General features: G+C 48.7%; 12 protein-coding genes and 1 pseudogene across 30 annotated transcripts; 7 read left to right on the top strand and 6 right to left on the bottom strand.

Moving 5' to 3' along the window:
* Positions 1 to 9,221: 9,221 nt before the first annotated feature.
* NIPSNAP1 (nipsnap homolog 1) lies at positions 9,222 to 24,209 on the top strand. The gene is made up of 10 exons (XM_082640780.1): positions 9,222 to 9,349; positions 15,849 to 15,976; positions 16,176 to 16,221; positions 16,472 to 16,566; positions 19,705 to 19,775; positions 19,921 to 20,061; positions 20,365 to 20,396; positions 20,749 to 20,843; positions 22,147 to 22,230; positions 23,874 to 24,209. The coding sequence occupies exons 1-10, from the start codon at positions 9,252 to 9,254 to the stop codon at positions 23,936 to 23,938; spliced, it is 855 nt and encodes a 284-aa protein (XP_082496906.1). The 5' UTR covers positions 9,222 to 9,251; the 3' UTR covers positions 23,939 to 24,209.
* Positions 24,210 to 25,848: 1,639 nt separating this feature from the next.
* Positions 25,849 to 58,773, top strand: THOC5 (THO complex subunit 5). Of its 4 annotated transcripts, XM_082640646.1 has the most exons (22): positions 25,856 to 25,917; positions 26,634 to 26,711; positions 28,117 to 28,248; positions 30,635 to 30,778; positions 31,690 to 31,803; positions 31,952 to 32,049; positions 33,920 to 34,066; positions 35,461 to 35,575; positions 38,800 to 38,932; positions 39,653 to 39,685; positions 40,961 to 41,038; positions 41,693 to 41,733; positions 41,966 to 42,065; positions 43,694 to 43,802; positions 47,609 to 47,710; positions 48,283 to 48,379; positions 48,928 to 49,042; positions 51,068 to 51,171; positions 51,316 to 51,403; positions 53,798 to 53,913; positions 54,590 to 54,780; positions 57,634 to 58,773. In XM_082640646.1, the coding sequence occupies exons 3-22, from the start codon at positions 28,153 to 28,155 to the stop codon at positions 57,695 to 57,697; spliced, it is 2,085 nt and encodes a 694-aa protein (XP_082496772.1). In that variant the 5' UTR covers positions 25,856 to 25,917; positions 26,634 to 26,711; positions 28,117 to 28,152; the 3' UTR covers positions 57,698 to 58,773. The 4 variants fall into 4 exon arrangements, with proteins under 4 accessions (XP_082496774.1, XP_082496772.1, XP_082496775.1 ...); XM_082640648.1 differs by lacking the exon at positions 26,634 to 26,711 and having other exon boundaries at positions 25,849 to 25,920; XM_082640649.1 differs by lacking the exon at positions 39,653 to 39,685.
* Positions 58,774 to 72,876: 14,103 nt separating this feature from the next.
* On the bottom strand, positions 72,877 to 80,498 carry NEFH (neurofilament heavy chain; the record flags this gene model as incomplete). The annotated part of the gene is made up of 4 exons (XM_082640874.1): positions 72,877 to 74,800; positions 76,425 to 76,549; positions 77,528 to 77,727; positions 79,622 to 80,498. The coding sequence occupies 4 exons, from the start codon at positions 80,496 to 80,498 to the stop codon at positions 72,877 to 72,879; spliced, it is 3,126 nt and encodes a 1,041-aa protein (XP_082497000.1).
* A 43,871-nt stretch (positions 80,499 to 124,369) lies between these two features.
* AP1B1 (adaptor related protein complex 1 subunit beta 1) lies at positions 124,370 to 176,156 on the top strand. 3 transcript variants are annotated; one of them, XM_082641660.1, is made up of 21 exons: positions 124,370 to 124,523; positions 143,885 to 143,947; positions 148,125 to 148,230; positions 150,755 to 150,890; positions 151,666 to 151,911; positions 153,147 to 153,337; positions 154,145 to 154,366; positions 157,067 to 157,187; positions 157,551 to 157,646; positions 158,654 to 158,769; positions 159,119 to 159,284; positions 163,114 to 163,212; positions 163,687 to 163,946; positions 164,562 to 164,763; positions 166,161 to 166,304; positions 170,825 to 170,970; positions 172,261 to 172,390; positions 172,692 to 172,776; positions 173,409 to 173,495; positions 173,588 to 173,742; positions 175,236 to 176,156. In XM_082641660.1, exons 2-21 carry the CDS (start codon positions 143,911 to 143,913, stop codon positions 175,308 to 175,310), a joined length of 2,820 nt encoding a protein of 939 aa, XP_082497786.1. In that variant the 5' UTR covers positions 124,370 to 124,523; positions 143,885 to 143,910; the 3' UTR covers positions 175,311 to 176,156. The 3 variants fall into 3 exon arrangements, with proteins under 3 accessions (XP_082497786.1, XP_082497788.1, XP_082497787.1); XM_082641661.1 differs by lacking the exon at positions 124,370 to 124,523 and adding an exon at positions 141,110 to 141,133; XM_082641662.1 differs by lacking the exon at positions 143,885 to 143,947.
* An 8,891-nt stretch (positions 176,157 to 185,047) lies between these two features.
* Positions 185,048 to 187,013, top strand: RASL10A (RAS like family 10 member A; the record flags this gene model as incomplete). Its single annotated transcript, XM_082640663.1, has 3 exons — positions 185,048 to 185,266; positions 186,338 to 186,462; positions 186,746 to 187,013. The coding sequence occupies 3 exons, from the start codon at positions 185,048 to 185,050 to the stop codon at positions 187,011 to 187,013; spliced, it is 612 nt and encodes a 203-aa protein (XP_082496789.1).
* Positions 187,014 to 187,533: 520 nt separating this feature from the next.
* On the bottom strand, positions 187,534 to 192,974 carry GAS2L1 (growth arrest specific 2 like 1). 3 transcript variants are annotated; one of them, XM_082640957.1, is made up of 6 exons: positions 192,844 to 192,974; positions 191,235 to 191,919; positions 189,818 to 189,925; positions 189,636 to 189,732; positions 189,385 to 189,556; positions 187,534 to 188,844 (listed from the first exon to the last, which is right to left on the bottom strand). In XM_082640957.1, exons 2-6 carry the CDS (start codon positions 191,898 to 191,900, stop codon positions 187,830 to 187,832), a joined length of 2,058 nt encoding a protein of 685 aa, XP_082497083.1. In that variant the 5' UTR covers positions 191,901 to 191,919; positions 192,844 to 192,974; the 3' UTR covers positions 187,534 to 187,829. The 3 variants fall into 3 exon arrangements, with proteins under 3 accessions (XP_082497083.1, XP_082497084.1, XP_082497085.1); XM_082640958.1 differs by having other exon boundaries at positions 191,247 to 191,919; XM_082640959.1 differs by lacking the exon at positions 192,844 to 192,974 and having other exon boundaries at positions 191,247 to 191,978.
* A 7,369-nt stretch (positions 192,975 to 200,343) lies between these two features.
* On the bottom strand, positions 200,344 to 230,164 carry EWSR1 (EWS RNA binding protein 1). 3 transcript variants are annotated; one of them, XM_082640650.1, is made up of 17 exons: positions 230,063 to 230,164; positions 225,775 to 225,811; positions 225,586 to 225,637; positions 223,954 to 224,077; positions 218,383 to 218,569; positions 216,190 to 216,357; positions 213,912 to 214,123; positions 212,809 to 212,989; positions 209,988 to 210,025; positions 209,422 to 209,454; positions 208,979 to 209,097; positions 203,902 to 204,031; positions 202,942 to 203,064; positions 202,396 to 202,558; positions 201,879 to 201,976; positions 200,926 to 201,178; positions 200,344 to 200,741 (listed from the first exon to the last, which is right to left on the bottom strand). In XM_082640650.1, exons 1-17 carry the CDS (start codon positions 230,073 to 230,075, stop codon positions 200,702 to 200,704), a joined length of 1,971 nt encoding a protein of 656 aa, XP_082496776.1. In that variant the 5' UTR covers positions 230,076 to 230,164; the 3' UTR covers positions 200,344 to 200,701. The 3 variants fall into 3 exon arrangements, with proteins under 3 accessions (XP_082496776.1, XP_082496777.1, XP_082496778.1); XM_082640651.1 differs by having other exon boundaries at positions 209,988 to 210,022; XM_082640652.1 differs by lacking the exons at positions 209,988 to 210,025; positions 213,912 to 214,123; positions 216,190 to 216,357; ... (3 more) ...; positions 225,775 to 225,811; positions 230,063 to 230,164 and having other exon boundaries at positions 212,809 to 212,908.
* Positions 230,165 to 230,245: 81 nt separating this feature from the next.
* RHBDD3 (rhomboid domain containing 3) lies at positions 230,246 to 235,837 on the top strand. 4 transcript variants are annotated; one of them, XM_082640660.1, is made up of 6 exons: positions 230,246 to 230,326; positions 232,695 to 232,884; positions 233,577 to 233,960; positions 234,885 to 235,047; positions 235,137 to 235,424; positions 235,512 to 235,837. In XM_082640660.1, exons 2-6 carry the CDS (start codon positions 232,737 to 232,739, stop codon positions 235,687 to 235,689), a joined length of 1,161 nt encoding a protein of 386 aa, XP_082496786.1. In that variant the 5' UTR covers positions 230,246 to 230,326; positions 232,695 to 232,736; the 3' UTR covers positions 235,690 to 235,837. The 4 variants fall into 4 exon arrangements, with proteins under 4 accessions (XP_082496786.1, XP_082496787.1, XP_082496785.1 ...); XM_082640661.1 differs by having other exon boundaries at positions 230,272 to 230,340; XM_082640659.1 differs by having other exon boundaries at positions 230,316 to 230,375.
* A 904-nt stretch (positions 235,838 to 236,741) lies between these two features.
* On the bottom strand, positions 236,742 to 277,639 carry EMID1 (EMI domain containing 1). Of its 2 annotated transcripts, none has more exons than XM_082641257.1 (16): positions 277,471 to 277,639; positions 269,774 to 269,887; positions 269,204 to 269,307; positions 261,202 to 261,285; positions 260,116 to 260,177; positions 258,537 to 258,657; positions 258,248 to 258,298; positions 258,075 to 258,164; positions 257,316 to 257,453; positions 255,962 to 256,051; positions 255,769 to 255,821; positions 255,194 to 255,256; positions 255,047 to 255,091; positions 247,067 to 247,111; positions 241,959 to 242,043; positions 236,742 to 237,720 (listed from the first exon to the last, which is right to left on the bottom strand). In XM_082641257.1, the coding sequence occupies exons 1-16, from the start codon at positions 277,569 to 277,571 to the stop codon at positions 237,596 to 237,598; spliced, it is 1,371 nt and encodes a 456-aa protein (XP_082497383.1). In that variant the 5' UTR covers positions 277,572 to 277,639; the 3' UTR covers positions 236,742 to 237,595. The 2 variants fall into 2 exon arrangements, with proteins under 2 accessions (XP_082497383.1, XP_082497384.1); XM_082641258.1 differs by lacking the exon at positions 241,959 to 242,043 and adding an exon at positions 240,968 to 241,058.
* Positions 277,640 to 316,636: 38,997 nt separating this feature from the next.
* On the bottom strand, positions 316,637 to 384,810 carry KREMEN1 (kringle containing transmembrane protein 1). 5 transcript variants are annotated; one of them, XM_082641252.1, is made up of 11 exons: positions 384,591 to 384,810; positions 366,225 to 366,387; positions 361,027 to 361,118; positions 342,917 to 343,041; positions 336,121 to 336,274; positions 325,986 to 326,318; positions 324,989 to 325,150; positions 323,817 to 323,901; positions 322,016 to 322,172; positions 318,442 to 318,597; positions 316,637 to 316,739 (listed from the first exon to the last, which is right to left on the bottom strand). In XM_082641252.1, the coding sequence occupies exons 1-10, from the start codon at positions 384,685 to 384,687 to the stop codon at positions 318,463 to 318,465; spliced, it is 1,503 nt and encodes a 500-aa protein (XP_082497378.1). In that variant the 5' UTR covers positions 384,688 to 384,810; the 3' UTR covers positions 316,637 to 316,739; positions 318,442 to 318,462. The 5 variants fall into 5 exon arrangements, with proteins under 5 accessions (XP_082497378.1, XP_082497380.1, XP_082497379.1 ...); XM_082641254.1 differs by having other exon boundaries at positions 324,992 to 325,150; positions 384,591 to 384,809; XM_082641253.1 differs by lacking the exon at positions 316,637 to 316,739 and adding an exon at positions 316,847 to 316,928.
* Positions 384,686 to 395,793, top strand: LOC309814580 (uncharacterized protein C22orf31; the record flags this gene model as incomplete). Its single annotated transcript, XM_082640580.1, is given in 8 exon segments — positions 384,686 to 384,732; positions 384,835 to 385,029; positions 385,821 to 385,858; positions 385,920 to 386,025; positions 394,030 to 394,060; positions 394,064 to 394,476; positions 395,355 to 395,628; positions 395,632 to 395,793. Coding segments are annotated over 8 exon segments (1,266 nt in total).
* A 594-nt stretch (positions 395,794 to 396,387) lies between these two features.
* On the bottom strand, positions 396,388 to 544,983 carry ZNRF3 (zinc and ring finger 3). Its single transcript, XM_082640383.1, has 9 exons — positions 544,513 to 544,983; positions 453,683 to 453,808; positions 408,785 to 408,859; positions 408,242 to 408,373; positions 406,786 to 406,896; positions 405,685 to 405,852; positions 403,758 to 403,860; positions 401,324 to 403,087; positions 396,388 to 399,912 (listed from the first exon to the last, which is right to left on the bottom strand). The coding sequence occupies exons 1-9, from the start codon at positions 544,810 to 544,812 to the stop codon at positions 399,869 to 399,871; spliced, it is 2,823 nt and encodes a 940-aa protein (XP_082496509.1). The 5' UTR covers positions 544,813 to 544,983; the 3' UTR covers positions 396,388 to 399,868.
* Positions 495,286 to 497,090, top strand: LOC309814697 (origin recognition complex subunit 4-like; annotated as a pseudogene). Its single transcript has one exon. The product of its transcript is annotated as an origin recognition complex subunit 4-like (transcript).
* Positions 544,984 to 562,060: the final 17,077 nt, after the last annotated feature.

The following is a 562,060-nucleotide window of genomic DNA, read 5'->3' as shown; positions in this document are numbered from 1 at the left end:
CTGTGTATTTAAAAAAAAATCCTATTTTGGAATAACTCTTAATGGTTGAATACCTGAATGGTTGATCAAGAAGCATTCCACGAATAACTATCATTAGCATCACCCCAACCCTACAGGTGAAGAAATAGAAGCTCAGCATGACAGAGCTACTTGCTGGCTATCACCCAACTAGTGAGGGGCAAAGCTGGAACTCAAACCGAGGCCTATCTCACCCAGAGGCTGTTGGTATCACCTCTACTCTGCTCTGCTTCCCTGGTGGTGGCTTCTAAATTGCTCCTCCCTGTTCTGGCCCCAAGACCATGAAATACAGTTTTGGAACACTGAGCAGACACTGTTGCTGTAACTATACTAATAGCATAAATTAGCTCTTTTCCATGGGCCCCGGCGGTGCCCGTGAAGCACCAGCCAGGCCCCAGGAATCATTTGCTGGCACACTCAGCAAGGCTGCCAGGCTGCCGTGGGGGAACTTTATGTCTTGCCTACTGCTAGCAAACTCTCCCCACCAAACTGGTTGTTTAGGGCACTCTAGCGTGGGAGTGTCTTTATTTTCATTGCTTCAGTTCTTCCCTGCAGGTGGGAAAACCAGGCTGGATTCTCCTATGGGCTCCCCACAGGGACAACAAATCAGGGCTTTAACCCAGGGCCAAGACTGCTGACAGAAAATAAGTGACTCTGAGAACCCACTGAGGAGTAGCAAGAGGAGGTGGATCAGCAGGGGCTAAAAAGGACACTGATGAGCAGTAATAGCTCATTTTTATGGAGGGCTCTCTAGGTGCTAGGCACTGGGCTAATTGGCCGAACGTGCTGTTAACATTCCTGGGGGACATCCAGGTAGATGTATGGGTCTGGACCTCAGAAAGGAGGCCAGGGCCAGGAATCAAAACAGACGTGATAGAATATTATGCTGGCATTAAAAGTGCTGTTCACACAGAATAAATAGAGATGGTAATAGTACATACCAGATAAGGTTTTGAGAAAGAAAAATTCAGGTAGAGCTTACTAAGAAAGACCTGGCACACAGACACCAGTTACTGAATATTTGTTGCATGAATAAGTGAAGGACATGAGGAAATACTTACAGTCTCAACTATGGGAACAATGTTAATAGCTGCCATATATTAAGTGCTTACCATATAAGGTACTCTGCAAAGGGCCTGGCATGCTTCTTCTGATCTTTATCAAAACCCTATTTGGTAGGTATATGTCCCTTGTTTATACATGGGGAAACTGGATAAGGCTGAAACGAAGTAATTTACCCAAAATCATAATTGGTAGAGTTGCAATTTTCATATAGGACTGTTTTAATCCAGATCTCACCTGATATATTTTGTTCCTTCATTCTTCCAGAAGATCAGAGTTTCTCCAAGTGACATCCTTTCCCTCCAGGGGGGCATTTGGCAATGTCTGGAGATTTTTTTGTTGTTTTTGTTTTTGGTTGTCACAACCAGGGGGTGCCTCTCTCCCCTCTATGGGAAGATGAAGGATGTGTGACCTGGTACCTAAGACTTCTGAGGCGATAGCCTTTTTTATTTATTTATTTATTTTTTAAGGCCACACCAGCAGCTTGCTGGATCTTAGTTCCCCACCAGGGATTGAACCCAGGCCTCGGCAGTGAAGGCATGGAGTCCTAACCACTGGACTGCAAGGGAATTCCCCTGAGGCCATGGCTGGGATGCTCCAAGGCGCTATCCTGAAGCACTGAGCCTGGATGAAAGTAGTTGCGGATAACAGCTCCTACCTGAATAACGGTGAGTAAGAACCTACAAGGCCTGGGACTTCCCTGGTGGTCCAGTGATTAAGAATCCACCTTCCGAAGCAGGGAACATGGGTTCAATCCCTGGTCAGGGAACTAAGATCCTACAGGCCGCAGGGCAACTAAACCCAGGTGCTGCAACTAGAGAGCCCATGTGCTCTGGAGCCCGCGTGCCACAACTAAGACTCGACGCAGCCATAAATAAATAAATAAATACTTAAAAAAAAAAAAAAAAAGTACAAGGCCTTAGGAAATCACTGGTGCTCACCCTCTTCCCTTCAGGCCCAGGACTGAAGATTCTTGAATTTGCCCAGACTGTCACCTGCAGTGTTGGAAGCAGGCAGATCTGAGTAGCAATTTCTACTTTTCTGTGACCTTGGGCATAACTTAGCTTCTCTGAGCCTCAGTTACCTCATCTGTAAAAATGGGCATAATAATAAATGATATGACATGTTTAAGAGTCACTCTTAAATAGGAATTAATATTTATTGAGCACTCTAAGGTGCTGTGTAACCTAAAAGTTTTTTTTTTTTTAACCATTTCTGGACCTCCGTTTCATCATCACTTAAAATGGGGAGACTAGGAAATGGGATTGCAAATACCAAAGCCTAAGAGCACATATAGATAGAACTTTAACTGGTGCTCATTTTCATATACATGCATTTGCATTTAATTCTCATGATTAAGTAGATTATTATACCCATTTGACAGTTAAGAAAACAGAGACACCCAAAGCTAAGTTACTGGCCAAAGACCACACAGCCTAATAGAGATACAGCCTGGATCCCAAACCCAGGTCTCTAACCTGGGTCCATGGCCTTTCAAGGACAGCATGCTGCAGGTTGCAAGGGGCCTTGTCTACAGCAGGCACTGAAAAATGACTGTTTTCTGGCCTAAAATTCATGCTCATGCCTAATTCAAAATTTTGCTGTTCCTTTTTCTTTTCTTTTTTTGAAGATGTTGGGGGTAGGAGTTTATTAATTAATTTATTTATTTTGGCTGTGTCGGGTCTTCGTTTCTGTGCGAGGGCTTTCTCTAGCTGTGGCAAGCGGGGGCCACTCTTCATCGCGGGGCACGGGCCTCTCACTATCGCAGCCTCTCTTGTTGCGGAGCACAGGCTCCAGACGCGCAGGCTCAGTAGTTGTGACTCACGGGCCTAGTTGCTCCGCGGCATGTGGGATCTTCTCAGACCAGGGCTCGAACCCGTGTCCCCTGCATTAGCAGGCAGATTCTCAACCACTGCGCCACCAGGGAAGCCCAATTTTCTGCTATTTCTGTGCTCCTTACTGTGGTAGATAATTTTGAGTCTCAAGCTGACATTCTGTATTAGTTTCCAAGGCTGCTGTAGCAAAATCACACAAACTGGGTGGCCCAGAACAAAAGAAATGTATTATCTCACAGCTCTGGAGGCTAGAAGTCTGAGATCAAGGTGTCAGCAGGGCCCTGCTCCTTCTGTAACCTGTAGGGGAGGATCTTTTCCTTGGCTCTTGCAGCTTCTGGAATCTCCAGATGTTCTCTGGCTTGTGGCTGCATCGCTCTAGTTTTCCTATGGTGTTCTCCCTGTGTCCCTTCACATCCTCTTCCCTCTGTGCCTGGCTGTCTACGTGTCTGTTACCCCTTTTTATAAGGACACCAGTCAGGCTGGGTTAGAGCCCACCCTAATGACCTCATTATAACTTGATTACCTCTGTAAAGACCATATTTCCAAATAATGTCACATTCTGAGGTGCTGGGCTTAGGACTTCAATATCATTTTTAGGGCACACATGAGAAAAACACTCCTGTGTTTCTCCTTTACTCTCATACCCACAATACTTCTGACACTAAATGCATGGGTTTTCCACACTAAGCAATCCTCTGGGACACCAGCTGCATGTCGTATAATTTAATCCAATTCTGACACTAACTAGAGTTAGTACAGACCCCACAGGTTAAGGGCTCAGTCCCACGAGACTGCCCCCCACCCTCGCCCCTGGCTTCAGACGCCAATCAGAATTCCAAGTTGTAATCTAAACTTCTGGAGGACTGGTTATAAATCAGGGATCCTGTGACCTCCTCCTTGGGTTTGATAATTTGCTAGAATGGCTCGTAGAACTCAAGGAAACACTTAGGTTAACCGGTTTTTTATTTAATAAAGGATACAGATGAACAGCCAGATGAAGAGACACATAGGATGAGGTTTGCAGTGGTCCAGGGAGCAGGAACTTCTGTTCCCGTGGCATTGGGGTGCACCACCTTCCAAGCACATGCATGTGTTCACCAACCTGGAAACTCTCTGAACCCCATACTTTTGGGATTTTTATGGAGGCTTTCTCATATAGGCATGATCCATCATCAACTCAACTTCTAGCCTTTCTTCCCTTCCAGGAGGATGGGGGCTGGGTCTAAAAGCTCCAGGCTTCTAATGATGGCTTAATCTTTCTAGTAACCAGCCCGCATCCAGGAGCCCATCAAGCATTGCCTCATTAGAGCAAAAGATGTTCCCATCACCCAGGAAATTCCAAGGGATTTAGGAGCTCTGTGTTAGGAACCAGGATCAAAGACCAAATAATTTGAACACACAGGGCTCCTGGTGCTTTTATCACTTAGGGAATTACAAGAGTTTTAGGAGCTCAGGTGCCAGGAACTGGGGTCAGAGACCACATAAAGATTTTCTATTATTTCACAGGACACAATTCAACCTACAACATTCCCCTTCAAGCAGTGGGCTCCAGGAGCCATATTTCTACCAGGATATCTGGGGGAGGTCCAGGGAAGTCCCATTTTTTTCAGGAAGGGTGCCTTCTGTAAACTTCACATGATTCAAAACGTTGCATACCAAGACCCATGTTTCCCCATAGGAATGAATGTGAAGGAGGCGATGAAATGCGCTCCCACAGCTCGTAAATCTATAACCATCTTACCATATTTTTGCTTTTGATGCTGCTTCGTGTCTTTGCTGCGTTATCTCTATCCGCTGGCACTCTCCCAGATTTTCTGCACCGCCTGTCACGGAGGTGGTTCAATCTTCTTCACGGTGTTCTATCACGTCCAATAGCCGCTCCAAAGTATTGATTTGGGGGCGTGGTTTTCAGCGTTGACTTCTCTACTTCGTGAACGATGTTGTTGAATGACGTTGTTATAGCTTTTTAAAGTTGTTTATAATGACAGTGAGTGGCAAAATAACAGCTCAGTAGTCACAAAGAGGCAGTTGCTGGAGTCCAAAGCATGCTAACAACTGTGTGATTTGCTCCATAGTGACACAGAACGTGGTCGTTTTCCGGCTGTAGTGGCGCCGCCTTGTGGCATCAGCGTAAACACAATTTATAATTTATTCCAACCCAACAGCTTTGAAATTGTTCAGTATTTAACCGGTTAAAATGTTCTCTTTCTCTGGCATTTGTGTGATTTCCAGTTTACACATGGGGTGGCACATTGATCATGTTTTTATGTGGCACTGTGTCAAAGTCACAAAATTCATATATGTATATGATGCATACTACAGAAAGATTGGAACTTGGCAGTGTGGCTCATGCCCCAGCCGAGACATAAAAGCTTTCTTGTCTTTCCTGTCACTCCTGTTCGGGGTCTCATAGGAACTGGAGGATGCAATTCTCAGAGAGCAGTTGGGCCCGAGCATAAAAGCCCATCAATAAGGAGCGGGTGACACTGCCACAGCTGGGTAATTTGTCTCTTTGCTCTTCTGCAGCCCATTCGGTGATGATCTATTTGTCCCAGGGAATAGATGATGGCAGGTTTGTCCATATTTTACACTTATGAACCTGCCTGATCCTCTTCGCCTGGCTCTGCCCATCTGTCTTTGTCCCTGCTCCTCTCATTTCACTTCACAGATTGGGCAGTAGGTCTTGGCAATGAGTTATGAAGGTAGAGCCCATGAGGGCATCTTTGGGAAACGAGGGAGGGAGAAGAAGAAATGGGTCAGCTCCCTGCAGAGAGGGGAGGCTGAACAGGTTCAGGAGAAAGAGATGCCACAGACTCCGTGGTGAGCAGGAAGGGACCTCAGAGAGGAAGGGGAAGGGGAGATCCTAGAACAGAAGACAATGATGCTGGGGAGGCCTGCTCGTAGAAGATGGCTTGAAGAGCTGAGTCCAATCCCAATAACTAAGTTGGGCCTAGTGCAGAACATAATTGTGGTAGCCAGCCTCCAAGAATCTCGCGTGTAGATATTCACACCCTTGTAATGTCCCCTCCCACACTGAGCAGGGCTGACAGGTGTAACCAATGGGATATTCAGAAATCACAGAGTGTGATTTCCAAGGCCAATTCATAAAAGTCCTTGGGGGACTTCCCTGGGGGTCCAGTGGTTACGACTCTGTGCTTCCACTGCAGGGGGCACGGGTTTGATCCCTGTTCGGTGGAACTAAGATCCCACATGCTGCACGGCCTGGCCGAATTAAAAAAAAAAAAAAAAGTCCTTGAAGTTTCCACCTTACTCTCTCTTGGATCACTTGCGCTCGGGGAAGCCACCTGCCATGGGGTGAAGACACCCAAGCAGCATCTGGAGAAGCACACATGGCAAGGAACCGAGGCACCTGGCCAACAACCAGCACTGACTTGCCAGGTGTGTGTGCGGCCCACCTTGGAAGCAGATCTCACAGCCTCCGTCAGGCCTTCAGATGACCACAGCCCAAGACAATAACTTGACTGCAAAATTGTGGGAGACCCTGAGCCAGAAACAGCCCAGCTAATCACTCATTCCTGAATTCCTGACCCATTTGGAACCGTGTGAGATCATAAATGTTTATTGTTTCAAGCTGCTAAATTTGGGGGTAATTTATTCTGCAGTAATTGGAAATGGTCTAATTATATAACTCCTTATTTGCAGAATTGTCATCCAACATCCATCTGGTTACTGCCCAGAATGCACGGTCCATGGGACAGGGACCCATTCATACCAGGTGCTCAGTTAACGAGCATTGCATGTCACTGAGTGCCATAAAGACAGCCCCCCTGCCCTGCCACTTCAAACAGGGTAAATGGGGTTAGTTAAGCAAGGAAAAGATTCTGGGGTGGAGTGAATGTGTGTCCTGGGGAGAGGGAAAGGGCCACAGTTAGGATAACCATACATCCCAGTTTGCCCAGGATAGAGGGGTTTCCTGGGATAGGGGACATCTAGTGCCCAAACTGGGAAAGTCTGGGGTAAACTTGAATGAGCTGATCACCCTAGCTGGGGTGGGGGTGGAGATCTCGAAGCTGAGTTTCCAGTGAGCCAGCCGCACTGGTTCACATGGCCTGGGTATGGAGACTCATCTCCCATCTCTCCCGGTCAGGGGTGAGACCGTGCTCCCGGAGGACCTAGTTTGATCCTCCTATCCCACTCAAATAGGGAGAGATGGGAAGACCATCTTAGAAATGCCTAGACCCGTGTGAGGAGGCTGCAGGTCCGCCCTCCCTTGTTTTCTCCAGCAGAGGTGGCTAGAAACACCAAGAATTTGGTGAGGACTCTCACCCTAGACCAGGAGGGCCAGCCCTTCCCTGTCCAGGGGTCCTGGCTTCCTGTGGCTTGATTGCCAAATGCCCTCCACCACATGGCCAATAAGTTGCTGTGCAGCCTCTGTTGGCACAATCCAGTGACAGGTCACCAAGGCTGCCCACTCCATTGTTAGGAAAGTATTCCTCCTACTGAGAGAGAAGATGCCTCCACATCATCTCCACCCTCTGATGACATTCGATGGTGCTGAACAATCCGAACCCATTCCTTCCTGGGGGCCCTTTCGCGTACTGTGCACACATTGCTTCCTCTGCCTGAGTCTCTCCTTGCCCTGCTCCCTTCTGGCCGACTCTCCCTGCTTAGCCTTTAAAGCTTAGGTCTAAAATCAGGCCACCTGTGAGGCCTGATCAAGATGGTCACACCCACCTCTACATGCCTGCCACACCTGGTTTCTCCACCGCATGACACCAGTGACACGTTACTTGCTACACTTCCATCTACCCATCAGGGCTTTTCCTGAGTGTCTGTGTCTGGGAACCCTCCAATCATGCTGACTTCCAGAATGAGGAACTCACTCTCTTTTTGTCCCTCTGATAAACCCAAGGAGCAACTGGGCCCAGCTGTGTCTTCTTTGTCACAGAGAGCAGGCCCCAGGCTCATGGCCCTCTGCCTTAGCTACAAGGTACGGGCGATACTGTTATCTGTTGCAGTATCTGTTGCAAATACTTTTGCATTTATTTTGATGGTTCTGCCTGTGAATTAACAGTTGATTTCGGTTTTTTATTTATCATGATGATATACAGTATCCTTTTAAAATAAATCATGCAAAGAATACATGTTCATTGTAGCAACTTTAGAAAACGCAAGAAAAAAAATCATAGTTCAAGCCTCACTTCCTTATAGAAGTTATCATTGACCCTCAAGGTCTATATAGGACCTCGAATTTTCTCTTTCCCACTCCCCATTATAAGTCCTCATAACTCCACATACTTCTTCATGGCCTCTATCACAGTTGGCAAAAAATATTTTTGTGTATATTTTTCACTTATTCAGTAAATATTTAGTATGTCAGGCAGGAGAGGGGAGGGGAGGGGTAGGCCTAAGGTCTCTGCCCAGGAGGTTAGTACCAGCTTGATTTTGTCTCCCTGGCCAGGCCTTAAGTTCCAAGAGGGCTGGGGGCTTGTTGTTCTGGCCGCCTTTGGTGTCTCAGAGCTAACCACATGGCCTAGCCACGTGGACTCAATATTTGCTGAAGGAATCACAAAATCAAAGCCTGTCCTCACTCCTCCACCCCAGGCACACCACGGTGACCGTCAGCGTCAGCCTCAGCGGGTGGACATACTTTTAGGCACACATCCAGTCTCTCTGGAAGTTATTAGGCTCCTGGGCCCCCCTGTGGGGTCTGCAGGCCCTCTGCTCCTGCTGAGGTCTGTGACCTGGGGGACTGTGAGCCGAGAGGAGACTAGTTTGGAAGTTAGGCACAAGACCTGGGCAGAGCAGGAGAAGGGCGTGGGGCCCCAGGAGGCCCAGGCATCGATGGTAGGGGGGGATGGAAAGGGAAAAGGAGATGATGGAGAGAAAGTGTCCCTACAACCCAGAGCCTTGCCCATCTGTCTTAAACTGTTAGGGGGTTTTCCTTTCATAATATGATAAACGCTACCTGTGCCGCCACCCCCCCCGCCCCCGCCCAGGAACGCACAGGCGCACATAACTGTATACGATTTCAGGGGGCTTACTCGCCCTCTGCCGCTCATCCTTGAGTGCCCCGTTAAGAACCCCTGGTATTATTGTTCAGTGTTCCCATTTTACCGGGGTGGACACTGAGGCCCAGGGTGGGCAAAGGGTTTGCTCTAGGTCACAGAGCAAGTCTGTAGCAGGGCTGCAGAGGCTCAGAGGACAAGAATCCGGACTTCTGCCCAGCATCTAAGTTGCTGAATTCACAGGGACTACGCCCACCTGTTTGGGTGGAGAGGGGGCGGGCGACCAGGTGGGGCGGGGCTTACTCACGTTCCGCCTCCGCTGCTGGGTTCGGGGGCGGGGCCTTCCTCCAAGCAGCCGCGCTCCAACATGGCTCCGCGTCTGTGCAGCATCTCTGCGGCGGCTCGGCGGCTGCTGGGGCGCCCGGGGCCCGGAGGCCGGGACGTTGCGGCTGTGGCTGCAGCGCGGTATGAGCCGGGCCGGGCCAGGCGGGGGCGGCGCGCGTAGGGGGTACACGCGTGGGGGCCAGGGTCTGGGCTTGGGGGATGGGCAGAGACTCGGGCTTGTAATCTAGTGGTTAGAGGCGGAGCCATGGGGAGGAGGTCTGGTCAAAGAACGGAGGAGGTGGGAAAGGTATGCGCAGGGTCTTTGTCCTATTGGGTGCCTGGCTCTGGGCTGAGAATGAAGGGTAGGGTGAATGAGAGGGGCAGGTCCAGGGCCCTGGGGAGTGGGAGCTGTCAGAGGGCAGGAGGAGTGGCCCCTTCCGGGGCCTCTGCGGTGATTGTGAGATAGTCCCCCTGGGGGCTTCTAGGAGAGGCAGCACCTCCTTCCGGAAGTTCTGGGGGTAAGAGATACGGGGAGCAATGGGAGATCCCTAAAGGCCGTGGCTGCACAGATCCTTTGCTCCCCAACCCTGAACAGTAGAAGTGGGGCAAAGGAGGCCTGAGAAAGGATGGGAGTTGCCCAAGGTCACTCCCCCTGCCATCCTGTGGCAGCACTGGGTCTGGTCTGGACCCAGGCCTTCTGACACCCCTGTGCTCTTTGCACCACAACTGGTGGCCTCCTGGGAGGCCATGGGCTGGGCCTGGGCTTTTGTTTGGTCCCTGCTCTGGGCTGAGGCAGGGCTGGGCCTCCCTGACTGGCCCTGGGGGACCCCTCCCTTCTCCGTCTCTAGCACCCTGTACTTCCCCCATCTCTGCTCTTACCACCCTGTACACACTTGCCTGTCCCTGCCATTAGAGCATCACCTCATATTTCTGTTTCCCCAGCCCCTGGCACAGGTCTCACAACAGTGTATGCTCAAGAACATTGGCCAAAGAAGTGAGGACACCTGTCCCCCAACCTGTGGAAAGGAGGGGTCTGTCCTGCCCAACAGCGCAGGCATGAAGCTGCAGAGTTCTGTTAGGCTTTGCTGTGAGATGTTCTAGAGTGCTGTGCAGTGGGGGTCAGGGGAGGCTGGGAAAGAGGAGCCAGGTGTGTGCCCCCAACCTGACTGCCCAGTAATTGGGGAGAAAGCTGATAACATGGAGAGAGCCTAGAGTTTGCCCGGCACCAGCACATCTAACTCAGCCTTTTTCAGTGGGGTGACCTTGCATGAGTCATTTGGCCTCTTGAAGTCTCAGATTCCTAATCTGTAAAATGGGGGTGATAAAGTAGGATGTATTTCATAGAGTTGTTGAGGATTAACAAGGCCATGTGTGCGACGTACCCAGCCCCGATGAATTTGCTGCAAATGTTGCCCCTCGCCCAAACCTGTGTCTCAAGCAATTTCTTCATGAACCCCCAAGATGTCAGGGCTGAAGGGGCTTTGGGGAGATCACCTCCTGTGAGCCCCTTGTTTTCCAGATAAGGAAATGGAAGCTGGGGGCAGGACCACACTTCCCCAGCGTTACAAAATTGGTTGGTGGTAAAGCCATTTGTGTGGCGAATAGCCAGAGGCCACAAAAGGAGCATATGGGACATGAAAGCAGCCTGCTGCTCCTCACTTATCCACTCCTTAACCTTGGATGGGGCACTGAACCGCTGTGATCCTTGGTTTCCTTCTCTGTAAAGTGGGGATGGGGATCCCTGCCTGGTGTTTTTCGTAGGATTGCTGTGCAGGTACTTGGATTAATACTTATCGAGTCCCTAAAGGACTGCTTCAAAGTTACTTACTCCCTAGCCCCACCTTGGATACCTGGGAATCCTACCGACCCTCCATCTGCCCCGTATCTCTCTGGAGTCACTAGAGGGGCCCTCTGGCCTCTGAGCTTTGGGGGCCACTGGGGTATAGACACAGTGTGGGCTTTGAAATCGGATAGACCTGGATTGGAATCCTCTTGGCTATTGATTAATTGTTCTCGAATAAGGCCTGGTACATCTCTGAGCCTCATATTTCTCTCTTTTGTTTTTGAGCCTCATTTTTCTCAAGAACATATTGTGAGGATCAGTTCTCAGCACATAGAAAGTGCTCAGTACACAGCAGTTGCTGCCGCTGCATCAGTAATGCTCTCGTTAACAGAACTTTAGTTCTTCCAGTTTGTCTTCTAAAGACACACTTCAGGAACAATAAGCAGAAATGTGGCCCCTTTCTTTTTTTTTTTTTAATTTATTATTTTTGGCTGCATTGGGTCTTCGTTGCTACGCACGGGCTTTCTCTAGTTGTGGCGAGCGGGGGCTGCTCTTCGTTGCAGTGTGCGGACTTCTCATTGCCATGGCTTCTCTTGTGGAGCACAGGCTCTAGGCGCGCGGGCTTCAGTAGTTGCAGCATGTGGGCTCAGTAGTTGCGGCGCACAGGCTCTAGGGCACATGGGCTTCAGTAGTTGTGGCATGCGGGCTCGGTAGTTGTGGTACACAGACTTAGTTGCTCCGCGGCATGTGGAATCTTCCCGGACCAGGGCTCGAACCTGTGTCCCCTGCATTGGCAGGCGGATTCTTTTTTTTTTTAATTTATTTATTTATTTATTTATTTATTTATTTTTGGCTGTGTTGGGTCTTCGTTGCTGCGTGTGGGCCCTCTCTAGTTGCGGCGAGCAGGGGCTACTCTTCATTGTGGTGCGTGGGCTTCTTATTGCCGTGGCTTCTCTTGTTGTGGAGCACGAGCTCTAGGCACGTGGGCCTCAGTAGTTGTGGCACGTGAGCTCAGTAGTTGTGGCTCTCAGGCTCAGTAGTTATGGCTCTCAGACTCAGTAGTTGTAGCACATGGGCTTAATTGCTCTGCGGCATGTGGGATCTTCCTGGACCAGGGATCGAACCCGTGTCCTCTGCATTGGCAGGAGGGTTCTTAATCACTGCGCCACCAGGGAAGCCCCACCCTTGGGGCTTAATATATTCTTAATATAGTTTAGATACCAGAATCTTTGGTGTTTCTGGGATGATTTACTGAGATTACATGAAGAAAAGAAGGAAAGAAAGTAAGTTGGGACTGCCTTAGAGCAGTGATTTTCGGGCCTGAGTGTGCATCAGAATCCCTTGGCAGGCTTGTTAAAACACAGATTGCTAGGCCCACCCCCAGAATTTCTGTTGCAGTGGGTCTGGGATGGGGCCTGAAAACTTCTAACATGTTCTCAGGTGTTGCTAACGATAGGGAATCTTGGCTCTGTGGTCACCAAATTTAAGAGGGAATTGGGGACTTCCCCGGCAGTCCAGTGGTTAAGACTCCGCACTTCCACTGCTGGGGGCATGGGTTCAGTCCCCGGTCGGGGAACGAAGATCCCACGTGCTGCGTGGGGTGGCCAAAAAAATAAATAAATAAAAATTAAAAATTTTAAAAAAAGGAGAATTGACTCTGGAAAGCTTGGCAAAATAGATTAGAGCTAGAATCCCAAGTGGAGACATCCAGCCTTGTTTTATGGGCAGTAGGGATCCATAGAAGATTTTCAAGTGGACGAATAGCATCACAACCATGGTGCATTACAAAATTGATGGGCAGGTTAGGAAAAAAGGGAAAGAATGGGAGCCAGGAGTTCAGTTAGGAAGTTAGGTAGGAAGAGTGATATTAGCTGCACTGCCGTGTCTGTCCCATTCTCTACAGGCGATCCTATTGCTCTTATTTTATGGATGAGGTAAATGAGGCTCAGAGAGATGACGCTGGGCTGGGATTAGTCCTGGATTTGTCCAGAACCTGTGTTCTTAAGCACTAATTCTGCTGGTGGTGGTGGGGATGGAAAGGGCCCCTGAGTCCCGAGTCCACACTCTGAGCCAAGGTCCACACTTTCGCTCCTTTCTAACCTCTCAGATTTCATCATTTTCATGCACCTCTGTCTTAGCTTCCCCCACACGCCTGCACTCATTCCCCAAACGTGGTCTGAGCATGTGCCACGTCCCCAGCACTGTTCCAGGCACTGGGGCTACAGCAGGGATACACGAGACAGACAAGATCCCTATCCTCCTGGGGCTCTGCTTCTAGTGGGAGACAATAAACAAGGCACATAATAAACAAAAAAAGTCTATAACGTGTTAGAAGGAGCTACAGAAAAATAGAGAGCAGGGTGAGAAGAGTTGGGGAGTTCAGGGACAGGAGAATGTTATGATTTCATTGAGAAAGTGAAATTTGAACTCTTGAAAATGTGAACCCTCGGATGCTAGCTTCAAGTTCAGACCCTGCCCTGGGATATTCTTGGGACCGGTAGGGGGCATGGGTAGAAAAGGTCTTTAGAGATAGGCTGCTCTACCCTGCTCTTTTGACATGTGGGGAAACGGAGACCCAGAGGCAGGAAAGATTAGACAGTGGTGGGAGGAGATGGGAGCCCATCAGAGCTCCTGGACCCCCTCACTCCCCAGCCCCCGGGGTCCCAGGCTCTCTCTTCAGGGCTGGCCACTTGGCTGTTTATCTTGGTCAGTGCTGACGTTAATAAATTACTCAAAGCCCAGTCCTGGAGCAAAGGTCTTGGTTGACAAATAGTAGGAGTGGCTGCCCTCCCTGTCACCACCCCTTCCAGCAGAAGCAGCCTCTCTACATTCAGACCAAAGGTCAGGTCCCTCTGCCAGTGGCTTTGTTAAAAACACCTGGTTCTTCACAGTATCTACCTGATGCTAGTTCCCCAGGTTGGTGCCAGATCTGAGGTGGGGCTGACTTTAGAGGAAAGAGCTCTGGGTTCTTTCCTGAGCTCTCTGCCCCTGATTTGCTATGTGACCTGGGGACAAGTTTCTTAACCCTCCCACCTCCGACCTTCTATTTTCTCATCTTGAAAATGGGGGCATTAATAATATCAACGTTATGATATCCTTACATAGATTCAGCGGGATCATGTTAAGCTGATCACAGGTCCCTGGCCCAGAGGATATCCTCAGCCAACGTTAGCCATAGTGAGGCTCCCTTATTCTGGCCCCAAATTTTTCAGACTGCGTCGACCATCTGATGATAACTGTCTGTTTTTTGTTAATGAAGCAAATACATACAAAATGATAGAAAGCCTATGAATTTGGAAATACTTTAAACAGTTTTTTTTACCTTTACAAAAAATTATAATGAATAACGAAAAGTTTAACCATCTTCCTCTTCCCTCTCCCAGGTAAGCAGTATTAACAGTTTGGGACTGGGAGTTCCTGGGCAGTTCAGTGGTTGGGACTCGGCACTGTCACTGCTGTGGCCCGGGTTCAGTCCCTGGTCGGGGAACTAGGATCCCACAGGCTGCTTGGCGTGGCCAAAAACCAACCAACCAACCAACCAACAAAAAGCAGTCTGGGACAGATTGTTACTTATCTTTCTCTATGATTATACAAATATTTCACCACTTTAAGATGCTTTTTAAATTTTATCAGTCCCAGTACTTGCTCCATATTTTGGAGAAAAGCAATACTTTGATTTGCAAAACATTTATCCTAGCCACAGAAAAGGCTTGAAAAAGGAGAGGACTTGCTGATGGGGCCCCCACTGCCAGGCTCCTTGGCTAGAAATCATCCAGCGGGAGGCTAGTGTTTCAGGCCTGGCTATAAGCTGCACCACTGCTGTTAAGTAAGATGATTTACCACCTCTGGCAGCCTAAAAGTAATCCCACCCCTGCTGGGACCTTGTGTGGGGAGTGCAGTTATGATCTGGCAGGACCTGGTGGTTGGTCCCCCTGCTCTGAACAAGGCACGTCATTCATTCATTCATTCTCACAGCAACATAGCAATGTGCACAGGGCAGATATTTGTCAATTAAGTGTTGGCTGGATGAGTGAATGAATCTTGCCTTGTGATGCCTTTGACCCCCTCTACCTGCCTTTATCTGCCAAATCAGCCCTGGAGATTTGGAGACTGGCCAGATCACCTCCTCTAGAGAGCCAACCCAGACTTCCAGAGGCCAAGTTCAGGCTCACACATCTGGGCTCTCCCAGAGACCTCTGGCTGTAACTGTGTTCCAAGGTCCACTTCTCCCAGCAGACTGTGACCTCCTCAAGGACAAAGTGTGCTTGTCTTGGGCTCTCCATTTGTGGGGCTGGGATTGGGCACAGGCCAGGTGTAGTGTGAGCACTAGGGAGGACGGTGAGTGCAGCCCTCTCATCAGAGGGGACAGAAATTGCAAAGAAAGCACAGAGTGAAAGAGCCTGGTGTGTTCAGGGAGAAGCATAGCTGGAGAGTGGGATACACAGGTGGGGGATGGACAGGATGGGAGGCTGCCAAGGTAGGTTGGGCTGTCATGGGCTTTGGACATCAGGCAAGACGGGTGTGGGGTTGATCCTCTTGGCAAGGGATGCAGTTGTGTGGTCCAAGTGGAGGACCTCTTGGAAAGGGGTGAAGTGGAGGCAGGGAGGCTAGAGAGAGAGGCAGGAGGTGGGGCTGCCTTTCCTGGCCTCCTGAGGCTCTGCAGAGCTTCAAGAAGCAAACTGGGCAGCCAAGATGTCTGTAGAAAGGACCAGCTGTGCTCAGCTGGCTCCAATGATATGACATCTGGAGCTGCCATGGGATTCCGTGGCTTCATTCCCAGAAATGTGTGTCACTGGCCTTGGGGAGCAAGGCTTCTGAACAGATGTAAGCAGGTCCCCCCTGAACTCTGTCCCGCAGCTTCTATTCCAAGGACAATGAAGGCAGTTGGTTCCGTTCTCTGTTCGTACACAAGGTGGATCCCCGGAAGGATGCCCACTCCACCCTGCTGTCCAAGAAGGAGACCAGCAACCTCTACAAGATCCAGTGTGAGTGGCTGCTGAGTTGGCCAGCCCTCCCTCCCAGGGCCTCTGGGGGCCTGCAAGGCTCTGGCTGGGACTTGAGAAGGTCTGGGACATCCCGAGCTGTCCTGGAAGCCCAGGCCCTGTGCGGCTACCCCTAGCGCAGCTCCCCACAGACACCCTGCTCCCCCTCGCTTCACCTCCTGCTCTCTGTCCTCTGTTGCAGTTCACAATGTGAAGCCCGAGTGTCTGGATGCCTACAACAGCCTGACGTGAGCTGACCCTAACCCTAACCCTCCTGTCCCAGTCCCTGCTTGGGTGGGGGCCTCTATCCCAGCCCTGTTCTCCGTGCAGAAATCCAGGGGGGTGTAGATTTCAGAGCCACAAGTCCTCTCGTGCAGCCTCTGCATCTTAGAGATGGGGAGACTGAGACCCAACTCTGCGGGCCTGAGTTGGAAGCCTAATCTCAGGGGCTCTGGTGGCTGGTGTGAGCCCTCCCCCTTCTCTGTGCCCCTCCCACAGGGAGGCTGTGCTGCCCAAGCTGCACCTGGATGAGGATTACCCCTGCTCGCTCGTGGGCAACTGGAACACATGGTACGGGGAGCAGGACCAGGCAGGTGAGCTGTGCACCCCCCAGCGCCACTGCTTCCCAGCCCAGGTGGCTGCCCTCCACTTCCTCTGCAGCGGCACCCAGAGGGGTCTTTCTAAGTGCAGCCTCTGTCAGCTCACTCCCCTGCCCAAACATCTGTGGCAGCTCCCTCTGCTCTTGGGGTGCCCCACGAGGCTCTCGAGCCCTTCCCTGCCCAGCGTCAAGCCTTGTCTCGCCACGTCCTCCTGCTCGCTGCACCATCCCACCCAGGACTTCTTTCTGTTCTTCAGATGGATAGTTTTTCCCTCTAGTTCCACGCTCTTGTTCATGCTGTTTCGTCAGCCTGAAGCATTCTTTCTCCTTTGCCTCCTCTACTTGGCTCACTCCCCTACTCACCTTTTATTTTGGTGTAGACATCACTTCCTCCTGGAGGCCTCCCCTGATTCCCTCCACCGCAGCTGGGTGAGGCACCTCTCCTGGCTCCCCAGCCCCCAGGACTTGCCTCTTCACAGCCCTGATCATGTGCCCTGTTCTGTCTCCCCGTGGAGGTGGTGAGTTCCGGGAGGGCGGGGGCCCTGCCTTTCTTCACCACTGAACCCCCGGTATGCCGTACATATTTGTGGAGTAAAAGGGACTCTTATCTGAGCTGGTTCCTTACAGCTTCCCAGCGGTACCCCAAGCACGCCCCATCCTACCCCAACATGCCCACCTCAGTTGGCACCAGCTGTGAGGACCCACACATGAATTTGGTTCACTCACAACATCCCAGCCGCTTACAGGGGCCTTGGCATTTAGATCTGCACTGTCCAGGAAAGTAACCACTAACCACATGTAGCTACTTAAATTTAAATTGGGTAAAGTTAAATAAAATGAAAAATTCAGTTTCTCAGTCACACTAGCCACATTTCAAGTGCCCATTGATAGAAATATGTGGCTCGTGGCTACCATCTTGGATGGCACAGCTGTAGAACTTTTTCATCATAGTAGAAAGTCCTTTTGGACAGTGCTGATTAGACTGCATACAGCACAGGGAGCTCCTCTGGTGCAGCCCTGATAGAGGGTCCTCTATGCTTCCCTTGAACACTCACAGCTATGGGGAGCTCACTACCACATAAGCCAACTTATCTCATCCTTCAACTGCCCTGATAATTGTATGTGTTTTTTTTGTTTGTTTTTTAAATCTGTGATCTGCAGTTAGGTAGATTCTCTTAATCATTTATTCTGTTTCAGTAACGGTCACTGACACATTAATAGTGGGGTAGGAGAAAAGCTGTCTTCCGTTCCAGCCCCTACAGTTTTCCCATTTTAGGTACAACCTAATCAGTTCCAGCAGTACTTCTTGGATTCTTCTAAGTATCTGCTAATTGAGAAATGAACTTTGAGGAATGGGAGCGTGAATTTTAAAGCATGTCCTATATTTTGTGTATCTTGAGGGGTTGTCCCCTGTGTAGAATCATCTGGGGAGCAGATCCACTGAGCCACCTCCTGGGAGTAGGGCTCAAGAATCTACATTTTAATGAATTTGTAGATTCGGGTTTTTTGTAAAAAACCTCCAATCCATCTTCTAGATGGAACACTATCATTGTTAGAAAATTCTTTCTTCTCATGGGCCTTGGATGCCCTCCTTGTACCTTTTACCTCTTGGCCCCTAGAATTAGGCTAATGCCTCTTCCACAGGTCAGCATTCCTGGTCTTAATAGACTGCTATCCATACAGTACTTTTGCTGTTTCCCTTGGGAAAGAGGCCTTTAAACCATAGGGTCAGACCATTTTGCAGATGGGAAAACCAAGGTAGAGATGGAGTCAAAAGGCAGGTGAGCGACCAGCTGGGGATAAGTAACAAGAGTCTGAAATGCCAAGCCACTGGCCAGCCAAATGCTCTCAGCCTTAGCCTGCCCGATTGACCTTTTAGGGACCTTGCTCCCTTGGCCCCAGCCATGCTCCCAAGCATGACAAGACTGTTCCTTCTCTTGCACAAAGACTATGTTTCTTTATTACTGGAAAGTGTATCAGGGTTTTCCTGGGGATGCTGTAAAAAGTACCAACTACTGGTGGGTTTAAAACAACAGAAATCTATTCTTTCAAGTTCTGGAGCCCAGAAGTCTGAAATCAAGGTGTCGGTAGGGGCGTGCTCCCTCCAAAGGCTCTAAGGGAGAATCTTTTCTTGCCTTTTCCAGCTTCTAGTGGTGGCCGGAAATCCTTGGCACTCCTTGGCTCACAGATGCATTGCTCCAATCTCTGCCTCCTTAGTCACATGGTGTTCTCCCTGGGTGTCTGTCTTCACGTGGTGTTGCCCTCTGTGTCCAAGTCTCCCTCTTCTTATAAGGACATCAGTCATTGAATTTAGGGCCCACCCAATATGACCTCACCTTAGCTTGACTACCACTAGAAAGACCCTATTTCAAATAAGGTCACATTCTGAGGTTCTGAGTTGGCATGAATTTGGGGGTGGGGGTGGAGGACACTATTTAACCCAGTACAGAGACTGTGATTAAAAAATGCAAATGGTACAAAGAGTTTGCGATGAAAAGTAAGCCTCCCTCCTGCCTGTGAACCCCAGGCCTTAGTTCTTTGCCCCAAGGGCATCTCCTGTCACAATCTTGATGGTTCTCCATCAAGAGGTGGTGCATAGACCAGCATCTCTGGATATGTTCTTCCCCCTCTAAACACACGTGGTACCATACCTCACATGCTGTTCTGTTCCTTAGTTTTTTTCCTTTAATTCAGTGTTTTGGAGTCATCCATCTCTGCCTATCAGACCTACCCCTTCCTTTGGCCCAGCCTGTCCCTCACAGGCCTGGTGGTCTGCTTTATGCATGCGCAGTTCCTAGGGTACAAGTTCACATCTGATCCTCTTGTTGCTACTTAAAGAAGTTTGGGTGAGAGCGTTATTCTCATTTTCAAGATGAGGACATTGAGGCCTAGAGGGGTCAAAGGCCACCTGGCAGAGCTGCAGCTCAAACCTAGGTCTCCGGGGCTTGTGTCTGGCTTTTTCCCCTGCCTAGAGCTGCCCCCACCAAGGCAGAGGGAACTCAGAGAGTCCTGGTGCTATAGGGAACCAGACTGGAGCCTCCCCTTTTACATACACACCTAACCAGCCTCAGGATAAGCAGGGCAGGGTCCCCACAGCCCCCTGACCTGTACCCTCCTCCCTGCCCCCCAACAGTGCACCTGTGGCGATTCTCAGGTGGTTACCCAGCCCTCATGGACTGCATGAACAAGCTCAAAAACAACAAGGTATGTTGGCATGCACTCGGCAAACCTCTCCAGATGCTGGTTCTGGCTCAGCCCTGTGCTGGGGGCTGCCTCCGTCACCCTGTGGGACACACCGATGGGGCCGGGGCACTTCCTGGCTGCCGTGCCCAAACCACCATGCCCACAGGAGTACCTGGAGTTCCGAAAGGAGCGGAGCCAGATGCTGCTGTCCAGGAGGAACCAGCTGCTCCTCGAGTTCAGCTTCTGGAACGAGCCACAGCCTAGAGATGGCCCCAACATCTACGAGCTGAGGACGTACAAGCTCAAGGTGCCTCCCCCGCCAGCTCCCCGCCTGTCTCCCACCCATGCTGCAGCAGCGCTGCTTTCCTGGTACCCTGAGGTGGGCGGGCCTGGTGCCCCAGCACCTAGATTGGGGCTTCTGGCCCCAGAACAGAGGTGTGTGTGCATGTGTGCACACGTGCACACCCAGGCGTGAGTCAGGGCCCCGTGAATAAGGTGAAGCGGCCCCAGGAGCTGCAAAGACATGACAGTTTCCCATCCCCACCCAACAGTGATGCTTGAAATACCAGAAGGGGGCTCATTTGCCTCCTCTGCTCTGGTTCTCTTTCAGCCGGGAACCATGATCGAATGGGGGAACAATTGGTGAGTGGTGGTTCTGGGGAGTTGGGTGTACCCTGCCCACCTGCTCCATCAAGGCCCCTGGTGGGCCACCTTTCCCAGGGCCCTGTAGCAGGGAACCCGTCATCCTCCATGCCATCTCCAGGAGATGGTGGTGATCCAACCAGGGGGGTGAGGATCCTCTAGACCACTGTGGTAGAATACCCAGCCAGCGGCTGCACCTCCATCACCCTGGTCCCTGATCATTTCTGAGAGCTGAGGGCCCTACCTCAGGCTCCTCCCTTGATGTGTAACTGAGAAACCAGCCTGGGAACACCCCGGAGGGGCCCTTTGCACTGGCCCTGGCCTCTGCCCCACACTTTTCTGCCATCCCCAGGGCTCGGGCCATCAAGTACCGGCAGGAGAACCAGGAGGCAGTAGGCGGCTTCTTCTCGCAGATAGGAGAGCTCTACGTTGTGCACCATCTCTGGGGTAGGCTGGGGACCCTCCAGGACCCTCTGTGGCCCCCTTTCTCCACTCTCCGTCCATGTCAACAATGCGAATACATTAGTGCCCTTGTGGAGCTTACATTCCAGCAGAGGGAGACACCACCTCAGACGTAAAGTAACAAAAAAGATAATTTCGGATTATTACACATCATAGAGAGGGAGAAATAATGAAGAAACATATGGGAAGCCTCATTGGCTTAGATAGACTAGAACGCCTCTCTAAGGAGGTGAAATGTAAGCTCAGCTAAAGGATGAGGAGTCAGCTGTGAATTGCCAGGGAAGGGTATTCCAAGTAGAAGGAACAACACGTGCAAAGGCCCTGCGGCGAGGAAAGGCCTTCAGGGTTTTGAGGAGTGCAAAGGAGGCCTGTGTGGAGGGAGTGGGGAAGAGAGTGGGAAGATGTGGATCGTCCAGGTTAGTCTGGGTCTTGTAGGCCATGGGGATGAGATGAGTTGGGATTTATTCTTTTTCTTTTTCTCTTTTTTTTTTTTTTCGGCTGCACCGTGAGGCTTGAGGGATCTTAGTTCCCCAACCAGAGATCAAACCCAGTGCCCCTGCACTGGAAGTGCAGAGTCCTAACCACTGGACCATCAGGGAATTCCCGGGATTTATTCTAACTTCAGCGAGTGACTGCTGCAGCGTTTCAAGCAGCATGAAATGACCTGATTTGTGTTCTAATGGTTCCCCTGGCTGCCATGTGCTTTGTTGGGAGCACTTTGTAGGGGAGCAAGAGAGGATGTGGGGCATCAGGAGATGGTTATAGTAGCTCAGGGGGGAGAGGATCGTGGCCTGGCCTAAGGTGGTGACAGTGAGGATGCTGAGAAGTCCACAGATTCATTGGTCTGGAGGTGGAACCAATGGGACTGGTGGGTAAATTGTCTGTCTACGGTGGGGGAGGGAGAGAGGACCCCAGGACACCAAGACTCCTGTTTGAGCAGCTCTGTATTGCTTACTGAGACCCTCAGAGGAGCAGGTTGGAGAGTCAGGAGTGTACTTTTGGTCCTTAGAAGTGTTACCTTTGAGACACTGACACATCTGAGTGGAAATGTCAAGTGGACACTGGATAGTCGAGTCTAGAGCTCAAGGGAGAGTTCTGGGCTGGAAATACACAAGAAATGTACTGATTGGATGAGATTGTCAAAGCAGACAGTGTTTGCTAACAGTTGGAGGCATCCGGGGAGGAAGAGACGGCAGGGTAGGGTTTGGGGCAACGGGAGGAGGGCCTTGTGCTGGGTACAGGCGCAGATCCTCTGTGCCTCAGGAATGAGCCTATGCCTTCCCCACAGCCTATAAAGACCTGCAGTCTCGGGAGGAGACCAGAAATGCTGCCTGGAGGAAGAGGGGCTGGGATGAAAATGTCTACTACACAGGTGAGCACCTCCTCTGAGGTCATCTGCCAAGAGCCCTATCTGAGGATGGAATCCCCTCTGCAAGTAGATCTGACCTAGTTTGATTACCTCTCGTGATGGAGAACTCACTTTCAGGACAATGAGTTAGTAGGTTCCTGTCCTGGTGGCATGCTCCCCGGGATGCAGGCTGTCCTGGGTGAGTGCTCTAAGGGGCAATAACACAGCCAGGTGGTCCCTGTCTCAGAGAAGTGTTGTAGTTGAGCACACAGTGTGACCTTGGGCCTGGTTCTTCACCTCACTGATGCTGTTTTCAATCTGTAAGGTGGCACTGGTGAGAATGCCTCCCTCAGAGGGCTGGAGGGAGGGTTCCAGGAGCTAATTTATGAAAAGTGCTTGGCCTAGACTCTGGCGCAGAGGAGGTGCACAGTCAATTTTTTCGAGCAAGTTTTTTGCCTACAGCATTTGCCACTTTGCCGGGACCCCTGGGAACCACCTGGAGTCAGTAGGTGCTGGGTGAGCACTCACTGTGTACCAGGGACTGTGGTGGGTGGGAGTTGGGAGGCAGAGAACGCCCTGCCCTTAAGGAACTTACAGCTGAGCTTCCACACTTACCAGCTGGTGTGCAGGAGAATGCATCTCCTGAAAGAGTTAGCGGGAGCCTCGCTCTTCCAAGTGTGGTCCCAAATGACAGTGTCAGCATCCCCTGGAAGCTTGTTAGAAATGCCCAATCTCAACCCCCTCCCTCCCCGCACTGAATCAAGATCTGCACTTGAACGAGAACTGTAGGTAATTTTTAAGCACGGTAAAGTTTAACTGCACTGAGCAGGAGGAAGGAGTCTGACCTTCTGGGTGACCTTGGGCTGACCCGCTCTGGGCTGTAGCGTCCCCACCTGTAAAATGAGTCAGTTGAACCAGATCAGTGTTTTTCAAACCTTAGCCCCTTGAGGACACCCTCACAGATTTTGTCCTGCCAGTTTTCTTCTGCTACAATTATTTTCTTCATCTCTTCCTTTAAATCCCCCTGCTTTATTCTTCACCTAGCTTTGTCCTAAGCAATAATATCTGTGAAATCACTTTTAAGCTATGCTGGTTGTTTTTCACATACATAGGAAATAAATACATAATTATGAAAATTTTTTAAAATAAATTTATTTATTTATTTATGGCTGTGTTGGGTCTTCGTTGCTGCGTGCAGGCTTTCTCTAGTTGTGGCGAGCAGGGGCTACTCTTTGTTGCGGTGCGCGGGCTTCTTATTGCGGTGGCTTCTCTTGTTGTGGAGGACAGGCTGTAGGCATGTGGGCTTCAGCAGTTGCAGCATGCAGGCTCAGTAGTTGTGGCGCACAGGCTTAGTTGCTCCACGGTATGTGGGATCTTCCCGGACCAGGGCTCGAACCCATGTCCCCTGCATTGGCAGGCGGATTCTTAACTACTGCACCACCAGGGAAGTCCCAATTATGAAAAATTTTTAAAGCTGCCTTTCATTACTGCCTAAGTCCCCTCGTATCCCACAGTTTTTGGGAGATGTGGCGCTCTCCATGGGCCATTCCAGGAGAGCAGTGGGGTTTCCCTATCTCAGCATCCCAGGCCTCCTCCTCCTTCAGGGGCTAGTTTTGGGGGGTTGGCTCACCTCAGCCCCCTCGTGACCTCTGCCTCTCTCTCTGCAGTCCCCCTGGTTCGACATATGGAGTCTCGGATCATGATCCCTTTGAAGATCTCACCTCTCCAGTGATGCTGCCGCTGCCTCCACCTCCTCCCACCTCTCCCTCAGAGTAGCCATGGACAGAGGAGATCCCAGCCCTGATGTCTTGGTTTTCTCTCAGACTCTGTGGACTCTGGGGGTAGTGCTCAGCTCAGAGAAGGGGGAGCTGAAGGATGATGGGGTTCTGAGGACTCGCAGCCCTGTCCAGACCCTTCCCACCTTCCCCGCCCACCCGTTCCCCTTGTTGGAAGCAGTTGTTAATTTCTCTGAATGAAGAACAGCAACCTTTTGTGTCTTTTCACATTTTCCCCTAAGATTCCTCATCTCAAGACCACCGGTCCATAATCATCACCATGGAAATCCTCAGCTTTGCTTAAGTTGCACAAAAGGTAGTGTGTCCAGTGGTTAGAGGTGGGGTGGGAAGGGAGGAGGTCAGACCAGGCCAGGCTCTCAGGAATTCCCTGGTCTCTAGTGGGCCACCCACTTGCTGGACAGTCTGAGCCAAGTCCCTTCTGCTGGAGAAAAGCCTAGAACTGCCTCAAGAAGCAAAAGGGAAAACCCTCAAGTTAGCTAAGTCAGCAGGACATCCACATATTCCACCCAGAAAGGCTGGGAAAAGGGATGGGAGCTGGGAAGGGCCTGGGGGAGGGAAACAGAATGGAACAGGAACCCAGAAGGTAGAACTTAGAACTCAGAACTTGGGTTTGAATTGAAGAATTTGGAATACAGAATTGGGAAGATAGAACAGAGATGAGAGAAGACCACTTGGGGAGGGGTTCCTAATACAAGACGGTTGGAGAGAGGTGCATCTCTTTCTTCCCACATAATGAGGTTGAGAACTTGAACAAGTTGTTCCAGCCCTTCTGTGCAGGTAGTGTCTTCTGCCCTCCCTACTGCCCTGCAGGCAGAGCTATGGGCTAGGTCCCGTATTTCCCTCACCCCGTATTCCTTTTCTCCCTCTTCACATTCTCTCAGCCCAACCCTCATTCCACTGGGCCATCAGGTGTGTTGAGTGGGGTGACTTTGGGGACCTCCTCAGTGACCCCCCACACCTCATGAACTTCTGAGTAGCTTGATTCTGCCTCCGTTTCAGGAAAACTGGTGCTGGAGTCACTGATGGAACCAGTTAAATATTTACTATAACCATGGTGTCTTTTCTTCATCTGCAAGGAAATTGGGCAGGTGCCCCAGGCAGGGCCAGCTTCGCAGGTCCACCTGGCTGATCTACCCCACTGGAGGTTATTGCGTTCCCTGAGCTACTTTTGGGGAGGGCCTCCTTCTACCAGAAGGAAATACACTGCATAACCAGGGATTCAGGACATCAGTGTTTCTACCTTCAGATGAGTAGGATTCACTGAACCTCATCAGTACGATTCGTACCAGGGATAGAAACTACTTGAAGCTGTCAAATGCTGCATTAGATATGTGACTCTGCCCTAGGGCAAATCGGGCCTAAAATGGGGATGAACTTAGGGGTGGGGGGAGAGGCGGGGTAAGATGGGATTAATGCCCACTTTGAGTTGCTGCTCTCGCTAGAGTGGGATGTTCGGGTGAGTATGACAGTGGTTAAGAATCCAGGTTATGGAAGCAAATTCACAAGTGTCCAAATCATGGCACTACGACATTCTTGCGTTATCTTGGGCTCTCGACAAATTCATTCAACAAATACTTGGCCGAGCACCTACTAGTTGCGCATTGCTTTAGGCGCTGGGGAAAGAATGAACGAGGCACATAGTCTTTGCCCTTGCAACTTCGGTTTCCTGGTTTCAGAGGGCAGCGTGAGGCTGTTGGCCGGCTGGGACCCGCACAGACAACCCAGGTGCCACCATCTCCTTGTCCCCTCGCAGCCCAGCAGCCGCCCGCACCGCTTGGTGGCTGCGTCGGGACCCTTCGTGCTCCGCTTCCGGCCTCCGCGCCTCACTTCCGGTCGGCCGTTCCTTCCTTCCGCTTCTCTATGGTGCGCGAGCCGCGGGGAGTGGCTCGTTGGCTGTTACAGGTCGGGGTGCCGTGTGGTGAGGAGAGGACCGGGGTGGGGCTGGGCGGGCTGGGACTGGTGTGCGGACCTCCCGAGGGCGTCTCCGGGCTGGGGTCTGACTCGGTTCTCCGTCCTCATTCTCCGGGGACCCCGGCCGCTCGGCGCCGCACTCTCAGCTTCCTCCTGTGGAAAATGGTGGCTGCAGCATCGTCAGGCCTTACAGGGCAGCTTCTAGATAACGACCACCACGGTGGTCACATTTATTATGCGATTGTGTGTGCCAGGCACTGTCTACTGTCTTGCCAAAGTCAGGATTTCCCACACTTAACGCTTTTCGGGTCCCTCTGTGAAAAATCAACTTATCTTGCACGATTGTTTACTAAAGGCTTTTAATTGAGTCACTTTTAAAATTTAAATTTACTTTAAAAGAAAAATTTAAATCTTTACTATAAATAGAAAACTTTTCTCACTTGTCCTAGGCAGAAGGTAGTGATAAAAATTAATGTATTTAATATGTAAAGGTTATCGTTAATAATTGTGGCTAGATTTCATTGTCTAAGGATCTGAGATAGAGTCCTTTTGTTAACAAAAGGACGTTGTCATTCATAGATGTTAAAGACTAACTAGGGAAATGACACGTTCTCCTTGAAGCAATCAGAAGTTTCTAAAAAGAATTGAAAGGGATTAACCTTCTCCGTAGGTTTTTAACATTATTAACCACTTGTGTACCATCTAAAGCCCTGCTCTCAGATCATCAGATCTCAGATCATCTTCATCGCCTGCCCCAGTGGAGTGCCTCCTGCATTAATGTCCACAGCCACCTCTGAGGTAGGGATGGCTATTTTCATTTGTTCTGGGAGGAAGTAGATGCAGAGAAAAGTGAAGTTACTTGTCGCAGGACTCATAGCCATGAAATAGAGAACTGGAGACTCCAGCCCAGGGTTTCTCTGACTCTGACTCAATAAGTGTTGGTGACAGATTCACTGGGGTAGGGGGGTTAGTGCCGCCCACCTCAGGGGCTGCTGGTGACAGTCAGTAGAGGTAGCAGAGAGAGGATGCTTTGTGACGCTAGAGGCCCATGAATGTATGTTCTGTTCTTTTAAATTTTTTATTTTCTATTTTATTTTTATTATTTTCTTGGCTGCGTTGGGTCTTCGTTGCTGTGCGCGGGCTTTCTCTAGTTGCAGTGAGCAGGGGCTACTCTTCGTGGCTTCTCTTGTTGTGGAGTATGGGCTGTAGGTGCGTGGGCTCAGTAGTTGTGGCTCGCGGGCTCTAGAGCTCAGGCTCAGTAGCTGTGGCACATGGGCTTAGTTGCTGCGCGGCATGTGGGATCTTCCCAGACCAGCGCTCAAACCCGTGTCCCCTGCACTGGCAGGCGGATTCTTAACCACTGCGCCACCAGGGAAGTCCCTGTTCTGTTCTTTTAAATTTTCGCGTCAACCAGGGAGTTGATGGCATCATCAGATGACATGGTGGCAACACTACAAGATACAGTAATATAGTTGTCAGGAGCACTGCTGTGGCATGAGTTGGACCCTAGCTTTAGCACACTAGCTGTGTGACCTTGGACAAGTCATTCACCTTCCTGACCCTCAGTGTTCTCACCTGTAAAATGGTGCTTGTTCATATCTGAGAGGATCCTTGTTATAAGAACCAAATGAGAACATACCCTTAAAGTGCTTAGATGAAGGTCAGCACACAATGATCAATCAGTAGTGTTGAGAATGGGGTTATGTGCCTGGCTGAGGAGTTTGGTCAGTGGGGTTGTGGTGGTGCCTTTTTTTTTTTTTTTTTTTTTTTTTTTTCTGTACGCGGGCCTCTCACCGCTGTGGCCTCTCCCGTTGCGGAGCACAGGCTCCGGACGCACAGTCCCAGCGGCCATGGCTCACGGGCCCAGCCGCTCCGCGGCATATGGGATCCTCCCAGACCGGGGCACGAACCCGCATCCCCTGCATCGGCAGGCGGACTCCCAACCACTGCGCCACCAGGGAGGCCCCGTGGTGGTGCCTTTAAAGGAGGTGGAGTTGGGGAAGATGAGTTCATTTTGAACAGACTGAGGGACGATTCTGCTTTTTACAGAGGATTAAATTGAGGCTTTGGAGGATTGATGACTTTTCTTGAGTTACCAAGAGTGTAAGCGGGCACAACTGCTAGTTAGACTTCAGTATTCTGACTCCAGGAAAATCTCCAGTTCCAACTCTGGAAAAGCTCAGAAGCTTTCTCCTCTTAACAGGTCTCTGCTGTTTCCTCCTGACTTCACCAAACAACCATGTCATCGGAATCGAGCAAAAAACGAAAGCCCAAAGTGATCCGAAGTGATGGAGCTCCATCTGAAGGGAAGCGTAATCGTTCTGAAACTGAACAGGTGAGATCAGCCAGGGCTGCTGTGCTGCTGAGAAATTGCAGCTCGTGGCCAAGCACCTGGTTGTGGGTTTGCAGCAACCGAGGGTCATAGGCACAACCTCCCAGGTGGCCTCTGTTTGACCAGGTTCTTGGAATTCCCTTGGCTCTTCAAGACCCGAGTATCCACATCAGATTTAGCTGCAGCATCCCAAGAACCAACAAGCCTGTGTTAGACACGATTAGTGCCTGAACAGAGAATGCATTCTAGTATGGTGTGTGTCTCCAGCTTTCCTGATGGTCAGAAGAAGGCAGTCCGTTCGCAGCAGGCCACTAAGGCTTTGGAGATGTGACATCCCTGGTCTGCTACTGAGACAGTACCAGAACCATGTAGCCAAAGAACGTCTTCTGAGGCCTGAGTGCTCTCGTAGTCAGCAGGTTCTTCTTTTGCTGTTACTCTGTCCTTGAATATGTCAAGCTAATTTATGACTTAACTATTTTTTTCTTCTCCATTATGGTTTATTACAGAATCTTGAATATAATAATATGATATATATATATAATATATAATAAACTCTTCCTCCTTGTGCAATGCAATAGAACCTTGTTGTTTATTCATTCTATATATAATAGTTTGCATCTGCTAATCCCAAACTCCCAATCCATCCTTCCCCTTGGCAACCACAAATCTGTTCTCTGTGTCTGTGAACCTGTTTTGTAAGTAAGTTCATTTGTGTCATATTTTAGATTCCACACGTAAGTGGTATCATATGATATTTGTCTTTCTCTTTATGACTGACTTCACTTCGTACCTAATCTCTAGGTCCATCCATGTTGCTGCAAATGGTATTATTTCATTCTTTCTTATGGCTGTGTGGTATTCCATTGTCTATATATACACCACATTTTCTTTATCCATTCATCTGTCGATGGACAGTTAAGTTGCTTCTATGTCTTGGCTATTGTGAATAGTGCTGCTATGAATGTTGAGGTGCATGTATCTTTCCTAATTAGAGTTTTGTCCGGATATGCCCAGGAATGGGATTGCTGGATCATATGGCAACTCTATTTTTAGTTTTTTGAGGAACCTCCATACTGTTTTACATAGTGTGCACCAGTTTATGTTCCCACCAACAGTGTAGGAAGGTTCCCTTTTCTTCACTCCCTCTCCAGCATTTATTTGTAGACTTTAATGAAGGCCATTCTGACTGGCGTGAGGTGGTACCTCATTGTAGTTTTGATTTGCATTTCTCTAATAATTAGCGATGTGGAGCATCTTTTCATGTGCTTCTTGGCCATATGTATGTCTTCTTTGGAGAAATGTCTATTTACTGTTCTGCCCACTTTTTGATTGGGTTGTTTGGTTTCTTGTTATTGAGTTGTATGAGCTGTTTGTATATTTTGGAAATTAAGCCCTTGTTGGTCGCATCGTTTGCAAATATTTTCTCCCAGTCCATAGGTTGTATGACTTAACTGTGTTGATTTTTTGGTTGGTTGTGGTTTTTGTTTGTTTTTTAACTAGAATAGAGAAACATACCAGCTTCAATTTAAATGGAAGATGATGCTTTCCTCAGATTTAGGAAATTAAAATTAACGAAGAACCTTATCCTTTGGGAGGTATTGATTCTGACTCTTTTTTTAAAAAATTAAATTGAGGTATAATTGGTATATAACATTATATTAATTTCAGGCGTACAACATAATGATTGATATTTGTTTATTTTGTGAAATGATCACCGAAATAAGTCTAGTTAACATTCGACGCGTTACATAGTTGTTACAAAATTTTTTTTCTTGTGATGAGAACTTTTAAGATCCACTCTCTTAGCAACTTTCAAATATGCAATACAATATTTTTAATTGTAACTGACTCTCTCTTAAAGAGATGTGTTTGTTTATTCCAAAGTCTGGGAGACCAATTAGGATATTTTAGTTTCTGCTAAAGCTTGATTTGACCATCTAAACACCCATCAGTAGAAATTTGGTTAAATGAATTCTGGTTCATCTATATGTAGCCATTTTGATGGAGATTTATATTTATTGTGATGGGAAATTGCACTAAATAGCATGAACAATATGATCCCATTTTTTTTTTAATGTATTTATCCACAATACTAACAATGGAGTTACTTCAGGCTGGGAGGTGAGATTATAGGCAAGTTTTCATTTTGTTTTTGATACTCCTCACTATGTTCTGAATCTCTGACACCAAGCATGCATTACTTTATAATCAGAAAGAGGAAAAGAGGAATTCTTTTCCATTTTGAAAAGAAGAAAAACATTTGATTTACAGACCAGATCCTTTAGAGACCTGATTTGGGGCTTCATTGTTACTTATCTCAGCCAAGTGTCCCTGTTCCAACAGAGAGACTTTTACTCTCCACCCAAGGCCTGTATCCTTGCCTCCACAGGAAGGTAAATACTACAGCGAGGAGGCTGAGGTAGACCTGCGGGACCCTGGCAGAGACTATGAGCTGTACAAGTACACGTGCCAGGAGCTGCAGAGGCTCATGGCCGAGATCCAGGACCTGAAGAGCAGGGGAGGCAAGGATGTGGTAAGGAGTGGGGCTGGGAGGACACGGACCTGGTGGGTCTGCATGGATGGACCTGTTTTGCACCTATCAGAGCCCTTCTTTGTATTGGTCTTACATCCTGCCATCATCAGGGGGTTAGAGCCTGAGGGCTCCAGAGACCTGCCTATTAATTTATTGTAACATCACCACCCAGTTATCAATTACAGTCATGAAAGTACAGGATAATTAATTTTGTCCATAACTGTAATTTGATAATTCGTCCAAATGATATTTATTAAGTGCTGGGCATGGAGAAATTATGGTACATGTCAATCACCATTGCTATTATAAGGCTAGATATGTACAAATAAATCACAGAGGCCAAAAATTAAAGTATTAATATTAAATGAAAAAAAAGGTTTCAGGCTAGAGAAGCAAAACGGTGTGACTGAAAACTGAATGGGTAAGTTCAAAACAAAACAATCCATATTTATCCAGGAATCTCACTTATTTGTGCTTATACTGGCCAATATTGTTAAGATTATTACATTCTATCTATTTTACTGTAGTCAAGTTTTACAGCTGTAATTCTGCTATTTTCATTTAAATTATTCTGTAATGTTGTTTACAGAGGTCAAGTTGTATGGCATGATGTTGCCATTGTTAGGATCTCTGTGTACATTGTGTAGAAACAGCTATTGTTTGCATTGGCTGCCTTTGCTCCATCTTTGATTCCTGTTACTTTGGTCCAAGCAGAAATTAGTTTTTTATGCCTGGGAACCTTAAGCATTCCCTTATACAGTCATTCTTCCATTTCCCCCTGACACTTCTTATGGTTCTGAGCTCCTTCCAGTGTCTGTTTTTGGCTCTGGATGAGGATGAGCAGTGAGGGGCTGAAGGAAGCTGAGCCAGCTCCTGTTGTCAAGGTCTTTACCAGTTTTTTTGGCCTGCAGGCAGTTGAGATCGAAAATCGGAAGATCCAGAGCTGTGTGCATTTCATGACTCTAAAAAAGCTTAACCGATTAGCCCACATCAGGTTGAAGAAAGGAAGAGATCAGACCCATGAGGTAGGAGCTGAGAGATTTAACCCTCCTCTTCTTCCTTCTCATCCCCTCTTTAATCTCCTTTACCCCTTTTCTGAGTTTGCTGCTGCTCTGCTTTGCCCCACCCCACCCCAACTTGCCCCACTCACCTCTGACCTTGTCCTCCTTTCAGGCCAAGCAGAAAGTGGACGCCTATCACCTGCAGCTCCAGAACCTGTTGTATGAGGTGATGCACCTGCAGAAGGAGATCACCAAATGTCTGGAGTTTAAGTGAGTTTTGGAGCACAGGGCTTTGGCAAGATGGTCTGTTGGTAACTGCTTTTTCCTGCATAGCTCAGTGTGAGCCAGTTTCTTTAAAAAGAAGTCAGATGCACTTGGAGACTACAGGATCTGGGGGGAAGGGTGAATAGATCACTTTGAGTGGGAGAATTGGAAGCAGTAGTTCTAGGCTGCACAAAGAACCTCAGAAGCCTGTCTGACCCTTTTGAGTTTTGCGCTCTGAACCTGGTGAAAAACAGTTGTCTCTCCCCAGCAGGCAGAGCCTTTGCGTTACCAGTTTGATTCCTGAGCACCCTGTATGGGAGCAGCTCACTTCCAGTTACATCTTTTTAACCTTTTGGCCCAGCTTTCTTCTCTAAAGTTCCAGCATTCATTTTTGCAAATGGATTTCATTATTAGGAACCTGAACTTCTTGCTGCCTATCTGCCTTTAGGTGAACAAACTACGGTTTGTCAGTGTCCTTAAACTGTGATGCCCCTTGGCAAATCCAAGCTGAGAGATGTGAAAGAGGAAGGAATAGATAAAATAAGAGAAGGGAACGTGTTCTTGCCTCGTCAGATCTATTTGTGTAAACTGAAAGGAGTCAGGTTTTATTTGTAATAAACTTGGGATGAGGGGGACCACGTTAGGCATTGGGTCTGGTGTATGCTGATTTTTGAGAGGCATCTTTATCTGCTTCACAAGTCCATCCACATAATAATATTTAAATACTAATAGAAGTGAAATCCACATCAGGTACCTGAGTTAATAGTACTGTACAATTGTCAGTTTCCTAGTTTTGACAATGTATTATGCTTAGATAAGATATTATCATTGGGGGAACCTGGGAGAAGGGTTCATGGAGGAAATAAACTCTCAGTTTAAGACTTACAAGAAGTTTCAAAAATAGTACTATTTAAAAAGAAGAAAGATAGGATGCTCCACCTGAAACCGTTGTTCAGATGAAAGCCAGCAAACCCTGTAGCGAGGCAGGTGGCCATGTGGAAGGATCAGGGGCCCTGGAATCAGACAGCCTGGGTTCAAATCCCAGCTCTGCCTCGCCCTAGCTGTGTGACGTTGGGCAAGCTGCTTACTGATGGAAGCCTCTATCTCATTTGAAAAATGGAGATAAAAATCCCCATCTCAGTTATTGTGTGTCACTGTACATCAACAGAGCCTCTAGATCTTTTCACATCTGGTCATACTATGTTGGATCTTCCCCATGCTATATTTAGGCAGCTAATAGTTTGAACTTAAGTGTAGACTCTTCTGTTTATTCCTGTTAAATGGCATTTCTTGGTTTCAACCTGACAGTCTAGACCTAGACCATGGTGTTTTTATTTGATTCTTCAAGCTCTTAGCTCTCTTGCACAGCTTGGAGAGGTCTGTAAATTTCATAAGTGTATTTTTAGGTCTTCAGCTAAACCATGGATATAAGCTTGGGCAACATGGATAAGGATCCTGTGGCATGTCACAAACTACCTCTCTTCACATTGAAACACCTGCTAATGAGCATTTGCTGAGAAGACTGGATTCTAGGTTCCTTGGTAGCTGTAGACCAGGGCTGAGTTGACGTACACGGGGTGGAACTCTGGGCCTGTTTAAGCCACAGTTTGGGTTTCTGAGGGCAGCAGCTTGACATTGAGGGTTTTTTTGGTTTTTTTTTTGCGGTACGCGGACCTCTCACTGTTGTGGCCTCTCCCGTTGTGGAGCACAGGCTCCGGACGCACAGGCTCAGCGGCCATGGCTCACGGGCCTAGCCGCTCCGCGGCATGTGGGATCTTCCCGGACCGGGGCACGAACCCGTGTCCCCTGCATTGGCAGGCGGACTCTGAACCACTGCACCACCAGGGAAGCCCTGACATTGAGTTTTTGACTGCAGATCAAAGCACGAAGAAATCGATCTGGTCAGCTTAGAGGAGTTTTATAAGGAGGCTCCTCCAGATATCAGCAAGGTGGAAGTCACCATGGGAGACCCTCACCAGCAAACCCTTGCACGTTTGGACTGGGAGCTGGAGCAGCGGAAAAGGTAGCGTTTCCTCCTTCCTGGCCTTGTTCACCTGTGCAGACACGGACCTTTATCCATGAGGGACAGTGCTTTGTCCTGACCCAGGATCAGATAGCAAAGTACTGTGGAACCAGCAGAATAGTCTCTAAGACCAAATCCTGTTTTGTGATTAATTCACACTTAGCAGTTCACACTTGACCAACTGTATCATAAGTGGGGTTGGAATTGCTTAACGCCGTTATGAGAAAGAGTAACCTTTCCTTTAAAATTTTAATGCCTAAGACCTAAATACCTTTTGTATTATTAATCTGATTTTTTTTTGCCTTTTCCCCCACCTGTAAGCATATTTGTGTGGTATTGCAAAGCTTTGTAAACATTATTTTAGAAGGTTGTACAACATTCCAGGGTAAATTGTAAATCACATAATTGTTCCCATATTGAATTGGACTTTTAGGTTGTTTGCATTGTTTTGGTATCATAAATAATGCTTTGGGGCACACCTTTACATATAAAACTTTTTGTACTAATAAAGAGCTTTTATTTATTAACCGTAAGTAGAATGTCTATACTGTGTAATTTAATCTAGATCTTCCTTAGAATATGGTATGTATATTTTTTTCATCCTGAACTTTTTATGGTTGCATCCCTTCCATCATGGTGACCTTTTACCCTTTCATGTTTGTACATGAGTTCCAGGGCTTTTGGTTGGCACATTTGTTCTGTTTTCTGTCAGAGAAGCTGCTGTTTTTAATTCCTTGCCTTTTTCTGTTGTTGAGTATATTTTGTGCCTTTGGTCTACATAACGAATTTAATAAGTACTGAGTCTGGATCTTAGGGACTTGGTGTCAGTTTTTTAGCAGATGGGGCTGGCTTGTCACACCCCTGTCCAGTACGTCAGTTGCCCTTGGCTAAGCCATAAGTGTTCCATTCCTGTGGCTCTGGTCTGGAGTCTATCCCCACTCTGCCCCACTCAGGTCCATGAGCCTCATTTGTGTCCTATAGCTGCTGTGTCCATATATTTGTGAAAGTTCTGGGTCTAGCCTCTGAGGCAAGAAATGGAGCAGTAGGTGATACCAGTGGTCATGGGCACAGCCTCTGGAGCAGACAGGCATGGGTTCAGAGCCCAGCTCTGTGCTTGCTCTTACTGGATGACCTTGGGCAAGTTATCTACCTCCCTGAGCCTTCGTTTCCTCCTTCGGGGATAAAAAAAGTCCCTATCTTCCAGGGTTTTTATAAGGATTAAATGCCATAATGCTTGCAAACCATTTTCCAAAGTGCCTGGCACATAGTAAGTGCTAGGTAAACATCAGCAGATAATCGTGACTGCTGTCATTAGGTAGAGTCTGATAGTGAACAGGTGTGTTGGGGTGTCCCTGGAGAGCATCAGACGACAGTGCTCTGTCTTCCCCCAACAGGCTGGCGGAGAAGTACCGAGAGTGCCTGTCCAACAAGGAGAAGATCCTTAAGGAGATTGAAGTAAAGAAGGAGTACCTGAGTAGCCTCCAGCCTCGTCTCAACAGCATCATGCAGGTGAGGGTCTCCCCACACCCGGCCACCTCCTCGGCTTTTGCTTTGCCTTCACCACTCAGTGACACATTGCTGACCTGAGACCACCAGCAGCCACATCACCCTGTGGGTTTTGTCGGGTCTGTTACCCTAATCAGTGTTAGAGCACAGTGCAAGGATGGTCCCGTCTGCATGCCCACAGCAGGTGTGATAAGGTTGTGTCCTGTGTGGAGGAATTGCTGGCAGGATTGGCTCTGGAACGTATACACACACGTACCTCGGCGTTTTCTTTTCACCCAGCGCCTATTCCGGGTAAAACGCTTTCACAAACTGTAAGTTTAGTTTACACCTTGCATGATCTCCACCAGCCCACAGTCCCCGGGTATCTAAGCATGCTTCCACAGATGTCTATTAGATCCCCCTGACTGCACCTCAGGGGCCAGCTGCTCAGCAAATCTACTCGCTCTGAAAAGAACTTTACTCATATTTGAAAACCGTTAGGTACCTTAGGAGGAAAAGTCCCCACTTCACCTGTAAAATGTAATTTCTTTCTATATAGGTGACCTGATTTTTGTTTGCTTTGTGAAGCCAGATTTGATCTAAATCTTTGTAGTTTTATAAAGCAGGGTAAATGGCTAATATGGAGGAACTTTGTAAAAGGACCCTAGTGAAATTGAAAATTCACTTTTGTAGGATCTGGCAAGATCTACATTTCTTCTCTTCAACTCTAGGCATAGAATTAGAGTTAACAAATATGCTCAGTAACACTTCATATAGGACAAAAATCAGAAACTAAAAATTTTGGTTGTACTTAAATTTTTCCTGTTAACTGGAAACACTGAATGCTCCTAAATAGGGTACAGGTTAAATAAATAGGGTACAGGTTAAATAAATTCTTGTGTGGTTCAGTCTTACACCTATAATGGAAGTATGGAGCATCCTGTTACTGACAGAATAACTGGATAGAAAGATCTGTTAAATTATGAAATCAAAAACTGCAAGTTGTAGAACATGTAGTATAATCCCATTTGTATACCTTCATTTACAAAGTATTCGAATGGCTGTATGTATATGTAAGTCATGTATGTGCTTAGAAAAGTATGTTTTCACACCAAACCATTAACAGTTACCTTTGGTGGTTGGGAACTGGGAATTTTTGCCTTATAAACTCGAATACAACTTTTAAAAAAAATGTACATATACTACTTAAAAAAATAATTTTATATAAAGAAAAGCATACAACTCGTAAGCATACTCACAGTTCAGTGGATATTCACTGTGTACACATTTGTGAACACATCTGTGTAATCAGCACCCAAATCAACAACATTAGCAATTTTCCAGAAGTTACTTTATTCCCCTCCCAGTCACTGTCCCCCCACCCCATAACCATTAATCATGACTTCTAACATCACAGGTTAGCTTGGCCTGTTTTTGTTGGTTTGTTTGTTTTGTTTTATTTTGACTGCTACGGGTCTTCGTTGCTGCGCATGGGCTTTCTCTAGTTGCGGCGAGCAGGGGCTACTCTGTTGTGTGCGGGCTTCTCATTGTGGTGGCTTGTTGTGGAGCACGGGCTCTAGGCACACAGACTGAAGTAGTTGTGGCACGCGGGCTCAGTAGTTGTGGCTCACGGGCTCTAGAGCGCAGGCTCAGTAGTTGAGGCGCACGGGCTTAGTTGCTCCGCGGCATGTGGGACCTTCCCAGACCAGCACTCGAATCCATGTCCCCTGCATTGGCAGGCGGATTCTTAACCACTGCGCCACCAGGGAAGTCCTGGCCTGTTTTTTAACTTATATAGATGGAATGATATAGTACATATTCTTTTGTGTCTGGCTTCTTTGATTCAACAGTTTGTTTGTGAGATTTATCTAGGTTGTTGTGAGTACCAGGAGTTCATTTATTCTCATTGATGTTTAGTGTTTGATTTGGAGTGTTTCCAGTTTGGGGCTGTTGTGAATAATGCCACTAGAAGCCTTACACGTGTCCTTTGGTGTACATGTGTACACATTTCTTTTGAATATATACCCAGGAATGAAATTGTTGGATCATAGTATGCTATGCGTATATTTAGCTTTGGTATTTAGTGAAACAATTCTCTAAAGTGATTGTACTGATTTTTGAAATTCCCACCATCACCATGTGAAAGTTCTAATTTTCCACCTCCTTGATGTTGTCATTTTTCTTGATTATAGCCATTCTGGAGGGTATCTTTTATGGTTTAAATTTCCATTTCCCTGGGGACCAGTGACGTTGAGCACAGCACGTTTTATATACTAATTGGTTTTTGGAGTACCTCATTTGTGAAGGGCCTATTAAAGTCTTTTGCTCATTTTTCTGTTGGGTTGCCTGGAATTCTTTATATTTTCTGGAGATGAGTCTTCTGCAGGTGTCTTTCCTTTTCACTTTCATAATAGTATTCTTTAATAAGCAGATGTTCTTAATTTTAATACGATCTAGTTATCAGTCTTTTCCTTTCTCTGTCCCAAGGTCATGGAAATATTCTTGTATTTTCTTATAGAGCCCTATTGTTTAACCTTCCACATTCAAATCTATGGTCTTCCTGGAAGTGAATTTTGTATATAGTGTGAGGTGAAGGTCAGATTCTTTCCCCACATAGGTATTCAGCTGATTCATTTATTGAAAAGACCATTCTTTCCCCCACTGTTCTGCAGTGCCTTTTTTGTCATAAATCAGATATCTGTATATGTTTGGGTTTGTGTGTGCGTGATCTAGTTGTCTGTGCACCAATATCACACTGACTTATTACTCTAGCTCTATCAGAAGTCTTGATGCTCAATAATGTAAGTCCTCCAACTTAATTTTTCAGGATTATCTTTGTTATTCTTGGCCTTTTTTATTTACATATAAGTTTTAGAATCAGCTAGTCTATTTTCATCTGCTGGGACTTAGATTGGATTGCATTGAATCCATAGATACTTTCGGGAGAATTGACATCTGGGCAGTATTAAGCCTTGGAGGCCATTAACATGGCATATATCTCCATTCATTTAGATCTTTCATTTCTCAGGTGTTTATGTAGAGGTTGACACACTTTTGACATTTAGGTATTTGATGTTTTCTTGATGCTAGGCAAAATGGTATCTTTTTTTAAAGTTCATTTTCTTACTGTTTTTTGTTGTTATCACTTTCATAAATAAAAAACTGTATACTAAGTAACTAAGAAGCCACATGTTCCTGTGTGGACTGCCTATAAAAGAAAAACAAAATCCCTTCTTCCTTGCTCGCAGGCTTCGCTACCAGTGCAGGAGTATCTGTTTATGCCCTTCGACCAAGCTCACAAGCAGTATGAGACAGCCCGACACCTACCACCTCCCCTGTATGTCCTCTTTGTCCAGGCCACTGCGTATGGGCAAGCCTGTGGTAAGTATGGGGGCTGGGCAGGGAGGGGCTGTGGGAGCAGCAGCTGTGGCCAGTTGAGTCATTTGGAAGCACCTCCTGCTGAGGAAAGCTCCCTGGCCCTACTCAGAAGCCCTCAGGTGATAGATGCCTCCCCCCTGCACTGCCGGGCATGGCTGCTTTGACCAGCTGGCCTGAGGCTGGACTAACCTGATGGGCATTTCAGAATGGATGGCTTTGAATCTTTGATGAGCCTGACTGGTGGGCTATTGTGTTCAGTGCCCAGGCAGCCTATCTGGCCTCCCAAGCACTCACCCCATCAAGGCACACTTGGCAGGTGGATCAGTGCCTCCTGCTCGCTTCAGAGAGAGGGTTTGGTGAACGCAGGTCCCAGCCAGCTGTCTCAGGCTTTCACCAAGCCCTGGAACAGGCTGCATGCCCTAACAGTGAATTATGGAAGGAGAGGAGGTGTCCTCATTAAGCTTGAAGGCAGCCCATGACTCCACTAGGATTTTGAGAAGCTTTTAGAGATCCTACTTTTTGCCCTACTGCAAGCTTTCACCCAGCACCTAAATTTTTCTTCCCTATGCCCACCCCACTGCATCAGACAGACACACATTGCGCCAGTGCATGCCTCTCCTCCCAGCCATGGGCATCAACACATTACTGTCTCTCTTCTTGTGTCTTCCTGGTCCTTTTGATCCTCTCCCTCCCCTTTCTTCTCCCTCCTGTTTTCATCATCAGCTCATATGAAATCCTCCCAGCCCCCTAGACAGGGTGAGTAATTTTCTTTTCTTTTGTGTTTAAAACCCAGCCTGTTTCCATTCCCATTTTGCTGTAGAATTCCAGGAATAAACTAGTCAAAAGAACAGGCTAGCGTTTGCCAGTGTTAAAGGGGGCAGCCAGCTTGTTTGGGATGAGGTGTGATGGTTCATGAGGGTTGTCAGAGATAAGCAGTGGTCAGCCACTTAGGAATATCTCAGGGGCCTGCCACTTGGGGGAAGTTTGTCATCCCTCTTTATGCACTTGAACAAACCCTTTCAGGCTCCTGTGACTACCTGCGTCTCTGTATACCCTTTTGAATGGAGAAGGAAGGGTGATGGCCTATCTGATCTCTCAGCGCTAGACCCACGGAGTTGCACAGAGGCAGGCCCAGGCATTGCTCATTGAGGTGTCAGGCCTGGTGCAGGGAGCAGGCCACTTAGCTTTGTGTTTGAGACACCAAGCTCAAGTTGAATAGATTTGGTCTTAAATCCTAGCTTATTTACCTCTTGGCTGTTGTATCTAACTTCCCCGAGCCTTAATTTTCTCATCTGTAAATGGTTAGAGTAATAGTATTGCTCCTATAGGATTGCTGTGAGGATTAAAAATTAATTTTTAAAAGTAATTTTGTAGTTAAAATTCAGTCCTCCTAACCCAACTGGGCAGCCACCATCTGTCAAGTCCCTGTTTCATAGGTGCAGAAACTGAGGCTCAGGGCAGTGACATAACTTTCCAGGTTGTAAGTTTGGGAGTTGGTTGAGCAGAGACTCAGGCCGGGACTGGACTGCAGGGTCCAGGTTCCTACCCACTGTCCTGCTGCCTCCCAGTTAAACGTTCCGGTACCGGGCAGGTGCTCGGTGCTGGGTGTAGTGCAGAACAGAGAAAAAGAACTGAGGGGAGAGCTGTCGTTGCCAGAATGTGGACAGTTACAGGTTCTGGATGAGAACCTTTAAGACAGTTGGTAGAATTGTGCCATGTGGCTTTCGGCCATCGATTTGGATTTCTGTGCCTTGGTGTAAGCCTGAAAAGAGAGGCATTCACCCCTAGTCTCAGGTGATGCTTGGCCAGGAATCTGCATTTTGGGTTCCTTGTTTTCAGTAAATGATGGGAAAAAGACTTAGGTTTCTCACTTTACTCCTCTTCATCTGGAGAAAGAACTTTTGCCCTCCAGCCCTGGTCAGTAAGAAGGTGTGACAGAGGCAGAAGAGGTGCAGCCCCAGGGCGGGCCTGCTCATGTAGTTTAGCTCCATCTCTCAGCAGCTTTCACAGGAAGCTGTTTCTTGCTCCTAGATAAGACGTTGTCTGTGGCGATTGAAGGCAGTGTGGATGAGGCCAAGGCTCTGTTCAAGCCTCCCGAGGACTCCCAAGGTAAGTGGTGGTCAGGATCCTCCCCCACGTCTACCGTAGCTGGTTCCAGAGATGCCAGGTCACCACCGAGGGCCAGTGCTGGTCCTTTGGTAATTAGCCGTACTGGTTCTGTGTGGCAGGGAGCCTTAGTGCTCGGGGTAGACAGAGAAAAGCACTGCCTTTGGATTTCAACCTGCCTCTCACTAGCTCACTGATCCTAAGTTCTTTAATGTTTCAGAGCCTCAGTACTCTCCTGTCAAAACAAGATAGTAATACCTCATGTAGAATTACTATGTGGATTAAATGAGGTCATGCATGCAGAGCCCTTAGCATCGTCCTCAGCACACAGTAACCCCTCAAATTATATGAGCTTCTGTTATTGTTGTTTATACTACTGTTATTACTGCCACCACCACCACCAGTGGAGGGGCTTGTGGTCCACAGGATGACATTAAAAATCACTGAGAAAAAACAGGGGTGATGGGATTGTAGGTCATTTTTCTTTTCCTTGCATCACTCTGTTTTCTATACTGAATAAGAAGCAGCAAATTTATTATTTATTCTAAAGAAACCCATTTACAAAAGCCTGGGCCCTATTATGCGCCCTGGGTTGAGGTGCTCTCAGGAGAATTGGGAGCCTTCTCACCTCGAGCTGCCTTCTCTCTGTCGCTGCAGATGACGAGAGTGACTCGGATGCTGAGGAGGAGCAGACGACGGTGAGAGTGTGGGGAGTGCCGAGCGGCTGCCCTAGGGGCCCACTAGTTCGTGGGTACCATCCCCCCTTAGAAGCAGAAGAAAGAGGTTTGAAAGAAAGGGAGGCTGAGATCCTGGCAGCTGGAGAGCTGAAGCACGGGTCTCAGTAGTGAGGCCCTGGCCAGCAGGAAGGTGGGGGGACAGGGGAGATTCCCGTGAGCAGTGCTTACCGGCTCCACCCTTTCCTTTGTCCAGAAACGCCGGCGACCCACACTGGGAGTTCAGCTGGACGACAAGCGCAAGGAGATGCTGAAGAGGCACCCGCTGTCCGTCATGCTGGACCTGAAGTGCAAAGGTCTGGCTCCCCTTGGTCTGGGGGATCTCATAGCGCCTAGGAGTGCAGCCAGCTGCCGCTCTGCGGGGCCCAGCAAGCTGATGCCTCCTTGCCCAGGAAAAGATTCTGGTTTCATATTTCTGTTTTCCTTTGTTGTTCTTCATGGAGTTTGATTTTTTTCCCCCTCCTAAGCCATAACTTTGAAAACATAGCAAAAACATCAGACACATTAGGGATGCTTGATGGAACTACACCTCTTTCTGAACTTGACAGGTTAGATACACAGAACAAGTTGCCAAGAGTATGCAGGCTTTGAGTAATATGACCAACCTGCTTAATTTAATAAATAAAAGTAGAACTTCGTATTTTGCAGAGACGATGGGTTTTGAAACTGGCTTCATATGGGTAAAGGAGCACATGGTAAAGCATCCCAGCAGGATAAGAGTTAGCAGTCAGATGTAAGTTTCCTTCTCACCCCAGACTTCCAGACCCCGGTCCTGGTCATTACCTCCAAGGGCAACCATTGTGACAGTTTCCTATGTATTTTCAAGAAATAAACTATGCATTTAGAAGCTTTTACACACGTATATACTTATCCCCTTCACCTTTTATTTTTTACATAAATGGAAACACTCTACACACTTGTCCTCTCTTTGCCTTTTTATAAAAAAAATTCTGAGATAATTTTAGACTCAGAAGAGTTTCAGTGATGATACAAAGATTTCTCACCTGCTCTTCACCCCAATATCAACATCTTACTTAACCACAGTACAGTTATCAAAATCAGTGTCAGTTTCATTGGTACAATACTATTAACTACCAAACTTATTCACATTCCCCTGATTTTTCCACCAGTGCCCTTTTTCTCTTCCAGGATCCAATCCAGGATCTCATGTTGCATTTAGTCGTCATGCCTCTTAGTCTCCTCCAGTCTTTGCTTATCTTTCATGACCTTGACACTTTGGAAGATGAGGTTTATGTATTATGTAGAAAGACTCTCAATTTGGGCTTGTCTGTTGTTTTCTCCTGATTAGACTGAGGTTGTGGGTTTTGGGGAAGGAATACCACAGATGGCAGTGTTCACCGTCACGTCTTATCAGGGGTCGGAGGTGTCACTTCGTCTTGTTACTAGTGATGTTAACCCAGATCACTTGGTGATCCCTTGATCGCTTGCTTTCCACGTTGTATTAGTTAGAAGCAGAGTCTCTAAGTCCAGTCCACACTCAAGGGAGGGAAATGAAGCTCCACCTCTTGGAGGGAGGAATAGCAAAGCATTTGTAGAGACTCTTTTTTTTACTCAATGTTAAGTTGCCATCAAGTTGTTTTTATAGGGCTTCCCTGGTGGCGCAGTGGTTGAGAGTCCGCCTGCCGATGCAGGGGACACGGGTTCGTGCCCCGATCCCGGAAGATCCCACATGCCGCGGAGCGGCTGGGCCCGCGAGCCATGGCCGCGGAGCCTGTGCTCCGCAACGGGAGAGGCCACAGCAGTGAGAGGCCCGCGTACAGCAAAAAAAAAAAAAAAAAAAAAAAAAGTTGTTTTTATAGTGAAAGATCTTAAAAGTCTTGTTGACTTTCCTTTCTATAACACTGTTGACGCTCTTCTAGTGTTTAACTCATAAATGATGTCTTCTTTTCCTCCTCCCCTCCAGATGACAGTGTACTGCACCTGACTTTCTACTACCTCATGAACCTCAACATCATGACGGTAAAAGCCAAAGTGACAACCGCCACAGAACTGATCACCCCCATCAGTGCAGGGTATTGGACAGGTGCTGCGGGGGGTGGGGCGTGGGACGGGGGGTGTGGTGGGAGCCTCGGTGCTGGGCTCCTCTCGGATCCTCCCTCATCTGGCTCTGAGTGGAGTTCACGGCCACACTGGCTTCTGTTGTCACGCCCACACAGCCCCGAAGTCCTGGTACATCACAGGTATTTAGAAAGCACTTACTGACTTGAATTGGTGAAGTGCTCTCACTACACAGCAGATGCTAGAAGTGACTACAGCCTGTTGTAAATTGACTGGGCAGGGCACCACCTTTTATACCAGTGGAAAGAGTGTGGAAGTGAAAGTGAGATTTGGCAGACCTTACCAGGTTGACAAATTTAGGCCTCTTTTTCTTGTCTCTTTCTGTCCCAAGGTGCTGGGATTTCACTTTGCAGCTCAGCTCAATCCCAGGTTGTCCTTACCTGGGCAGCAGGAGGAAGACTGGCGGGTCCCTGTGGGGGTTTTGAGTAGGGTGAGCAGAGGCACGTAGTGGCGGCCACAGGTGGAGCATCCCCAGAAAGGCCCTGACCGTGGCTGCTTGTTCCACAGCCAGCGCAGGAGGAAGGGAGGAGAACCGAGAGGGCCTGGGGCTGAAATAGGCTCACCTGGCCTTGCACGCCTCCCGACCCTGCCCCACCTGCTTCCAGTGAGTCCTCATGTCAAGTGTAGAAAGATCAGTGAGGGAGGCGCGGATCTGGTGCCTGGTGGGGTGGGACTCTTTCCAGGCCTGCCTGATGGTGGCGTTTCCCCTGGGTTTTCGACCCTGCACTTAGAGTCCACACCCCCTTCAGGCTACATCCTTGGTCCCTGTGCTTGAGAGTGTTGCTGGACCACCCCGAGCACTCTGGATGGAGTTGACCTTGTTCCCACCTCACCCCAGCAGAGGGAGCCCAGGGCTGGCTTCTTCAGAGTACCCAGTTGCAGTGCTGGTCCAGTGAGCAGCTCGAGGGCCCCATGACGGCCCTGGCCACAGTGGAGCTCTTTGTCGTGATCGTTCTGCCTGCTCACTTCTCAGATGTCCTATCTGCTAAGTCACGGGGCTGCAGGCTGGCCCCAGTGTACACTGAAGCCCACTCCCCTGCAGGGCGCTGCACATACAGTGATAGGGGCAGGGCTGCAGACTGGCTATGAGCTCTGCGAGTGCCGGGTCTCCCCTCAGCTGTGTGTGCACCTTTAGCCAGACTACCTGGCCTCTGAGTCTGTTTCCTCACTCTGGTCATTAATTAGATCCCCTCCCAGGGTGCCTGTGTGAGTCAGATAAAATGCTTAACATAGGTGAAACACTTGGTAAATGACAGCTGTGTTTGTCATCATCAGATTTAACTCTCACAGTAGCTCTACGAGGTGAAGAAACTGAGGCTCTGCAGAGTTAAGAGGCTGTCCCAAGGTCACGGGTAGTGCATGGAGAGTGATGATTCAAAGCCAGCCGGGCCTGTACCATGGTACTACACTACTGTCATTGCCCTGGTCCCCAAAGAGGGAGGAAACCCAAAAGGAAACACCACCCTGAAGCCAGGATTAGCTCTTTAAGGGCCTTCAGGTGTTGTCTAGCTCATCCCCCTATTTTACAGATGGAGAAACTGAGTTCAGGGGCATATGTCCAATTATGGAAGTGCTGGGCCTAGACTTCAAACTCCTAGCCTAGAGGCCTTTGCTCAAGGCTGCTTTGGCCCCATGGAGACACCATGGTGTGTGATTTTATTTATTTATCAACTAAAACAGGGATACTTTTTAAAAATTTCAATCACAGTATGACACTAATTCCTTAATATCAATTATCTAGTCAGAGTTCAGATTTCCCTGATTTTCTCATAAATGTTCTTTGTTAGTTTTGTTCTTACAGTTTGGGTTTCGAATCTGGATCTTTTTAAGGTCCATGTGTTGCAGTTGGATGAAGCTTCTTTCAAGTGTCTTTCCATCTGAATGTCCTGCCATCTTTTATTTGTTGAGGAAAGTAGGTTGTTTGCTCTGTAGGTTTCCCCCAGGCTGCATTTTGATGATTGCATCCCTGCGGTACAATTGAACATGTTGCTCCCTTCCCCTGTATTTCCTGTAAATTGTAGGTAGAGTTAGAGACCTGATCAGATTCCATTTTTAGCGGGGGAGGTGGGTGTGCAGCACTGTGTCAGAGACATTGCGTGATTTTATCAGGAGGCACAGGCTGTCTCTATTTTTGAGATGTTAGCAGCATTGACAACTGATGCCAGGATCTCTTAATTCATTAGGAAATTCATGTTTTTATTATAAACATTTTATTCAGAATTGTATGAACCTTGCTGAATTTTCCTCAAGAAATTGTTTTCCAGAATGATCTCCATTAGGCCACTTTAATTCATTAATCAGTTTTTCATTAAGGCATTGAATTATTTTCCATTTCCACTTTACAAAGATTTTAAAAATCTCTTCTTTTAAAACTTTATAACAAAGACTTGAGTAACTGAATAGTTTTTTGAATAGTCATATTTTTATGAGTGTATAGCCTTCGGGCCTCTCACTGTTATGGCCTCTCCCGTTGCGGAGTACAGGCTCCGGACACGCAGGCTCAGCGGCCATGGCCCATGGGCCCAGCCGCTCCGCAGCATGTGGGATCCTCCTGGACCAGGGCACGAACCCGCGTCCCCTGCATCAGCAGGCGGACTCTCAACCACTGCGCCACCAGGGAAGCCCTAGCCTTCTCTTTAATGGCCATTATTTTTACCAAATTCAGTTGTCCTGAGCCACATATTGCAGATGGAAATTTTGTCGAGAAGATTTGATTCTTCCATCAGGTTTCATCAATTTAAAATCCTTATCTTGTGCATTTTTAGCTGTTCTGTTTCATTTTGGCTGATTCTGTATATTAGTAACAGTCACTAAATATTGGCTAAAAGACTGACAATTATTCATTTTCTAGCCGGTTCTCTGTGTGAAGCAGCAAAGGGGGCAGAGACCCTTGGGGATTGTGGTGGTGCAGGGAGACACTGTCTGGAGAGAGAGCAGGGCAGAGCCAGAAGCTGCCACCTTCCCGGTGCTAAGTTCCTGGAGGCCTGCTGGCTCAGAGCAGCAGTTCCACCTGAGTCACTCCTGATGCTGTCCCTGGAAGGCGAAGGGGAGCTCCCGTTGGTGAAGGGAAAGAATGGGCCTCATTGACCTTTGTGATCAAATTACTCCATTCTCTCCCCATCTCTTCTCTGATTGTCATGTTTAACCATTGTGAGTAGGTGGCTGTGGCATCACCGTGTCTCTCTGCTTTACAGCACTGGGTCACCTTGTCTCCAGTCTATGTGATATATCTTTTTCTGGGAATTTTAAAGGGGACCTGTTTCTGTGATAGCATGAGATTTGGTAAAAAGTGAGATAAGCACAATATCAAAGCTTCACACTGGATCTCTCTGGGGTAGAAGGAATCTGTTTTGCTCCTATGAAAATTCTGATTATTCCTATTGTGTCACAGGGCGTTGCTCCCCTGAGGAAAAGGCTCTGGTCACCATGTAACTCTTGAAGGGATAGGTTTCTTAAAAAATTGATGGTTAAGAGTATTACTGTCTTTGATGGAATGGAGTAAACCCTGGCTCCGGCACTTACTATAGCAGTGTGATCTTGGACAAGCCATGTCCTTTAAAGCCTTGATCTTCTCCTCTATAGAATGGGAATGATGATACTCCCTACCTCATAGGGTTATGAGTATCTGATGACCTCAGGCATATAAAGGGTCTGGCTTTGATCATCTGTGAGAGGTGGCGTTACCACCGCCAAATGCCCACGTCTGCATGGAAGCAATGGGTTGGCCGGCGTTCTCACTGCAGTCTTTTCCCTCTTCCAGTGACTTGCTGTCTCCTGACTCAGTCCTGAGCTGTTTGTATCCTGGGGATCATGGAAAGAAAACTCCAAATCCAGCCAATCAGTATCAGTTTGATAAAGTTGGGTGAGTCAGCAGCATTTCCTCCTCTCCCAGCCTCTCTGCCTCTGAGTTTCTCCTGTGGCTCAAACCCAAAGCTGGAGACCTGTTAGGGCCAGAGTCCTCCCAGGGGGCAGGGGGGGTGGTGGGGCAGGAGGGAGTGCTCTGTCCAGAGAAGGGAACACATGCCTTTTCCTGCTTATGAGGCCATGGAGGGTGGGGAAGGGTGGAAGGATCAAAACTCTGGGAACGTGATAATAGATGTGTTTAATGTTTTAATTCTCTGAGGATTAAAATTTTTAAAATATTTTATAAATCGGTGGACTGATGAAGAGATCAAGTACACTGCCTTTTTATTGAGATTTACTAATGAGTTGAAGGCTGCCAAGGGAAAAAGAGAAAAGTGACTAGGAGAGATGAAATTCACAGTAGGGAACTGATGAAGTTAAGAGGCTTTGCTGGCAGCCTGGCCGTGGGTGCAGCTGAGCCTGTGGGACCGTTCTGTTTTGGGGGGATGAGAAGGTGGGAGGAGGGATATATCCGGGGACCACTGCAGAAATGACTTATAGAATCATTTCATTCTGTGTTCTTTTCTGCAGCATCCTGACTCTGAGGGACTACGTACTTGACTTAGGGCATCCCTATTTGTGGGTGCAGAAGCTGGGTGGCCTCCACTTCCCCAAAGAGCAGCCCCAGGTGTGTCTACTGATCTGGTCCCCTCGGCTGAGGACCTCTATTCCTCTCCTCCCATACAGACTCCAGAAGGGCTTTGGGACTTTGAACTAGCAGAATGCTATCCCTCTGGGCTGTGATCTGTCTTCCCTCCACTCGGGATACTAAAGTGTCCAAGGCCTGCAAGTGTTTAGGTACCTTTTGCCTTTGCCATGAGCCTGTTAGCCCTCTAGGTCAAAGTAACTTGGATCCTTGCCCTGTGTGCAGTGCAGCTCCAGGTGCTGCTACCCCTTGGTCTTATGTACAAAGGTGCCAGAAATGAACCCTAGGGGACCTGGCACCTTAGCAGAAGCCTTCCTTTTCCACAGCCTCTCAAGATCTCAGCAGCTTGTATCATTCCTGTTGGGACTCAACCTCTGGCCTGTCACAGCAGGAAAACCCTGCTGTCCCCAGAAGGCATCTCAGGACGTGGGTGGTCCAGGCTGCCACAGGCAGGCAGGTCCTAGGAGAGAGGGGTGCCTGGAGGAAGGGATAGGGAGCTACTAACGTGTGCCACTCGCTGTCCTCCACAGCCCACTGTGATCGCTGACCACTCGCTGAGCGCCAGCCACATGGAGACCACCATGAAACTGCTGAAGACCAGGGTGCAGTCCCGCCTGGCCCTCCACAAGCAGTTTGCCTCCCTGGGTAAGCTGGTGCTAGTTAGGGCTGTGGCCTGAGAGCCACTCAGACAACACAGGGACAAAGACAACGGAGCCCTGCACTCAGATTTCTTGAATCCTGATGACAAATCAAAGCGGGCTGGCTTTCTGGCTCTTGTTGAGCAGAGGTGTTAGCTGGGCCACTGGGGAGAGCTGTAGGCCGCCAAGCAGAGGTCTGAGCTCTCCTCAGGGCCATCAGGGCTATCTCAGCCCAAAGCCTTTTGGGGGCCCAGGTTAGCAGATTGGTCAGGAGCATCATGCTAGGTCAGTGCACGTCAGACTTTGATGTGCGTTTTATTTATTTTTTAAAAAAATTTATTTATTTATTTATTTATTTATTTATTTTTGGCTGTGTTGGGTCTTCGTTGCTACATGCAGGCTTTCTCTAGTGGCAAGCGGGAGCTACTCTTCGTTGCAGTGCATGGGCTTCTCATTGCAGTGGCTTCTCTTGTTGCGGAACACGGGCTCTAGGCACGCGGGCTTCGGTAGTTGTGGCTCACGGGCTCTAGAGCACAGGCTCAAGAGTTGTGGCACACGGGCTTCGTTCCTCTGCGGCATGTAGGATCTTCCTAGGCCAGGGTTCGAACCCGTGTCTTCTGCATTGGCAGGCAGATTCTTTTTTTATATATAAATTTATTTTATTTTATTATTTTTATTTATTTATTTATTATTTTTGGCTACATTGGGTCTTTGTTGCCGCGCACGGGCTTTCTCTAGTTGCAGTGAGCAGGGGCTACTCTTTTGTTGCGGTGTGCAGGCTTCTCATTGCGGTGCCTTCTCTTGTGGAGCACGGGCTCTAGGCACGCGGGCTTCAGTAGTTGTGGCACACGAGCTCAGTAGTTGTGGCTCGCGGGCTCTAGATCACAGGCTCAGTAGTTGCGGTGCACGGGCTTAGTTGCTCCACGGCATGTGAGATCTTCCCGGGCCAGGGCTCGAACCCGTGTCCCCTGTGCTGGCAGGCGGATTCTCAACGACTGCATCACCAGGGAAGCCCCAGCAGGCAGATTCTTAACCACCGTGCCACCAGGGAAGTCCTGATGTGCGTTTTAATAGGAGCCTAATTCATTCCAGGTAGCCAGAATCGTGCTGGGAGAAGAGCCATGAGCACAAGACAGAGCCCTGCTTTTGTGGAGCTTACGCTCAGCTTACTTGAATACAGCTGTCCAGGGATCCATGCCTCATCCCTCCCCTGACACCTGAACTGACATCCTCCAGGGTGGGGCTGAGCCCCTGTGTTTTCCATAAGGTCCCAGGTGATTCTGATGAGCCCTTGACCAAGATGGTGGCCATGTGGGGCTTTTCATTTGTTCATTCTGTGAATAACTTGTAACAGCCTACCATGTACAAGGGACTTGTAAGGAGTGAGGGTTAAGATCTTTCTGATCTAAAAGAGTCACTGTCAGGAAAGGCTTTGAGTTCCCAGGACCCGTCTGGGGGCCTCACGTGGACCCTATTTTCTCCAGAGCAGCACTGCTTGCTCCCCATCAGCATTGCTTAGTTTGTTTTGTCCCAGGGTTGGGTGATTGTCATCCTGGACAGCGTTTACCGTGTTGGCACATTTGCTTATTGAAACGCCAGCAGGAATTCACCCTGGAGCAGTCGTCCTGCTCTTTTCCCTTAGAGGAACCAACACAGAACACTTCACTCCTTTCTCCATCAAGGTCAGCTCTGAGAACAGCCCTCTTGGCTATTTGGTCTAATTAACAGTCACTGCTGCAGAGACACTGTACATCTGATTCTGGCTGCAGGGTTTTTTTTTGTTGGGCAGGCCATCATTTGCATTAAGGATAAAGTGCTGTGAATGCTGGTGCTGGGTCTGGCCTCAAGCACAAGCACTGGGTAAAGGTCAGGTTGGTGTGCCTTCGTTTCTGGCACGTGTTGACCTGGACAGCTGAGTACTGAGTGTACCTGGACAGCTGGCAGGGCCATCTGAGCCCTGTACAAGATGCTAGTTACCCAGCTGTGACAGCTGATTTCTACCTGTGACACCACCTGTCCTGCTCTCTTTTAGAACACGGCATTGTGCCAGTTACCAGTGACTGCCAGTATCTCTTCCCTGCAAAGGTTGTCTCTCGCCTGGTGAAGTGGGTGACGATTGCCCATGAGGATTATACGGTAGGTGGAGGGGTGACAGGCCACTGTTGCTGTCCTGGGGTCTGCAGGCCCACGTCACCTTTCAGCTCCTGCTCCTCCACCAGAAGGGCAGGGGATTTGACTAGAGGAGCCAGCAGTTCACCCCTTGTCCTTGGTGACTTCTAGGAGCTGCATTTTACCAAAGACATCATGGAGGCGGGACTGGCTGGGGACACCAATCTCTACTATATGGCACTCGTGGAAAGGGGCACAGGTAATTGATCTGCTGATCACAGTTGCTGTAGGCAAGGGGAGCCGCTGAGAATAAAACATTCCTGGGAGTTGCCCAAAGGAAGCGAAAGATCCTGGAATCCTGCAGTGGGGACTTAGCAAACAGTCATGGTTGTGAGAGGCAGCATTCAGGCAGGACTTGTTCTGCAACAGTCATGTCCGTGATTTACCAGCTAATCCTCAGGACAGTCCTGGGGCTGGTGATATTCCTGCTTTGTAGGTGAGGAAAGTAGGGCTTAGTCACAAACCCAGTCTGACCTCTGAGCCCGAGCTCTTAGCCCCTTTGTTTCATTGCATTTTAGAATCAGATGCCTGCTCTTCCCCCTCTTCAGGGAAGGGCTGTCACTCTCAGGATGTGAAGTGTAGGACCCTCCTCCCTCTCTGAAGTCCCTGCAGTCACTTGGGAGGCCTCAAGAGCTGTGGTTCCTCACAGCTGTCCTGGCATCGATCAGGGCTTCCTGCTGGAGCCACCCCGATGCTGCCTGTGGTGCTGTCATCTGGCCCCAGCCTTGGCAGGTCTGGCACAGCCTGCAGGATCCCACCCCAGGGGCTCAGTGCTGAGGCCACAGGGCAGAGGAAGTTGTCTGTAGTTGCAAGACAGTACGAGACATGTCAGGAAAGCTTGCACTCTTTGATGTTCAAGTTTCTCTATTTCTTCCCTTCTCCTTTTCTTTTCTTTACATGTTTTTAGAAATATTCTGAGGAAATTAAATAATTTTGGATACAGTTGAGGCTCCTTGATCCCACTTCATTCTCACCCTGACAATAGGTGACTGCTATTAGGAATTTTGCATTTGCTTTTCATCCTCTCCCCTTTTAAAAAATACTTTAACCTCATCCCTAAACAACAGAGTGCTATTTTGAAAGAGCACAAAATATGCATCCAGTAATTTACAGAGCCCCAAGGGTGGGAAATCATTGGAGGACATCACTTCTGCTTCCTGGTTGAGCGGAAGAAAGCTTGGAAAGATGATAAGTATTCTAGATTCGTACATGGAATGAATGTGATCATTTAAATTTTCATTAGATGCATTATAGAATTTGAAAAATTAAGAGTGAAATTTAAATGAATAAGTGAACAACAATTACATGGTATGGGTTAAAAACAAAAAATTAGTGAACAGAGATAAACCCCGAAATATGTGCAAACTGTTATGACAGAAACAACAGGAAAGTGTCACTTTTTAATAAATGTTGTTGCGACTGGGAAGGATTGTTTTAACCTACACTCTCTTGTTCTCTTATTTATTTGAATTACTGGTGGGTCAGAGAGTTCCTTTTTTCCTCCATAAATAATGAAAAAGGAGTGGCTAAATGCTTAGCCCATTGATGGAGAGGATAAATGTCATCCTATTGAAAAAGGCAAAGGCTATCACCAGAGAAAAAATGAAAACGTTTAAAAATGCAAATATTTCATTTAATGATTATGAACACAGCTTTGGCATCAGGTAGTTCTGATTAAACTCAGCATTGCTGCTTTGCAACTGCTTGATGATCTTAAGGAAGTTTCTGTCAGAGCTTCGGTTTTTTTTTTTTTTTTTTTTTTTTTTTTTTTTTTTTTTTTTCTTTTTGCGGTATGCGGGCCTCTCACTGTTGTGGCCTCCCCCGTTGCGGAGCACAGGCTCCGGATGCGCAGGCCCAGCGGCCATGGCTCACGGGCCCAGCCGCTCCGCGGCATATGGGATCCTCCCAGACCGGGGCACGAACCCGTATCCCCCACATCGGCAGGCGGACTCTCAACCACTTGCGCCACCAGGGAGGCCCGAGCTTCGGTTTTTTTATATGTAAAATGGGATGATAATAATGGTACCCACCTCAGAATCGTTATTAGGATGAAATAAAATGTGTGCAAAGGGCTTAGCACAGTGCTTGGAAAACAGTAGGTAGTCATTAAATGTTAGCTATGAAAAAGCTGCACATAACAAAATAGATAAAAATAAAGAACAGAATAGAAAAAATATATTTGACTAATATAACAGCTAATACCCAATATTGTTGAAAAGGAAAAACAGATAGGAAACCTTCACGTGGGAAAATCCTTAACTTGCTGGCAAATAAATGCCAGTGAAAACAAACTTCTGTCAAAGGAGTAAATAGAACTCTTGGGCAAACTCATTGTGGACCAGACTCTGGGGAGTCCACACAGCTCTGTGTCCTTGGAGGGACCAGAGTCACAGGACCTCACATTCTGCAACCTGGCAGTTCCACTTGGGAGATTCTAGAACAAAAGTAAAAGTCAGTTAGTACCAGAATGTGCTCTGAGCACTTGGATTAATGTGAGACCCAGAGCTAGCCTCAGGGGTCCAGCGGGGAGGGTGCCTCGGCTAACAAGCCAGGTCTCAGAACTGAGTTTTCCTCCTTTCCCGTCCCTTCCCAGCTAAGCTCCAGGCTGCCGTGGTGCTGAACCCCGGCTACCCCTCCATCCCACCCATTTTCCAGCTCTGTCTGAACTGGAAAGGGGAGAAAACCAACAACAACGATGACAATATTCGGGTAAGGACCTGCTGGGGGTGGTGGGAGGAGCAGGGAGAGCCTCCTTGGGGAGGTGGGCAGTGGCAGAACCTGCCGCAGCTGAGGGCTTGGGCACTGGCACAATTCCCGGGGCAGAGGGGCCTGCCGGGATTTGTAGAATTTACTGGAGGGTGCATGCCATAGTAGCAGAAAGAGCTCAGACCCACCTCAACCCCTTATCTAGCTTGGGGTCCACAGGTTCACCCTATTTATGAAATAGGGATAATATAAATACCTGCTGTGAAAGGTTGTTGTTTGGGCTTCTGTGGAAATGAGAATAAACTCAGATACACAGAAAGTGCTGGAATGAGATGATGTCCGAGATCATTGCATCTGTTAGTTATTGTTATACCTGTGGATTTGATTCAGTAGTCGTGGAGCACGTTTTTAACCCTAACACCTGATTTGGATCTTATCTTGAGATTCCTCTTCTACACATCTTCGTCTCTGTCTGTCTGTGGATGTGCAAGGCAGGGAAAGTTCTGAGTCAGGATCAGGAAGACCCCATTGTCTTGAGGAGAGGGAGCTTCAGGACAAGTCGGTCCGGCTTGATCTGCAGAGGCCCAGCTCCTGTGGAGGCCCGGGTGCAGTTCTTGTGAAACCATCAGACCCAGCTGGCCTGAAAGTGGTGCTGAGTTTCTGGTTTTCCCACCCATAGGCCATGGAGAGTGAGGTCAATGTGTGCTACAAGGAGCTGTGCGGCCCCCGGCCCGGCCACCAGCTCTTGACGAACCAGCTGCAGCGCCTGTGCGTGCTGCTGGACGTCTACCTGGAGACGGAGAGCCACGACGACAGCGTGGAGGGGCCCAAGGAATTTCCCCAGGAGAAAATGTGTCTGCGGCTTTTCAGGTGAGGTGAGGGGAGGGGCGGGGGTGCCGGGCCCAGGGACCTCCAGCCCTGCCTCTCACAGGGACCTGGGGCAGAGGTGAGCCTGGCATGGAAGGCACACACATTTCCCAGTGCACTAGTCTCCATTCACCATGGAAATTAAAATCCTGCTGCCAGGTTTCCTCGGGAGAGCTTGCTCCCATCTTCGTAAAACTTTCCCTGTGGCTCCCATCCTACCAGCCTGGTCCAGTTGTTCATCATGAACACCCCCCAGAGGTGGGTCACACGCCAAGTGAGCAAGAGGATTTGACTGAACTTTCCTTTCTCTACTTTCTTTTTTTTTTTTTTTTTTCCTTTTTCCTCTCTCTACTTTCTGTGGAAAACAGTAGGTTTGCTTTTCATGGTCCAAATGAACTTTTTAAACTATATGCATCCCACCAGTCCCCAGAGTCTGCCGTACTTCCTAAGGTACTCACACATCTCAGGGGATCGCAGCTATAGGCAGTCAGGAGTCACAGAAGGAACCAGCTTTGAAGTAATACAAACACAAGTGCAGATCTCTGCTTTCCTGCTCACCAGCTGTGTGACTTTGGAAGAGTCACTTCAGCTCAGCTCTGAACCTTTCTCAAAGGTGTTACCTTCTAACTCATGATGAAGTAGAGAGAGTTCATGTAAAGCTTCCAGAATGGATCCTGGCACAGGCAGAGGCTCAGAAGATGCCAGCAGGTCCTGACAGCTTGGTATTCAGCGTGTCTGCACGCACAGCACTGCTAGCTGCTTTCCCTTTTGCCGTGGCGTTGGGGCCTTTCTTCCCCTTTCACCCCTTAACTAGTGTTCTTAGAGCCAGTTTCAGAACTCTGGAGTCCACACTGCTCAGGCATCCCTTCCCTTTTGGGCAAGGGGTTGGGGAGGAATGGTGTCTGCGAAGGGCTGGCATCTGTATCTAATCAGGACATCCCTTTGTTCTCTGTCAGTCTAAAAGGTACCTTACCTGCCCCTTGCCTTCTCACACAGCCAGCTTCAGCTCCTAGAGGCTGCCCCAGCATCCTCCCACCTCCGTCTGGCACCTCCACCTGGCCTGGTTTGTCATGCTAGCTGATAATAACCAGCTGCAGCCCCGGAGTGGCTGCTGACAGGCAGAGCTGGCGGCTAGATGTTGGTGCCTTCTAGGACTTGCTTTCCCTGGTGTGTCTGCGTGAGAACTCAGCTCTTACCCCCACTCCCAGCCTGCTGTAGCACATTCCAGGGTGGGAGTTCTCACACGGCCAGTGTTTATATTCTGTTATCTAATGGTTCCCGAAGGACCCATTTTCTGAAGTGGTTGGTATGTCTCCCAGGCTGAGCTCCTCTGGCAGGACATTCTGGGAAGGTGCTCCTTTGGCTACTCAGATCCAATTAATTCCATGACTGATGAGATGTGGGATGTGAGATTCTTGGCCTGGAATTCAGCTGACCACTGGGATCAGGCCAAGGGGCTGGGCTGCAAAGGGCTGGCCTGGGCCGCAGGAAACGCAAGGTCTGGCTCTTCCCGTGGCCGGGTACCTTCAGGCTATGGGGTCTCCATCAGCTGTGTGCCTAGACTTACCTGGATGACTGCACCCTTCTGATGTTGGGGAGGTACATGACGTCATGGCTAGGAGCAAAGGCTTTGGGGGACTTGCCCTGGTAGTCCAGTGGTTAAGAGTCTGTGCTTCTGACGCAGGGGACTCGGGTTCGTTCCCTGGTCAGGGAACTAAGATCCCACATGCTGTGTGGCATGGTCGGAAAAAAAAAGAGCAAAGCCTTTGGGGCCAGAAAGGCCTAGGTTCAAATGGCAGCTCCAGCCTATGTGATTAGGGTCTGTACTTAACCCCTCTGAGATTCAGATTCTTCATCCCTAAAATGACATCCACTTCAGGTGTTGTTGGGAGGATGAAATTAAACCAGGCGGAGCATGTAAAGTGCCAAAGCACAGTGCAGGCAGAGTAAGCCCTCCCTTAAGTAAGTGATTGCACACCCCTACACACACACACCCCTACACACACACACACCACACACTGCCTCTCACCCTCCCTCAGACCAAGATCCAAGGTGTCACCTCCTGGTTACCACTGAATGTCAGTCATAGGCAGATAAATGAGAGGCCCTTTAGCTGGATGTCATTCACTGTGGAGTTGTATGGAAAAGAACCCTGTGTGAAGTTTTGCTTGGGGGGCTCAGGATTGGAGCTGAAGCACCTAAGCTTCGCAGGGTCCAGGCTTTGGCTGTGATTGTCAGCCTGCCTGTGGCCAGCAGGCTTTGGCATCAGACCTGGTTTTGAATTTGTGTGTGCTGTGCTGCTTTCTGACCACATAATGTTGGGCAGACAGTTTACGTCCCTAAGCCTGTTTCTTCATCTTTAAAATCTATAAAATGATAGAAATAGCGTCTAAGAAGTAGTGAGTATAAAGCACGTGGCTCTTGGCAGGAACTTTATACAGATTCTTTTCACACCCAGACTCCTACCTGCATGGGAATCTCCCTGCAAAGGAGGATTTTATGGTTTTTCTTTAATCATAGAAATAAAACATGTTTGTTGTTAAATATAACAAACAACAATGAGCAGTTTTGTAAAAACACTAAAAAGTGAGGGTGCCCAAGCCCTGTCCCCTAAAGTGCACGTCGTCAGTGAGGTCCCTTCCAGGTTTGTGTTCATGGCTTTGCAGGCACATAAAGACATTTTTTCAGAAGTGCGTCACACCTTTCATATTGTTCTGCAGTCTGCTTTTCTTACAACATTCCTTTTTTTTTTCCTTAACAGCTAATAGTAGTCCCTTATGTGGATGAATTGTAATTTATTTTATCAGCCCGAAGGGTATGGTATTAACACTATTCTCCCTTCTCCTGTTTCTCTAGGGGCCCCAGCAGGATGAAGCCATTTAAATATAACCATCCTCAAGGATTCTTCAGCCATCGCTGACCTCCCACTCGGCCTGTTGTTTCCCCCAGACCCAACTGCTGCGCCTCTGCTTTCTGCTCTGGCGCACATGTGGCTCCTGTTTTTGTTTTTTTTGTGTGTGGATGAATTTTTTTTTAATTTTTTTAAAATTATGTTTCTGCTTTATAACAGAGTGAATCAGTTATATATATATACATCTGTTCCCATATCCCTTCCCTCTTGCATTTCCCTCCCTCCCACCCTCCCTATCCTACCCCTCCAGGTGGTCACAAAGCACCAAGCTGATCTCCCTGGCACATGTTTTCTATTTCTAGCCTATTAAAGTGTCACCTGACCATGTGGCCTTTGTCTGTGTCTCCTTAGGGAAGAAGGGGTGGCTTTGCAGTCTGGATGGGCAGGTGGGAGCCGAGGCACAATGTGAAAGAGCATGTGTGGATAGGCTTTCCCTAGGTGGCCAAGAAAAGCAGAGTGAGAACAATTCACCTTGCTTTGGCAGGGCCTCATTATCTTGGTATTTGTTATGCTAAGTCCCTGCTGTTAGCAGGTGGCAGGGGAAGCCAAAGTCGCATAGCACAAAAAGCAAAAGCTCTTTTTCCCCCTTCCCCTCACTCTTTCCACTAGACCTTGTCACTGTCTCTGATGGCCAAATTCTCCTGATTGGTGGCTGTTAATAATCATCTGACAATGCAATGGAAACAGACAAATACATCCCAAAGAATAATTGTAAATCTTACAGGATTTCATGAAGTTGATGAGAGATGTTGGAGAATCACATGCAGATCTACTGTCCAGTGATGCTCTGGCAGAGTGCGACCAGGTGACATCTGAGGAGAGACTTCATGGTGATGACATGATAGGTACCTCAAAAAATAATGGTTTGGGGCCTCCCTGGTGGCGCAGTGGTTGAGAGTCCGCCTGCCGATGCAGGGGATGCGGGTTCGTGCCCCGGTCTGGGAGGATCCCATATGCCGCGGAGCGGCTGGGCCCGTGAGCCATGGCCGCTGAGCCTGCGCGTCCAGAGCCTGTGCTCCGCAACGGGAAAGGCCACAACAGTGAGAGGCCCGCATACGGAAAAAAAAAAAAAAAAAAAAAAATAATGGTTTGACTCTCAAAGGATTAAGAGAAGTCCTGTGACCAAATGTAAAATAGACAGCTAGTGGGAAGTAGCTGCATAGCACAGGGAGATCAGCTCGGTGCTTTGTGACCACCTAGAGGGATAGGGAGGATGGGAGGGAGACGCAAGAGGGAGGAGATACGGGGATATATGTATATGTATAGCTGATTCACTTTGTTGTAAAGCAGAAACTAACACAGCACTGTAAAGCAGTTATACTCCAATAAAGATGTTAAAAAATGTGGAAATAGATAACAGCCTTTAAAATGTTTGAAAAATTATCTTCTTTAAAATTCTGCAAAAGTCAAACAAAATGAAGGATAGCATAGAGTGTTCTTGGACAGCTTTGTCAGAAAAATTATACCCCGTCCCCCACCAAAAAGTCAATCCTCAACTCTTAATTCATTTTAAGGAATAAGATATAAAGATGTGAAAATATTGAAAAATTATTACACAGTTGCAAGTATAATCTGAAATTTGCTAATTACAAAATGAAATAAATTTTATTTTTCCAGCTCTGTCGAAATATAATTGACATATAACATTTTGTAAGTTTAAGGTGTGTACGAAGGGATGATTTGATAGATGATGTATTGTGAAATGATTACCACAATAAGGTTAGTTAACACATCCATCACCTCACATAGATATGGGGGGGATGGGCTTGGGGGTAAGAACTTTGAAGATCTATTCTCTTAGCAGCTTTCAATATACATAAACTTTGTTTTCTGTGACAGTCCCAATCAAATGGATTTTTTTCCTCCCAAAACATGCTTTGAAGTTTGGTTCCCAATGTACATGTATTCATCCTAGATGGAATTTTAATGGTTACCCTTGGATAACGTGGACCTCTGGTATGAAAGCTGTTTCTTCCTGTCCTCTCAGCTGACCACTGAGCATCCCTGTGGCAAGGATTTTCTGAGGCAGAACTAAGAGACTCCTAGTCCTGCCAGGACCATGCACTTCATAGGTGGAAGCCTGAGCCCAGTGAGGAAAGGAAAATGGCACCTCTGGGGGTTGTTAAATAACCACCACCACCTGTGCCTTTCCTTCCCCTCAGTCTGGATCATTCCTTTGAATTCTAGACCTAGATACTCTCCAGCCCTCAGGTCCTTGAACTTCATTGTGTGTGAGAGTCACCTACCCTGGGAGTAGGTTGGAAACATACATCCCCACTCTAATATTCGGACTCAGATGACCTAAGATGAGCTGGAGGGGTATATTTTTAATGAGCTCCCCAGGTGCATGTTGCCCTAGTCTCTTTTTGGAAGTCGCTGTACTTTCCTCATTTTTCTTGGTGACTCCTCAGGTAATGCAGGAGGGCTGATTCTCTGTGAAAAGCGCCCCTCTTCTGTCTCCTGCAACTTGGACAGACAGCAAGATGAACCTCTGGGAGCTTCTTTCTCTCCCATAGTGAGATTTCTTTGTCTTTTCCCTGACCTACTTGCCTGGGACTCTGTCTCTGCCAGCATCCCCTTGGTCTGGCCACTTTCAAGCCTAGCATCTCACGGCCCGTGCTGAATAAGATTGAAATGGGGCCTAAAAATAGTTCCTTTAATGGCCCCTGCATTGCAGCCTCCACTGTCTTCTTGGCTGGAAGGCGGCCAAACTGACTCAGCACACAAGCTCATCTTGGAGAGCTGGGACAAGGTTGCAAAGACAGCTTGTGAGGGCTGGGAGGAGGCTCTGCTTCCTGGGAAGAGGATATCAGGGCCTGTCGCCCTCCAGAAGAGATCTTCCCTCTTGAACAAGCTGAACAAAAGAATCCTTTGGCCTTAAGGAGTAAGGTTTTAAAACTAGTGAGAAGCCCAAGACAATCTAGCCCCTTGAGCTACTGAACTGAGCCTTTTGTGTCAACAGTGGGCAGATTAGGGGGAAGGGGCCTGGCTTGGGAGGACCTCAAAGCTTCCTCTTCAGCCTTGGCCTTGGCCTTGGCTGGGGCACGTCCCAGATGGCAGCCCTCTTCTGTCATCCTCCCACACCTGGGACTCAGCCCAGTTTCCTTGCCTTTTTAAAGCTACTACCCATATTCTTGATTTCTCTGTGTCTCCTAGCCTCTCCCTTTTTCCAAGCTTGCCCTCCCCTAATTGTTTTCTCTGCAAATAAATCCAAAGACCCCTTTTATTTTAAGGGCATAGCTGATGATCACTCTGGGGAAACAAAGCTAAAAGCTGTATCCATGGATGGCGCAGAGCTGCCAGGCTTCCAAAGGAACTTTCTCCCTGTCTCTGTAGCCCCAACTCTGGCCTTTCCATGGTGTTCAGCAGCTCAGATGTCAAGCATCGACTTTGGGTCAGGCCCTGTGCTAGTCATGATTTTACATTCACTGTCCTATTTAATTACTGCATGCTGCCAAGGGTACATATTCCCTTCATGTTTACAGATGAGGAAACTGAGACTCAGAGGGTTAAATGACTTGTCCGTTGCTCACAGGATTCTTGAGCTGCCCACCCAGGATGCGAGCGCAGCGAGGTCTGTCTGCCTCCAAGGCTTTCCTTTCCGCAAGAGTAGCTTCAGGCTCAATGTAGCTTCAGGCTGGCGCTCTTTCTGGGCCATTTATTCATTTCAGCAACACAAGTACACCAAGAGTACTGTGGTGGTCAAGAGTTACAGCCTGGTGTCAGACCCACCAGCTGGGTCCTGTCCCACCCCTGAGCGGCTGTGTACCCTGGGCAGATTGCATGAATCACTCGAAGCCTCAGGAGTCCTCATCTGCAACTAGAGGTGACAGTCAACCTTTCTCCCAGGGTGGTTGTGGGAATTAAGAATCAACTCAGCACTGTGCCAACACCAAGCACCGCTCAGTAAAGGGGAGCGATTTTTTTTTTTTTTACATCTTTATTGGAGTATAATTGCTTTACAATCGTGTGTTAGTTTCTGCTTTATAACAAAGTGAATCAGTTATACATATACATATGTTCCCATATCTCTTCCCTCTTGCATCTCCCTCCCTTCCAACCTCCCTATCCCACCCTTCTAGGTGGTCACAAAGCACCGAGCTGATCTCCCTGTGCTATGCAGCTGCTTCAGGGGAGCGATTCTTGTCTCTGCCTCCAGGTTTCTGCCTGGAGAAGAGGCCTCCTGAGTGAGGAAGGCCTTACCTTTCTGATGCCCTTTCCCCTGCTGGAGGGTTCCCAGGCTCTGGAAACCTCGCTCTCTCTGGCCCTGTCCCTCCTTTTCGGCCGCATGTCCACCAGTCAGTGGCCAAGCTGGGCTCTGTCCTCAGCTGGAGTCAGGCTCTCATTACCCGTCACACTAGGCCAACCACAGCCTGTTAGCCATGCATCTGTTCCCTGCTGTCTGTGGGCCTGTGTCCTGGTCCCCACCAGAGGATCACCTCAACTTCCTGGGCTCTCACCACATCTTGTTCTAACTTGGCTTTCCCCCACCTCCGCAGATGACCTAAGGTGTGAAAGGAAACCCCAGCACTCCCCAGTGGGGCTGGTGGAGAAGGACCCTCAGAGTATTTGTGAAATGAGTGAATGGATGGGGGTCCCAAAATATTTCAAAGATGGACCCAGTCTAACAAGTTGAAATGTAAAGTCCTACAGAAAGTCTTAAAATCCAACCACTCACCCATGTGCTGGATGTAACAACAGCTTGAGTTAAAATATGTGACAGTTTGGGTGAGCAATTGGTTTAAAATGGCTGTTGGGGCACCTGTCCTGGCAATGCAGAGAGTCGGTAGACCCTGAAATTATGCTATTCCTTCCCTGATTCCACAGAACCAGTACAATATTTACTTCCCACTGTATCCAAAATAACCACTTATAGGCTAGATGTTTTCTATTTTCTGATTTCATACACATTTATATATTTTTTTACTAAACTTGGATCACAGTGTACACATTGGGTTGTTTTTTGTTTTTGTTTTTTTTGTTTTTTTTGTGATACGCAGGCCTCTCACCGCCGTGGCCTCTCCCGTTGCGGAGCACAGGCTCCAGACGCGCAGGCTCAGTGGTCATGGCTCACGGGCCCAGCCGCTCCGCGGCATGTGGGATCCTCCCGGACCAGGGCACGAACCCGTATCCCCTGCATCGGCAGGCGGACTCCCAACCACTGCGCCACCAGGGAAGCCCCATTGGGTTTTTTTAATTTAATTTTTAGAATAAGTAATACATTCACAAGCTTCAAAAACCAGAAAGCATAAGAAGTGAAATACAGTGAAAGGTTTCACTACCAATCTTATCCCCCACCTGCCTAGTTCCCATCTCCCTCACAAATAGGCAACCAAGTTGCTTAGTTTCTTTTGTATCCTTTCAAATTCTTTAAGCAAACACAATTATTTTTGCACACAAATATCATACTATATGCATCTTGATTTTTTTTCATATCTTGGATATCTTTCCTTATCAGTACAGAGATACAAAGTTTCCTTGTTCTTTTTTAGAGCTGCATAATATTCCATTGAATGGTTGTATTCTAATTTATTTAGTCATCTTAATGGATATTTGGTTATCAATCTTTGCTTTAGTAAATAACCTGTGCACAGAGCCATTTCACCCATATGCCAATACATCTGTAGGTTAAACTTTCAAAAGTAGAAATACCAGAGTAGAGGGTCTATGTTTTCATAATTCGGAAGGATATTTCCCAATTCTCTTCCATGAGAGATATACCAGCTTATGTTCCCACCAGCAACCTATGAGAGGACTAGTTTCTCCACAGCCTCACCAAAATATTATTAAACTTTTGGATTTTTGCTGATAGAATAACTAAAAAATTGCATTCATTATAGTTGTTTTTTTGTTTGTTTTTTAATTTTTAAGCAAAAGAGAGAAGTCATTGACCCAGGTAACTAAGAAGTCCCACAGAGGAAGACTTCAGGCATGGCTCGATTCAGCTGTTCAAACCGTGTCATTGTCACTTGAACACTGGCAGTAATTCCAAGGTGCTGTCTTCTCTGCTTCTATTTGTTCTCGGGGTAGCCTTTGGTAAGGCTTCTCTGCACCAACAGCTCCCACAATATCATTGGAATTGGCTCTCATTGGATAAACTTGCATGACATGTGAATCTGTGAACTAATCACAGAGGCCAGGGGATAGCGTATGATCCGCAATGCCTGGAACATGTGCATCTCTGAGTTCTGGGTACATGGGGTCACCCAAACCATGTGGCCTATATTAGGTTTCTATGGCTGCTGTAACAAATTACCACTAACTTGGTGGCCTAAAAACAACACCGATTTATTCTCTTACTATTTTGGAAGCCAGAAGTACAAAATCAATTTCACTGGGCTAAAGTCAATATTTTGGCAGGGCTGGGGGCTCCAGGAGGGAATCTATTTCCTTGCTTTTTCCAGCTTCTAGAGCTAGCTTCCTGTTTTACTTGGCTTGTGGTCCCTTCCTCCATCTTCAAAGTGCATCACTCCAATCTCTGCTTCCATCATCACATCACTTTCTCCTCTGACTCCTGCTCCCTCTAATAAGGAGCCTTGTGATGACATTGGGCCCATCCAGGTAATCCAGGGTAATCTCCCATCTCAAAATCCTTGACTTAATCGCATATGCAAAGTCCAGGGATTAGGACTTAGACATCTTTGGGGGATCATAATTCACCCTACTACATGGCCTGAGAGTGGGGACGTGTGGTTTCTCTTTTTATCAGTAAAAGAGAAAATGGAAGCTAGAGTGGCAAAAGCCAACAGAGACCCACAAGAATGCAACATACAACCAATTTTATTACGTAACCCTTTGTGTTTACTCTTCTATATTTGTTCTCCTACTAGACTGCAGGCTCCAGAAAAGGCAGAACACACTTCTATCTTGCTCACTTCTATATCTCCAGGATCTTGCACAAGGTGGGTACAGTAGGAGATCAATAAATATCTCTTGAGGGGCTTCCCTGGTAGCACAGTGGTTAAGAATCTGCCTGCCAATGCCCGGGACACGGGTTCGAGCCCTGGTCCAGGAAGATCCCACATGCCACGGAGCAACTAAGCCCATGCACCACAACTACTGAGCCTCCTCTCTAGAGCCCACGAGCCACAACTACTGAAGCCTGTGTGCCTAGAGCCTGTGCTCCGCAATAAGAGAAGCCACTGCAATGAGAAGCCCGCACACTGCAACGAAGAGTAGCCCCTGCTAGCCGCAACTAGAGAAAGCCCGTGCGCACAACGAAGACCCAACGCAGCCAAAAATAAATAAATTAATTAAAAAATATATATCTCTTGAATGAATTAACACATAAAGCTTATAGTCTGTAAGGAGAAGATTAAGGTAAAATGGTGTTAAATCCAATGAGTAAACAGATTTGGGATAGCAAGAAAGGCAGGAAGTTATTTTTATAATCATTAATGTACTATTTAAGGCTGACATTCATATATATATAACTGTTAAGGAATCTCCAGGTGTTAGCAAAAACCATAGCAGCAACAAAAATCCCTCCGTCCCTGTATCTCCCTCATCTGGGTATTACAACCTGCAGGGTAGACTTCTCAGAAAGAAGCCAGACACCAGAGGTCACATATTGTATGATTCTATTTATAGGAAATGTCCAGAATATATAAATCCATAGAGACAGAAAGCAGATTAGTGGTTTCCAGGGGCTGGGGGGAGGGGGAAATGGGAAAGACTGCTTAATGGGTAAGAGGTATCCTTTTGGAATATTGAAAAGTTCTGGAACTAGATAGTAGTAATAATTGTACAACATTGTGACTATACTAAATGTCACTAATGGTGAATTTTATGTGTATTTTCCTACAATAAAAAAATTTTTTATATCTATTGAGGTGAAATTCACGTAACATAAATTAACCACTTTAAAGTGAACCATCCAGTGGCATTTAGTACATTCACAATGTTGTGCAACCATCACCTCTACCTATCCCAAAACATTTTCATCACCCAAAGAGGAAACCCTGTACCCAATAGGCAGTCAATCCCTATTTCTCCCTATCTCCAGTTCCTGGCCCACCAGTCTGCTTTCTATTTATTTAGCCATTGATGGGAATTTAGGCTGTTTCTACCTTTTGGCTGTTGTGAATAGTTCTGCTATGAACATGTGTGTATATTTTTGCTGAGTATCTGTTTTCAATTCTTTTGAGTATATAGCTAGGAGTGAAATTTCTCAGTTACATACTAATTCTATGTTTATCTTTTTGAGGACCCACCAAACTGCTTTCCACAGCGGCTACACCATTTCACATTCCTACCAGCAATGTATGATACAAGGTTTCCATTTTCTCCACGTTCTCACCAACACTGGTTATCTCCCATTTTTATTTTATTTTTATTTTTTAAAATATTTATTTATTTATTTTGCTGTGTCGGGCCTTAGTGGCTGCATGCGGGATCTTCATTGCGGCATGTGGGCTCTTTAGCTGCGGCATGTGGGATCTAGGTCCCTGACCAGGGATCGAACCTGGGTCCCCTGCATTGGGAGCTCAGAGTCTTAACCACTGGACCACCAGGGAAGTCCCTCCATTTTCAATCCTTTTAAATTTTATTGAGGCTTGTTTATGGCCTAAGATACATGATCTGTCATGGAGAATGTTCCATGTGCACTGGAGAAGAAATGTGTATTCTACTGTTGTTGCATGCAGAGTTCTATAGATATCTGTTAGGTCTCATTGATATAAATTACTTTTAAAATTAAAAACTTGTTTCTTTTCTGCAGCAACATGTTTACTAATATAGAGGTAATTTAGGGACTTCCCTGGTGGTCCAGTGGGTAAGACTCCATGTTCCCAATGCAGGGGTCCAGGGTTTGATCCCTGGTTGGGGAACTAGATCCCACATGCATGCTACAACTAAGAAGTCCACATGCCGCAACTAAAAGAACCTGCATGCTGCAACTAAGACCTGGCACAGCCAAAATAAATAAAAATAAACAATAAATAAATAAATATTTTTAAAAACAGAGGTAATATAATTTATTTAGCCAATCTCCTATTGTATATTCAGAGTATTTTCCATTTTTCCAAAACATAAAGCGAAGTGAATATATTTTGTGTTTGAATATTTCTGTACAGACCTGATTATTTAGGATACATTCCTAAAAGTGGCATACTTTGGTTAGAGTGTAAGCTTTTAAGGCTTTTGATATGTCTCATTATGTTGCCTTCCAGGAAGGTTTTGTCAATTTTCATTCCAATCATTAGTGTCAGAAAGTTCAAGTTTCTCTGCACACCCACAAACACTGGGTATTACTGCCTATTTGGATCTTCTGCTACAAGCACTCAAGCCACTGTGGACAGTTATCATTGTTGCTGCCCAGTATCCACTCCTTTTTTTCTGCTAACCATCCTCTAACTTTCTTTTGGAACCACACCTCACAAACTCTCAGTTTCAGTTTGAGGGGCCCAACGAGAATCAACCCCTGGACTTTTCCTGGAATATTGAAAAAGAGTTCTTTTTTCCCCCCAAGTTTCCTAAACAGGTGGGATGTAAGCCTGAAGCTTCTGGAGACCACATGGAGAGGTCCTGCCTGAGAATGAAGCCTACACAAAAGGAAACAGCTGAGAGATGAAGAAACGAGTGACAGGATCTTGGGGAACATTATTTGAGAATTCCCCTGGCTCTAGCTGTATCTGAAGCAAGTCAACCTTCTTGAACTCCTTGGTTATGTAAGCTAATATGTTATATCAATCATTATTATCAGTAGCAAGTATTTTGCTTAAACTGGTTTGATTCTGTTTGATTCCCCCTAAAAGAGTCCCTACTCTCCTCCCTCCAGGCACTTGGTAGGACTGCTCTGCCCATCCCCTCTGATGTTAGATATAACTGTGTGGATTGCTTTGGCTGATGAAATGTTGTCAGAAGAGACCTGTGTCACTTCTAGGTAGAAGTTTTAAGAGCCTGTGCGTGGTTTGCTACATCCTCTCGCCCCTGCCTTGGTGAACTTGGAAGCCTGGGTCTAGATGGATCCCCTATTAGCTTGGTCTTTGAATGACCATTACGAACAGAGACCCCTGCCGACCTACCCAGAGTGTATAACATAAGTGAGAAAGATGCTTTCTTTGTGTTAAGCCACCGAGATGTAGTTGTTTATTGTTATAGACAGAACCTAACCTCTTCTTTCTGAAGCAATCCCCCTGGGAAAAAAATGAAGGATGGTTTTCATCAGCTCAGCTGTATCTGCAGAGCCAACAGCTAACCAACAGGAAGGGCACATCCTAAAGCAGTCAGCTCCTTCCACATTTCGTCTCTGTCCCCCAGGCCTCTAACATCTGACAAGCAATTCCATAGCAAATTGACTCTATTGGTTTTTCCTAAGGTTTGTTATCCTCCCAGAGGGAGGATGATTTTGTTTGGCAGATGGTTAAAGTCAGTCTGCTTGGTATCTGGCCAGCGAATCCTGCCTACAGCATTGGGTACACATCCAGTTAGGGCAAAAAAGGAGGGGCATCCTGGTCAGATCCTTCTGCCCTGCCTGTGCCACTTAGGGCCACCATGAGAATGATATCATCAAGGAGGGCTGGAGCTTTTGGCATTCTAAATACCTTCAGCATCTGGTTTAGGGGTGGCCATGTAATATGTCCCTGGAGAGGATGGAGGCAGGATGGCAGAGTAAGGATGAGCCTGGGTTCTGTGGTCAGACAGGCCTGAATTTAAATCCACGCTCCACCTCTTCCTAGCTCTGGACTTTGGGCAAGGTCTGCTTCTCTGAGCCTCAGTTTCCTCAACTGAGAAATGCAGGTTCAATAGTGCTCACTTCATTGGGCTGGCTGTTTTAGACTGTGGACATAAAGTGTATAGTCCAGGGCCCAGTCCTTGGGGATGCTCAGTAAGTGGTGACCATGGATTCTAGTCTGGACAAGTCCTGTCTTTTCTTCTGTGGACATCAGCTGAGACAATGATTCATGAGAGAGAGCCCTTGTAGCTCTAATACCTTTCATGTCTTCCCTGTGGTTTCAAAACTGAGAAAATGTAGATTTTCTAAGTAAGGGTCACTGAGGATAATTTATTAAAAAATCAGATTCTTAAGAAAATTAATATCCATGTAATTCATGTTTTCTCTATAAAACAAATAGGAAAATGTAGCTCTGCTACCAACTGGCTGTTGGGCCTTAGGCAGGCTCCTGTCTCTCTGGCCTCAATTTCCTCAACTGTATAATGGGATTGGACTAGATGCTATTTGGGTCCCTATTTGCTTTGACTGGCTATGATTTACTTATAGTAATATACAGGGGCCTTTGCCTTCTCTTCCCAACCCCCATCTATTCTTATTTTCTTTCTTTTTTTTTAAGTCTTTATTGAATTTGTTACAATATTGCTTCTGTTTTATGTTTCGGTTTATTGGCAGGGAGACATGTGGGATCTTAGCTCCCTGACCAGGGATCGAACGCACACCCCCTGCACTGGAAATCGAAGTCTTAACCACTGGGCTGCCAGGGAAGTCCCTATTCTTATTTTCAACCATAGCTCTTAGGTTTTGGTATTTACCTCCATGTTTTTTGTTTTGTTTTGTTTTGCTTTTTGTTTTTTGTTTTTTGCGGTACGCGGGCCTCTCACTGTTGTGGCCTCTCCCGTTGCGGAGCACAGGCTCTGGACACACAGGTTCAGCGGCCATGGCTTATGGGCCCAGCCGCTCCGCGGCACGTGGGATCTTCCCAGACCAGGGCACGAACCCGCGTCCCCTGCATCAGCAGGCGGACTCTCAACCACTGCGCCACCAGGGAAGCCCTACCTCCATGTTTTTAATCATATACAATTTATTGATATATCTTAAACTTTTTATTTAAATATACAATTTATTGATATATCTTAAACTTTTTTCTTAAACTTTTTATTTTGAAGTAATTTTAAATTTACTGAAAAGTTGCAAAGACAGCATAGAGAGCTCCTGAATGTCCTCACCCAGCTCCATCTCATGTTAACAATCTTACATGATCATGGTACATTTGTCAAAACTAAAATTAAAATTAATGTTGGTACATTACTATTAACTGAATTACAAACTTTATTTGGAGGTCACCGTGTTTTCCACGAATGTTCCAGGATCCAGTCCAGGGTTCCACATTGCCCTGTGTCATTATATCATCTTAGTCTCCTCTAGTCTGTGATAGTTTCTCAGTCTTTCTTTTCATTTATAAATATTAAGCATTTTCTCCAGAGGAGTATAAGAGATGAGTATTTTTGTCAATTACACACCCCATTTTCCCTTTCCCATTTTTTGTCTTGCTTTTTGGTATAATCCATATTCACTGCTTTTGTTATTTTTATGTAAATATTGTTACCTGTTGATTTGACTAATGTGTTATAATTATACTTCCTCTTATACATAATTTTTTTGTTTGTCTTGGAGTTATTTTGTTTTCTTTGAAACTGACTAAATCTTCCCACACTCTCCAATAGTTCAGTAAAGGGCTTTCAATTCAATTTTATACATGGTGGATCATGTCAAATAATTTATCAGTTTAATTTTTTTCTTGGAACCCACCCTTCTCTCCCCAGACCCACACTAGTCTAGATAGGGCTGCACAGCTCTTGTCCATCAACTCTTCTTTGTCATCATCCTGGGGATTCCCTTCTTGTCTCTTCTTTGTTATAGTCCCTGTTTTCTGTATTCTTAGATTTTCTACTTCTTGGTTTATAGTCTCCTATTGTTGGAGCATGTCCCCCTAGTGATTTCAGAGAAAGGGTTTATGGGAAGTAACTTTTTGGGACTTTGTATGCTTTAAATTGCCCTTTATCTACCCTCACACTTGATTTATCAGTATAGACTTCTAGGCATTTCCCATCATTGAGAAGTTTGGGACCATTCTTGTTCTTGATCATTTTTTTTTTCCTCCTCTCTCTCTCTCTAGAAGATTTTAGAATCCTCTCTATCCCTGGGTTCTGAAATGTCAGGTCCAGTTTATATAATTCAGATGGCTGACTCCACCCTGGATCTAGAGTTTGACATGTGACCCAGCAGGTCCAATTAGTATGTTCCATTAATTTCAGGATAGGCACATAACCTGACCATGTAATGAGACTCAGTTCTCAGACTTTGGTTGAACTGGTGGGGACACAGTCTCTCTCTCCCTGATTTGTACCTGGAAGGGTGCAAGCCCATAGCTACTTAGGATCTCCATGAAAAGGAGGCCTTCCTGAGAGAGAAGCTGTATTAGTTAACTATTTTATTTTATTTTAATTTTTTGGCTGCGCTGGGTCTTCGTTGCTGCAAGTGGGCTTTTCTAGTTGTGGCGAGTGGGGGCTACTCTTTGTTGCGGTGCACGGGCTTCTCATTGTTGTGGCCTCTCTTGTTGCGGAGCACAGGCTCTAGGCACGTGGGCTTCAGTAGTTGCAGCACGCGGGCTCAGTAGTTGCAGTTCGCGGGCTCTAGAGCATAGGCTCAGTAGTTGTGGCACACAGGCTTAGTTGCTCCGTGGCATGTGGGATCTTCCTGGACCAGGACTTGAACCCATGTCCCCTGCATTGGCAGGTGGATTCTTAACCACTGTGCCACCAGGGAAGTCCAGTCATCTATTTCCATGTAACATATTACCTCAAAACTTAGTGGCTTAAAACAACAAACATCTATCATCCAGGTGCCGTTTAGCTGGGTGCTTCTTCCTTAAGGTCTCTCAGAAGGCTGCAGCCAGGGTGTTGTCTGGGGCTGAAGGCTCAGCAGGGGAGGATCTGCATCTATGCTCAACAGTGTGGTTGTGGCAGGATTTGGTTTCTTGTTGTACTGAGGACTGCAGTTCCTCACTGGCTGTTGGCCAGGGGCCTCTTTCAGTTCCAGGCCATGTGGGCTTCTCCTTCCTCCATTGGAATGAGCAAGTAGAACGAGCAAGAGAGAACAAGCAAAAGAGAAGCCAGAATCTTTTTGTAATCTACTCTCAGAAATGACATCCCATCACTTTGCCATATTCTAGTCATTACCAGTAAGTCATGAGGTCAAAATTTTACAGTAAAGACCCCACATAAATCCACAAAAGCACCACAGCTTTGAAACTCGTGTCTGGAGAAGCATGTTGGAGTCCAATTAAGTGACTATTGACAAATTGTTCCCAATAGTGGTGACTACAGTCTTCACTACAGGTGAATTAGCTACATATGGCCCCTCTTTCAGAAAGCTCATCCCTCCTTACAAAAAAGGACACATGCAGAGCTCTTGAATAGATGGCTCAGTGTCCTCAGGACCTCACCTCTTCCCAGACTTCAGCGTGCATTAGAATCAAGTGGGACTTGGTGAAGCATTCATTGTCCCAGGCCTACCCCTCAGATTCTGATTCAGTGGTCTAGGGTGGAATCAAGAAGTGTGCATATTTATAAGGCTCCCAGATGATGCTTATGTAGGTGGTCCATGGACCTCACTGAGAAACCACACACCAGGCCACCTGTCTACAAGATTTTAAAGATAAAGCACCGAGCACATTGCCTGGCACATGGTTTGTGCCCGGGAAATAGCCCGAGAGGCCTTGTAACTGGTCCCAGACCCGCACAAAACCTCTGATTCCCATTCAGTCCTGTGTGTTCTTAAGAGTGAGATCAAGACTTCCCTTGCCCATCCCCCAGCCTGCCCATGGGAAAAGAATAAATAACAACAGCAGCATTTTCATTTTATAAGCACTTGGTTTTATTGCACAGAAGCAATTGAAAGTGGACTCCAGTGGAAAAGTGCGCCCTGGCATGGTTCAGTGGCCAGCGCCCAGCCCCACCTGCTCCAGCTCTTCCAGGATAGAGAGCTTTGGGCAAGGGCTCGACCACTCCTTTGGAAAACAGAAGGCATTCAGGAATAGGTTAAGACATCTCAAGCATAATGTGTTTCTAACTGCTCATTCATTATTGCGGTCATCTGTCAGTTGCACATACAGGAAATAAATGCACTTATTTGGAGAGGAGGGGGCAGTTTTTATAGTCAAGTGTTTACATGTGGCATTCGGCATATATCACATTCGGCTACATAAGCTATCATAACATAATTGTCCATCGCCTAGGGAGGGTTTGGGGCGTGGGGCCGGGGGTTGGGAGGACCCTCTCCTGCTAACACGTTGCTAATAGAAATTCCTGTTTGGTGAAGGAGGGCCCATAGTCTAAGCAGAGTTTCTTCTTAAAGAAAAGGGAGAAAAAATGAAAATTTGTTACACCGACCCTTGAGCTCCCAGACCCTCCTGAGTTTCTTTGGCTGCTCTGGATGTTCCTTTCTCCCTGCCTTACTTCTCTCCTTTGGTGGCCTTGTCTTCTGTGGCCTTCTCTGGAGGCCTGCTGTCTTTCTGGTCTGTGCTAGAGGATTTCTCAGCCTTTTCTGCCTTGGCTTTGCCTGGTGTGGAGGCCTCCTTGCTGGGCTCCTCCTTCGCTTGGGCCTCTGCTTTGGGTTTCTCCTCAGGCTTCTTGGCCTCTGTGGCCTTCCCCTCCTTGGTGTCTTTTTTCTCAGGTGCCGCTGGCATCTCTTCCTTCTTTGGCTTTTCTGGCTCTTTCTCTGCTGCTTTGCTGGGTTCTTTGGCCTTGGCATCATCTGGTTCCTTCTTGGCCACCTCAGTCTTCTCTTTGGGTTTGGCTTCTTCCTTCCCCTTGGTAGCAGCCTCCTTCTCTGGGGTGGTTGCTTTTTTCTTATCTTCAGCCTCTTCCTTCTTGGCTTCAGCTTTGGGTTCTTTGGGCTTTTCCACAGCAGGGTCCTTCTTCTCCTTCTCGGGCTTTGGAGCCTCTTTCTTGGGCACCTCATCTTTCTTGCTGTCCTTCTTCTCCTCAGTTTTCAGTGTGGCTGGAGCTTTCTCTTCCTCTGTCTTCTTTGGGGGCTCTTTGGCTTTCACTTCCTGGGGTTTCTCTTCCTCCTTCACGGGGGACTTTGCCTCCTCCTTCTTTGGGACCTCCTTCTCAGGAGCCTTGGCCTCCTTCACAGGAGACTTGACCTTCTCTGGGGATTTGGCCTCCTCCTTGACAGGGCTTTTGGCCTTCTCCGGGGACTTTGCTTCTTCCTTCACGGGAGACTTGGCCTTCTCAGGGGACTTCACCTCAGCTGGGGACTTGGCCTCTTCTTTCACTGGGGATTTGGCCTTCTCTGGGGATTTGGTCTCTTCCTTCACTGGGGACTTGGCTTTCTCTGGGGACTTCACCTCTACTGGGGACTTGGCCTTCTCTGGGGATTTGGTCTCTTCCTTCACTGGGGACTTGGCCTTCTCTGGGGATTTGGCCTCTTCCTTCACAGGGGACTTGGCCTCTTCCTTCACAGGGGACTTGGCCTTCTCTGGGGACTTCACCTCCACTGGGGATTTGGCCTTCTCTGGAGATTTGGCCTCTTCCTTCTCTGGGGATTTGGCCTTCTCTGGGGACTTCACCTCCACTGGGGACTTGGCCTTCTCTGGAGATTTGGCCTCTTCCTTCACAGGGGACTTGGCCTTCTCTGGAGATTTGGCCTCTTCCTTCACAGGGGACTTGGCCTTCTCTGGGGATTTGGCCTCTTCCTTCACAGGGGACTTGGCCTTCTCTGGGGACTTCACCTCCACTGGGGACTTGGCCTTCTCTGGAGATTTGGCATCTTCCTTCACTGGGGACTTGGCCTTCTCTGGGGACTTGGCCTTCTCTGGGGATTTGGCCTCTTCCTTCACAGGGGACTTGGCCTTCTCTGGGGACTTCACCTCCACTGGGGACTTGGCCTTCTCTGGGGATTTGGCCTCTTCCTTCACAGGGGACTTGGCCTTCTCTGGAGACTTCACTCCTTCTGGGGACTTGGCCTTCTCAGGAGACTTGGCCTCAGCTGGTGATTTTGCTTCTTCTTTCACAGGGGACTCAGCCTTTTCTGGGGACTTGCCTTCTTCCTTCACTGGGGACTTGGCCTCCTCTTTCTCTGGAGATGCGGCCTCTTCTGCTGGGGGAGATTTTGCTGCTTCTTCTCCCCCTTCCTCCTCCTCTTTGGCCTCTTTCTCTTCTTCTTCAGTCACTTCCTCAGTCAGCTGGACCTCCTCTGTCTGTTCCTGCACAATCACAGTTTCCTTCTCTGACTTTTCTACCACCTTGATCTTCTCTTCGCTTTTGACTTTTATATGAGTGGATATGGCAGGGATTTTGGGGAGTCCTTCTAGAAGGGAGAAAGGACTCGGGCCAAACCCAATCCGACACTCTTCACCCTCCAGGAGTTTTCTGCAGAATGGATAATGGAACAGGTTACTATTAACTCAGAGCCGATCAATGAGTTAGGGGGCTTCCTGAGTTACTCTGAAGGTCCACCGCATCCAGTGATATGCACTTTGGTGGAGGAAGGGATGTGAATGGTGGGCACTTTGAGACTGGAGAAGGTCACTTAGCAGATCATCCCAGGGACCACCCAGAATCCACACCCCAATGGCACTGCTCTTGTTGAACGCAGCTAAGGTTGCAACTTATAAAACTTTTTTCTCCTGAAAAAATGGCCCTCAAGAGAAAACACCTATATTAACAACATTTATACTTATTGTCCCTCAACTAAAATGTTATTCAAGAGAAAGGTGGAAGTATGAGCAAGGAATTCCACATGTATAAACCTGGGTTTAAGAGGTCTTAGAATGTTCCCATTTGAATTTCAAGGGTCTCCTATTACCTTATAGTCTCATCCTTTGGGTTTTAGGAACGTGGTGGGGGCAGTTTCCACTCTTTCCTACTCACTAGACATGTGACTTTAGCTAAGCCACTCAAACTCTTTCATCCTCAGTCTCCTCATTGGTAAAAACAGGGTCATTAAGAGTCCTAACCTCAGAGGGTTGTTTCAGTGAAATAATAAATAAAAAGAACCTGGCAATACCTGCCTCAGAGTAAGTGTAGGGGTTACCCATACAGACCAGGGCTTTGCAAAATTTAACGGCATGCAAATCACCCAGGTATCTGATTAAAATGCAGATTTTCATTCAACAGGTCTGGGGTGCCTTTCTAACCAGCTTTCAGATAATGTTGATTGTGCTACTCCATGGACAACACTTTGAGTAGCAAGACTAGAGATTAGAGCCAAGACGTGGGAAGTGAAGGGTCATTAGCCAACAACTGGGACAGGTCTTCACGGGGTCAGCCCTGTTCCTTAGCAGGAAACTGCTAAGCTGGGAGGTCTCTTGACTTTCTCATGGCTACTTTTTACTGAGGGGTTTCTCTGTGGCAGCCCAGTGGTACCTGTGTTACCTGGATTAGCTCAGGAACAGGATTAGCACCTCCTCCCAACAATCCCAGGACGTGGGTACTGTTATTATCACCCCTATTTTATTTCCCCAGGAAACAACTGCTCAGAGAGCTAGAAATCTCTAAGAGGTAGAGTTGTAAAGGCCCTTGACAACTCAAGTACCTCCTTTCCCTCCAAGACAACCTCTAGCTGGCTGGATTTGGGAAGAGGGTGAGGAGCTTTAACCCTCTGAATCACTGTCAGAATGAAACTAAGTCACTCTCAAGATATTTGTCTCTCAAAAGGTAGAATGGTGGTTGCCAGGGCTGGGGGGAGGGAAGGGAAGGGAGTGGAGAGTTACTGTTTAATGAGCACTGAATTTCAGTTTGGGAAGATGAAAAACGGTCTGGACATAGATGATGGTGATGATTGCACAGTAATGTAAATATTTTGAATGCCCCTGAACTGTATACTTAAAAATGGTTAAATGGTAAATTTTCTGTTATATACATTTCACCGCAATACAAAAAAAAAAATTTTTTTTTTTGTCTCTAAGACTGGCAGGCTACCTCACTGTGGGGCTTAAAATCCAAGGCTTCTCCTTCTAAGAACCACCACCCAAAGGCCCCCTGGCCCCCTCACCTGTAAGCAGCAATCTCAATATCCAGAGCCATCTTGACATTGAGCAGGTCCTGGTACTCTCGGAGCTGGGCTGCCATCTCCCACTTGGTGTTCCTGAGCTCAGCATCCAGCTGCTGGATGGCTTCCTGGGGAGGAGAAGTCACATACATGTCACGCGCCAGTCAGCATTCTGGCTCTCAGCACTGGAGGAGCTGGGGCGGCCTATGCAGACCCAACGTAGTCCTGTTCAGCCAGGCTTGCTGGGGCCAACCCCCACCCGGTGAAAGCTACAGATCTCATTCATGGACATGAAAGCCACCTGGAACAAAACTCCTGCTGTGTGTATAACCTCAGCCTAGGGAGTGGTCTGGAACGAAACACACCAGACACCAACAATGGTCATCACAGGTCAGTGGGATAATGGGTGAATTTTTACAGATCTTAAGCTTAGAAAGGGCTCAGTGGGAACACAGCCTTGTCTGCTTTGGCTCCCTATTGTTTTCCCAGTGCTCCAAAGTGCCTGCCACACAGTACAGGCTCGGGAGGCATCTGTTGACCGAGACAATACACAGAAGCACGCTCAATACTAGCTGAAGCTTCTCCCCTGACCCCAAGCCCACTTAGCCACTGCTTGAAGTAAATCAGTATGGCTGATTTTTATTGCCTCCTTTTTCTACAATCACCATATATTACTTGCATAATAAGCTCTTTAAAAGAGGTATTTTCTTTTGGCAGTTGTCTTTAATGGGAGGTATCTGCCAAGGCCTTCCCCAGGCTACCCTCACTCATAGACACTGTTTATTGTTTACTGAATGCTCACTATGACCAAGACCCTGCTGAGCACACTCACTCCTCACATGAAAAGTTCGTCTCTCTCTTTAAGCTTTATAGCTCTGCAAAGGAGGCTTTTTTTTTTTCCCATTGCATTGAGGGAATTCAGAGTCAGAGAGGCAGACACTTTCCTGGGGTCACATGGCTAGAAAGACATACTGGTACCCCTGGTATGTCTGACTCCAAGGCCCATGGTCTTAGCTATGATGACCCCACTCAAAGAGGGGCAATGACTTGTCCAGGGTCACCCAACCAGCTGAGACAGTCTGGCTCTCTGCCCCACCCCTGCCCACCTGGTAGGATGCGATGTCAGCCTGATGACGGTCCTCCAGCTCAGAGCGCTGCCTCTCCAGTGAGTCCTTGGTGCTTTTGAGCGCCTCCAGCTCTGTGGTCCTGGCCTGCAGCTGCCGCCGGTACTCAGTTATCTCCTCCTGTGCCAAGCGCATGGCGTCTGTGTTCACCTTGGCTGCCTCTGACAGTCGGTCCAGTCTCACTGGGAGAGAAGGGAGTAGGGCACAGGGTTAGACACAATTGGATTTGGATTCTACTGCCCAGATCTGGAAGGTGACACACATGGGTTGAGGACCTACTGAGTGCCGGTGCCATCTTGGATGCTTAACTCACCCTATCCTTTGTGATAGGCAAATGACGACTGCCCAAGGCCGGTAGGCCAGTTTGAGCAGCAGAGCTGGGATTCAAATCTAGTGTCTATCTGGCTTCAAAGATCACACTGTCTCCCCAAACTCAGGATCTGGAAACTGCAGGGCAAAGGAAGCCCACATTTCTGGCCCTCCTGGTTCAGCTCCCCAGCAAAGGCTGGCAGTGCTGAGGGTTCATATGTGAAACCTGACCCATGGGGCTTAACTCTGAGCTTGTGGTTGAACAAGTTAATGAGTCTGTGACCTTTAGAGGCACGAGGGCGCCGTGAGCCACCATGTAGCCATAGCCCCTTCCTTGCAGGTTTCTGCTTTGCAGAGCCCAAGGTCACTGCAGAGCCTGGGGCCTGCGTGCCAGCTCCTCTGTCCCTTCCTCCCCCTTGCTGCGCATTCTCTAGCACAGGAGCCTCTGTGCCAATGGCAGCCACACCCTGGCCCCTGTGAGCAATGGGCTGCAGGTTCCCAGAAGACTTTTCAGGGGCTAGTGGGTGTCTGGAGGCTAGTCTGAACCTCCTGAATGTGGACGTCCTGAATCCTGAGATAATGACACTCAGGACCTGAGTCTTGGGCGTGGGGGAGGAAGAAGGGATGCCAGCTGGGTGGTCCAGAAGTCCTGAGATGGATGAAGGGCAACGCCCAAGAGAGCAGAGAGGTTTGCTCTGGGAGGAGCCTTGCTGCAGAGATGGGGGAGGGGATGGTTCTGCCACTGCAGAGGAGAGGAAGGAACTGGAAAAGCAATGCATCAAAATCCCAGCTTTTCTGGTTTTTCTCTGCTAGTACTGGCAAAGATTTAGAAACCATCCAAGTCGGTGAGGATTCTTACGCACTGTGGATCACAGACCTGTCTGAAAATCACTGAAGCCTCTGTACCCTCTCCCAGGAACAATGCAGAAGTTTTACAGACAGTTTCAGGAAGGCTCATGGAGCTCCCCAGGGTAAGAAGCCCAGTTAGTCGACCCCCCTTTCAACCCCAAAAGAAATGAAAACCAGAGAGGGCAAGTGTTGGCCAAAGTCACCCTGCAGGTGCTGGGCACAGCTTCAAAGCTGCTGCAGCTGCAACCTAGCTGACTCAGGGTGGCACGGAGTTGGGGGAGGGAGATGGGTTTGGGAGGCTCCGGGCTTTTCTGAAGGGGAGCAAGGACATTAAAGGGCCCACAAGCCACTTCAGCTTCAGGCACCAATTGGTTGTAATGGTGGTCCCCCTGGGGAGAAAGAATGTGAGAATGACCCACCCTCCCCAACTGTAGTGGGGAGGAGCCTGATAGGTGTCAGAATAGGGTTCCCTGCAGTGTGCAAGAAAGGGGGTGGGCAGCATTGGACAGGGAAGCCATGTTACTTTGAAGGGCAGAGAGCGCCCCAGCGACTAGAAGCCGGCACCGCTTTGGAGCAGTAGAGGGAACCTGATGAAGAGGGGCCTCACAGTGGGGTTACCAAAACTCGGGAGAAGGAGCAGAAAGGACCCAGAGTTGAAGGACAGATATAAGGACCCTGGAGAAGGCCAAAGGAGAACCTACAGTTGGGGGGAAGGGGGGGTGTTCCACAAGAGACCCACAGTAAAACTGTTTTTTAACTAAGGGGCATGCACTCTGCAGGAGGAAGCTGAGCAGCGCACCATCCGGTCCAGCCACCTCTATGCAGAGTCCACCAGCACCCTAAGTCACGCCACCCTTCCCCTCACTGACCGACCAACAGAGGGCGCCCCATCCTCCCTGTCCCCGCTCGCCTGCGAACCTCGGAACCACTCCTCGGACTGTAGCGTGCTCTGCACTGCGTGGCCTTCCAGCTGCGCGCGGATCTCGCGCAGTGCCGACGTCACGTCGCACTTGAGGGCGTCGCGCGCCTCGGCCTGCGCCTGAGTCTGCGCGGCGCTGCTGCCCTGGATCTGGCCGAGCAACTCGCCCACCTCCTGCTGGTGGTGACGCCGCAGGTAGCCGCACTCTTCCTGCAGGGCCTGAGCCTTCTTCTGCAGCTCGACGCGCGCCGCTTCGGCCTCCTGCGCAAAGCGCGCAAGTGCACGCGCCGCCGCCTCAGCCTCCTCGCGCTGCCGGGCCTCGTCGTCTAGGCGCTGGCGCACGTGCGCGATGTCCTCCAGCAGGTGCTCTTGCTCCAGGCGCAGCTGGCCGCGGGCCGCGCCCAAACGCAGCACAGCGCCGCGCATCTCGCGCACCTCGCGCTCGTATAGCTCGCCCATGGCGGCGCGGCCCGCCTGCTGCTGCCGCAGCGCCGCCGCCTCTCCCTCCAGGCTGCGGTTATGTGCCTCGAGCTGCCGCACCTTGTCGATGTAGCCCGCGAAGCGGTCGTTCAGCGCCTGCAGCTGTTCCTTCTCGCTGCGCGCCGCCGCCGCCGCTACCACGCAGCCCTCCGGTCCGTTGCTCAGCGTGTCTAGCGAGTCGGTGCTGGAGGCGGCTCCCGCGCCGCGGAAGCGGCTCGGCGAGGCCGACACGGAGCTCACGGACGTCCGCGCCCATGAGTGGAAGCCGCTGGAGGAGCCGGCTGCAGAGCGCGCTCCACCCGCGCCGCCCTTGCGAGTCAGCCCGTAGTGCAGACTGCCGCCTCCGTGGAGCGGCGGGAAGGCGCCCAGCAGCGCCTCAGCGCCGCTGAAGCTCATCTTGGCCGGAGCAGGTGCGGCTGCCGGCGGAGCGGGAACCCGAGGCCGGGACGGGGCGGGCGGCACTGCGGTAGCACCCGGACTGCCGGCCCTTTTATAGCAGCCCGGCGGGGTCCAGCCCCTCAGCAGTTGCTGGGGGGGGGTGAGCGGGGGAGGAGGGCCCCGCCCTCTCCGCCTCCTCCCCCAGCGGCCCGGGGCCGGCTGGCTCCGCCGCAGTGAGAGGGGCGGGGCAGGGAAACCAAGGAGTGAAGGGGAATCGACGACGCAGCGTCAGAGAAGCACCCCCGAAGCAGAGTCAGGCGGTAGAGGACTCCCGGAGTGGACCGAAGGGGAGCCCCCTGATGCGGGTCGGGAGACCCTGCTACTATGTTCGGAATTAAAGAAGGAGCCTGAAGTGGGGGGAGGGCAAGGAGACCTGATGGGAATAGGGGCAGGATGCCTTCGGGATGGAGCGATAGAAGACTCGGTAGGATGAGAGGACCCCCGAATGAGAGGGAGCACAGGTTTTCCCTCATAATTAGACTCTCAGGATAGGGGATGCAGAGTGTCTGCAGCCGGCCCGGAATAGGGGAGGGAGAAAAGTAAACCTGAATGGAGGCATAGTGGCAGTACAGAGGGTAGAGGTAGAAAACCCCTGAGTGGAGGTACACTGTTCCCCTAGTAACTAGAGGGGCCACCAGGAGAGGGCTCAAGGAACTTTGCAGCCGGCTCCGGAATAGGGGAGGAGGACCTGGAGTTGGGGAGGGCAACAAGGCTGCCCTGAATGGGCGTGTGGGAGACACTGCAGAGGATGGAGAAGGGAAGCCCGGATTGGGGGGCACAGTGGTCTCCGCAGGATAGGAGGCAGGAGACCCTACAACTGGCCCCAGCAAGGAGGGCCCTCAGTGAAGTGGCAGAGGGTCCCCTGTAAAGGCAGGGTGTGTAAGGGTGAGAGAACCAAGAGTGGGCGTGCTGCGGGGAACTTGGCATGAAGCTGGGAGAGTTGACGCCTGTGGGGAGTGGGGGAAGTGACAGGAGGGCTAGGAGTCACTCAGGCCAGGGTCTGCACACTGAGGTCAGCTCCACAGTTGCTGGCAAATGACCTTGGACAAGTTGTCCCCCCTCCCCCCACTCGGTTTTCCCATCTTTACAGAGAAAGGACCTTGCCCTGGGTCAGGCTGTGACTTGAGACCCCCTGCTCCCCCAGCAGCTTCTGACTTGGGGGATCTCTGGCAGAATTGGGGGAGGAGAACCCTCCTACTGCCCGTGGATATAGCAGCCATTTTCCCACAACTAGGAAGTCCATCTTTGTTCCTCTCCCCTCCCCATCTCCTCAGCTTCAACTTGTAGTCTCTCCCCGACACCCACAACAGACAAGTGGGTGCCATGATAGATTTCCCTTCTCCCCCCCCAGAGAAGTGGTGGGTGCTTTCAGGGTACCAGAGTCCCTCACCCCTATAAACCTTAATTCACGTAGAAAAGAGGACCCTGGTATTTGGAGGGCCCTGCAACAGTTAGTGGTTATTTGGCTTTTTCTTAGGTTTGGCTCCTGTCAAGTGCCTTGGGAGTGGGGGTGGCGCTGCGGCTGGTGCTTCAGCACCAGGGACAGGGCCTACTGCTCATTGTTGGGGAGGAAGGGGTTAATTAGCCTCTGCCTTTCCCTTGAGGGATGGGACAGAGAAATGCCATCTCCCCCTTGCCTGATCTCTGTGCTATGCAGATAGGGAACTGAGGAGGGATGGGTGAATGATCCAGTGGAGAAACACCTGCAGCCAGAGACCCAGCCCCTTGACCTTCTGCTAGGGATCCGGTCCCCTGTTTTCTGTGACGTTCTCCCACATACACACCTGGGCTGTCTTGCCTCTCCATTGGGAGCTGAAGGGACACCCCTAGATGCCAGATGCCAGGAGGGAGCCTTGAGACCTCCTGGGGAGTCAGTGTAGACTCCCCTCCCAGACCTGAGCCTCCCTCAGGCAGTTAACCCAAACATTTACAGTTTAACATGGTTTTCATTCTGTAGGATCCCCAGGATGGGGACAGAAAAATACCCTAGGAGAGACCTATGCCAGTTCTTTTCTCTTTGCCCTCCACCTCACTCCCAGACCCCTAGTTCTAAGCGGACCCTCAGAGATGGGGAAGTGATGGCGCTGTCCCTTTAACCACGTCTTACAGGGAGGAGAGTGTGCTGGGGAGGAGGTGGGAGGGGGAAGGGAGTTTCTGGTTTTGCATGGAGAAGCAGAACATGATGAAGCATTTTTCCCCTGTTTAAAGATCCAGCCATGCTCCAGTTTGCAGGGGGCAGAAGGGCACCTTTGCAGTTGGTGGAGGATGGAGGTGAGTGTCTGGTCTGAGGCTTCTGATAATGGCATTTGGGGGGCTCAAGAGGGCTCCCATGCTCTCACATGGCTCCCCATTACTTGTCATTCTGCTTGGAATCTTGCCATTAGAGCCCTGTTCCTTTGGGTCTTTTCAGTCATCTGCATAATGCAGATGCATCCTCTGGGTGTGGGGAGGCTGACAAACAGCTGACAGCAAGGGAGAGTGGTAGCAGAGGCTGGGTAAAAGAGGGGAGGGGCCAAGATGGATTCTTTCAAGGCTGGGGGGGCACAAACATGAGATTCTAAGCAAGAAGTCCCAAGCATGATTCATGTGGCTGGGGAAAATGACACGAGAGTGCGAGTCCTGGGGTCAGTCCCCCTCAAAGGGCCCTTCAGGCTCACCTCCAGGAAGCCATCTGTTTTACCCCTACATGTAGTCAGTTATCCCCTCCATGGTCCCCAGTGCTAATCTACCACATCACACTTACCACTCCAAGTTGTCATTGGGTGAATGAATGGATGGATGAATAAATTCCATCAGTTCTCCAGCCAAACTTGTGGTCTAGAGGGGACTAAAAATGATCCTGCCCTGAGTCCTTGAGTCTCAAATCACTTTCATCTTCCTTCCCTCAATTCTTACCATTTGAAAGTGAGTAGAACAACATATTCATTCATTCATTCATTCATCCATTCTTCACATGTTTACTGAGTGCCTGCTATGTGATAGGCACACACAAAACACGGAGGTTCAGAACCCCATAAACCTCTAAAATTGCCTCCCTGGGACAAGGGTTCTCAAGTCCTTCCCAAATCCCAGTGCAGCATTTCCCAGGGCACCTTCTTGAGGATGGTGATAAGTGTTCCACAAAAAGGAGAGGAAAAGAAGAATTTCACAGTTAAAGGAGTTAAACAGGGCTCTTGGGGCAGCCCTTGGAGCCTGGACGTGGTGATGAGCATCGGGAATCTCCCAGAGGTGCCGAGTTCCCCAAACTTATTAGACCACAGGCCCTTCTTGTCCCCAAGTGTCGCCCACATCGGCCCGCACTGCAGAACCCACTCAGACATGGGCTTCAGCCCCTGTCCCCCCTGGGCTGCCATCTGGGCTCCTGCGTACCCCCAAGGTTAGTGCTTTTCAGGAACAGGGCTGCAGTGTGAAGGGTAAAGCAGTACAGCCCTCGGTGAATATCGGCCAAGCATTGCTGCCACTTACTTCATTCATTCAGTGTCTACAGGATTAGACCCTGTGGTGAGCAGTGGGGACTCTGAAGAATGAGACCCTAGTGAGGGGGAATCCCCCCATGTGTACAGCAGAGAGAACTCGGCCACCACTTTCTCCTTGGTACCTCCTCAAACTTGGCAAGGATCACTAGGCAAGGATCACTGTCCCTATTATAGATGAGTAAACGAAGGCCAGAGTAAGGTAGTGAGTTGCCTGAGTTGACCCAGTGACAGGGTCTCAAATCATCCAAGCTTAAGCTGGTGCTGTACACAGTGGGTGGAAACCCATTTCTCAGGCACAGTTGGGGCCCAGATGGCCTGAGGTTGGAGGAATGAGAGGCCCCCAGAGAGAGAACAGGCAGCTGGCTGGAATTGGGGTCTGGCCCTGACAGATCGCCCAGCTGAGAGCCCCTGTGACCTGTGACCCAATGTCAACACATCCTTTACGTGGGGGCTCACTCCCAGCCTGGGCATCCTGCACCACTGTGTCATCTCTCTGTGACCACTGTTTGGGGGGGTGCATTTGCTAAACTCATTCTCTTCCTCCTTTCCATAGAACTTGACCTTTTCTAACATGGAAAATTCTACTATCTTGTCTCCTCCCATACAATGTAAGCTTCATAAGGACAGGGACTTTTGCTTGTCCTATTCAGTACAGCTTTCCTCAGCCCTTGGAACAATGGCTGGCAAACAGTAGGTGTTTAACAAGTAGTCGAATACCTGAGCAGTCCTGCCTGAGAAGCTGGTGAGCACCTGGGCATTTCAGCACCAGGCATCTGGACAGCTCCCGGCCGGCTCAGCCCTTGGAGGGTGGCCGCCGCAGGCTTGGAGCCTCCCAGCCAGCCTGAGCTGCGCACGGTCACCTTTGCTGGGGCTCAAGCCCTGCCCACTGCATTGCTTGCAAACTCACCTCAGTAATACCTTTTCCTTTTTGAGTTCAGCAATTACTTTTATGTATTTGTGAAGTGCCAAGCATTTCTCTTTCTCCTTATCTCTCTTTGGTGCTCATCATGCCTCACATACTCTCTCTCCTTCCCTTCTCCTCTCTGTTCCTTCTTCTTCTATCACGTCCTTCCATCTCTTCCCCACCCCCAGTTTCTCTGTCCTCCTTATCCCTTTCCTCCTCCCCTCTTCCTCCTCCCGCTCCTTAGAGGTGTCCTATTTTTGCAGGCCTTGATTTATAGTAAAGGGGAGGCAGCCTCCCTCCCCCTACTCCCTTTATGAAACAGACAGCAAAAACTGAACTACGTGCAGTTTTGCATAAGCCTCCCCCTCCTAGTATCCACCCATAGTTGTAACCACAAGGGGACTGGCCCAAAGCTGATGAAAGCCTGCAGCAGGTCTGCCTGCCCACCAATCTGTCTGCCGCCCTGGGATGACACCGTGTGGGAGGCTGAATTCTGCCACAAAGGTCAGGAGCTGGTGGGTGGATTTACAGATCCGCCCCATCTCTCCCGCTCTGGTCCCCTTTGCGAGCAATTATGGATGAATGATTCTCCAGCTGTGGTTCCCGAGTCTGAGGGTGAGATGGTTCATTCATTTTCCCTAAGGGAAAAGTTCTAGCAACTGGATGAGGCTTTCGGAGTTACACACGCTCTAGGGCTGTTTTATTCTTGTTATCTAGTGCAAGAGGCTAAGCAATAATAGGACTCAAGGCTCTCCACTAAGGAGGGGAAGAGGTACCTCTGTTTTTTTCTTTTTTCTTTTTGGATGCATTTTATTTGCTTCAGTAATGGAAATCAAATAGTTGTGCTTTAACTAACATGATTTCATAAAAAAGCATTATTGCATGGTTTGACATTTTTGCAGGGATCTTCAAATATTTTCTTTAAAGCTTTGAACCAGTCATGTTCATCATTATTTCAAAACATGTTCATCATTATTTCAGTTGAGTATGACACATCAACTGAAATTTTACATACTTGCAAAAATGTCCATCTCATCATAATTTCACTATGCAAGTTTTTCTTTTTTTTTTGGTTTTGTTTATTTCTTTTTCTTTCTTTCTTTCTTTTTTTTTTTTTTTGCGGTACGCGGGCCTCTCACTGCTGCAGCCTCTCCCGTTGCGGAGCACAGGCTCCGGACGCACAGGCTCAGCGGCCATGGCTCACGGGCCCAGCCGCTCCGCGGCATGTCCTGGACCAGGGCACGAACCCGCGTCCCCTGCATTGGCAGGCGGACTCTCAACCACTGCGCCACCAGGGAAGCCCTCTTTTTTTTTTTTTTACTTAATTTTTATTGGAGTATATTTGTGAGGTACCTCTGCTTTTACACCTGGCCTCTCTCATTCCAGCAACCCTATGAAATAGATACTGTTACTATCCCCACTTCACGGTTTGGGAAATGGAGGTTCAAGAGAGGTTGGGAAACTTGCCCCAGGTCACAGCTGGTAAGTGGTGAAGCTGGGATTCAAACCCAGGTCTGATGGGCTCCACAGCAAGTACGCTCAACTACAAGACTGTGCTGTCACCGCTCACGTTCATAGGAAGGCCCAGCGAGGTTCCCACAGGACCACTGCTTTAGAACTGGACCCAGCACTTTCCTGGTCCCATCACACTGGCTGGAGCTTTGCTCTGGGAGTTCCTTCCAGCATCTTGATGGAAGCAAGGGGGGTTGAGAACTGGCATTGTCTTGGGGAAGGAGGCCCCCCAGGCAGTACAGTCAGGAAGTTGAAATGACAGCTGACAGCTTTCTGGATGGCCTACCCTGAGGAGACAGATAACTAGACAGCAGTCATGGAACCATGATTGATGTTCACAGTGTAGATTTTTTTTTTTTTTTTTTTTTTTGCAGTACGCAGGCCTCTCACTGTTGCAGCCTCTCTCGTTGTGGAGCACAGGCTCCGGATGTGCAGGCCCAGTGGCCATGGCTCACGGGCCCAACCACTCCGTGGCATGTGGGATCTTCCCGGACCGGGGCACGAACCCGTGTCCCCTGCATCGGCAGGCGGACTCTCAACCACTGCGCCACCAGGTAAGCCCTCACAGTGTAGATCTTGAGTCATCAAGAAAACAATTTTGGCAACCTCTGTGTGGTGAGCACTTGCCTGCTGTGTGCTGACCCCCTATGTATGTGGTGTCTGCAACAACTGCCCTAGGTGTTCAGGGTCATCCTCCAATACAGAGTAGGACGTCTAAGTCAGAGAAAATGACCTGCCAAGGTCACCGAGCAAGGTGGTGGTGGAGCTGTGGCTCACAGCAGGGCCACCTGCACTTCCCGGGATCCACAATCGCTCTCAGAAAAAAATATTTCAGTGGTGCTTCATCTCTTTATTCTGGAGGAGAAGGCTGTCCATAGTACATTTGAGAAAGATTCTATGCCAATGAGTTTAAATTGGGGTGTTGAGGGGGAGAACTATCAGTTGGATAAAAGTTCATTTCTGATGGTCGGTGTTGGCAGGTAAATGAGGCATCACTGGGCCTTAAAAGAGGCCCCTACAAATGGGCACAGCCAGGGCTCTGGGGACATGAAGCTTGTTTTGCTGAGGGGCAGCCACATCCTGGCCCATCCCTTTGAAGTCAGTCTACGTGAGGACACACAGGGCCTGGCAGCAGCCTGGCACCACCCAAAAGCAGCAAACGCCAGCAGCAAGGAGACATGCCAGGAAAGTTTCTAAAATCTCTTCCTCGGCCCTGAGCCAGGTGCCTGCCACGGATGGGTGGAGGGAAGATTGCGGGAGCCCATAGCAGACCTGGACCGGGCACTCGGTCACACACGCCAGTAAAAACTCTGCTGGGCACCTGAACCGCCTTCTGGCTTCTGGGGAGGTTAGTGGTGAAGGAAGGAGGAGACAGCTGACCTTGAGGTCTTTGCTCTCTCAGGGGGAGTTAGTGGAGAAAATGTGCTTTTTATTTAAAAATTTAAAAAATTCTGCCACAATGCTGGTCACCAAAGCAAATCCCCTGGCCCGCCTATAACCTCTGAGTCAGAATCTCTGGTGGAGGGGCCTAGGGATGTACATCCTGCACCAGTGTCCCTACAGCAGAACTGCCTGTGTTGATCTGCCTTGACCAACCTTCCAAGTTCACTGATTGAGCCCTGCTGGTAAGTCTTTTACATACCTTATCTCATTTAGGTGTCACATCCACTCTAAGAAGCTTTGGTGAGAAAAATTGAGGCCTGGAGAGGTTAAATCACTTGCCAAGCACAAAACTTGGCTCTAGAACACGGCCACCTGGTCCCACCTCCCTGTCTTTGCTCACAACTGGACCTCTCCTGGGAATGCTGCCCCGCCTCATCTCTTTAGTCCGAGACTTCCTCCTTCTCCAAGTCCTTCCTGCTGCCTTGAACCCCATTCATCACCTAAGTGCCTGTCCTGGGACCTAGGTGATGGCATGTGCTGCAGTCCCTGGTGCCTGTGCCTTCACATCCTTCCTAGACCATGAGTCCATGAGTGCAGGCAGTGGTCCTTGTACTGGGGCACTCAGGATGTGTGCAGTGGGTGAACATATGGCGGGGATATAAACACTTGAGGCACAGAGAGGACACAAGAATGTTTCCTGGCGGTGGCTTTGGAGGGGGCAGGGCTGGATGGAAAGAACAGAGAGAGCTGGTATGCCCTCCCCTGCCCACATCCCTCTCTACCCAAATCTCTTCTGCCTTCCAGGCCCACCTCTGTGAAATTCTTTTTTTAAAAAATTTAATTAATTTATTTATTTGGCTGCTTTGGATCTTCGTTGCTGTGTGCGGGCTTTCTCTAGTTGTGGCAAGCGGGGACTACTCTTCATTGCAGTGCGTGGACTTCTCATCGTTGTGGCTTCTCTTGCTGCAGAGAACGGGCTCTAGGCACGGGGGCTTCAGTAGTTGTGTCACGCGGGCTCAGTAGTTGTGGCTCGTGGGCTCTAGAGCACAGGCTCAGTAGTTGTGGTGCACGGACTTAGTTGCTTCGTGGCATGTGGGATCTTCCTGGACCAGGGATAGAACCCGTGTCCCCTGCCTTGGCAGGCGGATTCTTAACCACCAGGGAAGTCCCTCCATGAAATTCTTGATTCTGCCATAATCTCTTGTACCTGGCGCTTCTTCTCTGACATCGTTTCCCCCACCCCAAATTCACTTCCCCCATTTACATAACTTCTTTTTATGCTTTAGCTATTCCATCTTAACTCTGCCTTCAGGGAGCCTTCCCTACCCCCAACGTGTGGGCTCCCATAGCCCCCTGCCTTTCCCTCATTCTAGCCTAACACTGTATTCTAAAAGGCTATTTGTCTCCTAACTGGACTTTGGGCAAGGGTGACAGGCGTCTCTTATTCAATGTTGCTTCCCTAGGACCTGGTACCAGAGTATTAGCTCAGTGAAGTTTGTTGAATGAATAAATGCCAGTCCACGGTGACTTCCTATAGACTGTCCTCCACCTTATCCATCTATAATTAGAGCCATCTTGGACTGCGTTTCACAGCCCAGAGTTCAAGGAAGCCAGGCTAGAGGGCCTTAAAGGCCATCAGTTGTACAGATGAGGAAACTGAGGCCCAAGTGGTCAGTGGCAGGTCTGACTCCCAGCCAGTGCTTTCACTGTGGCTCACAGCTACCTTGCTTCTGGTTCTGAGCCTGAAGGTCCTTGGAAGCAGGAATAGACACGTGGACTTTATTTCCTGTCTTGGCAAGGAGGGTACTTTGCCCATTATCACAATTATTGCCTTTTACTGGGTGCTTACAAGGTGCCAGATCTTTTACATGTATCTTTCCCACAGTTTGCAATTCTCACAATTTACACAGGGAATTGTAATTACCCTTAATTACAATGAACAAACTGAGGCAAGTTAAATAGCGTGCATATTTATCAATGTGTCTTCTAGTTTCTCTCAAAAACTTATCGGGGTTCCATTGGAGCCTCACAAAACTTGTCATCAGCCCATTTTCCAGAGGAAGTAACCGAGGCTCCAGGGTTACAGAGCCTGTTTCTGTGCCTCCTAATACGTAGGCCGGCTCTCTGGCCTGACAGACTCGCGCCGGCAACAGCGCCCTCTACAGGCGGAGGCGGGTACGCCTGCGTTCACTGTCAGCCTCGTCCCTCGGCGCCGGAAATGCCCGAGCGCTCCCTCCGGCTTCCGAAGACTGTCGAGCACTCCTCCGAAGCACGGGCTCGGAGAAGCCGGGAGTGCTGCCTACAACTCGGACCTAACTCCCAAGCAGCCTTGGTCAGAAGTCGTCGGGTCAAAAGCATCCCTGGAGGGCTTCCCTGGTGGCGTGGTGGTTAAGAATCTGCTTGCCAATGCAAGGGACACAGGTTCGAGCCCTGGCCCGGGAAGATGCCACATGCCGCGGAGCAACTAAGCCCATGTGCCACAACTACTGAGCCTGAGCTCTAGAGCCCGCAAGCCACAACTACTGAGCCCACGTGCCACAACTACTGAAGCCCACGCGCCTAGAGCCCGTGCTCCGCAGCAAGAGAAGCCACGACAATGAGAAACCCGCGCACCGCAACGAAGAGTAGCCCCCGCTCACCACAACTAGAGAACGCCCGCACACAGCAACGAAGACCCAACGCGGCCAATAAATAAATAAAATTTATTTTAAAAAAGCATCCCTGGAGACCGCAGAAAGGTGGCGGCGGCCTTGGTTGCCATCGCTCCCTTCGTCGTGAATAAAACCGGGACAGAGGCCGAGAGGCCACCGGAAGGGCGGGACGAACAGCCTCGAACGCAGGAGGCGGGGCTCTGAGAGGGGCCCGGCCAGCGCTCTTCGGGGGCGGGGGCTCCTGGGGAAGGGCATCGTCCCTGGGCTACCTTGCCACAAGCGAGGACACCGGTGCGTCATGCCATGGGCCTGTGTCCGGGCGTCTGTGCATCTGTGGGCAGCAACCTTCCCCTCCCCAGACCTCAGTTTCTGCACCTGTAAAATGGGGGGCTCTTCCAGGACACTTCCACAACTGCAAAAATCGGAATTTCCTCCAGCATTTTCAGAATTCCTGTGTCCAGGCAGGCACTGAGAAATTAGAGCTGCGTCCCCTTGGAGGCGCAGAGCTCTGAGATCTCCTTCCCTTGCTGCGTTAGCACTCCAGACACTGGAGAGTTCTGGAGGTTGGGGACCAGATCCTTCCTGGTGGAGCAGGCGCCCTGCAGCCAGAGATGTGACAGACATGCGACATGGCCATGAAAGTAATAAGTAACTGTGGTAGCTCAAATATGTTGAGCACTTACTATATGCCTGGCTTTGCATTAAACCTGTCACATGTATTATTTCCATCCCCCAACAGCCCTGCCTGGTAGGTCCTGTATTTTCCATCCCCAGTTTACTGATGAGACATTTGAAGCCCAGAGTCACAAAGTAGTAACCAGTCCAAAGTCACCCAGCTAACAAGTGGCTGAAGCAGTAGTCCACAGTCTTACCCACTGTACTGTACCGAGAAACGTCTGACCTGGAAGGCAGATGGCAGAGGAGGAAAATGACAAGAGCCTACCAGTGTTAATAAAATATACCGTGAATTGAGCACTTAGTAAGTGTTGGGTGCTGGCCTAAGGTCCAGCATCATTTATACTCCTGACAGTGAGCCTATACTATAGGTTTTATTATTGCCACTTCACAGATGAGGCTCTGATAGGTCATCTCATATGTCTGGTCACTGCTAGTACAAAACTGGAACTTTTGGGTCCATTAATGGTGCACCCTGCCTGCCTGTATATCACTCTTAGAAGACCCCACTCTTCTCTGAGTCTCGGTTTCCCCTTCTGTAAAATGAGAGGCTTGGACTGGAATGCCCTGGACATTGTTTCCTGAGCTCACATTCTTTGATTTTAGGGAGCATTGACATGACATCCAGAGTCCTGGGTTTGTTCCTAATTACCTGTGACTTGGGAACACCTTGTCCAAGTCGTGCGAATCTCTGGACCTCAGCTTCCCGCTTCATAAAATGTGGAGACTAGACAATCCCAGTCACCAGGGCATCTTCCGGCTTTAATATTTTATGACTGCAAATGAAGAGACAAGCTGAGGTTAGGCAAACTCTGCATCCTCTGAGAAAGGGTAATGAATGTGAATCTACCACCCCACACAGAACATTCCTGGTGCTGGGCTTCCAAGGACAGACGCCTACACAGGTGAAGGGTAACAATCAACAGTAACTAATGGTTCAGAATCCACCCTCGAGGTCAGACCAACCCAAGACCGAATGCCTGCACTCCCTCTGGGATACCGCAGACAAGTGACTCTCCTTTCTCTGGCTCGGTTTCTACATCTGTAAAACGGGGTGTAACAGGACCAGCTTCATTTGAGATTTGGTGAAAAAACATACGCAAAAAGCCTAACACCATTTCTGGCTTAGAAAACCCTCAATAAACACAACTGTTACCGATTATGTCTGCAGCACCATTCTGGACACTAGGAGAGTTCCTGAGCCTTGGAACTGCCCAGCCTCTGCCCCTTACGGGTCGAGGGAAGAGAGGCAGGGTCCTGCTGAGTCATCGGGGGACCCAGATGTGGGATGCAGGCTTCCCTGTCCCGGAGGCTGAGGGCGTAGGCTGCCAGGCCTGATGACGGCTTAAATAGCATTAACAAGCATGCCAGCACATCCCTGGCTAGTGGCAGCCCCCGGGGAGGGACAGCAGGCCATGTGAGTGAGGAGGGAGGAGGTGGAGGAATGGTGTCAGAACTGCCTCATTGTGTGCCAGGGGCTGCAGCTCCATACAGGCTCGGGGTCGAGACAGTGTGCTGTGCTTCAGGCTCTGGTGAAGTGTGTTCACGTCAGTTGTGTCCCCAGTACAGGACTGTGTAGCCTGTACAAGGTTCTCAACCTGCAGTACAGAGACTCGACTCCTGGGGGCCTGTGGGTGAACTCCAGCGGGCCAGGAGCCCTCAAAACTGGGCGCAGGATTGTGTGAGTGACTCCCCAAGAGGCATAAGACCCACAGATGTAAAGAGTTCTAGATTCAGGAGTCAGAAGAATTGGTGTAAGACCCTGTGATTCTAGTAAAAGGCATCCTGCGATTCGGTTTAACGGCCCACACCACCCCCTACCCCCCCACCCGCACTCCTCCCTTCCTTCCCTTCTTCCATCATCCATTCAACAAACAATTCCTGAACCTGTTCCAGGCTCAGGACTGTGCCGGGAATACAGCCACGAAGAAGATGGGAATCCCAGCTCCCCTCATCACCAAGTAAGGAGCTGATTTTATGAGGGTTAGTAGAGGGGCAAGTCCAGGAGCCATGGGAGCCACACGCTGGGGCTCCTGACTCAGCGCATCTGGTGGGGGAGGTTGGGGAGCCAGCAGGGGAGTCCTGGCTCAGTGCCTGTGGCCTTGAGCAGATCACTAACTCTGCTGAGGTTTCCCCCTCTTGCCCTCGGGCCTGATGACACCACTTTCAGGGTGGGATAAGGGTGGAGGAGATGAGGGCTTCCTGTTTGGAATAGCCAGGAGGAAGAGCATTGGTGTGGGAGTCAGGAGTCTGGCCCTGCTCCCCACTCTGCCTTATCTCACTGGGTGACCCCAGACACCTCCCCAGGGCCTCAATTTCCCAATCACAGAGAGGGAGCCAGGCTGCCCGGTCTTCTGTGGGCAAAGGCACATGGGCAGTGGAGTGCCAAGAAAGTGAGCAGTCAGGGAAAGCTTCTCAGAGGGGGTGGCATAGCTGAGGCCTGAAGGATTGAGAGCAAGGGTTATGAGAGAACTGTGTGTGGTTTCTGGGCCTGGGGTTTCCCTGGCAGAAGCCCTGAGTGTGATGGAGGAATTTGGGTGTGGCGCCCTGGATTCAGGTAGAAGGGAGGGGATGAGTGGGGTACTCAGTGAGCTCCCAGGCTCCCTAACTGGGGGAGTTGAGGACGAAGAGCATGGCCTCTGGAGTCAGGTGGGCCTGGGTTCCAATCCTTCCCATTACTGCTTCATTGAGGCCCTTGGTAAGGTTTTCACCTGTCCAAGCCTCAGTCACTTTCATCTGGGAAACAGGAGCAATAACACCCCGTTCAAAAGGTTGTTGGATATTATATGACTCCATTTATATGAAATATCCAGAATAGGCATATCTACAGAGAAGAAAGTAGATTAGTGGTTGCCTGGAGCTGTAGGGATGAGGGGCTTGAGGGCTGATAGTTAAAGAGTACAGGGTTCATTTTGGGGGTGATGAAAATGGTCTAAAATTGATTATGGTGTGGTGATGGTTGCACACTCTGAATATACTAGAAACCATCGACTCATACACTTTAAGTGGGTGAATTGTATGCTATGTGAATTATATCTCAATAAACTGTCACCAAAAACCCAAAATGTTATTGGGAGAATTAGATAACATGCTACATACCAGGCCCATTGTAAGCGCTCCCTAAACGTTAGCTACCACTGGCATCGTTTATTCCTGGCAGCAAGCCGGCACTCCCTCACAGAGGGCTGATAGGCTCTGGGAGGAGGAGGGGAAGGGTCCTGGCCCCCCACTGCTGGCTGGGGCCCTAAGCAAGGCACATAACCTCCCTGAGCCTCAGTTTTCTCATCAGTGAATTGGAGGTGATTTTCCAGGCCTTGGCCACCTCTTGAGGCTCAGATCAGACCGTGGGTTTTGCCAGACACAAATGCAGGGTTGGACGTGTCTCCACTTACATGGAGAAGTGGGGAAGGGTGGTGGGTGTGCCCTCTCTCTGCCCCCCACGGGGCTGGCTTCCTCCATCCACTTATCTTCTGTACTGAGTGCAGGTTGGGTTGAAGGCTCCGGGTGGAGGAAAGAGCAGGGGCCAAGATAGTCAGAGCCCCACCCACCCGGAGCTCAGAGTCCAGGGGGAGGGGCCTACAAGGCTCTCGGGGCAAAGATGGAGCAAGCCAGCTGTGCAGGCCTCAGTTACCTCATCTGTAAAAGGGGGAAAAATAATGCCTCCCTCATAGGGCTGTGCTGAGCCTCACAGTGGCTGGCCCAGCACCTGCGCTGAATCATTATTGTCACTATTGCTATGATTAATGTCATTATCATCATCCATCAAGTGCCTTTTTTCATCCCACCTCAGCTATCTTGTCACGCAGTGAATTGTGTCAGGGCTACATCTCCCCTTTCCCTGCTCCAGGCCATCAGTCAACTCCCTCAGGGCAGGGCCTGGATGCCCCCTCCCGGCACTGCCCCTTTCAGACCCAGCCCCCAGGCCTGAAGAAGCTCCTCCTCTGCTCAGCCTCAGGCCCCCTTTCTTCAGGCCCAGCCACTAAAGACACGTCATCCTGGGGCCTGCAGGCCTAACCAGGCAGGAAATGAAAGCCCAACCCCTGCCCTCTCCTTCTGCCCAGCTGCAGGGTAAGGTCACCAGGCCACCCCCCAGCGGGCCTTTCTGGGCATTCTGCTCTCACTGCGGCTGGGGCTGGAGCGGCTCAGCATCTCCTCCCACGTCCCTCCCTCTGCAGAGCTGCAGGCCAGGCTGGGGACTCAGCCAGGGCCGCAGCAGCCTCTGCAGCATCCCCACTGCTGTGGTGGCAGCAGGCACGGGTTGGGGTGCGGTGGGGGCGGCTGCTTCCTCTGTTGGACACTACTCCCTGCTCTGGACCCTTAGCCGCAGTGCCAGTTATAGGGCTCCCCCAAGGCTCTCTCCAGCAAACTGCCTGCAAACCACTCCCTCCCTCCCCTTTTTCCTGGTTCCCATTTGCAGACAGTCAGGTTGTTTCAGGCTGAAGCCTGCGGAGCTTCCCTGAGCACTGGGAGGAAGGAGCAGGTCCCATCCCAGCCCTGCCGTAGGTGGGCTGGGCAGCCTGACGACGTGACTTACGGATTCTCTCTGGGCCTCAGGTTCCCCTTTTGTACAGTGTGAATGATCTTGAAGGTGTCCTCACTGCATCCTGCTTCTGATTTACCCTCACCTCCCCCGACCCTGAATTTCTCACCTTGGAACTGAATCTCCTCTGTGTCTGAACAGGGAGCTCGGCAACCAGGCAAGGCAGACAAGGGAGAGGAAGGACAGGGTGGGTGATGGGGATGGTGGAGAAGCCCAGCCTCAGAGCCCCATGGCCTAGGGCAGGGCTCCCCTCCCTCCAGGCCGGTCCTCACCTCCCTGAGAGTCAGACCTGAGTTACTGGAGGTGTATCCCTGTGCCAGACATGGTACTAGCGGGTGACAATAAACAAGGGTCTCCTTCCCCTTTGAGGCCCAGCACAGCCCCCTCAGCCTGGGGTGGTCAAGTCCAGGCCCCTGTAAACTGTGTAGGAGATGGGGGATGGGCTGGCAGTGGGCATGTTGTGACCAAGGTGGTTCCCAGGTGTGGGGGGGTGGGGGGGCATCACTGAGCCTCCAGGTGATCTGTGATCCCTGCTGAGTGGTCAGGAAGTGGAGAGGCCAGGGCAGGCCACAACCCTGGGTGTGGGCAAGGGGCCATGGGACTGTGCAAGGGTTTGGCAGGCTGTTTGCTCATTTGTTCATCCACTCGGCAAATATTTAAGCAGCATCATATCCTTGAAGGCTGCTGTGTACCTGGGCCTGCAGAAGACAGCTGAACAGGGCTATATGCCAGGTCCTGTCCTAAGCACCTTACATGAATTAACTCACTTTTATCCTCACAGAAACAGTATGGGGTAAGCACTGTTCCCCTCATTTGGCACAGAGAAGTTAAGTAACTTGCCCAAGGTCACACAGCTGATAAGAGGTAGAGCTGGGCTCTGAAACCAGGCAATCCTTTAAGGTGGATGACAAAAGACTTTCCTCTGCTTCCCACTGCCCTCAGCACCAAGCCTCCTTCCTGTTTGTTCTGGAACAACCCACTGGGTCTTCTACCTCCAGCCCTTGCTCTTACTGCTTCTCCTGCCTGCATTTCCTTTTCTGACCCCCTTTCTCCTTTTTAAAAAATTTTAAAATTTTCTTTCTTTATTTATTGGCTGCACCGCACGGCATGCGGGATCTTAGTTCCCTAACCAGGGATCAAACCTGTGCCCCCTGCAGTGGAAGTGCAGAGTCTTAACCAGTGGATCACCAGGGAAGTCCCACCTTTCTCCTTTAACTGACTGACCAACCCCTGATCATCCTTCAGTGCTCAGGTGTGGCAACACCTCCTCCAGGAAGGCTTCCTTGTTGTCCTTCCCTTCCCAGGCTGGGTTAGGCTCCTTTGCTGGCCTCTCTTAGTTCTCTTTCCCTCATCCACCACGTCTCTCTCTTGTAAGCATTGGTTAATATATCTGCCTCCCTCCCCAACTGGACTGTGAGCCCTTCACCCTTACCCTGGCACCCTGTGCTGGGCACCATATGCAGTACCGAGATCGCTAGGAAATGTTGAATGACCAATCTTGACTGTTAAAGTCTTGTGGATAGTGGGCAAGTTCTAGTGTCTCTGTTTCCCAGAGGAGGAAACAGAGGCACAGAGCAGTGACATAATCTACACAAGTCACAGAGCTAGTGGCAACAGAGCTAGCGTTTGCTGGAATGGCCTCCATATTGAGGATGAGATCCTGGAAGGTGACAGAGGACTGTGGCAGTAGCCCTTGCCTGGGGTCTGTCAGGCAAATGGCCAATAATAATAATAATAATAGCAATCCCATTCTAGGAGCTCTTATTGTGTGTCAGGTGTCATGCTTAACTCTTTGCATGCATGCTTTTATTTATGCTTTACCCTTACCCTATGGAGTAAGTGCTATAATTAACACTCTTTTACAGTTGGGGAAATAGAGGCTCAGGGAGGCTAAGTGACTTACTCAGGGTCACACAGTGATTTACCAATCCAGGATTTAAATTTTTTTAATTATTTATTAATGGTTCAAAAGTCCAAGGGCCCAAAGGATAGACAGTGAAAAGTCTGCCTCCTCTGCCTTGGTCCACAGCCACCCAGCTCCTCCCCTGGAGGCAACCAGGATGATTCTCAAGTGTCCTTCGGAGCAGGATTGTGTGTTCACAGGCAAACCTGAATGTGTGTTATTCAGAGCCAGGTTTAAACCCAGGTCTCTGAGTGGCTCAGGGCTTGACATAGAATGTCTGTCATGCCCTGGTGGAGACGTGGGGGTCACTGAAGTCCTCCATCCCCCCGCCGGGGCCCCTCTCCCCGCTGCCATTGTGCCCACCCCCACCCCCCAGCAACTGCCTCTCCTCTTCAGGCTGCAGCAGAGCCTGGGCGCTGGTCCAGGGCCCTGCCCGGCGACTGGGAAGGGCTGCGGCAGGCCTGGGGAGACCTCTTCCGCCCAATCTGAGACCCACTTCATTATCCCTCACGGATGCTGCTCAGTGTGTGGGAACAGCATGTGCAAAGGCTGGGAGGCCAGAGTGAACAGAGGGGGAGTGTCAGGGCAGGCGGGGCAGCCTTGGTCTTTGGGGACCAAACTGACTTAGGTGTGGGTCCCGGCTCCAGCCCTTCCCGCTGTGGAACCAGGTGAGTCCACCTCCCTGAGTAGCCTCTGTTTTCTCATTCATGAGGATTAAGAGACAAAGTACCTCAAACTGGGGAATGTAGTTGGCCCTTGATAAGTGATAGGTGGGTTGTTTCAATTATGGAGGCCTCTGCTCTGAGCTTTTCCACCATCCCCTTCTATCTGACCGCTGAAAAGCACAGACACGAGACCCTCAGAACTCTTCCTTCTTTCCCACCTGCAGAAAGAATTGAGTGTGAATAAACATTAGGTGGTATTATTATTGTTGCTGTTGTTGTCATTATTCTTATTTGGTGCCCAGCTCTGTGGTGTCCTTGGGTGTGCAGACCCCAAGGACTCCCACCCCCACCCAACTCTCTGGGATGACACTTTGTGGGGAAGCTCAGTGGCAGGAGTTTACCCCTGATGGTGGGCAGGGCAGCAGGGGGTATGTGCACGGGTTTGGAGAGTGGGGAAGTGGGGAGCTAACAGAAAGCTGGGGAAGCTAAGAGGACAGAGCACAGGGCTTGGAATTGGGTGTCTTGGTCAGTAGCCTTGACCTGCCTGAGCCCCCGTTTCCTCCTCTGTGAAATGGGGGTCATCTTCCCTCTCCCATTAACATCACGGGCTTTGGGATGCTCAGGTGGGGGAATTCATGAGAGGGTATTTGCCACCTGCAAAGTGAAGGTCACGCAGGCTGATGTAGGCTGCAGACCAGCTTGGTTCAACCTCAAGGATATTAAAAGGCTTTAATTTGCAAATGGATAGTCATCATGGTTGCCCAACATTGTGAATGTAATTAAAGCCACTGAACTGTACACTTAAAAATGATTAAAATGGTAAATTTTATGTCATATTTTTTACCACTTTTTTTTTTTAATGTGGGGGGGAAAAAGAGGATTTGAATTAGTTACTGTATCAGTCAGAAAAACAGAGCCCACTTTAAGGGGTTCCATTGGGGCAATTTTGAAAAGCCAAACAGGAAATGGGGGAGTGGTTACTGGAACTCATGGCCTGGAATCATGGAGAATGGGCTGCAGGCGGGGCAGTGGAGCTTCGGAGGATACCCAGCCACTGTGCACAGAGGAGGGGGGGAATACCCTGGCTTCTTCCCACCCCCCAGTCTCCCTTCAGTGCCTCCCACTGGCTGAACCCAACCAGGGCCAGTTGGCAAAGGAACTTGGGAAATGTAGTTCACAAGGGTCAGCCCCCCGGGATGCCGAGCAGAGCAGCAGAAGGGCAGTTTTGAGATCACATAGCAAATGACCAGAACTGTTGTCTACATTTAACAACCAGGTGGGGACTTCCCTGGCGGTCCAGTGGTTAGGGCTCCGCACTTCCGCTGCAGGGGGCACAGGTTCAATCCCTGGTCAGGGAATGAAAATCCCACATGCTGCGTGGCACTGCCAAAAAAAACCCAACCAGGTGATTTAGCATAAAAATTTGAATTCATAGCTTCTCCTAAGACACCCTTGGGCCCATTTTCCCAGTAATCACCCCAAAGAAGGTGGGTGAAGAAAGGAAGATGGGGGTTGGGGGGTGGTGAGGCCCACCTCTGCCTCGTCGTGCTGGTGCACTGGCCTTGGGGGGCCCTGCTGAGGAGTCCTGAGGCGCCTACAGGGTCCCTAGTATTCTGACTTGCACTCAGTGAGGCATGAGGGGACCCCAGGTCCTCCGGAGTGGGGTAGAGGTGGGGGAAGCACGAGGACCCTGCACCAGGTGGACTGAACGGGCAGCCAGAGGGGCCGGCGGGGCAGGACTGGCCCCTAGAAAGAGTGCATCGGGTATCTGGGACTGCGGGAACCTTCCTATCGTAGCTCTTGGAGACTGTCTGGGCCCATGGGGGTTCTGTTTGTCTGTCTGGTTGCTGTTTTAGTTCACTTTCTGAGGCTGTCAGGCCCTGTGTTCAGATCAAATCTTCCAGGAAAGTCCAACATGTAAACGCATGGCAGAGCTATCCTGGAGGAAGAGGTTAGGTGGCCCAGAGTTTTCCTCTGAAAATCCAGAGGCTTTGGGGGATATGGAAGCATTCAGGAAGGGTCTCAGACCTGCCCAAGGTTGCACATGTTGTTTGAAGAGAGGTGTGCTTAGGCCACGGGCCTCTGGGCTCCTAGGAAACAGAGAGCACCGGCTCCGGAGTCAGTCAGACTTGGGGCAAATCCTGGGTGTAGCTCAGTGACCTCAGACAAGCCCCTTCACATCTCCTTAGAAAGGGCCAGTACCTCCTTCACGGGGTGTGGGGTAGGGTAGAGGGGCTTATGTTTGTCAGGTGCCCACACAATACCCAGCAACAGGGTTGTCCTGGTTACCAAGGGTCTAGTCCTAGGGCTGCCCTCTGACACCCACCCCCCAGTGGGGAGAACTCCCCAGATTCCCTCCTCTGCTCTTCCTGCCCCCTCCCAGGCCACGCAGCCAGCAGGAACTTGTCCTCTGCAGGAATGTGCAGGGAGAAAGTCTCCTTTTTTGATGAAACAGCGATGAGGTGATGTCTGGGTTTTTTATATCCCCATTGCTGAACTGGTGCCAGACACAAGAGTCCAGGCCAGATTCCATTAGCCACATTCGTCCTCTGGGCTCCTGGTCTTGTGGGGACCTTCTGGGGGTCCAGCTTGAGACCCAACAGCTGGGAAGAAGTTGGGGGGCAGTGAAAGTGGTACCAAGACCTAGTGACTCCACTGGGGACCCAGGCAGGGTCTTTAAGAGCCTGCCTCATTCAAGAGTCTTTTCTTTAAAAAAAATTAAAAATAAGTAAATAAATTAAATAATTATTTTTCCTTCTTAGCAAAGTAAGAAACCCTTTGAGGCATGAACTGAGGATAAACTCCATTTTGGAGGGTAAACTGAGGCCTAGACAGGTTAATTACCTTGCCCGTAGGAACCCAGTATTAAGTGTCAAGTCATGGTCTTAATCCTATTGATCCCTTGCTTATCACATTTTAGAAGCCTGAGTCCTCAATACCATCTGGGTCCCTGGTTGACTCAATGTGCTCAACAAAAGAAACAATGGTCTGGTGAACTTGGGGTTGTTGGTGATACTATAATAGGATCATATTTTAAATGGGAATAAAAGAAATCCCTAAAAGCATACAATTGTTACAAAAATATTCAGTTCCAAAAATGTCTGAGGTACACAGTAAAAGCTCCTGAAACCACACTCCCTAGAGACAAGCTCTGGAATAATTTCTTATATAGATTCCTTTAGATTTTCCTATGCATTTACAAGTAAATGCTAATATTTATGTTTTTAAAAAGATGATACGATACATTCTGTTTTGCAGCTTGCTTTTTGAAAATAACAGTAGCTCTGGAGACATAGAGGTTCCTAACCAGGCAAAGTCCAGAGTTGTGGCAGATCTGGTGGAGGAGGCAGCTGGTAAAGTTTGATGCAAAATTGTGTGTTGTGTGTGTGAGCACTTTTTAGGGATAGTGATTATGACTCTCATTAGGATCTTTTTTAAAAAAAATTTTTATTGGAGTATAGTTGATTTACAATGTTGTGTTAGTTTCAGGTGAGGATCTTTAAAAAAGATTCAGACCCAAGCCTCTTGTTTTTCAGATGGAGAAAGCGAGGCTGGCTGAGAGGGAAGGGCGTGGTGAGTGGGGAACCCAGCCCTGTGGGATGGCCTGGAAGGATGAGGGCAAGAAAGCTGCAGTCACCTGCCCTGGGCATCCTGCCTGGGCCACAGACAGGAGCTGTGCCCTACAGAGCCAGGAGGAGGGCAAGGGAGTCAGCCCTGCCTGAGCTGCCAGGCAGCGCCTCTGCAGTCCCTGCGAGGAGAATATTTACAGCCACTGGGAGCTGGGGAGGGTACAGAGGAAAAGCCTGGTGCAGCACTTTGGAAGTATGCTGCCTGCAGTGCCTGCAGTGGGCCAGCTTTTGGGCAGGCCTGGCTCCTCCAGGCTCAGAAAAGCCCTCCAAGGGGAAGGCATGGGGGTGGGCGAGGGGGAGGAGTTAAAGGATGCTGTCAGGATCAGAAACACCCCCTCTCCCCCAAACATACACAGAGCTGGTGCTGTACCCAGACCCTGAGGAGGGTGCTGAGCATGGGGCCTGGCCAGCTCTTGTTACTGATCCGTACAGCCAGCAGGCTCTACAGAGCTTGGGCTGCTCAGGCCTTTTCCAGCTGCCGCGGTGGGAAGGGGTGGGGTATGATATCACCAGTAACGATGGGCACCGTCCATCGATCGTGTCTCCTATGTGGGCCTGTGCACCCCAGCCTTCAACCCCCACAGCAACCCCCTGGGGCGAGTTCCTGTTATTCTCCCCACCTCACAGTGGCTCAGCGAGGCCAAGAGCCCACCCAAGGCCATGGGGTCAGCAGTGGCACCGTGCAGATGTGAGCCTCATACGCCCGGTGCCTGAGCCCCTGTCCTCAACCAGAGCTGCTCTCCTCTGCCCTGCTTGGGCGGAGCGGGGTAGGGGAGCCACACCCTGGTGCAGGAATAAACTATACAAGGTGAGGGTGGAGGAGTTATTATTGTTTTTGAACTTAAAATTTTTTATTTATTTATTTATTATTTGGCTTCGTGGGGTGTTAGTTGCAGCATGTGGGATCTAGTTCCCTGACCAGGGTTGGAACCCCGTGTCCCCTGCATTGGGAGCATGGAGTCTTAACCACTGGACCACCAGGGAAGTCCCTGAACTTTTTTTTTTACCGCAATTACACATCACTTTTGTAGTTAAGGGGAAAAAAATTTTTTTTAATCTGTATTTCTTTTTTTAAATTAATTAATTAATTTTTGCTGTTTTGGGTCTTCGCCTCTGTGCAAGGGCTTTCTCCAGTTGTGGCAAGTGGGGGCCACTCTTCATCACGGTGCGCGGGACTCCCACCATCGCAGCCTCTCTTGTTGCGGAGCACAGGCTCCAGACGCGCAAGCTCAATAGTTGTGGCTCACGGGCCCAGTTGCTCCGTGGCATGTGGGATCCTCCCAGACCAGGGCTCGAACCCATGTCCCCCGCATTAGCAGGCAGACTCTCAACCACTGCGCCACCAGGGAAGCCCTGTATTTCTTTTTTTTTTTTTTGCTGTACGCGGGCCTCTCACTGCTGTGGCCTCTCCCGTTGCGGAGCACAGGCTCCGGACACACAGGCTCCGCGGCCATGGCTCGCGGGCCCAGCCGCTCCGCGGCATGTGGGATCTTCCAGGATCGGGGCACGAACCCGTGTCCCCTGCATCGGCAGGCGGACTCTCAACCACTGCGCCACCAGGGAAGCCCCTGTATTTCTTTTTTTTTTTAATTTTTATTTTATGTTGAAGTATAGTTGATTAACAATGTTGTGTTAGTTTCAGGTGTACAGCAAAGTGATTTAGTCATATATATACATGTATTTATTCTTTTTCATATTCTTTTCCCATTTAGGTTATTACAGAATATTGAGCAGAGTTCCTTGTGCTATACAGTAGGTCCGTGTTGGTTTAATCTGTATTTCTTTTTTTTTTTTTTTTTGCGGTATGTGGGCCCCTCCCGCTGCGGAGCACAGGCTCCGGACGTGCATGCTCAGCAGCCATGGCTCATGGGCCCAGCCGCTCTGCGGCATGTGGGATCCTCCTGGACCCGGGCACAAACCTGCGTCCCCTGCATCAGCAGGCGGACTCTCAACCACTGTGCCACCAGGGAAGCCCTAATGTGTATTTCTGAAATGACTAGCAAATAGCTCAGCTTAGTGCTTTACATGCGGGGCCCAATAAAGGCCCACTGAGGCTGGACACCGCAGGCCTCCTGCCCATGGGCACCCTTCTCAGGTGCCACCTTCCTCAGACCCAGCCTTGGGCCAGGAGAAACTTCTTCCTCTGAGTTCCTGGCCTCAAAGTAGGGTGGGCTTCCTGGCTGAGGAGGCTTATGGGCTGCTGGGGGGTGTGGTGGGGTAGGGGTGGGGTGGGGGGCTTGGGAAGGATGTACAGCCTAGATAAAGGCTCAGAAATGTGAGCAAGTGTGAGCTGATTTTGGAATAAGATCAGCTCAGGAGAACTTCTGGAACACTGCCAAGAGCAGAAAATTCTAGGCAACAAGGCCTGCTCACTGTTGGTGAAACTGCTGCGGACAGAGGGCCAGGGTGACACGGGAGGCAGGAGCCATGGTGGGGGCCCAGGCATTTCAGCGAATCCAGACCACCCTAAGCTGCTGCTTAATCACGTCATTTCTTCCTTCAGCCCAACAGACTCTATTTAGCCCCGCTTGGTGCCAGACCACGTGCTCCTAGCCACTAAGACAGGAGTATGCAGTGACATGGGAGGGGCAGGCACACACAGCTCAGGGTGGTGGTTAAAAGTCAGGCTTTGAAAGGAGCCTGACAGGGAATTCCCTGGCGGTCCAGTGGTTAGGACTCAGCACTTTCACTGCTGGGGCCCCTATTCCATCTCTGGTCGGGGAACTAAGATCCTGCAAACCATGCAGCACAGCCAAAAGTAAGTAAATAAGCAATAAATAAGTAAGTAAGTAAATAACTAAATAAATATAAAAGGAGCCTGCACATCCCTGCAGAGGACAAATCCCTGCTGGCTGCGTGGCCTGGGAGGGGGCAGGAAGAGCAAAGGAGGGAATCTGGGGAGTTCTCCCCACTGGGGGGTGGGTGTCAGAGGGCAGCCCTGGGACTAGCCCCTTGGTAACCAGGACAACCCTGTTGCTGGGTATTGTGTGGGCACCTGACAAACATAAGCCCCTCTACCCTACCCCACACCCCGTGAAGGAGGTACTGGCACCCCCTTCTAAGGAGATGTGAAGGGGCTTGTCTGAAGTCACTGAGCTTAGCTCAGTGCCTGGCATACACTGAGCCTCAGTAGATAGTGGTTCTGATTTAGAACCACAAATACAGTCATTGAGGAAGGTGGAAAGGGCCGTGCTAAGTGGACAAAGGCACAGGGTGATAGGGGAGCCCAGTGGAGGGGCAGCAAAACTTTCCTGGAAGAGATGCAGCTGAGCTGAGTCTAAGGGAACCTTGGAAGTGTTCTCAAGGATAGAGGGACCAGCACAGGTAGAAGGACATGAGGAATTCAACAGGTGGTCCCTGTGGCCAGAACTCAGAGTGGGAGGGCAGGGGAGGAGGGGGAGAGGCTGCAGAGGTCACAGGGCCAGGTGCCAGGTGGAGAGCTGGACCAGGGAAGGTTCTGAGAAGGGCTCAGGCAGGGGCGATATTTGAAGGCTCCTTCTGACAGAGGCTGGATCTGGGGGAGCTGGGGATGCGACGGTGGCGGGGAGGCACTGCTGGGGGGCTGTGTGCCACCCTGGGCTGGGTGCAGACAGAGAGGGGCCACAGAACAGGCTGGGGGGGCTCACTCTTTGGCTCTCTGCCGTGGGTCCTGAAGCCTCCTCACCAGGGCTTCATGCCAGTACCCTTGAGAGCAGCTCAGCATCCCCCCTTCACCTCCAAACCCACCTCTAGCGCCCAGGTGGTGGTGCCTAGGTGTCTCAGGAAGGTGGGCGTTGGCTGGGGTGGGTAATTGTGATAGCCCCAGGCTGTGTTCGCTTCTCTTCAGTGGCTCCGGGAGGTTAGGACTGTTACTCCCCATGGTTTACAGAAAAGGAAACTGAGGCTTGGGGAGGTCGAGAACCTTGGCCAAGGTCCCACGGCCTCTGAGTGGGGGCAGACAGAGCCAGGACCCAAATCCAGGGTCCCAGTTCCACTGAGAGCCCCTAAGTCCCCCAGATCCACAGGCCAAATGCAGCCTTGTATTACTATTCATTCATTCACTCATTCATTCACTCATATCACTCTCATGAGCCCCAGCTGCTCTGCTAAGCACTGGCGAGGCCTCAGGGAGGAACGCAGGCAGCAGACCCTGTACTGCCAGGGGGCTGCCCTGACTCTGTGTGCAAAGGACAGCAGCTCCAGCAGCAGCCAGGTGGTGGGGACTGGGGAGACCAGGGACACCACCAGCCCCACCCCTTGATGGCATCCACCAGATGCTACTGCTAAGGGATGCAGCGTAGATGCCAGCAACGTCCTCTTTGAGAACAGTATCTCCTCAGTACCCAGGCAGGTAAGCCATGTTGGGACAAGGGGATCCGCCAGTTTGGAGGTTACTGGGTGAGGAATCGGGCAGGAGTTCGGGGCTGGGGGGACACTAAAGCAATATCTTCTAAAGGGCAGCTCATGAAGAAGTTATGAGGGGTTCCATTATTTGTGGGTTTGGGAAACTGGAAACTGAGGCTCCAGCAGACAAATGCCTTCTCGCCTTGGACACTCAACAGAGAAGTGGTGCTGTGTGCATTCCTGCCCTGGCCTGAATTCAAGTCACTCTGCCACCCTGGTGAGGCCTGGGAGGTGGTCTCCTGCCCTGTTGTCCAAGCCTCTGGAGCATCCACGGTGCGTCCCCCGTGCTGCGGCCCCACGTGCTGTCCCCCCACTGGATCCTATCAGGATCTGCCAGCAGAACCAGTGCCTGTGGGTGGAGCACAGGGAGGCTGAGATTAGGCAGCTAGGGTAGTAGGTGAGCATATGGGGGAGGGGGTGGGCTTGACAAAGAGGACCAGCCAGCACGGCCGGGAGCAGACTCTTACCCTCTCAGCGCTATTTTCAGTGTAGGGGTCTATGCAGCACGTGGCATTTCACGCTTGGGTTTTTGTCCACATCTTCTCATGCAGCAGGTGGGGAGGGTGCTATGATCATCTCCACTGTGCAGATGAGGAAACAGAGACTCAGGGAAGGCAAGTGACTTGCCCCAAATCACGCAGCCGGGCCAGGTCATCTGGTTTCTGACATCCTGCTGCACAGTGAGTGGCCCAAGAAATTGTCCTCTTTTTGGCCCTCCTGCCGTGGCTTGGCAGGAGCTGAGGTGGACGTCATCCTGGTGCTTCACCAGCACCACAGTGGCCACGTTCATCACTGGGGACCCACCGCAGGTGAGGCACTGTGCTGAGGCTCCACATTCATTATAAGGTAAATCCTCCCAGCGACTTCCAAAGGGAAACATTTGTCCCCATTTTATAGGGGATGGAAAGGAGGTACCAGCAGGGTAAGAAACTCACCCAAGGCCACATGGCTAGAGTCAGCACTGTAACCCAGGTCCTCTTTCTCCTTTTATAAAATTGAGATATAATTCACATATTATAATATTTACCATTTTTTAAAGTATAAAAGAAGCAATTTTATTAGATGAACTCATTTACTTGGTACATTAAATCAGACAAAGAAAACTATATGCACTGCGTAAAAAGAATCACATACTCATACTCCTTGAACACCCAGCAATGGTCAAAAATAATGAATGTAGAATGGATCCCAGGACTGAATGCCAAAGACACGCTGTACAGAGAAACATCAGGCTTCTAACTTCACTGAATCCAGTACTAAGCGTCCTCCTTATATTCCTCAGCATCTTCTCTAACAACTGCAGAAGATCGGTAGAGGCAGCTCCTATCCTGCACTGGCAGTCTGGGATCAGCAGCTCTGGAGACCCCCAAAGCTGGGGCAGCTGTTGGGCGTCTGGTCATAGGGCTCTCCCAGGACCTGGTGGAGAAGTGGGATGCGAGCTGAGCCTGGCAAGGGGGCTGAGAGTCTGGTGAGATCCTGGGGGTGGAGGCTGGCTCTGAGACTGCCAGGATGGGATGGCAGAGGCTGCTGCCCAGGTGAGGCAAGAATACCTGTGCAGCCTGGGGGCAGCCACACCTGGCTGGGGAGTTGGGCAGGCAGCTTCCTAGGCGCCCGACAGGCCTGATGTGCAGCTGTGGCGACCTGGCTCCTCTAGGGGGCAACCTGAGCCTGTCATGAAACGAGTTCTCAACCCAGGCAGCATCTCACCTCTTGCTTCTGCAAGGATTTACCCAGAGGGTGGAGAGCCAGGGCTGTGGGATCCAGTGAACTGTGGCTCAACCTCAACCACAGACAGTGATGCATTTAGTCTAGAACAATGGTCGATGTCCACGGTATGCTCCCTGGGCACCAGGCATTGGGCATGACCTCCTTTGGTCCTCATGGCTGCCCTGAGGAGTGGTCATCAGAGGACACAGAGGCACAGAGAGGGCTAGTCATTTGCTCAGGGTCACACAGACAGAAACGGCAGAACCTGGGTCCAAGCCCAGGTCCATGTGATCCTGGGCTGGACTCTTCCCAGCTGTGCTATCTCCCAGCTCAGCTCCTTTCCAGCTGTGTGAGCCTCTATGTCCTCACCTATGAAATGGGGATGACAACTGTGCCCACCCTATGGGGTCATCATGCAGAGTAAGGGACACAGCCCAATTAAATTACTTTTTTCTCTTTTTTGGCTGCACCACATGGCATGCGGGATCTTAGTTCCCCGACCAGGGATCAAACCCACGCCCCCTGCAGTGGAAGTCTTAACCACTAGACCACCAGGGAAGGTCCCAATTAAATGACTTTTGTGCAGAGTCTGGCACATAATGAATTCTTGGCAAGTAGCACCGCCATCACCATCGCCACCATCATCTCTATTATTACTGGTAAGCTGGGAGTCACCTGAATGATCTTCCAATCCACCCCCTTATTGTACAGATGGGGAAACTGAGGCCTGAACAGGGGTCGGTGGGTCACATGATCGGTAAGCAGTGAAGGAGTAACAGAAATCCTCACGCAGCTGAGGCCTGCCACATCCAGCCTCCCACCCTGCATGGTGATAACCTCAGGCCTTCCAACGAGTGTAGCCCTCCTGGGGGTCCCAGGTGGCACCAACCCAGCTCTGTACTCCAGCTGCCCAAGGTGGAGCAGATGGAGCCAAAGCACCAAGGGTTCCTACAGATACAGTGGGCATTTGCCCTGCTCAACCTTGGAGACCCCCATTCCTCTACCCTGGATTCTTCCTAACTCCCAGGCACCCTGACACCCCTAGGGACATCACTGCCATCTGGGCATGGCCTCAGCGCCCCCTGGTGGCCACCCCAGGCCTGAGCTGCAGAGTCTGGCCATCACAGATGTCCTGCTCACCTGTGTCTCTTTACCCAACTGAGTTCCGGAGCAGGGTCCCACCCTGGATGCTGAGGCCCAGCCCTGCTCCTGAGGAGCGGATGACCCCATCCTGGTGGTGGTACCCACCCACGGAGTCCCAGCACCAACTTTGTCCCCAGGGTGCCCCAGTTCCAGGATGTCCATTTACCAAAATACCCCCAACGACACAGAGCATCTGATTTTTATGTAAGATTCAGTAGGTAACTGCAGCTTTTTGTTGTCAGCACCAGCTTGGGAAACTGTGTCCTCCTCCTCCACTGATAGCTGCAGGACAGATAGGAAAGCTGGACTCTGAGCAGGCCTGGCGGGAGGACCCTGATGCTGGTGACCCTTGGAGGCCCTGAGCTCTAAGGGCCCACCTGCTCTGAACCACTGTCTCTCCTCTGATGCAGTTAGGGTTCAAGTGGAAACACCTGGCCACAGAGAGTAAAGGATTTGTCACAAGTGTTTGAACTTAGGGTGACTGTAGGGGCATCTTAAGCTGTCTCTGGAAGGCTGTATCCTTGAGTCTGTTGCTGGAGCTTGAAGCCACGGGGTAGGCTGCCGGAAGGGCAGATGGATGTAAGCGGGCGGGGGAGCAAGAACGTGCTGGAATCCGCAGACACAAGCCCGTGCAGAAAGGCTGAAACCCAGGTCAGTTCTTACTGCCAGGCTGCTCCTCACAGAGCCAAACACACACCATCGGCCTAGGAGTTGAAGTTGAAGGCCCAACCCTGGGGAAGGTGGGCCAGTGGCAGGCATGCAAGGACCTCTCCTGTGACCCACCCAGGGAAGGGAGCTGTGGGAAATGTCACTCAGTCTAGCCAGAGTGACACGTTACACGTCCACCACAGCCTCTGAGGCAGCCATCACAATCCTTCTAGATGCTGATGTGGACTTGGCAGTTCCCTCATGCCCTCCCTAAATTCCAGTCTCCATCAGGGAAAAGATCCTGGGCTTGGAGGCCTACAGACCTGAGCTCAAACTCTCCACCTGGATGGATGGACTGAGCTTTGAGCCTCAGTTTTTCCATGTGTGAAACAGCAGTAATAATAGTGCACAGCCTGCAGCAGTAATGTGAGGATTGAAGACACTGCACACAGCACACCCAGGACGCTGTGTTCAGGTAACCTAGTTCATATTAACCTAAAGAAAGCATAATGAACAAAGCTAATCTGTGGTTAATAAAATCATGATCCCAAGGTAATTTGTTTGGAAAAATGGTTGATTCCAGTGCTGGGGCAGAGAAAATACAAGATGGGTCTGGAAACTTCTTTTTTTTTTTTTTTTGCGGTATGTGGGCCTCTCACTGCCGTGGCCTCTCCCGTTGCGGAGCACAGGCTCCGGACGCACAGGCCCAGCGGCATGGCTCACAGGCCCAGCCGCTCCGTAGCATGTGGGATCTTCCTGGACTGGGGCACGAACCCGTGTCCCCTGCATCGGCAGGCAGACTCTCAACCACTGCGCCACCAGGGAGGCCCTTTTTTTTTTTTTAACAGAAGAAATGTTTAATATTATCAAAATGTGTAACATTACATTTTGAACAGTTTTTCTTTCATATGGTAGCTGGGTATTTGAGGGGTTTGCCAGGGTAAGGTTGTAACTCTGTAATCTCAAAGCTTAATTTGTGGTTGATGGGACGGGACATCATTTCAGATCTTTTTTTTTTTGGCCGCGCCACACGGCGTGCAAGGTCTTAGTTCCCCGACCAGGGATTGAACCCGGGCCCTTGGCAGTAAAACTCGGAGTCCTAACCACTGGACTGCCAGGGAATTCCCCATTTCAGATTTTTAATCCAAAGTTGTATTGATTTTATTGGAGCACTAGATCTTCCATGAACAAGGACTCCTTTTTTGTGTGTGTGTGTGTGGTAGGCGGGTCTCTCACTGTTGCGGCCTCTCCCGTTGTGGAGCACAGGCTCTGGACGCGCAGGCTCAGCGACCATGGCTCACGGGCCCAGCCGCTCCGCGGCATGTGGGATCTTCCCAGACCGGGGCACGAACCTGTGTCCCCTGCATTGGCAGGCGGACTCTCAACCACTGCACCACCAGGGAAGCCCAGGACTCCTTTTTTTTAACCCTATTTTTTAAGTTGAAGTGTAGTTGCTGTACAATATTATATGTTATAGGTGTACAATATAGTGATTCACAATTTTTAAAGGTTATACTACATTTATAGTTATTGGAAAATACTGGGTATATTCCTTGTGTTGTATAATATATTCTTGTAGCTTATTTTATATGTAATGGTTTGTACTTCTTAATTTCCTACCCCTGTATTGCCCCTCCCCCTTCTCTCTCCCCACTGGTAACCACTAGTTTGTTCTCTATATCTGCGAGTCTATTTCTTTTTTGTTATAGTCACTAGTTTGTTGTATTTTTTAGATTCCACACATAAGTGATATCATACAGTATTTGCCTTTCTCTGTCTGCTTATTTCACTTAGCATAATACCCTCCAAGTCCATCCATGTTGTTGCAAATGGCAAAATTTCATTCTTTTTTATGGATGGGTAGTATTCCATTGTGTGTATGTGTGTGTGTGTGTGTGTGTGTGTACAACTTCTTCATTCATCTCTTGATGGAGAAACTGGAAATTTCTTGAGGTACCAGAAAGTAAGGAAGTGCTGAAAAAAAAGATGAGGGCTATTGACAGGAGCTAACCTTAAGGAGTTCCCAAAGGCTGAAGCTGGACAAAATGATCCACAAAATAAATAAGTATAGAACTGGATTATAACTCAGAAAAAATGTTCATGAGTTCCTAAGGCTAATAATTGGATTTAAATAAAAAATCAAATATGAATAGAAATAAATAATTGAATAAATAAATTAATGGGGAAGAAAGGGCGGCTCTTCCTTACAGTAGAATTCCAATTAATGCATACAGAAGAAATGAAGGAAATAGAAAATCATCATTAGGCAAACACCATAGTGATAACTGTTGCAGTCAAGAACAAGTGAGGGATGCTAAAGTTAGTGGGAAAAAGTGCGATATGAAATAGGATTTTGTATAATCTCACAGTATTTCCCCACAACATACTTATTAATTACAAAGGAAAAATAGTAACTTTACAGTGGAGAAACATGACAGATAAAACCTCAACCAGGTGACAATGGTTGACATCACCAGTAATAAGATCTATGGCAATCACGTACCATGTATCCCCTGATACCACGTACCAAGAAGGGCACATCACTTTTGTGGTATTACCAAAAATGCATGATGCTTAACGTTGATAAATTAAGGGAAAGACTGAGAAACTGTCACGGACCAGAGGAGTTGAAAGAGACATGATGGTGAAGTATAATGTGGCATCCTGGATCCTGATGCAGAAAAGATATTAGTGGGAAAACTGGTGATGTTTGAATAAAGCCTAGCGTTTAGGTACTAGCACTGTATGAACAGTTTTGATGTTTTGGTTTTGATCCTTGTACTACAGTTAGGTAAGATATAAACATTAGAGGAAGCCAGGTGAAGAGTAAATGGGAACACTCTGCTATTTTTGTAACTTCTCTGTAAGTCTAAAAGTATTTCAAAATGAAAAGTTTAAAATAATTTTATAGGTTCAAAAGGAAGTTCAGTGGGAAATCTCCTTCCCTCTGGTGTCCTTCAACTATGCAAGTCCCTTCCCCACAGGGATCAATGTTATCAGTTTCTGATATTTCCTTCCAGAATAATCTATGTGTCTGCAGCAACTAGTCTAGATCATATCTGTGGGGGTTTTTTGAATTTTATTTTACTTTTTATACAGCAGGTTCTTCTTAGTCATCAATTTTATACACATCAGTGTATACATGTCAATCCCAATCGCCCAATTCATCCCACCACCACCACCACCACCGCCACTTTCCCCCCTTGGTGTCCATATGTTTGTTCTCTACATCTGTGACTCTATTTCTGCCCTGAAAACCGGTTCATCTGTACCGTTTTTCTAGGTTCCACATATATGCGTTAATGTACGATATTTGTTTTTCTCTTTCTGACTTACTTCACTCTGTATGACAGTCTCTAGATCCATCAACATCTCTACAAATGATCCAATTTCATTCCTTTTTATGGCTGAGTAATATTCCATTGTATATATGTACCACATCTTCTTTATCCATTCATCTGTCGATGGGCATTTAGGTTACTTCCATGACCTGGCTATTGTAAATAGTGCTGCAATGAACATTGGGGTGCATGTGTCTTTTTGAATTATGGTTTTCTCTGGGTATATGCCCAGTAGTGGGATTGCTGGGTCGTATGGTAGTTCTATTTTTAGTTTTTTAAGGAACCTCCATACTGTTCTCCATAGTGGCTGTATCAATTTACATTCCCACCAACAGTGCAAGAGGGTTCCCTTTTCTCCACACCCTCTCCAGCATTTATTGTTTGTAGATTTTCTGATGATGCACATTCTAACTGGTGTGATGTGATACCTCATTGTAGTTTTGATTTACATTTCTCTAATAATTAGTGATGTTGAGCAGCTTTTCATGTGCTTCTTGGCCATCTGTATGTCTTCTTTGGAGAAATTTAGGTCTATTTAGGTCTTCTGCCCATTTTTGGATTGGGTTGTTGGTTTTTTTAATATTGAGCTGCATGAGCTGTTTATATATTTTGGAGATTAATCCTTTGCTGATTCATTGGCAAATATTTTCTCCCATTCTGAGGGTTTTCTTTTCATCTTGTTTGTAGTTTCCTTTGCTTTGCAAAAGCTTTTAAGTTTCATTAGGTCCCATTTGTTTATTTTTGTTTTTATTTCCATTACTCTAGGAGGTGGATCAAAAAAATCTTGCTGTGATTTATGTCAAAGAATGTTCTTCCAGGCTTCCCTGGTGGCACAGTTGTTGAGAGTCCGCCTGCTGATGCAGGGGACGCAGGTTCGTGCCCCGGTCCGGGAAGATCCCACATGCCGTGGAGCGGCTGGGCCTGTGAGCCATGGCCACTGAGCCTGCGTGTCCTGAGCCTGTGCTCCGCAACGGGAGAGGCCACAGCAGTGAGAGGCCCGCGTACTGCAAAAAAAAAAAAAAAGAGTTTTCTTCTTATGTTTTCCTCTAAGAGTTTTATAGTGTGCGGTCTTACATTTAGGCCTCTAATCCATTTTGAGTTTATTTTTGTGTATAGTGTTAGGAAGTGTTCTAATTTCATTCTTTTACATGTAGCTGTCCAGTTTTCCCAGCACCACTTTTTTAAAATAAATTTATTTATTTATTTTTGGCTGCACTGGGTCTCAGTTGCTGCGCACAGGCTTTGCTCTAGTTGCAGTGAGTGGGGGCTACTCTTCATTGTCATGCACGGGCTTCTCACTGCGGTGGCTTCTCTTGTTGGGGAGCATGGACTCTAGGCACACAGGCTTCAGTAGTTGTGGCTTGCGGGCTCTAGACTGCAGGCTCTGTAGTTGTGGCACACGGGCTTAGTTGCTCTGCAGCATGTGGGATCTTCCCGGACCAGGGCTCGAACCTGTGTCCCTTGCACTGGCAGGCAGATTCTCAACCACTGTGCCACCAGGGAAGCCCATCCCAGCAGCACTTACTGAAGAGACTGTCTTTTCTCCATTATATATCTTTGCCTCTTTGTCATAGATTAGTTGACCATAAGTGCGTGAGTTTATCTCTGGGCTTTCTATCCTGTTCCATTGATCTAAATTTCTGTTTTTGTGCCACTACCATATTGTCTTGATTACTGTACCTTTGTAGTACAGTCTGAAGTCAGGGAGTCTGATTCCTCCACCTCTGTTTTTTTCACTCAAGACTGCTTTGGCTATTCGGGGTCTTTTGTGTCTCCATACAAATGTTAAGATTCTTTTGTTCTAGTTCTGTAAAAAATGTCATGGTAATTTGATAGGGATTGCATTGAATCTGTAGATTGCTTTGGGTAGTATAGTCATTTTCACAATATTGATTCTTCCAATCCAAGAACATGGTATATCTCTCCATCTGTTTGTGTCATCTTTGATTTCTTTCATCAGTGTCTTATAGTTTTCTGAGTACAAGTCTTTTACCTCCTTAGGTAGGTTTATTCCTAGGTATTTTATTCTTTTTTTTGCAGTGGTGAATGGGATTGTTTCCTTAATTTCTCTTTATGATCTTTTGTTGTTAGTGTATAGGAATCCAAGAGATTTCTGTGCATTAATTTTGTATCCTGCAACTTTACCAAATTCACTGACTAGCTCTAGTAGTTTTCTTGTGGCATCTTTAGGATTCTCTATGTATAGTATCATGTCATCTGCAAACAGTGACAGTTTTACTTCTTCTTTTCTAATTTGTATTCCTTTTATTTCTTTTTCTTCTCTGATTGCCGTGGCTAGGACTTCCAAAACTATGTTGAATAATAGTGGCGAGAGTGGACATCCTTGTCTTGTTCCTGATCTTAGAGGAAATGCTTTCAGTTTTTCACTATTGAGAATGATGTTTGCTGTGGGTTTGTCGTATATGGCCTTTATTATGTTGAGGTAGCTTCCCTCTATGCCCACTTTCTGGAGAGTTTTTATCATAAATGGGTGTTGAATTTTGTCAAAAGCTTTCTCTGCATCTATTGAGATGATCATATGGTTTTTCTCCTTCAATTTGTTAATATGGTGTATCACATTGATTGATTTGTGTATACTGAAGAATCCTTGCATCCCTGGGATAAATCCCACTTGATCATGGTGTATGATCCTTTTAATGTGTTGTTGGATTCTGCTTGCTAGTATTTTGTTGAGGATTTTTGCATCTATATTCATCAGTGATATTGGTCTGTAATTTTCTTTTTTTGTAGTATCTTTGTCTGGTTTTGGTATCAGGGTGATGGTGGCCTCATAGAATGAGTTTGGGAGTGTTCCTTCCTCTGCAATTTTTTGGAAGAGTTTTTTTTTTTTTTTTCTTTTTTTTTTGCGGTATGTGGGCCTCTCACTGTTGTGGCCTCTCCCGTTGCGGAGCACAGGCTCCGGACGCGCAGGCCCAGCGGCCATGGCTCACGGGCCCAGCCGCTCCGCGGCACGTGGGATCCTCCCGGACCGGGGCACGAACCCGTGTCCCCTGCATCGGCAGGCGGACTCTCAACCACTGCGCCACCAGGGAAGCCCTGGAAGAGTTTGAGAAGGATGGGTGTTAGCTCTTTAAGTGTTTGATAGAATTCACCTGTGAAGCCATCTGGTCCTGGACTTTTGTTTGTTGGAAGATTTTTAATCACAGTTCCAATTTCATTACTTGTGATTGGTCTGTTCATATTTTCTATTTCTTCGTGGTTCAGTCTTGGAAGCTTATACCTTTTTAAGAATTTGTCCATTTCTTCCAGGTTGTCCATTTTATTGGCATAGAGTTGCTTGTAGTAGTCTCTTAGGATGCTTTGTATTTCTGCGGTTCCTGTTGTAACTTCTCCTTTTTCATTTCTAATTTTATTGATTTGAGTCCTCTCCCTCTTTTTCTTGATGAGTCTGGCTAAAGGTTTATCAATTTTGTTTATCTTCTCAGAGAACCAGCTTTTAGTTTTTTTGATCTTTGCTATTGTTTTCTTTGTTTCTATTTTATTTATTTCTGCTCTGATCTTTATGATTTCTTTCCTTCTACTAACTTTGGGTTTTGTTTGTTCTTTCTCTAATTGCTTTAGGTGTAAGGTTAGATTGTTTATTTGAGATGTTTCTTGTCTCTTGAGGTAGGCTTGTATTGCTATAAACTTCCCCCTTAGGACTGCTTTTGCTGTGTCCCATAGGTTTTGGATCATCGTGTTTTCATTGTAATTTGTCTCTAGGTATTTTTTGATTTCCTCTTTGATTTCTTAAGTGATCTCTTGGTTATTTAGTAATGTGTTGTTTAGCCTCCGTGTGTTTGTGTTTTTTATGTTTTTTTCCCTGTAATTGATTTCTAATCTCATAGCATTGTGGTCAGAAAAGATGCTCGACATGATTCCAATTTTCTTAAATTTACCGAGGCTTGATTTGTGACCCAAGATGTGATCTATCCTGGAGAACGTTCCAAGCACACTTGAGAAGAAAGTGTAATCTGCTGTTTTTGAATGGAATGTCCTATAGATATCAATTAAATCTATCTGGTCTATTGTGTCATTTAAAGCTTGTGTTTCCTTATTACTTTTCTGTCTGGATGGTCTGTCCATTGGTGTAAGTGAGATGTTAAAGTCCCCTACTATTATTGTGTTACTGTCGATTTCCTCTTTTATAGCTGTTAGTAGTTGCCTTATGTATTGAGGTGCACCTACGTTGGGTGCATATATATTTGTAATTATTATATCTTCTTCTTGGATTGATCCCTTGATCATTATGTAGTGTCCTTCCTTGTCTCTTGTAACATTATTTTAAAGTCTATTTTATCTGATATGAGTATTGCTACTCCAGCTTTCTTTTGATTTCCATTTGTATGGAATATCTTTTTCCATCCCCTCCCTTTCAGTCTGTATGCGTCCCTAGGTCTGAAATGGGTCTCTTGTAGACAGTATATATATGGGTCTTGTTTTTGTATCCATTCAGTGAGCCTGTGTCTTTTGGTTGGAGCATTTAATCCAGTCACGTTTAAGATAATTATTGATATGTATGTTCCTATTACCATTTTCTTAATTGTTATGGGTTTGTTTTTGTAGGTCCTTTTCTTCTCTTGTGTTTCCCACTTAGAGAAGTTCTTTTAGCATTTGTTGTAGAGCTGGTTTCGTGGTGCTGAATTCTCTTAGCTTTTGCTTGTCTGTAAAGCTTTTGATTTCTCCATTGAATCTGAACGAGATCCTTGCCAGGTAGAGTAATCTTGGTTGTAGTTTCTTCCCTTTCATCATTTTAAATATATCATGTCAATCCCTTCTGACTTGTAGAGTTTCTGTTGAGAAATCAGCTGTTAACCTTATGGGAGTTCCCTTGTATGTTATTTGTCATTTTTCTCTTGTTGCTTTCAATAATATTTCTTTGTCTTTAATTTTTGTCAATTTGATTACTATGTGTCTTGGCATGTGTCTCCTTGGGTTTTTCCTGCTTGGGACTCTCTGCACTTCCTGGACCTGGATGGCTATTTCCTTTCCCATGTTAGGGAAGTTTTCGACTATAATCTCTTCAAATATTTTCTCTTCTTCTGCGACCCCTATAATGCGAATGTTGGTGCATTTAATGTTGTCCCAGAGGTCTCTTAGGCTGTCTTCATTTCTTTTCATTCTTTTTTCTTTATTTTGTTCCCTGGCAGTGAATTCCACCATTCTGTCTTCCAGGTCATGTATCCGTTCTTCTGCCTCAGTTTTTCTGCTATTGATCCCTTCTAGTGTATTTTTCATTTCAATTATTGTATTATTCATCTCTGTTTGTTTGTTCTTTAATTCTTCTAGGTCTTTGTTAAACATTTCTTGCATCTTCTCGATCTTTGCTCCATTATTTTTCCGAGGTCCTGGATCATCTTCACTATCATTATTCTGAATTCTTTTTCTGGAAAGTTGCCTATCTCCACTTCATTTAGTTGTTTTTCTGGGGTTTTATGTTGTTCCTTCATCTGGTACATAGTCCTCTGCCTTTTCATTTTGTCTGTCTTTCTGTGAATGTGGTTTTCCTTCCACAGGCTACAGAATTGTAGTTCTTCTTGCTTCTGCTGTCTGCCTTCTGGTGGATGAGGGTATCTAAGAGGCTTGTGCAAGCTTCTTGATGGGAGGGACTTGTGGTGGGTAGAGCTGGGTGTTGCTCTGGTGGGCAGAGCTCAGTAAAACTTTAATCCTCTTGTCTGCTGATGGGTGGGACTGGCTTCCCTCCCTACTGGTTGTTTGGCATGAGGTGACCCAGCACTGGAACCTATGTGGCTCTTTGGTGGGGCTAATGGCAGACTCTGGGAGGGCTCACGCCAAGGAGTACTTCCCAGAACTTCTGCTGCCAGTGTCCTTGACACCATGGTGAGCCACAGCCACCCCCTGCCTCTGCAGGAGATCCTCCAACACTAGCAGGTAGGTCTGGTTCAGTCTCCTATGGGGTCACTGCTCTTTGCCCTGGGTCCCAATGCGCACCCTACTTTGTGTGTGCCCTCCAAGAGTGGAGTCTGTTTCCCCCATTGTACACCAATGTTTCTATAGCATTATTCACAATAGCCAAAAGGTGGAAGCAGCCCAATTGTCCACTGATGCATGATGAATGGATAAATATAATAAAATATGGTCTATCCATACAATAGAATGTTATTTAGCCATAAAAAGGAATGAAATTCTGACACATGCCACACCATGGATGAACCTTGAGGACATTATGCTAAATGAATTAAGCCAGACACAAACGGACAAACACTGATTCCACTTACATGAGGTACCTAGAACAGTCAAATTTGTAGATACAGAAAGTAGAATCGTGGTTGCCAGTGGCTAAGGGAAGGGGGAAATGGGGAGTTTAGTGTTTAATGGGTTTAGAGTGTCAGTTTGGAAAGATGAAAAAGCTCTGGAGATGGATGGTGGTGATGGTTGCACAACAATGTGAATCTACTTAATCCCATTAAAGTGTACACTTAAAAATGGTTTAAAAGGCAAATTTTATTTTATCTATAGTTTGTCAAAAATTTAAAATTCCATTACTGTTATTTTAGTGGGATTTCAGAAAGGAGCAGAATCACATGCCCATGTTGAATCCACTACCTGACCCAGAAGTCTCAGGAGTTGTTTAAAAGAAAGGGTTTTATTTGCCGGGTGTGGGGGTAGTTCTCTGGTTTTATTTTTAATTTCTAGTTTTGTAGATTGTTATCAAAGAAGGATGTATGAACTCCAGTTCTTCTATATTGGAATTTATTGACATTTTCTCTGTGCCCTAATCTATGGCCTTTAATAAATGTAATCACTATGCTTATTTAGTGCCTGCTAGCTGTTGCTCTAGGAATATTACCTACAATATCTACTGTAATTTTCTTGACATCTGTATAGAGTATTAGTACCACTTTCTAGATAGGGAAGCTGAGGCTCAAAGAAGCTACGTCATGTGCTCACAGACACAGCCAGGAAGTGGCTGAGCCGAACTAATATTAACACAAATAACAGCTGCCTTGAAGGAGGGTTTCTAGGTTGCCAAGCGCTCTACAGAAGTTCTACAATTTAATATCTGTAACAGCTTTGCACGAAGGCTCAATCAGCCCCATTTTCCAAATTGGAAAGTGAGGTCCAGCTGGGGATTTGAACCCAGGTGTGTTTCAGAGTCTGGGCCTTTTCGACTGCACCAGCGGAGGGTCACCCAGCCCTCTCAGGGGCACCTGAGAGAGGGGAGCAGAGCCCTTTGAGAAGCAGCCTGCGGTGGCGGAGAAACCAGGAGGGTTGAGCAGCATTTTGTTCCTGGGAAGCCCAGAGACGGTGTAATGAGAACATTTGCAGCAGGGAGAGATGGGGGCAGCGGAGGAGGGGTCCTGGGCAGACTCTAGGCCCCTCTGCCCTGGGGGCTGTGCCAGTCCTGGCCTGGGCGGGGGAAGATGTAGCTGCCCACCTTCAGCAGGTGGGACACTGGCCTAGTCAGTGAGGCTTGTGGACAGTCACCTCCTGCTTCCTTCCAGAAAGGCTCTGCGGCAACTTTTAGAAATGTGTAAGATAAAAACAACAGAAACAACAAGCACACACAAACTGAAGTAGAGGAATAGTAATCACAGGAAGAAGAATCTAGAAAGAAGGCCTAGACGTAGAAAGGCTGATGTGGGGCTGCCCATGCAACAATTACATTGGAAGGGAAGGGTGGCAATTAATGTCACCCGTGCGCCCTCTAGTGGGCACAGACGGAAAGAATATTTAATTTGTTCAACCTTTATTTATTATGCACCGGTGTGGAGGGAGGGTGGGAAGGGCGTGCTCTGAGCTTCTGTGTGTCACAAAGAGGAAGGAACTTGCTGAAGGTCACACAGCACCAGGTCAGTTCTCGACACCACCTTCCTCTGATTGGATGAGACCTCATAGGCAGGTGAGGATGGAACAAGGGGGAAAGCCTGGGCCCTGCAGTCACCAGCCCTGGCCTGGACTCCCAGCTTGGCGCATTGTTGCCTTGTGAAGTTGGGAAAGTTCCTCAGCCTCTAAGGGCTTCAGTGTGCTCACCTGTAAAGTGAGGGTTATCGTAGCACCCACCTCTTGAGAACAGTGAGTGTTAAATAAAGTGATGTAGGTCAAGGGTATACAAAGTACTTGGCCCATGATGGGTTCAGAGTTCTCAGAGTGGAGAAACTGGGGCCCAAAGAGGTGCACAGGCCTGTCCAACATCAGCCAGCACAGTAGGCCAGGGTAGAAAATGAAAAACGTCCTCCTCCAATCAGGAGGTGATGTTGTTAGTAATGGTGTATTTGTTGGAAGAAGCTGATTCTCTCTCCAGGTGGGCTTGGCCATCACGGCTCTTCTCCACCCATCCTGGAGTCTCAGAGGGCCAGGGTGAACCACACGTGCCCCAGGTGCGACTGTCCTAGCCACAGCGGTCAACGTTTGATGGTGAGTGTGACTCGGCCGTGTGGCCAGCTGGGTTTGGTGGTGGAGGTGGAGAGGGAAGCCCCCAAAGGCCCCCTTTCCCTGCTTCCGTCTCCCACCTCTGCAAGCCATAACTATCCGGCCTTTGGCCTCGTCTTGTTAGTAGCATCCTTTTAGCCTTCCTGTCAGGCTGAGCTGTGGGAGAGAAGGCCCAGGCCCACAGGGGAGTGGGAGAGAAATCGGCTCTGCCCACTGGCCTAAGTCTTCTCATCTTTCCTTGGAGACAGTCATGGGATTGAATTGTTGGGAGAGTTCAGTGGGTTAATATGTGAAAAAGCCAAGCACAATGACTCGTTTACAGTAACTGTTGGTAGGAGGAATATCATCCTTCACAGTTCAGGCTGGATGTCACCTCCTCCAGGAAGCCATCACTGAGTGGTGGTATAATTATCCCTTTGTCTTTCTCCCACACTCCACCATAGCCCCAAGGAGGGATCATGCTGCCTTTTGCTCATTGTTGTATTCCCAATATGGCTGGCTTAGTGACAAATATATTTTAGGTGAATGAGTGGGACTTGTGAGAGCACATATCCAAGGGCTCTGGGGCCAGTCCCTCAGCGCTGCCACTCACACACTGTTTGGCTTAAGCTCTTGGAGTTGCAAGAACCCTCCACCTGGATAAAGTGGGGCTGAAGTGAGAAGGAAATGAGACCCTCTGCACACTGCCTGGCCCACCATAGGTGCTCCATAAACATTCATTGTTGCTCTGCACTTCCCGCTTTGGACTTCCACAGCCCCCAGCCCATCCCCTACCACAACACCAATCACACTCGTGTCTGCTGCTCTGTCATCCTACCCAGACAAACTGTAGGGTCAGCAAGAGCAGGACCTTTGCCTCAGCCATGCGACTATCCAACACCCAGCCCAGGGCATGATTCAGATCAGGGACTTGGGAACTGCTTTCTGAAAGACCCAGATGTCTGGTTCCCTTGCCTTCCTGCCTCTACACTGTTGTCCCTGGATCACATTTTCCTCCTGTCTCAGCCTATGCAACTGTGTTCTTATTGGGCAAAGCCTGGCACAAATGTCACTTTCCTCAGGATATCCTTCCTGAGCAAACTGACGCTGTGACTTCTGTCTCCTTGGAAATCTTCAATCTCTGACTGCTTCTACCACTAACTTGTCACTTTCACATAAGCTGTCCAGCTTGGTACCTTTAAGTTCCTTGGTTTGTTTTGTTGGATAATTCTTCTCTTTCCATGTCACATTCCCAGTGAAATTTTGTTTTCCAATGAGGCCGATGGCATTTGCCAACATTTGTCATTAGGGGAAAGGTGGTTCCTCCAGACAGCTGTATATAGCACATGGAACATGGCATGTACATTTAGAATTCTATTTGTTTCCTGTCTACTTCAGAAGAGGATTTTAAAAGTGGAGTAAGGTCTGTAATGTAGTTAATGGTATTGTTCCAGTGACAATATCCTGGTTTCAATATTATACTACCAATATATAAAATGTCACCATGGAGGGAAGCTGGGTGAAGGGTACATGATACCACTTGTGTACTATTTTTGCAATTTCCTGTAAGTCTATAATTATTTTAAAAATAACATTTTATAAAAAGTAGTTGAGGGACTTCCCTGGTGGCACAGTGGTTAAGAATTCACCTGCCGATGCAGGGGACACGGGTTCGAGCCCTGGTCTGGTAAGATCCCACATGCCGTGGAGCAACTAAGCCCGTGTGCCACAACTACTGAAGCCCACGCGCCTAGAGCCCGTGCTCCACGACAAGAGAAGACACTGCAATGAGAAGCCCGCACACTGCAACGAAGAGTAGTTCCCACTCGCCACAACTAGAGAACGCCCACATGCAGCAGTGAAGACCCAACGCAGCCAAAAATAAATAAAATAAATTTTTTTAAAAAGTAGTTGAGGCTGATTAAACATATAAAACTATATTAAATATTGAAACAGTAATATCTGGATTAGATGGGACACACAGACTTGGCTGTGCATGCTTATTTATCAATACATTTTATAATATTAAAAGTTTGGTGACAACCTAAGTGTTCAGCTGTAGGGGATTGTTTTTTAGAACAGTGATGCCACCCATATGTAGAATTCCATGCAGGCATTGGAAAGCACCAAATAGAAATGTATTTATTGCTTTGGGAAAGCTTTACCAATATCTTGGTGAGTTAAAAATACCGCATGATATGTTGAGTCCGGAAGGGTATCCACCAAAATGTTAAAAATGATTGTCTCAGGGTCGGTGGGATTGCAGATGATTTTTTATCTCCTTTTGCTTACTAGTATATTTCCATTTCTCTACAATGCAAATATTATTTTAAATATTTTAAAGAGAATGATCAGAAATTATCTAGGAGGAGGAGAAAGTTAATAGTACCAGAGTTGGGAGCGAGGTAGCTATAGCAATTGAGGTCCTGGCCGACCCAGCAAAAGGGGAAATGGGACATTATGAAGTTCTCCTTGGAGGGTCTGAGGTTTTCCCCTAAAACGCGGAATTCCCCTAAGGGCTGCACTGAAGGGCTGCAAGCGCTAGACTAGACTTACAGCTCAAGTTTAACTCTTCCCTTCACAAGGTAAGTGCTCTTGAGCAACACCTGCCCCTTTCAAAAACTCAGTTTTCCCGTCTGTAACACAGAAGGGAAACGGACCTCAAAGTCTATGCGAACTTTTCCATCTCCATCACGTTAAATTGCTTAACGGTTAGCTGGCCTAGTTTTTCTCCGCGCTCTACCGAAGACAGCGGCAGAGAAGGACGTGTCGGGGGCGGAGTTAATTCCGGTAGGCCGCGCCCCTTCTGGCCCCACCCCGCGGGCCCCAACCCCCGCCCCAGCCAGTGCACCCTTGACCCCGCCCCCAGCCCGTGCGTCCACCGGAAGTGCCCGCGCGCGGGCAGCTCACTTCCGCCCGGCAGGTGACAGCCGTGGGGCTCGGAGCGGCCGGCGGCACGGACGCACCGGGAGAGCGGGAGGACAAGGCCGCAGACATTTTACTGCCGCGTCGAGCAGCGCCGTGGCGCCGGGAGCCGTTCGGACCTGTGGGTGAGGAAACGGGAAGCCCGGCAAGGCCGGAGAAGTGGTGGGGCGGGGAGTCAGGGGTCTGAGGTGAGGGGTTTCTGGGGTCAAAGGTCACGGAGAGGACAGGGAGCTGGAGGGGCTAGAGTGGCTTCCCAAGCCAGGACGAGGCAGAAGGGCTGCGGGTTCATTCATTCGCGCCCCCTTGGCCACCGGCCTGCACCCCAGCCACCCCAAGTCCGCAGTCCCTCCCGGGGCGCCCTCCCGGAGAGACTCCTAGACTTAGGCCTGAGGGAGCCTGCGCCTGGCCAGACAGGAAACTTCTCTTCGGGTACTGGTTCCCCCGGCACAGTCACCCCCGTGGCTATCTTGAGGCCTCCTCGTCGTTCAGGGCCTTATCTCTTTGCCAAGGTTCAAAAAGGAAAAAAAGAAAAACTAAGAAATGGCCCGGCGCCGCCTCCTCTGGGGTGGGGTTGGGCTTGGTCTGTCCGTAGGCACCTCACGGACAAGTTAACTGGGGACACCTGTAATAATGCCAAAAGTACTGATGGACATGCTAGCTACTGGTTACTGAGCTCCTACTGTGTACCAAGCCCTGTGCTAGGCACTTATAATGCCACATTTAAGCTTCCCAGCAACCTTTGTGAGGTAGCTACTGTTGTTATCCCCATTTTATCCACGAGGAAACTGAGGCACAGAGGTTAAATCACACCTGTAAGTTCAATCGGGTAGTATAGACAAGAGCCAGGGTTCCCACCCAGGCTCTCAAGGACCTGTAAGTGCAGAGACAAAGGAGAGGCTGGGGCAAGGTTGGGGTGTAGGGGCTATTTAATATCCTTAGCTACCATTAAATTTGCACGTATATAAAGATGTAGCCTTCTTGCTTCTCGTCTGATCTTCATAAGGAGTATTTGATTCACTTTCTTCAGGATGAAACAGCCCTGCAGGCTATTGCTATAACTGATTACCTTTCAGGGCAAGAGAGGAAGTTTTTCCTGACTATTGAGAACTGTGAGACATAAAACAGGCTGGCCATGAAATGAATTTAAGAATATCCAGGACTTCCCTGGTGGCGCAGTGGTTGGGAATCCGCCTGCCAATGCAGGGGACATGGGTTCGAGCCCTGGTCCGGGAAGATCCCACATGCCGCAGAGTAACTAAGCCCATGTGCCACAACTACTGAGCCTGCGCTCTAGAGCCTGTGACCCACCGCTACTGAGCCCACACAGCACAACTACTGAAGCCCATGCACCTAGAGCCCGTGTTCCACAACAAGAGAAGCCATGACAATGAGAAGCCCGGGCACCTCAACGAAGAGTAGCCCCCAGTTTGCTGCAACTAGAGAAAGCCTGCGTGCAGCAATGAAGACCCAACACAGTCAAAAAACTAACTAAAGAAATTAATTTAAAAAAAAAGAAAGAAAAAAGCAATATCCAGAACCTCTCTTGAGAGTGGTTGAGCTGCATTCTTTTTGGAGTGAAGAGAGGAACCACATGACCGCTAGAGGATCTTTTGGCCCTGGGTTCTTAAAGAACATTCCCAAGGGAAGGGTCTGTGTCTCTGAGAAAAGTACAGGTCCCATGGCTTCTTGACTGGGGAGCCACATCTTGTCCAGGAGCTGGTAAGGTGGTTTTATGGCCAGAGGATGAGGCTTTGTGAGTCTGAGCCTTATTCCTTTGCAGAGACATTCACTTGCTCCTGTTCTGCCTCAGTTTCCCTGACAGCAGCACAGACCTGCTGATTTCCTACCCACTCCTAGGTATTATAAGCCTTAACGAACCCTTGAGGGTTTCTACATACTTCTGAAGAAAGCTGTGATATAAATATTACTGTAGTGCCTGTTTTTAAACTCTACGATCTGTTCTCCTAGTTCCATTGAATTCACGGAAACTTAATATTGTCACCTTATCCCCATCCTTCCAAGGGAGGATTTGAGATGAAGTGACTTGTCACAGATGGTAGAAACATGAGCAGAGCTCAGAGCATCTGGCTCCCTGTCCTGAGTTGAGCCCACCAGGCTCCTTCGACCTCTTAGAGCAGCTTCATGAAGAGTGGCTTCACTAGTTTTCAAAGACTCAGATCCCTTAGAGGTTGTGTAGAGATGATCTGTTGAGTGTGGTTTGAGCAGAGGCTTCACCTGAGCGACATGAATAGCTCCGAGGTGTGATGGAAAAAGCACTCCTCGACTCCCCATCAGTCAACCCTGGGTTCCAGTCCCAGCTCAGCAGCTTCTTGGTAGTGTAACCTGGAGCCTTCTTTACCTCAGCTCTCAAATAATACCTTCCCCTTCCCCCCGCCCCGCACTGAACACTGGCATATGTGGGGGCTGGACAAGGACATTTGTCAGAGCCTGTTGTGGTGGTGGGTGCCTTGACCCTAGGCAGTTGACGCCCACTGGGGGCCTGGTTTTGGGGGTGTTACTTCCATCTGCAGACAGAGACCTTTATGTACACAGGACTTCTCCCATCCTTCTTGTTTCACTTCCTAAAAGTGTTTCAGAAGAAATTCAGTCTGTTGGTCCTGCTGGCTCTGGGCTTGGACTTTCATCTTTTTCTAGTCATCCTTTGAAGCTGTTGCATGTCTTGACTGCTCACTTCCTGAAAACCCCCACGCCTGGCTCCAAAGCCTGATGTGCTGATGGTGAGCAAACATTGCTTGGTTATGAGTTTCGTGCTTTGGTGTCTTTCTGAAAGCTAAAGGGGCATCTGTTGCTTGTAGGTATTTCTTTTTCTGAACAGGTCTTTTTGCCTAAGATAGGTCACTGATAAATTATCAGAGCACAGGAATGGTTTTTGTGTTCTTCTTCGCTTCACACAGAGAGGAACAAATAACTCCAGAGAGAGAATATTACTTGGGCAAGTGGGGAATCCTTTAAAAAAAAAAAAATTCTGCTTGAATATCCATCAGTGGATCCTCATTGCTCTCAGGCTGAAACTCACATTCCTTAGCATGGCCGTCAAAGCCTTTTGAGCTCTGACCTCTGCCGGGTTCTCCTGCCTCATCTCTCCTACTCCTCACTTCCAGCCTCTCCCCAGGTTCCAGTCAAACTCAACTGCTTGCCACTTCTGCCAGCCCCAGTTGTTTACCTCTGTGTCTTTGCATTGTGCTGAGCACCAGTTCCTGTCACACACACCTGCTTCTTTGCTAGATGACTACTTGGTGCTTCCCATCTGATCATCTCCCCCATCTTGCAGGCCTGAGCTGGATGTCCTGTGGCATTGATCACAGTGGGTTGTCATTGTCTGTATACTTGGCTGTCTTCTAAGTAAACAGCTCTTAATCCCTGGAGAGGACTTGTTTTAACTGTCTGTGTCTCCAGCACCTAGTGAAATATCTGGCACATAGTAGGTGCTCCGTAAATGTTTGGTGAATGAATATCACATTGAATTTTTAGGATTCCTTGACTCCTAAGGAATTCAGAGCACTTCCCAGGTGATCTCCTGTCCATCCTTATGTCACCCAAGGAGGGTAGGGAGAAATCTGCCCAATGGTGGGAATAACTACTCTCGAACTACTGCTCCCACCCAGCCAGCCATCAGAGTGCTTCAGGGCCTCCAGAGACCTGGGGGTTGGGGAGCAGCAGGAGATGCTGGTGGTAATGGCTCTCCCTGTGTAGTAGTAAAAGTGGCTAACATTTATCAAGCACTTGGTGGGCTGGGTACTGCTGAGGGCTTTGTATGTATTCACTTGTTTTAGCCTCACAAACCCCTCAAGTATGTGACATTGTAATTCTCGTTTTGCAGTTGTGGTATGGTTGTGCCTGTTAGGTTGTGTAGACCCCTTGAGAGCCCAGGTTGTACCCTCTGTGGCCACCTTTCCTTTCCCAGTCCCTTGTTCTTGAATTGTCTCCTGTTATTTAATGGAGCTGAGGAAGAACTTGGCTATGGTTCTAGCCTCCCAAGCCTCATGCTTTTTGGGTCTTTGGCCTTGGGCTTGACCTCTGACCTCCATTAAGAGGGTCTCCCTGAAGTTGGGAGGGCTTCTCTAGTCAAGGTAACAGTATGGTTGGTTGACTACAGAATGCCCAGAGGTCATTATCAGACAGGATGCCTTAGTCACTGATCCATTGTCTCCTCTGTGGACTTGAGGTGCAAGATGGTAGGTTTGGAAGTCAGGTCTCAAAAGCTTTAAAACTGGGACTTCAGTGGCGGTCCAATGGTTAAGACTCCACACTTCCACTGCAGGGGGTGCGGATTCAATCTCTGGTATGGGAAATAAGATCCCACAAGCTGTGTGGCGTGGCCAGAAAGTTTAAAAAAAAAAAAAAAGTTTTAAAACCAGCCCTTCAGTGTTGTTTTTCAGCACTGAAGACATTCGTTACAGCTGAGCTCTATAGAGGACTAGCCTTGGGTGACTTACTTTTTTATCACACCCTAATTGCTTTTAGGGTCCTAAGCATATTTAGAGTAGAATGACAAAATTTCATTATAGCAAGCTATTGAGTCTGTTCTGTGGTTTTCACTCTGATCTCTAAGGGCTAGGTGGCTGGATGTTGAGACACTGAGGACAGAGCCTTCATATGCCCAACATTCATTTATTCGTTTGTTCGTTCCTTCATTCATTCAGTATTTATTGAGCCCTGCCGTGTGCCAGCACTGGGCTAAATGTGGTGACAGGTAAACAAGCCAGACAGTTTCTGCCCTTGGATTGCTTACCACATTCTAGTGGGGGAGAGAGACAAAGAAGAAATAGACAACAAATGTAATAATTAGAAGAACAGGTAAATCATGAGGGAAATGAGGCAGAGCAGCTCACCTCTGTTAAAATGTAAGCCAGATCTCAGGACTATTGCTTAAAAACCTCCAGTGGCTCTCAGCTCATTCAGAGTAAAAGCCAGAGTCCTTACCTTGACCTGTAAGGCCCCCTCCATTCTCTGACCTCATAACCCACTGCCCTGCTCACAGCTCACTCTGTTCAAGCCACATCGCCTCCCTGCTGTTCCTCAAACAGGCCAGACATACTCCCACCTTTGCACTATTTTTTATGCCTGGAAGGCTCTTCCCCAGGCAGTGTCACCTCTCAAGGAGGCCTTTTGTGGCCACCCTGGTTAAATTTCAACCTCCCACTTGTCCTCCCCCACACTCCCTGTCCTCCTTCCCTGCTTTCTTTTTCTCCATAGCATTTATCACTGTCTGAGATACTATATATGTTACTTATTTATCTTGCTTATAGTCCCTGTCTGCCATTAGGATGTAAGCTCCATGAAGGGAAAGGTTTTTGTCTGTTTAATTCACTGCTTCATCCCCAGCGTATAGACCTATTTATGGCTCAGTAAATATGTGAATAGGAGTACTGGGCTATGAGGACAGAAAAATACCTACTTAGTGCGTTCAAGGATGGTATCTTTGAAGTGATGTCACCTAAGCTGAGATTTGAAAGATAAGTCTAGAAGCTGGAGAGATAATCCAGGCAGAAGGATCAGCAAGTATGAAGGCAGTGAAGAGCTTGGCAACTAGAGGAACATAGAAGGCCTGTGGGCCTGGAGGGTTATAGGCGGAAGGAAGGGCCTAGCTGAGCTCACATCATAGCCTGTGTCAGAGCCCCCTCTGCACACCTCCCCCAGCAATTTGTTTCCCCACTTCCTGCAGCTCTGGTCACTCTGAGCTGATGCCCAGGGCTGGGGATAGTGATCTGATGGTGATCTGAAGGAAGTGGCCTGAACGTTTTCCCCATTGGTGATGTTGCCACCTGACCTTCTACGCTTTGCCCTTTCTTCTCTCTCTTATCATTTATTTACTTACCTTCCCTTTACTGTCTGTAAAATGGGCTAGGGCGTTTGGCATTCTCAATTTCAAAATAGCTTGACAACCAGAACAGATGTAGCTCTGACCCTGGCAAACACCATGAAATCAACGTTGGGAAGCTGCTCTCTAGCTGAGGTTCGTTTACAAAACATGAAATATCCCCAAGAGGAGGATTGAGCACCAGTCATTTGAATATTTACTGAGCACCTACTACTTGCCAGGCACCAGTCTAAGAGCTAGGAATACGGTAGGGAACAAAATGAACAAAATCCTTGTCCTTATGGAATTTCATTATGGAGGGGAAAAAATAGATAAGTGTTTTATCCTATGTTGGTGATAAGTACTTAGAGGAAAAAACAAAAAGAGGAAAGAAAGATAGGAAGTGTGGGGGATTTGTTGGGGGCGTGTACAGTTTTAAATAAAGTGGTCAGAGAAGACCTCAGTGAGAAGGTGACATTTGAGCCAAGACATGAAAGGGGTGAGGGATACATAGACTACCAAATGTAAAATAGATAGCTAGTGGGAAGCAACTGCATAGCACAGGGAGATCAGCTCAGTGCTTTGTGAGCACCTAGAGGGGTGGGATAGGGAGGGTGGGATAAGGAGGGTGGGAGGGAGACGCAAGAGGGAGGAGATAAGGGGATATATGTATATTTGTAGCTGATTCACTTTGTTATAAAGCAGAAACTAGCACACCATTGTAAAGCAATTATACTCCAATAAAGATATTAAAAAAAAGAAAAAAAAGAGGTGAGGGACTGGGGTGGGGGGGAGGAAAGAAATAGGTGCGGGAGATTAAGAGGTACAAACTTCCAGTTACAACATAAATGAGTCACAGTTATGAAATGTACAGCGTGGAGAATATAGTCCATAACTATGTAATATCTGTATGGTGACATATCACAGCTAGACTTACTGTGGTGATAACTTGGAAATATGTATAAATATCGAATCACTGTGTTGTGTAAAAGGAACTAACATAGTGTTGTAGGTCAATTATACTTGAAAAAACAAACAAACTTATAGAGAAAGAGATAAGATTTGTGGTTACCAGAGGTGGGGGTTGGGGGAAGGGGAATTGAATGAAGGCAGTCAGAAGGTACAAGCTCCCAGTTAAAAGATACATAAGTATTAGGAATGTAATACACAACATGATAAATATAGTTAACACTGCTGTATGTTGTGTATGAAAGTTGTTGACAGTAAACTGTTAGATTTCTCATCACAAGGAAAAAATTTTTTTTGTTTTATTTTGTATTTATATGAGATGATGGATGTTCACTAAACTTATTGTGATTATCATTTCATGATGTATGAAAGTCAAATCATTATGCTGTACACCTTAAACTTATACAGTGCTGTATGTCAATTATATCTCAATAAAACTAGATGGGGGGAAAAAAGATGAGGAGCTGAGCCATGAGACTTTCTAGAGAAAGAGCCTTCTTGGCAAAGTGAACAGCATGTGCAAAGGCCCTGGGGTTGAAACATGCCTGTTGTGTTCCAGGATCAGCAAAGAGGCCCATATGGCTGGAACTGAGGGAGTGATGGGGAGAACAGTGGAAGAAGAGTTTGAAAGAGATAATGACAGGGAGGGTGTGTGTGTGTGAGAGACAGAAGGGGGTATGCATCTCATCCAGGGCTTTGTGGGCCATGAGGCCATGGTAGGGACTTTGGCTTTTACTCTGAGTGAGACAGGGAACCATTGGGGGATTTTGAGCAAAGGGGTGCCACTGTCTGATTTAGACTGTCATGGGACCATTCTGGCTGTTGCCGGGATGGGTTGTCAGGTGCAGTGTGGAAGCAGCTTTGGTAGCAATCTCAGTGGGAGGGGATGATGGCCTGGGGCCAGGTGGTAGTGATAGAGCTTGTGAGAAGCCCCTTCATGGACTCTGAATTCATTTTGAGGGTAGGCCCGACAGGAATTGCTGATGGATTAGATGTGTGATATGAGAGAGAGTGTGTTATCAAGGGTAACTGAGGTTTTGGGCCTGAGAACCTGTCAAAGATGGGTTTGGTAATAACTGGATAATGAAGACTGCAGGATGAGTCAGTTGGGGGATAGGAGGAAGCAAGTGGTAGTTTTTATCATTTTAAGTTTGAGCTGCCTGTTAGCTATATAGATATTCCAGTGATATCAGGCACTTTGAATATATGAGCTGGGAGTTCAGAGGAGAGGTTGGGCCTGGGGATGTAAAGTTGTGAGTTGTCAGCACATAGATGGTACTTAAAGGCACGACACTGGATGAAGCAAGCAGCTGGAGGAGGGAAGAGGGCCTCTGGGAAAGGGCAGAGGAACCAGGCCTGAGCCCTGGGGCACTCCAGGTGTTGAAGGAGAGGGAGAGGAGGAGGAACAAAGGAGACTAGACAGTGGGGTAGAAGGGAAAGTAGAGAGCATGGCATCCTGGAATCCAAGGGAAGAAAATGTTTCAAGGAGGATAGAGTGATGAGTAGCATCAAATGCTTGTTAGCATGAGACTTGTCATTTAATAAGATCACTGCATCTTCTGCTCGCAGGGTCCAACTCACCCTGGCATCCAAGGCTGTCTTTGAATCTCATCCTTCCCTGACTAACCTCATCTGCTCCTTTCCCTGCCATGATCTTGCCTTCAGCCAAGCAGGACTCTCACAGACTCCTAAATATGTGTGCTTGTTTTGGCCTTGGATATGTCACTCCTCTCTCAGCATCTCTAACTCCTCATTTTTAAATAGGTTACTGGAGAATTAAATGACACAGGGGCTCTAAATTACTTAGCACAGAACCTGTGCCCCAGCCAGTGTTTGTGTTGGTTTAGTTATTCCCAATTCACTCCCTGTTATGCTGGCATCTTGTGGGTCTTCTCCATGTCACCTTCGCCCCACCCTTTCCAAATCCAACACATATTTTCATGTCCAGCCAAGCCCCTTTTAATCCAAGAGGGCTTCCTTTGATGCTCCACTTATCTCAAAGTCTCCTCCTCAGAGCTTTGGTGGCAGTTATCTGGAGGGCATGATTACTCTGCTGTTCCCCTGAAGTCCTTCACCTAACCTCTGAATCTGTAGGGGCCATCAGGAAAAGATTGCTCTTTGTCTACTGTGTGTGAGCTCCTGTGTGGGGCGCAGTTGCAGGCTTGGAGCCAATGGTGCTCCACACTGTTAAACATGCTATATCCAAAATGTGACAGATTTTCAGAAAGTGTTCCCAATGTATAGGCGGGAAAACTGAGGTCTCAGGAGCCTAGTTCTGTAGTCTTTGGCCTCTGTTTCCTCATCTTCATTGATTTAAGGATTGTTCAGAAGAAGCCCCTATTATTTCGTTTATTTATTTATTTATTTATTTATTTATGGCTGTGTTGGGTCTTCATTGCTGTGCCCAGGCTTTCTCTAGTTGCGGCGAGTGGGGGCTAATCTTTGTTGCGGTATGCAGGCTTCTCATTGCAGTGGCTTCTCTTGTTGCAGAGCAGGGCTCTAGGAGTGCGGGTTTCAGTAGTTATGGCTCACGGGCTCCAGAGCGCAGGCTCAGTAGTTGTGGCACATGGGCATAGTTGCTCCGTGGCATGTGGGATCTTCTCAGACCAGGGTGCGAACCTGTGTCCCTTGCATTGACAGGCAGATTCTTAACCAATGCGCCACCAGGGAAGTCCCTATTATTTTGTTTTTAAGGAACTTTTCCTTGGTAGCAGATCTTTCCACGCATTACTGCTTGTAGATTAGTCGAGAACTGGCCCTTGATGCTAGAATCCAGTCCTAGAGACTCAGTGCTGATAGAAGAACATTTGCATGTACCATTTGTCTGCCTTTAGTTCCTTTTCATTTTGAGACTTTAATTGCTAGTGGGTCTCAGAAGATTGACTTTGACTAATCAATTTTCCTCCAAATCCCAGGAGACCCATAACTGGGTGATCCCACCCAGACAGGCTTTCACTAGGCACATTACCAAACTTGACATTCCTGCTGTCCAAACTGGATGGGCTGGCCCTAAAATAACTTCTAATTCAACCTTCGAGGGACTCGGCAGGGATGTGTGGCAACATACTTCACATACCATTTAGCCTTAGAGTGTGTGTGTTTCTGCCAGGGTTTCCTCAGAGAGGAGGAGCTGCCTCACTGGACACAGTGGGACATGTGTGACCTCATTATGGGGCAAGAGTAGAGTGTGTCGGCGCTACCATTTTCTAGCTGTGTGACCCCAGACAAATGCCTTGACCTCTCTGGGCTTCGGTTTCCTTATATGTAAACTTGGGATATTATCAATACCTTCTTCACAGATTACTGTAAAACTCTTTACGTAGTTTCTGGCCCATAGCGCATATCCATCTGTCATTACCACTTCCACTGCCACCTTTGTTTCAAATCTTGTGCCAAGCCCAAAGAAGAATACAGCTTTTTTTCTCATAGTAATTGAACTGGCTTGAAAGAGCCTATCTGAGTTTGGTGACCACATTGTCTCAGAGAGAAAGTCTGAAATCTGGTTTCTCTACTGCTGACTCACCTTTTAATCTTCAAGGTGGCCTTACCTGTTTACCTGTCTGTAATGTGAACTTTAGTACTGACTTGTGAGGACCTTTTCCTTTTTTTTTTTTTTTTCAATTTATTTATTTTATTTTTCTCTGTGTTGGGTCTTCATTGCTGCGCGCGGGCTTTCTCTAGTTGCGTTGAGCGGGGGCTGCTCTTCATTGTGGTGCGCAGGCTTCTCATTGAGGTCTTCTTATTGTGGAGCACGGGCTCTAGGCACATGGGCTTCAGTAGTTGCGGCACGCGGGCTCAGTAGTTGTGGCTCGCGGGCTCTAGAGCGCAGGCTCAGTAGTTGTGGTGCACAGGCTTAGTTGCTCCACAGCATGTGGGATCTTCCTGGACCAGGGCTCGAACCCGTGTCCCCTGCATTGGCAGGTGAATTGTTAATCACTGCACCACCATGGAAGTCCCCCTAGCTTAGTCTTGACTGTCCTTGAGCAGGTTTCTGAAAGCTATTCATCAGGCAAGGGCTTAACAGTGAATTTCAGCACTGAAGTTGGAAGCCACCAACACAGACTTTTAAGGATCAGTCTTCCCTGCCCGGATATCCTTGAATTCAGAGATGGGTCTTGGGAGCTGGATCAGACCTTGTCAGATGTCTCTCTCCCCGTTTTGTTTCCTCACCTTCTCCGGCTGGTCTCACTACACCGATAGTCTCCCTGGTTCCATCACTGGATGCTGATGGCGCGCAGTCCACTGTGCTGGTGCTGCTAACTTCATGCTTCTCGTCCAACTGCAGAGTATGGGCTGCTCTGACATGAACCACTGCCCTGAGACTAGAAAAGTCCTCTCCCTGGCCATTGGCTGGCCATTTGGGGAATTGCTTGGCTTGTTACTGTTTTCCCTTCTACTGAAGACCTAATGAGGTTTGCTGGCCCTGGCTGCATTCTGAATTTGTTTTCTTTTTTGTCCCCTTGGAAACGTTTTCTGTCAGGCTCTGTGAATGATCATGCTCCATTTTCTCTTGTTTGATACCCAGGAAGAACACTCTGGTGAGGAAGTGGATTCCACCTCTAGCAAGGAATCATAGAACATGAGATGCAGGAGGGATCTTGTCCTTTAAACTTTGTTTTCAAACTTTGTTCTATGGAACTATGGGGTGTCTGAAGGGCCCCCGGTGAGGAGGGGGAAAAGTGGGCATAGTGAAATGAGTCAAGCTCTGGGCCCTCACCCTTACTTCAATCAGAGCAGTTCCACTTTTTTTTTTTTTTTTTTTTTCTTTTTGCGGTATGCGGGCCTCTCACTGTTGTGGCCTCTCCCGTTGCGGAGCACAGGCTCCGGATGCGCAGGCCCAGCGGCCATGGCTCACGGGCCCAGCCACTCCGCGGCATATGGGATCCTCCCAGACCGGGGCACGAACCCGTATCCCCTGCATCGGCAGGCGGACTCTCAACCACTGCGCCACCAGGGAGGCCCCAGTTCCACTTTTATTTTAAACAATTTAGAAACGGGGTGACGGGGGGTGGGGCTTGAAAAGCCATTGATCTGGTTGAATTCTCTTGTTTGACAATTGGAGAAAGGAAGGCCCAGAGATGGGGGGTATTTGCCCAGGGTCACACAGCTGTTGGTAGCAAAGCTAGAATTCCTGGCAGCCATCTTGGCATTGGATCAGCCGTGCCATCTTTGTGGAAAGTTAGCTGCAAAGCCTCACGTTCCCGGTTTGCCCAGTTGTCGCTGTCTGGCACTCATCAGGGAGTCCTATTGTTTTGATCTGTTATGGGACTTTGGTTTTCTAGCTTCTCTGGGAACCTGTCCTTTCATTTTGCCAGCAAACATTTGGTGAACTCCTGGAATATGTCAGACATTGTGCCAGTCACTGGGTTGACAGCATTAAACAGGAAAGATCCTAAGTTAGAGTTGTGAGGAGGGCTATGGAGAAGTCCACAGTATGATTGACTCAAATGTCAAGGAGGCTTCTGCCCCTCTGGGTCTGGAGAGGGGTCCTCTGGAGCAATCGTGTTTGAGCAGAGACTGAAGGAGGAGCCCGGGGCTGGGGATAGTGTTTTGAATTAGATGCACCATTGTTTTCTAAACTGCATTATGTTTAAAAGAGATGATACATGCATAGGATATAAAATTCCCAAGATAGACAAAGGTAAACGATGAAGGGTCAGTCTCTTACCCCAACCATTGGTAATCCAGCTTCCTTTCTTGGGGAAACCACTGTCCACTTTTCTTATTTACCCTTTCAAGGATAGTCCATGCATTTGCAAACACTTGGTATTTATTTTTATTAATATTTTAATTTTTAATAGAAATGGTAGTATACTACATATAGTTTTTCATCTTGCTTTTTTTCACTTAATATCTTAGAGAGTGTTGCATACGAGTACATGTAGAACTGGCTCATTCTTTTTCATGTTTGCACAGTATTCCCCATGTCTGTATGTAGTGCCATAATTTTTTTTTTTTTTTTTTTTTTTTCTTTTTGCGGTATGCGGGCCTCTCACTGTTGTGGCCTCTCCCGTCGCGGAGCACAGGCTCCGGACGCGCAGGCCCAGCGGCCATGGCTCACGGGCCCAGCTGCTCCGCGGCATATGGGATCCTCCCAGACCGGGGCACGAACCCGTATCCCCTGCATCGGCAGGCGGACTCTCAACCACTGCGCCACCAGGGAGGCCCTGTAGTGCCATAATTTTTTAAACCAGTCAGTCCTCTGTGGGAGGACATTTAAGGTGTTTACAGTGTTTTGCTATTATAAAGGATGCCACGTGAGTAACTGTATCTACATAGTTTTATACATATAGAAGAAACTCCTGGAAGCAGAATTGCTATGTCAGTGGGTAAATACCTTTGCAATTTTGGTAACTGCTGTTGCCAAATTACTATAGAGGTTGTAGCAATTTAGACTCTCACTAGCATCATATGAGGGTATCTATTTCCCCACATCAACACCAACAAGGAGTGTTAGCAGACCTCTGGGCCTTTACCAATCCAATAGCTGATGGATGGTATTTCATTGTAATTTTAATTTCCATTTCTCTTACAAGTAAGCCTAAACCGTTGTATTTCATGTTCTATGAATGGGTCACATCCTTCGCCATTCTTCTCTTTGTAGTCAGTTTTTATGTATTAAGGAAAATAAGCTTTTGTGATGTGATGCAACTTTGTGTGTGTGTGTTTCTTTTGTTTTGTACGCCATTTGGTTTTTATTGGTTTTGGCCATGCAGGAAAACTTGATTTTTATATAATTGAATTCATAGATCTTTTAAGACTTCTTGATCTTATGTCATACTCAGAAAGGCTTTATTTCCTTTGGATTATACAGTGCTCTATTTTTCTTCTCCAGCATTGGGTTCTACTTTGTTATTTAAAAAAAAATTAATGTTTGTTTAATTTACACCAAGTGAAATGCTCAGCTCTTACGTGTACAGTTTGGCTAGTATCTGCATCTAAATACAGATCATTTCCGTCACCCCTAGAGTTCTTTCACCCACACATAAATCAGTCCTTCCCACCTAGAAGCATCCACTGATCAGATTTCTGTCACTGTAGGTTAATTTTGCCTCTTCTGCTTATTCTAGAATTTCATATTTACGATGTTTATGTTTGCAGTTGTCAGTGTCTTTCATTCTCACATTATCCCCTGTCAGTGGTGAATTCCCCATTTTTTTTAAATTTATTTTTTTATTTATCTTTGGCTGCTTTGGGTCTTCGTTGCTGTGCACGGGCTTTCTCTAGTTGCGGCGGGCGGGGGCTACTCTTCATTGCAGTGCGCGGGTTTCTCATTGCAGTGGCTTCTCTTGTTGTGGAGCACGGACTCTAGGCGCGCTGGCTTCAGTATTTGCGGCTCGCGGGCTCTAGAGTGCAGGCTCAGTAGTTGTGGCGCACGGGCTTAGTTGTTCCGTGGCATGTGGGATCTTCCTGGACCAGGGCTCAAACCCGTGCCCCCTGCATTGGCAGGTGGATTCTTAATCACTGCGCCACCAGGGAAGTCCCTGAATCCCCCATTTTTAAGAGATGAAGTTGAATTGTAGAGATGAAGTAAACTGTAACCTCAGCTCAGTATTCTTCAGTTAATTATTATTAGCAAGTTTGAGACCTTGGAGAAAAGTTGAAATATATTCAATATTTTCTTTTTTAAAAAATTAATTAATTTATTGATCTTGGTTGTGTTGGATCTTCGTTGCTGCACACGGGCTTTCTCCAGTTACGGCAAGTAGGGGCCACTCCTCGTTGATGTGCACAGGCCTCTCACTGCAGTGGCCTCTCCCATTGCGGAGCACAGGCTCCAGGCACGCGAGCCTCAGTAGTTGTGGCATGTGGGCTCAGTAGTTGTGGTGCACGGGCTCTAGAGTGCAGGCTCAGTTGCTCTGTGGCGTGTGGGATCCTCCTGGACCAGGGATCGAACCCTTGTCCCCTTCATTGGCAGGCGTATTCCTAACCACTGCGCCACCAGGGAAGTCCCTCAATATTTTCTCAAAAAAATTTTTTTTTGGTGGCGCTGTGCAGCATGCGGGATCCTAGTTCCCCAGCCAGGGATCTAACCCATGCCTCCTGCACTGGGAGCACGGAGTCTTAACCACTGGACCACCAGGGAAGTCCCTTAATGTATTTTTTAATAGATTTAAATTCATTTTATTAGCTTAAAACACAGAAAGATATTTTTAATCTCCTGGTCATAAAATTACATTTAGATTTGTGATGACTCAAAAATTTAAAAAGTGTTGAGGACTTTTTTTCTTAAACCCAACCCTAACTCCAGTTGCTAAAATTCAAAGTCTTTAGCTGACAACATTTTTTATGAGTTTTTTCCTTTCCTTTTCTTCCTAGGGCCTCATTTTTCCACTCTTAAATTACATCTTTGTCCCTGGCCAGTACATCAGTGATTCTCACCAAGGACTTCTTTATAATTCTAGAAAACGTAAGAGAAAACTACTCTGTTTCAGACCTTATTACTCAGTTCATTTCTTTACACCTAGTGACAAGGGAAGCAGCCCTGTCAATAGGATTTAAAACCAAGAAAAAAGTGAGATTAACAGGAACTGGCCCTGGGATTGTGGCATCAGAGTCATCTACTGAGAATGGATGTGGGGAGGGAGGACAGAGGTAGGGACAGCAACAGTGTCTCCTCAAAGACAAACTGGTCCCAGGTGTGCCCCGCTTTGAATTTGGACAGCGCCATCCCCTTCAGGCATTGTTTGGCCTGTAAATACTGAAACTGAGGGGTATCCCAGCATAGAATGCTGTATCCTTAGCAGAAGTAACTCATCACATTGGCCAGAGCAGCTTCTGAAACAAAAATTCCCTCCAATGATTGCTTTTTTTAATGCTCTCTCTTTTTTTTTTTTTTGCGGTACGCGGGCCTCTCGCTGTTCTGGCCTCTCCCGTTGCGGAGCACAGGCTCCGGATGCGCAGGCTCAGTGGCCATGGCTCACGGGCCCAGCCGCTCCGTGGCATGTGGGATCTTCCCGGACCGGGGCATGAACCCGTGTCCCCTGCATTGGCAGGCAGACTCTCAACCACCGCGCCACCAGGGAAGCCCAATGCTCTCTTTTTTTAATGCTCTCCAAAGATGGAATCCAAACACTAAGCTTTTTCTTGCCTAAATTGGCTGCTTGCTTTCAATTGTGGCTCATGTACATGGTCAGAGTCTTGGCCCCTGTGGCCTCCATTAGCAGGGATACAATGCATAGCGACGGCTGAGAGCAGGGCCAAGAAAAGCACCAGTCTTTCCTGTGGCATCTGCAAATCTGAGCTCAAAGTCTGACTGAACTGTAGGGTTTTTTCCATTCCTGCAGAGAGAATGAAAAATCTCTCTTGCGCTGATAGCCTAGGCAACTGCAGTGAAAGAACATGCGGAGAGAGCCACCCTCAGTAGATCCACATGGTGCTGGTGATCTTTCATGGTGAGGTGAGGTTTTTTAATCGGTGCTCTGGGGTGGCTTTGCAAAAGCATTTTCATTTCTCCCTATCTTCTCCTTCCTCCTCTACCTTAATTTCCTGTATGTGAAACAACTTCAGAGGGATACAGTTTCTGCATCAGCAGTCCCACTGGGCCCTCTGCAGAGGGATATGTGAAATAGATACTGCGGAGGAAAGAGGCCGCCAGCGCCAGCTGTCACATGGGGTGGCGGTTTAAGTTTGTGAGTAGTTGCTTAGCACCTGTAAATGGAAGAGTGTCATCAAAAGCTCCAGCTGTAGGGGCATCAGCAGCTGTGGTGGCTTCACTAGTTGACCCTGCAGCTCTCTTGCTTTTTTTAATCCCCCAAAGAGAAATTTTCCCACGCTTTCTTCCATCTGGGTGGTTGCATCCAACACAGATCTGCCAGGCTGTGTTCTGGGAATTCAGGGCCCTTGGATGTTGTGTTGTGCCTGCAGATGAGGGGAAAGCCTGTGACACCCTCCTCTACCAGAGAAGGAAGAATTTCTGGGTAGCACTGAAGTTGGACATCTAAGGTAGTTTTTGCTTTGTTCACTTTGATTTCCTTCTAGATTTAACGTTGGAGGGGTTTGTACGTTACTTTCTGTGATTCTTTTGGCCTGTGATTTTTAGCCCTTCTTGCCTTCATTGATCCCTCTTCTTCAACTAAATTTAACCTTGGGAAACCCAAGGTACTCTCCTATTCTGGATACCTCTGGTTATGCTCTCAGGCCTGTGACTTCTGAAGCCATACAGCCTTTTATTGTGTGACAGACATGCCATTGCCTTCTTTACCTGCTCATTCTCAGAGCTCCACAAAGAACCTCTAGGTTGGTGAGGTTTCTCTGAGAAAATGGCTTTCTCTGTGCTCAAAATGAAATTATTTTTAATGTATGTAAACTCCGGTAGGAAACAAATGCTTATATAGTTACCTCACAGCTGTTGGAGAGCAGGCTGAGGGTCCCTGGGCTTTTCAGTGGCAACTTTTCATTTCTTTCAACAACTGTTGACTGAACCCTGGCCACGCTTGTGTGGAGGATGGATGCAGCTGTGGACCAGGCCGACTTGGGTCCTCGCCTTTGTGGATCTGTCTGCAGCCCTGACCCCTGCTGCTGAGACTGGCAGTTAGCGGCCCCGCAGCGGCACTGGCATCAGCAGGCACAGAGGTCTCTTCTGCTCTTTCCCACAGCTCCCACAGAAAAGTGCCATCATCCCTTTTCAACCTGACAAAGCAAAAGGAATGTGGAATTGTGTCTTTTTCTTTATACTTTTGTCAGCGAAGCCTTTATTCCTTTATCCTAATGGGATCCACAAAGGCTTTAAGACAGCCCTGAGGCAGTACTTATTGGTTCCCTGTTGGTTACTGAAACAAAACCTATGGGCAGGCATCTCAGTTGGGAAACAGCCCTGTTGCCATCCTGCCATAAATACAGGCTTAAACTGGAAAAATACAGTTGGGCTGCAGGGGAGCTGTGTTGCCATTGTTTCCAGAGATTTTTTTTTTTTAATAAATTTATTTATTTTATTTATTTATTTTTGGCTGCGTTGGGTCTTTGTTGCTGCGTATGGGCTTTCTCTAGTTGTGGCGAGTGGGGGCTACTCTTCGTTGCAGTGCATGGGCTTCTCATTGCGGTGGCTTTTCTTGTTGCAGAGCATGGGCTCTAGGGGCACGGGCTTCATTGGTTGTGGCTCGTGGGCTCTAGAGCTCAGGCTCAGTAGTAGTGGCACACTGGCTTAGTTGCTCCGCGGCATGTGGGATCTTCCCGGACCAGGGTTTGAACCCATGTCCCCTGCATTGGCAGGTGGATTCTTAACCACTGTGCCACCAGGGAAGCCCCTCCAGAGACTTTTGAGATGTTCCTTGACTCTTCACATCCATCCCAAGAGTAACCTTAATCTCCCCCCACCGATAGCAATGAATTGAAAGAAGATATTAATGGTTTACATGTTTGAGTCTCTTCTATAGAGGCAACAGAAGGGACCAAGTGCGTGAGTTTTCTCCATGCAAATGTCTGTTCTTTGGGGTGTGTGGTTTTCTGTACCATGTGAAACTATAGGTAGGACTGGAAGTTGAAAGTCTCATGGCTTTTTGGACTGAGTCCTTAAGCCACTCTCAGGGTTCTGTGTCCTTTCTCTCAGATGGGGAAGCAGAATTCCCTCCACTCTAGAGCACAGGTGCTGAGCTCAGATGGACCTGAAATTGTCTCCCAGTCCAGCCACTTACAAGCCATGTGACCTTGGGCAAGTTACTTAACATCCCCGAGCCTCAGTTTCCTCATCTAAAAAGGGGGTAAAAGCAACTACTTTATTGGTAGAATTAAATGAGATGATGTGTGTAAAGCTTTAATAGGGGTTCAGTAAATGATAGCTTCTTAATACATGTTAGAACAACCCCTGAAGCCTCTGCCATGCATCCAGGGTACTTGGCTCCTGTGTAGCTTCTTTTATCTCTCATCTGTTGACCAAGAAGAACTATTGAAGTTACGTAGTAAACGCTCAGCAAATTGTTGAATGAACGAGAGGGCCTTGGTACTTTCTTTGCCCTGTTGCCTTAGACCAGTACTTCACAGTGTGAGTTTTACCCTAGGAGGTGTCCTGAGAGATGCTTTGAGAAAACTGGCCAGTCAGATTTGGGGAGTGCTGTAGAGTCTGCAGTGTGTAGTTTCTAGCCCTCTCTAGAGATGAATAGTGCCTATCACTGTTTAGAGAAGCTTGGAAAGTTGGATAGAGAAGAAATCTCTCTAGCTTTTTTAACCTTGGCATTTTCCAAGCTCCTTTGACTATATAGGCAATGATAGTGATAGTACTTCCATGAGGCTGTGATGAGGCTTCATTGAGTTCACGTGTGAGAAGCACTTAGTGCTGGGCAGAGTGAGCACCACAGAGGGGCTGCTGTAACCATGATTGTTCAGTGCTTTTTAATTTGTGGACTCTTCCAAAGTATTGAGCCATTCCCTACTGATGGACATTTAAGTTATTTCCAGTGGTATATTGTTATGGACAGTGCTGCAGGATATAAAACTCTTTTATCCTGTGCAGATATTTCTGTGGGAGAGATTCCTAGAAGTAAAATCACTGGGTCAAAGAATATGCACATTTTAAAATTTGATAGATCCTTTGGAATTACCCTCCAAAATCTAATCAGCCATTATCTAACAGTTCATTTGCCCAGTAAAGAGATGAGAAGTTATCTCCCCTCACCAGGCATGCACTGGATCCCTCTCCCCTCTTGTGAAATGAAAATGGAATGGAACACAAGGGCAAGTCACCTCTTTTCTGTCTTGCAGAGTCTGGCCACAGATAAGGGACCAAAATGACGGACTCAAAATATTTCACCACAACCAAGAAAGGTACTGTTTGTTTCATTGTGGGGTCTTTTTTTTTTTTTTTTTTTGGCTGCCTTTGGTCTTCGTTGCTGCACATGGGCTTTCTCTAGTTGCGGCAGGTGGGGGCTACTTTTCATTGCAGTGCACGGGCTTCTCATTGCAGTGGCTTCTTCTGTTGCAAAGCACGGGCTCTAGGCATGTGGGCTTCAGTAGTCATGGCACGCGGGCTCAGTAGTTGTGGCTTGTGGGCTCTAGAGCGCAGGCTCAGTAGTTGTGGCGCATGGGCTTAGCTGCTCTGTGGCATGTGGGATCTTCCCGGACCAGGGCTCAAACCCGTGTCCCCTGCATTGGCAGGCGGATTCTTAACCACTGTGCCACCAGGGACATCCCCATTGTGGAATCTTACCCTCTTCTTTCCTTGCCCGACCCTTCTGCTTACTCCCTGTGGTAGTGGCATAGAGGCCTGGAAGCAAGTGGCAAGAATCACTGAGAGCATTTTGAACCTTGTGGATCCGGAAATTTGAACTGCGGATGGTGTAAGAAGTATGACTACTTCTTTCAGAATTCCAGAAGGAAAAAGCATTAGCTCCAAGTATAGAAAAAAGCCCTCTTTTGCTCCCCATGGCTTTAAATTGTTAAAAATGATGCCTCGGCTTCCCTGGTGGTGCAGTGGTTGAGAGTCTGCCTGCCGATGCAGGGGACACGGGTTCGTGCCCCGGTCCGGGAAGATCCCATATGCCACGGAGCGGCTGGGCCCGTGAGCCATGGCCGCTGAGCCTGTGCGTCCGGAGCCTGTGCTCCGCAACGGGAGAGGCCACAACAGTGAGAGGCCCGCGTACCGCAAAAAAAAAAAAAAAAATGATGCCCCACTGCCCAGAGGAACGAAAGCACACAATCCTGTCAGCAACTGCACAGTGGTATCTATGCATGTTTGGTCCTTATCATTGGGCACATGTTTTACGTGTTTGAAGTCAGAGTTTATATCCTGTTTTTCATCTGGCATTATCATAAACGTTTCCCCACAGTTCTGAAGACTCAGTCTGTTGAGTTGCTGCATCAAAATTTGCTAAGCTAGGGGCCTCCCTGGTGGCGCAGTGGTTGAGAGTCCGCCTGCCGATGCAGGGGATACGGGTTCGTGCCCCGGTCTGGGAGGATCCCATATGCCGCGGAGCGGCTGGGCCCGTGAGCCATGGCCGCTGGGCCTGCGCATCCGGAGCCTGTGCTCCGCAACGGGAGAGGCCACAACAGTGAGAGGCCCGCATACCACAAAAAAAAAAAAAAAAAAAAAAAAAAAAAAAAATTTGCTAAGCTAGTCTTGTATTGTTTGGGTATTAGTTGATTTTGCTTTTCGGGAAACGGAGTTTGTTGTAGTGGCTGACAAATGCGCTTTAACCCTGTAAGTATCTTTCTGGCTGGCCCTTCCTTCTTCCTTCCTTCCAAGTGAGATTAACACTTGCCTGCTGACCAGATGAGGAGAGTTTGTTGTTGGGTCAGCTGAGTCAGAACCTGCAGTCCCCTCATCAGGTGGTTCATTTCTCAGTCCAGCCAGTTTTCCTGTGTCTTCCATGTGCAGTGGAGGAGACAAACGGAGTCTCTGACCTGGCTTTGGTTGTCCTTGGGCAGAGAGGACAGTTTATTTATTTATTTATCTATTTATTTTAATTAAAAAATTTATTTATTTTATTTATTTATTTTTGGCTGTGTTGGGTCTTCGTTGCTGCATGCGGGCTTTCTCTAGTTGTGGCGAGCGGGGACTCCTCTTCGTTGCGGTGCGCGGGCTTCTCATTGTGGTGGCTTCTCTTGTGGAGCACGGGCTCTAGAGCACAGGCTCAGTAGTTGTGGCGCACGGGCTTAGTTGTTCTGCGGCCTGTGGGATCTTCCCGGACCAGGGATCAAACCTGTGTCCCCTGCATTGGCAGGCAGATTCTTATCCAGTGCGCCACCAGGGAAGCCTGAGAGGACAGTTTATTAAGTAGTGATCACTCTAAAGGGCAGTGGGTGCTGTGATAAGGGAGGGGTGGGGCCCGTGGGAGGGCTGGGGTGGAGCTAGACAGATAAAGGGGGGCGGAGTGAGTGCTGGCCCAGGTCCATCAGGGAAAGGAAAGCCTAGGCACAAGTTACTGAAGAGTGTGATGGAAGAAAGGTTGGAGAGGTTTGTGGGGCCTGGCGAGCCAGGTCAGAGTGGGTGAACAGTGCCGAGTAAACTGAGGTGTCAGTAGTGGGTTTTTTTTTATGGGTTTTCTTTTGAGGAAAATGTCTAGAGAAATGTCTGGGACCAAATTTGACATCATTGATGGTTTTAAGCAGGGGGAGGTCAGAGGCAGATTCTAATCAAGGATTGAAGTGGGTGAGGCTGTGGGGAGGCAGGGAGATCAGAACCACAGTTCGCATGAGAGATGATGCTGCCTGAGCTGGGGAGGAAGGTGGGGGTGTTGGGGATAGAATTGGATGCCTCGTATGTGACTGAGGAGGTAGGCTTGGTGACTGGTTGGATTTGGGGCACATTATAGGAAGGAGGCATTTCTGAAGCAGGCAGATCCTGGGATCACCCCACTAGCCTTCTTGGGGCCAAGGTGACTCGGGCCTAGATCCATCAATTGACTGCCAGTTGTACTGAACCTGGCCAAACACCTCAAACAAAGCAGGGGCAGCCCAGCAGCAAGGCCCAGGGTCAGTCACATGGTCTGTTGGATCCCATAGCACGGACACAGCCCCCTTAGTCTCTTGGAGGAGAAGGGCGTGTGTTCCTTCAGCTCTCCAGAGCCTTGGATTTGAACTGCAAGGTCTGCAGATTCCTTCTGGCTCTGTTGAGCAATATCCTCAGTGTGGCCTTGCCGGGCTGTGGTTGTTCTTAATTAACCTGCTTACTGTCTCTCATCTCAAGTTCTTTGCTGAACACCACATTGTTCAGTCATTTAAAAAATTTTTTTATAAAGAACAAAACAAAATAACTCTGTTAGTTTTCTTTTTTTCACTGTAAATCCATCTAGAACTTCTTCTAGGACTTCCCCCACATGATAGTTTCTGCTTCACCCCCAACCCAAGTAACTTGAGAGGGAAGCCCGGGACTCTCCTACAAAAGAGAGAGCCAAGACAGAGGTTCACGTGGTAAATTAGTAATAATAGTGACCACCTTTAATGCAGGCCACTGAGTGCCAGGCACTGAGCTGAACGTTTTGCATCTGTTACATGAGAAGAGTCAAGGCCCCAGGCAAGTCAGAGAGTACAGACAAGGAAATGGTTTCAGAGAAGCAGGGTGAATGTCCTGGGTCGGCCAGAGCACATGGGCTTTGGAGCTGGCAGACCTGGTTTTGAATCTTAGCCTTCCTCCTCATGGCTGTGTCCTTGGGCAAGTTCCTGAACCTCTTCTGGCCTCCATTTGCTCATCTGCAAAATGGGGGCAAGTGTGGAGTTGTTGTGAGGATGCAATGAGAAAAGGCGTGGGAAGAAGTTAGGGAGGTGCCTGGCTTAGAGAAAGGCTCAGGAAAGGCTGGCTGCAGCTGGTTTAAGGGCAGGAGGCCTGTCTCACTCCAGCATCTGCCCTCTTAACCTGTTATTGGGGTTATCAGGCCCCTGACTACCTCTCCATGGCAGGGCCCTGAACAGTCCTACTTCCTCGTTTGCTTTTTCCAGATCATCAAGTTCTTAAGAACAGTTTATTAAATGCTAGAGCCCTTGTGGGACAGCTGAATTCCCATTTTCAGAGCCGAGCAACCACTTGTGGATCAGGAAGTGAAACCCTGAGTGAGCTCTTTTAACTCGAAGCTCTAGGAAAACAGGAAAAGCCTATGTGTTGAAACTGAGCAAATCCTGCCCTTTTCCCTCAAACCTTAAGTCCCCAGGTTCCATCCCACGCTGCTTTGAGGGCTTTGGGTGAGGGTGGCTGAGGAGAGCTTTGCTTCCCTCGGCATGTTTTTAGCCATCTGGCTGAGCAGGACCTGGCAGCACACTTTTTGTCTCCCTCAGAACCTCTGTAGCTTCCATGGCTCCTCTTCCCTTAATCTGACGTGATCTCCAACCTTCCTTCCTGATAATTCAGAGTTGTTTCTGCCTGCCCACCCAGGGCCAGGGCCTGAAACTGCCTTCAGCGGGCATCACAGAGTGTCTTCGCTGCCTCCCTCCCATTCTTTTGGAAGTTGGGGACTGGGAATCGCCCCTTGGCAGAGTGGAAATGGATCACTCATGCTGCCTCCTTTTTTAGGGGAGATCTTCGAGCTGAAGGCAGAGCTGAACAGTGACAAGAAGGAGAAGAAGAAGGAGGCAGTGAAGAAAGTGATTGCGTCCATGACCGTGGGCAAAGACGTCAGGTGTGCAGGGGTAGGCCGGCTGGCAGCTGGAGGCAGCTGACAGAGGGAAGCTTTTGAGCTTGGGCCCAGTTCGATCCCTCCTTTAAGGTATCCCTAGGGACCCATGTCTCACCTGGTGTAGCTCCCTTCACAGATCTTTCCAAATAAAAGGTTTTGTTTGCAGAGGGGTCATGCGCTCAGATGTTGATGGGGTCAGGCAGCAATGGAGCAAGTGAAATGGGCTGGGTCGAAAAGGCAACAGGCAATGCAGTGGATGTGCTCTGAGCCCTGTCAGGAACTCCAGAGGATGCTGCCTACTGGAGAAAATGACCCCAGTGGGACCAGGTCTTTCGGTTTTTAAAAAGAACAGGGAATCTGGATTTTTCATTTTAAATCTCCTTGTTTTAGATTGCCAGATGAAGAAATTCCCTGGCAGCCCAGTGGTTAAGACTTGGCGCTTTCACTGCTGTGGCCCCGGGTTCAATCCCTGGTCAGAGAACTAAGATCCCACAATTTTTTTGGTGTGGGCAAAAAAAAAAAAAAAAATTGCCAGATAAAACTAAACAAACAAATAAACACTGTGCAAGTAAAACACACCTGCACATTGGGCTTGTTAAATTTGTCGTCAGTTTGCAGCCTCTGGTGTGCATCTGTTGCCAGAACACATCACATGTAGAATTGTGGCCACTCCTTTGCTCATGCATCTCCCCAGCCTGGAACGTCCCTTCCTCTTGTCCATTTACACTGCTGCCTCCCTCATCATGCCGGCTGACTACCCTGAACACGCAGCATTTGCTGTGTTCGTGTCGCCTGGCACTAACTGTAGATTGTCCTCTTCTTATGTATACTTATGCTTACCTGCCCACCACATTGTTGAGTCCCCAAGGACAGGAGCTGGGTTCTGTGACAACTTAACACTTGCACAGTGTTTGAGAGTCAGCAAAACACTTTTAAATGTTTTCCTAGCAATTCCCATACTGTAGGTAAGGATATTTTTCCTGCCAAAGAAACCAGAAACAGTGACTGCCCCATGGTCTCATGGTTAATGGAGGAACTGGACTCATGCTCAGCCCTTCTGAAATCCAGACCCAGGGTGCTTTCCCCCATTCCCTCTCCTTTGGGCCCTTTTGGTGCCCAGTCCTGTGCCTCACAGGCCTGGGTGCTGACGTGGAGCAGCTCCCCATCTGGATCCCTCAGCAGGAACCCACAGCTCCAGACTTCTCCATGGATTTCCCTGTCCCATTGCCATGCTCATCAAGGGGCCTCTTGACAGCACACAATAGAAACAGTTCTGCAGAGAAACCTGCTGAGGACACAGCGGCAAAGGAATCAGGCGTCTGCTGGAAAACTGGGCCTCCTTCCGAGACAGATTCTTCCCAGGACAAAGCTGCTTTCCTTCAACTAGAACACCCCTGTCACAGAGGAGGCACCCCTGTCATCTCAAATGAGCTTGTTGTGCTGATGTGATGGGCCCAAAAGAGCAAGTCAGGCCTCTCAGCTCCCCCCGTTCCTGGTTCGTCATCTTCCAAGGTGATGCATCAGCTTCAGCTCTGACTGGACTCTGCTGCCTGTCGGGGCTCAGGAAATTAACTTTGACCTCTTAAGTCTGTGTTACCGGGTCCTTGCCCATAAAATCACAAAAATTGAGAAGGGAGGTGATAGATAATTCCAGAGACAGAAAATTGACCACTAACCATATTTCACATGTCAAGGGGCCTGTGATCCTGGGACTGTGGGGTACCATGTTGGGAAGGGTTCTGCCCAGTATAACAGCGGTCCTGAGCACGGGCTGTGGACTCAGACCTGGTGCCTTAGGCAGTTGTTTGATATTTGTGAACCTCAGTATTGTCTTCCGTAAAGTGGGGATAATCCACTGACTTCTCAGGGCTGTTCAACGAGCTCATTATGTAAAGCCCCTAGCACCAAGCCTGGTGTGTAGCGCGTGCTCTGTACACATGGGCTGGTTCTTAGTGGGTGCCTTGTAGTGACTGCAGCCCAGTCCACCCCTGCTCCCCTAAGCCCTCTGCAACCAGCAACCCAATATAAGCAGCCATGTCAAGTATCAGAGAAGGAAAAACAATCGTTTTCATTTCTGTAGCACCTCCTAGATGTCAAGGACTAGATACCTTAAGTATGTTGTTTCTTTCAATTATCACAAGGGCCCTGTGAAATGGGGTTTTGTTATATCTTTCTTGCAAATGAGGAAACTGAAACTGGGGATAAAAGAATTTTCCCAACTTGATTCAGCCAGCAAGAGGCAGAGCTGGGTTTGAGCCAGGTCAGATGGGCTCTAGAGCTCATGTTTGAACCCTGTGTAAAGAACAGGGGACTTTTTTGCTTTTAAAGTCACCCTTTGGAATTCCATTTCTACCAACAGATGTTCACGGTAATGGAGCTGTTACCCTGCCTTTTACTAAGAAGTCCTGTTATGTTTTCCTTCCCTCCTTCCCACTCACCCTCCTCTCCAGCCCCCATTAGCTGCCTGAAAAGTCTTCCTCTTCTTTTTTTTCACCTTTCCCACATTGACGCTGCTTTGACCTGCCAGTGCCCTCTTCCCCGACGTGGTGAACTGTATGCAGACGGACAACCTGGAGCTGAAGAAGCTGGTGTACCTGTACTTGATGAACTATGCCAAGAGTCAGCCCGACATGGCCATCATGGCCGTCAACACCTTTGTGAAGGTAAGTAGAAGCTTGATGTGGGGCTGGGGCGCTCACTGCTCCATCTCCCCTCAGTCTCCCGGGGTGGGGCGCTACAGCCTTGGGTAGAAACACGGAGGATCCTTTCCAGGCCATCTGACTCCCAGCCTGGGGGTCTCTTCCTCCAGCAGAGGGCTCCCGTTGTCTCCAGAAAATCTGATGCTACAGACCCTGCTAACTCATTCCACGTGAGGTCGCCCCAGGCCTTTCGATCCCCGTGTGCCCTGGGGTGAGCCATGGCCCTGTGTCATTTGCCAGCTGAGGATGCAGCATGTGTCTGAGGGCTTCCGTATTGCCCTTCTAGACTTCGCTCCTTTCTGCATGTTCTGTCCTCCAGATTGAGGAGAAACAGGGACTTGCGTTGTCAGCTCTGTGCACCTTTAAAACCTTAGCTCCCCAGCCCTGTCGATGCTTAGATGTGGGCGAATGAGGGTTCTGTGGCCCAGTGGGAAGATTGAGGGTTGTGGTGTTGGGTGGACGCGGCTTGAATTGTGGCTCTGCTCTGTGACCGGGTGAGCTCCCGACCTTCCTAAGGGCCTCAGCTCCCTCACCTGTGAAATGGGAACAGTATTGTGTGTCTGCTGTGAGGATCAGAGGGAACAGTGCAAATTTGGCCTGGTATCTGGCAGATGCTACGTGCTACACACATGGCACTTACTTTTGGTGCTGTTGGCCGCAGTCGGTGGGAGATCTCACAGCAGCTGTCTAATGTTGCTCAGCTCACCCCTGCCCCTGGCCAATGGCTGGTTTCCCTCAGGACTGTGAGGACCCCAACCCCCTGATCCGGGCCCTGGCTGTGCGGACCATGGGCTGCATCCGTGTTGACAAGATCACAGAGTACCTGTGCGAGCCACTCCGGAAGTGTCTGAAGGACGAGGACCCATATGTGCGCAAGACGGCGGCCGTATGCGTGGCCAAGCTCCACGACATCAATGCCCAGCTGGTAGAGGACCAGGGCTTCCTGGATACCCTTAAAGACCTCATCTCTGACTCTAACCCCATGGTAAGTCTCTGCCACCCACCCTGCCACCTCCACCACCTCCAGGGTTGCTTGGGAAGACCTCTGCTTGACCCTCCACCAGGCAGCCCCAGTTCTTGGAAGTTGGAGCCCTGCGGGGTGGGCTAGCTGTTTTCCTACCCGCAGTGGTTTGGGCGCCATCTTTGGAGTGAGCTAGACCTGGATTCCCTTCTCTGCACAGCCCTCTCTAAGGAGCTGTGTGACCTCAGGCATCCTACCTAACCTTCCAGAGTCCTCTTTTCTTCATCAGTAAGATGGATCTAATTCTGCATGGCTGTCGGGGGTGTTGGGAGGCTTAAGCCGTTAAGGTAATGTGCCTGGCGTAGCCTGGCACAGCCTGGCATACAGTGGGTGTGCACCTAAGACTAGTACCCTCCTTCCCCTTCCCGTCACTGTCATTGTCACCATCCTCTCACCAAGACTGTCAGAGAGCTCTGAATGTGAGGTACTTCTCCCTTTCCCCACTTCTCTGCAGGGTTGTAGAAAATCACCCTTAAAGTAGCGTAGCCTGGAGGACAGGGCACCAGAACGCAGCTGGGAGGGGAGCTGGTCTCCTCACGGCTGGTGATGACAGCAGTTTGGAGAACAGTTCGGTAGGGCCATGTTTAAAATGAAATATACAACCCACCCAGCCCAGACGTCTCATTCTGTGTCCCTCTGAAACACTGATCACACACGGGTGCCGAGTGGCCAGTACGGCGATGGCCGTGGGAGCACTGCTTAGTTACAGGAAAGTTGAAAACCACGCAGAACACACATAAAAACGGCTGCTCTGGTGGAAATGGGTTGCAGCCCCAGAGCTTCACCTGGCAACCCCTCTGTGCTCCAGCCCCTCCAGCCCCCGAGGGGCTCTGCAGGAGGAACCTTCTAGCTCTGAGAAGCACAGTTGTCAGCTCCCACAGTGAGCTGCTTTAGCTGGTAGAGTGGGACTGCGTGTTAGGTAGCAGGGAGCGCTATCTGTTGCGGGAATGTGGAGCTAGATCTTTCTTGTTTTGTGTTTTTCTTTATTGGCAGGTGCACTGACTTTAGTTTCAGCTTACAGAGGAGTCAGTAGGGTGCGTGCTTGGAGTGGGTCTCGGTGCTCCAGACCCTGCCCTTCATATTCCTTTCATATTCCTTTCCGGATGTTTGAGCTCTGACTGGCCAACATCATTAGCCTCACTGCTTCCCTGGCCTGAGAGCAGCGTCCCAGCCTCTGCCCCTTCCACCCTCTCAACCAGGTGGTGGCAAACGCAGTGGCTGCCCTCTCAGAGATCGCCGAGTCTCACCCCAGCAGCAACCTGCTCGACCTGAACCCGCAGTCCATTAACAAGCTGCTGACAGCCCTGAACGAGTGCACCGAGTGGGGCCAGATCTTCATCCTGGACTGCCTGGCCAACTACACACCCAAGGACGACCGGGAGGCCCAGAGGTAAGAGGCTGCCCTTGCTTGCCGGCCTCACCAGGCCCTGGGGTGGGAGGCTCCAACCATGAGCTGGCCCCAGGCCTCCGGGGGGCTTCTTTCCAGGCCTTGCCCCACAGACCATCGTCAGACACAGAGCCAGCAGGTTGACAGTGGTGTTGCTTCAGGCAGTCAGCTCACTGCTCACTGAGGGCACAGAACAGAAGCCAGGGCCTGACCTGGGAGCTGACAGATCTCGGTCACTGTGGACTGAGGAAAGAGGTGGACAGCATGAGAGCCACCACTCGTTGAATTCTTACTGGGTGCCTGGGGTTCTGCTGGGTGCTTCCTATGCGTTAGATAATCTTTAAAGAAACTCTGTGAAGGCAGCCCCATCATTGTCCCCGTTTTACAGGTAGGGAAACTCTGGCTTAGGGAGGTGGAAGAAATCACCTGCGTCACCCAGCTGGGTCTCCCCTGACTCTTGGTCCTAACCAACATGGTATCCTGCCCCTTTTGAATGCCCTCACAACAGAAGGGCGTGAGTTGACATTCATCCAGTGTTTACTGATTGCCAGGCACTGTGCTCAGTGCTGTACATGCATTGTCTCATTTAAGCCACCAGCAACCGTGTGAAGTTGGCATCATCATCTCCATTTTTTTAGATGAGGAAACTTGAGGCTCAGAGTGGTTTTAAACTGCTTGGGGTCAGTTAGCAGGAAACAGAACCAGGAGCTAGGTCTTCCTCCTACAGAAGACATGCTATCTTGATAACTAAAAACAGGGTGTTTCCCCTTGCTTGTCTCTCCTATTTGTCCCCCTCGGAATGGACCACAGCATCTGTGAGCGGGTCACCCCCAGGCTCTCCCACGCCAACTCTGCTGTAGTGTTGTCTGCTGTGAAGGTGCTGATGAAGTTCATGGAGATGTTGTCCAAGGACCTGGACTACTACGGCACGCTGCTCAAGAAGCTGGCCCCGCCCCTAGTCACACTGCTGTCGGCCGAGCCAGAGCTGCAGTACGTGGCCCTGCGAAACATCAACCTCATCGTACAGAAAAGGTACTGGGACCACCACACATGGGTAGTGTGTGCCCTGGGGGAGATCTCCTGCTGGGAACAGGGGCTCTGAAGGGAAACTGACCTGTCACCGTGCAGGATGTCTCAACAGCTTAACCCAGGGGTTCTGAGCCATTGGTATCTTTGTCCCACAGGGGGACATTTGACAATGTCTGGAGACATTTTTGGTTGTCACAGTGGGGACTACTGGCATCTAGTGGGTGGAAGCCAGGGATGCTGCTCAACATCCTACAGTACACAGGACAGCTCTGCCCCCCCATAGAACTATCCATACCAAAAATGTCTGTAGTGCTGAGGTTGGGAAACCTCGGCTTAGCCTAACCAGATAGCATGCCGGATAAAGGCTAGCATGCACTTCTTAACCATGGAGAGTGGATGGTCCACAGTCCACACAGCCTTCCTGAAACAGGCTGTAAGATTGTGTATGTGTGCGCACACTCATTTTTCCTGGGTAAGAGTCCATAGCTCTTGGGCTTCCCTGGTGGCGCAGTGGTTGAGAGTCTGCCTGCCGATGGAGGGGACACGGGTTCGTGCCCCAGTCCGGGAAGATCCCACATATCGCGAAGTGGCTAGGCTCGTGAGCCATGGCCGCTGAGCCTGCGTGTCCGGAGCCTGTGCTCCACAACGGGAGAGGCCACAACAGTGAGAGGCCCGCATACCGAAGAAAAAAAAAAAGAATCCATAGCTCTAGAGGCTGGAGGACTCCAAGATGAGGCGCCATGGATTTTGCATTAGCCTCAGGGCCACTCAGAATGCTGAGCAGCCAGTTTCCGTCCACCCAGTAGGAATGACCACAGTAGTGAGCCACTGCTTAAGGGAAGGCACCTGACACCCAGGGTGGGTTGGGCTAAAAAACAAGGACCAATCCAGTAAGGGTGCTGGGCAGCTCCGTGGAGTGGGGCCAGACTCTGCAGTTCTACTCTAACTCCAAAGGGCCAGCCTCTTTGGTCAAATGGCTGGATCAGCAACTAACTCAAAAGCAGAACACGGGCCTCTTGTGGACAGGGAGCATGTGTGGAAGACCACACATGCTCCCTGTCTTTATAGCTTCAGTCTGGTTCTTAGTACACACATGGGGGCCCAGAGAGATCAGTGGAATTCAGACATTTGTGAGGGTTTGGGAGGTAAATTGGGGCAAGCTTTCTGAGTGCCTGAACAAAGGGATGAGACTAGGGATTCACAGTTGCAGTGTGGGGTTTAGTGAGGTGTCGTGACCTGTGGATCCCAATCAGCAGGAGGGGCTCCCTGTGCTATATTTAACAAGGCAAACCTCCTAAGAAGTTGACCCTGTTGCTGAGGCACCACCAGGCCCAGGCCCAACATGCTGTTGGGCAGCTTGTGCCGAGACCTGATGGCAGAAATCACAACTTCTGCCGCCCAGCTCAGGATCCTGCCTCACTTTGCCAGGACCTCCCCGCAGCCTGCTAAGCAGCACTGAGGACCACCTGGGCAGGGTCCCTCCTTTCTCTTTGCTGGGTCTTCTCGCCTCTTCACCGTCTGTCCTCATTCCTTTTTGTTCCTGCTCTCTTTTCTGGAAAGGGTGCGGGAGTAGGAGTCAGGTAGGGGTGGTGACTCTCATCTTGCTCCCGCCCTATTAGCACTAGATGTGTGACCTAGGGCAGGCCCCTCCCCCCTCAGGTTTCCTCAGCTAAGAAAAATGAGGTGGGCGGTGCCGGTGAGGGAGGAGCAATGACACTGGTGACAGTTCCTGCCTAGCAAGTGCCTTCTCTGAGGCAGATACGGATCATGCTAGATGCTTTGCATCTACCTCTCACAACAGCCCTGTTATGTAGGTGCCTGTGTCGGGATCCCCAGGACCACCCCCCCACACACACACACACTTAAGAGATTCACTAGAAGGACTCCCAGGAGACAGCATATCATTGTTTTCATAGCTGAGGTTTATCATCGACCTAGTAGGGCTGCACAGCTGGATCATGAGGGAGAAAGACAGGTGGGGTCTGGAGGAATCCTCGTGCAGGCTTCCCATGGGGGGTCACACAGAGCATGTTCCTCCCCCAGCGACAGTGCAGCAGCATGTGTGTAACGTTTCTGCCCAAGGATGCCTGTTTGAGACTTAGCACCCTGGGTTTTTTGGGGGGGGATGAGTCATAAATGCACCCTCTGCCTGACACCTACCAAAATTCCAGGCTCCTAGAAGGAAAACAGGTGTTCAGCAAAAACCATGTTGTTTATACAAACAGTCAAGGCACAGTTAACCACGTTTATCATTTAGGGAATGGTGAGAACACTCCCAAAAGCTGAATTCCCAGATGCCAGGCCTTTCTAAGACTGGCAACTCGGGCCTGCAAAGGTAATGCTTCTGACACAGAACGCTTCCTATTTCGTGAGTGAGGAAATGGGCCTGAGGTCACCAGCTAGGATTGGAACTGAGGCCTGACTCCCAAGCCTGTTGCCTGATGCCTGTGGCCTCTTGAATGTGATCTGTTTCTTGCTCATATTCCCTCTTCCCTTCCTGGAATGTGGTTGGACACACAGGGGCTGGTCAGAACCTTGGTTGGCAGGTCCTGTGCCCAGGAGCGTGCAGCCATGGGGGCGACTGCTTTCACGGATGTCAGTTTCCATGTCCGACCCCAGAAATGTCCCAGCAAATGTGGAAGGGTTTTCTCACAGGGCCTATGACTTGCTCTTTGCTCTTTGGGCAACCTTGCCCACCACCAGGCCTGAGATCCTGAAGCATGAGATGAAGGTGTTCTTTGTGAAGTACAATGACCCCATCTACGTGAAGCTGGAGAAGCTGGACATCATGATCCGCCTGGCCTCCCAGGCCAACATCGCCCAGGTCAGCAGAGGGTGGTACCCAGCGCACCGGGCTCTTGTGAGCAAGCTCTCCACAAATGTTAACTGATATTTATGTGATTAAAGAGTTTGTTCTCTCTGTTACTACTTCACATCCATTGAAGTGGTAGTTAGGTGGATATGTTAGCTAGATCAACCAAACTTAAGGATTGTCCATCCCTGCCAATTAGTCCTTCCTGTTTTCCTCTTGGGGCACCTGACAGCTCTCTCCCTCCCTTGGAACTTCCACCTTGAACAGGAGGCAGAATCCCACCCTTTTAGGGGTGTGTGCATACCCGCAGACCAGGGGTGTTCCAGGAGGTTGCCCTGCCAGATCCCCCCAACTGCATCTTTGTTTGGGCCACAGGTGTTGGCGGAGCTGAAAGAGTATGCGACAGAGGTGGATGTGGACTTTGTACGGAAGGCTGTGCGAGCCATTGGCCGTTGCGCCATCAAAGTGGAGGTGAGGCTCTGAGACTCTGTCCTTGGCGGGGGGAAGGAGGAAAGGAAGCTGAAACCAGGAAACCAGTCTGATTCCAGCAGAATCTGCCAGCTGCTCATGGTCCAGGAAGGCCTGAGGGTCACAACTGGAGCCCCCAAGGCACCCACGGTACAGATTTGGTTGGGCTCCTTCTCATCTGTAATCTCCCTTGGGCCTCTGAGTTGCTGCAGATGAAATTAGCCCGTCATTGTCAGGGGTCTCCTGCAGCATTAGCTAAGACAGTGTGGCAGCCCAAGCTGGTGGTGGCCCTGGTAGACTTAGCTCTCACTTTGTGGAGCTTTGGGGCAGGGGCTCTGCCTATTGGATGTTTTGGCAGGTATCATGATTCAGCTGTCCATGTGCCCTTATCTTCAAATTCCCAAGGGTCATTCAGACCCCTGTGTCCTGGCACTTTGTCCCTCCCATTCTCTGCCTCTGGAGAGGTTCCTTGATCACTGATCTGACTCTCCTTAAATGGGTCTCCTGGAGGCTAGGGGATCTGGGACAGCTGGTCAGTTCAGCCCAGCCCCTTGAGACGTTTTCCATTTGGCACCCGTGATGGCAGTCTGAGAAATCTCTCCCATAGAGCCTAGTGCAGTGTGTTGGAGTAGAGGGTGTGGGGAGGGCTGGTCCAAGCAGAGACCTCCTAAATGCTTTTGGTCATGGGAGCCCATTTTGTGGAACAAGTAGAAGTGAAGCCCTGCTCTCAGGGCTTGGCCTAGAAGAGCTCCAAAGACCCTCCCTGCTCTCAGAAGCTCTACTGGCCTTCTCCTCAGTTTAATTCTATCTCCCTGTGTCCCTGCCATCCCAGGACCATCATTTTGTACTCATTCTCCCATCTGTTACCTGCAAAGAGGGTTCTCCCGTTTTCCTACTGTGAAAAGGAAGGTGGGCAAGGTGTGACTGAGCCCTTGACCAAGGCATGTCGGTCAGAGGTTCTGCTGCAAGTGGGTGCAAGGCCTTGCCCACACTCTCCTCTTTCCACACAGCAATCCGCCGAGCGCTGTGTGAGCACGCTGCTCGATCTCATCCAGACCAAGGTCAACTACGTGGTCCAGGAAGCCATCGTGGTCATCAAGGACATCTTCCGCAAGTACCCCAACAAGTATGTGGCTGCCCCCCCGCCCCATGAGGGTGTTGTGGCTCTACTGGGGATGGGCTGGTGGGGAGGAAAAGCAAGGAGGAGCCTCTCCCTCTTCCTTACTTTTCTGCTGCAAACAGCATTCTCAAAAGAAACCCTTTATTTTTTTCTTATTTCTCCTGAGCCACCCCTGCTCTGCTCCCCAGGCCCAAATAAGAACTGAAATGTGAAGGATAAAACTCAAATCCTGTTACTCGCCAGCCTCTCGGGCTCTTGTGGGGCAGCTGCCCGTCTCTGTTGGCCCCTCCTGGGCCTCCCCTGGGTGGCCCGGGCTCCCTCAGTGCTCACGTGCCGGCCGTGCCCTGGTCTCCAGGTATGAGAGCGTGATCGCCACGCTGTGCGAGAACCTGGACTCCTTGGACGAGCCTGAGGCCCGGGCTGCCATGATCTGGATTGTGGGCGAGTACGCTGAGCGGATAGACAACGCGGATGAGCTGCTCGAGAGCTTCCTAGAGGGCTTCCATGACGAGAGCACCCAGGTGAGACGTTGGGTGGCCGACTTGGGCATGGCCGGCAGCTCAGCACCTGCGGTCCCTCCTGCCCTGAAACCCTCCTCTCAGCCAAGAGGCCTCAGGGCCCTGCCCCTCTTAAAACTGCACTGATGGTGCGGACAGACACAGGAGTGCCGTATGGGTGACAGGTGTGGCCCCTTTCCTCCCACACTGCGGTACCTACGGGGGACATATGAGGACACTCTGTGGTGGTGGATATTGAAGACTGCTAAAGTTTCTGGTTTTGTTTTAATTTTGTATTTATGTTTGGATAGGTAGTACATTGACTTGGTTCAAAATTGAAAAGACACGAAAGGATATATAGTGAATATTCTGTTTCCTACCACTTTCCTGGTCACAAGTTCTCCTGGAGAACACCATGTTATTTATTGGTTTCTGGCAGGTACTTCCAGAGAGAGAGTTTAGTAACACACTAGCCAGTTCCTCTACAGAGACTTGAATAGTCAATTTTCATCGCTTGTGGTACTTATATTCCGTAAAGTCAAACACTAATTTAGTAATGCTAAACCATTGCTCCCAGGAGAAATATAGAGTTGGGTTCCTACAAACCCCAGTCACAGCATTTTTATCAGCTGGTCAAGGTAAACCTTGTTTTATGTGTGTCTCTGTTTAGAGACACCTTATTTATTAATACATACTGTTGATTCATTAGCATTGAACTCATAGCCAGCAGCATTGTAACTCACGCCTGAACAAAGCTCATCTAACACATGTATTTTCTCTAAAAGGCACTTCACAGCCTTCTTGCGCTTAGGAACACCAGACAGCGCTTTAGCACTACACTGGGAGTGGGGTGGGGGCATTTAAAACAGCAAAATCACCAACTAAAAGCACCAAAATGTGAAAGACATGGCACTAAGTAGACTGTGAAGAAGTCACTTGTTTACAATATGAGAGCTGAGACAGACGGCAGAGCACCGCCTCACTCGACCTCATCTGGGAATGTGTACTTCAGGCAACTCGAATTTTTCACTGCTGTGCACGTCTGTGAATGACCGTGAAAATGCCACAAGCACTGATTTCAGGGTCACCAGTAAATTTTAGCAAGCAGACAAATTTGCAGATGTGTCCTCTGTGAATAATGAGGATCAACTATATATATATATATTTCCTTCTCACTTTTTAAAAAAAATTATTTATTTATTTATTTTTGGCTGTATTGGGTCTTCATTGCTGCGCACGGGCTTTCTCTAGTTGCGGCGAGTAGGGGCTACTGTTCGTTGCGGCAGGCTTCTCATTGCAGTGGCTTCTCTTGTGGCAGAGCACGGGCTCTAGGCACACGGACTTCAGTAGTTGTGGCACACAGGCTCAGTAGTTGTGGCTTGCGGGCTCTAGAGCGCAGGCTCAGTAGTTGTGGCACACGGGCTTAGTTGCTCCGCGGCATGTGGGATCTTCCCGGACCAGGGCTCAAACCCGTGTCCCCTGCATTGGCGGGCGGATTCTTAACCACTGCGCCACCAGGAACGTCCCCTCACTTATTTTTAAATACTGATAGTAAACTATACAAATTGAAACTGATCAGTACCTTTCATTTTTCCCTTAAAAATACATTGGAAGGCCATGCCATTATTAATTTATTAATTTACGGTTTCAGAGGAGTCCTTCATGCAGAAGGACCCTGTTTGTCTAACCAGCCTCCCCTGATGGATATTTAGGTCCACAGCAAACAGTAGTCGGGTGGTGGTGGTGGTGGTGGTGTTTTAATTCGGTGGCCTGTTTCCTTTGCCTCCTGGGTTCACAGCACAGTTCAGAGCTTTTATAAGAATACTTAATGCTTTGCAGTTTGGGAACTTATTTATTAATTTTTGGCTGCATTGGGTCTTCGTTGCTGCGCGGGCGTTCTCTAAGTTGCGGCGAGCAGGGGCTTCTTATTACGGTGGCCTCTCTTGTTGTGGACCGCGGACTCAGTAGTTGTGGCACACGGGCTTAGTTGCTCTGCGGCATGTGGGATCTTCCCAGACCAGGGCTCAAACCTGTGTCCCCTGCGTTAGCAGGCAGATTCTTAACCCCTGCGTCACCAGGGAAGTCCTAGAAACTTACTTTAGATTGTCTCTTTGAGCCCCCTCGTCCTGGCTCCTAAGCCTCTCCAGCCGTGGACAGGGAGCACTGCGTCTGGCCTGTCTGAGGGCAGGGGCAGTGGCATCTTGGCAGGGGGACTGCTCTGACCTGCAGGCTAACAGGAGCCTCAGTGTGTGGGGGGGGAGACTAGAAGGGAGCTGAGGTGGCCCTGTTCCCAGGCAGCACTGCAGACCCGACAGTGGTGAATGAGCACTGGCAGCCAGCTGCCCGGGGTTGGGGAGAACTTGGTAAAGAGTCCCTGTGTGGCAGTTGTGGTGACGTTGACGATGATGGTAGCTGTTGTGCATTGAGCAGAGGACACAGTTAGTTCTTTCTGTTTGTTGTCTCATTGACTCTTCCCATCAACTCTGTGAGGTGTTGCCTGCATTTTATAGATGAGGAAACAGACTCAGAAGTTAAATGGCTCGTCCAGGGTCACCAGCTGGGAAGTGGTAGAATCAGAGTTCAAATGAGGTGTGATCTAACTCTGGCTCCAAGTAAGCTGCCATAGATTGGTCTTCAGAGCTCACAAGAACCCCCTGAGGTAGGCCACACCTCTCCCTCAACGACTGAGGGTAAGTGGCTTTCTCTAGGCTACCCAGCCAGCGACTCGAGCCAGGTCTGGAAGCCAGTCCCCGAGCCACCTCCTGCCTTGGACACAGCTAGCCTGCTCTTCTGCCATTGGCCCATGTGTCACCAAATTGCAGGGACTCTGGATGCTTAGTCCCAGAAACAGACTGCATCCCCTCAATCCTGCCTCCTGCTGTCAGCCTGCCCTGCATACCACGGTAGCTAAGCCATTTGTTTTTGTAAGTGCCCTCCTGCCACACAGGCCCAGGAGGTGCAGCCAGCCCCATTGCCACCCTTCTGCCTCAGGCCCGTCCCTAGCACAGTCCGGGGAGCCTCAGGCTGTCCTCTTGTCCCAGGACTGACAAAATGCGATGGGGCTAAGGAAGGGCTATGCACAGAGAATTGTTCTTTCAGAGGTGTGTTTTTAGTCAGCAGGTTTTTCTTAAGTGCCTGTTACACACCAGGCACTAGAATGAACAATAGCCAGGGATGCAGCAGTGACAGACACGATCCCTGCCCTCAAGGGGATCTCTCCATAGGGCGGCCCAGTGGCTGGAAAGCATTTCCAGTACTGTGGGGTGGCGCTAGTGAGGGGGACAGGAGGCTACAGAAGTGGGGAGGGGACACAGGAGGTACGTTCAGGTGAAGGCAGTGGCAGGTGAGAGGTGGGGCTGGTGAGGGCGGGGCAGGAATGGTTCCTGCCCTCTGGTGGAAGCACAGTTCCTCACAACAGGCTGACTGTGTGGGCCCTGCTGCCCTAGTCTGCTGGGCATCCCTGGCACCTGTTCCACTTGTTGGCAGATGGTCTTTAATAAGCATACCAGGCACACGCGTTGCCTCCGTAAGCTGCGAGCTCCTGAAGGCTGTGAGGCCTGGAGCCCTGATGGGTTTCTGGGACCCTAGCGCTGGGCAGCAGCCCCCACCTGCCTTGGGTTGCCAGATAGCACCGTGGCCAGCTCCTTCCTGAGTGGTCGGGCCAAGGTCCAGGCTTCTCAGCACTACCTCACCCCTGCTGGACTTGGCCTGTTTGTGTGGCCAACCCCAAACTCAGGAAAGCTCTTCTCAGCCTTTGAACATCGTTTTCCCCCTCTGAGGTCCTCACCTGGTTTCCTACTGTCCCCACAAGAAGCTTACACTCCTTCCTCGCCTCCTCTCTGTCTTCCTGCAGGTCCAGCTGCAGCTGCTGACAGCCATTGTGAAACTCTTTCTGAAGAAGCCGACAGAGACTCAGGAGCTGGTGCAGCAGGTCCTCAGCTTGGCCACTCAGGTGGGTGCGCAGCCTCCCTGCTGTGCCCAGCACAGCCCTTGTTCCACGGAGGGAGCTTCAGTCCAAGAAGCCAGACCTGGGTGGTCCTGCCCCTAAAACTGGCACCACTGGGATTTGGCCTCAGAGCATTCCAGGATCCCTGCTCAAGGAGCTCAGTCACAATCAAATAGAGGTGGGGCGGGGGCAGGTGGTGACTTTGAGCCAGACCATACTTGAGAGAGGAGAGGGAAGTCCCTGAGAACCGGGAGGGCAGACGGTGGAGGAGGCAGGGAACAGAGGCAGGAGCGGGCTGGGGGGAAACCGGGGGGCTGGGCCACATCTATTCAGGCGGTTTACAGGTGTGCTCCCGCCAGCGCTCAGGTTGCCATCATCAGTCGCCCTGTGATCCCACCCATGTCATGGGACTACGGATGGGGTTCCCCCTTCCCCTCACCTGGTTGCTCTGAGTTTCACTGGCTTCTCATCACCTCCCAGGACTCAGACAACCCGGACCTGCGAGACCGCGGCTACATCTACTGGCGCCTGCTCTCCACGGACCCCGTGGCTGCCAAGGAGGTGGTGCTGGCGGAGAAGCCGCTCATCTCGGAGGAGACAGACCTCATCGAGCCCACGCTGCTGGACGAGCTCATCTGCTACATCGGCACCCTGGCCTCCGTCTACCACAAACCTCCCAGTGCCTTTGTGGAGGGGGGCCGGGGCGTCGTGCATAAGAGCCTGCCACCCCGCACCGCCTCGTGAGTACTGGGGGCCACTCGCTGGCCTGAGCCTCCCCACCTGCTTCCTCGGCTCAGTAGCACAAGCACTCGGGCCTGAGTCTGAGCAAAATTACGATTCTAGCAACTTTTTAGTGAATGCTTACTATATACCAGGTATTGACTTGGTGACAACAGCTCTGAGAGATGTCCCCTCTTAAGAGATGGGGACAAGAGGCATAGAGAGCTTGAGTGCCTGGTGCAGCATCCCAGGCAGCAGAGCTGGGCTCAGACTCGATTCTGCCTGACTCCAGAGCCCCGTTCCTCTCGCCTTCCTGCTCTGCAGCTCCCAGGGTTGTTGGCCTGGTTGTCCAGTCCTCTGGGGACCAGCACCCGCTCTTCTCTTTAGAGTGGGCTGAGTGAGGGGAATACAGATGGCCCTCCCTTCCCTCAGCCCATGAAGCCGGATCTCTCGGAGAGCCAACAAGATGGATCAGGCGTCGGAAGGGGGAGGAAGGGGGGATATAGACAGGCTTCTGGGACAGTGAGGAGACCCAGGTGCCTGTCTTGAGGGTGGATCCTGGAGACTGGGGGCTCTGGCCTCGCTGAGATAGCCTGACCCCCCACCCTGCTGAGTCTCTTTCCCTGTCCTGGCAGGAGTGAGAGCACGGAGAGCCCAGAGACAGCCCCTGCCGGAGCGCCCCCTGGCGAGCAGCTGGATGTCATCCCCACCCAGGGCGACCTGCTGGGTGACCTCCTCAACCTGGACCTCGGCCCTCCGGTGAGTGGCCCACCCCTGGCCACCTCATCGGTGCAGATGGGAGCTGTGGACCTTCTCGGCAGTGGCCTCGACAGCCTGGTATGTCCTGGGGCCCCCTCTGTATGAGGTTGATAGTGATCTTTGGAGGAGCGATCGTTGAACGCCCTCTCAGGCACATTTGCCTGCGAAGGTGATCATGTAGCTCCTTACACATCGGTGAGAGACTGAGGCTTAAAGAGGTCAGGTGACCTTCCTTCCAAGAGCACACAGCTGCTAAGTGGCAGACACAGGATTTAGCCCCTTGCCGGGCTGCTGAACCCCAAGAGACCTGGGGCAGTGTAGGGCTGTCCTAGCCCCTTCCCCTGAGTCTGGCACCTCGGCCCTGTAAGGTTGGAGGAGCCATACCTGCATCCACTTACCCCACATGCTGCACTGGTTGGGGGTAACAGCCCAGCAGGCCTGAGAGAGGCCCATGAGAGGTCAGGGACAGTCCCTCCTCCCCTGTGAAAGGGGGTGGTAAGACTGGCCTGGGTGTTTCCCTGGGATTTCTTCAGGCAGCTGGTAGAGCCGGGTGGAGGGGGCAGTGGGCCCCTTGTCACTTGGCCATGCCTGGCTCAGGTCCCCAAGGCCACAGTATAGGAAAGGGTAGGAAGGACAAGGGTGGTCAAGTGAGGCCAGTGGGTCATGCCCTTCATAGAGACAATGTGAGCCCCTCAGAGGCCCGGCACAGCCTCGCACCAGGCCCCTTTTGGGTGGAGCAGCAATGACTAATTTTCTCCCTCTTTCCCTCTCTTTCTTATCTCTCTGTGTCTTCTTTCCTGGCTTTTCTCTCTGCATGTGGCTGCCTGTTCTCTTCACCCTGCCTGCTTCTGCTTGGAGATGGGGGATGAGCCTGAAGGGGTATGGTTCAACCCTTGTGCCACCAACCCTGTTCCTCCTAGATCTCCCACCCAGCATCCCAAGGGTCGGATGATGTCAAAGCAGTCCCTCCCTGCTAGCCCTGGCCTCTGTCCAGTGTCCTGGCAGCCTCCGCATTGACTGCCCAGCATCCAGCTGCCGTTGGGCCCCCATGTCCATTAATTCCTCATCCCATCCTCACTACCCTACAATGAAGTTGCCTTGTCATCCTGAGGCTTGCCAGCCCTCTCAGTCCCCACAACCCCTCTCTGACATCCTGGGGTGCGTGCTCTCATCTGCTGAGCACAGCCCCCTCGCAGCATTGTGTCTCAAGTACCCCTTTATCCATGGGCTGTTTGTGAGTGTCCCCAGCCCTTTCCCTCAGGGCCTGCGGAGCACGGGAGGGCTCGGCCTCTCCTCTCCACCCACCTCACTCTGTCTTGTTTCTGCAACTTAGAGTTGATGTGATGGCAGCCCTGCAATACCCCCTCCTGGCCTGCACCCCTGTTTTCTAAAGGGCCAGGTGGCCACACTCATCCTGAAGCCCTGATGTCCCTGCCTTTGATGCCCGCCTCTGACCCGTTTCCCTTCCTTTCTAGATCGGGGCCCCCAACTTCGTATCACCCCCAGCAGCAGCAGTACCAGCCAACCTAGGAGCACCCATGGGCAGTGGCCTGAGTGACCTCTTTGACCTGACCAGTGGCGTGGGCACCTTATCAGGATCATATGTGGCTCCCAAAGCAGTAAGTGCCATGGCTTCTCTTGTGGCGGGACGTGTGGGCTCCTTAAGTGGCCCACTGTGTGGGATCGGCTCAGGCCGGCCAGGATGGGCTCCTGGAGCAGCAGTTGGCCAGCACGATGCTGAGGGCAGCAGGGAGCACAGGGAAGGGATGCTAAGTCTGGCGTGGAGGCCTGGGGAAGGCTTCGCAGAGGGTGGTGTTGCTGGAGCTCAGGCCTTCAGATCAAGTCAGAATTAGCAAGGCAAAAAGGGGGAGAGGGCTCCAGGCCCAGAGCTGAGGGAGAGCCCACACCTTCCAGAAAACTGGCAAAAGTTCCATCTAGTTGGGTCAGTGGTTCTCAGTGCTGTCCTACCCAATGCTCCTTATTGATAACAGGGGTTTTATAACGCCCCTCCTTTCATAATAAATGAGATCTGTGGACTGTACATCCTACCTATACATATAATTTCAAAAATGGTAAGATGTCATCGCATAAAAGACTTAAAAGGAAGAGAGTAAAATGATCTATTTCCGTGTCGTGGAGGCTTGGGCATGCCCGCCCCAGATCTGATCACATCGTTGGGTGCTGGCAGTACAGAGTCACAGTGACACCATAGCTATTGAGAGTGTTTGTAGCTCACGTGCCATGGGTGATGTGGCCAGAGGTGCCATTCGTTTCTGAAATGGTTACTGCCAGATAAGTTCCAAACAAAACAAGGAACAGGCTTCCCTTGATTTTCACCATCATTAGTTTCCTGGAAATTTCAGGGCATGTTGAAACCATGCAGAAAATACTCAAGGGCTACAGGACAGTGGCTCATTGTGAAGACCGTTGTCCTCAAGGCAGCATCCCTGACCCCAGCCCACTAAACACAGTGTGTCCCCCCTCACCATTGCCTGCCTGGCGGTGCCCCACAATGCCCACTGGGCCAGCCCGGGCAATACCCCCGCCCCCAGACTCCCGCCTGGACTAGAGCTGAGGAGGGAGGAAGCTGGCGAGGTCGGCGGCACCAGCTTTGAGGCTTTGTTCTTGATCCTGATTCAGCAGGAGACATTGGAAGGTTTTAAACAGGGCTGAAGCAGATTTGCACTTGAGAGCGATCCTCTGGCCATCATGTGGAGGTCAGACTGGAAAGGCTAGAGCAGAAGCAAGGAGCCGGTGAGGAGACTGGCAGGAGTTGGCTGATGGCTGCCGGACAGCAAGGCACTTGTAGGGGTGGAAAGGAGGCTGGACTGGAGGCAGCCATGGCAGGACGTGGCAGGACATGGGGCTGGCGGGGAGGGGGATTCCAGCTGGAACAGTGGGCAAGGGGCAGGGTGAGGGAAGGAGAGCTGAGTTCGCGGTGTGAGAACACGTGGGCCTGGCACTAAGGAGAGCACAGTGTGGGCCAGGCTTTCAGCCTCAAGGAAGCTGCCAGAGGGGACAGACGTGGCCTGATCCCTCACAACACTCAGGTCACACACCACGTCTGCCACTTCGTTCCCAGCCAGAGCCCCTCTCTCTCTTCCGAGGTCCCCTCCCCAAAGCAGGACACAGCAGGGCTTCAGGGGCACAGGGACATCTCCCTCATGCCTGGGGAGCTATGAGCCAGCACCTGCCCTGCCCTGCCCGCTACACCACAGTGCTGGTGGCCAGAGCCCCCAGCCAGGATTCCTGGCAGGATCTGGGCCTGAGGGGCCCCCAGGAGACGGCAAGTCTAGTGCTAGCAACCACACACTTCCGTGCCGGGTACTGCATGAACATGGCATGGCCAGCATCCCGCTAAGTCCTCCCAGCAGCCTTATGACGCTGTTATTCCCATTTTTGCAGTTGAGAAATCTGAGTGCTTTTTCCTAAGGTCACATAGCTGATAAGTGACAGAGTCTGGAACTAAATGTAGGGCTGTGGCACCAAAGCCTCTGCCCCCAGCCCTTATGCGATCTTTCTGTTTTTCTTTAAAGATTTAATTTCATTTATTTTTGGCTGCATTGGGTCTTCGTTGCTGTGCACAGGCTTTCTCTAGTTGTGGTGAGCGGGGGCTACTCTTCGTTGTAGTGTGAGGCCTTCTTATTGCAGTGGCTTCTCTTGTTGCAGAGCACGGGCACTAGGTGCGCGGGCTTCAGTAGTTGTGGCTTGCGGGCTCTAGAGCCAGGCTCAGTAGTTGTGGCTCACAGGCTTAGTTGCTCCACAGCATGTGGGATCTTCTTGGGCCAGGGCTTGAACCCGTGTCCCCTGCATTGGCAGGCGGATTCTTAACCACTGCGCCACCAGGGAGATCCCCCTTATGTGATCTTAAAGTGTTTTAAGAACCTCAATGTGCCTATCTTAATGTCAGGGGTTGTCAGAATCAGCTGGCCCTCAGGGAGCTTGCCCTCTGCATGTGGGTTCATTTTAACAGGTATTATCACTGCTTTGTCTTAGTGGAGAGCCAGATGAGTGTACCAACTGGAAGGAGAGGTGAGGGGATCCCAGGTTAGGAGTAATCAGGGCAGGCTGCCTGGAGGAGGAGTCCTTGCAACATGGGCAGGACTTTTTCCCTTCCGCTACCGTAGTCACAGGCGGGTTCTGGGATGTGGGTGTGCTCTCCCTCCAGAAGCAGTGGCTGTGCGGGCTACATTTTCCTGACAGCGCTGTGACTACCTCGAATTGTTTGTCCTGCGTGCATTCCCCGCTCCTCCTGGTCAAGGGGAATGAGGCTCTCTGTACAAGAACTTAGAGTTCCTCAGCACTTGGGCCAGTGGATGCTGACAGTTCTAGACTCCATGAACCTACAATGACCAAGAGAGATGAGGTCCCCACCCTCGGCAGTCAGGATGGTGACAGTGCCAGAAAGAGCCAGTTCTGCAAGAACCTGGGAAAGGAAGCCAGGTTCCTTGGAGGGGCAGAGAGCAGGGAAGTCACCGTGGGAGCCCTCTGAGTGCTGTGTGCCAAATCAGAGCTCATGGCTAGAGCAATGAGATTCTGCCCTCACAGATTTGTCTGGGGGAATCAAAGAATGATCAGAGTTAGCAATTAGGACGGGGTCAGGGTGGGGTGTGCTTTCCAAGCAGAGGGAACAGTGTGTGTGTGAGGACCAGAGCCCAGGGAGAGCAGGGCACCAGGCCTTGGAGGCCGTGGGCAGTGGAAGCATTGCAGGATTGAGGGGGTTCAAGGGTGCCCTGATCAGATTGCATTTTAAAAGGTGGCTTTGGGGCTTCCCTGGTGGCGCAGTGGTTGAGAGTCCGCCTGCCGATGCAGGGGACACAGGTTCGTGCCCCGGTCCGGGAGGATCCCACATGCCGCGGAGCGGCTAGGCCCGTGAGCCATGGCCGCTGAGCCTGCGCGTCCGGAGCCTGTGCTCCGCAACGGGAGAGGCCACAGCAGTGAGAGGCCCACGTACCGCAAAAAAAAAAAAAAAAAAGATGGCTGCTGTGGAAATTGGGGATAGAAGAATTGGGCAGCTATGTGGGTGGCTGCCATCTTACCTGGGGAACTCTGATGGTGGCTCAGACGCAAGCGGTGCCTGTGGAGAGGGGAGAGCAGAGAACGTGGTAGCAGATGGGAGGAGGTGGTGTTGACAGGACCTGAGCTGCATGACCATGGTGTGGGGGTCAGGGTGGGCTGAGGGCTGGTGCCCAGATGCTCTGGTTCCTGGCGTTGGCGACTTGAGAGACAGTGGGGCATTCACTGACACAGGGCACCTGGGGAAGCTGGCCTGGGGCGGGGCTGTGAGCTGTCCTGGTGAGAATGGCAACTTGAGAGGCATTTGCGCGTCCACAGATGGCCCCCACTGGTGTCCCTCACGGGCAGAGCTTTAATTCATGCTGTTCGCTTAGCAAACGTTCCCTGCATACCAATCTCACACCAAGCTCCGAGCCAAGGATGCAAAGACAGAAAAGCAGAGCCCTCCCCTCAAAGGGCTGTCTGGGGACCGAGAAGACAGTTTATTTGCTAAAACGTCACTGCAGCGGGAGCCTGGAGAAGGAGCCTGGGGGCAGGCTTCCCAGAGGAGGTGGGCTTGAGCTGAGACTCGGATGACAAGGGCAGCCAAACAAGCAGCAGAAGGCCTGCCAGGCAAGGGGTCCTCTTAGTACTGTCCTTGGTCAGGCCAGTTTGTACAATTAAAGGCCAGCCCTGCCTTCTGCGAGGAAGGGCAGCCTGTGAGAGCCAGGGAGGCCTCAGGCTCTGGCCGAGGCCCAGAGTGCCCTTGGCTCTTGACTCTCCTTGGCTTGTCAGGAGGCTGGCAGGGCCCGCTTGTCTCATCGCCTTCCTCAGCCCTGCTTCTGAGTCGTCCTTCTCTGACCTCCGGAGACTCGGCTCAGCCTTGGGCACACCAAGTTCCTCCCTGCCCTGCGCTGCTCCAGCATGTGGCCACACGGCTCGGGGGTCCTGGGCAGGCTGTACAGGAGCCTTCCTCCCATCCCACGGTTCACATGGTCGTCCCCTGATGGTAAAGGCAGGTGTGATCGATCTGAGAGGCCGCTTTAGGTGTGAGGGAAGTGGGGGTGGGGGAAGGACCCTCATGTGGGCTGTGGAGTTGGGGGCATGGTGAACACCAGCCCCCTTCCCATCGTCTTCCCTGCAGGTCTGGCTCCCAGCTATGAAGGCCAAAGGATTGGAGATCTCAGGCACCTTCACCCGCCAGGTGGGCTCCATCTCCATGGACCTGCAGCTGACCAACAAGGCCTTGCAGGTCATGACCGACTTCGCCATCCAGTTCAACCGTAACAGGTGAGCTCCCTGAGGCCAGCCTGCTGAGAGCCCATGCTGGTGACTGTAGGCAGGCGCTGAGGGCTGTGGGCCTGGAGCCTCTTTCTGGTGAAGGAGGATATTCCTCACAACCACATCTCAGGCCAAAACTCTCTAAAGCAGTGATTTTTCCCCACAGTAACCTCTTTATGTGGACACCAAAGTATGAGGTGGAGGGGCAGCACACCTCCCTTTATTTTTGCCTTCCCCCACTGCCCGGGGGGCATTTTACTGACATAATCTCCAGATCTGAGCAGCTCCCGTCTCAGGAGTCTCTAAGAAGGAGGATGGGGAGTGGGCCTGCCCGCCAGCCTCCCCCATGTGGCAGGATTAAACCACCAGACAGGGCCTCTGTGAACGGTGGCTGCTCCAGGCTCCTCACCCCCACCAGGTCCCCTGTCAGTAGGGAAGTTCTCCTGTCTGGCACCATCAGGATCTTCATGGACCAGGCCAGCTAGGCCAGGGCTCTCTGGGGGACCCCAGCAGCCTCTCCTGATGATCCTTCTTCCTGAGTGGCTCTAGTGATGAGCAAACTGAGCCTCTAAGAAGTTGACTGAAGGGGCTGTTTCCTCAGGGAGAGCCTGTGGGCCAGTGGTTTCCTACCCTCTGTCAGACCAGGGAGGGTGGGCAGCTCTGCTGCTTACCCTCAGGGAACCCTAGAGGCCACAGAAACACTCCAGTGTCTCTTACGCTCTTGAGCATCCTCCTGATTTGCTCACATGCTGCTATACCAAGAAGTGGGGCTTTTCTGAATCTCTGTGGCCATCTTATGATCTAGCCAGTTCTGGCCCAGACAGTAAAACCCAGTATCTCGCTTGGGATGGTCACATCCCTCCTGGGAGATGGCGGTTGGTCACTGAGAGTTGGGCAGTCACAGAGTTTTCAAATTAAAAGAAACTTAAAAGTCCCCCTGGTTTGTTTTGTTTTGTTTTGTTTTTTCCCCTGGTTTTAAATGGAGCTCCTTGAGGGCAGGGCAGGGGCACGCTTACCTGGGCCTGCCCAGCACCTCACCCAGAGGAGAAAGAGGAACAGAGATGGGCTTCAGGCCTTCAGCTGTCCCAGATTTCTCTTCCTGTTCCTGTGGCCATTGAGGGGTGGGGAGTGGGGGTCAGGAGCTTGTCCTTCAGGCCTGGGTCTGGGCCTGGGATGAGGCCGGCTCACTGGAGAGGCTTCTCGCCAGCTGCTGCCCAGGCTCCGGAGCCCCAGGAGCCCACCTGTCCTGTGTCAGCACCTGTTCCCCCGCCACCCCCACGGGGGCTTCTCTCTCCCCAGCTTTGGCCTGGCCCCCGCCGCCCCACTCCAGGTCCATGCGCCGCTCAGCCCCAACCAGACTGTGGAGATCTCCCTGCCTCTCAACACGGTGGGCTCAGTCATGAAGATGGAGCCTCTGAACAACCTCCAGGTGTGTTCCGGGCAGGGCTTGGCACCCCAGTCCTTACCCACCTGCCCCAGGGAGGAGCCTGGGGGAACCGTCTGGGGCCTGGCTGGTGCTGGCAAAGGGCTGTCTGTGGAATCTTGCTCTTGGACACAGACTGGGGGCGGGGATGGGGAGTGGGGGAGGCCAGTGGGAGGGGGTGTTGGGCATGGCTACCGGGGAAGTCATGAGAGGGAACCTGCTCAGGTGGGCTCACAGGAAGCAGGCACTTCCTGGGGCCTCAGGGTGTCGAGCATCAGGGACTAATCGGGGACCCCCTTGTTCCTAGGTGGCCGTAAAGAACAACATCGACGTCTTCTACTTCAGCACTTTGTACCCGCTGTACATCCTCTTTGTGGAGGATGGGAAGATGGGTGAGTCATGAGGGTGCCCCTGGGGTCCCTAGAACAGATGGATTGGCTTTGCCCCACGATAGAGTCCATGAGTTGCCAGCTCCCCTGCAGAGTCCGGAGTGAGGGTCACACCTTCGCCGGGGCCCCCAGGGTCTTATCTGGCCAGCTCTGCTCCTCAGTCTTGCCTGCAGCCTCTATACAGTCGTCCCATGGGCCCCCCGAGGCAGGGAGCCTCGGCCATGTGTCACACCTGATGCCCATCCCCTGTGCCCCAGCTGGAACCCCTGGGAAGACTCATCCCAGCACCCAGAGGGCATGGAGCACTTTGCCCACATCATCTCTGTCACATCAGAAGCCCTGTAACACCGCTGTGACTAATGAGCAGGGTGCTCGGCTCCAGAGCAGCGGGAGGTCGGATGTGGGTGGTAGTGGGGAGAGCTCTGAGGCCCAGAGGCAGGAACCCTCAGTCTTTTGGGAACAGCACAAGTGGCCATCCTCACAGAGCTCAGGGTTTGCTCAGGGAAGCAGGAGGGGCTGTGGCAGAGCCAGTCCTGTCCTCAGCTACAAGGTGGCACTGCCCCCCAACCCACTTCCTGCTGAGGGTTACTGAGCGGGACCAAAGGTGTATCAGGATCCCACCTCTACCCCTCCAGACCGGCAGATGTTCCTGGCCACGTGGAAGGACATTCCCAATGAGAACGAAGCCCAGTTCCAGATCAGAGACTGCCCCCTGAATGCGGGTAGGACTCCTGAACCCCGCCCCCACTCCATGCTGCCCCTCGCCTGTGCCCCAGGCCTCCCCATCTCTGACCGGAGGCCTTCTGACCCCCAGAGGCCGTGAGCAGTAGGCTGCAGAGCAGCAACATCTTCACCATCGCCAAGAGGAACGTGGAGGGCCAGGACATGCTTTACCAGTCCCTCAAGCTGACCAATGGCATCTGGGTGCTGGCGGAGCTGCGCATCCAGCCCGGCAACCCCAGCTTCATGGTGAGGGCCCCCGCTCCTGCCTGCCTGCCTGCCTGCCATGGGGCCTCTGCCTTCCTGTCTGGGCAGCCTCTCCCGTTCCCCTCCTTCCCGGGCCAGGGGTCGGCCCTGAAGGGGGGGCACTCTAGCCCAGCTGAGCTGGGATCCCTTTGAGCCTGGCATTGGAGGAGCATCAGAATTCTGACCTTAGAAAGCTTCCGACTCAGTCCCATCTAGTTTCTCAGATAAGACACAAAATTGGGTCTCAGAACAGTGAGTTGGACCAGAAGATTCTGTAAAATTGGGCCCTGTGAGGCGGCCCCATTGGCCCAAGGCCCGTCTGACTGGGAAGTGGCTCCGCTGGGCCCCGGCCCTGGCCCTCCGGCTCTTCCCCACCTGAGTGTCCTCCTGGGAGGACGTGGATTCTGAGCAACTCATCCTTCCTGACCTTTGAGTCAGACCTCAGTCAGGACGTGGCTTCCCAGAGGCCAAGCCGTTGTTCTAGGCCCCAGAGAGCCCAGGCTTTGCTTCTCCCTGCACCCAAGTCTCGGGCAGGCATGACCCTCCAGAGGCTGCTCCCTGGGCCCCGCTGGTGGTGTGGGTGCAGAGGTTGGGTGGGGCCTCGGCAGTGGCTTCGGTGGTGGTAATTTCCGTCTCCCTGTGTTCGGTTGCTGCATGTCCACCTTCCCCGCTGGTGCCCGTGGTGCAGGACTTGGAGGTTAGCGGATTGCTTTTCTCTTCCTCTTCCCCTCCATCCTCCCAGCCATACCTCGCACACCCCATCTCTTGGCCCGGGTCTCCTGAGTTGGCCTCACCCCGCTGCTCCCCAAAGCCGGGCAGACATGCATGCAGGCTGCAGGCCGGAGGATAGGCTGCCCTGTGCTCCCCAGCCTGGTGCCTTCACTTCCCACAGTCAGTGTGCACAGAGCCCTTCGGAGGAGACTGGGGCCCTGACTGCTAGAGCGCCACGTGCCCCTCCCCCTTCCCAGCGGCCCCCTTCAGAGCAGTGATGTTGGCAGGATGGGTGGCTGCGCTTGTCTCTGCTGCCAGGGCTCTCCAGGCTCTTCCCACAGTTAGAGCCGAGCCAAGTCTGGCGTGCCTGCTTCCTGTGCAGGGAACCAGAAAGACCACCCAGCGTCCCCATGGCCTCCCTCCTGGCCCCAAACTTCCTCTGCCTTCCATGGGCTGTGGGGGTCCTGGCAGCTCTGCAGGGTGCGGCCAGCACTGCCTGGCAGCCTTGGGCTCGTGATTCACGCTGCAGAGGGCCATGGTGGCAGGCGGACAGCAGGCGTGTGGGCTGCGAGTAAATTTGGTCCCCACCCGGCTGGCTGCGGCGGCCGCCCCTCGCCTACACCACACAGCTGCCCCAGCCGCGGCTGCCACCAGGCCGTGTGTGCACACCACCCTCTCCCATCTGGTTCCCTCCTTCTCTGCCTTCCCCACCTGTTCCTTCCCGGCCCTGGAGAGGAGCTCCGGGAATGAGCGCTCCCTGTCCCCCGACCCCTCTCTCCCTGCAGCTGTCCCTGAAGTGCCGAGCACCGGAGGTGTCCCAGCACGTGTACCAGGCCTACGAGACCATCCTCAAGAACTGAGGCCCAGTCCAGCATCCGCTCTAGCCTTCCACCAGCCGCGTCAAGGAGCCCCCTGGGAGGTGGCAGCACCTCCTTCTCCCGGGAGGGGCTGGGTGAGGCTCCTGGCACCCACGGGCTTCCCTGGTCCTGACAGTAGGGCCTGCCCGGGTCCTCAGGATACTCCCGTGTTTGAGACGCCCCTCTTTCCATTGCTGCTGACGTTTAGCGTCAGGTGAGGAGGGGACCAAAGGAGCCAGAGCGGCACAAGAGCTGGACGGGGAGATCCAGGGTTTTTCTCTTGCTTTTCCCAGCACCTGAGGGCGAGCACGCAGTTCCCTCCTCAGGCTCCCAGCCCAGGAAGCCCCCTGCCCCAGTCTCTCTTGGGGTGGTGTTAGTCTCTCTTGGTGGTGCCCTCCCCACCGCCTCTCTCTTGGGACGGGCCCTGGCAGGCATCCTGGCGTGTGTGGAGGGTCCACTGGGTACCGGGAGAGCTGCTCTGTCAGGGCCTGGGGCTCCCAGGGCCTACAACCCCACCCTCCTGAGCACTGAGCCGCTCGGGGAAGACCAGGCAGAAGCTCCCAGAGCCCCTCCTGGGCTCCTGCTCCCCTGGCAGACATGCACGCCCGCTCCCCCTCTTGCCCACGAGGACGGTCTCTGCCTCTGATACATTCCTCGATGTGCCCAGGGTTCCTGGAGTGGAGACACGGCTGAGAGGTGGGGCATGTGGGCGAGCAGGGTGCATCCTGTCTGGGGTTTCTCCTTAGCATCTGCTGCCCCCCTCCTGGCCTCCTTCAGTTGTGTCTGACAGAGCATTAGGTTTTCCTGTTACTGCTGTTTAATAATAAAGAAAGATTCTGCTTTTGGCAATCACGGACACTTTTTTCCTCTTCCACCAAATGTCAGAATTAAAAACTGCTTCCAAGTGGTTGAGGATGGTTTTCTTGAGCCCTGCAGTAACGATGTCTAATATATATAAATAGAGACTATATATTGTATGTTTACTCTTATTTTCAAAAAGAGAAAGTGAATAAAAATGATGACATCAAGTGTGTCCCTGGCCAGTGTGTCAGGTCCTGAGGCTCTTCTGGGCAGGGTCCTGGATCTCCTGGGGTCCAGGGTCAAGGGTTTGAGCTGTGTCAGCCCCTCCCTAGCCCTGCTGACAGTACCTTTCCCTCTCTTGTCCTTGGCAACTGCCTGCTGAGGCCTGCTGGTCTCCCAGCACCTCTCCCACCCTTGACCCCAGCTCCACCCCAGCCCACGCCGTCTTGCCTTTAGATGCTGGGAGGGCCGAGCCCATCTTGGTTTTCCTCAGCTCCTGGGAGCGGCAGGGAGGCCCAGCACCAGGCCTGGCTGGGTGGGCTGTTCCCCACCCTGCATCTGCAGCGGCCTCCCCAGCCACCACCAGGGACACCTCATGTGGCCCCAGTTCTGGCACTGGCCTGGCTCCCGGGGTGGGGAGGGAGGTGGGGGGACTCTGGGCAGGGCTCTATGGGCAGAGCTGCCAGTGGGTTGTCAGTGCCTCATGGCTGGTGGGCCCTCAGCCCCTTCTTGCCATGGCCACTCCCTGCACCCTGCCCATGCCAGACACACTGCTGTAGGAATTGGCAGGGGCGCCTGGCCTTCCACTGCCCCACCTCTGACCCCTGGGGTGTCACCATACTGCCCTGGGACCCTAGAGTCTAGAACCAACCAAGGCCCCTGACTGCACAACCCCAGTTCTCTCCTCACCTGAAAGTTCCGGCTCAGAAGGCCCCACACAAACGCAGCTGGAGTCCCCTCCGTCTGTGGACTCACCGCAGCCTGCCCTGTCGCCTGCCGTCCTGACCTGCTGAGACCCAACGCCACCCTGCCTTGTGAGTGCACTGCTGTCCCCAGTGGGGTGATGATGAGGCCCAGGACCAAGCTAGCCCCTGAGGTGAGGGGGAAGTGCCAATGAGGAAGGCTGTCCCGGCCAGACAGAGGCCCTTGGACTGTCATCGGACACCTTGGGTTCATGTACTCAGGCCTCAGGTGGTCGTGGGAGGAAACTTACCATGATTTTGTCTCTCTCCAGCTTTCCTGTCCCTTCCTCACCCCAGTGACACCCATCACATGCCTCCTCCCTCTCACGTGCTCTCCCCGGTCGTGGTGTGCTCAGGCGTCCTTATTCTCAGCTCCCGATACTTCTCAGGGGCCTTGGCATCTTGCAGAAGATTCTCCAGGGTCCTGAGCCTTCCCAGCCAGTCGGGGAATTCAAGACAGCAACCAGTTATTTGAGAGGGTCCAACAAACACCCAGGGGCCTGATGGGTTCCCTGTGTGCCAGACACCCTGCCAAGGGCTGAGGTGTGACCTCACTGTACATTTTTTTTATCTTCAACTAGTTTGTTTTATGGAGAGAGTGTTTCTGGACCACGGTGAGATCAGTCACACAAAGGATAAAGTTCTCCCTTCCACACTTCCTCAGTTCTTATTTTCTTCCCTAGAGGCAAAGTTCATTGCTACATTTTGGTTTTCCAGGAATAATTCTGTGCCTGTATAAAGCAAATCCAGGGACGTGTTTACTAAATAAATAGTAGCACATCCTAGACGCTACCAGCACTTTGCTTTATTTACCTATCAGTACAAATAGGGCCACCTTGGAATTTCTTGTGCAGATGGGCTGGTGTCTGCAGACAGACATTCTGGCTGTTTCCATCTTCTGCGAGTCCAAGCAAAGGTGCAGTGAATATCTTTCTAGACATCCTTGCTCGTAGACACAAATGCAGCTATAGGATCTAGCCCCAGAATTGCTGGACCAGAGGGTATAAGCATTTCACATTTTAAATTTTAGTTCTTGTTTTGAAAAGATAATGCATTCACATGGTTCAAAATCCAAAAGGCAAAAAGAATGTAGAAGTGAAATAATCCTCCTTCTCATTCCTCTCCCTAAAGGGACCAATGTTACCTTCCAAAGAGACTCAATGACGTCTAATACGATTTTTTCCCTTTTTATACACAAAGAGTAGCATGGAATACACCCCAATCTGCATCGTACTTGTATCTTGGAGACTTTTCCATTATTAGCCCATTATAGAGAGCGGCCTCATGCCTTTATATAACAGCCGTGTGGTTTTCCATCGAATGGAGGCACCGTGATGAACCAGTCCTCGCCATGATGTCCTCTTAATTGTGTCTGGTGGTGTTCGTGCAACTGATACTGCAAAGAACAATCATTTTCATGTCGGTAAATTCCTCAGACTGAAATTGCTGGGTCGAAGGTAGGTGTGTTCATCATTTTGATAGCTACTGCTAAAACTTCTCTAGTTTACAGCCCCACCAACCAGGAATGCGATGCCTGTTTCCCCACACCCTCACACACTCGGCGTATCGCAGTGTGTTTAAGTGACGGGCAAAAAACTGTACCTTACTGTGTTTTAAACATGCCTCCGTTCATGTGTCTTCAAGCCATTTGTGTGTCCTTTTCTGTGAGCCGTTTTCATAGTTGTTGCCCTTTGTTGATATGGTTATTGGTCCTTTTCTTCCCGATTTGTCATTATTTCTCCCCATGTTTTTACTTTTCCATGCTGAAATTGTGTTGGGCATTGTCTTCTTTTAATCTCTTCTTCCTTTTTTTAAAAATAAATTTATTTATTTATTTTTGGCTGTGTTGGGTCTTCGTTGCTGTGCGCGGGCTTTCTCTAGTTGCGGCGGCGGGGGCTACTCTTCGTTGCGGTGCGCGGGCTTCTCATGGCAGTGGCTTCTCTTGTTGTGGAACACGGGCTCTAGGCGCGTGGGCTTCAGTAGTTGTGGCACGCGGGCTCAGTAGTTGTGGCTCGCGGGCTCTAGAGCTCAGGCTCAGTAGTTGTGGCACACGGGCTTAGTTGCTCTGCAGCATGCAGCATCTTCCTGGACCAGGGCTTGAACCCGTGTCTCCTGCTTTGGCAGGTGGATTCTTAACCACTGCACCACCAGGGAAGTCCTAATCTCTTCTTTCTTTCCAGTGCTTGTCTCATCTCAGTTTTTGCATTTTGAGCCTGTTCCATGTGGGCTTTATGTTAGGAACGAGGTAGGGATTCAACTTTCTTTCCCCAGATGGTTACCTAGTTGTTTCCACACCATTTACTGAATAATTCATCTTTTCCCCACAGATCTGAAATATCATTTGTATCATATACTAAATTTCCACATATATATCAGTGCTTTTCTGGACTCTGTTCAGTACCAGAGAATTTGTCTATTCTTTGGTCATTGCGTTTGTTTTTGTTTTTGTTTGGCTATATCGTGTGGCTTGCGGGATCTTCCCCAACCAGATATTGAACCCAGGCCATGGCAGTGAAAGTCCAGAATCCTAACCGCTAGGCCACCAGAGAACTCCCTACCACTGAGTTTTTAAAAAAGTATTGTACCTTTATATTTTCATAATTTATAGTACCCTCTTATTCACCCTTTTGGTCCCATTTGAACTTTAGAACTAAGTTTCTTTTTTTTTAATGATGGTATTATTTTTATTTGGATCACATCAAATGTTTATATTAACTTACGGAGAATTGACATCCTCAAAACTATGTGAGGATAATAATATTAATAATATTAATCTGGACTTCCCTAGTGGCACAGTGGTTAAGAATCCGCCTGCCAACGCAAGGGACACGGGTTCGAGCCCTGGTCTGGGAAGATCCCACATGCCGTGGAACAACAAACAAAATAAATAAATTTTAAACCTGCCGAAAACAAATAATAATAATAATATTAATCTGTACATCCAAATATAGGAGTAGATACCTTTCCATTGGTTCATGCTTTCTTTTATGTCTCTATAACCTTTTTTTTTTAATAAATTTATTTATTTTTGGCTGCGTTGGGTCTTTATTGCTGCACGTGGACTTTCTCTAGTTGCGGCGAGTGGGGGCTGCTCTTCATTATGTGCACGGGCTTCTCATTGCGGTGGCTTCTTTTGTTGTGGAGCACGGGCTCTAGAGTACAGGCTCAGTAGTTGTGGTGCACGGGCTTAGTTGCTCCACAGCATGTGGGATCTTCCCGGACCAGGGATTGAACCCGTGTTCCCTGCATTGGCAGGTGGATTCTTAACCACTGCTCTACCAGGGAAGTCCTGTATAACCTTTTAAGTTTTCTTCATTTAAAAGTTCTTGCATGGGGAATTCCCTGGCAGCCCAGTGGTTAGGACTCAGCGCTTTCACTGCCAGGGCCCCGGTTTGATCCCTGCAAGCTGTGGTGTGCCAGAAAAAAAAAATTCTTGAATGCACATTTATTCTTCATAGATACATGTGTTTTTTCTATTTTTTTGTTCCTTTTGTAAATGGGATATTTTCCATTCTTTTCTATATATATAATATGTTTATGATGTAAATGTTTATTAATATATAATACACAAGAATAAGAATAATATATATAATATAAAGTAAATAACAAATTATATAACATATAATTTAAAAACTAAACTCCAGACTTTATTCAGTTTTCAGTAGTTTTCCCACTCATGTCCTCATTCTGTTCCCGGATCCCACGTTCCATGTGGTTGTCATGTTTCCTGAGTCTCCTTAGGTCTGTGACAGTTTCTGAGACTTTCTTTGTTTGTCATGACCTTAACCATTCCGAGGAGTGCTGGTCAGGTATTTTGTAGACTGTCCCTCAACTTGGGTCTGTCTGATGTTTTTCTCACAGTTGGACTGGGGTTACAGGTTTTTAGGAAGGAGGCGCCCTTCTCATCCCATCGTATCAGGGGTCCACGCTATCAACGTGAGTTGTCGCCATCACATCAGCCTGGATCACTTGGCCGAGGTAGTGTTTCCAGTGGTCTCCACTGCGAAGTTACTTTCTCCCCTTTCCACACACTGTTCTTCAGAAGCAAGTCACGAAGTGCAGCCTACACTCGGGAAAGAGCGTGGGGGCAGGGAGCAGCTACATAAAATGTTTGGAATTCTTCTGTAAGGAAAATTTGTTTCTTCTCCTGCATTTATGTATTAATTCAATCATTTTATATCAGTTTGGACTCATGGATATTTATTTTATAATTTGGGTTTAATCCAAAAGTGCATTATTTATTTTGTTGCTTAAATTTTTTAAGCTTTGGCTATTGGGAGCTCTTTCAAGTAGGCTCTGTGTCCCTTTGACATGCCCCCATCCTTTGGCTTCTTTTGAGCACTTCCTTACTTTCCAATACTATAAGATGCTCCAGGCTCATCTTTTATTCATCCTGCTCCAACCCTAGCATCAGCCATTTTCCAGGAAGCCTGGAGAACAGAATTAGAAACCAAGATCTGGGTGCTGGGTGTGTTTGTTGCTCTTGGGGTGGTACTTCTAGGCCCTTTCGGCAGACAGAACTAGGAAATATCCGTCTACATACTTACCTGTGTGTACACACATATGCATCCGTTATAGTTTGTAAACTACCATATAAAATGAAATTATTTTATATGTACAAACTTAGTCTCCCCACCAGCCTTACTAAATTGTCTTGTTTTCCTCTTTGTATCATCTCATTTCATCCCACAACAACTATATGAAGTCAAGACCATTATTATCCCCTTTAGAGAAGGAAACTGAGGTTCAGAGAGTTTAAATAACTTGTACAGATGACACCCCTCCAGGGAGGAGGTTTCAAACCCTAGAGGTCTCACTCCAGAGGCCTGGAAGCCCTGCCCTGTGCTGCCTCCTTGTGTCCTGATGGTTATAAAACCCCACGGCATTCACGGGGCTGACCGGCTACAATCAATGGGCAGTCTTACGATGGCCACCAAGGACCCACCGTGCATGAGGCATCCAAGTGGTAAGGGTTTCCCCCATCAGGACTCTGGGGGAGTGAGTTAAGCTGGGACAAGTGATTAACAGGCAGGACAGACTATGATTAATGGTCAGTGGACTGACGCAGATGCCTGGGCGAGAGGAGTCCAGAGCAAATACCCCTGGGAGCTGGACGTGGTCCACGGTGTTCAACCCCAGAGAAGGGCTGGAATCAGGCCGGATGGGAAGAAACCTTTTGGGCAAATGTCAGGCAGTGGCCAACAGGCAGCCCGAGTTCTCTGGCTAGCTAGTCTTTGGGAAGCCTGGCCCTGGACGGCCCACTCCTGTCTCAGCTCAGCTCCCTCAGTGACAGGGGCTTCCTCAGAGTCCCTCCCTACAGGGCCACAGGCTCCAGCTGACCTCCTTCTGAAGCCCTTCTGGTCTCTGAGCCCCAATGAAGTTGGGCTTCTCAGAAAGTCAGCTTCAGTGGCTTAAGGTCCTGGGTTCTGGTCCCTGTGCTGCCACTTTCCTGCTCATCCCTTTGAGCCTCAATGAGCACAGCTACAGTCAAGGCTTGGCACATCACAGGTCCTTTTTTTTTTTTTTTGGCCGGACCTTGTGGCTTGTGGGATCTTAGTTCCCCGACCAGGGATCGAACCCATGCTCCCTGCAGTGGAAACTTGGAGTCCTAACCACTGGACCACCAGGGAATTCCCCCACAGGTCCTTGATAAATGGGAACAGCTGCTAGTGATACTGATGGGAGAGTTCCCTTGGGAATGTGTCACCCCTGTGGAGTGTGACGACTTTGTGGGAGCTTTTGGATGTACTCTGTCCAGAGTGTCTTCCATCACTCCAAAAACCACGCGCTGGGGCCCTGAGATGTCTCACACACAAGCCCTGTTTGTGGTTCCCAAAGAAGCCCTACCCAATAAAAGGGCGCTCTGTCAGAAAGTGAAGCAAGGAAGGTTTCCAAGGTAAGGACACCCAGAGCTGGCTCCCACGTGTGGGCGGGAGGGTGGTCCAGGCAGGGGTTGGTCCCGAGTGCCCCAAGGAAGACCATAATGATGTCAGCCCCACACCCTGCTGAGTGCCAACAGGGAAGGTGGTGCCTAGTTTATTTACTCCCTGCCTTGTTCCCCAAAGGAACTGAGGCAGCTCACAAAACCCAGATGCCTGAAAAGTTAAAAAGTCAGAGGGGAAATCGGGTGACGGGAAAAATCACAGCAGAAAGTAAGATAAAGCCAAGGGTCCCCACTCACTGGGCGTGAAGACCTGGAACACCTGCCAGATGTAGCCACAACTCTGGCTCTGCTCTCCCTAGTGGCTGAGAAGAAGAGTGAAAGCAGACCCATATCCCTGATCCAGGTACCATCGCCTGCTCCCAGGAGGATGAACCCCACTCCCCACTTCAAGACTCAGCTCCTTCTCCCTCTCCCACTTCTCCCAGGCTGGGGTGGGCATGTTGTCTGTGCTCTTACAATTCCTGCATCCCATCCCTAGAACCTTCTCTCTTAAGGCAGGACTTTTTAAAAATATCTCAGCATCCTGACAAGCAGTAAGATTGGGGATGTTTGTTGAAGAGACAGATAAGAAAAACCCTTGTTCAGTGCAGAAACAGACATGCCTGTGCATTACCCCCAGTACCTGGGCCTCAGAGATGTGGGAGCCCCCCACTGTAGGGGGTAGGCAAGCAGAGGCAGAGGATGGTGCCAGTAAACCCAGACTTCCCAAGCCCTGATGGGGAAGGAGCTTCCCGCCAGCTCCAGGGAGGGATTTGGGCTCTGGGAATCTGGCGTGGAGGCTGCAGGGTTTGAGGGAAGCTACAGTGGAGACTTAGGCAGAAAACTTGGCCTTAGCTATGACGAAGGTGGTGTCGACCAATTTCTGGATCTTTCAGCATTGTTCGGACAGGGATTTGGGGCTGAGCTGCTGGGACCTGGTGCATACCGGGTTCAGCACCCTCTGTCCCACGCCCCCCTCTATGATGCCCTTTGACATGTCATTTAGTGCTGGCCATTTACCCCTGTGGGCAGGAGGGAGGTGGGAGAGCTCCTCAGAAGAGACCACAGGGCGGCGGGTCAGGGGCCACCCACTGCCCCCCAACCTCGGAGAGTCCCCTCTCCAGCCTTAGTTTTCTTTTCCTCTCTCAGAAACACCAGGTTGAGGCTTTGATTCAAGGGTCACATATCTTAGTATAGGGCTTGGCACATAGTAGGTTCTCAAGAAACGGTGTCTGCCTTTGATGGATGTGGAGCAGAGCCGGCGCAGTGCGGCAACTCGCCCAAGGTCACACAGCTGGGCCGGATCCGACCCGGGCGCCCTGACTCCAGCGGGCCAGATTTGTGAGGAGCCAGCTTGGGGGAGCGGTGTTTGGAGGAGGGGACAAGGATGTGGGCGAGAAGGGACTTCTATTTTGGAGCGGGTGACAGGAGTGCGGAACGCAGAGGGGGCTGGGTGCCTCCCCGGGCTCCCCGAGTCCCAGTCACCTTCCCGCGACCCTTCCCGGGAGGGGCGTCCCGGGCGGGTAGGGGGGAGGTGGGAGGGGCGGGCGGGCAGGCAGTTACCTCATCGCCGCCTCCGGGAGGCTCCGCTCGCTCGCTTTCTCGCGCCGCCGGCTGGGGCGGCGACTCCGGGCGCCGGAGCTAGAGAAGGACAGAGGGACGGAGGCGCCGAGAGGCAGTGCCGCCCCCAGCGCCCCTCTCCGCCGCGGGACCCAAGCAGGGGGTCCGACCTCGGTGCGCCGCGCTGCGGGCGGCGCCTCCAGTCGCGCTGCGGGAGGAGGCCGTGTCTGTGCGCGGCGCGCTCGGTCTGTTCCCTCCGGAGCTTGGTACCCGCCGGAGCTGCTCGCACGTCTTCCGTCGGCCTGCTCGGCTGTCTGTCTGCCTTCCCACCGCCAGTTGCGTCCTCCGGCCTGGCCTCCCTGGGCCCCGGGTGCTCCGAGGGGCGATGAGGAGCGCGGCGGAGCCGGGGCGCACCGGGCAGGGCGCGCGGCGCGCGCCGAGCGGCGTCGGCCCATGAGGCTTCTCAGCGCGGGGCGCGGCAGCACGCGCGGGCCATGGGGGGCAGCCTGCGGGTGGCGGTGCTGGGCGCCCCGGGCGTGGGCAAGACAGCCATCATCCGCCAGTTCCTGTTCGGTGACTACCCCGAGCGCCACCGGCCCACGGACGGGCCGCGCCTCTACCGGCCCGCGGTGCTGCTCGACGGCGCCGTCTACGACCTGAGCATCCGCGACGGCGATGGTGCTGGCCCCGGTCAGAGCCCCGGGGGGCTAGAGGTAGCAGCTCGAGGAGTGGGCAGGGGCGTGTGACAGCATGTGTGTGGGTGCTCGGTACACACGTGCGTGTCCGCGTGGACGGCCCAGGGGTGCCCGACTGTGTTCATGGGCCGAAGAATGAATGTGTGTCCTGGCGTTTGTGTGTCGTGACCCCTTCTGCTGGCCTGAAGTTGCCCCAAATCAGGCCCGAGACCCGGCGAGTTTGCAAGGTGGCTTTTTCTAGCTCGCTTAAGTGCCTCTCTATTTGCCTGCCTCCGCTGGTGGGTGGGGATCCGTGCGTGGGGGAGCATGGTCCTGCCTCCCTGAGGGTGAGCGTTGTGGGTCTGGGGCCTTGAGCAGAGCCGCACTGGGAAAGGTTGAAGCCAGACATAGGGGTGTACTTTCTAGGGGGATCATTCTCTGCTCCCTCATTCCTGTGACCTTTAGCAAAGACTCGTCTAGTAATTTTGCAAAGTCCAGGACAGACTTTGAATCCTTAGAGCTGATGCCTTCGAGAGGTGAAGAGGAAAGAGCAGGCAGGATTAAGCAGGGGTTCCTGGAGGGGGTGGCATTTGGGCTAAACCTGGAAGGATGAGTGAAATTTTGATGAAAAGAAGTGGTGGAAGCATTCCAGGTGGAAAGAGCAGCATGTGCTTAGGCCAAAGGCCTAAACGTGTACAGCTGCCGCTAATTAGTGGTCTCTGCGGGCTGGGGGAACACCGGCCAAGGGCTTTGGAATTAGGCTGAGGCATAACTACCAAGGAGGGGGTCTGGGGAGGGGCGGGGTTTGCCCCGAGTTGAACTGTGGGAAACTGGAGGAGGAGGAAGAAGATAGGAGTGGGGGGAGAGGAAACCCAGAGTGAAGGAGGGCTGGGGGCTGACTGGCTTCAGGCACGGTTTTAAAATTCATACCCCAGCGGCCGTGAGGACAGTTGGGCCCAGGGAGCTTGGGAGAGAGGGCGCACAGACGAGGATGAGGTTGGCCAAGGCCTGAACATGAACTGTGGATTTAGCGTCAAGGCCCCTGCTGGCGGCCTGGGCATGGAAGAGTGGGAAGGGGGGCTCCGACAAATTCTGGCCTCCCGCCCCCAGGAGTGGCCGGACCCTAAAGACTGGAGCTTGCAGGACACGGACGCCTTCGTGCTCGTCTACGATATCTGCAGCCCAGACAGCTTTGACTATGTGAAGGCGCTGCGGCAGCGCATCGCGGAGACCAGGTAGGTGAGCGGCGGGTCGGAGGGGAGTGTTTGCGGGTCTGGCCAGGCCTTTGCCCGAGGTGAGTGAGGGCGTTCTTCCGCCATCTTGGGCCTGGTCTCAGGCCTTCCGGGCCTGGCCTCTAGCCCTATGCGGTCTTTAGGCCTGGGTCTTTGTGTCTTTGTGGTTCTGGTAATTTGCTGGGGGGTCTCTGGCCGTAAGGGGGGAATGTATATACCCACTTGGGGGGGTTCTCCGGCCATGGGGTCCGTGGCACCGCGACCCTCTTCCCCATTTGGCCCTCAGGCCGGCGGGCGCACCCGAGGCGCCCATCCTTGTGGTGGGCAACAAGCGGGACCAGCAGCGACTGCGGTTCGGGCCTCGGCGCGCACTGGCTGCGCTGGTGCGCAGGGGCTGGCGCTGTGGATACCTCGAGTGCTCGGCCAAGTACAATTGGCACGTGCTGCGTCTCTTCCGCGAACTGCTGCGCTGCGCTTTGGTGCGCGCACGCCCTGCGCATCCGGCTCTGCGCCTGCAGGGGGCGCTGCATCCGGCGCGCTGCAGCCTCATGTGATCGAATTGGACGACACCGCTGATGGCGGGGAGGGGTCCTCCATTTGACTGGAACAACTAGGGACCCGGATTGGACGAGATTGCTCAACTTCTCTCGGATTGGACAGGACAGTCTCCTCCCTGATTGGCTGAGGAACGCTCCCACCCAGTCTCCTGGGCGACAGGCTTCTCTTTGAATCTCATTGGACCCAGCTAGGCCCCATTGGACAGTCCTTTCTGGGACCTCATTGGGTCACGATCCCATTGGATGGAAGGGACTTGGTATGCATCTGATTGGAAGCTCTCAGACTGCTCTTGGAGTTTCATTGGGCAAACGGTTAAATCCCGCCTCTCAGGAAATAAAGGGGGAAACAACTCAAGTGCACCTGGCACTTCTGGGATGGCAGGATAATCTTAAACCTAAAGGTTAGAGCTGCCAAGTATTGCCCCCTGGCAATTAACTCCAGAATCCCAACCTGTAATGAGGGCCCCCAAATGGGTGTGATGGCCCCAAGGCTGAGTCCCCAAGAAGCAGACACAAGTAGCTGGAACAAAACTTTACTGTCAGGCTCTGCAGGGCCACAGGACCTCAGGAAGGGTCCTTATTGGGCTGGCCCAGCCCCCTCTAAGGCATTCAATAATATTAGTAATTAAATAGCAATGCTCATCCCCCAACCGGAATGTACAACAGAGGTCCCATTGTGCCATGTGGTCCCAAGGGGTCTGGTCCCATGAGGTCTGGTCCCCAAGAGGCAGGGGGTGCTCCCTGATGCAGAGGGGTTAAGGCCACAAAGGAAAAGGAGAAGGAATGGGGTATTGGGGGCAGTGGGCTGGTCCATCACATCCAGGAATCTGGCTCAGCCCTTGGGCTGACTGAGTGCAGGGCATGCCAGGCCCTGGACTCCGTAGGTCCAGATGGGCGGCGGGGGCCCCTCGGTGTGGGGATGCGTGAGGGTTTTCGGTCTGGCTGTGTGTCCATCCGGCCTCGTGCCCAGGTCCTCAGGGGCTCTGGGCCGGCCATGGGGCTCCCAGGTGCATCTGGTGGGCCCCCTACCCCGGGGCAGGGGTTGCCTTCATCGGAAGAGCTAGACAGAGCTGGGCCTCGGGGCCCGGGCAGCCCATTGGCCATCCTGCCAGAGTCTGCGGGTTGGCCACACTTGCCACCCAGGATGCTGAGGGACGAAGAGGAGGAGCTGGAGGAACAGTAGGCTGAGTCAGGAGCTGGAGGGTCTGGGGCCCGAACCAGGTCAGAGGCTGGTCCCGTCGGGGTCCCGCCAGCAGCAGTCTCAAGGGCTCGGGCATTGGCCAGGAACTCCTCTTCCAGGCGCCGGAATAGTTGCTGCTCCTGCTTTGGGTCAAGCTGCAGGGGGGTGCGGAAGACACTGGCCGGGGTGGTGCTCAACTCTGGACTGGGGCTGGGGACCCGGGGAGGCCGGGGGGCTGCGGGGCTGTGGGCACGGGGAGTCTGGGGGCTGCTTCTGCCCCGTGGCATCCACGAGTGGTGCCCATCTCGGTCCCGACGCACCAGCAGCACAGCCTGCTCTTCACGGCTCTGGCTCCGGGCCCGCCGGGCAGGGCTGGGGCCCAACAGCTGGCCTCCCCTGCCTCCTGGGGCCCCACGCAGCCGCCCCCGATCCAGCCGGTCTCTGGACTGGCTGCGCGGGGCGGGGGGGCGTCTCGGGGAGGCAGGAGTGCCTGTGGTCACCCGACGGCTGGGCCGTTCCCGTCGGGGGCCAGTGCCTGAGTCTTCACTGCGGGCACCAAGGGGGCCGCTCTGGGCTGAGGAGGCTGAGGAATCGCTGTCCCCGGAGTAGCGGCGGGAGCGGGGATGGGGGGGCAGCTGGTCCCGGGCCCTGGGGCAGGGGAGCAAGAGAGAGAGCTGGGGCAACGCAGAGCAGACTGGCGTGCAGAAAGGGCAGGGAGAGTAAGGAACCAGCAGCCGCGTGGTTGGGGGGGTGGGAGAGGCACCTGTGGTGTGGTGACGGGGGTGCCAAGGGTGTCTGTTGCCCTGGGGACTTCCAGGGAGAAGTGAGAGGCTCTGCCACAGCTTCCTGCAGCCAGGGCCACCCCCGCCGCCCCAGGGCAGCAGAAGTAAGGCCCTAAGCTCCCCCTCCCCGGGCCTCCAGTTTCCTGGGCAGGCCAGCGGGAAGCAGGGTTGGACTGGCCGCCACCCAGCCCCCAAGGCCCGCCCAGCTGTGTTGTTCGTTTGGTTGGGTTGCCATGGAGACGGGGAGCCAGGCCTGCCGCCACCCCGCCACCGCCCCCCTCCCCCCCCCCCCCCCCGGGAACTTTTCCCAGGGTGTGAGTCACGGAGCACAGTCATCCAGGCCAGGGCGGGCGCCCCCACCCCCACCCCCTGGACCCCTCACCCCGTGTGTCCTCCTGCTTCTCACCTGAGCGGGGTCTCGGGCCCCTCCTTCGAGCTGCGTAAGCTGATGGGTGTCACCTCCGGGCGGGAGCCCCTGCGCTCACCCCCGGGGGCCGGGCTACCAGCTCGGGGGCTGTGGGTGGGCGACACCCGCTGTGGGGAGAAAGTGCGGGCCCTCGTCTGGGGTGGGCGGTGGGCTGCAAGGAGAGAGGATGGGTGGCGCATGAGAGGTGGGGCCACAGAGGTGCCCCCCCGCCCCCCCCCGTGGGCACTGACCCGTGGAGGAGCAGCGGCAGGGGTCGTGCTTGTCCAGGTAGTGCTCCAGCGTGTCCCAGCCACCGCCCACGCGCACCATCACGTGGCTTCTCAGCACCTGTGGGAGCCCGGCGTGGGCAGGTCACGGCCTGTCCCCCCCACCTCTCAGGCTGCCACCTGCTCGGGTAGCCCCTGGCTCTCACCCGCACAAAGATGAGCAGACTGGAGTCTCCCACGCGGTACTTCCCCTCCGAGACTTTGATCATGGGAAACTGGTCTGGGCAGGTGCAGCGCCCCAAGATCTCTCTCACCTGAGGCCAGAGAGAAGCTGGAGGTCAGGAGTCAGGTCACTCCTCCCCTGGCCCGATGTCAGCAACTCCAGGGTCAGAAGGAAGTAAGTCCTTCTGGAAGCTCTCCTTCCCCTTTGGCTACCAGGGGTCAGGGAGCTGACTAGGAAAAGATGGAGGGACTGTGGTCGGGCCAGGGCCTGGGACCCCAACAAGGCACATCCTTGAAGTCCCTGAGCCCTGGGGGAGTCCTCACTCCCCCTCGCCCACTTCACAGACATGAATGTTGAGACCCACAGAGAGGCCAGGTTTGGGGTGGAGGCAGGTCCCACACCCCATGGAGGCAGGAGTGCCACAGACATATGGGGCACACGCATACACCAATGTGCACACCAGCCACCCGCCCAGCTAGCATACATCTGCCCACATGCTCCCCCAGGTCGGGAGCTGCCAGGCTGGCTATGTGGGCGGCCCGCCCGCCTCCTTGCCACAGCGGAGCTGCTGAGAAAATGAGCAGGTGGAGCTTCTGGTGAGCCTGGCCCAGGATGGGGTGGGGTGGCAGCCTCTGCCCACAGCCATCCGGCTACCCGCCTCCAGGGCGGACACATCATGTTCTAACCTCCTGATAAGAAGGAAACTCTTGGCCCAGCTGTGGGGGTGTTAGGGACACCTAGGTCCTGGGAAGAGGAGGAGGGAGCTGGGGTCATGGTCTGGCACCTCCTATGCTCAGCGTAGAACTAATCCTGCAGCTCCTGAAAGGACTTCAGCTCCCAGTAGCAGCAGCTACTCCAGGCTTGGGTTCCCAGATAAGTGATGTGTGCAGGGCCCTGGGGAGAAGGAGGGACCTGCAGAGCCCCTGGGAGCTTCCCTAGGCACTCACTGAGCACCTACTGTGTGCCAAGCGCCTTGCCCAGGACCAAACAACACAGGCACCCATTCAACCTCGAGCTCAGTGATGGTGTGAATGCAAATGTCTAGCAGCTGAGTGCAGGGAGGGCATACAGGAGGGGCTCAAATCACGCGGCCCCCAGGATGAAGGAACACCTAGCACTTATCTGGTCACCACCGAAAGGAAGCAGGGAGATCGTGCAATGGAGCCCGAGTTTTCTCCCAGGCCGTGCTGGGCCCTGTGACCTCACCCAGCACCTCTCCCTCTCTGGGCCTGCTTTACTCCTTGGGGCCAGGTATCCACTTGGTGCTCAACATAAGCACTCTTTCCATGGGGCAGGCTGTCCTGCAGATATGAGGATAGGCCCCCGGAGGTTGCGGGCACCACCCTGCTGTCTGGGCCTTGGGTAAAGGGAGAGTAAGCCAGGCCACCGGGCATGCGCACTCGGGGACTCACCAGCTCGTCAAGGTTGCGCAGGTCGCTGGGTGTCATGCGGGGCCCGCGGGTGGGAGCCCCCGGGGCGGTGGCGATCTCGGCGGCAGCAGCAGAGGCGGTGGCAGCGTCCTCCCCGGCACTGGGGGCGTTGGGGGCTGGGGGCGCAGCGCGCAACTCCTGCTCAATCTCCTGTTCGAACTGCACGAGGCGAGGGGCCAGCAGGCCGAGGCGGGCCCCGCGCCGCGCCACCTCCAGCAGGCACAGCACCACGCTTTTCTCGTTCTTTCGCAGCACCAAATCCTCGGTCTCGAACATGAGCACTTCAGGCACACCCAGCTCTGCGCGGCACCAGCCGATGAAGGTGGCCACATTGTCTCGGGCCATGAAGGAGCCGGGTGCCACGCTGTGTGCCTGGAAGGCCACCCCACGGGCTGGGCGGGCGGCGGCCATCGCGCGGGCGGCCTCGGTGATGGCATTGGCATGCTGGCACAGGGTGGTGCCCGTGGCCAGCCCCGTCAGGAAGCCATCGCCACCGCTGGGCAGACCCAGGCCGTACAAGGCGTTGAGCCACTCGGCCAGGTCCTCCTTCATGGCCTCCACGTAGGCCTCACTTGAGCGGAACGGCCGCACGCTCTTGGCTGCCGAGCCCGCGATGCCCACCACGGGGTCTGCCATGCCCAGGCCAGCTGAGTCACTGTGGGCAGGGACACGGGTCAGGATGGCTGTGAGGACCCAGCAGGCGCTCAGTACAGGCTATGCCGCTGACCACCTGCACCCGCCTGTCGTTTCAGACCAAATGCCTGGGTTTGAGCCCTGGCTGTGAGAAACTCTTCGCCTTAGTTTTCCCGTCTGCAAAACGGTTACAATAATAGTACCTTCCTCATAGGAACTAATGGGATGATTTTTATAAATGACTTAGTGTCCATAAGTGTTTGCTGCTTGGTTCTTTGGGGGAGGGGGGATTTAAAGACTTGACAGAGTCCTCCCGCCCAGGCAGGGAGGCACCCATCCTTACTGCCTCTGTGGTAGGTGAAGAGATGAGCCCTAGAGAGATGTAGCCCACGGCCCTGGACTCACAGTAGGAACCCCGGTCCCGACCTCAGAGAGGGATTAAGTCGACTGCTCAGGGCTGGTGGCGATCCCACTTCCTCCGGAAAGATCCCAGGTCCTCCCTCAGCCCCCCTTCCGTAAGGACTGTGTCATTCTAACGACAGAACAGCAGCAGTAGTAAAGTAATCGCAATGACCTTGGCCAGGTCAGAGCGTGATATTATCTCCATTTTACAGATGAGGAAACTGAGGCGCAGAGCTCACTCAAGGTCACAGAGCAGTGGGTGGCGGAGCCGGGCCGACCTGCCCGCGTTGCTGAAACGGCAGCCGGTGGCCCGGGCCAGGCCCCGCCTCCTCCAAGGAACCTCTCTAGCGCCCCAGGCTGGTGCCTGTGAGCCGGGACTCAGAAGGGCCTTCGCCAGTCCTGGCTGTCCTCTGGACTTCGGCCCAGAGAGGGTGCGGGGCTGCCCAAGGTCACACAGCCCTGGGGAAAAGAGGCCCGCGGCTGCCGCCGCCAGGTCCCCTTCAGTGTGCGCTGGGCAGTGGGTGCTGGGGGTCCCCGCGCTCACCTGGCTCATCCCGCGGCCTCGGGGAGCATCGCCCCGGCGGGGCCGGAGCCGGGCCGGGCCGCCGCAGGGAGGCGCCGCCCGAGCTACAGCGGATCCCTGTCCCACCACCGCGTCCTCCGCGCCTGCAGTCTCCGCCCCGCCTTTCTGGAATTCGGATCCGGCCCGGAGGGGGTGGGCGGGGCCGCGCTCTCTTAAAGGGGACGCGCTGTTCCCGGCCTGGGGAAGGGCTGGAGTCTCCAGATGCGGGGCGGGCCAGGGACTCGGCCCAGCCCTGAGCGGAGGCCGGACCACGGCCCCCAGGCGACCCTTCCAGCCCAGAAGTCCCATCCTCAGCCAGGCTAGTCCCCACGGTCCTTTCCACCCTTCTTGGTCTCCTGGGGGGGGCGGGTTGGGTGTTTCTAGTTGCTCTGCCTCCCCAGATAGTGGCCTCCCCGGGTGAGCACAAACGGGCAGTTCCCAAGACGAACTCAGGAAGCGATAGGGGCCTGGGGATGCAAGTCACCTCCGGCCGGAGTGGACCTCCTTAGCTCAGATAAATGAGGCCGTCCAGCCTTGGGTGGCGGGCTTCCTATCAGCAACGCCGGCCTGGGGGAGGGGGAGGATGGCTCCGTTTTACCCCCACTCAACCAATGGCTCCTTATCGAGTGCTCTTTGTTAACCCTCAGGTTAGGGGAATCCGTTTCTCACATGAGGACACTGAGGCTGGGGGTGGGTTAGGTGGGTGGCTGAGGCCCACGTTTCTGATGCTGTGGCCCATACCCTGCAGTGGGGACAGGCCAGTCCTGGACCACCTCTGGCTATCGGGGTGGGCCATGGAATAAACGGCAGAAGCTAGGCGGCAGCCTGGCTCTGGAGAGTTAAGAGCCGCAGGTTTCTTTTCAAACGGCAGAGGAGGGACCTGGCTGGGACCAGCGGGAAATCCTGCCCCAGCTGCCGCTGGGCGGGGACACCAGGCCTGGCTGGGCAGCAGCCTCACTGGCCAGGCAGGGCTGCTGCAGGGAAGCACCACCACCAACAGCCGATGCTCAGAGCTTTAATAAAGCTCCTACTGTGTGCCAGGCCAGCTGTGTGCCCTTGACCTGAAGGAACCAATGAGTCACCTCTGTGAGGGACACTCATGCCCAAACTTGGGCTGAGTCAGGAGAGTAGCTGGTGGCGCCGGGATTTGAACAATGACTATTATGGGAATACCCTCATTCAAGGATCGGGACATTTGTTACCTACTATGTGCCTGACCTCCTGGTGGCAGGCTGCTCACATGCATTATCTCACTGAGTCCTCATGACCTTTCAAAAGGTGGGCTCTGGGCTTCCCTGGTGGCACAGTGGTTGAGAATCTGCCTGCTAATGCAGGGGACACGGGTTCGAGCCCTGGTCTGGGAGGATCCCACATGCCGCGGAGCAGCTAGGCCCGTGAGCCACAACTACTGAGCCTGCACGTCTGGAGCCTGTGCTCCTCAACAAGAGAGGCCGCGATAGTGAGAGGCCCACGCACCGCGATGAAGAGTGGCCCCCCCCTTTGGGCTTCCCTGGTGGCGCAGTGGTTGAGAGTCCGCCTGCCGATGCAGGGGACACGGGTTCGTGCCCCGGTCTGGGAAGATCCCACATGCCGCGGAGCGGCTGGGCCCGTGAGCCATGGTCACTGAGCCTGCGCATCTGGAGCCTGTGCTCCGCAACGGGAGAGGCCACAACAGTGAGAGGCCCACGTACCGCAAAAAAATAAATAAATAAATAAATAAATAAATAAAGAGTGGCTCCCCACTTGCCACAACTAGAGAAAGCCCTCGCACAGAAACGAAGACCCAACACAGCAAAAATAAATAAATAAACTCCTACCCCCAACATCTTAAAAAAAAAAAAAGGTGGGCTCTTACCCCAATACCCAGGTCATGCAGGTCCCACTCTACCCTCTCCACAGCCCCCTCCATCCACTGCAGAGTGAGGAAGGCCTGTGCCTAGAAGTAGTAACTAACGGCTGACATTGACATGGAGCCTACTGGGTGCTGTGTCTTTTGGCACTGCAAACCAAGAGCAAAAAAAGGGGAACAAAACAGAGCCAGCTCCCAGGCTCACAGTCTAGGGGTGGCTCCTGGGCTGCAACAGGGACAAGGCACTGGGGAGAAGAGAGCGGGAAGCAGGAGTGGAGGTGGGATGGGCCTGCAATTTTTTTTTAATTTATTTATTTAGTATTTATTTTTGGCCGCGTTGGGTTTTCGTTGCTGTGCGAGGGCTTTCTCTAGTTGCTGCACGCGGGGGCTACTCTTCGTTGTGGTGCGTGGGCTTCTCATTGCGGTGGCTTCTCTTGTTGCAGAGTATGGGCTCTAGGTGCGCGGGCTTCCGTAGTTGTGGCTCACAGGCTCTAGAGCACAGGCTCAGTAGTTGTGGCGCACGGGCTTAGTTGCTCTACGGCATGTGGGATCTTCTGGGACCAGGGATTGAACCCCTGTCCCCTGCATTGGCAGGCAGATTCTTAACCACTGTGCTACCAGGGAAGTCCCTGTTTGTTTTTTTTAAAAATATTTATTTGGCTGCACTGGGTCTTAGTTGCGGCAGGAGGGATCTTTTTTTTTTTTTTTTTGCGGTACACAGGCCTCTCACTGCTGTGGCCTTTCCCGTTGCGGAGCACAGGCTCCGGACACGCAGGCTCAGTGGCCATGGCTCACGGGCCCAGCCGCTCCGCGGCATGTGGGATCTTCCCTGACCGGGGCACGAACCCATGTTCCCTGCATCGGCAGGTGGACTCTCAACCACTGCGCCACCAGGGAAGCCCACAGGAGGGATCTTTGTTGCAGCATGCGGAATCTTTAGTTGCGGCATGTGGGATCTTGTTCCCTGACCAGGGATTGAACCCAGGCCCCCTGCATTGGGAGAACGGAGTCTAAGCCACTGGACCACCAGGGAAGTCCCGGGCCTGTAATTTTTTTTTTAATTAATTTATTTATATTTGGCTGTGTTGGGTCTTCATTTCTGTGCGAGGGCTTTCTCTAGTCGCGGCGAGCAGGGGCCACTCTTCATCGCGGTGCGCGGGCCTCTCACTGTTGTGGCCTCTCTTGTTGCGGAGCACAGGCTCCAGACACGCAGGCTCAGTAGTTGTGGCTCACGGGCCTAGTTGCTCCGCGGTATGTGGAATCTTCCCAGACCAGGGCTCGAACCCATATCCCCTGCACTGGCAGGCAGGTTCTCAACCACTGCGCCACCAGGGAAGCCCAGGGCCTGTAATTTTTGATCAGTGAACAGTAAAGGTGAGGGAGGTAGCTGTGTGGATATCTGGAAGGAGAGTGTTTCAGGCTCAGGGAATAGCCAGGGCAAAGGTCAAGGTGGGTGTGTGCCTGGTGTGTTCAAGAAAGAGGGAGGGGGCCTGTGAGGCTGGGTGGAGGCAGATGGAGTTGGGGCTGAGGGGGCCATGCCTCTTTTGAGGGACCTGGGAGCCATGGAGGGAATTAGAGCAGGGGAGGGGTGTGACCTGACTTAGGTCATAACAGGTTCCCTGTGGTACTGTGGTGGGCAGGGCAGGGGCCCTGGAGGAAACCAGGTGGTGCCAGTGTTGAGAGGAGTTGGATTCTGGCTGTATTTTGAGGGGAAAGCGGATAGAATATGCTGGTGAATCGGCTGTGAAGGTGAGGACAGAGTCCCAGGTTTGGGGCCGCTGATACCTGGGGAGGACAGGATTGCTGCAGATGGGGCGGGGGAAGATCAGGGTGTGGAAACTAAGTAAGTAAATTCTCAATGCTTTTCTGTGTTCTCCTTTTACAATTTCGGGAAACTGAGGCCCAGAGAGGGCAAGGGATGTGTGTGGTCAGCAGCAGCTGTGCAGGAATTTGACCCCTGCTCATATCTACCTCGTGTCACTGCAGGGCCCTGGACACAGGAGAGGTCAGACTGAACCTAGGCCCTGCTGTTGGTCATTGGTGAGACGGTTAAGCTCCTTAAGTCAGTTGCACTGTCTGTAAAATGGGACAGCAGCAGTCACACCAGAGTTGTGAAAATGTTATTACTCAGCCAAGTGCAGCCAGGGCATATATCCACTGCTCCTCTGAGGAGGAGGAGCCATGGGGAGATTGTTCCTCCCTATCTCCAGTCCCCTGAGCTGTGGCCTGCCATCACAGAGGCCCACTGCAGACCAGAGACTCCAATATTCTGACTCTAGGACACATGGCAGGTGTGGTGCCCACTGGTGTGGCCAGGCCCACGGCCCAGGCCATGGAGGGCCTTGGCTTTGACCCCCTCTATCGTAAGGCGTCCTCTCCTCTTCCTGGCGGGACCAAGGGAAGCAGACACTGCTGGTGGGACGAGAGGTTTGGGCTATGGTTGTCCTGAGCCCATCCCCACAGACCCCACAGGCCACCTTCGAGTACAGAATGCTGTGGCTCCAGTGTAGGCTTGGGCTGGCCCTTGGGCAACGGGCTTATGGCTGATTTCCAGCCTCGGCTGCTGGGCGCTAGGGCGCAGACTGCTGGCCTTGGTTGCAGCCGGAGGTTAGATGATGGGCTTGCCGGCAGGCCCCAGTGGTGCTGGGCAGCTCAGGGCCTGGCTGGTTCCATCCGATGCCCTCCGGGCTAGACTGACCTGTGAGCATGGCCCAGGATGAGTTGGTGACCCACCGGGGGCTTCAGGATGCTTTGTCCAGATGTGGGTCCAACCATGACGACTCCTCCTGCCCCGGCTGCGGGGTGAGTGACCCCAAGCTCCCCTGAGCTGCCTCCTGTGCCCCGGAGAAGCAGGACCGGAAAGCCTGGAAGGCCCACTTTCCCACCAGCCTCCATCTCTCTGTGCTCACGCTCACTCTGCGCCCGGCAGCTCTTGTCAGGAACGGGGCAGGATGGGGCGCTCCAGGGCCCGTGGTTGGGCCTAGGGGCGTGGGGTTTGGCCCTGTCACTGCACTGTCCTCGGCTCCAATTTCCTCCCTTGGAGGTGAGCCACTCCCTGTGAGCCTTTGTCCACGTGTAGGGGCAGAGATCGGTCTCTCACTCACCCCTGAACCTTGGCCTGGATCCGCGGGGTGTGGCCTTGTGGGACCACGAGGGTGTGCGGAAAATTTTTATTCTAAGTGTGACTGACCAGGAGCTCTTGAGAATTGGGAGCGGCGTGAGGAACCTGGTTTCCACTCCCCACCCCATCCCCAGGCTTCAGCCAGCTCTGCGCAGCCCTTTGAGACAAGGCTTGGAACCCACGCCACCTGAGGGCATCTGAGGTCAGTGCAGTCCAGACGTTTCTTTTGGCTGAGAGGACCTGGCCTGCCTGACATAAGCACCTCCACCCTGGGCCTAGGCGCCAGGGACTCGAGGCTGCTCCTGCGGGGGGCCTCAAGCTCTGGGCAGGAGTTAGGCAACGCCTGTCACACTCGGTGGCTGTCCCTGCAGCAGCTGCTGGGAGGGCTGCTCGTGATCCCCTAGCTTGGGCTGCAGGCCGGGGAGGGGGTGGACCGGGCACCCAGCCCTTTAGAAACAGGATGACTGTGGCCGCCAGGTCAGGAGCGGGAAAGCACAGGCTCTGAGGAGCCCCCTCGGGCCTGAAGGCAAGTCCCAACTCCTCACCTGAGCCACGGGGCGCTCACACTGCCTCAAGGGCTGATGAGCACTTGGCATGATGCAGGAGCCCAGTGACAGAGCCCGGTGATGTCGTGGGTGCATTCGGGCCTCAGGAGTGTGAACTCTGGCTCTTGACACCTGCCAAGACTGAGGTGGGAGCGTCCTTGGCTCCTTGCGAGAACAGCACTGGCCTGTGTGGCGGGACTGCGGAAAGGCAGAGAGGGCAGCTCGGGTCACGGGGGACTGAGGGAGGCCAGATCTCATGAGTCATGGCCAGGGTGGCAGGAGCCTCCAGAGGGTTTCGAGAATGGTGAGGTCGGTCAGCCTCTGTGGGGTAAGGGCTAGAAGGGTGGAGGGAAGCTGGGAGCCCTGCGAGAGGGCTGTGGGAGGCATGGGTTTTTGGTGCTGCGTCTTGGAGAGCCTGATGGTTTGCTTTGGGGTCTGAGAGAGCAGGAGTCAATGAGGAACTCCAAGGTTCAGGACGAGGGGACAAACTTCCACTTGCTGAGAATGGGGTGGAGGGAGGTGCGGGGCAGGATCCAGCCCTTTCAGCCCATTAGATCCTGGGAAGAGCTGGCACTTGGGAGAAGGGTGGGCGGTCAGCCAAGCAGTGAGGGGTCAGAGGAGCCCTATCACAGCCTGGGAGCCCCTGTATTTAGAGGTCAGGCAGAGAAGGAGGGCAGCAGAAGCTGGGAAGGCACCACCAGTGATCTGGTGACATGGAGATCGCTACTGTCTGGGCAGAGGCAAGACTGGTTGGAAGTGGTTTCTAGAAAGGGAGAGGAGGTGGATGCGAGGAAACAGTAAAATGGCTTGGTGGCTGGAGGGGGATTAACGAGGGGTAAGGGAGGGTTTTCTAAAGGTGCAAGAGCAATGCGTATTCATTTGGGAAATGGGCTGGTAATGCAGAAAAAGAGGAAACAGGAACCCACATAGCTGTGTGTAAAGTACATCCAGGTGGGCTGGGGAGAGAGCAGAAGAGCCGGGGTGAATGGTCAGACCGTGAGGCCAGTAGGGTGCTGTAAGCAGTGTACCCACTTCCCCAGGCCCTGCTCCCACTGGGCAGGGGATGGAAGGGAAAATTCACTCCAAACCCTTGCCCCTTCCCCTGGCTGAAGGTGACAATCTCTCCTTGAGCCTTAGGACACTAGCTATCTTTGACTGGGTGGGTGTGTTAAGGCCGAAGTTTGTTTCTTGAGCATCTGCCTGGGGACACATTTATGGACTAAGTTACAATTGCTTACCTGGAAAATGGCTTTTCCCAGATGGACGTGTTAAGAGCCTTGGATCTTTGAATGACTGAAACCTACTGGCCTGCTTTGGATACTTATCTTCATGCGGCTCCAAGAAGAGACCAGACTGACCACAAGGCCAACAGGTGATGGGTCTGGGGCTCTTCACATCTCCTCCCCGACAACAGAAATGTGCTCTGACCCCACACAAGGCAACCAAGGCAGTCTTAACCAAGGCCTCCATTTTAGTCTTAGGCTGTTTACCTAATTTTAAAACTCTAACCCCATAACATCAAGGAAGCACAATAACCACTACCACTTGGGTAGCAAATATAAAAACGGTTCCCCTCCTTAGCTGTCACTAAGGCAGATCTGCATCCTGAAGCGTGTGGAGCCTCAGAGGCCCACCAACTCCGCCACTGTTGGGAGCGGCGTTCACAGAGGGCCCTGTGACCCAATGCTCCCTCAGAGGGCTCCCAGCCACGGATCCCCAACACAGCACCCCCCGCCACTGCAAATCCGACAGACCTGGGCTATGACGTCCCCTTGAGACACGGCTCAGGGTCAAAGTGACACTCGAACCCCCTTTCCTTGCCAGCAGCACCGTGACCAACACCGCACTGTCACATCTTGACCGTTCTGATTTCCTCACACATGACGCTTGAATGAGCTGTGATCTGGGGGGTTGGGGGCATGCTCCAAGTAGATGTGCAGTGGCTGCAGAACAGAGGCCGAGAAGGATGACGGTTTATAAACATTTGGAATTTTATTTAAAAAAAAACATCACAACCATGAACATTGTTACAGTTAGAGAGGCCCTCTTGGTTCTCCACAATGATACTGAGCATGCTCACAAGGGATTCCCATTGTTTAGTCTTAGTTAAACAACCATCTTTAAAAGAAGGAAAAAAAAAACTCGGCACACTACCATTTAACTTGTTTTAATGTTTCTTCACAAATGGTGAAAAATACTAAAGTACAGACAGGAATAATCATAATGTTGTGGCCAACATTATAAATATGGAATTATAAATTTAAAACATTTTCTGGTTTAAAAAATAAATCTGGTAGTCAATGCAGCTCTGCGGGGTCTCTGCGTCTAGTAGGGCCGGTCTCTGCGTTCCTGACGGTGCTCGCCTCTGCAGGGCAAGAAGGAAAAAGGGGCAATGTGTTAAAATGGGGAGAGGAAAGGAAGCCCTTCCACAGCCCTGTGCTGAGCTTCTTGCCTCATTCCCACAGAGCGGGTGAGACCTGCTCCAAAGCTGGGAACGGCCTGCCGCCCAATGGGCCCTGTGCTCCACAGCTGGTTCTACCACCACATACTTATCCATTTTTCCAGGTCCTCCACGCCCGCCTCTTCTTCCTCCCATCTGTTCCATCAAAGGTCCAGGGGGTCCCCCAGGGCCACCTCGTCTTCCTCCACCAAAGCCACCGCGGTCCATGCCCCGGGTGCCACGGAAGCCACCTCTGTCTCCACCACGGCCACCTCTGAACATTCCACCAGGACCACCTCGATCCATGAGGCCACCTCTTCCTCCCCGCATGCCACCAGGGCCACCTCTGCCACGGTCACCGCCTAAGGTAAGGGAAAGTACAGGAGAGGACAGAGAATGGGTGAATGCAGAGGTCCCCTCAGGATCTGCTATCTTCCCCCAGAGCAGAACGGATATTTTACTCACCCGAACACCTGGGTCACAGTTTAGAACTGATGATGGAACTACAGGTGACCCTTGAACAACAGGTTTGAGGTGCATGGGTCCACCTATATACACATCGATTTTTTTCCACTAAATATAAACTACAGTACTACACGATCTGAGGTTGGTAGAATCTGAGGATGTGGAACCACAGATATGGAGGGAGGGCCGACTGTAAAGTTCTAGGTGGATTTTTTTTTTTTCGGTACGCGGGCCTCTCACTGTTGTGGCCTCTCCCGCTGCAAAGCACAGGCTCAGCGGCCATGGCTCACGGGCCCAGCCGCTCCGCGGCATGTGGGATCTTCCCGGACCGGGGCATGAACTCCTGTCCCCTGCACCAGCAGGTGGACTCTCAACCACTGCGCCACCAGGGAAGCCCCTAAGTGGATTTTTTGACTGCACAGGCCCAGCGCCCCAACCCCCGCATTGTTCAAGGGTCAACCGTGTAACTTAAAGAGCCCCAGTGTCCAGGGCTGCACTTGCTGAAATCACCAACCTGGTTTGGGCAGCTGAATTTTGTTTACCAAGCCCACCAAGTTAACACAAGAGGTTTAGTGCCAAGAAGCTGAGGGTACCTACCCGGGGGTGGGAAAGGTGGTGGGAGGAAGCCTTCAGGCTTTGGGGCCTTACACTGGTTGCACTCTGTTCTCCACGCAAAGTTCTGGTTTCCACACCCCCTGCATAAAGTTACATCACAACAGTATCACTTATTGAACAAGTGAAGGCACCACCTGAGCAGAAACCACCATCATCACTGAGTCGCAGGGTCCAACACCAGTAAGAGGATCAGTCCACAGAAAACGGCTTTTGAGCCGTAGCCTCAGGCAGCAACACACCACAGCACCAGAGTTTGATCCAGCAAGTCTCTGTACAACCATGTGGGCCTGAGTCCAGTGGACTGTGACCTTCTCCCAAAGGCTCCAAAACAGCCAGTAAAGGACCGACTAGGCCACCACCGCCCCCAGCAGAGCCATCAGGGTCATCATTACGCTCCTCTGGATGAAAAGAATCCAGCAGGCCTCTCCAGAATGGGAATGGGGCAAGAGGTAGGGAGACCGCACTAGTAAGCTATCAGTGCGCCCAGAGAAGTACATACGGATTGGGGCACTGCCAGTCTCCAGCTCGGTGCTGGACATTTCCTCCTCCAGAAGGGTTCCCTCGGGAACCGCGGGGCCCTCTTGGTGGGAAGCCTCCTCTGTCTCCTCCACGGCCTCCCATGCGACCCATGGGTCCTCCAGGACCTCCTGGGCCTCCTGGACCTGCAATAAGAAAGCATAAACCACCTCTTTGCAGCACCAGATTTGCTACAGGCATACGTCTCATGAAGGGAATCAGAGATCACAGCTGTCGCTGCCCCATGACCTGGCCCATACTTTCCCACAGGCCCAAGGGCTAGCCACTATCATCACTGCAGTTAGCTCCACAACTTGAGAAGGGCAGATGAAGAGAACCCATCCTCTTTCTTTTACTCCCACAAACTTTTACCGTCAGCATCCAGTAGGCTAGTATCAATTCTACACACCTTTTCAGTATTGCTAATGGGCTTGCCTTCACTCTAGAAACCAAGTTCCTCAAAGACAAGCGCACTAAAAAACTTCCGAAGCAACACAGAAAGAGCGCACAGACAGCATCCAGTACATACCTCCTCGGAGCGGCGGCGGCATCCCTCTGCCCTCACGGGGGGGCATTCCTCCCCGCATGCTGTTCATTGGAGGCTTCTTCCGAGCAAGAGAAACTTTAAGTTTGCTCCCTTGAAAATCTTTCCCTGAAACAAGATAACAGAACGCCAATTACTCCCAACCTCCAACTCTTAGTCCCCTTGAGGGACCAGGCAAGGTTAGATGACTCCTTTTTCACCAACCCCGCCCTATTATCAAACCAACCATTCCTGCTTCATCAAGTGTGCCCACCCGTGATGTTCCCTAAGATTTTGACAGGCAAGGCCAGAAAAGCCTTTAAAAGAAACAAACAGAAGAACAAAAAAATAGGGTGAGAAGCAAGGACAAGTAAAGCAGGAAGTGGCCAATAGAGGAGAGGCAGAACTTTCTGACACTTTAAAGTTGGTTTTGTGTGAAGTGAAATTCCAGGATCAATGTCAAAGCCACATATATATGTAAACGCAAATGTATACGGCTGAGGTGTCTGTGGGACTTCTGCACCTCTGACATCTGTGCTTAGATAAGAATTACAACTTTAGCATGAGGCTTTGAACAACAATGACGGAAAGTAAGGGATCTCTTAACCCACGGTCAGCACCCGGGCCCTCATGTGGCTGAGGGGAGCGCGACAAGCACTTCCCAGCAGCCATCCAGTGCTCCTCCAGGAGCAGAGAGAGGGCCTTCTTGCTCCTTTGGCTCTTGAGGTCCTCCTTCCTGCCATGTCCTATAGCCACACAGAGGGAGAACCTATCTGTCCCCGGTCCCTAGAACCACTTTAAGAGAACAACATTCTAACAGCCAGAATTAAATACATCAGAGCAAGACCCTTTCTTTACCCACAGGCTAACACAGGCAACACTTGCTACCAGACCCTCTGTGTGCCCCAGAGGCGGCAGAGCTCAGAAGGCCAGGAGCACACACCCTTGTTGACCTCGGGTTCCTACCATCAAACCACTCGACGGCAGTTTTGGCAGTTGGCGGGTCTTCATAGGATACAGTAGCATCGCCTTTGGGCTTTCCTGTTTCCTTGTCCAAATAGATATGGATCATGGGTTGTCCAGTCCTCTTGTTTATCTAGGCATAAAATAGCATAATGAAGCTGTGACTAGAATATACTAGTTTTCAGGGGAAAAAATCCATGTGAAATTCTTCTTTTTTTTTCCATCCAAGTTCTTTAAACTGTCAAAAGCAGTAAATTTTCCAGATACACATTCAGAAGGATGTTGTTATAGTTTATCTCTGAGCGGTGGAATTATGGGTGACTTATTTCCTAAATAGCCACCACAAATCTGTACTTTCCCTCTTAGATGTGTTTTATCGTAAAACCTAAATACGTTTTATCATAAAACCAAAGTTCCAAATTGTGTAAATGAACAGTACAGGTCCCATTCCTTCCCCAGCCACCTTTTCCTGTGTCCCTGCACCTGCCCCAACACCCTGTACGTCACCCTAACAGGCACCCAGTGAGCAGCCACCTAGGACTCAGTCAGGCTTTGATGCCATCATATAAGACACATCTCACATAAAAATTACCCTGAAATCATTAAGTACAACATACAGGGCTGTGAGTGTGCTAAAAGGAGTCTTGGTTATCTCAAGTTCAACACAGCCAGTTTTTCCTCCAGACCAGTTTTTCCTCCAGAGACAGAACAGATGACTAGTTTTTCAGCTCAACACCAGATGCAAGTGGCTTGAATTCAAGAGCCACACTGCACAAGAATATGGCTTTATGTGTTTTTTGCATATGATCAAACTCTTATCTGCATTTATAGATAAATTATGCTATATATATATGCTGATACCTATGTTTTTATAAAGGACACATACATAAACACTGAAAGGAAATGTGGTGAAATAGTGCTATGAATGATGGGGTATGTCAGTTTAAAATCTGTAATTTTACAAAACTTTGATAGTAAACACTGCTTTCTTAACTACAAATAAACCCCACATACCCAAATAAACAACATATAAATCACAAGTAGAGAGAAATCTCCTTATATGATTTAAGATTTACCAAAATCGCTGGATCAGAAAACGCCATTCAAAATAGACCATTAACTAAAAAATAAATCTAAAAATAAAATAAAGATCTGAAAAACTTTTAAGGAGATTGACTTTACCAAAGACCTAATAAATGGAGAAATACAATGTTAATGGGGAGTGTGGGGGGGGAAACTACTCAGTACTATAAAAATGTCAATTCTCCTCAAATTCTTAGATTCAGTGACTTCCCCGCAGTGGTTAAGAATCCGCCTGCCAGGGGCTTCCCTGGTGGCGCAGTGGTTAAGAGTCCACCTGCCGATGCAGGGGACACGGGTTCATGCCCCGGTCCGGGAAGATCCCACATGCCGCAGAGCGGCTGGGCCCGTGAGCCATGGCCGCTGAGCCTGCGTGTCCGGAGCCTGTGCTCCGCAATGGGAGAGGCCACAACAGTGAGAGGCCCGTGTACCGCAAAAAAAAAAAAAAAAAAAAAAAAAAAAAAAAAAAAAAAAAAAAAAAAAGAATCCGCCTGCCAATGCAGGGGACACGGGTTCGATCCCTGCTCCGGGAAGATCCCACATGCCATGGAGCAACTAACCCCGTGTGCCACAACTACTGAGCCCTCACATGCAGCAACGAAGACCCGATGCAGCCAAAATAAATAAATAAAATTCTTACAGGTTCAGTAAACGTCCAATAGGTTTTTGTGGGGGTTTTTGCCGCTCTGCACAGCATATGGGATCTCAGTTCCCTGACTAGGGATCAAACAAGTGCCCCCTGCAGTGGATGCGTGGAGTCCTAACCACTGGACCGCCAGGGAATTCCTCCAATTGGGGTTTTTTAAGGAACTTCATAAACTGGTTCTAAACTGTATATATATGTAGAAGAACAAGGAGTAAACAACAAAACATTTCTGAAGAAGAAGACTTTGCCTTACTGGGTACCAATATTGAGCACAGAGTACTCAGCAGTGCTGCTAGCATAGGATCACGCAGGTTAACCCAGTCCACACAGCAGCCAAGCAACGGCTCCAGGCAGAGGTGTGCTCTCTATGTGAAAGCACCCTATACCACCAGGGAGAAGATGGCTCTTTCTTTTTTTTTTTTTTTTTTTCTTCTTTTTTTGCGGTATGCGGGCCTCTCACTGCTGTGGCCTCCCCCGTTGCAGAGCACAGGCTCCGGACGCGCAGGCCCAGCGGCCATGGCTCACGGGCCCAGCCGCTCCGCGGCATATGGGATCCTCCCAGACCGGGGCACGAACCCGTATCCCCTGCATCGGCAGGCGGACTCTCAACCACTGCGCCACCAGGGAGGCCCAGAAGATGGCTCTTTCAAAAGATGTTGCAAAGATGTTTCAAAAGGTCTTGCAAATAGAAAAAAAAAAAAGACACACACCAGTAAGGTAATGACCTCCAAGTTCAACTACAGTAAAATTAAGAACTTCTACTCATCAAAAAAAAAAAAAAAAAAAAGAATAAGTGGGCCACAGGGAATTCCCTGGTGGTCCAGTGGTTAGGACTCTGCCCTTTCACTGCTGAGGGCACAGGTTCAATCCCTGGTTGGGGAACTAGGATCCTGCAAGCTGTGTGGCACGGCCAAAAAAAGAAAAAAGTGAGCCACAAACTGGGAGACCTGTATTTGCAACAAAGACAAGAATCAGCATTCACAGACCTACTTGAGAATGGACTTGAGGATATGGGGAGGGGGAAGGGTAAGCTGTGACAAAGCGAGAGAGAGGCATGGACACATGTACACTACCAAACGTAAGGTAGATAGCTAGTGGGAAGCAGCGGCATAGCACAGGGAGATCAGCTCGGTGCTTTGTGACCGCCTGGAGGGGTGGGATAGGGAGGGTGGGAGGGAGGGAGACGCAAGAGGGAAGGGATATGGCAACAGATGTATATGTATAACTGATTTACTTTGCTATAAAGCAGAAATTAACACACCATTGTGAAGCAATTATACTCCAATAAAGTTGTAAAAAAAAAAAAAGCATTCAGACAATAAAGAACCACTAATAAATCAACAAAGGACAAACAACTCAATGAAAAATGCGTACAAAACACAAACAGGTATTTCAAAGAAGACAGCGTGCCATTATAATAACACTATTAATAATCAGGAAAAAGCAAATCAAATTACATTTCCATTTTCTTCTACCAGATTAGTGAAAGTTAAAAAAAAGGTGATCCCGGTGAGGCTGTGGCAGGTGTGCAGTCAGAGTGCCAGTGGGAGTCTAAGCTGGTCAGCCAGACAGTTATTTTGAGGTTAAACACTGTACACATCTTGAAGAACCAGCAGTTCTACACCTGGGCATAGTGGGTTCTCATTATCTGTGGATTCCAATTTGCAAATCTGCCTACTCATCAGTATTTTGCCTACCAAAATCAAAACTTGTGGCACTTTTTGTGGTTACTTGCAGACATGCACAGAGCGTGAAACACATGTTGCCAGATGCACATGTTCCCAGCTGAGAAGGAACAAGATGATGTTCTCCCCTCTCGTTCTAGCTCTCTCTAGAAGACCAGAGGACAGAGACTGGGAGGATGGGGCAGTGTTCTGTAAGAAGTTCTGGCTCTGGGACTAGATGGATGAATATGAATACCAACTTGGGCAAGTCACATTTCTGAATCTTTTTTTCTTTGTAAAATGAAGTGAGTAGGATCTATCAGGATGACTTTTTTTAGAATTTATGATTACAATATATGTGAGATGTGTGTATTTGTACATACTTCCCCCAGGGACAGTGGCTCAGCATTCACTAATTCAGTGTTTATAGTGATTCTACAGAACTTAACTACCATGAATAACAAGAATCAACTACATACACAATAGAGAAACTAACACACCAGGAGACAGGCACAAGGACATTCACTGGAGCACGGCTTACAAACTAAGAAGTTACCAACAGCCTGTGAAGAGAATTTATGAATAACTTGTGATGTATTTATGAATGAAATACAAGATGCCCAGACTTTTGAAATTTTGACCTAGGGACCCCACCCTTCTCAAAATCCCAGTTTCTCTTAGTTTTCCTCATCTAATTAATAACCCCACCACCATTACAGCAGCTCAGACCAAACCATTCTAGCCACACTAGCTTCTTTGAGCTTACCAGGCAAGCTCCTGCCTCACTATTCCCTCCACTATTCTGAAATTATTTCCCTGCTCCTAGTGGCTCTGTTCCTCATTTTATCCCTGTTCTATCTTGCTGTATTTATTTTCCTCCCTAACAATCATGATCACTGAATATAGCACAACTATATTCCTTTTTACAATATGTTCCCCACTATATGTAAACTCCAAGGGTTCTTATCTGTTTGTTCCCAGTATACTGCCTTACAGTAGTGTTTAATAAATACTCTTCAAAATTATGTAAAACAAAATATTACTGAGGACACATCTATAAAGTAAAGAAAGGGAATGATAAATTTCAGGATGGGAGTTGAGAGAAGGGGTAAAACTGGGAAGACGTATACCAGGTACTTCAAAGGTACTCATATAAAGCCGTACTTCCTATGCTGGGATATGGATACGTAAGTGTTTTGTTTTGTTTTGTTTTGTTTTTTGCGGTATGCGGGCCTCTCACCGCTGCGGCCTCTCCGGCTGCAGAGCACAGGCTCCGGACGCGCAGGCCCAGCCACTCCGCGGCACGCGGGATCCTCCCGGACCGGGGCACAAACCCGCGCCCCCCGCATCGGCAGGCGGACTCCCAACCACTGCACCACCAGGGAAGCCCCGTAAGTGTTATTTTTAAAACTATGTCATATTCTGTATTTCACAGTAAGTAATGTTCGTGTTAAGTATTCTTACAATTAACATGATAATTATAAAAATGACCCTGAGTTACCAAGTATGCTTAAATCATGTTTAGCATTTCTTTTCTATAAAAAAATTTTGTTTTTTGTATTTTAAGGAGCAAACCACAATATGGACAGTCCAGAAGGAAAAGTCAAGCAACTTCAGAAACTCTCAATTCTCTTTAAAATGCTCTGTGGTTGAAAGATCTGCCAGATCACATGGTCACGCTTTTACTTACCTTGACAACTCCACACTGCTTAAAGAAGTCTGCCAGATCATCGAGAGTCACACTGTCACTTAGTCCTTGCACATAAATTGCACTGTTGTCACAGTCTTCATCTGGATCTACAGGTGGGCCTTCCAGAGAAAAGTAGACAAAGGGAGTTACTGTCATGTATCCATAAGGGCTTATTAACCAATGGTCACTCCTGCCCACTGGTATTCATCACAAAGCTAAGAGAACTACCAACCTTACTAGTAAGAATGACATGGAACTCTTGGTTTACTTTATTTTTGTTTAAGGTGGTTATGAGTAGTCACTCATGATAAAAGGAAGCCCCAAACTGCTCTTGACAGCAAGAGTATCCCATTGATTTACCAGGCTGTTGAACCCCAACACACACTTGCTTCTGTGCTATTCATTTATAAAGCGCAATATAAAAAGCAGGAATTTGGAATTACCTAAATCAAGATCTGGTCCTTCGTCCATGGGTCCTGCCAACCAGGAAAGATCATATAAAATACTGTTAGTGCACGTCTTGCAAGCTACAAACCTTACAAACACACATAGCTATCTACTACACCACCATGTGATGGGGCTTCATTAAATTCAAAATGACCCGCACTGCTAAAATGGAGCAGTGCCCCTTTAACATTGTGAAAGGTTTGCTAGGGTTTGCTTTTTCTTTGCTGGTTTGCTTTTAAACCATTAACCAAATACACTCTCAATGCTTATGTGCCAAATTAGTGTTAAATTTAAGTCAAATTTTTTCCTCCAAATAAACCAAATTTTAAAACTGTATTCTCCCCCATATTACAGAAGCAGTTGCTCAATACTTCAAGTTACCCTTTGTTTTGTAACCATAGGTTAACCTTATTACCCCTAAGACAATGCCGGCAGTACCCATTAGTCTCTTTTGTATAGATCATTTTTAAACCGCTTATGAAACTAATATAAAATTATAGTTTTCTAAAAACTGACTGTATTTTTTTTTAAACACTATCCATGGTAATACTCAAAAACTTACCACCAGGCTTATTGAAGCCACCTCGCTCTCCAGCGCTGCTGGGGGGATAAACGAAGAAATGAAGGCCTTTCCCTTTAAAAGCCAGTACCGCTCTGAGCCTTGGGGGGGCTCGTGGGGAAGAAGGGCACTGGCTAAACACATCTCCAAACAATGCATCTCTCTCATCTTGTCACTATGCCTTTCTTCAGGGCAGCTCGCTCAAATTTCCTTTATATACAACCTTGCTCCTCTGATTGTACACACCACTGTGGTTGGTTCCTTTCATTTCGGGGGGCTGGTATTAATAGTGCAATACTTGGCAAATTGGGGGAAAAATACATCCCAAACACCCACCCCGTCAGCTGAAAAACAGGGAGAGCTTGGTGTGGAGAGAAGTAGCAAGCTGGGGTAACTGCTGTGATGAATCTTTTCATGTTCATAAAGGTGCACCCTCAACCTCTCCCAGGGGAGAGCCAAGTGAGGCCCTGGGCTTCCTAACAAGTCACAGTATAATAAAGCAGGAGACACCAAAGTAAAGGCCTAGAACACACACCAGAGGACGCATCCAGCCGATCTTCAGCATAAAGCCATACATTTCAGGGCACTAATGGGTTTAACAATCGCTGTGAAAGGAGAATTTACAACAAATACCAAGGCTCCACGGACTGGGGGTGCAACTTTATAGACATATCAGTTGAAAACAATGATAATGGCAGTATAAAATCACCGCCTTACATATTTTAAAGGGGGAAGAAATATGAATTGGGCCTTTTTGTTTTTTAAAAAATTAAATAAAGGCAGCTCCTCAGTGGGAGGCCCTGAGCTTTTTCTAACCAGTATTGCACCTTTAATACCTGAATATACAATTTCAAGCTGTTGCATGCAGCTTTGTTTCCTTTTTAAAAGTACACACCATAAAATGTTCTCTCTCTTTAAACACAAAAGTTTACACTTTAATGTTACACAATTCTAGAGTATTATACCTCCTCTGGTTCATTACCAAACAACAAGTATGCAGTTACCAAAGTTACAGAAGGATTCCATTTATACAATGAATACATTTTGTTAAAAATATTCTATGTATATTTTTCCTCTCCATATGGACACCGTGTCTAGTCCCACTTTTCATTATGCTGCCGGCTGAGTACTGAGTACGGGTACTTTTTAAGTATTGAAGTGTATACAAGGCTCTCACTTTGTAACCTGTAGCATATAAATGCGACAAAGCATGTTAAAAAGTTTCCACGTTTAACAGCCAATGAAAATATCAAAATACTGAGGCAATGAAAAAGGGCATGTTAACAACATTGAGTGCCTTACCTGCAGAAGACACTGAAAACCATCACCACACCACAATAAAAAAGAGGGGAGAGGGGAAAGCCCTTGTCCTGTCCCCAAAGGATCCAACCGACTGCTTCACAGTCTGTTGAAAAACCTATGAGGAAAGCCATGATGTTTTCTATGGCTTCAGGAGAGACTTCTCACCCAGAAAGAGGGAACCCCTCTACTAGCAAAGTCTAGCAAAATTAGTAGAATTATTACTTCTGGAGAATTAAAATGAATAAACTTGAAATTGGTTTTGCAATCAAAAAATACTAAGGATTCTAGGTGATTGGAAACGTGATGATAGTGATTTCAAGTGTCTACATCTATTTAAAACATCCATAAAGAAGGTGAAACCTTTATAATGGAATGACATTCTTCAAATCAGAATATTAATTTTACTTTATACCAAATTATTCATAAGTTTTTGCATCTTGTAAAATGACTTTCTTCCAATAAAGATTTCACCAAAGACTTTTTAAGTTATGCAGAATATGCAAAACAGTATTTTAAACCAGTATTGTTCAATAGTAAACAGACTGCTAATGTAAAAAATAAAGACCAACTTTTTAATGTATTTAATCTTGAAGTACATTTCTAAAGAAATTCTATTCAGTTTTTCCTTGAACCTACAGTGGCACCAAATCCAATTTATACTTACATTAACATTCTGCATAACTTTTTTTTTTTTTTTTTTACTATTTATATAGGGACAGAACACACACAGAACTAAGCCTTCTGGATTATGTTAACCAACATTATACCTCACCTTCATCAAAGTATAGACACCAGAAAGGGGAGAGGGTATGGGAGAAGGGAGGGGAAGGGTAGGCACAGGTAACAGGGTTATGTTACTGATCTAAACAAAGTTTTCTAAACCAGATTGTGCCATCAATTAAAATGGTCAAACCGATTTAGACTTCTCAAAATCTCCAGTGGGAAGAGTGATCCCATAATTATATACGTTACTCTTCAAAAAGCTATTGGACTTCTTGTGTACCAGATGCACCTCAGGCCATAGTTCAAGTGTTATGGGACCAAGATCTTCATCACTATGTTCAACAGTTCCGAGTACAAACAGAAGTTGGGGACAAACATTGTGGAAGACAGCTGCATTCCTTTTTTGCAGTATATATACCAGGTTATTTCAAGACAACCATTCAGAAGCAATTAGTTAAATACCTAGGGTTGTTATAAGAGTTGTGTGTGTTCCATCCCAAGTCTATTACCCACAGAGGCTTTTGACCTCTGGAAACCATGAAGGGAACTGAAAGCTCTAGTTTCAAAACCATTCTTTGTTCTCCCCATCCCAACCAAGTAGATTGGCACTGAAAAAAGCAAACTGCCTCTAGATATGCCACAGAGATGACATTTCCATGTTTTGGAAGATGGCTTGGGCTCATCAGATTATCCATGGAAATGCAGAAATAAATTTCTTATGTCTTTCAGTCCCTTCTTTCCATTGAAAATCCTATGGATGAAACAAAATTAGGTAAAAGGAGAAAAGGTTTGCTCTTACCCCATTCCACCGCGTCCTCCTCCCCGCCCACCTCTGCTCATGCCTCCACGATCAAATCCCCCTCTTCCCCTGCCCCGGTTATCAGGGCCACTCATGCTCCGGTTCTCTCCTGGTCCGGAAAATCCTCCAGACTCCTGCCCATAAACACCCATGCTACTGGGGTGGTCCTGTCGGAATGAACCTGAGGAAAGAGTCACATCTGTAAGCCGTGGACCAGCATTTACACCACTGCCTGTTGTACTTTCTCCTGGAATCATAGAATTCTCAATTGCAAGGCACAAACCAAGGTACCATCTTCTTTACACCTGATTAAGCACCCCTGATCAGTGGGCTTTTTGAAGTTCAACAAGAACAGCTGGTTCATTAAGGCTGAAGTAACCTCATATAGTTCATCTAGAATAAACCACTCCCAAACAAAAAAAGGACTCTGGTCAACAGTTTACAGGGTTCTGTATCCTAAGATGTCTTTAAAAAGTTGCTTCTTTAAACCACACTCAAGAAACAAAAATGGAGCCAGGTTTCTTGGGGGTTGCTAAGGGGTAGTCTCCATCATGTAGCACTACTCATCTCATTGTCATGAGACATACTCAGGATGGAATTTAGTTAAAAGACAACAACAATCCAGGTAAGAGATTAAACTGTGAAAACAGTTTTTTGTTTTTGGTTGCTTTTCCACATAAAACTGTAAGCATTCTGTGAAACTTTTTTTGGTTTGTTTTATGAATGTAAAAAAAAACAAAACATAGCATTCTGTTAACTATCAAAATTGCAGTAGTCTTCAATAGCTACCCACTCACTCTCTCTTAATAAGCTGGGGTGGGCAGGCCATAAGAAATGCTGGCTTCACTCACTGCATATAACCTCCCCAAAGAGAGCAGGGCTGGCAGTCTACAACATTTTCTCTGGTCAGTTACAAACTCTCTTTTCTTGTAAGGCATACTAATAACAATTAAATTGGAGAAAAGCCAGGATATTAGCCAGGATATGATACCTTCAAGATGCATCCTGGAGTTCAAAAGTACACAATAGTAAAGAGCATTTCCCCATTTCAGAAACTCCAAACATTAACCATTCTTATTTGGTTTTCTCTCTTAGCAACTCACTCTGCTGCCCGTAGCTGCTGCTCTGTTGGCTATATTGACTTGGAGCCTGGCTGTAGGATCCAGTTTGGGGGGGGTAACTAGTGGGCGGCTGCTGCCCATAGCTGCTTTGTTGACCATAGCTACTCTGTTGTCCATAGCTGCTCGGTTGACCATAGGTGTTTTGCTGGGAGTAACTGCTCTGATCATAACTAGTCGGCTGTGTAGAAGAATAGCTGAAAGTAAAAAAAAAAAAAAAAAGCTTGTTAGGAAGGAGACTTGTTATTTCTTCTAGTCCCCTAAACATGAGACATAAATAGTACATAACATAGAAATCCTTAAAAATGCAGTTACTTTCTACATATTAACATACAATGAATTTAAAATAAGCAAATATTTTTGTATTCAGAATAAAGCTCTGAATGGAAGGGAGGGGATATTATTAAAAACAACCCATCTATAAAATGTACAACCCTAGGGCCTCTCCTTTACCCCCACCCTCATTAAAACAATAGTTATTCTCAACCAAATTCAAGGCAAATTTGGGAGTTTAGGTGCTTCCTGTATTAAGGGAAGAATATGCAGATGTGCTACCAGGGAAGGTTGCCCCAGCAAAAAGGCACTGAGAAAAATGAGGCAGTTAAGTGTGGTATTCAGTCCTGAGGCTGCCTCCAATAATTCCCTTGAGTGATGACAATTTTTCTGAAGCTAAAAGGCCACTTGGTGTGTGTTTGGCCACTTTTCTCTTGAGGATAAGTCTAAGTTTCAAACTGCTTTGGTATGTATACAGTTTCAAACTTTCAGACATGCCTGATCATCTATGAAATCCAGGCATTAATAAAGAAAAGATGGACAAGGAAACATCAGTTATCGAGGCATTGTATGAAAGATAAATATTACATTGATATTCATCTTCACACATGTCAACTACAGGGCAGGGAAACTAAACAAAGATATTCTTACACAGAAATAAAGCTTGAAAGAACTGGTATTAAACTCTGGATGAACCACGATAATGAAAAACCAAAAAGACGACACATTTTAATTCTAAGAACAACAATTTTAAGTATCACCACCTCCCTCACCACAGCTGTAAGGATTCAAAGGCCTCTCTTCACACCAAGTGCACCTATTCCACTAGCCAGATTAAGTGCTCTCAGCATGACAGCTGTGGGTGGGCCCTGTGGAAGAACTGCTAAAGCCCTGCCCACTGCTGCTCCAAGCTGAACAGAGACACTTACCAGTCAGCTGTATTGCTCATAAGCCTGCTCATGTCTGCTGTACTTTAATGTATAAACCAATGAAATGAGTACAAAAAGGGGAACTGTTAATTCTACCAAAACTAAGTTAACACTTTAGGACACAATTCAGACAATTCATTTGAAAACTTGCATCAAATTAAATGTGAGAACTTGCAGTTCTTCCTCTACTTTAAAGAAACCAAAACTGGACATTGTAGCTGCTGGTGTGGTTAATGTACGAAAAATACAGAACAAGTAAACTCTTAGTCAAAAGGAAGGGCCTTGGCCTAACCGTTAAAAGGCTGGTGCATGGACTTCCCTGGTGGCCCCGTGGTTAGCAGTCCGCCTGCCAACACAGGTTTGATCCCTGGTCCGGGAAGATCCCACATGCCATGGAGCAACTAAGCCCGTGCTCCACAACTACTGAGCCTGCGCTCTGGAGCCCACGACCCATAGCTACTGAAGCCTGCACGCCTTGAGCCCGTGCTCCCCAACAACAGAAGCCACCACAATGAGAAGCCCGCACACCGCAACTAAGAGTGGCCCTCACTCACTGCAACCAGAGAAAGCCCGCACGCAGCAACGAAGACCCAATGTGGCCAAAAATAAATAAACAAATAAATTTATTAAAAAAAAAGAAAAAAAAGCCTGGTGCATGAATGGACCTTTAAATATAAAATGATTAAGGTGAACTTTCTTTTTTCGAAAAAATAATGCCCTGCACTTTACCCAGCTCAAATGCATTGGAGAATGTGGCTTCTGTGGTTCTGTTTACCTGCTTTCATTGTTTCTCATCTGAATAAACTAAAAGAAAAAAATTCAAAGAAAAAACCTAGAGTGATAAAAACGTATTTAGAGAGAAGAGTTTTTGACTGTCAGGCACTGCTATCAGAACTTAGGACTGAGGTTTTAATGTACAATATGTGGTCAGGCTTATCACTGGGAGAATCAGATAACACAGCCCACCTGAGGAAGCAGAAGCAAGCTGGCCAGCCTGAAAAAAATCTGTTTTGTTATTCTACTAGTTCACTGGACACAAGAACAAGAATGAGAAGACTGACCTGGTAGGTGGATAGGATGGTGGTGCCGTGACTGGCTGCATGGGGTAGCTCCCAGGTACCTGGGGATAACTGTAGTTACTCTGTCCATATCCTAGGCTGGGCTGGTTGTAACCCCCTGTGCTAGATTGAGGTTGACTAGTCTCAGCGGGTTTGTTACCATCCTGCGGTCTAAAAGGAGAAATAAAAAAGTGAGACTTTTTTCTCAACCACAAAACTCTTGGGTGAGAACTCTACAATCTATGAGCAATAAGCAATGTTACTATTGAGCTTAGAAATATATACAATTGCAAAGTGAACTACATCAAAACCCAATGTCGGTCCAAATGTTTCTGCTGGAAGACAACACTAAAGATGGGGGAGACTTAATCTCATCCACAGAAGAGACATCAACATGTTCCATTCATTCCATATCAGCAGCTACAAAAGGCAGTTACAATACTTTGTACTGCCCATTTAAGAGATGTGGGAGGGGAGGTGGTTTGTTCGGGAAGAAAATGCCTTTTCTCAAAAAGGACCATTAAAGACAAACATGAAACTTTAACAATAATGCAAATTCTGGGTCAGAGTAACATTTACGTAAGTCCATGGCATTTATAAGTTTGGACAATCTGTGGGTTTATGTCTCTTTTTATGTTTCTCATCTATTAAGAAGAGACCTGAAAAAAACATTTCCTAACTTGAACTGCCAGAAATTAATCTAACCCTGCCTCAGTCTCCATAATGGAAATACCAGAGTAGGGCAGGGACACACACAGGGATGGAGACAAACACACACACTCCCCTCACGCTCAGGTGAACTGGAAAATGTCCTTGTTAAATGACGAAAACCAATCTTAATCCCAAGGAAAAAAAAGAGGTTTCTATTATCCCTTTACCTTAACAGTTTATAACAGGGTTGTAGCAAAGTGAGCAGATGCTATTTTAAGCAAAGCCCAAGAATCAGCAGGCAGACCAGGGAGGATGTGGAAGCACTGGTTTCTCCAAAGAGCTGAAACAGGTCACAAGCCCCCTCTTTCCAGGGGAAAAGGGAGTAGCTATCACTGATCACAAGACAGCTGTTATAAAGTGTTAAGGATCGAAAAATTAAGAAAAAGTAACCAAAAAGGATGATTTATTCAAAGACCGATTAGTATATACCCCTACCCCCCAGCTATGGCTTGGATATACTGTTGCAATGGAGCATCAAATGGGACTTCAAACATCTGAGCATACTCTAGGTCAACTGAATTGGGACCCTACAGGAATCAGCTTAACACTAACCACTGCACAGGCTGTCTAGAAGAGGTAAACTACCAAGTAGCTCTGATTACTCACTGTGCATTTTAGAAGTAACCTCATGAGTGTTTGCCAGAGCTAATTTCTTACCTCTACAGCAGACAAAAAGTCTAGGTTACAAGGTGATCTCTTGTTTACTCCCTAAAAAGTCTTCTTTCAAACCAGAATTCAATGTTCGTTCAAGACTGTATGCAGAAGCCACCTAAGTGCATTGCCTAAAGCAAAGACCTGAAATCTTCTGTTAAGTAATAATTAATACTGTTTACTTGCTAATCAGTCACGGAGTATGAACTTTGCTCAAATATTCACCCTATAGCAGGGCACCCAGTTAAGAATTTATACTTGCCTGGGATGTTTAGATTACCAAGCCAATACATAATACAGAGAAAATCATGTCACCGATGTTTGACTTCTGGATATGGATATACCCTTTACTGACAACTGGATCGTGTGACTATTTCTTGAACCACATGATTCTACCCCCTACCCCAACTGTGAACTACAGTGTTTTTCCCAAAGAGAAAGGCGTTACCCATTTACAGGGTCAATAAAACCAAAGGTAAAAGCATCAAAGTACAATTCTATCAGTTGTTCTGTTGTGAGGAAACCACACTCAATTTTCTTCTGGGTTTAGCAAAGTAAATAAACAGCTTCCTCCTACAGAAAAGTCCACTCTTCTGAAACTAGACAACCCACTCCGTGACATTCCTCATCTTGGCCCCTGGACGGCACCATTTCTCTACTAAATGAAGAGTACTGTTTGTGGTGTGCCTGTACCGGGTGAAGAATAATTAGTTAACACCTAAGTATGTGAGTACACACTACAAAGGAACCAAGTCATATATTCTCTAAGTGAGGCCTGCTCTCTTTTCTGAAAGCCTGAGGTTGCTGCATTAGGAGTAGGTGAGGGGGCCTTACCTTGCTGGCGCGGTGGCTGCTGGCTGCTGCCCATAGGCTGGATAAGCAGGCTGAGTGCCATATGCAGACTGAGCTGCATAGGAGGCCTGGGTGGTAGTGACGGTAGCAGTGGTGGTATCATAAGCACCAGTGCCGTACCCCTGGACAGGCTGACTGTATGCCTGGGGGGCAGTTGGAGTAGAATATCCTGGAATAAAGGAGAGCTATGTCAGATTTCTGGCTCCTCAGAGACCTGCCTAGACACTCATTAACAGGACAATCTGTAAACCACCTACTTTCAGCCATCATGATATTTAGCTCCTTTAAATATTTCCCCTTCAGTAAATATAGCAACAAACCAATATTTAAAGCCTAAGTTCTCTGAAAATACTCAGTTTTCAGCAAAGCACTATCTCTTTTGCTCTAAACCACACCTAAAAGAAAGGAGAGAGAGTAGGCCACAGAAAGTGCTGGTATAGAAAAAAGGGCTCCCTTTGCCCCCACCTTGAAAGCATTCAATAAGGCACAAGTCTGCTTTCACTAATTCTATACTCCCAACAGGAATAAAATGTCCCAGAAAGGGAGGTAAAAGGCAAATGACACAACATCTTTAAGTAGCTATAAAATAATGATCTATCATTTGGAATTATCTGCTTTCAGCCCCAAGCATCATGGGCAGTTCACGTTTAAGGAAACTGGAAACTGCAGAGAACATGTGTTTAATTTTCAGTGAGATGTTAACAATTGATTAAACACTCTAAGAACTGCTAATTTTGTTTCGGGTAACAAACAACTAAGAAAATGCTTGTTACCAGCACTAAGATTTGAAATGGCACATTAGTAATAAAGACATACTACAAATTATATTTGCTTACGTACATATGACCAACAAAGGTTTTCCCTATTTAACTTTTCTGATAAATTATTTTAAATTAAAGTTAACATTCCCAAAATAAACATCGAAAAGGTAAATGTTTTTCACATAATAAAACCATTTGAGATTCTAAGCCGGTCATCAAATTACCCACCCCATTTCCCTTATTTACCCACCGCGAGCAAATGAGTCTTTTTCCTGCTCAGCAATACTGGAGGTGGACTCTGCAGCCCCCTTGCTATTTCCCTAACCAAATGTTACAGACCTGCTGTCACGGGTGTGCAGAGACCAAGCTAGGCTCTTTCCCTAGTTCCTGCCTCTGCCAAACCAGGTAGGATGCATGCCCTTTCTTTTCTTTCTTTCTTTTGCCATACTGCTCGGCTTGCAAGATCTTAGTTCCCTGACCAGGGACTGAACCCAGACCCTGGAGTCCTAACCACTGGACTTCCAGGGAATTCCTGGGATCAATGCCCTTTCATCTGGAACTTGGGTTTAGAATGTGACAACTCCCACCCCTGGACCTGCAGCTCCTAATTTGCGTCCCTTTCCTACCTTTCCTGGTGCTTGGCTTCCCTCCCTCCTACTCCTCCCTCATGGTCAACGAGCACAAGTAAGCCATGCAATAAAAAGTTGGGTCTAGCTGTCAGCATTTATGTCCATCAAAGAAAAACCCAAATCTCACTAAAGTAAAAATGTTTCAGTACTTAAACTTCAGTTAGAATAGTGTCCTCACTATATACACAAAAATAAATACAAATACCAATTTAGCCAAATACCAACAAATAGCCAAAAACAAATACCAACTTCCCTTTGTACAATCTAAAGTGTCATCTTTTGTAGCACAGAATATAATACTTTCTTCTCCATCCCAAACATTTTAGGGAAATTCTGAAATTAATTATACACATACTTCCTTCTCAAATATGTTGGGCTGAAGTGTATATGAAAGCGTATTTCACAAAACAGGGAGCCCCAAGCACTGGACGTTTTTCGAGTTGGCATGTTATTCATCTGAACTGTTTATTTAATGTAAAAGTTCTTTGCAGGGCCTCCCTGGTGGCGCAGTGGTTGAGAGTCCGCCTGCCGATGCAGGGGATACGGGTTCGTGCCCCGGTCTGGGAGGATCCCATATGCCGCGGAGCGGCTGGGCCCGTGAGCCATGGCCGCTGGGCCTGCGCATCCGGAGCCTGTGCTCCGCAACGGGAGAGGCCACAACGGTGAGAGGCCCGCATACCGCAAAAAAAAAAAAAAAAAAAAAAAAAAAAAAGTAAAAGTTCTTTGCAGAATCCTAATGTCAACCACATAAAGCACTCATTTATTTAACTGGAATCTAATTCCACCTACCCTATTACTCCTACACAGATTTTTTTTTTCCCTACATGAAAGGCCATCTATAAGATTTACAAGAAGAGGACTTCCCTGGTGGCGCAGTGGTTAAGAATCTGCCTGCCAATGCAGGGGACACGGGTTCAAGCCCCGGTCCGGGAAGATCCTACATGCCGCAGAGCAACGAAGCCCATGCACCACAACTATTGAGCCTGTGCTCTAGAGCCCGGGAGCCACAACTACTGAAGCCTGTGCTCCGCAACAAAAGAAGCCACCGCAATGAGAAGCCCACGCACCGGAACGAAGAGTAGCCCCCGCCCGCGGCAACTAGAGAAAGCCCGCGGTCAGCAACAAAGACCCAATGCAGCCAAAAATAAATAAATACAATTAAAAAAAAAATATTTATAAGAACTAAAAAACAACAAAAAAAAAGTGACAAGGGCAGTAACTCCTGTCATAAAAGTATCCAACAACAGAGCCTTGCAGTGCTAAAGATTACACTAATAGACACTGGTTAATTAATAATTTTTTAAAATTAATAATCTTTTAATTAATTGTAGTACCCGCACAAGCAGCCAATCAAAATGAGCAAAACTTAACAGAGCAAAATGATTTAGTGACAATAAAAAAGACCAACAGCAAAAACACAACATATCTAATATGTGTTGATAAATTTAAGGAAAAAGGTAGTAAGAAACATCACACAAACGAACCAGAATTTTTGTTCAACTTCAACGGTAAAAACTAAAGTCTAAGATTTCTATTCCAATTAATGAGTTGAGATTTATATAGCTCCCTCTCATGAAGCTTAATTTTAAAATATTCTAGAAGTGTCTTTTTATATATTTCTTCCAATGATTATCCAATGACTTTTTAAAAATAAATTTATTTATTAGTTTTGGCTGTGTTGGGTCTTCGTTGCTGTGTGCGGGCTTTCTCTAGTTGCAGCGAGCAGGGGCTGCTCTTCGTTGTGGTGCGTGGGCTTCTCATTGCGGTGGCTTCTCTTGTTGCAGAGCGCGGGCTCTAGAGCGCGTGGGCTTTAGATGCGGCGCGTGGGCTCAGTAGCTGTGGCTCGTGGGCTCTAGAGCGCAGTCTCAGTAGTTGCAGCGCACAGGCTTCACTGCTCTGCGGCATGTGGGATCTTCCCGGACCAGGGCTCGAACCCATGTCCCCTGCATTGGCAGGCAGATTCTTAACCACTGCGCCACCAGGGAAGCCCTATCCAATGACTTTTATGTGTAAAGACAGTAAGAGGTAAGGAAAAAAGCATTAAATGTTCCTGAACCTACTTACTACCGTCAGGGTCCTGCTTGGTTTGGTTCAGCCTCAATTTGCTCACTAGGTTTAGTTTTAGTTCCTACACTCCAAAAGCTGATGGAAGAATTTGGGGAGATATGAAGGGTCTTCCATAAACTACAAAGTGAAAACATGGCTCCACAGAATCTAGAAAACTACTGTTATTTCCTATAAATGACTTTATCATGTTCTTATAAAATGATCCTAAGGCTCCAAAGGCTAGATCTAAGCTGTATTACTTCAGATGATACTTATTTTTAAAATAAGTTAAGGTCAAAAAGATAAAAAACATCTAGTTATAATAAATCAGTCATGGGGATGTAATGTGCAGCATGATGACTACAGTTAGCAATACTGTATTGTATATTTGAAAGCTGCTAAGAGACACGATCCTAAAAGTTCTCATCAAAAGGATGTGTGGGGCTTCCCTGGTGGTGCAGTGGTTGAGAGTCCGCCTGGCGATGCAGGGGACACGGGTTCATGCCCCGGTCTGGGAAGATCCCACATGCCGCAGAGCGGCTGGGCCTGTGAGCCATGGCCGCTGAGCCTGCACGTCTGGAGCGTGTGCTCCGCAACGGGAGAGGCCACAACAGTGAGAGGCCCGCGTAAGGATGTGTGGTAATTCATGTTAACTAGACTTACTGTGGTGATTTCACAACATACACAAATACTGAATCATGTTGTACACCTGAAACTAATGTTATATATGTCAATTACATCTCATTAAAAACATAATAGCTTGAAAATGTAAAGTTCATCCCACAATTTCAAAATCCTGTGCTCAAAATACAAACTGCAGAGTCTCAGTTCCAGCTCTTCCTACAGTTGCCAACACCCACAGAAAGTTTAAGCATTTCCCATCCTATTCAATGATATGCATTAATGAGACAGATTAGGAAATACTTCCCATCAAATCCAGGACATTGTCACGAAGTGAGATAAATTACAGGTGGGTTTCTCCCTACTAATGACTCTGATAGACCATATATAACTTGGGGATTAAAGATAGTTTGAAAAATAAAAGTTTTTACATCTTTAAGGTAGGGATCCTGAAATGTCACACAGCACCAAACATAAAAAAGTTATTGTAAAATTTTCACAGGCTCCATTTCAACCCCAGTATTAGGATACAATTTATTCTAATTCTTAAAATAAATTTTTTTTTTGCTCTCTGGAATGCTGTTACATATATATTTAAGACATACTATGGATTAAAATAATTCATTAACACTTAAACAGAAAATAAAATGTGTCTGGACTGGAAGCCAACCAACAGACAAACATAATACATGCAAGGTGGCAATCTGTCCCTCTGAATAAATCTTATCATGCAATCTATCCTTCAGGGAATAGGGGGAAATCAGCTGGGAAGTAGTCACCTGAGATACCTTTGAGAAGGTGAACAACTATTATTAAGGCTTGACACAAAATAATGTAAAATAAAACAAAGCGAAACCTTTCCCAAAATTACATAAAGAAAAGGGACATGAATCTGCGAATGGCACCTGAAGCAGTTTTCCATTAGCACCTCATTGTGTGTGATGTTAGAAAATTTGAGGGTTAAACAAATGAAAACACCTAAAGGGTTAACATTACAGGGTTAGACAAGATGGAAAGCAATTCCCATGCAAGAATGAGCAGGATAGTCAAACCTGTACTGGTCCCTTCTACTGTGGAAAGCACAAAACAAAAAGTAGAGGGCACACTATCAGATGAAGCAAACAGATGTGAAAATCAGTTTGATTTTTAAGCAGCTCAGTTTAAGAAGGCTCATTCTTTCCCAGTATTAGCATTAGCACAGTCTCTTATATATTCTCCATTTTGTCGTGAGATTACTCAATACACTGTATAAAATAGTTAAAAGGAAAAGTTCTTTTTTCCCTTGGAATTTATCCCACCCACATTCTATTAGAGATCCCTCAAGGAGAATATAAGGAAAAGGGAAAAAACAAAACAAAAACCCCCAGCTCCTCCTAAGAATAAAGGATTCCCAAACGCCAAGGTATCAACCAGAATATACACCCAAGAGCACAAGTAACAAGCTTCTTAGCAAACACCCTAGCTAATGTAACCCCAAAGTCTCTCTAGAGTCTTACCAGTGGGAGGCTGTCCATAAGAAGTTGCATAGGCGGTCTGCCCATAGGTTGCAGTGGTCTGAGCCTGGGTATAGCTGACATCAGTGGGCTGTCCATAGGTTCCGTAACTTTGTTGCCCATATGCCTGCTCAAAGAAAATGGATTTAAGAACTTCATATATGAATCTTGTATTTTAGCAATAAAATGGACTGACTTCTAAGTTCCTAAATTGGAAAACCAAAGTCAAAAATATGCTTTCTGGGCCTCCCTGGTGGCGCAGTCGTTGAGAGTCCGCCTGCCGATGCAGGGGATGCGGGTTCGTGCCCCGGTCTGGGAGGATCCCATATGCCGCGGAGCGGCTGGGCCCGTGAGCCATGGCCGCTGGGCCTGCGCATCCGGAGCCTGTGCTCCGCAACGGGAGAGGCCACAACAGTGAGAGGCCCGCATACCGCAAAAAAAAAAAAAAAAAAAAAAAAAAAAAAAAAAAAAAAAAAAAAAAAAAAAAAAAAAAAATATGCTTTCTAATAAAAAGATTTTTAAAAAACCGACAAGTGATCGCAGTATCATGAATGCTTGTTTCCCCTTATCTAATCCACTCATATTTTCATAAACTACAAAAAAGTTCCTGAGATAATCAGGCAAAACCACAATTTAAGGATACAGGAGATTAACAAGATGCCCTCAAATGATTAACAATGAGGGAACAGGTGTATAACTGCCGGCACTTAGTGTAGCAGTTTTAGCAAACGGAAACAAATGCTAGGAAGATAAAATGAACAATGAAAATGAAAATGGGACTAAAATCTGTCAGACGATTTTGAAAACTATATTTTCAGCTTGAGACAAAATTTTAAAAATTATCATACCACTTCAAAGAAAATGAACAAGAACGCTGCATGTCTTCTTAAGAAAGCAAGAGTGCTGTCTTTTGAACCTGGACATCAGCAATACTTAAAACCTGGCAAGGAATGAACTGTTTTTTCAGATATTAGCAAGATCACATTCTAGATGTGAATGACCAGTTATATAAGATCAGCCAGAGACATCACATTCTGCCTGTCCTATAATGTTTCCATGGCAGAGCTACTGTATCCATTTTATGCCACAGACCATTTCAGAATTTGAGATGATATTGAGAACACTAGGTGGCTAATTTCTAGTATCTGTTGGCCTGGACTTTAGAATAGACTCATGTACTAGAAAGAGCTCAAAAGCCCTATAGTTAGGCAGCCATAAGAGCTAACCCATCACTTAATGTGTGACCAGTGGCAAATGGTGTAGTATCGATGCACTGCAATTTTTCATCTGCAAAATGTCATAATGTCACCTTCCTCTGCAGAACTGCTGTATGATTAAGTTAAATAAATTTAAACACAAAATATGTAGAAGGAACAAGCATGGAGCAAAACACCTAACTTGAGAAACCATACTAGGAAGGAAAGGAGAACTAGCAACTCCCAGTTTGAGGATGGTTTCATTACAATGGCACTCCCACTGTGAAAGTTTAAACGCCTGTGTATTTTATGATTACAAGCACATTATACTCTTCTACTACCTAATTTCTGAAAAAGATTCGTGCTAGCTATTGTTTCAATGGCTGATGGAAATATTTAACTTGGGGATGCAGCCACAAATAATTATCTTAAAGATTACCTGGGTGGTCTGTGCATATCCTTGAGTGGGCTGGGCGGTGTAAGCACTGTAGCTGTAAGAGAAATTAAATGCAAGAACTGAATATAGAAATCCAGATTCCATTACTAAATCCTCTACAATTAAAGGAGGCCCTGTACTCTAAAAAACAACCAATCACACCCAAGGTACTGCTGTAAAAGTCTGACTTACCCCTGCTGGGCTGCAGCTTGGCTGTAGGTACTGTAATCTAGAGAAAACAAGGAGAGAAAATAGTGTGAAGCCAACGTTTACAAACAGAAAGGAAAAAAGGGGGGAAGGAATTCAGGTGGCAGGAAGATGAATTTTAAAAACTGTATTGAGGGACTTCCCTGGTGGCACAGTGGTTAAGAATCCGCCTGCCAATGCAGGGGACACGGGTTCGAGCCCTGGTCTGGGAAGATCCCACATGCCGCGGAGCAACTAAGCCCGTGCGCCACAATTACTGAAGTCCGTGTGCCTAGAGCCTGTGCTCCACAACAAGAGAAGCCCCCCTCGCCATAACTAGAGAAAGCCCACACACAGCAATGAAGACCCAACACAGCCAAAAATAAATAAATAAAATAAATATTTTTTTTTAAAAAACGGTATTGAGAGGACCTACAGGACAACACAGATCCAAATGAGTACCTCTTATCTTTCAACACCAGACTAAAAAAATCTGAGCCAGTTAAACAGAAAATCTGAACAAAGTGCCAGCTAATGAGGTCAAGATCATCTGATTTGGCAAAGATACTTTGCATGTTCCCATGACTACAAACCTCCCTTAACCATAGGCTGTCATTTCAAACATATGATCGTCATCCTACAACTAACAGGAGAACAAGATAAACTCAAGAGGATCAGAAGTTTTACCTTCATATAAAAAGGAGGCATGCAACAATATAACAATGTTTAACACCAGAATGGTTACATCAGTAGCTACATCTCCTCAAAAACTAGTTAAAAAAAAAAAAATCACTCCCTCACTTTAGCAAGTTAGACCAACCATAATTCCCTAGGAGGACTGTGAAATGAAATGGCAGAAAACAAGAGGACAATTATCTCAATCCAGTGTTCTAAAGGGTCACATCTGTAGAATAATTTAAAAACTAGACACATTGTAAGTACCAGTGAAGCAGTCAAGGCAGAATCATGATCACTGGCAGAGGAGAAAGCATTTAATCTTTGGGGGAATAACTTGGTTTTAGGTAACATCATCTTTTTAAACTCAAGTGATTTCAACTTAAAAAATAACAACTTATCTTCCCCTCTCCTCTCTAAGTAAAGCTTCCTACAACTTTCCTTTTCATAAGAAATTTACAACATGCACAAAAAAGGCCTAAAAATGAAAACAAAAAAACCCCTCTGGTCCACTGAGGCATCTGCAAGTAGTGAAAACAGAAAATAAAATGGTTAAGAGGTTTTCATGGCACTACTGAATCAAACATATATTTTTAAAGAAATTAATTATTTTTTTAAAATCCTGCCCAATTCTTTGCTCTCCACAAGAACTATGTATCTTATTCTGTGTTAGAAGGCAACACTGTCATTAAGGCAGACCAAAGAGTCCTTTCTTCTCCAATCAGAAAACAGTCCCTCATCTGAAAGCAATAGTTGACAGCTCTTTGTGGAGGGGTTTCTAACCCCACTCCATTCAAAGCCTGCTTCACAGTTCACCTGGCCTGCCCCCAGAGCATTTTGCTGAATCCATCTCTTAACTTGGCTCATTTTTCATCTCTCTACACTTCACTTGACCACTTTCCTTCCTCTGTACACCCTTAACTCAGAACCCTGAATCATCAACATTATCAAATCAACGGCCAAAGGCTATGTATAATGAACAAATTGATTTGTTCAAGACAATCTTAGCTCTGTATGTGACATATAAAAAAAACTAAATGCAAATTACTTCTTCCATGTTGTAATTACAAAATAAACATACCAATGAAGCATCAAAAATCAAATATTTCAAACTACCTTCTGCAGAGGCTTCTGTATGAGAAATGATTCTAAATAGCTGACATGTAAGCTCAATGTCTGCAAGAGGACTGCTACACAAGAACAGTTATGTAAAACATCAAAGTGGCGAAGCTGACATGAACAAGGAATGATCTCAGATCCATGGGAAACCAGCTGACTTAGCCCCATATTGGTGGGCTACAGGAAGGAGCAAATGTGCTTCATGAGAACTTATGTTATCCACCTACAGCATACAAACATTATACGGCCTCAAAAATCTACAGTTACACATTGGTCAGATTATTTAGCAGTTATGTTCTTTTGTTTTGTTTTTTTAACTCCCAAATCTGCAGCTGAAGACTTTACTAAAAATACAGGACAGGTTGAGGAGAGAATGGGCTGTGACTGGGGGTGGGACGGGGGACCTCCAGAGTACCGACAATGTTTTATTTCTTGGTCTGAATGATGGTTACTTGGGAGTTCGCGTTGTAATTCTTCGTTAAAGTGGACATACACTCTAGGTACTTTTCTATATATGCTACATATGAGGAGGAAAAACAACTAACATTACCCAAGGTGGTGGCTTTTAGATACTTTAAGGCAGTCACGATCGAAACTGCAGAGATTTAGAGCTTCAGACTACATCACGAGTTAAAAGTCATTATGGGACAACTTTATAGGAGCCAAAATACTTTGCTGTAAGGTCAGAAGCTAAAGGCTGAAAAAGCTCTTAAAAGGTCTAGCCTAACCCCTTCATTTGGACTGAGAGGAAACCAAAGTCCAGATAAGTTAGTGACCCCCCCAAAGGGCCCCCAGCCAGGCCTACTACTGTGTGTCTACATAATCCACAATTGTAATTCTAATATAGTATGTGGTGGTTACCAGTAAACAGAGCTTGAGCAAAGTAGGACGAAAAAGGGGCAAGTCCAGCCACACACAAATTTGAACACACACATATTTACTCCCCAAATGTTACCAGGGAAGGGAGAGTAGCACTCCCCCTTACAAAATCCTAACACTGCAGGGAAGAGGAAGGTGGAAAGGGCTCTGAGGAAACCATTTCCCACCAAGATGTGTCTAAGACTGTGGTTATTTCAGAGTTCTTTCTTCTAGGGGCACTCTGTACCCTGGCACTAACAGCCAGCATCTACCTGCTTGTTTACTGACCACATAGTTGCGGAGAGTTCTTAAACTGCCATTCCGTTGCTGGATTCTGGACCCTTTTCAAATTAAAACTCTGAAGGACCCAGAGCTTTTCCCATCTTCCATCTTCTCCAACTGCCTCTTAAGGCCTGGAGTCAGGCTGCCTAAGAACACCCCCGGAGGCAAAAATGCCCCACTCGACCAATAACCACAAATTAGTGCAGGAACAGGCTGCAAACTGCAGGTCACGTTTAGGCTACTCTCTTACACACTCCGGGCGTCAAGGACCACCCCAGACATCATATTCCAGCTCCCACCCCGGGCTTTCAAAGTTCAGTCCGCGCCTCCTTCCGCTCTCTTCTATCAGTCCACGAAATAAACAAGCCTCTCGGCTTAACCTAAGCGAATAAACGTGCGAAACGATTACTTAAGTATAATTCAAACGCCGACTGGGGCCTTTTGTTTCCCGTTAAGTCAAAGAGGCCAGAAATTTCTTTCGGTGGGGATTTCTGGCCACACGATCCGGGTTGGCCTTATACAAAAAATCTCCCTCGGCGTTTGCTGAAAAATGGCTCTGGGAATTGTTTTTTGGGGCGGTAAAGAGAATTAATAATGGTAAAAAGCGAACCCCGAAGAGGCAGCCGATTGGGGGGCTGTAAAGGAGCGAGGGGGCACTCCGTCTAAACCCCATTTCGGGCAGAAGTTCGGCTTGGGGGTTGGAGCCCGCCGAGGACGCAGCTCGGCGGCCCCGGACGCCCCAGCCGACCCGGCTTTAAGAATGACGGGGCTCCCGCTCATAGGTCGGCGCCCCTCGGCTCACAAATCCGCGAAACCTTTTTTGTTTATTTGCTTTTTTTCCCTCGTCTTCTCGGTGAGGCAGAGGAGCGCTCGGGCTTGGGCTGCCGCCCTGGAAATGGGGTTGGGGTGGGGAGAGTCAGAGGGTCAGCGGGTCTGCGGCTTCTCGAGCCGCCGCCGGCCCCCCCACCTCCGGTTTCGGGGTGCCAGGCCCGAAGCCTAGCCGAACCCTCCCCCCACCCCCACGCGGGGGCCCAGGGCCGCAGGCCCCGCCCACGTGGCGGGCTGCCCAGGGCGCGGGGCCCGACGGCCACCACACAATAGAGACCAAAGCAGGCCCCGCGCGAACCCGCCGCCTCGAGCCCCCCGCGCGCGGGGGGCGCCGGAAGGTTCCAGAAACGGCCTGCCCAGTTGGGGGAGGGGAGGGAGCGGAGGGGGACGCCGGCCGTCGAGCTTCTCGAGCCGCGACGGGTACCTCACACCCCTCTCGGCAGGTCCACTCAGTCGTCCCGACCACCCCGAGAAACGAGCGGTCCCCAATTTGGGCATCCCGGCGGAGCGACCGCAGTTCAACCACACTCACCCGTGGACGCCATTTTCTCTCTCCTTCCTTCTCGTTCTCTCAACGTCCGTCTCCCTCTCGCTTTCCCTCTAGGCGCCGCACTGCGCAGGCGCGAAACCCGCAACCTCGGGCGCTACCATCGGGCTAGGCCACGGGGGTGGGAGAGGGAGGGACGAACCACAGCTTTCTCGCCCTTCGCGCCCGCAAATCTAGTCCTAATCCTCTCTAAAGAGTACCGGATGTGACGTGTGGGCCAAAATAGCACCGCAGGGGCGGGAGCGGCTGGCGAGCGGATCTTGGTAACAAGTCGGAGTGATTCTCCGGTCGATGCTAGGTTGTTTGGAATGGTTACTCCCGCTGGCTCTAGGGACCGTCTCTGAAGAGTCGGCCTTGGAGGGAAACGGAGGCCGGCGGGAGGGCTGGGGGAAGGGACCGGGGCCTAGAACAACTGCTGACTAATAGGCGGGCGGCGGCGGCGGCGGAGGAGGGGGTGGCGTGCCGACCGGTCGGCCCGGGTCACGCGCCCGAGGGCGAGCAGAATGGGCTCGGGGCGCTCGGGTGTCGGCGGGAAGCTAGAGTACTGACTCCCAGCCAAGGGCTCCACTCGGCTTTCTGGGGGCGGGGGGCGCGCTGCGCTGTGAGTACCCCAGACACGTGGCCCGGTCCGCGGGGGAGGGGGCCAAGGCCGGTGGGCTGGATGGGAGGCTCCGAACGTAGTGCCCGGCCCGAGAGCCCCCCAGTAACGGTCAAGGTTGAGAAGACCCTTTAATCACCTCTCATCCAACAACCTTGTTTTCACAGAAGGGGAAACTGAGGCCCAAGGACTTGGGGTACTTTTCCTAAAGTCACAAAGCTGAGCCCCACCCACACCCTGGGACCCCCCCACACACACACTCTCCATCACCCGGAAGAATTGTCCCCGTCCTGTCTTTACATTCTGTCCTCCCGTCTTCCCAGTAAGGTAGGCAGGGCCTGATGCTGCACAGCCCCGTTTTATAGATAAAGAGGCTGAGACCTGGGGCGTTCAGATCCCAGTTCTGCTGGTCCATGGGCAAGTCTCTCACTCTTGCTAAAGTACATGGGGTGGGGGGTGGGGGTTGTGAGGGTGCAGGAGAAGGCTGGCAGTGGGTGCCTTGGCTCCCTGCAAGGCTGGCATCTGCCTGACTTCTTGGACTCAACCCAGTCTCCCTAGGCAGATGCCCAGGCCCAGCGAAGGGCAGGGCTCACCAAATCCTTCAGCGGGACCTGGAGCAAAGCTAGTGTCTTTCTTTCAGTGAAGACACATAAAGCACGAGCTATGTGCTAGTAGCACCCTGGGGAACTTGACCATGAGTAAGAGGAGCGCCCCTCCTCCCCTAGTTCAGACCACCTGCCTAGAGAAAAACAGGCCAAGCGGTGCTCACTGGATAGGGTAGGCTCCAAGATGTGGAGGGACCAGAGGAGGGCAAGGGGACCTTTGAGCTGGGCTTCAAAGGGTGAATAGGAGTTTGCTGTTAAGAGAGATGAAGGGAAGGACGTCGCAGGCAGAGTTTTCTATATTTTTCCTGCAGGAAACTGGTGGGTGGGTTTTGATGCCAAGGATGCCCATGACAAGGGAGCAGATGAAGCAGCCTTCTTGTCTTTGGGATTTTGCTTCCTGCAATATAAAATCAGTTCAGTGGGAGTCCTGAGACAGGCTAGGGTACAGGAGTGAGGGGATTCCAGCAGGGCCTAGAGGACAGGCTGTATGGGAGGAGGGAGAATGGGAGAGAAAGCCTTGCCTCACGGGCAGGAAATTGGCACATTTGAGGGCTGGAGCAGCTGCTTCCATGTTCAGGCTTCCCCTTCTTGGGGACAGCCAGGATGGCTACAGTTTATCCAGCAGGAGCTGTGGGACTGCCTGAGTCCATTCCTTTTTTTCATCCTATGAGGAATGGATTTTCTTAATCCCCAATTTACAGATGAGGAAGGAGAGGCTCCAGATTTGCCCAGGGAGAGATACACAGCAGGAAGAAGTGGAGTGGATACTGAAACCTTTCTGTGAAAGGGAGGGTAGGGTCAGAGGGGCTGTGGTCGGGGCTCGAGGAAGGGGACATCTCTGTCCAGTGTCACTGTGTGCACTAAGGGTGTGAAACTCTTGTTGCCTCTCCTCCAACCCTTCTGCTCCACCCCCTCCCTAATCTGCCTGCCCTTTGGCTGGCCTTACCCGCTCTGTCAAGGGCAGCTCAGGCCACCTGGAGCTCTAAGTCAGTGGAGGGGAGGAGGGAGGTAGGAAGGTAGCTGGTCTGTAGCCTGAGGGAAGAGGGAGGCAGAGGAAAGCTGGAGATGGCCCTGAATTTGCCCTGGGGGGCTGCACAAATCCAAAAAATTTTGGGAGTCCAGGGCCCCCGTTCAACTTCCCATTCCTTGTGCTTCCCACTCCAGGCCCCTTTCCAGGGCCCATCAGGGCTCAGGGACCTTTTGGCCTGGCCTCTTCCCATCCTCACACATCGGTGGGATGGCAAGATGGCTAAACACATGGTTAGGCTCTGAGGTCCTCTACGGCCAAGTTGCTGCACCCGCCTCTCCAGCCTCAGTTTTTATTTCCGTAAAATGGTGCTGTTGATATGGTAGCCGAAAGGAAGTCAGATAAAAGCTGCAATAATAACTTGTTATTGTTTTCCTTTACCCCTAGCACACAGCCCCAAGACCACCTTTGATCACCTTCAGACAAGCTATGCATGCCAGAGGTCCCCCTGGCCTACTGACCCCGGCGCTGCCTCTCGCCTCCTCCGTCCTGATGCTGCTCATGAGCGGCCTGTGGCTGCTGGGAGCTGGCCCCAGCCTTGTCCTGGCCCCAGAGCTGCTGCTGGACCCTTGGCAGGGTGAGGGCCGGCCACATGGGCCTTGGAGGAGGCAGGAGACTTGCTGTAGGGCCTGAGACCAGTTGGCAGGAGCAGCATGCATCCTGCAGTTGTCAGGCAAGGACAGGACCCAGGGCCCCGGGGAAGGTCAGCCTTGGACGGGAGCATGCCCAGCTCAACTACAGCCAAGAAGGGAGGGCCGAGGACCTGGGCAGAGGGGCCAGCACAGGGGTGGGAACCTGTGAGTAGGAATTCTTTTCAGACGGCTCCCCTTTCTGGTGGCTTTCCCTTAAAATAAACTAAGACTTTCAGCTAAGCCCAAGAACAGGAAGGAGGCACTAGGGGTTTGAAGAGTGACCCTAGCTGAACACCTGTTTCCCAAGAATGACAGCTTCCATTTACATTTGAGGAACCCAGATGATGCTTACAGAAGTGAAGTGACTTATCCATGGTTGGTTGTTCTTAAGAAGACTGAGTGTTGGGTCTGGCTTGTTCTACTTAAAGCAGCAGGGGGGTGGTCACAGTGTTTGGAAGCCCTTGGTCCCCACAACCAGTGATTAAACTACTGGCAGTGGGCAGACTTTGGCTCCCGGGGAGGGGATGCTGGCTTAGTGGGCGGCCCTGGCGGAGGGTGTTTCCCCATCTGGCACACCTGGGCCAGTCTTGGGGGTTAGGGCCACTAACCTGGCACATAAGCCCATTCTCTCTCCCAGCGCACCGGCTGCTGACACATGCCCTGGGCCACAAGGCCCTCCCAGGGCTGCTGCTGAGCCTGCTGCTCCTGCCCACACTGGGCTGGCGGCAGGAGTGCCACCTGGGCACACTGCGGTTCCTGCATGCCTCCACCCTCCTCGCCCTGGCCTCCGGGCTGATGGCTGTGCTGCTGGCAGGCCTCGGGGTGTCCAGTGCAGCCGGGGGCTGTGGATACATGCCTGTGCACCTGGCCATGCTGGCGGGGCAGGGTTACCACCCTAGACGGCCCCGTGGGGCACTGCCACCATGGCTCCTGCCGTGGCTGCTGCTCGCCCTGACACCACTGCTCAGCTCCGAGCCGCCCTTCCTGCAGCTCTTCTGCGGCCTCCTGGCTGGCCTGGCCTGTATCCTTTGCCTGGGCCCAGGGCTCGTGTGGACGTGTGGGTTCTGTGGCTGGGCCCCCAGGGTGCCTGGGAAGGAATTGGCACAAGGGGTCGGGCCCCCACATTCACACACATCCCACGAGCGTCTCCAAGTCCTCCTCTCACCTGGCTCTGGGCTGGGGACTGGGGGCTTGTGGCCATGTAGAGGTACCAATTACAATTTAAAGGAGAGCCTGGGAGCTGAGGGGCCCAAGGAGGCACTTAATCTGGATGTCCCAGTGGAGGTGGGTGTATGCCGAGACCATGCAGAAGGAGGGGTTCAGGTGACGAGAAGTGGAAACGGAGAGCACGGGCCTGGCAGACAGTACAGAGGGTGTAAGGACGAGGGTGAGCGTGAGCCTGCGGCTCTCCTGGCACCAAAAGGGGGAATGGCCTGCGGCCGGTGGTGCAGGTGTGTTAAACAGGCTTTTGCTCCAAAGATGCTTAATGCTGTCGGGGACAACAGTGCAGTCAGAGGGAACAGTGGGTGCAGGCTGACCCTGGAGTCGTTTAGGATTGGGGACACCTGGCTGAATCCTGGAGAGGGGAGCATGTCTCCCTGGCTGGGGCAGGGCCCAGGGGTGGGCCTGGTGTCACAGGCCTGAGCAGGCACACAGGCCTCAGGGGACAGCGGGCAGGGGGCGGCTGAATGGGGATGAGACAGGTTTTGGGATGAGGCACATCTGGCTCTGCCTCTCATTGGCTGGGTGGCTTCAGGCAGGGCCCTTTTCCCTCTCTGAGCCTCCGCTGCGGACGAGGGTGATGACACCTCCCTGGCAGGGCCACAGTGAGGAGACAGGAGGGAATTCCCATCACACACTTGGCACAGGGCCTGGCATGTGGCGCAGGCTCACCCCTGGCTGGATGTGGTTTTCCTTGACCGGCCGCCCTGCCCTGGGCAGACAGACGCGGCTGGGGCCTTCCGGTGGCTGGAGATCTCTGAGCAGCGGCTGCAGGCACTGCAGGAGGGTGTCCTGTGCAGGGCCCTGGCGGGGTGCTGGCCGCTCCAGCTCCTTCCCACCCCAGGCAGCCTGGCTGAGCTGCCTGTCACCCATCCTGCTGGAGTGAGGTGAGGGTGATGCTGAGGACACTGGCCCCGGTGGTGGAAGCCATGCCGGCGGCTGGCAGTCAGGCCTTCTTCTGCTTCTGCCCCTCCAGGCCGCCCACCCCTGGACCTCCTTACATGGCCTCCCCTAGCCTCTGGCCCCTCAGCGAAGGCTCAGCCCCGCTCCTGCCAGGCCTGGGGCCTGTGCAGCCGCTCTGGGAGGGCTCCTCAGAGGTGAGACTGGCCTGGTCTGGGCCCAGCTTCCCCCCAGGGACCCCGCTGTGGGCAGCCCTAGACGAGCAGATGCTGCAGAAGGGGATCCAGGCCTCGCTCCTTGAGGGGCCAGTCCAGGGTCCCGAGAGCCCACTCCGGCTGTCTAAATCCTCCGTCTCCTCCCTGCGGTAAGGTGGGGTAAGTAGGGGTGGGGTCCCCTGGTGTGGGGGCTGGAGGCGGCCCTGACACTCCCTCCCTGTCCCCCCTTCCCACAGGCTGCAGCAACTGGAGCGCATGGGCTTCCCCACGGAGCAGGCAGTGGTGGCCCTGGCAGCCACGGGCCGTGTGGAGGGTGCCGTGTCACTGCTGGTCGGCGGGGAGGTGGGCACCGAGGCGCTGGTGACTCAGGGGAGGGGTGGGCCCACCCACCCTGAGGGTCCTGGGCCCCCCTAGCACAGGCAGGCTCTCAGGTGAGAAGAAGCCTGGCCTGTGGGTGGGAAGTCAGAGCCCAGCCCTGTCTGCTGAGAGTCAGGGTGGGTTCAGGGGCGGCCCCCCAGCATCCTGCCCTGGTATTTAGAATAAAAACCAGTTCACTTTTCAACCTGGACCTCCTTAGAGGCAACAGTTGTGTCTGACTTTTCTACGTTAGCATCAGGGGGATGAATGAATGAATGAAAGAATGAATGAGCAGTGAACGAACAGCCGACTGCAGGAGAGCAGCTCCCTGATGTCCAGAGACACAGTGTTACCGAGCTTCCGCCTCAGGGTCTTTGTTGGGCTGGACCCTCTGCCAAGGAGCATTTGTCATGTGTTTCCCAGCTAATTTCTACCCATCTTCAGGTCTTGGCCTACACGGAGACCTTCCTCCAGGAAGCCTTCCCTGATTTGCCAGGAAGAGCATCCCTTCACTCCCCACAGCCCCGTGTCCCTGCTGGACAAGGGCCAGTTCAGTCGGTGTCCTCAGGCCTGGCCCAGGGCAGGCTCTGAGGCCTGGAGGCCCCCCGGGGGCAGGAAGCAATGTGGGCGTGCTGTGGGGGAGAAGCTTCCTTAGCTTTGTAGAAGCAGCTCCTCCCTCCTGGCCCCTCTCAGTCCTTGCCCCCTCCCAGGAAGGGGAGGTGTAGCCAGAGCCTAGAGGGCAGAGGGTGGGGCGTGGGTGTGAGTTGCTGATGAGAACTCTGCAAGGCAGAGGGGCCCGGAAGCTGGCCTTTGAGGGGCAGTACAGGGGGCCGTAGGTCCCGGATTGGCCTGTGCTCTGGTCACCCGTGAGGCTGTACCCTGGGCCAGGGCCAGAGTGGAGGGGCCGCAGAGACTGACCCTGCCGTTGGTCACCAGCCAGGGGCCAGAAACAGACTGGGAAACCTGAGGACTACACCATCAGTCTCATTTTACAGGTGAGGAAACAGGCTCAGAGAAGGGAAGCTGCCCCGAGGTCTGGTAGCTCCTGCTGGACACCTGGCCAGGGGGTGGGGATGGCCTGAGCCTCTGTTCTGCTCACCTACCCCCATTCCCCAGCTGCCCAGGTGATGGCCAGGGGAGCCCTGGCCTCACAGTAGTGCTTTGCAGGTGGACAGTGAAGGCCACTGAGAAGAGAGGCTGCTGGCCCTGCCCGGCTGCCCCTCATCTAAGCACACACTGAGACCAGGCCGGTGGGCAATGAGGCTGGGGGCCTTTATTGGCCGATACACACTACCTCCTGGTGTCTGTCACAAGCCGTTGTGGGAACAGGTGGCCCCTCCCTCTCCATGCCCCCTCCGCCTGGGACATGAGAAGGACTGAGGGTTCAGGGGTCAGAACTGAGACAAGGAGCCCTGAATGTCCAGTCAGATCAGGTAGCTTGACCTCAGGACCAGCAACCCAGCACCAGAAAACAAGGAGACGAGGGGTACAGGTGGGCCCCCCAGGTTTGGCTGGGGAGTTGGGAGGTGAGACTGCCTGCCCTCATCATCCCTGGGTGTGCTGAGGGCCGGGCAGAGCCCCAGCTTCCAACTCCCTCAGTTGCTTGGGGCCTGGATGGCCGGGCAGTCGATGAGAAGACAGAAGCTCCAAACCTGCCGCCCCTCCCCACAGGCCTGCATCACCCCATTTCACAGAGGGAAACTGAGGCCCAGGGCCCTGAGCAAAGCCTCACCTCTTGCCTGGACCACATCTCCCTCTCAGGCTCCAGTCCCGGCTTAGCCTCATAAGAGGCAGATGCGCACGGGCTGCCAGGACCAAGACATGCCCACCCCAAAGGCCTAGGTGGCAGAAGGGACCCTGAGGATATTAATAAATACGGATGGCAGACCTTGGAGGCAGCTGGCCAAGTCCAGGCTGGGAAGGGAAGCCTGGCCTGGCCCTTGCCAAGGGGCCACCACCACACTCAGTCTCTCTCGTTTTGGCTCCTGGGGGCCACGATCCGGTAGCTGGTGGCGTGTCCTCCCCTCTTGCCCCGCAGGAGGCTAGGGGTGCCCGTGCCGGCAGGGTCTGCCCCTGACCCCTCTGGTTCTGCGGGAGGGAAGGAAAGAGGCCGGGTTAGTGGCGTCTGTGTGAGGTGCCCACCTTCCCTTGGCCCTCTGGGGGGTGGGGGTGGGGTGCTCTCTGCCCAAGTCTGAGAGGCAGAGGTGTGGGAAAGAAGGGGGTCTGAAAAGCTGGTTAGTGCCCCTCCCCCCAGGAGTTATGAGCCCCTAACCCAACTAGAACACTCAGGGCCTCTATTTGATTTTCTCTGTCAAGTGGAGATCAATGAACCCACCATGTTTCTGAAATGCTTAGCGTGTAGTAGATGCCCCAGAAACAGTATAGCTCTTTTTTTCGTTAACATATCTTGGAGCAGAGGTGTGCCCTGAATCATTCCCATTTCAGAGCTGGGTAAACTAAGGCCAGGCATCAGCCTCACTCTTCCTCTCTTTTCAGGTTAGGCCACCTGTAGTGGGGAAGGGTTTAGGAAGGCCAGGCTCTGCCACTGACCTACTGTGTAGCTTTGGACCTCTGTCAGGGCCTCAGTTGTCTCATCTCTAAAACCAGGGGGACATTTCCAGATACAGAGGCCCTGGCCAACTCCAGTAATTACTGAAGTCAGTTCTGATTTGGCTATGGTGAGATATGCCCCAACCTGCAAATAAGCTGGCCCCCAAGAGTAAAACCAGATAATTGGCATTCTTCCCACCTGGAAAACTACTCAACCTTCAAAACGCAGATCAGGACCTACCTCTTCCAGGAAGCCTTAGGTAACTATCACCTCAGTCCCTCTCAAAGTTAAATGAGGGGTTAGGCAGCTCGGAAGGATGGGTTGTTTTTTCAGGGGGAGGGCCCCAGGATGGAGGACCCCAGGATGGAGGACTTGGCTGAGCCTTCGAAACCCTGTTCACAGGAGAGACACTTTGACTCTGGTGAGCACCAGCTTCCCACTGAAGGCAATGCCAGGGAGGGAGCTATACCCTCATAACTGTCTAGCGCTCTGACCCTGTGTCCCATGCACCTCTGGGCTGAGATTTGGGGCCCTTGGGGCAGACAGGTATCTGCAATCACAGTCAAGGAACATTTCATGCCCTAAAACAGGGAGCATAGGAGGAGGGTAGCTCAAAGCTCAGGTTCCAACATCAGCTCAGGCCAAGTCCTGGCCCCACCATGTCCCAGTTATGTGGCCTTGGGCAAGTCCCAGAACCTTTAAGCCTCATCTGGAATGTGGGGATGACATTCCTGTCGTCACACCCTTGCAGAGTGTTCAGTGTGACCAAGAGTGGAAAGTGGTTTTCACAGTAAATGTTGGATTATTATGGTCACTAGGTTGGTGTGTTTTCGACCCAGGGCTCCTGCAGGTCTGGTCACTGTGAGTCAGTCATGAGATGCTGTTCTGACATGATCAAATTCAGGGCCTTGGTTTCCCCCGGGCCCCACTCAGTGCCTAGCAAAGCAGAGGGGTCAGGGAACCTTTGCTGATGGAGCCCAAAGAGCTGGCACTTTAGAGGCCTGACCTTGGGTGGACCCCTGGCCTCACCACTACTATCCCTATGTCCCGGGGGAGTCACACGAGCCCTCTGAACCTGTGTTTCTTCATCTGTGAAGCAGGCACAGTATCGCCCACCTAGAAAGCTTGTTGCAAGGACTGGAGATGATGGATGTAAATTTCCCGGCCCAGGTGGACTGGATGTGTGACAGCTGTTACTATTATCGTCATTATTGATTATAATCTAAATAGGAGCCCCATCTGGGTCTTCTGTTAGCACCTGCTGTGGATGATGGGCCAATGGGGAAGGCTCCATCTCCTCCACTCCCCTCCTCCTGGCCACACTGCCAGGTGCCTGGCACCTCCTCCCTGGGCTTCTGGAGACAGAGCCGGCTGAGGGGGGTGGAGCACAGATCCAAGGCTACAGTGTGTCCCTTCTGGCTCCCCTCCCAATCCTCCTGAGAGGGGAGTCGGGGGACACCTGACAAGGAGCTGAGCACCTGGGATTTGGTCCTTGGTCCTTCCTCTGGGAGAAGGGAGGAGGTCTGGGAGATGGTCTGAGTTTTCACAAGTTGGGGAAGCCCTGTGGCATAGCGAGAGCAGCTTTGGAAGCAGAACCCACACACCTTCCCACCTCTAGGCCTTTGTCCCCACGGGGGCTGCCCTCCCACCTCTTCCTCCTGGCACACTCGTAGGGACCTTCCATGACTAACGCAAGGGTCCCATCTTCTGGGAAGGCTTCTCCTCACACACACCCTTTGGTGCTCCTGTACCCCATGGCCCTCATCTGTATAGATGCTGAGGATTTCCCACCACCCGATGGGCAGCTCCCCAAGGTGGGTACCCTGAGATCTGCCTCAGATCCAGCCTGCAGTAGGTGTGCCCTACAGTTTTGCCAAAGGAAGGAGGCTTGGCTCTAACCTTGGTTCTCCTTCCTGCTGGGGGCCTCAATTTCCCCATCTGTAAAATAGATGGGAGGTTGGACATGATGTCTAAGGCTGTGTGCACTGATGCACTAGGACTGGGCTGAGAGATGGGGCAGCTGGGAGAAGGGCTGGGGCCTCTTCACGGGTAGGTGAGGAATGGGATGGCCGATCCCTGACTCTCTCCAGGGCCAGCCACAGGCTCCAGTTTAACGTGGAGAGACCTCCTTAGGCCCACTGTGACAGCCAGGTGGTGTCTAACGTTCTTCTGTGCCTCCCTGACCTACTTTCAAGGACCTTCTAAAACGGGGCCCTGCCAGATCTTCTAGCCTCTGTTCTCACCCTCAGCAACCTCACGGAACTGTCCCTCTGGGTTCTCTCTGGTCTCCTGGCTTTTGTTCATGCTGTTCCTCTGCCTGTTCACTTGCCCCCGATCCTTGCCTTTCAGGTCTCCACTTAGATGCCTCCTCCTCCAGGAAGCCCTCCTGAGATGCCCTCTGCCACCCCCCAGCCTGCATCAGGAGCACTTGTGGGCTTTGGTGGCCACCTGTATTCACTCCACTGTGGTATTCCTCACCCTAGGTTTAACGCCCAGTTCCAGGGCTTCCCCCCAGCACCCTAAGCTCCATGAGAGCAGGTCCCTGTCTTATCTGTTGGAGCCTGTGCCAGCGAGGTACCTGGCACAGAGCAGGTGCTCATTAACTCAAGAACTAGTTACCAGAACCTCCTCTGTGCCAGACACCGTCTGCTGGCCGGATGGAAGGGCCGAAGAGTGGCTGTCTGCTAGTCTGGATCCAGTATTGGGAGGTGCCTTCTGTGTCCCCAGGCCCTTCCCAGGCCCTTCCTGGCAGGGGCTGCCCCTGCCTGCCCACCCTGCCGTTACCTGGCCAGATGATGGCTTCCAGCAGGGTGACCCGTCTGGCCAGGAGCTCCAGCTGAGCCTGCTGCTGCAGGAAGCTCTGTAAGCTAGGAGCCTGATGGGAGATCGAGAAGAGCAGACGGTGCGTGTCCGGCCTCTGGGGGCTGGGCTGGGCACCGAGGGTGGGGGGCGGGGCCAGTTCCTGCTGGCTTCCGGGCAGGAGCCTGGGCATGAGTCTCTGTTGGGACCTTGGCTGCTCCTTCGAAGTGGGGACAGGGCTCACTTGTCTCCTCAAGTGACCAGATAGGTGGAGAACTGGTGGGTGAATGCCTGGGGGAGGGTCTCTCAGGCCACTAAAGGGGGGGACCGTGGGGCCAGGATGGCCTGCCCAGTGAGAGCCTCTGGGGTCAGAACTGGTGGGTGCTACATTACCCAGAGTCCCCTGGGACCTGAGCCTGGCTCTGTCACCCACAGTCCCCTGTACTTCTGGAGTCTAGCCCCATGACCTGTTGTCCTGTGGGCCTGCAGACTGGCTCTGTTCCCCACAATTTCTCTTGAGCTGAGGCCTGACTGGGGTCTGGATTCATTACCCATAATCCTCCTGGGGGCCTGGGCTCTGACATTATTACCCACAACCCCCTGCACTGTTGCAGTCTGGCTCTGTTAGCCACAATCCCCTGCAGCTCTGGAGTTTGGCCCATAATGCCTTTCAGACTCGAAATCTGTCACCTCTGGTTCCCCTGCAGGCCTGGAAACCACATTACCCACAATGTCTGGAGCCCCAGGTCTTACCACAGGGGTGGGGGCCTGGGTTTCTAGGGCCCCCCCTTCACCTGTGGACAAGGGACCAGTCATTGAGAGATGGGTGGTCTTGACCTTTTAGGTCCCCACCTGGAGAAGGGCAGGTACCTTATCCAGCCTCTTGACTGGACCCAGGCAGCTCCACCCTGGAGGGCCTGGGGAAGCCTGGCAGGCGGGGGCTGGGCTGTCTGTCCGTCTGTCTGTCTCTACTCACCATAGAGCCCAATCATTGTTTCCAAGATTAAAACCCTCTCAGCTAAAATCTTCAAAGCCTCGCGTAGTTGGTGCAACCCCTCCCCCTGTGGAGGAAAGAGACAGATGCAGCCGTGAAGGGGGCAGGGGAGGGGGCCCTGCAAAGCTTGTTGGAGGCCCATGCCCCACCCTGGACATGCACCTGCAGCTCCACACCACCTGTCACAGCCCAGGGCCCACGGACAGCAGGGACAAGACCAGGAGAGGATGGGAGGGGGACAAGGCAGGCAGAAGCAACCTCCTCAGTAGGATCCCACCCACCCGGCTGCTCTTTCCTCCCACCCCCGCAAATCCTGCTGCACTGGGGGCGGGGGGAGGCCAGTCTGCAGGGGCGGCACTGCTGTCCCAGAGCCTGCCACAGAACCTGCCCAGAGGGTGCCGCAGAGCCCCGGCCCCTCCTCCATCTCTGTTGCCTGAAACCAGTTGGTCTCACATCATCTGCATGATTCCTGCCACATCCCTGGGCCACTTGTACTCTGCTTTACTTAACAGTCTTTAAACTGACTCAATTTTGCCTTAAATACTGTATTTGTCTCACCCTAATTAACTCCATTGGTGGGATCAGGCTACTTACCGATATCCTTCCCACTCACGTCCAAATGAACATGAAAGAGTAAAATCAGAAAATGTTTGTGTGGCATCGCTGTTGGGAAGCCACGCTTAAAATGCCGGCAAAGCTGAAGTTCAGGCCCAGGTGCCCCTGCCCCAGCCCTTTTGAGCCCATCCCTCCCTGGGCTCTGACTACTCCAGGTCCATATGCTGCACATCCCGGAGTCCAGCCCTCAGCCCCGCCCTCTCTTCTCAGCTGAGTCTCCAGGCCCCGGGATGCCGCAGCGGCCCTCAGAACCCTCCCCTAGGCCTCCCTGCTCTGGGGTCTCCTGTCTCAAGTGGTGCCGGTGCTGGCCAGGGACCACCAGCTGGCCCTCACCTTCACTTCTTCCCAGTGTCTGTTTGTCTGTCCTTTCCTCTGCCAGCATAGGGCCCACAGTCTTGCCAAAACTCCACACTCCCTCACTCCTTCCTCTTTCCGAGTCCAGACTAAAGCTATTTCCGGAATGTAGATATCTTAATTCTGACAGAGCACCGGGACAGCAACAAAACTATTCCAGCCCTGACACATCTGGGAGTCTCTCAGAGTGCTTCACTTAGTACAGATTAAATGAAGGGATGAGGTATAATATGCATCTTGGTACAATTACTACCTTCAAGAAAGCTGTTCCCACAAAAACATCTAACAGTCAAGAGTCCTCCCAACGTGTCTGTTCTGAGCGAGCCCACTGTGGCCATGCTGAGACTGTCCCTTATGATCTGGCTGTCCTGTCCACAACACATGGATGGGGCCACTGACTGGCCATTGGGCCTGGGGGTCACCAGGTCACACTAAAGTAATCTCTCTTCAAGTATTACACCCATCTAAACATGGATGACCTTCAAAAATTACATTAAGCCACTGCCAGCATCGACAATGGGACAAGCTGATGTCATGAGCCTCCTGATGAGATGCAATAAGAGGGCACCACATCCCCAGTTAGTGCACCTGCCAAGGGTATTTAACCTGCATCTCATCATGAGGGAACAGTCAGACAAATCTAGATAGTGGGACAGTCACAAAATGACAGTCAAGAGAAAGAAGAAAAGGGCAGGGGGCCTATTTTAGATTAAAAGAACCTAGAGACATGACAACCAAATGCAACACATGAATCTTGATTGATCTTGGTTTTTTTTTTTTTAAACCAGCCACAAAGGGCATTTTGGGGACAACGGGTAAAATTTATATATAAGCTGTATATTAAGTGGCATCATTTCACTGAATTAATGTCAGCTTTCTCAGGTGTGACAGTGTTACTGTGGCTCTTTGGGAGAATGTCCATATTCTTTCAAGACACATGCTGATGTGCTAGGGGAGACGTGGATGAGGTCTGCAACTTACTTTCAAATGGATTAGAAAAAAAAGATCTATAGATATATAAAGAGCGAAAGAACAAAGGCAGCAAAACACTAATAATTGGTCAGTCTAGAAGAAGGGTACAAGGATAGTCATTGTACCAAATTTTCTATATATTTGAAAATTTTCAAAGTAAAAATATGGGGGGAAATGCCAAAAAAATATTCTGGGTGGGTGGCCTGCTGTTTGCACTGATGACGTCCCAGTGCCCTCCAATCCTGGCCTGAGTGTCCAGGGTCTGTTGGACACCCCCACTCGGCTGTCATGTAGACATTCCCCGTTCTCCATGGAGAAAACTCAGCAGGCCAGCTTCTCCTGGCTCTCTTCTCTCTTTTACTATTGTAAACATCTCCCTTAACTTCTCGCTCCCCCCTCCATAGCCAGACAAGCACCCAAGTGTCTCTCAGTTCCATTGACATCTGTCCCTCTTCACTGTCCCCCTTCCAGTTCTGGCCCCCACAGCCTCTTGCCAGGGTGACCAGGACAGCCTCCTGTCTAGTCTCTCTTTCTGCTCCCTTCTCCCATCCTTTCTCCACATGGCAATCAGAGGGGTCTTTTGCAAACAAAAATCTGACCATGTCACTTCCTACTTATAAATATTTCAATGACTCCCCACTGCCCATAGAACAAAGTTCAAATTCCTCAGCATGGCCTCTTAAGTCCTAAAAGCCTCTATGACCTCTGTCTCACTCCTTGCCTGTCACACTCTGTCACTCCAAGTATTTGCAGCTCCTCAAACACCCTGGGCCCACTCTTGCCCCAGGGCCTTTGCATGTGATGTTTCCTCTCCTCTGCATGAACACCCTTTGCCAGGCTTCGGCCTGGGTCTCCTTATCCAAGAAGATGCTAAATCCACCCCTCTACAATCATAGCTGAGCTCCCCCTGTCCTGTCACTGCTGGTTACTGGTCTGTTTCCCCCCCACCCCACTGTGACCACCCTGAGGATGGGGACTGTGTCCAAATCACATCTATGTCCACAGTGCCCAGCCTGGGGCCTGGCACCCACCAAGGAGGCGCTTGGGGAAAGTTAGCTGGCTCCCCCAGTCCTGGGAGCTGAAAAGCCTGGGCTTCAGTTCAAGCTCTGCCAACAATTCACTCTGTGGAGTTGGGCCTCGGTTTTTCCTGTCTGAATAAGGGGTATGAGCTTTGGTCTAGATGGGCCAGCTGAGCCCCGTCACTCCCAGGCAGTGCCTGCAGTGCATCCTCATGACCACTGGGTGTCAATGCTGAGCCACAGCCAGGTCAGCGGCTCCAAAAGCTTCACTAAGTGGGGGTTGGTAGGTGGAGTGTGTATAGGAGCCCTCAGGCCTCTTCCCTACACAGACCCCATCCCCACCTGCCCCCAACAGAGCTGGTCCCCCAGCCCCCAAAGCCTCATGCAGCCCCCAGCCCAGCGGGTCCCCTCCCAGGCAGGCGGCAAGCAAGGGCAGAAGTGCAGGTGGGTGAGGGAAAAGCAGGTGGATGGGCAGGGGCCCTGCTACCTCTTGGGGGGGCCCCTCCCACAGGTGGTCCTGAGTTTGAAGTCTGTTCTGGGAGAGTTCAGGCATCTGTTCTCCTGTTGGGACCCCCATATAGGGATGGGGCTGCCCAGCCTAATTCAGCCTTCATCCCATCTCTCGCACCTCCTCTGGGCAGGGTGAAAAATGGCCCCCAGTGAAGGGGCCTAGAGGTGGCAGAGGGCTGGGATCACATGGGTCTAGCTGACCCCCAGCCCAGCTCATGCCCAAGCAGGCAGTATGCTTAAGAGGCTCTGGAGCCACTAGGGGGTAGAGGGTGGGTAAGGGAGTGGGGTGGCAGTGAGGGGCTGGGAGAGGCTTGCCAGAGAGGTAGCAGGACCCCAGAAGTCATGGAAAGACATGGGGGAGGGCTCGTGCAGGGTGGGGGGCTCCCACGGCTGTATCCATCACTGACCCCACAATCAGGAGCAGAGAGGGCAGGGCAGGCGCTGGGTGCTTCCCATGTCTTCAATTAACTAATGCCTGCCAGGAAGTAGGGTGTCCCAGCCAGACTGCACCAGGGAGAGGGGTGGAGGAGGGAGGGAGGCACAATACCAGCCTCCAAAAGAACTCCCCAGTTGCCTCTCCTGTCTGCCCCCACCCCATCCAGTTTTCCAAATGTCTCCTATGTCAGTGATAGTTTCCAGGTCCCTGTACCGTGGGGCTTTTAGTCCTCCCCCCATGTCTCCTGGGTGGGTGATTTCTAGGCCCTGAAATTCATTCACTGCAAGTCTCTCTCGTGATTGTGAAGGTTCTAGGATCCCACATGTGGTTTCTAAGTCCCCTTTCCCATTTATTCTATGTCTGCTGTGTATGTGACAGTTTCTAGGCCTCCCTTTCCAGTCTTCATGGGCTTCCTTTGTGTACAGTGGTTTCTAGATCCCCCATCTCATTTTCCATGGTTTTCTGGTGCGTATGGCAGTTTCTAGGCCTCTCCTCCCACTCCTCATGGGTCTCCTGTGTATGTGATGGTGTCTGGGACCTCATGTTAATTATAGGTCTTTTGAGTACAATGATCTAGGTCCCCTGACCTCATTTACCATGTACAACGTGTCCATGGTGGTTTCCAGGTCTCCCTTCCTGTGATTCACGGATTCCTATGTGTATGGTGGTGTTTAGTGCCCTGTCCCTTTTACCAAAGCGCTCCTGTGTACCTCAGCGTTTCTACACCTCCTTTCCTCTGCTCCATGGCTCTCCTAAGGCCTCCTGTCCCATTCTTCTGTGTGGATATTGTTTTCATGCTTCCCTTTCTTTTGCAGACAGGGGAGCAGAAGCCAAAGCCCTTGCAGGGAGGGGGCTATGGAGGCAGGGGATGCAGTCTGGACTGGGTCAGCCCAAACTGCCCAGGAGGAACTGGCAGGGTCACCCTGGCCTGGAAAGGCCGCAGAAGGAAGGCAGAGATAGGGATAAAGACAGAGACAAAGAATGTAGGGTCTGCTGATAAGGCTGGCCCTGCCCACTGGGGAGGGACAGGGTAGGGGAGGACGCTGGGGCTGAGAACTGGCAAGGCTCCCCACTTGGAGATCAGGTTGCAAAGGGGATCTGGATGGGGTGCCCCCACCCCCAAATAATCTCCTGAGTGTCCAGGGCGGGGGGCAGCGGGAGGTCAGTGCTGCGCTAGAGCTTACCCAGTGGCTCTTCTCACCAGGGTCTCCTTTGGGGCCAGGTTCTCCCTGCAAGGAGAGAGAGGTAGGAACAGTGAGAGAGGCAAGGAGAGAGAGAGGAAGAGAGGCTGAGCAAGGATGAGACAGAGAGTAGCTCATTTGGGTGAGATAAAAATGCAAAAAAACAACTGTTTGAAGGCAATGGAAAGTGATAAAGAGCAGCCAGCCAGTAACTGAAGGATATCTGACCTTAGAAAGAAGGGAACCGCACTGGGTAACATCAGTATATTTATGGCTTTTCCTCTGAGGGCTCATCCCAACCCCCTCTGCCTGGCAAACAGCTCAAGCAGGAAGCTTCAGTCTTATTGGCCTGAGGAATCAGAGATCGGGGTCAAGACTGCCAAAGAAGGAGGAAATTGAGGGGAAATGCTGGAAAGCACGGAGCCACAGTAGGGAAGCAAAATCTGTATAAATACTCCACTCTAATCCTTGGATGGTCCGTGAAATGCCCATCCTAAAGTCACAAAGCTGAGTTGGAGCCACAACGTAGAGCAAAACTCAACACTCTTCAGAGGAAGACTGTCTTCACTATATTGTCTATATTGTCCAGGATGCAATACAAAATTATTAGACATGTGAAGAAATGGAAAAATGTGACCCATATGCAAGAGAAAAATCAGTCACTAGAAACAGATCCATAGCCAACCCAGGTACTGGAATTACCAGACATGGAGATTAAAATATCTGTGACAACTATGTTAAAGGATATAGTGGAGGGACTTCCCTGGTGGTCCAGTGGTAAAGAATCCACCTTCCAATGCAGGGGATGTGGGGCAACTAAGCCTGCATGCCGCAACTACTGAGCTCGCGCGCCTCAACTAGAGAGCCTGCGTGCCGCAAACTACAGAGCCCGTGAGCCCCGGAGGCGGCATGCCACAACTAGAGAAGAGAAAACCCGCACGCCACAACTAGAGAAGAGAAAACCCGCACACCACAACTAGAGAGAATCGCGCGCGCCGCAGTGAAAAGCCCGCGTGCCTCAACAAAGGATCCCGCGTGCCTCGGTGAAGATCCCGCCTGCCACAACTAAGACCCAACGCAGCCAAAAATAAAAAATTAAAAAAATAAAAGAATCTAGTGGAATTGATACAATGGGTGATGAGATGGGGAATTTCAGGAGGGATGTGAAAATTATGAAAAGAGAATCAAATGGAAATCCTGGAAATAAAAATGATAATACTTGAAATAAAAAATTCATTAGCTGGGATTAATTGAAGATGTGCCATAACAGAAGAAAGAATCAATTAACTTGACGAAAGGTCAATGCAATAATTCTAAGTGAAGCACAGAGAGAAAAAAGATTTAAAAAAAAAATTAACAGAGCCTCAGACTTCCCTGGTGGCGCAGTGGTTAAGAATCCGCCTGACAATGCAGGGGACACGGGTTCGAGCCCTGGTCCAGGAAGATCCCACATGCTGTGGAGCAACTAAGCCCGTGTGCCACAACTACTGAGCCCGCGCTCTAGAGCCTACGAGCCACAACTACTCAGCCTGCGTGCCGCAACTACTGAAGCCCACGCACCTAGAGCCTGTCCTCCGCAACAAGAGAAGCCACGGCAATGAGAAGCCCACGCACTGCAACAAATAGTAGCTCCTGCTCACTGCATCTAGAGAAAAGCCTGCGCAGAGCAACAAAGACCCAAATGCAGCCAAAAATAAAATAATATAAATAAAATAAATTAATTTTTTAACAAAAGTGGGAGTAGCTATGTTAATTTCAGACAGAGCACACTTCAGAGCAAGGAAGGTTATCACGGATATAGAGGGGTCAGCACTCCATGAAGGCATAACAATCCTTAATGTGTATGCACTTTACAACAGAGCATCAAAATATGTGAGGCCAAAACCGATAGAACTGCAAAGAGAAATAGATGAACCCGCCAATGCCATTAATCAACCAGATAAAATTGACATCTATAGACCACTTCATCCAACAACAGCAGATTACACATTCTTCTCAAGCTCACATGGAACATTCACCAAGATAGACCACATTCTGGCCCATAAAATATAACTCAACAAATTAAAAAGAATAAAAATCATACAATGTATGCTCTTAGACCACAATGGAATTAAACTAGAAATTCCTAACAAAATGATAACTGGAGGGAACTCCCCGGCGGTCCAGTGGTTAGGACTCCAAGCTTCCATTGCAGGGGGCATGGGTTCGATCCCGGGTTGGGGAATTAAGATCCCACAAGCTGCGAGGCACAGCCCCCCTCACAAAAAAAGATAACTGGAAACTCCCCCAATACTTGGAGATTAAACAAAAGGCTTCTAAATAACAGGTGGACCAAAGAACAAATCTCAAGAGAAATTTTAAAATACTTTGAACTACATGAAAATAAAAATGCAACTTAGCAAAATTTGTGGGAGATAGTGAAAGCAGTGCTTAGAGGGAAACTTAGTATAAATCTACACTAGTCAAGACAGTGTGGTATTGGCTAAAGAATAGTCAAATAGATTAATGGAACAGAATAGAGAGCCCAGAAATAGACCCACATAAATATAGTTGACTAATCTTTGACAAAGGAGCAAAGGCAATACAATGGAGCAAAGGTAGTCTTTTCCACAAATGATGCTGGAACAACTGGACATCTAAATGCAAAAACATGAATCTAGACACAGACCTCATACTCTTCACAAAAATTAACTCAAAATATATCACAGACCTAAATGTAAAATGCAAAACTATAAAATTCCTAGAAGAGAACATAGGAGAAAACCTTGATGACCTTGGGTTTGATGATGACTTTTTATTCTATTTTTATTTTTTTATTATTATTTTTTAAAGTCTTTATTGAATTTGTTACAATATTGCTTCTGTTTTATGTTTTTTTTGTTTTTTGGCCATGAGGTATGTGGCATCTTAGCTCCCCGACCAGGGATTGAACCTGCACCTCCTTCATTGGAAGGCGAAGTCTTAACCACTGGACTGCCAGGGAAGTCCCTGATGATGGCTTTTTATATACAACGCCAGAAGCACAATCCATGAAAGAAATCATTGGTAAGCTGGACTTCATTAAAGTTACAAACTTCTGCTCTGCAAAAGTGAATGTCAAGAGAATTAGAAGACAAGTTATAGACTCGGAGAAAATATCTGCAAAAGATACATCTGATAAAGGTGTACAAAGGTGTATTCTGTATATGCAAAATATACAAAGAACTCTTAAACTTCAACAAGAAGAAAACAAACAACCCAATTTTAAAAGCTTTTGCACAGGAAAGGAAACCATCAACAAAATGAAAAGGCGACCTATGAAATCGTAGAAGATATTTGCAAGCCACATGTCCAATAAGGAGTTAATATCCAAAATATATAAGGAACTTATACAACTCAATAGCAAAACCCCCAAATAAGCCAATTAAAAAATGGGTTAAGGACCTGAATAGACATTTTTGCAAAGAAGACATACAAATGGCCAATAGGTATGTGAAAAGATGCTCAACATCACTAGTCATCAGGAATATGCAAATCAAAACCACAACTTGAGCTATCACTTCACACCTGTTAGGATGTCTGTTATCAAAAAGATGAGAGATAACAAATGCTGGTGAGAATGTGGAAAAAGGGGAACACTTGTATACTGCTGGTGGAAATGTAAACTGGTACAGCCATTATGGAAAACAGTATGGAGATTCCTCAAGAAATTAAACATAGAACTACTGTATGATCCAGCAATCTCACTTCTGGTTATCTATCCAAAGGAGAGGAAATCACTGTCTTGAAGAGGTATGTTCATTGCAGCATTATTCATGATAGCCAAGATATGGAAAGAACCTGTGTCCATTGATAGATGAACAGATAAATACTATGTGGGTTATACACACACACACACACACACACACACACACAGAGGAATATTATTCAGCCTTAAAAAAGAAGGAAATCCTGCCATTTGTGACCACATGGATGAATCTGGAGGGCATTATGCTAAGTGAAATAAGCCAGACAGAGAAAGACAACTACTGTGTGGTATCACTTATATGTGGAATGCGAAAAAAAAAAGAAAAGAAAAGTTGAACTCAGAGAGAAACAGTAGAATGGTGGTTGCCAGGGACTGGGTTGTGGGGAGGGAAGGAATGAGAAAGGTTATCATCATGCAGGTAAAAGGGTACAAACTTTCAGTTATAAGATGACTAAGTTCTTTTTTTTTTCTTTTGGCTTCATCGTGCAGCTTGAGGGATCTTAGTTCCCTGACCAGCGACTGAACCCATGGCAGTGAAAGCGCCAAGTCCTATACACTAGACTGCCAGGGAACTCCCAGATGACTAAGTTCTAATCTAAGGATCTAAGATATAGTATGGTGACCATAGTTTCTTATAAAAACTTACAAAAAAGTTTATAAAACTAAACATACTCTTACCATATGATCCAGCAATTGCACTCATTGGTATTTAACCAAATTAATTGAAAAGTTATGTCCACATAAAGACCTACACTTGGATGTTTATAGCAGCTTTGTTCACTATTGCCAAAACTTGGAAGCAACCAAGATGTCCTTCAGTAGGTGAATGGATAAATGAACTGTGGTACATACAATGGAATATTATTCAAAAAAAAATTAAAAAGGGCTATCAAGCCATGAAGAGACACGCTGGAACCTTAAATGTGTATTACTAAGTGAAAAAAGCCAATCTGAAAAGGCTACATACTGTATTATTCCAGCTATATGACATTCTGGAAAAAGCAAAAATGTGCAGACAGTTAAAAGATCAGGGGTTAGAAGGGAGAGAGGGATGAATAAGCAGAGCACAGAGGATTTTTAGGGCAGTGAAATATTCTATATGATACTACAACGGTGTATACATGTCATTATACATCTATTAATACCCATAGAATGTACAACACCAAGAATGAATCCTAATGTAAACTATGGACTTTGGGGGATAATGACATGACAATGTGGGTTCATCAACTGCATCAAATGCACCACTGTGATGTGAGATGTCAATGGTGGGGTAGGCTATCCACGTGTGGGGACAGGGAGTATATAAGAATTCTCTGTACTTTCTACTCAATTTTGCTGTGAACTCAAAAAATGCTGTAAAAAAGAATTTTATTCATTAAACAAAACAACCAACGAAAAACACAACCCAGCAACCTTACAGATCTGGGAATCTCAGCCAACCCAAAGCAGGATAAACAAAAAGAAAATCACAGCCATCCACATCATGATCAATCTGACGAAAACCAAGGGTAAAGAGAAAGTCTTAAATGCCAAAGGAAAAAAAGACATATTATGTACAGGGGAAAAACAATAAGAATGATAGTCAGTTTCTCATGAGAAATTGTAATTGTCTACGTAAGCCAGAGGACCACGGAACAACATCTTTAAAGTAATAAAGGGGGATAAAACTGCCAACCTATCATTTTATATCCAGTGAAAATATCTTTCAAAAATTAAGGTTAGGGCTTCCCTGGTGGCGCAGTGGTTGAGAGTCTGCCTGCCGATGCAGGGGACATGGGTTCGTGCTCCGGTCCGGGAAGACCCCACATGCCGCGGAGCGGCTGGGCCCGTGAGCCATGGCCGCTGAGCCTGCACATCCGGAGCCTGTGCTCCGCAACGCGAGAGGCCACAACAGTGGGAGGCCCGCGTACCGCAAAAAAAAAAAAAAAAAATTAAGGTTAAATACAGTTTTAGATAACAAAAGCAGTGAGGATTTGTTGCCAGCAGACCCACACTATAAAAAAGGCTAAAGGATGTTCTTTAGGCTCAAGAGAGATGATACTATATGAAAATCTGGATCTACAGGAAGGTATAAAGAGTACAGAAATGATAAATAGATCATGAGATGGAAAAGACTATTTTTCTTTGTTTTTTAAACCTCTTTAAAAGTCAACTGTTTAGAGCAATAACAATGTATTGAGGATTTATAACAAATACAGAAGTAAAATATATGATGGCAATAGCACAAGGACAGAAGGGAATGGATTATACAGTTGTAACGTTCTTATGTATACATGAAGAGGTATAATACGAATTCAAGTAAAAGGATGCATATTGTTATCCTTAGAGCAACCATGAAAAAAATAACACAAAGAGGTATAGTGAAAAAGTCATTAGTAGAGACAAGACAGAACAATTCTCAATCCAAAAGAAGGCAGGGCATCTAAAAAAAAAGGTACAAATGAACTTATTTACAAAGCAGAAATAGAGTCACAGATGTAGAAAACAAACTTGTGGTTAACAGGGAGGAAAGGGGGGAGGAGGGATAAATTGGGAGATTGGGATTGACATATACACACTACTGTATATAAAACAGATAACTAATAAGGACCTACTATATAGCACAGGGAACTCTACTCAATACTCTGTAATGACCTATATGGGAAAAGAATCTTAAAAAGAGCAGGTGTTTGTATATGTATAACAGATTCACTTTGCTGTACACCTGAAACACAACATTGTAAATCAACTATACTCCAATAAAATTTTTTTAAAAATCTAAAATTAAAAAAAAGAAGGCAGGAAAAGAAGGGGAAAAAAAGAAATAAAGGAGAGATTGGGGTAAACAGAACACAAATAGCCAGATAGTTGACTTAAACAGAACCATATCAATAATAATATACATCACTAGGGCTTCCCTGGTGGTGCAGTGGTTGAGAGTCTGCCTGCTGATGCAGGGGACATGGGTTCATGCCCCGGTCTGGGAAGATCCCACATGCCGCGGAGCGGCTGGGCCGGTGAGCCATGGCCGCTGAGCCTGCGCGCCTGGAGCCTGTGCTCCGCAACGAGAGAGGCCACAACACTGAGAGGCCCGCGTACAGCAAAAAAAAAGAAAAAAAAAAAAAATATATATATATATCACTAAATGTAAATGGAGGGACTTCCCTGGTGGCACAGTGGTTAAGACTCCATGCTCCCAATGCAGGGGGCCCGAGTTCGATCCTTGCTCAGGGAACTAGATCCCACATGCATGCTGCAACTAAGGGTTCACATGCTACAACTAAGGAGACCACGAACTGCAACTAAGGAGCCTGAGAGCTGCAACTAAGGAGCCTGCCTACTGCAACTAAGACCCAGCGCAACCAAATAAATAAATAAATGTAAATGGGGAATTCCCTGGTGGTCCAGTGGTTAGGACTCTGTGCTTTCACTGCCGAGGGCGCGGGTTCAATCACTTGTTGGGGAGCTAAGATCCTGCAAGGTGGGCAGTGTGGCCAAAAAAAAAAAAAAAAGTAAATGAACTCAATAGTTAGGCTGTTTAAAAAAAAAAGCAAGACTCAAGTATGTCTTTTTTCTTTTTTTGGCCGCACCACACAGAATGCAGGATCCCAGTTCCCTGACCAGGGCTCGAGCCCATGTCCCCTGCGTTGGCAGGCGGATTCTTAACCACTGCACCACCAGGGAAGCCCAAGACACACTTTTAATAGAAAGACAAACAAGTTGAAAGTAAAAGGATTGGAAAAGATATATCATGCAAACACCAAGCATAAGAAAGCTGGTGTGGCTATTTTAATATCAAACAAAATAGAATTCAAGACAAGAAGGATTACCAGAGAGAAAGATATTCATTTCATAAAGATAAAAGGACCAAGAAGACATTAAAATCTTGAATGTGTATGCACCTAATAACAAAGCTTCAAAATACATGAAGCAAAAACTGACCAAACTAGAGTGAGAAATAGACAAATCTACAGTCATAGCTGGAGAGATGGAGAAAGAGAGAAATACAAAGAGTCAGAGAGATGGAGACACAGAGTGAAGATAGAGAAAGAGAAACAGGTACAGAGACACAGAGCCAGAGAGAGGGAGATGGAGGCAGCCTGATCCTAAGAGGCTGATGGGACCCTGAGACAGGGGGTGAGAAAGGAGATGGAGCTTGCTCTGGACCAGACAGGGAGGGACAGGGGCTCTGGCCATAGGAGATGGAGCCATAGCAGGGGTCTGGGCCTGTGGGATCCTGGAGGGGGTGCTGCAGGGTGGGCAGCATCACTTACCTGCTGCCCCATGGAGCCCTGGGGGCCGGGCTCCCCACGCAGTCCCTGTAGGAGGGAGGAGAAGAATGGAGTATGCTGTCAGAGGGTCTGACCCAGGGTGCCCAGGACTCCCCAGAATCCTCCACCCAGGGCCACCTCAATACTCACTCTCTCGCCCTTCTCTCCTGGGTGGCCGGAGATTCCTTTGGGTCCAGTGGGGCCTGGGGGTCCCTGAGCAACAAGACAGGGCCTCAGCCTTGTGCTGGGGCAGGGTAGAGGGGGCAGGGACTTAGGGGGCAGAGGGGTAGGGAAGGGCACCCCAGCTTGCCCTGGGCCTCTGGGCCCTTCACCCCACACCCAATGCCTAGCACACAACAGGAAGTGCATACAGCTCAGTGTTCAGAGCGATGGCCCTGGAGTCAGACAGTCCCTGCATTGATCTGGAAGCTGCCATGTGCTGGCCACAGACCTAGGGCAAGAATCTCCACCTTTCTTGGCCTTAGGTGATAACAATGCTTGCTTCTTGTTACATGGACTGAATAAGAAGATTTATGGAAAGTATTTTGCACATTAAGTGCTCCATAAATGCTTGAATGAATGAATGAAAGGATGGATGAATGGATGATGGATGGATGAGCGGATGAGTGGGTGGGTGGGTGGATAGGTGAGTGGATGGATGGGTTGGGTGTGGGGGGCGGTGGATGGACGGACAGAAGAGTGGGAGTACTTGGAGAAATACTCACTATATGTCCAGGACTCCCAGGGATGCCCATGGGACCAGGAGGTCCAGGAGGACCTGAAATAAGACATGATGCCCTCAGGTCCGAAACAGTACAATGCCAGGAAGTCCACCACCAGCTCCCTCCTGATAGCCAGCCCTAGTCTCTCTGCCATCCCTCAACCCTGCCCCTTACCCTAGACCTGGACTCAACTTACCCATGGGTCCTGGGGGACCTGGGGGCCCAGTCGGTCCCTGGGGCCAGTAGCTGCTGGTCTCAGTGAAGGTGTTGGACAGAAATGGGTCCCCTGGGGGAGGAAAGATGAGTGAGCAGGGCTGGGCTGGGCGGGGCAGAGTGAGGCAGTCAGTTTTTTTTTTTTTTTGCGGCACACGGGCCTCTCACTGTTGTGGCCTCTCCCGTTGCGGAGCACAGGCTCCGGATGCGCAGGCTCAGTGGCTGTGTCTCACGGGCCTAGCCGCTCCGCGGCATGTGGGATCTTCCCGAACCGGGGCACGAACCCGTGTCCCCTGCATCGGCAAGTGGACTCTCAACCACTGCGCCACCAGGGAAGCCCGGGCAGTCAGTTTTAACCTGTCTCTTCTGCCAAGCCAGCTTTGACTGCCCTGTGGGACAGCCTGTAGCATGGCTGGGGCCACCAGGCACCCACTCCAAGGGTGGGGAGTCAGGAGACTGTTGGCCATGCAGGACCAGGAAGCAGGGAGACACTGCCAGAGTCTAGCTAGTGACATCCAGCAAGTGTCTACCCTGCTGAGCCTGTACTGTCACATGCCTAATGGGAATAATAATAAAAGTTACCATTTTTGACCTTACTTTGTGCCAAGCTTCTGTGCATGGTGTCATATAGATAAGGAAACTGAGGCTCCGAGACGGAGAATGTTTTGTTGTTGTTGTTTTTTGGCAATGCCCTGCCACACGTGGGATCTTGGTTCCCTGAGCAGGGATCAAACCCGTGCCGCCTGCACTGGAAGGGCAGAGTGTTAACCACTGAACCGCCAGGGAAGTCCCTTGGAGAGGGAGAATGAATGAATGGTGCCTGGTCACGCACCAAAGGTATGATGCAGATGGGGTTGAACCTGGCACTCCAAGCGCTGACCCCTGGCAGTGCGTGTGCAAGTCAGGCTTCGGAGAAGGTGAAGGATGCGCGTCAGGGCCCAGCTGGGCGGAGGGGGTAGGGCCTCTCTGATCACAGAGGCAGGGCTATGGCCTTGGGAGTTCAGGGCTCGCGTCCTGCTGCTAGGCCTTGAGCTTCCCAGTGCTCTGAGGGCTGGATCCCGGCCAGCTCCAAGGCTTGGTGGGAGGGCCTGACGCTGGTGGTTCCCAGCACAGGCTCTGGAGGGCTCGTGGATCTGAAGCCGGACCCCCTGTGCCCTGGCTGTGTGATCTCCCCTCTCTGGCCCTCAGTTTTCCTCATCAGTGACAACAGCGCCCATTGCAGGATCAGGTGACTTATGGCCCAAGGGCAAGCCTGGTATACAGAAGGTGCCTGGCAGATGGTCATGCCAGCCTCACCCCACCACCACCTGGACCTGCTGTGACCCCAAGGGACTCACCATGCTGGGAGATCCGGGCGTAGGGTGGTCCAAGTGGGGCTGGGGGGCCAGGAGGCCCTGGGGGGCCTGGAGGTCCCCTCTCTCCAGGGTTGCCCACAGCTCCAGCCTGGCCAGGGCTCCCTGGGGGGCCCTGCGGACCTGCAATGGAACCAGGGGGTTTGGTGGGTGTGCAAGAGGCAGGGAGGCCCAGGGTGGCTGCAAGAGGGAGGGATGAGGCAACCAGGGCAGCAGGTATGAGATGGCTCCAGAGGCCACACAGGCCAGACTCCCTCCCTGGCCGTCTGTGAGGGGGATGAACACAGCCCTCCCCTGGGGCTTCAGGACAGTGGACACTTGGTACACAACAGGCGCCTAGCAGACGCTGATTTCCAGAATGTTCTCTCCTCTCTCTTCTAGGCTTTTGCATGAGCTGCTCCCTCTATCAGTCCTCCCTTGGCGCTGCCCGGTGTGCACTTCTGGTCATTCTGAGGCCTCACCTAAGGTGTAGCTCCCACTGGGAAGCCCTCCCCATCCCCCACTCCATCCAGGTTGGGTCTGGGCTTCCTTCCTTAGGGCTCCCTTAGCTGCAGTGTCCCCCATAAGAACCCTGGTCACATGGGGGGGGAACTGCTATTTCTCCCCTGCCTAGGCCCACGCCCACTAGCCTTCATGGTCTGGGAGCTTCCGGAGGGCAGGGTCTGGTAAGGAAGGCCCCAGCCTGGGCTCACCTGAGCGGGGCTGGCCAGGGGAGCTGGAAGGGCCGGTGTTGTGGGCACTCACCTGGCGGGCCTCTCATCCCCATTGGGCCCCGGCTGCCAGGGTCTCCCTTGGGGCCAGAGGGCCCAGGAAGCCCCCGGGCACCAACTCGATCTGGGGGAGAAAGTTCATCAGCTCCGCAGCTCCGGCCTTGCGCTTGGCCTGCCCCCGGCCCTGCCCGCCCCGCTAGCACCTACCATCTCGGGGGAGCAGAGGGGCCCTCATGTTTTCTCTGGTTCCTGGTAGCCCTGGGGTGGAGGGGTAGGCAGGGGTCAGTGGTATCTAGAGTTCCTACCCCTGCTCCACCAGCTGCTGGGCCTCCCAGGACTCCAGTGCTCGGGGCCCCTGGAGACCATCCCCTCAGGCCCAAGGGAAAACTAGGAAGACTGAGGCCCACAAGGGGGTCAAGCTGGGAGTCAGCAGCAGGGAGGGGGCTAGATCCAACTCATTGCCACACGGGAGCGTGTTCCCCACTGACCCACTCACCTTGGAGGCCTCCATCCCCGGGGCTGCCCTGGGCAGCTGGGGAACCCCAGAGCGGGGCAGGGTCCTCGGGGGCAGCTGGGGTCGGGGGCACTGCCTGCTCGGTGACAGTCAGCACCGCCACCTATGGAGGAAGAGGACAATAGGGATGGGGTGGGTACCAGGGTCTTGCCAGGGTCAGGCCAGCTCAGGGCCCTGGTGTTGGGGGGCAGGAGGCCACGTGGCTGGCGGAACCCAGCCTGGAGTGGAGACCCGGACTCGCAGGGGCCCAGAACTTCATCAGAAGTGACTATGGTTTTCAAAATGCACAATTCATCACATTCATTGTAGAAAAGTCATCACACACCATCACAGTCACCCACTTTGAGTTCTGAGACTGTCCTCGTGTTTGCTGGGCCGTGTGGTTTTTTCCTATGCTTACCTGCATGATAATAAGTATATTTATATAAATTTATATGCATACATAATATTAAACTTCTCTTGGTCTGTTAAAGCACCACAGGCTACAAGGATTTTTACTAAATCTGAAGGGAAATTTGGGAGGGTCTGGCATGAAACAGAGGTGCCGAGGTGTGTACAAAACCACTTTTGGACCCAGTGGAGGGGAGAGCCTGAAGGGTCAGCGGTGTCCCCTGAGCCACTTACTGAGGATTAAGAGAGGCCAGAACGTCCGCAGACCAGGAAGTGGGGGGCCGTGTAGACCTGCCCAGAGAGAAGCTGACCCGGACCTGAGACCCAGCCCCCAGATCTGAGCTGAGCGGCCCCTCATGCCGGCTTCCCCTGGGAGGGAGCTTGGGGAGCAGGGTGGGGTTCCTGGGGTGCTCACACCTCATAACGGGGGTTTTAACCCATGCTGTTTAGAAGCTTGGTTTTTCCACTTGATAGATCAGGGGCATCTTTTTGTGTTGGAAAATGGAGGTGTTGTTAATGGCTGTCCAGTATTCCACTGAGCCACACTTGCTCATTACACAACCACCCCTTCTGTTGTTGGTTTTCAAATTTTCCTCTTAATTAACACTTGGATGAACATCTTTGCAACTAATCTTCCTAAGATAAATTCCCAGAGGAGGGAATGGATATGCAGATTAATGTAAATGCATCTATGTGTGTTTAGAAAATCTGGAAGAAAAGATGCTTAAATGTTGGCAATCGCTCTCTCTGGGGGCACAGGTGACAGAGGCCAATGGTTTTCTGGTAGGTTTTTCATGGTGCTGAGTTTTTCATGTTTCTAAATTTAGAATGTCTTACTTTTTAATGGTTAAAAACTTTTTATCTTGAGATAATTTGAGACATGCAATAGATGTTTTTGCTTTCTGGAACTGGGAAGATGGATGGCATTATGGGTGGGTGGGATAAAGGATGAAGGTGATGGGGCAATGAGGGGACCCAGCCACGAGCTCTGGGGGGGTGTCTAGGAGTCTCTGGGTGGGATGGGGATAGGAGAACCTCACGGATCTCCTGGAAGGAGAGCAGGCCAGGCTGCCTGACTGTGCGCAGGCTTCCCGGGGTGGGCGCTGGAAGGGAGGCTGAGAAAGCTGGATGGGAGGGTGATGCCTGTCTGGCCCGGAAGCTGTTCACCCACCTTGGCCTCTAGAACCTTTAGCCTCTCCGTCAGCTCCGACACTTTGCTGCAGTTGAGACAACCTGCAGGGAGGAAGCAGGCTGGGCCAGGGCTCCCAGGTTCCCCTTGGAGCCCCTCAGCCCCTGGGGACAGGATGGAGGGAGGGGACAGATACCTGATGACCCCAACCCATGAGACAGCCCATCACAGGGAAGGAGCTAAAGAGTCACAGCCTGTCCAAGGTGAGCCATGCCCTGTGGGTGTCCTTTGGCTCCAGAGCCTCCAAGGGGACTGTTTCTCTCAGAGCAGGACCAGGGATCTGACTCCTCATCCAAAACGACTGCATCCCACATGGGCAGGGCTGGCCTCAGCTTGAAGCTTTGGGGACCGACACATTACAGTCCAGACTGGGATGGCCTTAGGTGCCACGCTCTGACCCTTCTTCCAGAACCACCATCCAGCTCCCTGGCCTCCTCATTGATACCCCAACGTTATTCCTAACAGTGCCGGGCAGCCGCCAAGCACGATACAAGCTCGCCTCTCCGGTCCTCACCATGATCCTGCGTGTTAGGACAAGTGTCACCCCATTCACACCTGGGAAGGCTGAGCTCAGAGCAAGGGTGGAGTGAGTGTGTAACAGGCAAAAACCCTGGGTCGAGGCCCAGCGCTGCCCCTTCTTGGTTGCGGGGCCCCAGGCAGGGCACGTCCCCTCTCTGACCCTCAGCCTCCTCTTTAAAGTGGCGACAATGATGCCTTCCTGGGGTGAGGTTTACACAAGTTGATTATGGAAAGCTCCTGGCACAGTGCCCCGCATCCTACAGACACTCAGAAAAGTGTCATTTCAATAAAAAAAGGAAAGTGGGGGCTTGGACCTGTGTCTGAAAGACTCTGGTGGTCCTGGGTCTCAGGTGCCTGGGCCCAGGTCAGACTCCCCTTGGGGGCCCTTCTTCCACCTTCCAGTTTTCTTTCCAGCCTGCGGTGGACAAGCGCAGGGTGCTATCCCTGACCCTCCACTGCTGGGCCCAGCTGGTTTTTAAGACAGTCACCACCAGCCCCTCCAGCCTCCCCTAGCCCAGGGGGACCCCAAGCAGCTGCCCCAGGACCCACCTGACAGGGCTGTGGGCCGAAGTGCCATCCGCCACATGGCGTTGCCCGACCACCCGGGCTCCACGAAGCCAGGGGAGCCTACAACTGAGGGACAGTAAGGGTGAGAGCCCTGCTGGCTGTGACATTTTGTTCTGTCCCCCCTCCCCCACCTGCTACTGCAGCCACAGAGGGATCCCTACTCCCCTTAGTGCAAAGGGAGACAGGCCCAGAGAGGTGGGGCAGTTTACCTGGGTCACACAGCATGAACTGGGCTGAGCTGGGACAAGGCAATCAACCTGACGGGGCTGGGGAGAGGGGCTGGCAATGGGTGGGGGCCATGCGTGAGGCTGGGGGCTTCTCCAACAACCCCAGCAAGCTGCATGGGTTAAGAGCTTAGAGTCAACAGATGCAAGGTCAGGTCCCAGCCCTGCTAATTGCTGACCTGTGTGACTTGTCCTCCCTGGACCTGCTGATTTTCCCATCTGTAAAATGGGATCATAAGGTCTCTACACCTCCCGGGCTGGTGGGAGGTCTGAGGATGGCCATGCATGCAAAGGGCTTGCTGAGCACACACAGGGCCTGGGATGCAGTAGGTGCTCAATAAACACAGCAATGTCACCATCCACCCTCTCCCTGCCCCACTTGGTAAGAAGACACCGAAGTGGATCCAGCTCTGGTTTTAAATGAAAACCAGAGGGAGGCTGGCTGCCTGGGAGGGCATGGGGGGCCTGTTCCAGGAGACCACCCCTGCCGCCACCCCTGTGAGGAGCAGGCCATCTTGGCTGGTCTGGCTTTGGGGACCTGGTTCTCTCCACAGCTGGAGGGTTGGGCTGGCCAAGCCAGGGGTGGGGGGCGCAGCTGGAGGGGCTCTGAAGCCAGCAGTGGCAACTGCCCCCCCCCACCGCCAGCCCGGGCCTGCCTTTTAAGGCCGCAAAGTGTCGCCTGGGGGGAGACAAGAGCCAAATAAGGCACGGGCCTGGCAGCTCAGAGCCAGGCTGTGGGTTGGTGCAGGGAGTGAGAGGCGCCGGGAATTCAAACCAGACGGGTCCCTCTGGCCAACCCCCAGCAGGGTGGCTGCCAGACCCTCTCCGGGTCCCACCACGGGGCCTTCGCTCAGGCTGGGCCCGCATCCCCAGCATGCCCTCCCTGGGGGCCTGCGACTTGCCCTCTCACAGGGGGTAAATCTCTCCTGGGATAGAAGAAGGGGGTTGGCAGCCCACAACTCGGGCAGGGGTTGGGGGCCCTGTGGGCAGAACAACAGCAGTGGGGGGTGGTAATGCCACCATGAGTCACACCCGGTGCTAAGCCCAGCTCGATCCTACAAGGTAGGTAATAATAATAACAGCCAATGTTGTGCAGTACTTATGCTGGGCCCGGCACATTCTAAGCACTTCTCATAAACAGTCTTAACTCACTGTCCTCACAAAGCCCTGTGAGTGGGTGCTAGTAACCCCTCTGCTTTACAGATGGGGAAACTGGGGCACAGAGTAGCTTGGTATTACCACCCCTCTGCCCCCCCCACCCCATGCTCAGATAAATGGATGAGTGAATATGAATATTTCCCTTTGGGGGGGGAACAAGGCAGAGAGGTAAAGAGACTGGTCACCCAGCTGAAGGCTGGAGCCTGGACTGGAACCCAGGTTAGTCTAACTCCAGGGCCCGTCCTCCTCTCTCCTGGGCCACCTGGCACTGCAAGTCCCCCAGGTTCCCCTCGGCAGAGGCAGGGAGGCCCGGCGCCCATCAAGAATGCTTCCTGAGAAGAACAGCCTCGGTGAGCCCTCCTCATCCCCTCTGCTCCCAGGTGAAGATGTAAAAGGCCACTGGATGACTGCTTCCAGGAAGTCGACCAAAAAAAGAGGCCGTCCCTCCAACCCCATGGAAATTTGGGTTTTCTCTGGGATGAAGTTGGGCAGAGCGTCCGCCCTGCCCATCCTCCCCACCACCCTGCTATCGTCTTCCATTTTTTCCATGGCACTTTCCACCCTGTAACATGTTATCTGCTTGCCAGTTCCCCAGTCTGATCTTCCTCCCTCCTTGGCTGGAACGTGAACTCCACCAGGCAGGGACCTCGTCCGTCTTGTGAGTGGCTGGGGAAAGTGCCCGGCGCGCAGTAGGGCCTCAGGGCTTCACTAAGCCTCTTGTTGAGGAATGCATGAATCACTGGCTGAAAATGAATTTAAAGCAAGCAAACAAAATAAAAGGCAAAATAATGTGGACGGCAGACATGACTGTCTTGAAAATGAACATAAGGGTTCTAATGTCATGCCAGAGGGTCCCCGAGTTTTTAATCTGTGAACATATGGTTGGAAATTCTTTTTCAACTCACTTGCTTTGGGACATTTCACTGGGAGTCAGAAAGAACTAGAAAAACTAATGAAAGCATGGTCTGACCAGCAGTGCAGACATAACTGGCTCAAAGAAATTGTGAGTTAAAATTAAAAAAAAAAAAAAAGAAAGTTTAAATAACAAAAACTGTCAAAAAGACCAGAAAATATTGGTTCTGGATTCAAGATTCACAAAAAATGGCCCCCCAAGCTCCCCCTAAATTCTAATAAACGGACAGAAATACTTTAAGGGATGAACCAGGTTGTAAATGGCCCTATACCACACAAAATTCCAGTATGTAAAAAGCCTAGGGCTAGGGGAGGTCTCCTGTGGGATAAAAATGTCACATCCCTCCCACTGGTGTTGAGCCAGGGCCCCTGGAGCGGGCCCCAGTGGGCTGAGAGCCCCCATCACCCTAGCCTGGTGGTCCACACTGAAGGGCCCCTCCCCAGCTCCAACCTTGACCTCCAAGGAGCTCCCTGCTAGTCCCAGGACCACAAACCCTGGCTCTACCCTGGGACCCTGACTGTGGGCCACTTCCCACCATCTGGGAGGTCCCGGCCAGCCCTACACACACATACACACACACACACGCGTGCGCGCGCGCACTGCCTCCTCATCCCCACAGCCACTGCCCCCATGTCACCTCCTCCAGAAAGCCTTCCTGGACAGACCAGGGAACCCACCAAAGCCCCCCACCAACAAGCTCTATTCACTCCATCTTGACCTCCACAAGGCCAGTGCCATCTGCAGTTTCTAGCCCTGTGCCCCCCTAAGCAGCCGCCCTTCCCTCTGCCCAGTGTCTCATGTTCCTTCTCAACAGATCCTCATGAGAACACGGAGGCCTGGAGAGGAGAGGCTGCCCGTCCACACGGCAGGGCCAGGGCAGGAGAAGAGGGGAGCGGAGGATGGTGTTTAAATCCCACCCTCAGCTGGGAACGGGGGTGTGAGACGTTGGCGGTGTCCCTGGGCTCCAGTTCTGACTTTCTCTCCGAGGGGCTTATGCCTTCATAACCCTCCCCCGAGGTCTGTTGGGTCCAGTGACCACAGACCACATGAGCGCAGCCTCCCCTGCCCCAGCCCAGCTCCCCTCCTGGGAATTTACTTTGCAAATGTAAATATTTGCTACTGTTGGCCTGAGCCAGGGTTTGGGGTCAGGGCTGGGGCTGGGAGCTCCAAGAACTCTCCAGCAGCCCTCTGGGAAGCCCTGGTCTGTCTGTCCTGGTCCCTCTGTGGGTAAAATGAGGTTCCCACTCATTTCCCATGCACCCACTTAATGCCAGACCCGTTCCAGGAACCAGAGAGACAGGATTAGTGATGAAAGGGTGGGGATCCTTGGAGCCAGGCGGGAGCGCCAAGAAGGTTACAGGCAGAGAGGACAGCCACTGCCCAGGCTCTGGGGTGGGAGAGAAGGCCATAGTGGGCCCCGGGCAAAACGGAGGGAGGGTGAGGCTGGGGCACCTCGCTGGGGCAGCTGGGAGGGCAGAGGGGGAGCCTCCCGGCTGGGGGTGGAGGATACACTGGTGGGAGTCAGAGGTGGGGGCCACTGAGCCTCCCAGACAGGAGTGGAGTAGATGGGTGGCAGATATGGGCAAATTCCAGCAGCATTTAACCTGCAGGATTCTGAATCGGCAGAGTAAGGCACAGGCTTGGCACTGCACCTGGCATTTGGTTAGAGCACAAGAGCCATGTTTGGGAAGGGCCCAGCCCTGGATGGTGGAGAGGCCGAGGGGCCCAGGAAGTGCTGGGCTGGAATCTCCGTCTGCTTTTAAGCTTTTTTACTGTGTGACCCTGGGCAAACTTCTTCCCTTGCTGTTTCCCACCACATAAGACAAGGGCTGTGGGGGTCCACGGATGGGGAAGGGACAGGTGTGAGGGGCAGATGGGAACAGTGAGGGGGAAAGTGGAGGCTGCCCAGCTCTGGGGGAGCCCATGGGGAGGGGAAGGTGAGGGAGCCCCCTCTCCTCTATCTTTCTATCTGGGAGGAGCTGGGACTGAGGCTGGCTCCCATCAGTCCCAGCTGTCTGAACATGTGCCCCACGAAGTCCTTGGCCAGCACTGCTGCAGAGGAAAGACCTCGGCTCTGGTCAGACTGAAGGGCTTTGAATCCAGCTGTGACCCAGAGCAAGGCACTCCTCTCTCCCAGCCTCAGTTTCCACAGCTGGACCTTCTGTACCGTGACATGATGGCACGATGCAGGTGAGTACAAATCATGGTGCCCAGCACAGAGGACAGTGGCAGCTTTCCTCCCCCTTTATGTCAGTGGCAGTCATAAAGTCTACATCATTATGACTGCAGGAGGGTCTGAGGCAGGGCAACATTGCAGACCTCAGGTCAGAGCCTTTGGGAGAATCCCAGCCATGATGTTTACTTGCTGTGTGACCTTGTGTGAGACCTATACCCTCTCTGAGCCTCACTTGCATCATCTGGACAATGGGGTTGTTGGGTGAGAGATCGGTCTGCGGGGAGCCCCTAGAGGCAGGGTGATCACTACAGCCCTACCCTCAGCAGAGCCCAACAGTCCAGGCCACTCAGGGGATCAGGACCAGCCCACGTGATGCATTCTGGCCTTGGCCATTCCTTGCCCGTTGTTTCTGGTGGTAGCAGGCAGCCAGGTGAGAGCCTGGGCCAGTCTTCTCCCTGCCATCCAGCCCCAAGGCCTGGAGGCACTGGCAGATGGACGCTTGGTCAGACTGGTCCCAGTCCCAGCTCTCACATACTGAGTGACCCCAGGCCAACCCCCTCACCTCTCTGAGCCTCAGTTTCTCCATTTGTAAAAAGGGGCCCATTCTAGCCCCTTCCTCACGGTTGTCAAGAACATCAAAGAAGCCATCCTCACTCATTATCACAGAGTGAACACTCCCACTGTACAGATGGGAAAACCAGAGCTAAAAGCCATGAAGTCTGCTGGCCTCACAAACATCAAGTCCAGAGAGTAGAGGCCTGTTTGCTGAGCAGCTGACTGAGAAATGGGGTCTCAGAGCTGGGAGGCAGGGCAGACTCCCCAGCACAGGGGGCCAAAGGGGAGAGGAAAACATTTATTAAGTAGCTATGCTGGAGGCATGTCTCTGATCCTCTTAATAAGGTGTGAGGCAGGCACTTCTCCATCTGAGGTGACTTTCAGATAGAGACGGGGTTCAGAGAGGTGAAGTGACTTGCCCCAGGTCACACAGCAGAGCACGGCTGATCCAAGGCTGGATTCTGGAATGATAGGTGTTTCCTTTCCCTCTTCAGCTCACTCTGGGCCCTGTCACCCCTAGTGACGCAGCTCTTTGACCTCAGGTCATGTCACAACACCGGACAGACCGCGAGGGCAGTCACCAGCAGGGAAAACAGCTGGGGGATCCCAGCCTGAAGCTGGCTGTCATAGGAAGGGCAGGGTCCAGCATGGGTCAGCAATGTCCTCATGCTTCCCCGTTCCCATTCCCAGGGCCCCAGCAGAGCAGTTTTCTAGAATATCCAGGCCTTGGCATCCCTTTACTCGGCTCCAACCTCATGGGTGTGGAGAGGCCCTTCCTGTCCCATTGGGCATCACGCCACGTGCTGCCCTCCATGGGCTGTGGCGCCACCTGCTTCGTTTCACCCTTGCAACATCCCTGGGAGGCCGACTGTATGATCCTGCCCATTTCACAGGTGAGGACACTGAGGCCCAGGGCAGGAGAGCCCTAGGTGTTGCAAGAACACAAGGCAGCTTGGTGCCCTTTAGAGAAGGTGCCCCTCCCTCTGAGTGGGCACGAGACAAGTGCCGCCTGAACTGCAGCCTCCCCCACCCCCGGCCCGATACCCCTGCACAACGACTCGCACGGTGCACGGGGAGTACCCGGCCCAAGACCACACAGCTGGTGTGTGGCAGAGCTGGCCCGTCCCCAGGCTGGAACCCCAAGGCCCTGCCGAGGGAGACGTCAGGGTTGGCCCGGCCCCAGTCCTTGTCTCGCACCCCCACCTCACCCCCGCGGCAGAGCCCCAACCCTTGGCTTGGTCGTGGATGCACAGCCTACAGCTGCTGCACTCAAGGGCATGGGCGCTGCCGCCACCTGCTCCACGATGGCCCCATAGACCTGGGAAGGTTTGCCCTTGGGAGGGGAGCCAGGGACAGAGTGGCCTATGTATGGGCAGGCGCTCTGCACCCAGGGGGCCCCACACCCTGGGGACTCGCCCCCTCCTTACCACCAGCTCCTCTGTGGCCTCCTTGGCAACAGATCCCCCTGGCTGGCTCCCCTCCTGCCCCTGGGGCCCTTCTGCCTCCCCCTCTTCCTCCCAGCATGCAGGGGAGGGCGCTGTTCCTGGCCCCCTCCCTTCCCTCCCTGTGTGCCCCTCCCAGCCTCCCACATCTGCCTTGGTGAGAGTCTCAGCCAGTCTCTTTCCCTGCCATCCAGCCCCAAGGCCTGGAGGCACTGACACATGGATGCTTGGTCAGGCTGGTCCCAGTCCCAGCTCTCACATTACTGAGTGACCCCAGGCCAACCCCCTCACCTCTCTGAGCCTCAGTTTCTCCAACTGTAAAAAGGGCTGCCTCTCTGTACTGGACCCCTGCTGGACGTCGGGCAGCTCCCCCCTCCCTCTGGCTGCCCTGCTCCTCCCCCGCTGTGCTGGGGGCTCTCCCACCCCACATGGAAACCACCAGGCTCCCTCCCTGCCCCACTCCATGGGGAGTCTGCCCCCACCCCGTGTGACTTCACCTCTCTGGCTTCCGTTGCCCCATCTGTGAACCGGGGCTGCTGTGGGGTCTCAGGGAGGTGAAGTGTGTAAATCTCTCAAGAAACACCTATGAATGGCGCTATAAGCATCACCTTCCCTTTATTCGGAGGCTGTGTTTCACACATCGGTGTTTCTGGAATCAGAATGCATCTTTCCACCGATAGTCACATTAATGTGCTACTTGGGGGCCCCGAATTCCTCTTTCTATTGAGGGGCCTACGGGCCTGGTTCTCAGGCTGGCTCTAGGCCAGTCCATCCTCTTTCTGGACATTCTTCGGAGCACACTGGGTTCAGCCAGGCAGTGAGGGTGGATGCAGCCTGGATCCCTCAGCAAAGGTAGGCGCCCTCGAGGAGACGGCGCTGCCGGTAGCTGTGTGGCCAGGGGAGGGGCGGGCTGCCTCCTCTGCGCCCCTGCTGGGTGCTTGGCCCCAAACCACCAAGCTGCACGCAGAGAAGGTGGTGGGTGAGAGGGGGGCCTCTGCCTGGGACACACTCCACACACAGGGTGCCCAGCTGAGTCCTCCCATCCCTGAGGGCCTGGGAGAAGCCAGGCAGACCTGGGTTCGAATCCTGCCACTTAGGAGCTGTGTGCCCATCACACAGCCTTGTTTTCCTCACCTGCAGACTGGGTGTAGCCATCCCGACCTTGCTGACCCACTGCACTAAGTGGTGCTTTGCTTCCCTGCACCGTTACCACCTCCCATGGAAATGTCCCCAAGTTTGGAGGAAAGGCTTGGGATGTGTGACCTAAGACGTGAGCTACCCAGCATGTATGAAATTCCTCCAGGGGTCCTGACAGTGTCCCAAGAGGCAGGTGGTCAACACCCGTGGGAGAGCAGACACCCACTGTGGCCGAGCTGTGTCTGGTCGGCAGCTCTGTGCAGCAGCCCCGGTAAGTGTGGCGCTGCGCCCTTGAGCACCTGCCGACTCAGCGACGGTTTACAGCTCCCTCCCACAGACCTGAGGGGAGGCACCTGGTCTGCGCTTGGGGCAGTCCTACCTTCCTCGCAGCTGGACCCCGAGCGCCCAGGGCAGCACCTCCACTCGCGGGCTGTCACCGTCTTGTACATCACCTTGTATGTGGGTCTCACCACGGTTCTGTAGCTGAAAGAGTGCCCACGTGGCCTGGTTCAGATGGGCCTTCCGCCATCCCTCCCACCATCCATGGGGACAAGCCCAGAGCCTCCAGGGTCCTCTGCCACCTCCAGGTCCCTCTGGAGCCTCTTTCCTCGTGCATTCTGGGCCTCAGCCCTTCCATTCCCTCCCCAGCCCCCAGCCGGGGAAATCTAGAAACCAACTGGACAGGAAGCCCTTGCGAGCTGGGCTAGATTGTCCCCAGCGGTGAACGCTCACTGAGCGAAGGCGTGCAGGTGAATGCTGGAATCCCTCCCCCAGGAAGGCCCAAGAGCCAAGGGGAGGCGCTGGGAATGGATAATGGTCCCTTTGTCCGCCCACCCTTGGGGTCCCAAGCATCTCCTGCACGGGGTCTCAGCCCCAGCACCAGCTCTTTGACCAGGCCGTGCCGACAGCGGGAACGCCAGCAGCTCCTGCACCACGCGGTCTCGCTCACCTGTTCCCAGGGCAGCTCATGGGCCAGGGGCAATTCTGCAGCACGCGCTGCAGGTAGGTGCCATTCTGCACATGGCACGAGATGGTGCGGGTCACCATGTATGAGCACCAGTTCCTGAAACAGACCAGCAGAGAGGAAGCTCAGGTGCCACTCGCAGCCCATGTTCTCTCTGGGAGCCCCGAGTCTCCAGGCAGGGAGACCCCTAAGTTCTCCAAGTTCTTTGGGCCCTGGAGGGAGTCTCTGAGCTGAAGTGGCTGAGCAGTGAATTCCAGAACCCTGGAGGGGACAGCTGTGCTGGGTGCTCTCGGAGGTCTTGGGGAATGAGCTGCAGGGGGCCAGACGGGAGCAGGGCATCTTGACTGGGGCTCTTCCTCCTCAGCATCTCCTTTCCAACCCTGACCCGTCCAGGCCACCACTGCCTCCCACCTCCCACCTGGACAAGGGCAGTGAGTGAGTGTCTTTCCCCTCACTCTCTCCCCAGAGGGAGGGTCAGACAGTGGAAACCTGGCAGTGTCCCTTGCCTAGCCCTACCCTCAGCCCTCCAAGTCTCCTGCTCCCACTCCTGCTGTGGATCCCTCACCTCCAGGCCTTTGCTCGTGCTGGACCTGATGCCTGCAGCACCCTTCCCCCAATTCTCCTCCTGACACCTCCTACCTTCGAAGCCCCGCTGTGCTGCCACCTCTTCCCTTGTCCTCTTCCACCTCCACCCCCATCTCAGTAGAAGCGATGGTTCCCTGCCTGGGGTCCTAAGCGCTCTGTATCCCTGTCATGCTGAATTAAGCTGGTGATTCATGTCTGCCCCCCCCTCCCTCCCTGAGGCATGTGAGAAAGAGGCTCTGTCTCACTTATCCTTAGGTCCCCTCTGTGTGACAGCTGGGATGCACAATCAATATCCCAAGCATGGAGGACTGACTTTTTCAAATGCCAACAAATAATCATCTTGCACTGCACATACTGAGCACCTACTGTACGCTAAAGGTATTTACATCATCTTCCCACAGTGAACCAGAACCCCCCCCCCATTTAACAGAGGGGTAAACTGAGGCTCAGGGAGGGGAAGACAATTGTTCATGTTAAAGAGCTGGTGCATGGCGGATCTGGATTTGAACCCAGGAATGTGGACGGCTCAGCCTGGCCCCCACCTCCATCCCAGAGGCCCCATCAGCTCCCGTCTCCTCCCCACCACCTGAGCCACGGTCTGTGGATCTGTGAAGGCCTCAGCCTGGGAACCTGCTGACCCTGGGCTCCAGGCCACAAAGGAAAGTCTGGTGGGGTGGGGGCTCAAGCTGAGAAGGGTCACCTGAAACAGTCACTCCTTTCCCAGCACCAGCAAAAAAACACAGGCCCGTGACCCCGTGCAGGGCTGAGGGCCAATGAGCACCTGGAATGTCCCAGCCATCACAGAGGTGCCTGCCACCTCGGAAACCCAGCCCTGCAGCTGCGGCCCCACCCCCACCCAGCCCACCTGAAGGAGAAAGTCTTTGGCGGGGACCAGTTGACAAACTCGCTATGGGACTCTGCAGAAGTCCCTTCACCGTTCTGTGTCATACTGAAATCAGTCCAAGAGGAGGAAACACCCTGGCCGACCGCACGGAGGTGGGAAAGCCAGAGAAGGGTGGCTCTGATCAGTCCAGTGATGGGGCAGGAGCTCAAAAGAGCCCTCAGCCAGGGAACCCACAGCAGAGGTGCCAGGCGCTTGTTACAGCACTGTCAGGAATGGCGCAAAACTGGAACAGCCTAAGTGGGACCCCTAGACACAGAGAACCAGGTGCTGTGACAGAGTCCGAGGTCTCCATGTGCCTGCTTAAGGGGGAAAAAGTATGTGTGGACCAAGAGAATGACATTTCTATTAATACATGAAAAGCAGAGAAAGCCAAAAGACTGTAAATGTGTGTACATATAAAGCTATGTGTGTATTTTTTTTTAATTTTTATTTGGCCACGCTATGCGGCTTGTGGGACCTTAATTCCCCAACCAGGGATTGAACCCCGGCCCTTGGCAGTGAAAGCACGGAGTCCTAACTGCTGGACGCCAGGGAATTCCCTATGTGTGTATTAAGTGAGGAAAAATCACATGCCTAGATGAGTTCCATCCACTCAGTCCGCTGTGCTCACAGTAGCCTCCGTTTACCATGCCAGGAGCTGTGCCCAGGGCCTTCCACACACCTAACTATAAGTGCCACTTTACAGATGGGAAGACTGAGGCTCTGGGGTCTGGGATGTGCCCTGGGCACCCACGATGAGCGACACAGTCACGGTTGGAACTCAGCTTTTTCTAACCCCAGGGCTTGTGCTCTTAACCACAGGCTGGAAATGTTTCTCCTAATGAGCAAGTGGGGATTTTATACGTTTAAAAAGATGCATTTCAAAAAGGCCCCCCAGTGCTTGCTTCGGCAGCACATATACTAAAATTGAAACGATACAGAGAAGATTAGCATGGCCCCTGCGCTAGGATGACACGCAAATTCGTGAAGCATTCCATATTAAAAAAAAAAAAAAAGGTTCTGAAGAACCTAGGGGCAGGACAGGAATAAAGACGCAGACGTAGAGAATGGACTTGAGGACACGGGGAGTGGGAAAGGTAAGCTGGGACGAAGTGAGAGAGTGGCATGGCCTTATATACACTACCAAATGTAAAATAGATAGCTAGTGGGAAGCAGCTGCATCGCATAGGGAGATCAGCTCCATGCTTTGTGACCACCTAGAGGGGTGGGATAGGGAGGGTGGGAGGGAGACACGCAAGAGGGAGGAGATATGGGGACATATGTATATGTATAGTTGATTCACTTTGTTATAAAGCAGAAACTAACACACCACTGTAAAGCAATTATACTCCAATAAAGATATTAAAAAAAAAAGGCCCCCCACCCGTTAGAGCCTCTGGGTCCCCAGAGCTGTGGTTTAAAACCCACTGGGATCTTGTTTGGGGGGGACATAAGCCCCTTTGGAGACTGATGTGAGTTGTCGCTCCTCCCTCCAAAAATGCATAAAACTTGGGGTACAAGTTCAGGGGGACTCAGGGGCTCCCTGAGCCTGTGTGATGTCCCCCAGGCTAGCCCAGGGGCTCTGTGAGTGGAGGAAGGAGGGAGGGAGGGAGCAACCTGGGCAGAGGACGGCCAGAGCGTGGGACACAGGAGGAGGGCCCTGGGCACGGACTGAAGACTCCATGCCAGTGTACAGACACACACATGCATACACATCAATATGCACACACACATGCAGACATGAAAGCACACAGGCTCACATATACAACTTCCAGACACGTGTCCATGTGCACACACAGACCTACAGAAGCGTGCGCACGCACACACACACTACAGCACGCAATCAGACCAAGATCAATCTGGCAGGACACATAACCACAGAAATGACTGTCCAACTTGCACTCGGGCCCACACCTGCAGACACAGGGCCATGCACCTTCACACACAAGTGTGCACACCCCCCCCATGCCCAGCCCCTGGACTGGACTGGGGGAGGCGGGCCTGTGACTGCCCACAATTGCCCTAGCAATTCTTCTGACCACGGGGGAGCCAGAGAAAACAATTTTTTTCTTCTTCTTACTTACTTAAAATCTCCCCCATGTGAGTTGCTGCCTGGTTCCCTGGTTTATTTCCGACCAGCTGGAGTTTGCTTGAATCCCCTGCTTAGGAGACACGGAGCTGATGGCCGGCTAGCAGACATTTTAGACAGGAGGGGACACTCTGGCCAGGTGGGGTTCAAGGTCAGCCCCTCGTGCCCTCCACCTGGGGGGGTCACCAATAATTACATGCTGCCCCTCCGTGGCCTTGAAGATCCAGCCCCACTGCTGCCAGGATAAGCCCGAGCTCCTCCACAGGGTCCTAGCCTGGCTCCGCCACCCGCCCACCCCTCCGGCCACTTTCCAGGGGCGCTGCTGGCCTGAAGTCCAGAGCCCACCACGCTGCCCGTCGCCCTGCAAGCCCTGACCGCTGGGTCCTGCACACTTGCGCTGCTGCTCTTCCTCCTTCCTGCCCTCCCTCCCATGCATGTCTTCTCCCCACTTCAGATCTTTGCATAGGAGATTCCCTCTGCCTGGAAAGCCCTCTCCCTGCTCCAGCAAACTCCTATTCATCCTCTGGGTCTCAGTCCTGAGACTCTGGGCACAGTTGGGCACCTGCAGGGGCCCCCCTCAGCCACTCACAGCAGCCCTGAGCTTTTTCCTCCCCCGATGGTGCTGGGGGAGGGCGCTGGCAGGGACCAAGCCAGTATGGGGCTCAGCCCGGGGGCGCTCAGAGAGGTTTGCTGAATGACTGAGAACAGACAGTGGCCCTGGGCAGAGGAGCCAGGACCCAGGTTCCCAGAGATGGGTGCAGTCCTTGGAGGCCCCGCCCCCATCCTGCTGCCCTTGGGAGCTTCTTTTCTGGGGTGTGGTTTGTGACAAGCTGCCCAGGAACTGGATGACGCTGGCTTACCTCCTGTGGGATGGGACAATGGCAGGGGCTGGGAGGAGGCAGCACCTCTCCTGGGCCTGCCACTTCTGCCCACTCAGCACCTCCTGGGCCTCCAGAGGCTGCCGGGAGGAGAGAAAACAGGCCAGACCAGCTCGGCCTGGCACTGGCCGCCCCCACGAGGGCCCCCCCCCCGCATCTGCCCTCCACCCCCTGCCATGAGGAGCTCAGGGGACTTTGTCTCCACGAGGCCCAGGGCTGTGATCCGGAACAGTGATAGGGGCTAATTGCAGGAGGCAGCCAAGCGGGCTGGGGGCCAAGGGCCGCTATGAAAAGGAGAGGAAAGAAAGAAGACCCACAGGGTGGGGGTGGGGTGAACAGAGCCCGAACCCCACACCAGAGGCGAACCCCACACACTGGCTCTGCTGCTTCCTAAGTTGGTGACCTTGGACAAGGCCCTGACCAGCTCGGGGCCTCACTTTGTCCATCTGCAAATGGGGACAGCAGACACTCCTCCTGCAAGGGAGGTTTCATGCAGAGCCCTTAGCGCAGTGCTGACAGCTTTTGGTAGTTCTTGTTCCTGGACCGTGACATAGGGCCCACACCAGGCAGCTGTGGTCCAGGGCCTTCCCTGAGGGACACCAGCACTGTACCTTCTGCACAAGGTCCTCCCCTTGACTTTGGGATAGGGATTGTCAGGCTCTGCATTTTACCAAGTGGAAACTGAGGCCCCAAGAGAAGTCACTTACCCAGGTCACCCCTGTGGGTATAGCGCTGGGATCTGAGCTCCCAAGGGAGGGGGTGGGGAAGAAAATTCTCCACTCTCCTTGACTCTTGGATTTGCCCAAAGGAAGCCAGTACTGCAGGGGAAGAAGCCTGGACCAGGACACCCGTGACGGCTTCAACTCTAGAGCCACAGCACTGAGACACTGAGATGGGTCATTAAAGGCTGGAAGGGCCCTCAGAGGGGCAGGAAGCACCCCCAGCAGGGACTGAGGGGGCAGATAGGGGCAAGGGCAAGACCAGGCAGCTCTGCACAGCCCTGGACACCCTGGTTCCGGGGGTCTCAAAGTCTTGCCACATTCTTGGGCCTGGGGGCGGCCCCTTGGATGCCTTCCCGGGCCTCCCCCTCCCCAGGCACAAAGCCTCTTTTCTCCCTCTGGTCTCTTGGCTGCCAAGGGGTGCCTGGGGCACTGGGATAGGGGTGGAGGGAGGGCTGATGGGGAGCAACATCCCCATGCCGTCTCCAATGATGCTGGGACGGGGCCACAAGGGGAGGTCCTGGCAGCCAAGAACCACAGATTCCTTGGCTAAGGGGTCCCTCCCCTCACTCAATGTTGGTCATAGCAGGAACCACTGTACATCAGGCCCTGCACTGGTTCCTCCCATGGGGGACTGTCCTCAGAACAGGCCTGTGTGCAGGGGATGAGGGGAGGGAAGAGGGGAACTGAGACCTGGGGCCCTGAAGAGACCTGCCTGAGGTCACACATTGAGTGGGTGACAGAGCCAGGAATAAAACCCTGCTCTATCTGAGGCCAGAGCCCCTAATTCTTAACCACAACCTGCAAACCTTTCTCAGCTCCCCAAGCTGACAAAAGCTTGCCCTCCTCCAGGAGAGCTGCTGGGGTGAAAAGTACACTGGATCTGGAAACTGACTGACTTAGATTGAGGTGCCTTTTCCTCTCTAGGCCTTGGTTTTCTTATCTGTAAAATGGGAGCAACAGCATTGCCTACAGAGGTTTTGTGATGCTCAGGCCACTGTGAGCCTTCTATGACCAGATGGGGTGACAGTCCCCAGTGACCACCAGATACCTGCCCACAGACACCATCCTGCTCCCACATAGCAAGTCCTGGGGGGCCAAGGAGCCCAGGCTGGGAGGCAGTGGACTGGCTGAAGGGGCAGTCCAGGCCTTATGCCTTCTCAACCATCATCCTGAGCTTGACACTGGGGACCCTGGGCGTTCACATCCTCGCCCTAGGCAGGTCATGTCTCCTCTCTGAGCTTCATCTTCCTCCTCTATGAAATGAGGACCATAAAAATGTGTGCCTCCCATGGCAGTCGGGAAGATTCTGGAGGGTATAGGTACAGGTGAAATGCCAGCCCAGGTCGGCATGCATGGTGGTGGCTGTAACATCTGCCAGCCGTCCGTCCCTGTCTCAAGACAACTGCTCCTCTGGCCTCTGATGCCACAGCCACCTCTGCCCTCCAGCCCTGCCCATGTCACCTGCTCTTGCTAGCCCAGCGGGGGCACGCTGGCCCCTGACCACTGGGAAAAGGGAATTTCTGAAAAGAATTAAAGAATTGAGCCCGTAGGGGGTAGGGGCCGGGCAGGCCTTTGAATGGGATGAAAAGGCCTGGAGAGGCCTGGCTACTCCGTATTGTCTGCCTCAGACAAGAGCGGCGGCTGGCCCTCGAAAAGGGACCCCAGCAGGGGCAGGGGCAGGGGCAGGGGCTACAGCCAGGACAGGGGCCTGGGTAGGTTCAAACAGTGTCACCAAGGCCAGAAAGACACAGATTTGAATGCCAGTTCTTCTATTAATGGTCAATGAGCCTAGAAGATTATGTTAATTCTCTGGGGCCTCAATTTGCTCATCTGCTAAATGGGGACAAGTGTTCCCTACCTCATTCAATCCTTGAACACTGCACGTAAAGGGCCCCCTCACTGGTATTGGGAGATGCTCCATAAACACCACCAGATAGAATGCTCCCTGCTCCTCAGAGAGCAGCAGGAAGACAGAGCACTTGCTCCCAGCACAGTCCAAAATGCCAGGTCCCTGGGGGCCGACACTGACCCTCAGTCTGTGAAACTCCACCCCAGTCTTCTTCCTTTGAGGGAAATAGCTGGGATACTAAAAAAAAAGCCAGGAGCAGAGTAAAGTGGGGAGGGTCCCCCAAGTGTCAGCTAGAGGGTGCCCTGGGCTTCTCCTATGTGCAGGAAGCGGGCCCTAGGGAGAGGGTGGGGGAAGTCTTGGTGGTTTCCTCCCTCGGGGGAAACCACCCCCTGCGGCTCTGGAGGTGAAGTGGTGGGGGGTGGAGAAGGCTGTCGGGGGACTGCCGGCTCTGTATACGTGAAGTAGGTGACCCCCGCAGGGCCTGGAGCTTCTGCCAGATAGCGGGGAGGCCCAGGGTTCCTGCCCCAACGCGGGCTGGCAATGAGGTGGGGAACCGGGTCCTTTCCCAATCCCGGGCTTGCACGGAGTTTGGGGCGGGGGCGGTGCCTGGAGTCCCTTTCCCAACCCCGGGCTGGCAGGGCATAGAGGTGGTGCGGGGGGTGGGAGCAGCCCTTACCTGCGTGCAGAGAACGGGGCTCCCCCAACGCTCCACGCGGCGCTGCCTCCCGGGAGCAGAAGCCCGAAGCAAAGCAGCGCCCAGGCCCGCGGGCCGCCCATGTTGCGCCCGGCGCCCTCCGCGCGCGGCCCCTCGCCGTCGCCTCCAGCCTGGCGTCCCCGCCCGCGCAGCCAGCCGCCCAGGACGCGCGGATCCCGGTTCCCAGCGCAGCGGCGGGAGGGCGGGCGGGAGGCGGGCGCGGGGCGGGGGCGAGCGTTCCCGGCCTCGCCCGGCCCCTCCGCGCGGCCCCCCGCCCCTTGCGCCGCCGCTGCCAACCCGGAAGGAGCCCCGGGGGGCCGGGGGGCCGGGGGGCCGGGCGCCCCCGCCAGGAAGGTCACCAGGTGCCCACCTGAGCCTGGCGCCCTGCGCCGCGTGGCCCTTTTGGGGGCGCGGTGCCAGTTTCGAGGTGCCCTCCCACGTGTTGCAAAGTGGGGAGCTGAGGCCGGGCCACGGTCTCAGACGCAGCCAGGACCCAAACCCAACAAGCCTGGGCTAATGATGCGGGGGCCTCATCCCCTCTCGACATTTTTGAGGGTTCTAGTTCCCGAGCCACGAGGGACGGTCCATCCATGCAACAAAGCCTTCCTGAGCAGTGAACGCCACTGTGTGCAGGGCACCTCACCTCCACTTCACACCGTCTCTTGGTTTAATCTTCAAACCACTCTGGGTGAGGTGGGCACAATTATCCCCATTTTACAGAGAGAAAAAAAGAGGCCCAGGCACTCGTAGTCCCCCTGGGAGAAGACCTGGGCTGACCCCATAAAGTCAGTGTCCACTCTTATCACCATTTTACAGATGGAGAAACTGAGGCAGAGAGGAGATGTCATCTGCCTAAAGCACCCCATCAGTGGTTGGAAGAGCTAGGATTCAAATCCAGGTCTCCTGACTTCAGAGGGGGTGTCAGCTCTTTAGCACAATTAAGGAAGAGTGCAGACATCAGTTGCTCTGGGCCTGGGTTTCCCCATCAGTGACAAGGAAAAGGCTGGCTTACAATGGAGTTACTTCATCTGGGGTACATGTGAATCCCACCAAAGTGTATGAAAGTATGGTGTGTGTGTGTGATACATATGTGTGCAGGTGTGATGGAGGCATGTGAAATGTGATGCCTGTGTGCATGTGTGTGATGTATGTGTCTGTGACAGAAGTGTATGTTCTCATCAGAGGGCACCCAGACCCTCCCCAAACTCCAGGACAGTCTCTGACCTCCCCCCAACCCCCTTCTGCCAGAACTAATGGGCAGCAGGCAGTCCCAGGCTGGTGAAGCCCCTACCACCCTGGCAGTGCACCGGGGACCTGTCCTACGGGATCCTGCTGTGGCTTGTCCAGATCTAGGATCTCTGCTAGAAACACTCCAGCAAGAAGGGCATGCTGGCCCTGACCTCTGATTCCTGGGACTACCTCTCCTAGACTCACCAGAGCAGCACAGGGCCCTGGGCTGAGTCAGAGGGGGGAGGGTGTGCCAGTGGAGAGAGCCGACCCCTGTCCCCCGAGGGGGCAGGCAGTGAGAGCTGGGTTCAAACCCTCCCTCTGCCCCCTCTGCCCCCTCTGCCCGTGTTAGCTTGGGCAAGGCCTGCCCCTCTCTGAGCCTCAGTTTCTCTTTGTAAGGAGAACAGTTGCACGTTCCTTACAGGGTGTGTGCAGGAATGAGATATGCCTTGGCCCGCACAGTCCCCTGCTTCACGTGGTTCCCCCAAGGGCTCCTCACATCCTCCAACAACATCATCATGGTGCCAACTTTGCCCCCCTAGGGGAGCTGACTCCCTCCCTTCCATTTGTGATTTTTGGTCACCTCTATGTGCCATCTGTCTGACCCCCAAGAAAAGCAGCTTTGCACCTCTCTGGTTAGCTCTTATTTTTGACACAACTAGATCAGTTACTTAATCCTCTAGATAACTTGTCACTCTCAAGGGGCCATCTCATGAGATGGTCCCAGGCCCATCTGAGGCCTGGTCAGGTGGCCACGATCAAAACCCAACACCCTGGGCTTCCCTGGTGGTGCAGTGGTTGAGAGTCCGCCTGCCGATGCAGGGGACATGGGTTCGTGCCCCAGTCCGGGAAGGTCCCACATGCCACGGAGCGGCTGGGCCCGTGAGCCATGGCCGCTGAGCCTGCACGTCCAGAGCCTGTGCTCCGCAACGGGGAGAGGCCACAGCAGTGAGAGACCCGTGTACCGCAAAAAACAAAACAAACAAACAAAAAACCCAACACCCCAAAGGGCACTTTGGAGGGTATGCAGCTCTTTAGGAAGGGGAAGTGCTGGGCAGTGGCTTCTGTCCTGGGAAGGCCCAGGAAGGCCACAGAATGAGGAGGCACTACCACATCTGTTTGCAACATGTCTGAGATGCTCCTGTGATGAATGGCATACATGTTCCTTTATCACCAAACTCATGGGTGCTCCAGGCCACTGTGACTTTCTCCAGCAATGGATGCTCCCAGGAAAAGCTGTTATCAACATTTTGACATCAGAAAGGGTCCTATCCTTACTGAGGCTGGGGTCCCTTGGTCCAGGATATTTATTTAAAACTACAGCTAGACCCCCATGCCAGTGCAGCCTGGTGGTTACCACATAGGCTCAGTACCCCATAGGCCTAGGTGTCAATTCCAGAGCAACCACTGGACACTGTGTGACCCGGGACAAGTCACCTCCCCTCTTGGAGCCTTATTTCCTTGCCTGAAAAAACAAGGCAGTTTTAAGACATGGAAGCAACCTAAGTGTCCATCAACAGATGAATGGATAAAGAAGATGTGGTACATATATACCATGGAATATTACTCAACCATAAAAAAGAATGAAATATTGCCATTTACAGAAACATGGATGGACCTAGAGATTATCATACTAAGAGAAGTCAGAGAGAGAAAGGCAAATACCATATGATATCACTTACATGTAGATTCTTTTTTTTTTTTTTTTTTTTTTTGCTGTACGCGGGCCTCCCACCGCTGCGGCCTCTCCCGCTGCGGAGCACAGGCTCCGGACACACAGGCTCCGCGGCCATGGCTCGCGGGCCCAGCCGCTCCGCGGCACGCGGGATCCCCCGGGACCGGGGCAGGAACCCGTGTCCCCCGCATCGGCAGGCGGACTCTCAACCACTGCGCCACCAGGGAAGCCGCTAGATTCTTAAAAAATGGTACAAATGAACTTATTTACAAAACAGAAACAGACTCACAGATATAGAAAACAAACCTATGGTTACCAAAGGGGAAAGCAGGGGAGGGATAAATTAGGAGTTTGGGATTAACAGATACACACTACTTTATATAAGATAGATAAACAACAAGGTCCTACTGTATAGCACAGGGAGCTATATTCAGTATCTTGTAATAAGCTATAATGGAAAATAATCTGAAAAACTGAATATATATATATATATATATAACTGAGTCACTTGCCTGTACACCAGAAACTAACACAACATTGTAAATCAACTATACTTCAATTAAACAAACAAAAAACAAGGCAGTTTTTAAAGCTTTGGGTCTCTGTGCGGTGGTCCTGGGGCACAGTACGAGGCCCCCTTTTGAGGGCGCACTCTCCTGGTGGATATCAGCTTATTTTCTGGTCCTCTTTCCCCCCTGAGCAGGAAGGGCAGGAAATGCTGCAGGGACCTGGGTTTGGTCATTTGAGGTTTCAATGTTTGCTGAGATGGGGAGGAGAGGGGCCTGCTGGCTCAAGGCCCCTGTGGGTGGGGCCTCTTCCCTGGGGGGCTGATCTTCTCAGCTGCCAAGACCGAACCACAACCGCCAGTAACAACAGCAGCTTCCGGTTCGGTCTGAGCGCTGACCGTGTGCCAGGCGCCATGCTAAGCATTTTGCTTGCATTGTCGCCTGCCCTCTTCTCCCACACCCGGGAGGCCTCCATATTATCCCCAGGTGCAGGGCCCACGGCTGGTGAGTGATGGGTGCCGGCCTCTGCACTTACCCATTAGGCCACACTGCTGCCCTCTGACCCTGCAAGGGGGTTTCTTTGGGCAAAAAGAGAACTCAGCTCAGATTTAGACTCTCGTCGGGAGGCTGAGGAGGTGAGAGGGAGCACATGCATAAACACACACACACACACACACACACACACACACACCAGGAGCAGGCCATGGGGTCTGGGAAACACAGCCCTTCTGCTGTGTATTCACTGACACATCCAGCCGGCCTAATCCAAACAGGAAATGCTGTTCTTCTAACAGCAAACGAACCTGGGTCGCAGCCTCGCTTCCCTGTGAACTGCCCCTGGAGCCTGTGCTAAGAACCTCGTCCCTCTGCCTATGTCCCAAGGACAGTCTCCCAGGCTCGGGGTGGGGAGGGCCCATAAAATTAGCCCTGCTTGCACACCAGCTTGTGTGAGCCGAGGTGCCCCAGTTGATCTGTACCCATGTCGTGCCCATTCTATAGGGGAGGGAGCAGCCCAAGAGGCCTGGGGGTACCGGAGCCTGTGGCGGCAGCCCCCAGGGGCCCAGTCAGCGCCAGCGCCATCGAAGCCTCTGCCCAGACAAAGGGCAGGGCCAGTGGGCCGGCCTTCCAGGTTAGGGAACAATGCCCGCTTTCTGTGCCTTTGATCTGGAGGCCTGGCCCTGCGGCCCCTCGCTGGGCCAGGGCGGGGATGCTGGGGGACCCAGAGAGCCTGCAGCTGCCCAGCCAAGTTATTTATGCTCCATGGAGCTGCCCTTCTCACCCAGTTCATTCCTTCCTCATGAAGCTGGGACTGGAGCTGGAAGGAGTGATGGGAGGAAGGAAGCTGTCGGAAAATCATAAATTAGGGCTCCGAGAGAGGGCTTTCCTGCCCTCCTCAGGAATCCTCAGGGGGAGAGACCGGCACCTTGGGTCAGGGGAGGAGGACAGGGTGGCAGCCAGGGCACCTGTATTTGGAGTTTGGACACCTGGATGTCTGCATGATCTACAGTGAGTCCCTTCTCTCTGGGCCTCAGTGCCCCCATCTGGAAACCAGGGGAGGGAGGGATACAAGACTTGGGGGCTTTCCTGTGACTGTGCTTTGTTGACTGTGAAGAAATGGACAGATAAGAGGCCTTCTCCTTAACAATGTTTGTCCCACTTCCCTTCTTCTGGTTCCTTGCCCACAAATCCCCTCCTTTCTGCCCCCCACCTTTGCCCTATTTCCCTTCTTTGGGTATCCCTGGCTCTGCTTCTTTTTCCACATCTCTCCTCCTGCAAAAACAGACTAATGAGGTCTCCTTAGGCAACATCCACCTAGCTGGCAGGGTAGAGGTTGGCTCATTTACACTAGAGTGTTAATGACTGATATATTGAATGTTGTTAAATATTGGGGCCCAGTTAACAGGGATTCTTCCTCATTTAAACCCTAAATCACTAGTAGTGGGCTAGTAATCACTTCTAGGCTAGTAAGGGGGATGCTTGGTGACCAAGGATCTAGGAACAAGGTCTGCCAAGTGAAAGGGCCTTCTGTGTGGGAAAATATCCTTTTCCCGGCCACAGTGAGGTGAAACCCACCCCCTGCTGGACGCATCTGGAATGGTGGCCACAAGTCCCTGTGGTTTAGATGGACCTGACAGGCACAAAGGACAGGCAAGAGGAGCCACTCAGAGCGGAGACCCTGGAGCTGCCTGCCAGCCCTGCCAGTCCCAGGAGGTGCCTGCTGGGCCAGGAGCATGTGGGCCTGCCCCACCTGACACCCCCAGGATGAATGGGTTCCACTCTGAGGAAGTGATTCTGAGGAGGAAGAGGAGAGGGAGAGAGAAAGAGCCAGAGAGAGATACAGAGATATAGAGAGATACTCAGAAAGAGAGAGCCAGCAAGCTGGAGACAGAGGGAGAGATGTCAGCCAGAGAGATGTAGAGAGAGGCAGATGGAAAGACAGAGAGACAGAAAAAGAGACAGACAGACACAGAGAGAAGAGCACTTGGGGAAGAGGACCCCAGGTTGTCGGTCTCAGCTCCTGTGGGGACCGGGCAGAGGGGGCAGGACCAGGGTGCCAACCCAGCACCATCCTCTGCATGACAGGCTCTGCCTCCCTCAGACCCACACTCCCACACCCCTAAGAGGCAGGAGCTAGTCCTTCTGCCATCTGCTGCCCTTGCCTGGCACTGGCTGACCAATGGGCTCTGGGCTGCCTGCATTGGTATAAATTGTGCCTGGGAAGCCCTGTTAGGCAGATGGAGCTGCTGGACCCAGAAGAGATGGATTTCTAGCCTGTGGCTTGGCCCAGGGAGTCATAAGTGGAGGGACAGCATATGGGGGATGTGCACCCCTGGAGCGCCTGGACTCCAGGCTCTCCCTGCCCTGCCCTCCTGTCCAGCCCTGCGGGGCCAAGCCTGGATCCTCTCCATCTGCCCACTCCTCGGCTCTGTCCCTTCCAGCTTCCCCACCCTCTATGGGATGTGGCCTCAGTTTCCTTGGTGGCTTCTCACCTCCTCTCTGACCCTTCCAGTCTTTTGGGATCTTCCCAAAGGTGACTGGAGGTAGTTCCCTGTGAGGGAAATCTTCAGTGTCCCTGCTGCCCTCAGGGTGGGAACCGAATGTGGCCTGGCCTGCTCATCCTCCCTGTGTCCCAGACCCTGGGACACCAAAGCGAGTCTCCATCCTCCCAGCCAACCCTGTGCTCTCCAGCTGGACCGCAGGACATTTTTTTTTTGTGTGTGGTACGTGTGCCTCTCACTGCTGTGGCCTCTCCTGCCGTGGAGCACAGGCTCTGGACCCGCAGGCCCAACGGCCATGGCCCACGGGCCCAGCCGCTCCGCGGCATGTGGGATACTCCCAGACCGGGGCACGAACCCGTGTCCCCTGCATCGGCAGGAGGACTCTCAACCACTGTGCCACCAGGGAAGCCCTGGACCGCAGGGCTTTCCCATCCCATCCCATCCCCTCTGCCTACCAATGCCCACTCCCCCTTCTGTCACAGCTCAGACATCACCCCCTCCCTGCCTCTGGGAAGGTGTCCCATACCAAGACTGGATCCAAGACTGGATCAGATGTCCACTGGGCTTCTCCACTCACAGCGTTCTATGCAGGAGCCATCTGTTGATTTGTCTGATTCCCCTGATGGATCATAAATAGATGCTGGGCCCTTTCCGTAATCTTTCTAAGAGTACTAGGAAAACTACATACCCCAGAATCCATAAAGGATACACTGGGTACATAAAATTTTCTGCATTGAAAAAGAATAATATGATTAACTGTGGAAAAAATTTTCAACATATCAATCAGAAAAAAAGACAAATTTCCTCCACATATAAAGAGCTCTTACAAATCAATAACATCAATCAATGACCCAATAGAGAAATAGACAAAAGTTATGAACAGACAACTCAGAATGAAAAGGCATTCAATTTCACTCAAAAGAAAAAATTGCAGATGAAAACCACAGTGAGATAGCACCTTCCAAAACTGATGGTAAGGACTTAAAATCTTTGATAAAATGAGTTGGCAAGGATGTGGAGAAATTGTCACTTCACATATGCCCTCTTTGGAGCACAGATGGTAATATGTAATAGAAGGTAAAATGTGTCTTCCTTTGACCTAGTAATTCCACAGTGAGGAACTTTCTTACATGTATATTTGCAAAGAACAGAAAGAAATTAACTGCAGTACTATACGTAGTATCAAAAGACTGGAAACAACCTAAATGCCCCTTGCAGGAGACTAGTATATTAAGGTACACCCATCAGTGGAATGCTGTATTGCCAGTAAAAAGAACAGAGATAAGTGAAATGTGGCATACATATACAGTGGAATATTAGTCAGCCATTGAAAGGAACACAGTGCTGATACATGCTCCAGCACGGATGAACCTTGAAAACATCATGCTGAGTGAAAGAAGCCAGAAACAAAAGGCTACGTATTGTATTTATATGAAATGTCTAGAATAGGCAAATCCCTAGAGACAAAAAATAGATTAGTGGTTGCCTGACATGGAAAGAGGTGGGGCTCAGAGTAGACACAGGCAGACAGTGATGTGGAGAGAGCAGAGAGACAGCAGGAGGACAGGATGGTGGACAGGAGCAGGGGGAGGGGGGTGGGCAGCAATGACCTGTCTTTTACTGAGTCAGCCCCGAGCCTTTATCTATGTGCCTGCAGATGGCATGCATTATCACAGCTGCCCATGCAAAGGTGTTCTGCCCAGGAAAGGGAGGCCAGGGAGGCTGATAAACTGCACAGCTAGTGACCACAGAGTGAGACTCAACGTCTTGCTGCACAACCTTGGAGCAGGTGGTCGGGACAGTCCAGGTCCCAAATTGGCCCTGGGACCCTGCACTGTGCCCAGCCCCCTCCTGACAGGGCCCATTGGCCCATCTGGGCTGCTTGTGCGCTGCCCCAGTGGGATGTTCCCAGGAGCACAGCTGACCTGCTTAGACTCCTCCAGCAAGAAGGGCAGCCTGCTGTAAGGAAGGGGCTGACATTGTGGGGTCTGCAGCCCCCGCTTGGCCAGGAGGATGTTTCAATCCTGCCTGTATCTTCCTCACTGTGTGACCTTGGCCAAGTTGCTTCCCCTCTCTGAGCCTCAGTGTATTTGCCTGGAAAATGAGGATAGCAGCATTTGTCTCAGGGTAGGTTGCTAAGAGGAGAATTCAGATGAGCTCCTTATGCAGGGCCTGGCATATTCTGCTCAAGAAAAGTACCCACGTGACTCTGAGGCATGGTGTATGTAGTCTGCAGAATGAGAAATCTGGGCAGCTTGGGAACCTGACAGACAGAAGAGTCAGTCTTTGGCAAAGAGAATATTGGGGAAGAATTTGGTGTTTTCTAAAGGCCCTTTGTTGCTACTAGTTGTTGCCTGACATTCTTCTATTGGCCAATCTCTTGGACTAAAGCAAGGGAAACCCATGTTGAAATATAAAACTTTTCTCTAGAAGGGCTACTGTATTTTCTCAAGACTAGACTGAATAGTTTATCTACTGTCATCGTGACTGTGACTAGCTTTGCTGGCCCAGGGATCCGGTTCTTTCTAAAACTGGGGATAGTTTTATTTGTACTCTGCCTGCAATTAGGAAGCTCTGCCACTAGGTGGCGCCTTGGGTTTGTACTTGCACATTAACGAGTGTTTTTTGGTTTTTGGTTTTTTGCCCCCTGAGTCACTCCTAGAAGTTACCTTTTGAGAAGAATAGATAGGGATACAGAGACAGTCTTTAGTCTGGTGGAAAAGAGTGTTGTGATCACTTAGCAATGTCTACCCTGGATGAAGGAGTGGAAAGCAGCAGCTTCTGTGCCAGGCATCCAGCCACCTCTAGACTGTGCTTCTGAGTAGACAAGAATGTGTTTCTGTTTAATGATACTTTTTAGAATAAGTGGAAATCTTTAAAACACTTGATCGTGAATATTAGAATTACTAATCTCTGTTTAAGAAGGGATGCTTCTAAGAATTATTTTTGTAATAATGAACATGTAGTTTGGGAAAAGGTTTGCAGCAAGATATTTAAGAAAGCAAACATGAAGTTTCAGCCTTTCTTACCGGTCATGAATGGTTAAGAATTTCCATTTTTTCCCCACAATCATTTTAAAGAGAGACACCTTTAATGCCTTTTCTTACCTGCTTTTTCCTATGTGCTCACAGGCAACTCTCATTCTTGGAGTTGAGATGTTCACAGCTTCCCTCAAGTCTGCGGCTGTCTGCTCACTCGGCCTCTATCTCAGTGAGCCCGTTCTTGGAAGAAACTATAAAAGAACAAAAAAGGCGTTTTTGGCCGCACTCTCCTTAAGAATTGCTGGGTTTTACAAAATCACTCTTTTTCATCAGTAATCCCTCAAAGCCTTCTTAGAATCTTTTTAGTGGTAAAACATTATAATAATATAATATCATTAAATTTTTTCAAAAAGAAAATAAATCACTTGTAATCCATCTATCTTGATGTAATGATTCCCTAGATTTTTGTTTGGGGTTTGGGCTTCCCTTCTTTTTAGTGATTTTTTTTTGGCCAAAGAATGAGAAGTTCCAGCCCCATTGAAAATCTTTCCCCCACCTCCAGACAGCTGAAAATCCTCCTTCTTTCTTAGCTGTTAGCTAAACTCTTAGCTGTTTGTCCTTTGAAGTTAAAGCTGGTTTCATTTCTAATCTGCGCTGAATGGTTCTTTATTGATAGTCACATGAGAGATCAGAGGAAGCTGAATGCAAGGGCCAGGAGTTGTCACAGTTTCTACATACACGGCCCCCCGTTCACGATCCATATAAGTAAACAAGAGCAAAGGGATGTTTCCAGGGAAGGACACCAGATACCTTTGTTTATAGGGATTATGGGTGAGTCTGTATTTTCTTGTTTCTAATTTGTGGCTTTGGTGATCTCTCTTGTTTTGCGTTTGTAATTTAAAATATAAATTATTTTTAATTAAGAAAAACACATTCACCACACTTAGGTATAGACCCAAGAGAAATGAAAACATATATCCACACAGAAACTTGCACACAAAGGTTCACAGCATCACTATTCATCATAGCCCCAAAGTGGAAACAACCCAAATGTCCATCAGCTGATGAATGGATAAATAGTGGTCTATCCATATAACAGAATATTATTCAGGCAATAAAAAGGAATGCAGTGCTGACACATGCTACAACGTGGCTGAATCTGGAAAACAATATGCTAAGTGAAAGAAGCCAGACACAAAAGGCCACGTACTGTAAGATTCTGTTGGTATGAAATGTCCAGAATAGGGAACTCCATGGTGACAGAGAGATTAGTGGTTGCCTGAGGCTGGGGCTGGGGAAGGGGTGCAGTCGGAGGGAAATGGGTTGTGACTGCTCATATGTATAGGATTTCTTTTTGGGATAATGAAAATGTTCTAAAGTTGATTGTAGTGATACTTGCACAATTCTGAATACACTGAACACTATTGACTTGTACAGTTTGGGTGAATTGTACGATATGTAAATTATATCTCAATAAAGCTATTACATAGAAAACACACATACATACATTCAAACAGAACTTAAGATTTTAAAGGTGGGAAAAAAGTGTTTCCCTAGACTCTGAGGAAGGAAGATGGGCAGGGGTGGGAGGTGGGAGGAAAGGTCCAGCCATGTCTGATCCCCACGCTACCCCAGACACACTGCAGGACGCCAGCTATGCCCTGCAGCGGGTGGTGGCCATTCTGCAGTGAGCAGGATGGATGTGGGTGAGGTGGGCCCTGCTCCAGCCGAGCTCATGGTCCGGAGAGCAAAGACAGGTGAACCCACCTTATAACCCCCTGGGACGACTTGTGATGGGGACAGGCTGTGGGAACTCAGGCCCCTGATTCAGTTGTCAAGGGGAGTGCAGGAGAATCTCTCTAAACAGACTTGGTAGATGAGCAAAAGTCATCCAGGTGAAACCCACGGGAAGAGTCCCAGGCAGAGGGAGCGGCGGTAACCGCACAAGGGATGCCTGAAGGCAAGAGCACGGGTGGACCCTTGCAGGAACCAAGGGCAGGTCAGTGTGGTGGGAACAGGGTGCGGGGAGGGGAGCAGGGAGACCCGAGGCCTAAGAGGTCAGCAGGGCCCAGCCGAGGGAGCTTCCTGAGGCTCTGGGAGCCTGGGAGGCTTTAAGTCGGAAGGGACTGGGGTCTGGTCTCTGCTTCTGAAAGATTCCTCTGGCTGTGTGCCCTGGAGGCTGGGAGACGGGGTAGTTGCAGTGGCCCAGCTTGGATGATGGCAGCTGGGACTATAAGAAGGGGTTGAATGGTGACCCCCAAAACATATGTCCACGTCCTGGAAGCTGTGAATGTGTCCTTATTTGGAAAAGACTCTCTGCAGATGTAATTAATGATTTTGAGGTGACATCATCCTGGATTACCTGGGTGAGCCCTAAATCCAAGTACAAATGTCCTTATAAAGGACACTGGAGGAGAGACAGAGAAGAGGAGGCCATGTGGAGACAGAGGCAGAGTTCGGAGAGGGATGCAGCCACAAGCCAAGCAATGCCTGGAGCCACCAGAAGCTGCATGTGGCAGGGAAGGATGCCCCTCTAGAGGCTTCAGAGGGAGCCCTGCTGACAACTTGACTTCCGGCTTCCAGAAGTGTGAAAGAATAAACTTCTGTTGTTTTAAGCCACCAAGTCTATGGTCATTTGCTACAGCAGCCCCAGGACACAGACACAGGCAGGCATGTGGGGATGGAGAGAAGTCACCAGATCCGAAGATTTTTAGGAGGTAGAAATAACCTCCCCTCACACCTCCTCTCCTGCCCGAATTCCCAAGCATTGTCTTTTACTCCAACTGCAATGATCAAAGCTTCATTCCTTCAACTGAGGGCTGTGTCACCCACTTGTGAAATGGGATGGTAACAGCTGCCCTGCAGCTAAGGATGGGGGAATGTGTATGCCCAGTGCCTGGCACACGGAGAGCATTCAGTACATGCGATGATGGTTATAAATTCACAAAACCTTAGAGAGTATGTGAAATACCCTTTCACTCTGCAAACGTCCCCAACCCTCAGAACCTTCCCCACTGGCCTCCGGGGAGGCTGAGAGGAGTAAGAGCGTAGTGGAACAGAGTTATGGGTTGGATGGTGTCCCCCTAAAAGATGTTGAAGTCCCACCCCTTGAAATGTGACATTATTTAGAAATAGAGTCTTTGTAGATGATCAAGTTAAGAAGAGGTCATTGGGGTGGGTCCTCATCCACTACAGCCGTGTCCTTACGAAAGGGGAAATTTGGACACAGAGACAGATGGAGGGAAGATGGTGTGAAGACACAGGAAGAAGGCCACCTATGAGCCAAGGAACGCCCGAGGCCACCAGAAGGTGGAGAGAGCAATGGAACAGATTCTCTCTCCCCACCCACAAAGGCACCTGCTGAGCCCTCAGCTGCAGACTCCCAGACGCCTAGCCTCCTGAGCTGTGACACAGTAAGTGTGTTGTTTATACCCTCCAGTTGTGATGCTGTGTTACTGCAGCCCCAGGGCACGAGCTCAGGTGAGGATAAGATGAGTCTCACGGTCCGAGGAAACTGGGCATTCCAGGGCCTGTAGGGGTACCTTGGGTTGGTGCCAACCCCTGTCATCCACAACAGTCACCGTCCAGGCCAGTGGCCAGGCTCGGCTGTCTCTCTGCCCCCCACCGTCCCAGCAAGAGGGCACCAGGCGCTTCCAGGACAGAAGTCGGGATGCATTTGGAAACCCTGGAGGAGGGGTTTTCCAATTCGGCCCTACTCTGGTCAGCAGGGGAACCACCATCTGGATCCTGTCTGCAGCCCCTGGCAGGGGAATCAGAGCAGAGCTGTAGCAAGTAATCAGGGAGGGGCAGCTCCCTTTGTGGCCAGGGCTCCTGGTGGGAGACAGCAGGTCCTGCAGTCTGGCCCTGGGTCAAGCCCTGGCTCTACACTTACTTGCTGGGTGAACTCAGGCCACTCATGTCACCTCCTTCGTTTTTGCTTTCTTACCTATTAAATGAGAATAATAGTAGAAGTTACTTCCAAATGTTGCTGCCAGCATTCAGTGGGAGAATGGGAGTAGCAGGATGCTTGATGAAGGGAAATTTTAGATTTTTTTTTTAACTTAAAAAAATTGTAGGGCTTCCCTGGTGGCGCAGTGGTTGAGAATCCGCCTGCCAGTGCAGGGGACACAGGTTCAATCCCTGGTCCAGGAAGATCCCACATGCCGTGGAGCAACTAAGCCTGTGCGCTACAACTACTGAGCCTGCACTAGAGCCCACGAGCCACAACTACTGAGCCCACGTGCCACAACTACTGAAGCCTGTGCGCCTAGAGCCTGTGCTCCGCAACAAGAGAAGCTACCGCAATGAGAAGCCCGGGAACTGCAACAAAGAGTAGCCCTCACTCGCCTCAACCAGAGAAAAGCCCACGTGCAGCAACGAAGACCCAACACAGCCAGAAACAATAAATAAATAAGATAAAATAATAAAATACATAAATTTACTTTAAAAATTGTGGTAAAATATACATCATTTAAATTTACCTTTTTAACCATTTTTAAGTGTATGGTTCAGTGGCATTAAGTACATTCATATTTGTTGTGCAACCGTCAGCACCATCCATCTCCAGAGCTCTTTTCATCTTGCAAAACTGAAACCCCATCCTCATTAAACACTAACTCCCCATCCCTCCTCCCATCCTGCCCCTGGCAACCACCACTCTACTTTCTGTCTCTATGAATTTGGCTGCTCTACGGACCTCATATAAGTGGAATCATACAGTATTTGTCTTTTTGTGACTGGCTAATTTCACTCAGCATTATGTCCTCAAGGTTCATCCATGTTGCAGCATGTATCAGAATTTCCTTTAGACTTTATTTTTCACAAGAAGAATGTTGTGAGCGGCTTTGTGCAGTGGTGAGCTCCAGCCACCTTGGCAGGAGGTGCTGAGCAGCCCCTCTGCTCTAGGTAGGTGCCGTGGGCCCAGAGGAAGGAGGCCCTGGGATGGGTCTGCTCTCGGGGCTGCCTGTCTCCCGACCTCTCGTCTGGGGAGCTGGAAGGGGACATTTTATTAAGGGGGCTGGAGCTCCTGACCCACTCTCTTGTGAGTTTCTAAAGTTTCTAGGAGGAGACCCCAGGGTTCCAGGGACCTGCACTGGACTGAGGGGAGGTGGGCACTGGTTCCCAGCCTGCCGAGGGCTGGGGTGGGATGAGGAGATGGCTGGGTGCACACACATTATGTATATGAACCCGTGTGAACTAAAAACGAGGATTGACTAAAATACTGAGGGGACCCAGGTTAATGTGGGGTGGCTCATCCAGCATCTGACCCAGGTCCTGGAAATCTCCCCTCAAGGGCTGCATCTGAGTTCAGGTTCTGCCATAAGTGCAGCCAGGCTGGACCCTGCCTGAAAGAATCCCGACGTTCCCAGACATGGGATGGAGACCCTGGCCTCTGGGTCACCGTCTGCCTCATGCACGGCTGCATCTCCATGGCTCCCTCCCAGCATGTAAATGGCCCTGGGTACCACTCCACAATGGAATGGTTCTTAGGTGGATGGTGGACTCAAAAGGCCTTGGGGTCATCCTTCCGCACAGAGATCTTCACTGTCCAGGTAGTAGGCGATGCAGTAGAAAATGGGACCAAGCATGGAGCCTGGAGGTTAGACAGACTTGGGCCACCACAGGCCTGAGCAAGGGTCCTCACCCCCCTTCACCAGCCACAGTCTCCTCATTTGTAAACTGGAGATAATAACAACTGTGTTCACCTGACAGGGCGGGCGAGGATTCGTGGGGTGAAGTACAATGTCCAGCCTGGGCCTGGTGCCTTATGAGGAAATGGCCCTGTTACCGTTAGGAGAGAGGACAGCTGCCCGGGCTGAATGTGCATTGGGACGCCCCCTTGGATGCTTTTTTTTTCTTTTTGGATGTGTCAGCTCACTTTCTAGCCACTGGCCTCTTCTAGAAGTTGCACACAGATAAAAGGTCCCAGTTAATGAGGATTCTAGCTAAAGTTTAAAAATTCACAGCAAGCCCACTCCGCATAATAATGTATTAGAAACACAACAATCCTTTAATCTAGAAGGAATTAATTGCTGGGCTCAGAAATTCAGGGCACGCTGACAGAATCCTTAATTTCTTGAGTTGATGGTTTCAGAAAGTGACTGATTTTAAACTGGCTTCTCTCTACATGTAAGTAAGACTCCCACAGTTCTGACAAAGGGCGAGATTGTCTCAATGCCTCACTCAGTAAGAATCATGTATGTGGGGTCTGAATTAATGTCAGCTCTGAATTTTTCCTGCTGGGTGGAACGTGGCTGACTTGAATCCCCAGGAGATTCAATGCTGGCTCTGTGGCTTGAGCATCCCGGGCCTGTATAGGGAATGGCTTCATTCGTCCCACACACACGTTTGCTGAGTGGCCACTCGGAGCCCGAGTTCAGGTTCGGTGTTGGATATGCAGGAGCATATAAATAAAAAATCTTTGCCTAGGGCTTCCCTGGTGGCGCAGTGGTTGAGAGTCCGCCTGCCGGTGCAGGGGACACGGGTTCGTGCCCCGGTCCGGGAAGATCCCACATGCCGCGGAGCGGCTAGGCCCGTGAGCCATGGCCACTGAGCCTGCGCATCCGGAGCCTGTGCTCCGCAACAGGAAAGGCCACTACAGTGAGAGGCCAGCATACCGCAAAAAAAAAAAAAAAAATCTTTGCCTAACCTAAGGTTGCAAAGATTTTCTTTTCCTATCTTTTCTTCTAGAAGTTTTATAGTTTTAGGTTTTACATTTAGGTTTATGATCTATTTTTGAGTTAATTTTTATATACAGTGCAAAGTGTGGATCAAAATTCTTTTTTAAAAAAACTGCATATATGGGCCTCCCTGGTGGCGCAGTGGTTGAGAGTCCGCCTGCCGATGCAGGGGATACGGGTTCGTGCCCCGGTCTGGGAGGATCCCATATGCCGCGGAGCGGCTGGGCCCGTGAGCCATGGCCGCTGGGCCTGCGCATCCGGAGCCTGTGCTCCGCAACGGGGGAGGCCACAACAGTGAGAGGCCCGCGTACCGCAAAAAAAAAAAAAAAAAAAAAAAAAAAAAAAAAAAAAAACTGCATATGGATGTCTACATTAGTTTCTTGAGGATGCCATGACAAATTACCACATACTTGGTGGCTTAAAACAACTCTCTAACAGTTCTGGAGTTCAGAAGTCTGAAAGCAAGATGTTGGCAGGGCCATGCTCCCTCGGGGCCTCTATGAGAAAATCTCTTCCTCATATCTTGTAGCTTCTGGTGGCTGCCTGGCATTCCTTGGTCACGTCACTCCCATCTCTGCCTCTGACTTCATACTACCTTCTCCTTGTATGTCTCTCCTCTGTGTGTCTCTTATAAACAAACTTGTCATTGGATTTCGGGCCCACTCAGATAATCCAGGATGATCTTCTCATTTCATGATCCTTAATGTAATTACATCTGCGAAGACCATCTTCCCAAATAAGGTAACATCCAGAGGTTCTAGGAATTAGGATGTGGACGTATCTTGGGGGTGGAGGTTCAGCACACTATCATTGTTTTAGCACCATTTGTTGAAAATATCAATACTATCCTTTCTCTATGAAATTGCCTTTGCACCTTTGTTGAAAGTCAATTGACCATATACATACATGAATCTATTTCTGGATTCTTTGTTCTGTTCCATTAAATCACTTGTCTATTTTTATACCAATGCCACATTGTCTTCATTGCTGTAGCTTTATAATATCTTGAAGGCATTTACTTAAGTCCTCCAACTTTGTTCTTTTTAAAAGTTGTTGAAAGGACTATTCTAAGTCCTTTGCATTTCCATATAAATTTTAGAATCAGCGTGGCAATGTCTACCAAAAGCCCTACTGGGATTTCGATTAGGATTATGTTGAATCTGTAGATTGATTTAGGGAGAATTGACATGTTTGACAATATTAAGTCTTTCGATCTACAAACATGGCATACTTTTCCACTTATTTAGACTTTTAAAATTTCTCGGAACAACGTTCTGTACAATGCTTCATACTTTCTGTTGTATTTATCCCTAAGTATTTCATATATATATATATTTTTTTGTAGTACGCGGGCCTCTCACTGTTGTGGCCTCTCCCACTGCGGAGCACAGGCTCCGGACGCGCAGGCTCAGCGGCCATGGCTCACGGGCCCAGCCGCTCAGCGGCATGTGGGATCTTCCCGGACCAGGGCACGAACCCGTGTCCCCTGCATCGGCAGGCGGACTCTCAACCACTGCGCCACCAGGGAAGCCCAGTATTTCATATTTTTGTACTATTGTAAATAAATTTTTTTCAATTTCCAATTGTTTGTTGCTAGTAATACTATTGATTTTTGTATGTTGATCTTGTATCTTTCATCCTTATTATACTCACTTACTTGTTCTCATAGCTTTTCTGTAAATTCCATCAGATTTTCAATGTAGACATACGTGTTATTTGCAAATAAAGGCAGTTTTCCCCCTTTCTCTCAAATACAGATGCCTTTTATTTCTTTTTCTTGCCAGATTATATTGGCTAGAACCTCTCGTACAATGCTGAATAGAAGTGGTGAGAGTAGACAGGCCTGTCTTGGTCATGATCTTGGGGGAAAGTATTCAGTCTTCTGTCATTAAAGATGATGTTAGCTGTAGGATTTTTGTTGTTGTTTGGTGTTTTTTGTGTAGATGTGTAGGAATTTCCCTTTATTCCTGGTTTGCTTGAAGTTTTTTTTTAACAGGAATGCATGTTTTTCTGCATTTACTGAGATACTCTTACAGTTTTTATTTTTCAGTCTATTAATACAGTGAATCATACTGATTGATTTTCCAATATTAAAGCAACTTTGCATTCTTTAGAGAAATCTCACTTGGTTGTGATGTATTACTCTTTTTACATGTCATATATTCAGAGATGGCTTATGGAATAGTGGTGTGAGGAACTCTGTGGCTCCCTCTCCCCAGATAAACAACTATAATTGATAACAATTATTTGTAAAATAAACAAACAAAAAACACACTTAAAGTCTCTGGAAATTGCCTTAAGGGCATACAGCAAACAAAGAAACATTTATTCAAGAAAATCTAGTAAATCTCAGAACAGCAAGAGTCTGTAGCATTCGAGACATGGCACATTCCCTCCCTACCCCACCCATTTCAGATCAGAAAGAATCAGCAAACGAGGATAGACTGACAGAGATTATACAGTCTGAAGAATGGAGAGAGAAAAGAATGCAGAAAAATGAACAGAGTTAGAGAAATGTGATACAGCATTACATGCACCAACAAATGTATAATGGGAGCACCAGAGGAGAGGAGAGAGAAAAGGGGGAAGAAAAACTATTTGAAAAAATAATGGCTGAAAACTCTCAAATTTGATGAAAATGTTAATTTACATATCCAAGAAGCTTAATGAACTCCAAGTAGGAAAAATGCAAACAGAGCCACATCCAAACACATCATAATAAAAAAAATGTTCAAGGACAAAAATAAATTCTTGAAAGCATCAAAAGAAAAGTATGTCATCACATACAAGAGGACTTCAATAAGACTAGTAGCTGACTTCTCATCAGAAACAATGGAGGCAGGGCTTCCCTGGTGGCACAGTGGTTAAGAATCCACCTGCCAATGCAGGGGACATGGGTTCGAGCCCTGGTCTGGGAAGATCCCACATGCTGCTGAGCTACTAAGCCCGTGTGCCACAACTACTGAGCCTGCACTCTAGAGCCCACGAGCCACACCTACTGAAGCCCACGCACCATGACTCCTGAGCCTGTGCGCCACAAATACTGAAGCCCATGCGCCTAGAACCTGTGCTCTGCAACAAGAGAAGCCCCTGCAATGAGAAGCCCGTGCACCACACCAAAGAGTAGCCCTCGCTCACCACAGCTAGAGATAGTCTGCGCGCAGCAACGAAGACCCAACGCAGCCAAAGATAAATAAATAAAGTAAATAAATTTATTAAAAAAATAAAAGAATCCGCCTGCCAGTGGAGGGGACACTGATTGAGCCCTGGTCTGGGAAGATCCCACATGCTGCGTAGCAACTAAGCCCGTGTACCACGACTACTGAGCCTTCACTCTAGAGCCTGTGAGCCACAACTACTGAACCCGTGTGCCACAACTACTGAAGCCTGCATGCCTAGAGCCTGTGCTCCGCAACAAGAGAATCCACTGCAATGAGAAGCGTGAGCACCACAACGAAGAGTAGCCCCCTTTTGCCACAATTGGAGAAAGCCCGCACGCAGCAACAAAGACCCAACACAGCCAAAAATAAATAGATAAATAAATAAATTTATTTTAAAAAAGAGAAAGAAACAATGGAGGCAAAGTGCTGAAAGGAAAAATATGTCGGCCAAGAATCTTATATCCAGCAAAAACTATCTTTCAAAGCTGAAGGTGAAATAAAGACATCCCCAGATAGACAAAAAAACGAGAATTTGCTGTATACTACTGGATTCAATTTTCCAAATTTTGGTAAGAATTTTTGTTTCTATGTTCATGAGTGATATTGTAATTTTTCTATTCTTAAAATACTACTGTCTGGTTTTGGTATCAGTTGAATTAATGGCCTCATAGAATGAATTGGGAAATATTTCTTCCTGTTTAATTTTCTGAAAGTTTGTATGGAATTGGTATTATTTCTTCCTTAAATATTGGGGGGGCATTTGCGGGCCCAGTGAAGCCATTTAGGCCTCAAGTTTTGTTTGTAGGAAGGTTTTTAACTATAAATTCAAAGTCTTTAATAGATAAAGAGGTATTCAGGGTATTTCTTGGTTCTTGAATGATCTTTGGTAAATCATGTCTTTTCAAGGAATTTGTCTATTTCATCTAAATTGCCAAAATTTTTGGCACAAGGTTGTTCAAAATATTCCCTTTTTGTTTTTTAAATATCTATAAAATCTATATGTCACCTCTGTAGTGTGTCTTCTTTCTTTTTTATTGGCCAATCTGGCTGGAGGTTAATCAATTGTATTGTTCTCAGAGAACCAGTTTTTTTTCCCAGTGATTTTCTGTTTTCCATTTGTTTGATTTCCATGTTGATTTTTATGCCTTTCTTCTACTTACTTGGGGTCTCACTAATCTCCTCCTCCTCCTCCCCCACCCCCCCTTCTTCATCTCCTCCTTCTGCTCTTCTCCTTTTTCTTCTTGCCTTTTAGTTTCTTAAGGCAAAAGCTCACTCCAATCCTTTAAAATTAATTGAGGTCCGTTTTATAGCCCAGAATATGGTCTATCTTGGTAAACGTTCCATGTGCATTCTGCTATTTTGGGGTAGGAAGTTGTATAAATGTCAACTAAGTTGAAAAGAATGTGGAAAAACCCTGAATGAGTCCAGGCAGTGAAGAGGTCAAGGGTTGTTGCAGAAACTGCAGGAATATTTCTCAGTCATAGCGAAGGCTGAGGCTGTACAGAGATGGTCTGTCCAGGGTCTGTGGGTAAACACCTGGTTCTGGCAAGGAGAGGTCTAGGAGGGAGGTGCAGGTTCAATGTCATCTTGGCCCTGGGCCTGTCTGCATTGTGGCCCTCATGGCTGCCTCCCTGGCTATCTCCTTCACAGGTCCCCTCTGCTGGGCTGGGCTGATACCCAAGTTCCAATTTCCACCCTCATCAAGGCCCCAGGCCTTGACATGGCCACTGGGTCTACCAATGAAACTCTGGCCACAGAGAGACCCCCCACTGGATTCTGTGTCCACTCAGGTGGGGTACAGGCACTATATGTTTGGGTCCTGGCTCCTCTATTTCCCCAAAAGTTATCTGTGGCAGGCAGCCTACCCTGAGCCTCACTCTTCCTCCTCAGACACGGGTCCTGTTCCCACACCCAGTTCTTTTATGCTCCTCCCCATTGCCAGCAGCCCCTTGGCTCAGACAAAACTAAGCTCTCAGCACCTGTCAGGTGAACCGTGCCCACCCCCAAACTCATATGTTGATGTCCTAACTCCCAGTATCTCAAAAAGTAACCACATTTGGACCTAAGGTCTTTAAAGAGGAAATTAAGTTAAAAGAAGGTCATTCGGGTAGACCCGAATCTGATATGACTGGAGTCCTTTTGAGAAGAGGAAATTGGGATACACAAAGAGATACCAGGGATGCACGTGCACACAGGGACAACTATGTGAAGAGGCAGAAAGAGAGTGGCCATCTGCAAGCCAAGGATAGGGGTCTCAGGAGAAACCAAACCTGCCAGCACTCTGATCTTGGACTTTCAGCCTTCAGGACTATGAGAAAATACATTTCTGTTATTTAAACCACGTAGTTTGTGGTATTTTGTTATGGTAGCCCTAGCAAATTAATCATCACCCCTCATCACACACACAACAAGCTTTTCTACCCATTGAGGGAGGTGGCCCAGCCATACCCTCAGCCAGTCTGCAGAGCTGGGTGCAAATCTTTTTGGTTCCTGGCAGAGCCAAGAGGCCACAGCCCAAGGATCTGAGGGCTGAAGAATCCAACCACCAACAAAGGTTGGAGCAGAACCTGTTTCCTCCACACCTAGATCCTCCAAATTCTGAGGAACTCTTTATTAGTTATCTGTTGCTCTTGTGGGTCAAGAGTTCCGGAGCAGCTTAGCAGAGCTGTTTTGGCTCAGGTCACTCATGAGACTGAGGTCAAGATATCGGCTAAGGCTACCATCACCTGAAGACTTGACTGGAGCTGAAAGACCCACTTCCAAGATGGCTTGCTCACATGGCTCTTGGCTGGAGGTCTCAGTTCCTCATCACACAGGCCTCCCATGGGGCTGCTTCAGTGTCCTCACAATATGGTGGCTGGCTTTCCCCAGAGCAAGTGATCCATGAGAGAGGAAGGCAGGCACTGCAACGCCTTTTATGGCCAACCCTTGGAAACCAAGGGTAGTCTGACCCATCTCCCTTCTGATCTCCCCTTTTTAGTTCAGTAGAGATCCATGGGGCTGCCCTGGCTTCCCTGTCCACCTCCCTGTGCCAGGGGCAGAACTGCCCCTTCAGGAAAAACCACCATGCCTCAGAGACCGCCTCCTGCAAATCTGCAGCTGAGGGTGGCATTCCACCACCAGGGAAGGTTAGGGTTCTGTTCCCCTTAAGATGCAAAGGCTGGATAGAAGAAACCAGCACTCTGCCGATTGTCCCCAAAGTCTGCAGAAAGGGCAGGAGGCCCCATCCCCATATCTGTCTCCATCCCTCCCCTCTCCCCCGCATGCTTGGGAGGTTTCAAGGAGACTTCCCTCCTCTCCTCTGACTCAGCCTCTGACTCAGATGGGGTGGGGAGGGGTCTGCTAAGGAGGGAGGTGTGACATATGTGCCACTGGCTGCACATTCCCTTCCTAACTAGAGGCTCCTCCAGTCCTTTGCGGGAGGTCTTGAGACTGGGAAGGGTGAGGGGCTCACCTGGACCACCCAGCAGGACCCAGGCCCCTTGAGAGGTTCCCCGAGGGCAGCTCAGAGACCCCAGATCTGAGAGCAGGTTATAAGAGCTTGTTCTCAGGAAGGCAGGCTTGGGCAGGGGGAGCTGGCCGGCCACTGGGACTCTGCTGCTGGTATGGACCTTTGGACTTGTGCAAAGTGAGCCACTGAGACCAGGTCTCCCAAGGGAGGACAAGGAGGACATCCAGCCATGTGTTCCCGCTTCCTGGGGCGGGCTGCTGGGATGAGCTCTGGGCTGCTGGGATGAGCTGTGGGCTACTGGGATGAGCTCTGGGTGCCCTGGCCTGGAAGGGGGATCTGGACAGTCCCCCTCAGAGTGTCCACCACAAGCTTCAGGTTTGTGGGACAAGTGTGCTGCCTCCTTGACCTGCTCCCCTCCTCCCCCTGGCCTCCCAGATCCTATCCTTCTGGAAGCAACTGCAGTGGTTCTGGGCTCTGTGGGAAGAGGAAATGGAAAAGTTGCTTGTGTTTGAGACATTTCCTTGTATTCCTCTGATAAAAGAAATGTTCACGTATTGAGGTCTGGGGAAGTCATTCTGGCTTATACATGAGTTAACTTGAATTTTATGCTAACTAGTACAGCCCGTTTGTGGCCTATTAAACATACATTGTACATCTGCTTTGATTCAAGAAAAGGGCGCTTTGACCAGAAGTAAAGAATGCCCATGTTAAAAATAAAGATTAAATGCCTCCCTTCCTGGGATGGCACTCCTGTGATGCTAAGACTCCCTTCCCAGGTGCCAAGGCCATACTGACCTGATGTGTACACGCTGATCTGTTTTTTGTTTTTGTTTTTTTAAACTTGAAGGAATATATCCCTGACTTGTTTGATGTTCTTTGTTCTGACAAGACATAAAACTGTGCTGAAAACCATGCTTCTATGGAGCAGTTTCTCAGAGTTATCTGAGAGGCTGTCTTCCTGGCTATAGTCCTTAGTTTGGCTCAAATAAAGCTCTTTGCTATTCCTATTATAGATTGTTGATTATTTTCATCAACACCTCCATCCCCAGCCCTGAGGCTTCCAGGGAAACCCCAGGCTATGGAGCTGTGGAGAGAGTGGACAGTTCAGCCGACTTCACTAAGCCCTGGGCACTGGCTGAAAGATCTGGGCTGCAGGAGCCAGTTGGAGGCACCTGGAAGGTCACTTGCATTCCTGCAATAATAACAGCAAACTTGAACTTGCACTCACCAGGCGCTGGCTAAAATGCCTCACAAGCCTCATCTCAGGGTCCTCACAACCCTGGTGGACAGGTGTTAAGATGCCTGCTGTACAGAGGAGGACACCAAGGGCCACAGGCCTGGTGCATAGCAGGACCTGCACTCATACTCAGCTTGTCTTAACTCCCAGCAGGCTGGATACCCAAGGGCCAGAGCAATTAGCAGAGATGGGCTTTGACAGACTTAGCCAGAATCCGGCTAGAAGATAGTAGAAGATTTAGAAGGAAGCTATTTTAATTCCAACATGCACGAAGGTTTGGAGCTTATGGTTAGTTTTGTTTGAGTTGTAATTGGCTATGGGGAGGGGACGGGGCAGTGTCAGCTTGTCATTGGCAGCCTCTAAAGGTCTCAGCTGGCTGTGTCCAATGCCACTGTCCTGAACTGCTCTGCCACTTCCACCCCATTGTCACCTCTGTCCTTTCCCTGGCCCAGCTCCTACTAGGGCTGAGTTACCTTCAGCGTTTTCCTGGGCTCCCCAGCAAGGGGACTGTCAGCTCCTCTGTGTAGCAAAGGGGCATCAAGGCCAGAATCATTCAAAGGCCGTCATAACAAAGACCATTGATATGGTTTCAGATTCCACACTGCAACTAACCTTTGAAAAACTGCCAATTTTGTGTTTTAGTTTATATCAAAGAATAGCCATTGTTGTCTGAAAAAGCTATTGAAATGCTCCTCTTTTTTTTTCCACCTTCCTATCTGTATGAGGTTGAATTTTCTTCATATTTTCAACCAAAACAATACATCACAACAGACAGAATGCAAGAGCAGACATGGGAATCCAGCTATCATCTGTGGAGCCAGACATGAAAAGATTTACAAAAATATTTTTTAAAAAGCCATCTTCTCGGGCCTCCCTGGTGGCGCAGTGGTTGAGAGTCCGCCTGCCGATGCAGGGGATACGGGTTCGTGCCCCGGTCTGGGAGGATCCCATATGCCGCGGAGCGGCTGGGCCCGTGAGCCATGGCCGCTGGGCCTGCGCATCCGGAGCCTGTGCTCCGCAACGGGAGGGGCCACAACAGTGAGAGGCCCGCATACCGCAAAAAAAAAAAAAAAAAAAAAGCCATCTTCTCACTAATGTTTTTTAAAATATAGTTACTTTAAAAATATTTTTATGCTAAAAATATACTGTTATTTTTAAACAAATTAATAGATTTTTTAAGTTCTCCATTTAAATTTCTAATAGGAGTATTAGTTTTCTATGACTGCTGTAACAAATTACCACAAACTTTGTGTGGCTTAAAATAACACTAATTCATTCTTTTACCATTCTAAAGGTCAGAAGTTGGAAATGGGTCTCATTGAGCCAAAACCAAGGTGTCACCAGGGCAGTTTGGGGCATTTAAACAGTGCCTGGAGCTCAGTAGGTGCTAAGTGTTGGCAATCATCATCACCTTCTTTTTCTTCTTCTTATTAATGAGGTTAGAGAGGTCAGTTGAAGCCAGATCATAAAAGCCCAGGAAGCCCCGTTATCCTGGGAGCACTGGGGTTCTTAGGGCTGGTGTTCGGTTACGGAAGGGTTTAGGCAAGAGGGAGCTGGTCAGCCCTGGGTTCAGGAGGCCCCCTGTGGGAGGGTGGAGAATGGATAGGAGGGGGAAGACCACCAAGGACACTACTGCTGTCACCCAGCAAGGGGTGGCTATGGCTTGACCTCGGCAGTGGCAGAGGGATAAAGGGCAGTAGATGGGATTGAGAGAAAGGTTGGGACAAGGCCCACGTTTCTGGGCCAACAAGAGTCCAAGGGCCGGATAGGTAAGAGTCACACCTGTCAAGTGAAGGAGCGGCTGCCTGCAGAGGTACAAGCTTCCTGCCGCAGGAAGGTGAATGCGGGGGTAAAGGGCCACCTGCTGAGGATGCTACAGGGGGTGCCTGCACTTGGACAGAGCACAACCTCCAGCTCTGACAGACAGACATTCCTGATTGTGACTTAAATTACTTGGTCCTGGCATATAGGAAAGCATCTGTAACCAGAGGTAAATTAGGCAGGCCTGGGCCACAGATGGGGTGGTTAGCCTCCCTCAAAGTCTCAACATGCTGTCTGAGGGCCTCCAGGCTCTGCATGCATGGGCCTGCCCACCAGGTGCACACTCCACCTGTTATCACCCACTACCCTTGTCTTCTGCTGGGTGCCCAGGCTGCCCACTGGTGCCAAAAGCCTGTGGCTGAAGTCATGGTGGGACTGTGGTCCTCAGGGCTGGTGTCCAGACGGGAGGTCCGGGGTGCCCAAATCCTGCTTCCCGTGAGGTTGCCCAGTGAAATATACACACCAAGACATTGACAAACAGAAAAATGATATACAACTTGGTTCTGAAACAGTCTCAGAGGAGCCCGCACTGGTCTTGGGGGCCTTTGATGTCACCGAGTGACAAGTCCTGCTTTGCCATTAAATGATTATGGCCATTGATCCTGAGCAAGCCACACAAGGCTTTATGTGCTTGTCCAGATGATAAAACATATTGCGACCAGGGCTGGATTCCTTTGGGGCATCCCTCCTTCTGTCTGCCCTGGCGTTTGTGGCTTGCTGTGTGTTGTTTCACTGAGAGAACACAGTGGGACCTCCGGGGGTCCCAGATGAGGTAAGAAAGTTGTGACCTGCCTCAAGCAAGTCAGATGGTTGTGGGACATCTGTTACAGTCGATGAACCTACACTGACATGTCATTATCACCCAAAGTCCAAAGTTCACACTACAGTTCACTCTTGGTGTTGTACATTCTATGGGCTTTGGCAAATGTATAATGACATGTATCTACCATCAAAGTACCATAGAGTATTTTCACCATCTTCTGTGCTCTGCCTACTCACCCCTCCCTCCCCACTAACCCCTGATGTCTTTTTGCTGGATCTTTTTGCTGTCTCCATAGTTTTGCCTTTTCCAGAATGTCATATAGTTGGCGTCATACAGTATGTAGCCTTTTCAGATTGGCTTCTTTCACGTAGTAAAACACTTTTAAGTTTCCTCCACATCTTTTCATGGCTTGATGGATTATTCCTTTTCAGTGCTGAATAATATTCTATTGCATGGATGTAGCACAGTTTATTTATACATTCACCTCCTGAAGGACATTTTGGTTTCTTCCAAGTTTTAGCAATTATGAATAAAGCTGCCATACTCATTTGAGTGTGGGTTTTTATGTGGACATGTTTTAATTCCTTTTGGTAAATACCAAGGAGCATGACTGCAGGATCATATAGTAATAGTATGTTTAGCTTTGTAAGAAACCACCAAACTGTCTTCCAAAGTGGCTGCACCATTTTGCATTCCCACCAGCAATGAGAGTTCCTATTGCTCCTCACCAGCATTTGGTGTTGTCAGTATTCTAGACTTGGTTCATTCTAATAGGTGTGTAGTGGTATCTAATTGTTGTTTTAATTTGCATTTCCCTGATGACATACGACATGGAGCATATTTTCACATGCTATTTGTCATCTGTATATCTTTTTTGGTGAGATGTATGTTAAGGTCTTTGGCCCATTTTAAAAATCAGGTCATTTATTTTCTTACTGGGTTTTTTTTTGTTGTTGTTGCGGTACGCGGGCCTCTCACTGTTGTGGCCTCTCCTATTGCGGAGCACAGGCTCCAGACATGCAGGCTCAGCGGCCATGGCTCCCAGGCCCAGCCGCTCCGTGGCATGTGGGATCTTCACGGACTGGGGCACGAACCCGTGTCCCCTGCATCGGCAGGAGGACTCTCAACCACTGTGCCACCAGGGAAGCCCCTTATTGTTGTTTTAAGAGTTCTTTGTAAATATATTTTGGATAACAGTCTTTGTCAGATGTGTCTTTTGCAAATATTTTCCCCCAGTGTGTGGCTTGTCTTCTCATTCTCCTGATATGTCTTTGCAGAGCAGAAGTTTTACATTTTAATGAAGTCCAGCTTATCAACGATTTCTTTCATGGATCATGCCTTTGGTGTTGTATCTAAAAAAGTCATCACCATACACAAGGTCATCTAGGTTTTCTCCTTTATTATCTTTCAGGAGTTTTATAGTTTCACATTTTACATTTATGTCTGTGATTCATTTCAAGTTAAGTTTTGTTAGAGGTGTAAGGTTAGATTTTTTTTTTTTTACATGTGGATGTCCAGTTGTTCCAATACCATTTGCTGAAAAGATTATCTTTGTTCCATTATATTGCCCTTGTTTCTCTGTTAAAGGTAAGTTGACTATATTTATGGGGATCTTTTTCTGGGTTCTCTATTCTGTTCCACTGATTGATTTGTCTGTTCTTTCACTGATACCACACTGTCTTGATTATCGTAACTTTATAATAAGTTTTGACATCAGGTAGTGTCATTCCTCCAACTTTGTTCTTATCCTTCAATATCATGTTGGCTATTCTGGGTCTTTTGCTTTCCATATAAACTTTAGAGTCAGTTTTTCAATATCCAAAAATAACTTGCTGAGACTTCAATTGGAATTGCATTGGATCTATAGATCAAGCTGGGAAGAACTGACATCTTGACAATATTGAGTCCTTCTATTCATGAACATGAAATATCTCTCCATTTATTTAGTTATACTTTGATATCTTTCATCAGAGTTTTCTGGTTTTCTTCATATAGATTTTGTACATATTTTGTTAGATTTATACCTAAGTATTCCATTTTGGGGGTACTCATGTAAACAGTTCTATTTCTCTAATTTCAAATTCCACTTGTGCATTGCTAGTATATAGGAAACTAATTAACTTTTGTATATTAATCTTGTATCCTGCAACTTTGCTATAATCACTAATTAGTTCTGGGAGGTTTTTTTTTACTGATTCTTTCAGATTTTCTACATGGATGATCATGTCATCTGTGAACAAAGACAGTTTTATTTCTTCCTTCCCACTCTGTATACCTTTAATTTCCTTCTCTTGTCTTATTGCATTAGCTAGGAGAGACCACACCTATTTTTAATGCCACTGTATCCTTTGTACCCAGCACCATGCCAGGCATAAGTAGGTGCTCAATAAATATTTATGGAAAAAATGAACCATGTGGTCACTTAGAGGCAGAAAGCCTAAGAGAAGAGTGTGTGGTGTGTGTGCATGTGTGTGTGTCACATGTGCACCTGCATGATAAGCACATCTGTATGACAGTGTAGGCATGCTTGTGCACGTGTGGTTGTGTGCATGCATGTGGTATGTGTATGGAGAGACAGCATGTGTGTGCATGTGTGTAGTGTATGTGTATGTGAAGGATCTTCTAACAGTGACTAGTAAACTCTACTCAGTCACTGTTCTGGAATCAGACTCATTTGAAGTAGCAGCCCCCTCTCTTGGGGAGAAGTGAGGAGGGGTTGGAGAGATGCAGCCCCTTTCTCTACCTCTTATTCACTGGTGCCCTCCCGGGGCCAAAGCTCCCAATGGCCTGTGGGAGAGTCGGGGAGAAGATGCCATCCCCACTTGGGACTCTCCAAAGGAGAGAAATGCAACATCTTCCTGCTTGGAGTCCAGGGTCTAACAGGGTTTGTGAGCATTTCTGTCAGTCCTCACTTACACCATCTCTGCTCACCATAGAGCTCAGACATATCCAAGGGACAGCTGGGTTCAAATACCAGCTCTGCTATTAGTTCTTTGATATTGAACAAACTTTCTTCCTCCGAGTAGGGGAAAATATTATTACCAACTCTGTTGTCATGATTAAATGAGATAATGCAAGCAACGTGCTGTAGTAGGCAGCCCCCACAGTGGCCACCAATGATCCTCACTTCCTGGCATTCACACCCTTGTGTAGTTGCCTCCCACACCGAATAGGTCTGATCTCTGTACCAGCAGGACACTGCAGAAATGACCAAGTGTGATTTCTGAGGCTACATCATAAAAGACATTGAGGCTTCCATCCTCCTCTCTCTTGTATCACATGCTTCAGTAGCCAGCTACCATATCTTGAGGATGCTTAAGAAGTACCATGCAGAGGTTTAAGAGGCAAGGAACTGAGGGGGCCAGGATCAACTTGCCAGCTGCATGAGTGCACCATCCTGGACATGGATCCTCCAGCCCCAGACAAGCCTTCAGACGACGGCCTCCCTGGCTGACATCTTGATTATAACCTTGTGGGAGACCCTAAATCAAAACCACTCAGCTGAACTGCTCCTGAATCCTGACCCAGAGAAACTGACAATAATACATTTTCATTGTTTTAAGCTGCTAAACTGTGGGGTACGTTACACAGCAGAGTATAACTCATACATGTGTGCAGCACAGTGTCTGGCACTGCGTGTACTCAACAAATGATAGGAAGGCACGGTTATTAGTCACTCTTCTCCTTTGGAATCAAGCTTTGTATCTAGGTTGAGCTCACTGTACTAGGTTCCTTCTTCCCTTAGGCTGTGGGCTGTTCTAGGTAATGCAATGGAGGGCTGGTCCCATCAGTTTGCCAGCTGTGTCTGAATCCCTCTTTAACTTGAAGAGGATCCCCACCACCACCATCCACAGCCATTTCCATTTTGGACTAGTTAACCTATTTTCTGATTTTGTGATATCTCCAACATCAGGACTGGTTTTAAAAAACATACAGGCAGGCCTCCTTGAATGTCTCTTTGTCTATGAAGGTAGAGGCTCCTAAAGTTAGGATGAACCTCAAGTCTCCTAGTCTAACGCCCCTCCGTCTCACTTTAATCCAATGTCCCCATTTCCCCATTTGGGAACCTGGACTTCATCTATCATCTGTCATTCTCAACATCACATCTCTTACAGAGCTCATCATTCTCAATTTTAAAAATAAATCTCTCACCGGGCTTCCCTGGTGGCACAGTGGTTAAGAATCTGCCTGCCAATGCAGGGCACGTGGGTTTGAGCTCTGGTCTGGGAAGATCCCACATGCTGCGGAGCAGCTGGGCCCGTGAGCCACAACTACTGAGCCTGCGAGTCTGGAGCCTGTGCTCCGCAACAAGAGAGGCCGCAATAGTGAGAGGCCCGTGCACCGCGATGAAGAGTGGCCCCCGCTCGCCGCAACTAGAGAAAGCCCTCGCACAGAAATGAAGACCCAACACAGCCAAAAAAAAAATCTCTCACCGGCAAGCACCTGTTTCCTCCCAATCTGGCTCCCTGAGCAAGTGGAATCTGAAACCAGTCCCTCCTAAATATCTATACCTGAGAACACTAAGGAACAAGACACACCTGAGCTGACCAGCCCCCACTCCCCATCTTCCTCTAGATCCATCTCCTGTTGCCTTGCTATCCCATCAGGCTGGAAAGCAGCCTCTTTCAGCAGCACCCCTGCCCTGGAGGCAGGGTCATCATGCCGATACCGCTAGACATAGGGCTGGCTGCACAATTTGTGGGGCCCAATGCACAATGAAAACGTGGGGCCCCTTCTTTGACAATTATTAAGAATTTCAAGATGGTGACAGCAGAGCCGAGCACAGGACCCTTCTGAACGTGTGGCCCTCTGTCACCGCAGAGGTAGCCTTTGTGTGACATGGGCCCTGCTGGCACCAGTCCCTGTTGTCTTTGAACTCCCCAATGCCCTGTGTTTACTTTTCTCCTCTGTTCTTTATTTTCATTTTCCAGCTCCCCCTTGCATCCTCTTCTTTTCTGGAAAGCTGGCCAGGACTCTTGGCTGGTGTGGCCTCCTCTAGACATCTTCAGGGCTATTGGGTTTCCCTTAACATTCATCTGCCTCTTGCTCTGGCACCATCCTTTTTTTTTTTTTTTTTTAACATCTTTATTGGAGTATAATTGCTTTACAGTGGTGTGTTAGTTTCTGCTGTATAACAAAGTGAATCAGCTATACGTATACATACATCCCCATATCCCCTCCCTCTTGCGTCTCCCTCCCACCCTCCCTATCCCACCCCTCTAGGTGGTCACAAAGCACCGAGCTGATCTCCCTGTGCTATGCGGCTGCTTCCCACTAGCTATCTATTTTACATTTGGTAGTGTATATATGTCCATGCCACTCTCTCACTTCGTCCCAGCTTACCCTTCCCCCTCCCCGTGTTCTCAAGTCCATTCTCTCCGTCTGTCTTTATTCCTGTCCTGCCCCTAGTTTCTTCAGAACCACTTTTTTTCCCTTAGATTCCATATATATATGTGTTAGCATACGGTATTTATTTTTCTCTTTCTGACTTACTTCACTCTGTATGACAGTCTCTAGGTCCATCCACCTCACTACATATAACTCAGTTTCGTTCCTTTTTATGGCTAATACTCCATTGTATATATGTGTCTGGCACCATCATGTCCCTCTCCTGCCGTGGCTGAATTGATGTCAGGGACTTGAGCCACGTGGGGCTTGGTTGCGAATCAGTACCCTCTCTCTCTGCTACTTTTCCACTGGTGCTTCTCAGCTGGGCCAGCCCACTTCTCCAGCCTCACCCACTCGCTCCTCCTATACATGCTATACTGAACAGCACTCACAATGGACCTCCCTCAGATCTTTTTTTTTTTTTTTTTTTTTTTTTTGCGATACGCGGGCTTCTCACTGTTGTGGCCTCTCCCGTTGCGGAGCACAGGCTCCGGACCCGCAGGCTCAGCGGCCATGGCTCACGGGCCCAGCCGCTCCGCGGCATGTGGGATCTTCCCAGACTGGGGCACGAACCCGTGTCCCCTGCATCGGCAGGCGGACTCTCAACCACTGCGCCACCAGGGAAGCCCCCTCCCTCAGATCTTGAGGCATTTCAGGCCCTGACACGACTGTGAGATTTTGAATAGTCATGGCAGAGACAGTGCTGTGGATTCACCCATTTCATTTCCCACACCGCCTCCCCCTCAGGAGGACTATATTTCCCAGAAGCCCTTGTATCCAGCCCAGCCCATGTGACTGGTTACAGCCAATGGGATGTGGGAGGAAGTGAAGTACAGTGAAGGAGTATACTCCTGGGTCCTGCCCCTAAAATCTCCTGGAGACCCTCTGCCCACTCACTCCCCACCCTGCCTGTTTGTGACATTAAGGGTGCCTTGAATCCACAAGATACTGGAGCTAAAGATGGAAGCAGTCCACGGCTGCCTTTGCATAAAGGAAGAAACACCCTTAGCAACGGGGTGATGCCTTCCATCTAAACCGAGGGCCCAGGGAACACGCCAGATCAGCTTTCTCCCCATCTTCCCAGTCCAGTGCTTGACACCACCTTCAGTTTTTTTTTCAGGAAGCTCCATGCAGCCGTGGAAAGGGCACAGACTGTGGAGGCAAAGTCATAGTAGCAACTTGGGCGTGAATTCTGTCTTCTGGACCTCAGTTTCCCCATTGGAAAGATGGAGGAGGATGATCCTTTGAGATCTCCCAGCCTCTCATGATGGGCTTGGGGACCTGGGGGCTGACAGCTGCCCCTCTCACTCCCTCTGGGTACACCCAAGGGGCGAGCTTGTCTGTGCACTCAGCTCCCACAGGTATCCTTTGAGTTCGGCATTGCTTCTGGAAGTCTGAAAGGTTGATAACTGTCGTTTGTGTTAGTGAACACAAATGGACAGGGATGGCTGGAGGTGACTGTGAAGTTGCAAAGCCCTGGGTTTCAGTCCCAGCTCTGCCACCACTCACCAGGTCGATGACCTCGGGCAAGGGACACCTATCATCTGAAGAGGAGGACCTAACCAGCCAGGATTAAATGAGACTAAAAAAAAAAATAAAGCAGACTTTACTTCTCTAAGACTCAATTTCCTCATCTGTGAAATGTGAATATAACCATACCCACCCTATTGGGTGGTTGGGAGGATCAAATGAAATAATATGAAGTGTGTCGAGTTTAGCAGGGAGTCTGGTCCTCGGGCATTTAATCAATGTCCACCATTGATATGACAAAGTACCTGCTCTTCAGCAAATGTTAGCCCCGTGGTGGGTGGGCCTTGCTCCCCTCCGACTCTGTGTACACACCCATTATCAGGGGGTCTTGCCCCAAGTGGTTTGAATGCTGTAGCTGCTCACAACCCTTCACCTGGAGCGGGTGCTGTGTTGTCGGGCGCTTTCTCAGGGTGAGTCTCTAGTGCCTAATTCAGAGTTTTAAAGATGTAGCCGGCCTCATTTCCAGAGAGCATTCCAAGGCCTCAAAAGTCCATCGATAGCAAAGTTATAGCAGAAGCCCAGATCAGCCACCCCCCTCAAACTGCTGCAGACCCGTTGGCCGAAGATCAGACACCCCGATTGCTAAGGGTTAATTACAGACTTGGCGCCCATCTGCTCCAGACCTCTCAAGAGTCTTTCTTTTTTCTCTTTCCAAAGGCATAAACATTTGTACTGCAAGTAGCCCGGGGGGCTGGAGTTGTTTATTTTGTAGTTAACAAAGAGAAGAACATTTTGGCTTGTAGCCCAAGTGTTCTGATGGCCCCAGGGAGAACCTTTTGGGAGGCCCCCCCTACACAAGCAGGTGCCTCTGGGGGTGGCTCAGGTTGGGGTGGGGCAGGTTAGCAGCTTCAGCCCGGCCCTGGGAGCCCAGGTGACTTCCCCAAGCAGGGGAAGTGCTGCTTCTCAGGCTTAGTCTGTCTTGGAAACACACACCCCAGCATTTTGACTCTTCGACAGAAGAAAGAACTGCTTTCTTCTGAGTGGTGTGCCAGTGAGAGGCAAATGTTGCTCTTTGTTTTTTACACTTTCCATTAAAAAAAAGTAATCAATGTGTTTCCCCCCCAAAAAAAATTGCACATGTAATTCAATAATATAAAAGATTCAAGCTACGTATAAACACATCAAATAAAATGTGCTGAACAGTGACTTAGAATTTCATAGTATGGAAGTAGAATAATTCACCTGCTCACGTACCTGCTGATGGGATGTGTTCCTTTTATAAGCAGACAAAAAGGATGCTCTTAAATAAAGATCTTCCTGTTGTTGGGTCCCGTGGGGTCAGGGCGCAGAGGACTCGCCTTCTGGGCAGACAGTTTGAGAATCCGAGAGCTCCTAGATGTCGTGGTGAGAGAGTGTCCTGGGTTAGTCGACAGGGTTAGAGCCCAGAGCAACGGAGGTGGCGGTTCAGGGCTGACGTTCTGCCGCAGCACTCTGATATTACCACTGAGCAGCGCTGGTGAGCAAGGCTGCGCAGGGGCGGCTCCTGCCATGAAAGCAAGGGCGCGGGAGGCAGGGCCGGGGCCCAGCGGAGAGAGAGCTGGGCCTGGGGTTTTAGCCTGCCTGTTTGCCCACCTGGGGCCAGGAGGGAAATAAAAGAACATCAAAATTCTGCATTTGTTCCTGACCTGAAGCAACAGATGAAGAAATCCACTGCAGGCAGGAGGCCAGCAGAGAAGGCTATTTTCACCCAATAGATAACGTTACTGAGAAGGTAGTGGTCAGTAGATATTTTTATAAAATAGGGCCATATATTGAACATATTGGGGGAAATTAGCTACTTAAAGGAACCGAGTCAGGAATTATTTTTCTAAGGAGCGAACTTGCCCTTTGTGCATTGTGTGCTTGGAATTTGATAAACAGAGTTTCAATCCCAAAGGCAGGGCGCATCTGAGGTCCCATGCTCTTGGTGGTCCCCGGGAGGTCTGGCTGCAGAACCGTGTGATTCCGCTCCCATTTGGGACTATGGACCAGGCCCTTGACATGCTGACCCTCTCCAGACCTGTGTGGTTAGAGTGTCACCACCCTTAGTTTACTGACGAAAATCATTAAAACGCCAGTGCCAGAGCAGAACATTTTACCTTTATTATGTTATTTAATCTTCACAACAACTCTATGAGAAAACTACTGTTAGACCTATTTTATAGATGAGTCAACTGAGGATAGAAAGGTAAAATAACTTGCCTGAGGTCTGGGAGCTGGTGACAGCAGAGCCTGCATTAAACCCAGTCCCCACAAGTTCAGAGCTCATGGTATTAATGCTCCTCTGATGAGGAATCAAGGCTTCCTCAGTGAAGCCAGGTGGCTTGGCTAGGGTTACCTACACAGGTATGTTGGCAAGCCCGCCTCCTTCCCCCACCCCTCAGCAGCGGCTGCCTTCCTCAGCCCCAGCTTCCGGTCCCTGTCACCCCAAACAAGACGGAGGCACAGCCCGGAGTGTTTCTGGGGTAGAGGGCTCCCAAGACTTGGGCCCAAGTTGCAAATGACTCAGTGGGAATGGAGAAAAGGCGAACAGCACCAAAGAGAAAGGCCACCCGTGCAGTCAGTCTCCTGCCCCGAGAGTCAGCCGGGGAGAAAAGGGGTTGGAGAAAGTTAAGCAGATTCTTTGCTAAGCCCCTTTGCTGAGAGATTTGATGGCAAATATCAGCCAAGCAAGGCCACATGCAAAAGGGCCGCCCTGCCCACCTTGTGGCACTGAGAAGGTCAGTTTCTAAGAGACTGGGGCTCCCTACGTGGGAAAGGGAAGTGATTTTTGCCCAACATTTGGCTGGGAGTCTGGCTCATGGTTCCAACTCATGGGTATTAGCAAAGGAGAACAAGGCATTGTTTAGGGTGGCAAATTAGTTATAATTAAGAGAACCTGGGAGACGCAAAACAATGTGAGGGCCACCAGCTGTCCTGGATCTGGGGCCTCTGGAGGAAACCAGCCGCCACCCCTGCAGTGCAGCCCATTCAAGCAAAGAGCCTCCCCCATCCCCTCCCCGCCCTCCCTTGTGCTCCCAGGGGGCAAGCGCTGCTGTGCATTAGGGTCTCCCTTTCTGCCCCACCAGCATCTTTTCCTTCCCTTTCTCCACAATTTAAACTCACCCAGCTTGTCTCTCAGGAAAGCAAACAGGCTTGGGGGTGGGTTCAAGTCCCGATTGCTGTGCTTCTTGAGTGAGTTATTTAACCTCTCTGAGCCTCAGTGTCCTCATCTGACACATGGGGATAATAACGAGGCCTAACCCATCCAGCTGTTGTGAGCATTCAAAAGGAAGAAAAGCGGTTGGCATGGTGGAGGGGCTGGCCTGTGGGTTTGCCTGTTTTCCTACAGCCCGCGAGCTGAGAATGGTATTTACATGTTTTAATTATTGGGGGAAAGTCAAAAGAGGAAGAATACTTTGGTGACATGTGAAAGTTATACAAAATCCAGGTTTCAGTGTCCATAAATGAAGTTTTATTGGCATACAAGCTGCCATGTGTTTATATATTGTCTGTGGCTGTTTAGGGGTGGGCCTTGGTGCCCCACCCCCTCACAGTCACCCAAAGGCTTGAGGACTTGAGGTGATGGGAGTGTCCTTGGGGGTCCCTGGGAATAGGCTGTGGTTTGAGTGGATGCTGCCCCCAACCAGTGCAGTCAGAGTTGAGAGGTTGTGACGGAGACTGGAGACCATAGGACCCACAAAAGGTAAAATAGTTACTATTTAGCCCTTTGCAGAAAAAGTCTGCTAACTCCTGGTGTGAGCACCTGACACTGGGTAAGTGATCAGTAAAGTGTATGCATGGTTACTATTATGATTATTACTCTTTTGGTCTAGTTTTAACTTTCAGGTACCCCTGTTTTGCCTTAATGGAGAGATTCTGAACCTGAAGTCCATGGAAGGGTTTCTGGGGCTGGATGGGGAGCGTCTCTGACTCTCCAGAATTTCTATGTAGCTTTTGCAGGTGAGGTCTTTTGGGGACGGGCTTCGTGACATTCCTCTGATACCCAAAGGAGTCTGGGTTGCCAAATAGGTAAAGAATTGTAGGTTTGATGCCTTCCTCACCCTAGGCAAATTGATTTGTATTTTCCCTGGGCTGTCTGGAGGCAACAGGGATGATATTTGGGGGAGATATTTGGGAGCCACAGGGTTTCCCCTCAGAGCCCAACCCCCTGCCCAAGTGGGAGGGGCTTGCAGAGCAACAGGAACCAGGAGCCTTGGCTTTGGAGCCAGCAGACTTGGGCTCAGTCCTGGCCTTGCCCTCCACTGGCCGGACTGCTTCTCTGAGCCTTGGTTCCCAGGCTGGGTTGACCCAGGGATGACTTTGAGGGTTGAGCACAGTGTCTGGCACACAAAGGTACCGCAGAAATGGTAGCTATTATTATTATCAGCAGCAGCAGCACCCTTGCACATTCAGATTTCCTCAGCTCTCCTGAGACCTATAAAAAGCTGCCCCACATTTGGCTGAGGTTTGAGTTCCCACTGAGTGCTCTTGATCCGATTTTATCTTTGGTACCAGCAACTAAGGCAAGTTCATTACACGCATTCTCACGATCAGTGTGCAAAACAGCAGGTCCCCAATTAAGTTTCTAGAAGTTCAGTGGCTTCACTTGAACAGGGACAATGGTAAACGTTCCTGAGAGCTAAATAAGAGACCTGAAGCTTCTCTGTTGCAAGAACCTTGGCTGTTTCAGATCCTGCCATCTTTTTTCCCAAGGAGTTACTCTGGACCTCAAGCTTGGATCTGTTTTCCCCCTAAAATGCTTCCCTGTGGAGCCTGGTTCCCCAGCCCAGTCATCCACAGTGGGCAGGTTCATTCCAGAGCCTGGTAACCACCACTGAGAGGGCTGAGGGCATCCCTGCCACCGGGCTGTCCTGGAGACGGGCCTCCCGGACACAGGCTGGTCCACGGCCAGCCCAGCCCGGTGCTGTCTGCGCCCAGTTGCCGGGTGTAGTCCCATTCAGCAGGGATCTGGTGGCTCCAGACAACAGCTGGAGACCAGGACGGGAGACTTCCAGCTACAAGCAAATGTTGCTGCTTCTTGAGGTTGAAATATTCTATCCCCAAAGTGTTCCTTTCAGCCAAGCAAAAACAATTCCCCATGGGGACCCGACCCCGCCAGAGGAACAAAAGCTTCCCAGTTCTCTGCGTCCCAGAGACCGTCTGCAGCTTCAGGCACGCACAGCCCAGTGGGGAGAGGGGATGATCACATGACCCCCAAGCTTGGAGACAAGGTCACCCTTGTCCAGCCCTTTCATCTCCATAGGAAGAAGGGTCTTGGTTGCCTGACAGAGGATGGTGCTAATGCTGCCCTGGTGCTGGCTCCCAGATGGGTGGGTTTTAGTGTCCCATCTTGCAGGTTCGGAACAAGGAGATGAGGTCAATGTCAGCAATCTCCAGAGTCCACTCAGATGGGTTTTGGGGGCTCCTCCTGGCGCTGCTTTAGGCAGGACAGTGGTGTGCATCCTGGCTGCGTGTATTTATTTTTCTGTTGCAGGCGGATCCACCTCTAAGAAGTTCACCAGCTAGGCTGCCCCATTTGTCTTCCACCAGCCATTAAAAATATTTTCCTTCAGGGAAGGAAAGCGCGTATGGGAGAGGAGAGCTCAGAGAAGACACTCAAGTGAAGCTGGCCTGTGAGGTGCCATCATGTGGCAACGGCCACAGCAGGTTAGGGCTGACTGCCTGGGCGCAGGCCGAGGTCAGGAAGGGAGGGGACAGCGGGAGGGGGACACAAACCTCACGTCAAGGCAGCGCTTTCTGGAGAAGTGTCTGGAATGACTGCTGTGCTGCGCAGTGCTCCTCCCCTGCCCCTCTCTGTTCCGCAGTGAATCTCTGGAGTGATACGGCCTTCAAAGTCGAGTAACCAATACACTGTGGATGGTGGAAGAAGCAGCCAGTGGAACTTAAGGCCACTGCCTATGAGTGGATGATTCGTTTTAGAGGAAAAGGTGACTACCGACCAAACGTCTCAAACAAGAGGGCTGTCACAGTTCAGTGAGCGTCGGCATCACTCAGAAGCTTCCCAGGGATTCTGGCGGGTCTGGGGTGGGGCCCAGGAACCTGCATTTCGAACAAGCACACCAGGGATTCTGAGGCAATTGGTCCAGGCACTGCTCTGAGGAACACGTCTGCATCTGAGGTGGTGGTAACGTGCCCCCTTTTCTCCTTGCCATAACCGGCTAGAGCAGGGAGACCTCCCCCAGCAAACTGCCTCCTGAGAATTTGGACCCGGGGCTCCCAGAACCAGCAGTGGCTGTGTGACTGAACCAGGCGGGTCCAAAGCTTGGCTTCCGGGGCTGCCCCCTCTCCTTCCCCACGAGCCAGCTCCCCCCACCCCACTCCTGCCCAGGCTCCCCGTCATCTGCCTGAGTGTGTCCGTGACACTGTCCTCAGCAGCCTCCTGGGTAGCCCCAGACACACCCCGGAGATGTCATCTGTGTCCCCATTTCCATGGGCTGTGGAACCCAGGCCTGACCCTCCCTGGGTCTCAGGCTGCCTGTCCGGGCCTGACAGCTCTGCCTCCATGTCCCACAGGACCTCACTCGACTCAGCCCAAACAGAACTCAGTGTGTCTTCTCTCTCTTCTGGTGTCTTTTACGTCCTTTATCGAAAAGACTGGCCTCTCTCTCCCCCCAGCACCCAAGTCAGGATACTTGGGCATCACCCTAGACACTCCCTTCTTCTTCACCCCCCAGCTCCATTCTAAAATAACAAGGAACAGCCACCACTTACTGAAAACATACCACAGGTAATAACTCATCACAACTCGATGAGGTAAATAATTACTGTAATTGCCCTCACCTGACAGGTGAGAAAACAGGCACCTGGGGGGGGCCACGTGCCCGAGGTCATGTGGTGGTGGGGTTGGGGGATGAGCCAGGCCCCTGGCCTGCGGAGATGGCCAGCTCTCTCTCAGGCCCTCCCCTCCCTCCATGGCGCTGGTGTGGGGGCCTCGGCATCTCCCGACTGGCCTCCTCGCCCTCGGTCTTACCCCACTCCAACCTGTTTTCCAAATGCAAGTAGGAAATCCTTCTCACTGGGAATCTGGCGTCGCTCCTCCACTGAAACCGCTCAAAGGCTCCCTGTTTTACACCCCCGGCCTCACAGTGAACCAATGGTGGGCGCTCAGTCCTGCAGGTTGACTCAGCTGTACTCTTAGTTTACTGCCCCGCACTCCTATCTGAGCCTCAGCTTCCTCATCATCCAAACGGGGACCACAGGACCCACTGAAAGGGCCACTGGGGTGCATGGCTCCTCACGGGAGAGGGCAACTCACACCCAAGCTTCTTCCGTGTTATAAAAAGGAAGGGGTGGGGGGAAAGGGGAGAGGAAGAGTCGGCTGCTCTGAAAGGCAAGGAAACCCATGTGGACGATAATCATGCAGCATGCTAGCCTTCTTGACCTTCTGAGACGTAGATGCTGTGCATCTTACAAGAGGGGAAGCTGGACCGACCGACCTGAGGCCACTTCGGGCCCAGGTTTTCTGAGTGCAGAGCCCTGTGCCCTCGCCCGTGGCCACCCTATGTCCACCGTGCACCATGTGAGTTTGGAATCCCAACTCTTCAGACCTTACCAGCGGGAGATTGGCTGTGGGTCAGAGACACGATGAGAGCTGAGCGACTGGAAGACGCTGACCCAGGGAGAGCCTGAGGTCCTCCCAGCGACACCTTCCTGGCCTCGGGCTTGGGAGCCTCCCGTAAACACGACAACCTAGGGCCCGTAGCGATTTCTACAACAATGAGAATATTTATTTTCTCCCGACAGTAAAAATAACATTTTTCTCTTTTGTAAAAGTACCATTACATTCCATTTTCTTAAATAACAATCCTAAAAATATATATTAAATTGTATACAGTGCGTCACACTTCATCTTATATTTTAAAATACATGATGTTTCTATTTTATTCTCAAAGTTGTGTATTAAGAGCATATTTACAAATAAAGCCTTGTCATCCAAAGTCAGGATCCCTGCGGGAAGGTGAGTCTGGATGTGGGCAGGTCCTGGCGCTGTGTGGACCCCTCGGCGGCAGCCCCCCAACCGTGTGCTCCTGACGACACGTCCTTTCTGAAGCAGTAGATTGACCTCAGACTTTCCTCCACACCCCACTCCTGCCTCGTTAAATACGTTCAACTTGGCAAGACAGGAACCTGGGAGATGGGCCCCCTGGGGTCTGCAAACAGAGGGTGAGGCCCCATCCCCTGGGGCCGGCCAGCCTGAGGGGAGGCAGCTGGGCTGGAAGGTCTGAAAAACACCCTGGGCCAGGGTAGCTAAGCTGAGAGCCCTGGCCAGGAGGTAGAACAGTGAGGAGGGTAAACAAAGACACCAGAGAAAAACAATCAAAAGGTTAAACATTCCCAAGGTGGTAGCAAAAGCGGACATCAAACAGCAAGGAGAAGACTGGAAACCCAAGAGGGCAGCAGTTGACCGGGCTACAGAGTGGGGGTCCGCCAGGCTCTGCAGGAGGCCTGGGGTGCTCATCAGACAAGGGGATGGGACCTCGGCGGCCGTCCCCCTGTAAGTGCTAGGGAAGATGAAGTGCCAGGAAGCATGGGGGCTTGGTGACAGGCTGCATGCCCTGCTGGTGTCAGGACGACCTGGCCGGACACTGAGCAGGTCAGGCCACTCCTGCCTGGGGCTGACGATGGGCCATGCAGGTGGGGCCGTGTCCACCCATGGGTTCGGCCTAAGGGCCAGGACAGCTGTGCTTGCGAGTGCTTTGACCCTTGCGTTGTGGGTTTCTGGCCGACTGGAGTCTTGAGCCAGAGCCCACACTTCAGAAGTTACAGCAACCTGGTTACCTCGCTCATGCCCAGAAAGGGGGGCGCCTCACCCTTTTCTCAGGGTCACCCCTTTCCAGTCCCCTCCAACCCCCACTTTGCCTCTAAAGTGGTTTCTTAGCAGATCAAGTGCTTCCTCCTTCGGTGCTCCTGGGTGTACACCTCCTCTCTTCTGGGACAATTGATGCCTCCAGTGTTTACTTAGCTGCGGGGGGGCCCTCTGAGGGATCACGCTTACAGAGGTCGGCCTGGGACAATTTATGGCCCTCTCCCCCTATGCTGTCCTGAGGCCGGTTTGGGATTCCCGGGGCTGCTCCCGGGATGGTAAGTGGGTCCCAGGGTGCTGGGCTGTGCCTGGGGTGGCAAGAAGGACAACACCGGGGTCACAGCCCTTCCGGGATCTCTGAAAAAGGGCTGCTCCAGGTGCTCAGACACACCGTGACCTGAAGTCACGAAGTGTGAAGAGGGCAGGCGGGCCCACAGGATGCACCAAGGCCAGTGATCAGAGGGAGCCCACGGCTGCGAGCAACTGCCCCTGGCCGGGTGGACCCCTCCCGGGTGGGATTCCACAGTCCCTCTGCTGCGCGGACCTATTCACAGCACAGGGCCCTCTGTGACTGCACACACCTGACACTTGTGTCTGAGAGGAGATTCCATAAAGGCCAGGAATAGCTTGGAGGGGAGACTGCACACGTCAGTATATTCCAGTGGTCCTTGCACTCGGCAGGCCTGTCTCCAGACCCTGGGGCCGGCAGACAGCTGCTCAGGGTAACCGCCCTTTCCAGATCAAAGCCTCACCCGGTGCCTGGGGCAGTGCCCCCGCTCTCCCGCGGACACGTGGCACTTCCCCCTCCAAACGCACCTCGCCAACCCTGCTAGCTCCCAGTGTCTCTCCTGGTTGCCAGTGTCGCCTCCCAGCTGGCCCCACGCGGCCCTCTGTCTTTCTGGGAGCTGGGCGCAGACGCCTGCCGGTGTGGCAGACCCCTAGGGAAGGCCACAGCAGGCAGCAGCTCAGGGGCTCGGCGAGGGGGGCAAAGTGCCCCAAACAAGGAACCTGTGAGGCCAGAGGCACAACGAGGCCCAAGGCTCGAGTGCCTGCGGGAGAGCCACACTCCAACAGAGGCCAGGCCTGGCCTTCGGGGTCCCAGGTGCTCCTCCTGGGTGCTGTGGACGAGGCTGCTCTCGGACGGACGGCGGGGCTTCTGGACGGGATGGCACTGACTCCCGCGGCCGCTGCAGCTCTCAATCTTCGGAGGCCTTTCCTCAGTGGGGCTGCCGTTCCCACACCCTCCCTCTCCACTCCGCATGCCACTCTCTGCGGCTCCCCTCCCCTTCTGGGGGGCAGAGGGTGTGGGAGTAGGGACAAGACGCCTCTCCTTCCCCACTGAGCCATTCCGAAGCCCACCCTGTCCCCATAAGAAGAATCATGGAGGCCGCAGAGAGCACAGGCCATGGGAAATTTTTCATCCTCTTTCAAAATAAGGGACACTTAAAGGAGGGACTGCTGGCACCTTGTGTCACACGTTGCTTCCTGGATGCTCAACCACGTTTACACTCCCTGTTCTGAACTGAGAGTCAGCTTAGGAATCCCGAAATAGGGCCTGGCTCAGGCTCCACAGGACGAGCTGCTTGGGGGAGAGGTCACCAAACCCAGCCCAACAAGGAGCTACTGAGCACCTAGAAAAGCTTTTGGTAAAGTCTACTGCATGAATAAATGAATGGATGTTTCCTATGACCACCCCTCAAACTTGTCTGCTGGTCACCGAGCTGCAGAAGAAGCCATAGAAAGAAGCCCATGGGTGAAGGTGTCAGGTTTGACATGACAGGCCCTCCCAGGCTGGAGGCAGCCCATTCTCGCCCGGAGCCCACAGAGCAAAGTCCCAGAGTCAGCACAGAGCGTGGGCTTCCGTCATGCTTTGGGGGGCCAACCCCCAGGACAGCCTCAGAACTCTCTCTGCCTAGCCTGTTCCAAACCATAAAGACCAGGAGAAAGCGATCTGTGTGTGGACAAAACTGAGAAGAAGCACTACCTACCCACTACCTGACAGTTGTCTAGAACGTACCTGAGCCCAGTGCTAGACACAACCATCTCTGTCATCTCAGCCCCACTGTCCCGACACCCTGTTCCTAGATCAGAGAGAGATGCAGGAGGCACGGACCGTGGGACCGTGAGTCTCTCTCCTAAGTGCAGTGATGAAGCAGGTCGAATTCAGGCTATGCTGCCCCTGTGGCCGGTGCCCCAGAAGAGGCCGAGGGAGAGGCAGGAAGAGTCAGTCAAAGGAAACCACGGGAGAAGTGGTCCCCAGGGGCCTCGAGCTCAGAGGGATCTCATGTCCTGGGCACGGAGCGGGGAGGTTTTAGTCACTCACAAGAGGATTACGGTCATCTTGTTGACTCTGACCCTTGAGCTTCTTCTTAAAGATGGAAATCGAAGTAGAAGGCTTATAAAAAATGCTCCAGATTTCCCCCGACGTCCCTGGTTGACGACAGCCCCTAAGGTCCCCTAAGGCAGGAACACGATGGGATCTGTCAAACAAAAATAACTTAATTTTTCAAGTAGAATAGAACAAAGCGTCCGAAACAACCTACCATCTCATGAGATACCTGCACCTATAAAATGGGACATTCGGTGAGGCGAGGCCTCAGGAAACCTCATAGCTGCCTTTAGAGACCCAAGGGACCGCCTCGTGGATGACCTGCGCCCTGTGGGATGGCAGTGCAGTGGGGCAGGTTCCAGCTCAGTGTAATGAAGAACCTTCTAGCTGGCAGGATTATTCAAATCTGGAAAAGGCTGGCCTGAGAGATTATGAGTTTTCAAAATACTTCTTTCTTTTTAAGCAGAAGAACTCTTTTCAAATGACACTTATTCGGAAACCCACCTAGCTAAACAGGATGAAAGCAAGCCTGCTCTTCTTGGACTGGGACCTGCCTTTCTGCCCACACCTGCCCTGCCCCTGTGCCAGCCCCCGGCACTGCCTGACAGGGAAGCTGCAGAGGGGCTCAGTGTCAGATGGGAGTCAGACACAGGCTCTGGGGCCTCAGCGTGCGGTGAAGTGCTGGGCCCTAGAGAGAATGTCCTGCGCTCTCCCTGCTGTGGGGGACATGCAGACGGGACTGTGCCTGAGAGGCTTCCCCAGAACGTGTGAACTGGGACTTAAAAAAAAAAAAAGAAAGAGAAACACAGATATAGAAGCTCAGTAGACAATAACAAGGACATTGTTTCCACTGAAAAATGTAAAGTGCAGGGTGCAGAGGCCTATGGGTGGTGCCAAAGAGGCCAAGGGCAGCCTTTACAGGGCAATGGAGGAGACGGCATTTAATGTACAAAGAAGTCTGTGGCACAGAGCAAGCCAGAAGGTCAGGGAAAAGGTAGCTTTTACAGGACACCAATGCTCAGGAAAGCCTTGAAATGGAGAGAGCCCTTATGTCAATTATATCTCAGTAAAACTGAGAAAAAAAGGTTTACTGAGGAAAAGAAAAGAAATGGAGAGGAAAAGAAAAGAAATGGAGAGAGCCTGGACTGGGAACCACAGGAAAGACAGAGCAGAAGGCTAAGAAAATTAGCACCCCCCCTCTGTAGGCACACAAACATCAGTGCATGAACAATCACCCCTTTCCTGGAAGGCAGAACAGTTAAACCTGAACAGCGGAAGTAAGGGGAGGAAATATGTTTTTCCAAATTGGTTGGAACTGAAGGATGAAGCTTTTAAAAGCTTCTTAAATAATTGTTTTTAAATAATTATTAAGCAATAGTTAATAAAATATTGGAATTCTCTTCCTAAGAATGTCTCACAGTTTCTAGAAGGCATCAGGAAATATGCCTGGTATTGTCCTAGGAATCTTTGCTCTTATGTAAAGATCTCTTCAGGGGGCCAGCACAAGCCAAAAAATGGAAATTGTCCTGTTTTATGCCCAGACTATTTCAATCCTCCTTGAAATCGTATCCTTTAGACCCAGGAACACACACACAATCCCTCAAACCTAGTGAGATTTGTCCAGTTGTACATTTCACTCTACAGAGAATAAGGAATGTCTATGGCCTCACGCTGCCCAGCACTGAGGGCTTTGGAATCATGTCCCGATATTACAAGTGTTCTCAGACAACTGAAGCGTAGTAGAAGAGGAGCCCTGAGCCTTCCCCTCCTGGAGTCGGGTGGCTCTCATACTCACTTGAAAGTGATGTGCAGAAGCATCTTTGCTATGACGGCTGTGACTGTGAGGATAAGGAGCGTTGCCAGGCCATACACTGTCCATCCTGCAAGTGCAAAAGACAGGGGTGATCGGACTGTGTGTGTGAGCTCACTTTTCAGAAGGAGGTCTGAGTGAGCCCTGGTGGCTCAGAGAAGCAGGCCTGGCTGAGGAGCTCCCTGCAGGTGGGGGTAGCCACGCAGCGCAGCTCAAGCTGGGCTGGCCCGGAGTCCCAGACCTTCTGAGCACCTCACCTTGCTCTAGACTCCCTCCTGGAGAGAGGCAGGCAGTGTGGTCCAAAGCACACTCAACTTGGAGTTGAAAGGGGTGGTGCACATTCTGTCTCTACCACTGGAATCACTGTGCGGCCACAGGCGAATTACATAAACTCTCTGGGCCTCATTTCCTCATCTGAGGAATGGGATGTGTGACTTGTGAAATCCTACAGATACACAAACAATAGGATACACAGGAAGGGGCTCTCCTCCCTGACTTCCTACTGTGAGTCCTGCAGGGGAAAACCTCTAGTCCAGGGAATCGCGAATGGTATCTGCAGCTCTACCAGCTTGTAAAGGCTCCAACTTCTTGGCAGAAAAGAGAGTCACAGTCCGTACCCGAGCAAGTTAGCCAGCTTGAACCATAAGATCACCACCCTCTCTCCACCCATCTCCTACAGGACCTGCCTTCACAGCTCTGGTGACTATCTGACTTCTTTTGCTTTTTGTCTTTCTTCTTTCATGTGTCAGCCACAGGAGGGCAGGGATTTTGTGTGGTTCTCTGTACAATCCAGTGCCTAAGACAGAGCCTGACACCATTAAAGCACTTACACATCTTCCGAATGACTGAATAAACACAGCTCTGGCAACTGCCAATGCACTCAGAGAGCTACAACTTGGGGCCGAAGGAAACACTGGGTTAGCTGATTAATCACCATGTACTAAAGGCAGCCGTGTTGGATCCTGGAGGTAAGGACTAAGGAATCAAGGTAAAGAGAAAATGTCCCTCCAAGGCCAGGACAAACAGAGTCATGGAGCCAGGACCCCCAGCCTGCCTCGGAAACAGAAACACCTGAGAGAGCTCTGTTTCTGTAACCGCCAAGGGCACTACCCCCAAGCTCTGTGGCTCCCACCCCTTTGATGGTGTCTGGGAACTGCTACCTGGCACGGTCTGGGGTGGGTGGCTGGGGCTGGTGGTGATGACGTAGAGGACTTTGGAGGACCGGGCAGCGCTGACACTGAGGTTGGCCTGCTCCGTGATCACCTCAGCCAGCGTCTGGTTGGCAGTGGGCCTCTCCTGTGGCGGGTCTTCCTTGACAGCTGCAAGATCAAAAGGAATTAGCTGGGGGAAAGCTGGTGGAGATAACGAAGAGGAGGCGGCACTGGTCATGAAGAGAAGGCAGTTTTCTATGGGTCAGTGCTCTGGGCAATTCTTGGCCCCGCTGGCCCCAAAGCAGAACCTGCCAGGCTCTGGCTCCGAAGGAGCCATTTGACGTGTCTCTGCATGGACACCTGAACGTGCTTTAGCGTTTTCCTGCTCTTGTGCCTCTGCAGCTATGGTCCCTCTGCCCTGAAGGCGCTCTTCCTTCCTATCTGTCCGCCCCAATCCTACCTGTTCTTTCAGCCTGTCCCACCCGTGAGGAGGCCTCCTCCTCCCTCCTGTAGCCGCACACTGACTGAACTCTTCTTGAGGCCCTTGACGTCCAGGACAGAGACTAGGTCGTGGACACCTGCTGTGTTCTCATGTGCGGGCAAGGAGTTGTGCCTAGCACACATGTGTCCACATTCCAGGGGCAGGAGTGCAGCTCCACGTTAGGAGGGTCTGAAGATGGTAAACCAGGCTTTGGGGATTGGCTAGGATGTTCAGAGGCAGGAGGATGGACCAAATGACCTCTCTGGAACCTTCCGATTCTGCCAATCTCAGCTCTTTCTTTTAGTTAGTCTTTTAACTCTCCCATGAAAACTGTCATGAGAACGACTAAGACAGCAGAACATTTCTGTTATCATGAAGTGGGTACAAGTTATAAAATAGGAAGCGGGAAAACCTGCAAGTTGAGTGGGGAGATCCTGACGCACAGTCCTTCTGGCAAGAAGCACCCGAGGTCCACATGTCACAATGAGGTTCAAGGGGAGCCCAAGGAGGCCGGGGTCTTACCTTGGTACAAGACAGCAAATCCCTGGGCCTGATTGATGCGATCAGAGAAGAAATACAAGATGACAAAGTCCAGAGAGATGTTAAAGGACAAAGGTGGGCGGTTCCTCCCGTTGAAACGGACCAGGACACGGTGGGTGTAGCCGTCCAGCAGCTCCACCATGTCTGCGGAATCCCGGATGTCAAACAAGGCAAAGTTGAAGTAGATGTGGGAGGCTCCCGGGACCCGGATGGTCCAGTAGCAGACCCTTCCTGTGGCATATGCGTCGGGAAAGTCCGGGGAATAGACCACGGAAGTCATGGCCGAGTAATTCCCACCACAGGCACCAACCAGAGCTGCAGGAGACAAAAGGACACCAGCCCTCAGGCTGGGGCTCTGCCACAGGGCTCACTTTTCAACCTGTTACAAACAAAACTTCCTAGCTGATGGGATCCAGTTCGGGATGTTGTTTTTTGTCTGCAAAACCAGACTGTCTTATGTTTCAGGATTGAATCACAGAATGAATCGCTTAAACCCTGAACAAACGACTGGAGGCTTTTTTTTTTTTTCCCCCAGGAGACCTTAAAGTTAGCACACAGCACAGCAGTGCGGCCCCGGCGGGGGCCAGGCTGGAGTCAGAGAGTCTGGGTTCGGAACCAGCTGGGCCATTGACCCCAGGGGCCATACTTCACATCCAGGCCTCTAGCTTCTCGCAGCTTTGAGGGTGGAGAGACCACCACCTACCTGCTCTCGTATCACATAAATGTGTGAGGAGAGGTGAGACAAAGCACATGAAAACACAGGACCTCTCTGCAGGGGGCACTGATGAGGTAAGGTTGTAAAAAGCTGAGGGCATCCCAAGTACCTTAGGGGTGCGAGGTTCGTTTGAGGGGCCACACTTGTTTTTCAAGTGGGAAACTGTGGCACAAGGAATGACTTTCTGCAGAGGGGAAGCTCACTGATCACTCTGCAGCAGCACATTTGATGTCTCTGGACTCCCAGTTCTGAGTGGCAGGTTCTGAGTGGCAGATACACTTCACTGTATCTTATGTGCTGAAGTGCAAATAAGATCCTGGAAATGAAAGTCCTCAAGAGGGAGGGTAGGGCCAGGATTTAAAAAGCAGGCTTTGGGGGAGTTCTGCTTCCCTTTAGGATGTAGAAAGCTGCTTTCATCCTAACAATGAGAAAAAGCTCAGAACTTTTCTTCAATGCATTAGAAAGCTGAGGTCTCAAGACAACCAAGCCAATTTAATTCTAAAAAGTAAGAAGCTCCTCTGAGGAGAGTTAGGCCACACAAAGTGTTTCATCATTGACGGAGCACAAGAGGAAGAGGGGGTCGCCATGAAAGTAAGTAAGAAGAAAGCAGCTAAAATTTTAACAAATTTCTAAAGGCTGAATGTGGGCTAGCCTCTCAGTCCAGGATGCCCGGGGACCCGAGACACAACAGGAGTCTGCACTCACTTGCAAGCAATTCTGTGCAGGCCTCCACCCAGGGCCCACGAGAATGACCAGGGTAGGGCAGGAGACCAAAGGGTCCCCATTGGTGGTACCAGTGAGCAGGAGGTGACGGGTAGGAGGTGATGAGCCACTGCTGGGGGACAGGCCTGAAACCCTGCCCTCTTCCAGGACCCTCCTCTCAAAGGAAACAAAAGCCTTAAGCTGCAAGGGGGAGGGGCAGCAAACCCTCCTGCTCCCAGGGCCAGTGTAGACGCCCCTGGGGAGGGAGCAGGAGACTCTCTCGTTCCTGTCAAAGTAACCAGGCAAAGACTCATTGCTTCTGGGGGAAGAGCAGAGGCAAAAGCCATCAGCCCCTGGTTGCCTTGAGCCCCAGGATCCTGCACCAATACAAAGCAGAGGTCTGCTACCCAATGGAGGGGCAGGAGACCCTCTTCTTCCCGGAAGCCCCCACAGATACAAGGCAGTGCTCGGCTGCCGGGAGAGGGGTATTTGGGGATGCTGGAAAGACCCCAGCCCAGAGGCCCAGTGACACGATGTGTCTGAGATGGAGGATGGGGCAGGAGAACCAAGAACCCCCAACCATACCACGAGCACAGCGCCAAGTAACAAGCAGCAGAAGTCTACCATCGAGGGAGGGGAAAGGTCACGGCAAGGAGGAACTGCTCAAAGCTGAGGGCGGAATGGGAACAATGAAAAAAACCCCACTGGAATCCCAGGCTCCACATCGAGCACGAGGTAACAGCAGCCATCATGGGAGGAATCTGAAGGCTGACATGCACTGCAGGTGATGATAGGAACAGGGAAACCCAAACCCAGCTCGACCACTGATAGAAAGGCTCAATCAATCCCCACACTGAGCAGGCCTGCCCATTTCCAGGTGTAAATACACTTCCTCAGCCTCTACTATCCTTCTACATATAGTGTACGGTATTCAATACAATATTACAACACACAAAACATAAAAGCAAGCAAGCAAGAAAGAAAGGAAAATAAAAGACACTGTCAGGACTTCCCTGGTGGTGCAATAGTTAAGAATCCGCCTGCCAATGCAGGGGACACAGGTTCAATCCCTGGTCGGGGAAGATCTCACATGCCGCGAAGCAACTAAGCCCGTGCGCCACAGCTACTGAGCCTGCACTCTAGAGCTTGCAAGCCACAACTACTGAGCCTGTGTGCCACAATCACTGAAGCCCGTGCGCCTAGAGCCCGTGCTCCACAACAAGAGAAGCCAGCGCAATGAGAAGCCCACGTGCCACAAAGAAGACCCAAAGCAGCCAAAAATAAATAAATTACTTTATATTAAAAAAACAGACACTGTCAAGAGATAAAACATCTGGTAATCACTTCACAATATATATACATATTGAATGATTATGTTGTACACCTAAAACTAATACAGTGTTATAAGTCAATTATATCTCAATTTTTTTTTTTAATTTTTATTTTTATTTATTTTTGGCTGCACTGGGTCTTCGTTGTGGTGCGTGGACTTCTCATTGCGGTGGCTTCTCTCGTTGCGGAGCACGGGCTCTAGGCGCGTGGGCTTCAGTAGTTGTGGCTCATGGGCTCCAGAGCTCAGGCTCAGTAGTTGTGGCACACAGGCAGGCTTAGTTGCTCTGTGGCATGTGGGATCTTCCCGGACCAGGGATCGAACCCGTGTCCCCTGCATTGGCAGGCAGATTCCCATCCACTGCGCCACCAGGGAAGCCCTATATCTCAATTTTTAAAAGAGGAGATAAAACAATCCACAGAACCAGACTCAATAATGACCCAGACATTAGAACTACCGGACAGAAAATATCTAGGGGAAAAGATGGACAACATGCTTGAACAGATTGGAAATTTCAGCAGAGATATGGAAACTACAAAAAAGAGTCATGTAAATGCTAGAAATAAAACAAACAATATTAGAGATGAAGAATTCCTTTGATGGGCTTAGAAACAGATTACACACACTGAGGAAAGAATCAACACGTTTGAAAACAGGTCAGTAGAAATTATCCAAAATGAAACACAGAGAAAAAAATAAATGAAAAAAGCAGAACAGAGCATCCAACAGCTGGGGCACAATATCAAACGGTCTAACAATATATAATTGGAGTCCCAGAAAGAGAAGAAAAAGAGAATAAGATAGGAGAAATAGTTGAAGAGATAATGGCTAAGAATGCTCCAAAGTTGATAAAAGGTTATTTAAGAATCTCAGCAATCTTCAGGCAAATAAAACAAAAATTTAAAAAGCAAAGGGAGGGCTTCCCTGGTGGCGCAGTGGTTGAGGGTCTGCCTGCCAATGCAGGGGACACGGGTTCGTGCCCCGGTCCGGGAGGATCCCACATGCCGTGGAGCGGCTGGGCCCGTGGGCCATGGCCGCTGAGCCTGCACGTCCGGAGCCTGTGCTCTGCAACGGGAGAGGCCACAGCAGTGAGAGGCCCGTGTACCACACACACACAAAAAAACCAAAGGGAATTCCCAGGTGGTCCAGTGGTTAGGACTCGACGCTTTCACTGTCGAGGGCCGAGGTTCGATCCCTGGTAGGGGAACTAAGATCCCACATGCTGTGTGGCATGGCCAAAAAAAAAAAAAAAAGAAGGTGAAATAAGGCTTTCTCAAACAAAAGCTGAGAGAAGCCATTGACTGCAGACCTGCGTTAGAGAAAATGCTAAAGGAACTTCTTTAGCCCGAAAGAATATGATACCAGATGGCAAATAAGAACATGAAAAGATGTTCAACATCATTAGAAATTATGGAAATGCAAAGTAAAACCATGAGTTACCACGACACACGATAGAATGGTTAACATTAAAAAAGAGACAATACAAAAGTACAGGTGAGGATGAGGAGCAACTGGAAATCTTATATCTTGTCAGCCAGAGTGCAAAATGGTATAACCACTTCAAAAAACAGCTGGCAGTGTCTTATAAATGCTGAATATGCACTTAGTGTACAGCCCAGAAATGCTGTAACTCCTAGGTACTCACCCAAGAGAAATACAAACACATGCTCACACAAACACCTGTACATGTGTGTGTACAGTAGCTGTACAGCATCTTTATCATAGACTGATGTTTATCGATTGCTAAATGATGAATGAGTTGTGATACATTTGTACAAAGGCATGTTTCTTAGCAATAAAAAGGAACTACTGAAACAACACAAGTGAATCTCAAAAGTATTTTTCTAAGTGAAAGAAGCCATATGCAAATGTTTAAGTACTGTATAATTCCATTTATATGACTTTGTTCAGAACACAAACCCATACAGATGGAACACGGGATCAGTGGCTGCTGAGGGCTGGGGGTGGTGACCACAAAGGGGCACAAGAGAGCTTTCTGAGGTGACAAAAATGTCCTATATTTCGACTGTGTACATATTTGTCGAATCTTACTGGACTATGCAACTAAAAGGGTGACTTTACTGTATGTAATTTCACCTCAATAAACCTAAATTAAAAAAATAAAGATTCCTGGCTTCTAATCTTGACTTTGTCATGTACTAACTATGAATTTGAGCAAGATACTTATCTTCTGTATACCTCAGTTTCCTCATCTATAAAATGAAATTAGTAATAGTTTCTCCCTCATGAGGTTATAAGAATCAAAATGAGTTGATGCATGTAAAGTGTTTAGTATGAGATCTGGCACAGAGTACAAGCTCAGTTACATCTTAGTTATTTTATTATTATTATTATTATTTGAAAAGAAAAAAGTGTCCAGGTTAAACTGATATTTCAACAGCAAAGGCAGACAAACTCAGAAATTTCGATTCCTAGATGCGTGCCGTGCTGACAGTACATCCAATTCAGCAATTTTGAGAATAAGCACATGACATCTATGATGGATTATTAAAGTTCAGTGATAATTCAGGAAAAAAGGAAACTTACATTTCAGATAATAAGGAAACTTAAAACTTATGAATATATTCAAGATCTTATTTTTTGAAGGGGACATCGACCTGACACACAACCTAGGATGTGTCTTTCAGTCCTTGCATGTCATTGTTTAATTGGAAGCATTTTTTTCCCTTCAGTGGCATATAAAATAATGTTGCATCTCACAACTGATGGCATCTTGGAATCTATGAAATACAATTACTAATATAGTCCCAGCTGTCAGATCCTACATGTCCTTAGGCCCTCAATCTTTTTCACCATTAATCTCCTCCCTTCCCACCAAAATGTAAGTTCCATGTGGGCAGGATCTCTATCTGTGGGACTCTGGGCAAGTTACTAAACTTTTATGAGCCTCAGTTTTCTTGTGGGGCAAGTAAAGATAACAGTACCTGCTTCACAGTATTATGAGAATTAAGGGAGAGAATGCATGGGAAATGGATAGCACAGTGCCCTGTAAATATAAGTGCTCCACTAATGTTACCAAGTAAGACCCAACCTATATGACTCACTTCTCCCTTCAGTGCCTAGAAGCTGAAGGAGGCCAAGAGGGCTGCTTGGGCAGTCCCTGTGACCTGTTGCTGACGCCAGCCTATCTGATCTTCTGTTTGGTTCTGTTAATTCAATACATTTAACTCTGGGGGCAGCAGAGGCTCTGAAGCCTTCATCAGCGCCACATTTACACACAGAACACAACCTACTTCAGCAACCTCCCTAAGCTCATGAGAGCCTGCTGGAAAATCAGCCACAGAGCCTGTGACAAATCACTGGATGTGGCAACAACCACTGAGCAGACAGCTTCCTCCTGCTGCCTAAGTAGTCTCTCTCCCGAGGTTGTTGTTCTGGGACACAGAGATTGCAACCTGGTCCCTTTCTCACATCTAACTCTCCTCCAATCTCTTTGGAGAGGCATCTTTGCCCTCCCAAATTATGGGATAGTCTGCAGTCACCATCTCTGAAATGCTCAGCCTCATCCAGTGGATCATAAGGATCTCCAAGAGGCAGTACTTAAGCTCTTTAAACTATTTTACTCCTAACAGATGAAACTTTACAGATTATTTCTACAGTGCTGCATTTTGTACCTTTCTTTACAAAGCTGTGGGGTGTGAATTATGAGTTGGCTGCTGTCAGGGGCCCCTGCCAGTCAACACACATTGGGGCCTCTGAAGACTGGAATAGGCAGCCTCTCAGTGCCATTGCTTTTAGTCCTCAAGGGCATGGAAGCCAGAGGGGGCAGCTTCTAGACACCTGTGGAAGGGGCCAGTTTGATCATAATCTGAACAACCGGGCAAACTTTGTTCACATACTTTTTTTTTTTTGCGGTACGCGGGCCTCTCACTGTTGTGACCTCTCTCGTTGCGGAGCACAGGCTCCAGACGCGCAGGCTCAACGGCCATGGCTCACGGGCCCAGCCGCTCCGCGGCACGTGGGATCTTCCCGGACCAGGGCAGGAACCCATGTCCCCTGCATCGGCAGGCGGACTCTCAACCACTGCGCCACCAGGGAAGCCCTGTTCACATACTTTTAAAGCATTAAACTGGATCTGGTATTATGATCTATTTTGTTATTGTTAATAAAAGGAATTTTTAGCTGCTGAAAATAGAAAAATTAAAAACTGTGGCAAACCTGAGTTTGAATCCTGGCTCTGGCACTTATTAGCTTGGACAAATTATTTAATCTTTTGATCCACAGCTTCCTTATCAACTAGGCTGTTGCAAGGATTAAATAACAAAATAAACAAGTGCCCCAGCATCAAGTCTAGCATGAAGCAAGCACTCAATAGAGAGCAATTATTTTCATCGTAATTAATGTCTTAAGGCACTTCTGTGTGAGGCCCAGTGCTATCTCCTAGATGTATTTCTAGTACCAAAGATGATACTTGGTACAAAGATGACTGACTTTAAACCAAATTATTTCCATTTAACACTCCAGTAGAGGCACTGTGCAAATAAAACATAATTTACCTGCCACACTGAAGATACCCAATAAAAATGTGCTAAATGAATGAAAGAGAGTATCATATAAAAACTACACTTTTTTTTTTTTTTGCGGTACGCAGGCATCTCACTGCTGCGGTCTCTCCCATTGCGGAGCACAGGCTCCGGACGCGCAGGCCATGGCTCACGGGCCCAGCTGCTCCGCGGAATGTGGGATCTTCCCAGACCGGGGCACGAACCCGTGTCCCCTGCACCGGCAGTCAGACTCTCAATCACTGTGCCACCAGGGAAGCCCTACGCTTATTTTTATTGATATGAAATTCACCATTTTAACCATTTAAAAGAGTACAATTCAGTGGTATTTAGTACTGTCACAATGTTGTGCATCCACCACTACTATCTAATTCCAGGATATTTTCATCACCCCAAAAAGAAAACCCATACTTCCTAAGCAATCACTTCTCATTCCTCCCCTTTCCCCAGCCCTTGGCAACCATTAATCTGTTTTCTGTCTGTATGGATTTGCCTATTCTGGACATTTCTTATCAATGGAATCATTAAATATGCGCCCCATGTGTCTGGTTTCTTTCACCGAGCATCATGTTTTCAAGGTTCCTCATGTTGTGGCAGGGGTCGGCAATTCATTTCTTTTTGGGGCTAAATAATATTCCCTTGTATGGACACACCACATTTTGTTCATCCATTCGTCAGTTGATGGACATCTGGGTTGTTGCTACTTTTTGGCTGTTACGAATAATGCTGCTATGAACATTCATGTACAAGCTTTTGTGTGAACATATGTTTTCAGCTACCTCGGTTATATACTTAGGAGTGGAATTACTGGGTCACAAGATGATTCTGTTTCACGTTTTGAGGAACTGCCAGACTGCTTCAAAGGAGCTGCACCATTAACATTTATACCAACAACGTACAGGGTTTCAATTTCTCCATATTCCCACCATCACTTATTTTCCATTAAAAAAATTAACACTATATTCTGTTTAAAGTAGAAAAAGAGGTAGTGAACCCACACACCCTGCTTCTGTTTACTGTCTATGCCCACGGCTTGTTGGTGGTGTGAGTCCTGGCAAGTTATTTATCCTCTCCACAACCTAGGACTCTCTTCCGTAAAATGAAAGGGATAATAATATGCCTTCCTCAGATGGCTGCCAGGAGGGCCCAATGTGACAATTCTTATGAAGCCTTACATAATAGGGACTCAGTGATTTTCTTATTTTTTTTACTTAAGAGTATACCAGGCACTCTGTAAGGTCAGCCAACATACTCTCCTGGGTTGGGGTGTTGAGGCAGAGGATTTTATAACAGTGAACTCTGGAGATGAAAGGCTAAATGGACGTGCAGCACATATTATTTGCTAACTATTCTCCCTTAAACATTAGCTAAGGTGCAGCCTTTAATAGAGGTACTAACACTGAGCAAAACAGGATGTATAGGAAGCCACTGGCAGTCTCCAATGGGCACACAACTAAAGAGACCAACAATTAACCACGTGAGTTCTGCTCGCCAATCCTCCCGCTGTCCTCCCCCCACAAAAAAACACATTTTTGACAGTGTCTAAGCTGTAACCTGTGAAAGCATCAGTTATAAATTTGGGCTGGGTTTTACAGACACTATATGTAGTGGCTGAATCATGTCCTCCAAAAAGATATGTTTAAGTCCTAATGCCTGGTGTCTGTGATGGTGACCTTATTTGAAAACAGGGTCTTTACAGATGTTATCAAGTTAACTGAGGCTGTACTAGATTAGGGTAGGCCTAATCCAATGACTAGTGTCCTTGTAAGGAGGCACAGAGGGAAGTCAGTCACGTAAAGGAGACAGAGACTGGAGTGATGCAGCTATAAGTCAAGGAATGCCGAAGACTGCCAGCAATGACCGGAAAGTAGGAAGAGGCAAAGGAAGATTCTTCCCTGGAGCCTTCATAGGGAACATGGCCCTGACAACCCCTTGATTTTGGACTTCTAGGCTCCCAAACTATGAGAGAAGAAAGTTCTGTTGTTTGAAGCCACCCAGTTGGTGATAATTTGCTATGGCAGCAGCCCCAGGACACTGATGCACCACATGACATTCTGGCTTAAAACTGAGCCACTCAGCCTAGTCAAGATGTCAGCATCTACTCTAGCCTGGGGACTAACAACACTGCAGACTCTACAGTGTATCTCAGTAAGCTCAAGCCTTTCCCTTTGTCTGCCTCATCTGTGACTGTCTCCTTTCTGCCATCTTAAAATCTGGCGCTGCACTGGTACAAGGGCACTTGCAAAGTCTCATTACCACCGCGTAGATGTGGCTGGATTACGGGGGATCAAGTGGGCCAGCGGTTGAAGAGGTCAAGGCCCCAGGCCATACCCCGTTTAGATGCTCTGCCCTGGCCAGCATCTCACGGCGTGGCGGGTCAGGGAGGAGACAGGCGGGTCAGGGCACACTCAGTACCAGGCCTGGAAAGACAACTTGAAGCTTTGCATCTCTTCTCTGTTCTATCACAGTAAGATATAAATCTCAGATGCCTCAGAAAACACTAAAAGGGCTTGCAAATTACATTAAACAAGAGGATCTTAAAGCTGATACTGAACCATTACATCAGTGTCCCTATTACCTTTTCTAGCTTGTCTGAGCATCTCACAATAGGCCAGGGCACAACTGTAAGTAATTACTTGTTAAAGGTCTGTGCTCCCTTCTAGAGTCTTCTGGTTCGGTGCTATATCCCCAGGGTCTGGTCAGTGCCTGCCTGGCCTGCAGTAGGTGCTTAATAAGTATTGCCAAGTGAATGAATGGATAACGGGGAGGGAGGAAGCAGGGGCAGGCCGGTTCCCCTGGCCCAGGGTTCTTGTGCCTTGGACAGTGCCGGGCACAGGGCATACTCACTGTCAAAGATGATGATCCTGCCATCGCCCCCACAGGGCTGGGTGTGATCCCCGAAGCAGACGCTGTTGCACTCAGTACTGGCTGCCTCCCCGTACTTCCAGTAATCAGGACTGTTTCCACAGAAGCAAGCATAGCCTGACTCCATCCCAGCAAACTGCCACGACAGAGAAGCAGCACTTAGTAAGCGTCAGGGGTGTCGGTGGCCTGAAGGAGCCTGGCAGGTTCGGCCCCCAGCAAGCAAGCACTTCGTCTTCCCAGCCCATGTTCCCCAGGGACCTCTGCCTCATCCCACCCTCACCACACTTCATTACATGCGGACCGGTAACTACACACCACCACGGTGCTTCCCCTTCAGTAAGCATCCCTCATTAATGTTTGCATTTCTACTGTATTTAAGTAAGTTAAAGGCAGGGGGGAATCTCATTAACTTGAAACGTTAATAATAACAACAGCTAAACACTTTATTGAATGTTTACTATGTGCCAGGTGGTAAATGCTTTAAAGTTAGTCCTCCCAGGAAACTTACTGTAGGCCCCATTTAACATTTTTATTTTTTATATTACCATACAGTACAACTATTTATATGGTACACAGTCCTATGAATTTTCACCCATGTATAGATTTGTACACCCACCACTACAATCAGGATACAGAACAAGTGCATCACCCCAGGACCCTTCCTTGTGCTATTGCTTTATATAATAATTCTCCCTCTAGAACCCCTGGCAACCACTAATTAGTTTTCTACACTATGCTTTTATCTTTTCGAGTATGTCATATGCTATAGACTGAATGCCCGTGTCCCCCCCAACCCCCGAAATTTATATGTTGAAAGCTAATTCCCAATGTGATGGTACTTAGTGGTGAGACCTTTGGGAAGTGAGGGCTTGCTCTCATGAATGGGATTAGAGCCTTTATAAAAGAGACCTGCTTGCCCCTTCTGCCATGTGAGGACACAGTGAGAAGATGGCCGTCTATGAACCAGGAAATGGGCTATGACCAGACACCAAATCTGCCAAAGCCTTGATCTTGCACTTCTCAGCCTTTTAGAACCATGAGAAATGAATGCTTGGTTTAAGCCAACTATTTTGTAACAGCAGCCAGAATGGACTAAGACACTGTGTACTGTACATGGAATCATATAGTATCTTATGTTTTTAGACTGGCTTCTTTCACTCAGCATAATGTCTCTGAGGTTCATCCAAATTGATGCATGTATTTTATAATTTGCTGAGCAGTAGCCTGTTGTATGAATGTACCACAGTTTGTTAATCCATTGGGTTGTTTTTAGTTTTTCATAATTATAAAATAGAGCTGCTATAAACATTTCTGTAGATTTTTGTGTGAACATAAGTTTTCCTTTCTCTAGGGTAAATACCTAGAAATGGGATTTCTGGGTTGTAATTTCTCTGCAACCTCACTAACACTTGCTTTTGTCGTTTAAAAAAAATTACAGCTGTCCTAGGTTATTTATTGTATGAAGTGGTACCTCATTGGTTTTGATTTGCATTTCCCTAAAGACTAGTAATATTCAGCATCTTTTCATGTGCTTATTGGCCATTTGTACATCTTCTATGGAGAAACGTCTATTCAAATCCTTTGCTCATCAGGGCTTCCCTGGTGGCACAGTGGTTAAGAATACGCCTGCCAATGCACGGGACAAGGGTTTGAGCCTTGGTCTGGGAAGATCCCACATGCCTGGAGCAACTAAGCCGTGAGCCACAACTACTGAGCCTGCGCTCTACAGCCTGCAAGCCACAACTACTGAAGCCTGCGTGCCTAGAGCCCATGCTCCGCAACACGAGAAGCCACCACAATGAGAAGCCTGTGCACTGCAATGAAGAGTAGCCCCTGCTAGCCACAACTATGCCGTGGAGCAACTAAGCCCATGCACCACAACTACTGAGCCTGCACTCTACAGCCTGAGAGCCACAGCTACTGAAGCCCATGTGCCTACAGCCCGTGCTCCACAAGGGAAGCCACTGCAATGAGAAGCCTGTGCACCAGCAACGAAGAGTAGCCCCCACTAGCCGCAACTAGAGAAAGCACATGCGCAGCAACAAAGACCCAATGCAGCCAAAAATAAATAAATAAATAAATAAAATTAGGAAAAAATCTACAAATCGTTTGCTTATTTTTTAGTTGGGTTGCTTGTCTTTTTATTCTCATATTGTAAGAGTTTATATATTCTGGGCATTAGATTTTTATTCAGATATATGTTTTGCAAATATTTTCTCTATTCTGTGAGTTGCTTTTTCACTTTCTTAATAGTGTCGCTGATACATAGAGGTTTTAAATTTTGATGAAGTCCAATTTACCTATTTTTTCTTTGATTGTTTGTGCTTTTGGTATCATAACTAAAAAAACCACTGCCTAATCCAAGGTCATGTATATTTGTACCCATACTTCTTTCTAAACTTTTATAGTTTTAGCTATTACATGTAGGCCTGTGATCCATTTTTAATTAATTTTCATATGTAATATGACGTAGGGGTCCAAATTCATTCTTTTCCATGTGGATATACAGTTGTCCCAGCACTGTTTGTTGAAAAGACTATTCTCTCCCCATTGAATGATATGGCACCCTTGTCAAATATCAATTGGCCTTGGGACTTCCCTGGCGGCCCAGTGGTTAAGGCTTTGCCTTCCAGGCTTCCCTGGTGGCACAGTGGTTGAGAGTCCGCCTGCCAATGCAGGGGACACGGGTTGGTGCCCCGGTCCGGGAGGATCCCACATGCCGCGGAGTGGCTGGGCCCGTGAGCCATGGCTGCTGAGCCTGCGCGTCCGCAGCCTGTGCGCCGCAATGGGAGAGGCCACAGCGGTGAGAGGTCGGCGTACCGGGAAAAAAAAACAAAAGACAAAAAACTACTTTGCCTTCCAATGCAGGGGGTGTGGGTTCGATCCCTGTTTGGGGAGCTAAGATCCCACATGCCTCAGGGCCAAAAAACCAAAACATAAAACAGAAGCAATATTGTAACAAATTTAATAAAGACTTTAAAAAAATGGTCCACATAAAAAAAAAACTTAAAAAAAATATCAATTGGCCTTAAAAAATGTATGGGTTTACCTCTGGACTCTAAATTCTATTCCATTGGCTTATATGTCGATCTTTATGTCAGTACTATAGCTATTTTTTCAGTAGTATAATTTGAAGTTATGATGTGATGTAAGGACAGGGGTTCATTTTTTTCATAAAGAGCTCCAGTTCTCCAGAATCATTTGTTGAAAGACTATTCTCTCTCCCACTGAATTACCTTGGCATCTCTGTTGAAAATCAATTGTCCATCTAAGTGCAGGTCTATTTCTGGACTCTCTATCCAGTTCCATTGATCTATAACAAAGGTTGGAAAACTCCTTCTATAAAAGGTCATACAGTAAACGTTTTCAGCTTTGTGGGTCACATGGTCTCTTCTCAACGACTCAACAAGAAAGCAGGCCTGGACAATATATACAGGAATGGGTGTGGCTGTGTGTCAACAAAACTTTTTTTTTTTTTACAGAAATATGTGGGTGGTAGGATTTGGCCCACACGCCAAATCTGACTCATGATCTATGTGACTATTCGTATGCCAATACTACTGTCTTGATTACTGTAGCTTTACAGAAAGTCTTGAGATCATGCAGGGCAAGTCCTCCTAGGATGATCTCTTTAAAAATTATTTTGGTTATTCTAACTTCTTTGCCTTTCCATATAAATTCTAAGATCAGTTTGTCAATTAAAAAAATCTGCTATGATTTTGATTAGGATTGTATTGAATCTATAGATCAATTTGGGGAAAACTGACATTATAACAATATTGAGTCTTCTTATCTATGAACAATGTCTATGTCTCCATTCATTTAGATCGTCTTTAATTTTCCCTTGCCATGTAGTATTCAGTGTATAGGTCTTCAATATCTTTTGTTAAATTTATTTCTGTTATTTATGCTACTGTAAATGGCATTTAAATTTTTGTTTAAATTTTTAAAATAAAACTTTAATTAAAATTTATTTTTAAAATTTTTAATTTTTAAATTGAAAATTTATATTTAATTGTTCACTTTTAGCATATAGAAATGCAACTAATTTTTGTATATGACCTTATAAACTGCAACCCTGCTAAATCTACTTATTAGTTCTAATAGCTTTTTCATAGATTCCTTATGTCTACATACATGATCATCTTGTCCATAAATAAAGAAAATTTTACTTCTCCCTTTCCAACCTACATGCCTTTTATTTACTTTTCTTTCCTTATTTTACTGGAAACGACCTCCAGTACAATGCTGATCAGAAAAGATGGCAGTGGGCCTCACTGTTTGTTCCTGATCGTACATGTAAAGCACTGAACCTTTCACCACTGAATATAAATTCAGCTTTAGGGTTTTTGGTAGATGCTCGTAATCAAATTGAGAAAGTTCCCTTCTCTTCCTAGTTTGCTTATGACTTTTCTCATTAATGGGTGTTGTGTTTTCTCAAATACTTATGCTGTATTTTCATTTTGAAATAATTCCAAACCTACAGAAAAATTGCAAGAATAATACAAAGAACTGCCCTTTCCCTCTCACCTAGAGACCCACATTCAAGTTGGCAACTGCCTGCACAGTATCCTTTGTAGAAAAGGATCCAATCCAGCATCACAGACATACTTAGCTGTCGGGTCTCCTCAGTCTCCTTCAATCTGGAATAGCTGCAGGCCTTCCTTGACCTTTGTGACCTTAACATTTTTGAAGAATAAAGGCTATTTTGTAGAATGTCCCTTGTTTCAGATTTACCTAGTGTTTCATGCTTAGATTCATATTATGCATTTTTGGCAGACAATCACCAAAGTGATGTTATGCTCTTGACAGGTCAGGCGAGACACAATGTCTAGTGGTCCCATCACTGGTGATACTAACTTTGATCACCTGCATACGGTAGTGTACGCCAGTTTTCTTCACTGTAGAATTACTTGTTTTCCCTTTATGGTAGTATTTTGTGGGGAGATCTCTGAAGCTATATAAATATCCTGTTCCTCATGCAACTTTCACTCACTAGTAAAACTTTTACTCACCATCCATGAGGATGTGGAATATTTACATACCTTGATATTTGTTCTCTGAATCAGTTATTACTATGATGGTGGCCAAATGGTGAATTTTCTAATTCCATCATTTCTTCTACATTTATTAGTTGGCATTCTCCTGTAAGGAAATGCTTTTCTTCTCCTCATTTATTTATTCACTTTTTTTTTAACATCTTTATTGGAGTATAATTGCTTTACCATGGTGTGTTAGTTTCTGCTCTATAACAAACTGAATCAGCTATACATATACATATATCCCCATATCTCCTCCCTCTTGCGTCTCCTTCCCACCCTCCCTATCCCACCCCTTTAGGTGGTCACAAAGCACCGAGCTGATCTCCCTGTGCTATGTGGCTGCTTTCCACTAGCTATCTATTTTACATTTGGTAGTATTCAGTTATTTTTTTATATCAGTGTGAATTTGCGGATTCTTATTTTATTTAATGGAGTATATTTATTATTCTTATTATTTGTTTTGAAGCTCAAATTATGTTAGATTTAGCCAGTAGGAGTCTCTCCAAGCGGGTTCCTGTGTCCTTTTGACAAGTCCCTCACATTCCTTACTTTCTTGTACAAGATGTTTCAGGATCATCTTGTGCTTTCTCAGAAAAAAGAAACCAACAACCTTATCTTGCGATTTCTCTAGAATCAGGAATTTTCTCCAAGGAGCCCTAGTTCTTTTTAATGGAGAACAGTATTTATAAACCAAGATATGAGTGCTAAATGTGACCTTTACTACCAGTGTGGCACTGTTCCCAGGCCTTCTCAGTGGACAGACCTAGGAAATATACATGTATATACATACATACACATACACACACACTTTTATACTTAAATTTATTTCTCTCTCTCTCTGTATGTGTCAGAAACCATGTACTATACTAATAACTTCAATCCCTGTCCAACACTATAGACTTCATTCCAGTTTTCCCTGGCTTTCTTCTCTAATTGTGAGAAACCTGGCTCCCATTATCCTCAATATAGTTACTTATATGCTCAATCTTTTGTAAGCAACCAATCGCTTGATCACGTTGGGCTAACTGCCTTGCTCAGCTACCTGCCCCACAGAGGCCCTGAACCCTGCCAGTCTATTCTCCTCACTTGGGCCTGATTAATCTTTTGACAGAAGAAGGAAGGAAGGAAGGAAGGAAAAAAGGAAGGAAGGAAGGAAGGAAAAAAGGAAGGAAGGAAGGAAGGAAGGAAGGAAGGAAGGAAGGAAGGGAGGGAGGGAGGGAGGGAGGGAGGGAAGGAGGGAAAGACTTTTCTTTCTTTTTTTTGATATAATAAACAAGAGCATTATTGAACCTTAATGGCCGACGAATGAGTTTCAGATAGAAGAATGGATAGGAAGGAAAGAAAATATTTTGGACTGGTGTCCAGGCTAGGGCCCCCTAATGTATCAAAGAAGTAACCACTACCTTGGCTTATTCCCAGATCCCCCACGGAGCCAGAGATGTCTCTGCTCATAACATGCAGGGGCTCAAGGACACATGTAACTGTGTTGGAGGTCAAACTGGGATGCAGATATTGGTGCTTTTCCTCCCCTTTTCTCGCAGTCTTTGGACAGAGTGCTGCCTCACGCCCCTGAATCCCAAGCCTCACTCTTCCTCCAACTTCTCCTTGGCAGAAAAGTATACAGTCATATAGCTTCACAGGTTGTTTTTTAAAATTTATATGTTTTAAAGGTATCTTAGCAGAACGCACTTACACCTTTATCTTTTTCTATAGATACATAGCCACAGAACCGTTACCTTGAACCTTTGACTCCGACAAAAACTGATGCAGGTTTGTATGGTAAGTCTGTTAGACGTTTTACTGGCGCCAGTTAGAGGAGGTGGGTTTCCATGATCCTTGTAGCAGCCAAGGTTTCCAGGCACTGAAGGAAAAAGAAAAACAAAAGAACTTTACAACATCTGGCTGTGAACACCAAGAGGGAAAAGCGTGTTGTGTCAGGTACTCTCATCTCAGCCAACATTTCCACTCCTAAGGTGCAAATGAATAACAAGCAACAAGCTTTAAAAATGGAAGCCTTAGTGTCCTCTGCTAGCTGTTATGTTTTTGTTTTATTTTGATGAGTGAGGCCCATATAACTAAGCCTAAGAAATTTTTCACCTGTTCAATATTGATAGAATTTAGTATTGACAAGAACTAGGAATAACTTCCTAAAAACAGAGAAGCTACAATATGTAAGTTACGTTTCAGAGTCACTGGATGGCAAAAAAAGCCCTTGGAAGCCCACCATCCTATGCCTTGTGCCTCCCCTTGTTTCTTAAAAAGCCCTGCAAGTTGGTTTAACCAGGTCCTTTGGTGAATGTATTAGTTTCCTATTGCTACTGGAATAAATGACCACAAATCTAGTGGCTTAAAGTAGCATAAATTCATTATCTTAACAGTTCTGGAGGTCAGATGTACTAAATGGGTCTTTTGGGGCTAAAATCAAGGTGTCAGCAGAGCTGTGTTCCTTCGCAGGCTCGAGGGGACAGCCTGTTCCTTGTCTTTTCCGTCTCCTAGAAGCTGCCCCTATTCCTTGGCTTGTGGCTGCCCCATCCCAGCCTCTGCTTGTCCCCCTCTGCTTCTATCATCACATCACCTTCTCTGACTCTAATCCTCCTGCCTCTCTGTTACAAGGACCTGTGTGGTTACACTTGCCCACTTGGGTAATTCAGGACAATCCTCCCCATCTCAAAATTCTTAACTTGATCACATGTGCCATGTAAGGTAACATATTTAAAGATTTCGGGGGTTACAAAATAGACATTTTGGGGAAGGAGATTATTCTGTTTACCACAGTGAACATATTAGTGTTTCACAACCACACAATTAGATGGTCTGGTCTAGTAGAAAAACCTGCAACTGAGAATAAGGAAACCTAAATATAGATACCAACTGTGGTAGACAGCTTTCAAAGACGGCCCTCCATGACCCCTGCCTCCTGGTGTTCGTGCCCTTGTGTGATCCCCTCCCCTTGAGTGTGGGCTGGAAGGGTGACTTGCTTTTGTCCGACAGAACGTGGCAAAGTTGATGGGATGCCACTTCTGTGATTGGGTTACAAGAGACTGTGACTTCGGTCTTGCTAGTAGACTCTCTCTATCACCCTCTCAGCTTATACACTTTGATAAAGCAACATATCATGCCCGAGATGTCATATGGCAAGGAACTGAGAATGGCCTTCAGCCAACAGCCAGCAAGGAACCGAGACTTTCAGTTTCTGCAAAGGCTGAATCCCACCAACAACTATGTATGCTTGAAGTAGATCCTTCCCCAGGGGAACCTTCAGAGGAGATCCCGGCCCTGGCAGACACATGAGAGACCTTGAAGCAGAGGACCCAGCTAAGCCATGCCCAGATTTCCTGACCCACAGAAAGTGTGAGATAATAAATGCGTGTTGGGGCTTTCCCGGTGGTGCAGTGGTTAAGAATCTGCCTGCCGATGCAGGGGACGCGGGTTCGTGCCCCGGTCCGGGAAGATCCCACATGCTGCGGAGCAGCTGGGCCCGTGAGCCATGGCCGCTTGAGTCTGCGCGTCCAGAGCCTGTGCTCCGCAACGGGAGAGGCCACAACAGTGAGAGGCCCGTGTACCGCAAAAAAAAAAAAAAAAAAAAAAGAACCTGCCTGCCAATGCAGGGGACATGGGTTCGAGCCCTGGTCTGGGAAGATCCCACATGCCACGGAGCAACTATGCCCATGCGCCACAGCTGCGGAGCCTGTGCTCTAGAGCCCGTGAGCCACAACTACTGAGCCCGCGTGCCACAACCACTGAAGCCCGCGCGCCTAGAGCCAGTGCTCCGCAACAAGAGAAGCCACCACAATGAGAAGCCCATGCGCCGCAACGAAGAGTAGGCCCCGTTCGCCGCAACTAGAGAAAGCCCACATGCAGCAAAGACCCAACGCAGCCAAATAAATAAATAAAAATAATTTTTTAAAGTCATTAAAAATTGTGTTGTTTTAATTCATTAAATTTTAGAGTATTTGTCATATAGCAATAGACAACTAACACACCTATATAACACATACTAAATATATGCTCATTGAATGAAGGAATGAATTTATTGTGAGCCATGGACAAATCAACCTCTCTGCCCCTTAGTTTTCCATCTGTGTTATTAATTTATGAATCACTTCACCATCAGATGAAGCTCTTTCCCTACTTTCTCTGTTTGGCTCCTCACAGTTTACATATCTACTGCTATAATAAGACATGAACGAGGCCTGGTCCTAGAAGCACTTCTAGAAGGTCAGTCAAGAGTTATACATTATCCAATTCCAAAGTGAGACATATAGATTCTTAGGAAGCACTTTTCCTTTATGTTTAAGACTGGAGAACAGCATGGTCCAGTTTAGTAAGCTTTATATCCAAACTAGTTTTTGTCATATAAAAATATACATATATATACATATATATGTAGATAGGTATACGTGTGCATAATATATATATGTACACATACACACTTTTTAATTTCTGTCACCATCTACATCTAACCAGCTCATTTTAAACTGGCAGGAAGTTAACCCAAAGAGTCACCCTTCCCCGCTAAGCCAAGTGGTTACCCTTCTCCTTTGCATCACACATGGTTCAAATATAACAAATGTGGCTCACCACACAAATGTTAAAATGCGTCTTTCGGAAACAAACCAAATCTCTATAGAAGCAAATGTAAACAGAAAAGCTCTAGGCAGTAGGAGCTCACAGTGTTCAGTGGGGGCCTAGCTTGGGAATGGCTGGATTTTAGAGTTTAAACAAACGCAGTGAGTTAAGTAAGCATCTCTAGTCGGAGGCATATCATATAAGCCAAGTTTGTTAAAGGGGCTTTACATATGGAAACCTGAGCCATGCGTTTAATGGTTTTTAATAAGAGCTATTTGATCGTGATCGTCTTGGTCATTTACTCTGATTTCTCTCTCATTTATTCCATTATGCTCACAAATAAGCATGATATTATGTATTCATTTATAGACAGCCCAAGGCACATAATCATAAATGTTAAGATTAGACATAAACAGGGTCGTAGTTTGCATTGATGCAGCTGGAACCTATAAGCTTTATTCACAATAATTCGGTGAGCAAATCCAGGCAGCTCATGTTCTAGTGGGGCAGTGAGGTCCCAAAACACACCGGGAGGTAGATCACTGGAAATCAGACCACACCATGCTGCTGCTGCTCTACCCTCTGAATACCTATGGCCTTAGGTATCATCCTTGACACCCAAGTCAATCGTTTGCCAGACACTGTCAATTCTACCTCCTAAAACATTGCAGACACCTGTCCACGTCTCTATCTAGCCTGCCATTTCCCCGGTTTAGGCCACCATTCTCCCACTCAGACTATTCCATCTGTCTCCTATTCCATTTCCCTGCTCCTAGGCTCACCTTATTCTAATCTAGTTAGTACACTGCAAGCAGAGTAATCTTTACAGTACATTCCAGGCAGAGGAAGGCCAAGGGCAAAGGCCTACGGCAAGAACAACCCTGGCCTTTGCAGGAACACAAAGAAGTGAGTATGACCAGTGAAAGAGAGGGAAAAGAGGCAGGAGCTGCAGAGGTATGCAAGAGCCCCGCCTAAAACCCTCAAAGCTCCCAGGCTGCCCTTCAGGATAAAGTCCAAACTCTCTCACATGGTACACAAGGCCCTGCCTGATCTGTGCTGTTCCCCTACCCCACCCCCATCAGCATGACCCCTCTCTCTATCCCTCGGCTCACATTCTATATGAAAGTCAAGATAAATCATAGTGCATCTGCAAGTTTCCCACCTGCACACTGCTCTATGGCCTCTGGACTTTCTTACAAAAGTCTGTTTCTTCTGCTTAGAATGCTCTTCCTTGCTTAAGATTGCAGCCTGAGCATCATTTCCCTTGGGAAGCCCCATGGGCCTCCCATCATCCTCCCATCCCACAAAACAGGTTATATGCCCCTACTGTGTAGTCCTACAGCAGCCTATGCCAAGCTTGATTCTAAACACTTGTTTAGGTGTCTCTCTCCCCAGTTAACCATGAACAACTTAAGGGTAGGACTGTACCTTCTGCCCACTTGTATTCCCAGGGCCTGGCATGGTGCTAGCCATACAGCAGGTGCTCTAAAACTGTGTGCTGAATGAACAAATGTGTCCCACATTGCCAGCTGAACTCATGGAGAGAGAGAGGTACCTCTTAGGCAGCAGGGAGTCGAGAGAGCAGAGCAGAGTGAAAGGCAGAGCTGATCTGCATCACAACGTCCACTTACAGCCAGTACCCACTGGTTTTGACTCCTCTCTGTCCTCTTTGACTATCTGGAAACACCATTCCAGATAACCAAGTTCTCCATTAAAGGTTAACTTTAAAATTAAAAATTCTATCTTTATCATTTTGGATGAAACTTTTCTAAAATGCATTAGCTATTTCTTTAAAAACTTAGTTTAGGGCTTCCCTGGTGGCGCAGTGGTTGAGAGTCCGCCTGCCGATGCAGGGGACACGGGTTCGTGCCCCGGTCCGGGAAGATCCCACATGCCGCAGAGCGGCTGGGCCCGTGAGCCATGGCCGCTGAGCCTGCGCGTCCGGAGCCTGTGCTCCGCGACGGGAGAGGCCACAACAGTGAGAGGCCCGCCTACCGCAAAAAAAAAACAAAAAAACAAAAAAACAAAAAAAAACACTTAGTTTAACTTACGTACTTTAAGTTTTTCTTGGTGGCTTGAAGTCACCAGATGTACGTCACCAAATGGTCCCAGACTGGTGTGCTTTTCTGTGTTCCTGTGTCTGACTTTAATAGTGAATCTGTCTCCGTGGTTACTGTTGGGGCAGCTGAACCCTCAGAACATTAGAACTGGAAGAAGTCTTAGCGTCTACTTGCTACTGCTCGTGCCTGTGGTCTTTGCTCATCCTCTTCTTAATTTTCTGGTTCTTAGGCTTAGAAGAAAACTATCGAGCTTATTAGAACTGTGTGGAAAATAATAGTTTCTGAAAGAGGGAAGGCCTTTACCACTTCCCACTTTCGGCCATCCATACTGTAGCTCAGGGGTTGTTTTTTGCTTGCTCACTTCCCAGTTCTTGGCAACGTTCTGAAGAGCACTGGTGCTACCATCACCTGTCCAGAAGCAACCAGCATTTTGCAGCATTCACAAACGTGGGCTTTCGAGTCAGAAGGACCCCAGGCTTAACTCTGGCCCCTCCACCATGGCCTTTCTAAGCTGAGGTTCGTCCACAGTGGAACAAGGAACAATATGGGCCTCAAAGGGTTCTTGTGAGAATTAAAATTAGATAATGTAAATAAAGTAAACACCACAAGGCCTGGCAATATAGTATGTGCTGAATAAACAGTGTTTGTTATCATTATGTACAACAAGGCTTTCATCATTTACCACACCAACAAGAATAACCTGCTCGGTTAACAGAAGAGTAAAATAGGACTTCCCTGGTGGCGCAGTGGTTAAGAACCTGCCTGCCAATGCAAGGGACACGAGTTCAAGCCCTGATCTGGGAAGATCCCACATGCCGTGGAGCAACTAAGCCCCAGTGCCACAACTACTGAGCCTGTACCCTGGAGCCCGCAAGCCACAACTACTGAGGTTGCATACCACAACTACGGAAGCCGATGCGCCTAGAGCCCATGCTTCGCAACAAGAGAAGCCACGACAATGAAAAGCCCACGCACCGCAACGAAGAGTAGCCCCTGCTCGCCGCAACTAGAGAAAGCCCACATGCAGCAACGAAGACCCAACACAGCCAAAAATAAATAAATTAATTTAAAAAAAGAAGAGTAAAATAGCATTGAATTAAAAGATAAAGTTAAAGGCAGCCACCTTGAAAAACTGGGTTTGATTCTAGATAATAAAATATTAACCTCTTACATCTGGCTAGGTACAGCGCACTGCCATGTGAGCCTTTCACATGAAACTCAGGTCCCTTTCAAGAAGGTGGGACAGGTAATGTGCTTCCTAGGTTACTGAGAAGCTGCAGTTCAGCAAGGTTAAGGGCCTTGCATAGGGACACACAAGATGGAACTAACTGGAGAGTAGAGGTCAGCTCTAGAGTGGCAGATTCTCACTCCACGGTGTTTTTCTTGGTGTCCCTGCCCCGCCTTTCCTCATGGGGACAGTCTGGGAGCTAAATGAAAGTGACTTCCTGAGAATAAAGACTGAATCTGCAAACACGCAGTCCCTCAGCACCCTGTGTCCCACAAGGCCGGCCTCTGAGGGCTGTCACTGCCTCTGACTCGCACTGGAAAGTGTGGCTCGAAGCCTCGCCAGAGAAGACACGTCATTGTCGTCTTCAAAAGCATGACTGGTCAACTGAGTGGATTTCCAGACTGTGTCCCACCCTTAGCTCTTCCCAGAAGCAGGGAGGAAAAGTCAATTTGAAAAAGGATATTTGTCCTCAGATTCCTTTTTACTTTCAAGACCACTTTAAAGTCCTGTTGCTTGGTCATGCATTTTTTTCTTACCAAAGAGGCTCCAACACATTCAATTTTTAAAAATCATCTTAAAATATAAATGGACCCCTTGTTTATCATACTTGATGCTTTAAAACGTGACAATTAATTACCAACCTCTTCAGATGTTCAGAGTTCCTGACAGAGATAAAAGTTTTAGAGGTGCTTGAGGGAAGATGGTTCTCTCTTCGGATTAATCCAGGAACTACTGTTCTTTTACTACCACAAGGAACTGTTTGGAAGCAACCAGGCAGGCTTCCTAAATAGCCATTACATTTGGATATAACTGTGGCCTCACTGTGAACGTGCTAAACACACCTCCATGGGGGCCTCCACAGCCAACAGCCCTTTTCTGAGAACCACTGTCTCAGAGGACCTGCTTGCTACCTGCTACCGTAACTGCTGCTAGGTGGGGACAGGCCAAAGAACCCCACCCATCCTCTGGCCACAGCTGACTCCCAATGGGGCCACCAGATCCTCTCTCCCAGGAAGGTGGAACTAGGATTCCAGTAAGTGAATTACAGGCACTGGACTTGTAGGGTTCAGTCAAGTAGGGATTAAGGCAACCAGCCACGTCTGGAGCACCTGAGTGGATGAGCAAGCTGATTCTATTGGTCCACAAAGAGGAAGAAGAATGGACACCATACTGAGAGAGAGGCAGAGACGGGAGGCCATGTGGTCCCAAAGAGAAAGGGCGAGAGTGGGTACTTCCTTCCCAGGTTCTTGGGATACAGGTATTGGCTTCTGCGATATACTCCCAGTGTCCTTCCAATAAATAAATCTCTTTTGCTCAAGTTAGCTTGAGTGAGTTCTATTCCTCGCAATCTAACAATTACTGACAAACACAGAAAACATGGCTTTTACTGTAAAAGCTCAATCTGAATAAAAATCTTCAGATGGTAATTTGCTTAAGAAGTCCTGACCCATTACTGTGTTTTCTATTCCAGTGCTCTGACCAAATCTGAGATATTTGTTTAAGAAACCAGAAGCAAAGTTCTACATTTTAGAAAACTCTTCCCTGGCTCTACAGAACTCCTCTTACTTTTTCCTACAAATAAAAATCTGGTTCTTCAGAAACCATGCAGTGACTGCTTATTTTATTTTTTTATACTACAAGATTTTTATTAAGCATTGTAAGCTGCATTCACTAGCCTTCAGATACACCACACCATAACCCATCTACAATCAGTCAAACCCAACAGCAGTTCATTCTTGCACAATCCATGAGTTAAGGCAAAACTCCCTTCAACTTACAGTAAGATCCTACTCAGGTCTTGCAGGCAGGGATTGGGGAATTGCATCTTATTTCTGATCACTAATGTGTGATGAAGAGCATCAGGAGAATTATATAAAAATGAATAAGAAGTGATCTGATTTCAAAGTACATTGTTTGGAAACATTGACAAAAACATCAAAATGATATAATTATACCTGCTTCTATTAAATTCTTGATGGGAAAGTTCTCAAGAACAAGCAATTTATTTCCTGCTACAGAAGGGGGGGTGGTGACTGCTTATTTTAAATGTCATTTAACCTTGTGTGGCAGAGACTATCTTCTGCCTCAGGGACTCCACATTGATGCCTCAGTAGCTGAATTCTCCCTTCCGTGGGAATAAGGGCTAAGTACACATGAGATGATACCACTGGTGTCCTATCAGAGGACCAGTCAATTCAAATACCTCCTTCAGAGCATCAATAGGTTAAGCGTGGATTATTCCACACTCTCAGCCCATGACTATGAGCACACTGTATCCCATCCTGTGCATCTATAACTTCCGTTCCAAACCTGACGGCCACCAGTTTGGTCCAAGTCCTATCATAATATGGCCCCTTTCTACCTCTATAACTTTTTTTTTAAGTTTTTCTTCTTTTTTTGGCCATGCTGTGCGGCATGCGGGATCTTAGTTCCCCCACCAGGGACTGAACCTGTGCGCCCTGCAGTGGAAGCATGCAGTCTTAACCACTGGACCACCAGGGAATCCCTCTACCTCTATAACTTTATTTCTAAACATCAATTCTCGTTTTCAGTCACTCTGATTCTTCAAAGCAGCCCTACTTATGTCTCCGAGTCTCGTTATCAACTCACCCAAATAAATAAGTAAACACCGCTTTTTCTTCCCCTTTGAAATTTTACCTTTAGGGGAAGGTAGTAAGAGTTCCTAAGGATCCTGACCCCCATATAACCCTGATGTATCACAGAGATAGTTCTCCTCTGGCAGGAGTTCCTTCTTTGAAACTTAATTTCTGGTGATATAATGCGGTAGACAGTCTCCAAAGGAGGGTCTAATCATTTCTCCCCTCCCGACTTATGTCATACATGTGTGTGACTCCCCACTTTAAACTTGGAATCAATTTCTTCTCCTCTTGAATCTGGACTGACCTTGTGACTTGCTTTGATTAACAGAATATGGTGGACTTCTTTTTTTTTTTTTTTTTTGCGGTACGCAGGACTCTCACCACTGTGGCCTCTCCTGTTGCAGAGCACAGGCTCCGGACGTGCAGGCTCAGCGGCCATGGCTCACGGGCCCAGCCGCTCTGCGGCATGTGGGATCTTCCCGGACCGGGGCACGAACCCGTGTCCCCTGCATCGGCAGGCGAACTCTCAACCACTGCGCCACCAGGGAAGCCCTGGTGGACTTCTGAGTTCACTTCTTTTTTTTTTGCGGTACGCAGGCCTCTCACTGTTGTGGCCTCTCCCTTCGTGGAGCACAGGCTCCGGATGCGCGGGCTCAGCGGCCATGGCTCACGGGCCCAGCTGCTCCGCGGCATGTGGGATCTTCCCAGACCGGGGCACGAACCCGTGTCCCCTGCATCGGCAGGTGGACTCTCAACCACTGCGCCACCAGGGAAGCCCTGAGTTCACTTCTTAAGGGGACTGGAAGCTTCTCTTGGAAGCCAGCCACCCTATAAGAGGTCTAAGTATGCTGTTGGAAAGAGAGGTTGCCCAGGTAGAGGCCTGAAGCTGTCCTGGATGCCCCAGCCCCAGGAGAGCCCCCAGGTGGATGCAGCCACCCGACTGAGCCCAGATAAGAGCAGCAGAAGCACGGCCGAGCTGAAACTCAGCCAACCCACAGAGTCAGGAGAAATGACAAGTTGCTGTTGTTTTAAGCCACTGGGGTTTGGGGTGGTTTCTGATGCAGTAACAGACAACTGAAACACCTTACTCGACAAAAGTTCAGTCCAAGTTCAAGAGGAATGATACAGCTGTGTCTCTGGGAAGAAGAGCTCAGTTTGACTTGAACTTTTTTTCTGGGACACCACAAATATCCCAGGCAAAGAACCACAGAGGCATCTTTTACTCTTCCTGCTGTTTCATCCCTTATATATTCCACTTGTCAAGTTCTGACTTCTTCCTAAACGCATCTTGGATTAACCCTTCCTGCACGATCTCACTGCTGCCACCACTGCCCAGGCCCTCATCCCCTGCGTTTAGAAATCTACACCCATTCTCTCCTCCCCAAACGTCCCTCCCCCGATCTATCCTCTAAGGGACACTGGGCTCATCTTCCTGAACGAGGGCTTTCAGCGTGTCAGCTGCCAACTAATCAGCCCTGGCTTTCAAGGTTCTGACCCGGTTCCTCTCTGTCCGCTCCTTTCCTCAGGCATCTTGGCTCCCACCAGCGTGCATGGCAATCCCGTGTCCTTCCTCCAAGTCTCTGTCCAGCTGTTCCCTGACCTGCTGTGCCCTGACCCGTCCAGCCCCACCAGCCTTACTCCATAATGATGTCTCCAGCTCCCCAACCCTCACGGAGCCCTCTCATCTTCAAAAACTCACAGCTCTCTACCTCATAATTCAATCTTATTTATATAATTGGTGGGCTGGTCTCCAATTTTCTCCTGTGTTTATAACTCAGATTCCTAATTACATCATAAGATTGAGGGTAGGGACTATTTCTTATGTTTATGTATACTCCTTACAGGCAAGTGCTGGTGTAAAGATTTTCAGTAAAATTGTCCTTATTGATCTGAATGATTTTCCCTTTTTAAGTTATTAGTAAGCTTTACACAACTTTGCTTTAGAACATTTTGGAAATGTGATATACATAACTGTCACTGAGGAAAATGTCCATTTGGTTCAGAAAGTCTGTATTTTTTTAGTGAAAAATTAAATAATATCCACTGCCAAAAACAATGAGTAATCGAGTATATGCCAGATCTGAAACCATAAAACTGCACTGTCAGAACGAATGCGGGGCCTCCTGTGCTCCCTGAGTGCAGTGTCACATCAGGCCCCAGGGGAACGGCCTCCAAGCAGCTGAGGCACAGCTCCGGGGCCCTGGGGCCAATCATATAAAGCAGGAACAGACAGAAATAAAATGCAGGTTAGGAATAACCTGTTTAGGAATTATATGACAGGAGCATGGTTTATGCCTTGGAGAAAGCACAGGCCACCACAATCCACGCTGTTACTTTCATGCCTTCCCTCTGCTAGGTCCTGGACTCAGAGACATGTGTATTTTACTCATCTAATCTTCAAAATAACCCTGAAAGGTAGAGATGTGGAAACCAAGGCTCAGAGGAGAGTCATTTGGCCGTGAGCTATTAAGCGAGTAATGATTACAACCTAAGCCGGTATGACTCTGGAGGCCACATTCTTTCCACTAGATTGTGTTGTCTCTCTTGTTGGGAGAAATATGACATCACATCAGCAAGAATATTTGGTGAGCACCTGTTACAGCCTCCACAGTGCTAGATGTTGTGGAAGATTGTTAAAATATATGGCTCGAGGAGGGAAAGCCCCAATAAGTTCCATCAGTACCCCTCTGTAAATAAACATACAGTCCAAGTAAAATGAGGGGGCCGGCTGAGCAAACACAGCTTTCAGAGAAACCCTCGAGTACCCCTCCACCTTAAGCCTCTCCTTCACAGAGATTCCAGAGCTGTGCCGATATTTGAAAGCTTAGTCCAGTTGGGAAAACAAAACTGCTCACCTCATGCAAGAATAAACAATCAAAAACAGGATTCTGACCATGCTAATTTGGGTAGTCCAAAAGGGTTCAATTAGACAAAAACATTAAATAATTGTAGTGGAAAGAGAGAAGAGGTAAAAAATGAGTCGGCATAATTCATAATATTAATGTTCATCTTTTCTTTGGCTACCAGCTAAAGTTTAAGGTTTCATTTTAGCTGTAAAGTGTTAGTGACGTGCTGAGATGTGTCTTTTTCAAGGTGAGGTTCAGCCAGTGCGATGGAAACACCGCGTGCTGGGAGAGACCCTGAGGCCTGGACAAGGCTGCTGATGCAGGGTTTCAAACAAAAGGTCCACTTCTGGGGAGCCCCTTCCCAGCTGAGAACAGCTGGGCCGGGAACACCCGCGGAGATGGGCCCAACAGTCTCCAGAGCTGGCTCTGCCTGCAACAAATGCTTCCTGGATACCATCGCAGCCTGCTTACTCCCGGGGCTTGGGATTTCCCAAACTCAAAGAAGAAAAGAAAATGACTTGGGGCTAACAGCTTGAACTGCAGACCCTCTGTCGCCACTGAGTTAATCCTTTGGTTTCTACAATGTCAAAAAGGCAATCCTAATAATTCAGCATACTATCAGAATTTCAAACTCTAATTCCCAAACAATCCACAAAGAAAAATTCTCAAGAATGACCTCAACAGTAGCCTGGATCCATCTCAAGGCTCCCGCTTTTAAGGAAATAAAGGAAATGGGGCTGTTCTCAAGTACTGGACAGAAAGGGCACTGGTCTTGCCATTAGGAGTCCTAGATTCAAATCCTATTTGGCTCAGAGGGTAATCCTCATCAAATCACTTAACCACTCCAGCTTCATTTTCTCATCTGACCAAGGGGAGCAGGCGGGAGAGGACATACCACCTGCTTCATAGAATTGTTGAAAAGGTTAATAAGATAACGTGAATATAAGTGCTGTACACGTACTAGGTACTCAATTATAACTGAAATAAAAGCTAAAATGTTTAAAAATCAGTGCTGACATTAAAGTGCAGAAAGTGCTGACAAAAACAAAACATTTTCTATAATTGAGAGACTGCTTTGACCACCACTGCCAAAGTGCCCTTGGCTTTTTACTCAAAGTCTGAACTTGAAAAACTCTTATTAGGGATCACAATCAGAAGGTTTTAAGTCCTGTTTTGGGGGTTGCACTTTTGTAAGGAACAACAAATCTGTTTTAACAAAGTCAGGGTATCATTTAAATAAAAGGAAATTGAGCCAGTGAGGTCACTGGCTGAGACTGACCGAAGTTCCCATATGGCAGAGGTGCTATTGCTGGCATCCTCTTAGGGCTGGTCTGGGAGAATATGATACAATCACTAGAGAACTCCTCACGGATTAGGAGGGAGAAACCTCACCCCATATCCCTAATACAGAGGCTGAAGAAGTTATAGAGAAATGTTTCCTTCTGACCCTCCACACTCCCCTCAGCCTCATCACTATCTTCTTGGGTCAAGTCTGTACCCAGAACATTATCTGGCACCATCTAATTCTTCTCAGACCTCATCTCCTGTCCTTCCTTCTTAAAACTGATACCTCAGCAACACTGATTTTGCTTGGGAACTCACGTGTGTGTGTGTGTGTGTGTGTGTGTGTGTACGCATGTAAACTGTTCCCTTTGCCCAACCCTAACATCTAGAACCTGGCTGCTTAAAGTGTGGTCCTGCAGTGCCAGCATCCCAGGGGTGTGTTAGAAATGCAGAGTTCCAGGTCTATCCCAGAACTACTGAATCAAAATCTGCACTTTAATAAGATCCTTAGTGATGGTATGTACCTTACAGTGGGAGAAGCCCTGAACTAAGACCTCACTTCTTCCAGAAGCCCTCTGACAAAGAGCAGCCCTGCCACCCACCGTGCCAGGGCAGATGTCCCCCTTCAGTGCTCCCATCCTTTTGCTCATCTCACTTATTACAGAGTATCTCACATTTGCTGATCTGTTTATATGTTGGCCTTCAGTCCTAAACTAGGGGCTCCCCACAGGCTTCAGACCATGCTACCCTGTGTCCTCTACTTTGTACAAGGTCTAGTATATGGTTAGAACTTAAATAATGTCATTTGTCACAGCTAATGACTTCTAAAGTCCTTGTGATTTTAAACTCTAATAACTAATTTTAAATAACTAACTCTAATAACTAATAGTTTTAATAACTTTAAATAACTAATAGTTTTAATAAGTTTAGTAACTAAAACTTTAATAACTAACCTTAATAAATAACTCAAATACCTGTGAGCTATATTTAAAAAGTACTACAATTTAGCTTAGTCATGTTACACATTTGAATCCAGATACTTTGAATGTATTTACACATTCACTTTAAAATTTTTTAAATGTTATAAAATTTTTTAATATTACAAAAATTATTTTTATAATTGAAACTTTCAAGTATACACAAAAGTAGGAAAGAATATGAGGCCCTTACCCAGCATCAACAAATAGCCACTTTTAAAAAACCATTCTTGGGCTTCCCTGGTGGCACAGTGGTTGAGAGTCCGCCTGCCGATGCAGGGGACACAGGTTCATGCCCCGGTCCAGGAAGATCCCACATGCCGCGGAGCGGCTGGGCCCGTGAGCCATGGCCGCTGAGCCTGCGCGTCCGGAGCCTGTGCTCCGCAATGGGAGAGGCCACAACAGTGAGAGGCCCGTGTACCGCCAAAAAAAAGAAAAAAAAAAAAAAAAAAAAAGGACTCTATATATGTAAATGACCATGCCATTATTGTACCTAATAAAATTAAGGGTGATTTCTTAATATAATCTAATACTCAGCCTGTATTCAAAGTTCCCTATTTCAAAGATGAATTTTTATAGTTGAGTTTGTAGAAATCAGGTGAATATTTAACAGCAAACGAAAAATAGCTCTCGGAGCCAACATGATAAATATCTCATGCCTGTGGCCTCAGGCCCTAATCAGGTATGTGAAAAAAATTATATTTGTCTTTAAGTGCCATTTGCATGTTCTGCTCCCCCTCAACTAGATTACTTACTTTAAAAAACTGTACACGGGGCCTCCCTGGTGGCGCAGTGGTTGAGAGTCCGCCTGCCGATGCAGGGGATACGGGTTCGTGCCCCGGTCTGGGAGGATCCCATATGCCGCGGAGCGGCTGGGCCCGTGAGCCATGGCTGCTGGGCCTGCGCATCCGGAGCCTGTGCTCCGCAACGGGAGAGGCCACAACAGTGAGAGGCCCGCATACCGCAAAAAGAAAAAAAAAAAAAAACTGTACAAAACTTTTATAAGAATCTATAGGTAAAAGAGAACAAAACAAAAGCCATGCTGAGTATTACACAGCATGTCCCTCAAAAGCAATAAAATAAAGAGGAATTGGACTGGTAAGGATGATTATTTAACAACAGACAGATGCAGAAGGGGTGGACATTAAGCCAAATGATTTCTCCCTCAGTAGCCAAACCAACAGGACTGAGAGATTTAGAAGGCGGGACACAGAGGAGTGGTAAACTTGATGCTGTTGGAATTTCCTTTTAAAAATCTGTATTTCTTCTCTCTGCAATAAGAACGAGGTTTCTGAGAAACATACTGGCAGAAGCAGTTTAAACAGCAAATCCAATTACCTCGGAGTTGTTCTCCTTTTTTTTTTTTTTTTTTTTTTCTTTTTGCGGTATGCGGGCCTCTCACTGCTGTGGCCTCCCCCGTTGCGGAGCACAGGCTCCGGACACGCAGGCCCAGCGGCCATGGCTCACGGGCCCAGCCGCTCCGCGGCATATGGGATCCTCCCAGACCGGGGCACGAACCCGTATCCCCTGCATCGGCAGGCGGACTCTCAACCACTGCGCCACCAGGGAGGCCCTGTTCTCCTTTTAACAGTAAGTTCTGGTCCGTGTTCCGTGGGTCAAGAGCACAGTTCAAATCTCTCTTTGCCCCCTTCTGAATCACGCTTGTCTCTGCCTCCCTGCTCCTTTTAGCTCTCTACGTAACAGAGATTCCGGTCTCCACACAATGGCCCACCATTCAACCACACTCAGCTTTGTCCCTAAACATTCACTCCCCCTGGCTCCTGCTGGGTCTGTTATATTCAGATATGAACTTTCCAGGAATCTGATCATGTCACAGGCCTTTTCCTGTATGACAAGTTCAGTGCTAATCATGAATAGCAGGCTTCACACACAGGGTTAGCATTATTCATGAAAATGATGACTCCACATCCAGAAATAGGGCAAAACTGGCCTAAAATAGGGAGGCTGGGTCTCAGTTGAGTCCACCAGGCAATTACCAAGGTCTCTTGCTGCAAACAGCACAGGAGTTTTTCTCAACTTTGTTAATCTGACACATTAGAAGCACAATGTCCTTCCAGACTCAAGGTCTGAGGCTCAGCTTCATGGGAAGCGCTGGTGCCCACAGGGCGAACAGAAGGGCTTTCCAAAGAACCAAAGCCAGACACTGCTCATTCCTCCCACACCCCCAAACCAGGGGCTCCCCAGTTCTCATTCGCAACTTCTGTATGTCTCCCTACCCTGACCATTTCAAGGCTGGCTTTAGAAGCTTTGAGAGGGTTACCAAAAAAAGGGCCTTAAGAAAAATGATATTTAATTTTTCTTTTTTGGGACAGTGAGGCACATCTGACAAATATTACAAATTAGAGGGGGATTAGGTGGTTCACACTGTTTTGCTATAATTCTCTCCTCTGGAACTTAGTCTCAGTGACCACACGAGTCTACTCCCATTGGCCCAAATTATATTTTATAAATGTGAGTTGAGGATTATCTTTCCAAATAAAAGCAACCATATTGAAATCCCCTCTTCGCCATTCCTGAGAGAATGACATAGGCTGGTACTAAAAGACTATCTTTGTGTAGAACAAATGGACCGAGGAAAATCTGCTTTCCTCTCCCCCTGCCCCTTCCTTTTTTACATAACTAGAGCCAAATGAGATGTTTTTCACTTTAAAAATTTGACTAAGCAGCCTGGGCAAAAGCCTAGTCTTCTGGTCTTTACTGTTTTCTCAATTTGGGGGACTGAATCAAGGTATATCAGGTTGGAAGGACAGCAAAGTGAGGGTCTGACTGCCAGACAGTGGTGACATGTGGAAGTTTAGTTCATGAAAGGTGAGCACTGGTCCCCTTGAGGCAGAATTCAGACTGCTGTGGTGGGCAGGAGGGAGAGGGTCGTGGGTCCCACATGGACCTCCATACCCTCTCCACACATACCCTCCTGCCCTGAGGAGTGGGAGGGGAGGCAGGGCAAGGGGTAGGTTTAAATCATAAGGAAAAAGAAAAAAAAAAAACAGGTAGAATTATTATGAATGAGCTGTCCTTTTCTTCAGCTCTAGGAACTGAAAAACCTTGTTCCTTTGGCATATTTAAGAAGATATTACGAACACTGCATTAGTAAACGCCTTACAGTACCATGTTTGATTTTGGTTCCTGTACTCTAAATCTTCCCACAACAGTTTCCACCTTGTTTTGAAGTATCTTTCTAAGATCCCCTGCCACATCACATATTCCCTGAGGGTCAGGGTATCTTTCTGCCTTTGTACCTTACAGATAATAAACACTGAATGCGGGAATGAATGAATGAACCAGTTAGAAAACAGGTCTTGTGCTAAAAGACAGAAGAAAGTGGGTTTTCCAGTAGTAGAGAGTGACAAGTTGTGAGTTATCATAAAATAACAATAGAACATATTTATGCTAATGTGAGGAAAGGGACTATCACATTGGCTTTGGAGGGTATCTAATTTACTGAACACCATTTTTCAGGAGACATATCACATCAAATCTAAACAGTAAGCAGTACCATAACTTAGTTTTACTGTCTATAAAGGGCTATTCATTCATTCTTTTTTTTTTTTTTTTTTTCTTTTTGCGGTACGTGGGCCTCTCACTGTTGTGGCCTCTCCCGCTGCGGAGCACAGGCTCCGGACGCGCAGGCCCAGAGGCCATGGCTCACGGGCCCAGCCGCTCCGCGGCATATGGGATCCTCCCAGACCGGGGCACGAACCCGTATCCCCTGCATCGGCAGGCGGACTCTCAACCACTGCGCCACCAGGGAGGCCCAATTCATTCATTCTTAAAAAAAAAAAAAAAAAAAAAATTTGTTTTTGGCGGCACCATGTGGCCTGAGAGATCTTAGTTCCCCGACTAGGGACTGAACCTGGGCCCCAGCAGTGAGAGTGCTGAGCCCTAACCACTGGACCGCCAGGGAATTCCCTCATTCTAAAAAATTAATTCCCCAAAGTGCAAGGTACTTTTTTTTTTTCTGGACTGCTACTGAGCTGGTGCCATCTCTATCCATGAAAGAATCAGCATGAGGAAATCAAGCAGAAGCAGAAATTGTGGTTGGGCTTATCCATCAAGGGAATGGGGTCCTGAGAGAACCTGAGAGTCCCGTTTCTGAAAAGCCTCCATAAGAGAAGTGAAAATCCTCAGCCCAGGTGGCTCCTCCTTTCACCTGCTTCAGGAAATCCACCTGCCTGCACTACCTGCCCCCAGTAGTGGCCTCCACTCTGCACGCCTAGCGCTCAGGGTCCCGACACCTGCCGTGGGTGCATTAGAGCCTTACTCTGGCAGGCGGGAATCTCACAGTACTTCCAGTAGACACCGTCCTCGTGCTCTGCCACGTAGCACCAGGGGCTCACATCGCCGTCTGGGTTTCTGTGGAGGGAAAAGGACACACCTGGTAACACTCTCATTGTTTTAAGTCAACTGGCTCATTGCTTTTCAGTTTTACCAAACGCCCCTCACCAAAAACAAAACAAAACAACAACAACAAAAAAACACTTCAGCTTCTGTGTTGTTTCTAATAATTCATATATATTTTAATGTCATCTGTTATGAAGAAGAAAAAAGTGGTAATACTACAAGAACAAAGCTATCCACTCCAACAGAAACTTCAGAGTTTGAGGGTGGGGGTAGGGAGTGAGCAAAGGTGAAATATATTTACACAAATTCACTGCAGTGTAACCGGGACAACTAACCACTGAAGAGATGATGCCAAACAGCACTGGCACCTTAACCATGAACACGGTGGTCCCATGGCTGGGAGAACACAGGTGCTCGCAAAACTACAGATAAAAATGCGAATGGAGGGCTTCCCTGGTGGCGCAGTGGTTGAGAATCTGCCTGCCGATGCAGGAGACGCGGGTTCGTGCCCTGGTCCGGGAAGATCCCACATGCCGCAGAGCGGCTGGGCCCGTGAGTCATGGCCGCTGAGCCTGCGCGTCCGGAGCCTGTGCTCCGCAACGGGAGAGGCCACAACAGTGAGAGGCCCGCGTACCGCAAAAAAAAAAAAAAAAAATGCGAATGGAGCAGGGACTTCCCTGGTGGCACAGTGGTTAAGAATCCACCTGCCGTGGAGAAAACGGAACCCTCCTGCAATGTTGGTGGGAATGTAAATTGATACAACCACTATGGAGAACAGTATGGAGGTTCCTTAAAAAACTAAAAATAGAATTACCATATGACCCAGCAATCCCACTACTGGGCATATACCCAGAGAAAACCATAATTCAGAAAGACACATGCACCCCAAGGTTCACTGCAGCACTATTTACAATAGCCAGGTCATGGAAACAACCTAAATGCCCACTGACAGATGAATAGATAAAGAAGATGTGGTACATATATACAATGGAATATTACTCAGCCATTAAAAGGAATGAAACTGGGTCATTTGTAGAGACGTGGATGGACCTAGAGACTGTCATACAGAGTGAAATTAATTCAGAAAGAGAAAAACAAATATCGTATATTAATGCATATATGTGGAATCTAGAAAAATGGTACAGATGAACTGGTTTGCAAGGCAGAAATTGAGACACAGATTTAGAGAACAAACGTATGGACACCAAGGGGGGAAAGTTGGGGGGGCCGTGGTGGTGGTGGGATGAATTGGGAGATTGGGGTTGATATATATACACTAATATGTATAAAATAGATAACTAATAAGAACCTGCTGTGTAAAATAAATAAATTAAATTAAATTAAATTAAATTAAAAAAAGAATTCACCTGCCAATGCAGGGGACACAGGTTTGAGCCCTCGTCTGGGAAGATTCCACGTGCCATGCAGCAAGTAAGCCTGTGCGCCACAACTACTGACCTTGTGCTCTAGACCCCGTGAGCCACAACTACTGAGTCACATGCCACAACTACTGAAGCCCGCGCACCTAGAACCCGTGCTCTGCAACAAGAGAAGCCACTGCAATGAGAAGCCCGCGCACCACAATGAAGAGCAGCCCCTGCTCCACCACAACTAGAGAAAGCCTGCGCCCAGCAACGAAGACCCAACGCAGCCAAAATAAATAAATAAATTAAAATAATAATAATAATAATGTGAATGGAGCAAACGGTCAGGATGGAAACTTGGTGATTAGAGTCAAAGGCCCTGAAGATACGCAAACCCCCTTTACTTGGCAATTTCTCCTTTAGTGCTATATTCTAAGGAAATCTTTACTTACAAAGATGTTCACCACAGCATTTTCATAATGCAAAAAAGTTAGAAACAACAATTAAGGATTGGTTAAACAAATATGTCCATATAAGGGAATGCTAGGCAGCTGGTAAAAATGTGGTGTAGAGACACATTTATTAATATGGAAAGATATTCACAATGTCTTGTTAGGTTTTTTTTTAAAAGGCAGCTCTAAAACATGATGGATGACAACAATCCCATTTTTGAAAAGATATATTTAGGGAAGGATACGCACCAGACTCTTGAAAGTATTTATCACTGGATGATGGGACTACTGGTAATTTTAATTTTTTTCTTTTCCAATTCTCTTTATTTTCTCATTTCTTCTACAATGAACACTGTCTAATTTTTAAGCAATAAAGTAAAATTCACATCATGTAGATTGCACTGACAAGCTTTCACCAGGATCAGGCCAGTCAACTCATGTTTGATAGAAATGGGTCCTATTTCCACGTCAAAACACTAACTTCTCAGAGAATTCTGAAAAAAACTATGCCAAAGAGTTTCACTCAGAACATACAGTCCTATAATCCTGGTACCAACTTCTGATATGGCAATAATAATTGCAAAAGACTTATTCCACATTTCTAAATGAGTGGCTTGGAATAAATGCCTTTAAGGTCTTTTCAACTCAGAGATGCCACGACAATAATGGGCAGCGCTGCTGAAACAGAGCAAAAGATGGCAGGGGTTACTGGACACACAGAAAAGCCTCGCCTCTCTCCGCTGCTTTTCAAGCTCCTTTTATTTGGGCTCAGAACACTGGAAACCTGACACTCCGGTTAGGCCGGAAATGGGCATAAAGACCCTGCAGCCGGAGCTCTGGAGCAGCCCCTATCAAGCCTGGGAGGGATCAGCCTATTGTGTGGCCCAGAAGATAAGCTGCCCTGAAGCACAAAGGGTCCTTTTATTTTTTGTGCCCAAAGGCAGGTACCAGTGCCAACCCTGCTGTCCCGGCCTCTCTGCCTCCCCCCAGTCCAGATATGTGGAGCCAGAGAAGTGCGTTCCCATCACTCGCCATCTCGCAGACATCTCAACTGGGATGGGTCTGGAAACATCGCATAAGACAAACATGGTGTCGGATGTCAGCTGAGAAATCAAAGTCGGAGAATTTGTACAAAGCCCTTCTTTAAACAGTTTCACTGTCATTTTCCTCCCTCTATTCAGTGTTCAGCTTTGATGTAGTATTTGGTAAAGGCTTTCGAAAACAACTGTTTGTTATCAACGTCAAAACCATTTTGAAAAGCATCGGAATAGGTTAAAAAAAGAACAAGCTAATTCATCTTTGACTCTGCTGCAGTGCTAAAACGAAAGGCCCCAGCTCTCTGATGTGATAATAATCGACAATTTCAGTATCCCTTTTTTTGAAGGATAAATTGTTAGTTCAGGTCTGGTACATTCCATCTAATCAAAGGAGAGGACCGCAGCCAGCCAAGGCTCAGGAGGAAGGTGGTCCCCTGGCTCTCAGTGTTTTCTTAATGGATATTTACTGGTGCATTTCTGAGAGCCTAGTGGTAGAACTGGGTACTAATCTATAAGAAAAGATTTTCTTGTCAGATAAATTAAACCTCATTGGAAATTTAAAATTTACCTTAAAGTCAGGAGCACGTCTGAGAAGCCTTGCTTGATAGAAGGCAACAGAATAATATAATAGAATAAACCAACAGCCTAATACCAGAGACACTTTAGACACTTCTAAAGAGACACTTTAGAACAATAAGATAAGTAACTATGTAAAAATAAAAAACAAACACTGGTTTCTCTTCCTAAATACTCTTCCCAACCCAAGCCAACTATTCCCATGAATAGGAAAACTAGGGGAAGGAAATAAGCCAGAAGTGGAGTGGGGTTAATTTTTTTAATTATGCAAGAAAAAAATTAATGAACATGTATAACTTTGAAAATAAAACATCAAAGAATTCTTTAATAAGCATGTGTAATGTTAACAATAAAATACAAATGATAGCGAAATGTGAAATAGCATATATACAAATTGTTACCTCTGGGAAGTAGGCCTTGTTGGAGAGGATTTGGGAGGAAAGAGGTAAAATGGGGACTTTTATTTAAACAATATATATATCTGTTGTGTTTGAGAATTTTTTTTGGAAGAACTTTTAATACTTTTATAACAAACAAATAATACAATGTAACATATAAAATATAGCAATCAAATAACAGACTAAAAAATTGTGCAACAGCAACGATGGGGGAATGGCCAGTTGGTACACATTAGAACCAAGGTGAAGCAAAGAGCTGAAGGCACAGGGATAAAGATAACATGGACTACAGGCCTTGAGACTTCAAGATAAGCAGAAGGGTCCTAGGGTGTTAGCAAAGGTACCTGGAGAGGGCAGTAGGTAAACACTGTGGCCCATGCAATGCAGATATAAATATGTTGTCTCAGCTGGGTCAACAGTGCCATGGTTGAGATTCCAACATTCTGGTAGCACTGGGGGCACAGTGTGTAGCTCAAAGAGTAGCTCGGTGATCATTTTTCCCTGTCCCAATGGCTCAAGAGGCTGCCTTTGCACCTGTCCTATTAATAATTAAATTCAACACATGGCTGACCCATGAGTCATGTTACCAGGATCCTGGGTATAAATAGCTAAAACATAGCTATAACCAAGGGTGCTCTGGTCCCTACTGACCAGTGATTCTCAACTTGTTTTGGATCACTGACAACTTTGAGAATCTGATCAAAGCCATGGGTCATCTCCCCAATCACAAGTACATGCTTGAAGCACCATGGGTCTCAGCCCCTGCGAGGGTCAGACAGGAGGTGAAAGAGCAAAGGAACACCTTAGTCTGTTGAAAAGAAGGAAACAGCACAAATCTGATGGCTACGGCTGCTCCCAGAGCAAGGTGGTCCTGGGCTGGCAGGAGGTGGTACAACGCAGGGCAGCTTCCTTTGCTCAGAAGCAGAGGGAGGTTTGGGTCACAGATGGTGCTCTGCTTGCCCATGACATTCACAGCAGCTTAAGAAGCCGCGCTGTTTGTGTACTGTCTTCTGGGACAACTAAGAAAACCCTCCCAAAGAGACATGGAAGCTATCAGACAGGAAAGCAGAGCTCTGAAAACCAGTAACAAAGCAACCCAAGTTGAAAAGAGCGGGTAGATTGTGTGTGTGCACGCGCAGTTTTGGGAGAAAGATTTTTAAAACAGTAACAAGAAACGCCTTGTGAGTTGGGCAAAGGAAGACAAAGAAGCTTTCCCTGCTGTGAGCAAGGCCAGAAGAAATGGGAAGAGGAGACCAGAGATTTTTTTAAGTACTGTGCAACCCCATCTTACCTGCAGTAGTTATGCTCGCCCAGGCCCCCCTCCCCGTTGGGGTATTTCAGAGTGTTGTATGGATGCTGGAAAGTCTCGTTCCAGAACAGACATGGCTTCCCGCCTTGCAGTGCTGTCCAGTTCTGCGTTCCCCTATAATCTGCACCGTTGGCTGTGAAACATTCTAGGAGAAAGAAAAGACAAAGCAAACTAATTTTCTGGCAACATCTATAGCTTCCTCCCTCTCTGCTTGATGTTTTATTTGTTTTGTTTGGACCAAGCTAGAAATGGATAGTGTCTTACTAGATCCTGGACACAGTGGATTTAACATTGGTAGGGCTGAGGAAATCTGAAACGAGGTACCCTCCACATGCTAGGCTCATCTTGGCACTCGCTTGTCTACAGACACTAGGACATTTTCCCCTGAAGTATATAGATCCCAACTAGGATATAAACAAGGAGCTGAACTGTAATGAAGCCTATGGAGTGAACCGGGAAACCCCCAACTCTGGGAAGAGTTGGTAACAGCCATCCGTGAGGAACTCTGGGTGCTCGGAGGGGGTCACTGCTCTCGCCAGCATCTCTGTGTGGTAACTAGAACCAGGTCACCAGCTGTAACTGAGCTCTCCCCTACAGTCTGAAAGGCTGCACTGACACTTGGATTTAATAAGACCATCAGATACAGCAACGTTTTGGAATCCCAATCACACGAGTCTGGGAATGACTCACATTCCCTGGTAATGAAGAACAGTCCTCCCCACGCTGTTTGAGATAGAGGTGCCACAAAACAGACAGTCAACAGGAGGGAGCAGGGGCTGAGTTGGCATTTTCTCTCACCTCTTTCTGAAATTCGTTCCTACAGGACACATTCAACATGGTCTGAGGTCCGTTTAATAAAATGACAAAATCCTTGCAGGTGCAGCAATGTGCTTCTAAAATCTGCCTCTCAGGGACTTCCCTGGTGGTGCAGTGGTTAAGAATCTGCCTGCCAATGCAGGGGGCACGGGTTCAAGCCCTGGTCCGGGAAGATCCCACATGCCACGGAGCAACTAAGGCTGTGCGCCACAACTACTGAGCCTGCACTCTAGAGCCCGCACGCTGCAACTACTGAGTCCACATGCTGCAACTACTGAAGCCCGCATGCCTAAAGCCCGTGCTCCGCAACAAGAGAAGCCACCGCAGTGAGAAGCCCGCGCACCGCAACGAAGAGCAGCCCCTGCTTGCCACAACTAGAGAAAGCCCACGCATAGCAATGAAGACCCAATGCAGCCAAATCAAATCAAATCAAATCAAATCAAATATGCCTCTCAGACTTTGGGGGGATGGGAATTTTAGCTGAGAGGATTTCCCCCCACATGTTGCATGCATTAAATTCACAGAGGTTCATGAGAAAGGCACAGTACAAAGAGCAATTTTTAAAAATTAGCTTAGTTGAAACTGACAGATAGAAGCACTTCAAACACTTTTTAAAGATGTATCACTAGGAACCTGACAATCTGGGGGAGTTACACTAACATTCTGAGCTTTATTTCCTTCCCTCTCCTGGCATGTGCTGACCCACGACTTCCGGTATGAAGGACTCTCACTGCCGGCTCCTGCTGCAGTGCATGTGCCTTCTCTGGCCTAAGCATGTGCACCACACAAGCACAGCTATATTCTGAAAGATATTCCTTTTACTATTTGAAATCTACCTGCTAACCATCTCTCTTCCCGTACCCCCTTCCTCTCCCTATCTGGGCCCTGCGTTTTGTCTGGAACAGCCCGGTTTTATGGACAGCCAAAATAGCCTGGACTCCCAGGCTGCAAAGGACACCCTAGCACTTTATCGTGCCTCGTGTGACATTTACACGTTACAAGAAGTGCAATTCATCATGTTCCAAGACAACCGAGCCCTCCACCAGGAGTCTGCATAAATAAAAAAGTTCAAAGGTAATTGAAGGAGGCAGCTCGGTGTAGCAGAAAATACACGGAACCAAGAGTCTAACCCCTGGCTTCTTGTCCTGGACCTGCTGCTGATCAGTTGTGCAACCTTGGACGAATCACCACAGTCTGCATCACTGCTGATGCTTACAGAGTGTTCTACCGTGTGCCAAGCTCTGTGCTAAGTGCTTTACATCAACTCACCACCAACCCAGTGGGGAGGTCCCTTAATACTCCCATTTCACAGATGAGGCACCTGGGGCACTCGATCACACCCTATACTGCCTCCGATAGAACCCTTCGGCATCATCCTTGCTTTCCCCATGCTCTTCCTCACCCCCTTTCTGCTCATCAGCAAGTCCTATTGACTTTCTTCGAATATGTTCCCTGAAACCCCCCCTCCTCTCCATCTTGGGTGCTGCCACCTTCTTCCTGTTCACCATCAGAGGACAATACGGTCCTGCTCAGGTCTCACAGCTTTGACTTTCGTGCTCCCGCAACGCATTCTCTACACAGGGCTCAAAGTTCCCAGGAAAACGTGAGCACTGGGAACAAAACCCAAAGCCGTCATCCTTGTCTGTGAAGCCCCCTCGATGTGGCCCCAGGCCCTCCCTCCACCGGGCCCGAGCTCTTCCCCTCATCACGTGCTGTGCTCCAGCCACACTCGCCTGCTTTTAATTCTGTAAACACACCACGCTATTTCCTGCCCGAAACGTTCTTTCCCTAATACTTCCCATCACAGACTAAATATTACCTCCTCAGAAAACCCTTCCCCACCATCTCCACTTCTGTTTTTCTGCCCTTCATTTGCTTGCTTCATAGCATTTGTTATCACTAGGAATGTATATGATCTGCTAGAGAGAAAGAAAGAGGGAGAGAGAGACTCGCCGTGTGTGCGTGTACCACACCAGAGCCCTACCCAATCCCAAGGTTAGAGTGGGACCTGGGAACCTATATTTCTAGAAAGCTGCCCGGGTGATGATTCTAAGAACATCAAGCCAATCTTTGCCAGTTGCTAGAATTTTAATTGCTATGTGTTAATACATCTTTTTCTCCTATCAAAAGTGGTCGAGGAGTGGCTTGGGAGCCAGAAATGCTGGCCGACCACTGGAAAGCATTGGAAAGCCTTAGCAATAGACAGCAACCTGCAGGGCAGTGGGGTCGGTGTTCCCTGAGACTCAGATGACTTGATTTGTAACACAAAAGAATGTGGTAGCCATCCACACAAGTGTCAGCCCTCAGGAATGGAATGAGGTGGCATCTGAGAGAGGGAATGGGTAAGAGCAGGCCTGTTTGCTTTAGTCTATTCCTCCTAGACCCGGTCTTGTTCTTAGCTATGCTAGGGAAATGGAGGCAGTATTACCAGATTTGACAATTATTTTTTTAACAGACTTGTCCAGTGCATGTCAATTTTGGGCGGGGGGGGGGGGAACCAAACTTGAACGTTCTGGATTAAAGTTATGTGTGCGTCTTGATTTCATCAGAATACTGGGGTGTGCACTAGGTAATGAGGACCCTGCCTCCCTTGTTTCCTACCACTATGAAACTGGCCTAAGCTTTGGCTAGACAAGCAAGGAGTGGCTTAAACCATTAAAAAATAAAATATCACATGGCTGGTTGTAATATTTATGCATTCAGTGAAAGAGAACAAGCAAAGGTGATCAATCTAATGTCTACGATATTATTCATTAATTCAACAAATATTTACTCAACACTCACTATGTGTCTGGCACGGTTCACAGCACTGGGACAGCAGTGGTGAACACTCTGTGTTCTTAGAGCTCACATGCTCACAGGGCTTCACGCTCATAATACACCAATCAAAATTAACACTAGCCAGTGAGAAGTGCTACAAGGGAAAATGGAGTTAGGGGACGGAGATGGAAGGGTGGGGGTTCTCTTTTAGAAGAGGTGGGTCAGGAACGGCCTGGAGAGGAGATGAGGGGAGATGTGCACAAGGGGAGGAAGCGAACAATGGAAAGGACGCGGGAAGGGCATTCCAGGCAGAGGGCACAGCCAGTGCAAACCGCCCCCCCGCAAGCAGCAATGTGCTGGGGGAGGCTTGGGGAACTGTGAGGCAGCTCCTCTGATCCGACCAGGTAGGGTGAGTGCAGGGGAGGGTGGTGGGAAATGAAGAGGAGGAGGAGGCAGGCAAGGCCAGGACATGTAAAGTCTTGAGGGTCGTATAAATTAGATTTTGGCTTTTGCTCTAAGAGTGACAGGACGTCATTGGAGGGCTCTGAGCAGAGAAATGACAAGATCTGACTTATCTTTTAGTAGAACCGTAGCTGCTGGGTGGAGGAAGAGCTGTGTAGAGACAGCTAAGCACTCAGCAGGGAGACCAGCTAGGTGCCTACTGCAGAAGGATGAGCTGGAAAGAAGGATGGCTTGGGCCAGGCTGGTAGCTGAAGGATAGGAAGAAGTGGCCGGATTCCGGATGTATTTTGAAGGTAGAACCAAAAGTATTTGCTGGGGTCCCAGAGAAAGAGGAGTTAGGTACAACACCGAGCAGCTGGATGAGCGGTGCTGCCATTTACTACGATGGGGAGGACCCAAGAGGCACAGAATATCTTGGGGTGGAATCAAGGCTTTGGTTTTGGATAGGAAAATTCGATGGAGATACAGAGTAAGCAGATAGCTAGATGAACCTAGAGTTGAGGAAAGAAGCCAAGGCTAGATCCAGAGCGTGGAGGTAACAGCACTTGTGTGGAGAGAGAAGACATCTGGGGCTGAGCCCTGGGGCCCTGCAATGTTTCAGGCCTGGAAAGAGAAGGGCCCAGCAGTGATGTGCAGCCTGGGAGGTGGTAGAAAAGCTAAGGAAGCATGTGGGTCTCAGAAGGTAAGGGAGAAGGTGTTTTGAGAAGAGAGGAATAAGAAGCTGCGAAAGCACTTTTATTTCCTCCCTGTCTTCTCCAGTTGGAACCCATTCCATTCATCTCTGCTGGACCTTCCTCTCCATCAGAAAACTGCAAATCTTTTGCTTTGGGGATTGAATGAAAACAGCCATTAAGTTAGACACAAGCCTGACGAAAACTTAGTAAATACAGAAGAAAACTCCTTAATAAAAACTTCCAAGGCTGACATCAAAGCACTCGGGATTAATTCTTCTTTTCTAAGTTGGCGATTCCTTATCTTTTTCTCCAGCACCAAAACCCTCCAAAATATGGCATATGGCATTTATTTTTTAAAACTGGAGATGCAGGCTTCCCTGGTGGTGCAGTGGTTAAGAATCCGCATGCCACAGAGTAAATAAGCCCGTGCGCCACAACTACTGAGTCTGTGCTCTAGAACCCATGAGCCACAACTACTGAGCCCACGCGTCTAGAGCCCATTCTCCGCAACAAGAGAAGCCACCACAATGAGAAGCACAGCAACAAAGAGTAGCCCCCGCTTGCCGCAACTAAAGAAAGCCTGCACCCAGCAATGAAGACCCAACGCAGCCAAAAATAAATAAATAAAATAAATTTATTTTAAAAAAAGCTGGAGATGCTAATTTCATCGAAATTCTCTTGAGATATATGGAATCACATTAGGGTATACAAATCTTGGGTGAGAATCTCTGAGCAAATGGTTTTGTGCAGACCAACTGTTTTCTGCAGGACCTGCTGCTGCATGAAGGCCTGGAGGTCATCCCCATGGTAGGAAGATCTGAGGACAAAGACCATGTCTGGGTGAAAGTTCAATACTCCCCATTGCTAATAAAAGCAAGCTTGAGTTTTCGCTCATAAAACTATTATTGTTTATTATGTTTGGAATTTAGAAGGGTTGGTATAAAGACTGATTGACTTGATGGCATATATATTCAAAACTTTGATATTTATTCCTCAAATTCCATAGGCTCTCATACTCGCATGCTGTACGTAACATTATTTGAAGATTTCAGTTGATCTAGAGGCATGACCTGTAGAGGACCTAGAAATATTCCCAGATACATTTTCCACAATACAATTCCCAAAGTCTGTCTACCTAGTGATTAAATGGGCAGTTATCAGGCTACCATCAGGATAGGAAAAATATATATGGTTTGAACCCTATGTTGAATCCCAGCATTCAGTGGATAAAAAGTAAGGAAAAAAAGGTACATATTTTTCTTAATCAAAATTTGAACTGTGGGATGAAACAAATCTTTGTTTATATATGCTACTGAAATCACATAATTCAATATCAGTACTTATTATAAGTGAGGAAAATGCCAAGCTAAGAGAACCAGGCAATTTAACTCCTGACAGGTTGCACGTGCACTGTGTTTTTAAAGTTCATGTTTAAAACTATAACGATGTGTTTTAAAATAATTAAAACTTGACATATATGAGATGGTGGTAGGAAAGCAAAAGACATTCTATTCCTTGATAACATTTAATAAAGTTGAAGAATAAGTTCTCAATGAAGCTCTATAACTAGGTCATTCCTAACTACACTGTTTGCCTGAAACCACACTATTGAGGTTTTTCTCATACTGAGTCTTGAATTTTCCTGGTTTTCTGGTAGCTAATTACTAGTTAGATCTCTATTATATGATGTTTGTGAGAGTCACTGTTTTTAATCCATCAAAGCTGACTTTCTGTTCCATGTAGGACCACTCAGCATCTCTACTGATCCTATATTGGAAGAATCTGGCTGGTTTTAGCCTAGTTTGAAATTAACATGAATCAATAAGCATTAAATTGAATTATGGCATCTTAAAATAAGAAGGCAGAAACATTTTCCAGTGGGAACATCTGTTCTTTTAAAGACATCTATAAAATTTGGTAGGTGGGTAGATTATAGAAATACAAGGCTTAGGTGGAAAAAGCTCCTTTTAATATTTAGAGGGCAACACAAGAGTGTCGTCAGATGTTTGCACAACACACCTGCTGCTCTGTTGGGTTTCCAGTACAGACTGGTGTCCAGTGGGAACTCATGGGTAGGTCTTCAAAGCCTATGGTCCCTGGCAAAATCACCTTTTGCCCTCAGACACTCAAAAGCACTTCAGGAATGCTTATTTCAGTTATGTGGAACCCCATGGTAAAGAGGCACATGGCCTTGGGAAGGCAGGGGTTCCCAGACCTTCCCATCCTAACACAGCTGAGCCTGTGAGAAGACACTGCGTCTTTAACGCCAATGGCTCCCCAAGGGAAGAGATTCCCATGATTACATGGAGGCAGGCGATCAGGTCTAGATCACCTAGACTACTTAGAGAGAGGGTAGGAGGGAGGAGCCTTCTAAACACATGGTACATACTGAGAATCACTGGAAGAAAGGGGAAATGACACCAGACAAGTAGCTGACACTGTGGGGTTTGAAGAAATCACCTGGATTTGGGGCTCCATTTCTTCACTGGTGAAAGAAGGGGATTTGAGATAGGTGGTCTCAATATCCCTTCACCCTAAACTCTAATTTCAAGATTCTAACAAAATAGAACTGAGGCTCAAAAGTCTGAGGGAGTGTGACAGGAAAGGATTGATGGCTAAAATCTCTCCTAGGCTTAAAATTCTCTAATTCTACCCATTTCTCTAATGGAAGTGAGAATTCTATGGAAAAAAATAACTCACCTTCCATGTGGGCCCTCCTTCTGAAGAGGCATTTAAGCACTCTTTTTGTTTAGAAGAAACTACATCTTCAACAAATAAATTTCAAGAAAAAAAAAGAAAAAGAGGAGAAACCTCTAGGTTAATAGAGACTCAAAAGTCACATCACCTAACTGTACCTGGCTTAGGTCCTGGTTTGAATGGTAAAAACACCGATGAGACAACCAGGGATACCTGAAAACTGATTACTGACTGGATATTTGATGATATTAAGAAATTACTGTTAAAATTTTAGTTGTGATAATGGTAGTGGTACTGCTACTATGTTTGTTTGTTTTTAATATTTATTCATTTATTTAGGTTGCACCGGATCTTAGTTGTGGCACGTGGGATCTTCGTTGCAGCATGTGGGATCCTTTTTTTTTTTTTTAGCTGCGGTGTGTGGACTTCTTAGTTGTGGCACACGGACTCTTACTTGCAGCATGCATGCTGGAGCTAGTTCCCCGAGCAGGGATCAAACCCAGGCCCCCCCACCCCACCGCCCCGCGTTGGGAGCATGGAGTCTTACCCAGTGGACCACCAGGGAAGTCTCTGTTGCTATGTTTTTGAAAAGAGTTCTTATCCTTTAGGGATACATACTGAAATATTTACAGATAAGATGATATGGTATCTGAGATTTGTTATGAAATAATCTACTTGGGGGGATGAAAGAGGTAGAGATGAAATACTTTGGCCTTGGTTTACGATTGTGGAAGCTGGGAGATGGATACACATGACTTCCTTGCACTCTTATTTTTGAATATGTTCTAAATCTCCCAAATCAAAATTTTTTGAAAGGACATCTTGAAAATACTTACTACCATGCTGTTTTACAATTAATCTACCTTAGTTTCTTTTCAAGAACAATAAACAAACTCAATCAGCCATAAATTCAGTCATCTAAAATCAAGACAGACATTCACCTACCATGTTCTTGGACTATGTATTCAAATGACCAGAGGACAAAGTACTTTTGTACTTTTGCCCAAAGTAGAATTACCACAAAAATAATCACTGCAATTATTTATCAGTAGCTTTTCCATTAAAATACCTTTTAGATCTTCCTTTTCATTCATGGGAACAATGTCAGAAGAAAAGGCCATACCTCTCAAAGTTATTTTAACTAAAGAATTCATACTTTTGGAAGGAGACCTGAAGTCTTCTATTTGAATCTCCAGTTTATTCATCTCTATTAACAGATACCTAATTAAAAGACTATTTTAAGAAAAACTGAACATATCGTAAGCCATAGACAACAGGTTTAAATTCAGAAGACCCACGAAAACACTTCAGAGAGGGGTCCTTATTATTTGTTATATTAAAATTGGAAAAATAGGTAACTCTTGAGGCAGAGCAGGCCCAGAATGCAGTGCTGCTTGGGTACCACTCCCCCCATCTGGCTCTCATCTTGAATATGCTCCACTCCTACCTAGGCAGGACCCACTGGAAAGCATGCTGTGGCTGTCACTGTGAAGGACATGTGTTTTTGCCAGGAAGAGTCACCATGAGCATGCAGTAGTGCTTGAGGAACTTACATTCATCATTTAGGATATTATATACAAGTACACTCATCAAATTGAAGACCAGGAGATAGTTCTTAAGAAAGAATGACCATTAACCTATCAACATCTAGCTCTGTAACATATACAGAGAGATTAGGCCAAGCCTCAGTGAAAGCATGGACTCACTAAGTTAGAAGTCACTAGCTCAGCAGAACTCTACGAAAAACATTTCATTAATTAACCATGGACTTTACTGCCAATACCAACAGAACATATTCTATCATGGTGTGGTGATGGTACCTCTCTCAGTGTAATGTTTGAGTATAAATGGATCTACTTTAGATGTTTATTTATAAATATCCTCTTCAATCTTGAAATAAAATTTCACACTAGAGTTTTCACATAAGGAAACAGGAAGCACAATAAGATGTTTTAAAGCTCAAAGTCCAGTTCTCTGATGGACAATAACTTAGTACATTATAAATCAACTCTAAAGGAAACAAAAAAGACAAAAGATGGAGAACTATTTGAAAGCTCAGGGTCTAGAGGAGATAGCACTATACTCCTATGGAAACCAGAGGCTCTAAAACAAGTCCCACAGCACCTGCTGCCCCAGCTCTTCTAAGACTTGATCAGCTTGACCTATAATTGCTCAAGAAGCACCTGGCCCTGCTTCCACTAGACCATAAGTTTCTTCACTCATCTTTGTATTCTCAGCAACTACAGACCACACAGAACGTGCCTGGCAAACTTTTGTTGAATGAGGGAATCAGGTGTATGGAGGGCTAGGGGGAAAAACCCATGACAGACATGTTCAGAGTGCCCTGATTTCCTCACCAATTTGTGCCTCCAGGCTAGCTATCATGCCCTACCTAGCAATGACCTGGGAGAAGTTCCAGGAAAGCTTATATAAATCAAGTATTCGAAAATCAAATGCTATTTAAACCAGGGGAGTCTGCTATTTAAATGGAATCCACGGTAGAGCTATTTGTAATAGGGAATAAGCAACCCTCTTTGTAATGAATACTCATGTTGATATTGAGTTTGCTTTCATGGGATACACCTGGCTCAAATCTACACCTTGCCTCACCATCACTTGAGCAACACTATTTCACGCTGTCTGAAGCTCTGTCAGACTAAAAAGGAGATAAAATAAACTGATGTAATCCAGCTTTTGGACAACTTTCATCAGTATTGCCTGTACCCTATTTTTAATTTCAGAGGGCAAGAAAGTTCCCCAATAATGGAGCCCTGGAGGGCAGCCAACGCTCCATGGAAGCCAGGCTCTGGGCTATTCAGCTTCCCTTGGTTGACGTGGGATGGGCAAATAATACAACAGTCCTTGAATGGGGAGCTAGATGACTGCCAGGTAGACAGCATATCTCTAGAGCACATCTTTAAAGTAAAACCCGAAGCAACAAAGTTGTCGTCTTCTAAGAACTGGTACAGGGACGAGTCCTAGTCGGAGATGCTGGGCATACAGTAGGCATTTGATAAGCGTTTGTTAGCTGGTCCCAAGATAAAAATATGACTCAAGTGACAAGTTTCAGAAGTTCTGGCCATGGAGACAGCTTGAGGCAGAAGGAAAGTCTCAGTGTAGCACTGACTTACAAACAAGAACAGGCATTGCTGTCACCTCTAGTCACCCAGAACAATAAGGGCAGATGGTGGCCAACAGACTGATTTGCTAGTCAAAGGTTTAAAGTTTCATGTAATGTTTCATGGATCTAGAGTAGGGTTGTCAGATTTAGCAAATGGCAGTACAGAATGCCCAGTTAAATTTGAATTTCAGATAAACAACGAATGATTTTTAAAGTATTCCCAAATATTGCATGAGACAAACACAAAAAATTACTGTTTATCTGAAATTCAAATTTAATTGAGTGTCCTGTATTTAATCTGGCACTCTTACTCTAGAGAAAGTGGAAACATACGGTGACCCACAGACCTTACTCCATTAAGATTTCTGAAACACTGTTCACGGAAATGCTTAAGGAGTTTAGATATGGACAATGAAGAATCTATTTTCTTAAGAGTGAAAAAAGATGTTGATCAGAGTTGCCTACTCCGAGGCCACAGTGAAGGGAAGGATAAAAGAATAATATAATTAGGACACGGTTTCTCAACCTCAGCACTACTGACGTTTCAGGTTGGATAATTCTGGGGGGGGAAGGGGGCCGCTGTCCTGTACATTCCAGGATCGAAAGCAGCATCCCTGGCCTCTCTACCTGCTAGATGCCAGTAGCACACCCCTCCCCACCACACAGTGAGTTGTGACAAGCAAAAATGTCTCCAGATATTGCCAAGTGTCCCTTGGGGGCAAAAAATCTCCTCTAGTTGAAACCACTGAATTAGAAGAAATGGTCAAATAAACAGAAAGTGTCATATCCATTAACCAGCTGGTGGTCATACAACAAAAGATTCTTCTCAAGTGAGAAATTTTCAGCTCGCCCCGGGGCTGCCTCGGGATGAGAGGGCTAGTCATTTCAGCTAAGACAATCAGAAACCCTTCATCTGCCAGAAGCACTAGAGAAGAATCTTTGGTGAGCCAAGCCGATGAAGCTCTGCATGGCAGTGCACACATCACAGCAAGCAGGGCATCGAACCCAGCCCTTGAAGATGTTCCTTTTAAGTGAACCTCCCTTCCAACTAAACTTTTTCCAAATCTCTTCCTGCCATTTGGAAGTTGAGTGATTCTCAGCTGAAAAGGCCTGTATATACGAGGTGCAGATGGCAGCAGTTACGGCCCTCACCAGATGCTGCAGTCTCTAATTTGATGGAAAGGATATAATTAGACAACAGAAACACTTTAATGAAAGAGCAAAACATGGAGGGAGGGAAGGATTGAAGGCCCTTAACTGATGCCAAAACACCCACCAGTAATAGAGGCTTTGAGTCTGGGGAAAAGGAAGGGGAAAGCCCCTTAAAAGGACAGTCCCCATCCTGTTTATTTCCCCACAGACATAGGAATAGGGATTTTATTATTGTAGATTTCCACTGTATTTTATGTGGGAACAATCTGATTAAAACCAGAAGAAGTCTTTGGAAGAACATCAAAGAAAAAGAAATATGGCTTCTGTGGTCATTATTAAAAATATTTTTACCAGCCCAATAATTTTCTTTGAAGATGAATTTTTATAGACTGAACAGCAGCAAGTAATTTACATACTGTGATGACACTGGTTAACAATCCCTACTGTTCTAGAACTAGTTGGTCGCCATGTTTTCATCCAACTTTAGGACACCAAGGAACATGGACAGCCATTTAACATTTCTGTTTAAAAGATATAAACTCTAACTCTGTTTAGAGTTAGTCCTATAAGTCAATGCCACAACTGTTTTGTATCATCTTTAAAAGTTGCCTATGCTGTTTTTATCGTTTCCGAGCTTTCAAACTTTGAGTGTGAATATACTGCTCTGGTTCTAACCAAGAATCTAACCAAACTGAAAGAAATCCAGCCCTCAAAGTCTGAAGTTGCTAATGTGGTGTGACACTGGGGTTTGGAAGCCTCCTCAGCCCACTAGAAGCAGGGCCCCGCCCTCGCGGTAAATTGAACAATAAAAGTTTAATGCTTTGGCTACTTGCCAGGAATTAAATCAGTGGCAAGAAAACTAGAAGCTGGGCCCAGCAGAGGGGCAGCCCCGAGAGGGTACTGTTATTAAGTACCCTCTCATAACTGCAGGAGGGAGAGGCAGCCTTGCGTGTGAGGTGGCCTCAAATCTTTTGTCTGTAAAGTACTTCCTAGCCCCAACCTCATTCCTCTTCAAACTGTTGCAAGTCCAGAAGAGGGAGGTGTTTACCTAGAAAGAGGATTAAAAGGGGGATGGAAGGAATTTCCTTAGAGGACGAGAAGGCAGGTTTCTGTGGAGTGGCTATTTTTGAGAAGTATGGACACCCTTCTAATGTTTCTACAACGGCCTCTATCCTTTCCCTGTTTCATCCGAATGCAGGATAATGTCCCAGAGGTGACGTCTGGGGAAGAAGTACTGCCGTCTTGAGAGAATGACACTGAAGACAACAGAGAGGGGGAAAAAACAGAGTGACCTCAGGCTCCTCTCCTAGACTAATGCTTCCGGGATCCACCTGGATACTCAAGGTCAAAATGAATGTGGAAGAATGTCAGTCACCGTTCTCACTCATTCACTGTGAGCCAGCCAGAAACTAACCTGCCAGGTGACAAAAGGGGGCTTGAGGAGACTTCACCTCAAAACCTGCACAGGTAGTTTGCTAAGGAACACATTCACTTCCTCCTCTGTTATCCTTATTCAGGAGGCAAAAACTAAGAAAAAACTACAGATCCAAACTTACGGCCTCTCCCAAGTGTTTTGCATTAACTGTTCCACAGTACAAACACAATCAATTTGGTATGTTTGAGTGTTTCATTTTGTTTTTTCGAAAATGTTTTAATTAAAACAAAATAATCATCCATGCTAAGCACACTGTTGTTTTTTAAAGGCCACTTTTAAAATGACAATAGAACCATTCAACTGTTTAGGAAAGTGATAGAAGTTTCTTTTCTTTTTTTTTCCTTTTTTTTTTTTTTTTTTTTTTTAAATGTCTCAGGGCTGGTGCCACCTGCTGCCTGGGCTTTCCTCTGAGAAACAAATCTCTCAACAGTTTGATCCAAGCAACATCTGCAGAGCTGAACAAACAATGGGCTGGTTCCGAAGAAGGCTCTATTTTCTTTATGTAGTGCACACTGAACCACAATGAATTACCTTTTTTTTTTTTTTTTGCGGTACGCGGGCCTCTCACTGTTGTGGCATCTCCCATTGCGGAGCACAGGCTCCGGACGCGCAGGCTCAGCGGCCATGGCTCACGGGCCCAGCCGCTCCGCAGCATGTGGGATCTTCCCGGACCAGGGCACGAACCCGTGTCCCCTGCATCGGCAGGCGGACTCTCAACCACTGTGCCACCAGGGAAGCCCCTGAGTTACTTTTTAAAGTATTCTTTAAAGTCTTATTAAAGATCCAAATGTATGTGTATGAAATTTCCCTCCCTCGATATGTTTTGTTTGTTTGTTTGTTTTTATTAGTTTCTGCTTTATAACAAAGTGAATCAGTCATACATATACATCTGTTCCCACATCCCTTCCCTCTTGCGTCTCCCTCCCTCCCACCCTCCCTATCCCACCCCTCCAGGCGGTCACAAAGCACCGAGCTGATCTCCCTGTGCTAATTGTGGTAAAATATACATAACACAAAATTTACCTTTTTAACCATTTCTCCCATGCGTCTTAAAGTTAGTTTATAGTAAAAGGTAAAAGGTTCATTCAGCAAGCCTCCCTGTCACTTTTCCAGACCAGTGAACACTGCAAAAAATCAACACATATGGACCTAGAGCAGGACTTGGTCAAGTCCAGCCTGCAGGCCAACTCTGGCCCACTGCCTGTTTTTGTATGGCCCATGAGCTAAAAATGCTTTTTAAACTTTTAAATGGTTGAAAACAACCAAAAGAACAGTATTTTGTTGACATATAAAAATCACATTAGACTTCCCTGGTGGTTAAGAATCCACCTGCCAATGCAGGGGACACGGGTTCGAGCCCTGGTCCGGGAAGATCCCACATGCCGCGGAGCAACTAAGCCCGTGTGCCACAACTACTGAGTCTGCACTCTAGAGCCTGCAAGCCACAACTACTGAGCCCACATGCCACAACTACTGAAGCCCGCACGCCTACAGCCCGTGCTCCACAATTAGAGAAGCCACCGCAATGAGAAGCCTGTGCACCACAACAAAGAGTTGCCCCCAGTCACTGCAACTAGAGAACGCCCGCATGTACAACAGTGAAGACCCAACACAGCCAAAAATAAATAAAAATTTTAAAAAACTTAAAAAAAAAATCACATGAAATTCAAATATCGGTGTCCATGTAAGTTTTCTTGGAAGAGAGCCACACCTATCCATTCACAGTCTGTCTATGGCTGCTTTGCTCTACAAACATGACCTCCCTTCTCTTCATTCTTTGAGATTCTGCAGCTGTTGTACTGCAACAGACAGTACATGGCCCACAAAGCCCAAATTATTTACTGTCTAGCCCTTTACAAAAAATGTTTGCTGACACCTACCTGACCTAGAGCCTAAGATGGCATTATAGGCTCAAAAATTCTAAACTAAAGATGGTATATTGCCCATCACCCAAAATTCCTAATCTGTATATTGTGAAGCAATTTAAAGCAATATATTTTACCTTCATCATTTATTGCTTTTGATCCAAATATGCTAAATCATAAGTAAGTATATCAATAATATCTATATTAAGTGTACCAACTTGCTGTTTATTAGCAGTGAGCCTAAATTGAACTTCATTTTGCTCTAAGATTTATAAAAGGTCTCACTGCATATCTCAAACACTTAAACAGCTTTGTCGAGGGGCCAAAAATTTTCACAAAAAGATCAGAGTTCTTTGATGCCAGGTCAGTTTTGACAGTTTCCTGTTTCTTAAAATACATAAAAGTAACTGGTATGCACGTTAGTCCCCTTCACTCCTCTCAGCCCCTGGGTTGTATACAGGTAATTCTATACAACATTAATGGAGTCCCCAAGAGGGATAAGGCCCTGTACAGCATGAAGCTCTCACTGTTAACTGAACTCATAGGTTTTATGGCAAGACACACTGCTGTCTAATGGGACAAATTCTACATGAGAAGCTGGAGGAGGATGAGCATAAAAGGCAGTTCACAGCAAACATAACCAGAGTTGATACACTCTGTTGACGCACACCTGAAAGCCCCTAAATGTGGTGAAACACCCAAGCAGGTATATGCCTTAGGCGGAAAACTCAGAGCTGAAGTCCACTCAGCCTTCTCTGCTCTTCCTACCTCTCGGCTGTCCCCTGCAGGTCAGTAAATTCCAGATGGGAGTTCACTTCAGAGAGCCCATCAGCCCACGGCCCTGGCTGCCTTCCTCCTTGAAAAGGGAGTCTAGATTCCACCACTAACCTCTACCTTCCTCCTTATCAGTTGTGAAGGAACGGAGAGAATCTCAAAGAATGAAGAGAAGGGAGGTCATCTGGGGTTGGCTACACACTGTAATTAGAAGTAGCACTGATAGGGAATGAGCTAACTTTTTATAAAGTCAGCATTCAAAAATGCAAACCACCAGTAATTTAAATATTACAAAATTATGCAGAATATAAGTATTGAAATAATTTTTTCCATCCACAAAATTTTAGAGAAAATTACAGTATCAAAAATATGAAATGTCAAGTTTGGCATATCCTCAGAGTAAAACGTGTTTTTTATTGGAAAGGATTTTTAAAAACTAGTGGGTAGGCTCTAGACAGGATGTGATGCTGAAGACCATGTGGTATCTCCCTAAAACTGCCTCTGGAACTAAAGAGAAGTCACAAAGGCACTGATGTACTAAGGATGGGAGGGAAAAAAGCTGGTGAGGCTCACTCAATTGGGAACATAGGCCACTTATCATAAATCATTTCACAATGGTTATTTCTTTGTCCCTACCCCAGACTCCAATAAAAGCACACACCAAGGTTTGAAGTTCAAACTACATAAGAGCTGTTGCATTTGACCCTTCCGAGCAAAGCAAAGGTGCCTGAGGAGAGGGTGCCACCTTCCAACAAGCATAAGCACACAGCTGGCTCACTGAACACTTTTCAGAGCTATTACTCTGCCCTTTCCAGGAGAGGAAACAGTTTATTTCCACCCATACCTCTCTCTCCACAGAGGACATTAAATCCTGACCACACATATGGCAAAGTGGAGCTAAGGGGTTACTAGGTTACAGTTATGTTGACATATCCTGGCTCTCAGAAAGTCCCTCCTTCATTCCCCACATACAGCAAACAGCAGAAGTGATCAAACTTCTGCACAAGTTTTTGTAGTTGTCCCCTAGAAGGCCACTGATCACTCAGAAACCACTTCCTGAGCCTAAGGTTTATAGCACTTGGAGAGCCCCCTTCTACCATTCTAAAGCCAAGCTTTGCCTTTAACAGGGATTAATCAGATTGGAAGCTCATAGCATTCCCACGGCAAAGGAGGTGTCCAGCACTTGGTGAACTGTAAAGCACTATAAAAAGAAGTATTAAGTATGTTTAGTGACTGCCTGCTATATGTGGGTGTGTTACCTGCAGTACATCATTTAATCTTCACAACACCCTGCAAGGGAGTTATCATCATCCCTTCTTTACAGATGAGGAAACTGAGGCTCAGAGAGCTGAAGGCACAACCCAAAGTCACATAGTAAGTGACAACACTAAATCCTTATCTTTATCACAAATCCAAGCTGTTAAGTAAACAAAGCAACTTGGAGTTTTCTTTCATCAGCAAAATCCTGTCTCTCCAACATCACAGCCTGCGACTTTGGGTGGAGAACCCAGAGGCCGCTTTTCTTACTTCAGCAAACCTGAAATGCATTTTTCCCGTCCCTTCCAACACCTGAACAACTTGCGGACAAACGTACCTGGGCCAGACAACGCCCCCTTGCCTGCTCTTCAACTTGGAGAGTTCTGTTGCAAGGAAAGGTGTGCGGGCAAGCTAAGCAAAGTCCCAGCTTCCATCCTGGTCTAGGGCCCCACTTGGGGAAGACCTGGCCTTGACCTTGGCCTGGGGAGCGGGTTACCCTCTTTAAAGTGCGGGCCTACTGGGGAAACGAGTGCTCGGCACTGCACTCCCAGGATAAGCACCCTAAGCTCTACAGGGGAGAAGTTTCCCATCACCCCTTACTTTCTTCCCCTCTCCACGCTGGACCTGCACCGAGTCACGGGGAAGTTCAAAGCGGCCCCGGTGGGGTGGGGGATGGCTAGGGAGGGAACGTTCTGGCTGGGTAGAGCCGGTCTTCTCCGGACCCAGGTCTACCTCTAGCAGGGCGGGCAGGTCAACCTTACTCTTCTCGACTTGTACTCAGAAATTAGTGTTGGGCAAGCGGGTGCAGCCGGGACCGGGCAGAGGGGCCGGGCGCCCGCTCTCGTCGCCTCCGCACCCGCTCGTGAGCGGGTAGACACAGGGTTCGCGGGCGTGGGTGGGAGGGGGGACTGGGGGCGTCGTTGTGGGGCTTGCGGAGGGGATCTTGGCCCGAGGTGTCGCTGAGGGGCTTGGGGAGGGGGGGCAGCGTCTTGAGGTGGGGTGGGGGAGCGTCCCGGCCCGGGGGGAGTCGCTGAGGGACTTGAGCTGGGGGTGCCGGGTCCTGAGACAGAGGAGACATCCCGGCCGGGGGGACGTCGCTGAGGAGCCTGACCAAAGGGTCTGGGAGGTACTGAGGCAGACAGAGCGCCGGCCGAGGGCGGCTGAAGGGGTCTGGGGGGAGTCCCAGGTCCTGAGAAGAGGGGCTGCCCCGTCTGAGGGGCGTCGCTGAGGGGCTGGAGAAGGAGTCCCAGAAGGCAGGGGCGAGGGAGTTGGGCCCCCCGGGCGGGCTCCGCGCAGGACGGGCGGAGCGGGGGGTTGGGGGGGTAGCTCACTCACCGGGTCCGGGGCCGAGGCCGGGGCTGGGCGCGGGCCGGGCGGCCAGCGTGAGCGCGGCGGCGGAGAGCAGGGCGAGGCGGGCGGCGGGCGGCGCCATGGGCCGTCAGTGCGGGGCCCCGGGGCGCGGCCCGGGGGAGAAGGGGCAACGCAGGGAGCCGGGGGCGGCCATGGGAGCGGGACGCTAGGCTCGAGCGTGGCCCCGCCCCGGCCGCCCGGCGGCCCCGCCCAGGCCCGCCCTCCCCAGCGCCGCCACCGCCCCTGCCGCCAGCGGCCCGCCAGGCTCCGCCGCGAGGCCCGAGGGGCGGAGCCGAGTGCGCACGCCCGCCTCGCCCCGCCCGCGCCTGCCACTCACGCTCCCGGCCCCGCCCACATCCCCTGCACCTGGGCCCGCCCACCCGCGGACCACTTTTTTGGTTGGTTCGAGGGGCGGGGCCCGCAGGTGAGGAGCGGGGCCTGGGGCACAGCCTCCGAGTCCACAAGCGGAGGTTTGACCCGGCTGGACCGGGCCGGGCGCCCAGTGACCCCTTCTCCACCCTCACTCGGGTCGTGACCCACACGCGGGCTCAGCCGTAGCCGTAATAGTCAGAACAGCAGTCTGCAAACCGCTTTTCCCTGCTTGGCTCATCACAGCGGTTTAAAAAAGGGTGCTCTGGAGTCAGCCTGTCCGGGTTCATATCCCACTTGATCACCTGTAAAATCTTGGGCGGATTTAAAAGAAAAATAGCTCTCTTACTTCAATTTCCTTATCTGTTAAATGGGGACGTTGATAGCAATTACTCCCAAAGAGGTTGTACTAAATGAGACAATGCGTGGAAACTTTTACACACACACAGTAGGAACTTAGAAAATGTTGAGTTCCTTTCACCATCCCAATTTTTGTAGCCACAAATGAGGCAGAATACTGAGCCCCGGTTCCGAATCCTATCGCACATTTTTTGTCAGCTGGGGCAAGTTTCCTGCTCTTTGTCATCTGCAAAATAGGAATATTAAAAGGTCTTCACAAGATTAGATTAGATTAGATTAGATAGATTCAAGTAAAGCGCCCGAAACCAAGAAAAGCCAGAAGTGGGTGGGGCAATGGTGCTTTCTTAGACACTGCGATCCCGGGACGCAGAGAGCGCGTGGCTCGCTTAAACTCTCGGCCCCGCGTGGCCTCACTCCCCCACAAGGTCTTCCCCGCCCGCCCCCGGGGTCTGTGGTGGGCCTCTCTCCTCCCCCGCACTCCCCCAGGCAGAGATTTTCCTTCGGCTCCAGCCTAAACCGCCGCGGTGACGCCCCGCGGGGCAGGTCCAGGCGGTGCGCCGGGCGCTTTTAAGTCCCTGGTCCCAGACTTGCAAGTGCGGGCCTGTGCCCGGCGCGGCGGCGGGAACCTCAGCCCTCCTGTGCTGACTCGCCGCGCCCTGAGCGGGGCTGGGCTGTCCCCGGCCCGCCTTAGGTGCACCGGCCTCTTCGCTCCCTAGCCATCCCCCTCGCCCGGTCCAAAGACCCGCCACCTCGCCCCCAACCACCCCCCCATCCCAGCTGCTCCCAGAGCTGGGCCCCAAAGGCGCAACTACTCCCACGAGGCTTCTTGGCTCCGTCACACCACCCACACGACCCAGTGCCACGGCAAGAGTATGCTTGTTGAATCACTGTTTTCCCTGGGTCATTACCGAGGTCGAGAATCCTCTGGCTCCTTACTGGAGCAGGGGGATGCCCTCCACATCCCACCTGGTGTCTCCCACTCTTGCTTACCTTCTTCTGCACCATTTTGGGCCCTTCCCCACCTCCAAAATCACCTCCTCCAACATAACCTGGGAATGCTTCAACTCTTAACTTGCACCCTCCCAGGCAGGAGGCCCTAGAAGGAGAATAAAGTGGGGAGATGCAGGTAAAACCATCAGCACAAAGCAAGTACTCAGTAAGCGTGATCCCTCCTCCATTCAACAAATACTCAGTGAGGAGCCCGTCAAGAGCACCAGCAAGACAAGAACTTACACTCCTAGAACTGACACTCAAACGGAGGGGAGAGGCCAGTCAACCAACAGGAAAATAATGTGAATTTCAGAGAGCAAAGTGTACTACAAAAACAAGAAAATGATGATATTGACAGAGGGTGCTCTGTGGACTGTTTTTTTTTTTTTTTTTTTTGCGGTACGCGGGCCTCTCACTGTTGTGGCCTCTCCCGTTGCGGAGCACAGGCTCCGGACACACAGGCTCAGCGGCCATGGCTCACGGGCCCAGCCGCTCCGCGGCATATGGGATCCTCCCGGACCGGGGCACGAACCCGTATCCCCTGCATCGGCAGGCGGACTCTCAACCACTGCGCCACCAGGGAGGCCCTGTGGACTGTTTTAAATAGAGTGCCGGGGAAAGGTTTTAGCAAAGTGGAACACAGCTGTCTACAGTTTACAAGGTCCTTTCATATCTCATCCTAGTTTCAGAGGAGGAAATAAGAAGAGGCAGATGGGGGGGGGGGTTCGAAATCAGGTTTATTTGGCCAAGTCTGGGGATTTATGCCTCATGGTAGTGGCTCCCATCTGTCTTACTGCCCTGCAGAAAGGCACCCCTGTTGACTGGGTTCCAGCCCCTTTCCTTTATTCTGCTCTCTTGGCCTTGTGTAAACAGAATGGGCTACAGTGAAAAATGAAAATGAAAATGTGGGGCCCCTTGTTCAAAATTTTTAAGAATTTCAAGATGGTGACAACAGAGCATTAAACCAAGCCTGAGGTCCTTCTAAGCTCGGGAGCCTGTGTCATTAACTACACACACCCCTGAAATGTTGCAAGCCCATGAAAGCTGGCTTGTACCACAGAGCTCAGAAATAGTGTGCAAGCTCCTGCCCCCACTGGCTGCCATGAGAAACATCTCTCTAGCTGTCCCCAGCCCTCCCTCCCCTCTTTTCCAGCGTAAAGCCCAGCACAGGTGATGGAAACAGCACACAGAGGCTAAAAATACAACCGAGCAGGTCTAGGTCAGGGCACGTAATGGCTCAAGGTCTTTGCTCAGTTATGTGGTCCCTGGCCCTGGCAAGGAGCTGCCTGAGATATTCATTTCAATACTTCACATGCCTCAGTCCTTAAGCAGCTTTATTTCATGGAAAGAGTGAGGGCATTGACTGTAGCCCCTGGGCCTCCAGGAAGATATCGGTGTCTGTCTGTCTGCCGGCTCTGCAGTCAGGCCCTTGGATTCCTCCCGAGGGCAGCAGGATTTGCCAAGAAGCTGAGAGATCTCAGCTGGTGGAGTTTGGGCGATCCTGGTATCTTTGAAACTCCAGCTGGGGTGATTTCTGCTCAAAGGGCAGTCATGTTGTGGAGAGAGCACTGGATGAGGAGTCTGATTATAATAACAAGAATAACAAACCTTTACTGAGGATTTTACTAAGCTTTCAGCAGTGTGCAATATTTGTCATCACATTTCTCATATGAAGGTAGCCCTATGAGGGAGGTACTCTTACGAGCCCCCTCATACAGAGAGGTTAAATGGCTTGCTCAAAGGTTGCCTAGTGGTGGAGCTGGACTATGACCCCAGGCAGTGGGACTTCAGGACCCTACTCCTCATCACCGTGGTGAATTGCCTTCTTTTCTTTATGGGGTTCTAGCAACCAATCCTACTGAGCGGTCCAGGGCTGGGATTAGGGTGAGGCAAGTGAGGCATTGGCCTCAGGCACAAGATTTAAGGGGGCCCCCCAAAACTCAGTAATCAAGACAAATATTTAATCAAATTTTAAATATAGTAAATATATTTAATGGACAGTGTTTTAATGCAATATCTTTAAAAACTCTAAATGAATGTCAAAAAATTAATGATGAACAGGGCTTCCCTGGTGGCGCAGTGGTTGAGAGTCCGCCTGCCAATGTAGGGGACACGGGTTCGTGCCCCAGTCCGGGAAGATCCCACATGCCGCGGAGCGGCTGGGCCCGTGAGCCCTGGCCGCTGAGCCTGCGCATCCGGAGCCTGTGCTCCGCAACGGGAGAGGCCACAACAGTGAGAGGCCTGCGTACCGCAAAAAAAAAAAAAAAAAAAAAAAAATTAATGATGAACAGAATCTCAAAACTTTAAATAAAAACAGGACCTAGATTCCTGATTTTCCTTTAGCCTCAGGCTCATCTCAGCACTGATCCTGTCTCCTGGGTTCTGGGTCAGGCAACAAGTGATGGAAAATTCAAGAGAAGCAGTAGTTAGTCTGTTCTGATGGGGGTGAAGGGAGAAAAAGAATTTGGTTTTGAACATAACGAGTTAGCAGTGTCTGTGGGGCATCCAGATGGCCACACCTGAGAACTCAGAGCCAGGTGAGAAGGGGCGGCAGGATGGGCAGGGCACCCTCATTTCACATACTTGGCCCGTGATAGGTGTGTATTCAGCACATGTGGTCTAAATCACTGGTCCTCCGAGTTTGCATCATGGTTCAGGAATCTTTTCAAGTTCTCTCATCCAAAGTTTTTCTCTTCTCTCCTAAAACTGCTACATCACAAACCTCAGATGTGTTCCCATATGGGTGTGGAAGTTTACTTGCTTGGGTGTTAAAATAAAAACATCTTCTGAGGAAATTAAAAACAACTAAATTCCACTAGAATTTGGGGGTGGGGCATGAAAGAGGAAGATGAGAATTCATATAAATTGGCTCAATTTCCTCTTTTTTTTTAAACTTTGTTGTTGTTTTTTTTAATTTTTGGCTGCATTGGGTCTTCATTGCTGCACACAGGCTTTCTCTAGTTGCGGAGAGCGGGACTGCTCTTCGGTGAGTGTGTGGGATTCTCATCACAGCGGCTTCTCTCCTTGCAGAGCACGGGCTCCAGGCGTGCAGACTTCAGTAGCTGCGGCACGTGGACTCGGTAGTTGTGGCTCGCCGGCTCTAGAGCACAGGCTCAGTAGTTGTGGTGCATGGGCTTAGTTGCTTTGCGGCATGAGGGATCTTCCCTGACCAGGGCTCGAACCCGTGTTCCTTGCATTAGCAGGTGGATTCTTAACCACTGCTCCACCAGGAAAGCCCAGCTCAATTTCCTCTTTATTCACTGACCCTCCGGAAGGAGAACAGGAGCTCAGAGAAATTAAAGAGAAGAGTGGTAGTAGAGGAGAGAAAGAAAGAAGAAAGATTATTGGAGCTAAAAATACATTGAGCAGAGACTGGCTAAGCATCAGAGAAGGGCAGATGTGTTTCCAGACAGAAGCGGTGGTTTAGATATGTCAGGAAGAACAGCTCCAAAGGATGGGCGGAAAATAAAGGTTATTTAGACTGATCTCAGCAGAGTGAAAAAGGTTCATTGGCGAACCAAACTCAGAAACAGGACTTTCAGCAACATGGAAGCCCCACAGCCTCAGCCCCAAGGTCTCTGGATCGAGTGTTGGCACCAACGATGGAAACTCTTGCCATGGTTTCAGGACCCTGGATCAAATAGAGTCTTTCCATCCTGACTTTATACTTCTGGACAACCTTCAACAAATCAACCTCTGTTAAAGACTAGTTACTTTCCTTAGTGTATCCTCAGGTACCTGCTTCCCTTTCCATCTAACAAAGCAGGGATATGCGGGACAACTTCTAAAACCAGGGGGAAATGTAGCTCCTGTAGATACATCACCTCCATAAGGTTGATGAATCTGACAAATGTTTAGTGAAGATGGATCGTGGGAAAAGAAATGTCATGATACCCAAGTCAGATCAGAATCATCCCTCGTTTCAAGAGGCTGATTGCTTGACAACAAGGATTTACTGTGTGGCACAGGGAACTATATTCAATATCTTGTAATAACCCATAATAGAAAAGAATCTGAAAAACTGTACCTCAATTAAAAAAAAAAAGAGGCTCATTGCTTGGCCTCATAAACCAGATGGGCACACAACTAAGGACCTGGGATGAAGTTCCTATAAAATGTTGGGTTAAGTCACTCAGACCATGAGCAACAGGGGCTCAAGAAGGGGTCAGATGAGTGAATGGGCCATAATATTAATAACATTAGGGACTTCCCTGGTGGTCCAGTGGTTACGACTCCGTGCTTCCACCACAGGGGGCGTGGGTTCAATCTTTGGTTCGGGAACTAAGGTCCCGCATGCCTCACAGCACAGCAAAAAAAAAAAAAAAAAAACACCAACATTAATTAGAACTTTATTTACTGAGCACTTACTCTCTGCCAGGAGCCATGCCAAGTGCTTCACATGTGTTGTCTCATTTCCTCCTCATAGTGATCCTGGGGTAGGCACTCCTACTATCCACATTTCACAGATGAGGAAAGTAAGGCCCAGAGATGTGAATTCACTTGCCCATTGAGAAATGGATCTGGGATCCATCAATAGGACTTGATGTGGTCCATGCCCAGGTGTGGTACGTGGATGGGCCAACCAGATGCAAGGCAAAATGTCACAGCATAGCTCTGAGTGGATAAGAGCATAGGTGGTATAGACCCTGGTTGGGTTGAGTCCAGCCTTTTTTGGTTACTAGCTTTTGGGCCTGAGGCATGGTCCTTGAGCAACTGGACCTTCAGTTTCTTTTCTTTTTTAAAATTTTTAATTAATTAATTAACGTATTTATTTATGGCTGTGTCAGGTCTTAGTTGCAGCACGCAGGCTCTTCGTTGCAGTATGGGTTTCTCTCTAGTTGTGGTGTGTAGGTTTTCTCTCTCTAGTTGTGGCACATGGGCTCCAGAGCATGTGGGCTCTGTAGTTTGCGGCATTCGGGCTCTCTAGTTGAGGCACAAGAGCTCAGTAGTTGTGGCATGCGGGCTTAGTTGCCCCGCAGCATGTGGGACCTTAGTTCCCCAACCAGGGATTGAACCCACGTCCCCTGCATTGGAAGGCAGATTCTTTACCACTGGACCACCAGGGAAGTCCCTGACCTTCAGTTTCTTCATCTATAAAGTAGGGATGGCAGCAGCACCCAAACTCATGCAGAAGACTGTTGGTAGCATTTGGTGAGATGATGTTGGTAAAGTGTTGTCTAGAACCATGTTTGGACTACAGTGAGCATTCAATCAACACAGATTTTACTGAAATAGGAGAAATAGCACAGGCCAAATTACCCTGAGTTATTTCTAAGGAACGTGAGGCTTACTACTAGGGCAGGGTCAATTGAAGGGAATTACACAGAAGGGAGAGAAGAATTTGATAGAACTTGAAGAGTCTGTATCAGCTGCCATCTGTGAGAACAGCTCTGTGCTAGAAGGAGATACTGAGTGCTCCTTGAGTCAAAGGCCTAGGAAAGTAAATACATTGGAGTGTCTGGAAAGAGGTGGTGTGGGAAAGCCAACCTCAGGATGGGGAAGGAGAGGAGGAAAGCAGAAGAGCAGCTCCATGTGCCATTCTTGCCCTTCTGTCCCCGCCGTGCAGGGTAAAGGAAGACCGTAGCCCCAGAGCCTGGTGGCACTTCTCCAGGGTTCACTGGCTTTGAAAGGATGCCTGCCTGCCCGGTCTCCAGACGTTTGCAGACCCCTCCCAAAGACAAACCCTTTCCAACGCCCAGCTCGAAAACTGACCCACCTCTCGAGAGGTGAGGCCAGAGCTTGCCAATGAATGGACCCCATCGTCCTCCCAAGCATCTGTGGGTCCAGATGCCGGTGGCCTGGTGGTGGTTCCACGGCAGCCTGCGGTGCGGTCTGCCTGCGACTTTGATTCACTCCAGGGACAAAAAAATCAAACAGGCAACGCATGTGATTCCATGGAACTCCTGCCAGACTCATACTCTGTTTTTCCACCATTTCGCTCTCCTCCCCCCGGAGAGGGAGCCTCCTTTGGCACTCTGTACATGAAAAATCAAAACCACCAACAGGGCAGGCACCTGATAAGGAGATAGGCATTGCCCAAGAGTTCCCAGGAAGAGGCGTCTTTGTTCTTGTTTCAAGCCCTTGACACTGCTAACAGCTCTAATTACTGCATTTGCCATGGGATGTAAAATAAAACCGCATTCCAGAAACCATGTATTCTCCCCGGGAGAGACATGTGGGCAGAGGTGCCCAGGGCTGCAGGAACGTGTTCTTTCATTTCTGGTCCCTAACCTTGGCAGCTATTCTGAGAACTTAACAGTACCTTCTTTATGTGCACGGAGAAGGGCCCTTTCGCACTTGTAAGGATGCATCTCGCTACCTGTATCCACAAATCTGGTCTGCGTATTTGACTACATTGCGTGCAAAGTGTGCTTCTTAAGAATGTCAGAACCTTCAAAATTCACCCGCGCCATACTGGGGAAAATGAGGGCTTGAGAAGTTCCTGAGGCTGTAAGCACAAGATAATAGAACTTCTTCCAACATAATTTAACTATAAAAATCTGATGATGTAACACCCACTCACACTCACATCACAAACCAAAGTGACATCACAAATACTAGAGATAAATGGTTCAAAACTGCATGAGAGGGCTTCCCTGGTGGCACAGTGGTTGAGAGTCCGCCTGCCGATGCAGGGGACACAGGTTCATGCCCCGGTCTGGGAAGATCCCACATGCCGTGGAGCGGCTGGGCCCATGAGCCATGGCCACTGAGCCTGCACGTCCAGAGCCTGTGCTCCGCAATGGGAGATGCCACAACAGTGAGAGGCCCGCGTACCACAAAAAAAAAAAAAAAAAAAAAAAAAAAAAAAACCTGCATGAGAGGCAAAATCTAAACAAACAGCAATTTGCCCATACATGACTGAGGCAGAGAAAGACAGGTGATAGAAATATTAAAACAAAACAAAACAAAAAAAACAAAGAGAAAAAGGGAAAAGAAAATACATATTTCTTCCCCCTACTAAGCTAACTAAAATAAAATTTAAGGCAACCGAAATATGGTGAGATGATTTTATTTTATTATAGATGACATTTCTTAGAAAGCCAGGTCTCTTTAAGTGTGTGATTCTAATCTATCCAAATTGTTCTCTTGTTCTTGGCTGGTCCCGAGAAATGGAGGCCAGCATCATTTACATTGTGCTTTTGCCTTTTTAGACCCCAGAGTATATTTCCCTGCTTAGCAGCTTTTCTTGGCTCATGGCAGTCTGGTTAGAAAGTGATTTCAGGGCTTGGCACGATTTTACCTGCTGTCATTTCTGGGTTGCAGCATAGTTGAGGAGTGGCTACAGCTCCTATAGGAAGCTTGAGTGATCCCATCTCCCATTCCTTTCCTGCCATGGGTTCCCTTAGCTTTCCAGGGGACAGAAGTGGTCTTTAATTCCTTATAAATGCTCCCTGACCCTCCCTCCGCTTCCAGCCCAAGCATGCTATGTTCTTTGAGAACCTGACCATCACTGTGACCTTGTGAAGTTCTACTGCTTCCCTACTTGGTACAAAAGGTTTTGGTGAGCAGGTGAGCAGGAGAGAGGTTGTGTAGAAAGATTTCTAAGAGCTGTGTGGAAGGAATGGTCTATAAAAAGATGTTAATACTTTACCTCCAAAGTAGACCTTCTAGTCTCTGCTTGAGAATTGGCCTTTTTTATTCCTTTTCTCCCCCTTATAATTCTAGCATATAATTCTAGCATATAATTCTCATCTCTCGTGAGACGAGATCCCAGCAACCCCACCTATGGACTCTGACAGTCTATCTTACTGAACACCAGGCTTCAGGACTGCTATGTGGACTTGCCAGCTCTCACCAACATCTGGACAACCAGAAAGTGTGCAAAGCAGAACATCAATGCTCCCGTACCAGGTACCACCTCTTCTTGGGAAGTTGTAAAGAACCCATTAATTGCCAGTTCCTTCTCCCTGGTTAAACTGTTGCTCAGGCGACAACTGAAGGAGAAATGCTGCCCAGTACCATGCAGGTTTGGAGATGCGAAACCCTCAAAGAGATTAAAGCCCAAGGACGATTCAGCAACGAAAGCCGCCCAGCGGGGCGGGATAAGAAACTCCATCAGTTCCAAGAGCAAGTGGCCAGTGGGGCAGTGGCCAGGCTCACCCAGGCACAGGAGGCCTGTAGGAGGCGTCAACGAGGTAGGTGATGGATGGTGGTGGAGAAAATGTGATGGGGTGGGGAGAGGGAAAGGTAAGCTAGGGCTTCATGCCAAGAGAAGGAAATCCTGAACTTAAAGACAGGATTGTTGGGGGTCAGGATGGGGGCGGGGGTGTGATTTAGTAGAGAGAGGACAGATCTGGGGTCATGCATATTTCTCCTTTGCTCAGTTTGAGAGGAGGATAAAGTAGCTTTCAGAAGTGGAGACAAAAGAAACTTGACATGAAGCAAAAATGAGGATGGGAAAGGCTCAGATGCACATGCTTGAACCCCAGAGCTGAGCCACAGACCTGGTCATGAACTTCCACATGGAGAACTTGGCATCCAGAGGCCTGATCTGAGTCCAGCTCCGTTAGTCCATGGTGGCCAGCAGAGCTCAGAATGCACCCTGGAGCTAGGTGGTCAGTGTTCAAATCCCAGCTCTGACCATAATTGAGGGGGACCATGGGCTCAGTCTCTTTCTACCTTGGTTTTCGTCATCTATAAGATGCGGAGAAACAGCCCTTCCCTCACAGGGTTTCATGAGGATGAAATGAGTTAATGCATGCAAAGGGCTTTTGAGCAGAGCCTGGCACACAGTAGATGTTTAGGGTCCTGGGTGCACTCAGTAGGTGACAGCCGTGGTCCACCTTCTGGCTGTGTGGCCTTGGGCAAACTCATTCCAATTTCCTTGCCTTTAAAGCTGTCTCCTGCTGACCTTACAGGGCTGTGGGGAAACGCTCACTCCCTGAAGGAATTCGGTAAACTAGAACATGCTAGGCAAATGTTGGTTGTGGCTGTAACCAAGACTTGGGGACACAAATCCCAGATAATTATCCTGAGCTCCCTTCTCAAGTTTTAGCTTTGACTTCTCTGCTTTCTTCCTGGCTACAGTAAAGAAAGTTCAAAGGAGAAAAAAGTAACACTCTGCCAAGATCTTGAGAGCAGATATGCTGAACATGTGGCTGCCACCCAAGTGCTACCCCGGGACATTGGGACGGTGTCCTGGAAGGGCCGAGCCTCACTTCCGGAAACCAGGAAGAGACAGCAGTTGTTGGAGGATGCATTAACCATCCATGGCCTCTGCACAGAGGGCCACCGGGCTCTGCACCACACGGTTGTGGAGCCAATGCCGTGGAATCCTTCGGGGAACCTCGAGAGGTACAGTTAGGAGCTGGGCAAGGCCATCAAAAAAAGGCCCTGGGAGGCTCTTTGCAGCCAGGCTGCCACCCCTGAAGGTGCTCAGAAGGACCCACTGCCAGGCAGGAAGAGGCTGGAGGTCCGTGAGGAGCCTGCTCCCAAGAAATGGCACAAGTTAAAGAGCGAGAAATAGGGACAGGAGCTCACAGGATTAGGGTATTCTCTGCTAGATATCCGAAGAATAAACACCACTTTGCACCTTCCACGCGATCTCAGAGCACTTTACAGATCAGTGACTACCCTCCCCGGGAAACAAGACAGATGGGTATGAGATTCACTTTAGACTCAGGGCCCCTCTCCACCTTCATGATTTGGTCATTTCCAGGCTGGATGCTTAAGCTTTTTTCCTACGAGTCCCTTTTCCTTAAAGAGGGGCTGGAGGGCCTCAGTCTTCCAGATAGGAAAAGGCTTAGCAGATGAAGTCGATGGTTATACCCAGTTTACGGTCCCTATGTTCGAAAAGTGGACTGCTGGGATTGACCACCATTCCCCCCATAGGGCTGAGCAGAAAACCTATCACCACCTCAGGGACATAATCTCAAACGCTGTCTCTCAGATGCTTGCCCAGACACCACCTGGATCCCCAATAACCTGAACTCTGTGTTAACAGAAGAGGAAATTACACAGATGCTCCCATGAGCGAGCTGATGTTATTGGGCACTGCTTCACGCAGACCCCTGCTTTGTGGAATCTGTAGACCTTTACCAAATAGAGCAATGACAATATATAACATGTACTTGATAAAATTGTATTTTTTTTACAGTCATTTGTACAATTTGTTACAAAACCATAGAAGACTACAACTTGTTTTAAATCATTTTTGGTCGGCAAATATGTAAAATCTGTGTGCAATTATCATGTATTTACAGGGCCTCATGTTAGTCATTTTCAATGATTATTCCAACGTCACACTCTCAACATAAGACATGGCTTAAGATAAATATATTAGTAAATAAATATTCTGAGAACATATTTCCATAAATGAAATGTGCTGCTATACATATACAGAATATACATAAGTTGTTTTCTAGCCTTTAAAACATTTTTTTTTAATGGTAATGTTGGAGAAGGAGCCCTTAGACCACTTTATTACAAAATCTTTACAGCAAAGTCTTTACAAAATATCTTTTAAGTGCTATGGGAGGAATTAAAAAAAAACATTTTAAAATAGTGCCTTGTTAGACCAACACAATAGAGTTTATATAAAGAATAGAAAAAGGCAGTTCTGTTTAAAAAATAATACTCTTGATTAGTAATTCTTTTTTAGACCTCATTTTAAAAGCATTAGTCCTGCATGAGCTTTGAGTAGGAACTAGCAGCACATAAGGGAGGGTGTGAGTGGTGGACAGTAGAGAGGTGGACATGTCATAAAACGGCGTGGGTTAGGGTTAGGGTTAGGGTTAGGGAGAGGCAAAGAGACGGAGAGTTAAGGCCAGCATCCTGGGGCTGTGTCTACTACAAAGAGGTACCTGGTGGACCAGAACTCCCAAACCCCCATTTTTAACTGGTTCTAGCACTCTTCAGTCTACATGGCTGTCCTACACCCGAGGCTGGGCCACGGGACCACGCCCGACAGTCACATTCCTGCATGTGTGTGTGTGCGTGTGTGTGTGCATGTGTGTGTGTGTCTCTCTCAATGGAAGACGTGATGCTCCCAGTTTCCATAGCTATATAACTCCCACATGCCACTGAGAGGCCACCAAGAAAAGGTACTTGTCATCATTATTGGAGTCTTACGACTTCAAAGACATTTCTTTTGATTTGAATGGTGAGGCGATATAGTTGGTCACCATACTCTGGTGACCCAACACAAATTTAAGACAACGGCTGAGGTTTAAAGCCTGAAAGTTTCACTTTTCTGTTTCTACCACCCTATAAACTATGAAAATTAAATGTGGGTTTTTTGGCCATCTGTAGTTACTGCTCTTTCAAATGAAAATCGGACTCATTTATTTTAATAAGCCCAGTTGAAGCCACATGCTCTCCTCATCTATTTATTGCTTAAGGCTGCTGAGGAGTGGTTTTCCAGCCAGGGCTAAAGAAAGCCACTTTGGGGGTATGATTTCAGACAAAGAAGATAATATGCACTCAAAGGCATTAAAAACAAACAAACACAAAGCCACAAACGAACAAACAAAATCTCAACAATGAGAAGCTGCTTTTTGTAGTTCATGTTAGAAGCCATGCCCCCCACCCCTTCCTTAAAACCACAAGATGTAAGCTGCTGTCCTCAGCAGCTGCTACTCCTGGCCCGAAGAATAAAGGCGGCCCAGATCACGTGGGGCTCAGGCATTTCGCACACCCTCGCCAACAGGTGTGCTGGGCACAGGCGGTGCTGGCGGTGGGGGCGGCCCCCAAGGGACTGCACCTCAGAGGCTGGACGACAAATCTCACCACAGTGAACTCCTTAATGGCAAACGGCTCAATCGTTTGATGCTGGAATTTCTTTCTGACAAATCCTGGCTGGAAGTAAGTAAATTTCCTCATCACAGGCTGGGGTTTTTAAGAAAAAGGGATTCAGTAAGATTCTCATTCAAAATGTTGTGATGTGGACCCTGGGCTGACCTTCCCTGGGCCTGACTGGAGAAGAGCCGTCACAGTCCCCTGGCAGCCCAGGACGGGTCTCTGCTTCCCCACCTACAGGGGGCCAGGACTCAAGGTTCCTATTCAGCAAATGAGCATTTCAGATGACAGCAAACACCTGCTGAATAAATGAATAAACAGAAGTGACCAGAAGAGTTAGCGAACACAAGGGCTAATGTGATTAGTTTCTTCTAAAAATTTTTTTAATAACAAGGAATACATCGGACAAAAAGGATAACGATCCCTGATCTGAAATAGCTTTAAATAGATTCTCCCTTTTTAAATGGAAACTTTAAAAAAATGGTTTGGGTTTTTAAACTCTTCTTCCCTCTTAAAACAACAGCAACAACAAACAACAAAAGGTTGGAACAACATACAAAAACCTACCCTTTGGGTCTAAACTATCTGATAGTCTCTTTCACTGTCTCACGGAGAATCAATACAGAATAGTGCATTAGGTAGAAAGGATAGTAGACACTTGCAGGCGAGATGAGCAATTTCAGCCACGAGGCAGAGGGCTGAACAACCCTGAAGCAATGGGATGGGAAACGTTGTCATTCAAAGGGAGCTCAGACCCTATCGGGTCCCAGCGACGCGCACCCAGGAAGGCAGCCCAACGCCAGAAGCAGCCGGGGGTGTGTGGCCGGGCACACAGGGACGCATGCGCACAGGCCCGCTCCGGGGCGCCCTCCATCCCACCTCTCCCCCAGCTGGGGCAGACACCAAGGCTGCAAAACCACGTACGTTCCTCCTGGGTGTCTCTCCCCACACACCCCGTCGAGCCATCTCTGCAGCCAGTGGCAGGAAGCCCAAAATCAGGACTGTAAACTCTGTCCTTCTAGTTAGGACGATGACCAGAGGGGACAGACTGAGGACACTACGCAGAATCGTCCCTGTCACCCCGGGGCTTACGTAGCAATGGCTTGTCCCGGCTCCGCAGTGCTGCAGACCTTCCACCCAACCCCAGGCTGTTTCCATCAGCTGCCTGAAGGTGCGGGCTGGAGAGGCATGGCTTCCGAGAAGGCCTGACATTTTGTACGTTGGGATTTGCCACGAGAAAGTAAGAGGCAGCATTGCATTGTTCCTCAGAGTTTGTACCCATATCAACTAGCTTTACTTCAAGTTTCTGGTTCATTTTCTAAGGCAGGTGTAGCCCTGAGCTTTTCAAAGGCCTGAGCTCCCTCCAGGGAGACAACAGTATCTACACACGATGTGGTTCAATTACTGCAGCAGTGATTTTTTTTTTCAGCAAAAGTTGGCGGTTAGGGTTCTTTAAAATATATATTTAAATAACTTTTTACATTTACATATAATATCTTAAAAAACAAAGCAGAGAAGTCAATCCCACACACCTCGAACCCCAAGCACACACACTTTACAAAACAGAAGAGTAACATGTTATCAAGAGGCAAAAGACTAAGAGAATTTTGTCTGTTGGTTTGTTAATTGGGAGGAGGGGTTGCCACATGTGGCTCACATTTTGGGTTGAGGAGGGCTCTCTTTATTACCACTTTTGTGTTTGTCAAAGCTAAAAAAATCTTTTTTTTTTCTTTTTTTTTCGGTAGGAAGTCAGAGTTTGGAGTCTCCGTACAGTTCCCATTTCCACGGAAGAGTTCCTTCTGAGCTCAGGCTCCAGGGCCGCCACTGTCGGCCGGGCGAGATCTCGGTCCTGGGAGAGAGAGAACAATCGTCAGGGGAGGGGGCCGGGCCCGCAGGCTTTGGGCACCACATGCAGGGACGAGGCAAGGGACCTGGGGGCCCATCCCAGCATGTGGTGGGCTCTCAGAAGTGACAGCTCTGGATGCTGGATGGACTGTGTATATGGTAAAGGGCTGAAGCGGAGCCCCCTTTCTGAGGGCATGGGGGCCTTCTAGGGAGCCGGCCTCCCTCATCGGGCTGTGCAGAGCCTTCTGGAAACCCTTAGGCAGCATGAAAACACAATGTACAAAAGATGTGCCTCGGGCCCTGTTGCAGGCACTGGGATGACCCCCATCATGGAGCTCCCACACCTCACAACAAAGTAATTTCAGATCCTGAAAACCTGGGAAGTAAACAGAGGGTGTGAGAGTGAGCTTGGAGGGGGCTGGAGGCCGGCTCTTGACCCAAGATCTGCAGGAGAGAAGCGGTAGAGAGGCCTGGAGGCTGGAATGAGCCTGGCATGTTGGAGGAACAGGACAAAGGCAAGGCGGCTGACATCATGAACAAGGAGGGATGCGGGAGGAGGTTGGGGGTGGTGGTGGCAGGGCCCGATCATACAGACCTGGGTGAGGGGTTTACATTTCTAAAATTTGGAAGGTAATGGCAAGTCAGTGAAGAGTTTTCTGGTATAAAGACACAGACTTATGTTTTAAAAAAGACGACTGGCACCCACGTGGAACAGAAGGCAAGACCAGCCACAGGAGACCAGTCAGAAGGCTACTGCCCTCGCCCTGGAGAGAGAAAACAGGCCCGGCTGTGGACAGCAGGCGGGGAGCAGAGAAGATCCATGTGGGGTTTACTTTGGAGTTGGAATTGTCCCAGGGCTACTCAAAGGTGCTAGACTGCACTGTTCACTACTGAAGACAAAAGGTTTGGCAACTTTATCACAATTTGATGATGTCTGCTGAATCTAATAATAAAAAATCTGGACTTGGGTTTTGCATGTCTTTTGCTAAGTTTCATTTTTCTGGGGATTCAATTTTCTGGACCAGGGGAAAACCAGCACGTATGGTTCTCACAGACAGGCTGAGAAGCCCAGGACCCTGGAGCATGAGGGGCAGGGCAGGCTCAGGGCTGGGGCCTGGGCTTTTGGCCTGAGCATCTGGGTAGGGAGCCTCGGAGAAGGGGGTGCAGAGGGAGGAACTCGAGACACTGCTGTGGCAGGATCAAGCGGGATGCTTCTGCAGCATCTGGGGGAGAGAGCTCGTGGAAGCAGAGGGCCCAGCAGGTGTGGAGCCCAGAGGAAGGGCTGGACTGGGGAGTAACACTTGGAAATCATCAGGTACGGATGGTGTTTAAAGCCAAGGGCACCAAGTCACTCAGAAAGTGACTGTGTGGAGAGAAGACCCAGATCCTGGCCTACTGTCGCCGCCCGCTCTCACCTGCAGCCTCGGTGGCTGTGGCGCTGGAGTCCTGAGTGTCCTGGGGGGCACTGGAGGAGCTGGCCCCAGGGGCCCCCACATCCTCTGGAGGGCAGGGAGGTGACAGCGGTGCCCTGGCCGGGCAGCACGGAACCCACTCTTCTTGCTGGGCTGCTCCCAGGCCCCTGTGGGGCCACAGGGCATCCGGACCTGGCAGCGTCCCACCCCAGGGGCTGAGACCCCGGGTCCCTTGGCATTCGGAAGGCAAGCCCAAGTCACAGTCCACATCCTCCGGAATGATGGGGATGCGCTGGCTCAGGTCCCGGACCCCGGGGTGGCAGCTGGGCGGGAGCTCCTGGGCCAGCGTGTACTGCACACGTACCGAGCAGTCCTCGGTGTAGCGGCCGCCACCCCCGCCCCCGCCCCCGCCATGGGCCACCTGCTTCTCTTCATAGAAGCAGCAGGGCAGGCCCTCGTACTTCACCCCATCTGTCCTGGGCAAGTGGTCCGGGTGAAGGCCATAGGGGCCCTGGGAGCTCCCCGGCTGTGACTCCCCACCCTGGGGGCCGCAGCCCTCACAGGGCGGGGGGCCCAGGAACAAGATGCTGCCCCCGGCTGCTCCCGCTCCGGGGTCTGGGGCGGGGGTCTGGGGCTCACAGCAGCAGGCACACGTCGGCCCCTCCCGGGCCCCCTTCCAGGTCCTCCTGAGGTCCGGGGCGGCCCCGGGAGAGGCCTCGAGCCCCCCTTCTGAGGTAGAGCTGTTGGGCCCCCGGGGCTCCAGGGAGGAGCTACTGCTATAGTTCATCTCCAGGCTGCAGGTGGACAGCTGGTCCCCCGAGGGAGAGGCGGGCCCGGGCCAGGGCTCTCCCCGCCCCGCACCTGGGCCTCGGGCGGCAGCCAGGAGCTCCTCGGGGGGCGGGGAGCCCTCGAGGCGCACCACGGGCCCCCGGCCTGAGCCCCCCATGTCTCCGGCGCGACAGGGGCTGCGGCTGCGGTAGACGAAGGGGTCGTAGTCGCTGCTGAGAGAGCTGCGGAAGGTGGAGCAGCTCCCGTACACTCCCTGGTTGCTGACCTCCGTGCAGTCCACCACCGAGTCGCTGGAGGAGCAGCGGCACTGGCCCGAGCTGCCGCTGCTGCTGCTGCTGTCGCTGCCCGGGCCGTCGGCCAGGTAGCCGCTGCACACCGAGCGGTGGCCGTGGTAGCAGCTGAAGCTAGACGCGCTGCCGCTCTCCAGGTGCGAGGCCGGGGCCGCGTGCACCGCGGGGGCGAAGAGCAGGCCGCTGCCGCCGCCGCCGCTGGTGGGAAAGGCCCGAGCCGGGACCCCGGGGGCGAGGCCAGGAGGGGGCTGCCCCTCCTGCTCGGGGTAGCTGAGGCCCCGGAAGTAGTAGTGCTGGTACATGGTCTCGTACTGGGAGAAGCAAGCTGCCTTGGAGAAGCTGCGGCCGCCGAACTTGGGCCTGCGGAATGGGGGGGCCGGCGAGTAGGGCCGGTGCTCCAGGCCGCAGCGGTGAGGGGCCAGGCTGTGGTCCAGATGGAGGGGCGGGTAGCCGCGGATGTAGGCGGGGGTCTGCGGCGGGAAAAGGCCCTGCTCCCCGCGCCGGTCCACGGTCAGCAGCGTGACAGGGTTCCCGTGGGCGTCCATGCTCGTCCTCGTGGGGTAGGCGGGGATGGCGCTGGCCCTGTGTACGCGGCCGGGGTAGTGCACCGGCAAGATCACCCTCTGCTGCCGGCCGCGCGCCAGACTGCCGGTCTCCAAGCACACGGCGCTCGGGTTTCCCTTTTGTTCTGGGGAGAGGCGGAGGAAACGCGGTCAGGGGGGTGAGCACGCTGGGGCCAAGGGCTCGAGGGGCGGATGCGGGCACAGACTGAGGCGGCCGGTGCCAAGGTGCCCAGTCTCACGACCATGGCCCATTCTACGCTGCCGCCAAACCCGGCCACGCGGGTAGAGGCCTCCTGCTTCTCCACTCGAAAGGTGGTCACTCCTGTCAGGGTCCATCTCCCACCTCCCAGCTGCTCTGCACGGCATAAGGCTCGAGAGAGAGCAACAGGGACACGGAGGGGAAAAGCATTTTCCCTCTTGGGAGAACAGCTACCTGGAGGGCACCCTGCCTTCCGGGCCCTCATCCACCACCACAGGCAGGCAGCAGCAGCATCACAACCCCGAGGTACCAGGCACAGCAAGCGTCACCACTGTCATCCCGCTGAAGAGGTTGTGGGCCCAGGGCCTGGAGAGGCCGGGTGCCTGGCCCAAGGTCAGGAAGCCAGTTCATGTCAAAGCCAGAACCCAAACTCAGGGTGATTCTTCAGAGGCCTCCAAACCCCAAGCCCCCACGCCTCCAAGTCCAGATGGCAATGCTGCGGTGGTTTGCTCGCTCCCCAGCACGTGTCCTGCTCCTGCTAGGTACCTGGTAAAGACAGTGACACTCCAGCAACAAGAGAGGCAGCGGAGAATTACCTATGATGTTGTGTCGACAGTGGGGGCAGGTGTGGTGCTGCAGCAGCCACGGGTCCACGCACTTCCTGTGAAAGCGGTGAGTACAGGGGATGACCCGCAGCTCCTGGGAGGGAGAGAGGACACACAGCCTGAAGGGAGGGCACAGGCAGAGGGCGGTGCTGTCTTCAGCCCTGCAGTGCTTCTTCCCATGGAGCCCGGAGTGGACCAAGGAGCCCAGTTCACTGTGGCAGTGCCCAGAGGCTCCCCCTCCCCATCTCTAGCTACAAGTGGACTCCGTTCTCTGGAGTCAGGGCCCACACATGGGTTCTAGGGAGAAAGACACGGACCATCAGCCAGCTCCAACCACGGTGTTGAGGGAGGAAGCTAGCTCCTTTCTTGTGAGGAGGGCACTCACACCCACGCCACACACAAGGGACCACCAGAGCTGTATGCTAGTGCAAATGGTGAGCCTGGGGGTATGGAAGGGTGGCTAGATACACCCCAAAACCTTCCACACTTCTGGGATGGTGGCTGGCTCCAGATACCCAAAATGGGGCGGGTAGAAAGGAAGATGCCCAGGACTCATGATTGACAGGTGGGGCAGTAAGGGGGCAAAGTTCTCCCGTCCTCCCCTTCACTGGACCCTCAGCACTCACCTGGGGGCACACAGTTAATAACAAAGCACCCGACGTGGAGAGGAGGTAATGGGGTTCTGAGGCAGGCAGAACCACCTCTAAAGTTGCTGAGCCCAAAGCACCCTCCAAACTTGCTAATTTTACTTTGATTTTCCATTCTCTGACCAGCTCAATGCAGTAACATTCAAGCTAACACCTAAGGCTGTGCCTGACCGTGGCAAGAGTCCTACCTGGATTTTCTCGTGTAACCTTTGTGATCACCTAGAGTACAGGTCAGTCTCAGGCCCATGTCACAAGCATAGGCACAGAGAATAAAGTCACTTGCCCAAGGTCACAAAGCTTGAACCCTCCTGGGCCCAGATGAGAACTCAGGCAGTCTGCAGGTAGAGACCATGTGAGACTATTCATCTGAAGCCCTCTGCAAAACCTCTTTTTTCATCCAACAGTCTACACAGCGGCGGGACACTTTCATCAAAGGGGCATCAAATGCCTGCAACTAATTCTGAAGTGGTTTGCTCCCTACTCCCCAAAATGTGTGTGTATATGCACGCCTCTATCCAGAAGGAGATGAAGCAAATGTGGCAAAATGTTAACAATGGGTGATTCTAGGTGAGTGATGCAGCATTCATTGTCTGATTCTTGCAACTTTTCTGAAAGTTTTAAATTTTCAGAAAAAAGCTAGAAGGAAAAAGGGGACATCACATCCCTTGTCTCTTTTTTTTTTTTTTTTTTTTTTGCAGTACACGGGCCTCTCACTGTTGTGGCCTCTCCCGTTGCGGAGCACAGGCTCCGGACGCACAGGCTCAGCGGCCATGGCTCATGGGCCTGGCCACTCCGCGGCATGTGGGATCTTCCCGGACCGGGGCACGAACCCGCGACCCCTGCATCGGCAGGCGGACTCTCAACCACTGCGCCACCACGGAAGCCCCCCTTGTCTCTTTATAAGTAAAAACGTAAACATCCCATACAGCTTTGTAAGAGAGGTTTGTATCAAGTCAAGCACCAGAGTTTTCAGAAGAGGAATTCTAAAATTAAGTGTAAACATTCTTACAACTAGACATTTTCTGGCCCATTATATATTTCTGATCAACTTCCGAAATCACCTATGTTCAGCTCGGTCCGCTGGAGAGAGTGTCTGTGTATGTGGCCACCCACTTCCGGGGGGCGGGGGGGAAGAGCAGTTTGAAGGTCTCAGGACGTCCCCTGGAGACCTAGGCGGCTCGGCCCTTCCCCTGTGGGAAAAGCCCTTCCCCTTCCACCTGCGGGCCTGTCTACCTCATCCCCACCAGGACTGGCCCCGCCTCTGCCGTTACCTCTCCATCGATGTACTTCTCCAGGCAGATGGCACAGTCGGACGTGGAGCTGCTGCTGAGCGTGTCCAGGGCCCCGCAGCTCCCCTCCCGGCGCCCCTTGCTCTTGGAGTTGAACTTCCTGGTCTCCATCTTCTCCAGGGCCTGCACGGCCAGTCTGTTCATGGAATTCTGCACAGCAGAACATGGTCCATGTTAGGGTCTGGGACATGTTAACAGCACTAGTCACCCCTGGGGCCATGGTCGGCCAAACACTAGTCTCCATCAGGCCAGGACAGACTTCTGAAAAATCACTAAAGATTCAGAGGCCACAGCACAAGAGCACAGATCTTCTAGACTCCCAAGTGTCCACCACATCAGTCTAAGCAGCAGTACCAGCAGAGGTCTACTCTAATTATTTGGCCAACTCTGCTCTGTGCCTCCCTTCATTGGAGAACGTTCTGAGGGCAAATGAGACCATGCATGGGGGTGCCCAGCACTTGGCAAACCAGACACGCTAGACAAACATCAGCTGCTGCTCCGTTGGTGATGGCCACCCATCCTCGAGAGAACTCAGCACCCAGGTCCACCGTCTCTCGCTGTGGACATCACACTGCTACACCTCTGAGAGTCTAGATTCCCGAGTATCCTCCCATTGCCCTCTACCCCCAAATCCTTCCTTCCTACAAGCACACAGTGGTGTGCCAGCTAGGGCACTAGAGTGGCTACTCTGTTTATTGAGAATCGCCTGGAGAGCTTGGTAGATGCAGAGTCGGATGAAGTAGGTCTGAGGTGGGGCCTGAGATTCTGCGTTTCTGCCAAGCTCCCAGGTGATGCTGATGCTGCTGGTCCCCAGATCATATTTGAGGAGCAGGGCTCTAGGGGTCCAGGTTGACATTTAAACATTTCTTTGGAAAAACCCCTGGCTGGAAACGGCCCCAGGGCTCGGCCTTTGTAGGACTGGCCCTTTCGGAACAGAGATGACACAGTGCTATAAGCTTTGCTCTGGTTTTTCTCCATGTTTGTTGGTTCTAGGCCACTGGGAACAGGCTGCAGGGCTCAGGACCGGGTTTGCACCAGCAAAGGGGCAGCAGGGATGAACACTCACAGGCTGCTCTGAGTTACCTGACTGCGTCGCTGCTTTAGCTTGATTTTGACAAGGAGGATGAGGCAGACCAAAGAGACCACGACAAAGAAGGCCAGGAAGATCCCCATATCAAAGTATTCCGTGGGTTGCTGGAACAGAACACAGACACAGTGAGTCACAGCTCTCTTCAGCCTGGGGATTGGCACACGGGCTGGGTCAGCCCTGGTTGGGAGAAGGATGGGGCCACTGGGCTGCATTTCCCCTCCTTTGCAGGGCACATGTGGGGTTCTGCTAACACACACACAGTGTGGTATCCAGGCCCAGGTAGTGCCCTGCAGTGTGGCCCGGGGAGGCCACGGCGGTCTCAGCCAGGCCTCCTAACAGCCAAGAGAACTCTGTTCACAGAGCCTTGCTCCCTGAAGAACAGCGCAGAGTTCGCCGTAACCGGTAGGAGAGGCCCTTCCAAATAAACACAAATATCACATTTATGGGACAAAAGAGTGAGTGTCATGTTTTGAGGGAACAGTGATTACTAACCATATAATTAATGGTTTACAACAACTCAGAAAATTGTATGCTGCTTCCACAAATATCAGCTTCCACTACAATGAGTCATATTTACCAAAGCACTCTTTTTTCCTTTAAAAAGCAGCCAGCAAGTCAGTTCTTTTGCAAACTCTCTCTAGTTTTAGTTCTTACCTTTTCCTCATGGCACACTGCCTCCTAAAACCTTAAAGTTACCTCATCTGGGACGTGTTTAGCCAACAGGAATGGAGTTTTGCTAATTGAATGCTATGGGCATCCGGATATTTTGTGCAAAAGACCCATCCTCTATGTGAATATTCCAATATTCGTGAGGAGGAAATAAGCCATCTGTGGGGCACCTGTCCCAGGTTCCTAGAATCTTCAGCCTGAGGTTGGGCAAAAGATGCCAGCAGTGTCCCTTTAATACACCTAAGAGAAGCCTAAAAAATGAAGCTATTCATTAACCACCTGGAAGTTGTGAGCCCCAATCCCTGTTGAAAGCTTACTTTTCCAGAATCAAATACAAGTTAGGGGGTTTCAGTAATGCATTTGCCCCATAGGAAGAAGGAAGCACAGGCCTTATCCTCTAGTCTAGGCCAGACGGAAGGAGGGAGATACAGGAAGCTGAGTGCAGGGTGTCCTTCCCTTCAATGCTCCTCAGTTAGCCTTTCACAGGGAGATAGGACAGAAGAGAAGAAAGGACAGGAGGTTACCCAGAGGGGATGCCGGGTGGAAGAGACATTTGGTCACAAATCACCTATCTCTGGAAGGACTTTTCAAATCCCCTCTAGAGGAGCCGGGTGAAATTCCTCCCTGGCCTCCAGCCTTAAGTCTGATCTAAACCTGCAGGAACCTGGGGCGCATCAGCATTGTAGACAGAAAGAAGGTAGGAGCAAAAGGCCAAAGCCCAAAGGGGATTAAGGCACAGGCGGCACAGGGAAGGTGGCGGCGTGGCCAGCGGAGGCTCACTCGAGGAGGGCGGTGCTGGATCCTTGCTCGAGCCACTTTCTGCTTGTTGACAATGTTCATCAGCTTGATGGCGTCTGCGCCCTTCACATACACCACTGGCCTCTTGAGTGGGTCTTCTGACCCCTGGTTTAGCTAAGGAAGGAGAGGAGGTCCTGGTTAGAAGACGTAATTACTTCAAGAAGCAGGAGAGAGAAAGGCTGGAGGAAAAGAACACGAAATACCCTTTTGGAAATCCTCAAACTCCTCAAGCATCATAGGCTTGGAGCTCCCAGAAGGACGAGGCTGAGGATGATGCCCCTTTTAGGATGGAGCAGGCCCCCAGAAGGGTCTTTGAAAATGCCTCACCAACCCTCAACTTCTTGGCTCTTACCCCTCTTGATACACTTGCCTTGGAGTATGATGTGCAAACACGGATAACTAACAAGGGCAGACAAGCGCAAGGACCCTGAGGATGAGGGTGACACGACCGTGAGAAGCCAGGCTAAGTAAAGGAGGTGCTTCTCTCAGGGACACTGCAGCATTGGCCTGGCCCGAGGAGCTTACCTGGTCGATAGCTTCTGGGTTTTCAGACACATCGAAGATGACTGCAGTGGCTCCCCGCTGCACGGCTCGCTTGGCCTGGCAGAGTGAAAAAGAGCAGGTTGGCACCCTGGTCCTTACCTTTCCGAAGCTGGCCTTGGAAATCAGACCTGTATTTGAATGCAGAATCTGACAGTCACCAACTTATGTGACTGGGTGAGTTACTAACTTTCCTAAGCCTCAACTTGCCCATCTGCTTAAAAAAAAGGGGGGTGGGGGGTGGGCAATAGCACCTTGTACAGTTATCCCAGGAAACAAATGAGTTAGAAATGGTGAAAATAAATAGCTGGGTACTCGATTAACCTTTGTCTCCCTATCCAGCCTAAATCTTAAAGTCAAACTACAAATCAACAACCTGCCCAGTCAGCATAAAGGTACTGGTTTCAGTATTTTCTGCTATGAACACAGGGCCATTGGCAGCTAAAGCAAATGCCTTTGGTCCTTCTCTTGCGGTCCTGCTTCCTCCCCACATCATCCAGCACCGCAGTTAGAGGAACGTACTGAATATTTCCGAAGGAATCTCAAAACGGTCAATTTTAATAAGTGACATAAGCTAAAGACCTTTGGACATGCTGTCGGGGGAAAAGCTACGAGAAATAATTGTAAATGGGGATTTAGAGCAGTTGGCTGCCAAACCTGGCTGCACATCAAAAACCACTTGGGAAGTTTGTAAAGCAGATTTCCTGGCTCAAACCACAGAGACTGATTCAACAGGGCTCGAGTAAGGCCCAGGAAACTGAGTTCTGAAGCTTTTCTGAGGGATTCTGATGATTCAACCACTTGGGGAACTACTGATCAGAGATGAGATTAGAACGTTTTAGGAACAAATGAGAAGGGGTGGGATTCTCTTTCGGAGGAAGGGATTCTTTTCCACCCCAGTGAACCTTCTAATTTCATGTCCAGCTAAGGGAACAACGGGTAGAAGCTGAGGAAGAACAAGACGTAAGACATAATCCTTGCTTAGAGGATCCTGAATCTCGTTAGGGAAGCGAGACACCTCTAACGGGTGGGGGGAGGGCTCAAAACAAAAACCAAACCCCCTATAAGATGGGCAAATGATGGCTAGAACTCAGAGGTCAAGAAAGTCTCTGTGAGCCAGAGTGCTTGAGAAAGAATAAAATCTGAATTCCTTCCGCACAGGAAAGCAACACTGAGCCTTATACCAGAATGTGGCTAGAGCAATAGCTCCATCAGCCACCAGAGGGCAGTCTTACCTCACAGCTTCTACAACAAGACAGCTCCCTGTACTTGGTACTAAATAAGCAGGACGGTGGATTGTCAGGGATGCAGCCAAGTCCTCCGCAACTGAACAAGCTCAGACACCTGAGTGCTGTGCTGCAGAAGCTGTCCTTGTTCTGCTGGGGACCCTTTCCTGTTGAACTGAGATTCGATGTATTTAGTCTGCTCTGCCGCTTGCCCGTCCCACCCCGTTTCCCCGCCAGCACGCTGCATCAGGAGGGGCCCCTGGGCGCTGTCTCCAGCTCTGCCAGACAAGCTGCCAGTGGTGGGCGAGTCAGAGTCTCTTTCAGCCCCAGCCTCCGTTTCCCCATCTGTAAAAGGAGGAGGGAGCCTGTGTCATGAGGACTAGGGTCCCTTCCAGTTTGCAGTCTTGGCCACTCAAGGAGGCAAGGGACTGTCCAGAGCGACGCAGAAAGAGCTGCAACAGCTGTCACTTGCCTCCCGCAAGAGAGGACATGATGGCCCAGTGAGAAAGTTCAGGGCCAGGTGGTGTCACTTTCCTCCATAAAGGTCTTTAGGGGCACAGCCCCCTTTGCCTGAGGTCAACAAGCCCTCGGGGGCTCCAGAGTTAACTAACAGCAAGTGGGTGCCAGTCTCAGGGGGTAGCTCAGCCATGTTCACAAATTCAAGGACGCAGAGAGCCCTGAGGGACAGCACCACAAACGAGGAAATAAACAGGACTTCTCATTCCTTTATTTGGCTTTTGTTCCCTGCTTGAGCACATCGAACGGCACCTGAGGGGACTGTGTGTGCAGCTCCCTCTTGCTTGGGAGCTTCAATGGGGTGCATCTGGAGAGCCTGGAGGCCAAGAGGCTGCGGGCCCCAGGGCAGTGCAAGCCTCCGCTGCCGCCTGCTCCCGCCTCCAGCCCCCCTGGCTTCACGAGGAGGCAGAAGTCACGGGGATCTGGAGGCCAGGCATGACCCCCATGGGCCAGGCACGTTTTAGAAGACATTTTAAACAAAATCTAGGAGGGAGGACTCATCTCCAGGTTTCTCGATTGAAAAGAGCAGGTCAAGAATAAGGTGCTTAATCCTGTTTATAGCTCAACTTTAGACACAACCAGGTTAATGCACAGGGTCCAAAGTACTAATATTTTGAGAAAATGATAATTCTCACAGTTGGCTTACTTTGAAAGTTATGTTTAATGTAAGCTGCTGTTAAAGTAAGGTTGTATTTCATGCACTCAGGACTGGACAGGAGGCAAGTCAGGATTACGTCAGGAACTCGCCTGTCAGGAGCAAGGCTTGGGATTGAAAATAGGCCATGAATAATCCACACTTAAGAAAATGACACGTTGATCATACTATTCCCAAAATAAATGAAAACATAGAACACTACTTGGCCATACTTTCCCCCTTGCCCCACATTTTCAGTTTAAAAATTGATGAGGCATCCTTGAACATGTCTTCATATGTTAGATCTTTCACTGTTTTCTCTAGTCAAGCTTTGGCTGGAATATTATTTCAAAACACTATCTTTATAAAGGCACACACCCAATGTCCAAATCTCTCAGAATAAGGCTGTTTCAACAAAAGGCTGAGAAAGATGCAGCCTGGTGCCTGTTGCTAGATGAAGGTCACTGGTCACTGGGCTTCAGCTGGAGAGGGCAGTTACCCTTGACCTGTGCACAGACTGGATTTGGAAGAAGAGCATGAGAAGGGTGTGAGCGGCAGAAAGCAGGTGGGATGTCCTGGCAAGGCCTCCCAGAAGCAGCTGAAGGCCTTGCCTACTGACCTCTGCTCGCCCTTCCCCTCGCCCCACTCACACAGGTGTTCCCCACCCTTCATCACTGCTGCTGCTTCCATCAGGCCAGGACAGGTTGGCACCAGCCAGCAGGTGACCACAAGCCCCGCAGCAGAATGAGGAATAAAAGGTTGTCATGGTCTCTCATTTACCTTTCCAGGGCTGTGAGACCCGAGGCTAGACAGTTGCCACAGCCACTGAGACACGTAGCAAAAGCACAAACATCTGCAGACTTACATCTTGCAAAGTACAAAAGGTCAAGCTCTAGAAGACAGGATCTTACGTGGCTGGCACTTATCACAATGCGAGACTCCTATGGTTATTCAATAAACGTTCATTCTAATTGAAAGCAAACCTGCCCGGACCGTACTCTTGGGTTACTGCTCCCTGAATGTGTATGTGGTTTTCCCCTAAGAAAGTGCTTCTATCAATATGTTTGAGTCTTGGGACTTCCCTGGCAGTCGAGTGGTTGAGACTCCACACTCTCAATGCAGGGGGCTCGCGAATTTCTGGACGCGTTGGGGGCATTCTGATAAGAATAGTCCCATTACCACCTTGTGGGTGAGAAAACCTATAGCCTAGAGTCTGCTTGGGTTTCAATTAAATTCAGGAATTCCAATCAGGAATGGACCCGGCGCTCTCCCCGGTGTGTGCAGTTACACCCAGACTTGGTTTGGGGCTTGGTCCCACCCCATAGCTACTCCACAGAGCCCCTGGGAACAGACTCCATTTCCCCGTTTATCCGTTTCTTCGTCAAGCACTGGACGTGGCGTCCCCCGTGCCTAATCTTTATTGTAGGAAAACTTTCGATAGCATACAACCTTAATCGGAAATAACCCAAAAGATGGCCCCAAATCTCCTTTGTCCCAAACGCCTGACCAGAGGATAACCCAGGAAGCTGGACTGTTAGCACTGATATGAAGGCTTGTGTCTTCAACCTCTCACAGGAAGTTCTGACATATGGGGGCTTCAAGCAGACTTTTTTTTTTTTTTTTTTTTGCTTCTATTGAATATAATTTCCCATTCTGGTCTTTTTGTACTTATCATAAGCTTCCAACAAGTCATTTAAATTTTTTTGTTAATATGTTTAAGGCTGTGATATATCCCTTCAGATATGCTACTCATATCTTTTTGATATTCGGGCTATTCCAGTTTTTTCTTTATTCTTGTAATTAATGCCACGTTGAATGAATCTTGGCTTACATTTCCAATTTTCTTAGGATGGAGGCCCAGGGCCAAAGAATATGAAGATTATTAAGAATCTTAATACAATCCACATAGGATTTTAATGCCCCTCCTTATAAACCCACTCAACTCTTAATTTATCTGCAGTAATGACAAGATAAGATGACACAGACAGTAAAAGACAAATCTGTCAACAGATTTAACTTCTGGATAAAGTGGCCCATTGGTGAGCTGGCTAGGAGGAGGCAGGCAGTCTCAGAGTAACTCTGTGTGATGCTTCACGTGCACAAAGATCTCCAGAGTGAACTATAATGAGTTGATCTTACCTAGCCTACTGATTCTTCAAGGTCAAGTTCATGTGCAAAGCCTGCCGCATAAGACCGGTAAGTGCTTCTCTTTAGTGAAAAGCAGCTCTTATCCCTCTCTTAGTTCTAATACCGGTCAAGATTCTCCTCTGCCACTTATCACCTTCTGGGATGCATTTTCCCCCGCAAGTGTGACCATCTTTAGTATTTTTGCTATTAATAAAAGTAATATGAGCTTGACATGAAAATTTTAAAATAATTGAGAAACTGAAAGCAAAAGATAATCTACCTATTACCTCCCTATATCCCAGCTTTATAATAGTGTTTTATATCTTTCCATTTTTTTAAAACTCATATATTAGCAGCAATAAAATGCTTATGTTTATATACACTCACATACCAAAATATACTTAAAAATAAATTGGATGTATATAATGTTCTCAACTCTGCTGTTTTCCCCCTTAACTCAACAATTTACTCAACAATATTATATGCAGTGATGAAGAAAAATGTCCATTCTTCTTACCAGCTACATATATTCTTCCATTATCTGGAGCTTAAGACTGTCCCTCTGACAGGCATTCAGGGGATTTCTTCGTTTTCTCTATTATGAACAGTGCTGTATTTATCTTCTTGTACTAGCATTCTGGTGGAATCTATCCTTTAAATCGCTACAAGTGGCCCTGTGGAGTCGAATGGCACTAACATCTCACATGTAAATGTCTTGACTGGGTGGCAGGCTAAGCTGCCCCGGGGTCTATGGAACCAGGAGGTACATCTCTGACCGGTGTCTGTGCCCCGTAAAGCCTAACAGAGCAGACTGCCCTGGGCGCGGCCCATACTCCACAAATTAACATAGTAGGTGGCAGTAGAGTTTAATTCTATTTGAGGTGCCATTTATTACTTTATTTGCTCAACGGTAGTAATTAACCAGTTACTACGTGCGCCAGGCCTGGAGGATACACACAGTGAGCAGAATGGTGGCCGCGCGTCCTCATGAGTGTCCATTCTGCCAGCAGTGCTGGCACAGGGCTCTCTGAAGAGGCTGGGGGAGTCATCAGGAAAAGTCCGAGCATTTGGTTCTGAGGGCCAATGAGTAAGAAACTACCAACCAGGAGTCACTTATCCCACATCCCTGTAGTAGGTGTCAGGGGAGGACAGACTGTCCGGGTCAGTGTCCTTTGAGAAATGCTGTGTGTGATAAGGCTCTTAACTACCCGGCATCCCCAGGTTTTTTGACACAGGACCCTTTTTGCAGCAACTCCTGTCCACACCCTATCCTCCCTTCCATGGGAGAAATTCTGGGACCCAAGGCTCCGTGCTCACGTGACAGGAATCTCACCCCCTAACCACTCCCTGGCTCTAACTCACGTAAGAGGGTGAGGGATGGGCCACAGATCGACGTTTTGATCTGGAAAATGATTACTAAGGAATACACACACTGCAGTTTAAATGAGATGGTTCCTGGTATTCAATTACAGTTGACCCTTGAATGACGTGGGGGTTAGGGTGCTAACCCTCTGCGCAGCTGAAGGAAAATCCATGTGTAATGCAGTCACCTGCCGCAATCTCGGTTCCTCTGTCTCCAAGGTCCTCCGTACCCGCAGTTCTGCATCCACAGGTTCAAAAAACTGGGATGTGTAGCACTGTAATATTTACTACCGAAAAAAACCCGTGTATAAGTGGGCTGCATGGTTCAAACCTGTGTTGTTCAAGGGTCAACTGTATACAGTTCAATTTGACAGCTACTTAAGAGGGCCAACTGTGTGCCAGGAGCCCCAAGAAAGATACAAGCCAGGACCTCCTAGAAGTGTCTGTCTCCACACACTTGCTGGTGTCCTGGGGGAAGAGATCTTGCTTAGCAAGGAGCAGGGTGAGGGCGCTGAGGTCTCTTCCTTTCTCACCCAAGAGAGTGTTCTCTTGCAGCTCTCCTCTGGCATATTGATACAGCAGTATGACCCAAGGTGGCAGAAACCATGATCATGGAGAATCCAAAATGGCACCAGAGTCCCAGGGCTTAGTTCACACAACCTGGCATCAGCTTTCTGCTTCAGCAGGGTCCCCAAGCTCCTTCTGCCGCTGTTCCCGGGGCAGAGCTCACTGTTCTTGCTCAGGCTGATACAGGTGCATTGGCCTACCCTCCATGCAGTCCTCACATTCCTACAACCAGGGCTCCCTCCTTAGGGAGGTGCCCCGCTAGCGCCCCCAGGGGGCCAAGCTAAACTACAACCCTTTGCCCTCACCCCTACACTCAACTGCTTACTAAAAGTTTTGCTGATTCCATCTTCCAAATCCATCCGCTGTTTTTCTATCTCCACTGCTGCCACCCTGTACAGGACACCAGACTTTCCACGTGAGTCACAACAACACTCCCCCCTGGGGGTTCCTTAGTCCACCCCGCCTGCCCCTGGTAGGGTCTCCACGCAGCACAAGAGGGACTTTTCTAGTCAATAAACCACAGATCTGACCTGCCCCACTCTCCCCGAACGACTCTGTGTCTGCTCTTAGAATAAGATGTGACTTCCCTGGCTTTTAGCAAACTCAACACTCCAGCCCCAGAGCCTGACTAGGAGGAGCCTCTATAGGTGAGCCTGCCCACCTGCTGGGGAAACACACCGCATCTCACCAAAGCCCACCTTGCCTCCTCTAACTCTCCCTGCCTTGGGTGTCACTCCCTCCACACTGCCTGGCCTGCAGCCTGCCTCTGAGTCCCACGGGTGCACCTCTTGAGACATCACACTGTAACTGTTTACTTAAAGTGCCTCCCTCACTAGAGGGCAGCCAAGGCCTCAGACTTCTTTCCTGCTCAATGCCCAGAATCCCGCAGAGAGCCTGGCACACGGTAAATGGCCAAGAAATGTCTGTTGCTTAACCTAAAAAGGATGAGCTTTTGCCCTTGGGGTTAGCATCAAACACCCTGGGCCCTGCTACTCCAAACGCAGGCTGTAGCTCGCTCCAGGCCACCTGATCTCCTGTTTCCTTTGACTCCTGAATTGTGGAAGGTCCAATTCTCTACCATATCTTCTTGGAACTCAAGATTCTCCGCACTGCAGATGTTCGGGATTTGGTTTCTTATTAACCGCATGCACGTCTTCTGCTGTAGTGCTCGCTGATGGGTCTTTAATTGGTGGTTGGTTCTAATGTAGGAATTATTCTCCCTGGGCAACCTCGACCCCAGTCACTGAAAGTGGCTCCGCCTCGTGGTGGATCTTTATGGGGTCCCAGGCCTCTTGTGAACACATCTCCGATGTCAGAGCTCTCAGAAAACGAGCCTGTGCACTTGCAGAGTCTGCCCTTTCTACTCGAGGGAGGAATGCAAGCCTCCCTGAGAACTCTCTTCAAAGGAAAGCTGACCAAACGATCAGCTTTGGGCATATCCACAGGGACAAACAGCAGGAGATGTGGATTTTCACAGTTTTCTCCCGATATCACTTAGGGGAACTTTGCTTTTCTTCAGCCTAAAAGACTGATGGAAAAAGATGGCCTGCACCACACAGGGGAGAGTGTGTGGACAGTGGCCTGCCCTCCCCACCTGCTGTGAAGATCCTGGGAACTGGCCGCAGATTCCAAACTCTAAACTCAGTGGTGGCCTCAGGTGGAGCAATGAGAGACTAAAAGCACAGGCTTGCGAGGCTCATCCACCTGAGGCCTGAGCTTCAAGCACATCACTGCCAGGAACCCAGGGCCGGTAACAAGCCCTGCTTAGGCTGCCACTGCCACAGGGCCTGCTCCTGTGGCCAGGGAGGGGCAAGGGCCTGTCAACACGACAGAGACCCACCAGCCAGACCCAGAGACACCCCACCTGACGGCCACCAGTCTCTCTTGGCTGCTCCCACCCCAGTGCAAACAAGCCAGAGCTCACCACGTCCCTTTATGCCCCTCCCTCTGGAGGCCACTAAGTGGATTTTAAAGCTGCCCTCCTCACTTTTTCCTTTCCTCCTCCCCCGTGTTCTTCACTGAGTAGTGACCACCCAGGCACCGGGCTCTTGAGCATTCTGGTCAGCTGCTGTGCCCTGAAGCATGAGTCACTGCACGACAGGGGACACTCTTGCCAGGCAAGGGGGCTTGCAAGGCCCGTCTCACCAAGAGCCCTGTTTTCCTACAGAAACCTTTCATTCCATAGGAAATGAGGTCACACACCAGCGCACATGGGTAACTGGTGAGAAAATCCTGGTGCCAAGAAGGGGGCGGGGCATCAGAAGTGGCCAGAAAAAAACGACCCTAACACCTTAACGTGCACAAACCGTCAGGGGAATCACCTGCAGCTCTGGGGGAATCTGTAGGGGGTAGGAAGGAAGGGGGGCACATAGCTTAAAAAATAACCTGGTTTCTTTTACAGTATGTACAACAAACACGATCTTTGCAAACCAAACGTGCGGGGCATTTGGCTAGTTTACTGTCACGACTTGGAGCCCCTAACCCAAGGCAGACCTAAGGCAGACCAACACAAAACAGCCCCCAACGGAGTGGAGGTCGGGGTGCCGGGCAGCCAGGCGGGCTCACTTTCCGCGGCGGGAGAAGGCGGGTGGGGGGTGCAGGTGGGTGGCGCAGCCCGGCCCGCTCCACCGGCTCCCGGCTCCGGGGCTTGGCTGCAGCCGGGCCTGACCTTCCAGGTTTCCCTGGCCGGAGATCAAAGCGCCAGAGCCACAAACACGGCTCAGAACTCCGAGGCCCCGCGGCCAACCCCGTTCCCGGTCCCTCCCCCTCGGCTTCCCCACACCCCCAGCCCCTCCCCCGACCCGGTGGGGCCGCCTTCGGGGGGGGCGGGGTCGGGCTCCCATCCGGCCTTCTCTGACCCTAGCTCGCCGGCCGGGCCCTTCCCACCCGGAGAAGGTACTCCTCGCCATAATTGAAGTCATTAAGCCTCCAAAGTCTCCTGTCGGCTGCAGGTTCTGAGCTCCGGAACGAAGGTGATGCATTTTAAGTCCTAGTGAAGATTACGCTCATCTATTTAGGAGACATGTAGCAGCGAGAACTCAGCGGTTAAGTTAGTGGTTAAGGCTGCCTAAGTTTAGCGTTATTTATTCTCAAAATATGTAGCAGCCCCACTTAATTTCTCCTAAATGAACCGGCAGAAGAGGCTGGAGGCCGCGGCCGTGTCACGGCGCCATTACCAGGTTGGTGCCCTTCACAATCAGAAAATACTGGGTCTCAAACGGAAATGCGTTTCCCTAGATCTTAATCTTAAACATAGACATTTAGGCCAGTTCCAAGAAACACAATGATCCTCTTTGTTTTAACACCTGACAAGGAGCACCAAAACCCAGGAAGCTGTCCACACCCTCCGCTCCGTCGCCACTGCCGGGTCAGGGGGTGTTATGGAAAAACATCGGCAGTTGGCTTGTTTAGTGAGATGTCTATGGCTGCAAGAGAAACTTCTGGAAGAACCTGTTAGCTGCTAGCTATCCCGGATTGAGTTTCCAGAAGTCCCACTTCAGGCCAAGTCTTACAAAGTCAGCAACTAGAAACTTCAAAAAGGACCACCCCCTTCTCTGCATATGGCAGCGAACACTTGTTTATAAACAAGTGTTAATTAGGTGGTGGAATGGGGCTTAACAAGGAACAACAGTGCCTGCAAAGTCTGAAGACCCTACAGTCTCCCTTCCACCAGGAGAGTAGAGGCGGGGCTCTTGTTGAGGCTGAGCTGGGTGGACTTGCTTCTCAACCTTGGCCCATTGGGGAGGCAACTGGGCCCCGCCCGCCCCTCGAGATGCCTATTTCATCTATGTGGAATGGAGCCCCACGGAAGTATTTTTCTCATAGTTTCCCAGTTAGTTTTAAAATTCAGGTAGGGCTGAGTACCACTGAGCCCCAAACTGCACGAAGCCTCTGGGATGCCTGTCAGATGCACATTCCAGACCCTCTCCTGGTTCAGCTGGACTCATGGAGGTCCAGAAGCTGCCTACCCAGCACCCCAGGCAAAACTTGTGATGAGGCAAAGGAACATGGTAGAGAATTCCTGAATCAGGTGGCAAACTGAAAAAACAAAACAAAACAAAAACCCAAGATATTTTGATTATATGACTTTCTTATTTTTATTAAGAGGAAAGGAATCTGGATGAAAGAATTTCTGCATGCCCGAAGCAGGCTTGCTCCTAACATTTCTGGGGCTTGGGACAAAGCTAAAAAACCATTAAATAAAATCTATGCTACCCTCTATCTTAACATATACACCTTCATAAAGACCTGAAAGGTCAGGTTCCAACCGAGATTTCTCTAACTCCTTGTCAGAATGTGTCAGTGTGGAGAAAGCTCACCCCTGGCCCACTGTGCATTTTGAGGGGGGCTTACACACATGCGAGTGGACACCCCAGCCTTGAGGCCAAGGTCTGTCCACCCTCCTTGGGAAGATGGGTATGCTGTTAGGATAGTCTGCGCCCAGGAGGAGGGTCTTGGAGAAGAGGTCTGCAAGGTCCTGGAAGCCAGCACAGGGTCATCTTGGGGCAATGTGGGGATCCCGGAAATGATTTAGAAGGGGACTTCCTCTTGGACTCGTCACCAGGTGGCCAGAAGCTTTAGAAGCAGGGGCTCCCTTGCCTGGTCTTGGGACATTACTGCCCCAAAGCATCAGACTCCAAGAGGAAAAAGTAAGGAAAGTACTTATTATGTATGGGGCAAGGCAATGAGCGCTTTCAAATAGCACTAAATCTGCACAGCATCTGCAGGTGAGGTGGGGCTGATTCCCATTTCACAGCTGGAGGCTCAGAAGTTACATCACACAGCTGTGGAGTAGTAGAGAGCTGACAATTTGACATCAGCCTCTCTCCATAATCCCAGGCTACAGAAACACTCATGTTATCCTAGGGGCTTCCAAAAATCAAGCATGATGGAGGTATGTGCACAAGTATAGACATGAATGCTGAAACTCAGGTAGTCCATTAACAGCTTATGTAAGTATTGTATTTCCCAACCCCACAAGGAAATTCCAGATATCTCTTATCCTAACCCATCTGGACTCCCTCCATCTTTTTTTTTGGGCGTGGGGGGGGGCATGCCACACAGCATGTGGTATCTTTCTTCTCCAACCAGGGATCGAACCCATGCCCCCTGCATTGGAAACAGAGTCTTAACCACTGGACCGCCAGGGAAGTCCCATGGACTCCATCTTTAAAGCTCCCTTTAGAAATGTCATGCAGCTCATATAGTCAACATAAGGAGGGATGGCAGGGTGGGAAGTTCTACTTTTGTACAAGGTTAGCTGCTTTGAAAGCTCATGCCTGTTTCATTAGAGGCTCTTTCATTCAGAGGAGTTATGTCCATTGCTCTTTAGCCAATGCAAGTTCACGAACAGTACAACCTTCACCCTGTATACTTCTTAAGGATCTACGAAGCTTGTTTCCATATGGTCCTCGGCATACCCTATTGTATTGATTCCTTGTAGCTGTGACTTGTATTAGAATTTAAGAATGATATAGTTTCATTATCTCAACTTCACACCAGAATCATTTATAACAGCAACAGAACCAAATCTCTCCCCACACCTACCTTGGGCAGTGTTACCAGCTGGGTCCCCCTCAGCCTAGCTATTCTTGTCTGGCCCCCAGCCACGGTGGCCCTGAGGAAGAACACAGCCTGAAGGTGACTTGTGAATGGGTGGGCCAACCCGGGTTCTTTTTAGCACTGCCATGGGGGAAGGGCAGGGGGTGGAGCTGTCACCTCACATTGCTTGCGTCCAAATTCGGGCTCATCTCCCCAGCTCTGGCTGTGAGTAGACGTGACCACCTTTCTCAGCTCCCATTTGTTCACCTGAACAATGGGGATAATGCTAACAGGCAAGATGAGAAGATGCCTGGCACACGGTAAGCACTTCGGCCGGATCTCCATCTCGACACAGCACATACACTGTGAGTGTTTCCTTGGGGCGCCCAGCCCTCCCCTTGACCATCTGCATACAGGGTTCCTCTCCTCTCCAGGAAGGAGAGCTGAGGCACCCTGTCTGAACCCTCCTGCAGGTCCAGTTCCCACCCAGAGTGGCAGGCACTTGGGACTCACGGTGACTGTACCTTCGGAAGGTTCTGGAAGTCGACCTGAGTGTATTGCATACCATATACACATAGGAACCTCATGGTTTAGGCACCAAAACAGGCAGAAGGTGGTCAGTGGCTGTCAGAGCCGCACATCGGAATGTTCTGGGGAGCTTTTTAACAATACAGAGGCAGGGACTTCCCTGGTGGTCCAGTGGCTAAGACTCCGTGCTCCCAATGCAGGGGGCCCAGGTTTGATCCCTGCTCAGGGAACTAAGATCCCACATGCTGCAACTAAGATCCGAGGCAGCCAAATAAATAAATAAATATTAAAAACAGGGGCAGACCCCTCCCTGGAGACTGGGGGGCACTAGGCTAGAAGTGGACCCGGCCTCTGTAGGCCTGAAAGCTCCCCGGGTTGATCCTTGGGCACAGCCAAGATAGGGACCCACCAGACAAAGACCTTAAGGAGGTCAGAGGACAGGGTGGTGGGAGTGTGTTTCTCAAGCCCAGCTCACCCATCCCTTGTTCCTCCCCTCCTGGAACTGCCAGATTCCTTTCTCAGTTAGACTATTTGGTTTCTAGAAACCCACTTAGGCTACTGTAACTCAGACTTAAGGAAAGCTCTCAGAAAAATGTGCTTCAAGGCAATAAGCAGTTGAGCTTCTTGGCATGTCTGGCTGTGGGAATGATACACCTCCCCCCTGCCCCAAGCAGAAGCCTGGGGCTCTCATAGTCAAAGGTCTGGGGGTGGGCAGCCACTATCCCAGGCATCCTCCGGTCACCAGGCCCCCAGCAGGCAGGGTACCTGGAACCCAGCAGGCAGCAAATGCCATGGGGCACAGATGCTGGGGGGAGGCACTGTGGCATAACAGCAACTATCTACTCCTTACAGGGCAGGCTTTGGGGTTCACAGCTTAGGACCTCCCTGAGTCCAGGGCCCTCCACCCCCTGACTGGACAGAGCAATAGAATGTAAGTTCCAAAGTCTTCTGTGATAATAGGATGATGAAAATTCAGAAAGACAAGAATTTCAAGAATGCTATTTTCAAGCTTAAGTCCCATTTTTCTTCACAAAACACATGCTTTTTTATTTTATTTATTTATTTATTTATTTATTTGCGGTACGCGGGCCTCTCACTGTTGTAGCCTCTCCCGCCGCGGAGCACAGGCTCCGGACGCACAGGCCCAGCGGCCATGGCCCACGAGCCCAGCTGCTCCGCGGCATGTGGGATCCTCCCAGACCGGGGCACGAACCCCCGTCCCCTGCATCGGCAGGCGGACTCTCAACCACTGCGCCACCAGGGAAGCCCCAACACATGCTTTTTAAAAAAAAATAAATTTATTTATTTAATTTATTTATTTATCTATTTTTGGCTGTGTTGGGTCTTTGTTGCTGCGTGTGGGCTTTCTCAAGTTGCAGCGAAGCGGGGCTACTCTTCGTTGCGGTGCGCGGGCTTCTCATTGCCGTGGCTTCTCTTGTTGCGGAGCACGGGCTCTAGGCACGTGGGCTTCAGTAGTTGTGGCACACAGGCTCAGTAGTTGTGGCTCGTGGGCTCTAGAGCACAGGCTAGTAGTTGTGGTGCACGGGCTTAGTTGCTCCGTGGCATGTGGGATCTTTGCAGACCAGGGCTCGAACCCGTGTCCCCTGCATTGGCAGGTGGATTCTTAACCCCTGCGCCACCAGGGAAGTCCCTAAAACACATGCTTTCCTGAATGAAGTCTGCAAACACACACTGAGCTAACCAAGTCATAGAACTTGGATGCCAACTGCCCACCTAATCTCCACTTCCCTGCAGTAAGTCACGACTGTTTTGCCGTTAGGAGTGATTCTGGTGATGGGACTATGCGTGTGGAGGGGGCATACAGGCTGCAGCAGCTCAGATCACAGGTTAAGCTATAAAACACAATGTGAGTTAAACCCAGAAAGGACATATTTTAGTGTCTAATTCAAAGAACAAGCCTTAGAATCCCATTTCTATAGGCCAACAAGCTGAAGGCCACATTGAAAGTACACTCTTATTTTTTTCCGAATGCATTCCAGGCCTGGCACTCAATAAACAGTCACAACAATGGTGGTGATGACGGAAGGGGAAGGAGAAAAGCTGAACAGGCACCAAGCAGGCCTTCCTCAGGCTTAGAAAGGACCTGAGCTGGAGGAAAAAGATGCTGTCGGGCATCCCTGCCCGGTGTCAGGCAATGGTACTTCCTGCTCCTGGGTTCACAGTCCCATCCTGCCCCGCCACCTGGGCTGCAAAGCAGTTGGGAATGAGAGCTCACCTGTGCAGAGCTTGCAATCTCCTGACTTAGAGAGAGGGAGCTGGACCAACAGGGGAAACAAATGGATCAAGAGCCCAACTGTGTGGGACCACCCTGAGGGAGGCTCCAAACAGGTCTGGAACAGATGAGCCTGGATGTGGGGGTGGTATGTGCTATGGGCTGGCGTGGTCGGGAAGGGCTTCATGGAGACCAAGCTGCCCGGATGAAGAGGAAGGGAAGGCTGGCCAGGAGCTGGACACACAAGGCGCTGGCTGAGGCCACAGACCCTGCAAACACATCAAGTCCCACGAAGGGAAGAGGCGGTGCTCGGTTGCATGGTGATTACGCATTACAGTCCACTCCTAAGGCCATCATATAAACACTGACTACTACTTACTGACTCTTTTTCTCTCAGTAGCAGGCAGCACACCCACAGGTTAGTTTGTGACACAGTGTCCAAGCAGCCCCTATAGTTTACTGACATTTTTGGATCACTAACTGGAATTTTATTTTCTCTGGAAAAGGGTTCTCTGACCCCTACACAAGCTCAGTCTGCTCACTATGTGCTTACAGGGAAACGTGTAATTCTAAGTGACCGTCTTCCCCAGGAGTTAATTTGACACATATTTCTTGAATGCCTACCATGATGGTACAATCGTATGCTGAACAGGCTCAGTCCTAGAAGATTTAGTCCCTCTTAACTTGGAGCTCCAGTAGTCACACTAGAGGCCCTGTGTGCACAGCAAGAAATACTTCCTTGAGTGAAGGGAAGGCGGGGGTGGCGGGGGGGGAAGAAAGGTGCCTGCTGACAGGGCTCACGTGTCTCCCCTTTACATCAGACCTCAACTCATCATCCTGTGCACGGAACCCTCACTCAGCAAATATTAAAACATCTCTCTTATCCAACAACAAATATACGGGCAATTATTGCTTCAAGAAGGCAGATTAATTTTAAAGTACAGTTTGATAGCCTTTAACTGTGCCGAAAATTGAAAAAAACAGTTAATAACTTTGAAAGTCATTATAATGAAACAGACTAAAGGGACTATGAACCACAGAAAGGTGGAGTTGGGCTGGATCACTTCCTTTGGTCAATAATAGGTCGATGACTGTGTCATTAAGAAAAGGACTTCTTGCAAAGGAACAGTTTAATCCCAGGAAAAGGAAAGAGTAAGAAGGTTACATTAAGGGAATCAGGGATAATCTCTATCAATTACCCAGAGCCTTTCCTGTTGGGGAAGTTTCAAAAGAAGAACAGGAAAAGAGCTGGGTCATGATCCAGGTGCTTACCCTTTGTTTCACAATCTAGGAGCTTGGCAGTCTGGTTTGTGGTAAGTGGAGAGAGCTGAAACTACAAAGTGCCATGGGACTCCCCCCCGCCCCGCAAACAAGCAGACAATTATAGAATAAGCCAAGGTTGGTTCAAGAGGCACCCAACTATCAGGCAGGCGGGGGGTGGGGGTGGGGGGCTGGCTGGCATCATTTTGAGGCTAAGCAAGTCAAATTGTGTACCCTGCAGGAGGCTGGACATTTGGAAGGACCAGTGAGCCAAATCCAGAGGAGAGACTGAGCCTGCTTTCCCTAGCCCCGAGCACCAGCATGGCCCAGCTGAAGAGTCACTGCAGTCCTCATGCAGAGGGACAAAGGGGGCCTCTTAGGCAACAATGACCTTGACTACGGCCCATCTGAATCGATTAAGTGCCTCTCAGTCCTGGAATGGGATTAAAGAGCACCTAGTCCCACGTCCCAGATTTGCAAAGGATGCGGTGACTTCCCGAGGTCAGAGCCGCTGGCAGCAGGGCAGGGTGTTCAACTCAGAGCTGACTGCATCCTGTCAGCCCTGCCCCCCAACTTCTTTATAGTCCCTTATGTTTTGTCATGTCTAAGTTTTCCCTTTTGGAGAAAATCAAAACTTAGGGAAATCCAATGTTAGTTTTCCACAAATAACTGAAAGATATATTTAACCAGCACCTATTAGTAAGAATATAAGTATTTTGCATATTATTTAAAGCAATCGTTTACTAGAACATTCCTATACTAAGAGGTCTGAAACCAAGCATTTAAGGAAAGAGTATTAAAAACTGATTTGTGAAAGGAAGAAGGTTGACTGTAATGAACTTGCTAGCAGACAAGTGTATGTTAGCCTTAAAAGGGGATGGAGTCTTGAAAAGAAGTGTAAATTAAAATAATTTCAAATATACCAATTGAGTTCACTATAAAAAAATAAATCCTAAAGTGAGTACTTTTGAAACAATACAGAAGTCCCCTAATTTCTGCCCATATACTGAGTTTGCTTCTACTGGGTATTTGCATAGCTCAGGTATATAAATAAAAGAGAGTTGACTGAAGCCCAGGCTTTACACTGAGCACCCAGCTCCTCCTATTCTGCTGGTCACACCACCATAACGCCCAAAGTCCCACTGTCATGAGCACATGAAGATGTGCTACATTCAGATACGATGCTGGGCAGGGACCGGCCAAGACTCACAAGTACTGGGTTCCCCAAACCCCACAGCCCGACTTCAGTTTTAGCCCCGAGAGAAAGGGTGCCCAGAATCAGGGTCTGACAGTCAAGAGGAGGTTAGGTTTGGGGGTCACGTTAACAGCTAACAGATGAAGTTATAGATTAACTCATCACTGGCATTAGTTAGTTAATGTACAATTTTGTAGGTAACTTCAATAGTCCTGGGCCAAGTTCAGTTAAAAAAAGCAGTGTTCCCTTTCCTCGTTTAAAATTTAAAAAGGAATAAACTGCTGATACAATCAACACGGATGAATCTCACAGTAATTATGCCGAATGAAAGAAGTCGGATTAAAGAGTACATATTGTATGATTTCATTCATATAAAGTCAAACAAATCTAGAGAGAAGAAAGCAGATAATGGTTGTGTGGAGATTGGCAAGGGACAGAGAGAGAAGGGGGAGGAAGGGCTTCAAAGGGGCATGAGGGAACTTTCTGGAGCGATGGGAAGTTCATTATTTTGATTGTGGTCATGGTTTCATGGACGTGTGTGTGTGTGTGTGTGTGTGTAGGTCAAAACTTATCAAATTGTACACTTTAAATACATACTGTTTATTATGTCTACTATACTTCAATTAAGAACTTTAAAAAATTAGGGGTGGGGACAGAATGTACGAACATTCTTTTCCCATTATTGCTTATTGCTTAAAGCGAAATTTTTATGACACAAATAGCTTTCATCATGTGAATGCTGTTAATTCTAGTTAATATAGGAAAATTCTAAAGCTGGTTTTAAAAATTATCCAGACTGAGCAAGGTAAGACCTCCTTCTGATATGTAAAAGTGTCCCAGCATCCTAAAACAAATCCACTCTCAATGAATCTGGGTGAATGGTAAAGCTGGACCAGCAGTAGGGAGCCCACGGGGACTCCCGGGAGATCACATCAACGTGAGGATGGTCAGGACTGGAGGGGGCAGCGAGGGGGGTGCATGTCCCTGTGCACATGCTCCTGCTGCCCGTAGTCCTGGGAGCCCAGTGGCCTGAGGGATTTTTTTAAATTCCTGATTCTATTACTTCCTAAATAGGTGCCCATTGTCGAGTCACTTCTGATCCTCAGGCGCCTCATCTGTAGAAATGGGCCAGTGACAGGACTCCGTAAGGTTGTTCAGGGGATCAGACATTTCATGGGCGTAAAGTGCTTGCCACGGTTTGGGCACACTGAAGGCACCAATTAATGGCAGCTATGATCTAGTCTTAAATGAGTCACAGCACTAAGAAGTGTTGATTGCTGCAAATTGGACAATGCTGCTTTGAGAGAAAGGAACTTGGGTTTGAGTTCTGAACAAGGTATATCAATGTCTTTAGTAATCTCTTTAGCTTGCTCTCATGAATACGAGTGGCATTGTTTTCCCCTGCACCACCTTCAGTTTTCATTTGGAGCAGAACTGAAACAATCTCCACAATTAGATGAGTCTTCAGAATTTAAATTGCTCCACTGTGATCTTCAATCCTTCCTGGCTCAATTGAGAATTACACGATTGACCCAAAGCATCAAATAGCTCCTTTGGCCAACTGTTACGAGAAATTCACACCTGTCAGGGTAGATGGGGAAAAAATGGCCACAATACTTTGTGGCTCCTCCCATCAAGAGGTGGAGTTTATTTCTACAGCCCTTGAACTTGAGCTTGGTCATGTTACTTGCTTTGGCCAGTGGTTCATTAGCACATATGATGCCTGCAGAGGCTTGGGAAGTGCCTGTGCACTGGGCTTGCCCTTTTCTACTGCTGGGAACCCTGAGACGACCACATGAAGAAGCCTGGGCCAGCCTCCTGGATGATGAGAGCACGGACCGAGAAGGTACCACTGTTCCGATCAAGGCCCCAAAGAACCGCCAGCAGACCACAGGGATCAGCCAAGCTGGCCCAGACCAAAACTGCTCAGCTGACCCTTAGAATCATGAACAAATGAGAACAACTGCTGTTTTTTAAGATACTACGTTTCAGGGTAGTTTGTTATGCAGCAAAAACTAATGGACACACATGTGTTAACTGAATGCATGACAAGGTCATGCTCCCTCGCCTGAGTTGTCCTCTGTGCTGGTCCACAACCCTGTAAACATTGCTCTGTGCTCACGGGCTGGCCTCTCTCCTCTCTCACACGTTCAGGCTCCCCTTGATGACTCTTACGTGGTCCCACTCACTGCCTGCTTGCCTCTGGAAATTTCCAAACACTAATCTCCTCTTGACATACCGCTCTCCTCAACTACTCCTCAATCTCTTTTATTGGCTTTCCCCTCTCGTCATCCCTTATTCCAAGTTTTCCTTGGAATCCTGTGCTGGCCCCTTTTCTCTTCCTGGTCTGTATTTTCTTCCTGGACAAGCTCATTCAGACTCTTGGTTTGAAAACACACTCCCCCGCTAATGACTTCCCAACCTCCAGCCCCCACCCCTTTCTTGGATTCCAGGGCCCCTATTCAATACAGCCAAAATCAGCCACCAAGTTTCTCTCAAACCTACATTACTTGTCTCAGATTAATGGAACCACCATCACGTGAATCCAGAAACCCTCTCCCGCTGTCTGCCTCCAAAGCACTGTGTGCTCCTGACATATGGTAGCCCCAATTCTGAAAAATTAAGACACACAAACACCTTCTTGCTTAGGCTATTCCTTTTCCCTGAATGGCTCTCCTGGATCCTTCTCTACCTCTCAAAGCCCTCCTCAGGCTCAAGGACCTACCCAAAAGCCTCCTTTCTCTGCAAAGTCTTGCCCATTTTTTCCAGAACCATCTCTATACCACTGTAGCCTCCGTGTGAGCCCCTCTTATGAACCTTTACTTCACTCACCCTGGTTGATGGAATGTAAGCTTCATGTTTTCATGTCGTATAGGCCTAGCACGGTCATATGTCCTGTCCCCAGCATGCCTGGGCCAGCCGTGATTTACACTTGTCTTCCCACCATAATGAATAGTGACAGCGTCCCCTTCCATTCTCAGAAGTGTTCTAGCATGGATGACAAATGACGTGGTCACCCTACATTGGTCTTATAGTGCTTGAAACAAATCAGAGGCATAAAAGAATTTGGCAAATCCAACCCATCTTGGATTCTTCTTCATACTCACTGTTGAGTATGATCAGAAAATAGTGGTCTGTGCTCACACTTGATTCACTAAACCTTCTGCAGACAACCTTGATGGTATTTCCCTGGCAGTTTAAAAATCACGCAATGGAGATCACAAACTCAGCTGCCCACAGGGCCAGGTAGAGGGCTGACGGCAGCACATATGCTGCCACGGTGAGAGGAAAGCAGCTGAGTGGTGGGGACAGTGGCAGACTGGCTGGGGCACGTCTGTCTGATGGGGGCAGGATCCATGGAGCTCAGGTGATCCTAATCAACAGGGATGGGGCACCAGCACTGCCGGAACTTCTCATTTTTCAAGAGAAGGTAGAAATGCAGGGTTTTATATTAAAATCTTCCAACTGAATTGTTGACACCTAATTTATACTTAAAACACTGTGCAGGTGCACGCTGAGTGGCCAGTGCCTTACATCTTTGGCCTTCAACAAACCCTCAGATTTCTGCCTGGAAAACGCCCCACTTCAGGAATGGAAATAAATGAGTAGGCTCCTGAGCGGGGCCGAGACCAGCTCTGCCCCCAAAGACCATTTGTGGGGGCGGAGCACCTCTGTCTCCGTTTATCTAGAACACAGGGACCAGACCAGCTTTCTCTCTAGGCAAGCGTTACGTTTCTCTCCCATTTCAAGTCTCCTGGATGAAAATGAGTTTCACAGGTGGCTTTGTGCACTGCTGTGCACACTCCCGAGGACATGGGGGAGCCTCACCCAGAAGGGGAGGGATGTTTCTCCGGCTGAAGTCACGTTTCTGTGAGGTACAGCAGCCCCCCTACTGCTCCCAGCCCACCCCAACATAAGCCAGCTCTCTCTCAGCCGGGGCAAGTACTTTAAATCAGAATATGAAAAGTCTTATTTGAAACTCCTTGGTTAATCAGTAATCACTTAAATACTAAGAGGTCACTCACGTATTAAGGAACAAATACACTTCTGTTTCCACTGCCTCTAACAGGTAATTTGCAAAAATCCCTAAATTCAAGCTTTATCTCAAGTCTCATTAAATTAACCCTTGAATTTAAGTTCCTTAAATTAACCTTCATTGAACAAGTGAAAGGATAGCCTCATTCAGGCTTTTCCTACTATAATTATTCAGTGTTAGCAAGACTTTACTTAGTAGAACAAACAAAGGAAGTGGGTTCTAGTATAACCTTTTATTTGCGAGAGCTCACACCCCTTGCCCTGGCAAAGCCTTGCTTCCCATGCACTTTTTTCTAAAGAGAAAGTTATCTAGCTCATTGCAACCTGTCTCCACACTTGCGTCTTCCGTAGGTGGTCAGACACCGCTTCACCTTCCCAAATGCACTGATCGCGGGCTGAGAGGGTGCTTGGGTGGTCTGGTCTCTAGATTCTAAAGCGAAGGCAAAGTCAATGCACCGGGAAGCTCTGCGTGAACTGTGACTGCGGCCTTTACCAGGACCACAGACATAGGGATGATCAGCTGACCTCTTGCAACATTATTTAATTCAGAGTAGAAGATACAAGTCTCATCAGCCAAGCCAGTCTGCATGTTAATCAGTTTTGGGTTGTTTTTTTCCCCTTTCCTTCCTTCCCTTCTTAAAGCCACTGGGAGAGGGCAAGAAGTCTGGAAGGAAGGATGTTAACTCGAAGCAATACACCAAAACCCGACTAAGTTTCAATTAAACTTTGGGTTTCTTAGGCTACAACTTAGCATAAAAAAAAAAAAAAACCCACATGGTAAGTTTTTGGCAATTATTAGAATAAAGATTTTGCATATAGTACATCCTTTTACATCACATAGCACATTATATAACTTTTAGAGGGTTTGAAAGCAGTTGTCACCAAATAGTCAAGTAGATAATATTTAACAAGATACCTAAAATAAACCGTTAACTTTCTGCAAGACTTGAGTGCTCTTGTTTTACTACTTGGCAGATAGGATATATATGGTAGCGAAGTGCCATTTGATGGTTAGAAAGTGACAGGAATCACAGGAATCAAGAGCTCACACCTCACGCGGCAGATGTGCTGAAGAGCAGGTGCCGGAGCGGGTAGGTGCGGAGGCAGGGACACTGTGACGTGGTGAGGGGTGTGGGAATATTTCCCTCTTTTTTTCCAGGAACCTTGACCCTGGGCTCTCAGCTCAAGGCAGCCTATTTGGAGAGACACCCCACTCACCCTCCCACCCCTGTTTATTGGTCTTGCGATGCACGTCACAGGCTGCACTCAGCCTGTTGTGTGTGTGTGTACTTGCTGGTGTCCTCTGCATCCCCTCACTGCCTGTGAGCCCTCTGTGGGCAGGGGACTTGTCTATCTGAGTCACCACTGTATCAGCAGCGTTTAGCAGAAGACCTGGGATATAGGAGGTACTTAATAAACAGACGAATGAAATCTAAAGATGCAGTCGGTTCTTCTACATTGAGCTACAAAAGGGAGCTGCTTAGAGTCAAGCTTGTTGCATCCTTTCACCACTGCTGGGAGCCTCGGGTGTCTTTGCTTCTGGTCACATGAAGGGGTTGCAGGAAAATGGTCCACAAGCTTTTGTCTCCACCCTGGCTTCTGTGCAGTGCGCTGCTGAGCTGCCCTGGCTCAGGGATCCCACAGACATGAGAAATCACAGCACCCAAGCCTGCCCGACAGCTCAAGCAGCCCACGGGGCTACTGCTCCTGGGGGAAAGGGCTGAGGGCATGTAGGGCATTAACAAATGGCTTCAGATGACTGAGTGACACCAAAGATGCCAGTACTATTAAACTGCCTTGTTAAACAAACAAACAAACAAAAACAATTTTTAAAAGTGGCGGGGAGGGGGAAGCACAAAGCAAGAAAAACAACAGTGGTAATTCGAGTGACACTTCTCAGCTCTTCCTAGGGGCAAGATTCGGGCAAGGATCCTCACTGTTGTTTCAGCCCTCGCACGTCTGTGTGACTTTCTGGCAACATGGAAATAACCAGGGCAAGAGGAAAAATACAGGGAAAGATATTTAGGGAACAATATTAAGACTATGAAGACTTTTGCACCGTTTTGTTTTTTTCTCTTCTGAGCATGGAGATATTTTAACATTATTAACAACGCTAGGCTGTTCTGGGAAAGACCACCACCAATATTCTGTGACGCCTGTGGTGGCTTATGTTAGAGAATGGTACCCACTCCAACCCAGGCCCACCCCACCAGTTCCTCATGCTAACGGAGTGAAGCATCATTGCCGTAAATCCACTATTGTTCAGTTTTCTCCGTGTCATAGCTACACTGGCAATTGAAAATCTGTGATAGAATTCGGTTCCTGACACGTGAGTCCCTTTCCAAGCCCACTGTCATCACAAGTTTAGCAGGCAACGGTTTAAGCTGATCATTAGGTACAAGTTGACATGCAAATGATCATATACCTTCCTTTCGGTCTGATACAGCTTTAAATTAGCTGTGAGTGTGTAACATGGCCAAGATTTTCTATAACAACAAGGGTCAAGTTGCTACCACATTCTGTCACCTAAGCACCACACTCCCCAAAGAGCGACAGGATAAATTGAGGCCACGGTGGGAAGGTTTTCTTTTGTCTTATCTCTTTAAAAGGATCAACGTGGCCTCTAAAAACTTAGTTGTCTTTTTATTTCTGGATCTACTCATTTCCCAATGACTTTAAGTAGTTTCTACAAGCCCCAGTGAAAATTGAAGCACGAATGCGAGGTTGGAACAGGGCCAGTTGCTGGCACTGACAGGATACTCTCCACCGGCATCATCTTGCCAGGCAGCGGCCGAGCTACAGCGGCCTAACCACAGGCATGGCGCGGGAAGACAGACGTCCTGGGGTTCCCTGAAACCTCACTTCAGACAGTCTGAGCAAGCTGAGGGCTTGTGGGAAACAGACACAGTGGACACGTCCCTCTGGCACATGACAACCAGGAATGGGTGGCAGTGCTGGGCTCCCCCCCAGTGGGGGGCATGGACTGTTGGTCAGGAATCTGTCTGTCCTGTTACACATGCACAAGTGGAAGAAGAACTGCCGTCTGTAGGCTCAGCTTCTAATTCAAAGGACAGAACTAACGGGCAAAGAGGAGTTGGTGTGGCCTAGAAAGAGCAGTTACCTCAGGACCTGGACAGAGCCAGGAGGTGGCTGTGGGTAAGTCTCCTCCCCAAGACTCAGTATATTCGTCTTAAAGGCGGGTATCAACTGGCTGCCGGAGCTGTGAACACCAGAGGACACTCTATCTGGACAGAGTGCGGCCCAGGGCTCAGCACGGAACTCAGGAGAAGTGTGCTTCACACATTTGACTCCAAAAAGTGTAATTTCCCCTTATGAACTTTTAAAGTCAATTAGGCACAAGCACCCAGTGAACTTAACGATGAATAAGGTAACAGCCCTCAATTGTGCATAAAATGCTCAGGCACACAAAGTTCTCACATGCCCTTCCCACACTTACCAACGTGAAGGATGAAGGTGCCTCAAAGATCAGCTAGGAAAAGGCACATCACTCGTGCTCATGGTAATTATCTAGAATTGTCTAAAATTGATTCTATCATTTACCAACAGCTTTACACTTTGGGCCCAGAGAACACTACTCATTTGCCCTTTTAGGACAAAAGAGTAAAAATGAGAGAGATCATCTATTTTAGCCCCTGAGGGTCCCTGGGCAAGTCAATGATGTACCCACAACAAAACCAAACGGGTGTATGTGGATTCTCTACACATGCGATACTTCCGGATAATCAAGAACTAAGAGGTGATCAGTCTGAAAGGAGCATAGCCCCTCCGCTTCATGGCCAAGATCGAGAAGCATAGACTCATGTTCAAGGCTGAAGACATAAGAGGATCCCACCACCCAGTGCCAATTCAACCTTGGCCTTGGCACCTCAGAGCTGCAGTTCCCCCTCACTGCTTTGCATTTTGTTCTCACTGTTCTCCTTCGGGACTTAAGAAACTTCACTTGCAATCTAAGCATGGATTTGAGCATCTCATGGGGCGGGGGGACAGCCCGGGATCCAACTTGGCCAACATCTTCAAACGACCAGCCAATCCAGGTGACCCAGCTCTTGGCCCAGACCGAGCTCTTTGTTTTGGGTTAGGCTGGTGGTGGGGTCCCCCGGCTGTGGTGGGCCCACATTGTCAGCTTGTTGCTTCTTTCCCAAAAGAGGATCTTGTTACAAAGAGAAGCTGGAAATTTCTTTGCACACAAGCAGAGACATGGCGGCCCTGCAAAGGCCCCAGGGTAAGGATTAAAGAAAAACAAAATAGAAACCCTTCCATCTCTAATTAGGGTCTTCATTTGCCAAAGTGCCATTCCCCAGCAGGAGAATTTACATTCAGGCCGTTGCTTGGAGTTACTTGGAAAACGTCTCCCAGCAGGTTGGTTCCTCGGTTCAGGGTCCTTTGAGCCAACAGTTTCTGGTTACTTGGAGGAGAGCTGCCTGCATATTGTTTTAACTGGCCTGGCTTCTGCAGCCAGCTTAGCTGTGTGAACAATCTCCCATTCAGAATCCAAAGATAAAAGCACAGTTTGGTTGAAAAATCTTTTTTTCTTTTTTAAACTTGGGAATTATAGGTTTTGGAACTGGCACTACTTCTCTCATACACAAGAGTGTTTTCCCCCTCCGCCTTGGTTCTCCGCCAGCAAAGGCTGCATCCTGGAGCCCGGCCAGCTGCCAGCCCCCACTTCCTCACCATTCACACCATGGGGCTGGTGGCAGCTGGCCACGGAGGCGGATAGGAGCTCCCCATTTGCAAGGGGTCAACCACAGAATAGTGCAGCCAGCTTGCTGGACCCCTGTGGCCAGCCTAGGAACAGCCTTGGAACCTTCTGTGCAGTTCCGTATCATTCTTTGTATCCACAACAGCGCATCTTCCAACATGTCGAGTCCCTGAGAGCCTGGCCCAGGAAGCAAAATTTCTCTTCCTTTGTGGAATTCTCAGGACAACAGTAAATTCTAAACCAAGACCAAGTAGTAAGATATGCTTGTATAACTTTCTATGTGTAAGAAAATGTTAGCTGATGATGAACTAAGGAGCAAGTGCAAAAGAGAGAGAAGAGACACCAAAAGCGCAGGCCACAAAAGGAAAAAAAAAAACTGGAGAATCTGGATTTCAACTCAATTAAAAAATGGGCAAAGGACTTGAATAGTCTTTCTCCAAAGCAGATATACAAATAGCCAATAAGCACATGAAAAGATGCTCAGCATCATTAATCATTAGGAAAATGCAAGTCAAAATCACAGTGAAAAACCACCTCACACCTCTTAAGATGACTATTCTACAAAACAAAACAGGAAACAAGAAGTGTTGATAGGATGTGGAGAAATTGAACCCGTGTACATTACTGGTGGGAATGCAAAATGGTGCAACTGTTGTAGAAAATGGAATTACCATATGACCCAGCAATTCCACTTCTGGGAATATACCCAGAAGAACCAAAAGTAGGGTCTTAAAGAGACATTTGTATATCTGTGTTCATAGTAGCATTATTCACAATACCCCAAAGATGGAAACAACCCAAATGTCCATCGAGGGATGAACACGTAAACAAACCTGGTGTATACATACAGTGGGATATTACTCAACCATAAACAGGAAGGAAATTCTGATACGTGCTACAGCATGGATGAACCTTAAAGACATTATGCAAAGTAAAAAGCATATAAAAGGACAAATATTATATGATTCCACTTACATGAGGCACCTGGAGTAGTCAAATTCATAGAGACAAAAAGTAGAATGGTGGCTGCCAGGGGCTGGGGAGAGGGATGAATGCGGAGTTAGTATTTAACGGGTACCGAGATTCAACTGTAGAAAATGAGAACGTTCTGGAGATGGATGGTGGTGATGATGGCACAAAATGTGAATGCACTTAATGCCACAGAATTGCACACTTGAAAATGCCTAAAATGCTAACTTTATGTTATGTATATATTGAACCACAATTTAGAGAGAGAGAGAGAGAAGATTCAGGGTAAAAAGAATTAGCGCCACAGGGAAGGGAAATTAGAGCCCTGTTTGTGTTTTACGTTGGCCGGGCAGGTTCTACCAAGTACCACTTTAGTTCAATCATGTAAAACTTCTCTGGGATTTTACATTTTAAGGCCTCTGATACGTTAAGTTTTATTCCTCTCTTTTACTTAAATTGCCACAGAATAGCAATTTACAGCAACATCATAGAAATGTCCAAACTGCGAATCTATTTCTAGGCCTAATCACATCCTGGTTCCCTCTGCTGGGACCACGTGCCCCTCCCCTCCACTGTGTGTTCCTCTTTTGCACACCTCTTGACACACTCCCTGGAAATGCCTTCCCTACCAAGGGGATCTCCTGTCTACTAAAACCACAGGGTCGGGTCAAGTCGCTCTTTCTGACCCACCCTGGGACACACCAACTACACACCAGCAGGCTACTCCTGCTGGCCCCACTCCTGGCGTTTCTTCCTGCATCCCTTTCTTACCCCTAACCCACCCATTCTTGAAGGTTCAGTTTCACCTCTTCTGTGAAGCCCTCCCTTGCTAACACACCACAGACCCAGAAAGACTTTTAACAGAAAGCAATGTATAAGCAAAGACCTGAAGGAGTCCGTCCTGATTTTCTCCCCATGACGGCCTTGCAGTGCCCAGAGGGTGGTTGCAGCCCTGTGGACACCCCGAAGCTACCTCTGTAGATCAAGGGACCATGGCAAACAGGGCAAAGGAGTATGTGGGAAGCTGTAGTTCTGAGCCATCAGGTAAATTTAACATCCTGTACACATCCGCACCTTAAATGACAAACACTGGCCCAATAACTGAATAAACCTTCTTGGTAACAAAAAAGATTAATTGGCTCCCTATACTATCACAGCCACAGAACTTGGACAAACAATAGAACTGAACTGAAGAATCAATTTCGAGTGGTGAGAGACATCCAATTCTCCTAATCCTTCTATTAAAGCTGCCAACAAGGATAGTCGTTAGCATAACTGGTGAAAATCCAATAACCTTCTTCTGAAGAACTGCTAAATTCAAGTCAAGAGCCATCACCAATGCACTCTCCACCTGCCATCCCACGCCCGTCCCATTTAGTTCTGTCCTGAGAACACACAGAAAGAAAACAGTGCTCATTCATTCAGCCTTGAAGTACTACGCCCAAGTTAGGCCTGACACTGGGGAGAAAGGAAAGACAGAAAACCTAAAAAGTTCAAGTGAATCGAGAACCCTATAACCTCTCTTTCCTAGTTTCTTCAAGACACATGCCTGACACCTAAAAGGGCCAAAGTAAATCACACCACCATTAATTTCTGCATGTCGAGGTAGATAAAGAATCTCGAGAGAGTTGGCTCAGAACCTGGAATGAGGGAAGCCATCACCTCCAGGAGCATGCACTCGGGTGAACAGCTATCCCTGGACCCCATGGCCACGGCCAGACTCTGAACAGCTCAAGGTCTCCAACTCCCACTAGTAAGAATACAATTTGGAGCATGTAGTCTGCCCACCAAACAGGACATGGTGATGATGACATTTTTTAATACACAGAACTTCTGCCATCCTTGCATGTCCTTCCTCATCATCTGAGTGTGCAAATGAGAGAAGTACCATTTCAGATAGTTTTGTAAAAAGGAAAGAGATACAGTTTTTATAGAAGGGGCAAACAGCAAGAGAAAAAGAGGAGGTACCATCAAAATATTACAAAAGGTAAAGATAGGTAGCAAATTAACAGCTGGAGAAACATCCAATTTCCCACACATGCTCTAGTTCAGGAAGCTCAAGGCAGAAATTAACATCTTAGGCCCCAAGCGAGGGGGGCAGGCTTGACATTTGAAAGGTGAGCTTGCAGAGGACATTCACCTTTTACTTCCAGCATCACTGTACAGCAGCCCTCCCAGATGGTTAACACTGATTCTGTCTCTCCAAACAATGTGAGAGGCTCCACTCCTCTGCATTATTCAACAAACAAGCAAAGATGAAAGTCAAACCTGGAGGTGAGGGGTAGGGTGACTGCTCAGGCATCCGTGGTCCTGGAGGAGTGAGCAGATACCCCCCTCACCCTGGCTCTGGGGACAGGAAGCCAGGGCCACCTGCCTTGACTCCATTCTCTGCTGACCCCAAAGGCTAACGGAGAAAGTCTCACATGGCCTGCCAGTCCCATGACCTTCCTCAGTCCAAGTCTCCTCTTCCTTCCCCTCTCCTACCCCCAACGAGGCCACCTCTCTTCCAGTTATAAGGGGCTTAGGCTTTGTTTTTTCCTTCAACTTCAGAAAGGCTCCCAAAGGCTCACCACCTGTAATCTCTACATCCCATCCAAATCTAGCAGGGGCACGCGAGACGGGCGTGCACGTGCACTCGCCTGCCCTGTGCACATCCACACGCTCTGCTGAGGGTATTTCTGCAAGGCTGCACAGCCTCACTCGGCAGAGGCAAGGTTTTCCTCCTGGCAAGCGAGGGTCAGAGGCCTGGCTCGGAGGAGCTGCTTATTGTGTGGCCGCCTGGGGCGGGCAGCTCAAGCGCTGGGAGGGGAAAGGTTCCCTTTGAAGCACATGGCGCTGAGAGCTTCCCAGTGACCATGGAAACAGGCGCAGTGGGTTCCCAGCCTGAGAACCAGGGAGAGCAGCCATGATTCAAACATAAAACACACACTGGGTCTGAAAAGCAGAGACAGGAGGGGCTGGGATGAGGGGCAGGCGGCTGAGCTGGCAGGAACTGAGCGGCTCCCTGGTAGGAAAATCTGGCCAGTGAAGCCAAGCAGGTTCACAGGGTTTCCTTTTCATTCCCTAGGCTTTCTTCTCGCTCCCGTCACTGCCCCTCGGGTCCTATTCAGCACCTCATCAGATCAGTAGAGCCGGGCCTTTGGCTGGCCTGCTGGCGGCGGGGCCTGGAACCGGGAGGGAGGTGATCAAAGGAGCCGCTGGTGCAGCCACCACCCTCCTCCCGCCAGCCCTCCCGCCCTCCTCGGATGAGGCCCTGCCAAGGTGATCCAGTGGAAGCCACTGGGGGAGGGCAAGGAAGAGAGGGAGTTTTCACGTCTGCCGTTCTGTTAGAAGAGACACAAAGCACAGCTTGAATGGAGGAGACATGCCACTAGCAGGTCAGAGCAACCTCCTTCTGGGATGTCTCTGCTCTTAAACCAGGAGACCCAGAAGCCACCTAGACTGATGCACTTGGGGTGCACCTGGATGCCCAGCCCCCCGAGACATGCTACTTCCGGGTCTTCTTTCATAGCTGTCCACCTCCTAACCCTCGAGATGGATGAAGTTACACTGAAAAAGTTATCTGAGATGCTATGCCCCGTCTCTTCAGCATTCCAATTTAAAAGGGGGAGAAAAAGCTATTGGGGATTTTTTCAGCAAGGAAGAGGAAGCTATGTGATTAGAATCTGTTAAGGAGGAAAGATCTCTCCCTTACTGATAAGTATCTTTCCCCTCGGGTCGGAAGGATCAAAGTCCAACAGCGTCCTACTGGGCACAGGGCCAGGGTCAGTGAGAGAAGCGAGCCCACTTCTCGGCCAGGCCTTGTCGGCCTTGTCGCCACCGCCGAGCAGGGCAGGCTTTGGCCCTGACCAGCAGCTCTTGAGGAAGGCAGTGTTTGGACAGGCCTGTAATTTGAAAAGCCGATGAGGTGCGTTCTCCCTTGCTTACCTTTGTTGGGCTGCCAAAATATTTACTTGACTTCTTAACTCTAAATCTCTGAAACACACCTGCATTGCCTAAAACAGGCAATTTTCTTATTTTCTCTCATTCATAGAAGAGAGCCCAACCTAAGCAGAGATGACAATAGCACAGAGGGATAAAGAGGGTGAGGGCCTGGTAAGAGATGCAGCTTTATAGAGTACCACCTTCTTAACATAATACAATGCTTAAGAGATGGGTGTATACTGCATTTGTCTTTTTTTTTGGTGGTGGGGGGCGTTCGTTTGCAGGGCAGTGTGGATAGCTGAAAGCAATTCTACAAGTAATCCTTTTGCAAAACAAACTGATTCTACTTTGACCTTTAGGGAAGAGTCCACTTCCATGTCAAGTAAACATTCTGTGTGGTAGCCAATTGCATCTAGTCTCCTATCTATCGATCAATGGATGGATCGGTCTATCCATCTTAACATAATCATGATATAAAAGCTAACGGCACTGTAATATGAGCAGAGGAACTCAAGACTATATAACAGGAAAAATGGGGTGCTTGAACAACAAACAGTATTTGCAGGGTCTTAGATGAATTTCAGATGCTATAAATGACACAGAAGTACCTACAAAAACTCTTTTCCCTTTTCTCGGTGCTTCTGGCCCCCTGAGAAAGAACTTGGGAAAGTCTCGGGTCTAGCAGGCACGAAGTCACTGCACCACCAGCTCCTCTGCCATGTGTGCCCGTCTATCAGCTCCCACTTCTGCCGGGCGCTTTCTGATTGCCAAGGCTGAGTGAAGTCAGGCCTTCCAGACAGGCTGTGGGGTACGGCTAGAACTCAGTGGAAGGTCCCTGCACTGCCTGTTGGTGCTGCTCTTAGGAGCACAGCATCCTCCTGGTTGATGACCCGCAACCCCGAAGACTGTACCTACACCCTCTTCTGAGAACAGGGGCGTGGCCATCAGTTAGGGGGAATTATTTTCACAGTCTGGTGCTCATCAGTAAACCTTTGAGAGAAAAATTATTTTAGAAACATTTCAAGATCTTGAGTGTTCTAAAATGGGACCTTTGAGCTATTGTCTTTTCAAAGGCACTAATAGCTCAGTGGAGGTGGGAGCCTTACTGACAGCTGTCACTCGCCTACACCCTTTCTGTAGCATTTCGAAATTGGCTCTTCTTTTCCCTTTATTTTGATAGACTGTCTTGTCTTCCCTACTTAAACCTGACAGAATATAACCTTAAACCCTAAAGAAATCGGGTCCCTAAGCCTGGTCAGCGGTAGTACCCATATTCATGGGCATTTGCTGGGATTCTAGGAAGTGGCAGGCCAGTCTCTTCCAGAACCATCATTAGCTAAAAAAAGGAGAAGGCTGGGCAGTAGCTCTGCTGCCTTTCCATATATTTAACCCAGCCATTCAGCTACTGAGCTGGAACTGAAGGAGTCCTCACCACTCCTTGCCCCATGCTGGACCAGCCACCTGCCATAGGATACGTGGAGACTGTAGTGGCTCAGATGACCCCGGTGAAATCAAGGGATCTGGAGAGCAGCTCAAGACAAGGACTGGCGATGAAGAGAGACCAGTGCTTCCTGGCCCTCTGTTAGCTTTAAGCTTCTGGAAGGAAAGAGAATAAATTCTTTATTACAAATCCCAGAAGGGCCTTAAATATACGACCATGTAAAATACCACACTAAAGATGACTAGTGGGTCTCAGTGAAAGAATAAGCTTTCCATCCTGTGATAAACCACAATGGAAAAGAATATGAAAAAGAACATATATATATATATATATATATATATATATATATATATGTATAACTCAATCACTTTGCTGTACAACAGAAATTGACACAACATTGTAAATCAACTATACTTCAATAAAATTTTAAAAAAAAGAATGAGTTTTCCAATGGTTTCTTAGGCATGAAACCAAAAGAAAATAGATCAACTGAACTTTGCTGAAATTTAAACTTTTATGCTTCAAAGGACACTATCAGCAAAGTGAAAGAAACCCCACAGAATAGGAGAAAATATTTGCAAATCATGTGTTTGATAAGGGACATGTATCTAGGATACATAAAGAACACTTACAACTCAATAATAAAGAGAGAAATTATCAATTAAAAAGTGGGCAAAGGATCTGAAGAGATATTTCGCCAAAGATATACAACCCTTCAATAAGCTCATGGAAAAGATGTTCAACATCATTAGCCATCAGGGAAATGCAAATCAAAACCACAATGAGATACCACTTCATACCCACTAGGATGGCTGTAATCAAAAAGACAGATAATAACAAGTGTTGGCTAGGATGTGGAGAAATCATACACTGCTGGCGGTAATGCAGAATGTGTGGCCACTTTGGGAAACAGTCTGGCAGTTCCTCAGAGGTTAAACAGTTACCATATGACCCAGCAATTCCACTCTTAGTTATTTATCCAAGAGAAGTGAAGACCTATACCTACACAAAATCATGTACACAGGGACTTCCCTGGTGGGCCGGTGGTAAAGAATCTGCCTTACAATGCAGGGGACACGGGTTCGATCCCTGGTCAGGGAACTAAGATTCCACATGCCGCGGGGCAACTAAGCCTGCATACCACAACTACTGAGCTCGTGCGCCTCAACTAGAGAGCCCACGCACCACAACTACAGAGCCCATGTGCCCTGGAGCCTGCGCACCACAACTAGAGAAGAGAAAACCCACATGCCACAACTAGAGAGAAGCCCGTGCGCCACAATGAAGAGCCCGCGCACCTCAATGAATGTCCCGCATGCTGCCACAAATGTCCCGCATGCTGCAACTAAGACCTGATGCAGCCAAAAATAAATAAAATAAATAAATAATAAATAAATCTTTAAAAAGAAATCACGTACACAAATGTTCACAGATCATTCTTAGTAACCAAAATGTCCATCAACTGATAAACAAGCAATAAACACACAATGAACTATTATTTGGCAATAAGAAGAAATAATGTACTGTCGCTTGCTGCAACACGGATGAACCCTGAAAACATAATGGTAAACAAAAAGAAACAGATACAAAAAACCACATTCTGCATGATTCCATTTATACGGAATGTCCAGGATGGAAGGGAGATGATGGCTCGTAAGGGGTTTCTTTTTGGGTTGATGGAAATGTTCAGACATCTGATAAGGGACTTGTATCTATAATATATAAAGAACATGAAAATACTAAAATTGATTGTGGGTAGTAGTTGCACAATTCTATGAATATACTAAAAACCACTGGACACTTAGAAAAAAAGAAGCCTTCATGTGGGAACAATCTGATCAGTCATTTCTGTTCTATTTCTGCATAGAGTCCAATCATCTATTTCTTGAATAGAAATGGGTAGAAAAGTTTTGGTGGTGAAACAATCTTGGGTAACCGAAAGTTGAAATAGGCTTAGTAGTTGGTTTTAACCACAGTATACATTTCCTAATAAAAATTTTGTGTGCGTGCTGGAATGGAGTGAAACTTGAATATGGCAATTACAATAATGAACAGATTCTGAAAGCAGCTCCCCATGCTGACAGAGTTGGGGCAGGGTTATGATATACTCACTAAGTGGGAGAGGATGAGGATTAACTAGGATTCCCTGCTCTAAAGAATACCACAAACAGGCATTTGCTTTGTTGATTTACCGATGGATTAATTCTTTTAAATGTGTTCGTAAGCATATTTCACTTAACTCTGGGACTGTGTTCTAAAACAACAAAAATTAAAACAGTGTGGTATTGGCCCAAAAAGGGATACAGAATTTGACAGTAGATAACACAGGATGTGATTCTGTTACAGAATTCAGTAGAACAGAATATATTATTTTTTAAAAGGAGGAAGATACATAAAATGAAGGCAATGACAACTTTGAGAAAGAGAGAGACTCTACTTAGCCACTCCCTGATATTACACATCAAAATAAATTTTGAGTGATTTAAAGGTGTAATATATTAAAACCAGTGATCACAGAAAATGTAGAAAAGGCAAAAATGATTCTAAGCTTGCAAGGGAGGGAAGAAAATAATTAAGTTTAAAAGCAATAGAAGAAATCATGATGGAGTGATGACTATGTAAAAATTTTAAACTTCTGCATGCCAAGAGAGCTAAAACAAAAAAAAAATTAGTAAACAAAAGGGCCAGTTTAAAAATATTCCAAAATGACGAGGAATTAATACATTGCTATAAAAAAAAAAAAACCCACATTAAGAACCACCCATAAACGAGCAAGGGACCAGAACAGACAATTCACAAGAGAGGAAATTTAATTATTAGATGGAAAAATGCTTGGCGCTTAATACTTGCTAATAATCAAAGAAATGCAAATGAAAACAATGAAGTACTATTTTTATCTTTCAAACTAGTAAAGAAACATTAATGATAACAGTTAATGTTAGCATTGTTTCTGTGGAAAATGGTTCACTCTTGCTTCACTAGTGGCAAGGTAAACTGAGGGAACTTTCCTGAAAAGCAATTTGTAACTGTTTGCACCAAGAATCATTTTAAAAATGTTCAAATCCTTTCATCTATAATCTCCTCCTGGAATATTACCATGAGAGAATAATTCAAAGAGGAAAAAAACCCCCAAAAGCCCATCTTACATAAAGAAAGCTTTCAGTTGGGTTTCTTTATAAGGGTTAAAAATAAAACAGAAGCAATCTAATTACTGAACGCTGGGGGTATGGTCAACTACATCACGGTATGTTCTATTGTCATGTTATGCAACCAATAAAATGACAGGTTACGAAGATAATAGCAAACTGGTAAAATGACTAGCATATGTTATTAAGTTTGAAAAGGCAGAACAGATGTTCATACCTTCATAATAATTACGTTAAAAATCAGACTTGGGTTCCCTGGAAGACTGGAAGGGAATAAACCAAGATTGACAGTACATGTGTTAAAGGAGCAAAATTAAAGTTGGGTTTTTTCCTTCTGTTCTTAAATTCTCCATAATTAATTGTTTCATGCAACAAATATCTACCGAGTGCCCACTATATGTACCAGGTACTGTTCCTGGCACTAGGAATATGAGAATTACATACTTAAAAAAAAAAAAAGACAAAGGGACCAGAAAATTTGTTAGTTACAAAAACAGTAAAATAAGTTAATGCTATAAATTTTGGGTATACCTTTAAAATTAGGGGTTATAAAAATGTTAAGATTCTAGCAACTGAAACTCTAAAAAAAGGAAAAACACTAAGAAAATAACTCACTTAAAAAACCAATCTACTATGCTTACAAATAGATGAAAAAGAAAGCTTTTGAAGCTAAACCCTTTAAAATTTGATTAAGAGCAAGCCAAGGTAACAAAAGTTCCTTGCATATTCCACATTCTTTTCTCTGAGGTTCAGTTAAGAGTTGATACATTTGTGAACATCTATCAGCAACTGGGTAAGGTGTAATAGTGAAGGCCGAGGGCTTTATACATGCCAAGAAACAGCCAAAGTTCTTCAGGCTGACTAGAATTTTATTGCATCCAGCAGTACATAGAACTACTGGAATGTGTTGATACTCTTTTATTATTTTTATAACTAGCAAAAATGATGCAGAATTTAAAGGATTTCAGTATCCCAACTGTTTAGACTGCCTCAAACTTAAAACAGCACAGAAAGTATTAGAACACACAGCCCAAGGTCTGATTTGGAAAATCAGATCACCAGAGCTGAATGCTACCTTTTATCAAATGAAATATGGTGCTTTCTGTAAGGGGAACAAACATGAAACACAGAGGACGAGGCAAAGAAGTGGCTTTTGTCCGCAGTCTGAGAAGGTCTTGTGACCAAGGTTAGCAGACAAGATCTGGCCAGTATTCCCGTTCCTCCACGTCTTCACCCAATGGGTCTCTCCACCCAGCTTGGGCACCCAGGCGCCCTCCTGCACAGGTGCAGCTCAAGTGCCCTAGACTGTGAGCTGGTCAAACCTCGTGCACAGGTTCTCCACGTAGATCGTTAACCAGTTACATGCAGTCACTGTCAAGACAGCCCCCCGCCAAATCTGAAATGCCCCTGGATGTGGCCAGAAATGCACTCGAGGGGCAGCCCGCTGCTGCTTATTTGGGTTAATTCATGCACACAGCCAGGTGTGTGCAAGACCCCTCTCTCTGAGAACAGTGACCAGATGGGACTTTAGGGCTTATCTCCAGGTATGAGAGATTCAGGTCACCTGACTTAGGAGGTACTATACATATTATCATGACTTAATATGTTAGGTTTTAACTTCGTTTATTATTCTAAATGGCCTCTCAAAAGTCGACAAGGTCATCAGCTGTTTTTGATGGTCTTTCTGCTGGCTCGTCACACCAGTCCTAGTCTCCTAGGACAGCCTCATTTGTGGCCCCTGCTCTATTGAGAGCCTGGCTCAATCAGAGGGGACAATGACCAGAAGGAGTGTTGTGAGCCAGGCTTCCCCCAGGCTGGGGAGATGGCCATCAGCCTGTGCTCCTTGGGTTGGCAGAAACATTATTTGTTCTGTTCACTCACTCTATCTTCAAAACTCCCTTAAGTCTTTCAGAGGATTTCAAATAATGGTTTCAGTTAGCCTTTTATAGCTGAAAATGTCTCAGACCTAGTTTAAGAAAAAAAAAAAAAGTCTTGTGCTTAATATAGCCTTTTAACCAAGAGGTTCCTGGAAGATTTAGGCATAGAAGAAAAGCATCAGATTAAAAGTTTGTGACTTTCAAATCAGACACATGACCTTAGAAGAAAAGTGGCAGCCCCTGAGTTTTTCCTTTTTCCATTCATATCATGTCAATCTTTTCCTCCTGATCTGATTTCTTTCACTAAGTTCCTTTCTTGCTTTCCTTTTTAACCAAATATGGAAGGTATTTACCCAAGTACTCCTTAAAATAAATCTGAAGAGCCTTCCAAACTTCCTCTCCAACCAGAAACCCACCTCACCTCAGGAGTATGTTTAGAGAAGGGAGGAAATTGATATTTGTTGAGTATTCACACACTCCTAGAACTTGACACACATCCTTTTTTAATTGTCACAACTATCTTTACAGAGGGCAATATGGAGAAACGAAGACCAAGAGAGGTTAACTGGCCTAAAGTGAGGGGCGCAGAGGACCGCAGGGAGCCCAGATCGTGAAGCCACGCAGCATAGTTGCAAACCGTGCTCCCTGCACTCCTCACGTGGAAATGCAAACGTGCTCTAACACTGCTCGCGCACTTCAACGAACACCCCACAGGACACCATGAACCTGTCTCTGTACTGGAGGCCAGCAGGGCACAGAAGCAAAGGATGAAGGAAGAAGTGGAATTTAAGGTCTTCTTAGGGAGAGAAAACGTGTCACAGAAAGACAGGGATTCTCAATGGTGACACTACTGACATTGGGGCCAGAATGTCCTTTGTTGTAGGGGGGCTGGCCTGTGCTTTGTAGGGTGTTGAGCAGCAGCCCCACCCCCATACGTGCCTGGATATTTTTGTCTGAAAACCAAAAATGTCTCCAGATATTGCCAAATGTCCCCTGGGGCAGTGTGTGTGTGTGTGTGTGTGTGTGTGCGCGCACGCGCGCACGTGCGCACACACTGTGTACACCCCCAGTTGAGAACCGCTGCAATAAGACACCTCAGGTAATATGCTCTGGGAAGGTGTGACACAGGTAAGTGTCCCAAGCACAGGCGCTCCCAAGGATACCACGGCAATGAGCTGTGGGTAGTCACAGCATCCTGAGCTCAGGTCTGTGGCAAATATCACACTCACTTCCCTGCCTCAAGAGGCCAATGCCTGTGATGGAGGCAGCTGCTCTGAGACCCTGCTCCAGTCAGCCACCACCTTCCTTTCAAGTCAGACCCTAAGATTTTAGTCCCACCATTGCTCTTGAGACAGAGTGGGGAATCTCATTCTCAGGAGCGCTAGGCTGCGCTCGGCCTAAGGGCCGGGGCACCCAATACTGCAGGAAACACCCATCTGCGACCAAACTCTGAACGAGAAGGGCACGATAAGCCCCCCGCCCCCTCCACCACGCATCTCCAGAACTTTTCCACCTCCTCCTGAAACTCCGGCCCCGTTAAACTCTAATTCCTCATTCTCCCCTTCCCGCAGCCCTGGCACCCACCACTCTATTTTCTGTCTCTAAGGATCTGACTATTTAAGTAACAGCACACTGTGAGTGCTGAAAGAAACTGAAGGATAATAAGGGAGGGAAGGAGGGAGGGAGGGAGGGAGGGAGGGAGGATGTGCACCAGGAGCTGCTAATTTGTGTTTCCAGCCACGCGTGAACCTGACACACACTCTCTCCCTGAGGTGCCTCGAGGTTCCTGTCTCCAGAGGTAGAAATGGGCAGAGGGCCTCAGGGACCATCCCAGGTCACATGGATTAAGGGGTTGGAACTGGGGATTAAATTCAGGTTAGTTTGATGACTAAATCCCAGTCTTAACCATTATGTGTTCCCTCTCCTCCCAACCATCCTGAAAAAATTAAATTCCTTTGATTCTGTTTTCTGCCTTGCGGTCACTTTGGTCACTAAGGTCTTCTCTTTGGGGAAGTTACCTAGACACTCCGAGGGCTGGATGTGGGTCGGTGGAGTGAACTCAAGGGTTCAGTTCTCCACCGACCACCCCCCCACCCGCCACCGGGTTTCGCGCTGCTCATCAGAAGAGCCAGGACCGCCGAGCCGCTCCCCTGCCTCACAGGCACGGTGGTTCCCGGCAGTGTCCACCTGCCGTGCGCTCGGCCAGGCTGCTGCTGCAGGTGGAAACAGGAGAGGCGAGATGAAGAGCCGGGAAATCTGAAGGCGAAGCAACGTCACTGGCTAGAGCCTCACCAAAGCGCTTAAGAGACTTGACGTCTGGGCCCATTCAGCTCCAGAAGCACCCACCAGCAGAGTAACCTGACCCTCCCCTCTCCCACCAGCCTAGACACACTGCCAAATGAACATCCCCACAACCTTCAGTGGCTCCCAGCTTCCTGGGGGATGAAGATGAAACTCCTTCATCCGAAACCCTCTTCCTGCCCCAGCGACTTTCAATGCCCCCTGAGGAACTTGCTCCCGTTCTTCCCGCCCTCTTCCTGGAGGTTACACGCCCGCCTAAGAGCCCCAACCCCTCCCGCCCCGGGGACGTGCTTCTCCTCACTCACAACTACCGTCTGTGCCAGGGACTGGCCCTCGGTTCAGGGCAAGAGGAGGTGACTCTTGCCAGCACACAGGAACCAGAGCAGGCCCTTCCAACTGGCGCCTCTCTGACCTACCTGGGATAAACTGAGGCCATCGCCCAGCGGCTTGTGAGTGCACACGTGATTGGGTGACTGAGGGGGCTGCTTGGGGACGGTAGCCCAGCACTGCCCCCACCAGCTTCCTTCTGGAAGGCACACCTTCCACCCATGCCACACACACGGCTGGGCAGTCACAGTGTGCTCCCAGCCCCGGATCACAGCTGACCAGACTACAGGTGAGCACCTGATCCAAGATGGGCCACTAAATCCCTTTTCTGGAATCCTTTAGACTTGAAACCAAGAGCGACAGGCCAAGGGATATTGGGGCGCTGTCCCCGACCAAGGAGGTGGCGGGGTGGGGAATAACGCAGATTCCCAGAAGACCTAAGCCCTGCGGTCGGCAGTTCCAGAGGAGCAGCAGCGCCCCCATCACGGGCTCCCTGACGACACTCAGGAGCTTCCAGGGCAGATTCCCCTTTTGGCTCAACACAGCTCAAGCACGGTTTCTATTCAATGCGACCAACAGTCCTTGCCCAGCCAGCGACTACTGAAACGCATCCGATTTTTATCTAGAAAAACCTGCAAAGGCAAAAGGAGGAAGGAGGAAGAAACCAGCGATGATGCGGCGGCGTGACAGTCCTGATCTCAGATCTCGGCTCAGCAATTGGGAGCCGTTGGATCTCAGGTTAGGTTGAGATCTCCTCATCGTAAGATGGGAATCTGGACACGGTCCCAGAGTTGACCTGACAACGAGAGGAGACGCTGCTCGGAAAGCTCTCGGCATTCGGCGAGCACCCACCACACGAGGGCTGCTCTTACACTCTTGCCGGGCGTCCCCCGAGAGCCAGGCTCTGTGTTCAGGGCCCCTCGCAGTACCCCCAACACAGTGACAAGGGCAGCATAAGCCCCAAGAACTGAAGTGACCTTCTCGAGGTCTCAGCCAAAGCTGCATCTCTTTGACCTAAATCCCTTGTTTTTCTTGTCTTTCTACTAACTTTCTGCTCTCCTCCCAAGGACTGGCAAGAGCCAATTTCATGCCTGTTGTCCCTCCTGCCCTTCAAAACCATCCCTACGAGTCCACTCTAGCGTGGGGTGTGAGGGAGGGAGGCTGGTTTTCTTCCACGTTTGGTGAATCTGGGCCAGGCGGGCTGTGTTAGCTCTGAGCACGTCTTGTGTGTTCCCTGCCACGAGGCTCTCCATGAGGTGGAAGAGTCATAAGAAAACCACAGCTATTAAAGTCGACCTTCCAATGTCTTACCAATCCCGTAAGATGCTTAAATAATAAACACTGTTTGAACTGAAGGGTTATAATGCCTGGGGCATAAACACAGACTCCTGCACTTTGGGGATGGTTTAAGACCCTTACTTTTAATAGCAAGCTGCTCAGTAACGTCTGTTTTTTTCTGTTTCAATTTCCAAGGACGTAAACTGTTGCAGGTTAACAGAGCCTTTCGAGGCTGCACCTAGAAACCCCCGAAAACTAGAATGTCAAGGGGAGATTCTTAATATGATACAGAAGTTCAAAATGTTAGACAATCAAGGAGCCCAGAACGGCCTCTTCACATGAAGTGGAAAAGAAAGGCCCAGAAAGCAGAAGGGATTTGCCCAGGGCTTGGCCTGGTGCCCTGGCCTGCTACGTTCTGGGGGAGCTCACCCCCACCCCAACTCTGCCCCCCTAGCTGATCCGACTGTCTGCCCTACCTCCTCCAGAATCAAAAAGATTATAAGGAGGGGATCATAAATCATTTTCCTCTCATGAGTTTATAGTGTTCCTTTTCTGAGGAGTTCAAAAGCACTCAGTAATAAACCAAGGTGATGAGTTTATGTCTTTCCCTTTTAAAATGAAACTTTATTTGAACTCCTGGAGAGGCATTTACGTTTTCTTAATTTAGGACATTCCTCTGTTATTTTCAACATTTCACCCCATGGCACTTTCTGTGGGCAGGTGGGTGATGGGGGTAGGTGATGGGGGAGGGAGAGGGGTCTGCGTCTGGCCCTCCCCCTTCTCCCCCAGGCTCCTCCAAACGCCCGACAGCATCCTCCCCGCCGTCTATGGTTTTCAGCAAGTCTCAACATCTACACGGAGGAGTCCCTCCCCCACCCCCACGGGGACCTGGCTGTAGCGTCTTCCTTTCGTGCTTCTCTTAGCTGCCCGCCTCCTTCTTGCCTTCACCACTAAGGGCAAAGAAAGGGTAGAAAACCATGCTGTGTGTCTGCAGGTGAGCAGGCCACCCATGAGGACCACTTTGCTCTTCCTACCCTAGCCTCTTGCCACTGCACTTGGGGGCTCAGAAAGAAAGAAAACACAGTTAGCGAAGTTAATAAAATTGAAGCTGAAAACAACTACACTTAAGAACAAGGTGAGAGAGCAGAAGAGAGGGAGGGAGAAAGAGGAAGAGGAAGGGGAGGGAGAGGGAGACATGCCTGATGCCTGACTCTTTGTACCTCCTGTACCAGCCCAGGTTTTAAGCAAAAGCTAAACCGTCTTGCTTTGTCTGGCCCAAGCGGGTTGGCTAATGATTTTATTCAGGTGTTAAGCCAAATTTCAGTAATTAACCACATGCAAATATGGCCTGGCCACCACCACAGCCTCTCCAAACAGAAACATGTTTCTCCAAACACAGAGAAACATGGAGCAGGGTGCTGCTTGTTAGCAGGTACAACCATGAGCTTAGCTCCTGGGCCCCTGCATTCAATAAATACTTGGTGAATGAATAAACTCAAGAAATACTTAATGAGGCAATATATATGTCGAGGGTTTTTATTCCCTGTGGCTTCACAGGCCGGCAGGCCAACCATACAAAACTCTTCAAGTCAAACCACTACATGGTTGTCCCAGGAGGAGGAGGAGCAGTTGGGTTCTCTGAGGGACTTCAACACCACTAGGCCATGGGAGAACATGGGGTGTCCCCGAGGGGCCCTGTTCCAACCCATTTACAGACATGACAGACGCGTAAGGTGGAGACCCACTGGACTGGGGCACACAAAATTAAGCCGAGCTGCTGAGCCCTGCGTAGCAGCAGCTTAAGTACAGGAGAAAATATTCGATTAGGAGAGTGCTACCTACAAGGAAAGCACTGTGCCTAATCTTTGGATGGAGCTGGCATTTCTCCTAGGAAAACACTAATGTATCCTCAAGGGGGTCACTGCTCTCTGAGCATCATTAGGCAGCTCTGGCCAACTGTTTAAACGATGAAGTATTGGGGCCTGGGCTGCCTAAAACACGTTGATTCAACTTCGGGAATTATAAACCAAACAGGTAATAGTCCCTGTGTTTTTTTGTTTTTTTTTGTTGTTTTTTCTTCTCCTTCTATAAAAGGGCAGGGGAACTTGACAAGTGGTCGGAAGCTACTCAGAAGACAAGTGGGACACAAACATCACAGATTAGATCCATGAGGATCTCCTGGGCCAAAAGTCTTTCAGGAGACACTGGCTGGGACAGCTTTGACTGTGGGAAAGGCTCCCTACATCAAAACCACCTCTTCTCTGGCCTGAATCTCCTCAAGAGGTCAGAACCAGGACTGTTTTCCCCCCAGCTGTCTCCCCATGATACTTAGAACAGCAGCTTCTGAGAATATAAAAAATATCCAAGCAATAACACTACCCTTAGGGTATACTACCTTTCCTCCAACCAAAATTCTAACAACTTTCTCCAAACCTTTCCCTTTAACAAAATGATCCAGTTTAAAACAGGTTGTTGGGACTTCCCTGGTGGCACAATGGTTAAGAATCCACCTGCCAATGCAGGGGACACGGGTTCTAGCCCTGGTCCAGGAAGATCCCACATGTTGCGGAGCAACTAAGCCCGTGTGCCACAACTACTGAGCCCGCGTGCTGCAACTACTGAAGCTCGCGCCTAGAGCCGGTGCTCCGCAACAAAAGAAGCAACCACAGTGAGAAGCCCGCGCACCATAATGAAGAGCAGCTCCCGCTCACTGCAACTAGAGAAAGCCTGCACGTGGCACCGAAGACCCAATGCAGCCAAAAATAAATAATTAAAAAAAAAACCAAAACAGGGTGTTATCTGTCATATTTTAAGATCATTGACAGCTGGTTTTCCGAAGTAAATGTATTTCTGTCTTTTATCTTATACTGCAGCCAGAGGTAATGCTGACCCTCGAGGCTAAGAAAGTTTTTTTTTTTTTTAGTACTTCTAAACGGAATAACAATAGCCAATGGCAGTGAACATTTCTGGAGAGCTTTCTCTGCTAGACGTTTGTATCTCATCTCACCTGCTAACCATCCTATGAGGTAAGGTCTAATACAGGACCATAATTGCTGTCTGCCATTCTGAAACCAAAAAAGCTCTACAACCCCAAAGTCTTTTCAGAACTTACTTGGCAGCGAAACTTAATGGTCCTGAACTCATTTGGAGGCACAGCTGCCCTGAACTAACACGGGCTATTTAGATTTTAGTTGTCCCACTTAATGTGAATATCCATGTAGTTTGCTACACAAATATGCATGTGTTTGGTTCCTGAGGATGGCCCCACGTCTCCTGGGAGTTCCTAAATACAAAATATGTGCATCTTAATACCTTTCTAAATGCCCCAAATCTCAGAATTCTGAAATATCTGGCCCCAAGGGTGTAAGATAGGGATTGTGAATCTCTATTATCAACCTAGTTCAGAGAGAAGAAACTGAGACTCCTTGAGGGGAAGTGACCTGCCCAAGGCCACACAGTGGGCAGGGTGGAGCCCACTCTGAGGCTGGCAGCTGCCATCAGAGCCCAAGCTTCTGGGTACCATGGGGGGCTGCTCCAAGACATGACTTCAGCCAGGAAAGAGTGCTGTGCCAGCAAGGCTCTTCTCCGTAACCGGCTATTTGAGGAATTGGGGAAATGTGGGTGTGGAGAACACCAATCAAAACGGGAGCAATTCGGAGGGCCTGGTGCTTACCTTGCCGAGGACAGTTAGGCATGGTTTCGGGTCCAGTTCTGGTTGTTCCAGCTTCACCACTCCTACCCAGCCATATTCATACAAGTCCTCTTCGTCATTGTTATTACACAGGCCCAGTGGGTGCATCTAGGAAACAAATGGAAAGAAAACTTCAGTAGGCAGGCTGCAGACCTGCTTGACTCCCGGTGTGCACGTCTCAGACTCAACAGTCAAAAACAACCTCAAAACTTAAAGTCATATGGGTGGGATGCATTTTTCAACCCATTGAGTGGATCCTATTTCAGTACAATGAGCTGAGCCCTGGGGAGAACACAATAGAGCCACTACAAATAAACTTCATAGATACTTTCTCACTGCTTTGTAAGCAGTGGCCACCCAAGGTGGACACCACCCAATGGGATGTAGGAAAAGAGAGACAGCGTAACTCCCACATAAATCCCCGTCTAGATGGCTGTGAAATACCATAACATTCAGTGGCAGCTACAGAGGAGACGAGCTAGGTTAGCATCCAAAACTGTTTGGCTTCCAGACCTTAACAACACATCTACTTCAACTGACGCAAGAGGACCTCGAAACACATTCAGGAATTTATGGAGAGACCACTAGACGTACAGCAGAATCACCAGGATAATTAACAGGCTGTTTAAAGGCTACCCCTGGTTACTGGAAAACAGATGAAATTCTTTGAGGTTTCTTCAAAATTTGCAAAACACAAAATCAAAGATAGGTAGGAGAGCACTGTCAAATTTTTACTAGTAAAAGTGCATTTAGTGGAAGCCTGAACACAGAATGGTACTATGGCTTGCGCTCACAGTTCTAGTATTGAGTTTTATCAGACCCCAGAATCCCTAATAACCATCTGAGAAGAGGAAGTCCTTGTGGATAAACCTAACTTACCAAGACATGAAGGAGTTTAGCACGGTGTTAAGCTCTTTAAATAACTGGAAGAAATATGTCTTTAGAGTCATGGGATGTTAGAGATACAAGAGACTGAAGAATCCACTGTGTTAGCCAGAATAATGGCCCATGAGACATCTATGTCCTAATCCCCAGAACCTGTGAATACGTTACCTTACAAGGCACCAGAAACTTTATAGACGTGATTAAGTTTGATATCCTGGATTACCTGGGTAAGCCCAATGTAATCGCAAAGGTCCTTACAAGGAAAAAAGGGAATCGTGGAAACAGAAGAGATGTGACCAGGGAAGCAGGGGTTGGAGTGATGTGCTCAGAAGATGGAGGTGGGAACCATGAGCCAAGGAATGCAGGTGGCCCGCCTCCAGAAGCTGGAAAAGACAAGGAAAAGGATTCTCTCTAGACCCTCCACAAGGAACGCAGCCCTGCTGACCCATTTTTGACTTCTGACCTTCAGAACTATGAGAGATTAAGTTTGTGTTGCTTTAAGCCACTAAGTTTGTAGTAACTTGTTATAGTAGCAAATAGGAAACTAATACACCCTCCTTATCCTCCACTCATTTTAGGATGAGAAGTTCAAAATAAATAGCTTTTCCAAGACAACACAGCCAGAAAGTGGCTGCCCCAGGGGTGGCCTGGCCCTTGAATTCACAGTCCAGTACCTTCCAACTCCACTTGCTTAACTTTATTGTCCCTTCTTCTGAGAGCTGGTCACATGACTGGAGAGAAAAGATTAAGAGGTAAAAATCTCTGTAAAGAAAGGCTGCCTGCCAGCTCTGAACTGGGTGGTGTGGGAGTGTAATGTGAGTTTGGGGCAGGTGGACAGAGGTGCAGCTGAGCCTTGAGCTGAGCTTCAAAGGGAGAGCTGGACGGGTCCGGGGCAGGGGAGAGGACGGGCGGCCATCCACGCCCGGGGACGAGGAGCTGAGGGATTCAGGGGGAGAGGAGAGGCTACCTGAGCAGCATGGGGGGCCACAGTCGACACCAAGAAGAAAGAGACAGGCTCAAAAATCAGGAAGGCATGTGGACACCAGGACAGCACCACAGGTTCTTCGGAAAAGCGGCGCGCCGAGAACAGTAATTTGAGGCAGGCGGGTTGCACCTTCTGGCAATGGTGGCCCTGGACTGGAGAGGATGAGTGAGCGGAGGAGGGGAGGAAGCAGTCCAGAGGGCAGAGATCCTTGGCAAGTTGATGGACCCACAAGGAACGGTGAGCGCCGCAAGCTAAAGGGGTGGCCGGCAGCTGTCTTCGTAGCGGGCACAGGATAACCCTGCCCTGGGAATTGCAGGACCTGAGATGGGGAAGCCTGCGACATATGATTTTTGCACCAGCCCTCAGGCTCGAAGAGTCTGCCCAAAGGACCAAGGAGGGTCCTGCAGTGCAGTGGATGGCACAGCTTCCCTCCAGCTGCCCCTGAAAAACTCAGCCCACTCTAGGATGTTCGATGGTTACTAAATGATGAGCGGCTTGAAATGCAGATCTCCGACTGGAGAGGATGGGCAAGGGCAATAAGCCAGTTGTGCCAAGAGCCAGGCACTTCTGACCCTCCAGGAAGTGGCTCCCAGCCGGGCTCGTCAGCTTCCTGACATCCCAGGTCAAGTCACGTCAATGGCAGCCCCACTACTGACACTTTTCTATAGTGTTCCATGATTTTTTTTTTTTTTTTTTTTTTTGCAGTACGCGGGCCTCTCACTGTTGTGGCCTCTCCCGTTACGGAGCACAGGCTCCGGACGCACAGGCCCAGTGGCCATGGCTCACGGGCCCAGCCGCTTCACGGCATGTGGGATCTTCCTGGACCAGGGCACGAACCCGTGTCCCCTGCATCGGCAGGCAGACTCTCAACCACTGCGCCACCAGGGAGGCCCTCCATGATATTTTTAACCTGGCCATGTGCCTTGGAGGTTTCCAGAGGGAAAGGTGCTTTTTGTTACTTACACCTGTATAGGGTTTGGTCAGTGATAGAGAACTGCGTCGAGGGAAGCAGAGGAATCATGCAGGTTTAAGACTTTGTATTAAAACTTTACTGAAGAAAGAAGCCAGATATAAAAAGCCATATATTATATAATTCCACTGATATGAAATATCCAGAACAGGCAAATCCATAGAAACAGAAAGCAGCAGATTAGTGGATGCCTGCCTGGGGGAGGGGGAAATGGAGAGTGACTGCTTAATAGGTGCAGGAGTCTTTTTACGGTGATAAAAATGTTCTGGCATCAGATGATAGTAACGGATGGGTGACCATTGTGAATGTACTAAATGCCTCTGAATTGTATACTTTAAAATGGCTTAAGTGGTAAATTCTGTATCAATTTTACCACAATAAATAAGTTTTTTAAAAAAGTCCCAAGAGTCAGGGACTTCCCTGGTGGTCCAGTGGGTAAGACTCCACGCTCCCAATGCAGGGGGCCCAGGTTCGATCCCTGGTTGGGGAACTAGATCCCGCACGCACGCTGCAACTAAAAGATCCCACGTGCCACAACTAAGAGCCAGTGCAGCCAAAATAAATTACAAATAAATTAAAAAAAAAAAAAAAAGTCCTAAGAGTTTATTCAGAAATGACTGTCCTCAGCCAACATGGGAATCCACAGTGTAGGACGATGTGGTTTCCACCCTTCCTGAGCCTAAGCCAACCACCAGAGCCCTTCGGGAAACTGTGTCCTGCAGAATACTAGCCCTGCACGATGATAAATGGGTTCCTGCACACGCAACTAATGCTGAGGAACAGGACATAGGGATTCGGGATCTACATTTGGAAATTAAAGCTCTGCAGAGGCCTAAGGTTTAAATAACTTACAAGGGTTTTAACCTTTGCTAAAACCAGCATTTCCTACCCGTTGATGATCAACCCATTTTGTGTTTAATTATGCTCACACTGTTTCATGGGACACACTCCGAGAAATGCCAAGTTAGGGAGAGCACAGGTACATGTGTGAGAAGAAATGAACCTAAAGTAGATGTGATCCAAGCCAAACGCTGACACGCATGATGCGAACAGCAAAGGCTGCAGTGGGAGGAGATAGAGGGACGGTGGGGGGTGGCTGGAGAGAAGGGGGGGCCTAGGAGGGCAGGAGGAGGAGGAAGGCGAGACTGTGAACCCAGAGCAACAGAAGCAGGAGTAGAAGCTAAGGCCCTTAGCAGACCAGGCTGAGGCTCGAGCTGCGGAGCAGGACACGTGGCCATGGGAGGCATGGCAAGAGGGCGTCCGGAGCACTCGGAAATCCCAACTGTGTGAGCCTTACACATGCTGAGGTCCCCCTGGCACCCTGGGCCGTACCCCATGTGGGGCCCTCCCCCTCCTTGGCCCCAAGACTCCTTTTCAAAGCATCCACTGTCACTGGGGTGCCTGTGAGCACCTCAAAGTGTCAGCCCTGTCAAGGGTGTTGACTTCTGCACGGGGATCAAAGATTTAAAAACCAAAAGGAATTTTTTCCCAAGTGTTGGTGGGTGTAATCGGTTGGCGTGGGTGGTTTATTTTCCCAGAGAGGGTAAAGGGCCACCAAAATCACATCTCAGAGCAACCAAAACCGACCTCACCATCCTCCCCCTTCCCAGCTCCACTCCGGAGTTTCTTCTCTTCTGAGTTCCTTATTCCAGTCTGTATCTCCAGAGGCCCAAACTACTGGGGTTGTGAATTCAACCTCAGCTACGTCTCAAGTGTAACTGGCCTCTTTGACTCACCTGCCAATCTTGTACAATTCAGTTCTCTTTCAGCTCGCCCCTGATGACAGCGTCAGCTTCCAGAAATGCCCGCCACCCTAGGTCTCCAAACATTTATGCCCTGGGGTTCTCTTTTCTCAAGGGCGCCAAGTTATGAGCTCAGCAGAATGTTTTATTAGGAAGCCATAACATGAAAATATTCACTCATAAACTGATGTGTGTCAAAGGATGGAATACCCTAGGCAAAGGCATAAAATGCAAACGAATATGCCAAATCTGGGCAAAGTGAAGGAGAGGGCTTTCTTGTTAATTGAGCATCAACTACATTACTCTGCTTATGTATTTTATCTTGTTTAATCCTTACAGCAACCTCTTGCTAATTGGTCTATCAGATGATAGAGTGACTAGACTATGTCGATAAATTGCAAGCTGGAACCACAAATCAGCCAATGATGCAAATATAACAGAGTCCACCAAAGTCATATTAGTCAACAACAGGATCCACTCAAAGCAAATGGCAAACAATCTAGCTAAGGATTAAAGAAGAAATCCACATGGGGGCTTCCATGGAGAATGATCAAAGGATTAAGACAGAACTTCGGGAAAAGAGAGAGTTCTCTAACATTTTTGGAAAAATGACTTTGGGTGATCCTGCTGCTGGAGTCAAACTTAAGAGAAGGATGTCACATCCACATTCTCAGACAGTTTTGCTGGAAATATCCCAACACTGCCAACAGGGGATTCACTCTTTGTTTTCAGAAATCAGAACAAAGTCGCAATTATAATTTAACTTGTTAAATTCAAATACAAACTTATTTTCTGTTCCACGTTTCAAGATAAAGCCCCAACCAAATCTTTCTACTGTCTACTGAGAAACAGTAGCCCTTAACTTAAAAAGATCCCAAAGTCCTTTTCTGGATCACAGTCATCTATGGAGAATGAGGACCTCCAACATATGAAACACATATATTCTAAATATTCAGTGAGACATTGCTGCCAGTCATCACATGAAAACCACGCTTGTGAATTCGTACATGCTGACAGCCAGTGACATACAGGCAGTGACTACACATAAGACCTGTGTGTGCAAAATTAATCTTAGGAGATTTCAATGAATGATGTTCAAGCATGTTAACTTTGAACTTAATGCGGCACATAAGCATTTAACAATTATAGGAATTTCTGAGTTTATTTTCTTAAAATGTTTGGGTGTGTGGGGTTTACCTGATCAGATGTTTGAAATTTAAGAAGTTTTTGCCTTCATATTTTTAAGAAGGTTAAAAATGGCTGAATTGGGGGTGGGGAGAACTGGATGAAGGTAGTCAGAAGGTATAAATTTCCAGGACATAAGATAAGTAAGTACCAGGGATGTAATGTACATCATGATAAATATAATGAACACTGCTGTATGTTACATATGAAATGGTTAAGAGAGTAAATCCTGAGTTCTCATCACAAGGAAAAAATATATTTTTCTCTCTTTAATGTTGTATCTGTATCAGATGATGGATGTTCACTAGACTTCTTGTGATAATCATTTCATGATGTATATAAGTCGAATCATTATGCTCTACATCCTAAACCTATACAGTGCTGTATGTCAAAACTGGAAGAAAAAAAAAATGGCTAAATTGTGTATAAGAACTCATGGTTGTCAGAAAGAGCTACTAATGAAAACATAAAGGAAAAACCAAATAAACTCAGAAACCTAGAATGGAACTTGAAAACTCATTGGACAGAGAATACTGAAGGAGGAGAAGGACAGCCTGAAATGAGAAGATAAGCAAAACTCCTGGGGCGGGTCCAGAGAAGAAAAATGCCAATAATTAACAAGCCACACTAAAGTGTGAGGATTTAACAGAAGATATGTCCTGAGTTATAACTTTGGTCAGAATAACTTCAGGATGTCAACACCCTGGCTTAAGTCAATTGAAGGCAAATTCCCAGTTAGTCCTCTATCGGGAGGTTTGACATTAAAAAGTGGTGCCTCTGGCTGTCTTACTCCTGATTTTGTTCTGAGGGGTGTTTGGGGGACGGAGAGGATGAGAGCTTTGGAATCATGTAACCATGTTTTGAAAACTGCCTCTTATGAGGCATACCTCCTTGAGCAGATGACTCGATTTCTATAAACCTCTATTTTCTCATCTGCAAAATGGGGACAGTACCATCCACTTCAACAGGGTGCTGTGCAGATTAAATGAGATAAAATATATAATCTTAGTTGCACGGTAGACGCTCAATCAGTGGGAAAGCCCTCTCCTTCTTCACTTCCTCTTGACATGTCACGTTTGCTTGCCCTTCATGCATTTGCCTAGAATTCTCTGTCCTTCAAGACCAGTTTAAATGTCAGCCCTTCCATGGAGCTTTCTTGAATGCACCAGTATAGCTAGTTGCTTCCACCTCTACATTCCCAAATGCTTTACATGGTGCTTAGCACAGTTCCTTCAGCCTCTCCTCTGGGATGGGTACCTGCTTCTACAAGGAGTCTTTCTCAGAGGTCCCCTTTCACCCCACCCAGAGCCTTGTGCCCAATAGGTGCTCAATAAATGACCGCTGGGTGTCTCCGGCCCTCAGCCTGGAGACAGGCCTGCTGCCGCATCTCAGCTCTGTTTGGGGAAGCCATTTGTATCTCTGTTCGGTTAAGTGAGGGAACAGGACAAAGAGGTCAGGATTTCAACAAATTGCTGCCGGAACTTTAAAAGATCTGGCTCTTAGAGTCATTGATCCACAGGTCACCAAACACATCCCCAGGACTTTACCGGCAATCTCAAGATTTACTGGGAATGGCACAGGAGCAAAGGCTGTTCCTTCTTGGTCTCGGCCGCTGGGCTTGCAGAGGCAGGTAACACTCTCCACGTGCAGAAAACACAATGCCGCTGCCCTTCACTCAGGCAGGCCCACAACAGTGCTTTATGAGGGTGATGGAGGGGGAAGAGGAATAGAGGACTCCTCCCCTAAAAAGCAAAACCTCAAAATTTCCGGCCCCTGTCTGATCTCAGAAGCTGCTGTCAGCTCCAAGAAAACAGGGAATAAACCGAGGAAGAGGCAGGCATGGGATCCAGGGCACAGAGAATCCAACAGAGAAGAAAAATAGAGGGAAATCCCAGGAGGACAGCTATGCCACCAGCCTGCCAGGCGACCCGCCCAGATGGGGTCAGAAGGATGAGGGCTGCAGGAGAGCTCCCAAAATAAGCAAACAAACAACAACCTGAGTCATCACCCAGTGGGACTGACAGTATTGAGAAGAGTGTTACAATCCTGAACAGGAGAAGGAAATGTGATAATCAGATTGCAAACTAAAGTAATGGGGTGGGGGGGGGACAGTTATTAACTCCAGGAAAAAGACAAAAAGTCACACCAGAATTGTAAACCATAAGCAGGGTATGGCATGCATGGCCTGGCTGGGAACAGTGACAGCCATAATAATGTAAATCCTGATCTAAACATTGATTGTGATATAACTACATTGGGAAAATTCAGAGATGGGAAATGTGTGTATGGGGGTGGGGAGGTGGAAAGGCAGGACAGGGGAAGGGATGAGGGGGGTAAGAGAACAAAATCGCCATCTTCCAGAGTAGGAAGTTGAAAAATGTATAAATGGGCTAAAAATATGAGGCAGTATAAGCAGGTTTAGAAATTATTGACAGAAATTTAGAAATATTCCCAGAGGTGAACGGCAGAAGGAACCACTAAATAATTGAAAGTAGTTGCCTCTGAGAATAGCAATCAGGGATGGCAAAGGGTACACCAGAGGAACGCTCTTTTTTTTTTTTGCGTTACATGGGGCTCTCACTGTTGCGGCCTCTCCCGTTGCGGAGCACAGGCTCCGGACGCACAGGCCCAACGGCCATGGCTCACGGGCCCAGCTGCTCCGCGGCACGCGGGATCCTCCCAGACCGGGGCACGAACCCGCGTCCCCTGCATCGGCAGGCGGACTCCCAACCACTGCGCCACCAGGGAAGCCCAGGAACGCTCTTTTAATTAAAAGCCATGAAGTACTCTTTTCCTTCTGTAAACGTATACGTGCTTTATTTTGGTTAAGATCTTCGTAGGCACTGCTGGACAGATGTCCCCTTCCTCCAGGTGTTCCAGCAGATTCTCTGGGTCCTGCAGGAAAGCATTCCATCAGGCCAAAGAGAGACCCCAACAGGCAACCTGCACAGGACTATGGACTTGGAGGACTGCCTGGGACGACGCTCGGGAGCCCCCAGGCCCTGGGCTGGGGACGGCTGGAACACAGCACACGGATGATTCAGGGAGAATGGTGCAGAAGGAACCAGCAGCCCTCACCACCCCCATAAGCCAAATAACTTCCAGGGGGCACCAGAGTGTGATGTGGATTTGGGTGTTACAGAGGTGGCAGACACTACAACCAGGGTGGTTGTTCTAGGGAGCCCCAGTTTTCTCCCAGACACAGACAGATCCTATAACCTCTACAAGGGGTGCTGAACATCCTACTTGCATTTCCAAACAAGGAGCTGCTCAGGCAAAATGGCTAACAATAAGCAGGGCAGAGTCCTGGCCACCATCAGTGCCAGGTATCGAGCATCTGGTTTTACGCTGAAACATGAAGATGGACCTTCTTCAAATTTCTCGGAGCCCAATGAGGTTGGCTATCATGATTTCACTGTTTTGTTAATGGACAAAGACTCTACAGGAACTTCAAAGCCAAAAGACTATGTCAGACAAGGTTAAGTATCTGGAGAAACAGAACTATGTTCCCTTGGGTACAGGACATCAAGCCAAGCTTTGAAACCAAGACCAGCTCTTTAAGAAGCTTTCAGTACAAAATCCTGGAGATATACTAGGGCACTTTCCACACGTCTGAAAGGGCAAAACTGAAACCGGGGCTGGTGGTGCTCTTATCCAAGGCTACAATATCTCCACACTCTGCTGGAAGTTTAAAATAACTTCAAAAGGGCCGCCTGCTTCTAAGTGGGTTACTGTTACACTGGAGCCAAACACGGAACGAATAGGAGGAGAGACGTTTCACTCTGTAATATTATCTCATCAAAAAATTCCTGGGGATTTAAAAGGGAAACTTCCTTCCTTTTGTCCTTTTGCCGCCGCAGACCAGGGTAGGGTGTCACTGTGGTACAGAGTTTCACATGAAACGACAGCCCTGGACCTTTTCTTAAAAGGTGTGGTGGCTGGAATCAAGACTTATAATTTATGTGAAAGAATGGAAAAGGACAGCTCCACCCATTTTTCTCTTGAATCATAAGGATTATTTTTTCTCTTCTATGTACAAGGAAACAGACAACTCTCTTTTGCTCTTTGAACAAACAGCCTGAACCTTTTTCTGGATCTAGAATCCAGAGGTACCCGAACACAGTTTTTTTCCCCCGTTGTCATAGCAATGGGAACGGAAAGGACCCCAGACAGAAAAGGAGCTGGCTGTTGCTGCTGTTTGTTGGAAACTTCCAAATGGGAATTGCCTGAGGATTAAAACCAGCATTTCTTCGCTGAGGGGTCTGGTCTTCCGAACACTGTCTTCCGCAGTGGGTGTCACTTTTTAGAGAAAAACCAAGAACAGACTCTACCCTGTTTGGTTCCTCTTGTTCTTGGTACCAAAAGAACAACTGAGAAGCTGCCTGTCGGAATCTGGGCAAAGCAGCAAGTATTTCAAATCTACCTTCTCACCTGAATATCTCCCATCCCCTGAATTGCATTTTGTCAGATAATCATGTTGAAACTTAGATACGGCCCTGTGTATATCACATGTCTGACTTTACAGACCTTCACTTAGAACTTCCAATTCCAAGTAGGTAAGGAGATGTTTCATAGGTTAAATTTTGTAAAAAAAAAAAAAGTATCCAATAGCCAATAGGAAACCATCTGAAAATGTTAAGCAAAATTTAATTCTAAATCTATTCTTTAAACGACTCAAAGTGACACATACAGCTACCAGATGACAAGTATTGAGCTCTACATAGAAATTCACAGACATAGTTTTATTTTAAATTACAAGGCAACATCATAAGGGACACTTGATTGTTATTATAAAAAGGTAAGGATTTGGTGCTTGTACACACAAAACAGTTATTAAATCAAGAAGAAATATGTTGGAGGGGAAAGGGTAAAGAAGGCTTCTCATTCTTCCAGACTTAAAAAGAATACTATAAAACCACAAAATCAATAAAACTACATGATGCCAGTCTGAAACCAGAAAAACAGAACAAGTGGAAAAGAAATTCCAAAAACATATTTAAATTTTTAAAAGATCTTACGATGCAAACCAGGACAACATAAGGATGCAGAAAGGACTCACTTAATAAATTCTGTTAGGACAGGTGGATAGCAATGCAGAGAAAAGCTCAGTTTGGCCGTCCATAAGTTATTCTGAGAATCAGTGAGGCAACTCGAGTTAAGGGAAGTCCTTTAGGACAATTAACAAGCTAGACAGTGACAAAGGAGGCTGAAAGACCAATATATTCTTAAAACTTCTCCATATTATCAGTAACAGAAAGGAATGAAGTGACAGTTAGGGGATATATATAAATAGTTTATAGTAAGAAAACCGAAAGACCATCAACCTTGTTGCTGATGAATGCACAGTAAAATCACCAATGTAACTCAATGCTACTCGGTGTATGGGCTGCTGGGTGTATGTGGACACACCTGGCTGGCCACGCTGCAAATCGGCTCAGTTTGGGGTAATCTGTCTATCAATATGCAACAAACTCAAGATCCTATGACTTTCTTTCCCCCGTAATTCAATTTTTGAGCAGATCCTGAGGAAGTAACCTAAAACTAAGTCAAAAACAAACGAAATAAATAAATAAAACAAAGAAGCAACTTTCCATGATAAAATCTTCAAGCAGTCCTTCTCCAAACTATGAAAATGTAGAAAGAAAAAAAAAAAAGTCTTCCCAAAGACTATATAATCAAACAAAACAATGTGCATAATTTATGGGATATTATATAATTATAAGAGGATAATGATGAAGATAACATGGTATAAAAAGTACCATGTATGAAATTTTAAGAAAAGCATATGTGTAAAACAACACCTATTTAAAAATACCATCTGCAGATGGGCGAAAACCGCAAGGAAACAAAGAATTTTAAAAGTTGATGGGTTTAGAGAGTAAGGGTAGCTGGAGACTTTCCTTTTTTGGACTCTAGTATTCATCCAAACCAGTATTTGCTGAGCACTGACCCTGTGCCGGACACTGGACAAGAAAAGGTAATTAAGACCCACTATTGTTTGATCAGTAATTTGAAAAAAAAAATCTAAAATGTATGTGCATTTGCTGACACAACAGGTGACGGAAATTGGAAGCTCACCAGGGCTTTTTTCACATAAGTCAGCTCTATGTACAACACAGTTTAAAAGTAACAAACGGCATTACTAGGTAGTGACACGCATCCGCAAACAGATGTGCTCCTCCCCACAGCAACACGCCACCACAGAATGGTCCAGCAGCTGAGCGCACCCTGGAGAGAGCGTTCCGTGGGTGCTGGACAGGACAGCCAGGCACTGGGAGCCTGTGCTGGCCAAGCAGCACAGGCTGCCTGCAAGGGCTCAGCAAGAAAACATGAGAGGAAAGTATGATAAACCGGCAAGCAGTGTGGAATCAACAATAAACACCACCCTAACAGATGATGACAGCAGTTTAGGGTCGGTCACCCCGACACGACGAGCTTGCGCCAGAGGCCACCTGATCAAAGAAATACTTTATGAAGTTACACCGTGGTTTTGGTTCCTCCCTTTGACACACGCAAAACAGATGGAGAAAAACACTCAAAACAGAAACAAAGCTAAAAATCCTTTCACCATCTGCTAGAAAATACACTCCCTCCCCCCACACAAAAACTTGTACCTGAAAGTTTATGGTAACATTATTCATAGCAGCCAAAAAAGTGGAAATAACCCAAATGTCCATCAACGGGTGAATCGGTAAACAAAATGTGGGATACTCAAACAATGGAATATCATTTGGCTACACACAGGAACAATATTTATACATGCTACAACATGGATGAGCCTGGAAAACATTAAGCTGAGTGAAAGAAGCCAGTCAAAAGTCCACATCTTCTATTCTCTATTCATATGAAAGTCCGGCATAGGGAAATCTATAAAGACAGAAAATAGATTAGTGGTTCCATAAGGCTGGAGGGTTGAGGAATAAAAGGATAGGGAAGTAGGAGCTAAACGGTACAGGGTTTGTTTTTTGATATGATTTATATGTTCTAAAATTGTGGTGATGGTCTACAACTCTGTGATATACTAAAACCCACTAAACTGTACACTTCATATAGGTGAATTGTATGGTGTGTGAATTACATCTCAACAAAGCTGTTAGTGAAAGAGTTAATGAAAATAAAGGGCAAGTTAGAAAAGAAAAAAAAATAGTAGGGCAAAACTCTAATTATGAGCAACGGTATGGTGTGTTGAAAAGAACACAGCCCCAAGGTCCAGTTTCCTCGTGTGTAAAATAGGGACAGCGCCTGCATCACCCAAGTTAGATGGCACAAGCCAATGCACTCGGTAAATTAGGATTCCAAGGTTGGGGGTGAGGGGACTGTATTAGGGCACAGTGCCTAAGAGGGAAAGGGCTCTAGCCAGGGCAGTGTCACCATGAAAAGAGTGACAACAGGAGATCGGTGAGAGCAGAGTGAGGTGGAAATAGAACTACTCCTATTCACCATGCCCAAGACCACGGACCCAAGCAAGAAACCTATCACAAGAAACCTATCGCAAGAATGCAGGAAAGCAGAACACCAGTGATAGATCCAGAATGGGGGCAAGAGCCCGCGGGGAGGGGAAGGGCACCTCAAGTTCCTCGAGGACTCGCTAGCTACACCCACAGGCTACAGATTTACCCCCATCCCATCCTCACTTCTCTGTAATTGCACTGGTGAGTTTCCAAACCAGAGCACTTCAGAAAGGGTCACTTGATGAAAATCGCCTGATTAAAATAGTCCTGTGTAGTCTGTTAATAACAGGGGCAGGGGGCTAGGGAGGAGAGGAAACCACAGTGTTAAAAGCAATAAATTATATGCTGCGCTTTGCCACCCTCACCCGACCTTGGGTGAGTCATATAAGGGCCCCATTCTCTCTGATCCTGAGAGCAAGGGGAATGCCTGCCACCTGCCTACCCCATGGGGGTTTTGGGAGGATTAATGAGATAATGTCTGAGCTGTAGTTCGGGCTCCCTGGAGACAATACTAGGTCTCAGGCACTATTAGCACAAGCTAGGACAGTTTCTTGCCCATTCCTCACCTCATTATGCCACCTGTGCTTTTTTACGTCTGCTATTAAAGTTCTCTCTCAAAGAGTGGACCAGGGAGGTCATAACCCAGGCTGGGTCTGCTCTGCCTGGCCAACCTTGTTAACGCCACTCCCCACACCCTGCTCATCAGCAATAGGGTACCTTGAACGTTCAGCACAGCGCCCAGCATTTGATGCCAGAGATGATGGTTAAAAAGGCTCTCTGGACTTTTGGGTTTTAATTGAGACCCTTTGCTTCGTGTTACCGCCCTCACATCCCAACATTTAGGGTCCTAGGGGAGTGACTGCCAGGCTGGGGAGGGGAGCAGGAACAAGCTCCCGGAGTACTGAACTACTCTGTTCCTGGGTGTCAGGCTCACGGACAGGTTTTTGTAGGTTTTAAGTTCAAGGCTACCAACTAACGAAACCAGGTGGACTCTGAGTTCACATACAAAGAAACCTGTATTTACGGTGTTTCAAAGCGAGGGCAAGGCCGTGTGTAAAATTGTGTGTGTGTGTAAAATTGATACAAAAAACTATACTTGATGTGAGTCTCTGTCTTCAAGGGTCTCTATCCAGTTCGGTGAACTGATATTATAAGGGTGTCATGAAGATTAGAGATAACATATGTTAAACTTCCAGAGCGGTGACTGTAATAGCCGCTAACACTTATTGTGTGCTTGCCATGTTCTGGGCACTGGTTTTCTAGTTTTATAGGTGTCAACTCATTTGATCCTAACAGCCTTGAGGTAGGTATTCTTAGTATTCTCGTTTTATAGATGAGGAAAGCAAGACAGAGGTTCAGTGATTTGCTCAAGGTCACACCCAAGTCAGTGGCAGAGCTGGGATTTAACCTAAGTAGCCTTTACCACCCTGCCATAGTAGACATGAAATATATTCCCATTACCTTCTTGGTGCTGAAAAGAAAGTAACATGTTTTATCTAATCCAAGTGCTTAGAATGGTGCCTGTCCTGATACCCTCTTAGTTATTTGATTAACCTTGAGTTTAAACAAACAAACAAACAATGAGAAAAAGAGAAGGCTTGGCAGGGATGCAGATAACAAGAGACTGTAGAAGTGATAAGTGATGGGGGTAGGGGGAGCAGAGCAGGATCAAATAGGTTCCCAGTTAAGGACAAACTGAGCTTCATGACCCTCTGCCTCCACAAACCAAAGGTCCAAATCTAGGAATATGCAAGCATTCAGAATAATGCAGCCAAACACTGGACCCGTGTAAGATAGATGTAGCAATGGAAGTAAAAATACCAAACGCAAGATGGTGGTCACATTTTGTAGGAAAGGGGAGGGAAATACTATTTCTTGGGCTTGTTCATAAATACCCAAGTATCTGATACACTGTTTCACATCTCAATCCCTTGATTTCTTAAGAAAGCATAAACCGCATGACATTATTACATAAGAAATCCACCCGTAGCACCCCCATCTCAAGCACACTCTACCCACTCCATAAATCACTGATCTCCCTAGCATGTCTCCTGTCTACTTTCAGATATTTTCCCCAAAGCCCTGAATGGCAAAAACCTAATTCCTACCTCTGCAAAGCTCTTAGGTCCTTGTCTAAAATGAAGGGGAAAGGTGTAAAAAAATTAAACGTCTGAAATTCAACAAAAATACCTTGGCAGGAAGAAAACTATCAATCTATGTCAACTTTCCTAACCTGAAGAAAAAAGTAACACATAATAGCAAATCGTAAGTGTACCAACTTGGTCCAGCAACAAGTTAATAAAGGAAATAGGTCATTAAAAAACAAAACAAAACTGGGAGGTGGCCAAAGAAGCAGGGACTACACCAGGTATTTAGTCTGTGTGTCGGCACAGGAGGGTAACCAGCCAGTCTTACCTTCTCCTTCATCAGGATGCAGCGGACACACAGCCAGAAGCCCTGGCGAGAAACATCACCTGCCACAATAGGAGCCCAGCAAGAGAACTTTAACTTACACCTTAGCCTGGAGAACTAAATAATTCCAGATCGCCCAGGACGTCTGCTTAGCTGATTTACCACCCTGAAGAGAGGTGGACAGAGCACGGACTCTGGGTCACAGCCTCAACTCGGTCTCTTACAGCCATGGCCTTGAACATGTCATTGTCATTTAGCCCCTCTGGGCCTCGAGGTTCTGTGTCTATAAAATATGGCATGAAACACCCCAGCTCGTACATCTTCGGATACAGTGTGTAGCAGAGGGTGGCCACTTGAACACAGGTCCCGTTCCCGCTCAACGAGGCAATCTGTGGCTGCTTAAGGGCAAAAACAATAACCTACTGCCTTAGCACTTAGGATCGAGGCTTGTGATGAAGTAGGATGTGGTCAGAAAAAAAGACTACCTTAAAACTGCCGCTCCTTGGTAGATTACCTGCCTTCTCTCTTTCGGTGGTTTGGGAGATTTTGGCTTTATCCCTACATTGGGCTATTTCACTGCAACATGTCTAGGGGTGGACTTGTGGGTTTATTTTAATTCACCTTGTTAAACAAAGCACTGTATGTGTTTTCAGTCTGAAAACTCATGTCTTATTTTGCTTCTGGAAAATTCTCAGCCTTCATCTTTCTGAATAGTGCTTGTCTGCCACTGCCCCATCTCTCTTCCTCTAGAACATCTATCAGACCAGGGTTTGAGGCTTAGGTCTGCCCTCCACGTGGCCCAACTACTCTGTCAAAACATTTCTACTCCTCCTGCATTCTGCATATCTTCCAATTCACTAATCCTATCTGCATCTTTGGCCAGCGTGGAGCTTCATTTATTAAGATTTAAATTTCGATGCTTATTTTTCATTTCCAGCAGTTACAGGTTTTTTGTTCATATCTACCTATTAATATTTACTTTCTGCCTGTTGTGTTTCATATTTTCTTTTAGCTGTAATGCCTTTCATCTCTGATAATTCTAAACATGCATTTTACACTTGGTATCAGATGGCTCTATTTTCATTTAATCCTGAACAAATTAATCTCTCACTGTTGATTTTGTTGGCTATCTTTAGTAGTTTAGGTGTTCCGGAATTTTGGTTTGCAAATTCATACGGTCAGAGTTGGTCAGGAGGAGGTGGAGTAGGGTGAGGTAGGGTGGGGGAAGGGGAGGTCTTCTTCATACCACCCCTCCCCCACAGTTTTGTGGTCACTACTCCCAGGAACTGCAAGCCTAGAACAAGTCTCGTGTTGACAGACCAGGACCCCTGGCACACAGTGACACGGGTAAACTTCAGTCATGCCTCCAGGTGATGTTGGCCCATGAGTGGGCTGCAAGCTTGTGTCTGTTTCTTCCCGCTGCCCTAGACTTCACCCTGAGCAGTAATTGTCTTGGATGTTTTTAGCCTCCTTCCATAGCTGGAGCAGCCCAGCCCAGACCTTGTTTTCAGCAGTGAGTCTGGCTCATGGGCTACTTTTAGTTCCCTCTGCCCCAGCAGAGCGGAGCTCCCAGCTCCACGGCCTATTTCCAGACTCACAGCAGAGCGGGGCTGTGGCTTCAGCATCAATCTTTGCTTTGTATTTGTTTTTTACAGATATGTTTATCTTGTTTTTGAGCATAATTACATCTTTAATTTTGTTTGGTGTTTGGAACTGGGGGGCAAATGGAAGTGATCCAAAATTAAACATATACACTGAACAGAAGGTGATATTTAAACAATGATGTAAAGGGAAGTAAGGGAGAGAGTCACGCCTGGAGGAAGAAAATTATTCCAGACAGAGGGAACAACAGCAAGTGCAAAAAGCCTGAGGCAGGTCTGGAATGTTTGAAGAACAGAGTGAGCACGGGGGATGGAGCGCAGCAGGAGAAAAGGGGGAGAGGGGACAGGAGGCCAAACCACAGAGGGTTACGAGCCTTCGTAAGTCAATAGGAAATTCTCAACAGAGTAGCAAGAGGGTTGGACTTAGGTTTTAACAGGATTGTTCTGGCTGCTACACTTGGGAAAAGATGGGGTGGGGGAGAGTGGCAGGAAGTGGGAGGTTAGACGAAGGGAGACCAGTTAGGAGGCTCCTGCAAGAACCCAGAGGATAAATGAGGGTCGGTGAGAACAGGGTAGAGGTGGTGAAAGTGGTTGGATTCTGAATATAATTTGAAGGTAGAGCAGCAGAAATTGTTGATGGGCTGGATGTGGGTGGGGGAGAAAGACAGGAGTCAAGAATGACTCCAAGGATAGAAATGCTATTAGCTGAGATGAGGAAGAATGACAGAATAGGTTTGTTTTGGAAGGAGATCAGTTTTAAACACTAAAATGAAAGTTGGGCCTCGTCTTACTACAAAGACACCAAGATTACTGTGAGACTCAAAAGAAGACTGAGGACTACTATCCGGAGTATATAAAGAACACTTAAAACTCAATACTAGAAGCACAAAACAATCCAATTAAAAACGGGCAAAGGATTTGAAAAAAGACTTCACAAAGGAGAGATAGATAGGGATGACAAACAAGCACATGAAAAGATGCTTAACATCATTAGTCATCAGAGAAATGCAAAGTAAACACAAGATACTGCTACATACCCACTAGAATGGCTGAAATTAAAAGACTGATAATACAAAGCGTCGGTGACGGGAACTCTCATGAACTGCTTTCCGGAATGCAAAGTGCCACAGTCACTCTGGAAAACAGTTTGGCAGTTTCTTATAAAGTAAAACATACACCTACCAGGTGACCCAGCCATTCTGCTCCTAGGTATTTATACAAGAGAAATGAAAACATTTTTCCACACAAATCTTGTACTCAAATAGCCATAGCAGCTTTGTTTGTAATAGCCAAAAAGTGGAAACAACCCAACGTCCATCAACAAAGTAAATGGATAAATAAAATCTGGTACATGCATACAATGGAATACTACCTGGCCATAAAAGGCAACAAAACATTGATGCATGCTACAACATAGATGAACCCCAAAATCAACACATTGAATAAAATAACCCAGACTTACTCCCCTCCCCCAAAAAAGGGTACATAATGCATGTTTCCATTAATATAAAATTCTAGAAAATAAAAGGTTATCTACAGTGACAGAATGCAGTGATTGTCTTGGGCTGGGGCAGAGGAAGGGATGCACTGCCAAGGGACAAGAAACATTCAGGGGTGATGAAAATGTTGGTTGTAGTGTTGGTTTCACAGGTGTATACATCTATCAAAACTCCCTAATGGGGGCTTCCCTGGTGGTGCAGTGGTTAAGAATCAGCCTGCCAATGCAGGAGACACGGGTTCGAGGCCTGATCCGGGAAGATCCCACATGCCGTGGAGTAACTAAGCCCGTGCACCACAACTACTGAGCCTGCGCTCTAGAGCCCGTGAGCCACAACTACTGAAGCCTGCATGCCTAGAGCCCGTGCTCCGCAACAAGAGAATCCACCGCAATGAGAAGCCCACGCACCGCAACAAAGAGTAGTCCCCTGCTCGCTGCAACTAGAGAAAGACCACGCACAGCAACAAAGACCCAATGCAGCCACCCTTTTTTTAAAAAAAAAAACCTACATTGCATCTTTAAATGGTTAGTTTATGGTAAATAAATACTTCAATTAAAAGGGTTTTTGTTTGTTTTTTTTTAAGGAAATTGCTGAATTCGGTGCAAAAACAAAGACAGCATTCTAAAAAGAGAGTCAACAACTCTACCATGGAGCTCTTCAACCCAACCCAAAGTAACAAGTATCCCAGCGTCAACACTCAGTTATGTAAGTGGGCTTTAATTCATAAACACATGATGACCCAGGGGAGAAAAAAGAAAACTTTCCTTTTCTGATTCAGGTCTAGCTCAGAATCGGGCCATGAAAACCAATACGAGACAACGTCTTTTTTAGACAGCTAGTATGGATTGGGCTCTTCATGCTTCATAAACCCTAATCTTGGTAGAATAAAGACTAAAACCTAGAGCAGGGCCCTTGGGATATCTAACCATCCCGTCAGAGGCAGTGTACATGCTGAGACACACAAGAGCCCTCTCTGCCTCCCTCTTCCAAAAGGACACTCCCAGTGTAAGCCACTGTGTGTAAAACGACTCACCTCGATGCACTTGAACTAAGACCAGCCCTTTACCTGTAACTCTGCATTCAGGTTTTTATTCTTGCAAACCCAAAGTATGTACAAACCAAATTCCAGTCGGAGACAGGCAACAAAGAACATTCTTAAGGGTGGAGGCGGCAACATGGCAGCTCGTTCCTCTGCACAGGAGCTTTTCTGGCTACAGCTGTTCTCCCCACCATACCTCTCCCAAAACAGGCAGATATCTTCACACGTATGCATTCATCCATCCACACACAACCGTGTAAATATGCACGACTAACAGCACATGTAATATGGCCACATATAAACATAGGACAAACGATAATACGGTTGTCCCTCAGTCTCCACGGGTGACTGGTTCTGCAACCCCTGCGGATACCAAAATCCGAGGATGCTCAAGTCCCTTACACGAAATGGTGCAGTATTTGCATATAACCTACACACATCCTCCCGTATACTTTAAATCACCTCTAGATTACTTATAATACTCAGTACAATGTAAACAGTTGTAAATACAATGCAAATGCTAAATAGTCACCATGATGAGGCAAATTCACTTTTTGCTTTCTGGAACTTTCTGGAATTTTGTTTCCCAACTGAACATTTTCAATCTACAGTTGGTTGAACCCATGGATGTGGAACCTGTGGTTACACTGGGCCAACGGACACTGGTTCTAGATTCTATCGTGGGATGCTGCCCAACCACAGGGGCACTTGTACCAGAGTCAGTACAACTCAGGTCAGAGGTCTTCCCTCTCTGTGAAAAAGAAGCGACTGCTTGTGTCTTTTAGGAAGCTGAACCAGAGACTGCTAGAACATGGCCTGAACACGTGTCAGTGCCACAGACAGCTTTATCACACCTTCTGTGCTCCGAGCCTTCCTTGTAAGGTCAGAGGTCATGGGAAGTCACTCAGTGGGGGCTGCGGCTGTGGACCAGGGCCGGCAAACAACAGCACCTTCTGCGGCGATGGGCAAGCTCTGTTCCTGCACTGACAATGCAGGAGCCATGAGCCACGTGTGGCCGTTGGAGGCAGGGAACTGGACTTTAAGTTTTACTTAATTTTAATTAATTCAAATTTAAGAAGCCACATCTGGCTAGTGACTGCTATGTTAACTTTAGACTCCGAAATCTAATACTCCCCTACAATCTCAAGAAAGAAAGGAAAACAAAAGTCCAAACATATTCTTACCCTGTCCACCTACAGTTATCTTAAAAGTATCAAATTAAAGTCAGGACTGGCTCAAATCTAGAAGATAAAGAAATGTGTTTGCTGCTACAGGTTAACAGTGGAAATGTTGTTTTAAAAAGATTTTGTTTTGGCAGCACCGGGCAATGCAAAATAAAACAAAACACCACAGGAAATGAGCAATGAAGGTGTTCTGGGGTCAGAGACCAGTGGGAGGTCAGGTGACACGGGAAACTTAAGACAGCAAGAGGGAGAGCTCAGGCTGCCAGTGATCTCACTGGGTAGTCTTAGGCAAATCAATTCTTCTCTCTGGACCTCAGTTTCTCAGCAATACATAGGATTCACATACATACATCTAATTCACAGAGCTGTTAGAAAGGAGAAGAAAAAGTAATGAGTACCAAAGAGTACCAAATGCTACCTAAAAAAGCAAGATGTCACCATAAATTCACCTAAGTAACTTGGAGGTCCTTGTGCCCCATTCCTTGGCTCCATCCACTCTTCATGGTCCAGCTCTAACCCCACTGCCTCTGCTTGATCTTTCCAGGACCCCTCCACTCACTATTACTGCTCCCAATTCTGAACGCCTACCCTGTTTGGATTCTTCTAAGCTTAACTATTGCACGTGTATTCTCTCCCCATGGAGAGGAGAGGGGGTTGTCAATCACTGGCTCTGGATCAAATGACAAACCTTGATATTATGAAAAATAAACAGCAACATCATAAAGGAAAGGGAGCTGATGCACTCAAGTGAGTCACCAAGAAGAAGCCAAGAATGGCATTGGTCTTCTACACTTAGGATGACTGGGAACAGCCGCAGAAGAACTAGTAGCTGGGAAACCCTAACCATGGAATTGCAGGGGACGCCGCCAAGAAGGGGTTGGAGCCTGCAAGAGCCTGACAGGCGATGGGCTCTGCTATGGTCTGAACCCTTGTCTCCCCACAGAATTCCTATGTTGCAATCCTAACCCCCAAAGGTGATGGTATTAAGTAGGTGGGGCCTCTGGGAGGTGCTTAAAGTTACGTATGGGATCAGTGCCTCATGAAAGAGGCTCCACAGAGCTCCCTGGAGTCCTCTGCCACACAAGGATACGAGAAGTCTGCAACCCAGGAGAGGGCCCTCACTCGACCATGCTGGCAACCACATCTCAGACTTCCAGCCTCCAGGATGGTGAATGATAAATTTCGGTTGTTTATAAGCTACCCAGTCCGTGGTATTTTGTTAAAACAGCCCAAAGGAGTTAAAAGTCCAAGCAACAATGTAGATGCCACATCTGGAACTGAAAACACCCTGATTTCGGAAGGGAGAAGCAAGGCAGGCCCAGAGGTTGCCTGCAACTCCTAAGCAAGTTGCCAAAATATGTCTTTTTAAAATATAGTCCCTATCAATAGGATTCAAGAACCTTGAATTCAGAGGGTAACTCCAATCCCCAACCCTTCCTGCTAGATCAAACTTCCAACGCTGTGCTGTAGTTCATTAATTACCAGTGGCTCTCTGGCCTCAGCCACTATTAACAAGAAGCTCTGGGGCACTGCTAGATGCACAGTCCAGTGGGGACTGACTGGGAAGGGGCACGAGGGAATCTTCTGAACTGATGGTCATATTGTTCTTTATCTTGACAAAAAAGATAAAGGCTGAGTTACATAAGGGGACACATTTGTCAAAACCCACAGGGTAGAATACTTAAGATTTGTACATTTCATTCCATGCAAATTTTAACCTCAAAGAAAGAATTGTAAAGAAACAAAAAATGCACGGTCCAGCCATACACAGAACCCCAGGCAGAATCTCTAGGGCTGGGACACAGACCTAGGGATTTGAACATGATTCTGATGAAGGTGAACTTCTGAGAACACTTTGAAAATTACTTGCCTAGGCCAAAGAAAACAGGTCAAGTGTAGACAAGGAAGATAATTCAAATTAGGCTTCCCACTTTCTACCTGAAACTGACTACATGACAGAAATCATAACTAAATGCTTCCAAGTAGTGGAAAGAATGATATGAAATGGCCACTGTTTGCCAAGTTCTTTATTTACAAAAATTGCACTTGCATATGGTAATAAGGTACTATTACTTCTAGATGCAAGCATGCACCTTGGCAAATGGGCATCTTCTTATCCATAGAAGAGGATAACCTTAATTTGTCAATATAAGAGGTTCACTCAGGCCAGAGGTTTGTCTCCATTGTGAACTGCACTGCTCCCCTAGGAGAGGGGAGGTGGCACTAGCCAGGGTGTGTGGCAGTCTGCGGGCATGGCGTCCCTCCAGCTGCCTGGTTCCACAGCTAAGGGATCACTTCCCATGTGGGAGCCACAGAGCTGCTGGGCCAGAGCCTTGTGTAAACTGAATCTCCTTCGTCCTCCAAAAAGACCAGCTTGTATCTTCCTGTTTCTGAGGTCTAGTTTTTCAACTAAACTGGGATTCTCATCCCTGTGGTTGTAAGACATACTTGAGAAGCTACTCAGCTTCCCTTGGGAAGGATGGGAGAGTGAGTATCAAAAGGTAATTTTCATGAGCACTTGTGACTGGTGAGAAATTCCAGACCAGAAAGGGCACTCTCCTCCAGGGCCTCGCCTTCCCACGAGACTGCGTTCTTCTCTGCTGATGAAGTCGGCACTCACTCTGCCAAGCTCCCAGGGTACCATTTAGCTCTTGCTATAAGATGCGAGGACAAAATGTACCAGGTGCAAGTCATTCAGTTTTGAACACGGTAACTTGTTTACCTAGAGCTAAGAGAGAAGCCAAACTGGGAAATGGGCCAAATGAAGGAAACTGGATGAGTCGGTACCCACCAAATGCAGCCCGTCACAAGCCTGAGGCTCCTGGAGTCTCTGTGCCCCACAAGGGCCACTCTTTCATCCTCTCCCGCCGTGAGGGGCAACCACTTTGGGGTACCCAGTCTTTACAACCCTTAATGAAGGTCATATCCACTCCTTCGCTGCAGGTGTGCATGACAGAGATTACTGTCCCTGTGTGTTGAGGAAGAGCCTGCGCTCAGGAGGCGACACATCCAAAGAGACACGGAGGCAGCTGGACCCACGTTCAAACCAGCCACTCTGATCCCCTCTGCCAACTAGGCCCCCGAGTCACTGGGTCATACACCTTCCCCAACGGGAAAAATAAATGACTTTTTAGTCATTCTTTGGATTTGAGGGAGACAAAAGTAAAACCAAATTTTACCCATCGCCAAATCAATCAGTTACTGATTTATTGCCTGCATAGTAGGCACTCAAATAGTTGTTGGTAGATCAACTGGTTTCAACAAAGACCAAACTGATTCTTATTAACAACTAGACAGAAGAGTCACTTGCTTTTCAAAGCATCCTTCTCCACTCCGCTCCCCCACCCCATATCCCAAAGTTCTTCACACTGCCAGACCGAGAACAAACATTGGTTCCCGCCTCTAAACGTGGTGCAACCTGGGGGAGGCAGTATACAATCTTGCTGGATGCAGCACAATGGATGAGGTCTCAGAAAGCAATCTGTAAGTTTATAAACCCGTTCAGGGCTTCCCTGGTGGCGCAGTGGTTAAGAATCGCCTGCCAATGCAGGGGACACGGGTTCAAGCCCTGGTCCAGGAAGATCCCACATGCCACGGAGCAACTAAGCCCGTGCACCACAACTACTGAGCCTGCGCTCTAGAGCCCACAAGCTACAACTACTGAGCCCATGTGCCACAACTACTGAAGCCCATGTGCCTAGAGCCCGTGCTCCGCAACAAGAGAAGCCACCGCAATGAGAAGCCCACGCACCACAACGAAGAGTAGCCCCGCTCACCACAACTGGAGAAAGCCCGTGCTCAGCAACGAAGACCCAATGCAACCAAAAATAAATAAATAAAATAAATAAATTTATTTAAAATATATAAATAAACCCGTTCACTAAATTTACTGAGCACCCTCTGGGTGTCATGCACTGTGACAGGTGCTGTGAATGACACAGTGAAGAGTCAGACCAAGGATCCCACGCTGGAGGGGCTCCAGATGATAATCAGCTTGGAATTCTTTGACTGTCAGTCTTATCTTGTAACCGGTGCCAACAGAGCAGAATCTCAGAACTGCAAAGCCCTTCGACAAAGACAGAATTTGGAAAGCACTGTCCTGGCTCCAAAGATGGAATTTGGAAAGCACTGTCCTGGCTCCAAACCATAACACTGTAATAAACCAAAAATTGTCGTAAACCAAAGACACTACACACAAATCTACACTGCTCTACAATTCTCTTCCAAATGCAGACAGCCTTGAACAAAAAGCCCTGTGGTCTGCCCAATATGCATATTACCTTTCTAGACCTAATTCAAATCTTCCTTCTTAACAAATCAAGATGTGCTGGGAGGGGGAAGTGCCACTCGGGACTCCTGGCGCCCCTGGACCCCACTTGGCTGCTGAGACCCTCAGGGCTAAATACACTTTGGGGTAAAAAGCAGTCATGGCTGTTAGGCCCTATTTTTCCTCCAGAACAGACCCAGCGTGATTCCAAAGCCTTCTGGGACTATTCATCCCCCAGACCTGAAGGCATGGAGACCCCCCTCTACAGGAGGTCTGTGATGCCCAGAGGTCTAAGAAGCAGGAGTGCCCTACTCGGTTCTCAGCTCTCTGGCAGATAAAGTTAAAGCAGGAATGCATGAAGCCCTCCGCACGCACCTCACGTACTGCTTTGGGGGCGATTAAGTAACTTTTTGCTCAGCTCAAGGTTCAAGAAGCTAGTGGGGAAATGGTCTCAGTCAGAGCAGATGACTTCAAAGGACTGAAAGACAGGGCCCATGCTTTGTAGACGTCTCTCCTCCTGGAGGAGAAAAGGCAAAATCAGCTTCCCCAAATTCTCCATGCTACACACTCGGTCATGAAGAAAACACCAGCCCAGAAAAGGGAAGGAAAGAAGAGTCAGGAGGTCTCTTTGTTTCTAGGAAGCTCGGGATTTCATCCAATACAAGAAGCTGCTGCTAAAAAAAGAAAAAAAAATCAAGGAAACAGAAATCAAAGGCCGCTCAGAAAATCTAAAATATGTCATCAGACACTTCCAGCTAACAGGAAGATCTACAGGTATTAGCAGGAACTATCTCTCACCCCTCCCCACCTTATCTGTACTACACACCTGTCCGGTCCCTTGTATTTTAGGGTTGGCCTCCCACATCACTTTACCAGCCAATTTCCATCCCAGAAAGCAGCCTGCAGAGAACACACCCCCTACTTGAAGGCACTATTGGCCAAGGCGGACATCCCTGTCTCTGACCATCTCTGTGGTACTTGATATGCTCCAACAATGAACAGAGCCACCAGCCATCAGCCAGGTGGGCCAACGTGCTTTTCCTGTCCCAGGGATGAAGAGAACCCTTTGCACCCCATCCTGCCCAGCCTTTAGGACCGCAGCAGGCGGTCAGTGGGGCAAATGGAAGGATGGTTTATTGCTGGTTTCCAAGCCACGTTTAGTACAGAAGTCCTTTCTTTTTCTTTTTTTAAATTTATTTATTTATTTATTTATTTTTGGCTGCGTTGGGTCTTCGTTGCTGCGCGTGGGCTTTCTCTAGTTGCGGCGAGCAGGGGCTACTTACTCTTCATTGCAGTGCGTGGGCTTCTCATTGTGGTGGTTTCTCTTGTTGAGAAGCATGGGCTCTAGGCACATGGGCTTCAGTAGTTGTGGCATGCAGCCTCAGTAGTTGTGGCTCACGGGCTCTAGAGAGCAGGCTCAGTAGTTGTGGCGCACGGGCTTAGTTGCTCCGTGGCCTGTGGGATCTTCCCGGACCAGGGCTTGAACCCATGTCCCCTGCATTAGCAGGCGGATTCTTAACCACTGCACCACCAGGGAGGCCCCAGGAAGTCCTTTCTATCAACCCACCCTTAAGTAAATCCAGAGGATTCTAGGTGGTGGACAGGCGGACTTTTTAAAACATATGTTTTATGTTCAAGTACATAAATATACATATGTTCAGTTTACCATGAATTAGAAGAGATAAGTACAAATTCTTGATAAAATCTCCTTTTTCACCAAAGCTAAGACACCATCAACCAAACATCTTTGAGTGGCAAGGAAAAAATTAAACAAGGACACACAATGGATTTTAAGACATTTCAATGTCAGAAATGATAAGACATAAAAAAAGCAAAGCATCTAAGAATCAACAAAAAATCAACAAAATAAGTTATTTCAGTTTTTAGAATTATAGTCACTTTAAAGAGAAATATTAAATGAGTGTGGCACACAGATATGGGAGGAACTGTGAAGGTGTTATAAGAATGACTACATTATATAACAAGAGCATACAGAGCAAGCCGTGTGCCGGGCCCTGCCCTAAGTGCTTTATAGAACTGAAAATATTTAATCTTTAAAACAACCCCACGATGAGGGGGGGTTGAAGACATGCCTGTCTTCAGAGCAGCGAACAGCAGAACGATGGGGGCAGTGACCTGCCCAATGTCACACACACACAGGTGGTGCCGAGGTGAGAAGCCCAGCCCAGCACCAGGCATGTGGGTCCCAGCTCCCTGCTCTTCTGAGCCTCTCCAGAGAACTCCGGGTAGGACCATGGGAAACTGCCAATATTTAACTATTTCTGACTTACAAAAATGGCAAGTTCAAAGGATTCAATCTAATAGCTGCACCAGCCATTTGTTAAATGTCTGATTAACGGCTGAAACGTGACTGACTAGAGAGAATTCCTTTCAGGGCAGAGTGGAACCTCGGTCGTGGGCGGCGCATCCCTAACCTCAATCCAAAACCCTGAAACTTTTGAAATATTCTAGAATGTTTACCTAAAGCCCCTTTCATTTTCTTCACTTGGATTCCAGTCTCCAGAATCAATTGAAGGACAGGAAGGAATACTTGCAGGAGAAAGGTATAAAAAGGAGAAATGCAAGTACGTTCTGTTCCTAAACTTCAGGGCTGGCCTGCAAGCAATTTCAGGACAACCTTAAGAGACAACTGATAATTCTCTGGATTGATCTTTCACAAGCTGTGGCCTCACCCCTGTCAAGCTGTGGCTAAGCAAGTGGCTGGAGGGCAAAAGCCATAAGCCAGGGTTGGCCAAATACTTCTTGAGATGAATGATTTGGTTCATCAAGGGCACAGAATATCAAAGGTTATGCCCAGGGTCTGTTTCTAAAAGTAATTATGTAATAAATGACCCCAAAAGCAGGGGCCCCCACCCACCATGCCTTTCCTGTCGGCACCTGCACTCAGGGCTGCACGCAGCCGGCTCCAGCCGGCACCCTTCACACCCTGGTCTCATCTACTCAGATGAATGGGGCCCCTAGAGTTGTGCAACATGCTGGCCCTTCCTGCACATATGTAGAGAAGGAGCTCAGGTTTCTAATAACTCTGGGCAAATGCCCAGAGAAGATCTGAAGTTAAGCAGAAACCTGATACACAAAACTGGGATCATCACGGAGGAAGGCAAGAAAAAACCTGGATCTTATTTTAGGAAAATACTTTATTCTGACATTTAACTCAAAATACCTTAATAGTCAAGGACTCTGAGCTGGTTAATACTCCTGGTTCTAAAAGCAGCACAGACCCCAACATAGGAACCTCTTTCATTTTTATTTCTTTGTAACTTGCAAAGCTCATTCGCATTACTGATATGCCTCCATTAACTCCTAATTCCAGAGAAGTTTAAAATACACAAATTCTCAAACATGTTCTTTTTTTTTTTAATCGTCAAAGCTCAGCACCAGAAAAAATTAACTCAAGCCAGAGAAGATTATCTTCATAAACATTATGTTCTTAATAGAAGTAAACTGCTCTTTTCCCTTAAGCAAAATAGAACATTATGCAGCGCCTTTTGTACTCAGCTTTCAAAATGTGAATGGGAACACTTTACCAAAGTCACGAATATACAAAAGGACCAAACAAAATCGCAAAAAAAACATGGAAATGAAAAACTTCTCTCTGCCGAAAGGAACTGTTCTTTGTTGATAAAGGGAGGTTCAAACATATTTTAAATATTTTTAAACAAAGGCCTAGCTGATGTCCCTTAATCCATCCATCCAGCTCAACTTTCTGCGCAGGCAGCTGCCACAGCGCAGCGCCCGTCCAGAAGGGAGGGCCGGAGGCATTTCCTCAGTGGCCCACATTCCTGGGGGACACGGGACTTAGCAAAGTTAACAGCAATTTTCAACCTCCAATGCAAGTACAACAACATCTTCATAAAAGTTTTACAAGGACATCCTGGCAAGAACCAAACTACCACGAAGAGCAATGTTTCGGGGCCCCGAGCATTCCAGCAGCTCGCTTTTCTTGGCCACCTCTCCTTGCAGTGTGGTGCAAACAGGCGGTCAGCTGGGAACCCGCAGGAGGGTCCCAGGGAGAAAGCACTTGGAGAAAATAAAGCCAAATGTACCCATTCTGGCTCAACACTCCTTGCTCCGCAGGAAAGGGGAGCAAGAGGAGGCCAGGCAGATTTCAACATCTCTCATCAGTGCCGGGGAAAGGATGGGTGCAGATGCGTGAAGCTGCCTGCCCCGGGGTCCAATACCGTCTCTCTCCATCCTTCCAGAGGATGCCATCCTCAACCTTGCATTCCTCATCAGTGTGAGCACTAAGGGAGCATTGCTCTGAGCAGGACCCTCACACGGGGGGCGGCACAGGTTGCCCTGGGAGACCATCCATGGTGTGACCTATGGAACAAAGGTCCAAGGTGAATAACAGAACCACGGGGCCACGAGGGAGAGCAGTCAGCCTTGAAACCAGCATCAGTGTCCTAGGGCTCTCCTGACAAACGCCACAGACTGGGTGGTTTCAACACCAATGCACTGTCTCACAGTGCAGGAGGCCAGAAGTCAGAGATCAAGGTGTCTGAGGGCTGTGGGAGAATCTGTTCCCGCCTCTCCCTTCACCGCTGGGGGGGCTGCTGGCAATCTTCGGCGTTCCGTAGTTTGTAGAATCATCACCCCATCACTGCTTCCCGTCTTCACATGGTTCTCCCTGTGTTCGTGTCTGTGTCCAGATTTCCCCATTTTATAAGGACACCAGCTATATTTGATCAGGACCCACCCTAATGATCTCATTTTAACTTGATTACCTCTGTAAAGAATCTATCTCCAAAAATGGTCACATTCTGAGGTACTGGGGGTTAAAGCTTCAACACATGAATTTGGGGGAAGGGACATAATTCAACCCCGTAAGAAGGCCCTTGGAGAATCACTGGTAGTTGAGAAAGAAAGGGTCCTGTAAGAAATTAGCATTTTCATTCTTTAGCATCTCTTGCACAATAAGTAACTGCAGAAGCCAAAAGTCACTATGCAGGAATAAGTTAAATGAATAATTTTTTTAAGTGGGCAGAAAGATGTGGGAGAGAAACACAGGCAAGGTGCCATTACAAGGGGAAACAGGAAAAATGAGGTGTAAAATGATACATTCATAAACAGTTTTGGCAGAGGCCTGTTGCCAGGAGCTATACAGTAGACTCTCCAAGTTTGGCAAGATATAAAAGAGAACAAGGCCCAAAATACATTAATGGCCCAGCTATGGCTTTAGATCGGGTCATAATTGGCTGGGAAACGGGGCTCACCTTACAATTCCGTGAACTGCTAACTTTGAGCCTCATGCCATTCAGTGAGGATTTACATGGCAAGGATCAGGTCATTGCCAGCCACTGGCCTGGGCTTGAGCTAGACACCCATCTAAGGTTTTCAGAGTAAGGAGTGTCCTGAGAAACACATATGCAGGAAGGCCCTAAAGGGCCCCTGCTTCCTCAAACTCAAAACCTGAAATAAGGAAACAAACATCACATCTGGCAAAGGTGGGTGATGAAGAGAGGCCTTTTCTTGGAAGAAAAAAAAAGAAAAGAAAACGGGAAGGCATTTTATTTTCAAAGGAGCCTCAGTGGTAATAGCTTTGTGATTCTGAATACTGCTGGAGACTAGGAAGAATGTCCAACTACAAGGTGCGTAATACCCGCTCGCACACACACACACAACCACGGTCACTACCATCATGCAAATGTGTGCTAACATCTGAGATAACAGAGAGGCAAGTGCCTTCAAAACAATTTCACCCCAATTTCCATTAAATGCCATCTAGCCCATGGTTCTCAAAGTCCACTCTATAAGCTCCTGGTGGGGCGCCAGTGGGGGTGGTCCTTAAACCTTTTAAGAGAATCTGCAAGGGCAATACCGTATTTGTAATAATACTAAGACAACAACTGCCTTTTACATTGTGCCGACAGTTGCACTGATCGTGTAACAGCGGGATAATACTGTTGAGTGAATCAAGGCAGTGGCGCCAGACTGCACTCCTGACTACTGTATACTTGCAATCAGAAAAAGGAGTTTCCTTAAGAATGCTGACGAAGCAATACTGATGAAGAACACTGATGACTAAAAACTATTTTTTTATTATTTTTTATTTTATTAGCTCCCAACCCCTGAGTACATACTTTTTAACATTCTGTCTGACAGAGGAAGTATGCGGAGCACTGCTGCTGCAGACCAAAGCACATGGTTGCTTCATGATAAAGTACTTGTGCAATTGTGAGTTGCAAACTGAACTAGCCACCGTTTTATGGGACACCATTTTTACTTAAAAGAATAACTGACAAAGTATGGTTATACAGGTAAGTATAGGGCAGACATTTTCTCACAAATGAATGAAGTGAGCCTGCCACTTCAAGGAAAACAATTGACAATATTTGCTGCCAACAATAAAATTTGAGCTTCCAAGCAAAATTAGCATTTGGGGAAATTTGTATCTACCACCGCGTGATTGACAGAATCCCAGTACTACTTAAAGACTTTCCTATTGAGGATGATGAGGATTATTAACAAATGTGATTTTTTTAATACTGTATAATGAAATGTGTCCGCATTTGAAAGAGCCGTATGACTCAGTGAATCAGTATTTTCTAAATAACCAAAGCACGATAATACAAAATCATTCATTAGTAACAGACCCATTCAAAGTGCAAGCAAGACCAATGGATTTCAACATAAAAGAGTATGAAGAGTTCATCTATATGGCTTCAGGTTCCACATTACAATTAACCTTCAAGAAACTACCTCTTGCTGAGTTTTGATATAGTGTTAAAGATATCCACAATTATCTTAAGAAACTAATAAAATACTTCTCCCTTTTCCAACTACACATCTGTGTAAGGCCAGATTTTCTTCATATACTTCAACCAAAGCATATCACAAAACAAACTGGGTACAGAAGTAGATGTGAGAATCCAACTATCTTCTATTAAGCCAGATATTAAAGAGATAAAAATATTTAAAAGACCACTCTTCACTATATTTTCCAAAGCATAATATTGTTTCATAAAAAATGTTAGTTAACATGTAATGGGTTTATTATTATTTTAAAGCATATTTTAAAATTAAATATTTTTAAAGTTTTTGTTTTAATTTCTCACCTGGCAAATATCAGTAGATACAACCCACATAAAGAAAATCTCTTTGTGCACCTTAATACTTCATGAGGGACTTCCCTCGTGATCCAGTCGGTAAGACTCTGCGCTCCCAACGCAGGGGGCCCAGGTTCGTTCCTGGCTGGGGAATTAGATCCCACATGCATGCCACAACTAAGAGTCCGCATGCCGCAACCAGTAAGTCCACATGTCACAACTAAGGAGCATGCGTGCTGCAACTAAGACCCAGTGCAAATAAATAAATATTAAAAAAAAAAACTTTATGAGCGTTAAGAACGCTTACAATAAAAAAAAAACTACCCAATTTAAGTGGACAAAGGATCTGAGTAGACATTTTTCCAAATAAGATATACAAATGACCAATAAGCATACGGAAAGATGCTTAACATCATTAGCCCCAGAGAAATGCAATCAGAACACGAGGTACTACTTCACATCTACTAGGATGACTATAATCAAAAAAACAGACAACAAGTGTTGATGAGGACAGAGAGAAATTGGAACCCTCATGCACTGCTGATAAGAATGTGAAATGGTGCAACCACTGGAAAATAGTCTAGTAGTTCTTGAAAATACGAAACAGAGTTACCATATGACCTAGCAATTCTACTGATACGTTTACACCCAAGAGAAATGAAAACATGTCCACACAAGGAGGTGAACATGAATGTTCACAGCAGCACTGTTTATAATAACCAAAGAGTGGAAACAACCCAAATGATCATCAACTGATGAATGGATAAACAAAATGTGGTGTCCATACAATGTAACGTTATTCAGTAATCTATGGTTAGTAACAGGATACCAGTTAAAAGAAAACTCCATCTAGACACCTGTAGATTCCCACATGTGTCTATTTAAAGGATTCAAAATAGAAGAGAGTATTAAAAAACTAAACCCTCTCAGGAGAGCCAACCCTAACTTCACCAGTCCCTCCCACAAGATGAACCCAACAGAAGCTAGTTTTACCCATATTCCAGCATTCTAGACTTGCCTCTCAATGTCTTCCCAAGAAATGACTGCTATATTTCTCTTCCTCCCAGCTTTATGAGCTTCCCAAGTAATTGGTGACAGTGAGGGATGAAGAAGCATAAGGCTTGTAGCATAGCTGAGTAACTCAACCAACCTCATAGTCAAGTTCACCTTAACAGACAGTGCAGACCTTCCTACCATCAGCCGCCATCGGCTACTGTCAAACACAAATGAAACCCCCCCTCCGGTCCCCAAAATGCTCTCCCACCACCCTGATGCCCCTAGATAACCTGCTCATAGAACCATCACCTGCAAATACTTCTCATTCTTCCCCCAAATCACAAATATTTCCAAATAAAGGTAACGTCCATAACTAGTGATTTCAACCACTAACAAACAGAAGGGCTTCCAAAGCCCACTGCCATGCATCCACCTTTAACAAATGGACATTCCAGCTGGACTTTGCCAAAAACAACCAATCCAAACACCAATGCCCATAAACTAGTAAGTTACTTTGAAGTCAGGCATCATTGTATGATTACAAAAGATGATATATTATTTTATTGAATTCCTGCTAAGGGATAGAACTTCCTTTTGGATAAAACTGCAACTTCTTAAAGCTGCAAAGCCATTTCTCTAACACAAAGAATGATGGTGGCATCAATTAAAAAAAAAAAAACACAAGCACATTCTAATGACAAAAAAACAAAGAAGAGATGCATTATCTTGGTTCACCTATTTAAAAAATACTTAGCTTTGAAAGAAAATATTATCAATGTACGTTGTGGGTTAATCAGTAGGGAATCAATTTTTTAAATTTCTCAGCTTATAAAAGTAATTATCTGATCATTGAAGAACTCGGAATATGAAGAAAATTAACACACCCCAAAATGTCATTACCGGAGAAAAAACTGAGAGGTAGTATTTCATTATAGTCTTTTTCTATGTATGCCATACAATTTTTCTTATTTTTTAATTTAAAAAAAGTAGGATCATATGATATATATGATATACTGCACTTTTTTCGCTGCACCTCACAGCATGCAGGATCTTAGTTCCGCAACCAGGGATCGAACCCATACCCCCTGCAGTGGAGGCACAGAGCCCTAACTACTGGACCGCCATGGAATTCCCTATACTACATTATTATATTCTGCTTTTTTCCACTTATGAGCATTTTCCCTTGACATTAAATACTCTCAAACAATTTTAATGTCTGTAAAGCACTCTACTATATGAACAAAAGTACTATCACTTTGCAGCCAGATATTCTCATTGTTGGCAATTTTTATCATAAATAACATATTAGTGAACATCCTCACAGAAAAATCTTGATATGCACCTCTGATTTTGCTTTTTATTTTTTGTTTTATAGGATAAATTCCCAGAAGAAAAACTGCTGAGTCAAGGAGTATGAATATTTTTAAGGCTCTTGATACATACGCTGCTACAAACAACCCTCCTACCAGCAGTGCATAAAAATGTCTATGTTCTTGTACCTTTTTACTAAAATGGGCGCTACTATTATTTTAGCCATTGTCACTTTGATAGGTTAAAAAAAAAAAAAAGGCTAGTTTTTGTTTTAATCCAGGGTTCCTTTGGAATCCTTGCTGTTCCACAATGTCCTCATTCTGTCCAAGGCCAGCTCACAGAGCTGAACAGAAATCCACGTACTAGCTGTGCACAGCACATCAGGGGCTGTCCAAGCAAGACAGGGGCCACGTGTGAGGGGATTCTGCTGCTGTAAAGGAGGAGGAAACTTGATGCTTTGGGGGGAAACACCGGTGTTCAAGTGTGTGGAGATTTAGGTACTTCAGCAATTCCCAGTACTCAGATTATATGGGGAAGCAAGTTTAGTGCCAACATACCAACACCTGGGGGGAGTGGGGGGCCAAAGAGTGCCCTCCCCTCCTAATGAGTGTTAATCACATTATAATAAAAATGAAAAGTAAACCAAATAGCTTCAGTAAGGAATCACTGCAGCAACTATTTCCACATTATCTCACAACTAGGGCAATCCTACACACTCAAAACTGTGTTTGATTCAGCACAAATATCCTCTCCACACCCCCACCCCTGCAAAACCTCATATTCTGGAAAGAGAAAGCACAGGCTGAGGGACGCTGGGAACCCTAAAAGAAATGTGCTAACAGCAGGCTCCTACCCCCAGCCTGGTAAATCTCTCATCTATAATCCAACACAAGAGACAACAGGCAAACAGCAAGAGGTCATCTTCAAAGAGCCGGTTGCTACGGGAAGCAAGTGTAGAGGCAGCAAGCATGTCCCCATCAAAGTCCGGCAGCTGCAGAAGAACCACAAAGGTACAGCTCCCCTCAGAGCAGAGCACGGATGCGGGAGGGGCGTCTCCGGGGGAGGGGGCACAGGAGGAGGAGGAAGGGGAGAGAAAAACATCAGACCAGCAGCAACTGCCCAGTGGAACATAAAACCTGGCAGTTTTGTGCTGCTCAACAAGAGGGAAAGTAGGGAAAGAAGAAACACAGAAAATAGCATTTCCTGAACTTGCCTTTTTAAGCGCTAGTCAAAATTGTCAACTACCTGAGAGATGGCCAGATAAAACCCACGGCTATGGAAAGAGAAATACAGCCATTAGTGATAAAACGGCAAGTACCAGCTTTAAGCACCATCTCAGTACAAATGTGATCATCTCCCAGCAGAAAAATCTCTAAATCCTTGGTCCAAATGCCCCCTTCCCAATACAGCAACAGCAGCCACAAAGAAGAGTAGACCTACCACTTGCCCACAGAATCTAAATAGGGGAATCTCAGGGCGGCCTTTACTTTGGGTAGAAGCTGCCCTCATTTTTCCAGGTAAAAAGCACAAGAGTCGACAGGCTTCACAGCCCCTAAGTGGACATCTCAAATAGTCCCTTTTGCATTTGAGTTCTCCAATCCCAGATGTAGCACTGGTGCACAGAAATCACACAGGACTCAGGGGGAAGAGACTACTAGAGAATCAAGTCCCATTCCTTCACTCCGAATGAAGACAGACCTTGGGACATTCCCCCAGCTCATCTGGAAGCCAGGTCTCCCAAATCCCAAGCTGAAGTTCTTGGTTGTCATGGGCGACAACCATAAAGGTCTAGGGACAAGGAGAGGGGCTACAGCTTCGTCTTCGTTTCTGGCTGCTACTAAATGGCTTGATGTGCTATATGAAAGTTCTGAAACAAAGTGCTCCCAAAAAACAGTCCATCTGTTGGTTTTGGTGGGTTTTCACAGAAGTCAGGCCCACAGGCAGGTGGACACATCTGTATGTCCTCACCCTGCTCTGTCTGTATCACATGGCTCTGCTGAGAAAGTGCTCAGACTCTCAAAGAAGTATCATTTTGCTCAAAATGATTTCCTGAAACAGGTGAGAGGTTCATGGGGCTAGATGTACACACACAAAGGGTTCAGGCCTGAAACTCAATCACAGAACCATATCCCATGTGAAAGGGCAAGGCTAAAATGGCACGGGTGATTTCTTCCAGGGTAAACACTCAGAAGTCACAGACTTGTGCAATCTGTTTTTATGAATGGCTCTGTCTTCACCACATTTTGTGGATATAAAATGTGCTGTGTTAAAAAAAAAATCAAACAAATTTAAATGGCTCTTTCAATAGGCCAAGACTTTATCTGTATTTGTCCTCAGCCAAGTGGAAAAGAGTAAACATGAAATTAAAAAAATAAAAATGAAATAAACTCTGAATTCAAATCAACAAAAATAAATCTGCAGTACTCCAGACACCTTTTATTGCCACCCAGCTAGTGAACAAGCGAGTGCTCCTAATCAGCACACCAGGGTCTCATCACTTTCTTCCTCAGCTGCCAATGCTGCCACCAACACAGGACTTCTCAGAACCCTACTTCTACTCTTGTGGGTTTTTTGTTTTGTTTTGTTTTTTAGTGTCAAGAAAAGAAAGTACAGTACTCTGTAATAGCCTATATGGGAAAAGAATCTAAAAAAGAGTAGATATATGTATAACTGATTCACTTTGCTATATAGCAGAAGCTAACACAACATTGTGAATCAACTATACTCCAATAAAAATTTTAAAAAAAAGAGAAGTATGAGGAGAGATGTAGGCACTTATTTATATGAAGAAAGACTTCTCGAGTACCTTCCACTGTCACTGAACATGTTAGAGAACTGAAGACAGAAAACGAGGAGGGAAAAAAAAAAAAAGGAATTCATGAGGGTGATTCAAGTGCCTGAAAAGGAACAACTGTCCATAAAATGAACAACCTCAGTTAAATACATTTTTGTTATATTGGGTCATTTTCATAAATATTTTTGGCTGAAACCATTAGAAGCTTCTGGCTGCAATGGTAAATGATAAAGGGGAGTTGGTCTCTGATGGTTGGTCTCCCTTACAGTTCACAACTGGAGATTAAGTTTAAGAGACCCAACCCAACCCCCTAACCCAAAGAATCAAACTTGCTCCTGCCCTCTCAGCCTTCCAAAGGCCCAGAGGAAGACCTCTGTGGCCCCAGGTCAGGTGCCAGCAGCCTCTGAAGGGGAGGGAAAGGGCCTCTGAATGACCAGATTAAGTCTGAATGGAGGAAGAACCTGTGATTAAGTTTTCTGAATAGTCCGGCTCTCTTAGGGGGAGCAAACTCCTTAAAAAAAAACACAAAAAACAAAAAACGGCAGAAACCTCGCCTGGCTCTCTGTTACTACCCTTCAGAAATGGGAGTCCTGCTCTTTGGATCTAGGAAAGTGGATTTTCACATACTCAAGTCAAGCCCACTTTCCAACCAACGTGTGGGGTTCAGCCAATTTTCAAGGGAAAGGAGAAAAAAAATAACACTGCCTTATTTCTTCTCAAGATTACTATTTAGACAGTTCAGGTTGACATGGACCATGTTTTAACCGCCAATCCCCCAGGACAAACTTAGAAACTTCTCCAAGCCACTACACAGCAAAGAAGCTACTCTTTCCCTCAACTCACTTAGCTTCATCTCCAACCAAAACTTCTTTACACTATTATTCCAGCTTTGCTGGTGCAGAATCTTTGCCAGAAGGTTCTTTACCCCAAGCATAAGTAGGAAAGGAAAACGGCAAAAGGCATTTTATCTAACCTGTGGCCGTCTGGTCGGAATTGTCCTGGCTACAAGACGACGCAGGCCTGCTGAGGTTTTGTTCTGCTTTTCTAAGTTGGGGGCGGGGAATATCAACATAAATCTTTCTTCCCAGTGAAAGATCCGAGGATTAAGTTAACTCATAACACAGACTACTCATATATTAAGATACAGTTCATTAAAAATCTTGAACAAAATGTTGAGTGACCCATCCATGTTAAAAACTCATGGGGCTTCCCTGGTGGCGTAGTGGTTGAGAATCTGCCTGCCAATGCAAGGGACAGGGGTTCGAGCCCTGGTCTGGGAAGATCCCACATGCCAGCGGAGCAACTAGCCCCGTGAGCCACAAATACTGAGCCTGCGCGTCTGGAGCCTGTGCTCCGCAACGAGAGGCCCGTGCACCGCGATGAGGAGTGGCCCCCGCTTGCCACAACTAGAGAAAGCCCTCGCACAGAAACGAAGAGCCAACACAGCCATAAATAAATGAATAAATAAATAAATAAAAATAAAAAAAAAAAAGAGTAAGACCATTTAAAAAAAAAACAAAAACAAAAAAAAAACTCATGTTTGGGTGTAAAAGGCCAACGCCTGAAAAACCCGGGGGGGGGAAGAATGGTTGGGAGAGATGGAAAAACTCTTCCAAGACCATCCTGTTTAAGCTCGACCACCTTGGCAAGGAGAGCGTGCGCCTCCCCTCCTAAAGCACCTGGTTCTGCAACTGATGTTCAACGTGTTTCCATTTAACTGCAGGGGACACAAGAATGAAAGGCAGAGATCCTGCCCTTCAAAGAGACTGCAGTTACACAGAGGAGAGAAGGCACGAAAAGAATAAAATGCACGTGGGAGTGAGGGGTAAGTGCCAAGAGCAAGGCCCATCAAGAGAAGGCAAGATGGGGGCATGAGGCGTCCCGGGAGGCCTTCAGGATTTGGTCTCGAGAGATAAAAGACTGTGAGATTTGGCTCCTTACTTATTTCTGTCTAGAACTTTCCAAGGATTTTTTTTTTCTTTTAATTTAGGCCGCGCCGCATAGCATGCATGATCCTAGTTCCCCAACCAGGGATCAAACCCATGCCCTCTGAAGTGGAAGCGCTGAGTCCCAACCACTGGACCGCCAGGGAAGTCCTCCAAGTTTCCACTCAGCAATTGATGTGGCACAGATTACACATTTATATTTATTAAGCCCACTAAATATATAAAATACTTAATATATATTTGTGTATTTATTAAGCATAACTATAGCTAGCTCTTACTATGTATCTATCTAATCTTACAACCATAAGAAGTATTTTTTAAGATACTCATAACAAAAAGTCAGAGAGGTTTCAGTGCCTTACCTAGGGTCACTCAGCTGAAAAGTAACACTAGACTTCGAACTCAGGTCAGGTTGCCAAGTCTGTTGCTGCATTTCCCTCTGCACCTCTGCAATGCAACAGTTCCAAGCACACATCCCCTCCTCCAGTGGATTTTTTTTTTACGGTGTCAAAACCCCACCAGTAATTTTAAACCTCCGGTGTAATTCTTAGCCTATAATTATTTGTTTACATGCATGTCCTCCCAAATAGCCCAAGTTCCTTAACGACATCCTTCACCTTCATATTCTAGCACTGGGTGTGGCACACAGGAAAGCTGAACAAACACGCCATGGTCACACTAAACTGAGTGGCTCATGACACTCAAAACGCCAGAGAGCCTGCTTCAGCTAGAAAGTCGTCAAAGGGTTTTGCTCGCTTAACCTCCCTGACCCTGTTTCCTCATCTGTTAATAAGGACAATAATGATACCTGTTTCATAAGGTTGTTTTGATAAGTGTGTTAGATAATGCATGCTAAAGGCTTGACAGTGCCTGGAACATGCTAAGTACTCCACAGAGGCGGGCAAATAATGTCTAACCTCCAATGCAAGATAAAAGGGAGGTATGCCCTACCTCACCTTTCATCCACTAGACTTAAATTCTGGAAACTGATATTATTAAGTTTTAAAAGGGTTCCAAGCAATGTGTGCTATCCATTGAAACACAATGGGACAGATCTAGATATACTGATAAAGAAAAACTTTCAAGACACATTAAATGAAAAGAAAAGGTGTGTGTGTGTGTGTGTGTGATTACATGGGTATACAAGTGCACAGAAAAATACTCTGAAATATATAGGTAATGAGATGGGAGGAGTAAAGAGGTCTTTTCCTTCTGTCACTATTCAGTTCTGATATTTGAATATTATGAAAAAACATTATAAGTAATATTTTCATTAAAAGCAAAAATAGTGTGGAGTTAACAGTAATGTACCACTGTTGGTTCCTTAGTTGTGACTCATGTACCACAACAATGTAAGACATTAACAATAAGAGAAACTGGGTGAATGGTATATGGGAACTCTCTATCTTTGCAGCTTATCTGTAAGTCTAAAACGATTCTCAAATTTAAAGTTTGTTTTGGACTTCCCTGGTGGTCCAGTGGTTAAGATTCCGTGTTTCCACTGCAGGGGGTGCAGGTTCAATCCCTGGTGGGGGAAGTTCCACATGCTGCACGGTACAGCCAAAAAAAAAAAGTTTTTTTTTTAAAAAAAGCAATAATATGTATAGCACAGAACCATCTTTGCTTTTAAAACTCTGTCCATATACATAAATATATATTCACTACATTTCAAATGTTAACAATGGTTCTGAGTGGTAAGATTGAAGATGGTGCTCATTTCCTTGTACCTTCTAGATCAGTGGTTCTCAAAGGGTGGTTGCCAGATTAGCCATAGCAGCGATATCTGGAAACTTGTTAGAAATGCAAATTCTCAGGCCCCACCCACCCCAGGGCCATTCAATCAGACTCTCTAGAGGTGGGGGCCAGATGATTTTGATGCACATAAAAGTTTGAGAACCCTGTTCCAGATCACAGAAACTGGTTTTATAAAAAGTGTCACTTCTATAGTCAAAACAACAGAACAATGAAACTTGAAAAGGGGGTCAGTATGTTGACGAATGAATAGCATTTTAAGCCCAGATGCAGGCCCTGACACAGCATGTGCACCGGGAGGCAAGCACAGGCCAGTCCCAACTCACACTGACCTACTCTGTCCCTTCCCTTGTCTCCCCACCATCCCAGGCCAGCTTCCATGGGAGCCCCTGGGATACCAACAGGGACAAATTTCAGACAAACAAATCTGGCATGGGGGGAGGGTTTCTTTTTTAAAAAATTTTTTATTGTAAGAGGAAATTTTGTTGGCAACAGCTCATCATCTTCAAATTTATGGCCTCCAGTCTCAGTTGTGTATTAACAGCACCAGCCAGGGCATGACAACTAACAGTTTAAGAGGTAGAGATTCATCTTCATAATTAAAAAAAAAAAAAAATTCCTAAACATGAATGTAGTAGCAGCTCAAATGAACAAGGTGTGAGCCTATCAGCCCTGCCTTTGGAATGGCCCCGGATGTCCTCTGCCATCCTGCTCCAAGGCCCGGGAGTATTTATAATGCCCAGCTGGCTTCCTCCCCTCCAGGTACATCCGAGACTCCTTCCACCTCGTGCAGAAGAGCCCTGGAGTCTGTACTTCAGCTCTGCTTTCAGAGGCCCTCAAGGGGCTGCTCTGCCTGCTGGCTCAGCTCCATGAGAGCCATGGTAAAGGGAGTGTGGGTGTATCGCTGGCAGCAGGTGAGGCAGAGCAGAGGACGCGGCGAGGGGAGCCTGTGAAGGGATTCCCGTGGTCCCCAGGATCCTGCTCTGCTCTGGATTTCAATTTGTTTAAATGAGCAGTCGTAAATCAAAGAGTAACAATTTAATACAAACAGAATACCTTTCGCGGGTACAAAGAATTTTACGTGAAAGATTTTGTCATCAGAGTCCACATAGTAACCTATTTGGAGTACAAGTACAATATAAACACTTAACTGAGCTGCTGAAAAGAACTGCTATCCATGGAGAAAGTAACTCGGCTCTCATTATTGGACCCCGAGGATCAGGAAAGACTATGTTAATAAACCCTGCTTTGAAAGAACTAATAGAAGAGGGAGTGAAAATGTATTACAAGTTCACTTAAATGGACTGCTGCAGATCGATGATAAAATTGCCCTAAAGGCAGTTAAATCTGGAAACTGTAGTTGGAGATAAATTTTTTGGAAGCTTTGCTGAAAACCTTTCATTTCTTCCGGAAGCTTTAAAAAAAGGTGACTGGACTAGTAGTTGCCCAGCGATCTTCGTATTAGATGAATTTGATCTTTTTGCTCATCATAAAAACCAAACACTCCTCTATAATCTTTTTGACATTTCTCAGTTTGCACAGACTCCAGTAGCAGTTATTGGTCTTACACGTAGATTGGATATTATGGAACTCTTAGAAAAAAGAGTGAAGTCACGATTTTCCCACTGGCAGATACACTTAATGAATTCATTTGGTTTTCCACAGTATCTTAAAATATTTAAAGAACAATTATCTCTATCTGCAGTATTTCCAGACAAGATTTTCGCTGAGAAGTGGAATGAGAAGGTTCAGAGTCTCTCAGAAGACAGAAGTGTGCAAGACGTGCTGCAGAAGCATTTCAATGTCAGCAAAAACCTGCGGTCATTACACATGCTATTGAGGCTTGCTTTAAATCGCGTAACACCATCACAACCATTTATGACTGCAGCAGATCTGATGGAGGCAAACCAGCTGTGTAGCGTGGGCTCTAAAGCAAATATTGTACGTGGTCTGTCGGTCTTGGAAATCTGTCTTATCATAGCAATGAAACATTTAAATGACATCTATGAAGAGGAGCCCTTTAATTTTAAAATGGTTTATAATGAGTTTCAGAAGTTTGTTCAAAGGAGGGCCCATTCTGTTTATAATTTTGAGAAACCTGTTGTCATGAAGGCTTTTGAACACTTACAACAATTAGAATTAATAAGGCCCCTGGAAAGAACATCAGTAAATGCACAGAGGGAGTACCAGCTGATGAAACTACTTCTGGATAATACACAAATTATGAATGCTTTGCAGAAATACCCTAACTGTCCTACAGATGTTAGGCAGTGGGCAACATCCTCCCTAAACTGGTTATAAATATAACCATGGCTTCAGTTATGGAGTCTCAGGCATACTTCTCTGAAGAACTAAAAGCTATTGTCCTTTAACAAGATATGTTACTATGTTTTCCTATATTTATAAAGATGTATTTTTGTAGTTATGGGAGACTCTTACATATGCAATATCACGGCTGTGCCTTGCCTTTGAATCACGAGCAGTTACATGATTTATAATTCCAGTGATTTAGATTATTTTGTAAGTAGCTGTTCAAAAAAATAAGTATGACTCGTTTAGGGATTGAACCACATGCTTATTTAACACTTGTGAAGTATGTATGTGGTACATTTGAAGAGTTCATTTCAACCCAGCAGCCAGATGTTTTAACAATCCTTAAAACAGTAGAAACAATGGTAAGAGTTGAGGTGTAATGAGTAATCTTTTGGTCCATTGGGAGGTGCTGCAGTTTTTCTGTATTCATGGAAATTTGGGTTTCTGTCCCAGACCAAGGTCTTCTAGTTCAGGAGACTGATCAGTTTGGCTAGAAGATGGTTCACATGGAAGAAAAAAGCCAAAAGTTTGAACATTTTCTTCCAGACTTCTTAAAATATGGTACTCATACCATCTACAGAAGAATCTCTTGTAGGAGGCTTTTAAATACAGATTTTTGGGCCTCTTCTAGGGACTAGCATTTGTCTTTCTAACAGGCACTTTAGGAAATTCCTGTAAAACCACTCCCACAAATAATGGAAAGTGTATGACAGTGTTAACTAAATCTATTTGTAACAAAAAGTAGACCCCTATGAGGAATGTGGAAATGTCAAAGCATCACCTTATAAATTCAGGAATCCATGAACTAATACTGGTATATGTTTGTTTGTTGTTTGTTTTTATTTTGGCAGCAATGGATCTTCATTGCAGGCGAGCACGCAGGTTCAGTAGTTGCGGCGTGTGGGCTTAGTTGCCCTGAGGCGTGTGGGATCTTAGTTACCCGACCAGGCACTGAACCCACGTCCCCTGCACTGGAAGGCGAATTCTTAACCACTGGACCACCAGGGAAGTCCCTGGTATATGTTTAAAGTGAAATTTAATAAGCATTCATTAAGTGTTGTGACTTCATTTATTCAAGAATATTTGATTGCCTATTATTTTCATGGAAGGTTTACAAAAGAGAGAGTCCCTATCCTTGTGCAGTTTGTAATCCTTTTAACTGTCAAAGACCCTATGATATTTAGTTACTGTTGTTTACAGGTGAGGAAACTAACACAGTAGTGGCCCTGTCCAGAGGATTGACAGACCCTGGAATTCAACTCATTTCGTTGACACCAAAGCTCAGTAATGTGTTCCTTACCATGTATTTTTAAAAGTGTACTCGAAGAAATTATTTACTTGGTTTTTAAGAAGTATTGCGTTTAGAATGGAATATGAGATTTCTGGGCATAAAAATAGCTCTTCAGTAGTTGCAACCTATTCTGGGCATTCTAAGTTTTCAGATCACTGTCAATTACTTTTCAGCAGTGTCTCATGAAAGCTAAGGCTTGCATCCTGGTTCTATGCAACAGTCTATAGATTTTTAGGGGACAGTTTGCCAAAATACTTACCATGGTAGATTCACTATTACTAGAAGCAAGGATTTTGCACTTGAGCTAAAATTGTCCCTTTAAAAATTTTTCTAAACTGCTTTAGGGAAGTACCCTCTGCTTTAAAGGCACTGACCACAAAAGTACCTAAAGAACTGGCTTGAAGATTGCAAATTTTTATCAGCTTAAGATTCCACTAAAAGGTTAAGAGCACTCATCTGCCTCCCTGGCTCCATAAGAGCTACAGAAAATCCATCAACATCAGTGAAAGAGCTATAAAACAAACTAGAAAAAATAGGTTAGCAAAAGTCATACAAATGAAGCACGTGCCTACATTTCAAAGGCATTTTTTCAGAGAAGGAATGTTGATATTCCCCTTTCCATATTCCCTAATACAGAGAAGCTAAAATATACTTAAAAATTTTTAAACTAACTTCATCTCTTAAATTGTTTAAACCATCATCAATAAAATAAAACCAAATCTGAAAAAGCCCTAGTAAAAAACTTTTGAGAATAATGTAAACAAATATGGCTTAAAGATATTTTCATTTACTAGAGGAGGAATGTAGCCTGTTAACAGCACAATCAAAAGATTGAAAAACAGGTGAGGAGGAATGTTAGCGGCACTGGTGCAGTTTTCACGCATGTGTTCCCTCCAAGTGCCCTACCAAAAACAGGATCTTATTAAGAAAAAAAAAACAAAAAGTCTTTCCAATTTTGTGGACATGCATGTGAATGGTTCTGAGGAATTAAGAGCTGTTGGTTCAAATTTACCACATCATAATGCTATATATGATGATTATATACAATTAACTTCCTGAAGAATCTGTTTTGCAGAGCAGCGCTGTGGAAACAGTTTTGGTCTTTCTGCAGAGATTCTTTGCAGATTCCACTGTGGTTTGCATTTTCATTTGGTTTTAGAAGACAACGCAGGTTCTTTCAAACCACCATAACCTAAGTGTTGCCCTTTCCTTCACCTTTACCCTAAAAAAACTGAGAATCCATTGGTGTGAACAATGACACTCAATGTGACTAGGTGGGGCTCTTCACCTCCATTTTCTTTGAAAGTCATGGGATAAACGAAAGAATTTGCAACACTAAAAATGTAAATGAAAGCTAGCTTCCTTGGTGATCACCCTAAGTGAAAATACCAGAATTCTTCCTTTCAATTGTTCAAGTGTAGTTTATATCTTTGATATCTATTTCCTAAGCCACTTTTTAAAAATCTCTGTATGAAAAGAAAAAATGACGAATGCCATTTAGCCTCTTTTAAAATTGACAGGACCAACATATGTACTTTTGTGGGAATACAATCTGCTTACACAACAAAGGAGGGAAATGCCACAATTGACAAACCTCCCTTTCACCTATCCCCATTCTTGCAAATCTCAAGGTGTAAGCCTCACTATAAATTATAGAGCTACTGTTCCTCTCTTTAAGAACATATAACTGAAGAAAAACTTCATATGCGAATCATACAATTTTTTTTTAACTTGGGAATGGGATGGGGATAGCACACATTTTATTTGTACAATACTTAATCACTTACCCAAGGTGGGGTTTTATAGGACTTGTTTTCTTTTTTTAACTTTTTGTTAAATACTTGCAGAAAAAAAGAGCAAGTAAAATTTGACGGTAGCACAACAACCTGTGCCCAAAACACTGACACGAAATACAGAGTAAAGCTAAAATAATAGTTTACCAGTATTTTGAGAGGTAACAAATAGGATATGGGTTAAGATTCCATAAAAAATGTACTGCTGGTTGAATATCTGAGGTAAATGATGCTCAATCAAGATGCTACTTGTGGCTTCCCTGGTGGTGCAGTGGTTAGGAATCCGCCTGCCAATGCAGGGGACACAGGTTCGAGCCCTGGTCCAGGAAGATCTCACATGCTGCAAAGCAACTAAGCCCGTGCGCCACAGCTACTGAGCCTGTGCTCTAGAGCCCGCGAGCCACAACTACTGAAGCCCACGTGCCACAACTACTGAAGCCCGTGCGCCTAGAGCCTGTGCTCTGCAACAAGAGAAGCCGCCGTAATGAGAAGCCCACGCACCGCAATGAAGAGTAGCCCCCACCTTCCACAACTAGAGAAAGCCCACGCGCAGCAAGAAAGACCCAACGCAGCCAAAGATAAATAATAAATTAATTAATTTAAAAAAATTACTACCTCCTAGAGCCAAGGGGGAGGAGGAATGGGAGATGAGCAAGACCACAGCCATCAGAAGTGAGCCACCCACGACCCAGCAGCCACTCAGGGCACTTCACAGGCCCAGGAACCGAGGGCCACACTCCCAGGCACTGAGCCTGCTGCTCTGCCAGGGCCCCGGGAGCCCAAGAGAGGTGCTGAGGCACTGGGACCTGAAAGGTGTCGGGCCTGCCGCTGACGGACTCCAGGGCTCGGGGACAGCACGTCCTCAAGGCAAGAGACTGCACAGGTGTGGCGTGCGGGGCGGGCATGACAGCCACAAAACCCAGGTTGCACAAGTAGAGATGGGAGGTCGACCAAGCTAGAAAGGCCACCTAGGGTCCGAGTCTGGGTCATGGCTGGGTCAGGTCAGGACTTTCAGCCAGAGGATAAGGAGAGTGACACTGGAGAGCCAATAGGAGACTGTCCTCCCCATTAGGGACCTACAGCTGAAAGACCTTCACATGAGTCTGGGAGCAGCAGGCCAGCCAGTGAGCAGAAACCAGCAATAAAGGTGCCGGGTGAATCAAAACAGCTCTTGGGAGAGCCTGACAGATGCAGAGAAACCTATGCCCAGATCACCTCGACTGGGCCTTTGGTCTGCACCCCTGGAGTCTCCTGCACCGAGGAGGGGACCAGGAAAGGCCTGGTGGGGTTCAGTGCGCAGTGGGGAAGGGCAAAAGTACAAGCAGTGCTTCTTCTAATAAAAAGATCATCTACTCACCTGCCCAGGCTCCTGGGGTTGGTGAGGTGGCTGGGAATCCAGGTGGGGAGCCTCTTCGGAGGTCCTCAGGGAATATTCTGTTGCTGGTGGAAGGGACCCCATATCCGGGTTAGGAAAATGGATTCTCTCATAAACCACTGTGATGGAACTGTAGAAAATCATTTTCTGCAGCCACTGGAGGACGGAACCCAACAAACCTTGGAGGAGGCAGCGGGCTGACCTGGGGCAGCTGGCCAGATGTGTGGGGTGTCAGGGGATCAACAGTGGATAGGTCAGCCTCCGAGGTGCAAAGACAGCAGCCTTGCCCTCAGGGAGCGGAGCCTGGTGAATGCATGCCAAGCAGAGAACCCAGAATAAAGACAGATGAACCGAGGGCACCGGCAGGGCACGCGAAACCCAAGCCACAGAGAAGCAATGCCGAGGTCGGGGCCGAGTGACCAGAAACCTGAAAACAACGGGGCTTTATCACCTGTGACACCAAGGTGGGCTGCGGCTGAAGGGCTCCCACAGAGATGCCTCTCGGGACAAAGGACGGGTACAGGGACAGGGTCTGTGTGCTCGTATGAGATGGAAGGAATTGAGATATTTATTCAGAAATTCCATTCCGGAAGTGCCCTATTAGGAGAACACCACCAGAAGAATCAAGAATCGTTGACAGCCATACCCAGAAACTGGGGCAACATCTGAAGCGTACAGAAGAGACATGAAACCCAGGGGCGTAAGGTAAGCACCACTGCCCCACAAATGCCTGCGAGTGTGTCCTGTTTCACGCGACCCACACTGCATGCCACGCTGAGGCTTGGTTATGGTGCTCCGGTGCCCCTGCTCCATTCGGAGAAGCCCTGGGTCAGCAAGTCTAGGAACAGGGCACACAGATAACTGCCAAAAAGAAAAACCAGGCACCCAGCTGGTCATGGCAGCATCTACAGGTGGGAAGGCTTCTCCTTTCTTAATCTACTTTTTCACTGATTAGACTTTAATGCTTGCTTGAATTTTAGGAGTTATGCCTTAAAACAATTTTTTAAAACAAAATTTAAGGCCAAAAATACAGGAGCACTGAGTGGTGGTGATCAATGAATGGCCTTTGATGCCAACTCTCAATGCACCTCATCAGCTCTTTTTCCAGAGGGTATTTGAGAGTAAATAAGAGGCAGAGAGAAATGGCCACTCCAAAGCACTCTATACAGAAACAGGCTAAAATTTTATGGGGCCCTCTAGGTTGAGAAGCTATTAGAAGCCACAGCTCCAAAGCAGCTAGGTGGCAGAGAAAGCACTCCAGAGGGGCTATTCAGGAATCTCCAACATCGTCCCATTTGTGAGTTTGAAAGTACTTTTGTTTTTCTCTGGGTTTAAGTTTCTGGGTCACCCCAGCCTTTTGTTAATAACCAAATGAACACATCTGCAATAGAGCAGTACCCCCTTTATGTGTCCCCCCAAATATTAGTGGCCTCAGAGCATTAATACCTCAGAGAGGACTCGACTGTGTCTCATTGTACCTCGCCATCACTGTCTCCACAAAGCAATTTTAATGAGTATCCCTAATAGGAAAAAAGGTACCATTCATTTTTATACAATAAAATAATTACTACAGGGCCTCCCTGGTGGCGCAGTGGTTGAGAGTCCGCCTGCCGATGCAGGGGATACGGGTTCGTGCCCCGGTCTGGGAGGATCCCATATGCCGCGGAGCGGCTGGGCCCGTGAGCCATGGCCGCTGGGCCTGCGCGTCCGGAGCCTGTGCTCCGCAACGGGAGAGGCCACAGCAGTGAGAGGCCCGCATACCGCAAAAAGAAAAAAAAAAAAAAAAAATTACTACAGCCCTCTCCCCCAGATCCAGATAACTCGTGTGTGTGTGTGTATGTGTGTGTGTGTATGTATTGGGGGGCAGGGGGTGCTGACAGGAGGTTACAAAATGTTAAGAAGGCAAACTCTATGTATCCGCAAAGCCAGTTGTTTCTCTGGATATAATCAAGAATCTTCCTTTGTTGAGGCCTAATGTCTATTCTCATCCTGTTCTAGCATCTCCTCGGAGGAAAAACAAAGCTCCACTGCCAGAAAATGTTCCAAATAATTGTTGATAACAGATAACAGCAGAGGAAGCCCTCTGGTTAATGTTTAAACACGGCAGGGGTAACACTAACTCCTTAACAGTTATGATGCCCACCAGAAGACTCCAACGTTTGCTTCACGGGCCCATGGCTCATCAGGAACACTGACGGCTTCAACCAAGTTCAGGAATGTTCCTTTAAAAAAGAGAATCACGGGCCTCCCTGGTGGCGCAGTGGTTGAGAATCCGCCTGCCGATGCAGGGGATACGGGTTCGTGCCCCGGTCTGGGAGGATCCCATATGCCGCGGAGCGGCTGGGCCCGTGAGCCATGGCCGCTGGGCCTGCACATCTGGAGCCTGTGCTACGCAACGGGAGAGGCCACAACAGTGAGAGGCCCGCGTACCGCAAAAAAAAAAAAAAAAAAAAAAGAGAATCAGAATAACCCCTAAAACTCCTTTTAACTACCATACTGCTCAGACTTGAACTGATTCATTTTTGAACACTTATAATGTACAATCCCCCAGTAGACTCCAATAATTTCTAGAGACATTAAGGAGAAAAAAGGGAAGATCATGGTAGAATCAGGGTATAATTGAGAAGAATGCATTTGTTTGTGAGTTTAGATGATATTTTAAAAACCACAAGCTATTAAAATACAGCTTTGCCATGAGAAAAAGGTCTATATTCTAAAATGTCAGATGATGTACTTTGGAAGATTTGGGCGTTATTATAGGTGGAACACACACACACACACACACACACACACACACACACACACAAAACACTTCATTCTAATAAACCTTGGCAATCTTTGTTTCCATATAATTAGAAGTTTTGCTTTCTGTCTTTCAGGCAGAGGGAGGGAGAGGCGAGGGGCAAGGGGCCGAGGGGCGAGAGGGAACAGCACATCTGAGAGAGGATGCAACTGAAGATCCACTACTGCTGGTAAAGAGAAGGCGGACACTGGGTAAACTTCCTCCAGGCAGGTTCTTAAGGGGAGCCAACCACAGCCAGAGACACCCAAGACAAGGACTGAAGTAAATAGGGATCAGCCCTGCACCAGCTTTCAGGGCTCTAGTTGCAGGAACCACTTCTCTGCTCAGTCTTGCCTCTCAGCTCAAGTCACTGCCGGGCAGAGCGGCCCGGGGAAAGACCACGAGTACATGCACACAATGACCCTGTGTTGCTGTGTGGCTCCTGCACTCTCACGCTGCCTGAGCTTCTGTACATGACAACAGGGGCCTGGCCATCTACAAACAGACGTTTTGCATTCACTCCAAAGGTAGCTCGAGCCAGGAAAAGCCAGGTCCCCTCCACTCACCTGGATCACTGATCAAAGATCAAAGAGGCAAGCGGTTACATTCTTACTCAACAATGTTAAGTTTTTTGTTTTTTTTTTTTAATCAAACCAGGAGAGACCCTTGAGATGTAGGCCTCGTTTTACAGGTGAGGAAACCAAGCTCAGAGAGGGCCAGGCCCCTCCCCAGCTAAGATAAGCATCAGCTCCTCCACACCCTACTGCCCCAGGCAGACCTCCCTGTTCTAGGCTCTCACCCTTGATTTCAAATAGGTGCTCAGGGATGACTGTGTGCGTGGCTCAACTCGTCCTCTCCGAGCTTGAGCAGGGTAAGGTCATCACCTGAGCCTCAGCTATAGGTACCACACACACCCCTGTCCCTTCCACAGCCTCTGTTCCAAGTTGGCCCCATGCCTGGCTGACAGCCTACACTTGTCACCGAGTTCGGGTCTCCCAGGCTCTCCACACCAATGCACCACCAAGCTCGGCATGTCCCCATCACGCCTTCTCTGACCACGGGAGCCTCACCTGTATTTTGCCATGTGACCAAAGCTTAGCTGTTTCTCGATCACACATGTACTACACATACAGCCCCGGGGAACTGGACAGAAAGAGTCCCTCTGTCCAGAATGACTGTACTGGGACACAGGTTCCCCAGTGCGATGTTGGATCCATGTCTTTTCCATTGCAGTGTTCCTAGTGCCTGACCTAGTGCCTGGCAAGGATGGACGGGCTCCCTAACCAATAGTAGCCTCCTGGATTGATTCCTCTTTTGTCACTTCCCATGTCAAAAGACTAGTGCTAGCTTCAAGGAAGAATTTGTGCTGTATTAATAACAATTTGCACCAATAATTCCAGGGTTTCCCTAATGCTAACTGCGACACAATTTCGCTATTCTTCAAGCTACAAACATACTTACAAAGTAACGTCTTCACTTACTGGGAAGATTCTAGCTTCCCCTGATGGGAGAAGGAGGAAGGTTACAAAAAAAGCAATTGGATGGGCTCAGTTTCCCTAACTGGTGACACTCCACAACAAACGGTCCTTCAAGTTCTGAACATCAGTGTGAGATTTATCTAACCATTCATTCAACAGCACAAGACTCTGCTGACCTATCCAACGTTGGTCAGCCTGATGATGAAAGAATGAAAGAGGCATCCTGGCAAAAATAAATAAATTTTACTGTCCAGAAGACCGTAGAATGTTGCACTGCAACGATGACTTCTTTTCCTCCGGGGTGGTGCAGTCTCCACAAGTCACTTGCTTTGCATGCACATCAAAGCACGGGTACAGGACCCGTGATGAGAACCCTGCCAGTCTCCGACACCCCAGCCGAGCCCCTGTCCTCCCACCCCCTGCCTCCTCACTCCCGCCTGCTCTCTGGGTTCATCACTGAGAAGCCAGTAATCTCCACTCAAGCAAGACCTGCAACGAAGACTCAGTCATGCCATGTGGGTTTGCCATCAGCATGGTAGGAGCCCAGAGCGATTTCCTCAGGGATGGGTATGAACATACACTGAGCAAAGCCGCTTGTTTCCTACTCTGGCCCAAAGCTCTCAGTGTGAGGGTTCAAGTGTCCTCTGGTCAGAGAGCAAGAAGCAGCCAACACATCCTCAGAAGAGCAATCCATTCTCAGACTCAGCAAAAGCTGACTCATCAGTAACACCCCAGGGGCCCACAGCACATTTGCAAAGGCACATCCTGCGTGTCCGTTAGGTGACCTGAGTGGAACCTGCAGGATAACCTGCTTGATAGTTAAGCATAACTGTCACTTCCACCTGACAGATGAGCAACGAGGAGCTTGGGGCCTCTAAGGCAGATCTTTCCCCCAGATCTTCCAACTCCTGAGGAGGCCCACACTTAGAAAGGGCACCGCCTTTGTCTGGAGCCTCTCCGCTACTTCAGAATAGAGCAGGGGCTATTGACAGACCAGCCCAAAATGCCGTGAGCCGGTACCTGCTCCCACTGCAGATGCCTGGTCAGGAAACCATCACCAGGACCACCACACGCCACTGCTCCCACCAGCCAGGCTGTACGTGTTTGTAGATCTGTTTATGCTAACTCTATCTGATATAAATTTATAACAAAACTAAATCTTAAATGTTGCAAAAAGTTGAGTTTTACCCTAGGAAAACTAAGTCAAATAATTTGGAAAGAAAGATTAAACGAAGACAAATAACTAAAAATGGCTGAGAACTAAGTGCAACTTTTGAAGACTAGACAAAAAGGGGAAAAACGGCAAATTTCTAGAAGGCTCCTGATAGTCTGCAAGTGCTTGTAAGTTTTCCCTTCACTTTGAAAAAAAGCCCAGAACTGTGAATTTTAAGTGCTAAATCAAGAGGAGGGCTAAAGTAAGACTCTAAGGAATACAGATCAGTGGTCCCATTCACAAAAGCCTGGGTTTGACTGTCTGCTCACAGACTTTAATTAAAATATGATTTTAAACTTTTAAAATCATTCCCAGCTTCAACTGAACTGACCTTTTTCAATCATCCAACTATCCACAGGTCCCAATAATATCAGGTAAGAAGCTCCGGCTAAAGTGTGAAAATCACAAAAGGCACACATTGTGTTGTCATCTGCCAAGTGATTTCAATCCCTTCTAGATGCCAGTGACATCTAGAAATTTCTGGGTTCTCAGACAGGGATAGGGCTTAACATAGTTCAATTCTCACTGTAATAGGAAATGTCTCTCCACAGAAATTCATCAGTAGCATAGTTAACCCCAACTCAATAATTAACCCTAAAGAGTTTCTAGAACAATGGTTCTTAACTACGGGCAGTTTTGTGCTGTGCCCCCGCCCCCCAACACACACACACATATCTGGAGACGTTTCTAGCTGTCATAACTGAGAGGGAAGCTTGTTACCAGCTTCTAGTGGGTAGGGGACTGGGATGCTGCTCGACATCCTCTGATGCGTGGGACAGTGCCCCCACCACAAAGAATGATCCAGCTTGAAGTGCCAAGAGTAGAGAAGCCACCCTGGAAAAAGGAGATCCAAGACCTACAGACATTGTTACATCATCAGAAAAAAACAGCCTTCTGAACAAACCAAAGGAAGAGCTGATTTCTTCCCTCTTGATTCAAACAGTACTCAAAGGCCACCAGCCTCTTGGCATTCTTAGTAAAACTCCCAATCTCTCAGCTAGAATTTTCGAAGACCACAATTTTTGGTTATGTGGTGAAACTGCGCAAGAGTCTTGGTCAGTTTTCCTTTTTCTTTTTCTTTTTTATTCCACAATACCTCCAATTATCTCATGGGTGACGATAAAAATGAACTAAAAAATTTGTCCAGAGCTTCGTTTTTAAATATAAGAAGATGGAAAAGTGAAATTGGTTTGGTTTATTGCGATAGTAGGATTGTGGAAGAAGCTTTTCCTTTTATTTTGTTTCCCATTAGCATTACAGTATCTGTGTATCAACACAATATAACTACTTAAAAGTCGAATACTATGAGAGAAGCCTGAATGCATCGTGGATTTTTTAAGTCCAGCTATTTCAGACATGTCTGAGACACTTAGAGAAATCTAAACATGTCAATTTCACAGGCGTGATGATGACACAGTGGTTAGGAGCATGTCCTTAATCTTAGCTGGATGTATGCTGGAGTATTAAGGGGTAAAAGGTCATGGTATTGGCATCTTTCAAATGGTCTAGCCAAAACAGAAAAAAATACACACACACTCACACACACACACAGAGCATATGTTAGAGTATAAAGTGAGCCACTGTTAACATTTTGCCACACTCGACTATTCATTCAACTTTTCTAAATGCTTAAAAACTTCAAAATACAAGAGCTAGGCAAAAATTAAACACAGACCAAGACGGGGGTTAGAGAGACAATCAAATCACAAGTACCCCTGGATCATGAATCTAGACCGAACAAAAAAAAGGTCTCCAAACAGAATCAAACTGGAGATGGTGTTCTTAGCTTCATTATTAAAAGGCTGCATAGCTGCCTTCTACCGCTACAGCAAAATAAAATAGGTGTAACCCTGGAGTAAAAATAAGGCACAACCAGCAGATTCACAACACAACCCATGTCACACACCATTTGGCACCCTGGAGACCATGGCAAAGTCAGGTCGATCTTCTGAACACACACACACACACACACACACACACACACACACACACACACACACCCCTAAAACTGAAACCTCTCTGAACCCAAACCCTTAAGCAAGGAAACCACAGGCTGGAATGAAAATATGCTCACCATGCGCAAGTTGAAGAGCTTACCCATCCTATGAAGAGAAAGAATCTGGTAAGCTTGCAGACCTGGTCCATTTCCTGCTTATAACAGTGAAAGAAAGGGCTTCTGCTCTAGAAGACTTTGCACACACCCGCAATCCCATTGGCTTGTTCCGGAGGAGACACAAAGCTGAGCAAAGCAAAGAAAAAGGAAAGCTCACGGGAAGCCAGTTTAAGTGCAACAAGCTGTGGTTCATCTAAACTTTGCAAAGCTTGGGGCTTCCCTGGTGGCGCAGTGGTTGAGAGTCCGCCTGCTGATGCAGGGGACACGGGTTCGTGCCCTGGTCCGGGAGGATCCCACATGCCGCAGAGCGGCTGGGCCCATGAACCATGGCCGCTGAGCCTGCGCATCCAGAGCCTGTGCTCTGCAACGGGAGAGGCCACAACAATGAGAGGCCCGTGTACCACAAAAAAAAAAAAAAAAAAAAAAACCTACCAGAAGTTCCACCCAGCTGGCTAACCGTTCACTCTACAGTAGCACCCTTCTTGTACGAAAACCTACAGTCTCTGAGCCCTGCAACCAACAGGCAGCAAAGGGTGGGACAAGACCGAGGAAGAGCAATGGGCTCCATTCCAGGAAGCATGAGGAGGCAAGTCACTCAAACACAACAGGTCTCCAAGGCAAACTCCATGCCCCAGGTTGTCCTCTGGCCACTGCAAGCTTCTGGGTTCTCCCTTGAGTGTCCAAATCAAGAAGCAAAATCCCTGGGGCTGCTCCAACTTGAGGAGAGAGAGAGAGAGAGAGAGAGAGAGAGAGAGAGAAAGACAGATACTTGGATCTAAAAGTTGTAAAACCAGAATAAAAAGGGAACCTCAAAAAACCCTGTCATATCCATTAAAACATCTGAGCACCTACCATATACATGTACCCAGGTTTCAAATATTAAAGACACATCACATGAACAGATGGACAGATATGTGATACAGCAAGTATAGTAAAATGTTAATGGTAGAATATAGACAATGAGTATATAGGTGTTCACTATAAAATTCTTTTACTTTTCCTTTATGTCTGAAATTTTTCATGATAAAATACTGGGGGGTGGGTGTAGAAGATGGGGGAAATCTGATTTATAGTTTAAAAAAGGATAAAAAAAACCTCCCAGTCTTGCTGTCAAGGAGCTTACGGACAATTTGACATACGTGGACAGAGGCATCTTTGGGGCCAGAAGAGAGAAGACAATCTAGACAGACAGCAGGATTTGAGCTTGAGTTACAGGCAAGAACCCAAGAGAAAAGGATCTGGGGACAGAAGAGAAATCTGGTTTTACAGGTGCTGGTTTGCTTGGCATGCCCATAAGATGCCGAGGTGGACGTTAGTCACCACGACTTAGCCTGGTTGAGTGCCTCAGACCCCACTGATCCCGACTTCTGATGTGAGAAAGATCTTGGAAAGGAGCTCAAGGGCCAGCAAGCTGGCTCAATTTGGAAGACTGTTTTGTCTGTGCAACTATTTGTCTGTAAGACAATGGAGCATGGCTATCATGGAGGTATGCATGGCACAGGGTTTCGCCAATGTGTGTACTGAACAAACGGCTAAAGGCAGACACACCAGCTTAAGCTGGGAACACCTAGAAAATCAGCCACCCGTCTGTGATTCTTATAAAGACTTGGAAAATATTCAGGCTGGGGTGGTGGAGATCCTGGCATTCTGCCATATTGTTGGGGACCACCCCCCTCAACAGAAAGCCCTACTCACCAGCCTCGGGCAAGCCTCTCACACCCACTGGGGAAGGGACAGATGAGCGGGAACGACCCCAGGCAGCCCACACACGCCCCTGCCTACTCCTGGTTTGTCTCCCACCTGGTTCATCAGGTGTGTTCCAAAGCCTGACTCACCCCCAGAGGAGGCTGCTTTCAAAATCTCAGGAGGGTCACTTGGGAACAAACCCGACCACCCTAAGAAAGGGACAAAAATCAGCTGCTCTTAACAGAAAGTTTGTCTTTTACGGAAAAATCTGGAAGTCCATCTAAGAAAACTCCCTCCGCTTGGGGCATTCCTGCCCGACAGCCCCCGCTCCCGCCCCCGCGCCCACCCCAGCCCGGCTTAGAGCCTCCAGATGCCGCCTGCCCTCCGCGGCACACGCTTCACCTCTCTAAACAAACAAGGGGTGTCTTTGTTTAAATTAAAAAAAAAAAAAAAAAAGAACCTGTCTCACAGGCTATGATTACATCAGCAGAGCGCTCTCATTCTCTGCATCAATCCGGGCTGCTCCGGCGGCTTTGAAGCGCTGAGCGCGCGGCGCCCTTTGATCTTGAGGTTCCAGCCCGGGGCCAAGCTGATACCATCGCGCGCCCACGCAGGGACCCACCGTCCACGCTGGGACCGTCCGGCCCGCGCCCGCCTCTGTCCCCACCAGCTCTCTGTCCCCGCCAGCGCCCGCCCGATCAGGGCGCCAGTGCCAGGGACACTTGACGGCTTACGAAGTGGGGGGAAGGGGCACTGTCCCTTTGGGGGGACACCACTAACTTAGCGTTAACCTGTTGTGGGAATAGCACTGAGATTACGTTTTAAAAAAACTCAGATATTTACAGATTTATAAATATTTACAGATTAAAAAATGATAATGCTGGCTTTGCTTCAAAAGAACATGAGAGGTTGGGGTGCAGATGAAACAAGAGGGGCCAGGAGTTGACAACTTCTAAAGCAGGTGATGGTGACTGGGTGGGGCGTGACAGCAGAGGTACACTGTGTACAGGACACCTACTGTCTACTTGTGAATACATGTAACACTTTCTATAATAAGAACTTGAAAAAGAAACCAACCTCTAACTCTTTGCTATTTTTTTTTTTTTTTTTTTGCTGTACGCGGGCCTCTCACTGCTGTGGCCTCTCCCGTTGCGGAGCACAGGCTCCGGACGCACAGGCTCAGCGGCCATGGCTCACGGGCCCAGCCGCTCCGCGGCATATGGGATCCTCCCAGACCGGGGCACGAACCCGTATCCCCTGCATCGGCAGGCGGACTCTCAACCACTGCGCCACCAGGGAGGCCCCTCTTTGCTATTTTAAAAGGTTATTCCTCACAGACTTTTATTTTAGGAAAGAAAACAGCAGTTTGACACTGGATGGGGTGAGGATGGATCACATCAGACTTTCCAACTGTGCCCCCAGGGCAGTCCCTAGAGTTACCAGGGCACAGCAGGCCCACAGGGCCAGCTTCCCCAGTGCAATCCCTGCAGGGGGAGGGGCACAAATGGCACCCCCCGCCTTGGGGGCTCTTCACTGGTTGAAGGATCTCAGCCCTCTTTAACAGAAAGATCAATGTTGTGAAACTCATCTCTCCAGAAAAACACCCATAAACACAGGAGAACCTGGAGGAAATACCAAATCCACCCTCAAAATCCATTATGTATAGAAATCTGAATAGAAATGGCCCTTGGACTAAGCACTCGAGGTTGCTCCATTTGGACAACTCCCTCCCTCAAAGGGCTACAGGTACCCAACCAGTCAATGGCCTCCCAATGCCACCACACAGGGCCGTCGTGGGGCATGGCACATCTCTGAGTTGCCTCACAAGGCCAATTCTGCTCCTTACTAGCCCTGTGGCCTTGGGTAAGTCGTGAACCACTCCCAGCCGGTCCCCGCATTTTGTAAATGGAGAGCTATTAATGACGACCTGTGTTGCCACCACCTCTTCTACTACACACTTAACTGGGGAGTAAGAAGTGGAAAAAATGCCAAGAAGGAAAAGGTATATGGGGATGCAAACACAATTCTATCCACTGCTGCAGCTGAACAAGCCACACGCAGACCAGGCACAAAAGAGTTAACTCAGAAGCAGGAAAGGTCTAGGACTGTTAGGTGTGTTCAAAGCCAGGATTTCATACACACAGGCCAGAAGGCAGAGGGAAGGAATGGGAGGGGGCGGAGAAGGGAAAATATACCCTTCCCATACAGGTGGATCCACCTTTGGGAGGTCAAACTAAGAATCCAGTGAAGACCACCAACCTACCTGCACCCCTCAGAGTCGAGGGCAAAACCACAAACTACGGAAAGGGTCAAGGAAACAAAACACAGTATCATAATAGGTAAGAAGATTAGGGGGACTTCTAATCTAACCACTGGTGGTCCAGTGGTTAAGACCCCGTGCTTCCACTGCAGGGGGCAAGGGTTTGATCCCAGGTCGGGGAACTAAGATTCCCCATGCCATGCAGAAAAAAAAAGAAAGAAAGAAAAGAAAAGATTAGGGATATTTTTAAGAGAAGAACACAACTATAACAGTGTGAGAAGAGATCCAAGAAATGAGTTTGGGGGAGAAGTTACCAGAACACTGAAGTAAAAGCCTAAAAATAAAAGGGCAACTAACTGGGGAGCAAAACATCAAGAGCAGATTAAAACTGCACGTATTTGTTAGCTTTCATCCTGAAGGGGTCTAGGTCCAAAATCCCCACTATAGACCATTTCCCAGTAAAACCACACATATTAAAAAATGTACACAAACTCCCCGATTCATTTAAGGACTCCTGATTTAAAAGCATACTGATTCTGGCATAGCAAGATCTCAAGATCTTTCTGGCATAAAAATCTCTCTGCTAATTATTTTATTTTGGAAACTCATTTATCAAGTCTTTCATTCCTATTAACAGAAAAAAGTTAACATTACAGTCCCAGATCCTTATGTAGCATCCAGCCTAGGCCCAATGGAGTGCTGGTGTGATGTAAAGCAGTTCAGAAGGCCTGCCTCTGACCTCAGTAGGCCTGCAATCTAGTGAGAAGACAGACACACCCACAAATTAAACAACAAAAAATAACATATTATGAAGTGTCAAATGCATGACCAGACCAGGTTGTCTCAAGTTCAGAGGCAGCAGAGATGACTGGGTGCTGCAGTGGTCCAAGAGAGCTTCCTGGAGGTGGCAGCCTTGAAAGATGGGCAGAATGTGAGCAAAGAGGCAAATAAAGGCCAGAGCCTGCTTGGAGGAGGTGAGTGGTTCTACAGTAGGGTATCAAACTGCAAAGACAGATGGGGAGCAAAATGCCAAGGGCTTTAACATTAGGGTTAAGACAGGGTTTAGACTCCATCCTACAAAGAGTAAAAAAGCTCTTAAAGATTTGTGAAGAGCAATGTGACATCTGGCAGCCAAGTAGTAGAATCGAAGAGGGGATGTGGGGCCCTAACTGAAACAGACCACTGGAGGGTGGGGGGCTTCCTGCTAAAAGAAAAATGACTGTCCCTCAATGAACCAGAGAGAATCATGTGCTCAGGCTACTACCAGTGTGGCTTTTTTGGTGGATATGTGTGTGTGTGTGTGTGTATATAACAAGGGGGTGAAGATCAAAAGAAACTGTTTGCAAACGACAGCCCTCCTACTCCTCTGACTTGTCATTTCTATTCCTTTCATCTTCCCTCCTGTTTGAAATTCAGGTGAAAAGGAGAAGCATGTGGCCAGTGGCCTGCTGGCCAGCCCTGGGTCTGGCCCCAAGTGCAATAGGGGGCAAATCACTCAAGCTTTCCCAGCTCGCTCCCCCTCTCCCTCCTTAACTGAGGAAGGTCAGGATGGGATCTCAAGTCCCTTGTAGTAAGTGCCAAGTCTGGATCTAGGTTGGGGAAAAGACCAAAAGCCTACAGCTAAGATTCCTAGAGGTACAGACTACCCATCAATCCCTAACACCAAGAACTTCAACTGTAGGAAAGCCACGACTACAGAGCCCTACAACCATCGTCCCTCCTTCCCAATGAGAAAGAAAACAGCATTTATGTTATAAAGACAACACAGAGAGTTAGAAATTAGAAAAGTTCCTTTTCAGAAATGACAAGGGGAAAAAGCATTTATGTTTATTCAAATACAACTGATCAGCAAGAGTCAACAGATGAACGTAGCCGTCTGAAGAGTTCAACGTTCTGCTTCTTTCCCTAAAAGCAGTTTCTGACTGGGCTTGGGGCACTGAATTAAATTTCATCCTTCAACACTTACTGTAATTTAGAGCTATGAAGAGTAAAGGGTCTAAAATCAGCTTGACTGGGCCTGTATTTCCATACTTGTATCAGTAGGTAGTAAGACCTTGGGTAAGTCATTTCACTTCTTTAAGCCTCAGTTTCTTCATCTATAAAACGGGGACAAGTGCTTCACAGCACAAGACTGCTATGAGGAGTAAATATGATCGTTTGTGTTGGGTGCTTAACGTCATGCCTGGCACAAGTCAGCGATAAATGTTAGCCCTGTGATATTTTAAACCTGTGGCCCTCACGCCTTGTCTAAGAGAGACAGGAAGTAGTGTCATGAGAAGTAAGAAATCCATATGATAAGGGCATCTCCCAAGGAAGAAAGGACTGCAAACCCCAGCTCAGAAAGAACTTGTGTTGCCCCATCTGTGGGGACAAACAGGTTGGCATTCTTCTCTAGAATATAACAGCTGCCTCTCCTCCCATCTCGCCCTGACCCCTCCTCGGCTGCAAATACTCAAGGATTAAGAAGACATTCAAGCTTTGTTCCGTCTCACTTCTGCTCTGGCATTCTTCTCTTCGGCCCCTTTTTCCTAAATGCCATTTCTGCTCAACAGCAGGCCCTGCACTGGAAAAGTGTCTTGTACTTTCTCAGGGTGCCCCCAACCCTTTATTTCCACAGATCCTTACAACATCCTGGTGGCAGGAGCTGCCAGCCCCACTTTACAGAATGGGAACCCAAGGTTAAGAGGAGCCAGAGCATCGTGCTGGGTCTCAGCAAGTAGTCCCAAGCGTCAGAACCAGAACTTCCCTGCTCTGAGCCCACGGGTCTTCTGGGCTGAGCAGCTCTGATCTGAATCAGAGGCGGGATCCGTGGCGGCTGTCCTACACCGGTGTGGGGGGCAAGGAACCAGGCTCACCGCTTGAGGACCAAGTAGAGATACCAGGGCTTCCCATGAACCAGGTTGCCAGCCGGCCACCCCCCACTGGAGCAGCCCCAGGGAGCCGTGTGGTCAAAGGGATTCCTGCCGTGGCCAGGAGCTGCAGTCTAACCATCTCTCTCGTGGAGAAACACTCCTTTCGCAGAGACTTTAAACACAAATACACACATACACACAGAGGAAGCCAGCTGCGACCCGGCTGTGAGCTGTGAAATGTGTGAGGAGACCCTACCGGCCGGTGGGTCACCAGGAAGCCTGGGGGCTCGGTCCCCGGGCAAACTTCCTGGGAGAGACATGCGCGCAGGCCCCGCTCCAGGTTGGGTTCGCCACCAGGTTTTACCCTTCACCGCTTCTCCCCACACTTCAAAGGAAGTATTTTTGTACAGCCCAGGGAGGAGTGTAAACTGGCCAGCTGCTTCCAAAGCAGAGCCCTTAACCCTGAGAGGGCCGTGGGGGTCTGGTGGGGTCGCAGGGAGCGGAGCCACGCCCGCTCAGCTTGCTCACCCCCTAGAGCCAGGCCGCCCCGCTTCCTCCGAGCACGCAAACAGCCCATGATAAATCCCCTCCTGCTGGAGGTTCAGAGGCTCCGGCAGCCAGCGCTTCAGTGGAAACTCCAACTAACAGAACAGGCCTCTCTCTCACACCCAGTCCCTCCCTGAGCCACGCGAGGGGATGAAGGGCTCAAAAGCCAGCACCATGAAGCCTGCCCCCCAAAGTCCGACCCCTTCAGGCCTGGAGGCCAGGGGAGAGCTCGCCCTCAGCAGCATCCTAGCAGCTGAGCCCTTTCTGAACGTTCAAAGCAGCGCCCTGAGGGGGGCTGCCCCTTCCCCTGGACTCTCAAGGGTGGCCTGCAAAGTTTTCCACAGGGGCAGGTGAGGGAAGATTAAGACCCGAGACCCTATCAGGCCTTCTCGAGAGCTTTCACATTCTCTCCAGATTCTTCACCCTCCGGAGATTGTACCAACCCAAATCCAAAGCCAGCATCTTCAGTTCCTGGGTTGAAATCTGAGGGATCCTTCCAGGGACGATTACACAGACACTGCACTGCACACTGATCTAAACTAACAAGCTTCTCTGCACAGACCACTGAAGACACAGCTACCTGGGGGCTGGCAGTTAGAGCAGCGTGGGCTTCTCTCAAGAGCCCACATACCTCGGCATCCTTTGTTCTTTTACCCCCAACCACACCATCTCCAAGGACCTGGGCTCTACTAGAGCAGTGCTAACCATAAGTCTTCTTCTGCCTCAGGCATTGATGTTTAGAGTGCTCAGGGTCCAAGTTTATTCACCAGTCTTGTCCTTCCTTATACTTCTGTTTTAGGAAAGCCAGTGGGGATACTTATTTCAAAAGAACAAATAAATGTAGAGATGTGTTTATTCTTTTGAAGTGTAATTGGCGTCCCAGCAGTCCTCAGCCCAGGGAGGCCCCCGCAGCACTCAGGTGGGACTCAGCTCCTGCCACCTGGCTGCAAGCTTCTGGGCAGCAGTGTAGTGGCGGGCAGGTGGGTGTTTGCCCTGTCCCACTGGCAAGAGCATCCTGTAATTTCCTGACACTGAAAAGTATGCTATAAATAGTTGGTGTTTTTGATGTTGTCGGGCCTAACAGCTGTGTGGGGCCAGGGCTCTGGGCATCTCAGAGCTACAATTTGGAAATCCTGGGTGGTGTAGTCAAAGCATCTTCAAAGAAAGGAACTCCAAGAGTATCGCACTCCATCTGAACAGACTACAGTGGAGGGAGAAAGTCTGTCAGAACTATCCATCAGGATTTACAAACCACTACTTAGCAGAAAAGTGAATGGCGCTGAGGGTCTCTTCGTGGAAAGATCCACAATTCAACAGCAAAAGGGGAAGCAACCAGAATAACCTCCAAACCCCAAGCTGATATTTCTGCCGCATTTAGGCCTCTGAGACACAACAGGACACTCCTGATTAAATATGCAAAGATGATTCAGAGGCTTCATTCAGTCATTCAACAAACTTTTTTTTTTAAACTTCGCTCTGCCAAGTGCTGAAAATACGAAGAACAAAACAGATAAGCCTTTTGACACTTAATTTCTGGTGGAGGAGATGTGGGCAACAAGAAGTAAAACAATCTCCAAAAGTGAAGAGGATACCTTATAATTTTAAATCTAATTACACTAGAACTTGGCATAAGAGTCTGTACCTAAAAGGAGTTATATTCAAGTAACTGAGTTACTTCTAGACTCTCCAGACATCAATTACACTTCAAAAGAACAAACACATCTCTACATTTATTTGTTCTTTTGCAATAACTACCCGCATTGGCTTTCCTAAAACTGAAGTATAAGGAAGGACAAGAGTGGTGAATAAACTTGGACCCTGAGCACTTAACTCTAAACATCAATGCCTGACTCAGAAGAAGACTTATGGTTAGCACTGCTTTCATGAGAGAGAGAGAGTATGTGTGTGTGTGTGTGTCTGTGTATACACACGTGTGCATGTGTCAATGGTCAGACCTATTCAGGCACAATTAAAGATGAATATATAAAACTTGCCACTGAAACTCAGGTCCATTTTTAGCCTTTTAAATTTTTCAAAAAAATCATCAAAACCATTTGCTGGAGCAGATACTGGGATGAATTCCATCTAGAATACAGCAAGCAGTCCAGGGTGCTCGACTTTGTCTCTTCTTAACTGAAAGCAAGTCTAGAAGACTCCAAGACGGTCAGGGACCTCAAAACCATCTCACGTGAAGAATAATGAAAAGAACCGGGGTGCTCAGCAAGGAGAAAATAAATGTTATTGGTTTCATTGGTGGTGGTGGTGGGTAGGGGGTGACAGGATCCGAAGGACCATCGTGTCTTAGTGGCTCTACGTTATGGGTTGAATTGTGTCTCCCCAAATCTCTATATTGAAGGTCAAACCCCCAGGACCTCAGTGCGACTATTTGGAGACAGGGTCTTTAAAGAGGTAATTAAGTTAAAGATGAGCTCCAATCCAATATGACTGGTGTCATTTTTAAGAGGAGGAAATTTGGACACAGACAGTTACAGAGGGAAGACCATGTGAAGACATAGGAAGAAGACAGTTGGCCGTCTACAAGCCAAAGGGAAAGGCCTCCAAATAAATCAACCCTGCCATCACCTTGATCTTGGACTTGTAGCCTCCAGAACTGTGAGAAAACTAATTTCTGTTGTTTAAGACACCTACTCTTTGGTGCTTTGTTCTGGCAGCCCTAGGACACTAATATACTCTAGAAAGCAGAACCAGAACCAAGGCACAGAAGTCTGATTCAGTATAAGGAAGAACTTTCTGACAATCAGCACCCTGCAAGAAGAGGATGCTTCCTTAAGGGGTGTGTGTGTGTTGAGGGGGGAAGCTGAGGAGGGGCTGAGCCCCACCCTTAGTGCAGTAGCAGAGCCTGGGGCCTCATCAAAAGCCACTGAGGCAAAGGGCTGGATGCCCAAGGCTATGGAGAGAACTTTGCTGCTGACAATATCCATCAGGTAGGTCAACCCAACTTTAAAAAGTTAAAAAAAAAAAAAAAAGCCCTATGTCAACACTCTATGAAATGTGACACGCTGTTGGAGAAGAATTTAAATTCATCTGGAGTCTCCTCTTAGCACCTCACAGGGGGAGGAGCATCTCAGCCCTGCTCACATCATATTCTTCCTAAAGGCAACTAGAGCCAGAAGAGCATATTTAACCTTTTTGTGCATTAACCAAGGTAGACAAAGTTGAAAAATGCACATCCATTCACCTCAGCCCAGCGCCTCTAAGGCAGCTGGCCCCCAAAACCCGGCAGCCAAACTCACAGCTTAAGAGTCAGAGTTGGGGAGGGTGGCCAACCCCAAATCCAGCAGAGCAGCCAGAGACAGCTCCCTTCCAGAGAGCTCTCAGAGCTGCATTTCATCCAACTCTTAACACGCCAACCTTGGGGGAGTCTAAGGGATTGTTCTGCATGAACATGTGCTAAACACAGGGCCAAGTCTAACGACAAGTCATTTAGGACGTCCCAGCTGCCAGGGTGCTCCTCTCTCTTATCTCCCCACAGCTCGCTCAGTTGCAACATACGCACTCCTTCCCACCCCTGACAAGCGCCCAGAGGACAGGCTGCTTGGACCCAGTGCTAAGCTTGCTTTGGTATCACTTCCTATCCACTTGGAAGGTATTTCTGTTTAACTCTTTCATGAATCTTCCCATCCTAGTAGAAATTAAATTCTTCAAAGAGAGGTGCTGTTTCTTGGTTCTTTTATACTCCGACCCCTACCCCATCCATCACCCAAGTACAGAGAAGACCACAAACCTGCTAAGCCCAAATGGGAGAAAAGGTCCCATCACAGCTGAAAGGCATTCTGACCACTCTTGGTGGGCACAACTGTATCCCAGGGCCCTGTGGGAAGTTGGAAATCAACACAGTCTTGGGCTTCTGCGCTCATAATCCAGTGGGACACCAACTGGACAAGCGTGGCCCCTAAACCAACCTAACACAAGCTATTTGAGAGTGGAATTTCCCCAGCACCTTGGGGCCTTTGAAAAAGGAGTTCTGGGATCAAGGATATTTGCAAAATGCCAGCTTGAACAGAGTTCATTTAAATTCCTTTTCAGCAGCATTTCTCAGAGCCATTACTACTGTGCAATCTAAATCTCCAAAAGGCAATGATGATAAACAGCATTCTCAATGTTAGCTCACCAAGGAACCCTTTCCAGAGTATTCTGTAGGACTGGTATCCTTCAGAAGGTGCCTTGAAGAAAGCTCATTTTGAGGCATAATCCAGAGAAATCTGCATCTGGCATTAGAAACTGTACCTCTATTTTAATACAGGTGTGCCTGAGGCCCTAAAAATTCACAGCATTCCCAAACCAAAATAAATCAAGCCAGCTGGTAAAGACCCAAATCAGTAAGAGCTGGGAAACTCTGTCCCTGAGCCTGATGGTCTTTGCCTATTCCCAGAAGCACATCTTATGCGACAACAACAAAGGCAAGGCAGCCTCTGTCTCCCTCCCCTGGAGTGTTTGTTCTGTACCTGACATCTTTCCTAGGGACAGAGAAGAAATAATTAAGTGCTTTGGTTAGGAGGAGGGTTCCTTGATCCCCAGATGTAATCCAGCATAGCTAAGAGATAAGGATCAAGCTAAAAAAAAAAAAAAGTTACTTAAGCAGAAAGGAATAAAGGTCATAAAGAGCTGAAATTATGAGAAGCAGGGAAAGATGAAAATAGAAAATTAAACATCCTAGAGAAAATTCCGCCTGGACTGGCCCAGATCATTCTGCACCTCCTGCCCTAAATTAAAAAGCTGACACGTGCTTTGGTCCTGGCTAGAGCAAGCAACACTTCTGGAACAACTTCACCTTGGTTACATATTTCTACTTTAAACATTCCAAAGTTGCTAAAGGCCTCCCAGGAGCATCTGCTCCTGTTTCTCAGGAGGGAGTTAGTTCCTGTGGAAAGTGTTTGTTTAGTTTGATTACAACTTTGAAGAGGGGTAGGAATTCTGGCCCAGAAGAATTTAATGGCCAGGCCCTGCTCTTACATAATTTGTAAACAAACAGAGTTTATCCTAGTGTGGCTCATTTGGCTCAGTGGCTGGATTTAGAAAAATATATTCCTCATTCATTTGGGAGAAGCCACAGTAAGGCCTGTCAATAACCAGAAAAATGTCCAAACCAGCCTGTTACTCTATTGCCTAATCCTAACGGACCTCGAAATCTCTCCTCTGAAACCCAGGAGTGTCAACAGGTGGAGCCCCAACTGATGGGTTATGGGCAGAACCTGAATGGCAGCTGATGAATCGCCCTCCCGAAGTTTCTACGCACTCATGGTATATTAAAAAAAACTCTCGGAAAAAAGAGCCACAACAGCAAATTTCCCCAGGGTGTCATGAATGGTTGAGAGTATGGGTGGAGAGCAATTTGTTAGTAATAACAGTTAAAGGCCAAAGCTGGCATGTAATTTATTTATCTTTAATAAAGCGAATTCAAGGTTTTCACTTGAATGCCACTTACTCCCTTACATTCCAGGCTGTTCTCGGGAGAGGAGAGCACAGCTCCCAACTGAGCCTCCAGGCTGGTGTGATTACAAACCGTGCTGCTGGGGAACACAGACCGGGGGAGGTGGTATTATCAAAAATCTGGCCGTGCACATAGACCTCATCTACCGCACATGGCTGTGGGACCCATCAGTCTCTACAAAAACAGTCAAACACCTTCCCTGGCATTGAAAGCCCCTCCTGTCCATCCCCTACTCGCCCTCTGAAGTTCATTTCCCTCCCTGGTTCTCCAGTTTGGGTGATTCTCTCCCTTCCTGCTCCTGCCCCCCCCCACAGGCACACAGATCTAAGCCCCCAGGCTTCTCACCCAGTTTACGGATGTGTGGGCTGAGGCTCAGGGAGGCTGGCTCCCCTCGGGTCTCACTTAAGTGACAGATCGGGGAGCAGATCGGGCATCTTGTCTCCTAGCCATGCCTCATTCTGCCACAAGCACGTTCCACGCCAGGTGGCCTCCGGTCTACTTGTTACCCCCACAAGCTAGGAAAAGCCCCATCAGATGCCAAGCCAGCCTGGGTCTCAGCAAGGAATGCCCCCCACCTACCCACCCACCCACCCACGAGCTGGCAGGGCTAAGATCCAAGCAGCAGCCCTCTTTAAGAACCCAGCTGGAGGTCCGCCCCCAGGAGCTTCTCAGCAATTCTAGGCACTTTCCTGCAACCCCAGGCATGTGGTACTCAGTCCAGCCATGTCACCATCTCAGGGACACATGCTGGCTTTCCCACTGGCCCATAAGCCCTCCCCCCGACCCATGCCCCCAGACACTCAGAAGGAGGCCGGCAGTGATTCTGTGAACACTATCCAGAAGATGTCAAGCCCATATCCATCAAACCGCTCCAGGAAAGAGGGCACTAAGCACGGCCAGACACACCTTTATACACCCGAGGCTTCCTTACCGCTGTACCCAAGAACACAGGAACAGGGCAGACCTTGGTGAAGGCACTGGGGCTGCTCCAATCCACATAAGACGGCACTGCATTACCTCACCTTTCCCCTTACTACCTTTCAGACCCAAAGTCTACCAGAGAAACTGAGGCTCCCGGGCACAAACCAGATTTCATCAAATTCATTGTGTAAATGAGGAAAGTACATGAGCCAGAGGAAGGCCTTTTCTTCTTTTTGCTGAACATTTCCAGGAACATAAGCATATGGACCTGATTTGCATAATCATCCTATACCGGCAAGAGCAAATTTTAGTTTGATTATTTTCTGAGAAAATCAGTACAAGTGAAAACCGTCCTGGTCTAGAGGTAGAGTCCACAGGAGGGCAGTGAACAAGGCCAACAGGAAGGCCACAGGATGGTCGAGGCTAAGAGGCTGTCGGCTCCTAGGTGCTGCCCATCCCCAAAGGGCAAGTTTCCACAGACTTAAGACCAGGAAGGGCTTCAGAGTTTGGGAAAGTGGTTCAAAACCATAAAAGCTTCTGCAGGCAAGGGTGCCTAAAAAGCCCAACTGAGACATGAGGCCTGGCCTGGTAACCCATGGTCTCTACTCGACCATTACCTTCATCTTTGCTCCCTGCCCAGACAGCTCTAATCCCCAATTACAAACACCCAAACTGCAAGCACAGGTCCTATCACTGTATCATCAGTGCGGGCCTTCCCCTCCTTGAGCAAAACCACACTGCGTCCAACTGACCGTGCAAGCGGCAGTCCAACTGAGCCGGAGGAAGGGGTGCAATGTGGAATGGCTTTTGCTCCTAGTTTTGACAACCAGAGTCGGGGCAGACACACCCCATAGGACATGGGGCAAGTGACTGGTCCATAAGCATTGTTAGAAAACATAAACATCGCACGTTCAGGCCCCAGGGGGACTAATTCAACCCTCTTGGACTTCTTTCTGTCCAAATTTGTTAGTGACGCCCACTTCTCCCCTCCAAAACAGCCTTGCACACTACCCAACACTGCTTGGAGATGTGCTTCCAGACACTACTGCCTTATCCTTATCCATGGCTAGAGTGTACTGGGGACCAAGGACAAAAGGACGCCACCAAGATGCCCAAGAGAAAGTAAGTAAACATCGAGGGTTGTTGGGGGTTCTTTGGAAAGAAATCGGCTTTGCTCAATTCTCATGGACACTACGGAGCTGACCTGCAGCAAATTTCAGTCGCATGCTGCCTTCCCTCTCACTCACCCTTCTTCCAAACCCTCCTCCTAAATCAATCAGTGCTTGATTTAGCTGAATATAAGCTACTTTAATGTGAAGTTAAGCATGCTATTTATTTATTTATAAAATAGATTTATTTATTAATTTATTTATTTTTGGCTGCGTTGGGTCTTCGTTGCTGCCCGCGGGCTTTCTCTAGTTGCAGCCAGCGGGGCCTGCTCTTCGTTGCAATGCGTGGGCTTCTCATTGCGGTGGCCTCTCTTGTTGCGAAGCACGGGCTCTAGGCGCGCGGGCTTCAATAGTGGTGGTGTGTGGGCTCAGTAGTTGTGGCTCGTGGGCCCTAGAGTGCAGGCTAAGTAGTTGTGGCACACGGGCTTAGTTGCTCCACGGCATGTGGGATCTTCCTGGACCAGGGCTCGAACCCGTGTCCCCTGCATTGGCAGGCGGATTCTTAACCACTGCGCCATCAGGGAAGCCCAAGCATGCTATTTAAAGAAAGCATGGGTACCAATGCTGAATAGATTGACCCACCCTGGTGGTACCTTCAAACAGAGCCAGGTAAAAAATTAACATTATGTTCATGGTCCAAAAGTAGTTAGAGCATCATCTTAGCTTCAAATCAACAGGGTATTTAGAAAACATCCACCTCCCACTGAAAGCTCACTAACTCTATGAGAAAGGCACAGAAATTACCTTAAATCTATTTTAGAAAAAAGGCTTATTTGGTTTCTTAAAGTATATAGAAGACAATAGCAACTGCCTTTCAACTGTATCTTTTGTTCAATTGTACTACTTGTTAAAAATATTTAACATATTTGGTTAAATATGTTATCAATCAACTCAACAAATGAAACTTATGAACATCCACTTTGTACCACGCACACGGTGGTTAGTTAAAAAGTTCTCCTGCACAACCATCCCCGCAGCTTGTGAAGGGGTAGGGAGGTGAAGAATGGGACCTATGTTTCCAGACAGCCAATGACAGAGACAATGAAACTAAGCAGAGAAACAAGCTACAGTGCCGGTAATCAAATCCGAATATGGCACTGGGTTGGAAAACCAAATCAAAGCAAAATCTTATCAACAAAATCCCCACGGAACCAGACCATGAGAAGGCACGGACACCATCTGGGCACTGTGAGGAACAAAAGGATCACCACCTGCTCCCTAGGCAAGTCGCTTGAACATTCTCAAGGACAGTACCGTTTTCATCTATGAGAGACCAGGAAAATTAGATAAGGTTAAAATAACAGTTGAAGGATAACACAAAGCCATAAGAGATAAACTGTCAAATGCCCATTTGGCACCTTAGGATTTCATGTGAAAATGACTTCTGGAAATTTTTCTCCAGGTGGTGGCAATTAACATTTTAACTCAAATTCCCCCAAGGGAAAGGGAAATTTCAGGAGGGGGTGGGGAGTGTGACTCTAAAGCTCTGCCTGGCACAGGGCAAGCACTCAATCCGCATCTGCTGAATGAAAGAAGACAGAAAACCAAGCCGGTGGCTCTGTCCTGGGCCCGTGCTAAGCACTAGCACATCTCTGCTGCAGCTACCACGTTCACCTGCTTTACCTGTCTGTCCTTCCAGCAGGACTGAATTCCTTGAGGGTGATGATTCTATAGCAGCAAAGCCACGGGTACTACACGTATTAAGCACTTACTGGATGCCTTACATATATTATCTCATTTAATCCTCACAACCCTTTGGAGATACAAACTATACTGTCCCATGTTAGAGATGAGGAAACAGTAGTTCAGGGAGGTTGGGTGACCTGGCCAAGGTCACAGAGCTGGCAGTGGCAGAGCCGGGATGCAAATGCTGGCCTGACTCCAGGACCCTGCTCTCCACTACTGTGCCCCTTACGTGGCAAAAGTCTGGTCAACTCTGAACTCTGAGAATGCAACTCACAGCTGATGTTAGATGTAAAAGGTTTTTAGCCGTAAGAGATCAGCAGACCGCCATCGGATTTACCCACCTCAGACTACGTTATGGTGAGGCTGGAAACACAGTCCTGTGCTCCAGGCCAGCTTCTCCGCTCACTAGTTGTGTTAAACCTCTCTGCACCTTGGTGTCCTCATCTAGAAACACAGGGATGGAACCTCTTATCACTCAGAATGGTCCTGAGGATCTAGTGGGACCAACGATGTAAAGCTCCAAGGACAGTGTCTGACACAGTATTCATTCATTCAAATATTTCACCAACCACCTATGTGACCTTCAGCCCCAAAAGCCTTCCATGTAGGAGGAGGCAGCCAGCAGCGATGAAGGCAGCCACAGAAAGGTTCCAGGCCCGGGTAAGTGACAGCGGCTGAGAGGTAATAAAAAAAGCTTCGATTGTTTCACAAGCAGAATGTTTACCCAGAGTCCAGGCTGGGAAAACCACTGTCCTCTGTCCTGTCATTTGATTTGATTGGTACAAAGTTTCCTTTTCCTTTTCCTTAATGGTTTAACAAATCTACATCACAGCTCTGTTTTTCCCATTCCTGAGTCTGAAGTCGACGATTCTCTATTACTTTCGGCCAGGAAGTCCAGCAAAGCCAAATGGAGCAAGCCTGCAATGATCAGAACAGAGTTCTGTCTATCTGTATTTCCTGCCCCAGCTACAACAGTCTCTGCCAAAGTTACATCATAAATCATAACTTGCTGAGGCCCGGTCAAGACGCACAGGCAGAGTAGGACAGCGCAGCCTGGTCATCCATAAAGAGACACCTTCACACACATTGCCCAGTCTCTGCATGGATCTAAAAGGTTTCAGGTCAGCCAGAAAGCAGATTCCTGAGCCAAATCAGAAAAAACCTCAGTCTCTAGAAAGTCAAGGGACAAAGAGAAGTGCCTTAAGCAATCTCAAGCAGGCAGATGATACACAGAGGTAGCCTTTACCAAAGAAGCAAAAGGAAGAGTCAATCCTGTGTGTGTGAATGCAGCCAAAGAGCCTTCGCCAAAGCTGCAAAGGAAACAAAAATAAACTAACAGGATAAAAGGAAGGCTGTTGCATGAGGAAGAACTTTTGCTCCAGTTTGAAAAAAAAAAAAGAGAGAGAGAGAGAGAAGAAAAGAAAAGAAAAAGAAAGCACACGCTGAAATGATCTAAAGCTGCCTATAAATATTTGGGAACATCAAAGGCGGTCCTGTTAAATTAAAAATGCTGTCACACAGATAGGAACTAGCCTCTAGCACTGCCAGCTTCAACATGTGAGCCTGTGATCTGAGGAGTGAGGGCTCAGCTCCTCGAGAAATCTGATTCACTAAAGAAAAAAGCGAACGAGCAGTTGAGTTTTAATAAGGGCATTAAATACCTTAGGAATGAGCTAATTAGAGTTTAACTCTTTCAAGACTGTCCGAGCTCTTAAGAATGCTGTAAAGTGAGCTCCCTCCAGAATCTAGTTAAATCGGTCTCGAAACCTGCAGTGTAAAAGAAAAGTATTAAAATAGCACCTTAGGACTTCAAAGCTGGTAAATCCCACCAGGTCTGCTCAGAGGCCGAGTGAAGAGAAGGGAGGAGGCTGGCCCAGAATCATTTTCAAGGTGAGGTTAGGTTGCTTGCTTATTTAGAGGCTTTTCTTTTTTCCAGTTTGGACTGGGTAAGAATGACCTCACTTCCTGATACCAGATGCATTCTACTTACACTGTGAGTGGGCCCTTCACCTAAGACACTGCGAGGGTGTCGAGTGTAAGCCCTGACCTCGCTCGAGTGCCTCACGAGAAATTATGGCTGAGCCCCGCCAGGCACACTCAAGGTCACTGCAGGAAGTCACCGAGCAGTTTCCCTACACACATTCAGGATCAGGATCCTAAGGAAACCAGAAGAGTCCCCATTTAAGAAAGTTCCATCAGGACGGCAGATCCTTTGAGGAGCAAGATTCTTTGGCCTTGAAGTAGAAAGAAGCGATACCTCTTGGAGAAAGCAAGGAGAAAACACACCTGCACAGAAGAGGAAAGGGCATCTTTCTGTCACCCAGTCTCAGGAATGTGCGAGAAGCGGGTAGACAGAGATGGAAACTACCGTCTCCATTCAAGGAGAGGAATGCACTGCACGGTCTTGGCAGAGTGGGTCGGGGGAGTTATAAAAAAAAAAAAAAAAACCCACAATGCACTCCTATCATTCCCATTTTTTGAAACTTGGGAGGTTAAGATTAACACAGTATTTGCATTGGCATAATTGCACAGCGGATCAAATCAAGCATTGAAGTCACCTGTGCCTGCCACAGGTCCCGCATCATTAGGCCCCCAGAGCACAGCCTTAGCACATCACAACATTCCACATGACCTGGCTGGATCCAGAGAAGCAAGCCACAATGCGGCTTCCCTTCAGAGCAGTCATGCCCATGTGCAGGCCAAGCGGCCTCAGGAACAACAGACAGGCTGGCCTAGAAACCCAGCCTCCTCTGCACCGGACTTGCAGTTCACACGCTTCTGTGTGTGTGTGTGTCTGTGTGTGTGTGCGCACAGGCCCAAGTGACAGAGCTCAGAGCCTGGACGGTGATCTAGCTGTAGTGTGCAGGGGTGAGCAGATGGAGCCGCAGCAAACACCCCCACACCCCCCGCCCAGGACACAGAGCTGAAAGAGGGAACCAGGGATCAGCAAGGTGTGAACACCCCGGCCCCTCGCAGAGCGCTTCCAGGGGAGAAAGGACACAGGTGCAAGTGGTCAGCACTGAGCATGCTGGAAATGATACCTACAGTATGATCACTTCTCGTCAATGACTAGTATTTTTGGATTCTTTAACCTTGATAAACTACGACTTTTTTTTTTTTTTTTTTTTTGCCGTAAGCGGGCCTCTCACTGTTGTGACCTCTCCCGTTGCGGAGCACAGGCTCCGGACACGCAGGCTCAGAGGCCATGGCTCACGGGCCCAGCCGCTCCGCGGCATGTGGGATCTTCCCGGACCAGGGCACGAACCCGTGTCCCCTGCATCGGCAGGCGGACTCTCAACCACTGCGCCACCAGGGAAGCCCTAAACTACGACTTTAGAATAAAAATTTCCAGCCATTTGGGAACTACAACATAAGTGTTAGTATATGTGAGGAACATTACATAACTCTGCATGTTATTTTCTTCATCATCATCGTTATCATCACCAGACACAAAGAGTGTGGTGTAACTCAACTCCATTGTAGAGATAAGAAACTGAGACCCAGAGAGGCAAAGTCACCTTTCCACAGCAGGAAACTGGCAGAGTCGGGTCCAAGGCAAGGCAGGCTGGCTCCAGACCTGGTGCTCTGCTGCCTCTCCCATCAGCAAAGGAAATCCAGAACCACTTTGTTCTGCAAAATTTACAACACAATTTAAGGAACCCGACAAACCTTGGGTGTCTGCATAGCAAAGGTGCAGACTCCTGCTTCTAACAGCCACATCAGTGTCCCATGACACGGAAGTGCTGTCCCAACTCCTCCCAAATACAGCTGGTTCAAGGTTGTAACACAGAACTAAAGAGAACTTACACCCAAATCAGGTTACAGACAGAAAGTTAATTTTTAAGTTGGTTACTAGGAAGACATGTGTATCTTCTCCCATAAAATGGTGATGCCATTTCTGCTCCACAAAAAGCCTATCCATTTAATTGTAATGCACCCAAGGCCTGAGGACCCCACTCCAGTCAGCACAAAGCAAAAAAGCAGCCAAAGGAGATGTCAAGAATCCATGTACTAAACTCCTTACTCACCTTGGTATCTTGTTTTTTAATGTTACACTCAATTCTGGCAAACGTGGTTCCCTGGTGTTCTAGGAATAGACTACAGAAATTAGAAGCGGCAAATCACAACTGCTGAGAGAGAAGCGCTGGAGAGGAGGGAATGACTTGCAGACAGGTGCCTCAAGCCTGCACAACTCTAGGGGGTGTCGTCCACTTCTGGAGTCATCCTAGATTCACATTATGGCAAACAGAAGCCAGGTATCTTAAGGAAGGGACAGCTTTTCCTAATTCACGCAGAGGGACCCTTTGTGTTGGAGTGGGGAAATGTTAAAAGGTTGAGACACCAGCCCTGTGCTGAAGATAAGACAATCTACTGGGGAGTCACACAGGCGACTCCAAGCCAGCAAGCAACAATTAGATGTGTGGTCAGCATCCACTTCTGAAATAGTAAGTTTTCATTCAAAGGCAGGGACTTCTCTGGTGGCGCAGTGGTTAAGAATCCGCCTGCCAACGCAGGGGGCGCAGGTTTCGAGCCCTGGTCTGGGAGGATCCCACATGCCACGGAGCAACAAAGCCCGTACACCACAACTACTGAGCCTGCTGCGCTCCAGAGCCCACGGGCCACAACTACTGAGCCTGCGTGACACAACTACTGAAGCCTGCGTGCCTAGAGCCCGTGCTCCACGAGAGAAGTCACCACAGTGAGAAGCCCACGCACAACAAAGAGTAGCACGGGCAGCAACGAGGATCCAACGCAGCCATAAATAAATAAATAAATAAATTTACAAAGGCGTGGGGTGCTTTCTTTTCTGTGGGATAAGCCTTGAGGACAGGCCCTCTACGTCATGGGACTGCCTGAGCTACTGAAGCTGCATAAGCCCAGCCTCCAGTGGCTTTGGTCTCCTTCTGTTGAGGGGCTCTAGGACAGAGGATGGTGCCCAAGTGTCCCATCCCATCCTGCCATCCGGGGCTCCCATCTGGCTTACCAGGCCTGATCATTTCCCTTCTGGACCTTCCACTGCACAACACCAAGCACCACAGAATTAATTATGCAGGATACCATATGTAAAGGGGCCGACAGAATTCCAGTGCTGGATGCCAAGACACATCACTCCTCTTCCTCCCCCAGCTCTTGAATGCCAAACCTTGAGAGCTGGGCATCCTAAGATCCCACTTATGGGTGATGGCACCTGCCACCATGGTCTTTGCTGAATATACACGATCAGGGAGGGGAGAGGATAAGCCTTCCTGAAATGGAAGTAGGGAGGAATGAGGATAAGGAGCTGGGGAGGGGGAGTCCCCCAACCATCCCACCTACTGTTCTTTCCCTTCCCCTCCCCCTCCCCCAATCAGCCATTACTGGATCAGAGTTACCAGAGGGCAAGGGATGTTGGCAGGAGGTGGGAGGAAGGGTTTGTAAATAGTAAGACACAGAAGATTCCTTATTTACCCTGCAGCAAGTAGGGAAGACATTCATACGTGAACTTAGACAAGTTTGCAAGAGGACAATTAAAACAGCCTTGCCTAAGTAAATTTAAAAAATTAATTATTAAGAAAATTAATGTCATCTGAGCATGTTGTAAGAATTCTAGAGTTTTCTACGTCTTCTTGTAGGAACACATATAGGGAATAATTTCACTTGGAATATTCAAAACTATTCTACCCCCATCCCACTGCTGTTTCAGAGCCTCCCCCTTCCAAAAACAAGGTTGGCATGGCAACCAGAGCACCAGTCACTGTGGTCCCTAACCACATCCGCCAGGGCCTGGCTTGCTAAGACGTGTGCCAGCTCTGTTGTCTGTAGGGCACTCCTGGCCACAGCACACAGCAAGCTATAATCAAGTCAGAAACCATCGCATTTGTATAGAACTCAGCTCAACATAAATATTCATTAAATGTGAAATCCTATGGTGATGCAATGTTGAGACCGCAAATTTAAACACAAGAGTCAGGAAATGCAAAAACTGCCTCTCGAACTTGAATCACTCATATAGCACATTTAATGCCAAGCAAGTTTATATGTGTCCTAGAGATTTACACCTAATAATTCCAAAGTTTCAAAACTACACATTAGCTGTTCATTTAACTCCCTGAGTGAGGGTGACATTTACTGATGGGCACTGGAACATTTCCGGAGTGGAAATGTCGTGAAAAGGCATGACAACCCTCTAGTACAAGTGAACTATATAACACGTCATGGATAGACTCTGGAATATTCCTGGAGGCCCCAGCACCCATATAATAACCACTGTTCCACAACAAACAGCAACAATAACCAAAAAAAATTTCAACATGCCAACATGTACATAATGAAGCAATAACTTAATAATTCCCAAATGCTTATAGTGGGGCCCTTAAAGAGTAGAAAATCACATTCATTAAACTGAAATCTAAATTTCTTCCACTCGCAGTCTGCTGGTCTCTTTAGAAATACTACTGTAGTCCTTTAAAACTGCTTCCCATCCAGCACCTAAACACAGGCTCAGCCAGAACTTCCAAGGCTGGAGGGAGGGGGATCGAGGAAACAATATGGTATAAATTTAAGTAAGGATGGGTCATTCTGGAACTACATGTAACTTTTACTATTCCCCAAAATGCCAGTTTTCTAAGTGACACCAAAATATTGTTCATATTTAAATAAAACATACCCCCTAAAAGTCTACAGTCAGGCTGAGATGTCTCTTCTCCACCATGCTCTGAACACTGCACCCAAGCAGCCACACGCCAGCCTGGGAAGAGTCAGATGGTGCTACATCCTGATCCCACCTCCTTTTTCCAGGCCTGGAGAACAGAGGTAAGGTGAAATTATTTTCAGAGTCTGGTCCATTCCCAACTACTTGGAATAGCCCTAGGACACACCCACGTCTTGTGAATTGTTTCTACAATCACAGAAAGCTCTCCCTCAAAAAGCCAAGTCTTCGTCTGGCTACACTAACATCTCCATCACTACCCTATCCCAAAGTATCATGATCTAGAAGAATTTCAGCTCAGTAAATATTTAAGTTTTACTGCAGGGCAACAGGGGGATGAGTAAGACACAAGCCCGCTCTGCTGGGAGCTGTGATTTTGTGGGGAAAAGAAATCAAAGAATAAGGTGTTGAAGACCAGCTGAGAAGTGAAAAATGGAGTGTTTCAGTCAAAGGAACCCACCAGTAGAACTTGGAAACACTTGATGGGAAGAGCTGGAAGTTTGACCACAGGTGAAAGCGTTGGGAGAGAGCATAGGAGGGTAGGGGGCAAAGGTGGGGGTCAGGAACATGGAGGCGTAGAAACCTATTCCCACAGAAGGGCAATCCAAAACGAAAGGCACAGAGGGAAGAAAGCCCAGTACCCACTCAGGAAATAAGGGCGGGAACACACAGGACCCAGACCCGCATCCCAGGCCACCTCTGTGCTCAGCTCACTAATGAACAACAGGATGGCACTGAAAAATTTTGATCAAGGGAATGACAAGATCAGAGGTTACTTTGAAAAGATGAATCTGGTGGGGAGGGGAAGAACTGCTGGGAGGAGTGAGACTGTGAGGCAGGGAGATGCTTAGGCAGCACATGGCATGGAGCGGTAAGGTCAGCAAGGAAAAAGCAAGTTCATTTCCTCTGACTTGGCCACAAGCTACCTTGATTTAAATTTTGAAATGGCTTTGCAAGTCAAGCTTGCAACATTCTTTACATGCCATTAGCTGCCTGCTTCCCACCTACTCCAAGACTGAGGCACTTTCTGAAAAGATGCCAAGTCGCTGAGTACCCACTGAAGGTTCCAAAAATCGCATAAAGGTGCTGAACACACAATGTCAAATGCATTTAAGTAAAAGCATACAATAGGTACAAAGAAAAGCATTCTACGTCAAGTGTGGGACAAGCCTTGGCAACCGGGACAACCTGAACAGCAGACGGCCTTCTGGGTAGAATCCAGGGAAGGTGCTCCTAGCTGGGAGGATGAAACAAGATAATACGGGTGAAAGTTCATGGGGGCCCCTAAAGCATGTGGAAGATTTGCTGGAACCTGAGCATCAGAGTGGGATGCCGCTCTAGAAAGACCAGCACCTGGGAACACCAAGACCCGAGTTCTAACCCCAGCTCCTCTAGTGACCAAAGGCTTGAGGAGCCTGCCCACAGCGCCCTCACTATAAAAGGAGAGCAGAGCTACAGCATTCCAGGGTGCCCTCCAGCTCAATGAAGGACTCTCGCAGTCAAAAGAAACCAAGGAGCAAAAAGAGAGACGGGACAAAGATCACAACGAAGGCACAGGCCAAATGGCTCTAGAAAACGAAAGCACCTACATCAAAGTGAAGAGAACCCTCTGGTCACCCTAGGGCCGGTGCAGCCCTCCCTGGTAGGAGAACTTGAGGCTCACATGGTCCGGTGAAGTGTCATAAAGCCATTAATGGCCATCTGATACGCAGATGGCCGAGAAAGGAGAGAACAGAGACCTGCCAAGCGCAACTTAAAAGCTTTCAGCTCCAGAACTTCCAGCGATAGAATGGATGGCAAACATCAATGCCCACAGGGCCCAGGCACTGGTAGACACAGGATCGTTACAGTGCGCACAGTAAGCCGCAGCAATGCAACAGAGGCTTATAAACTGGGGTCTGTGTCCCATCTGAAGAGGGCAGCTGTTATTCCACTGGGGCAGGCTGTCGCCACGTGGGAATGTGGGCCCAATGTTGCCAGATCTTTTCATTTTTCAAGAAGAGCCAAAGCTCCAGATTATTATGTAAAATTTCTAGATATTTTTTAACAGGGATCAAACAAAATAGCAGGAAGCCATTTTCAGCCCATGGGCCTGCTGTTTGGAGGCACCCTGACGGTCTGGTGCTTGGCTCTAATGCATCTCTGCCCACCACAAACTGACGGCCTCACTCTGAATGAGAGGATGGGGAAAGAGACAGGGCAGAAAACATCAAGTGCAGCAGCACCCACCTGGGCCACAATCAGTTGCCACGGGGTGTGCCGACAGCACAGTGGTCCCTCCTGTGAGGTCGCCTCTAGGCCTCTGAGCATGGCCATCTGCCTGGCCAGCCGATGTGTCCCTGCCCAGAACGCTAGGGTAGCAGCTCCTGGATTGTGCTCAGATACGCCTACAAGGGAGGGACCCAGGTACCACGCCAGGTACCTTCCCTTTGATGCAGACATTTGTCATAACTCGGATCCTCATGGCAGAGGGAAAAAGCCAGTACTTTACCATTTACTAAGTGATAGGAATATATAGCCTTTCACTTTTATGAAATTGTTTTCTGATGTGGTTTTTTTTTTTTTTAAGAAACAGATACTACCCATTGTGAGTGGGGGTTTGTGGACCTGGTTGGGGAGTGTAAACTAGATCCACTCTTCTGCAAAGCAAACTGACAATACATAACAAGAGCATGAAAAATGTTTATACCTCTCGACCCAGTGGTCCCAATTCTAGAACTTGATTATTTGAAGACAATCAAGAGACAGAGAAAAGATGTTCCTCACAGCATTACTTACAATAAAGAAAAACAAGACACTAAGAATGTTTCAGAGTATTTATTAGTAAGAGGAAAATACTTAAGGTACATGAAGGGTTATAAACACTATGTAATGTTTTTTCCAATTTTCTTAAAAATCCCTCCAAGCTCATAGGAAAAAAAGAAAGGAAATCTATACCAAAACACAAAAGGTTAACAGAGGTACATGTAGGCAGCGGGATTGATTTTCTTTTTCATACTTTTCTGTATTTTCCAAGTATTCTACAATAAATATATATTATTTTTATAATTAAAAAATAGGTTAGATGATTTTTTTTTTTTTTTTTGCGGTACACGGGCCTCTCACTGCTGTGACCTCTCCCGTTGTGGAGCACAGGCTCCAGACGCGCAGGCTCAACGGCCATGGCTCACAGGCCTCGCCGCTCCGCAGCATGTGGGATCCTCCCGGACCGGGGCACGAACACGTGTCCCCTGCATCGGCAGGCGGACTCTCAACCACTGCGCCACCAGGGAAGCCCAGATGATTTTTTCTTTTAAGGAAAATTTTGGCCCTGACAAGAAGTAATGTAAAATGAATCTATTCTAACATTTTTGCCCAAATTGTATCAAAATACACCCAGGTCCTTAAGCAAGAGGGTCAGTGAGCTTTGTCTTCAAGTGACCCAAGTTCAATCCCAGCTCTGTGGCCTTGAGAAGCTTACTTACACTCTCAGCCCTGGTTTCCTCTGTTAAGCGCAGCTAATTCAACTGCCCAAATATGTATGGGAGAAATCATGAAAATGACATCTGTAAATCACAAACTGTATTGTGGGTGTATATGTTTCTTCTCTAGGCTGTATTCATGGTAAGAATTCAATAAATGTCTGCTGACAAGTTAGGGTACTCAGTTTAAGTAGAAAATCAAGTTTTAATTAAATTCTTACAGCACTGAATGGCTTCCCGTACACACACCTAATCGAGCACCACCCCTACTCTCCTATTTTTAAAATGCAGCAGCTTCTGCACCAGGAGACCAGAAGTCCCCATTTCAACAAAAATTCCCCCATGAAACTTCTAGAATCATCAAAGTCTGTTTTCACCAAATCAGCTCTACACACTGAGTTTCTAAACAACCATAACAGACTGGCTGCTGGGGAAAGAAGGGGGTTAATACCAAGTCTTACAACACATCTTAAGGGTAATAAAAATAAAACGCTCTCCCTTGAACCACAATAGGCCAGCTGACCTCATTCTCTTCACACTATCATGAGTCAACAGAGCCGCTAAAAGTCAGATTTTAAAACATCTCATTCAAGCTGCAAATGGAACAAAGAACCTCTACTCTTTACGGCCTCCCCATCCTGTTTGACAGGTATAAAGGCACGTCTCCATGAAGGGGTTATCAGCTTTAACCTCAAAGGTAGGTCAAAAATGAGTCAGAAAGGGCCAGAAGGCGCAAATCCATGAACTGTGTCATTACAGACGTTTTTCTTCAGAATGGGCTGCCCAGGCCTACACGTAGCACCTGGGCCAGACGTACCCTCAGTATCCCATAGGCATGTTCCACCAGAGGACCTGTGGTTGGCATGCTGTCCACCCCCTCCACTCAGCTGCATGCAGGCAGGGCCAGTGTCTCACCCGTCCCCACCTGCTGCCTCACCCCACACAGGGTCTAGGGGACAGAAGGCAGCAGTGAATGCCTGTCCACTGCGGAAATGCAGACCTATGGGAAGGTTTAACAGCCAGGAGGATGGCATGAGCGGGGAGAAGCCACAGCTTTAGGTTCTTACAATCTTTTAAATCAAATTTCAAATCACAGGGAGCATGCAGACTGTGTAAAGTAAGAAAGGCGATGGACATAGGATGGGGCCTCTTTGGAGAAAGCCATGCAGGCTCCGAAATGGCTCTAAAAAGCTGGCCACAGGAAGGAGGTGTGTCTCACGTCAGAAATCCCTTTAAATGCCAGAGCGCCATGGCCATTCCAACTTTCCCAAAGCCAAAAAACAAAGGACGTGCCACGGAGCAACAGTTGTGTACTCAAGTCACTGGTCCCTCTTCCCAACCTTGGCAGAATGGCTCTTTGTGGAAAAAACAAGGTAGAATAAGACTGTGATTAAAAAAAGAAGAAAGAGAGAAAAGGGGAAGGAAGGAAGGAAGGGAGGGAGGGAGGGAGGGAGGGAGGGAAGAGATCTCTAAGAGTGGAGAGTTTTCTCAGTTGAAGTTACAGACTCTTGGTCCATCAGTCTGGATTACTGACTCTAAATTACACCATCAGCTGCCATAATCTCATCCCAAGCAGAAGAAAGTGCCAAGTGAAGCAGTCTTGTAAAAACAGAAATGGCTTAGAATCACACAGACCTGGGTTTGAATCTGATCCCTGCTACCGACCTGCTCAGTGACTTCACCTCTCTGAACTTAGTTTCATCATCTGAAAACCTGGGGCATCCCATTTACCTCGTCCGTTAAGTGTAAGCACAGCACTGGCCCAAGGCCTGGCATGCAGAAGCATATGATCATTACTACCTATTTTTAAAAGCTCTGACAGAGGAAAACTGAGCAACTCAAAATCTAAATTAAAGGAGAAAAGCAACCACTTAAACCCAATGTGCAGATTTAGAAGGGCTGGCTTTCCCCAATTATACACCTGATCATAAAGCACGCTTCTCTATTGGCTCTCCCTGGCACACTCAGCCGAGGTGCAGCCGAGGATGACATGAAGGCCCAAGCCTGGAAGTCAGGAGACCCAGACAGTTCTCCAGGGACATCTATACCTCACCACGTGGCCCTGGCCCTTCGCTTCTTTAGACCTTGGTCTTCCTATCGAACATATTAAAGGGCTGAGTCTGGTTCTTCAGATTATTAAGATGGATTTAAGTCATTTTTGTCATGAACTGCAAATCCGCATCGTCCAGACGTGGGAAACGCCATCAAGAAGCAAAGTTTTCACATGACGTATATTCAGGTTAATGATGATTCTGAATACCAAACCTTTATAGTTATTCCCAGGGACACTAGGGCTTGGCTGTGAACTATTCTCCATGTGTCTGTCCATCCATAACAGCTGTCCACATTAGGGCTTTCTCAGTAATCAGTGTTTTACCACGAAAAGCACGTCTTCAGACCTTTATGTCAGGTACCCTGCCCCTGAACATGTGCACGCACACAGGTCACTTTCATACAACCTGGTATTATAATATCAGTGGGTCCACCAGAACCATTCTTTGCATCTAATCAAGCAAGTTTCTGTAAATAACAACCAAAAAGGAAAGCTAATCCCAGAATGTATAGCCAAAGCAAATGACGTTGTTCTCATCAATTAATCCAAGCCCAATAAGACCCACTGCCTGCCTGGTGTCCACTCTGAATCCATCATTCATTCACTAATAGTGAGTGTCTGATAAGCAGCAGGCACTGGGGACCCAGGGATGAACAAAAGCAAATAGGCCTGTGCCCAGGTCCACAAGGAAGATGTAAGGAGTTGCTCTTAAGGCATTTCAACATCGACGGACATTCCGTTTCATTTTCCAGTGAATTACTGCAAAGGTACAAACGTGCACTTCGCACTCTCACACCCTGCATTGAGCCTCACCTTCTTGCCCTTCACCAGCTAAATACAGAAAATTCTTTTTTTTTTAACTTAAGTATAACTGACCTACAACATTATGTTAGTTCCAGGTACACAACATAGTGATTCGATATTAAATGCACAAAATTCTTGGAGTGACCATCTTCTCACTTCTCCCAAGGATGATGCATTTAACTACTATCAGACGCACAGGAGAGAAGTTAATCCATTAGAGACAATGGATGCCTTCAGGACCAAGGGCTCTATTGTGTAGGGAAACCCAGTTGGGAAGAATTATCATTTATCCACACACGTCAGGCTCTGTAAGGGACTGTGAACTCCAGAAGACAACAGCAATACAGTATCTGGTACAGAATAGGGCTTTGGTAGAAATCTATAAAATGAACATGCTCGATGGAGACACATAAACCTGTAGATCTCTCTACAACTCACGCCACTCAAATCCTCAGTGATGCATTACTTGATGACAGGTACTAGGTGAGTGCTCCTCTTTTTCCTCTTGGAGAGGAGGGGCATCACAGAACCCACCAAGGGGAGAAATAATGTATCTTCTCAGGAAAATGAAAGTGCACATACACAGGATTGTGTGTATAATTTCAGGGGTTCACAGGCCCTCTCTGGAAGTCTATGTCCCTCGGGTTAAGAACCCCTGTGCTAGACTGTTAAAAATTAGACTTGGGGGCTTCCCTGGTGGTGCAGCGGTTGAGAGTCCGCCTGCTGATGCAGGGGACACGGGTTCGTGCCCCGGTCCGGGAGTATCCCACATGCCGCGGAGCGGCTAGGCCCCGTGAGCCATGGCCACTGAGCCTGCGCGTCGGAGCCTGTGCTCCGCAACGGGAGAGGCCACAGCAGTGAGAGGCCCGCGTACCACAAAAAAAAAAAAAAAAAAATTAGACTTGGAACTTCCCTGGTGGTCCAGTGGTAAAGAATCCACCTTCCAATGCAGGCGACACGGGTTCAATCCCTAGTCGGAGAACTAAGATCCCACATGCCATGGGGCAACTAAGCCTGCGCGCCACAACTACTGAGCCCGTGCATCCTGGAGCCCCTGAGCCACAACTAGAGAGAAACCCGCACCACAGCTAGAGAGAAGCCCACGCACCACAACGAAGAGCCCACAACGCAATGAAAGATCCCGCATGCCTCAACGAAGATCCCGCATGCTGCAACTAAGACCCAATGCAGCCAAAAAAAATAAAATTAAATAAATAAAATAAATAATTTTTAAAATTAAAAAAAAATTAGACTTGAATTAATGTCAAGACCTAGCCGGCCAAGTCCTATTTATGTGGCGATAATAGGAAGAAAGGGGCCAGAAAGACCTGGGTTTCAATCCAGGTTTTATCATGCGCTAGATGTGTGAGGTCGAATAAGTCAAATCGCCTTTCTCAGCCTCAATTTCCTCATCTGTGAAATGGGTTAACAACAGTTGTTGATTCCATGTGAAAGTAACGATTAGATGAGCAAACACATGACGTGCTTGGCACAGTGCCCAGTACAAAATAAACGCTCCTAAATGGAAGCCATCACCACCCTCTCTAGTCTCCAGACCCCACACTTACCTCCCACTCCCATCTTCATCTCCATACAGAGCTGTATTAGTAACCCCCAGGGCATCTCAGAGAACAAGACAGAAAATAAGAGCCCCTAAGAATTCACAAGGTAACAAAACACAGCCCTAATGTTTTCCCAAAATCAAATGCTTGGTTTTAACCTATGAAGGCCCTTCTGACAAGACAGTCAGCAGTCCCTTTTTGTGTAAATCCAGGTCAGCTGTCAGCACGCAATTGTTCTATTAGGCCAAGTCAATTTTTAGAGGCAGGCCTGTTAAGTTAACTTAAAATGGAGATGAAAAGAAAGTGTTTGATCAAACGCTAAACTGCAGAAACAAACTGACAGGGAAACAAGGCAGAGGAATTAGTTTCCTAAAATTATTCTCTCTGATACCCTTAGTTAACACTGGCTATTTAAGGACCTCACTCAGCCTTTCTAACCCACCACTCAGCTCTCCTCCCACCCCTCATGGCTTAAGGCACTGGCTTAGTTGTTTTTTTTTTTAATAAATGTATTTATTTTTGGCTGCATTGGCTCTTCGTTGCTGTGAGCAGGCTTTCTCTAGTTGCAGCGAGCGGGGGCTACTCTTCCTTGCAGTGCGCGGGTGTCTCATTGCAGTGGCTTCTCTTGTTGTGGAGCACGGGCTCTAGGCGCACAGGTTTCAGTAGTTGTAGCACGCAGGCTCAGTAGTTGTGGCTCGCGGGCTCTAGAGTGCAGGTTCAGTAGTTGTGGCGCACGGGCTTAGTTGCTCCGCAGCATGTGGGATCTTCACGAACCAGGGATCAAACCCACGTCCCCTGCATTGGCAGATGGATTCTTAACCACTGCACCACCAGGGAAGTCCCACTGGCTTAGTTCCTAAATGTTCTCAGTAAGCTCTGCTTTCAAGACCATTCAACACTTAACCCAGGATCCAGAGAGGCCGATTTTAAAGTTACACAAAACCTACCATTCAGATTTCTTCTACAAATGAATTTCTCAAGCATTTCCAAATATCTGACTTCAAGAGGGGAAAAGATGCGTTTCTACTTTGAAACAATCTTCCACCTCTATGCAAATTTTCTTTGTTTGCTTAACCAATCCACATACCGCTAGCCAGTGTTTAATTGGGCCTTTATTTAACATCACTAACCATGTGAGTTGAACAACCAAGTCTGAAAGTTTCAGATAAGGATCTCATTAATAGCAACAAATTGGTTCAATGATGAAATATGTATCAATATGTCTAAGAACCCTTTAAAGTTCCACACTTCAGAACTATGGGAGAAGTGTAATTACTTCCGCCATCATTCACACTGTATGCTTGACACTTAAAAGCAAATGGGCTTTAATGCTGCATGAATAAATAAGATAATAAAAGTAATGAATAGCATTTCATAGCAACACATTGTTTTCACAACTTTCACAGATGAAGATGTCAAAAAAAATCTCTCTTTTTCCAGAGCACACTGATGACCTTGGGAAAGTTATTTAAGCCTAAAATGCACAAGGAAAGAACCAAGGCTCCTATGACTAATCCCAAGTTCGAATCTCTCTCTCTCTCTCTCTCTCTCACTCACACAGACACACACACACTTCTTAACCAGGCCTCCCCCTACTCCAACTCATGCAGATGAATGAACAGGTACTCTAATTAGGAGTATCTGGGCAAACCAGACTATGATAAGGTATCTACTCTATAAACATACACACACACATACTTCCATTGCATACAATAGGGAGGGAAAAAAATCAGTGATACAAACCAATTTCCTATCTTAGAATTCTTAAAGGAGAGAGTCTCCCAAAACGGTTCTTTTCTCCCCTAAAGCAAGAACATCAGGGCTGCGGAATCCCACGGGAAATAACAAAAGCAATCTTATAAGTGCTACTATTTAGGTTTCGTTAAAGGAAAATGAACTCTGCTCTGAAGACCATAAAATATTAAATAGCAAATTATGCAGAGTTTTTTCAAGATAGTAAATAGAAGGAGGCTTGAAAAGTTCAACAAGGGCACTTAGAAAATCTGATTAATCTGAAGCTGAACACCAATTTGTTTCTTGTACATTCTCATTTCTCACACAAAATGTGACATTCCTTCTCAGCAGTCCTAAAACATCAGCTTTCCTTACAAAAACCTTCTTCAGGGCTGACGGGCCACACCAGTTCCTTCACGCAAGCGTATTCGGAGAAATAATAAAAGCATGCCAGCCTCTGTACACACACAGCCCTAGAAGCCACGCTGAGCTCCTTCTGTGCACACGGAGAGGTTCGGCAAGTAGGCCTCACAATAAAGTTATCAAAGATATAGAGTGAGAACACCAAGAAATGACTATTCAGACAGCTCAGATAAACTCACCAGCATTACTGCAGTTATAAGGGAATTAAGGACACCTATTAGTGACTGCTTAACAGGTAAACTTATTAAATACCATTTAAGTCATTTTTCTTTACTTAGCAATTGTTGACTTTTTTTTTGGCGAGGCTAATGGACTACAAAGGAGTTAGATAAGCACTTCAAAAAGTTTTAAAAGAGAATAGATTCCTTCTGCCAAATTCACACATTATCTCTCCACTCACAAGGATAAAATAGTTACAAATGGTGTGTTTAAACTGCTAATTTTGTATTAAATGGCGAACCCCAGATTATCTCCAAAGCATAGCACTACTCATAACGGATAGCTCGCCAGACAAAGTACCAGGGAGAAAGAGTACAAGTTAAAAAACACTGCAGATAAAAATCGCAAACTTCAAAAGTCTCCTTCAGAAAGTGAAGTGCCACGTTAAAACATCTTTTCTCTTTGAAGGCTGTAAATCAAACATTTTCTGTAGGCATCAGGCCACAGTGAAAGCCTCAAAGAGAAACAAGGAGTCACAACGAGTAAGCTTTAAGATTCAAACTGTGCTTGAAGGTTGCGAATGAAATGTGTAGGAATCTTCAGCAGACCATGGTCTCTAAATCTTATAAAGACCGTAATTATAACATTATCAAAAAAAAGTCCAAAATCCTTTAACATATACGTAGTCACAGAACTCAAACAACATGTGTTTTCCCTTCTATTCATCCTGCAGAAGTTTAAGATAGGGATGTAAGGACACACCTCTAAGGGCCAAGCTGCAGGGCTCCCTGTCCTAACCATGCAGGGCTTTTGAGTCTGCACCAGGAGAGGGGAAAGGAAAGGCTGCTTGCAGTTATTCCACTCGGTCCCCCTCTCTTCATTCATAACTCATCCAAGAGTGAAGTGCAGAAGGCCCAAAGCTTAGAGTCCTGCAGCCAACCCTTCTCCCCCAAAAGGTTCAAAGACAAGCCAACCGTTTCAAATCGCCCCCATCCCAGGCACGCATATTAACCGCAGTAAGTGCGCTGGCTGTCTACTAACAAGTTGATAAAATCATAGCCCCGAAGCAGGAAGGCATCTACCCAGTTCACCATCTGCAGAGGCTTGGGCTCAGAGTTCCTCCTCGAAAGAGCGGGGTCAGCTTAAAGCTAGCTCTCCCTAGCCTTTGGAATGCACACCTCTTTCATCTGGAGCAAGGTGGAGGCCCTGTCAGTGAGCGACCCCGTCTCCCGATTTGCAGGCCCTCTGCAGAAGTCCTTGGCCGAGAAGCGGGCAGGCTGCCTCCCTCCCACACTCTGTAATCTGAAGCACGCAGCGAGGGCTGCCTGCTTCGTCCACTCCAGGGCACCCGCGATCCCCACTCCTCATCGGGCTCCCGCTGCTCTCCTGCCGCTGCTTGTCCAGAGCCCCACAGGAGGGTCAGCGCCCAGGTGAGGTTGGCGGCAGGTTCCAGGGGAGAACCTGATATTGTGCAGCCTCTTGGACAAGGCTGGCTACTCCCCAAAAGAACATGCACGGGTGGTAAGGACAGCCTGCGACCTGGAACAAGCCACCCCATCCGTCATCACTTATCTTTCCGAAGTTGGCATTCAACAGGTAGTTCCCGGGACTTCCACCTGAGGCAAACCGAAAGCCCCAACGGCCCGAGGCGGCTGCCCCAACGTGGGTGCCCGGACCCTGGGTCCCCCTCCCGCTCCCCGGACCCACAGGAGGCCGAGCCCCCACGTGCGCTCGCCCCCCGCGGCGGCGCCCTGGAGGCCGAGTCCCGCCCGCCAGCCAGGGAGGGATGCCGCTGGCCTCCTCGCCGCCCCTCCCGCCCGCCCGCCAGCCCGCGGCGGGGTCGGCGGGCGCAGCCCCCGGAGCCATCTTGTGGCGGCGGCGGCGCGGGGCCCGGGCGGCGGGCAGCTACCTGCACAATCTCGCCCTCCGCGCTGAGCGTGGCCCCGGCCCGCGAGAAGCGGCCCGTGAGGCCGGTGGTGTAGGTGGTGTAGTCGCCGCTCGGGCTCGACTCGAACAGCACCACCTCCACGAACGCCGTCTCCTTGGCCCGCGCCGCGCCGGGCCCCGCGGCCGCCAGCAACAGCCCGAGCAGCAGCGGCAGCGGCGGCGGCGGCGGCAGGCGGCGGCCGCGGGGGCAGCGGGGGCGGCGGCGGAGGCGGCGGCGGCGGCGGCCCGGGGCCCCTGGGCGCCCGCCCGAGCGCGGCCTCATGGTCCTGCGGCGGGAGGGCGCGGAGGGCGGGCGCGGCCGGGCATAGTCGCGGGCCGGCGGAGGACCGAGCGCGGGCGGACGCCTCACAGCCCCATCGCGGCGACGGCGGCGGCGGCGGCTTTGTGGGTCGCAGGCTCTGCTCGGCTCCCCCGGGCGTCGCGCCGCGGCCCTTTCATCTGCTCCACGTGAGGGGTTATCCCCGCCCCGGCAACGTCGTGACCCGCTCTCCCCTCCCTCTCAGCGCTCGACCGCCTCTGCAGCCGGGGGGAGAGGGAAGGCGGGGCGGGCGCGCCTGCGGCGGGGGCGGGGCCGGATGGCCAGGCACGCCCCCGTGTTAGCCCCGCCCCTCATCCCAGCCCCGCCTCTCGCCCGCCGTCTGCGCTCCTCCCCTTGCTGTCGCACCTCCCACCGTCTCGCTCCGCCCCCTCATCCTCGCTCCGCCCCCACGCTCTAGCTCCACCCCTTGGGTCGAGCTCCGCCCCCACCGCGCTCCGCCCTCCGCGGCAGACATTTCTCCTCGCGGTTGCTGAAGTTCGGCGGGAATGGGGACCGCATTCTGCTCTGGGCCGATGTGCGTCCTCTATGGAGACCCCACGCCTCCTGCTCCCATGCAAGATTTAGATTCTTGTCCTTCCCGGCTCCCCCTCCCCAATCTGCAGTTCCTGGGAGCGGAGCCACCGCACCTGGTCCTCCACCCCCACCCCCACCCCCAGGATCGAACGGGAACGACTCCGGCGGTCTGGGGAGGTGTGCCGCTGGGCCATGACGGGGCGTGTCCGGTTCTTGCACTGGTGTCGCTTAGACAGTTACTCTCAACTGTGTGTGTAGGAGGGGGGCGGGGGTGAGAAAGCCATTAAGTCATTTGGACTCTGATGGAAATAATCTGTCTGCAGCCCCAGAGGCTGTAACTGAAACATCCCCCTCGATAGAAGTTCTGAAACTTTGATTGTCTCCTGTGCAGGAGTCCAGAGGATTCCAACACCATCGCACTTTATGCGCAGAGGATAGATGCTAAATTATCATACCAAAGACACGTGCTCCAGAGCCCAGGGGTTCCCAGTCACCCAAAAGATAAACTTTGAATTCTCTTTGGAACATGCCTTTTCCTTCCTCATCTATTCCTCTCTGAGAATCGAACCTTCTTTCAAAATCCAGATTCAATTCCCATTTCCTCCGTGGAGTCTCCCCTGTATGACCAGAATGACTTTGTTCAGATATTTGCAAATAGTTGGTTAGGATGATCTGCTTCTACTTGCTACCACACCCAAAATATTAAAAAGAAAACTCATTGCAAATTGTCTTGGGTAAACAACTTACCAAGGTTTACAATTTAAAGTAGAAAAAATGTGGAATAGAAAATACACTTGAAAAAAACCCACAGGTCTGTGTTGCCGCATTTGGACCACCCAGAGCTACTGCTCAGGAGGGAGGCACCTGGAAAAGCAGGGTTTTGAGTATCGTGGCTTTTTAGTTTCTCCAGAGCCAAGCCTAACCAGTGCTGACTGGACTGGGCAACATCAGTCCTGACAATGGGCTCCCTCTACATGGCACAGTCCAGTCCTTAACAGGGAGGTCCATCACTACAGCCCATCCGTGACATTCCGCAATATTTAAAATTCAAGGTCACCATCAACTGATGAATGGATAAACAAAATGTGGTATATCCATACAATGGCATATTATTCTTCAAGGAATGAAGTACTGATGCATGCTACAACATGGATGAACCTTGAAAACATGCTGAGTGAAAGAAGCCAGTCACAAAGGACCACATAGTACATGATTCCATTTATATGAAATGTCCAAAATAGGCAAATCTACAGAGACAGAAAGTAGATTAGTGGTTGCCAGGGACGGGGGGGAGGCAGGAATGGGTAGTGACTGCTAATGGGTTTCTTCTGGGGGTGATGAAAATGTTCCAGAATTAGATAACAGTGATGGTTGCACAACTCTGTAAATACACTAAAAACTATTGAATTGTACACTTTAAAAGGATGAGTTTAATGGTATGAGCATTATATCTCAGTACAGTTGTTCAACAAGTACAAAGTCATTAGTGGTCTTTTTCATGCAAACATACACATAACACACAAGATACTGTGTAAGGATATTCTGTGTTCTTTGAAGTCTTAGCTCAAATCTCACACCCTCAGTAAAAACAGCAGTATGCCCCCTGTCCCCCCAATCCCAACCTCCTTTGGCCTGCTCATCCCCCCACCCCATAGCATTTATCACCTCCTAACATACTAAATAACTTGCTTATTTATTTTTGTCTCTCCTCCATGCCCCATAAACACACATGCTGGAGAACAAACTCTATAATGGCAAGGATCTTGTCTTGTTCACTGACTTAGGCTGAGGCTGCCTGGCCCAGAGTCCACACTCAATATAAATATTTGTTGCATGAATTAATGACTAAATGAATGAGTGATAAGCTCATTGTTGTGTAACCCTCTCATTTTGCAGGCATTTGGGGCAGCTTGTTAACAGCTGTTTAGGAGCACTGGGCTTCATGGAACCAAAATAAACTCTGAACATGGAGAAGAGCAACAGTCTTTCCCTCAGGGACTGTGATGAAAACCCAGTCAAGCGTCAAAAAAGAAACCGGTTTCGATTTTTTTTAATCTGCTTAAAGAAAGGTACAGTTAATAAGACACAGGTCATCAACACAGAGGTAATATTATTCATCTCAGCAGTATAAAGCTGTTTAGAAATGGAGGTGTTTGCTGAGTAACGAAATGTCACCAAAATCTGCTGGGCAGTAAGGGAAGATAGAAGATAACTTCAAATAAGAGGGAAGACACATAGGCCAGGAGCAAGGGCTGGCTCAGCAAGCTGGATCAAGTGATAGGAGTGAAGAGAAGCAATGCACATTCACTATCCTTCAAGGCACATCCCTAATCATCCCGAGTATAACTTACCTTGTTCCTTTCTCTACTTATCAGACACAGCTCAGATGAAAATAACGGAGAACAGGTGCATCAGCATCAGTTAAAGCTGCCAGCCAGACCTTGAACACATCTCACTGACTTAGGCCAGAAACCACACAAAGCTTCAGGAAATTTTCTGCCATCAAATTTCTATTTACATGACCAAATAGCGAAGTTTGGGGATTTCAGATCCATAAAACGTATGCTTTAGTACCTAAAGAGACTGTATCTGTTATAGAGAACAGACTTGTGGTTGCCGGGCGGGAGGTGGGGAGGGGAGGAAAGGAATGGGAGTTTGGGATTAGCAGAGGCAAACTATTATATATGGGATGGATAAACAACAAGGTCCTACTGTATAGCACAGAGAACTATATTCAATATCCTGTGACAAACCATAATAGAAAAGAATATGAAAAACAATATATATATGTATATATTACTGAGTCACTTTGCTGTACAGAAGAAATTAACACAACATTGTAAATCAACTATGCTTCAATAAAATCTTTAAAAAAGAGAGAGAGACTGTGTCTGCTTAAATCAAAACAGACATGGATATTCACAGCAGTATTGTCTCCCCTCTCCCTAACCCCAAGCCTTGGCGTGCGGGATCTTAGTTCAACAACCAGGGACCAGGGATCAAACCCACGTCCCCTGCAGTGGAAGAGTGGAAGCACAGAGTCTTAACCACTGGACCACCAGGGGTCTTAACCACTGGACCACCAGGGAAGTCCCACAGCCATATTGCTTTTAATAATAAAAGACAGGAAACAGTCTAAATGCTTATCAATAGGGGATTAGTTAAATAAATTCTTTTATGATACATCCATTTATTATATCATGGAACACATATTAAATAGTCATTAAAAAGAATGAAGAAGCATTCTATGAACTTTCATAGAATGATCTCCAATATATATTGCCCAGTGAAGAAGATGTGCATATGGTATTCTACAATGGAGGGGGGTGGTGAGGAGGCAACAGATACGTGAGGTATGAACTTGCAAACATGAACAATGTGTGGAAGAAGCTATAAGAAATGAATAAATGGTTGCCTCTGGAGGCATCTGGGTGACTGGGAGGCAGGGAAAGGAAGGAGATGTACTCTTCCCTGTATACCCTTTGAACGTATAGAATTTGTTCCCTGCACATATATTACCTATTTAAAGGTAATAAAATAAAATAGAGCAACCAACCCGCTAAGTCAACAGATAACATTCATTTTCCATATGCAAACATATTCATTCAATAAACCTTATTTTAAAAAATTTTTTTGAAAGTCTTTACTGAATTTGTTAAAATATTACTTCTGTTTTATGTTTTGGCTTTTGGCCACAAGGCATATGGGATCTTAGCTCCCTGACCAGGGATTGAATCTGTACCTCCTGCATTGGAAGGCAAAGTCTTAACCACTGGACCACCAGGGAAGTCCCCTCAAAAAACTATATTGAACACCTTCTACGTGCCACTGGAATATGAAATGGGATTGGCCTACAGTTATGGAAGGTGTTAGCATTAGTGGAATCTAGGTAATGGGAACATGGGACCTCTCTGTACTATTTTTGCAACTTCTTCTTCTAGTTATTTACAAGTAAAAATTAAAATTTTAATAATGGATTGGCCACGGGACTTCCCTGGCGGTCCAGTGATTAAGCCTTCACCTTCCAATGCAGGGGGTGCAGGTTCGATCCCTGGTCAGGGAGATAAGATCCCACATGCATCGTGGACAAAAAACCAAAACATAAAACAGAAGCAATATTTTAACAAATTCAATAAAACTTAAAAAATGGTCCACATAAAAAAAAGTCTTAAAAAAATCAATTGGCAAGTCCCCGTATTCAAGTGGCTTCCTTCCTTTTTCTTTCCTTCCTTTCTTCTCTCCTTCCATCCTTCTGCAAACATTGATGTCTCTATGGGGCAGTTAGAGAAGTCATAAAAGATTACACTAAAGTCTACTTTATTTTACAAAGTAATTTTAAGAGTTTGAATCTCATCTTGTTTCTTTAAGGTGATTCAAATTTAAGACATGCTAGCATTCTTCCACAGTATTTATATCTATTTCTGGAAACTTTAATTTATTGTATTTAAAGATCATATAATTCTCTTGAAAGGTACAATAGATGTTACACGGACAAGTAGCGGCAGTTCTTTCAAAACTCTTAGAAGTGTCTCTTCCGCCTTTGAAGTATACCATCAATCTACGTCTACTTTGAGCCTTGAGGCAGAAGGCCAATCTGGGCCCGATTCATCAGTGGTTTAAACCCTGCTTCAACCTGTCCCTGATTTGCAATGGCCACCCAACCAGGAGTCACAAACTCAAACAATGCTCCAGGGGCCAGGCAGGGAATGTGACTGAGTGAGGTGGGCCAGGTGTAAGCAAAAATAACCAGCAAGTAAGGAGGTAAATGGCAAAGGGGCCTCAGGCAGGAACACCCTTGGGAGTGGTGGCCTGGGAACGCATGGCCGGTCCAGAGGGCCACTCCTGAGCATCACTGCTCTGGGGAACGTGGGCCCAGGTTCACAGATCTTCCGAGTTGTTCAAAACAAGCAAAATTCCAAATGTATTTGTAGTGTCTCCTGGTTTTAAAATGTTTACAATAGATTTAAAATATTTATATTGCTGTGTGGGGCCAAATAAACACACCTACAGGTCCAAAAAGCAACATATTTTGCGCTCAAAAGACACAGACGAGTGACAAAGCAGATGCTGATTGGACCAGGTCATGAAACTGTTGCTTCTAGGCTGCTAAGTTAGAAGAAGAGGAAGAAACCCCAATATCTGAGAAGTATAAATGCTGCACTATATAAAGGAGATAGCTGTATGTGTGGGCTGCACCTCTGACCACAGGAGGAACCTATCTTCAGGATGCAATATTTAATTGAGGTGGAAATGTAATCACATACCACTTGACAAAGAAAGGCTGATAGCAGATAAGGGGGTCATTGGAGCTTTGAAAGATAGATGAGTCAGGTGGCTTTAACACTGATTATACCTCTATTTGAAGGTAAAAAGGGATTGAGTGAAAACACTAGAAGAAAGTAAAGGCCAATCACTTGTTTTTCTCCAACTGTATAGGACAAGGTGGCTTAGAACAGAGGTGAGAGAGAGAAGAGGGATTGGGGTGAGAATGCAGAAATGTATTCTCCATTCACCCTGGCTGGAAAGCCCCATCAGCTTGCAGAGAAGTGGTAATGAACAGGAATTGTTGACTCAGCACCTCTTCCTGTGGGTACCCACCTCTTCCTGGCCCATACTATCTCTCTGGGGCTGTCAAACACAGGACTCAGCTCCCCAGCTTAGGTGGGCATGTGGCCCAGAATGCCCAGAGTACTCCACTCCTCTAGCTACAGTGATTGGTTCAGAGGTAGGCATGTGACCAAAGCAGGGGCAACCAGAGTCTTCCCTAAAATTTGATCTTTTTGGAAACTGAGGGAGAGAAGGTCTGTCTTCCCCCATGGGATCTCAAACCCTAAGAATTATGTAAATTTAAGGTATTTGTGGCCATTTTCCCCAACCACAGAGAAGATGCTGCTACTGTAGGAGAAGAAAGAGAAACAGAGGCAAGCTGAGATGAGACAAACAAGAATAAGAAGGGTACTGGCTGCATCCTTTGATCCCCTGGATCCATCCCTATGACAAAAGACTCATAGGATTTCCCTGGTGGTCCAGTGGGTAAGACTCCTCGCTCCCAATGCACGGGGCCTGGGTTCAATCCTTGGTCAGGGAACTAGATCCCACATGCATGCCGCAACTAAGAGTCCACATGCTGCAACTAAAAAAAAAAGATCCCACGTACCGCAACTAAGACCTGGTGCAGCCAAAATAAATAAATAAATATTAAAAAAAAAAAAAGACTCATGACAAATACAACAGTAAAAAAGGTGCCTAGGGCTTCCCTGGTGGCACAGTGGTTGAGGGTTCGCCTGCCGATGCAGGGGACATGGGTTCGTGCCCCAGTCCGGGAAGATCCCACATGCCGTGGAGCGGCTAGGCCCGTGAGCCATGGCTGCTGAGCCTGCGCGTCCAGAGCCTGTGCTCCGCAACGGGAGAGGCCACAACAGTGAGAGGCCCGTGTACCACAAAAAAAAAAAAAAAAAAAGGTGCCTAGTTCAATGATAGTTGCAGCAGCAGCAATAGGAAGTAAAGACACACACACACACACACACATACCCATAAAACCAAAGAAACTCTGAGATTGAGGTAGATTGAGAAACCCACATTTTGCTAAAAGCAATTGAGTCAATCAGTTTCATCTTGAGATTTCTAGTATCTATCACCCCCCCCAAATTTTTGCAAGTCGAGAAAAATGAAAGAAAGAATTCCAAAACAAAAGATCTAAAATAAAGAAGTATTCAATATATTAACTGAGTGGATGAATGAATGAATGAATGAATGAGTACATACTCAGACTAGAGTTCCTTGTCATTTCAATTTGAGAAAACTTGGAGGAAATAGCTCACTACATAGAAAACAACAAAACTGTAATCTCCAAAATGTGACATGGAATTCAGAGAGGCCTCCCATTTTACTGCTCAAAGGCACCTTAGAAATCATATAAGTGTTGTTTGTTTGACAGATAAGAAAACCAAGACCTAGAACCCACAACAAGCTAATAATGGACACAAATTATAGAGTACAGCTTTCCCCAGCCTTCGACATCTCCTCATTTATGTACAAGTGCTGTCTGGCAACAATTAAACACTGGGCACAGAAGTGCTGTGGAAGAGAGAAATCCCACACTTCTGCTTTATTTGTTTGTATGTTTGGGGCACTGGCTTGCAGCAGTGTCACCTTCTCCCGCCCTGGTCAGCTGGAGTCTTGAGGCTCTTGGAAGCCACAGCCCTCAGGCCCCAAGGAGCTGACAGTCCTTTCCCAAGAACAGCTTTATGAGTGGCCTTACTTCTGCCTTTCATACTCTTTCTTGTCTCTGGGCATCTTTCCTGTTTTCATCTTAGATAGAAGGAAGAAGAGAAAAATCAAGAAACAGCAACCTGAAATGAATCTCTCATTATTGAATGAGAAAGAGGTTTAAAAGATGCCAAAGAACTGGACTTCCCTGGTAGTCCAGTGGTTAAGACTCCATGCTCCCAATGCAGGGGGCCCAGGTTTGATCCCTGGTCAGGGAACTAGATTCTGCACGCCACAAATAAGACCCGGTGTAGCCAAATAAATAAATAAATATATTTTTTTAAAAAGATGCCAAAGAATTGATGATGCAGAGTGGGAACTGGGGCAACCCCTTTAGGAGACAGTCTGGCAAAATCTATCAGAATTTAAAATTCATTTGCCCTTTGGATCAAACAAGCCCACTAGTGTAAACTTATTCTACAGATTCCCTTACACTTGCTGTAAAGATTTATTTATAAGGATGTTCACTGTAGCACTGTTCATAGAAGCCAAAGAGTGCAAACAACCTGTGTTCACCAATAGAGCGCAAGTTATGGACAAATGATAAGATAGCCAAGATTTGCTTCAAAATAATGCACTGGGGGAGGGAGCAGGGATGGGGTACAGATGAAACAAGATTGGCCAGATGATGATAATTACTGAAGCAGGGTGTTGGATACATGGAACTCCCTTTTGCTGTTCTCTTGTATATGTTTGAAATTTTCCATGATAAAAATTTTTAAGTATTTAAATTGTGATATGTCCATTAACAGAATATTTTGTAACAGTTAAAAATTATATAGGATGTGCTATATGCACTGATACAGCAAGAGTTCCAAGACATATTGTTACATACAAAATACAGTGTGCGTTATAACATACACAGTATTTTCCCAATTTATTTTTCTCTCTGGTCCTCAGGTATATAGAATTAAATTAGCCTTGGCACACACATTATTGGACACATTATTGGTCCATATATGGCCCACTTTTATTTAGTTAGCTAATTAGTTTTAATAATAGAATACCACCCATGATCCCACTGAATTTCATTTTGGATGAAATGAAAACTAGGACCTTGAAAATAACCTATAGGCTATTGTATAATGTGACATGAATTATGTTAAGAGAAGCATTACTCACAAGAGCAAAAACTTGTGAGATAGCCCAAATGCACATCAACATAAGAACGAAATGAATAAACTCTGACATATCTATGCAATGAAATATTATACCAGTCAAAACAAGTAAACTTCAACGACTTAGAACAATATGGATGAATATTAGCAATATAATATCAAGTGAAAAAAAGATCCGCAAAGATTATATTCATTGTGATATCCTCTTATAAAGTTAAAAGTAGCTAATTTGGGAAAAAACTCAGCATTATATATAAATGCAATTAAAGTATATAAAAGGAAAGCCAGGGATTCAAGATGAATAACTCAATGGGGGAAGGCAGGGTCATGAGATGGAGGTATCTTACGGTTAGATATTCCATTTCTGTAAAACAAACATATATGTATAGATACATTTTTTTTTCCTGGAATGTACAGAAGAAACTTATTCAGAATTGTTTGAATAAAGGAAAAAATTGTAAGTCTGGGATGGGAGAGAGGCTAAACATAATCCTTTCTCTTATAACAAAAATCCAACTCAAACAGGCTTAAGCAAAAAAAAAGGGGGGGGCGGGTGGATTTAATGATTCACATAACCTCAAGGTCCAGAGATAATTTTGGTTTCAGACACAGCTGGGTTTAGGGGCTCAAAGGATGTTATCAAGCACCTTCTTTCTCCAGCTCTCAGCTCTGCTTTCTTCTATGACGTCATTTTTCTCGGTTTCTACTCAGCAACGCCTGTCTTCCAGGCTCACATCATCCACGTTGCCAACACTCCCAGGGAAGGCAGAGCTTCTTTACTCTCGTTTCCACCCCGTCATAACTTGACTATCATTGGCCAGAGCTGGTTTACGTACACCTCAGTGAACCAATCACTATGGCCAGGGGGATGGACTATGCTGATTGACTAGGCCTGGCTCAAGGCGCTCTTTGGAGCTGGAGAAGAGGGTCAGTCCTTTCCAGCCACAGGGACTGAGATTGACAGATGACTGGAGGGGGAATGGATGCTGCGCAGGCAAAACCCACAAAAGCAAAACTAGATGCCATAGTCACCTCCTCCTTCCCCGGCTCCCTACCCCTGCATGGACAGGTGTTCCTCCCCTGTTCTCCTGGCACCTTAAGCAGATCCCTTTTAGAGTTTCGATCACATTGACAACATTCCTCCATTTGTGTGTCTGTTTCCTCCTACTGGACCATTTAATTCCTTGAGGACAACGACTATGCCTTTCACTTAGGCGGTAATTCCTGCCAAAATGCCTTACATACAGTTGGCACATTATAAATATTTGCTAAATGAATGAATGGCTCTTCAGTCTACGCCAAAATAAAGTCCTGACATTCAAACCATCCCTCCTGCCTCTTCTGCACCTTCCACAGCCTATAGGTCAGCAACCACCTCTAAGCCTTCATCCTGCTACTCCCTTGGCCTGATTGCCCTCCCTCCACACCCAAAGGGTTCACAATGGAGGGATCTGGAAAGGTTGGCCAACCAGTTTTCTGACCACAAGACCTTGCAGTTGAAATTTCTGTAATAGAAACCTTTTGACTATCTGCTCAACTTCTCATCCCCACTTTTCTTTCTCTTTTTATAAAGTATTATTATTATTTTAAATTATTTATCTATTTATTTGGCTGCTTCGGGTCTTAGTTGTGGCAGGCAGGATGCTTGTTGCAGCATGCAGGTTCTTCATTACAGTGCACGGGCTTCTCTCTAGTTGTGGCGCAGGCTCCAGAGCCCACGGGCTCAGTAGTTGTGGCACGCAGGCTTAGTTGACCCACGGCACGTGGGATCTTAGTTCCCCGACCAGGGATCGAACCCACGTCCTCCGCATTGGAAGGCAGACCACCAGGGAAATCCCTCATCTCCACTTTTCTTAAAGCTAATCCACACTCACTTGAGACTGTTTGAACAAAAGCACCCTCCCTTGCGATAGCTAGTTCTCTGACTGAAGAAGTCAGGACCAGGTGCTAGTGAGTTGATGGGCAGTGTGGGAGCCGGGAGGGCTGGGGAGGCTGTTTCCTTCCATGTGAGATGATAAGAGCAACTCCTGTTTGTTGAGCATTTATTATGTGCCAGGCTTTGTGCCAAGGGCTTTGCACGTGTTATCACCTTTGATCCCTCCATGGGAAGCACAACAACCCCATTTAGTGCTGGGGAAGTGGCATGCGTGCCTGAGGTTGCAGAGGTAATAAATGGTGAGGCTAGGATTGGACCCAGCTCTGATGCTATCACCCTTGCTCTTAACCCAAAAATAGAGGGAGGAATAAAATTAATGTTCAGTTAGAAGTAGAGTTGGGAGACTATGTAATCCCAGAAAAAGAGAGAGAAGGGGACAGTGGCTTCCTGGCCTCCTGATGGCTTTGCTGGTCCTGGCCCCTATCTTTTAAGAGGCCCAGCTATGCTTGCTGCCCTTAACGTCCTAAACACACCCTGAACCTTAATTCATTCCCCTTTTTGCTAAAGCCAGCTCTGTTGTTTTCCCCACCACTGATAAGCTGTGTGACCCGGCCAAGTTCTCTCCCTCTCTGGGCTTGGTTTTCCTGGTCTGTGAAATGTGGGCAGTCCTCACCCTACCTCAGAGGGTTGGCATGAGGATTAGATGAGATCATGATGGGTCGTGGAGGGCACGGTGATGGCATACCCATGGTGGCACGTGGATACCCACGATGGCTGCGAGCTCTGGTACCCCCAGCTCTGAGCTGAGGGCAGATTTTGACTGTCCATGCCTCTGTCCGCACAGCACCTGCACTGTGACTCCTTTGTAGAGAAGTTGCTCAGAAAATGCTCCCATCAGCCTGTGGGAACCTTGAGTGGCAGCCTCTCCTGAGAAGTGGGACTTCTTAACGTCCAGGCGGCTCTCACGTCCTCATGCTGGTGTGGCCTACGCTCCTGTCTGTTTCTTCAGTGAGTTAATGATTTACCTCCAGTGTTTAATTATGTTTAAACAGACATGACCCTGTTGGTGCCCAAGGCTCTATCTCCACCAAAGTGGCCCAGGGATCAAAGAAGCTCAAAGACACAGCGAGCCTCCCACTGCCCCGTCCTGGAATTGTCCTTTAGTCTGCAAGCATCCACCTCTGCACTGCTGCCCCCTGGACCTTACCTATTCTGCCGTTAGCTGCGCACTGGTTAGCCCTTAGCCTGTCTTTGAGACTCGTCTGCCGCTCTCTGGCCCACTGTCCACTCCCTCACTGCCCCATGCTCCCTGGGCCTCCCTGGGGTCCCTCCTGCCTCTCTCCTCTGTAGGTGAGGTATCTCAAGGGGTCTGGAGTGGATTCATTCATTTCACTGGGGACACTGGGAGCCAAGTTTCCTTCCATTGTGGTCCTGTCACTCACATCCTCTCCCTGGCCGCTGTGCCCTCTTCCTAGAAATGAGGGAGTGGACTTCCTCCTGGCTGGGAGTTTGGACAGGCTGCATCCTGCTGCCCACCTCATCTTCTCCAGCCCTCCAGCCTGGGCTCCCCATCCATCAGGCCCCCCCAACTCCAGCTACCCACCCGTATGAGTCTTCTAGGGCTGCCAGAACAGATTCCCACAAACTTGGGGGCTTACCACAGCAGAAATATAGTCTCTCACAGTTCTGGAGGCCAGAAGTCTGAAATCAAGGCGTCCCCAGGACTATCTCCCTCCAGAGACTCTCGGGAGAGGATCCTTCCTTGGCTCTCCCAGCTTCTGGTGGCTGCCTGAGTTCCTGGGCTTGTGGCTGCTTCACTCCAGCTCTGCCTCCATCTTTACACAGCCTTCTTCTTCTCCCTGTGTGGCTTTTTGTCTTCTGTCTCTTATGAGGACACTTGGCATTGGATTTAGGGTCTACTAGGTAATCCAGGATGATCTCATCTTGAGATCTTTAACATTATTACTTTTGCAAAGACACTTTTTCCAAAGAAGATCATAGTTACGGATTCTGGGTGGATGTATCTTTTGCTGGGGGCGAGGGGCACCATTCAACCCACCACAACTAATATTAACTGAGACCAGAAGAATATGGACATGCTAGGTAATGAGAACAAAACCAGTGAGGGCCCGAGGTAATAGAGAGCCTGGTCCATGTGGCTGGAGCACAGAATGGTGAGAGGTGAGGAGGGAACTTTGCGGGGGGAGTATGTGCAAGACCTTGCAGACTGAAGCAAAGAAACTGGGGCCTTTCCTCATGGCATGGAGAACCACAGAAGGGTTTTAAGTAGGGGAATGACATTAGCCAATTGTCATTGATTATTGAACATCTGGTGAACAGACAACTTGTTATCCAAATAGAAAAATGAGGGGAGGGAATCCCTGCATCACAACATCCCCAAAAATCAATTCCAAGAAGATTAAATTGCTCAACTTAAAAAGCAAGACTTCAAAAGACAAATATTGTTTTGACTCTGGAGTAGGAAAATATATCTTAAACAAGTCACACCATAAAGGAAAAGAGAGACAAATTAAACTTTAAATCTTCTCTTCAACAAAAGACATCATTAAAAAGGGAAAACACAAACCACAGATGGGAAGACTTTTGCAATATGTAATCAACAAAATATCGGTATCAGGAAGACCTAAAGAGCATCTATGAACAAATAGGATAAAGATAAGCATCCAATAGAAAAGTGGGCACAACACAACCAGGCAAGCCACAGAAGAGGCAATGTGAACGGCCAATAAGTGTGTGAAGAAACTCACTGATGAAAAGGGAAGTGCAAATTAAAACCATGGTGAGATCCATTTCACGGCCATCAGTTGGCAAAAGTTAAAAAGGCTGACAATAACTAGTGTTGGTAATGATGTGGAACCACAGAAACTCACACTGCTGGGAGCATGTAAGTTGGCATGGTGGGTTTGGAGAGTAATTTCATAGTATCTGGTAAAGCAAAAGATGTGTGCCCCAAACCACCTCTCACTCACACGCCTACATGCCTATATCTGCAAAAAGTCGTGCTCATGCACACAAGGAGGTGAGTCAAAATGTTCAGAGAGCATTGTTTGTAATAGCAAAAAATTGGGGAGAAAATGTCTATTAACAGAAGAATGGATAGATGTGGTTCATTCACCATGAAACAGCATAGAGCAGGGGAAGTGAATGGACTAAGCTACATGCCTCAACTTGGTTGTTTCATAAATGCTAAATAAAAAGGTGAAGACACACTGCATGATTTCACTTAAATAAGCTGTACAAACATGCAAAACAATACTACTTTTTGGTAGGGCATACATATCGATGTAATATAGTTATAAAGAAATACATGGGAATAATAGACATCAGGCTTGGGATAGGGTTCACGTGGGGGAGAAGTGAATGGGAAGGGATGCAGAGGGAATCCTGCAGCTTGGAGAATGTTTTATTTCTTGAGCCATGTGGTGGAAATACAGGTGTTTATTGTATCATCCTTTATATATTTTGGCACATCAAATACTACATACTTTTAAAAGAGGGGATACCAAAGAAATAGATAAATGGCCAACAAGGTCATGAAACGATTCTCAATGTCTTTAGCCATCAGGGAAATCCAAATCAAAACCACAGTGAGATACTACTTCACAGCCACTAGGATGGCCATGATTTAAAAAACAAAAACACAAAGTAACAAGTGTTGGCAAAGATGCAGAGAAATTGAAACACTCTGCATTGCTGGTGGGAATGGAAAATAGTGCAGCTGCTATAGAAAACAGTTTGGCAGTTCCTCAAAAAGTTAAATATAGGGGCTTCCCTGGTGGTGCAGTGGTTGACAGTCCGCCTGCCGATGCAGGGGACACGGGTTCGTGCCCTGGTCCGGGAAGATCCCACATGCTGCGGAGCGGCTAGGCCCATGAGCCATGGCTGCTGAGCCTGTGCGTCCGGAGCCTGTGCTCCACAACGGGAGAGGCCACAACAGTGAGAGGCCCGCGTACCGTAAAAAAAGAAAAAAAAAATTCACTGTGACTTCCCTGGTGGTCCAGTGGTTAAGGCTCTGCACTTCCGCTGCAGTGGCACGGGTTCAATCCCTGCATGGCCAAAAAAAATTCACCAAAAAAGTAAAAGGATGGGGACTTCCCTGGAAGTCTAGTGGTTGGGACTTCACCTTCCAAGGCAGGGGGTGCAGGTTCGATCCCTGGTCAGGGAGCTAGGATCCAACATGCCTCCTGGCCAAAAAAACAGAACATAAAACAGAAGCAATATTGTAACAAATTCAATGAAGTCTTTAAAAATGGTCCACATCGGGGCTTCCCTGGTGGCTCAGTGGTTGAGAGTCCGCCTGCCGATGCAGGGGACGTGGGTTCGTGCCCCGGTCCGGGAAGATCCCACATGCAGCAGAGTGGCTGGGCCCGTGAGCCATGGCCGCTGAGCCTGCGTGTCTGGAGCCTGTGCTCCGCAACGTGAGAGGCCACAACAGTGAGAGGCCCGCGTACCGCAGAAAAAAAAAAAAAAAAAAAAAAAGGTCCACATCAAAAAAAAAAATCTTAAAAACAAAAGTTGGTATTAAGCTATTTAAAAAATAATAATAAAAGGATGGAAAAAGATATACCAACTAAATTCTAATAAAAAGAAAACTGTAGTGACTGTATTCTTTTAAAAAAGATACTATAGCAAAGTGACACAGGGTTGAATCTAAGCTAGTTATCACCAATATTTGCTTAATAAATATTTTATTTAAAAAATGTAACTCTTTAAAGTTTCTGTGTCAGGGGCATATACATTATTTTATCAAAGATTAACCTACTTGCAGAGAAGTGCAAAAAATCATAAACGTGCACCTTGATGAATTTTTACAAAATGAACACATCTGTGTAACCAGCTACTAGATCAAGAAACAAAACATTATCCTGCCCCACCCAGAAGCCTTCTTAATACCTACCTTCCCCCAAGAGTAACCAGTATCGTGACTTTCATCACCACAAATGAGTTTTGCCTGTTTTTGAACTTAATATAAATGGAATTACATGACACACAGTCTTTTGAGTTGGCACTTTTAATTCAACATGACATTTATAAGATTCCTCCTATTGCAGTCAGTAATTTTAGTTCTTTCATTCTCACTGCTGAATAGAATCCCATTGTGCAAATATACCCGTTTATTTATCCATTCTACTGTTGATGAGCTTCGGGGCAGTTTTCAGTGTTTGCTGCTGTTACAAAGAATGCTGCTGTGAACACTCTGGTCCTTGCTTTCTGGTGCACATATGCACACATTTCTGTTGAGTGAATACCGAGGAGTGGCACTACTGGGTCATAAAATTTGTGTATATTGCCAACTTCAGTAAACAGTTTTCCAGAGTGGCTGTCCCAGTCATCACTCCTGCCAGCACCATGAGAGAGCTCCAACTGCTCCACATCCCCAACATTTGGTATTGTGTGCCTTTTTCATCTTAACACATCTTAATCTAGTGGGTGTGTGACATGCACGTTTTTGGTTTTTTGGGGTTTTTTTGCGGTACGCGGGCCTCTCACTGTTGTGGCCTCTCCCGTTGCGGAGCACAGGCTCCGGACGTGCAGGCTCAGCGGCCATGGCTCATGAGCCCAGCCGCTCCGCGGCATGTGGGATCTTCCCGGACCAGGGCACGAACCCGTGTCCCCTGCATCGGCAGGCGGACTCTCAACCACTGCGCCAGCAGGGAAGCCCCATGCACGTTTTTTAAAAGGCTTTTGATTCATGTTGCCCAGTATATCTCTGGAGAGCTGCTCTGATTTTGTTTCTGCCAACAATGCATGAGAACTCAGAAATCTGGCGTTCCTTTACTGAGTCCACAATGATAAATATGACCTAAGTGTCCATCAACAGATGAATGGATAAAGCTGATGTGGTATATGTATACAATGGAATATTATCTCACCATAAAAAAGAATGAAATTTTGCCATTTGCGGCAACATGGAGGGACTTGAAGGGCATTATGCTAAGTGAAAGAAGTCAGGGAAAGACAAATACAGTATGATATCACTTATATGTGGAATCTAAAAGAATACAACAAACTAAAAAAAAAATATACAACAAACTAGTGAATATAACAAAAAAGAAGCAGACTCACAGATATAGAGAACAAACTAGTGGTTACTAGTGGGGAGAGGGTGAGGAATGGGAGGTACAAACTATTGGGTGTAAGATAGTTTACAAGGATAAATTGTACATGAGGAATATAGTCAGTATTTTGTAATAACTGTAAATGGAAAGTAACCTTTAAAATTGTATTAAAAATTTTTAATGTTTTTAACGTAGAAAGAAGAGCAAAAAAAAAAAGGATGATAAATATGTCCCCAAAATTGTCCCTACAAAAATCGATATCACGTTCCCTTGGACTTGTATGGTGTATTTGCCCTTTGCAATGTAGTTTCAGGTATATGGTCTTTGACCTTCAT

The sequence above is a fragment of the Mesoplodon mirus genome (assembly GCF_964341445.2).
Source record: "Mesoplodon mirus genome assembly, chromosome: 13".
NCBI lineage: Eukaryota > Metazoa > Chordata > Mammalia > Artiodactyla > Ziphiidae > Mesoplodon > Mesoplodon mirus.
Note: the sequence above shows the minus strand (reverse complement) of the source record. Positions and strands in the feature narration are given on the sequence as shown.

What these genes read in the sequence shown, in the direction of transcription:
- EWSR1 (XM_082640650.1), bottom strand. An exon ending in TGCCGTCGAGTGGTTTGATG is followed by an intron (nt 203,065 to 203,901) that starts GTAGGAACCCGA and finishes ATCTTGTTTCAG; the next exon opens with GGAAAGATTTTCAAGGGAGC. An exon ending in GGACCTGGAAAAATGGATAA is followed by an intron (nt 200,742 to 200,925) that starts GTATGTGGTGGT and finishes CTTGCCCTGCAG; the next exon opens with AGGCGAGCACCGTCAGGAAC.
- GAS2L1 (XM_082640957.1), bottom strand. Translation starts at nt 191,900, where the DNA reads ATGGCAGACCCCGTGGTGGGCATCGCGGGCTCGGCAGCCAAGAGCGTG. An exon ending in ACGAGCTGGTGAGTCCCCGA is followed by an intron (nt 189,926 to 191,234) that starts GTGCGCATGCCC and finishes CTCTGGCCTCAG; the next exon opens with GTGAGAGAGATCTTGGGGCG. An exon ending in GGGCCCGAGACCCCGCTCAG is followed by an intron (nt 188,845 to 189,384) that starts GTGAGAAGCAGG and finishes CCCCTGCCCCAG; the next exon opens with GGCCCGGGACCAGCTGCCCC.
- KREMEN1 (XM_082641252.1), bottom strand. Translation starts at nt 384,687, where the DNA reads ATGGCGCCGCCCGCCGCCCGCCTCGCCCTGCTCTCCGCCGCCGCGCTC. An exon ending in GGCGAGCATAACTACTGCAG is followed by an intron (nt 361,119 to 366,224) that starts GTAAGATGGGGT and finishes TTCCCTCCACAG; the next exon opens with AAACCCAGACGGCGATGTGA. An exon ending in ATTTGCTGTCTTGTACCAAG is followed by an intron (nt 325,151 to 325,985) that starts GTAAGACCCCGG and finishes TTGATCTTGCAG; the next exon opens with CTGTCAAGGAAGACCCGCCA.
- AP1B1 (XM_082641660.1), top strand. Translation starts at nt 143,911, where the DNA reads ATGACGGACTCAAAATATTTCACCACAACCAAGAAAG. An exon ending in CATATGTGGCTCCCAAAGCA is followed by an intron (nt 166,305 to 170,824) that starts GTAAGTGCCATG and finishes TCTTCCCTGCAG; the next exon opens with GTCTGGCTCCCAGCTATGAA. An exon ending in ATCCAGTTCAACCGTAACAG is followed by an intron (nt 170,971 to 172,260) that starts GTGAGCTCCCTG and finishes CTCTCTCCCCAG; the next exon opens with CTTTGGCCTGGCCCCCGCCG.
- RHBDD3 (XM_082640660.1), top strand. Translation starts at nt 232,737, where the DNA reads ATGCATGCCAGAGGTCCCCCTGGCCTACTGACCCCGGCGCTGCCTCTC. An exon ending in CCTCCTGGCTGGCCTGGCCT is followed by an intron (nt 233,961 to 234,884) that starts GTATCCTTTGCC and finishes CTGGGCAGACAG; the next exon opens with ACGCGGCTGGGGCCTTCCGG. An exon ending in TCCTCCGTCTCCTCCCTGCG is followed by an intron (nt 235,425 to 235,511) that starts GTAAGGTGGGGT and finishes CCCTTCCCACAG; the next exon opens with GCTGCAGCAACTGGAGCGCA.
- ZNRF3 (XM_082640383.1), bottom strand. Translation starts at nt 544,812, where the DNA reads ATGAGGCCGCGCTCGGGCGGGCGCCCAGGGGCCCCGGGCCGCCGCCGC. An exon ending in CGGAGGGCGAGATTGTGCAG is followed by an intron (nt 453,809 to 544,512) that starts GTAGCTGCCCGC and finishes TTTGTTTCCTAG; the next exon opens with ATGCACCCACTGGGCCTGTG. An exon ending in ACCCAGAAGCTATCGACCAG is followed by an intron (nt 408,374 to 408,784) that starts GTAAGCTCCTCG and finishes CTCCTTCCTTAG; the next exon opens with CTAAACCAGGGGTCAGAAGA.
- EMID1 (XM_082641258.1), bottom strand. Translation starts at nt 277,571, where the DNA reads ATGGGCGGCCCGCGGGCCTGGGCGCTGCTTTGCTTCGGGCTTCTGCTC. An exon ending in GCCCCGTTCTCTGCACGCAG is followed by an intron (nt 269,888 to 277,470) that starts GTAAGGGCTGCT and finishes GGTCTGTTTCAG; the next exon opens with GAACTGGTGCTCATACATGG. An exon ending in CTGGGAGTCCTGGACATATA is followed by an intron (nt 255,257 to 255,768) that starts GTGAGTATTTCT and finishes CTTGTTGCTCAG; the next exon opens with GGACCCCCAGGCCCCACTGG.
- THOC5 (XM_082640648.1), top strand. Translation starts at nt 28,153, where the DNA reads ATGTCATCGGAATCGAGCAAAAAACGAAAGCCCAAAGTGATCCGAAGT. An exon ending in TATCAGTTTGATAAAGTTGG is followed by an intron (nt 47,711 to 48,282) that starts GTGAGTCAGCAG and finishes TCTTTTCTGCAG; the next exon opens with CATCCTGACTCTGAGGGACT. An exon ending in CAAGCAGTTTGCCTCCCTGG is followed by an intron (nt 49,043 to 51,067) that starts GTAAGCTGGTGC and finishes GCTCTCTTTTAG; the next exon opens with AACACGGCATTGTGCCAGTT.
- NIPSNAP1 (XM_082640780.1), top strand. Translation starts at nt 9,252, where the DNA reads ATGGCTCCGCGTCTGTGCAGCATCTCTGCGGCGGCTCGGCGGCTGCTG. An exon ending in ACAAGCTCAAAAACAACAAG is followed by an intron (nt 19,776 to 19,920) that starts GTATGTTGGCAT and finishes CCATGCCCACAG; the next exon opens with GAGTACCTGGAGTTCCGAAA. An exon ending in ATCGAATGGGGGAACAATTG is followed by an intron (nt 20,397 to 20,748) that starts GTGAGTGGTGGT and finishes TGCCATCCCCAG; the next exon opens with GGCTCGGGCCATCAAGTACC.